We start from the raw sequence: 510,700 nt of genomic DNA, 5'->3' as shown, positions 1-510,700 counted from the left end.
TTCTTTGCCAAGTCAGAGCACCGCAGGCTCCGGGACTGGCCAGGGGCTGGAGCATCCTGGCTTCTCCTGTCCTGCTCTGGTTTCTCATTTTTTCCAAGCGCTGACAGACACTGATGGGGTGAGTGGGGAGCAAGCATAGTGCTGCTGGTAGCAATTCCTGGGCTGCAGCCGCAGCGTGGGCTGCAACTCCTGCGTTCCCCTTACAGCCTCTTTGCCATTTCCCTTGGTGCAGCAGCTGCATCTGTATGAAATAGGTCTGGCTGCTCCCTGGAGGGGCCAGGTCTCATTTGTCTCTTCTGCAGACATCCACGTTGTGCTGCTGCTCCCCAGCACGGGTTTGGCCCCTCAGCTCTGGGGGACAGGACAGGGCCTTGCAGGGATGGCAGGGGCAGCACAGGCACTTGGCTCCTAAAAACAGCAAAAACGAGCCTGTCCTAGAGGAGCTCAGCAGCTGCTTTATTATCCAGCACCCAGGAACATGCACGTACCGTGTTCCAGTTGCTCTTCAGCTCCCCTCTGCTGCTGCGGGTGAGGCTGGCACAGCACCGCTGCGCCTGTTCCCAGCAGCCCTGTGGGTCCTGCGTGGCTGAAGCTCCAGCAGCAAGGCTGGGGCTGCTCCTGCCCTGCCTGCTCCACCACCCCTTGTTCGGCAGCCGCAGTGCTGGGAGATCCCTCCTTGTGTTACTGCAGGGAGTCAGCAGCTGGAGGAAGCTCCCAGCACAGAAATAAGCCCCGGCCCCAGGTGATCCTGCCCCTCTTCCACCCCATGGATTATACAACACCGATGCTCTTCCAACTGCTTTTATTAGTGGCTTTGACCATACTACATCCTCAAGGAAAAAAAAAAAACCAACACAACTTACTTCACAGTGCCAGGCTAAGGTGGGTGTTCTCCAATAGCTGTGGTCAAAAGGGAAAAAAAAAAAAAAACCCAAAACAAAACCAAAAAAACCACCCACCCACCCCCCCCCCCAAAAAAAAAAAAGTCCACCAGTGGCTTGTGCCAAGTGTCTGTGTGCCAGCCAGGCTGGCAGTGCCGTGCCCAGAAGGTTCCGTACCCGGGCCTGCAGCACAGGGACTGCTGCAAGGGACATGCGCCACAATTAACACTGCGAGCTCCAGAGCTGCTAAAAAAACCGAAAAACGGACCAGACAGCATTGTCAGCACCAGATCTGCTTCTCCTCAGCCACGCAGCAAGGGAAGGGAACCGCCGTGGCAAGTACAAGTTTCTGTTGCAGGGGCTCACCTGCCATGCTGTACCCCTCGCCAACAGCAGCACAGCCCCGGTGGCCCCTCCGCAGGCTGGAAGGGACCAGCCTGATCTCTGCTCACAGCACAGACTCTCCCACCAACCTTCCGGGCATCTGCTGGGGCATGAGGACCACTGCTGCCAACCCCCCCCCCCGCAAAGCAGCCCAGACTCCCCAACTCAGCCAGGGTGCCACCCCAGCACTACTTGGCCAGAGCCACCCGGCCCCACTGCAGGCACCCCAAGCTCAAAGACATTCACATCAACTCAGACCAAGCTCGCCCCTGCCCACACAATTCACTCAATTCCCAACTGCTAAGAGAGCAGAGATGATTCTTCCCCCCTCCCACCTCTGCGGGGCTGGGAGCCTCCCCCAGGCCAAGCTGCTCCGGGAGGGAGCAGGGCTGGGGCTTTGCCAGGCGGGTTTTTTTTTTTTTCCTCTAAGGCAACAGGGTGAGAGAGGCAACACAGGACTGGCACCGTCCCTCGGGCCAGGCTGGAAGGGGGCTTGCACAAGGGAAGGGTCCTGCCCCACCGCCCCCCCAGAAGAGCCGAGGGCCCCGGGCAGCAGCAGCAGGCAGGGTGCAGGCAGTTTCCAGCCCCGCTCTGCGAGGGGCAGCTCCAGGCCGACACAGACCCACTGCCCCTCTGCCTGGGGAAGGAACGGGCAGGGCCTGCCTGCACTGCAGCCACACAGCCAGGCCAGGAGGTTTCCCGGCCCGCCCCGCAGGTGACCCCCAGCCATACTGGCGCAGGCCCCCGTCTCCCTGCTTCTGTGCAAAAAGCAGAGCCTGTCCCTGCCCCAGTCTTTGCCCACAACCGATACGATAAGCTCCACATGGAGACTTCAAAGGGTGGCCCAAAGGTTGTCCCAGCACCCATCCACAAGCAGGGAGAGTCCCTCAGCCAGTGCAGCACCCTTGGGTACAGGAGGTTCAGGTTGGGTCAGGGCCCAGCTCACCAACCCCCCTCCTCCTCCTCCCCCCTGCAGAAGGACCTTGGGCACCAGGAACCCCCTGAGCACCCCGGGCAGCAGCAGGGACACCCCAAACCACCCAGGCAGCAGCGGGTTAGGGCAGTGAGTGGGGGGACAGGCAGCGCCAGCACAGCTCCTCTCACTGAGGGCGGCCCGCGCCCCGCCACGGTGGCTGTGCTGGGGCAGCGTGGGAGCTGGAAGGGGCCCGGACTATTATTGCAAGGTGGGGTCAGCAGCTGGCTCCTGTGACCAACAAAACATCTCCTGGGGCACCTTCGGACGCTGACACAGGCGCAGATAGCACAAGTAGAGAAGGCAGCAAAGCTTTGCGAGTCCAGCCTGGCAAACTGCCCGTCCAGAGCTACTCATGGGCACAACACAGCAGAGGGACCGGCCAGCCATGACGCAGGGATGCCGCAGCAGTTTCTTCTCCACAAACACAGACCTTCTCGCAGGCACTGAACACTTGCTGCCTGGAAGGGAGCAGAGCCAGGAGCCCAGGGACAGCAAGAGGACAGCATAAGCTTCCCTCGGGACTTCTCCAGCCACCCCGGGTCCTACCCAGGTGGCTGCAGGCTCAACGATGGGCCGAGCAGAGCGAGCGCTCCAGCGTGCGATGACTGGGAACCGGCAGGCACAGCACTCCCAGGGCCGAGGGAGGTGCAGGGGAAGGCTGCCGCAAGGCAGGCCCCGGGCGGGGGCAGGGGCTGGCCATCAGCCGCCCCACACACAGGCGGACAAGAGACACGTCGCGTCCGCCAGTGCGGCAGCGTGGGGGTGAGAGCAGATGGACAGCAGCAGTGCAGGCGCAGACGTCAACAGAGCTGCAGCCGTATGTGCTCGGCAGCTGGAGAGCGCCTGGGGAAGGCTGGTGCGGTGCTGCTGCTGCTGCCCCGCAACGGGGCCGAACGCCAGGTCAGGAGTATCCGTGTCTGAGCAAAGAGAGATTCCAGCACCGCCACCATGCTGCCCACCACTGCAGGCAGGCAGAGAATGGCCCGCCCGGGGCTCCCAGGGTTCAGGAGGCTGAAGCCCTGCGCTGAGCCGTCACCCTCCTCCCTCGGGACAGGACGGGCAGTCTCCAGGGGAGATTCACTTCGCTCACTGCGGGAAGCCCCGGCGCTGCCCCTGCTCCCTCCCAGGCAGCAGGCACGTCCCACGTTCCCAGCACACTGCTGAGCACAAACCACCCATCAAACACACAGCTAGGGCCAGATGCAGGGCACCACTGCGCAGCTCAGCTCAGCATCCCTCTCTGAAGACACCGACGGCATCAGAACATCGGCAAAACAGTTCACAGCTCTCTCGCCCGGCTTGCGCCGTCTGCCACACATCCTTCCCATCCACTGAGGCACAGACCAATCAGCAGCACAGAGCAATGGCACCCTGGCAGCCACAAAACTTCTAGGAACTCAGAGATCTCTGGAGAAAATCCTAAACGGCCGAGCCAAACATCCACGCAAGGTGGTGCTCGGGCGGGCCAAACCCTTGTTTTACTACAGAGCACTGATGTGCACTAAACTGGTAGAGCAAGAGCTGCACTGGTTTCCACTGGGACCCAGACAGCGGCAGTTCAGACACCCAAGTCCCTGCAGATCTTCCTGTACCCCGCAGACTGTGAACGTCCACCCAAACCTCTTCTCAGGGAAGGTCTCTCTGACACCAGGGAAGAGGGTTCCCATCAGACACCTCGTTTCTGCTCAGAGCGAAGGTCTCTTTTTGGGAAGGGCTCTTCCCCTTCTGCTTTTCTCCCCCTCCTTGCTCCGAGACCTGCCTGAGGTGCAGCACAAGAGGGGGATGCCCCACTCGGGGCCGGCTCTGTGTTCACTGCTCCCGGAGGTGAGGAGGGTTAGAGGCCCGTGAGATCGACGATGGCTTTAATAAAGATGGCGTCATCACGCACGTAGGAGTTCTTGGCTTCCATCACGGAGACAGGGCAGAACAGCGGGCAGCCGCTGGCAATGTTCATCTCTGTGATGGGTCGCTGGAAGGAGGAGGATGTCACATCAGGTCGGAAGGCATCGATGATGTGCTCCCGGTTGTTCTGATCCAGGAGCATCAGGGTTACCTGTGGGGAAACGTGAAAATATACGGGAGCGGCTGAATAAAAAGCACACAGAAACCCAGCCTGGTGACCTGCTCACTCAAGTCTGTGAAACGTGCAAGTGTTGTCGCAACTGTAGCTGCATCATGCGCCTACAAACCTGAGAAACGCCTGTAAGTAGGGTCAGCGGAGAGTGTCATCTCAGTGACATTCTGCAGAAACCTTCCCACATCCTGCCCTGTCACTGGAAACTTCTGTGGCAGCACGGGGCTGCCAGACCGACTGAAAACCTGCAACTGGCCAGCCTGGTGTTCGCTCCCAACACCAATACCCCATGCAGGTTCATTAAGTCGCAGAGTTGCTGTCCCCCTGCAAAGGCGGCGGCCCCTGTCTCTGCATCATTCCTTCACCTGCTCAGCCTTGAAGTGTTCTGCAAACCTGCAACATCTAAGAACTGCAATCTGAGCTTCTGACACCACGTGAGCATCAGCTGCACCCCGAGCACCGAGACTACGACAACCTTCCCTCGCCCTGAATTCACGCAGAGCCTCTGTTCGCTCTCCAAACATGCTGCTGCTCTCCCGACGCAGCCTCTGCCATGTTATGCCCCTGCCCTGTAGCACACTCGCTGCTTTCAGCATGAGCGGGGAATCCCCAGGGCGGCCGACATATCAAAGTTCTTCCTCCTTCTGCTCGCTAAGTAGGCCAGACAACGCTGTCTAGAAGCTCAAGTGGGTGCAAAACTAGAGAGGCACATTGCTGGGTGTAGCGGCTTTGTCCCAAACCCACCTTCTGGTTGAAGGGCCACCGCAGAAGCGCGTCGTTGGGTCCTTTCATCACCACAAAGAACAGGGACAGGTGGGTCCCACGCCCGGTGCCGTCCCCGTTCAGGTAGATGCGCAGACACATCTTGTAGCCGTACTTGCTCGTGTAGAAAGCTATCGAAGAGTTGCAAAACAGACAGAGTGAGCCTCAAAACCAGCAAAGCCTGGCACCAGCAGGTTCCTGTGAACTCTGAGGACTCTAAAATTTGGATCCTGGAAGAAGCCAGGTCTGGGTCTTAAAATACCCTGCACCATGGAGCTGGGTGCTTCCTGCTGCATGATTGCTAAAGGAGCTGTGGTTCACAGCAGTAATGCTGATGAGCAGGAGCAAAACCAAAAACCCCTGGCTGGGGGCAGAGCACCCTCAGCACTCGCTGCACCCTCTTTGGAAGCCGGCCGCCTCTGACGGGGCCGAGGCTCAAGCAAGCAAGCTCTGGCCTCCCGTCAGGATCCTGGCCGCCCTGCATGAGCTGGGCACTGCTGGGGATGGGCTCTGGGATCTCAGGCTCTCTCCTCCTCCAGCACTTCTGGGAGTGCCCTCTCGGAAGATGACCTGCGGCAAAGCTCCCTCTCACAGCGGCACAGAGCTGCCTGCCTCAGGCCTGCCGAGGCTCAGCAGCTTCAGGGCATGGGCAGGGGGTCAGAGACGGTATTTTACTGCGGGACTCGGTGCGTTTTTTATGACGACCACTAGCAGAGATACTGTGCACTTCCATGGGGCAGGGAGCAAGAGATCAGAGCTCTGTCACCCGCTCCCCTCCCAGCACTCCCCAACTCGCCTCCCCTAATCCTTCCTCTCCGCCTGCTGCACCCAAAGGCCTTCAGGGCAGGTGCCACCCTCTGATAGTCCAAGCAGCACGTCCTCAACTGCCCACCCGGGGCTTCTCTGCACTCCCGTAACCCCGTGAATGTAAAACCAGGCAGGGAACTGGAGGACGGATGGCCCCAGAGCAGTGGCAGTACCCAGGAAAAGGAACCGGGCAGCCAGAGCGCTCAGCACCTTGTGCACCGCACCGCTGGCCCAAAGCGGTGAACTGGGCATCCTGCATCCCACTGGCCCGAGCAAAGGCAAAGCGCCTCAGAAGCGAAGCAAGAGCCCAGCGAGCCACCGGGCAGCGGCGGGTGGCCTTCCAGCGGGAGCTTCGCTTTGGACTGTCCCCATTCGCGCCTCTGACAAACCTTTCTCGTGCGGATTTGCCTTTTTGAACTCACGATTTTGCCCTTTGCAAATAATTCTGTGGCAATCGTGTCCTCACAATGTAAGCAAGCGGGAACTACTTCCTTCTCTTTAACACTGATTTCATTTGGTATTTCTCTGACTTTACGTTTAAATGCAAAACAATTATACTCATTTCCCTTTTTCATCCCATTCGCAACCCAGACCTCTCTCCCCCCAGCTGTCTCCTTCCCAGGCTGAACAGCACTAACCTATTTGCTTCACTTTCTAAGATAAAAAAACCCATCTCCACAAGAAACATTTGTTTCTCAGACTAATTTTCTCAGCTAAAGCAGCACCAGGAATGAGGAGCTCTCATCTAAATGACACAATCGACTACTGTAGGAAACAAGACTTTGTACTTTGCACTTACAAGGTAAAAACAAAACTCCTGCCTTTCCAGGAGCAGTCCCAGCACCAGGCAGAGGCAACCCTCACCTTCCAGTCCCTCCAGCCACACACAAGATTTTCATCAGCGGATTGCAGAGACCAGCCAGCAACACAGAACACAGTCTGGCGGCCCACGAAGGAGTTTGTCCTTTGATGAAAGCTTACAAAAGCCCTGAGCCCTGCCTTTGCTGCCCTGCCACCACGGCCAGGCGCGGGACGAAGACCGGCCAGCACGCAGCACGGAGGAGGAGGAGGGATGAGCAACCACGAGCTGCAGTTCCGGGAGGAACTGTGCATTGGGAGCACGGCCCAACAGATGCCTGGGCAGACAAAGCTTCTTGCATTCAGAGAGGTTTCACCCCTTTCGCTCCCGTGGGCTGACTCTGATACTTATATCCCTCCCCCAGCTGACTTATTTCTCCAACCTAGAAAAACAAATCCCACCCCTGTGAGGACCCCCAGCTCCTGGAGGGGCTGGAGGAGCCGCCGAGCCGGGGCACGGCGAGCCGGGGTGCCCATGGCCAGAGGACGAGAGTCAGCTCCGTCCAGCATCTCTCTCCAAACCACAGCCCCTGGGGACGTTCAGGTCAAGCAGCTCTCGAGCACTGTACAGGAGACGTACAGGGTGCAAGAATTAAGGTCCTCTAAGTCAAACAGAATAGATCTGAAGCAGATTTGTTCACCCTGGGAAAAGGAAGGAAGCGCTGCCCTTCCCGAAGGGTCGGAAAGCAGGGGTTTTCCACAGCTGCTGCTGACTTTTAAAAGGAAATGCTAATTGCATGTGCACACTTTCAGTGGCAGTTTAGTTCCCCTCAAGAAGGGGAATCCTTTTTGCTTTCAGTTTTTCAAGAGAAAAAGGACTCTGAACAGCCTTCATCCAGAAAACATTTTAAAATAGTTTTAAAAATTCAATTGCTTTTATCTTGTGGCCTGGCCACAGCCTGGTTTTTCGCAGCTCCAGGAAGCAGGCGTAAGGTACGTGCTCCAGGCTTGCATGCAGCTCTGGGCATTCTGAAAAAGCTCTCCAGCGCGCTTAGATCTAAGCGATTCCTGCTCGGGCAAACACAAACTCCTCTCCTCAACTGTTTTGTTGCAAGGTGAGCTCCCCACCGAGCAACAAAACTGTGTGAAGAGATGGTTTCATCTCACAGCTGCGAGCCTGGGAAGTGCTTTCATAAGCGAACAAGCCAGATCGTAACCTCCCGCTCACTGCCCAAGATTTTCTTTTTTTTTAAGAACAGGAAGAACAGTGCTGGGCTGGGGCAGTTCTGTAAGGAGAGCCCCTTCCTCTAACAGATATTCGAGCACTTCCCTAGATATGGTTTGGGCTTTATTTAGACACCACCTCTTGCACCATCATGCTTTAGGCACCAAAATATATTTCTGGAGTTTTAATATATACTTCCTCCCTTCCTTAACCATTTTATTGCTGGTTTTATGGTCTCTGAGTATTTTAATTCTAACTGACGGGTTATGCAGTGCTATTCCGGAGCTAAGAGGGCTGCATTTCCCATTACGAGAAATTAAAAAGGTGTCCTACAATCAAACAAACATCTCAGCAGCAGTTTCATTTAACCCGATGCTAAAAACAAGTGGTTCAGGCTCCCTGGGGAAGGGGGACAGAACAGAAGTACATCTGCATGGCCAGCACCTCCCCGCTAAGGATGCCGCTGCAAACCCCACACCCAGCTGAGACACAAAAGGCTTTTGCAATTTTGCAAATTTGTGGGCAATAACCTGGAGAGAAGATCGCAGGAGAGCGGCCTGTTATCGCCTCCTGACGCTTCCTGGCAAATTCTGTTATCTTCCAGATGAAAACACCATCGTAGGTGGAAGCTTCCATGTTGCGGATCTTTTCCTCCATCTCAGCCATGGCCAGATCTTTGAGCCCAATGCTCCTTTCCAGCTGCCGGACCTGCTCAGTGGGACACACGGTGCAGCCTGGTTACAAACACGTACCGCTGTGAGCCCCAAGAAAGCCGGCAGACACCAGCATCATCAGGACAACTCTTTAAGCGAGAGACGTTCTCCAGAATTGACAGGGGTCAAGGGAAGGAGAAATTTAGCATTGTAAGCCAGTTCACTGAAGCTTCCTTTCGAACCCTCTCATTCTGGAGAAGATACATCGATACGACTCAGTGCTCGAGCTGGAAACTTTCCCACAATGAACAGAAAAATCCTCCCAACGAGCAGCGTAAGAAGTGAGGATGGGGCAAAAAAACCCCTTCAAACAACTCAGCATTGTGACAAAACTAGATTGAGAAAGTGAAGAACCTACACCCAGCCAACAAGGTCTCCAGAGGGTTAATCACTGCTAGCTAACATCACGCCAATTTGGCAGCTCCCTCGCCGAGGTACGCTGCAAACTGCACAACTCCCAGCTGCCAAGACAGGCAGCGCCCAGCAGGGACTGTGCTGGAGCATACTGGTGCAGGCGGCTTCTTCACACCTCCAGACCGTGCTTGGCACGACACTGTGACGCAGCATCAAGGATTACTCTCCTTTGAAAGGTCTGGAAGGTGGTCAAGGATTCTCGGATTCAGAGAGATCCAGGGACACATTGGGCGCTCCGTGTCTCGTTAGAAAACTTCACCTAGGAACAAAATCTTGGTGTCTGCATAACTTGATTGCTAACAGAGATCTGAACGCTTTATGCATGTCAGTTTAATTTCCGTCTTTTCCAGTAAACTTTTGAGGGTTGGGCACAGGCACAAATGATAGTTTAGTTCTGCCTTCAGATTTGTGGAGTTTCAGGGCTAGGTGGTGAAGCTTTGGTAGCTAGTAACATTTGGAAAGGAAACTGAAAACAGTCTCTGCTCAGGGTGTTGGAAAGCCCAAGCCAGTGGTTACACACCTTGTTACTCAGCGTTTCGATTTTCTCCTGGTCTAGTTGATGTTGCCGACTGTAGGCTTCGGCCGTTAGAGACACTCTTTCCACCTCCCGATTGAGCACGCAGACAATGTTCTCAAAGGTCACCGTTTTCCTCTCAAGAGCCTCACATCTTCCCAGGAGCTCCAGGGACCTGGAGAGCTCTGACTCTGAGCACAGAGAGTTTGCAGCCAGTAGCGGGGAGCTGTTTTGTGACGAGGAAAGGGCAGGAAGGGGCTTGAGGTCCCCAGGCCCAGCCTTGAGGCTGAGCACAAAACTCAGCAGCATGTAGAGATGCTCCGCCAAACACTTGCTTTCGTGTTCTGGTAGCTTTTCATTTTCCACCTACATGAAGAGAAATACATCACCCGTTCAGCAAGCTCAATCTACACTGTCACCATCTACAGAACAAATTCCTCCTCTTGAGGCCACAACATCAGCTTTAAATTATAAAGGGGAAAAAAACAAAGATAGATAGTTAAAAAACCTGTTTTGGGGTGGGGGTGGGTTTTTTTGTTTTGTTTTAGAAATGCTGTAATCGCATACAGTGACAGATGCTTAACGTTTCCCCAGCTGCACACACTGTTCCACTCCATCTTCCTCCGTTACTTCCCAAAAGGGTTCTGTCAGATGTACTTAACAGCACCGAAGGCCAAAGCCTCATGTAATGCCCCCGAGGAGGGATTTCTATGAACATCACCAGTAGGAGCTGGTAAAACTAAGTCACATGGAGAAATACGGCCTGGCTCTAGCAGGAGAGCAAGACACCATACAGCCGAAAGCAGCATAACGACTAGAGTCTCAAAGCACTTGGGGGGTTTCTCGAGCAGGAGGTTTCCTGCCACATTAAATTCATTCTCTGGATACCCAAAACTCTGGGCAGCAGGTGATGTTAAGCTCCATTTGCAAAGGGTTTGAACCACCACTTTGTTTAAATATCTGAACGCAAACATCTGTAACAGTTTGGGCAACAGCAGTTTGCAAGTTAAGTCTAACACTGGGACTGAAAACAAGTCCCAAGATAAACATCAACAGACAAGACCTTACCACCTCAGCACATCCGACAACCTCAAATCTGCAAGGCACTTTAGATCTGCCACAGGTCTTCACGTGGTCCCGAAACTAGAAAGGAAGGGAGGCAATGTTAGATCTTACGTGTCCCCAGCAGCTCCCTTCCCATCCCACTGACGTCTAGGAAACTGCAGATGATCTCAAGAATGCCCAGGCCATCGCTAATCACTACCTGCCAAAGTGCATGGTTAAACCTGGACGCTGCCTACCACTAGGCAGGACATGCACTGTAACATAAACGTAGCTCTGACATCTGGAAGGAAGTTTTATTTCTCTTTTGACAACTAGGAGGTCTCACTTCTCACCTGCATATGCAAAAAAAGAAAAGCCACCAGCACAGGTACATGTTATGGATGCTGAGCAACAAGCCTCACGGAGGACAGAGGAAGGGGAGGCATAAGGAACAACCCTATGAAACAGCCATTTAATTCTCTGCACTTCATGTAACCCTGGTTGTGATGTGCCACAGCTTGGTATTTTTACGTCCAGCTAAGCATTATTAAAAAAAATAAAAATCTGAGAATAGAAAGCTTCCTGGTGGCCACACCTGAGTATTTACAGCGGTTCCTGCAGGTCCACCTGTGCAAGGGAAGATGCTCTGCTGGGTCCAGCACCTCCTCACTGGGGTGCCAAGGACACTGCACCTCCGCCACCACGAAGAACCGAGGCCAAAGCTGGATATTTCTACAGAGAAGTGCCACTAATGCCCCAGTCGCCAAGATGACTCGTTGGGTTCCCACACAGTGCATGATTAATGCTAACAAGCCATGGCACATTATCATCTTGTTTTTGATATCCGTCTCATCATCAGATATCAGTGGTCTGTCCTGAACAAACACCATATTCCACATTTAACACCTACATCTGCTACAACAGATGTCGATTAAAACTGGTTTTAAACCACTTTTTTTAAAAGCTTCTAGATCCATCTGGCTTGCTTCATGAGTCACATTACTCAGTTACAATGGCTGCAGCTAATCAACAAAAGTTTGGAGTGAGATAAAAGAGGGAGTTAATATTTAAACAAAGGAGAGATCACCTAGGGGAATCCTACAAGCCTAGTCTCTGCCAGGCTGCGGCTCCAGCCTGCAGACAAGCACATCTGCATCCCAAGGCCCCAGCACAAAGTCCTTCCTTCCACTGCCCACCGAGCAGAACTCTTTGATCATCTTTTTGTTGCTTCTCCCCCCTCCCATCCTGCTACAAGGGCCTTTGGCAACAGCGCTACTGAAAATATTTGCCCGTAGCAGGCAGGACGGTTTCAGATGAACATGCTTTTTTGAAGATGTTTCCCAAAATTTTGATTTTCAGACTTCTGAGCCTCGCTCCAGGAGCCAGCAGCATGCAGGCCCTATGGACATGGATTCCATTAGATGATTAATTAGAAATAAATTCATTTAACTGCAGATGGGCTCCCTTTCCATAATCGCAGCAGTGGTTGACAGAGCTGCTTTACATAGTACACACGGACCCTTCAAACCCACGAGCATGCTTTTCCCGTGGAGGCTCTACACCCAAACACACCGCTCGCGGAGCGGTGGCGTCGGCAGCACTAACACAAGACTGCGAGTGTGGATGAGTCACGTGCACTCGCACCCCACCAGCGTTCTGAGCCTTACAGAAAGGTCACATCTGTCCTAACGGCTGCCACTGAATTGTTTTCCCCACTCCACTTTCTAACAGCCCCGGTTTTCCTCCTCGCTCCAAGAGCGCCGGTGCCAGCCCATCAGGACCCCAAACGCCACGGCAGCACACGGTTCACCTTCTCCCTCGGAATCTTCTTCCCGCAGCCCTCGCAAGTCAGTGGAAATTCAGGGCAGACTTCGTCATGAGCCTGTAAAAGAATCAACAGGAGAATATTTGGTCTTCTAAATAAAAGCTCCAACGAGGTTTTGTGATGACTACATATCAACAGGGGTAGTTTTATGCTTTATGACAGAAGAGCGCTGTATTCTACCAACTTGTACTCAAACCTTGGTCATGCTGATAATTCTGTGTGCTGACTCATTTGTGCGATCTCCAGGCTACCAGAATTTTGGGTGCCTATGTAGCCTCAGCCTCAATTTAAAAGCTGCTATAATAATTTTTTAAAAATAATAATAATCAAATTATTGCTTTGATGGACAAGATAATTGACAGGAAGCTCCATTTATGGCTGTCAAGAAAACACACGTTCGGGCAGGTTGAGTGTTGTCAGTCACTATCTCAGCAAGATAATATGAATAATTTTTCTGCTGTAATGGTTATCAGTCAGCTGAAGTATGAACCCATAGCCTTCTCATCACACGTTGGGCTGAGCCGTCTGATTGTATCTTCACTTTCGAATCAGAAAACCATTTTTCAACCAGAGAGAAAAATACTTTAAAACCATTTCATTTAATAGTCCCTGCACACAAGCACCCAGCTCTGCAGCAAGAGCACACGCAGTTTGCGTGGCAGCCAGAAAAGCTGAGCAAACAATCAGGGCAACGCGATACTCTGCCCTGAGCGGATAGTCGGGCCAGCGATAGAGGCTAAATTGGGAATGCTAGAATATGCCTCTGCTTTCTGGGTCATTTCCATACTGCTTAAACCTTCTCTTTACACACCAACCAGTTGAAAGAAGGCATTGTAAATGTCATGAGTATGCAGGTCAAAATTCAGATTAAAAGATAAGCGCATTGTAAGATCCTGACATTGTAGTAACAGGGGGAAAAAAAACCAACCAGAAGCATTTATAAAGTAGTCATCTGAAACCAAAAGCTTTGAAAACTCGGGTCACATTTATTCTTTATTAACACAAGTTACTAACTGCAGCGGGGGGAAACATGCACGAACTTAAATACTGTCACCACATCAGAAACTGGAAAGTGAAACCCATTAGTGGCTCAGCTTTGGCTTCTTCGTTACTCTCTCCTTTTTATACTTTAAATGAGTAATCAGACTCAGAGCCTCACTGCACTGTCCCTGGAAAACTGACCGGCCAGCCTCTGCAGTTCGGCTGGGCAGCGCTGCCTGCACGGATGCCGCTGCCTGCATGGACGCCGCTGCGTGCGGAGGAGGTGGAGGAGGCAGAGTCCCTACCTTCATCCCACTTGCTCAGAGGGGCCGAACCCTTTCTTCTACCCACCTACTGCTCTCATGTTCTAGAAACACCAGATAGCATCTTCTCCATGACCCACAAAGCGCTGGCATAAGAACAGACAGTCTGGCTGAAGGAAGGAAACTTCACTGCAGAGACAACTATTTAAAAATGGAGTATTTAAAACTTATGTCCTCCTGTGCGAATGTGCTAGGCGTGAAAGCACCACCCCCTCTGCACTCCCCACCTCCCAGCATTTATCTTTCATCCCAACTCCACGCTGCACCACAGTATGACTCCTGACACGCAGGCAGCCCTGCGAAGCGTGCCCAGCTTGCAGCACAAGAAGGGAAACCAGCCTCACACAGCTCAGCTGAAAGTGCAACTGGTCCATATGTAAATTGTTTAAGACACCCAGAAGCATTAGCTCCAACCAGCACAGATCCAAACCTCTAAAACATTTTTGTATAAACAGTTTCGGGCTCTTCTGGAATCCCCTGTTCCTTCCCCCTCTACGCGGGTGGGTGTCTAAACAGAGACAGATGGTATCACTGACAGAAGAAATCCACCCCACCCAGGAGCTGAAGAGCAGGGGTTGGCATTCGAGCCTGATCTGCTGCACTCCACTCCCCCAGGAACGGGGCCAACCCTCCTGTTTACACCTTTCCCAACCCCACATCTGTGAGCTCCTGCAGCAGGGACCAGCATCTCCAACGTTCCGGCACTAGCCGTGAACATTTCGGGCAGCTTTGGAAAGCCATGACGGGGCTAGGTGAGAGCAGAATCACCCTCCCAAAGTGAACCTGCTGTGGAAATCGAGTCAGCTGGGGGGCAGAGAGAAGAATTAAAGCGGACCTGGAAGACAACGGCCTGGCTCAGACCTTCAGGGCTGCTCTCTGGTTACCTCAGCCTTGAGTTCTCACCCACCAGCTGTAAACTGGCCTGCAGCATCCAACAGCAGCAGGGGTAGGAAAACCAGACTGGGCAGCGTTAACAGCCTGCACAGCATCACCTCCCTCTTCCCACTCAATCAAAACCAAAGCCACCGATTGATCTGCACATCGATTTTGCTCCCTAAACACAAACAGCGAGACAACCCAGCAGCAGCCTGTACATCGCACGCAGCGAGCAGACCTGGCCATTCTCTGGGAGCTCACCAGACACCACTGCCGCCTTCGGCAGGACCAGGCAGCCTACGAGCACTCGCTCAGGACGCAGGCACTTGTGGGTTACCGCTGCGGCCACTCCGTCCTCCAGCCCCTGCCCATGCTACCAGTGCCAGCTGCAGCGGAGGGGTTGAACCCTCCTCCCCTTGCTCGTACGCCTGCCCGCGAACGGAGCTGCCTGTGCCACGCTGTAACGCTCTATGTAAAACCTCTTCAATATCAGGAAAGTAGAAAACCAATTTGCAGCATTTGCAGTCGTGGTTTCTCTCGGGACACTCCTGGGGTCACCCCTAGCACGAGCCAGCAGAACGGGCAGCTGCCTTCACGGCAGCTCTGCGGCAGCGAGGGCAGCGCATTTCAATGCAGCTGTGTAGAAAAGCACAGGCACATGCAGGGAAAAAGCGGATTTTAGCAACAGCAGCTGATCCCTGGAGGACACAGTGATGGTCTCCTAAGGAATGCCAGGATGAGCTGCTCTGCTGCGCCTGCACAAGTAAGACAAAGGGGAAAACTGCAGTTTAATCCGATTGCTGTTTCACCTCTCAAGGCTTTGCTAAACTCAACTTGAACTATGGAAGAGACTACTGCTGCAAATTGTTATCCCTGTATGATGGTGGCAGAGTGGGAATTACACCTGCTCCCCAGCTGCCACGCTCATAACCCGCCGCATCACCACAAGTCCGTTTTTATAGAGGTCTTGCAACCGCGTTGGGAAATCCACCAACGTGACACGACGCTCCCCCTCCAGCTAAGAGGCAAGGCAGGCGGCTGAGCAGAGCAACCTCTGAATCAGCTGCTGTGAGACGCCTCTGCCCGGGCCCGGCAGGGAGGGAGGTCATCGCAAAGGGCAGGGCTGGCAGAGGGACGGGATGCTGAACAGCCTCGGTGCGAGCTGCACGCCGCAGCTCTTCTGCAAACTGTCTCCTGCAGGTCGATCTTTGAAAGCCATCGGTCCCCTTGAGCGCAGCAACCACGAGCACAGACAAAGCGAACGGCTTGGCAGCAGGGACGGAGCAGGGAAGAGGAAGGAAAATTAACAGGATGGCAGAGGAAAGCCAGCAAAGTGGTGCAGGGCACACCAGGGTGCTGTCGGGGCTTTGGCAGTCTCCAGCCCCGACATTGCTGTGTCCAGCACACGGTGACTTTGGCATCTTAGCCTGGCTACAACAAAAAGGGTAGGCCCACAGAATTGTAGAGAAAACACTGAAAACGGGTCTCCAGTGTAAAAGAGATGCCTGTCTAGGTTTCGAGGGAACCTGAATCCCTTGCGCCAAGAAGCACGAGTTGCTTCACACACCTCTGCCAGGTCCGTGGGGGCTCCGGAGCCTCCAAGAGGGGAATGTGCCACAAAACACAGGGACTTTGAGATGTCCTGCTCCTCTGAAGTCAACATGCCCTTCTATGCTGTGTCTCCTCCTTGTTGGGGGGGAGCCCTAACGCTGGTTTTAAGCCAGGCCTGCTCAGAGCTTTCCCCACCCAGGTGGGCTAGGCGACCCCACACATGGTCTTTGCGCTATTGCACGGAGCCCAGTAACACAGGGCTGGAAAACAAGAACCCAGGCTGTAATTCACAGTGCCAGGTGGGAACAGGAGCCTCCTGAGACTGTCACATCAGCTGGTGCCAGACACAAACTGCTCCCTTTGCTGGGACACGCTGGTGACAGAGATCCAAGCAAGTCCACTTGGCATCACAAATAATTAAACCTCAAAGAAAATGTCAAAAACAAAGATTAAGTTCCCATCAGTAACTGCTTGTGGCTTTAGTGGGCACGCGTATGGCAGCGATGGCACGGGAAGCCTGCACCGCCTTTACCCTGGCTGTCCAACGCCACGGTGTCAGCTGAGCTGAGGACAAAAGCTGGCAGAAGAGACGTCGGGGTTCCCAGGAGCCTCACTCACGTCTCCTTTCAGAGCCAGCAGAACAACTTTTGCTTTCAGGTTTCTATGGTTTTGTTCATTGGCTTTTAGGGCCAATTAGACAGACATTTGATTTGGAGTTTATTGGTAGAGGGACATCGAGGCAGCGTTAAGAATGTGGAAGCATGAGCAGGTTTTGAAGAAGGCTGAAGGTACAAGAAAACATTTGAAAGCAGCAGCAGTTTTTCTAACATTTCTTAAAACACTCTGCCTTTCCGTTTGCTTTGAACTACACGACCTGTGGGATACTCCAGGATGCTGTTTCCAAATCTCTCCATCACCCCAGAGGAACAACTCTCCTAGGCAGACTCTAGTCTGAAACGGAGCAGGGCTGGACCCCCAGAACATTTTAGATAAGCCCGAGTCTGAACCTGACCTGGCCGGGAAGTCAGCTGAAGCCCGTACACCACTGGCCTTCGCCTCAATGCTAGCTGCGCTGCAAAACAAAAGGACTAAATCTGCTTGCCAAGGAAATTAAAAATTATAGCGTTGGACTACACCGAGTGTCCGTAAACAGCCGGCTGACATGTAAGGGAGGGTTCAAAGCAATCGGGAACATCTGATCAGAGATAACTCCACAAGTCTTCTAGGCTACAATTAACAGTTACAGTCACGGTTGTGTCAAAAATGCCCAAGATGAGCTCTTCAAATCTAATGAGGTCACTGCTTGAGAACAACCTGTCACTAGGGAGTGAACGCCAATCATACCATCACACTAATGGTGCCAGGCGCCGCCGTGTTGGTATCATTGATCTGAATTCACCTCCAGTAGTTATTTCTGACAGCCGGCCGCTGTCGTTGGCTGCAGGAGATGCTGCAGTGCTGGCGGCTGTGCTCCAAGCACACTGAACGCACTGCCCATGCCCACCGCATCCCAGGACAACACCCCTGGAGACATCCCCTTCCCTTCCAGCAGCACTTCCACCAGCACACAGAGCTTCGCCTTACTCAGATCAAAAGGGACGGCCTCAGGCTGAAGCCTCGCGGCGGGCTGCCTGACCTTCACGTGAGAAAGGGCAGCGTGGATACTGGCCAGGCTCTGCAGGTGTGGGCAGGGGCAAGGTCGACTCCTTTGCCTCGCAGGCAGCGTGGAGGTGCAGGCTGTGAACAGAAGGGCTGAACACCACTGGCACCCAGAAAAGGGGAGATGAGGAAAAAAACACAACAGGGACAGGTATCCTTCGCACACTGGAGAAGTCGAGCCTGTGGTGAGTGGCTTGCTTTCAAACCCCATCTCTCTAGGTTGTCAGAGAGTTGGAAGTGCCTCTTTACCTGTTACCCGAGGGTGTGTGACCATGGCTTTGGCTCCTGCTGGATACCTGGAGCCCAAGGAACATCTCCCTGGGTGCGAAGCACTGCCCCACCACCCCCAAAGCTGCATTCATGCTGAAGTTCCATCACGGCTCACAAGGGACACACAGCACTCACCTCAGCTTCAAAGCTCGTGACTTACAGCTTTTCATTTTCCAAGGGGCAGATGCCAAGACTGTTAATTAGGTGGGCCATCACAGGAAGGCTGAGCTGTTTTGAGAAGCTAAGAGCAGACCCTCTACAGCCGGGGCTTTCCAACCCCCTCCCACACACACTCCCCAGGGCTTACCTCCCACCACAGGCTTGGACGGGAAACTGCCTCGTGTCTGGGCAGCAGCTACATAAACCCGACTTCAGGGACTGTAAGGGAGGCCGGGTTTTGTTTGGGGACCTCTCTTCACTCTGGAAAGTAAAGATGTGTCCAATCCCTTTTTCCAAAGCAGGAGGTCCTTTTGGTCACCTGCAAAGTCGGGGATCCTCCCACAAGAAAGCGCTCTGGTCCTGGGACAAACTGCTGATCAGGCAGGAGCTGGCTGCAAACTGCTCTTCAACACCACACCATAACTTGGAGCCAAATCCTTCAGAAAGAGACAATAAATGCTGTACCTGATTTTAAGGCTGGTCACCCTGCTACAGCATCATCAAGTGTGCTTGCCAGAGCACTCAAAATGCTGTATCTCACGCAGACGACACCGCTATGAAACACTCCAAAGTACACTTTGGAGGCAACAGGAGCCAGGTGAAGTACCTTCAAAGACCAGCAGCTCTGTTCTAACCAACGTGCAAAAAGCTGAAGCTGAAGTTTTCAGCCTAAGCCGAAAATTGCCACCAAAAACTATCGGGGCATTCCTGGGACACAGACAGAAAGTGGGATAATGAAATGGTGAAGCATCATGAAGCAGGAGGACCCCCCGGCTCAGAGCCCAGCAGCACTTTTGAAGGAGGACAGTTTTCTCTGCGCGAGGGATAGTGGGGCTTCTCCAGCATCAAACAGGAACATTGGGCAAGAAGGGACTGCCCAGTCACCTTGTCCTCCTGGTCCCAGGCAGCCACGTAGCCCAGAAGGGGATGCTGACCTACTCTGTGACACTACAGCCTTTGGAGTAGCATCACCTGAAGTCCTGAGTTTTTGCACCTTCCAGGCTTCAACGAAAGTGAGCTCTTCAAAACCAAAGTGTAAATGAACTACAAGGAAAACACATCCCCCGCGGTCTGGATTAGGCTAGGTTATCACCACAGAGGACAGTCACCCATCCTCACCAGCTGAGCTCATCTGTTTCCTTAGGCCCCCCCCCCGCCCCCGACCAAAGCTTAGTTTAAATATTGCTGTCAGGATTAAGCTTAAAACTTAGTTCTCCTTCCAAAATTTAGACAATTCTATTTCCTTACATCTCAAATAATTCTGTATCTCCTGAGATGAACAGCGAAATAGTTAAAACCTCTGTCTGGGGTAACAAATGGAAATGCCAGGGCTGACCCGTGAACACCCCTCTGCAGCCCCCTCCTCCCATCCCAGTCCTGGGGGGGGGCCAAAGAAAGGGAGCTGGTGGTATGAGAAGCATAAATCAAAGGTATAGGAGAACCGAAGATATGTTGATAAAACAGAAGAGAGACAGAGGCAGTTGGAGGTACTGCCAGGCAAGAAAAGAAACACTCCAATGCTGAGAAACCGCAAACTCCCTCTACCTGGATAGCACAGGACGTGTTTTCTTGGTCTTTCCTTTTACTCTAATGGACTACTTTTCGTTTCTGCAACCCTCCTCAGGCTTTCCACCTGAATCTAAAGGCTCCTGCCCACAGCCTGCTTTTCTGTATGTACATTCAGGCAGACTCATCAGGAAACGCATACATGAAAACAGGTTACTGATTAAAAGGAAAAACCCTCCAGCCTCACCACAAACTGCTTTATCCAAATGCCACTAAATATTTACAATATTTACAAAGTCTAAAAAAATGCGTTTATAAACCCAGACATGTGCTAAGCACTTAAGATATTTTATAAGCTCCACACAGCTTTAAGCAGAAGCACAAGTCACGTCCAAGCAGACTGCACTCTCAGTTTTGTATGTCCCTTTGAGACCTGAACTTTAGCCTGCCTGAACAGAAAGCAAAACTGAAATCGGTTTTATTAATTTTTTTGAAGCTGAAGAGCTAGAAGCTTTTCAGCTGCAGAACATTTTTTTCCTTGTTCATGCCCTGATTAGAGTAGCAAACCAGAAGCGACAGTATCTCTTGATTTGTAAGTGGATAGCAGCCGAGTAAATCTCCCTCAGTACGAACACGCGATTTTTAAATTCGCAAACAATGAATTCGCTCTTAGGGACTTTCCATGTCCTGTCGGAAATAGCGCAGCGAGGGACTTTCCATAGTGGGAGCGCTGAGCTGCCGCAGGACGTTACACACATTGCTGGCTACAGATGCAACTGTACTGCACAAGGCAAACTCTGCTTTGCGGCACTGAACGAAGGCGGCAGGGATTAACGTTTGTCAGGCAGGGTTTAACATTAGTCCACGGTACCAGGAAAGACTCTGAGCTAACGCGGTCGTTTGACGCCTCCTTTCATCAGCCCTCCTCAGCCACACGTACCTTCTCCTAAGCTCCGACCCTATAGGGACAGCCAGGCCTGATTAAATGCCACCGCTCTTTGGCAGGCAGCTGGGAGGAGAGATAACACAAGCCAGACCTTGCTTCCTCCCAGCAGTTCCCAGGAAAGGATCAGCTTTTCCCGAGAGGGCACAGAATAACCTTCCCCCCATTAGACTGACTGCACCCGAGGTGGGCAGGAGAGACAAGCTCAGTCCTGAGACGAACCACCCAGCACTGCTCTTAGTCCTCACTCCCCTTTCATCACACCAGCCTGCCCCAAGACTAACTAAACCCGGGACAGTCAAGACCAAAGCTGCAGACCTGCAGCCCGAGCACTCCGGAGCTGCACCTCTACAAAACACACTCTGTTTTAGCAAAGCACCTCACAGGACCTTTTGAAGATTAGGTGGAGAGTAAAAAAGAGGCACGGCCTTATCAGTTCAGACACTCTCACGCAGTTGTGCGTAAGATCCTGGAGCATCATGCACACACACAGCCCTGCAAGACGACGACTTATCCCAGGAGAACTCGTTGCCCTTTTGAACTGTTAGTGCAAGTTCTGGCTGAACTCAAGTGTTCAAACACTTGTAAGACCACACAGGGAGGACCTTTGGCAGGTCTGACCTTTTGCTCAGCCCTGCAGGGACTCTTTGAGATTTTTTTTTTAAACAAGGAGAAAAAGTTCAGAAGAGCTCATCAGTCACAGCACACTGCCGACAAATAGAAATTGGTTTAGTCCAATGGAGATGAGCTCGCTTACCACAATCACCATTTTGAGCACTGCAGTGGGCATCAGACTTCTGGTCACCAGCAGAAATTACAGCGTGGGTCAAACAATCTGCAGGCACCAACAGCACAGCTTGAGCCTGGAACCACACTGTACCCCGAAATGCAACTCCCAAACTCGCGGTGCTGCATCAGTGTTAAGCTCTTAACTTGACGTGTTCAGTCATAATGTCCATACCGCGAGCCACTTACAGACCTACAAATGAGGGTTTCACAGCAGGAAAACCGTTTAGCACCCCACATCCCCTCATCTTTTGGGCTGAACTTTTAGCAAAATAAAGCAGAAGGTTTGAGACAGCAGGAGAAGGACGCAGAGGCACAGAAGCATCTCTCTGTTAACAGGCTCAGCAAGCTGGGCAGAAAACTCGAGCACGATCCACAACTGTTGTTTCTTCCTGCCACCTCGCAGTGGCACTGCGAAGAGAATCCGAGTATTAGCCTAGACAGACCCAGGTTAAACCTTTTCCTGACACACATCTCAGTCACAACCAAAGCGCCATGAACCATGGGCTACAATCTTTACCTAGGGCGAGCGTTAGAGGGAAATACAATTTATTCCTCCTATCACAGGCCCCCCCATGTGGTGGTTCTTCCATTCCAAGAGGGATGACAAAACCGTCCTTCAGGAGCACCAAAGCTTCACAGGTGAATATATATTCACTACCAACTGCCAACGCATTTTAACAATGCAAACTGCCACAGCAGAGTTGACTTGTCGGAAAGCACAGGGACGCACATGGCCCACCACCATCCTCAGCAAGAACACCCTTCTCCTGAGGCACGTTAGCTAAAGACCAAATGCCCAGGGCCACAGAAGAAGGTCTGGATTAAAGAGCTCCTCACGAAGAGCAGGGCTGGAAAAACCATCCTGTCCAGCAGGCTGGTGGCCCAGAACAGCTCAGAGCGACGGGTGGCCAGCCAGTGACCCGGTCCCACTGCCCTGGTAGCCATGGGGGCAAATGGCTGGAAACAGGATGGTGGCCAAGCCGCTTTCCCCAAGCTGATGGGTCTGAAGTAGGTTTTAGGATCACATAACACAGAGAACTTCACAACAATTTCCTGGCAGAGCACAGTTTCTTGACAGTTCGCTTGTCTTTTATAGTAGAAAGGAGCTGGAGACAGAGCGGGTGGTTCCCACCACGGCTGGGATGGGCTTGGTGCCTGCAATCACAGCAAATCTGAAATCGTTTCAGTCCAGCCTGTGCCCTCAGCCCGGCACACGAACCTAGCTCAGCCAAGAAATCTCCCCAGCTTACAGCAAAGTCCAGGGAGGTGGAAGCTCCCACCAACACTGCCAGTGTCAGCAGACAAGCAAAACCACCTGAGCCTTCCCCAAACACAGGAAAGAAAAAGGACGCAGATGTCGAAAGCCATGCTCCGATCTTTACCTCGTACTCTTTAATAGTCCCCTTCCAAGTGCAGCCAGCGTTAATACAGACAGCAGGCAGACTTTCCACCTCCCGACGAGCTGCGTTGTCTGGGAAAGCCTAAAATGGAAAAAGCAAGCAAACCACAAAAATTACTGAGGGCTTGCAGTTTTAGTCCAGTCTCTTAATTCTTCATTCAGACTTTATTAAGGCTCCTCCCAGGCCAGTTGCCACATCACATCCTAAAGGTGTGCTAATGGCAAACAGATCGTTACTACAGCGTTTAAGTAGGCCACCACTATATTATTGTCACCTGGATTTTAGAAGCTGGGGAGCCCACCACATTAATCATAACTCTCACTACTGAAGAAAATGTTTCCTAGGAATAAGGGATTCTCAGAACTTGTGTTTTAAACAAAAACTGCAAGTGGTGTTAATGACATCAGTGAGCTGCTTTATTATTTAAAATACATTTTTACTTACTGAGCTTGTCTCCAAAATAGAAATTCCTTCTTCATATATTCCTTCCTGAATACAGCTGGCACACTTCTGAGGTCCAGCACTAGCAGACAGAAAAATAATCATCAAACACAACAAAAAGAGACTGATTTATGATTTAACGATAAAGTGATTTCTGGTAACTTTATAAAATGAAAGCATTTTCTTATTTTTAATACACCACATTGAGCCTTTGCTCATGTGTATTTTCGAGGTCCGTTTCTAATTTTTTTTTCTTCTCCTGATTAACCGCTCCATTCAACTTCCCTCACTTAAAGGCAAGAGTGAGACAGAACATGAGGAAACTTTTCCGGAAGCCAGCACGTGCTTAAATTTCTCACATTTTGGCACAACAATTGTACGATGACTTTTTGGAGCAAGTTCCTTCAGTAGCTGTGATGAAGACTGAAGGAGACGGGCAATCCACCTGAATTGCCACCTGAAGGGCAAAAACAATCCGGGAGATCCTGGAAAAGGGAACTTTGAAGCAACGCCTGGAACAATAAAAGCAAGTCAGAGATTATACATTCCCTTAAGGAAGGCTTGATGCTGAACCTCAACAATTAAACCCAGCTTCCTCACTGAGAAGGTCCTGAAAATGAGACTTTTCTCTCCTTTTTCGCTCGAAAATACCTTTTCAAGCATTTTGTCTTCAGACAAAGAAAGTTACCTTATAATTTTCTTCAGACAATAGGAACAGTAGCGATGTCCGCACTGGGCTTGAAACGGCCTCCTCAATATATTCTTGCAATCGGAGCAGAGGTATTTGACCTCCAGTTTAGTTCCCAGGATCTCCTTTGCAAATCCAGGCTGGTTGAGATCCAAAGAGCCAGGCGGAGTGGAGTTTGCTGCTGCCATGTGAACAAAAAATTCTGGCTGTATCTCCAGAGCCTGAAAAATAAAAATATTTTCCCTGTTTGATTATAACTGGATGGTGGTAATTTTTTACATAAACTGCATTACTCACAGCAGTTTACACCGGCACCCAAAACCCAACAATGCAGGTAAACACACTGATGTAAACCACAAGTCTGGTGGTTTAACTCCACCTAGTTAAAAATGTGGAAAGAAACTTCACAGTTAATTTTAGAATAAATCCGGAATAAAGAGACGGGGTGGACAGACCTCGCTAAAATCCCCATCCAAGTTTATCCAAACGCAGCCTGTTCAGAGAAATCAAGGCTTCTGACCCAAAACAAGGTCAACAAACCATTCTAAAGCTGATCAGGGATCTAAGTAAGTCACCTCAGCCCACCAGAAACCTGCAGGCACCTGCCGTGTCCCCGAGGGCCGAAGCTCGGCGGGGCCCGGGGTCCCCCAGCAGACACGCACCCCGATTTACCGGCCGGGGCTCCCCAGGGGGCTGGGAAACGATCGTGAGCGGCACAAGCAAATCGGAAGGGAGGAAGAGAACGAAATGCGTTTGTTGTGAGCGCTCAGGACGGTGTAACACGCGTGTCCCAGCTTCGCGCCCCGCGACTGCACCCCCCGGGGCGTGGGTACCCCAGGTACTCCCCTCAGAGCAGCGCGGCCGAGGTGCTTCTACACCGGCCATGTTTAACCGGGTCTTTAACGCCAAGTTTCTGTCTCAGTCGCGTTGAGACGGTCTGTTCCTCCCGGTTGTTACACGCCGGTCCGCGCACCGCCCGGGATGCCCGGGCAGCCCCCGCCCCGGCCGCCCCCTCGGGACAGGCCGCGGAGCTGGGCCGGCTGCCCCAGGGCTCTGGAAGCCCCCCCCGAGCGGAGAGCCCGCCCCACCGGCCGGCCACCGCCCCCACCGGGAGGAACGACCCCCGGGCTGCGTGACCTGGGGCAGAGCCCGGGGCTGCCCGCGCTCCGTGGGGAGCCGAGCCCGCCGCCCCGCTCGCCCGCATCCCCCGCCGGCGGGACGCTGCTGCCCCCTCGGTGCGCCCGCCGCAAGGAGGGGCCGGGCCGGGCTCAAGGCGGAGCGAGGCCCGGGGCGCCGCCGCACGGGGCAGGGCCCGCCCCCCCGCCGCCTCCTGCCCTGCCCTGCTCTGCCTTGCCCGGCCCGGCCGCCACTCGCCCCCCGCCGCCGTCCGGGTACCGCGGGGGGGGGAGGGGGGGGGGCAGCACCGCACTCACCGGCCGCCGCCGTCCGTGCCCCGCACCGGAAGCTCCCCAGGCCCCGCCCACCGGACACGTGTAGCACGCCCCGCCCCGCCGGGCCCGCTCGCACCAGGCCACGCCTAGCAAGGGTGCTGCCGCGCGACGGGCGGGGCCGGGGCGGGGCCGGGGCGGGGCCGGGGGCTTCCGGCGTCACGGCCACACTCCGCCCCCCCCGTCACCCCCATCTCGTCACCCCCCAGCTGTGCCCCCAGTCACCCCCACTGTCCCCTCTCCCTCAGCTCGCCCGTGTCACCTCCCCTCGGCACCCCGCACCCCCCCGCGCCACCCGGGTCACCCCGCCCTCTGTCCCTTCTCCCCCAGCAGCACCCCCCGCTGCCCCCCGGCCCTGCCTCAGGCCACCCCGCTGGGAACGGGCCCGGACCCCCCGACCCCTCATCCCCGGCCCTAGGCCTGGGGCACCCTGGGCCCCGCCCCGCGGTCCCACGCTGCGGGACAGCCACCCTCCCACTGCAACCCCCTTCACCCGCCAGAGCGGGGTCGGGCCGGGCCGTGCGAGGAGCCCCCGGCCCCCAGAGGATTTATTTAAGACGCCTTTGGCCATTTCGGGCCCCTTACCTGCGCGCAGAGTGCCATGGCCATCCCGCGTCGCCCGCTCGGAGAGAAAGCGGACACCGGGAAGGACGGGCGGCAGCAGGCGGGTGTCTGTTTAATCAAAGGAAAAACCCAAAATGACTTGGGGGGAAACGCAGCCGCTTGCCATGCAGCAGTGAGGTCAGCACGAGGTGCTTTTTGCAGGGGAACTTGCTCGACAAAAGGTCACAACGCAGGTTTTCTCACCCGGGGTCCCCAGCCCGCGGCTGGAGCCCTCCCTGCGCTGGTGACGAGGCAGTGCGGGGGCTTGGGGGGTTTACTGCCGCGCCAGGGCTGGTCTCGTTCTCACCACGCGGGGAATCACCTGGTGCCGGGGAAGTCCTCCCCGGTCAGAACCAGGCACGACCGGTTTGGTGCTACCCCGACGGAGCGGCTGAGGCGTCTCTCCCGGTAACCCCGGCTGCGCAGACAGCACCGCTGCAGGACGGCAAGGGCAGCTCACCGTGACCCCACGCTGCATCACGGGCCTGGCCCGGGAGGCCCCGAGCCCTGCGTGCGGGGCCACGTGCCGCTCAGGCGCCCGCTGAGGCGAGGTGCTCCCAGCAGGGCCGCGCCAGCGATCGCAGGGGCTCCCGTGGGGGTTGGGGCGCTGGACAAGGTGCACCCCTGCGCTCGGGGCCGCATGGCGCAACTCAGCTGCCCTAGGATGGGCATCACTGCACGTCCGCGCTGGCACCGCTCCACTCCACCGCAACGTCCCTGTTCCCCACAGCGCCGTCTGGGAAAGCAACTACGAAACCCTCTGTGTTGCTCAAGTTGTTGGCTGGCTGATGAAATCCAGGGAAGAAAACCCCCTTCTCCGTTTCCTGAAGTAACGCTGACCCTGGCAGCAGTGCCGGGGCAGGACGCGCTGGCCCCGAAGAGGCTGCAAACCTTCAGCAGCGCCTTACCTGAAGCGCCAGCCGGGGGACGGGAACCACCTGGGGCCACTCCGAACAAACCTGCTGTCGCAACACCGGGCTCGAGGAGCAAATTTTGCAATAGAGAGTAACCCACCTCATTAACGTTCCACTTCCACGGCCCAGAACCGCTCTCCCCAAGTCCCCCGGGGCAGCCAGCGCCCAGCGCGTCACGCTGACGGAAGCCAGGGACGGGCGCCGGAGGGGAACCCCCCGCGCTCTCGGGGCGCCCCATTTCTGAGCAACACGCGGAGCCCGGCCGCTCCCCCCGCAGCTTGCGCTGAGCGGGCCCTGCCAAACCCCGCCGGGGATCTGTAACCCCCGGGCCCCTCCCGCGCCCCTCGCTTCAGAAATGACGAGCGCGAGCGGTTCGGGTTTTCCTGCCGTCACTGCTGAACTTTTGGGTGATTCAGACGCAGAGTTGAGAGATTTTATTGAGTTGAGCCAAAAGAGCGGGGACGCTGCCGCCCTTCCGAGGCCGAGCTTTCCTCTCACCACGGCCCTACGCCGGTTTCCTGCCAAACGGACACAAACCGGTGAATTCCCCGCCCAGCGGCCTTGCGAGAGGCCCGAAGGGAACCACGGTCCCCGGGCCCGGGCTCCCCCGGCGGGACCCTCCAGAAAACACCCGCGGTAGCCGCGCGCGGGGAGTGGAAATGCCCCCAGGCCCGCCCTGTGCTGAGGCACGGAGCAGGCGGGAAGGCCCCGCGCCGCCCTCCCCCTCCCCCGCCCCCGCCCCGGGCGGGTCCCCAGCGCCCGGCCGGCGGCCTCCCGGGGCTCCGGGCACCGATGCGGACGGGGCCACGGGGAGCGAACGGCGACAACCGCAACCCTGCCTGGCACCACGGCGCATGCCCGGCTCTACCCAGCCGAGCGCGGCTATTGGTCAGCGATTCTGACAGCGCCGCGGGATAAGCCAATCCCCTCTTGGCACCGGGTTATTGGCAGCGACAGCAGCCGCTCGGAGGTGCACAGACGCTTGCCCGCCCACCTCCAGCCTGGCCGTGTACACTAGCCAATCGAATAGCGAGCTGGCTGATTGCTAGGTTTCTCTACGTATGACCTGCAAGTGCGTCGCGCCTGGGTCGCTATTATGTCGAAGGGCATTGAACAGCCCGAGGCCCCGCCCAATGCGATCACGCCTCTCCCCGCTAATGAGAGGCCGCCTTTCCTGAAGGGCGTGTGCGCCGCCCTATCGACGGGCGCGGCGCTCGGTCCCGCCTCCCAGGGGGCGGGCGTTGGGCTGTGCGCCCTGAGCGGCGGGCGCGGCCCCGGGCGGCGGGCGGGGTCGGTGCCGGTGCCATGGCGGAGAGCGACTGGGACACGGTTACGGTGCTGCGCAAGAAGGGCCCTAGCGCGGCCCAGGCCAAGTCCAAGCAGGTCAGCGGGTGGCTCGCGGCGGGGAGCGGCCCAGCGGCCTGGGCCTGGCGCGGCCGGGGCCCGGCCGGTGCTGCGGGGGCGACTGCGGGCAGCGGAGCGCTCACCGCGGCACCTTTACTCTCCGCAGGCGATCCTGGCGGCCCAGCGGCGCGGAGAGGACGTGGAGACCTCCAAGAAGTGTGGGTATCCTGCGGCCCGGCTCCGGGGGGGGTGGGCAGGCCCGGGCAGCCCGGCCCGGCGGGCGCCGTTCCCCGGCAGAGGCGCGGGGGGCTCCCCGCGGCCCGGCGTGAGGCCTGCCCTCCCGGGCCCCCCCAGTCCGTCCTGATGGCGGTCAGCTGGAGCGGGGGCAAAGCAGCATCACCCGGCTAAGCCCCAGGTCGCCCTGCCTGGGGCCGCACAGGCCCGGGAAGCGCCCGGGCAGGCGGGGAGCCCTCCCCTGTAGCCAGCCCTGAGTCTGTGGTTGCCCAGAGCTGAGCTCTGGCCAGCGTCTGGCGTCAGAGCAACTGTAAATAAAAACGTCAGCAGGAACGTTAGTATTCTTGAGGCTGCAAAGCGCTTGGAAGAGCTTTCAAGATCATAAAAATTAAACTCCTGATTTTTGCGGCTTATTTCTCTTGTTGATAACATGCTTAAGGATTTCAGTGACTGCTTATCTTCCTGTGGCGTTGCTCTTCAAAAATTCCCTGTTTCTTGCCAGATGTAAATTCTCAGGTTCTCTCACCGTAGGGATGAGGTTATGATGGTTGGAAATAAATAAATAGATGATCCTCGATGACCTTAGTCAGCTTTATCAAGAGACTGAATGTCAGGGACTGAGAGACAGGATTCAAACTATGACTTAAATACTGTAAACAAAATGAGACAAAACAAAAAGCATGTTTGTGAGCCTCAGGCTTTGCGCAAAGCTAAGTAGGGTTAGAGTTTACTTGTAAAAGGCATCAGAAAATTGATTAAAAGCCATTTATTCATGCTGCCTTATACCTGAGCAAACAAGATACAAGTTCAAATATTAACCCTCCCCGCGCTGTAGCACAAACCTGTGTCTGAAGTGAAGTTTGAATATTAAATCCCGGAGTGAAGTTCAGATGTGATGTAAAGCTGGGGAGGGCTCTGCATGGCTTCGTGTAGATGTCGGTATTAACAGGATTAAGATAACGTGTTCTCTGACCTGCAGCAGGTAGGATCTGGTTGAGATCAGTGCTGATGTTGGCATGTTGAAACCTTGAAAGCTCCCTGGGATCCTGGGCAGCTGAGCACTCAGAAAAAGCACTTTGATACTTTTTGGCACAGCTCTGAGCCTTGTTTTGTCTGTCCTTGTTTTTGTTTTTTTTGGTTTTGTTTTTTTTCTTGCTTTGAATGATAGGGGCAGCAGGCCAAAACAAACAACACTTTATTACAAAGAACACGGCCAAGCTTGACCGAGAAACAGAAGAGCTGCACCATGACAGAGTTCCCCTGGAGGTGGGCAAAGTGATCCAGCAGGGCCGACAGAGCAAGGGCATGACGCAGAAGGACTTGGCCACGGTGAGTACGGCCCCGGGGCCCACTGGCCTCTGCGCCGCTCTCCCGAGGCAGATGTAGACACCTCGAGGACACTTAGCCTGTTCCCTTGTGGGCAACTGCAGTGGGATGGTGGTGTGAGTCGGAAGTTTGGTGAACGCAGCATCTCTGATATCTGATCTCCGGGCAACGCGAGTTATGTAGGAAATGTTTTAGGGGTTTGTCTGTGCAGCCCTTGAACACCTGCTTGGAGACAGAGTGTTGCTGTGGCTGGTGAGCTGGTAGGAGGCTTTTTTTCTCCCCATCTCCTCCCATCAACTCAGCACCAACGTGAGGTTTTTTTGTACCATCTGGGCCTGACGCAGCGTTCAGAAGCTCGCCACTGTCTTAAGGAGCAGTGATGCGTTGTGTTACTGTTCCTCCAGGGAGGCTGGGGGAAGTAGAAGTCTGTCCAGGATGGGTGACACCATTACTATGACACCCAAATAGTGGAGGGAGGTGATAGTGGGGATGGGGTGAGCCTGGAAGTATCACTTGGGCATAATTAGAGGCTGTTACTTATCTGTGCAAGTTCTGGGGGGTCGGTGCTGAGACAAATCCTCTCTTTTTAGAAAATCAATGAAAAACCACAAGTTATTGCTGACTACGAATCAGGAAGAGCAATCCCCAATAACCAGGTGATGGGCAAGATCGAAAGAGCCATTGGTAAGTTAAGAAAGGAGACTTCAAAAACAAACCAAGTGTTTTCAGTGCCTAAGAGGGATGGTTTGGTTTGGTTTGTTATTTACATTTTCCACCTTGGGAGCAGTTGCTGGCTGTAGGTTGTTGTGGGTGCGATGTTGTTAAGCCATGTTGTGATAAAACTGGGATCTGCTGACTGAAACCAGGACTCGGAGCTGTTGTTCTCCTTCGTTCTTCATCTTCATGCCTGGGGCCATGCCCTGGGGACCACCACTGTATGCTGCCCCCCAAAATCAGTGAGATACCGAGACCCAGGAAGGCCTGATTATACTTAGGAAAGTATCTTGCAGCTGCTAGTGTTGACATTACTCTCCTAGGCCAGTGCAGATACTTTCTTCTAGGAAAATAGTCAGTGCACAAGGAAGAATTGAAGCTTTATCTGATGCTTCTAGAAACTGAAGTAGGGTTCTCCCCAACTCTGGTTCCCCTGCCCTCTTTTTTGGATGTTCTCTTCCTTATAGCAAAAATTTGAGGGAATAAAGTTAGCGGGTGAATGATGGAGTGCTGTTGGTGATCATCTCCTTTGTCTTACTCCAGGCCTTAAACTGCGTGGGAAGGACATTGGAAAACCGCTGGAGACTGGCCCCAAAGGGAAATGACAACAAAGCCTCGAAATCAGTTTGTTCAGACTGATCTCGTCTGGCTGGTTCTCCTTAACCACCAGAATCTCTCTTCATATTGCCAAGCTGAACGAGAGGGATTCAGACTTGCTTTGGGGGGGAAATCTGCCGAATCTGTACCTGCTGTAAAAAGGCAACCTTAAAGAAGCGATTTTCCTGATTTTGTTTTTCCTTCCTCCTTTCCAGAGATTGAGGAACTAAAAACCCCCAAAAAATACCACATCTGATTTGCCAGAAAACATTTGCGTCTTGGTGTTTAGAAGCAGCTAATGTTAAGACACTCGGGGTGGTCTGAAATGTGATCATTTAATTGAAACAATTTGGGAGACGGGTGGGATATATTATATATAAATAATTTGGGAGAGTTGGGGGTTGATCAGTGTCTGCATTTGACATGATGACTCAGTCACTGCATCACAATGACATTTTTGTTCCTTCCAGCCTGTTTTAAAGAGATCTATAATAAAGTTTGATACCCTTCAGTTGCACAGGGTAGTAAATTTTTGTGGTTGGGCCTGGCTGGAGCTGTAGCACCCTCTTTTTTTCTGGCAGCAAAAGTAGTGGGACTACCTGGAGCGTCTGGGGTAAGGGCCAGTCTGTCACAGCCCCCCGGCTGCTCTGCTCCTTCCCTGCCGGGGAGGACTGCAGCTTTGGCTTGCAGCCCGGAGATGAAATCAATACTGTGGTTTCATCTTGTACGGAGGTGAGTGGAGTCTCTGTAGAGTTCTGCAGAGCAAGACAGGTGCAGAGAGACTCAGTTGGGCGTTTCTGTCAGGCTGGAGCCCTCCTTCCCTGGCTGGTGCCCTTGCCCAGCTCTGAGGAGCGCAGCTTCGCTGGGGGCTGGTTCCTGCAGGGCAGCACAGCATGGAGCCGTGGGCACAGTGCTGGACGTGGCTGTGCCACAACCAACGTGGCGCAGGGCTGAAGGGGGAGTTGTCCGCCCCAGGGCGAGAGGATAAACAGGCTTCTGTCCTGAACCGGGAAAGCAGGACGCCGTGATCCCCTCTGGCCAAGCTCGGGGGTTGAGGAGAGCAGGATCCCTAGTGGGCGGCTCACCTGCTCTGTGTGTTGTACCTGGGTGGCTGCCTTGGCCACGGGCTGCTGAGGGGCTGCCTGGTGTTAAATTAAGCTTTGAAAGCTGCGGGGTGGGGGAAGAGAGGGGTCCTGGGTTTAGGGTGGCCTTGGGTGCAGGGTGCCCTGGCCCAGAGCCCAGCCTGCACCTCAGGAACATTTTTCTTTTCCCAATGACATTTAAATGCAAATTATCAAGAGCCCTTGAAGGCGGCACGTGGGCGGCGTGGGGGTGGGTGGGCACTCCTACAGCGGGGTCAGGGCTGTAGGACCCTGCCCCAGGGTGTGCTGCCCAGTGTCCCCCACCTGGCTTCCCTACCTGCCCAGCCGCCTCCCCACCCTCCCCAAGTCCCCCCCTCCAAAACCAGCAGAAGCACTGGGCTCGTGCCCCCTGCAGCACCCGCTGATCTGCCCGGCCCCGGGGTGGGGGGGCAGGACTGCACACTTCACCCCCCTCCATGGCCAGGACCCTCCTCAGACAAAGACGGCCGCTGTCGAGGCATGGGCACATCACTACATCGTGGTGCAGAAAGTTCATGTTAAAAAAGATGACAGTGCTTTTCCCGAGCGCTTGGAGGTAGTGGAGGCAGCGCCGCGTCCCTCTGCGGGGCTGGCACAGTGGGGTGAGTGCCTGTGGCAGCTCCCCACTGCCTGATGTCGGATGCTGAGAGCCAGAGGTGGCTGCCGGAGTGTGAGGTCTTGCTGGAGGGATGCTCTGCCCTGTGTACACCTCGCAGGTGTGAGTAGGCAATTACTGCTGCTGGCTTATTACTTCAAACCTCATCCCCCTCTTTTGGCACTGGCGATATAATGACCTTGTCCTGTAAAGAAGGGTGAACGGGAATCGGTTACAGTAAGCGTAGGGTGCGTCTAATTTGAAGTACAAGGACTTCTTCCACGCTGCAGAGAGGAGACTCTGCGTGCTGGCCCACCACCACCCCAGCAGAGGAACCAAAGCCTCCCAGCCCCGGGGGCTCCACGTCCTCTTTTGGGGTCTGTCCTGGGGCTGGTGGCTCTGTGGGGACTAGGTGGCACCAAACCCATCGAAGGAAACTGGAGCTTAAGCTTCCTCTCACAGTTTTAAGCTGTTGGCTTGAAGAGGCTGGGCAATGTTTGCATGACCTGTTCCCTGCAGGGCTCTGGGGAGGAGGATCGCAGCCTCAGCTCTTTCTGGAGCTGCTGCCCGATGGCAGCAGCCGCATTTGTAGGTCAGTCCTACAGCTCGGGGTCACTCATTCACCGACAACCAGATAAGAGGCAGAGCCCTTTGCACCTCCCTGATGTGTTGGCACAGTGCGGGCTCAGGGGGAGCCTGCTGGGATTTGCTGAGCTTTTGGGAAAATGCTGTTTTGGCGTGGTTGGGGGCAAGCGGGAGAGCCCTTCACCCTGTCCTTACATCTCGAAAAGTGATGTTGTCGAAGCCCTGGGGAGCACTGCTCTCCACCGGCATCCCGCTTGGCAGCCCTCGCCGCTTCAGGCAGTACCAGCCTCCAGCGGCCACCAGCGCCAGGACGATGATGGCCAGGAGAAGACCGAGCACCACCTCTGCAACAAAGCTGCTGGAGGATTTCTCTGCAGGGAGAGGAGATGCTGCCAGGCTCAACCCGCCACCCAGGAGAGCTAGCTCAGCCCCAGCCTCAGCACCAGCACCCTGAGTGGTGCCACGTTGATCTTTCTCATGTCGCAGCCAGCCCCAGCCCCGCACCTTCCACTGGCACCTCCAGGCTGGAATGGCAGCCCCCCCCGGAGCCGTACACGATGTCATCCAGTGCCACTGTCCCCTCCATCGGCCACCTCCATGTGGTGACCTCAAAGATGATCTGTGGGGGAAGATGAGATCAGGGGTTGGGATGGGGTGTGTGGGGTGTGTGATGCGTGGGGAAGGCACCCCCCCCCCCCCCCCCCCCCCAGGGCAGCTCCACTCACCTGGAACTCACTGGGGCTCTGCACCGGTACCACACCGCCCCGCCAGCCCCGGCTCCGGTGCCCTGCCACGCTCCACACCGTTCGCTGCCCTGACGTGCTGTGCAGCATCACACGCAGCTCCCCACCGGCTGCAGCATGGAGGGGAACAGGCACCCCAGCATCAATGGCCGTCCGCAGCCCCCGAAAGCCACCGGCCCCCCCCGGCCGTGTCAGCCTCCCTTGGGATGGCAGCACCCAGCGGGAATGGGCCATGCCCACCGCCCAGCCAGAGCTGAACTAGAGTGGCCATGGTCCCATGGGTGGGGAGGGAGTCTGCAGCCTCTCACTGAGACCCCCCACACACACTGTGGGCTCGTGACACCCTCCCCAGGGCTTACAGAGGTGCTCTGGGATGTCCATGTGGTACCAGAACCACAAGCAGGAGTCGGCAGCAGCAGGCAGGTGCTGGCTCTCCAGCCGGGCAGCGGTGCCCCCCAGGCCCAGAACACTGACGTCAAAGTGCACGTAATGACCTGGACAGGCAGGGACAGAGCGCAGGGTGTCCCCCAGTTCTGCAGCCCACCCCCCACATGTCCTGCTCCCCCACAAAATGCCCAGAGGATTGACCCCTCCACCCTCCCCACCTGGCTCCTCACTGCCCTTGGAGAGCTGTCCCCCATCGAGCGAGGAGGGGCCGGGGATGCTGTGGAGCCAGGCCTCCGGGGACACGCCGGGGGACATTCTTGGGTGACCCCACCTATCCCCAGCTTCTCTTCCTCCCTCCAGCTGTGCCAGGGTGCCCGGGGGGGGGGGGGGGTGGGTGTCTCCTACCATCCCTTGTGCTCAGGGTGTGATCCTGCTCGGGGCCAGGGTACTTGGCAAGGGGGACCCCACTCTTCCAGCCCCAGGCAAAGCTGTGCAGGCGGGGGTCCGAGGGGCTGCTCCAGCCACACGTGTCCCGCTCGAAGTCACAGGATGCTGGGAGGAAAGGGGGGCTGTGAGGCACCCAGCACTGCAGGCACCTGCTGCCCTGCACTGCCCGGAGGGAGAAGGGGCAGCCAGGGGGGCAACCCCCAGCGCCCTCCCCACTGCCCCCAGCTTTGGGCCAGGACAAGCTCAGGGCAGGAGCAGGGCGCCTGGTGGCCATGGCAGAGCCATGATGGATGGGACAGGCTGTCCCCAGCCCCATGGCTGTGTGCCCCCATGGGGTGCCCCAATTCCCCCTCGCCGCTCCCGGCCAGTCCACAGTGCCCCGTGGCGTGAGCTCTCACCTGGCTGGGGGCAGGCTCCGTCCAACACGTGCAGGTCATCCAGCGCGATGTACCCGTGGTCACCCCCAGCTCCCACCACCTCGAATATCGCCTGCCAGAGGGGTGGGCAGGCCGGTGCGCTGAGGCTGGCAGCCGCCATGCTCATCTTGTCACCCCCCCCAGCCTGTCCCGCTCCCTACCGTGAGGTCCGCAGCACCCTGCCCCATCTTACCTGCCAGTCCTCATCCTGCTGGACGGTGACATGGCTGCGGTGCCAGACGTCCCCCTCCATGGCACTCACACCCATCACCTTCCTCCGCACCCCGCTCTGCTCCACAAAGACGCCGAGGGAGCCTGCCCAGGGCACCCGCCATGGAGAGGGGGTCCGGGGCTGTGCCATACAGGACCCCCACCTGCCCAGAGGTGCCTCCCCACCGGGGCCTTGCAGGGGGTGTTATAGTGCTCACCTGGGGTGCCAGTGCTCAGCTGGTACCAGAAGGCCAGGCACTGGGTGGACGCGGAGGGCTGGTAGGGCTGGGAGGTGAGGGCAGCCACATGCCCCGCAGGCAGGGAGTCCCTGCCTGTGCCCACCACCATGTAATGGCCTGGGGGAGACAAGTCCCTGCGCTGTGACCCCCACTCGGCCCTGCTGGGGGGGGCACCAAGGGACCACTGGGGGTGGGGATCCCCCCAGGTTGGGGAGGTCCCCCGGGTTGGGGAGCCCTGGGGCTGGAAACTCTGGGGTTGGGGACCCCCAAGCAGTAGTGCCCTCTGCACATCCTGGGCAGGGCAGGCAGGGAGGGCAGGCAGGATATGCAGGGCAGGCAGCAGGGCTCCACCAGAGCCCCAGGCCGCTGTGGCCCCAGTACCTGTGGTGGTGCCGGTGGTGTGGTCAGCCACAGGGCCGGCAATGGTGCCAGTGCCGTTGCTCTGCCGCAGCCAGGTGCCCTGCCCGCTGGCTGCCAGCCCACAGGCATCTGCCTCGAAGGAGCAGGAGAGCTCGGCCCCGCAGGGCCCCACTGTCAGCGCCAGGTCATCCAGCGCCATGTCCCCCAGGAACCCATCCCGCAGGGCCTCGAAGGCCACCTGCCACCGAGACAGCAGCGTCAGATGGTCCTGTGCCCCACTGGCACCCGCTGGCACAGGGGGTACCTGGCACTCACCCGGTACTGCTGCCGGCCCGTGGCGGGCAGCGTCGCCCGTCCCTGGTGCCAGATGCTGCCCTGAGTCCCCCGCTGGGTCCACAGCACCATCTCTTCTGCTCCCTCCAGCAGCAGCTTGAGGGTCAGGGTGCCTGGGCAGAGGGGAGCATGGGGCAGCTGTCCTGCACCCCTCGGGGACCCCGTTGTCCCAGGGGAGCAGGGCCCAGCTGGGGCATCCCCGGCAGGGTGCCATGGGGCTGCGTACCAATCTGCGGGCCAGCCAGGCGGTACCAGAAAGAGAGGCAGCGTGGGGCGGCGGCAGGCTCCTGGCGGTAGGTGATGAGCTGTGCCCGCTGCCCACGGCTCCACTGCGCAGAGGGATCCACAGCCAAGAAGTAGCCTGGGTGTTGGGGACAGCCAGAGTGGAGGGGACTCCAGGCTGCACCCACACCACTTGCACCCCGGTTCTGGATCTGGGTGCGCCTGGGCTGCCCCAGCCAAGCTCGCCCAGTGGACACGGGGCTGCTTGGGGTGCCCAGGGCACGTCCTGGCCCTGGGGACAGAAGACTGCGGGTCACCTGGGCTGCCCAGGCGCCCAGGAGAGGAGCCAGCCCCTTACCCGATCCAGTGGTGTGGTCGGAGCCCTGGCCCTGCCCCGTGCTGTGGACCCATTTGAAGTCGCTGGACTGATCCTGGTACCAGCCGCACATGCCCCTCTCGAAGTTGCAGGACAGCTCTGGCCAGAGAGAGGTGACCGTTGCGAGGGAGTGGCGATAAGGCACCCCAAGAGCAAACAGGTCCCCCTCTGCCCCCCCGCCCCACTCCCTGGGTTCATCCCACGCAGGTGTCCCAGGGCAGGATGCATGCTTGGCCCTTGCCCCAGGGTTTCCGCAGCATGGTCCTGTACCTGGGCTAGGGACAGGGTGACAGTCACCACGCGGCCCCCATGGGACCATCACCCATCTCTGCGGGCAGGGGGTTGGGGTCCCCTCCTGCCCGTGGCCGCCCTCCCTGCCCACGTGCCCCTGGCTGTACCCGTGGCCCCCGGCGGCACCACGTCAGGGTGGCACTGCACGAACGTCACGTTGTCGATGGCAGCGCTCGCCGAGTCCTGCAGATCCACCAGCCCCAGCAGCTCGACCTGGGGGGGTGGCGTGGCAGTGAGCCCCGAACTGCCTGGCAGCACCAGCACCACCCCACCAGCAGCCCCCCAGGCTGGTCCCTTTGCATCCGGGCGCACCTGGAAGGGCCGGGGCCTCTCCCCCAGTGGGACGCGGACATGTCCCCCGGCCGTGGCACTGAGCCCCCACGTCTGCCAGGCCAGGTGTGTGGTGCCAGTGGTGTGATCCGCGATGCCGACGGCGAGGAAGCCTTGGTGCGAGAGGCGGGGTGGAGGCTGCAGCCCCTGGCTGCCCCCCGCAGGGCCCCAGCACCCACCCAGCCCACAGCCACAGGGGACGGGGACACCCTGGTCCAGGACAGTGTGATGGGGCAGAGTGGGGCTGGGAGAGGCAGCAAAGGCAGGCAAGGGTGGGGGGCTCTGCCCTGCGCCGTGGTGGGGTGGGAGCGGGCAGGGCACCCCGGGGATGGGCAGGGAGCAGGCAGGGCACCCCGGAGCCGCGCAGGGGGGGTTACCTTGGGGGCCACTGTGGATGTGGTAGCTCATCTCCATGGCGCAGGCGGGGCCGGAGGGGCCCAGCAGAGGCGTGAGTGCCTTTGCAGCAGCCACCATTTGTCCTTCTCCTGCCTGGAGGGCCAGGAAAGCTCCTGGGCAAGGAAACACCCTGAGAGGTTGGGCCTGGGGCTCTGTATCCCTGGCAGCAACCCCAGCTCAGTGCCCTGCCTGGGCATCGCCCCCACGCTTCCTGCGGTGGCACCCACCCCACCCCCCCAGCTGGGTGGGAGCAGGGGGCCCCTGCACCCTGGTGGCCCCTGAGGTGCGGGGGACCAAAGGCCATCTGCTTGGCGGTGGAAGCAGCCTCACCTGTGAGAACGGTGTCGGCAGGCTCAGTGTCCCTCTGCACGCCCCAGCGCAGCCGCCCCACGCTGACATCATGCCAGCCCCCGGCCCCCACCTCAAAGGTGGTCGCTCCTGCAAAATCCCAGGCTCAGCCCCACGGGGCCACCGTGCTTCCTGGGGGCGACGCAGGCACCTACGTTCCCCGGCTGTGCCAGCCAAGGGTTTCTGGGTCACCCTGCCCTGGGCCCCTCCGCCACTTGACTAGCATGGAGCTGGGCGCCTGCCCACGGCTCTCACCACAGCGCTTCTCGTCGGAGCCGTCAGCGCACGTCTCGGCAAAGTCACAGGCCAGCTCTGCGCTGATGCAGTCCCCGCTGTCACAGGCCACCTCCTCAGCCGCGCAGGGGCCGGCGCCGGCCCGACTCGGCAGTGCGATCAAAGGCGTCGCTGATGGTGAAACAGCCCAGGATGGAGAGTGGTGGCGAGAGGGGCAGGCAGCACCATCGGCTTCACCTCTTCACACCGCCATCCCCTGCCCCTTACCATCTCCCTGGTTCTCCTCCTGCCCCAGCCCTGCCCTGCCCATTCCCCTGCCCTGCCCTGCCCTGCCCTGTCCTGCCCTGCCCTGCCTGCTGCCACCAGACGAAGGGGCCGGGGGGGTTGATGGCAGCTGCCTGTGGGTCCTGGGCAGGCAGGAGGTTTTGGTGCAGGGGATGGAGTGTCACAGCTGCAGGACAAGGACACCGGGCAACCCAGGCTGCGGGCCCCAGGGCGGGTGTTTGCATGCTGCGTGCAGGATGGTCACCATGATGAGCAGAGGGACAGGCAGACCCTGCGGTGGGTCCTTTACAGATGGTGCCAAGGGCACAAGACCCCTGGGGACGGCTGCCCGTGCCGGAGCAGGGGTGAGGGCCAGCCGACCTCTGGCTCACCCTGCTTCTGCACGCAGCCTGGAGACAGGATCAGGTCGTCGATGGCCACGGTCCCCGTGCCGCCGACCACCCCCTCAATCAGCACCTGCAGGGAAGCACCGCACCGGCAACATCAACACAGGGTCGTGCCCAGCGTGGAGGGGACGGGTGATGCTGCAGGGCAGGGGGGACTCCCAGGAACTGTGGGATGGGGGAGCCCAGCTCCTGTGATCGGGCAACACGCGCTTCCCCCAGGAAGGGGCTCGCTGGGAGCAGAGGTGATGCTGCAGCTGGAAGGGCTGCGCAGGGGGCGGCCGGCAGGGCCCGGTGGGCTTGGGGTGATGGTGCTGCCCGTACACACAGCCATGGCCTGCAGCTGCCCGGGGTGCTGTCAGGGTGCCAGTGGGGTGCCAGTGGGGTGCCCCCCAGGGCCAGCTGGGGGAGGTCAGGTTTTGTGGGTGGCCGTGAGGGACAGCAGACAGGACAGCGGGAAAGCATGGGGTGACATGGGGTGGATGAAGACACCTCCCCTCTCCCCTTTTCAGTGGGGTGGTCCCTGGGCTGGGGGGGGCTGGTAGGGGGATTTGGAGGTGTGGGCACAGGACACAAGGGTGGCACAGGCCAGCACCAGGAGGCTCAGCTCTGGTGTCCAGTTCCCAGTTCAACCCCTAGCCCTGGTCCCATGGGGGTGGCCCGGTGCCCCTCACCCCACAGGCAGCCCAGTTCGCCCCAGCACAGCCCCAGCCAACCTGGAAGCTTGTTGTCACATTGAAGTCCACTCTCTCCCGGACCCAGCAGCTGCCCAGGTCCCCCGTCCTCTCCCTCATCAGGTGCTTGGTGGAGCTGGTCACATAGGAGATGCTGAGGCTGCTGGTGGCGCAGCCATGGAGGTGGCAATACAGCACGAGCTGGGGACAGAGAGAGGGGTGAGCGAGCACCAAAGGGGCAGGAGCACGCAGCCCACCACACCCCATGGCACGGCTGCCCCGTGGGATGCTCACAAACATGGGGCTGGAGAAGCTCAGAGGTCCAAACGGGCACCGGAGATGCCACCAAACCACCCCCAAAAACCCGCTGCCCCCCCGCCCCCAGCAAAGGGCCAGTTGCAGCCCCAGGCCCACGTGGGGGTCCCCAGCCGGGTCCATATGGGCTGTGACGTGGGATCCCAGCTGCGACTCACGGAGCAGGAGCTGGTGGCCTGGAAAGTGGGACTGGTGAGCTGTGCTATGCCGCCGGCTCCCGCGGCCGAGGCGCTGTCCACGTGGAGGAAAAAACCTGCAGGAGGCACCGGGAAGGGGCTGAGTGGTGCTGAGTTACACATGTGGGTGCAAGACGCTGTTTTCCCGGCACAGCCTCAAGTCAAGCCCAGGCGCGTGTTACCCCAAGGACTGGAGGGCCAGTGACGCCCCGGGGACCCATGGTGGACGGTGGGGCTCCCCTGGGGTACCGCTGCCCGGCCACGTACCCGTCCTGCTGTTATTGCTGTGGTCCCGGGTGGGGATGCCATACGCGGTCCCCAGGTTCAGGCTCGTGTTCCTCTTCCACTCTGTCTGCCCAGCCTTCACCTTCCAGCTGCAGAAACCTTGCTCAAAGGGGCAGAGGGCGAAGGACTCTGCAGTAAGGGAGGGGGGGGCAAAGTGACCTGGGCGGTTCCTGTAATGGGCTGACCCCTCCACAAAACCCTCGGGGTGATTTTAGGGCGCACAGCCATGGGGCACAGCTGGGGTGAACCCTGCCAGCCCCATGGCCTAGCCTTGCCCTGCCAGGGCAGACCCTCAGCTTGTCCGTGCAGTCGGGGGGCCAGTGGGCAGGACCCCCTCCCCAGGTCCAGGGATGCTCACTGCACTGCGTTGTGTCTTCATCCGAGCCGTCCCCGCAGTCGTCGGTGCCGTCGCAGAAGCGGTGCCGTGCCAGGCAGGAGCCCTGGCTGCAGTGGCTCTCCTCCGCCCCACAGACCTGTTGCTTGGGCTCTGGGGCGATGGGACACACCGTCAGCACGTGGCTGGCCCCCGAGGGACCCCGGCACATGCTGGACTCCCCCACATCCGTCCCTGTGTTGCTCGAGGCTTTTGCTACCTGCCCCATGCCCTGGCCAAGGCAAGGTGCCCCCCAGACACAGCGGGCCGTGGGAGAGCTCCCCCAGGGTGCAAAGCCCAAACAGTTTCCCTGGGGATCCCGGCTTTATGTCATCCCAGCGGATGCAGACTCACTCTGCAAGCCGCAGTTGCTGAAGATGATGTCATCAAGTGCCAGCTCTGCCTTGCACGCAGGCGGTTGTGTCAGGGAGAAGATGAGCTGCCGATGAGAGGACGGGGATGGCACGAGCTGCCCAGGCATCTGCGGCTCCTGGTGCAGCACCCAGCTCCTCCGGACCCCGCTTGCGGGGATGGTGCCCAGGTACCGGCACGGGCCTGTCTCACCTGGAACGGCTCCGTGATTCGTCCCGGGTAGGCGACCAGCTGGTGCCAGCCCTCGCCTCCACGCTCGGGGCTCTGCCACAGCCCCACCGCCTCATCCCTGTACACCATGGCCAGGCGCAGCACTGGCTGCTCCGTCAGGTTCAGTCCTGCAGGGAGCCCCAAAACGTGGTCCTGGGCACTGGGCACCCCGGAGTCCCTGCGGGGACAAACCGAGCCCCGCCAGCCCTGGGGACTGGCGCAGGGACCCCTGGGCCCCACCAGCCCTGTTTGCGGAGCCTGGAAGAAGCGAGTGGGTGGCAAGGACGCATCTCGAGGTGCCGGTGGCCCTGTCCCTCCCACTGCCCCCCGTCATTGCTTCCCTGTGCCCAGTACCCCGAGGCCCATCCGTGCCCACCGTGGGCACCCTCACCGCTTCCCGAGAGGTGGTACCAGGCCCTGATCTCACACGTGGCAGCTGCTTCCCGCATCACCGGTGACCTGAGCCAGGCCGTGGCCTTGGTCTTTGCCGGGGGGGACACAGTCACCATGAACCATCCTAGGGAGGGCAGAGAGCAGAGTGGGGGCTGCAGCCCCATGGGATGGCACCAGAGCCATGGCCAGCACCGCTCCTGCCCCACCATGGGTCTGCTCCATCCCCTGCACCCTACAAGGATGGGTGTTCTGGCACCCCAGCTTCAGGGCACCTGTGGCCCAGAGGTGCGGGGCTGTGGGTGCCCAGAGCCTGCTCGCCAGCCGAGCAGCTCCCGCTTACCCAGGTCAGTGCCCACAGTGTGGTCCGAGTGGGGCCCTGTGCCCCATGTGGCCAGGCTGGCCCGGCCCCGCACCCATCTGTAAGCCGAGGTGCTCACGTCCTGCCAGCCACAGTCGCCTTCCTCGAAATCACAGGTGAAGGGGGTGCCCAGCACAGCTGAGCTCCTCAGGTAGCCTGAGGGTGGAAGGATGGGGTGTCAGGGCAGGGCTGGGTCCCCCCCAGGGACCTGCACCCACCTCCAGGACCTACACCCACCTCAGGGACCTGCACTCATGCTGGGGTCCCGCACCCAGCACAGGGACCTGCACCCAGCCAGGGGACCTATGCCCACCTCAGGACCTGCACCCGCTCCAGGGACCTGTGCCTACCTAGGGGACCTTCACCCACATTGGGGTCCTGCACCCACCCCAGGACCCACCCAAGGGACCAGCACCCACCCCAGGGACCTGCACCCACGGTGCCCCCAGCTCCATCACAGGCTCTCGCCGCAGGAGCAGGGTCTGGGAGGGGGATGGTAGGTTGGGGGACGTGGCGGGGGGCAGGCACCCACCGCACTGGTTCTCATCGGAGCAGTCGCTGAAGTCACAGATGAAGTTGCAGAGCCGCTCAGCCACACTGCTGCTGCTGCTGCCACCCGCGGACCCGCCAGGGGGGACGGTACCAGCTACGGGAGAGACAACGGGGCTAAAAACCGTGTGATAATCCGGGCACGGTGCCCACGGCAGGTGACAGAAGGCACACAGGTGACATTTGTCCAGGCTCCCTGGTTTGGGACTCTGCTGGGGGGAGTGCTGATCTCTCAGCGGCATCATCCCTTGGACGGCACCCCCCACTGCCCCTTTGCCCCTCACCTCCCACATCTCCACCTTTGCCATCTCCCACCACCAGCCCCACTCCCGCACAACCTCAGGGTGCCAGAGCCCTCCGGGGCTGGGGCACTGATCCTCCGCCATGGTATATCACACCGCTACTCCGAGTCTCAGCCCCCATTTTGGGGGAAACAGGAAAATTGGAGCATTTTCCTCCCCACGTGGAGCAAAGCCATTGGCACTAGCACTCGTTTGCCACGGGGAACGCCAGGCTGACCTTTGCCAGCGGAGCCCAGAGGAGGGTTTTGCTGAGCTATATCTGCGGTGGACACCCCAGGAACAGCACAGCCCCCCCGGAGCTGGAGGAAGCAGTGATCCCCATGGGAGCTCGCACCAGGGACGGAGCAGCCCAGCCAGTGCCGCAGCCCCTTCCCTCCCAACAGCGCGTCCCCCACGTTGGCAGAGAGCTCACCCAGCAGCAGCAGCAGGAGGGCGAGCACCGCCTGCCCGGCCATTGCAGCCTCCAGGCGGTGACGAGGGTACAAGGGAGCCGGGAGAAGCACGAGGCCGGCAGGGGAGGCCACGCTGTGAGCCAGGGCTGGAATCTGCTCCCCAGGACCTGCCTCACGTTGGACTTCAGCCCCACCGTTATCTGCTTCCCAGCCCTGGCAGCGGGGTTTATGGCGAGGCGGTTTGCCGGGTCACCTGCGGTCCTGCCGCCCGACGCTGCCACCAGCATCGCAGGCAGCGAGCTGGCAGCTGCGCGTCCCCAGGAGACCTTCAGCTGCTTTTCCCCACCAAACCCCTCTTCTTCGGCTGTGCTGAGATGCTGGGTGCCGCTCTGACCAGCACAGGGCCAGCTCGCGGTCCGGCGGCCACTTCTCCCTGCCGAGCTGGTGATGCTGCCAGCCCGGGAGAAGCTGGCACCTCTGCCAGGGGCGTGGGGGCCCTGCCGCGCTAGCTGCCAGGGCTGCATCATGCCTAACCACAGCGAGAAACAGTCCCTGAGCATGCAGAGCAGCGGGAGAGCCTTTGGGTGCAGGGCCCAGTCCTTGGGTGCAGGGCCCAGGTTTGGGCACGGGGCTCAGCCTTTGGGTGCATGGCCCGGGCTGGCAGCGGGGTGCACCCTGGCCAGGGAGGGCAGCAGAAATGGGGTGCAAAGAGAGACCCCAAGGCAGGAAAGGTATAAACGGGTCGCGATGCACCGAGGCAATGGTGAGCCACAGCAGGCAGGGATCCATAGGACTCGGGGGGGGGGGGGGTAGGCATAAAAATGTTGGGGCTTTGAATTCAGAACTCCGACCGTCTGGAGACTTGGGACAAGGCTGGGAGACGAGGCAGGGACAGGCAGGAGGAGCAGCCTGTCTCAGCACCCAGCCGAGCTGGCCTTGCCAAAAGCCAGGGCTCCAGTGCAGCGCAGCCCCAGGGACACGCCGATGGCGAGCAGGAGGGGTCTCAGCCCACCCGGTGCAGGCAGAGCAGCCCGGCAGCCCTCTGCTCCCACGGCCACGTGCTGTCAGTGCGGCAGCCGCTTTGGGAGGGTGGCCTGGCCAGCGCAGAGCCTGGCAGGCTGCCCGCAGTGCTCTTCCCAAGCTCCCGCCTGCCTCTCCCCAGCCCTTACCCTCTTCCCCAGCCCCCGCAGGCAGCCCCGGCCCTGGGGACCCAGAGGTGCCATCAGCAGGAGCCTGCCCTCACCCCTGCCTGCACCACTCTGCCTGGCAGGAGCATCTCGGCACCCAGCTCGTGGCTGCCACAGGGCAAACAGGCACGGCTCTACAGCCACAACCGGTCACTCCTGGGGGAGAACAACCCCATCAGACCCTCAGGACGGAGCGTGACGGCAGCCAGAGCCTCACACGGCACCACCAGAGCTGCCTGGTGATGGCAACCACCGTCCCTGCCTCAGTTTCCCCACCTGGGCAGGGAATGCTGCTGCCTGGGCCCGTGGGGGCTAGCACTGCCCCAGGGGAGCCCTCCTGGCTCTGCTGCCGGCAGCCCGTACCGAGACGGGCCCCCCGTTGCTGTAGGCTGAGCACGGAGGTTTCTCCCCTCCTAGCCGATGGCCTTGGACAGCAGATTGCAGCGCGATTGCATCAGGCGCGGTAAAACATCGGGTTTGGCTCCTTCCCCCAGCGTGAGCAGGGACCTTGCGCCCCCCCAGCCTGGGCACCCTGGGGCCGGCAGTGCCTGCAGGCAAGAGCCCTGCCCTTCCCCTGCTCCCTGCAAACCTGGCAGGCACCGGGCTGAGCAGGAGCCAGCACCACGGCCTCGGGCAAAGCAGCCACCAGCCTCCCGAGTGCCACAGGCAGAGCATCTCCGCAGGTCTGATCCCTCCCTCTGCGCCGGGGAGACACGGGGGAACACTGGGCCCCCAGTACGAGAGACAAGGCATAGCGGAGCAGATCCAGCTAGGGGCTGTGACAATGACGAAGGGACTGGACTTCCCACGAGCAGAGGCTGAGAGCTGGAGCTGCTCCGTCTGGGGAAGAGAAGATGCTGGGGCATGTCACCCAGGTGTGTAAAGACCTGACGGGAGGGAGCGGAGCGACGGAGCCAGCCTCTTCTGAGCAGCGAATGCCCCGTGAAGGGACGAGAGACAACGAGAATAAATCAAAAAAATGAAATGCCACTTGAGATGAAGAAAAATCTTTTTTCCCTGTGAGGGTCGTCAAAACCAGAGCAGGCTGCCCAGGCTGCTGTGGGGTCTCCATCTGTGGAAATGCCAAAAACCCACCCGGCCACAGCCCTGAGCAACCTGCTGGAGCTGGCTCTGCTGGGGCAGGGGCCCACCGAGACCATCGCCAAGGTGTCCCCAAGCTCTGTGATTTGGGGACTGTGCTCCTCCATGCAACCAATGCAAGGCACTCAGCCCCCACCCACCCACCTAACAGCCACTAGCGCCAGGGAATTAGACCCTGTACACGCACGACCGTTGGGTGACACTCACTCCGTCATGGGGGAGATGGTCAACACCTTGCAGGAGGGAAGGTCTAGGCACAGCAGAGCTATTTTTCTAGAGGCCCAGTGCAACCTCACGTGTGCCCAGGGTACCTGGGCTTAGCCCCAAGCTTTCCTCCCCCTCCACCAGCTTGCAAGGCTTCCTCCGCAGGAGACACAGCCCCCGCTCCAAGCCACCTGCCCCACACCCCCAGCCTGGCCATAAAGCTCACCCCATCCATCACTGTCCACTGTTTGAGTTAGGGCAGGACACCAGGCACACGGGCTGAGCTTCAGCAGGCCGTGCTAACCCTGCGCCACGCTGGGCAGAGGAACCATCTCCGGTCTGGGCAGCCCACATCCCGGGCAGCAAGAGGAGGAAGCAGGAGCAGGCAAACGGCCAGGCAGAAGCCGGAGCACACGGGATCGCAGCAGCCCAAGTGAAACGGGTCTGGGACCAGGGGCGGGGATGTTCCTCCAGCCCCGACCTTGCATGGGACAGCGATGGAACGATCCACCTGGCCAACCTGACCTGCACATCTCCTTCCAGCTCCCCTGCCACTGAAGGCTCCAGCAGCTTCTCCCCATCTCCCCAGCCTGCTCCTCGCTGGAAGCACAAGTGGAGAGTCTGCCTGGGAAATACTGAGGGGCAGGAGCCAGTCCTGCCCGTCTGGAGGGCTGAAGTCAAGGAGGATGCTCTACCTCCAGGTGTGACCTGTCACCTGCCAGGGCAGGAACGGGCATGTTCTTCCCAACTGCGCTGCCAGGCAGCTTGGCTCACCCAGCAGAGGATGGGGATGGTCCTTCCCTCGGGACTGCCCTGCCCTTCCCTCCACCAGGCATGGGGGCCTCCCGCTTTCTCATCTGCCTCAGCCCTTCCCAAGGCAAATCCTGAGGCACCATCTGCTGTCCCCACCCCAGACCCTGCCAGCCCCAGGGTCAGGCCCCCCACGAGGGGCTGGAAACGCAGGGGAGCCATGAACGCATGACCACGCAAGCAGCTGCGCTCCCCAACGTGTTTAATTCTCACATACACACGTGGGACAAACCCCCTCACCACCGGAAAGGCCGGGGCAAAGCACCCGCCAGCTTCGCCGAGGCTTTGCCGTGCTGTGCCGGGAGGTGGGGAGCACCCATGGCGCGTGGGAAGTCTGGTGACAATGGCGAACGGGTGAGATCAACATAAATTAAACCCAGGAGAGCCCAGAGCACTGGCGAGCACAGGGAGCCTGCTGCCACTGCCGCAGCGCCAGACCCGGCCGCACCAGCTCCAGGCTGGCGCCGCCGCCCAGCCAGAGCGAGTCAGTAGCCTTCATCCGCCCAGGTGATCTCGTAGTCCGGATACTTGGCTTTCAGCTTCTCCGTAGTCACGGCGTGGTCCGCTCGCCCAAAGCCCTGGCAGAAGAGAGAGGGTCCCAAACTAGAGCCAAGGTAGTTGCCCCCGTGGGAGACCTTGGCGAAGCCCTGGGGCAGCTCAGCGCAACCAGAGGCTCTGGCAGCAGCAGACACCGCTCAGCCCGGGCCTCTTTAAGACCGATCGTCTCCAACCCCTCCGTGGTGGCGGCTCAGATCACAGGCAGCTCGGCCTGGCTCCGGCTGCCGGACAGCATGGCTCCCAGGCAGGGGGACGGCGCTACCCCGGAGCTGGGAAAACCGAGATTGGCATTACCGATACCCTCCTGGCTCTCAGGGGGACACCGAGGGGACGCGGGCACCCCAGGTCCGCCCTGGCAGCACCGCTGCCCCCCCCGGCTCAGCCCTTCTGCTCCCAGGGGTGCGGTGCCGGTCTGGCCAGGAGCAGCAGGATGGACGAGGGCACTTGCGAAGTGGAAGAGGAAGAAGCCACGTTCACGGGTGGGTCCCCCCACCCCGCCGCACCCCCACGCCCCACTTACCACTGAGTACCCGTAGACGTGGATCTTCCTCTCCTCGGGGCGGTGGGAGAGGCGGCCGCCCCCCAGGCACTCGCAGCCCAAGCCCTGCTGCGCCAGCTCCTGCGCCATCCGCTCGTAGATGTCGGCTGCGTGGGGAGGGAGCCGTGGGGCGGGGGCACGCGTGGGGCGGGGGGGGGCGAGCGGAGGGGGCGGGGACGGGGACCCGCCGCCTGAGCCACCGCCCACGGTCGGGCCCCCTCCATGCCAGCTCCCGGGCCCGGCCGCTGCCCTCGGTACCCCCGGGCCCACGGGTGCGCGGGATGGAGCCCCACCGGGGATCCCACCCCCACGGGGCCCACCCGAGACATCCCCGGGGACCCCGACCCCCCCCCCCCCCCGCGCCTCCCGCCCCGCCCCCGGCGCCCCTCACCGTGGTACTCGGCCCAGCCGTGGCCGCGCACGACGTCCTTCCCGGGCCCGCCGGCCGCACGCACCCGCACCAGCACGTACTTGAAGACGCCGCCGCCGTCGATCTCCACGTCCGCCACCCGTGACAGCGCCTCCGCCGCCGCCGCCATCGCGGCCGCCGCGCCACGCCCCTTCCGCCCCGCCGGCCAACCGGCGCCCGCGGGCGCCCGGCCCCGCCCCTAGGCCCCGCCCCCGGCCGGAGGAAGGGCGGAGCCCTGCTCGGAGCCGCGTCCCCGGGCGGCGGGGGGGGGGGGGGGGCGGCGCGGGGCAGCGCGTGCCGGGGGGCGGGGCTGGGGAGCGGGGCTGCCGGGCTGCGGGCAGGGGCCGGGCGGGGCCGGGGGGCGGCGGAGCGCTGCGGTGCTGCCGGTTCCCTGACACCCCCCCCCCCCCCCACACACACACACATCCCCCCCCCGCCTCGGGCGGCCCCAGAGCCACGGCCCTGCCGGGACCGCCCCCGGCACACAGCACACCCACACCCCCCCCCGCCACGCCACGCCGCGCCGTGCCAGCCCCACGCGGATCCTTCCCCCCGAGCCCACCCGTGTCAACGGCCAGGGACCCCCCACGGCCGCTGCCCCGCGTGCAGGGTCTGTGCCCGCACCCAGAGGCCTTGCGGGGTCCCGGGGGGCACCCGTGGGTGCCTTACAGCCACCCTTACAGGGCCCCCGCTGCACCCAAGGGTACCCGGGGACGTGCCGGGACACACGCGGCAGGAACTGGGACCTTGTGCAGCCCCGTCTCCCACCTGCCCACCGCGGGGGGCCACAGCAGCACCCCCTCCGCGGTGCTCCGCGGGACCCCGGGTGCTGGGGGCACGGCCCGGGGGGGTGGGCAGGGCGCTGGGTGCTGGCAGGGTGCGTGGGCGGGCAGGGGGGGACTCTGGGCGTGGGGGCAGCGGGGCAGCCCGGTGGGCAGAGGCCGGGGAGCGCCTGGGGTGCCCTCGGCTTGGCCGAGCACCGCTCGCCCTGAGCGGGCTCTTGCAGGGGCTTGCCCGGACGCCGGCCGGGACCTGTGCAAACCTTGGCCCACACTCCTGTTGCCCCACGGCCTAAACCCCCCCCCCCCCTTCTCCTGCCGCTCTGGCTGTGGCCCCCCCAAGCCAATGCCAGCCGCCCGCAGCCCATCGCTGCCTCCTCCCCTCGGTGCCGCACCCGAGGGGGTCCCCGTCCCACTGCGCCAACGGGGCAACACCTATCTACAAAGGGGGGGTGACCAGGGGCGCCGGGGGGGGTCCCCACCCCACGTTCACATGATGTCATCCAGGAGGTTGGGGCTGGCCACCCAGTCGAGGGTGCGGGGCTCGGAGGCTGCCATGATCATGCACATGAACTGTTTGCCCGTCCTCTTGTCGATGGGGTAGATGGTGGTGGGGGTGAAGCGCTTGTTGCTCTCCACGAAGTCGCAGAGCTGCTCATAGACGGCGGGGAACTCGTGCCGCAGGAAGACGCCGCGGATGCGCAGCTCCCGCTGGATGTTGATGAAGCAGACCTCCCGTGCCTTGCGGCCCTCCTCCCCCTCCTTGTCGATGTCCGCCGTGCCGGGCGGGGGTGTCAGGATCAACGTCTCCATGTCCCGCTCCTTCTTCAGGATCTTCTTCTCGGGGCTGGAGGACGCTAAGGCCACCTTGGCGTATTTCCTGACCGTCGGCACCTGCGTCTTCGGCGACGGTCTCTCTGGCACTTTCTGGGTGACGGCCACGGTTACATTCAGGAGGAAACATTCGTCGGGGTCATACTGGTTGCCTGTCTCCCGCAGCTCCCGGGCGTACTCCCCCAGGTTGTCCGAGTAGCTCTCCAGCTCCCGCAGGGACAGGTAGGTGGGGGACATCAGCAGGCTCTCCAGCCCGAACTGGAGGAAGTTCTCGGCCGAGCCGGCATTGGGGAAGCCCAGGAAGAGGACACCACGGCCGCGGGAGAGGTAGCCCACCTTGGCGATGCGCGAGAAGGCCTTGTGCACCTCGGCGTTCTCCCGGCAGAACTGCAGGACGTGGCGGCAGACGCTGCCCACGCGCCCGTAGACACAGCTCTCCTTGTGCGTATCCCAGTCCTCGCGGCGGCAGTGCCGGGAGCAGTAGTACGTGTAGCAGCTGTGGCACGACTTGAAGTAGAGGCAGGCGTTGAACATGGTCTCTGTCCGCCGGCACTTGGCGTTGGAGCACATCATCATGTCGTCCTCCTCCGCGCTCAGGTCGGGCGAGCAGTTCTCCGGCGACTTCTCGAAGGGGCCGACGGACAGCGGGGCGGGTGGGGGGCGCGGGGCGCTGGCACGGGAGCTGGGACCCGGCTGCTCCTTCGTGGGTCGGGGTCCCTCGGGCGCACTGGGGGGGACCCTCCTTCCCTCGCCCCGCCGGGGGGGCCCCGGGGCGCTGCTGCTCAGAAGCTGCTTGAGCTGCTCAGCGAGGCTGTCCCTGTCCCCGGCACGGTGGCTCGGTGCCGGCTTGTAGTCGATGACGAGGTCGGTGATGAGCTCGTCCAGCTGCTCCAGGCTGCGCTGGCGCCCCGAGCCGCTCTCCCTGGGGACAGGCTGCGGGGCGCAGGGCATGGCATAGGGACCGCGCTCCCGCCCCGCGTCCAGCACGTCCCAGCTGGCTGAGCGCCTCTCACTCCTGCCCAGCCCGTCGGCACGGATGTCGTTGTCAGTGATGGTGATTTCTGGCGTGACGTACCAGGAGCGGCCCGGGGGACCGCGGCCGCTGTCAGCGTGCACCCTCTCGAGGATGGAGCTCTCCGAGAGGGACAGGGCGGCGTAGCGCTTGGGCGAGCTCGACAGGTTGATCACCACAGGCTGTCGGCGCTCCTCAGGGGATAAGGCACGGTGCTGCTCCTGGGCGAGCAGGTTCTCGTAGCTGCGCCCGCGCTGCAGGACCTCCTCCCTGCGTGCTGCCGGCGCCAGGATGTTATCCCAGGATTTGGAGTAGTGCTGGCTCTCCCGGCCCAGCCGCGGGGGGGTTACGCCATAGCTGGCATGCCAGGAGGAAAGCATGGCCTCGCGCCCGGCTGGCTGGGGGGCGAAGCGCGACACTTGCAAGGTCTGGTAGGGCAGCGCGCCCCGCTCGGGGCAGTACCAGTCGCTGAAGTGCAGGGGCTGAGTGCTGCGGGGTGGGGGGCATGTCCGCGACAGCACCTCCCGCTCCCGGTACTTCCCATAGTCCTCGGCATAGAAGACACGGGCAGAGGACCCGAGGGCCGGGTATGTCCGGGTGTCCTCGGCGTACAGGGTTTTGATGGGGGTGCCACGGGGGGCATAAAAGTGGGGCTCGTCCCCGTAGAAGGCGCGGGCAGGCGCCTCCTGCACCGGGTAGCCCCGCGCCTCCTCCACGTACAGTGTCCGGGGTGGCACCGTGTGGACGGTGGCTTTGGCCGGGTCCTCAGGGTAAAAGTGCTGGGGGATGCTGTGGCGGACGGGGTAGGGGTAGCTGGCGTAGCCGGAGCTGCGGAGGGGCATGGCGGGGCTAGGACACCGAGCCGGCTCCTCCGCGTAGAAGAACTTGGTGGGGACGCTGGGGGCCGAGAAGGTCATGCAGCCCCTCTCAGGGTACTCCCTGAACTCCCGCGAGGCCGGCACCGGCACCGTCTGGTACGCCAGCGCCCGGGGGTCCGCCTCGTAGTACTCGCCGGGGTAGGGCAGGAGCGGGGGGTCCCCGCTGTAGGAGTCGCTGGGGGTGGGTGTGCGGGACGCAGATGCCTGCCTGCTCCCTGGCACCGCCAGGCTGCGGGCAGCCCCAGGCGCGCGGGGCCAGCGCGTCGGTTCCTGCCGGTTCTGGGCTGCCCGCAGGCTGCGCGCCGCGTGCACCAGCACCGCCTCGTCCGGCTTGATGTCCACCCGGCACTTGACGTGGGGGCTGGCGCCCACCTTGGTGCCCAGCCCTTCCTCGAAGCAGTTGCTGCCCAGGCAGAGTGGGGAGATGCGGCTGACGCTGCTGCGCTGCGGCTGCAGCTTGATGGGATGAACCTCGTTAGCCAGCGCCCGCAGGGGAACCTGGCTCTCGCGGCGCGGTGAGGGCTCCGGGCGGGAGGGCTCCCGCGCCACCCGCAGCGCCTCCCGCCCGCGCCGGGCCGGCGGCGGCGACGCCGAGACGGTGATGGGCACCGGGGTGAAGGTGGACTTCACTCGTGGCGCGCTCTTTGAGCGGGCGCGTCGCTTGGGCTCGCTCCTCGGTGGGGGGGCTCTGTAGGCGTAAGGGTCCGGCTTCGGTGGCGCCCGCCTGCCCTGTGGCCCCGGCGCGGGCTCGGGGGTGCCGGGGCGCGGGCAGGGGCGCTCCATGGCCGGTGGGGTGCCCAGCTGCTCGTCCAGCGACTCGAGGAAGTCAAAGCTCCTGCAATGGCGCTTGTTGAAAGGCTGCGGCTCGCGGGGCACAGACGAGGACATGGAGGCATCACATCGTGCCAGGGGCTGGCAGACAATCGAATCCCCGGGGGCTGCGGTGGCCACCTTTATGTCTTGGTACACCGTAGACACCAGGATGTCAGGCGGGTCTGTTCGTGTCATCTTAAAAGCGACTCTTCTGCCCGCTGCCCTTCAGACGGCCTCAGAGGAAGGCAGCCAGCCCTGCAAGAGAACAGACGAGGCGCCTAAATCCCGGCGGGGACCTCAGGGAGCCGCGACGGCACTGGATAAATCCCCACAGCTCCTGAGTCAGGGGGTTAGGCCACCTCTTCAGAAATGAGGGTTCAGAGGCGTCCCGGCCTCCGCTGCTGCTGTCAATAGTCGGATCCCCACTGAGGGAAGAAGCTGGAAAAAGGCTCCAAATCCGGGGTGCAAATAACAGAGCAGATGGCAGGGCACCCACAGGGCACCGGGCACCACGGGGCAGCCGGGGAGGGGTGCCAGCTCACTGCAGGGAGAAGAGGCCACCGACCACCGTGCCCTGGTCCCTGGGGTGCAGGACACGGGGACCATCTTGCAGCACCACGGGAAACAGCAGCTCTGAACGGGCCTGGGGGGACCCAACACCAGGGCCCCCCGCTGTGAGCATCCAAGTGGCTGTGGGGTCTCCTAGGACCACGCGTGCCCACATCCCAGCACACGCTGTGCCCAGCACCAGCATTGCAGGCAGCGCAGGCAGGAGCATCCCCCAGGGATGGGTACCAGGAGCACCCAATGTGGTGGCCGGGAAGCCCATGCAACTCTGGAGCTCTGGGGGTGCAGGAGCCATACCCCCTCCCCATGGTGGCTGCACCCACCGTGGCCCATGAACACCCCTGTGGGGTGCCAGCAGTCCCTGCTTGCAGCCACATCGCTCCCTGGGCTCCTCCGGACCGGCACGGGTGGCAGTGGGGGATGGCAGAGGGGTGCTATGGCGGGTGCCCCAACCCTGCGTGCCAGCAGTGACTCCTCCATCACTTCCCACGGCTCCAGGCAGGAGAGACCAGGGTCCCTCCACAATAACCCTGTCCCAGAGGGGCTGTGCTGGCTCAGCGCCCGCCAGCTTTGTCCTCTCCTGCATTCTGGAACACATCACCAGGCTGGACAGCAAGCGGGATGGTGGCTGCAGCTCCCGTGGGACACAGTGTCTGGCACCCACCACGCACCAGCACTGTGCACCCCACCTGCTCCGGGACAATGCTGCACGGGTGGGCAGGGTGGGCAGAGTCCCCAGCCACATGCGTGACACAGCTGTGTGACAAGGGGGGGACATCAGCACAAGCCCCCAGAATGACCCGGGGAGCAGATGAGGTGATTTGCCTGCGGGACCTGGTGGGCTGTGGCACTCATCTTCACCAACAGCCCATCGAGAGCCAGCTGCAGGCTGCCAGCGGAACCAAGTGGACATACCACCGGCTTTGCCTACGGCGGGGACACCCGGCCAGCTTTAGCGCTCATCACATCCTACGAGGGTTTGCTTTTTTGGCCACCTGCCCAAAGGGCCCAGGAGCACAGGCGGGCGCCAGCTGCTCCACGATACACTAAAGGTGCGCGGCAAAGGCCAGCAAAAGGCGTTTGGCTTTAAACAGCAGGAGAGGACCACAGGGAAGGTATTTCTGGGAGGAAAGGAATAGACTTTATTTGGCAAGAAGCAGTATCGACTACGCAGAGATGGGAAGGGGGGGCTTGGGTCCCCCCCTCGGTCTCGCCCCGAAGCCAGTGCGGTTGGGGTGTCTGTCCCTGGAGTGGGCTGGGGAGAGCTTGATGCTGGGGGGAGATGGGGATCCCACTGCCTCCGGGGCTGGGGGACCAGGTTCGCCCCCATAGAGGTGGCTCAGCATCGCCCCTGCTGCATTACAGTGCTTGGGAGCTGGGCCGGATCCGCGAAGGCAGCACCCCACGCCACAGCGCTGCTGACAGCGGCACTGGGAAGCCCATCGCCATGGTGTCGGGACGGCTGGTAGGCAGGGAACCACAGCCCAGGGTCCTACCTGGTCCGGCGGCAGCAGGGAGGGGGTGGGTGGGCTGAGCTGGCTGAGGGCCCCGCGGCGGCTCCATCCCAGCACTGCAAAATAAGAGAGGCAGATGAGGGTCCCAGGAAACCCCCAGCCATGGCAGAGGGGTGGTTGTGGGGGCCATGGGGTGCCTTGGAGGGACATCGAGCACCTGGAGAGACCCCTGCAGCTGCAGCCCTGCTGAGCCAAACTGAACTGTAGCCCAGCGAGGCCACCGTGCGCATCCCGTGCCCTGGGGACGTGGGCACTGCATCCCACGGGCACTGGCATGTCCCCCCACCTACCCCGGCAGCACCCCGCCGCCCGCAGAGCCACGCGAGGCTGTGATGGCGGGGGGACCCGGGAACAGCACGGTGCTGGCATCCCCAGCGCTGCCCGGGGTTGCCATGGTTTCTCCAAATTATTCCTCCTCTGCGAGGACAGCGTGGGTGTGTGGGGAGGCTGCCGGGGTGGCAGCGCTGTGGGGGGCTGGGGGGAACTGGGGCTTTGCGGCACCGCAGAGAGAGCAGAGTGCCAGGATGGCCCCAGCAACACTGCCGGTGCCCGGTGCTGCCACGCTCCCACACCCCACGTGTCCCCGACACCGAGTCCCCTCTGCAGGGAGAGGATTTTGCATCCCCTCCGCTCTCGTACGCGCCGGCGGGTGGGCCTGCGTCACCCCCTGCCCTGCTGGCTCTTGGCCTGCACCGGTCTCCTTGCGCAGGGTCTCCACGTGTGTCAGCCCGGGATGCTGACACCAGCTGGCACTGCTTTCGGGGCTGCCGATGCCCACCGAGCTCCCTGCTTGGGAGCCACCCTGCAGGGGCACACGGCCCCTGGGGACACAGCCAGCCCCCACGCACAGACACCTCCGGCCCAGGGGGGGCCCAGGCGGGTTGTTGCAGAGACCCCCGTGCCCCCATTGCTGGGCAGGCTGCACGGACACCTCTGCCCAGCCGGTGCCCAGCACGGCAGCTCCCCTCCGGCACACCTGCAGTGCTGCCTAGGAGCGCCCGGCAGGACCCCCCGCGCCAGCCCACAGGACCACTCCAGCTGGACCCGGCACTGCTGCGGAGCCTGGTGCCACCCACGTGCCTTCGCCCCACTCAGCACCCAGCCCTGCACCTGCTGCTGCCTGTGGGGCCCTGCCCGCAGCCGGGGGCTGCCCTCGCTGCCAGCCCCGCACCCCACGCCGCCTGGCATGCTGCTCTCGCCGTGCCGCGTGTGAGCACCCAGCCTGTGGCAGCTCCGGCCCCTGGGAGCAGCACGAGGGCGCTGGGGGCCAGGAGTGACCCCAGGCTGCCAGAGGGGCCCACAGGAGGCTGCCAGGAACTGGGGCGCTGCCTGCACGCAGCACGTGCGGGCTGTGCAGTGGGGCAGTGCAGTGCCCTGCCAGTGCACACCACACTGCCTGTACGCTGCCCCCACTGCTGCCTGCCCCACGCCCATGGCAGGGGTGCTGCCTGCCTGCTCTGCATGAGTGCTCTGCCAGGACACTGCCTGCAGCCTGCCCCCATGCTGCCTGCACACACTGTATGAAGCACACTGCCAGGGCGCTGCCCCTCAGCCTGTCCCTGCTGCCTGCACGCTGCCAGTGCACTGTGCACTGCTAGCACACTGCCCTCACGCTGCCTGCGCACTGCCCTCACGCTGCCCCACGTGCTGGCGGCCTGCTGTCCCCACGCTGCCTGTGCATTGCCCCAAGCTGCCTGCACACATCACCCTGCCAGCGCGCTGCCCCACAGCCTGCCACGTGCACAGCAAGGGTGCTGCCTGCACACACTGCACTGAGCACGCTGCCTTGCGCGCTGCCCGGGCATTGCTGCACCCCCTGCCTGCACGCTGCCTGCACATCCCACTGAGCAGCCAGGCAGCGTGCTGCCTGCCTGTATGCTGCCTGGGCGCACTGCACAGGCTGCGCTGCCAGCTCACTGCCTACACATGCAGTGCACTGAGCCTGCTGCCACTGCACCACCCTGCAGGCAGCCCGAGCAGGCTGCCAGAACACCCTGCGCTCCGCTGAGTTCACTGCCTGCGTGCGGCCCCACGGGCACTGCCAGCGCACTGGCAGCACCCGCACTGCCCCGAGCGTGCCGGCGGTGCGCACATCTGGGAACGTGGCCGGGGCAGCGTCTCACGTGCACTGTGACCACCGTGCTTGTGCATACGACGCTGGAGGTACCACCAGCACACTGCTGCGAGCGCGGTGCCTGCGCACGCTGCGCTGTGGGCATTGCCAGCCCACGGCCCTCCCATGGGCCTGCATGCTCCACGCGTGTGCCGGGAGGGTGCTGATGGCCGATGCCGCCTGTGCACGTGCTGCCCGGGCACTGCCCGCACAGGGAGCTGGCACATGGCGCTGCCTGCAGCGAGGGAACCCACTGCCCCCCCAGCCCCTGCCCTGCGTATGTGGCAAATGGACACTGCCCCCCTCCCCCCAGGGCACTCCCCAACACACACAGTGCCCTGTGGCCCTACAGCGTTGTCCCCCTTGCACGTCACACTGTCCCCCCCCACCACCCCCTGTGCCGCCCCAGCCCCGACCCCCGCAGCCCTGTACCCTGCCCATACCTCCCAGCCCGTGTGCCCCTGGCACCCCCCACACCCCCTGGGTGCCCCAGCACCCTCTGCCCTGCCAGCACCCCTGCGGGGGCTGATCCTGCCGGGGGGAGGGGGGAGCTACACCCCCGGGGCACAAGGAAGGCCCCGACCCCAGCCAGCCCCCGGCGCCACCTGCCCCCCCCGCCGGCCAGGCCCCGGCCCCCCGCAAGCGGGCAAGGGCAGGGAGCCGGGGGGCTGGGGGCTCCCCGGGTGGGTTTGCAGTGCCCGGGCAGGGTGGGGGCTGCGTGGGGAGGCCCCCGGGGAGGCGGCCGGGGGAGCGGGGCTGTCCCGGGCGCTGCCGCCGCCGCGTCCCGCAGACCCCGGGGCGGCGGCCCCGGCCCCCCCCCCCCCCCCCCCCCCCCCCCCCACTGCGCACAGGCACCGGGCGGCACCGGGCCCGTTGGGCCGCGCAGGGCGCTGAGCCCGCTCCGGGGCCAGCATCGCCAGGAACCGGGGCGAGATGCGCCCGCCTGGACACTGCGGCGGGCTGGGATGGGGCTGGGATGGGGCTGGGATGGGGGACACGGGGGGATGGGTTGGGATGACTCGGGGCGCGGGATGGGGATGGCCCCGGGGGGCCTGGAGGGATGGGATGGGGAGGGCACAGGGGGATGGGATGGGGATATGGGGCATGGGGGGGGATGAGGCGAACATGGGGGGATGGGATGGCCCCAGAGGATCTCGGGGGGATGGGTTCTGGATGTGGAACGGGGAGGGGATGAGATGGGGGCTCGGGGGGGGGGGGCATGGGGGGATGTGATGTGAGGCCATGGTCCGGGGGGGTCGCGGAGGGATGGCCCGGCCGGGGTCCCCCGGCAGTCTGACAGGCCCCAGCCCCGGGCCCGGGCCCCCCCTTACCTGCTCCGCGCCCGCCGCCTCGGCGGCCCCCCCGCCGCATCCCCGCCGCCGCGCTAGGCTCGGGCTGCCGCTGCCCCGGTGGCCGTGGCCCGGCCCGGCTCCGCCCGATCCGCTACGGCACGGCACGGCACGGCACGGCACGGCACGGCACGGCACGGCTCGGCTCGGCTCGGCCCGACGCTCCGCCGCGGCCGCCCGGCTCCGCCGCCGCTTGTTTTCCCATAAATACGGCAGGCGGAGTTACCGGCCGGGGCCGGGAGCCACCCACCGGCACCGCCCCCGGCCCCGGTCCCCATCACGGTCCCCATCACCTGTCCCCGGTCCGGCTCCGCTCGGCCCCGGCCCCCATCCCCGCCCCCCGCTCCCCGCAGCATCCCCCGCCCACTGCGGGACCCCCCGGGCAGGGTCTGCGGGACCCCCGGCGCCCCCGTGCCTCCCTCGGGGGGTTCCCCCGCACCCCGGGTGTGGGCACTCGCAGGGATCCCTGGAGGCACCTGCGTCTCCTGGAGAGGTGCTGGGGGGTTCAGCGCCCCGCTGTGCGCCATGAGCCCACCGCACCTGGGGGGGGTCGTGCCCTCACGGGCACCTGTCCTCGTGCCGGCAGCCCCCCCAGTGCCAGCGGCCCCCCCGGGCCCGTCCCCGACTTCACCACGTCCCGCCTGACCTTGGCACATCACCGCGGCCCTGCCTGGCCGTGGCAAATGGGCAGCAAAATCTCCGATAAGCTCCTCTGTGCCGTGGCCTCGTTTCCCAGAGGCGCCGGGGCTGCCTCTGCCTGCGGCGGCCGGAGCCCCGTGGCGGGGGATGCTCAGTGATGACACGGGCAACGTGCTGAGCCGGGCAAAGGCAGCGGCCAGCGGCTCTTGGCACGCAACGGCCCAAATGCCAGAGCTCTGCCTCAGTTTCCCCATCTCCCACCTCCTTGAGCCAGTCTCTGCTGCCCGCAGCCCCGAAGGCACCGCTGGTGCAGCCAAGGGTCCCAGCACCTGCGGGTGCCCTGGCAAGGAGCCTTGCTACCGGGAGCTCACGTGGCTCTGAGCCCAGAGCTGAGGTCTGCCACTGCCCTGTGTGTCCCTGCACAGCGGGTGCGTACCAGGATTTGCTTGATTCCAAAATCCTCCGTAGCCAAGACCCTTCCCTCCCTCTGCTGTGGCACTGGAAGCATCGTTCATCAGTCTCCAGTGTCTGCACTGGGCAGAGGAGCACCGGGGTGAGCATGGGGTCTGCAGCACACCACTGTTGCCATGACTCCCGCAGGAATGCAGCCCTGGCTGATGCATTTTGCCCCAAAATGCCCCCTGTGCTCCCAGGGACGCTGTGGGCACAGCTGAGCCCACTGGGGCCGGCAGCACGCACCCTGCCTGGGACCGGGCTGAGCCCCAGGAACTCAATGCAGAGATAAGCGGGGTGGGGGGTGCTGGGGAGCAGGGTCAGATCAATCAGGCCCTGCCACCCCCCCAGTGCTTCCATTTTCCTCCCTGAAGGATGCAGTGCTCAGGCTGCCGGTTCAGCCGCTCCTGCTGCCCCTGGCTTCCTGCCCCTGCGGCCCCCATGGCCCCCGCCGTGTTGCTCCATCTGCTCCCCGCCTGCTGCCGGCCCCGCGCCAGCCAGCCCCGCGCCAGAGCTGAGCACCGGCAGAGCTTGTGACATGATTGCTGATGCACATGGCAGCGCGGCCCAGGGGGGTGCCAGGGCTCAGCATCCCCCATGGGTGCAGCCACCCAAACCCTATGGGAATGCGCGGAGTCCTGGCATGGAGGATGCTGCTGCCAGGGGGACACAGAGATGTCAGCCCTGAGGGCATCCCCTGCGGTGCCACCCTCTGTCTGTCCCCTGTGGCCCTGGGTGACACCTGCATAGGTAGAGGTCACCTGTCCAGAGCTCTGCGCTTTGGGGTGGCCACCTGGCCTCGGCTGCCCGAGGGCAGGGGATGAGTGGGCTGGACCGTGTCCCCTGAGCCCTGTGGTGAGGGGCCGTGGGACCATCCGCTCCCCCCTGTTTGGCTGCTATTTTAGGCTGGAAAGTGCTGAGGGATCCGGCCAGACCACGGGCCCGTCTCCACGCCACTGGAGATAGCAGCACCATGGCACGTGCTGAGGTCACTGGGGCCGTGGACACCATCTCCTCTCCTCCTCCTCAAGCTAGTGGCAGCCTGGGGAAGAGGAGAAGGGGAAGATCCTACAGGAGGAGGATGGAGCTGAAGGCTGTGCTGGCTGTTCAGGGCTCGCTGGGCAGAGGGGATCTGGCAGCGGGTGACGCCTTCCCCCAAGCATGGGAGCACGCTGCTGCTTTGGGCTGTGACACCCCTGGGCACCCAGTCTGGGGCACCCAGGAAGGGGGGGCAGCCCCATCCCATCCCCACAGGCACTGAGAAGCCCCGGGGTGGCCCTCAGGCAGGGGGGGTGGCAGCCCCTCGGACGGAGGGGACCCCCTTAGCACAGCCTCTGGCAGTGGCCCCACGTGGGCTGCAGGGCTCTGCGGGGAGGGACAGGACTGTCCCCCACCCCGGCGCGGACGGTGGTGTTGGGTCCTCGCCATGGCTGTGCAGGTCCAGGCTTGTCCCTGGCCGAGGTGCCGGGGCCCTGTCCTGCTGGTGGGGGACACACAAGTGGCCAGAGGGACGACACGAGCTGGGACTCGTTCCTGCAGCCCTGCAAGAAAAAGGCCAGCCCGGCGCCTGTCCCCAGGCAGGAGCAGCTTCTGTCCCCATGCCTGGGGTGCGTGGCCCGGCTGCAGCTCGCCATCAGGGCCAGGAGCAGGCGGGCTGGGCCGGTGCGGGACAAACCCCCTCTTCTGCCGGGGTTTCTGCCTGCTCGGTGCTGGGTGCTCCCCCACACCCAACGGGGAGCAGAGCCAGGCTGTGCGCTGCATCCCCACGGCTCAGTTTCCCTACCAGCAGCACGCTGCTGCCCCGGTCTCTGCTGACAGCGGATGGGGAGAGACCCCTCCCACGCCACGCAGGTGTCGGTGTAGCTGTTCACACTAATCGTGAATCGTGGCACATCCTGGCTCTGCTGGGGAGGGCGGGGGTGGGCACGCAGGCTCAGGAGGTTTGCGCATCTCCCCATCACCGTGTGCGGCATCCCCCCAGTCACCGTGTCTGCGTGGGACAGACTCAGTTCTGCCGTGCCCTGGCCAAGGGGGAAACTGAGACATGGAGGAACAACATGCCCACAGGTCACACTGGGATCCATGGTGACGCTGAGCCCCAAAACAGGACAGATCTCGGCTTTGGGGGAACGCGGGGGCTCACATCTGTCCTACGCAGCCTGCGAGGCTGGGAGGGGCATCTCGCCGTGGCTGCCCCAGAGCTGTGTGCCTCCTCGCCGCCATCCTGCCAGCCCCGCTCCATCCCTGGCCCTCCTGCACATCGTCACCGGTGCCTCCCTCTGCCCAGTGTGTCCCCATGGGTGCCGGGGACCGGCTGTGGGGTGAGCTGGCAGAGCCAGCCCCAGCGCACGTGGCAGGAAAATGGAAAAAACCCCAAAGGTTTCGGGGCTGGCTGGTTTCACCCGCTGCCTGCCCGGCCCGGAGCCCCGCTCCCTCCCTGCTCGCCCGTGAGATTCAATACAGACCTGGCTCAGGATATCGAATCTCTGGAGCACCAGCCCCCTGCACCCCGTGGGCAGGAAGGGGCCACCCAAAGCAGGTTCTCCCCACGCGTGCCCTGGTGGGGACTCGCCGAGCCAGAGCAACGTGGCAAAGGGCAGGGGAGGCTGGTGGGGACCACGTGGACGAGTGGAGGACAACTCTGACCATGCCAGTACGGGGCAGTTCTGAAGTTAGATCATTTGCAAATTGCTGTATCACTCTGCCAGGAGGGCCAGAGCCTCAGCAGGGAAGCAGGTACAGGCAGGACAAGGCGGGCAGTGAGGGAAGGCCTCCAAAAAAGGGGTTTTCCCAGGACTCCCCCAGCCCCAGTCTGGCAGTGGGACTGGCGCGCTGGTGTGGTGGTGCCAGGGAACCCAGCACGGCCCACTCCGAGAGAGCAAAAGGAGCCGATTCCTCAGAGAAGCTCAGAAAGCAACTGGGGAAAAATAATTTCAAGGATGTTAAACACAAACAAACGATGTCCTCCTCTGCCACGTGTGCTGGGCTAATTACTGAGAGATGGTGAGATGGCACATCCTCACCCAGCCTTGTGCCGAAGCCGCAAACGCGCTCGCTCATTGTGACGGACTGGGCAGCCTCTGGGACCTGCTCAGCAGGACGTGACAGGCTGGCAGACACCAAGCAGCCAGCAGGTCCCAAAAAAGCCCGGCCTGGGGAGACGGGGGCCAAGCTGCCCTCCCACGGGGGGCCCTTGCAAGCCCAGGGGACAGGCCAGGCTAATCCCGCCCCATGGGTGCTTGGGGCTGTCTGGGGCGGTGGGGGTGTGATGTGGCAGATCCCCACCAGCAGCTCAGGACCCGCTGCCGCCCAGCACGGAGGTTCCCGCATCAGCTTTGTTGGTGAAGGGGCGAGTGGAGAGGGAGGCGAGAGGGAGGCAGCAGCCCCTGCGCGGGCCGGGCAGCTCAGCACGGGGACCGTGATGGGAAGCGACAGCGTGGCACAGGCAGCCGCCAGCCTGTCCTCGGGGCCACCCGCGAGACGGAGCCCAGCGTCAGGGCAATTGCACCCATGGGGTGATGGCTCGGTGAGAAACGGGGCCGGGGCTGCGACTCGAGTCAAGCGTGAGCAGCTCTGGCGAGGCAGGTGAGGAGACGGCTTCTGGGTCTTGCCTGGCTTCTCAAACGCAGCAGAACCATCCGCACAGCCGCAGTGCGCAGGCTGCAGGAGCGGGTCAGGTTTCCGTACCGAGCACTGAGAAGTGATGCGGGATCCGTGCCGCGCCGGCCGTGGCCTGCAATGCTGTGGGAAGAGGCAGGAGCTGGGCAGGCAGGGCGGGCAGGGGTGGCTGGGTCACTCCCCATGGGTGCTGCAGCCACCGAAGCAGTGTTCACCAGGGTGAGGGCTCCAGCAAAACAGGTTGGGGAGCTGTGGCACCCACCTATGGCCACCCTATGGGAAATGGGGGTGATGGGTGCCCAGCGCCTCGTCATGCCCCAGAGCCGATCTGGGGACTGGTGCGCCACTCACAGATGGCACCAGGAAGATGTCAGGGATGCTGCACGTTGCCCCGCTCCCTCCCATGCTGTTGAATTTGCAGCAGGGATTAGTATTTGATACCTTCCCTTCGTCCCGGGCTCATCACTCCCCCGTTGCCACCCTCGCTGTGTGGGCAGCCAAGGCGGACAGTGCACCGCAGCCCGCGGGGAACAGCGCGTCCACTGCAGCGCCAGCGGAGCGGCTTTGGGGTGGCGACAGCCGGGGGCCAGCAGCCTTCACACCCCCTCCCCTGCCCTCGGGAAAGGGATGAGGGGAGCAGCACAGGCAGGATGGGGGTGCAGGGCAGGATGGGGCAGGGCAGGACAAAGTCGGGTGGGGGGAAGACCTCTTCAGGCAGCATCACTGCAAGGAGCTGCGAAATCTGCTGTTTCCAAGGCAACGTGGGGATCCCACAGCTGGGAGCAGGATGGGATGGGATGGGATGGGATGGGATGGGATGGGATGCTTGCACTGCTCTGCCTGCCTGCTCACTTGCCCCTTGCTGCTGCCTGCTGGGCACCCAGCCCACAGCTCCTCTCTGGGGGCGATGCTCTCATTTCCCCTGAGCCAGGAGCAGCGGGAGCTGGTATCAGCGTGATGCCCGGGCTGGGTGCAGGGAGGCTCTCTCCTCCTTCCAGCTTCTCTCCTCTTTCCCTCACATCACCTCCCTTCCCCCAGCCCTGAAACCAGGAGAAGCCAGGCACTGCTGCCTGCCTCAGGGGCTCGGGAGGGAGCTGGAGCCTGTCCTGCAGCGCCCAACGGCTTTGGTGGCAGAAGAGGGTGAGTGTGAAGTCTGTAAAGCAGCTGCTGGCTTTAGGGTCCCTGCCTGTAAAGAGGGCCGTAAACCCCACATTCCTGTCTGCCTCCTTGGGAATGCTGACTTGGTCCCCAAAGGCTGGCAATGAGTCTTGAGCTTAAGCACAGGGCCCACCTGCTGACCCACAGCAGTGCCAGAGGCCAGACGCCTGTTTGGGGTGCCCTCTGCCCCCACGGTGCCCGCGAAGGGGGGATCTCCGCGTTGCCCTGCCAGCAGGACGCAGCACTGGTGTGCGGTGGGAGCCCTGGGCAGAGCGGGCAGCACTGGTGCTGGGCAGCGCTGCCGGGCATCGTTCCAGCCTGCCCAAGCAATGCCTCACGCCAGCATCAGTCCTCACGGTCCCCTGAAGCCGTCAGACCCCACAGCGATGCACGAACCGACCTCCTCGGTGCTGGGCTGGCAACCCTGACGCCGGCAGCGCTGGAGGCAACGAGGCCAAGGTGGGAGCCCACCACCTCCACCCTTCCACAGAGCTGTCTCCTGCCAACGGCACAAGGGGTGTTTCTCCTACCAGCTCCGGGGAAAAGCCTGCTCTTTTCCCAGCCTGCTGGCTCCTTCCCGCAGCCAGTCTGCAGACGCCAGCACAGTCTTCGTCTGCAGCTGCCACCCAGGCCAAACCTCAGGCGCAGGCAGAGCTCCCCCATGCCGACATATGGCCTCCTGGAGCAGGGAGAGGCATGCGGGAGAGGGGAGACTGACATCTCTCAGGTGTCCCCTGCCACCGGGAGACACAGCAACCCCTCCTCCTCCTCCTCCCCTCGTCTCACCTCTGCTGTGACGGAAAGCCACGCCGCTGCTTCCCTTCCTTGCTCCTGCCATAAGGCAGAGCCTGCCAGCAATGTGGAGATAACCAGGAGTTTTACGGGTTCATAGGCTGGCTTGCTGCGCCACGGCGGTGTCCTGCACACAGCTCTGAGCAGAGTACACGTGCATACAGGTAACACCTCCTGCTTTAGCCCGTCACAGTGCCCTGGTTTCCTGCAGGCTGCTTCGTGCCTGAACCCGCAGCTTTGGCCGACTGCGCCACGTCTCACCCGGCCAAGGTCTGCCTGAGCCGACGGGATGCACCGGGTTCAGCCACGATGGCTCTGAAGGTGCCGGGGGATTGCTCCCCTCCGCTCGGCAGCCTCCCTGCGAAAGTGGCTGAAAGATGAAGACTGAGACTCACCATGAGCCGCCCTCGGGCCAGGAACACGTGTGACATGCCTGAGATGCTGAAGGCTTGTTTAGGAGGCAAGTTAAAAAGGCTCAACCACTTGCCCTGGTATCTTTAAGCAGCAGACTGAGCCAGCACTGGATTAATTACATTATGCCATGATTGAGGCTGTTGCTAGGTTACAGCAACCGGTCCCTAAGCCCATCCTACTGCGGGATTTCCCCAGAATCACTCAGGGGCATCCCAGACGGGCAGGCGAGCACTAAGGTCTCTCCAAGCAGCAGGACCCCTGACTGCAGGGAAGTTGCAGGCAGCGCACCCATGAGACACCCTGCCCCCAGGCCCGTCCTGCGCAGGGGCTGTTACAGCCCAGGTGTTTGTCCGGCCCCCAGCGCTCCAGGAGCCTGCGGCTGCTCACAGGGCAGGCCTCCGCCAAGGGCATCTGCAAGTTCCCACATTCATGTCCTGCTAAAACCCGAGTTTCAATAACCTTGTCATGTTCACTGCTGGAGGGAAGGAAGCAAATTCCCTTGGCAAGCCAGGGAAAAACTTATGACCTTATGGGAGTAACAGGAATAGGGTGAAGCTGAATCCCTCAAAGGGCAGGATCGCTGCACTCCTTGCATGACTCCGTGTCATAAATCGTGGGGAACAATGATGACATGGTGCACCGGTCAGCCAGCTGCAAGTCCTGAGCAGGATACAGCTGTGAAAAGCCAGTGCCATCACTGGGCGCAGCAGCAGATGTACTGTACGGGAATCATGAAGTACCAGCCCTGGCATGACCTCATCTGGACTGGCACGGCCAGAGAAAGATGAACCCAAAGGGGAGCCGGTGCCAAGGACAGCTGCTGGCACAGCCGGGGCACAGCCCGTCCAGCCGAACAGAAGCAGAGCAGGGAGAGGAGCCATCCGCACAGGGCTGGGCGTGATGAGCAGGATTTAAACAACAGTGCCGGCAAAGAACAAATAAGCATTAATTGGCCAGGAATAAACCTGGATGGCAATTATCAGACAGGTCCTGAGCCTCAAGGCAGAGGACTGATGGGCAGCTTCCCGCAGGGATGCCAGAAACTGAGCTGGTCTGGGGGTGGTGGGAGCTGCAAGGACCGGTCAGTCTGTCCTTGTGCTGGTTTTTGACAAGGGGGTGGAGGAAGCTGCGGGCTGGGTATCAAGAGACATGGTCCTTTTGGCCCAGGCTCTGCCATACAGGGCTGGGGTACGTGGCTCAGCAGCAGTGCTAAGCAGCTTGATTCACTTGCAGGGATGAATTTTGTGACAGTCACAAACACAGATTAACATGAGCAAGAGCTTTAGCAAGCAGGGACGGCCACCTGTGCTAAGGAGACTTGGGCCATCAGGAAAAAGATGCTCTGAACGTGCTGCTTTTGCACAGGAGGAATCCATGGGCAGAGGACGCACGAGCACAGAGGAGTCAGGCTCCAGGCCACTCGGGTGCAGGTGAGCTGGAAGGTCTCGCTAAAACGGGCTCCCAGCTGGGCAGCCACAGGGATGCCGGCACAGAAGGCACGCTGCAACGCCTGCGGAGATCAAAACGTCAGCCTGCTCTCAGAGTATGACTTCCCCCATGTCTTGTCACAGCAGCTGCATCAAGTCACACACCAGGAGTTGCCAAGAGCGACAGGAGGTGCTAACCGTCACGCTGGATTGTCCCACTCCAGGGACGGGTACAGCAAGAAACACTCCCCAAAATAAACGCTGGGCGCACAGCTCCCCTTCATGCCTGCGGTTAGCAGCACAGCCCCGCTGCCCCGGCTGGGGTACTCCACATGCTGTCCACAAAGCAGACACAGAGACTCCTGCAGATGAGGGAGAAAAGCCCGGTCCCCCCTCCTCTTGGAGGGCTGCCAGACCAGCCCGATGCTCAAGCGAACGGAGGCTGCTCGTCAGGCAGCTCTTGTACCGCACCCTGCGGAGGCTTGGGCAGCAGCGAGCAATGCCAGCTGGGAAGACACAGCGGGTAGGAAAAGGGAACCTCGGAGTTACCTCTTGGGACTTACCATGAATGCTCTGGCTACAAGCTGGCACAGTGGAAGCCACGATGCAATCGTATTGCGGCCGAGGGCCCTGTGGATCTCCCCGTGGTGTGGAGGCAGGGCAGTATGGCTTTCGCACAGCAGCCCCCGAGGACAGGGCTCTCCCTGCTGTGCTTGGGAGCCAGGCCCAGCCGGCAGGCTGCAAATGCAGTGATGAATTTGCACTTCTCCCTCCTGCTGCTCTAAACCAACCAAGACCTTGCACAGCATGCAACTCTGGCCAACGTTAACTGCAAGAAATTGCAGCTTCTCAGCCTTAAGCTCTTTTTTTTTTTTTTTCTGGATGACTGATAAACCCAAAAGCAAATACACTGGTACCTCTAGAGATGCTCACAGGAACTATTTATATCAACGTGATCCTGCAGAAGCTTCCCCATAATGACAGGCATGTACACATACTTTTTATATTTAGCTTATTCGAAAGACAAGGTCTATTTCTTTCTCCCCTCACTCATGTTTGCCAGGGCTGGATTACACCTCATGCTGTAACCCTAACCAGGTCACCACTCCCTGCAAAATGGAGAAATCTAAGTCTAAAAAGCACCTTTTTCATGCTATTCCCTTCCAAGCTCCCACTTCACCCACCGGGTGCGATTTCTCTGACCTTGCTGCCAAAGCCAAAACGCACCACAGGCCCTCCTGGGGCTCTAGTGTAAGTAAAGAGAACTCCCGCATCTGCTTTTCTCTTTTAAAAGAGTATTTTGGAACATAATGACTCATCCTTGCTTGTTTTTGTCTCAGCTCCTTGTGTTGACAAGGAACACGAGCTGCAGGGAGTGTAAAGGCTCCTACAGTGGCCAAATCTGGCCCAGGTGAAAGACAAACCAGTGCCAGCATCAGTGTTTCCAGGGGACTTGGTGCCTGTACAGCCTTCCGCTGAGAGCCGCGTTCACAAGGAAGCAGAGCTGAACAAAAATGTCGTCTCCCTTACGCTGCGTGGAACAACAGCTCTCTCAGGACAGACCTCAGTTTTGGGGAAAGAACTCATGGTTTTTACATTCAATTTTTTTTTTTTTTGTGAACGATTTTTAATGTAGCACCCTGTTCCATGAAGAGTAAGAATGCAGCAGCATGAGGAATAGAATCACAGAATCTTTAAAGTTGGAAAAGACCTCTAAGATCATCAAGTCCAACCGTCAACCCAACACCACCATGTCTACTAAACCATGTCCTGAAGTGCCACGTCTACACATTTTTTGAACACCTCCAGGGATGGTGACTCCACCACCTCTCTGGGCAGCCTGTTCCAATGCCTGACCACTCTTTTGGTGGAGAAATTTTTCCTAATAACCAATCTAAACCTCCCCTGGCACAACTTGAGACCACTTCCTCTTGTCTTTTTGCTAGTTACTTGGGAGAAGAGACCAACACCCACTTCACTACACCCTCCTTTCAGGCAGTTGTAGAGAACGATCAGGTCTCCCCTCAACCTCCTCTTCTCCAGGCTAAACAACCCCAGTTCCTTAACTGGAAGGGGTGAAGCGGGATGCCCTGCTGTGAAACAGTCCTGGAGGGACACGCGGCTCCCGAGCCCGGGCAGACACGCTGGCGGTGGAGAAGAAGATGTGCAGAGGCAGTTGTACAACAGAGCTTTATAGTCAGAATGGACTGTACCAAGTTTTTTTTCGATGCAAAATGGAACATGACCCAAAAATCTTCACAGAACAGAAGCACTTTCAGGAACGCAGCCAGCTGAAGCTGGAACACCTGCCTGCCCTTTCACAAGAGAGGCCACAAACCAGTCGCGTCCCAATCCACTTTTTCCTCCCCAGACGTGCAAAGTTTGAGCTGTCCCATGCATTTCCCTACACTGTCACACGAAATGTAGTAACGCTCAGAGAAGTAGGCAAACGCTAATGGTAAACAGAGCTGAACAATATACTGCTCATGCAGCAAAAAAATCCGTTTGTTTTATAGGGAAACAGTTACAAGCGCATTTTGGGGGCTAGGGGAAAGAAAAAGAAAAATGGAGCAGGTAACTGCCTGCTGTTCAACACAACTCTGGAGTGGATAACGGATCAAAAAAACACCTCGTTTTACAGGGATGTAGAAGGAAACCCCACTTTGGATTTCATGGTTTACATTTTACAACAAAAAGGGGAGAGGGAGAACAAAACCAAACCTCAAATCAACCTGCAAGCAACAGGGTAATGTAATGCACAGATCCTCGAGGGAGCTTCACTGTCCGAGCTGTGAAAGGGACACCAGAACCAAAATAGAAGGGAGTACGGAGAACTAACACGCTCCATCAAACACAGGGGCTGCTCACTGAGACACAGGCAAGTGCGAAGGGCTGGCTCGTAGTGCCCATCCAATGGCAACCGGTGCTGCTGAGCAGGCACTGATCCACGGGTCTAAGTTCAAAGCAAAAATTAAAAGGTTTCCCAAACTCCTGGGATAGGAGGCTGCACGAATGGGATAGGGTAGGGAAAGGCAGCACGCTGGCTGCTAGGAAGCTCGGCCCTGTAAACACAGCTGCAGTATTGACAGAAGCTGGGCCAGGAAGGACGCTGTCTGCGCTACAGTGGTGGTCCCTCTCAGCGTTAGAGAGGCAGCCTGTGTTTTACAGCGTGACTGTAAAATGCCTGAGAAGCAAATGCCTTGCCATGCTAACACTTCCCTATAGACAGTTCTGAAGCTCTGGATATCTTCATTTCCACATGAGAGTCATGTCCCTGAGAGGTACCGAAGGGAAGGGATTCTAGTATATGCAAATTCAAGGGTGGGAAATGCAGAGAAGCACTGATTTTTCTCTCCCTCTTTCAGGTTAGCTTTGCACTTTGCATTGTTTTCCCAAACTGCATAGCAGCTTACATGTAGTGTCTGAGACACCAGGGCCACGGAAATGAATGGGGCTTCATGAATTCCAACAGCAGCACCAGTGAGTGCTAATTAAGCTGCTGTGCAGAAAGGTCCCGTTCAAAGGACTTCAAAATCACACACATCCTCTCTCACTCTGGCCCTGCGGCTGCTGTTTTAGGGAGCTGTACCATAGCATGATCTGCTCAATTTAAAGCTCATCGACTGCTGGGTGGAGCAATGGCCAATACCACCTTTCTCATTAAAAAAATAGGAAGGATAAAAAGTTAAAGACTTGAGACAGGCGAGCACGATGCGTTCATGCGGCATGTTTTGTTGCACTCCTTTTAGCAAGACGGGAGTTTCAGGTGTGCGGGAGTGGAATATAGCGGGGGGGAGCAGGAGGCAGGTTCCCTTTGCCTCCCACACCCTGCCAGCTACCCGACGGGGCATGTCTGGAAGGAGAAAATACAACAGCCTGGAAGCGGGCCTGGGAACCGTGCCCTGAACCTTCCCCTTACTCAAGTACATCTCAGCTGGATTTTGTGTGTGTAACAAATGCACCAGAATAGCACACACAGATGTAAAGCTTGTGTTTTGCCAGCTCTGTTTTGAGAGAATATATGGCAAACGGCCAAAGCTTTACACATCTGCACCTGTCCTGGTGTGACTCGTAAGAAAAGATGGAGACAGCCATGACAGAAGAGTCCGCTGCATGTACATGCGGCCAGCCTACAGCTCCTCATAGTCCCCACCTCCTCGCGGCTTGCTCATGCTGGCTCCTCCTCCTCCAAGAAAAGCCTCAAGTTCATCTATCTCATTGTTTTTCTCCTTGCTCTTCTTTTTCTTTTTCTTCTTCTCCTCTTTGCTCTCTTCCTTCTCTTTGCTCTTCTTGTGTTTGCTCTTCTTTTTCACAGACTTCTCCTCTTCCTGCAAAATGAGAACATTTTTATTAGTAAATCCTCCGAGCATGCCAGTAAACCAGCATATACTGCCCTGAAACTTGGCTCTGACGGGAACCTTCCTTAGGGTGAAGCATCTACTACCTAGGCTGGCTTGGAGTTAATTCCAGAAGACCCTTCTGTGACATTGGACAGAAGAGAAGAAAGACCATCTGGTTTATATGTAGCACTGGTCTGTCAGGCAGTTTGTGCCTGACAATACCACAGTATTGGACAGGCAGAAATGTCAAAGACAAAGCCTCCTGCAGACTTCCCTCGCTGCTTCTGAGATTATGTCTGTCGGGGACACCCCTTTTTCCTGATAGCTTGGAAAAAGTCACAGTGCTATCAACAGACTCAGCCCAGCAGAGATGCACTGCTCTATTTAATCCCAGATTTTACAAATTCACACACTTCCTCTTCAAAATTCAACTGTTCTAAAAGCTTGGTTCTAAGCTGCAAATTGATCAATGGTCTGCAGAGCCTGGGAGGCACAGATCTGGCTGTAGGATGGGAGGATGGAAGGAAGTCCACCCGGAACACAGAGCATGCTGTAGAAGGCCACCCCTCTCCTTGGCTGGTCGATAATATGGCAGGTCAGCTCTGAGGAATTAAATAGTACCTCTTTGCTTTTCTTTTTCTTCTTCTTTTTCTCCTTGGAAGGTTGTTTATCTGTTCAAACAAAAAAAAACAACATTCTTTTTAATTAATTTAGACTGTCAGCGATGCAATTCTGCCCCAGTTTCTGAGAACAAAATGCTCCATCCTGGAGCCATGTGCAAAGGCAATCCCGAGTCCTCAGGACAAACGGTGCTCCATTACAAACCAACCCAGGCTCCAGCAGTCACACCCTAATTTAACCAGATGCATCTAGTTTCATTATAAGCATGATATTATCTATGTTATTCTGTGTTACCAACGCTGACCTGGATGTTCACTGTATCACAGCTACTAAGAAACAAATACAGAGGCCAAAGGCCAAACTGGGACCAGATTATTGTTCCCAGAACTAAAGAAGAGCTCCTGGGAACAATTTCCCTCTGACCACTAAATATTCAAAGGAAGACAGAAATCCCGCCAGGCACGGTTTGTGCTTCTGTGAGCGGAGCCAGGACTGGAAGGACCATTCAGGACAGAGCGCCAGCAGATGGGAGCACCCCAGCAGGTTAGCACTCACTGTTGGTCAAACGGTGTATGGAAATTACATCACCGCGAGGCCAAAGCGTCAGTGCTGCAGCCCGGCTCTGTAAGGATATCAAATGAGTCCCTGAGTCTATCACTGTCAAATCGTGTGTCCCATGTTATTATGGTTGATGACTTGGCTGCTAATTAGACTGCTGAACATCCACTGCCTTTGCAGAGAATCTCCTTGAACAGGAGAGTATCTACTCGGCTGTTTCACACGAGGATTTATAACTGCACAACGTTTCATGTGCAGTATCCAACTGCCAACCTTACCTACACATTCTTTTCCTTGGTTGATCTGTAAATACAAGTCAACCATGGAGAAGTCTAATTTCTGGTCAAGCTCCAACTGACTGACTACCAAGACATATTTTTATATTCATTCCAGAAAGATGAGAGGAGATAAGACGAACCCTTGTTGAATTATTAAAGATGCTAAACAAGTTAAATTATTGACCTGGGCCTCTGCAAATGCACTTCTAGCTATTTCAAGTTGTGCTGTTCAGCAACTCAAAGCGACAAGCTGATGAAACCATCGCAGCCTGTGACACCTTGCTTACACTTTTGGAACAGCTATTCAAAGAGATCTCTCTCTGGTGCTGCTTACAGCTTTTTCTCCCCTTAAGTCTTTAATTTCTCATCTTTCGTGGTGACATCAGGGGCAGATCTATAGGAAGTTGCTTTGCAGTAATGCCAAGACAGCAGAAATAATTTGTGCAAGTAAGATTTGTTCCCTCAGGGGATGGGGGGTAAAAAAAAAAAAAAAAAAAAAAAGCCTGAATGCTTAGGTTATGATCGGAACCGCATCCCATCTTTCCCAAAAATAGAAGAGCAAATTGGCAGGGTGTATCAGAGTATTTTGCTCAAATTGATCCAAATTCTTGAGGGGGTGGACACTGCAATGCTGAGCACCTCTTCCCAGGCACGCAAGGCTAAGCGGGAAGCCTTACACGGAAGCAGCTTGTGAAGGATGCGCTTCTGCTTCCAGCTGGGACAAAAATAATACATGGCTGGTGCCACAGACGAGCCAAGTTCCCCCCTCCCCATGGGGAAAAACGTAAAGAAAGTTCTTTGTGCTGTGTTAAATCACATTGAAGACTCACACAGGGCACTGCATGAAGTTACAGGGTATTTTATTTAGTGCAAATTGGTTTGCTTACACCCTGGAACCATTTTGGAAAAAAACAGATGCCTGACAAACAAAATCAGCACAAGTGGAAATAAGGTGCGACCTTTACCTTCCTCACTGCTCTCCTTGGGACCGGTTTCTTCCAAACCCAAGCCAAAGAGATCTGAGTCATTTTTCAGTTTAAAGGAGTGGACTGTTGATTTCACAGGCTGGGGTGGCTTTGCCAACGAGGTATCATCATCCGATATTTCAGAGAGATCTTCCCGGACCGGGAATTCATCCTAGAGACAAGAAAAGGCAGACAACACACACAAATCTTTCAACCAAAACCTCTGAGCATTTTGTGTACAAAGACGTCAGCGGTTCGCAGGTGGGGAGGAGGGAAGGAAATGGTAGCTGAACTGAGCTGTTATTGCCTGGAAATCAATGCCCTTGATCTTATAAGCTCGATCTATTTCTTGCTTCGGTAAAATGCATTGGTAGCACTGGCACTGGAAAGTGTGCTCTGATAACTTCCCATTCACGCTACCAAAATCAAATTCCTGATGTAAAGGGATTAAATGAGACCTTTAACTGTGTTAGCTCAGCAGCATCAGCCTCTAACTGCCCTGGAGAGGCACCTCTGTTTTGGGGAAAATCAAATTTAATAGGCTGAAAACTCACTTCCAGACCTGACAGACAAAACCTTTTTGCTGTGTAGCTCTGTGGGGTCTCGCATATGAGAGGCAATGAGCAGCAGGACCAAGGAAGTGGCCTATGTCTGCAGAGTAACTCCCTTCATCAAGTCAAAAGGGAATGTGTTCCCAGGCCAAATTTGCCCCTTCAACGTGGGCTAAATCCCAGGATGCTGCGGAGACTGGATATCACCCAAAAAATCCTCTGTCTCTGCACAATGGGAATGGAAATGAACTTTAACGACCATCTGATATCTGCCAACTGATCCTCTTCAGGATTTGTTATCCATCCTTTCTATATATCCTCCATACTGACCGAACATGGCCTCGCTCTACTGCTGACCTAGGCAATGCCTCCCTCCTCGCTAACGGTAGTGGTTTTACTGCTTTGCCTGACTGGTAAACCTTGATCTTGAAAAGCATTCACAAGTCGTGGGGCGTCTCCGTGACAATGATGTGAGGCAAGCTCCCTCACAAATCCCATTTCTCATCATCACATGCTAAGAGAAGTAAACTTGCTGCAAATACTTTTGCTTTCGTATTAAAGTGCCAGGAAAAGCAGACACTGAAACTGCTAAACGAATGGAAAATTCCTTAATAAACACCATGACACACAGGCAAGGTCAAAGAAACTGGGACAACTGTCCTTTCTGCAGGATTCTGGAATGATGCGAACACATAAACCACTCCTGAACACCAGCTAACCCAGACACCGGGAGTACCCTGAACAGCAATCGCCTGTCCCAAATCACGGTTAGCAGTTTCTAGAGATTGCTCTGCTGGCTGCGAGTGCAGATCACTGGAATGAGGGATACCCAGAGCCACAGCAGCAAGTTCCTAGAAGATGCTTGTGTTTTCTCCATCTTTAACAGACGAGGGGTGCAGAGGGGGCTCCCCTGTCTGCTCTATTTGAGCAGACACCTGCAGGCAGCACTGAGCAGCTGCCCACGTGTTCAGTGTCACAGAGCCTTTGCAGCTAACCTGGCTATGCTGGAGAGTCCTTCTCAGGCAGATTCTCCTACTCCAGTAAGGAACTTTGCCCAGCAAATTTTGTTATGGCTTTTTGATTGCTGGATTGACTGTAGGATTGACTTGTTCTCTCTCTCTGGCACGCACACACTTCTACATATTAAACTTTGGGTGGAAGACCATTAGATTTTTATTTCATACCTTCCACACCACTGGACTGACCGTGCTCTGGACTTACTGAGAATAAACAGCACTTTAAAACCCGTAAGCACAAACCTCATTGCCGTGTAGCTTCAACAATCAGAGCATTAGTGGGTTTGTGAGTATATCAATCTCTTCAGGTTGCTTAGCACCTGACTTGCTGCGACTGCCACTGAGAGATGGGAGAGCAGATGAAAGCTCTGCCCAGTGAGATGCCCCAACACTTCCAGCTCAGCTTTGCAGCACCGCACAGCGATTCACACACGTTATTTACCATTTTCCTCTTCTGGCTGTCAGAATCCTCGCTTTCGAAGTCTGGGTCATCCATAACAAATGAGAGCATCTGAGTAGCTATTGGTCCCTCTTGATCACTGTCAGAGTCCTCAGGCTTTTCCTCTTTGACCACTTTCTGCTTCAGAGCATGTCCTTTGCTTTGGGAAGTGGTCTTTGGGGCCTGGACTGCTGCTGGGGTGGCAGCAGCAGCAGGAGCAGCAGCTGGCAGGCTAGCGTTGAGCTTGCTGCTGCTGTTTCTTTCGGACCCAGAACGTGGAGGTAAACTGTCAGGAGGCTTCGGGTCAGTTGCTTTGGTCAAAATTGCTTCACTCTGTGGTTTCAGAGAATTTCTGGAAGACCTGTGAAGAAAGAAACAAATCGTCAGACCCTGTCCCTTCTCCCATTCTGTGAAGCAAAGCACAAAGACCAATGAAAAGCTGAGCCTGCCTCGAGGGCTGCAACGTGCATCTCCAAGGAGAGGTAGCTCATCCTAGGTGTGCGTGTTCAAACGCTCAGAAGCTGAAGATGGCCCTCATCCCTCAGGATGCTGACGCGCAGGTGCCTGCACCAGCGGGCCATGCCTGACTGTATCACCCACAGGACGTGGTATGTGGAGAACACAGTCCCGTTCATTGGTCTCCAGCACAAGGTGTGGCGAATGATGACTTCCACTCTCCTCACCACAAGACTCCACTCCTCTGCCCTTGCATCGCTATGAGCAGACGTTCAAGCACTCAGTTACAGTTTCTTGTTCAAACTTGAGAAAAAGGCTGGGCCTTTCCCAAACAGAAACGTACCAGCGACCACGGGCGCACAGTGCTCAAAGGCACGCTGCCAGGTCCGGTGCCGAAAACCCAGCATAAAGCAGTCGTCACACCTACAGCACGCACAGCCCAGCTGACAGCTGGAGGAACAGGCTGACAGAGACACCAGGACTTCTCAGAGGCTGCACAGAAGTCAGCGGCAGGACCAAGAAGAGGCCCACGTTTGTGCACAACCCCGTACTTCAGGCTGTGTTTTGTACCTTTTTTTTCCCTGCTCTGTGTCGATGCCTTCATCAGGTATGAGTATGACCTTGGAGTCCTTCACCTCTTCCTCCTCCTCACTGGAGAGGGTAACGTTCTTGCTGGGCACCCGTTCTGCTCCCAGCATGGGTCTGCTGGGGATTTTGTCATCCAGATCCAGGTCATCTTGGAAACCTGCCACCATGGGGTTCCCCCCGGGCACCTCTCCATCGCTGCAAAACAGACAGTGGTCAGTGTCCTGCTTCAGCTGAGAGGGTTCATTTTCTTCACAGTAGCTAGTATGGGGCTATGTTTTGGATTTGTGCTGGAAACAGCGTTGATAACATAGAGATGTTTTTGTTATGTGGACCTGTTGTTGTTGAGCAGCGCTTACACAGAGCCAAGGCCTTTTCTGCTTCTCGCACTGCCTTGCCAGTGGGACAGCTGGGGGTGCACAAGGGGTTGGGAGGGGACACAGACAGGACAGGTGACCCAAACTAGCCAAAGGGGCTATTCCATACCATGTGACACCATGCTCAGCATAAAAGGGGGCTAGCCGGGGAGGGGCGGCAGCAGCTCCAGGACGCGTGGCTCAGGGACAGTCAGGTTTCAGGACAGGTCTGAGTGTGCGGTCTGAGTTGTACGGTCCTTGGGTGAGAAACTGCATTGTCTATCACCAGTTTTGTATACTCTGTTAAGTACTGTTTTGTTTTGTTTTGTCTTCCCCTCTCCCTTTGCTATCCCAGTAAACTGTCCTTATACCAACCCACCAGGTCTTGCCTTTTCCTTCCCATTCTCCTCCCCATCCCACTGGGGGGGGGGGGAAGGAGGAGGGGAGGGGGGGAGTGAGTGAGTGGCTGCGTGGTGCTCAGCTGCCGGCTGGGGCTAAACCACGACAGTCAGACACAGCCCCCCAGGACGCACTCGGACATGCTCCCCCTCGAAAGCAGATTGTCGCTCGTCTGGCTTTTCTGGCCAACTTCAGGGTGAACGTCACTCAGGTCGGGGCAGCGGCTCTGCCAGCCTTCCCGCCGCACTGTCCCTGCTGGCTGCAGGGGTGGCACAAGTCCTGTACAGAACCACACAAGGATGTGGCACATGGTGGCTGCGACCGCCCGAGCCGAAAACGTGTGGCTGGAAAAGGCGAACCTCAGTGCTACAGAATAGCCTGTTGGTTCAGCTCAATCAGAACATCTCTGGTCCAATGTGCAAGGATCAGCCAATTAAACCGTGGGAACTGCCTCCCTTAATCCCCACATCCTGTAATTAAACCTGATCATACACTGCCACTACTCTGGGAATTCACTTGCAGCTATTAGCTTCCTGGAATTATTTCTATTTCTCTGCTGCTCCCTGAAGCAGGCACCTACCCAGACACTATAACCATGCTATAACATTCCCCAAATTAAATTAACCTAAGGACATTTAGAGCTAGGAGTCCGTCAGGCTCCCTGGATGTAACACAGTTATGTGTTCAAAGGCATCTTGATAGAGAGCTTCGCAGCTGAAATTACCTGCTGAGGATTCTTGTCTGAATGTCCTCAGGACCCAACAATTTTAATACTTTCTGAAGGATTTGCTCATGTCAGGAATATAGATATTTCCCCAGTCTCTGCTGATGAACCTTTGCATTACCTTTCCTCATTCCATTTGCTTTATTTGCAACAGATATCCAGTTCCTTCTTGATAACCTACCATAACCAGTAGTCACTGTCCTTTTAATGACTTGATACAGATTGTACAAACATAGCCTTCATTTTTATGCAGAGATTAAAAAAAAATATTATCGCTTGGAATAGATTAGATTTTAGAGGCACAAAAGGAATTGCAAAAACCTAAAATCCTTCATCTGGAAGAAGGTGGTGTTCCCAGTCACTAGCAGACGGCCAGCACTGGAAGAGACAGTGGAGAATGTGTGCTGGTGGGATGGGAAACACCAAGGCCCTAACACAGTCTGGCCGATTGTACTACTCGCTCTGGCTCTTCTTAAGGCTAGTTACCAGTTTACAAATCAGTTTTAAAGAATTAATACATCTGCCAACAGCTAATGGAGTTATTTGTGACGTATGGGACACCACGCTTCTCACAACTGGTGCAGCACATTGAGAGTGGTTATAATCAAAGCTTGTCTGGGTGCTAAGATCAGCGCTAACATCCAGGCCCTCCTCCTGGTTTTGGTGTGGATCCCTCTGCTTTCAGCACTCACGGCGCAGCTCTTGGATACGCAGAGGCAGGCTGCTGAAGAGCCCCTTCATCGTTTACACTGCTGCTCTCATACTGAGCCAGGAAGGAGGCACGCAGCCCGTCCTACACAAAGGAGAAGAAAACTGGTGCCCAGAACAGCCTCTAAGGCTGGAGGAATTACAAGTGAGCAATTTCTGAGGTCTGTGAAGCACTGGCAGGGTTTCCTCTTGAAATGTGCTGAAAAGAAAATGGAGTTGCATCCTAAAAACGGCAGGATATTATTCTGAAGTAGTGACACTTCATTTCTTTAACACATCACTGCTCCATTAAGCACGAGGACTCTTCAGAGATTGCTGCCACTGTCCTTCTACTGCATACCATACGAGACCTGCAGCCTTTAAAGCATTCCCAGTCCAAACAGACCATCCACGTGTATACACACACCCGCACAAAGTGGGTCATCTCCCTTTGCAGTGAGTACATCTATAACTTCCACACAAATCGTTGAGCGACAGCTTAAGAGCAAAGCAATGGAGTGAATATACGTCAGGAAAATCACTGCTGCAGTATAAACAAGGTCTGACAATGCAAAATTAGTATCAGCTTGTGGTCCTGAGGTTCCAGCTGGAAGGAATTCAGAGCACGCAAAAACAAGCACATTGCACCACTCTCTCTGGCACTTGACGCGCTGCCAAGCCTGCGTTAGTGTTGAGCCAACGTGTTTGCAGGCGCAGGTACCCACCAAAACCGGCTACGCTCGCCAAGGTCTGCATCCGAGGTACTGATCAAAGAGCGTGTCGGGGTTTCCTCAGTGAGCCCTCCATCCTGCACACAGAACGGCTGCTGGTGATGAAACAAATCCAGCTGCAACCTGAGCACACCGTCTCAAACCTGGATTGACCGTGTTAGACCAGCCCTGCCATGCAGCCAGTGGAGCCGGCTCTGTGGGCAGCCACCGGAATCCTCTTGCCACATCAGTTTTTGGGGCTAGAGAAAGAGGAAAATCCCAAACTCTAATATAGCAGGTAAGCTGAGGGAATCACACGCCGTGGGATGAGCCTGCGTGACTATGTTCTAGGAGATGGGGGTCTTCTAGCGTGAACCATCAGTGTCCTCAGCTTCTCTCACTTGGTCTAGCCAGCTGCGTACAACTACATAAATAACAGATGCCATAAAAGCAAAGAACCAGTTCAAAGCCCTTCAGATGTGAGGACAAGGAAATCTAATCAACGTTTAAGATACACATCTAGTGATGCTGAGCAGACAGATCAGGAATACTGTTAGGTACAGCATAAACTCGCTTTCAGGCACCCATAGTCCACCCTGGCCCAGCGGGAGGGACGTGGGGACCCCATCTGGAGCCAGGTTAGCTCCTCTGGTGCAGTCGCATACATGCTGGCTCAGGGCATCAGGCTAAAGAGCAGCAAATTAAGTTCTGAAACAGCAAATCGGGAGATTGAACTACCTTTCTAATTAACCAGTAAAGAAACTGATTTTGGGAGTTCTCTTTATTGCAAGTTAGAGAACCATAACAGGCCATTAAACAAAACCCAGGATTCCATTAATCTCTGTAGATCTGTGCTGGGATTTAGCTACAGCAGCACCAAGGGACGTTAGTAAGTGCTGAAGGTCTCAGCAGCTGGCTGATTTTTGGGCAGCCTTGTTCCACAGGCATGAGCACGTTCACTGCTAGCACGTTTCAGGGGAAAAAAGTGGTTTTTTCTAACATTACTGCTCCATGTCAACTCTTGCTCCATTGTTCAGAGACATTATGGAGTAGGGAATTGGAGAAGTTCCCATGACATCACTGCAAAAAATTCAAGAATTCCCTAAGTCACTAAAATGGATGAGAAATACCAGACTTTGCAACCTCTTCCTGAAGCTCAGAGAAGCAAACAAGATCTTACAAATGAAGGCAAACACACCCCTGAATTGAGGAAGCAGTTCAGTTACACAGCATAACAGGTCAAAGGCAGCCTTGGTGGAGTTCAGGATCCTGAGGCAGGGAAGGGGGTAAAAAGCAGGCTGGACTTCAGGAGAGTCGACTTTGGCCTCTTCAAAGATTTGCCTGGAGGAGTCCTGTGAGATAAGGCCCTGGAGGGAAGAAGGGCCCAAGAAAGCTGGTTAATATTGAAGGATCACCTCCTCCAAGCTCAACAGTGGTCCATCCCAACCTATACGGAGTCAGGCAAAAATGCTAGAGGCCTGCATGGATGAACAAGGAGCTCCTGGACAAACTCAAGCACAGAAAAGAAGCATACAGGGGGTGGATGCAAGGATGGGTAACTTGGGAGAATAGAGACATCATCCAAGCACCCAGGGATGAAATCAGGAAAGCTAAAGCCCAAAGGGAATCGAATCTGGCCAGGGACATCAAGGACAACAAGAAGAGCTTCTATAAGTACAGAGGTGACAAAGGGAAAATGTGGGCCCACTGCTCAGTGAGAAGGGGGACCTGGTTACACAGGCCATGGACAAGGCTGAAGCACTGGATGCCGCCTTTGCCTCAGTCTTTACTAGCAAGACTGGCCTTTGGGAGTCCCAGGTCCCAGCGACAAGGGGGATAATGTGGGGCAAAGATGCACCCTTGGTGGAAGAGGATCAGGTCAGAGTTCCTGGACAAAGCAAAACTGAATGTACATAAGTCCATGGGCCCTAGCGGGATGAACCTGAGTGCTGAGGGACCTGGCGGATGTCATTGTGAGGCCATTCTTGATAATCTTTGATCAATCATGGCGACTGGGAGAAGTGCCTGAAGACTTTCCTGAAGAGGAAAGCAAATGCCACTCCTACCTTCAGGAAGGGCAAGAAGGAGGACTCAGAGAACTACAGCCTGGTCAGCCTCACCTTGATCCCCAAGAAGGTGATGGAGCAGCTAATCCTACATTCCCAGCACATGAATGACAAGCAAATCATCAGGAGTAGCCTGCATGGGTTTACCAAGATCAAGTCATGCTTGATGAACTTGATAAAAGTCTATGATGCAATAACTGTCCTGACAGATGAGGGGAGAGCAGTGGATACCTGGACTTCAGTGAGGTCTCTGACATTGTCTCTCTTAAGATCCTCGTAGGAAGCTGTTGACGTACAGGCTGGACGAGCAGGCAGTGAGGTGGACTGAAAACTGGCCGAATGCCTGGGCCCAGAGGGTAGTGAACAGTGGCACCAAGTCTAGTTGGAGGCCAGTAACTAGTGGTGTGCCCCATACATTGGGGTCAATATGGAGCCCAGTCCTCTTCATCATCTTCATTAACGATCTGGATGATGGGGCAGGGTGTACCCTCAGCAAGTTTGCAGATGACACCACACCGGGAGGAGTGACTGATGCACCAGAAGGTCATGCTGCCACCCAGAGGGACCTCATCAGGCTGGAGAAATGGGCTGACAGGAGCTTCCTGAAGTTCTACAAGGAGAAGTGCAATGTCCTCCACCTGGGGAGGAACAACCCCAGGCAGCAAAACGTGCTGGGGGCCACCCAGCTGGAAAGCAGCTTGGCAGAAGAGGGCCTGGGGTTCCTGCTGGATGCCAAGTTGAACATAAGTCAGCAAGGTGTCCCTGCTGCAGAGAAGGCAGATGGTGTCCTGGCTGCATTAGGCAAAGTATTGCCAGCAGGTCGAGGGAGGGGATCCTTCCCCTCTGCTCAGCACTGGTGAGGCCACACCTGGAGTGCTGTGTCCAGTTCTGGGTGCTCCTCAGTACAAGAGAGACATGAGTATACTGGAGAGAGTCCAATGAAGGGCAATGAAGATGATTTAAGTGACTGGAGCATCTCTCACATGAGGAAAGGCGTCTCACATGAGTGCTGGGGCTGCTTTACCCTAGAGAAGAGAAAAGGCGGACTGGGGGGACCTAATCAATGTATTTACATACCTGAAGGAAGGTGCAAAGAAGATGAAGCCAGTCTCTCCAGTGCTGCCCAGTGACAGGACAAGAGGCAAAGGGCGCAAACTGAGACACAGAAGGCTCCCTACGAACATCAGGAAACGCTTTTTCCACTGTGAGGGTGATCGAGCACTGGCACAGGTTGCCAGAGAGGCTGTGGAGTCTCCATCCATGGAGGTATTCAAAAGCCATCTGGACACGGTCCTGGGCAACCAGCTCTGGGTGGCCCTGGTTGAGCAGGGTGGTTGGACCAGATACCTCCAGAGGTACCTTCCAACCTCAGCCAGTGTGTGATGCTGTGAACGTAACTATCTCTGCTTCATACGTGAAACACACTGCCCACTAAGGCGTTCTCACATGAGCTAACTGCAAGACTCTTGCTCTTATTTGGGTAAGAGAAGTAACTTCACAAATTTTCAATACACAGCTCGTTCTTCTGCCACATCTTCAATGGCTCTTCAGTTTCGGAGCTTACACTGGGTAACAGCACACCCGGAAGAAATGCTGGCAAGCTGTGTAAGCTTAACACTCAGATATCTGCTTAAAAATGTTCAAGAGACCTGAACGCATCCCTGCTATGTCCTTAGGCTTTGTTCCCCACTCAGGTGCAGCTTGGTATTTCGTTTTTTAAAACCAATAAAATATCCATTAGGTTTGAGTGGTTTCACAGGAGAATTTTTGTGTTCTTTAGGTCAGAGATAAATTTCTGCAGCAGAAGATTTTGTTGCAACTACAACAGCCTACTCACTGCAGTAGAAGCTGATTATTAGGGATGGTGCTTACAGAACTCTTATGTTGCTCCTGGGCATCATGGGGCTGTAATTGGCATCCTGAAGGAAATAAATTATTGCAGATGATAGTCAGAACCACATTTACATCTCTGAATTTCAGCACATCTGGCTTACTATGGTAGGCTCTTTTTGGCAAGAAACAGGTGAAATTGCCAGAGCACTGAGAAAACCGTGTGAGCTACATAAGAAACCTGAGCAAGACATGGATGCCAAGCTGCAGAGAAATAATGAGCATACGAATTTGCAGGGATGTGCTGCAAGGTCTTCTCCTAGAGAACAGAGCAGGTCTAACTGAGATGGTTACCACTGTCACCAAAGGATGAAGCTGTGAACAAGTGTCCTCTCTGTGAAAGCCCAAAGGTGTCTCTCTCTGCCCTCACCAGCTCATATGCACTGGAAGGGTTCCAAGACTAGGGACACAGCACAGAAGGGGATCACAGCAGCCAGGACATGACAACTCTACCAAGAGCAGGGCTCTTGCACCACTGTTTAAGATGTTTGGCTTTTTGTATAGTTCAACATCTCTTTGCTCCCAACAACCAACGTTCTGTAGAAGAGAAGCCTTTGTTAAACATCCAACCTCCTACCTACAGCAAGAACTGCAGCTCAAGAGCTCCAGGGGCACTCCAGGACCCAGGCCTCCAGCAAACCTCAGGAAGGTCAGCCTGGGCTCTCCAGACATCTCCTTGTTAAACAGAGAAAAATATCCCAGCTCAGCCACAGCTGCGAGCAAGACACTTTGTAGGCCAGCGTGCTTCTAGCAACCACCACTTTTCTTTCTTTCCTTTTTTTTTTTTTTTAATAAAACATCCACATGTTCTACCATCACAAAGGATGATTCAGGCTGACCTGCATCAGACAGGCATCAAGCCTCACACACAGCATTGATTTAAAGTTGTTGTGGTTGAACTAGAGTTGAACTGAATCATGACAAAGATGTCAAAGGATACAGAATCCACCACATTCACAGATGAGCTGTATCAGCATTTAATTACTCTTCTGGTTCATCCAGTGTTGATGACAAGAGGCAGCAGGCAAGGACTATTCTAAGCAGAGGGATGCAGAGCAGGCTTAGGTCACCTCTTAAGTGACAGTCTGCTTTCAGACAGCTTGCTGCACATCCTCTTGTCTGAGCAGCTCAGTATACACAATCCCTTTCCCCTTTTTTTGGTTAAAAACCATCAAAGCCAGGAAAAGAAAAAAAAACCAAAAACAAAAAAAACCCCCAGCCTACAGCATAAACACAGGTCTGCCTTTTGGGGGGATAGAATTATAGAATCCTAGACTGGTTTGGGTTGGAAGGGATCTTTGAGGACCATCTAGTCCAACCCTTCTGCAATGAGCAGGGACATCTCCAACTAGATCAGGTTGCTCAGAGCCCTGTCCAGCCTGGCCTTGAATGTTTCCAGGGATGGGGCATCTAGCACCTCTCTGGGCAACCTGTTTCACCACCCTCATTGTAAAAAATTTCTTCCTTATATCTAGTCTGAATCCACTCTCTTAGTTTAAAACCATTATTCCTTGTCCTATCGCTACAGGCCCTACTAAAAAGTCTGTCCCCATCTTTCTTATCAGCCCCCATTAAGTATTGAAAGGCCGCAATTAGGTCTCCCCAGAGCCTTCTCTTCTCCAGGCTGAACAAGCCCAACTCTCTCAGCCTGTCTCCATAGCAGAGGTGCTCCAGCCCTCGGATCATCTCCGTGGCCTCCTCTGGACTCGCTCCAACAGCTCCATGTCCTTCTTGTCCTGGGGACCCCCGAGCTGGATGCAGCACTGCAGGGGGGGTCTCACCAGAGCAGAGCAGAGGGGCAGAATCCCCTCCCTTGACCTGCTGGTCATGCTGCTGGGGATGCAGCCCAGGACACAGTTGGCTTTCTGTGCTGCAAGCGCACATTTCCAGCTCATGTTGAGCTTCTCGTCCTCCAACACCCCCAGGTCCTTCTCAGGGCTGCTCTCAATCCCTCCTTCCCCCAGCCTGTACCAATACCAGGGGTTGCCCTGACCCAGGTGCAGGACCTTGCGCTTGGCCTTGCTAAACCTCATGAGGTTCACAAGGGCCCATTTCTCAAGGTTGCTCACGTCTCTCTGGATGGCATCTCGTCCCTCAGGTGTGTCAACTGCATTCAGCTGGGTGTCATTGGCAAATGTGCTGAGGGCGCACTCGATCCCACTGTCTATGTCGTTGACAGGGGACAGGACAAGGGGTAATGGGCTTAAGCTGAAGGAGGGTTGATTTAGATTAGATGTTAGAAAGAAATTCTTTACTGTTAGAGTGGTGAGGCCCTGGAACAGGTTGCCCAGAGAGGTTGTGGATGCCCCATCCCTGGCAGTGTTTAAGGCCAGGTTGGATGAGGCTTTGGGCAACATGGTCTAGTGGAGGGTGTCCCTGCCCACAGCAGGGGGGTTGGAACTAGATGATCTTTAAGGTCCCTTCCAACCCAAACATTCTATGATTCTATGATGAAGATATTAAACAGTACTGGTCTCAAACAACCCCTGAGGGACATAACTTGTCACTGATCTCCATCTGGACATTGAGCCATTGACTACTACTCTCTGGATGTGACCATCCAGCCAATTCCTTATCCACAGAACAGACCACCCATCAAATCCCTATCTTTTAGACAGAAAATGCTGGGAAGGAATATTAGAAATGGACAGAGAAAAGAAAGGTACCCCCTAAGACTTTTCTGTAATCTGTGGGCAAGCATGCAGTGACCCTCCCAAGGGAGCATGACCCTCTCCACCTTTCCTTCCAGAATCCCATTGAGTGCCCCCAAGTGTCCCCCAACAAACATAAACCCCTTTATAATGCCTCAGGAATGGCAGTACCAGGCCACAAAGGAGCTTGGCCACACTTTGGGCCTCTGCAGCAGGAAAGTATTGATTAGGCAAAGAATACTATCCCTGCAAAGTGCACTGTGTTCCAGAAGGAAAATATCTCAAATGTTTCAGCACGTTTGGCCAGGAAATCCCTTCCTGACTCAAAGCTACCCAGTGGTTTAACACTGAGCCTGAAAGCAAGACAGTAACACCAGGAAGGTGATAACTAGCTTTTACTGCTGTTCCTCATTCCCGGGGAGCAGGGTGTATCATTAAATGGAGACAGTGAATGCTACGACGACTATACCACAGCCAGAAAGGCTCAGGGGCAGCTAAGTGCTCTGCAATCACTTTCTGAACAGTTGCAACAGGTTAGCCAGGCCCGACTCATCACTCAGACTGCACATCCAGGTATGTCCCCGTCTCACCTTCCCTCCATCCTCCTTTCCTTACCTTTCACTATCAACACGGTGTTTAGTCTGCACTTTCCCTTTGTCCTTCTGTGGGGCTGCGTCTTCTAGAAAGCTGTGGTCCAGGCTGTCCTCAGGAACAAAGTCCTCTACGCTCTGTACTTTTGCAGGAGCTTCAGGGTGGGGAGAAGGAGCGGCAGCAGCAGGATCTGCATTAGCAACAGTAGCCATAAAACACAGCATTCACCACCAGCAAGACAGAAATTTGCTTTTTACAGCTCTATCCTGCCCAGGGTGGCAGCAGCCACGAAGCAGGACCTCGGCTTCACAGCAAGGGAAGAGGAAGGTTATGAACAGGATACTCAAACCAGTCCGGAATCTTGCAGGAAGGCATTCACAGACCACACATGGCCTCTGTGGTTTAAAATGCACCAGGCTGACCCAAGCTCTTAAATAGTCTTGAAAAACTCTCTAGCAGGAACAGACTGTGCTCTACAGTGAATGCTATTACTGACTATACCACAGCCAGATTTCATACCTATGCTGTGAGCACCGCTCCTCTGTGATGTCCCTTCATTATTCTCTTACCTTCTCCAGACTGTTAGTTCACCCACTCACCTCCTCTTGCTTTTTGAACTGTAACTGTCAAAGGCAGGATTTTTCACACTGTGCTTTTAGATGCCCTGTGTAACCAAAAACTCAAGAGCTACTGCAAATAGAGGCTCGCTTTAATAGAGACTGTTACCCATCTTCAAGATATCAGGATGAAATCTTGTGAAATTAGCATAACCAAGAAGCCTAAAGCAACTACCCTTTTCAGAATTTGCAATATTCAACCTTTTTCTTCTGCCTGGACTGCACTTCACATCTAGCCTCTTTTCTTTCGGCTGAACAAGATTTGTATATTTTTTCTAGATTTTGGTCTGCTAGTACAGCTTTCAGATCACTTTTGCATACAAATAATGCTATTACTAATGCCATAGAGTAGCATTAGTGCAAGAAAACACAGCCAAAAGAATTACTACTGCAAGACTTCAAGGGAAAGCTTAAATAGTAGCTCCCATTAAAAAACAAGTATTACTTTGTGACAGTGATTTTTCAACTGCTTTCCAATTAGTTAGTCCCTAGATATGTCCCAGTAGAGGTGCAGACCCGTGACACGCTATGTAAACCAAACAGATCAGCTTTTCCTAGCTGCCTTTTGCAACCCCCCCCCTTCAGATACGAGGACTGCAGGCCAAAAGCCTAAAATAGTTCTCAAGCTAAGCAATAGATTTAAAAAAAAAAAGCAGAAAAAGAAAAAAAACCCCAAGACCCAGAGACTGTAACACTGGTAGTAGACCACTTGTCTTTTTTCTATGTATCAATATGACAAAGGTTTTTTTATTGACAAGGGATTTCTAACATTTGCTCCTCCTTGTTTGTTTGTTTGTTTGTTTCTGAGTGGGAAGAGTCATAAACAAAGTGAAATGGGTGTATTGTGTCATACCTGGGAACAGATTCAGGATGCAGAACATTGTGTGCAGATCTAAAACGGAAAGATTTCAACATCTGAAACTGCAAACCGTGTTCCCAGCACCTCCTCCTTTCTTTCTGTGGGTGTCTCAAGAGTACTGTGAACTCTAGAGATTGACAGCTTGAGAGGGAAGGTATTTCCACAGGGTGATTCAAACCATGTCATGCTAATGATTTTTAGGCAGTGCCAGCTCTGCAGCTCCAGTTAGCTTCGCAAACAAAGCAAATGCGACAGGCAAATTAAGGTCCAGATCAGTAAAAGTACATGCAACAAACCCCTCAATGTTTCTACCCTGCAACGCTGTTTGGCAGGGGTTTGGACCGAACGCTGAGCTACTCTACTCCATTGTGTACTGGCACTGAGAAGAAGTCAAGGCAGGCTGCCCTCTGCCTCAGCCCATCTCTGAAGGAGCGTTTTTCCCCAGAGGGGAATCCGCTACAGAGCCTGGACTTATGTGATCATTTCTGGCTGAATAACCTTTAAAACCAGCACTCTGCTGTTCCCGTTAACACACAGAAGCCCCTTTGAGCTGCCAGACTCTTGTGAAGACGGAGCTTCAAATAGCTTCTCGAACATTTTTTCTTGCTATTCAAGAGGCATTTGTGCTCCTGGTAAGAAGCTGACAGTTATTTTATTAATAGTGTCTCCTGTGTGTTCAGTACCTTCCTCCTGAAGCACACCACGGCCACTGCTCAGCTGGCTGGACACAGTCCCCATCCAAGTGCAGCACCGAGACAAACCACAACGCCAATCAGCAGAAAAATAGAGAGTGACAGCGCAGCTCTCCTGGCACACACACTGCACACACTCATAGCCTGTGGTCTTCAGATTCCTGTCTGCTCAGCCTCTTGCAGGGAAAAAATGAAAGGAAAACAGAAACGCCCAAGGGCAACACCCTGCCTACTACACGCTGCATTCCAGCACCTACCTGGCTGGGGAGGAGAGGGGTCTGATGCAGGAGATGTCCCAAACAGACGGGAAATAATGCTGCGCTTCGGTGGCGGGACTGCAGCCAGAGGTGCTGGGGAGGCTGTAGCTGGCGGAGGTGCGTGTGGCTGCTGGGCTTCAGGTGCAGGCACTGGTGAAAAAGATGGGGGGGGTTCAGGAGAGATGGTGGAGCTTGTGGAAAGCGGCAGCTGTGGCTGTGGGGTGCCAGGGCTGGAGCTGCCCGTTGATGTGGAGCTTGGAGGTACTATGGGTGACTGGGAGCCAGAGGAAGGGCTTTGCCCATTAGTTGTTAATGGCGACGCGTGTCCTCGACTTCGGGCTTCCATCATTTCAAGGAAGCTGCAAGGAAGATAAATTGCCAATGTAAGGAATGGAGAAAACATGCCCCACAGAGCCCCGAGCACGATGCTGGGCTGCTTTGGCTATGTGCTGGGCTGGGAGGGTATGGGTCTGCTTTCGGTGATGCTGCAACGCCCTGGGCCACAATAAATCTGGTTCACCCACATGAGCTAAACTCACCCGATCTGCATCGAGGTGTGGAGAATCCCAACCTGCTCTGCACTACAGGATGAAGCCTATATTTGCAATGCTGCTGGGAACTCCCTGGGTAGACAGACTGTAACAACACACCAGGGCTTGAAACACAACCTTAAGTCAGTTCTTGGACATATGTCTCCATGGGAGTAAGTGCTACAGGAATGGCACATTTTTAGATTCAGCAGAAGAGATCAAAGTGTTCAAGAAAACTCAAATGCTATAAAAGCCTCTTCTTCCGGCCAAGAATGGATTTGAGAGGAATATCCTTGAACGTCAAAAGAAAAAGAGCTATCCAGAGGGCTCACAGAGGACTGACTGCAATTATCCTTCTTGCAACGTGCGGATACACAGGCAGCCTCTCCCCCTGCATACGCTCCCACTCCGTGTGGGAGGCAGTGGAGCCAAGCAGCAGAAGCTCTGAAGCAAGTTGTGGTCCTGGCTGGATTCCTGACTAGAAGATCAATAAAGTCTGTATCGCTAGAGAGGCTGAACTGCTCTATCCTTTTCAAAAAGGAAACCAAGCCTGATCCTGCTGCAGCCTCCTTCTGCCACCCATTTGGTTAGCAGTCTTTTCACAAGCTGTATGCAAAGAAACACTAACAGAAAACCAGGCTTTTACTACGAAATGGTCTCAAAATAAGATCTGCTGCACACCACACATCTGAGAGATATAAAAAGGATACTCGAAGTGAAGTATCATGGATAAAATCTAGCATGCCACGGTCTTGCCTCTCGTTTCATTAAGCCTAATGATCTTGTGCACAGAGGCTCTGGGTTCAACTGCTTCTGGGAGAGAGACAGACTGGGTTGTGCTCCAGGCGACGAGCATGTCAAAACAGAGACTCCTCTCCTACACAGAGCCCGACCTCGTCCTGCAGGGACTCGAGCCAGACAGACACCTTCACTGGAACGACTGCTAAGCAGAAAGCAAACTGCAGGGGCTAAAAGCCTCTAAATCCCCTTGAGACATTATTTCCTATTTTAAGGAGCAACCTGATATACTTTTAAGGAACAAACTCCTATACTTTGTGACCAGCAGTGTCTGGAGCCCTAGAGAACAACATGCCCAGGCAGCTGTTACTTGAATTGGAAAACCAAGAGTCCTTCCTAACTAAGGAACTGGCTAAAGTGGCGATAAAGGGTAACACTAAAAAGCAGTATTCGCTAGGACAGAAACCCTGCGTAGAGTTCCTCAAGGATTAGCCTTGAGATAAGAAGACCGGCCTAAAGGCTGCAATTGCAACGCTGCCTGGGAGGAGCAGAAAAGGAGCCTGGCTGTCACACAGCCATCCACTCCCTATCCCCCATGACCGCTGTCAGGGCACCTAAATTAGTGCCACACTGGGGCAGCCTCCCTGATGCTTCCATCAGGATCTGGGGAAAGGCTTAATGTGTTTATTCCACCCAGCAGACTGGCTACAGCAAAGCGAGCTCCTGGCAGAGTTGGGATCAGAGCATGCAACAGAACATCCGTTCCAGCATCTTCCCTCCCAGGGGACTCGGAGCTGGGGTGAGCTGTGCGACAACATGTTCCACTGAAAATGATGCATGATTTGTCATGCACCAAAGAGAAAATATAAAGGAACTTAACTCTCGCACTGAGCTCTGTGGAGACTGCATCGGGTTTGTTCGGAAGGTGCTCAACGCATCACATGCACCACAAGAATATAACAGTGTATTTTCAGTGCATCTGTCACTGTGCTGCAGGGCTGAGCAATTGCTTATCGCTCCTTTTTTGTGGAGGGGTCACCATCCATAAATTCAGCATCCCTTGAGGCACACTACGCAAGGCATCTGTGGTGAGGGAAAGATAAACCAAGGGTACCTGCAATTCAGCCCTTGTCCAACAAAGCGAATGCTCTGAATCCACAAAGCCATGTGAATTGCCATGGCCTGAAAAGCCATCCACGAGACTTGCCTGCACAGGGTGTGCAGCTCTGCAGATCCACGCCAGAAGCACTGAGTGCTAAATTCTGTCATCCCTCCCCTCCGAGCTTTGATTCAGGGCTCCCAGCAGGCCAAAGGCAGGATGGCTGAATAGCTCTGCTTTGTGGTACTTGCTCCTCCTCCTCCCAAGCCCTACTCAGGTTAAAGACTCGTGCCTCCCAACTGTGAAGAGAGATTAATCCTAGCTGATCTACACGCACCCTTGTTCTGTTTATAGCAACAGCAGTCCTGGCTGGAAGGCCTGCAAGCTTGGTCACTGCATCCAGCATCCAAGGTACCGACGCCAGCGCTGCTCGCTCTCCTGGCTGAGCTGAGCTCTGTGCCTATGCGAGCACCTACATCACCAACGGTGCGCGAAACCAGAACTGAACCACCTCTGAATCTCTGATCAAGACGGTGGGCCCCACCATCGAGGCAACTGGGTGACTCAGGGAGGACAAGATGATCATACACTGAAGACTAAGGAACAAGGATCCCGTATGAAGTACATGCGAAGTATGTATATAGTCATTTTAGGATACAGAATATGAAGCTCAAAGAGCACTTAAAGCTGGACCCAACAAAGCACAGGACACTCTTTACAATATCAGGGTATTTGAAGATTTACTGTACTATGTACTACCAAAGCTGCCCATTTTGGAAACAACCTGCTTTGTTCTGGGCAAGCAGCCAGCTCCAGAAGGAGGGAGGGCTGCGACTACCACCTGTTTCTCCTGCAGAAACACATGAATTTTAAGAGCTGGAGGGAAAAAATGCTACATAACTGAAGTATAAAGAGTGTCATCCCTCCCTCCAGCTCAGCTAGTCTGGAGTGTAACACACACGCAGGCTTCTTCTGCACCTGCTCCTATGCCTTGCTCACCTACATTACGTGAAGGGTGTAAGAACAAGTTATTTTTAGTAGACAGACACAATGGTTATTTGGGGACAGCACGGCACAGGTTCTTACCCCAGCACAGCGCCAAGGAGAGCTGTGGCACGTGTGCTTTGTGTCACCTTCCTCATCCCCAACCAGACACGCGGGCCAAGGGCTGTGCTGTGTGCCATGACACTGGGGAAATAAGGATGGTCTGATACAGGTTTTACATGGGCTGCATAAGCCAGCTCTGAGGAGCTTTCATATTCGTATCTTCTTCCGTGAAAGAGGTGGGTGGAAAAACAGCATACGTGAAAATGCTGCCAGCAAGCTCTCAGTAATTTCCAGGGTGGAGGTGTCTAAGCATCCTCCACACTTCAAAAATACTACATAATGCATGAATGCTTTCTCTGGCTTTACACACACTCTTCAGAGGCACAAGCGTGGCTGTTTTGGGAACACATCAGGCCAAACCTGCCACGTGTCTGCTTTTTCTCATAATCTATACAATCTGGCCACTATGTTCCTTGTTCTATCATTCTGCCAGTCCTTCGCAAAAGGACTCACTCAAAATCTTACAGTGAAACAAGCAGCTTCACGTCCGTGCTAGGTGTGGCAGACCAGGTCCTATTAATGAGATGAACTCATGCTGTGACCTGAGCACACGTGTTCTGGTTGGGATCCAGAGACAGAGGCATGCCACGCAATTCCCGATGGGTTACCTGTCCTCACCCATGTGGGCTCCTGGGTTGCATTTCAATCCTTGCATTTCAGACCGAGTAACCACTCCACACCCTCAAAACCCCTGAATAACTTGACCTGCTCACAAGAGGAGACTTTTATACAATTTTAAAGATGAACATGCTCTGCGGGAACAAAAATTCATCAGGGCCTGTGGTTACTGTTGCTCTGCTCCCAGAGCAAACAAACAAAAAAGCACAAAAGGACTTGTTAGCCTCACAGCTCCTAAAACTGTCACCACTCACGTTCATTTACTGTCAAAGATGGGAGCAGCCTGAAGCTTTTTGGCTCCTGGTTCTAACGCGCTGTGATCAACTTTTCAAATGTATTTCATGTGGCAAGAAGTGTTTTGGGTTATTTTATTAATTATGAAAACAAAGATTAATAGACTGTGCGACATCCATTTAACTGGGGTTGCTGAGGGCTGGATTTCCACCTGTTTGCTTTGGGCTCACTAAAAGTACTGAACCTGATCCCCCCCTAAGCCCAGGTCCCTGAACGTGAAATCGATTGCCAAGTGGGGTTGAATGCTGCTGCCCAGGCCTCGGGGAGAACATCCCCTCCCCAAGAGCTCCTCAGGTCTTCCACTTCACACAGAATGGATGCACCTTAAGTGGAAATGACAAAGGCAGAACAAGGGGAAGAGAAAGCAAAAGTGGTTTTAGTTTCCCAACTGGTAATTCAGCCTTTAGCTGGTGATTCCGGACCTGTACTTCAATATAGCTGAAGATATGGGAGAACAGTTTGAGCTGCAGGTCCTCCTGCCAGACAATGCTGGTGTTACTCAGCACCACGGTCTTTGCAAAATTACGAGCTGTGCTCAATGCGGAAAAAACAACCAACCAAATAAACCCCCAAAACCCAATCAATGACTTTGCAGTGAATCAAGCTGTGTAACGCAGGGAACGTGTCTCCCAAAAGAAGAGTCCTTATCAGGAGAGCACAAAGGCCTTTCTGCAGGCACTGGTCCATCATCCACAGGATGAGAGGAAACGGCCTCAAGTTGCCCCAGGGGAGGTTTACGTTGGATATTAGGAAAAATTTCTTCACCAAAAGGGTTGTCAAGCACTGGAAGACGTTGTCCAGGGAAGTGGTGGAGTTCCCATCCCTGGAGGGATTTAAAAGACATGTAGACATGGTGCTTAGGGACATGGTTTAGCGGTGGGCTTGGCAGTCATAGGGTAATAGTTGGACTCGATCTTAAAGGTCTTTGCCAACCTAAAATTTTCTATGCTTCTATGATCTTCCCTACTTGGACTATCCTGGATGACCTGACGCCGCGGATGACAGCCACACTGCACCACCGGCAAAGTACCAGAAGGACTTGCGTCATGTGGCAAACCTGGGACAGATCCTGCCGCTGCAGAAGCTGTACCTTGGATCATACAGTATCTCAGATAATCTGAAGTTCAACTGCTTTGAATATATTTTTACAAAGCCTGACTAGCAGTTTGCATAAGAGCTCTTAAACACAAGGAGCGAATGACCTGAAAACTCATTTCTCACGAACAATTCCTGTGAAGAAGTTGGACTTCACATGCTGACAAATCAAATAATCACACAGCAGTTTAGAGATGACGATTTCCTGAAGTTTCTCAAAACTGAGTGAAAGAAGATGAGATATCTCACAAAGAGTAACTTGACCACTCCTTTTGACTTACTTATATTAATCCCTAGGGAAAAAAAAAGTTAATTCAAAGAGAGTTGATTACTTAACCCTTGAAATTAAATTTCATCTTTTGATATTAAAAAAGAGTAATACTAGAAAAAAATGCAGCCCAACATAAAAGCTCATGAAAACCATATATTAAATGTGTTTCTTATTAACTTTGGCAAATGTTTCCACCAGCAGTGTATTCCTGGGGGGTGGGGGGGGAAATATGCAAGAAAAGCTTCCACAGTTTCCCCAAAACTATTTCTCCACATGCACTATTCAGTGAGGGAACAGGCATGCTGAACATAAAAAGTTTTCCTTGTGATAGAAGATAAGCTTAGTACAATTAAAGATGGAAAAATTGAGCAAATTAAGAACAAATTCAGAAAAGAATAAAAAAAAAAGTCATTGCTGTTGGTTTAATAAGAATTCAGGAACTCTAAAAGGGCTGAAAAATGTTTTTAGCTGCATTGAAAATGTAAAATCTGAGGGAAATGTAAATCCACAGGGAAAGTAGCAGAGCAAGAGGTGTGTCAGGCAGAGAGGAGACTAAGCACCGGGAAAGAGCTGGAAGACTCTAAATGCTTCTTATTCAGGCAAAGCCCAGCCAGTGCCTGCCAAGGGATGGCTTACATAAGGCGGATGAGGCAGCGTTGTGTGCCACCTCGTGTTGTCTCTGGGATCCACATTTTGGAGCAATGACGTTTTGTCCTTGGGTACCCAGCCACAGCAGGAGGAAGAGTTCTTGTGCTCTTTCTGTTCTTACCCATCCAAATTTAGCATCAGTCATTGTGGCAGAGCAGCTCCTAGATGTGCACGGGGGTGAATGAAATAACCTAGATGTCCCAGCACTGTCACCTCGCCTTGCTCCATGGCCTGATTTTATGGCAGTCTGAGGTGGTGGACATCAGGAGAGGAGGAACTGCCTCAGAGGAGGTGCTGCAGCAGCCATGCCGCAGTCTGCACCAGCCATGCCTGCAGACACCTCTTGCTGCACAATTTGTGGTGACCAACAGCAGATCTCCAAGTACAGTCTAAATTGAAGCAACCAAGACAAGGGCTTCACATCTGCCAAGGGTCAACAAGTCAGACTGCACCAACACACATGCTCTATATAACCAGGTGAGTGTCAGAGGACAATGTACCAGATGCTCATTTTGACACCCACTGAAGTAGCATGTTCAACATGGTAATCCCAAAACAATGGGCATCTGACAAGCATGGGTGCAGGACCTTCCCAAGCCCCAATAACCAGCACCGCGGACCTGCCTTGCGATGGCAAGCTCTAATTCCCACCATGTACTGTCACTGCATCCACAGATACTCTGTTCACCTGCCTAAACTGTTTACTAACAATTGGAACCTTTCTCAAACCTGAGTTCCCTGCCATATGAGAGCGGTTATTTCTTTAAATTGGAACTTTGGTTGAAGGACTTGAGCCTGAAGAGCTCCTGCAGGGATGAAAAACGATCGTAGGAAGAGTATACTTCTCAGCTCTGGAGTTGAAGTAACCCCTTTGCAGCTCATTTTTTGAGAGGTGCCACTGAAACAGGCTCTTTGTTTCTACCTGGGGTGCAGAGAAAAAAAAACCCTCAAAAATCCTAAAATAGTGCTCTGTTTTAACCAGTGTATCAAAGTACTCAGACACAACACAGCCTGGTGCTTTTTTTTTTTTTGGATCAGTGGCTCAAGCCAGGAAGCTTCCAGGGATACTTTAAAGAACTTTCTATAAAGAAGCATTATTTTCTGAAAGCAAAGAGCATCAGTCTCAGTACACAGACATAAATGTGCAGTTGCTGAAGTCAAAGCAGAAATTGGCCAGCTGTATAAATACGCCACTTAATTTGCTAAACCAGAATCCTAGGGAAACCTCTTGCTTTTAACATTTTAGCAACTCCTCTTCTGTCAGGTACCATGGCTAAGGTATTTCTTAGGCCATGTTAAGCCAATTCTACAGCCTAAGAGTGCAATTAGCCACCTGCAGTGCAAGCCCTCCCCAGCAGCTGAGCAGCAGTCCTTTGCTGCAGCGCACCGTTCTGCAGCGCAGAAGGGCAGCGGGCATCTTCAGGTGCACGCACCTCATCTCCCGATCTTCCTGCGCTCACCAGCCGGTTTGGAGAATGACAGGGCTCTGACACACAGGTCAAACGGTTATCTGGCTTTGGAGTTTCTGCGGATGACTCAAGGGCTTCTACTGAGGCGATGCTAGCCACCACCAACTGCACCAAAAGCTCCTCTGAGCTCACGAAAGGCAAGAACATGGCTTTCAACTCGTTAGTGCACTGTGCCTAGAGCAATGTGACCAGTCTGGCCCGAGGATTCTGGATGCTACCACATTGCAAATGATCCTCCTTAGTAATCACAGTATTTCTGCAAGAGCATGTACTCTCTGGCACTGGAAGCACTCCAGTATTATAAAATGGTGTATGTTGGTGTGGTTACACTTCCTTTAAGTTCTGGTGTTCAGCAGCTGCTCCTCAGAGCCAGCCCAACTCAGATTAACCCAGAAACAGCTACGGCAGAAAATTGTTTTCTGCTGGATTTGTGAGCTGAAGTGGCACATGTGAGGGTTCAGCAAATGCTAAAGCTGGGGTAAGGGTGAGGGGTGACTTAAGTAGCAAGATCTTCTGGTGTAAGTTTGGAACAGTTCTGCCAACTCTTGATTGTTTTAAGTATCTTCCCATTACTGATGCAGTATAAACAAAAGTACTGCAAAAACCAATCTTGACAGCACAGCCCACACAGCTCAGTCCTTTGAGTAGGGACATCAAGAGAACTGCTGAAGGCACGAGGAGACTAACCAGTCCCTAAGGAAAGGAAGGAGGTGAATGCTCTGGGAACAGTACTGCTCTGTGTGTATATGGGGTGGTTCAATGCTCTCACAAAGGAAAACACACCAACCAAGGTTATACAGAATTTGAAACTCAGTCTGAAAAATGCTTGTTAAAGTGGCTGTACATGAATATTTCATAATAATCGACTCCAACTTCCAAATAAAGCTGCCTGTAAAAAATATTTTTCCAGTTCATTCCAGGGTTGACTTTTCTGGCTTGCACATCGCTGCAATAAAGATCTTGCAACGGGAATTCACAGAACACATTTGTCACCAACACACAAATCTGAAGAGATTCCTGTTCACTGTGCTACAGATGTACTGGCTTTGCAGGGCTAAATCTGGCAAATGCGTGTTTCAAGCAGCAGGCAAACAGACAGGGACTGAACAAACACAGGCAGCAGGAACTAGCCATAATTTCAGACCAGAAATGCACCGAGGAGTCTAGAAGTATTCAAAGGGAACAAAAGACAACAGTGCTGTTGCTATTACTTTCTGCCTATCACAAGACACACAATACATAGGAATGCAATAGCAAGAAGAGGAACCAACTTGTGTGCTGAGCAGTAGAGAGGTGGAAAATATCCCCTTTCAGCATCAGAGGCTGCAACATCCTTATCTACAATCCCTTCAGTGTGTGCTGCCTCCAAGTGTGCTGCTCAGCTCCACCTCCACTGTCCTCTCATAGACCACGTGCCTGTAGGAACCAGATCCTTTCACAGGGATCCCCCACTGCATGCTTTATTTCAGGTGATGCCACTTAAAAGTGACATTTTACAAGATGCAAAGAAACCCTAAATGTCACTCTCTGCACCCTTCAGTCTGGCCACAGGCCATAGCTGGGGCTGCCCAACATTCACGTGACACCTAGACCACAACAAAACAGTTAGAAAAGATGGCTCAATGACATACAGTTCGTAGTTTTGATCTTCTGTCTCTTGCTGCACTGACAGCTCCTCCAAAGTTGCATCAATATCCAGCTGATTCGTCTCCAGCTGCCGTAGCAAGGTCTCCCTCTGAAGAAAGGAAAACAAGCTGGGTCTGAGCAGGAAGGGTCATTGTAACAGATCTCCGTGCACTCACAGGGTGCAGCGAGATCTTGTGTCAGTACTTTACCCACAGCAATGAATTAAACAGGAGCTTTGGGCCCTCTCACGGTGTTCAGTTTAAATACAGAAGCACAAAGGGAAGCAGAAGCAGTAGCAAAAGTATGTTAATCCATAAAGTCTGTGTGTAAGAAAGTAACTTGTTCTCAGATCTGCACTCAGCCATAAATCACTAATGTGCGATTTTTCAGACACAGCATCGCCAGTTGCATTTGGAGAACAGTATCAACTCCTGCAGAGAACAGATGTGCAACCCATTCATTCTGACCTTTTATTTTTCCCCTGTGCTAAAGAAATTCCCCTGCGAGTAGGACCCAGCTGATGCAAAACCTCACAATAATTTTCTCCTTACTGTCGGGGTAGATAAGCGAGCACAACCTGTCAACTCAGTGAGACTGTGTAAGTCGGTGCCCCACAGATGGGGGATAGACACTCCAGACCATTTTAAGTGTGCAATAAAGTGAGTTGGCTTCAGCAGTGTAACACAAGGTACCTTAATTCAGCCCTTCCCTTTCCACATTTCCAACAGAATCCAAACCAAAACCTCAGCTGAGGGGAAGTGCTGGCTTAAAAGGCTCAAAATCAATTGCAAATGGTCATGGGGGACTCCTCCCACTAGCCCGGATGGCAACAAGAAGAGATCACCAACCGCATGCATTATGTGGTGACAGCAGGGGCACGGCCAGCTCCAAGGGCGCACCCTCAGCGGATCTGCCCAGCAGACATAGCTTCATGATGGACCTGAGCCGCACAGCTAACACAGCGCCTGTTTCTGCCAAAACATGATTCAGGAGCCCCCGGCCAGGACTACAGCCGTCTGTGGCCACTGCCCTGCTCCACGGTGCGGTCCCTGCACCAGAGCCCCTTCCCCTCTGCTCAGACACAGCCAGCGCCCACCCGGCCGGGCATGGGCACCTGGGCAGGCTCTGAGCAAGGGGCACGCGAGGATTTTACACACCTAATTCTGGAGTCGAAAGTCACCATGTTCAGTGCCTGAAAGCATCAGTCCTCCCTCTCCCACTGCCCACACACTGGATGGCACGGGAAGCAGGGACAGCCTGTGCTGAGACACGTCCGATGGCTCTTGGCACTGCACAGTGCCTGGTAAAGCAGGGTCCGCCCGTGCCACGGGCTGCCACGCTGCTCCGCCGCCCAGGCAGGAGGAGACGGAAGAGAAACCCCAGGTTTCCTCCAAACTGCAAAGGTTTTTGCTTTTATAACTGCCTTAGCCTCAATGTACATTTAAGCTTTCTACTGTGACAAATATTTTTGATGTCCAGCCTCGATAACTGTGGAGAATTTTTAATTCCATGTTTGACAACACATATGCTCACTGCAGAAAGGTCCCATTGGAATAAAAAGCACAAAAGGAAATCTACTGCATAATTTACAGAATAAAATCCCTACGGGAAGACAAACATTTGTGTAAAGCAATGACATTCAGTCTCTACCCGCATATATTATTGACAATATAGTTTCGTAGACATGACAACTTTGGAGCTATCAAGAAAATGTAGGAATTCAAACAGCAAGTAACTCATCTGCTTTACATAGAACAGACCACACTGCTCTGTCCAAGGGAGAACTCAGGGCAGTGCTTGAGCCCTCCATGGAACAGGCCGATTTATATCAAATTCTACCATGACTTAGCTCAGCAAGCAAGGTTTAATTAATTTTTATTTTGTATTATAGTTATAAAACCAGATGATTCATAGTGGTTGATAACCTTTAAACATGCTAATTTACTGGAAGATTCAGTCTTTCTTGAAATTTAAGAGCTTCTATGATCATTTAAGCTAATTTACTACTTCCCAGACATTTAGAGTCTTCATTTTTACCTTTGTCATTGTGTTAAGAGCTAGGACTAATCCATATTTCCTTTGCTAGGTAATTTTTATTCATCATATTCATAAGCTCTATGCAGATGGAAACTTGACTTCAATTAACATGTATACAAAGAATGATAAAGTCACTAGTTAACTTGAGTTCCCTTTATTGTGGTTTACAGACAATAACATTTCAGCAAACATGCTATACATATTTAAACTTGTACATGAATGGAAGAAGTATTAATCAAGATTGTAGAAGTAATTCTAGATTTTAGAATTAAAATTCTAGATTTTAAAAACCAAGATTGAACATATTCAAAATTTTAGAAGTAAAAGCTTTCGTCCTTTTATGTTATTCATACAGTATAAGCAACAATGGACAAAAGAGCAATTTTTCTGCTGCTTTGTTCTCAGTTTCCTAAGATGAATGAAATAAATGCTGATCAAATTAGCTGAATAAACAGAGAGAGAAGGGACACTGCTCTCCAATGCTCACCTTAGGCACTTAGATAATGGCTTTTATTAAACCAGTTGTTTGCCTTTCCCCATACTTTGGCAGTAAGACATATACCAGAGTTTTATTGATTTCAATTTTCACAGATAACAGAAAATTAAGAACTTAGATTTAATTAGAGTTGCATTTGATTTTGTAAAAATTCATCACAAATAACAGATTCATCACTTCCAGATACTTAAAAAATAAGTTCTATTTTACCATGCTGGTATTAAAACACTAAAGAAACAGCTTATTTTTAGCAATAACCCAAAGGAAGGGAACAAATCATGTACTACAGACCAACACTTTGGCTGAATGCCACTTTCAAGTGCTTCCTGGGAAAAAGCAATTTCAGCTGTCTGCAGAATTTTGTCTCCTTCCAGTGCAGCATCCGAAGGCCCGGTTGACCCAATCACATTTGCACATGATGAGGGCCACCAGCAATACCTACAGCTTAACTGCATTCTCGGGTTTGACAATCCATCCCCTGGAAAGGAACTGATAAATAATTAAAGAGCCCGAGCTGCTAGAGGGAACCTGCTCTGTGCCGGGGGTATGAATTTCAGCCACTGCTTTCTTTATGAAAGATGCATGAATGTAAGCTGAACACAGAAATGTGCAACTTAAAACCAATGCACTGAACACCAACGCCGCTAAAGGAGCGTGGAATCTCGCATACAGCTGAACAACTCCTCTTCCCCTCGAGAGCTGCAGGAGGCTAGCCTGAGGAACACAGAGAAACCTCAGAGGTCCACTGAGACTGATCAAATCCTACGTGCATTTAATACCGGGTAACATTCCTCTCCTTTTACCCTGCTTTGCACCCAAGTACCAGGGAAACTACTCCTTTCTGGAGCCTGTTACTGGCGAGTCTCCCTGCAGGTATAAGCAGAACCTTTAGGAATTAAGCCTAGCTGTGATTTCCCTACAAATTTTAACACCACACCACACTGGTTGTTAATCAGGCCCAGCGGGGCCAGCCCTGGATCCCTGGGCACTCAAAGGAAAAATTCCCAGCGGGTCTCCGGGAGCAGCAAAACGCCCAGAGCCACCCAGCAGCCACTACTGTGGAGTGGCACAAAGCTCTTCTAACAAATCTGTGGCACAAATGCAAGCGGCACTGGAAAAACTAAGTGCAGTACCTCTCAGCTGAAGTTCAACACCAAGTAAAGCCCCAAAGCTTGGGTGGGAGCAACCAAAAGCCTCCAAATTTGCAGTGTCACCTGCCACAGCACAGAATGGCAAGGCCAGGGATCTCCTGCACACCAGAGGAAAATGGAACAAGCTGTCTCCACACTGGATCCTATGCTATGATTTTTTTCAGAATGCACAGAAAAGCACCTGCCTGCAATCCCTGTCTGAGCACAGAACGGCAGGAATTGGTTTTAGCATTGGTGTTTTAAAGGAAAAGCCAGGCAGCTGTGGCCTGAGCACTCTCTCCCTGAATAAGGCACAGGACAACATCCTCAACTGCCACCTCGTGTGCCAAGGCACAAAGTACAGAGCAAACATATTTACAAGCATGGTTTATATGTGCCCATCCAAATCTCCCCTTGCACATTTTAGGAAGTAAACTGTAATGAGAAGTCTTTTCAGGTTTGTTTCCGCAGCGGTGAATTATTTTATTACATTACATGAAAACCACAGGACTTGGGAGTCTAATTATCCGGCAGCTGCACCTTTTGGGCTACTTCCAGTGCCACCCCAAGCCCACTGAGTAGGAGAACAAATGTCAGCTGGTCACCCCATTTCCCTTGCCTCTCCTAAGCAACCGTCACTGGAATCTCCAAACAAATCTGATATAACCTCTAGTTATTTTTTCTGTTTCCCTGAAGACCAAGATTTGTCCAAGAAGTTCTCTGGCTTTGAGGCCAATTACCTTACCTAAGAGTCCTAATTGCTTTCAGTCTCAGATTAATAGATCATGTCTACTTATACATGGCACATTTAAACAAAAGGTCTTGTAAGACTTGCATCCTAAAGCTGCTTCCAAGCAAAACCCGATACTACAAATGCTTCAGTATTTCCTGCTTAAAACCATGGCTAGGAAAATCATTGCATATACTGACTACTGACAGTATCATTACGAGCAGCTTTCAGAAACAAATCTGGCAGGAAGCCTGTTCTAATGTCTTTTTCTCTTATCAACATCTATTTGAGAAGAAAAGGAGAGATCTACAAATCTGACAAAAGTAACCTGGGAACTAATTATTCTGCATGGTTTCCACAAGACACCACTTTACCATAGGAGCCGAGGTTACAAAACCAAACAGTTAACCACCACCATGCTGGTAATTTCAATCTTCTCCACTGAGCAGCAAGTTGGGTTTAGATCTCAGATTTCTACAACTTCCTCCTCAAAAATGTATTGTTTGACTTGTTTTACTGGGTTTTTATCCATTCAATTTTCTTCTCCTGGTTCTTTCTGCTCTGCGGCCTGAGGATGTGGTAACATCCACTCTTACATCCGAGCTTCTTCTGAACTAGCATTTCAGTGGGGATTATTTGTATAAAAATCCACGCAGACATTTCAATTACTGGTGAAAGATAATCAAGATCAGCTGCCTGGGTTTTTCGATCCAATAGAAAACAATGATACAACATCATATGTACCCCCAAAAAGTCTTTTTCTAAAGGGCCACAGCTGAGAATTCCACCCTTCCGTGCCCATTCAGCCTTTGCCTTTCCACTCAGCCCACTCAAGAAGCCTCAATTATGAAGGAAATATGAGACGTGGATCTATGTGCAGATCCAGGCAGATCAGTTACCATCAGGGCAAAGATTTTCAGTAAGCAGTTGTCCCTGAAATGTTGAGTTCATGACCAAATCTCTTCTGATCTGACTTTTAATTGAACAGAATTTAAAAGCAAAGTTTATCAAATGTGCATATTTAATGTTTTTGACTTGGTAACTACACCACTGGATGCAATTTTCTTGCCAGTGTTATTCATCACCTTGGAGCGTTTCTCCAGAGGTTAGCATTTGTGAACACAGCAAAGAAGAGGCCTCTCGCAAGCAGAGACACGTTTAAGTCACAGGCACCAATTTTGTTAACAACTCTCATGAAAACAAAAATCTACTCAGGATCCTTTAACAACAGAAGAAACCCCAAGTATCAAATCCCCACCTTAGAGACAGAGAAAATGAAATCTGTCCCACCCAGCCAGCATACGAGGGAACCCTCTCTCTTACCTGCAGCTGCAAGAAAGGGATGTTGAAGAACTTGTGCAGGTACTTGAGGCCAAAGCTGTTCTTCATGGAAGACTCAGCATAGCGAAAATATGAGGATCCAGGAGGCCTGTCTCAACCAGATAGGGAGAAGAAAACTGTACAAAGGACATGGACTGCATACACACAGAAGAGGCACTTGCAGACTTACACCCCATGAACAGTCCTCATTTACGAGCCAACCCCTCAATCCCCAAATGCAGGCTAGCAGGTCACTCTGCCAGGCACGCGTTATCTTGTTTACAGACAAAATTCACACTTTGTTCCTCCTGAAGGGTGGCAGAATGCGGCTGCTGTTGCGTTGCAGCGTCACATGGCTGCCAGACTAAGAAATACTGTGTCAGGCCACTGGTTTTCTAACCTGGGGGTTTCATAGCTGTACAAGCTGTTCATTCCTCAGTGAAGGTTTTGTTTTAAAACCACAAACAGACCTACATTAAGTCACAAGCATCAGCAGTGGGCAATAAACTCAGCTAAGCCACATATAGAGATGAACTTGTGAAGAAATTATTACATTATAGAATCAAACCTTAAAACTGATACCATTTCTGTGTGCCTGCCACAGGCACAAATAAGAGACCAGGAAAATGAAAAAATGCCCTAAAAACATAAGCCCCCACAAAAAAGGTATGATCTAGTGAAGCCTGACCAAAAAATAATATTTTATACTATATAACACAGTGCCTCAGATCTCTGCATAAGGGATAAGCTTGCCTGGCTGCAAGGGAGGCGTATGACTTGGCTGTGCCCAGTAAAGGCTGTGTGGGGATGCTCTCAGAGGAAGAGCAAGGCAGGCAGCTGCACTAGCTAGCTCTCTCGCAGCAGAATTATTTGGAGCAGAGAACAGTTGTGCTGCAGGGAGAGGATTCTTCCACAAGAGAAGGACTATCCAGAAAAAAGATGACTTCTTGGGTAAAGCACATCTGAAAGGCACACGCTGGCAGGCACTCACTAGAGCTAACCATCTGCCCCGTACAGGCTCCTCGATCACAGGAAAAAGAGCACATCGTGTGAACCGAAGCTGCCGTATGAGACGCTCATACAGCTACAAAAGCACAGGGTCCGAGGATGAATGTGATGTACAACTGAAATGTGGCAGCAATACAGTTATCTATGGCTGATGACAGAGTAGCCGAGGTCTGCTCCCCTGCTGGGTGACCGTGGTGCCATCTTACCTGTTTAGATTGTCGATGAGGTCCCGCACATCGCCAGGCAGAATGACCCGGTGCTCCCCCATGTCTCGGTAATTCCCAAGCACACACACTGGAACGTGGGTCGGCACTTTAGGAAGCTCCCTCAGAATATAGTTAAACGTCCTTCACCACAGGAGAGAGAGATACAGGCAGATGAGTGGGAAACATCATTCTATGAGCACTTCCATGCACGAATCACAGGAAAAAAAAAAAAAAAAAAAAGAAAATTTTTCCAAAATCCTTCCAAGACTGGGGCTTCTTTGCCCTCCTTCAGAGAAATTCCTGAACTGCAAATATGTTCGTATCATTCTTTATTCAAAAACAACTCGACAAGTTCAATAATCCACCTCCAACAACAACCTCACATCTCCTACAGCAATATTTTCCTCAGTCCTACAAAACTGTGTGGGGTGAGCAGAAGAAAAGGATTCCCTCCCTTCAGCTGTCCACAGGCTCACTGACCCACACCAAACCTGTAGAACACATGCTTAAATATGAAGCAGGAACTCTTACCACCTCCTCTTTCCACTCTGGCTTTGATATGTCTCTCACTCTCCTCAGCAGATGTGCAAAATGAACAACTCTCTATTTCTGTACATTAATGCAGCCTAGGGCCTCTAAATAATCCTTATTAATACCAGTCTTCCTGGGAATTTCTCACTAGCATTTCCTTTTCCCTTGTGTTCTCAAGAGCAAGGGTTTGTAACATGCCTGGCATACTTTACACCTGCGATAGCACTAATTATCAAGCCTCAGACAGCAGTATATCAGAAACTGCAGAACACAACCCCACAGGGAGACTGCTTGTTTGAAACAAGCCCAGGAGAGGAGCATATTAGAAGACACGTCAGAAGATAAAGCTATTATTTTAAGGGATACAAGCTTGCTTCAACTCATTAGGCTGGTTATCAGCTCCAGAGTCCATCTGGGAATCAAGAGGTCTAGAAGTCATTTGTTTTCACTAAACAAGTGAGGTTCATGTGGTACGTGCCACTGAAGATGTCTTACCACTGTTTGGTGATGTCAAACATCATCACTACACCATTGCAGTTTTTATAGACATCTAGGAACTCTGCATCCAGAGCCATTTCTGACTCTGCCTGAGGAAATAAAGGCAAAAAAAGCAGTAAATAACTTGAGTCAACTTCAGGCTTGTACAGAACACAACTGATACAGTGCTGAACAGGCAAACTTTCTAAAATGACAGTCATTATAAGAAGTATCCATGGATTTCACACCATCATCATCATCAAAGCAAGATACCTGGTGGTTTATAGCTTCCACTGTCCACAGGAGCAGGATGTGAAGCACCTGACAGTCTCTGAAATAACCATGTCTGGCAGCAAATGCTAAAACCCACCCCCTCCTCTTTCCACTGCGCCCCCAAATCCTGTGTTGACAAGATAACTCCACATAAGCTACAGGATGGAGGACAGAGCACACAGCTCTTTGCCGACAGCACTTCTAATGCTTCTGGTGTATAAAGCCAGGATGTAGTATCTACCAAGATTCTCCCATGCAAGGCTGAAAGGATTTATTAGTACCTGATTTGCTTTTCATCATTTGGACTCTGCAGGCTGCAAAGTACAGTAACGGTCACAATTCAGCCTCCAAGGTTTAGTAGGCATGGTCGTGGTAGGTTGATGGTTGGACTTGATGATCTTAGAGGTCTTTTCCAACCGTAATGATTCTAAGGCTCCTGCTGCAATTTGATGCCTATGGAACAATTGCCAGGAGTGGAAAATGCACCCACGTTTGTGAAGGAAGAAGCAGCTGTGATGCCTGTTCTCATCAAGGCTTCTTCCCATAGGAGAACATTTTTAGAGAAACTTCTCCTCAGCTGACACATGGGTTGAGTGGGACTGGCACCCCAGTGAAAGACGTAACTCTTCACTGCCTGACCCATCCCCAGAACCGAGTGCTGAGCTCTCTGCATATCAGAACGCTGCCTTTCACATCAATTTCCACAAAGCGGTTACTGAGTGAGTACCAGAACACTGCCTGTACACTGAGCCTCAAAGGGCACCGACACATGAACAGGAGTAATAAAGCTCTTTAAGAGCTGCAGCAGAGATCATGGGATCAAGGGCCTTTAAACTGAATTTTTCCTGAGCATTAAATCATACATCTTTTGAAAGAAATGCCATGGAAGTTCACTGGCAGCCCAAGTGCCATTTGGGGAATGTGGTAGTATGGTCTCTCATACATCTTCTGTAGCAGAAGAGCCAAAGGAGACAAGTTCATACAAGAGCCTTGAGGAAGCCACTCTGTTTACTTTTACACGCTAGGTAGCACTTGTATTGCCCCTTCCTCTACATTTCGAAGGGTGTTAAAAGGTAATTGTTAGCCCAGGTTTAAGGAGCAGCCAGAGAGCATGGCATCAAGTCACTTCTTCAGGTCTGACAAAAAGTCCATTACAAAAGGACTTCCTGCCACTGATGATGTGGAGACAGGTACAAAGCTACCGAGGAAACATCTGGGGCATAGTCACTCCCAAAACCAGAATGGAAAACAGCAGGAAGGTTGTGGTGAGGGCACGAACAAGGATAAAATGCATGGGCAAAAGAGTGAAGAGCATCAGGGATCACATTGTCCCTCATCCACCTGCCAGGCTGGCCTTAAAGCAGAAACAAATACAGAACTTACTCTCCATGGACCAAAGGTGGACTAGAGGCCTCCTGCTAAGAGGCAGACATCTGCATTCAAGGTGACTCACCTCCTGAGGGTCATTTTCCAGTTTCAAACCATCTCCTCGTTTTTTGCATTTTCCTTAAAAAGAATTGTAAAGAAAAAAACAAAACAACACAAATGCATTACACTGGGCAGACAACTCCAGGATGGGTCTGATGCAGGACCACTGCATTTTGAACATGACCTTAAAGCACATCCAACTTCTACTATAAACATGGGGAATGAGTAAGGGTGGGACAGGCATGCCTTGCTGAAAAATACCAGCTACCCTGTTCAAGAATACCAGCTAGTCTAATTCACAAACGAATAGAAAGAAAGTGTGGGGTAGCTTAAACCATGCTTGTCACTGCATAGAGTCACAGTGACTGAATAATGCAGGGTTTGGTGCACTCCCTGACCACAAAGGGAAACTGCTTTATTGCACTTTTTGTTGCGTTAGTGTTGAAGAAGCAAAAGATCGTGGGGCTGAACAACTACCTATGCAGCCTTCCGGGCAGATGCTATGACATTGCTGTGCAACATCACTGACCTGGAGCAAGCAGTCTTGTAAATAAACGTGACCTCAGAGTGCGCTGGGGGCTTCGGGCAACAAAAAGGGGTGGCAGAAGACTGTGAGAATTTAACAGCCAAAAGACAGACAGAACTTATACAGGGGGAAATCCAAGCAAAATCAAATAAACTGTGGTGAGAGGGCTGCGGAGAAGTAGAGGAGAGACAGCCAATGCATGCATGAAAGGCCAGAGCCAGGGTCAGGTCTGGTCATCACCAGCAAAGGTGTGGAAAGGAAATCCTCCAGAGGCACCATCCAAAGCCCCACACTCTAGAAACACGCACACAAAAATAAGCTAGAGGACAGGTAAAACCCTGATTAAGCTCACAGGGAAGTGCAAGAGGCAACAGGCTAAACACTTGGAGAAGACACTAGAAAACCACTATAGAGAGCTGCCCTGCAGTCCCACAGCCACAATCCAACTGGAGGGATCTACAGGTTTCTCTCTAACTCCTCTGCTTCCTCTAAGGCATCTGCTAAAATACAGCCTTTATACTTAAAGGTCAGACCCCCTGAGACTTCTCCCTCTTCTTACAGCTTCAATACGCACTGGATAAGTTCACAAACTGACATTTTAAAGTACCACTGGCATTTGACTCAGCATCCCCAGAAAAGGAGTCAGTGTTTTTAAACCTCAGGCTTCCTGAAAATTTGGCCTTGCATCAGTTACACTGTAATCCTGTTTCCAAACCTTCAAGCCTGCAACCACAGCAGACAGAGAAGATGACACCATGTATCCGTACCTGGGATTAGCAGAATGGTAACCAGCTACCATGATTTTCTGGTGTAGACACTCAGCACTAAGGATTGGCAGGAGTCTCAGTACGTAAGAGCGAGGACAACTTCTTTCACTTACTGCCAAAGAAGTTTAGTGTGGGCATACCATGAAAAAAATCTGTCCTCGCTCTCCAGGTACTGTTTAAACTCTATGTACAACAGTTTTCAGAGTTTTATCAAATGATGAGCACTGCACAATGAATAACCCTGCAAGATCCAGAGTTCTGTTTTACACATACCAAATATCTTCCAGATGTTGCTGACATCGATTAGGAACTGTACTTTTGAATTAACTTTGTTCCATATTTTCCTAGTCTAAATAATGACAAGTTAACTAAATTATAATGGCAGAGACTTGGAATTCCTTCTCATAATTTCTAGAGATTCCCCATGTCACTGACAACAGAACGCACTGGCAGCTTGGATGCACCCAGAAAAAACCCTCCCGTTGACCCTTTAAAAGACTCTGCAACCCAAGGACCAAAATAGCTTTCACCAACTATTCAACTCCACTAATTAACGTGTAAAATTCATGGTATTTCCAGATTGCTGCGTGTGAAACAAAGTGTTTCATTCTTTTCGCACGCAGGTCAAGGATAAACAGTTACAAAATATGGAGTTATTAATGAAAGTTTTAATGCTGCAGGATACAGTAGGAGATCCCATTCCCTACCCCCGGCGGTGTGGCTGGTGGGTGCTTCTGTGCATCCCTGCAAAATGTTTTGTCGCCTTGTGTCATCTACTGTTGACATCTGAAAGCTGAAATATTAATCCTGATCCTTCCCCATTCATGCAATGTGTTTCCCTGGAGGATCCAAGTATGGGCTCTGATTTTTCCCAGTGCAACTGAAGGTGTGGGATGTCTAGGACTTGCCTTTTCCCACTTCAATTTAATTCATTTCAAGTCAGTGCCATTTGTGTAGCTTCTCTGAATGTCAAAACATCACTATTTCTGCAACTACTGCTAAATTATGCTTGGCATGACCTGAATTTCTGAGTATTGAAACAGAAGCCCAAGCAACCACAAATACTCTTCATAGCTCCTCTTGTCCTGAGCAATCAAAGTCTCTTTCTAACCTGGACACATTCACAACCAATGCTTTGAGACTGCATGTAAGACTCGCACGTCTCTCCCTGCTTATGGCTTTATGTGCGTATCAAGAGGAATGAGTAATATTCTTACATGATGCTCGTCACTGCTGTAAAGGAGGTCATCTATAACAGAGTTACAGAGCTGAAAAGCGCATGTGTGTACATATTCATGCACAGTGTCTATTTTTGGAACCAAAACTGCAGGATGAGCCAGATAAAGACAAGATGTATGTAGTGAAAAGATGCAATTCGACCTGTAAAGGCAAGTGCACAATGAAGATTGTGGTGTTACATGAACAAGATCCTGTGCTTAAGGTTGCACTGATGGGCAATCTAGGAGCCTCAATCAGAAAGCAATTCATGTACGATTGCTCAGCTTCTCTACCTAGAACGATGACTGCATAATAGCAACACTGAAAACCAAAAACCTTGCAGCAGTGCCCCAAGTCTACAGAACAGTTCTTACTGAACACTAGAAGACCGGGTTGGTCTGCGGCCAGCACCTGAGAGGCTCTGCACCTCTATGTACTACCAGTTTTGATGCAGAATAACAAGGATTCAGTACAGCTTCCCAACAACTGCTGTCCACGCTGTAAGGGAGATGCTTCTGTTCACCATTCAAAAATAAACATCTAGAATATTGGCATCCCCAGTGTTATCTAACTTATGACATCTGGAAATAACAGAAATACTAACTCTGATCTTTCCTCCTTCTTGCAGCACACCTCTGGGAGGGAGAGGGGGGAAGGGGCGGGGAGAGTAAAGGAATCTCCAAGATGAAGGAAAGAGTTTATGCTATTTGGGGGGGCAACAGAAAAAATATGATTTGATTCCTTCAGTCAGCGTATGGGAAAAGATGCAGGAACCAAAGTACCAAAAGTCACAACCCAGGAGATCAGAACTGTTCCCGAATCACCTGCATTCAAGCAGCTTCTTTGCATTCAGGATCTGTTACAGCTTTATGACCTGCAGTAGTTACACAACTTGCTGCAAAGCCAGAAAGATGAGTCAGGACTGTGACTTTTGCTGAGAGATATCTTTCCTATGTTGTATTAGTTCCAAGGACAGCAAAGGGCACGGTATTTACCACACCCCCCACACCACACTCAATACAATCCATGGCTAGGGGCAAGCTCTACTTGTTAAGATTTTAACAAATGGCATCATTACACAAATGAGCTCTGCTCTCTGAGCAGCTGCAGAGAAGCCCATCCTCCAGTGAGTCTGCACATTATAAAAAAGGAAATCCCAAAGATTGAGGTTGCCGTTTCTCCCTGCTTCAGCACACTGACCAACCTTACAGGTTTTAAATTTCTACAACAAATCTCCCCATACTTCCAAATTAACATCTATATGCTTCCTGCATTCCTAAAATAGTCTGGAGGGAAAAATCAAAGTGCACTGCTGAACAAGGATGGGGAGGCACGCTGCTGGTAAGCGCAAGGAGAAACACCACTTAGTAAACCCACATTTAACTTCCATGCAAAAACGTACATGAAGTTTTTCAGGGCGCAACTTATTAAGCTTCCCCAAACCCTCCTGTGCACGTTCACATTGAGCCATGAAGAACAGCAGCACTGTAGAGCAGAGGCTGAAGCTGCTTTACAAGACTAAAGCTGAAAACTGCATTGTGGATACATCTTTTAGACAGTTTAGCTCCATCCCCACATCAGGCTTTCAATACATTTTCAAACATCTTAATTTAAACAGAGGTCTCAATTTTCTCTAACAGGGAACAATTCTTCCAAAATGGGGAAACACTGGCAAAAAAATTTAGCCTGGAAAACAACGTATGTTGAAATGCACGTTCAGAACGTGCAATTTTTTGTCAGTTTCTAATCCAGCCTGATAAATGCAGCATTCCGCACAACTCTACATATGCACATTAGCCAGGATCTGGTAGGCAAGGAAAAAAAAGGAGGATCAGGTCTTGTGAGCACTATCCTGCAGCAGCACTGGATACTTCACTACTAACAGTCTACAGTCTAGATTAGTGTCGCTCTCACCAAAAGCATCATGCAGGAGGATTTTTTGTCCTAAGCATACAGAAGGAAGAACAAAAATGTTGTGAGATAACATTAAGATGAAAGTTAGATATGAGCAAGCTCTTAATGGTTCATTTGCACATTTTCCTAAAGTTGTACTTATCAAGAATCCGCAACGCTATGGCAATAGGAAAGGATTTGATTTTGTTACATCATGATGATCTGAATTTTTACACTGTGTTGATTAAGTACATTTGATTACATAAAAATACATATCTGCAGTGCGTAAGTAGGGATCTTAACAGAATGAGTTTTATTTCAAAAGAATCTGAAGTGGAGAGAAGAGAGTCCCTTGAGACTCCTAACACATGCTGCACTGTCAGAAATGAAAGCAGGATCAGAAGAGGTGTTATCAACATCTGCACATATCAAATCTGATCCATTTTGCCAAAAAAGTGACAAGTCTCTAGTTGAGAAGATGACTCTGCTCAGAGAAGCTATTCACAGAAATAAATGCTGGAACCACATGATTCCCAAATTAACCATCTATCTATTCATACCAAAGTTGCAAGGCAGCGAGAAAACAGATGTTTTGCTCAGATTCCAGCCCTGCACATGTTATGCGACGATCTGAAAGCCAAACTGTAATCAGACTGACTTCAGCAGTAACTCTGACCCAAGTAAGGTTTTGTCTATGCTGTGAAAACTGGAGTTTTAAAGAATAAAAAGATAAAGCGCCCAGGATCTTCATTTAAAGTTACTGTCTCAAGTTTAACCTAAAAGCTCCATTATGCATCTAACTGGAGCTGCTATCTTTAATTACAATTTCTTTTTTACTATTTTAAATACAATTTAGCTAACATGAAAAATGACATTTCTCCCTTTCCCGCTCCCTGTTGTACTTATCTTCTCATTTTCTTGGTGTTAAGGCATGTGTAAGTTGCACAGGTGGTACAGCAGAGGTAGTGCATGTGGGATGCAGCTCTGCTGAGGAATGCCTGCCAGCACAGATTCCAGCTAAGGCTGCAGGAAAGGCAGCAGCGGCCAAACCATGAAAGTTTTTCAACAACTGTGGTCAACAGATCTGACTGACAGAAACACACAAACAAGGAGCATGACCCACGGAGCAAGAGATGCTCACTTGCAGAGCTGCTTTCCTGACCATGCTCGCACTTTAAACAGGAGCCTGGCTGGTACAAAACGCCTCTTAAAAGCCAAACGGTACCTGCACGTGGGGCTACAGAACGGGCTGTTAAGGTTGACATCTGAACCCCAACCCTTTCTAGCAACAGCTTCCACTGCATCCTGAGTTACACTACATCCAGATTGTGTCTTCACGTATGTTTTTGGGGTTTGTTTTTATTTTTTATAAAAGAGAACTTTATGCTCTGACAAAAACTGAAAACTAATGGAAAATGTGTTTATACATCATTATACTTTCCTTGGCTAAGCATTTAGAAAAGATTTTGACTCAAATATATTGCATTTTCTGTCCTAAGTGAATTTAAGTAATTGGCTTCTCTTTTATCCTTCCCTCCTGCATACATTATTCACTGCAGATAACATTCGATCGATTTAACAGTAACATTCCTTTACAAAAAAAAGCTCTGCAAGAACTTTTATAAACAGAACAAAGAACTCAGTAGCTGTCTAAACATATATAAAACTATAAAGGGGAGAAGATAAGGTTTATAATAAAGTTCAGAGAATCTGAATACACTAAGCAGCAGGCTATTTCATCTGTCACGGAGCACACAAAATGACTGCTTCTGAATATTGGGTTTGATCTGAAATTCAGATTCCAAATAATGGGCTCTAGCACAGGAGACTTCTCTCTCCTTTCCATAGTTTTTCAGGAAATAACAATCATGCACTTGAAACAAGTAAGTACAGACATTTTTCTAAAATAGAAGCAAGCAGGTATTTCTGAATTCCATTTAAATTTTTAATTAAAATTGAGAAAGAACAATGAATCTCCATTAGAAAGGAAGTTATAAGTCTTACCTTTGTCAACTACATCCCAGACTTCAACTTTAACAATATCGTCAGTGGCTAAAAGCACAATAAGAACACAGAGCGTTAGAAGAGGGGTTCAGGAAGATGACCAACACTCAACGCTCGCCACAGAGAGCCTAACCCAAACCAACATTGTCAAAGCAGCAGGTGAATGTCAAAAGAAAAGTAATTCTTGAGAGAGTTAGAAGAAAACCCAAATATAACCAGAAGGCAGCTCGCTGTTGAAGGTCCAAGTTGTACACCAGCACTATGCTATCTAAAAAACTTCTTAAAGACTCTTAGACACATCGCTGATAGCTAGATTTCCTCAATGGCTTATGTCAGATTTGAAGCATGTTATAAATATTTCGTGTGGATTATTTTCTTAACATACAGAGGTTTCCATATTCTTTCAAAAAAGACAGAAATTTAATTTGGAGAACAAAATCTGGTCTATAAGCAAGGCATACAACTGGAAAAAAAAAAAGGAATACACACATTTAAGGAAGATCAACCTCACTAATAAAATTTTCATGTAAAGGTAACAAACAGTGCAGACAGTCCTGCAGCTACAGAAATCCATTCTCTCTGCAAATTTCAAGTCGTATTTTGTGAAAAATAAGATATTACTAGCAATTTTGCCTCTTAACGAGCTGCAGCATCAGTAAATTATAGGCAGCAACATATATTTGAGTTGCTAAAATCTGAAGCAAGACAAGCAAAACTCTAACTGCAGAGACACCGCTGCCGGTACTGACAGCTCGCAGCTTAACTTTCAGATGGCGTGAGGGACAGATACCTTTGGTTAGATGTTTCTACTGAATCCAAATAAGCAGTCTGATCTTCATGAAGTCGTTCCAAGAAACAGTTGCTTTTTAGAAATGTTATAGGCTACAAAGCAAAAGCCTGTACTTGGAACAGCTCTGAACATAAAGCAATGGAATAGGAGGACAATGTCTCCTATTCCTTGAGTAGAATGAGTGAGTAGAAAATAATCTCGTAGGATGGCATGAGAATTTAGCCAAGTGTCACTGTCAAGCCAGGAAACATTTCCTCTACAGAATTCACTGCTGGCTTTACAATATTTTGAAATATTTAAGTTAAGACAGATTATGAACAAAGGAAAACTTTGATCCTCTGCTTCTGGAGAGAGACCCTTTTTTACATTTATGCATGAAGCAAAATCAGCCTCTGTTTTTCCTCATAGCAACTCCTGCTTATCCTCCACTTTGCCAGCGGGGCAGAGGGGCACAGGACGAACAGGAGGCTTGCCCAGGCTCAGCAGAGCCAGGGCATCACGGGCTCAGATGGGATTGAAAACACAACAGCCTGCAATCCTAAAACCTCTGCTCAAACCACTACACTCCCCAAATTAATTTTATCCCTGAATATTTCTATGGACCATCAAGCCAGGTACGGCTAAAGTCCAACCACTCCCCATTACTCACTCGCCTGGCATCCAGCCGTACAGCCGGCTACTCACAGCCAGGCACCGGCAGAGCAGGGTGCTCTCCCTGTGACACGGGCTGCCGAGTCCATGGTCCATTTCGGGTGTGCCGTGACCCTGCGGGTGCTGGGACACAGACCAGCTAGTGGAGATCTGCCCCCAAATTCACACCCTGCAGCTGGGCCTGGCAGTGCCCCTGAAGGACACAGGGATGGACAGACCAGCAAAGTCAATCCTGGCACCTTTCAGCAATCAAGACTTTCTTGAAAAGGACAGGAGATGTTCTCCTTTCTCAGATGGCAAACTTTGCATGGGCACAGGAGTCCAGCAGCTGCTTGTGCTTTCCAGCAGTGCCACATGAAGCAGCACGCAAATATTAACAAGAGGCTTCTGTGGAGAAGCTGGAACCCTATTTCAGAGAAGTAAGCCCTTGGGGTGTCTTGCAGTGTTCTCCTAGGAGGTGACCCAGTACCTAGCTCCAGAACTTTGCTCCTGAGATCTCTACCTCCTTATCCCAACACCAAATGCACCCTCAGTTAAGATTTGTTCTCCTGGTGAGTAATTTCTGCAGTACTGACATCCTGCTGAGCAGCAGCACTCCCAGATAGCCAAGGAGTTGAACTGTTTGACCCAGATGGACCTGATCTACACCCTGTTATCTGAGGGGAAGCACAGAATTTCACAAAACCTGACTGCACCAGATCGAAGAAAACGATTTTTCCACATGGGTTTTTTTCCTGTTAACACCAGCGCTCCTGCTAGCTCATAGCCAGTAAGTTCTTCCTGTTCATCACCGGCTTCATTCCTGATTATCCTGAGCACACAAAAGGATAATTACTTTAGTGCTGCTGTGTTGGCTTTGGTATGACTCATACACAGCAGCATTTCACCTTAGCAGCTTTGGAAGGCATGTTGCAGCAAAAAGAGTGCCAATTCATCCTTTTAACTCTATAACTTGGATTAGCATAAACCATGGATCAAATCACTCAAAAAATCTCTACTCAGTTGCTATTTGGCTAAGTACTCTGTAGGCAGTGGCACACTAAGGCATTGCTTTCCCAGAAAAAGGTGGAGAGGCGTGAGAAGACTCCAATTGCAAGAAAGCTCATTTAAAAATAAGAATCATTGCTTTACGAGTGGGTTCATCACCAGGAATTCTCAGGCCCTCAGACATATTTACTCTTGTGCAATTACACGATTGACTTCATATGCTTTGGATCACAAATCCTACAGAGCAGAGAGCTCGGCCATTCCTTATGCCCTTCTGTAAAGCATTCAAAGTATTTGAGCAAAAGTATTTGCCAAGTTTTATTTCAGACTTCCTTTCTGAGCCTGCCAGACAGAGAATAAAATTGGTCACTAGCAAAATCTAAAAAATCGTTCATTGAGGTCAGGAATGGTAACTCCTTACTTGTACACAAAAATTACAAATATCCATTAAGGGAGACAATTGGCACGGAAAGGTAATTTAGTTCATTCTGATTAGGAAGAAATAACTCAAATTCCTCTACCTTTATTAATTCCTCCAGTATAAAATTTCTGAAGATATGACAAGGCAGTACATTCCACACCTAAAATGTAAATCTTCTAATACCAGGCAATGTAAGAATCCTTTAATATTTGACAGCGATTTAATTAACATCTGTAAATATTTGCTGCCAACTACCTCATAATGTTTATTCAAGGTAGCTTGACAGCATGATCACAGGAAAACCAAATTTTATTTTTCCTCTACAGATGAACTCAGCCAACGGGGCAGTAATTAGATCTGAGCCAATTTCTCAGAGTCCCCACATCACCCATCTTGGATGGCAAGTTTTCACAGCAGTAAACATACCTTACAGTGTTTTTTGAAAAAAAGAGGTTATTTTTTGAAATAAGTCTTAAGAAGGTCCACGGAGAATGTCCTTTACTGCTAGAAATTATTACTAAGAAAATAATATGCTGATTTACAATGTAAAGAAACAGAAAGGAAAGGCACAATTTCATGTATAGCCTTCCAGATATTTAGACCAGATCGGCAGCACTTCACCTTGAGAAAAGTCCATCACCGTATGTACACATTGCTGTCAACTCTAACCAGGAAGCTCTACAAAATCATACCACATAAATGTTCGAACTAAGCACTAGAAATACCAAATACATCTGTGGTTACCAACATACAGGAAAAGCCAGCTTCACACGCAGCTGTTTTCTACCCCAGGATTGCATCCACGCTGAAAAAGGCAGTGCGTAAGCCTCTGCTCAGTAAAAGAAAATACGCAGAAACACGTGAGATGACTGAATCTTTCTCCAAACACCTTTTCGCATGCATAAGAAAACCTGTATACATGCATTTTGTATACCTGTTCATGTATACCGAAACAGTTAGGTATGAATAAGTCTCTTAGAAATGAAATGCCAGACTCCCCAGCTGTATTTACTAACAGCACTTGTATTACCTACGCTGATTAGAGAGGAAACTGAACTCTGAAGGTTTTACCTATAATATTGCAGAAAACCACAATTAACATTAAATGCACTCTTTAGACTTGGATATCTAAGAGGTATTTCATTTCTTACTCTGATCTAAGTATATTTAGGCTGAAGCATTCAACTTTGATTTTGGAGACAGTTTCCATCATCCAAACAACTTGCATGCTTTATGTTCACACATCAGTATGTGTGAATATCGATGTGCTGATATTCTGAGAGAGCAAGAGGAGTGTGGGGGAAGGATGTCACAGCTAAAATACAATATGCCAGAGGTTTTGCTGCAGATGGGGAACCCCGTGAACACCACAGATCTGTCACCGCCTTGGACCAGCTGATACTCTGCTCTGGTGACACCCCCCTGCAGTGCTGCATCCAGCTCGGGGGTCTCCAGGACAAGAAGGACATGGAGCTGTTGGAGTGAGTCCAGAGGAGGCCACGGAGATGATCCGAGGGCTGGAGCACCTCTGCTCTGGAGACAGGCTGAGAGAGTTGGGCTTGTTCAGCCTGGAGAAGAGAAGGCTGCGGGGAGACCTTAGAGCCCCTTCCAGTCCCTGCAGGGGCTCCAGGAAAGCTGGAGAGGGGCTGGTGACAAGGGCAGGGAGTGACAGGCCAAGGGGAATGGCCTGAAGCTGCAGGAGGGGAGATGGAGATGAGATGTGAGGCAGAAATCCTTCCCTGTGAGGGTGCTGAGGCCCTGGCACAGGGTGCCCCGAGAAGCTGTGGCTGCCCCTGGCTCCCTGGCAGTGGTCAAGGCCAGGTTGGATGGGGCTTTGGGCAACCTGGGCTAGTGGAGGGTGTCCCTGCCCATGGCAGGGGGGTGGGACTAGATAGGCTTTAAGATCCCTTTCAAATGAAACCATTCTGTGGTTCTATGATTCTATAAAACATCAGGAAGATGGTACCCAAAACCAAGATACTTTATGAAGAAATGTAGAATCTAACAGGCACACCTTTGCATTACGGTCACATGGAGAGTCCCCGTGAAAGAATGTGAAAACCTGTGACATCAGGCTTAGCTCACCATCAGATCCTGAATGAGAGAAACCCTCTAGTTGCAGTGAGCAAGGATGACCTGTTTCTCTCCCACATCCAAGGGAAATCCCAGCCATCCATCCTTATAAATTTTTTCAACATTGGTCAAGAGAGAGCTGACACATGGAAGCCTGTCTTCATAAGGGCACGGGAGGCTCCAGAACTCTGGTTACCAGCTCTCTCTGCACGTACACCAGCAGTGCTCATTCTCCTTGTGCTGAAGCCTACACAGCGATTGAGAGTGCACAGACTGCTGGTGAACGCACCCTGTGGCTCTGTGATCACTCATGAGATTTGGGCATCACAGTATCATCCAGCAATATACATTTAATTGGTGAATGAGAAACACCCAATTTGGTGTTTACCCAAACTGCACAGGTTTTCTTCCCAGCTGTGAGGAGACAGAGAGTACTTGATTGAACAAAAGGGCAGAGATGTGCAGATGGACAACGTCTGGTAACGACAAACTAACTGCTGACCTTTTTTTTTTTTTTTTTTAAAGCAAAATCAGTCTTGCAGAGCAAATTCATATCGAATCAGTAGTTCATCCCACAAAGCTGTGGCATTTTTGATCAGGAACCTGAAAGCTAGATTCAATGCAGTGTTGAATCATAGCCTTATGCAATTTCAATGCCTGCAGTGTCTTCTCCAGGCGAGATCCAGGGCTTTCATAGCCACTTTATACTGCCAGAGCAGATGGGGGTAAAAAAAATAAAAAAATTTCACACTTCATCTCTCAGACTCAAACAAGCACTTAAAAAAGCTACTGATAAGACTCTTCTGTGCTTCAGTAAGTCAAGTAGAGTTATTAGTACTACAATCATTTTTAAAACATCACCTTCACCAGTTACAGGATGCTCTTTATATTTTAATCACTAAAAAACTGGTTTGCACCACACTATTCACTTCTATGCAATACAGTAACACCAAAACCAGGGTTAGCCTCAGAGGCAGATTTCCATAATAAACCTGTTTTCATTAACAAGTCAAGCATATCACAAATATTTAAAATCTTTTAACTCAACACTTTCCTTGAATTGTGGCTTCCAAAGACCTATCCTTTAGCACTTACATAGTTTTGGAGTAAAGTGATTAAAAATGTGACTGAGAAACTGTGAATAATAAATTAAAATAACAAGCATGATGAGAGATCATATTATCTCCCAAGCAGACACAGAAGAAAGAAGCCAACAAGGCTGCAGTGGAATTTCTACCCCCAAGGCACTGTCCCATGACTGTCACTCCCTCCACCCTCTTCCATCTTACTTTTATAATTCCAGTGGATGCTGGTGACTTGGATCTCCTGAGTTGGAATATATTCCTCAATAAATTTCTTTCCTTGCAGTCGGTGCCAGAGTGTGGTTTTCCCAGTGTTCCTGTCCCCTCGGATGACAATTTTCACTGGGGAAAAGAGCAAGTAGACAAATAAAGTTGATTAAAAAGAAATGGAAGAATGCTGTGAAAAGCATGTTAACTTTCTGCAAGCATTATTCAGATGTAATTAGTTCTCCCATATTACACAGGCATGATGGGGTTTGTTAAAAAACATGAGCCTCAGTCATTAAAATTAGTGTTTATTCAGCTACTCACACTAGCTCAGCAGAACCAACGTCAAGATTGAATCTTCGGAATCTGTGTGTCAGCCAGCTAAGTCTCCGCTCCTCCCGTCTTCCTGCCTTTTCTACCTAGCCCTTACTCCTCTCTGCCATACCCTACCCCTTTACCAGGCTTCTCCTTCAACTACCTCCTCTGTCACTCCCATTTCTCCTTAAACCCTTCTCGTTCCTTGAGAAAACACTCACTTCCTAGACCCAGGTGCCCCAAGTCACTGAAGGCTCCAGGGCCAGCTCTCAGCTGAGCCGATGACGCAGGGCCCTGCTCCCCACATTCCACGGGGTCTGACTGAACCCCAGCACCGGTGCAACCATTCCTCTGGGACGGCGTTGGGGAGTCGAGAGGCAGCTTCTGGTGAACATCATCGCAGAGTTCAGCTGTCATCGCTCTTGGCTATCCCCGACTTTCTTGCACTGGGGGAGCATCCCCGTTTGCAGGGGAAGCAGAGCAAGATTGCGTATTGCTCTTCAGCTGCTCCAGCTCACAGCCCAGATGGTCTCAGGGCAATCTTTGGCAGGGGCAAAGGAGTTAACGTTCATGGGGGTCTACCTTAAACTGCTCCCAATAAATTCACCAAACTGCCTCTGTTGATGGCCACAGTTTGATTCAAATTAAATCAAGATCAGAAACAAGCTAAACTGACTCCTCTTTGGGGACATAAACTCACTTAAATAGCAGGGATAATAAGCCAAGAGAAAGTGAATCTCTGTGGGTCCTCCATGTGTCAGAGAGACAGTCTCTACTGCAGAAGCCAGCCCTTGGCTGGTTTTAGGTGCGGGCGTACCGATGGCACTCAGCAAAGGCATGCTCAGCAACTGCAGTCTCGGGGAAAGGCACAACAGCTCCACTTCCACCGACTGGCATCTCAGCCAGGGGCTGAGGCCACTCTGCTCACCTACCATCACGTGCCTGGGCTCGTGCACGTGCCTGGACCTGCAGCAAGGAAAGTCAGTCAATGGAGAAACTCCCAATGAAGTGTTCAAAATATCATAAACTGTACAGAACCCAGCAAAGTAACTTCTGTAACAATTAATATCATGAACTTTCCAGAGTGTACCCTAATGCTACCCTGTTCTTTCTGAAAACTGTACATGTTGTTTTCTAAATTTTCTGTTACATTAAGGGATTTTTATTTTTTTTAAATACTATCCTTGTTTCAAAGTGGCAACCATAAGGCTATTGGGAAATGTAAGCTGACTTGAATGGAATTTTTATGCTTGCATTTTGAATAGGAGCTATTATCCCCTAGAAAATGGGCCAGAGATACCTAATGGCAGATTCAGGTGATTAGCATTAGGTTGTGCATCATCATTTGGGCAAGGAAATCTCAGACTGAAGGCTGCCTTCTGTTGTAACTCAGGAGTTACTGCAGGTATTTCAGAGAAAAGTTCAAGAGGTAAACTTTAAGGTAAAACAGAAAACATACAAAGTCTGTGGAAGAGTTTTGTCTGGTGGAATTTTGTGCTGCAGTTCCACTGTGCTTTTGTTGTTGTGCACTGAGAGGTACTGCTGTTTGCTCTTTTACAGAGTTACGTGTTAAAGCAAAAGGATAATAAAGGCAAAAATGAGCACAGTATCTATAGGCTGACTTCACTTACAGGTCCCACAGCACCTCTGCAGAGACAACAAACCGCTTCCTGCATTACCTATCGCTGTGTGTGTAATTCTGTTTCCTACTTACAGATGGTGAAACAATCAATGGAGGATTCCTTTGATTTTTCTTAATTAATGCAGCAAGTCCATGGCATAGGCTGAATGCGATTCCATTTGTCCCCTTCAGAACCCAAGCCTTTCTAAGCACTCCCACTGCCCACCTTAGAGAGCCATTTTAAAATTCATATTCCCCCATGAAGTGCAGCAGGAGATACCGAAACAGTGAGTTTTAAGGGACAAACAGACTCTTCCTTAAATAGTTAGGCTGCTCCCAAGGTGCACTTTCAGGATCACTCCTGGGTGACTTGACTGTGAGCTCTCCCCAGAAGGGGCAATCTTACCTCCCCCGGACTTTCTAGTGCCAACAGCATTATTTATGCAGCTACACACTGAGTTGGTTCAAGGAACTGAACTGTCTGAAAGCTAACCCCGAAATTACTCCTTTTCAATTTTCGTCTCTAGCTCAAGTGCCCAGCTGCACGAGCAGTAGGAGCAGCACATGGGAGGCATGGCCGGAGTGGCAAGGAGATCATCCCACCCCGAGCAGCTCACATTTAGATCACCGGAGGGTGCTCGTGGCACCACTGCTCAGTTTGAACAGGTCCAACGGCCCTTTCCAGCTTCAGCACTCTCCATGTTAGGATCTCTTTCCTCTTACATAGTGCATGAGTTTTCACTGACTTTTTTTCCTGAAGAAAGAAAAAGTCTTTAAAAACAGAACAGGAAGAAGGCAGGTGATGTAAATCATTTTTAGTAAAACAAAAATTTGTATTTGGGACTTTGGCTGTGGCAGGTGTACTCAATGACAGGCACCTGCAAGGCAGGAAGAGCCAAGTGATGTTCAGGGCAGAGCCAGGCAGGTACCTCGCAGACCTGGGCTGCTTCTGTACATGGAAAGGGGACCAGTAATTATGGGTGAGCTTAGTACTGCTACCTACGGGACAGGAACAGTTGCTGCCTTATTTTAAGTCAAATTAGTACTTACTGCAAACAGGCATAGGTTTGTAGCAAAGACAGAAGAATTACCTGTGGGAAGAAGGGTAAGGATGGGGAGTAGATCAAGATGTGAGGAAAAAGCCAGACTAATCACTTTATTCATACTGTCACTGCATCAGGAAAAACAGAGAGATTTCCATTCTCCAGATGGGGAAATGGAAGCAGAGCGGTGAGGATGCAGGCCCAGAGAGCAGGTCTCAGACCAACTCAGAACTGGAATCGGGAACTCCCAGCTCTGCCTATATCCCTCCAGGACCCCGCAGCAACTAAGGATCTCAGACCCTGCAGCAAAGATCCTCAAACCTCCCTGCTAAGATTCCCCATTCGGAGGGTCATAACCTTGCCCTCATTATGGTCCTTGGAACTGTGACTACGAGGCTGCAATTCAAACGCTTTAAGCTGGTTCTGCTGCCAAAAGCAGCTCACCTGGTCTGCAGACACCCCAAGCACACTTCCCAGGGGAACAGGCCAGGCAGCAGTCAAAGCAGGTTTGCCACAAGTTGCACAAACACCTGTGTCAGCAGCAAACATGAGAAGGTGGGAAGCAGCAGGAAGAGGGGAAGCCTTTCTTTTGGGAGTAGTGCTGAATGAAAATACTTAAAACTACAGAGTCTGGGAACTACTATAAAAAAAACCACAAAAGAAGTATGGACTATAATGATTACCAAAAGGATATGTGGTATTAATTAAGTTTAGTCTTTTAAAGCACATTTTAGGCAGAAAAGTAATAAGTGAAGGGGCTGAAGGGACTTCTTGGAGCTGACTTTGGTATTCCAGCACTGGTAACTGCTCAGGGCAGGCCTGCAGCTCACCAGGAGGAGAGCAGCCCCTGCTCTGGGCACACACAGCAGCGCGGTTTGTCAGGTGGTGAGCACACTGGATGCAGTGATAAGAATAAAGCCCAGAGCAGAAAGTGTACCATGTTCTGGGCAACAGGACGGATGGATCTGATCCTTCAGCGCTTCCACGTCCTTTGCTCCTGTCACTGATCATCAAGAGATAACTCCCAGGGAACCCTCTTGCCAGTGTAACCCAACCAAAACCATTCAGTTCACCCTTGTTTGCCCATCATTGCCTTACATAAACTTTCACGTTTGAGTAACTGGTGCTGATACTTCCTTCTGTAATTCACCTCGTAATTTGTTTAAACAAGCACTGCTGCCAAAGGAATGAGATCCACCTCCCTCGCTCTCTGCCGAGCCTACTCGCTCCTGGCTGTGCTACCCTCCCTGGGCCAGCACAGCTGCCCAAGTGGTGATGCAGCAGATCTGCTCCAAGTTCAGGCTATCCCAAGAAGGGAAAAAAGAGCAAATTTTTACAAAGACTGGTTCCCCATACTTGGAACTGTGATCTCCCATAAACATGCAAGCAATTACATATATGGTACAGACCCACATCATTTTCATCTCTGTACCACAGTGCTCAGGGAACCCTGGTGTTATTTGGTGTTATTGGTACGTAAAACACAGGAGCTCTGTGCAGAAGATAAAGAGCAAATAAGGAGCGTGTGTGCTGGGAATGCAGTATGAAAATGCTTTTGTTTTGAAATAGGATTTCTCATGCAGAGGAAGTGACTGCTGCCGAGGGGCAATACTGGCCTTTGCTCTCATCATTTTATCAGAAATCTAAACCTACTGATGTGGTTTAGGCCCAGCTGGCAGCTGAGCGCCACACGCCGCTCGCTCACCCCTACCCCCAGCAAGATGGGGAGGAGAACGGAAAAACAACGGCAAAGCCTCGAGGGTTGGGATAAGGGCAGTTTACTGGGACAGCAAGGGAGAGGGAAAACAATCAACAACAGTATTGATAACAAATATTAACAATGGGTGATAACAGAGAACAAGTTACCAATCCAACAACTGACCGACCGGACGCTCGGCCCGTCCAGGAACCACGCCGAAACCAAGCTGAAACTGCGCCGCCGCCCCCTCCCCTGCCCGACTAGCCCCCTTTTATGTGAGCATGACGTCCCATGGTATGGAATAGCCCCCGGCCAGCTTGGGTCACCTGTCCTGGCTCCTTCTGACATTAACTCTGTCCTTGCCAGAACCAGGACACCTACCCACACTGCCACACTCTTCCTTTTGAAAACTTAACTGAGTGGGAGAGACACCGTCAAAACAAATCATTTTGGTTCAACTTAGAGGTGCATGCTATCCAGTGCTGGTAATCCTCAGTGCCATTAAAACACTGCACGATCTTCAGTATCCCCTCAAACCGGGGGGCTGTCTGGTTACAAAACGTACTTGACAGCCGTGAAGGCTGGCACGGCGTGGCCTGTTCTGGGCCCCACAGAGAGGCACCAAGAGTTGGGTGACAAGGCCCATGTCCCGGCCGTTTTCTGCCCACTTTATCAGCAAGCAACCCGAGGCACTCTCAGCACACTAAATATATTTCTGAGAAGGAAACACGCTTCAGTTTGTGATCAGTAATGGACTGTGAAAGCAAGGAAACATTTCTGTAAAACCAGTTGTCGCAGAATCCTTTGGTTTAGGTTCAGGCAGCTCCAGGGGAACAGGGGAGTTTTAAAGATCTCTGCTTATTAAAGGTAGCTACAAAACACATTTTGCACTCCTCTGCTGAATGTCATGTGTTTGGAGCATTGGCAACACATAGGATTTGCAGCTCTGCCCTTCCTGAGCAACAGCCCTTGCAATGACATTCCTGCAGAGCCCACCTTCAGCTGACACCACGATAACCCCATCGTGCTGGAACCTATCCCACCTACCCAGTGCCAGGGCTACGGAGGTACCTGAAAGCCCTTTTGAAAGTCTGCCTGTATCTCCTATAGATATTATACAACAGCAATCCCGGGAAGAGTTACTATGGAGATTGGAAAGCTTCCCTTAAGGCAGTGACAGAAAGCTGCAGTTTTATTCCAGATATGAAAGCAGTAACTAGAACACAAATCCTGATAAAAGAGGGCACAAACCAAAAAGCTTTCCCGAGGCTTTTGGTAACGAGACAAAAAGCAGCAAAGCTACAGTTGGTAGCTCAGCTGTTGGCATTTTCAGCCTTGCTGTATTAACAGCAAGCAGGTACACATCCACTCTTTGAGCTGTCCTCGCCGACTGCTGTGCCAGCAGGATGCAGCTGATCCGAACTGTCCGCAGCACAAACATTCAGTCTCTGACGAGTCAACTCCTTTCTCTTACATAATTCATGAGCTGGTATGTGCTACCTGATCTCAAACATGCACCAGTGAAGCACACAGATGTGCTCTGGTCTGTGAGCTGCACGACCCGGTCTTTAGCCAGCAGATCTCCAGGTAGGTGTTTAACAGTGCAGTGCTGTACGCCGAGGCACAACAGTTTGATCCTCACCGTGTCTTTCACTGCAGATCGAGTCTCTGAACCACCACGCTGCACTTCTGTTCACACTCATGACTGATTGCTAAGACACTAATTTTCCAAATGAAGCACTACTGGCATACCTAACATGTGCTATGGATAAAAGCACCAAACGTTCTCCCTAGTAAAGGAGAGAGCTTCACCACAATTCAGTTCAAAAGCACAGTCAATAGTGATAATACTAAACAAAGCAAAAGAAGCCCCAAACCCCAAAGTGCAAACCTCTCCCTTCACGTTCTGTTTCAGATCCAACATCAGCTCTATTCCTCCAACACGTGTGCCTTTACAGAAATTACTGAGTGCCACGTCTACCAATCAGTCTCCCTCCCAGCTGCCAATCTCTCGGCCTCCTGCAATCTGCCCTCGCTGTCTGCCTGGATCCACACAGACGAGCTGATACTCACAGCGCTCTCTGGTACCATATCTATTTTCAGCAAGGATGACATAACCACCATCCCCCTCTCACAATTGTTACTCTGGGATGTATTTCATATACTTGCAGTGCCCTCTGGAAACATTATATTAGAAACAACCTTTACTGAGCTTCAATGGAAAAACACAACTCCAAGCCTCAACACTGAAAGGAAAAAAATTCTGAAAACGTTCCCTGAGAAAAGAGCAAATGCATCCGTTGCAGAAACAGTCAGTCAGAATGAAATTATGTACGAAGGGCACATAAAGGCGTACATCACTCGCCTTTTATTAAGGCCTGGCAGGGCAGAGCTTTTCAATAGACCCTTATCACGTAACCACTAGAGCTTAATTATAAATACCATTATCCTGGGATGCAGGGAAGGTCACCCACACACTCGGGGGAGTTACCCTCTTGATGCTTTAACTGCCACTAATTGATTTACAAGGTACTCTCTCTTGTGCCACAGTCAGCGGAACGCAGGCAGCCGCTCAGGACATCTGCTGACTGGGGACACTGCTGCACTACAGGTTCCCAAGTCTCGCACAGAAAGACAAAAGTTTCCCATCCCTTACTCCTCCCACGTTTCCGCAAGCTCCAACACTTAATTGCGAACTTGGCTTTGGATGAATTCTGGCAAAAGCACCATCATGCACAAGGAGAGCACTGGCATTCCCCAGCCCCACCGGGGTCCGTGGGCACCGAAGGGCATCACGCGGGACGGACCCATGCTCATCTCCCGCCCGGGGCTGGCTGTGCCCCCCGACAGACCCCCCCAAACTGGGCTCCGACTCACTGTTATACTGGACTCCCTTGGCAAACCTCCTCTGCAGAGCCTGGTTCATGGACTGCAGCCCCGCAGGGATATTCTTGTCTCTGACCGGAGTCTGGTCCGAGCCCACCAGCTTCTTCAGGGCTGAGAACATCTTTCTGGTCCCACACCTGCGCCACCACCTCCAGGAAAGGGCTGCTGCTCCGGGGCTCAGGGGTAGGGCGGCCCCGGGGGGGGCATGAGGGGGTCGCGGCTCGGGGGGGAAAGAGCAGGTAAATCAGGGCTGGAGCAGGGCTGGTCCGGCCATGAGGGGCCTCCCGAGCTCGGCAGAGCGGATGTGTGCGGGCTGAGCTCGGCCCGGCCCGGCCCGCCGCGGCGAGGAGGGGGCTCAGCCGGGGCCCCGCCGAGTGCCGGGGGAGGGGACGCTAACCGGGCATGGCCCGGGGCTGGGGAGGCGCGGGGAGACGGAGAGAGGGCTCCTGCCGGCGGCGGTAGGGCCGGTGCGGCGACTCAGCCCCGCCGGGTGCCACCGCTCGGGGCCGGGCGCGGGGAGCGGAGGCGGCACGGGGCTCCCGCCGCCGCCGCCATCTTGCCTCTTCCGCCTCGCTGCTGGAGGACGGGGCGCGCGCGGCGCCGGCTACGGCGGCCGGCAGGGGCCAGGAGGACGCGGAGCGCGGCCGGCGGCGGGGCCCCCCCACGCGTGTCCTGTGCCCGCGGGCCGAGGCCCGCCCTGGGCGCGACCCCCAGCACCCCCTGTGACCCTGCGGCCCCTTGTCACCCTCGTCACCCTCCCAAGACCCCCGCAGTCCCCTCACGTGACCCCCATAACCCCCGTCATCCCCGCCTGGGACCCCCATAGTCCCCCAAGACTCCCCCAAGACCCTTGCAATCTCCTCCCGTGACCTTCATAGCCCCCCCACCCGTGACCCCCATAAACTCTGTAACTCCCTCCTGGGACCTCCATAGCTGCCCCATGACCCCCATAACCCCCTCCTGACCCCCCAGCATCCCTGCCCCCCCCCCCTTCTGATCCCTTCCTGGGACCCCCATAGCCCCTGTAATCCCTTCCTGTGACACCCCCGTTTTACCCCTGGGACCCTCATAACCCCGTAATTCCCTCCCGTGACCCACTATAACATCTGTAATTCACTGCTGTGACCCACCGTAGACCCCTTTGAGCCCTAAACCCCACAGTCCCCCCCTGTGGCCCCTCAGCATCTCCTCTGACACCCCGTAATCCCTTGCTGTAACCTCACGTAGCCCCCCCGTGATCCCCATCCCTCCCCATGATCGCTGTCCTGGCCCATGACCGGGGTCCCCCTGGTCCCACCAGCTCCATGCAGCAGCAATTATTCCTCCTGCCACCCCCTTCCCACCACTGGCCCCTGGGAAATGGGGGGGCAAAGCCCACACAGCGGGACGCCCTTAGCCCCTCGGTGCCCTGGCTGGCCACCCCAGGACTGCATTGGCAGAGGGCAGCGGGCTGAGTGAGCAGACAGATGATCACTGGGGAGCACTCAGCAGCCCCAAAAAGGAGGCAGCCCCAAAAAGGAGGGGAACACCCCACTGGGGAGGCCAGCAAGGACCCCACAGCATCCCCTGCCCCTCCTGGACCCCCCATCCTGCTCCCCACCAGCTTGAGGATGGACACTGGGCTCGTTGGTCACATTAGAGACATTTATTGCTGGAGGCATCTCCTGTGCTGCTGGCACCTGCTGGCACCCTCCTGCCAGGCCCCGGTGCTGGGTGCCGGCAGCTCGTCCTCCGCCCGCGTCAGTTTGACAGATGCAGGAACTCCTCGTCCTCTGCAAGCAGAGAGACACAGGGTGATGGACAGACCCACGGACCCCCTCCTTGCCCTACAGACAGACAGTGATGGCTGATGCTCCCCACTTTGTCCCTGCTGTCAGTGATTGGGGGACCCTCTGCGCACACCCATGCTGTCCTGGGATGTCACTTCGTGTCCCACTGCCCGCCACAGTGGCATTAATGCACTTTATATTGGTGATGGGTTAATAAAAGATGGGTTCTGCCCTGAGACGCATTACTCTGGCCCCATCTCCCATCCATGGGGGCACGGCAAGCCCCTGGCTCCTAACCCCTGGGAGCAGGCTCGCCCAGGGCTGGCGGTGGTTGAAGACTCCCTGAGCTCGCCCCTCTGTACGGAGAGATTTCCCCTGCCAGGCTCCCGAAAACCTGCTTGTCCATCCATCCCGAGGGCCGAGTGTGTCTCCCAAGGAGGATCGATATGGAAACCCCTGCACTGAGTGGAGCCGGAGGGTCTGGCAGGTGTACACAGAGGCTGCACCCCCGGTGGGGACTCAGGTTTGGTCCTCATTTGGCATCAGGGTCCCTAAACCCACCCAAATCTTTCAGCCACTCTTCCCTCACTGGCATGCCCTGCCCGGGCGTTGTCGCCTGCACTGCTCCCCACCACAGCCCAGCCTGCTCCTCACCGCACCCCAGCCTGCTTGGGGCCGTTCCCCGTTTCATCAAGAGGGACCTTGAAGTTCAGTCCTGGCCCCAGCACGTCTGCAGCCTATAGAGCCTGTGCAATACTGTCTGTAGGGTAAGGACCATATTCCTCAGTCCGTCAGAGTCCCCGACCCAGGACAGGCCCATCCCAGGCACAGCACAAACCCATCCCAGACCCACCCTAGACCCATAACAAGCCCGTCCCAGGCTTCTCCCAGACCCAGGACAGACCCATCCCAGACTTACCCAGGGCCCAGGACAGACCCATCCTGAACCCATCCAGACCCAGGACAGCCCATCCCAACCCCAGGCAGACCCAGCACACTCAGACCCAGCCCAGAGCAGGACAGTAGATGGGGCAGGCTGCTGCCCTGGCTCCCCCAGCACAGCACGGTGCAGTGCGGGCAGGGTGCGGGCAGGGTGCAGGCAGGGTGGAGGTACCTGCCAGCGGAGGAGCCCCGCAGTACTCCTTGCACTCCTTCTCCGAGTAGAACTGGTTCCCGTTGCCCTTGCAGCCTCCGTAGCTGAACGTGATGCACTTGCCCTGAGCGGCGTCGAAGGCCCAGCGCGTCACCGGCTTCTGGCAGGGACCCTGGACGATGGGCAGCCTGCAGGCAGCTGTGGGGACAGGGGCTGCTCTGAGGGCAGGGGGTTCAGGGCATCCCCCATACCTCCCACGCGGGGCTCAAGGCCGCTCTCAGATCCCCTCTGACGTCTCAGCAAAGGCACCTCCCATGCCCGCACCCCACCAGGATGTCTCCTGGTCACGCTGCTCACCCTCCGTCCGGCACGCCTGCAGGCACTCCTTCTCCGAGTAGAAGTTGTTGCCGTTGCCCAGACAGCCGCCGTAGAGGAAGGTTTCGCAGGCCATGGAGGAGGAGTTGTAGAAGAAGCGGGAGAGCATCCCGCTGCATGGCCCGGCGTCCTGGCTCAGCCGACACGAGTCTGTGGACGAGCGCGGCAGGGGCTGTCACAGGCAGAGGGGGACGCGGGGCAGGGGGAGGTCCGATGCAGCCCCCTTCCCTGGGACGTACCTTCCTTATTGCCAGTGTAAGGGAGCAGGGGTCCTGCGGCCGAGCCCTCCTCGGGGGGCAGGACTGCTCTCCGGGCCCTCTGTGCGGGGAAGGAAGCACAGAGCTGCCGTCAGGCCCTGTCCGTGGGACCTGCTGCCTGCCCCATCGCTCCCCGCCATGGTGCTGAGCTCCCTCCGGACCCCTGCTGTCCCCAGGACAGGCAATGTCGGGGGCAGCTCTGCCGGGTGCTGCAACCCATCCAGGCAACAACCCTCCTCGGTGCTCCCAGCACATCTCCAGTCATTGATCTTGGGTCAACAGGCTGTGATCCCTTCACACCTCACAGTCTTCCCAGCCCTGTGCTCATCCCAAGTGGGCACCAGGATCATGTATTTTGAATAAAGTCACCCAAAGTGCCCCAGTCATGCCCTGTGCTGGGCTGGGCAGATGTCTCTCCTCTCACTGATGCAGGGTGTCCTCCAGATGTGTTACCTGCCCTCAAGACATCTGGGCTGCTCCTCCCATGAAAGTCCGATTCCCTCTTGAAAATCCTTCTAAACTGAACCGTGTGAGATCGGGAGGTGCTGGGTGACTGTAGCCAAAGGTTCAGTGGGGCACCAAGCTGCCTCCCCATCCCTGGAGGGGTATCCACAGCCTGGCTGGGGCACCCACCACTAGGCAAGGAGGAAGGAGACACCAAGCTCCACATGTGGCAACTTTCACCCCGTGAAAAAATCAGAGTAGGAAAGGAGTGTTGCCTTCCACTTGGAAACGAGCCCTGGTGCCCACCAGCCCTGGGACCCTCACCCTGCAGCCCGCGCCTGCCTGTGCCCCCATCCTCACAGGCAAAGCCCATCAGCAGAGATGAAAGAGCATCTCCCAGGGCAGTCAGCAGAGCCACTGCCCAAACAATGTGTCCTGCCCACAGACCCTGGTCCCCAGATACCAGATCTCTAGTAGCTTTGGCTTGGAGAGGATGTCCCCAGCCTTGATCCATCTCAGGAGGTTCTGGGATGGACCGCTCACCTGGGAGGCAGTTGCAGTCTCCTGAGGAATGCATTCACCTGGCCCAGATGACAGGAGACAAGATCAGCAGCGTGAGAGGCGAGGCGTCCTGACACACTCATCTCAGTGTGGTCCTGCACCATGCACACACAGGACCCCAGAGAAGGGGACACCCTCCCAGTTTCACCCCAATGTTCTTCCCCTTTTGCTGCTTTCCACCTTCCACTCGCAGGAACACCATCCTAGAATCCCCACACCCACCTGCATCATGCTATCACCTTCTGCACCCCAAGGTGAGCAAGGAGCTCCACAGGTCCTGGGAGCACCCAGTCATGGGGAGCAGTCATGAGTGTCCCTGGGTGTCCTGCGCCCTCGTCCCAGCACAGCGTTGTGGGGTGCATTGACCTGCCAGCCCAGCAAGGATCCCACCGACAGGAAGCTGGCAGAAGCCTGGCTGATACGTGACCTTGTCTCCTTCCCATCCCATCCTACCAAAGCCCTCGTCTCTCCTCTCTCCATCCTGACTGTACCCCCTTCTCCCCAGCCTCGCACACCAAGAAGGAGCAGCCCCAGTGCACTGGCATGCCAGGGGACAGGCAGTGGGAAAGGCGTGTGCCTCATGGTGGGTTACCTCTGTTGGCCAAGATGAAGATGGAGTCTGCGGGGATGCCCATCTCTAGAGCCAGCTGCTGGAAAGACTCGATGAGGTCCTCCCGCAGCTCCGGGCTCCTCCCTGGGCGAGGGAACAGGCTGTGAGCAGGGCTGGCATGGGACACGGTCTGCATGCAGTGTCCCAACCACCACTGACCTGCAGAGCTCAGGCAGCTGCAGGCAGGCTCAGTACCAGCCTCCTGGTCCTACCCAACCTCTCCTCCATTATTCTTGACCAGCCTTGACCAAGGGCTTGGACAAAGTGGTTTTAACATCTCTCAATCATGAAAGACATTGCCTCCTGCCACTTCAGGGCCTGGGTTTCTTCCAAGCAGATATTGCTGCCTTCATCCCAAACAATGGGCTGGTTTGGATGTTCATTGTGTGATGTGGCTGTAAGCTGAGATATGGCTCAGCGCCGAGGATGAGCTGGTCCAAGGCATCACTTCCAAAGCCATGGTCAGGTCCCTTAAGGCCAAGGGACCTGAGGAACCCTTGGGTGGTGTTTCTGAGCTGCACTGCTCCACCCCAGAGCCTGCTCGCCCACAAGTGCCATAGCCAAACATACCGTACAGCTTCAGGGTGGTGCTTGGGCCAAAACTACTTTTCTTCTTCATCAGAATGACAGCATATTCTTCGTAATTGGTGCGGAGCACATAGGACCGGATAGACACATCCCATTCTGGTGGCACAGAGACACAGGGGACATCATTCCTGCCCCTCAGGGAGAAACAGGGCAGTGTAAGCCAGCCCCAGAGCTGGGGGCTGAAATCAGTCAGCTAATTCAAGAAAACAGCTGATTTTGGGGAAGCAGACGCTGATACAACCCTGACTCCCTTCAGGCTCACCAGCCTCTTCTTAGTTGAGGGGACTGGAAACCAAGGGTTTCGGACAACTGAGATCTCACCAACACAGCCTGCCCCAGCTTGGGACTCCAGGGATGGGAGGGATCTGGTGAAACATCCGTAGTCCCGTGCCTATGCAGGGACAGTATTGAGACAGCCTCTTTCCCCCAACTTCCCTCCATACTGGGTGGTAATGACCCAAACTGTGACATGGCTTCTGAGCCCTGCTCTCCTGCGCCCCTTCCCCAGCCGCCGAGCGCTGATTCCCATTGCCCAGACACGTCGTAGCTCTCGGGACCGAGCAGGTCGGCAGGGAGCCCAACTTACTGGGGTTATAGTAGGTGTATTTGCCGGGGGTGCTGGTTTTCTGGTACTCCCCTGAGACGTGCGTGCAGTCACCTTGCCTGGAGGGAGGAGGAAAACAATCAGTTGCTCAGAGTGATCTTTTTTCCTGGTTATTGCATGAAAATCATGTCTGGGGTACTGAGGCCATGGCATGGGACCCCCAAAATCCTCGTGCCCAAGGCATTGGGTATTTGAGCCCAATCCAGCCCCTCCTCAGGGCTCTGATGCCAGCCAGAGCAAGCAACCCCTGTGTCTTGTCCCAGCCCCTGGGAGACAGAGCACCCCTGGGTGGGGTGGCTTTGGAGGAGGCTCGAGCACCCACGGCAGTGCCACGTACCGCAGCCTGGTGCTGGCAGTGCTGATCTGGTTGGCGCTGGGGCCAGGGCCCAGCACCAGCGTGCCCATGCTGAACTTCTCCTTGTAGTTCTTCATCCATTTGCAGTTTGTGCCGATGGCGATGTCGTACCACTTCCCGTACATCTGAGGGGAGAAGAAAGGGACATCACCACCACAAACCCTTTCCACCGAGGTGGTACAGCTCCTGGTTTTCTGCAGAGCTGAAATATTCACAGCCCAGAGAGCAGCTGGGGGGTGATGGTGCAGGGTGCCAAGGCCAGAACTGACGCAGGATTTGGGAAGCGGATCAGCACAGAGCAGGATTTTCCCTCCAGGCAGGGCTGGAGGCATCAGGCTGGCATCCCCCCCCGTGTGTCCTGGGGGAGCCAGACCCAGGCACATGTGGGCTGAGCAGGGCCTGGCAGGGGACAGAGCTGCCTGCGGGAAATCTCCCAGGCAGCCTGCATCCCGCATGAATCCTGCGTGGTGGGGCTGCCCACAGGCCCTGCCCGCACCTCTTAGTCCGGGCAGATCGACAGATATCCATGGGATTCACCTGCCCCAGCCGCTCAGGCTCCAGCCGCCCTGCCAAGGCATTTGTGGGGTGAAGACATCCCGAAGGCTGGTGCTGCTGGGTGGCACCCCCCAACCAGCACCCAGGGAAGGCCACACAGCCAATGCCTGTCCCACACAGCCTGACGTGGGCTGGGGTAATATCTCCCTCCTTTCTGGAAAAAATGAAATAAAGCCTCCCCCCATCCCATCTTCCCCCAGAATGAAGGAACCACAAGCCGCTGTTACCCGCTCAGCCTCAAAATTCTCCTGCACTTGGATATCCTCATCCTGGTCCCCAACAGGGGTCCCGCTGGCCGCAGTAAAGAGGAGGAGGAGGGAAAGAAGACCCCAAAACATCATGGCTGGTGGCTTCCGAGTGCTGCTGAACCCCAGCGCACCCGTGGGATCCCGGACTCTGCGCTGTCACCACTGCGCAGCAGCATGACCTTCAGACCGCAGCCAGCGGGGCTGGCCAGCCTGGCTGGGGGGGGGGCTTGCCAGGGGGCGTGGAGCAGCTGGTGGTCCCACATGGCCCCGGCCGTGCAGCCCTGGGCTTCACTGCTGCCCTCGATGGTGGTGGGGATTTGCAGAGACCTGGTGTGGATTGCAGGAGGGGAGACGTGCATCCTCACACCGTGCCAGGCTGAGCTCCTCACCCTCACCTGTTCCTACACCACCTCTTGGCCCAGACGTGGGGCCAGGACCTGCCCATCTCCTTTAGTCTACCTTGGGATTCATATTCCTGCCCTGGCATCCTGCAAAGAGCCCTGATGGTGCCCTGAGCCCAAGCAGACCAGCCCGACCCTGCAGGAAGGAGAGGAGAGGACCAAGGGGTCCCCAGCGCTCACCCCAGGCTGCCTAATCCTGACCAGTGTCCATGGAGAGCAGAGCCCACACTGCCCGCTCCCCTTCTGGACCCCCTTTCTGAGGGGTCCCAAGCCAGTGGCCAACGCCTGGGAGTGGGACCCGGCTGGGTGCCGTGCCCCCCATGGCCGAGGGTCCCCAGGCGTGGGAGGCATGGGAGGAGTGGGGCATGCTGTCCCTCCCCACCACTGTTTGCCTTTGCAGGATGATTAACTGAAACCAAACAGCCCGAGGGAAACGGCAAACAGAGCAAAGGGCAGGAACTCCTCTCCGGGTCGGCCCCTGGCCCAATATTTACAGAGAAGGGCCAGAGCCCGAGGCACGCTTGCAGGAGCCGGCCGGACTTTCACCCCTCGTGTCCACCACGGGCCACCGACGGGCCCTTTGGTAGGACCGATGGATGCGCTGCCCGGTCACTGCGGGCTGTGGGGAGGCAGCGGTCCGGGCAGGGACAGCCTGAGCATCTCCTCGCACATGTCTTCGTGCCACATCTGGGGCGTCTTTGGGAGCATGGGGGAAATCTGGGGCAGAGACTCCTTTAATGAGCCCACCTCGTTAACCTGCCCCGTGCTTCTCCCTCTCCGGAGGAGTCCGCCTCGGCCCAGAAACATCCCCGGGGTCCAGCCCCCCCCGGGCTGGGGCTGCGGGAAGCCGGGGCTGGCCCGGGGGACCCTCCCCGCGCAGGGGTCCCCGCTGCCCCCCCCGCCCCTCCAGCGCTAGGTGGCAGCCGGCGGTAAGGAATGACAGCCCGGCCCCGCTCCCCGGCCCCGCTCCCCGCCGCGCTGCAGCCCCCGGCCGGCCGGGGGGACCCCGCTGCGCCCCCCCGGGGCGGCCCCTCCTCCGGCGGCAGGGGCCGGGGCAGGTCCCCGGGCAGCGGCGGGCAGAGCGGGCTGGCAGCGACGGGCAGCGGGGGCTGACGGCAACGGGCAGCGGGAGCCGGCCCCGGGAATCGCTGTTGGCTGCTCACAGCGGGCAGGAGCCCCGCGCTGTCCTGGCGGGCAACAGGCAGCAGTCAGGGGGCCCGCGTGCTGCCCGTGCGGGGGAACGGGCCTTCCCATGGCGCTCGTGCGCAGAAATGCACCGTGGGGCAAATGCATCCAGACGGGAACAGACCCAGGTGTGAACAACGCGGGACGACGCTCCTCAATGTCCTCTCTGGGCACCAGCCTGCTTTACCGGGAGCACACGGCCCACGCTGGGACCTGGCGGGGGCGGGAGGAGGATGCGTGTCTCTGCCATCTCCTGCGGCTGCTGCTCTGCTCCTTTCCTGCTGCTGCTGGTGCCGGGGGCAGAGGGGGGAGCGGAGGGAGCTGTTCCCTTCCAGAGGGCAACAGCTGGGGAAGCTGCAGGCCTGGAGCATATCCAGCCCGGTCCTCTCCTCTTCTGTACCCATGAATGCAGTGTGTGGCTGTGACCATTGGCCTGTGGGCACCATCCTCGCTGGGAAAGCTGGGGAGCAGCTGTGCTGACTGCAGAACTCGGCTTGTGCACGTTGCCTGTGCTGAGAAAGGCCAGGGAAGTGGTGCAACGCCCCATCTCCTGTTCACCTCCGAAAACACGCTCGCTGTCCCCGTCCCTGAGGCTGCAGCTGCGTTCGTGCCAGGATCACTGAACGGCTGCTTTCACAAGAACGGGGATGGAGAAACCCCTCACGCTGCCAGGGCACAGGGCTGTGATGGAGCCTCTTCAGGGCACGGCTCTCCCAGGAGGGGGGCTGCTGGGACCTGGGGTCTGGAGCCCTGAGCTCTGGGGTCCCGTGCATGGCAGCCCTGGGAGGTGGCTCTGGGTGCTCAGGGAGGGACATTCCTGCGGATTGCTCTGGCGGGGACATGGGCAGCAGCGGTCCTGTGGGAGCTGTGGGGCACGAGCAGCTGCCAATTCGCAGGAAGTTTAGAAAACGCTTTGCTTTCAGACCAGTTTGAACAGAAACCAAACGTAGGGAGAAACCACCAGAAAATTCCTGCAGACCGAATCTTCCCAGCCCCACCGGTGCTGAGAGATCCCAGCCCCAGCAGCCCCCGCAGGGCCAGGCAGTGCCACAGGGCACCGTGGGGCTGGCATGGGGGCAGGAAGCACGGCAGAACCTGGGGCACCACGAGCACCATGAGCAGCACCCTAAAGGCCCATGCCCTGACCTGGTGGCTGGTGGCACATGAGGCAGACCCCCGCAGAAGTGATGGCCACCAGGACTCAGCATCCAACAGTGGAAAAAGGAGATGCTGTTTACTTACACGGACCTGACTCCCCTCCTCTCCCAGTCCCCACCAGCTGTATTATGGGTCAGAGGACACATTCCTACCTGGTCCTTTCAGTGTCCTTTTATGAACCTGTTGTCCATGAGCTTGTCCAGTCCCTTTCCCCTTTCTGAACCTGCCAGTGTCGCCTGGCTCCTTTCCCCCCATGGCAGCAAGCTCTAGACATCCAAACCCTGCTATGTAAAGAAGTTTCATATTTTCTGTGTTTTAAACCCATCACCCATTAGCGCTCCTTACTCCAAGGATTGCTGGAGTACTGCAGTTCCGTGCTCATCTTGTCCACCACCTTCATGATTTTGCCAGCCTCAGTCATGTTCTCCCTTGATCTTCCCCTTTCTGAACAGAGGAGTCTCAGCCTTTCCAGTCCGCTCTCATACGACAGGTGCTTCGTCTCCTCTGTTATTACAGAGCAGGTCCAGAGAAAGTCAACTGCTCTGTCTCCTTCTTGAGCTGTGAAAACCAGAGCTCAAGCACACAGCACCCAAGATGAGGGCTTACCAAGGTTTTCTAGTTTCTGCAGAACACTTTCCATCTTGTTACAACGCCCTTCTTGATCACACAACATTTTGATGACTTCTTTGGCTGCTGCTGTCCATTAACAATTGTCTGAAATCACGAGGTCAGTGATGGCTCCCAGCTCTCCTCCTGAGTTTATCCACCTGTCCTGAGCTCCATGCTGCTGCCCCGCTCTGATAGCTTCTCCCTTGAAGCATCACCTTCATTTCTCTACACCAAAGCTCACCTGCTGCCTCTTTGCCCCTCAGTTTTGTGAGGTCCTTCTGAACTCCTTGCCATCAGCACAGCCTTTGGCCATCCAGAAGAACTCAGCGTCATTCCTGAACTTGAAGATTTCCTTGTTCATTCCGTTCCCCTGGGGATGGGTGAAGACGTCAAATATAAAACCGGCCCTAGGGCTGGTCTCTGGGGGACCCCACTGCTGACCGTCCTCCACTCTGAAGAGACCTACATGTTGCTTCTGATCCTTTAATCACCTTTCAGTTCATGGAAGAGCCTTTCTTCTGCTCCCAAAGCAAGTTTGTTTCTTTAATAACCCTTGGCGTGGTGCCTCGTCAGAAGCTTTCTGACAATCCAGACGAAACATCGGCGTTTTCCATCGTACCTCCATTCAACTCTCCCGTCAAGCCAGGAAGGTTGTTGAACCACTTGATTTTCTTTTTTTCAGTGGTGGCACACATTTTACCCAAGCTTCTCACGCCCAATTTAACACCCTCCAGGCTATGTTTAGGCTCTTGGGGTTTGGGGTGGTTTTCTGGGATAGTGTGCCCCATTTCTACATAGTTTCTTCTCCTGAACTTATTATGGGATACACCTGGCTCTGTCCCACTGCACTGTTAAACCTAGCAGTGCTGTGAAGTTTAGTATGGAGCAGTTTCCCCAGTACCTCTTCAGCCCAGGAAGGTCTCTGTTTGCATTTGATCAGGGCTGGTCAAGTTATGGTTTTAAAATAGTGGCAGTTATGGCTCTATCTGCCAGGAAAGAAGCTTAGGCTGCAGGCACAAGGGATGGGTTTTGGGGGTGGTGTGTCCCACAGTCCCTCTGCCCGGGAACAGCACGGGATGCTCGTGCACTGTAGCCAGTTTCCTTTCTGTGCTCTACAAACCTGCCTTTCCTCTTCTTCTTCACCTCTTCCTCCTCCTCCTCCCTGCCCGCTGGGTGCTCCTTAGCTTGTGGACTAAGCAGACCAACCCTGAGGTTTCTGAGGTCCCTCATCCCAGTCATGGCAGAGGGGAGTCTCCGGGGCTCATATTGAGGGTGAACACCCCACAGCGCTTGTGAGGCTGGTCAGGAGACCTGCTAGAGACCTGGGCCATACTCAGCAGGCATCTCCCCTGTTTCAGAGGCTGGCTGGTATGCCAGGTGCTGCCTGCACCTCCTCGCACTGGGCCCGCCAGCCCCACACCAGCCAAGAGGGTAGGCAGGGATGGTGGTACAGGGTGGGCGAGGTGAGGACTTGCAAGGGGGCACAGGCCATGGTGTCACAGCAGCCTCAGAGGCTGCTACCTTGTGTCCCATGGGTCACAGAGCGCTTGGGAGCACTCGTGGGCTGAGGATGAGCTGTAGGACGAGAGCAGGCAGGACTACCAGCATGGCATGCACATCTCTGACACTTCAGGAGGAAAAGTTGAGCATTCAGCAAAGGGCAAAGCGAAGGGAGCCAAAGGCTGGGCCAGTGAGGGAAGTGCAACCCAGATCTGGGGGCTGTGACAGACATCAATCGCCCCAGGCTCACAGAAGGCCTGGGGGACGATGGGCAGAGATACCTCCTGGATTGCTCCTGATGGAGACAGGAGTCTAGGATTGGCTCCATCTGTGGCCCAGGCACTCGTGTCCTGCTCCCGGGGTGCCCCCTGGCCCCCATCACCCGTCAGAGCTGGATGGCAGCCGTGGACCTGATCGGTGGTGCACGACTCATGGTGGCCTGTGTCTCAAGGCTCACTCACATCTGGGTACGTGGGTCAGCAAGCAGGGTGGATGGCAGAGCAAGAGGGCTCTGGGATAGAGCCCCAAGGCTGCACACCTGCCCTTGGGGACATTCCTGTGGCTGGCCACATGGGTGCAGAGGGATGGGAGCTCCACCTTGGGTGGAACTGTCCACCTGACTGGGGTGGCACTTAGAGCAGGGTATCAGGGTGGAGGTGGCATGGTCATGAGTCCACCTGGGAGGTGTGTTGGCTTCCTCAGGTTGGGGTGGCAATGTGCCACTGGGTGCCCCTGTGTGGGTGTGTGTGCTTCGAGCTGCCCATTCGCTGTGTCTCCAGCCAGAGGCATCAGCCCAGGCATCTCCGTGCCCACAGATGTGGGGACACCTGCCCATCTGCCCAGACCTGTGTGCTTACACAGGTCCTTCCTCTGCCTGGCACTGGACCTGGGGCTGCCCCCTCCATCCCAAAACCCTAGGGACCCTTTCCGTGCGTGCCTGGGGGGTGATGCCACCACGTCCCCATCCCGGCACAGCGCTCTGTCCCTGAGCGGCCCGCTGCTCCGGCTGCCCAGCCGTACAGATGGCTCCTGCGCTGCGCCGGGTCGCAGCCTCCACCCTCACGTGCGGCTGCTTTTTGTGTCCCTTCTCCCTGTGCATCGGCCTCACCCTGTCCCTCCCGCCCCTCTGCCGCCCGCGCCCCCCGGCGCAGCCCCCACCGGAGCCAGCCACACACACAAGTGAACTTTTCTGCGTTTTCCAGCAATTAAAAAGAATAAAGCAACAGTTGTCTCCAGGCAGGGCATGGATCCTGGTGACCCTGATTTTCTGTGTGGCTGGGCAGGGTGAATGGGGCTATTGAGACCCCGATGACTGGCATCTCCACTCCAGGATTGTCTCCCCTTCCAAGTCCCCCTCCCCGCGCTCTCCTCCTCCCTACCCTCCTCCTTGCTTTTAATTTCCTTCCTGGAGAGAGCTGCTCATCCCCTTCCCATTGGCCAAAGGCCTGAAAGGGAATGGAGGAGACAAGGGAAGGATTAAAGACGCTCTGCTTAGGAGCAGGCAGCCTGAATACAAGATGCACCGGCTGGGAAAGAATGGGGGCTTAGTGGGGCACCAGATCAGACCCGCCTCCGCCGCATTCAGCCCGACCTGCATTCCTGCATTGCTAAGCAGGGACCTTTCTCCCCGGCTGGCCTGTCAGAGGGACGCCCCGACCCCTGTCCCACCTGCTGCTGCAGGTAGACCTGCCCGGATGGTCCCACCATGCTGCAGCCCCTCAGGGTGCAGCCACGATAGAGGACAGCAGTGCTACGGGGCTTGCAGGTCCCCTGCCAGTCCAACCCAGGACACAGTGTCCCCAGCCGCCCCATGAGGATGAGGAAGCAGCTGGAGCATCCCTTGGACCAGCCTGGGAGCGATGTGGGGCAATTCGGGCCTCTGGGACGTTCACAGCTCTTGCCCCAGCACAGCTATGGGCCTCATCCTGCAGGGTTGGAGCTTAAGGCAGGCACCGCTGCTCAGCGCTCAGAGGAAGTCTGGAGCCTGCAGCAGGGTTAAGCCTGTGCTTGCACATCTGGAGAAGGGCTGGGGCACTTGCTGTCAGAGATGGTGGTGGCCCACTGCTTGTAAACCACATCCTCTCATAGAAGACCCCAAAAAATCCATGGTGTTCACTGAGTTTCTCAGCACCTCCTGTAGCCATACAGTTTGGGGTGCAGATGGGGCATGGTGGCTTGCATTCATCCTCCCACTGATCCTATTTACCCCATGCCACCAGCATGTGCATGATGAAGGACTTAACAGGCTCTGGTCTTTGGGCAGGTCTGGGGCAGGGTGGACTTTACTGCTGGGGCTGGTCCTCAGGAGGGGCTGGAGCAGAGCGAGATGGTAGAGCATGGGCTTGGGGTCACATTGGGAATGAGGGGCCCCCAAGGGCAATGGTGGGCGATGGCCACGTATCACAGACCAAACTCATGGGGGTACACGTGGGGAGTCACCCAGGACTAGGACTGTGGTGTCAGCAGCATCTGGGTCTTTCCATGCCTCCTGCACCCTCCATGCCAGGTCGACCGTCCATGTCTTGTCTCAGGTGAGGAGCAGGTAGAAGTGAGTCCCCTGGTCAGGGTGGTGCAGGATCGGTGCCCGCTGTCTCTGCCCAAGCACATCCCCTTGCTGAGGCAAGGCCAGTCCACTGCAGCTGGAGCAGAACAGCCCCCTCCATTATTAGTGTGCTGGGTCAATCCTTAGTGTTTGCACACATGAGTTCCTCACGGTAGGGACAGAAACACCCCCCTTCTCTGTGAATTGGGAATCTGAGGCTGAGACTCATGGCTGGAGCCGGTTTCCTTCACAGCAGGGGAGGTCGTTCTCAGAAACCTGACACTCACCCCAGAGAGCTCTGTTTTCTGGGGGAACATGTTCCTGGTGGAGCCCAGCTAGGCCCTGACATGAGCAAGACATTTCCAAGGTTGAGAAGCTGGTGGTTTGCAGTGGGGACCAAGGATGGGGTGGGTCAGCAAAGTCCTGCAGCCCTGAAGCATCAGCTACAAAGGCACCCCAGGGGTCCCACGCTGCTAGGAGCATCCCAGGGAGCCCAGGTTCCCATGCAGGGACACACCTCAGGGCACTACACACAGCCTGGGGGGCCCTGCACTGCAGGGACAGGGGTCGGAGCTCCCGCGTCCCATGTAATGGTTAATGTCACTTTAGGTTTCCTGAGGGTTGTCCCACCTCTCCCCATCTTCTGATTTACATCTCTTGCTGGCCTGGTCCCTCATGCACCCCAAAGCTGTGCAGCACCTGCAAAGGTCAAGATGGAGCCCTGGTGACCACGTGAACATGGCTGCAGGAGCCCATGGTGGGATATGGTGGACCACATGGAGGTGGCCTGTCAGGGCAGCCTCAATCACCTTCCAGATTCTTGATTGTGTTGATACAGAGCAGGATTCAGGCACCAGAAGATAGCCACCTTGTGCCAGCTGAGATGGCCCAGGGTGCCCATGACATCTGTGCAAGCGTAGGAGATGGGATGGCCTCCAGACCCTGGGGCAGAAGTCAGGCAGGACATGCGAGGACATCTCAAGCTTGGATGTAAGTGCTGCCACCCCTCCCCTGCTTCCACAGCCTGCGAAGGAGCCCAGACACCACCTCAGATGGACACCCCAGGGTCAGAGCTGAATCCCACCCCACTGACCAAGCTGTGCAGGCAGGGTCCCATTTATTGCTGCCTCCTGAGCACTGCATGTGACCATCACAGTCTCCACGGTCCAGCTGGCATCACTCAGACAGCTTTGATCTTCACATGCTAAAATCCATGATTTTAAAACATTTTTCAATATTTGGTACTAAAAAGACTCCATCTCCTGGAGTCCTGTGACTCCAGCAGAAACTTGGTACAAGAGAAGAGCATGAAATCCTTCTGTGAGGTGCATCTCCATTTCCATCCCAGAAGGCAGAAGATGCCCATCTATTCCTCCTCCAGAGAAGAGTCACATCCTTTCAGGCATCCCACCACCCACCACCAGCCTCAACAGCTGACATGGAGCCCACCTACATGTCCACCTCCATCACTGCATCCTCTTGCTCGTGGAATGAGGTCTGAGGTCTTTGCACCAGAAAGCTGCTCTGACTCTAGGGCAAAATAGGCAAAATGAGTAGGAGATCATCAATTTTGGCATAAGGGACCTCCGTTATCAGCATGAGGCTCCTGCTCCGCTGGGTAAGTACCAGTGTCATGAGGCAGAGGTGTCTGGTCCTCGCTCGGGTGGCTGGCGGGCACGTGGCAGTGACTCCCTGCAGGAGCCCTCTCCCTTCTGACCCTTCACCAAGAGCAGGACCCCTGCCCTTCGGGATTGTCTGTGGGAGAACTTTGCCACCCTCAGATTTGGGTGTCCCCATTGCCCTGTCACTGCCGTAACACTCCCCAGCACTGTCAACAGGCAGGAGACACGGGAGCCCCCACCTTGTTGCACCCCCGCACTCTCCCATCCCATGCGGTTCCCATCCAGCCCCCGGCAGCTGCCCACGCTGCCTGCAGAAACCAGGAGCCCCATCCTGATGCAGGAGCCCAAGGGTCCCAGGCGGGGAAGAAAGCTGGAACACAGGCGAAAGGCCCCTCATCTCCCCGTGGGGTGGCTGGAGGCCGTTTGTCCCTCTTCCGCCATGCCGAGCGGACACAGCCTGGCGTTTCCCAGCCGGTGGCAGACGCAGCCCCTGGGCAGCCCGGCGGGGATGGAGAGCCCTTCCCTCTGCCCGGCCGGGATGGAAGGGACCACGGGGCTTTCTCTTTAATGCAATGCTATGAATACTTGGGGTCTTTCTGCTCGCTGTTTAATGGATTTGAATGTGAAAAGGTGGTGGAATTGGGAAGAGGGGAAGAGAGGGGGGAGGCCAGGCCTCTTTGTTCGGGGATGCTGCTCCAGCCTTGGATTTATTTAGCATTTGGAGGGCTCTGGGGTCTTTCTCTCCTCCCCAGCCGCTGCAAAGGCTCACTCCCTTTTTTGCCTCATGCTTATTAGCATAGCAGCTGCTCTGGGAGAGGGGCTAGGCAAGAGAAAAAGATAGAGGCGTCCGGGAAATGAATAGGAGGGGAAAAAAAATAGCTTAAAAGGACACAGGCTTTGAATGAGGGGGAGTCATGAGTGGAAAAGGGGACGGGGGCAGCTCGGAGTTGTCACCGTAGCTGTGAATGTGAGCAGGGTGAAATGCAAGGACCCGCTGGGGATCGTTGCCTCGGCCAGGCGGGCGCTGTGCCGGGGGACAAGGGCCCGATCCTGGTGCTGCAGAGCAAGGCCAGCGATGCCCCATACCCCCCTACTCATGGGGACATGCGGAACAGTGGGTGCTGAGCTGGTATTCTCCTGCACCCACAGCCCTGCTGCCTCGGGCCACCCTACCCCTCTTCCTGCAGGGATTTGGGGTGCCCCAGCCCCCTGAGGCCAGGGGTCCCCAAGCTGTGACCTCCAAACTGAAGCATCCAGGGAGAGATCCCAGCAAGTGTCGCAGCAACTGGCGGTTCCCAAAGGTGTTGGGCTGCTGCAGGACCCGACTCCTCTCCATGGGCCAGCCTGGGTGTGGGACGGGGCAGCAGCCAGTGCCTCCGGCTCCTCCACCCACCCCTGGCAGTGCCCTCCAGCCACCGGATGACTGAGTGCTTTAGGCATAATTAAAGGAAATCAGGTGTCCAGGGTGCTGCCACAAGGCTCCTGCCCCAGCTCGCAGGTGTATGGCCATGCTGCGCCGCCCCAGCAAGAGCTCCCTGAGCAAGCAGAGGGGTGTGGGCAGAGGTCTGGTCCTGGGCAGAAAACCTGGGAGATGTCTGTCCATGTTCAGAGTCCCTCTGTGCAACTGCATTGTGCGTAACAACGTTGTTGATCGGGCATAGGTAAGAAATGTTTTTTCAGCTGCAGAAAACAAGAACTGAGGTTGCAGAGCACTGCCAGGGGTGAGAGGAGGCTGCAGAGGTGCTGCTTCCAGGCAGACATGCTCCTAGGTTGTACAAGTCATCTGGAGCCAGGAGTCTGCGTGCCATGCCCTTGTGTTTCAGGGCACAAACTGTCAGTCCCAGGGTGCTGCTCAGGCCCTGTGCCAAGGCTCAGCCTCACGTTGCCCCACCGACTTATTGCAGAGGTTTAGCAGAGCCGGCAGCCGTTGCCTGGCCAATGTCCCCTCCGGCCATGTCCCCTCCGGCCAGGGGTACATGTGGCCATGTTGCCTCTGCTCTGCCTGCACACCCGTGCCGGGCTCCCCGGCGTCCTCCATGCCTGCGGCAGGGCTGGTACCGCGGGGAGGTCAGCAGAGCCAGCCACACTGCCGGCACCTCCATCCGGCCCAGGGTAAACATGAAGCTGGTTGGTCCCGGGCTGGATCAGAGACGAGGGGGATGGATTTGTCAGTGAGCAAGTGCTGGCCATGGCTGAGGACAGCCCGCTGTGCCCTGCCCTGCTGGCAAACAGCCGATGCTCGCAGCCGCATTTCTGTGCCTCTCCGCACTCCTCTGGGCTGCTGGAGGTCAGGAGGCAAGGGCACGGTGGGGAGAGAGGAGGCACCTTCTGGGGAGACTCTTCCTAAAAAGCAAGAGGAGGACATCTCCAGCTCAGCCGGACCAAGGTCTGTCACCTCACGAGGGTGCTGCTGGAGGTGCTGCTCTCCTTGGCCTGCTCTCAGAGACTGCTCCCAGCCACAGAATGGTGTTGGATTAAGGCCGAACGCGGAGTTTCCAATGAAAACAATTGTCCCAGTCACCCCCCAGCCTGTCACCCATCCAGCTGTCCAGCTTTGCCTCTGTCCATTCTTCTGTCCACGCCCTACCATGCCTCTATTCCACCGTCCCTCCCCAGACATCCCTCCATCCCTCCATTCCTCCATCTCTCCATGCCCCTGCCATCTCCCCAACCCTCCCCAGCCATTCCCTTATCCCTCCATCCCTCCCCAGCCATCCTTCCTTCCTTCCACCACCCATCCCTCCATTCAAGCAGCCTTCCCCCCATCCAGACCCAAGTCCCATCCACTGTCCTTCTCCAAACAAGCCAAACCAGGACGTTGCCCTGCTTGGCCATTTCTTTAGGGCCAGGAAGAGAAACCTGCTAATATGGAGAAGCCAGAGACTACATTGCACCCACAGGTCTACGTCCCACCCAGAGGTGACCTCTCCCTGGACACCCAGAGATGGGTGTTCGTGGTGGCAGTGGGACATGGCAGCTGAAGAATTTCTGGAAAGAGAAGACGTTTCTCCTGCCTGCAGGATGGAGCAGTGTCATTCCCTGTGACACTCGCTGCCACCCCGGAGAAGTGGGAGCCACCCGTGGTCCCTGTGCTGACACATCCCAGGCCTGGAAGCGTCCCTGGGGCAACACAGCCCCTCAAGCATGGAGGTCTGCAGAGTGCAGCAATTTTGGCACTGAAGCCCCCATACCCACCTTGCAGCAGGGCATGAGGGTCATGCCCGCTGCAGGAAGACCCCAAAATGGCTCCCTGGCACAGGACCAGGGTGACCAGCTCCAGCACCAGCATGGGAAGGATCTTGGGGGCTGGGATCTTTGCACTGAGTCCCAGCACCAAATGCGGCATCAGCATTGGGTCAGCAGCAAAATGGGTTGAAACCATGAGCCGTCCCATCCTGCACGATGCTGTGGAGCCCCTGTGCCGCCGACCGCAGCCTGCCACCCCCTCCCACCCACCTACCCACCCGTGCAGGGGGGCTCACCCTGATGGCAGGGATGGAGCCTGGAAAGCATCAAGAAGGGACAAAATACGAAGGCTGGAAAAGAAGCCAGCCTGGCTGGCCAGAGCGAGCCGCTGGCTCCTCCCCGGCACTGAACAGTAGTCGATTGTCATTTTTTTTTTAAAAAAAAGGTAACTCCTATTCGGATCTGCAGGCTGCAGCATTATCATAGTCATACAAATGCCCAACAAAGCATCTATTTAAAATGTACTGAATTTTGATTACAGCCTGTCCCCTCTCGCTCGCCCGCTCGCCGTCTTTCTTTCTCATTCATTACTTACTGTGTTAAGCTCCCTGAAATTCAAATAAAATCCCACCTCCTCCCCCCCTATCCATATGCGTTGGTCGATTCAGCTCCGATGGCTGGGCTTGACGGATGAAGGGCAATAGAAGAGAAGACAAAGCTGTCAAACCTCGCCGGGCTGTGTTGACTTCCCATCGCCCCCATGGCCGGAGGGGAGCCTGATCCATCTGGTTTGGAGTCAGTAGCACAAACAAAAGCAAAAGACAATGGCAGGAAGCACTTGAAAGTTCAAATTCTTGCTTTGGTTTCTCTTGGAGCAACAGCACCTACGTAATGCGGCCGGCGGACAATAATGCGCAGCCAGGGACACGCAAAAATGCCAGAAGAATGTGCTTACGCCACTGAACGATCCAATATTTTTGTTTTATTGGAACAAAAATAGAAAAGGAGGGTGGAAAAAAAAAAAGGAAAAAAAAAAAACCCTAACAAGTCTTTGGAGTTCCTAGATTTCTTGGCCAGGCTTTCTGTAGAGAGGAAAGCTGCAAAGCGTGGTGGCCGCAGGCCGTGCAGGGAGCCCGGTTCCATGGCTGGCCCGTCCCAGCTGGCTGAAGCCCTGGAGCAACGTGAACAGCCAGAAGCAGTGGGGCTGAGCCCAGCCCAAAGCAGGCACCTGGAGAAGGTTTTTGCAGCATCCCAAGTCTAGGGAAAGAGTCAGGGGGGAGCTGCACCCGCAGGTGTGACCCTGCAGTGCCCCAGCCCTGGGGAGCGCCATGATGGTGGGAGGTTTGGTGGCACTTGCCGGCAGGTCGGTGTCACGCAGTGCCCAAGTAGGACAAAATCGTACCATGGCAGGAGAGGGGAGTGCCCCTCGCCCTGCACACGCGTCCCGCGGATTTGGCCACAGTCAGCGGCTGCTGCGAGACCCCGGCTGATATACCCACAGGACCACCAGCGGTTGCGACTGATGGTTTTGGCATCATCTTTTTTTTTTCCTGCTAAAAAGCAGCCGGGTCACTTGGCGCCCGTCTTTTCCACATTGGGCACCCTGGGGCAGCCGGCTGTGCCCATCCCAGGCACTGTCCCATGCTGGCGATGGATGGCACAGGGCTTGGCACGGAGAAGCGGAGGTTGGTCGACCTGGAAAGGCCACGCCAAGCCTTTTCTCCAGGTTTCCTCCCTACTGCCGTTTGCAGGACACCACTCCTGGCGTCCCTGGGAACCCACGCCCCGGAGCCAAACTGGGCATGGCACAAGTTTCCCAGGGATTTAGGTATTTTCAGAGCTGGCAAAATTACCGATATAGAAAAAGCCTCAGCCAAAACCTCACGCTGCTGCCGGTGCGGGAGGCTTGCCTGCACCCTGCCTTCGAAGCCCGGGCTGTGGGCAGGGCTCAGGTGGTGCAGTACGGGGCTGCCTCTGGTCTTCCCACTTCCCGGAGCGACCGGATCCTGCCTGGAATGTCTCCAAAGGTGCAGGGCTCTGCCCGCTTTTGGGCACCGGCCTGCTCTGAGCCACACGGGAGGACGGAGACACCTTTGGGGATGGAGACCCCCCACCCCATGCGCCTTCCAGGGGGCGGCTGAAGCCACTGTCAGGTTCTGGCTGGAGGTGACCACACCGTCACAGCCCAAGGGCTTGGCGAGGACCAGGCCATCTCAAACCCTTGCTGGGGCCCAGGGGAACAAAAGAAGCCCAGGAGGGTTTGCAGGGGGCCAAGTGGGTGCGAGGCTGGCGAGGCTGCAGAGCCATGGAGGTGCCCCGTTCCCATGGTCTGCGGTCACTGCTACGGGGACCGGCCACAGGGCTCCCACCTCGCTCACCAGGGCAGGCGGCTTCCTTAGGACCACCTTGAACCTCACAGGCCCCGACCAGCACCAGGCTTCGGTCTGAGCCCTGATCCGTCCACCAGCCTCCAAAGGCCGGGATGGGGCAAACCAGGACATGCCCCAGCCCCATCCCGGGAGCTTCCTCCAGCCCATGGGAAAGGGCTGCAAGCACCAGCAGCCCCCCAAAAATCCACCCCAACCATCACCCTCTGGGGATGCATTTAACCCCTGAAGAGCTGCAGGTCCGGCCAGCCACTCCCCGCTCCGGGAGCCATGCAGCTTCACCCATAACCACGTGGGAAAGAAGAAACAAAAAAGCCATTTATTTATTTTTTTTTTTTATAAAAAGATCAATGAAAAATTTATTTATAAATTTCGCACTCTGGGGCTACACGTCTATATCATACACTCAGGAATATGCTGTACTGTACAGACTTTATCCAGTTAGAAATGATCATATAGTGACCCACATACAGCTTCAATATAAGCCTAAAAATTCTTAACATTAATTAACATAATTAAAAAAGGTATTCGCATCTAAAGAAAAATCTACAGAAAAACTCCTTTCTGGAGCAATCTGTGCATCAGCTTCAATGTCTGCTTATTTCACTGACATTATCAATATATTCTTCTTACAAAAATAATAATAATAATTAAAAAGATGACTGCCGGAAGGCGACCAGTCATGCATGAAAGAGCCTCCCCCACCTGCCTCATTTTTTTTTCTCTTTTTTCTTGTACTCCCCGTTTTGGCGTGAAGGGTCAGCAGCACGATGAGCCAACAAGGGGGGTGGGGGGACCCTCATTTCAATTTGAATCAATCTGCATCCCTTTTACTTCTCAGGATCAAGAGAGCTGGGGGGTGCGGGGGTTGCATAGAAAATTGAAACTCTAGGGACTAGGAAGGGCAGCAGCTTTTCAGTAAAATACAAAGGGATGTAAAAATACATCAACTCACAATTTCAGAGCAAACCCCCTTCCCCGACGTACAGTTTCCCAAAATCTCAGCGTGTCTAAAGCTCCAGGAGGCTGGAAAGGAACAATACTTTTCTTAAACAACTCACCCAGCAATTCACACAGGAGATTCACAGTCTTAATAGGTATTTTATAAAAATATAAATATGGGTTACATCATGTTGTCTTTACAACACCGGACAGAGCTCCCTTTAGACTGGGTTTATAACCAAGATTTCTTTTTAAAAATCCATCTAGAACTTGGCTTTACAATACACTTTTTAACATGTCATAAATGTTATGACATTTCATTGTGGCAAATCCATTTAGTAAAAAAAAAAAAAATGTGCAACCATCTGGTAACAATGATAAAACCTCGCTAGAAAAGATCTTGTTCCCACACCGTAACTATCGCACAGAAGCACCAGTGGAAGTGCTGGACACCCCCTTCCATGCTCACAGAAAGACTCCGGCCAAGCAGTTCCTTGCAAATTACAGCATTAACAGTAGACACTTTCGACAGGGCTTTTTTTGTTGTTGTTGTTCTTGTTCTTCTTTAAATCTGGAGCTTTTAAAAATAATCTCAAATTGTTGAAGTGGAAAAAACCAAAAACAAACTGCAGGTGAAACCATCAGAGACAAAGGAGAATATTCAGTGCAATGGGAAATAATCATGGCAGACTCAAGTTGTTGTTGGTTTTTTGTTGGGTTTTTTTTTTTTTTAGTTTTAAGACTAGGAAAAAAAAGAGGCGTATTTCCCAAACCATATTTTTGAAACACTCACCAACAGTTTCAAACAGAACCAGGCTCACAATCTTCACCCACAAATATATACATACATGATAAATAGTTAAGACACAACCCAAATAAACCAGCAGGTAACTATTTTCTTTTTTTAATCGTAATGGTTTGGATGCAGGGAGCAAGAGAGGAAAGAGCGGGGAGATGGCAGTGATACGGATGGTTTTAGTGCAGACGAAGAGAAGAGGGCTGAAAGACCAGCAGAAGAAAGGAGACTTCTGAAATTTTCCGCATTTTCCAAATGGATGTTCTTGTGCCATAGCAATAAAAAGCAGCATTTGCGATTATACGTGCAGTCACTTCAAAATGCGACTTCGGGTGGCTTTCTCTTCTTCCTCCCTTTCTTTTATAAATATATATATATTTAGCCATATATATATAATATAAAAGGCGGGTGAATCTACATACATCAAATGAATCGTTCTGCATTGAGAAGTGTTATCCGAGTTTCACCAAAAGGAAAAAAAAGTTCCCAAACTATTTTCAGTAGTTTTCCGGCATCTCTCTAGGCAGCAGAGAGCGCTCGTGCCCTTTTTCTGTGCAAAAGCAAATCCTCTGCCTCTAGAGTTTATTTCACTTTTTTTTTTTTAAAGAAAAAAAAAAGTCCAGGATTTGCTAATCCCCCTTTACACACGAAACGAGAAGGATTCAATGTCTTTTCCTGGGATCTCACGCATACTAAAACGAATTCAAGGAGCGGATGAGGACGCAGACTTTCTTCAGACACCCCCCCCCCCCAAAAAAAAAAAAAAAAACCAAGAAAACCAAAGCAAAAAAAAAACCCAACGCAAAAAGAAAACAAAAAAGGAGCAATCGGGGGTGAGAAAACCGTGTGTCATATTCCAATGGAGTCGCCTCGGAAAAAAAAAAAAAATTAAAAATAAACTCAGCGGTGGGAAAACAGTGGGGGAAGCTTGCGAGAGGAGGAAGGCTTTCCTGCTCCTCCTCGCCGCGGGTGGCCGGAGCCCCCAGCTCGTCCCGGGGCTGGCAGCGGGGGGGGGGGGGGGGGGGCACCCAGCGGCTACCGGGGGGCGTTGAAATGAATTCTCTTCTGAGCCAGAATACTTTACATCGGAGGGGGGCTGGGGGGGGGGGCGAGGGGAGAGGGAGGGTTAAATATTAGCGGGGAGGGACGGGGGGGGCCTTTAAAGCATCTGACCAGATGTCAAACTGAAACCGTGAATACTGTGAGTGCAGCCGAGGTAGATGGAGGAAAAAACAAAACAAAACAAAAAAACCAAAACCAAACGTATTACAGTAGGAAAACAACCCTTGGAAGGAAAAAAAAAAAAAACAACCAAAAACCAGAAATAAAAATTAAAAGCAGGCGAACGGTGGCGTGTTTTGCGCGGGGCCCCAAATCTTCGCCAAATAAACCCCACGCGGGGGTGGGAGCAGCTTTGGCGGCCGCGGGGGCGGCCCCGGCATCACCGGGCGCCGGCGGAGTATTTGGCCTTGGTGATCAGGTAGAGGACGATGTCCTGGTGGCCCCCGAAGGCGGCGATGTGCAGCGCGCTCCAGCCGTCCCGGTTGGCCAGGCGGATGTCGGCGCCGAACTTGACCAGGAGCTTGACCAGCTCCAGGTTGCCGTCGATGACGGACTGGTGCAGCGCCGTCTGCCCCTCGGGCCCGAAGGAGTTGACGTTGAACTCGCAGTTCGTCATGTTCTGCAGCAGGGACTGCAGCTCCTTGGTGTTGCCGCGCCGCACCGCCTCCTGGAAGACGCGCTGGCTGGGCGGCGGCGCCGCGCACGGCGACACCTCGCTCTGGCTCATGCCGCCGCCTCACGCCCCGCCGCCCCGCATGGACGGCGACGCCTTCGCCCGCCCGGGCATGCGGTGGCGGGCGGCTGCTGCTGGCTGGCGGGTGGGTGGGCTGCTGCTGCTGCCTGCTGCTACCGCCGACCGCCCCGCAGCGGCCCCCGGGCCCCCGCCGCCTCCGCCTCCTCCGCGATGCCGCCGCTCCGCCGCCGCGCCCGGGCCTCTCTGGAGCGGAGCCGGCCCCGCGCCGCGCCTTTTACCCACCCTTTTATTTGCATAACAATGGCACGGCCGTGACGCGGCGGACAGGGGCGGGGCGCCACCACCGCGCGCCCATTGGAACGACCGGGCAGGGAGGGGGCGGGGACGCAGCGGGAAGCCACGCCCCCCGGGAGAGGAGCCGGGGAGCCCCTCCCCCACCCCGTGAGCTGCGCGGGGGGGTGGGGGGGGCGGTGGGGGGCGCTCCCGGCTCGGCTCAGCTCGGCTCGGCTCGGCTCGGCTCGGCTCGGCTCGGCTCGGCTCAGCCCGGCATAGCCGCAGGCAGGGGGCACCACCGCCCAGGCATGGGGTGCCGAGCCGAGCCGAGCTAAGCCCGAGCCGAGCCGTGCCGAGCCGAGCCAGGCGGCTCTAGCCGGCCCCTCCGCCCGCGTCTCCCCGCTGCGTTGTGCTGGAACCGGGCTGTGCCCGTCCCCAGCCGCCCCCCGCGCCTCCGGGACCCCCGCGCCCCCCGCGTTACCCCCAGGCGGGAGCCGGAGGCCCCAGGCCCCGCGGGGAGGGGGGTCCCCGGGTGCTGCGGGGGGGTCTTTGACACCTTCCGGTCTTGGGGCGGCACCGTCTGGCGGCAGGTCTGTGTCCCCGTGAGCAAACAGGGACAGGTCACAGAGGGGGACGGGGGAGTCAGTCCCACAGGATCTGGCCCCTCCGGAGCCACACAGAGGGGGTTGCACGAGGTTTTGGGGATCCACGGGTGGGATCGATTTTGGCGGGGGGGAAGACACAGTCCCCGCCAGGTCCCGCCAGCCCCAGAGTGACTCAGCTCGGTCGCACAGGGCTTGGGGTCGGACCTGCCGCCCAGCTGATGACCGGACCGGTGCGGCGGCGCTGGGAGGTGCGGATGCTGCAGGTTGGCAGGAAAATGGGCAAAAAGGTACCAAACCTAGCGCGTGAACCCCAAATCACGGGGGGACACCCCCCCACCCCCACCCCGAGCCCGTTTGGCCTGCAGGGAGCAAATGGCGGAGGCTGGGCGGGAAGTGGCATCCCCGGGGCCGGCGGTCACCGTGTCTGCCGGTCATTTGGTCGGCCGGAGCGGAGCGGGAGGTGCAGGAAGAAAGGAAGGAGCGTGTTGTAAACCGAGGTGACAGCAGCCACGCCGAGGGCAGCTGGCCAGCAAGCTGCTGTCACCTGGCCATGCCGGCACATCCATTTGGGGATGGAAAGGGAAAAATCAGCCAATTGCTAAATTCTGCCCTGATCGAGTGAGAGCGCTTGGATGAAACACTGTCTTGGAGCCGTCTGTCACGCGGACGGAGGATGGAGGACAGGGGCCGTGAGCTCAGGGCACGGCTTGTCCTGCAGCATTTTCCCGTGGGTTTTCCCTGCAGCAGCCGGGGAAGGCTGGGTCTGGGTCCTGCCCCGGTGTCGGAGGAGGTTAAACCAGCCTGGTTTGGGCTGTAAGGAGTGGGCAAAGCAGCTCCTGCTGCTCCTCCCATAAGGGTCTGCTTTTCTAAGGCCATCTCTGCGGCTAGTTTTTCTCATCCCCATCCCCATCCCATTCCCATCTCCACACCCATCCTCATGGCCATGCCCATCTCCCCTTCTCCACCCTCATCCCATGCCCACCCGCATCTCCATCCCCATCCAATCCCCGGCCATCCTATCTCCATCCTCTTCTTCATCCACATCCCCCTCTCCTCCCCCACACCCATCCCATCCCCATCCCATTCCAATCCCTGTCCCATCTCCATCTCCATCCCATCTCCATCATCTCCATCTCCATCCCATCCCTGTCTGGTCTCCACGTCTCACCCCCTTTGGTTTCCCCACGCCACAGCTCTCCCAGTCACATCTTTAACTCCAGCGTACCGAAGCTGGAGGGAGGACGGGGACATGATTGCGGTCGGGGGCCTGGGGCCAGCACAGCACCGTGGCTGCCGCTGCTGCTGGGCTGCCTGGGTCCTGTGTCCGTGCAGCTTCTCCCAGGACGTCCCTGTGCCACTGAGGTGTGGAGCCCCTGCAGCGCTGGCACAGGGCGCGGAGGGGGGCTTGGGGTCTGTGCGCGGGTGCAGCAGCCACGTTTGCTGGAGGACGGCGAAGAGGAGACACCCTCTGCCTGTCCCATCACGCCGAGGGCCCTGTCCTGGGTAGGGGGTGGTGGCTCTGCCCTCCCCCCATCACCCAGCCGTGGTAGCAGCGGGGGGGGGCACCAGTGGCAATCGCTGTCCTCCTCTGTGTCACCTTGCTGGGGTGAGTGGCGGGACGTGCTGTGACTCACGGGGAGTTAGGGCTGAGCCCAGGGGCCTGGCACAGCCCGGCAGTGCAAACAGCCGCACCGCAGCGTTCGGGGAGGGCTGCAGCTGCGGCGGCCTGTGACCATTCCCCAGCGCTAAACCCGGCAAACCCATCGCGGTGAAGTCAGCGAAGGGAAGGCGGTGGGTCATGCGGTGGTTCTGCCCGAGCTGGGCCGTGTGGTGGTGGTTGGCAGCAGGAGCCTGGGGGTCGGGGCTCTGCTCCTGCCAGCTCGCCCCATCCTTTCCGCTCCTAAATATCCCGGCACAGCTGATTTTGTGCATTTACGGGCTGTATCCTGCGAGGTGTCAAGCCCTCTTAGCGAGCCGTGGGAGAGTGGGAATTGCTCACACCTCCCCGGTCTGGGGCTTGGCCAGAGTTACATCCTCGCAAGCAAATCTGCGTTTGCCAGTGACACTGGTGAGAAAAATAAAGCGCCCGGGCAGGGACCCAGCCATGCAAATGTTCGGGGCTGGCAGGTGGGGGCAGGACTCGGCCTGGGAACGGCGCCAGAGAGGGAGGGAGAATAGCAAAAAAACAACCAAAAAAAAAAAAAAAAGGAAAATAAAAAGGCAATTTGAAAACCCTGCGTTTTGGCTCCAATTTGTGCTCCAGCTCTGCAACTGGAGAGGAGCCGGGTGCGGTGCGACGGCCGGGCCAGCCCCCCGCACGGCTCGGGCTGCCCGCTGCCCGGCTCGGGGCTGCGGAGGGGCGGGGGGGGCAGGCGCGGGGAGAGCCCTTTCCTCCCGCCCGGTGCTCGCTCGGTGGGACCCTGCGAAACCAGTAGTCCCACCCAGTGATTTATCTGCTCCCTTCGGAGAAGAGGGGAAGCCGCAGCCAGCGCCGGCGCTGCAGACGCGGCGGGAGGTGGGGAGGGGGACCCGGCGCTGCGGTGCCTTCAGCGAACGGTCACGCCGGGAGGCGCGGAGCAGATTTCCCGTCCTCGAGAGACGTGACCACCGAATTTCCCCCCCTCCCCTCCCCTCCATGAGAGCCTGCGGGCAAGAGGAGAAGGGACGGCTGCCGCCAGCATTGCTGGAGCAATGGCACGCCGGGCCGGGCACGTCGCAGCCCTCTTCCAAAAAAGCCGAGCAGGCAGCGGCCGTCCTCCGGGCCAGGCGGACAAGGCAGCGAGAGTCCAGCCACCCCCGGAGGCCTCCTTGAAGGCAGCCGGAGAGCCAGGGGGACGGATCCGGGGCAGGCGGCGAGGGGGCGTGCCCCCACTTAATTCATTAAAATGTGGCGGGGAGCGTGGGAAAGACGGGAGCTTTTCTTCCCAGCGCAGGGACCCAGCGCGAGGGAGAGCGACCCGCCCGCCCGGCTCCCCGCGAGCCCGGAGGAAGCGCGGAGGTTTCCGCCGCCGCCGCCGGCCCCGCCGGTGCTCTGCCCCCCGGCTCGTGGGCAAAGCGGGTACCGGAGCCCCGGCGGGGAAATGCGGGACTCGGCCGAGGCCGCCCGCCGCGGGGATGCGGGCGGGGAGAGGAGCCAGTGCGGGGCCGGGGTGCGGAGGGCTGCGGTTGCTGGGTGGGAAGGGTCTCCCTTGCGGAGATCCACCTTCGGGAGGGATGAGAGGGGAGCCCTGCCCCAGGCGGCTGCTTTCGGCAAGGGAGCAGCGGTGAGGGGGCTGGGGGGCGGTCTCAGGGGGAAAGAAAAAAAAAACAAACCCTTCCTCTGCACTGCCTGAGAGCTGCCCTGCTCGCAGCACGGGGCGAGCAGGAGTACGGCCGTGGGACCAGCCCCGTGCTCTCCCCGTGGACACAGCACACACCACGAGCCTTCGGCAACACCCGAGCAGTGCCCCGAGTGGGGCTGGGCCCCGCCAGTCCTGCTCCTGAGGTTAGAAGCTGGGGTTTGCACGAGAAACCTCATGTGTGCGCAGGGAGGACGCGTGTGCGGGTGCCCCGTGTCCTCTGCGGGGAGCGAGGCAGCATGAGTAGAGCTCTCATGGGCCGTTTGGGGAAGCCCTGGGGACAAGGGGAAGCTTCAGGATGGAGGATGTCCCCATCCTCCTGGGACACCTGCATCACAGGTGCCACCATGGGAACGTGGGCTGGGGACTGCCACTTCCCACAGATGCCACCACGGATGCTGCTCTGGTGTGTTCCCTCCCTCCCAGCCTGTGACAAACGGGATTTAAAACCCGAGCGAGGCTCAAGCATGGTCATAACCCTACATGTCATCATTGTCCTTGGGGGGGACACAGGCGGGGACATCCCTGCACGCCTGGCCCCAGGGCTGGAGCACCCCAACTCTCTGCAGGGGCTGCGGTGACACAGTGCCAGGCTGCGTGGGTCGGGTCGTCGCGCTGCAGCTTGACCTTTAATCGTTCCAGAGCCCCATTTATCAGTCCTTATCCTGCTGGAAATGCTGCAGCTCTTCTGATGTAGCCTACAGCCTCCGTATCTGACAGTGGGAAAATGCTGTTTGGGCAAACAGCCACCAACTGGGACGTGGTTGGAGCTGGAGAGCTCCTGCCCAGTGCCACAGGCAGAGATCTCCAGCTGTGCCAGTGTCCCAGTTGCCTTGGCTGATGTCACTGCTGCAGCCCAACACACACGTGCCAAACTGCCTTGGCGTGCGCCGTGTTCTGCTAAACTGGCATCATTAAATACACGTGGCCTGGTGTACTGGCAATTGCTTGTAGGGCTTCTTGGAGAACTGGTATGTGGAGGGACCAAATATCCACCTTGTGGGTGATGATACAGTCGGTTGGAGACAGAGACACCGGTTTTACATGCCCTGGGCCAACCTCCCTGTCTTTGGGCCATAATTAACTTGTCCTGGGCCATCAGGATGAGCTCCAGTGTTGAATCCAGTGTCGGTGTAGGCAGGGCTTTGGCACGAGGAAATGACCATCTCCTGAGTCATGCAGGCCCCAAGGCGCTGCGTGGTTACTCCTTTGCGAGGGCTGCAGGGATGGGGCTATGTTGCCCCACAGCTCCCACCGTGTGGTTGCCCCAGAAGATGCTGTACAGCCCATTGGGACTGGCCAATGACCACTACGTGGGGACATCCCTGGGGTCGAAGCCGACTCAGGGGTGACAGGGCCATACCTCTCCATGGGACACACGGTGAGGCATGCCTGGCGAGCGGGTGGAAGCTCATTTGCCTGAGAGTCGTGCCCACATACTAGCAGGCTGATGGGAAGGGTCCAGGGTCCCAGGGAGCAAATCTCCCGAAGCAAATCTCCCTTCTCACATGGCACTGACACCTCGCTCCTCTCTTACCCCCGGCCAGGGCCCCGCAGAAGTGACCCCCGGCCCACGGGAGCAGTGTTTCCATGGTGTGGGGCAGCACAAGGGTCTGAAATTGCAGCCATCCTCAGGCTTGCCAGCCCTGGGTCCGTGCCCGAAACACGCTGGTTGGTTTGAAAATGGTGGCCGAGCAACTGGGAGCTGGATCGGAGCATCTGGCTGGAAGAGCAGCTCCACGTCGAGGAGGGGCAGCAGTACTGCCCTCACCCTCCTCCTCCTCCCTTGCCTTGCTGGCTGCCTTAGGGACTGACCGGCCCTAGTTCAAGGCACAAAGTCACGCCAGGGAAAAACCAGGCTGATTTCTCTGAGCCGGTCAAATATGCGGCGAGGTTTCCGCTCCAGATTACAGGAGGAAGGAAGTTTGCTCGGAAGGGGATGGGGATAAGGTGGGGGAGAAGGGAGGGAAGCGCATTCCTGCCTGATGAGGAACAATGTTGATATATTCATTTGTAAACTAAAGCTGGCCTGAACGCCAAACACCTTGTCCCCATCAAACTCTGAAGGATATGCGAGGAATACACAAGGCGAGGAGAGGAACCGGCTGATATCCGATGCAGCGTGTGATTTCTCAGGGCTGAGCGGTGCTGCTCATTCAGGTCTCATTCAGGCTGGCGTGATAAATCAGAGATAAAACTTCCCCGGTGCTGTTTTATCATGGGGTCCCCCCAAGATCGCCCCTTGCAATGCAGGGCAGGAGCTGAGTGCAGGTGAAGCGACCTGGGGGTGGAAGGGCTCTTGGCGTGGGCATCCCTGCGAGAGCGCTGCTGGAGCTGCCCTTCCGACACACGATCAAATGGCTCCATAAAAGCACAGAGGGCTCATTACTGCCCTAATAAATGTTAAGCTTTAGTATGGCACAGACAATGGGATTTTTTAATATATTTTTTTAAAGTAGCCAGAGAGGGAAACAATATTGTAGGCTGATTAAAAAGCTGGTTTAACTCCCTTTGATCTGTATCCACCATTCAAAACTGGACAATTTATTGCTTCCTGGATGCTGCTCAAAGCCGGTCTGATGTGGAGTTGATGTTGACTGTGTCTGTGGCTGGCGATGCCCGTGCTGCACAGATCCCGCCTCGGCATCACGACCTACGGGCAGCAGACAGGGACAGGCGCTGTGCTGGGTCTCAGCCACTGTCCTGATCCCCTGGAGCTGGATGAGACCCCTGAAGAGCTGTGTCGTGCCATGCCCCCCCCCCCCCCCAACCTGCCGGTGTCTGCCCTGGGTTGCTCTTCTCCTCAAACAAGTCCCATGGTGGTGAGCCTGCCGCAGCACAGCCGATGCAGCAGCCCGGGCTGTAAGCACAAGAACTCACCCCCAAAGTGACAGAGATGGCAGGGAGATAAAGTTCTAGAGGTGGCCAGGAGGTGACCTTGCTGTGGCCAGGGATCAGAGCCCTTCCAGGCAGCTGTGTGGCCAGGAGCCATCCCCAGGGTGAGGGACAGGGTCAGTGTGCCTCACTGTCCCCCCTGCCAGCTCGCCTCCGCAGTGAAAGTGGTGGCAGACAGACGTGAAACCACAGTTCTGAAAAAACCAGTGAGCAAAGCCCAGAAATGCCCATGGGCGGGCTGGAAGTGTTTGGGAGGCTCAGGGCTGCAGCTCTGACCTCCCCGCTCCCAACCAGGGCCGGGATGACTCAGATGTTCGTGTGACTCAGAAGCTTCCCCCAAAAGGGGGCTGGAGAGGCTCGTCTCATCGCATGATGAAGCATCGCTCACCGCGGGGGCCGGCAGCAGGCCAGCAGCATTCCTGCTTTGCTTCATCCCCGGTTTCTGCCCTGCCAGAGCAAACCCTGAAGTGGCAGGATGCTGACACACGGATGAGTCTATGCGGAGCCCAGGGGACTCGGGCTGCTCAGCCTCTGGTGGTGGCAGTTCCATGCTCACTGGCTGGGGTGGACCCACCAGTACCCTCCACCTGTGGCTGGCATAGAGGGGCTCCTGGCAAAGCACGAGCTTCATCCTCTCTCTGCTCCAAGGACACTCTATAGGGTCCCCACGTGCTGCTCCAGGGGAGTCTGGTTGCTCACAAGGACGTGACAAGGCACGAGCCAGGAGCATTCACGGAGGAGGTGGCTCATGCACTGGAGGAGTCGATGACTGTTTCGCAGCGCATCGAGGGTGCTGGCACCAGAGGTGGGGGAACATAAGGACATGCCGCTTCCATTGGACAGGTCACCTGGACACACAGTGACAACGGGAAACCCCCTGAGCCAGAGCACCAGCCAAGGCTGAGAGCGGCAGGATGTCCTCAAGGGGCCAGATGCAGCACCCTGCAGCCACAGGGCAGCAGATGCCCAGGTAGGTGCTGAGGGTCCCTCAGTAGGGACCCCGTGTACCCCTTTCCACAGGTCTCCTGCCACCCAGCCCAGACACTTGAGGGATCTGGGAAGGGCTCAAGGGAGAATACTGTCCTGGCAGACTCAGGCAGCCTTCCTGCCCCTGAGCAGGGATGGGGAGGGATGGAGGGATGGAGGGATGGAGGGATGGAAAGATGAAGACCCTCAGAGCTGGTAGCACTGATTGATGAGAAGACACATGCTATGGTCCATATTGCCAAGACTGCAGCTGGCACACTGAAAGCACCTCCATCCAAGCATGTCTGTGTCCACGCAAGGCCACAGTCCTGTCACCACACCACAGGTGACTCAGGCCGGAGGGACCTCAGCTGCTCAGAAGGAAGGCATTTGCTTTCCATGCTGCCATTGGGAATAGGGGACATCTGCCCACTATGTAGAGGCAGAAAACCTGTTCTCATGGGTGCCATCACCTGTGGGGGGATTGCTGCCACAACAGCAAAACCCCACCAGACTTTCCACAAGGGGTAGATGGTCATTTCCTAGCGCCAAAGCCCTGCACCGACACAGGAATCAATAGTGGAGCTCGTTCTAATGCCCCAGGAGAGGTTAATTATGGCCCAAAACTGGGGAGGTTGGCCCAGGGCACATAAAAGCAGTGTCTCTGTTTCCAACCGAATCACCCTCAAAGTGGGTATTTGGTCCCTCCATGAACCAGTTCTCCAGCACCAGAAGCCCTACAAGCAATTGCCAGTGCACCAGGCCAGGAGCCAGTTTAACAGTACACAGCTTATCCTCCACTGTTGCTGCCTGGTCCCAAACTGTTGCATCAGAAACATGACAAAAATGAGCCGGGGGTAAAAGTGAAGAAGAAATTCCCATTTTAGCTAAAGAGGAAATTAAGAAAAACGCATTAACACCTAGAGAGAGCACAGGGCTGGGAAACCAGGACATGAAACACAATTTCTTCAGGTTATATGCAAAAAATAGAGACTACTGAGGAGGGAAACAGAATCGATGGAAAAATGATGGCCACCGAGGGCAAGATCAGCAGATGGCATTTTAATCCCATTAGGAGAAATAACCCCCAGGGCTGGAGGTGTCAATGCATGTGCAGGAAGGTGTGCTGGGCCCTGGGAGCCTTCAGCCAAGTGGGAAAATCCCTCTTTTTCTTCTGCCCATCTCTGGAAGAAGCAGCCATCTCCAGGGCAAACCAAGAAAGACAGGAAGGAGGTGATGAAGGTGGTGAGGAGGGAAGTTTTTGCTCAAACAGACCATTTTTGGGTGGCAAGCGCCGCTGCCTTGCACCCACTGGCCTGGGAGGGCAAATGGCCACCAGCCCTCGGGGCTGCGCCGCGGCATGGCTGGGCTGCAAGGGCTCCCCGGGCGAGACCCCCTTGGGACAGGGCATCAGCGGGGACAGATGTGCCCACCCCGGCTGTGAGTCTGTGGGAAGCACAGAGCCTGCCAGCACAGCACCTGGGGAGGGGAGGGGAGAGGAGAGGAGAGGCAGCGATACAGCGATTCCCCCAGACCCAGTGTCCCCATGTAGCCAAAGCCCCGGCAGCAGGAGACGTCCCTGAGTCCTCTGTGCGTAGGGGCTGCACCGTGCTGGGCATGGACATCTCTGGCAGGGACATCATCAACCCCCAAAACCAGACTGGGAGGAGAGAAAAAGTGGATTTAATGCCAATCTGTAGCAGCCAGCATCTATTTTGACACTGTGGTGCTGCACGTCCATTGCTCCGTGAGCAGAGCAGTGGCCAGGGCTGGGAGGTCTCACTGGTGCATTAGCACGGTCCGGCGGACACTGCTGTGATGGTGACGATGGTGATGCTCAGCCATGGAGCAGGCAAGGAAGGAGGGAAAATAACCCCCCAAAATCCCCTGGGAAACACAGATCCTCACAGCTGCTTCTGGTCAGAGCTAGACTCACACCCCGGTGTGTGCTGACGGGAAAGGGCCAGGCTCAGCACCCCCGCCCTGCCAGAATGGGTCCTTCCCTTTAAGCACATGCAGGGCCAGCCGTGCATGCTGCCGCGGTGACAGCTCCGCCTTCACGCCGCTGCTGGCGTCTGCCTTGACATCGTTCATCGCCGGTGAAGGAAATGCCGTTATTTTATGCTTCCACTAGAAAGAAATGGGGCTCTGCGGCAGCAAACGAGGGGCGGTGGGTGGCCCTGGCAGGGCTGTGAGGAAGACGGGGATGGAGGGGTGGGCACAGGGTGGGCTCAGGGGTCCTGCTCCCCTCTGCCATCTTCAGGACAAAATGGCACGCCGGTGGCAAGTATCACCAGGGATGCTGTGCTGTGGTGGCGGGGGGACGTGCCCATGGCCAGGACTCGGCAGGGACTGCTGGGGAGGTAAGACGGGTGCAGTGGGGGGACAGCCACCTTCCAGGGTCACTTGTACTAACGCCCAGGCAGGAGCTCGTGGAAAGAGGGATGTTTAAAGTGGAAAAGTTGTGCGTTTTTGCCAAAGGGCTGAGCCAGGGGGTGTGTGCGTGTGAGATGTCCCTGGGGAGGAAGGAGCCTCAGGCACCACACGGCCAGGAGCGCTCAGAGAGGGAGAGCGAGTCTCGTATTGCAGCGTAAGCTGCCTGGGCAGGCATGTCGCTGGCCCGTAAATGTCACGCTTCAGCCAAGAGCCCCTCAGGCCCTCTTAGCAATAACATCGGGGCCTGGCAGTTAACCGGGATTAGAGGAGGAATTCTGCAAATGCTCCTCAGTGGCGGACGGAGTGGTTTAAGCCGGTCCCTGGGCTGGCAGACTTCAGGTGGCAGCACCCAGAGCAGCAGGACCAACCTCCTCGCCTGGCCTGGCCCCCCCGCCAGCCCGTGCAGCCCCTCTGGACACTGGCTATTTCCCACTGGCGGCCCCGGTTCCCGGTGATGGTGGGACCACATGTCACTGCTAGTCCTGTGCATGCCCCGCAGAGCCCCGGGCATGGGGGGGGGCGGCTGGATGGACCCACCCAGGGGGAGGCAGGCAGGCAGGTGCTGCTCACCCCCTGGGCTGGCAAGCAGCTTTGGCACCGATGGGTGCCACTGGGTGCCACTGGGCATTGTGGTGCACCCAGAGGTTTTTTCCTGTGGCTGCCCAGCAGCACTCAGCCCCCTGGACCCCCACGCCTGCACCCACCCATTGCCTCCGAGGAATGCCGGGAGAGCTGGACCAGCATAAGAGGGGATGCTGGGGACGGGTCGTGGTGTGACACGTGGCCCACAGGCTGGGGAGCACTCCGGGCACTGGAGACGCTCTCTCTGCCCTGTGCTGCTGTTGGAGACGCAGCTTCTGGCTCCACAACATGAGCAACCTGGCAGAGGGGCACCAGGGTGAGGGTGTCAGGGCCTGATGGGTGCCATGGGGTCGGCACTGCCTGGATGGTGTTTTTGAGAGCTCTGCCACCCTCTCACCATAAAGGAATAAAGCAAAAGATCTGTTCCCTGGCCATCTCGGATTTAATCATCTCACAGAGGTCACGTATTCTCAGGCTGTTACAAACTGTCAGTGCAAATGTGACTGTCCCCTCCATGGCAGACACCAAAACGAAAGCCCCCATCCAGCCTCGCACCACAAACCCATGGCCTGAAACCTGCTGAGGTTCACCAGGGAGCGTGTTCCCCGCAGTCCCCGTCCTGCTGCGGAGCTGTCCCAAGCCCCTGCATCCCCCCTCAGCTCAGCTCGTAGACGCTCTGCTTGTCCCCGGTGGCAACAAGAACATCCTGAAACTGGGAGATGACACGTCCAAAATGAGACCCTTCCCAAAACACCTTCCCGCAACGGGTGCAGCAGTAGAAGTCGGTGAGGTCGGCTTTGTCCAGCACCCCAGGGGGGATGGCCTTGACCTGCAGGACCGTGCCCCCCGCCAGTGCCGCGGCTGCCCCGCGCTGCTCTGGCCCCTCCAGCCGCTCGCTGTGCAGGGTGTAACCGGGCTGGGCCGTGTCGCTGGCTGGCGCAGCGGCATCGCAGCTCTGCCTGGGCTTCTCGGTCCTTGCCAGGCAGCCTGTGGGGAGACGATACAGCAAATAAACCATCAGCCACTGGTGTGATGAGCGGGGCCTGTGCTCAGCCATGTGAACAGCCCTTGTGAGGGGCCATCATCCCTGCAGGGAGTCCAGGCTCTGCCTTGCATCCCGGGCAGGAGCATCCCATGAATTTGGGAGAAGGTGGCTACCGGCACCCACCGACTGCCTACCCTGAGTGTGGCACCAGTGCAGCCTCCTGCTCCCCAGCAGCTGCCCGGCACCTCTGGCAGCTCCTCTGCCGTGTCCTGTTGCTGCCCAGACATCAGTGGGGTCTGCCGTGGTCCTGGGAGCTATTCCATTCTGGGTAACTGCACCAGTGATGCTGCTGAACTGGGTGCAATATTTTGCCTCCCTGCTGCAGGTTAGGTGAGGCTGCTCTCCGAGATGGGCTGTGCCCCCCTCCCTCCCCCGGGGCTGCACTACATGGCGAGCAAACAGCAAGGGAAGCCCTTACTGCTGCTTTAATTAAAAACCCACCATTAATAGCTGCCTGCACTGCTCACGACACCCCCAACTCTCCTGCCCTGCTGGAGGACACCGGGCATCGGGATACGCATGACATCCACCTCCCATCACACAACCTGGGCAAGGGGCACGGTGGGGCACGATGTGGGGCCATGTCCCATGAGCTGTCCCTGGCCCTGCTGTGGCCCCGCCGGGCAGGCAGATCGCTGTCATCACAAAGGAAGTGCCACCAGCCCCACGGCAGTTTTGGCAGCTCGGTGCAGGCTCTCACCGCCCGTGGCTGGGGCACAGCAGGGCACTGGCTCCGGGCGGCAGAAGCTGAGGGCTGAGCTGCCTCCCATCCATCAGGATGCCCGGCAGCCAGGGATGCCGGCAGCAGTTATTGCTGTGGGATGACTCAGTTTTGGCAGGGGGGGACTTGTCCTGCCCGGGCATCAATTAAGTCACCAAAAGGCATCCTGCGTCACTTCGGCGGCACCTTTGGGGTGTCCAGCCTGCCCCTCACGAGGATCAGAGGGACCCTGGTGGGCAGCCAGCCATGCTGGAGAGGAACAACAGCCAGCTGGCTCTTCCCTGCATCCCAATGCCATCAGGAGCTGGGACGTGCTGGGGATTATCGTGAGGGAAAGCAAGGCTGAAGACAGCTCTGGAACAGCCATCCCATCCCGGCAGAGCCACCCCAGAGCTGCCTGGCAGAGCCTGGATGAGCAGAAAGAGCCACAGCCCGGGAGCTGCTCTGCTCACACCAGCCCCTGGATCAGGGTGGTCCCCAGAGCCCCCCAGGACCTTCCACGTACCCCCAGGGGAGATGACCAGCCCAGGCTGGTGAGGCACAGTCACCCCCATTCCCAGCAGACAAACAGCCACACTCCAGGCTGTCACTGCAGATGTTCTCAGGGTGGTTTTGCAGACCAGCCCTGGACCACCACACAGCCCAGGAGCAGCCCAGGTTTGGTGGCTGCTGCCACAAGATGAGGGGAAGCAGCCCCAAGCCCAGTCCCAGCCAAGTCCATTGCTGTGCCCTGGGCAAGTGCCCCACAGCCCTGCTTGCAGAGGTGCCTTTCCTTCATCCCCTGCATCTGCTTGGGACACCAACATCCATTCTTGGAGAAAAAACAGTGACCTCAATTACCCATTTTCTCCAATTTTTGGGCACGTGGTGAATCACCTGGGCTGCTCTCAGGAGGTTTCCTGAGTCCGCTGGAGCGGGGACATGGAGGAAGAGCCCCGATCCCAGGGGTTTCCCCAGGACAGCATCTGTCAGCGGGTGGCAGATCCCTGCGCAGGAGGTAGGGGCTCTGCCCTCGCCCCGTCCCTGCCCCCCTCTGCCCCACCATGGCATGGGGTGGCCTCAGCCACGCAGGGACCGGCTCACTGAGGAGGCCAAGCTGCGCTGCACCTCCAAGCACATGAACCACAGACTCCAGGAAAAACCCTGGGCCATCACTTGTTTTTCTTCAGTTTATAGCACATGGACGCAAATCTGCCGCCTTCTTCTGCCTTTGCAATTCATCGTGCCTGCTCTTGAGCACCAGACCTCTCCATCTGCCTCCAGGACCCCAACAGGAGGGACATCTACCTTGGCTGGGATTTTAGATCCAGCTGTAACCGAAATCACACTGCCAGCAGCCAGCACCAATGGCCAGCATCTTCCCCCACCGTGGAATCTGAAAAATGCCCCGGCCTGACCTTGCAGCACCCCAGCCCTGCCAGCGCCAGGGCACAGACACTGGATGCTCCTGCAGCAATCCCGGGGAATTTGCTTTCCCTGCCGTGCCGCTGGCGGGCAAAGCCAACCGCAGACCCCCTCCTCTGCATGGGGGTGACACCTCCGGCTCCCCCAAACACCCCAACCCCACTCCCCTGGGCTCGTGGGAAAAAGGCAGACAGGGAGGAAAGGTTCATCCCTTAAAAGCCCAGGAAGAGAAAAGGCTGTGATGGTCACTCAGGAGTTTTGCCTTTCGCTTGCACCAGCCCCCTCCTAATTGTGGCTCTTCAAAGGGTTGAAAATGCTACATCACTTCAAAGTGACCATTTTTGAATGGGAGCTTGTAAAACCCCTTCTCCCCCTCCCACCAAATTCTTTCCAGGGCTTTTGAAGATGCCTGCACTCTCCTCGCCGCTGCAGTGAAAGGGCCACTGGGTGCCAGGCGCAGGGTGCCAGCTGGGCAGGCAGTGAAAACCATGCTGGGAAAAGGTCAGAACCCCCAGAGAAAAAAGGTTTTCCTGGGGAAAAGGGAGGGATTTTTTGAAGAAGGGTTTTTTTCAACCCCTTGAGCTGGGCAGAGCTCTCCCCAGCAGAGCAGCTGCTCTCACAGGGCTGCAGCCTGGATGCTGGGCACTGCGGAGTTATGCTGGAGATGGAGCAAAAGGCGTATGTGGGGTGCGTGGGGCTGAGGGGAGCTCAACGCGTCCTTCCAGCGCGCTGGGAGTTTTTCAGATCTGTGGTTTCCAGAGCTCTGCAATGGTTCACACCAAAGGCTGGATTCCCACCGCATCTCTGCGGAGGAGAAATGAAAGCGATTCCTTACCGAATCAATTCGAAACACCTCTTGGGAACTAATAATCCCATTATAAAACAACTTGAAAATAAAAAGCCCTTTTGCCTCTCGCTCACCTCTCCCTCTCTTGCCCGGGTCACCCTGGGGATGCCAGAGCCTGATGGGGGGCTGAGCTGTGCAAGCTCCCCAGCACCCCGGGGCTGAGCACCCACATGTGTCAGTGTCGCAGAGCTCCAGGAGCAGCAAGGATCATTCCCGTCCTCCAGCACTGTCCCCGACCTGGCAGCCCTGCCTAGCACAGAGCCGTCTCCTCCTGCCCTCCCCGCGAGCTGCGGCCGTACCCTGCCCTTGCACCTCCTGCCCACCCCTGCTCGCCCGTGGGAATTCATACCCCACAGGAACAGCACAAACCGCTGCTCTTCCCATGCACGGACGGGTCCCACCTCCCTGCGAGTGCTGCCATGCCCAGGGGAAAGGGGATGCTGCAGGACCCCCATTCTGCTTATTTCTGCATCAGGTTCCTCCCCGGGCTGAGTAAGGCCACCCCCAGCAGTGGGATCCCACCTCTGCAGCCCAGGAAAAGTCCTTGTCACCTCTGAAGCAGCCCTGCTTCATGCCCCACTGCCACACACCCCAGAACTCAGCTGGCCCCATGCTCTGGGAGGTGGGTACAGCAGGAGCCCCGGCAGCCCCCGGCCACCAGCACTGAGATGGAGACGGTGTGGAAGACCCACGGCAAAGCCACAGCCCACGCCCTGGGGCACCGCACAGTTCCTGGTGCTTGAAAACCAACAGCACTTGCACCCTGGGGGACACAGAGCCAGCAGTGTGCGTCCCAAGGGCACGGCAGCATCTGGGCACCTGTGGCCGCCAGCAATATCTCAGGTGACAGTGCCACACGAGCCCTGGATGGGAACAACTGCAACGGGGCTGTGGTGGGCAGAGTGACTTGTCCCAAAGACCCTGGGGAAGGCAGAGACAGGTGAGGAGCCGCAGCTCCGCGTGTCCCACTGCAAGGTCCTGCGGATGGGGGAGCTGAGCCCAGCGGGAGGGACGGGGGACATGGCATGGGCTGCCTGCAGTGGGCAGGGGACATGCACCCTGACGCCCTGAGCAGTGCAGGGGTCATATTGGAAGGCCACCGTGACGGTGACACGGGTGACCTGTAGTCCCTACAGCCTATTCTGTCAGCTGCAATGCATGAGTCCTGAGTCAGCGTTACTGGGACCCCCCACTGCGGGACGGGGGGCACGGGAGGGCCTGGGAACCCGGGACAGAGCAGGATCAGGGCAATCCTCATTTGAACCCATGCCCATTCCCCTTTCCCAGACCAGAAGCCCTTATTTGGCTGGAAACAACCCATTCCCCTCGGGGTTTCAGGGTCGGGTCACTATCGGGTAACCCAAACTCCCCGGGGGAGCTGGGTACTTCTGCACAAAATCCTGTCCCCCAGGCCCCGTTTCTAGCCCAGGTCCCTCTGTGTCACCCCAGCCAAGACCAAGGCCTTGGGGTGAGGAGCTGGGTGCTTGTCCCAGCCGGCTCAGGCGGGGGACCTGGCAGTCACCCCATGGCTCTGCAGCAGGAACCGCAGCCTTCTGCCACCTCCGAGAGGCACTTGGGTCTGGCGGCGCTTGTGCAAGCCGAGAACCCTTCTCCCAGCCCAGCAGCCGCACCCAGCTGTCATTGCAACCACACACATGGGAGACTTGTCTGTAATTAGGCAATTAAGGCTGAGGTGTTTTGGAGAAAGCGTACATCGTAAAGGCTTTGCACAAGGCTGAAAGCAGACCTAGGAGCGTTCTTGGAGTACAAAGGTGCATGGGAAACCTTGCTGCGGTGAGAGATCGAACCCGATAAGAGGAGTTACGAGCCTGAGAAAGGCACTCGATTGCAGGGCACTGAAGATGCCTGGTTATCTTTTCCTCCTCGATAAGGCAGATAAGCAAAGGACAAAGGACCCGGGATTGTGCAACCTGGGCTGCAGCAGCCTGGCCACGATCTTAAGATGTTCCCAGGGTGGAGGAGGGAGGATGAGCTCAAGGCAAGAGGCACCTTCAGCTGCTGTCACCTCACCTTGTCCCTGCTGTGGGAGAAAACCCAGTGCCAGGCAGGAGCACCCAACGGTCCCTGGCTCCTTCCCAGGGAGCGTTTGGCACAACACCGCTGCCCGCGGGTACACGCACAACTCTGCAGACCCACAGCCATGAAAACGTCACCAGGTTCCTAGCCCAGCAGTGCTTTTTCATATGAGCAAACAAAATTCTTCTGAAAAGGGGGAGCTGGCAGATCATGACCCAGCCGAGCCCAGGGGGTGTTTCTGGCTGGTCTCACCACCAGCCCCTGGTCCCAGCCCTGTGCTGCAGCTCTGGGGTCCCCATCCCTGCCCGGCTTAGGGACAGATGTGAGCATGCTCCCATCACCCTGCTGCGTTCCAGAGGGAAGAGAGCCTAAATGCATGGGGTTATCTGGTCTGAGGGTGAAGGGGGCTGGGGTACCCCTGGACCCATAGGTGCAGCCCCTCGGGGATCCATCCCCTTCCCTGCAGAAATCATAGAATCATAGAATCTTAAGGTTGGAAAAGACCTCTAAGATCATCACGTCCAACCGTCAACCCAACACCACCATGTCTACTAAACCATGTCCTGAAGTGCCACGTCTACACATTTTTTGAACACCTCCAGGGATGGTGACTCCACCACCTCTCTGGGCAGCCTGTTCCAATGCCTGACCACTCTTTCGGTGGAGAAATTTTTCCTAATAACCAATCTAAACCTCTCCTGGTGCAACTTGAGATCAAATGTGCAGAGCAGCCTGACACCCAGAGTGCCTTGGCCTCTCCTGCATACTGGGTCTAGAGCCGAAGCAGTGAGGATGCACGGCTGCTCCATGGGTGCAAGAACCCTCCTGGGACGGCACAGGGATTGGCTGTGGCAATAAGATGGGTGCGGTGCTCAGGGCAAAGCCAAACGATGTCACTCAGGGAAGCATGGCAGGAAAAAAACTGCAGCCAGCCTCAAGGCTTTGGACACGCAGTGGCCTCTTCCCACTGTGCATCAGCGCAACTGGCTGAGGGAAGCGGGTCCCACCAGCCCCTGCCCTCAGCCGTCCCGGCGTGGCAGCTGTAGAGGAGGGACCCGGCACCGTACCGGTGTCACCCCGGCTCAGAGCTGCAGCACAGCCTTCCTTGCACCGCAGTCTTGCAGCTCTTCCTCCCGCCTGCCCGTGTGCTGCCTGCACCGGCTTTCACCTGAGCTCTGCTGTGGAACGGAGGGCCAGGAAAGGAAAAACACCCCGAGTCGCCACTCAGGCTGGCGGGGGCAAGGCGGGTACCCCACCAGCCCCATGCTGTCCTGCCGCCCAGTGTGGAGACGTCCCGGCTGCTCCTCCAGCCGCCCACAGGGACACCCGGGGTTGTCCTGCACCTGTGGAATGCGACATTCGCAGAGAAGATGGGTAGTGCCGATCTCACTGGTCTCGAGTACCAGCTTCGGCTGGTCAGGGAGGATGCTCACCCAGCTTGGGGCTCCCCAGGGTGCTGTGTCGGGCTTTCCAAGCACCCCTGGCCACTGTGCCTGCTCCTCCTCCTCTCTCTAGTACAGAGCAGAGGTTCTGGCGTGCCTGGTTAGCAGCACAGCCCAAAGAAAACCAGGACCAGTTGTTTTATGTTTTGCAAAATGTTTCAGATGGCAAGGGGTGATTTTATGATTAAAGCAGCTTTTTCTGTTTGGCGAATCCTAAGCAGATCGAATGTTCTTCAACCCTGCCTTTCCCAGGGACCAGATTTCATCTGGCAGAGCATCTCCTGAGCACTGGGGCCTGTGCCAGCTGGTTTTACCACACTGAGTAAGCAAGAAGCTTCCCCGGGCCAGAGGAGAGCCTGTGACACATCCCATCCTGGGTCATTTGGGAGCCCGCACGCTGCCAACGGCCTCTGGCGAGATCATGTCTCACCTGTGCCACGTGGTGACCCACAGCACTGCCGCCTCTCTCTGCCCCATCCCCTGCCAGCTCCAGGCACCTGAGCTGCTCAGAGCATCCTGCTGAGAAAAAGGCACCACAGGGCGAAGGCTTGAAACTATTTCCAGCACTTCCATCAAAGCCCTCAAGCAGGGTGAATGCGGCTGTGTCGGGGAAAATGTTCTCTAAAACCTGGGAAAGTCCTAGGTCCAAGTTGGAGTGAGCTTTTACAGGATGAATAATTTGCCTTTCATCACTTGGAAGCCCTGCCATAAAAATCCGGGAGCCAAATGCAGTGGCACTGGCCCAAGTTTTGCAGCCAAGACATGAGCAGCCCCAGGCTCTCTGCAGCCAGACCCCGGCACTAGGGAGCACCTGGGCAGCTGCAGGATCCTGCAGGATCCATCTCCATCCACAGCATCCGTTGCTCCCGCTGCGCTGCCTGCTGCTCCCTGGAGAGGTGAAGCCCCCCCCCAGGAGGAGGCTCCCTCCTTGCCTGGAAGCTGGAGCAGGGAAAGGGCATTTTCTTGCCAAGCAGCAGCATCTGGCCACGGTCCTGGGAGTGAACCCACGTGCGGTGGCATGAATGAGATGACATGGCCTGGGCTGGAGTCATGGAGCCGGGGCCAGTCCTGGTGCGAGGGAGCAGCTGGGGGCTGTGGGTGCTGAACTCCCCACGCCATGCGTTGGGCCACAGACGAGGGCAGAGCAGATCCCCGCCACCAGCCCCCTCCAGAAAGAAAATGTGAAGGAAATTGGGGAATGACTGAGATTTTTTCTTACGAAACCACTTCTCTGGCTGCCCAACCCACCCCATCTCACCACACTGCTGTGCCCACCGAGTGATGGCAGGCCATTGTCATCACACCCTTCCCCTGTTTCTCTTCCACAAAACTTGACCCAAAGTGAGACATTTTGGGGACAACTTAGTTGAGCTTACACTGATGCTGATGATCCCAGCAGCCCCTGGGAAAATCTCAATAGAAACAGAAACCTCAGGGTGGCCGGAGCCCTGGGGCACAGGGGACCCCCTTGGCAAGTCCCCAGGGGTCTTCACTTTGGGTCAGGTGCCATCAGCCCAGGAATCACAGCTTCTAGTTTATGTCTCTGTTGCAGCAAAATACCAACCCTCGGAGGATGTCCCTGACTGAAGATGGGGAGGATGCTCCCCATCGGACAATGCTCCACATTGGAGGATGCTCCCCAAAATGTGGTCAGCGCAGGGCTCCCACCTCCCCCAGCAGACAGGGGTCCTTCCCCATGAGATCCCCCAGGGACATGGGGGACCCAGCGAGAGGCTGCATGGCATGATGGGGACATGGGGCTTTGCAGACATGGTGTAAAGGGTAGAGCAAGGTGGTCCCTGAAGAGTCTGTGTGGAGGAGCGATGGTGCTGTGTGGGACCCTCGAGCTCCATCACCCCCATCCCAAAAGGGGAAGGGGAAACCGCTCACACGGCTGAACACAAACCACAGCATTTCTATTTCTCATACTCTAAAACTGGCTGAACAGGCCCGGCTGGTTGCTGGGTACACACACAGCGAATGCCCTCACCAGAGAAACCACTGGGGAGGATGCCCCGGCCATTCTGAAGTGCAGTGCTCCCAGGCTGCCGGCACCACCGGAAAAGTCGCCCCACCACGTCCCTCATCCCCAGAGCCACACATGCAGTTCCCAGCAAAGCCACAGCCGGCTGGGAGCGCCCAGCAGCCACCACTTTGCACTGCTCTCTCCTATCAAGTGGAAGGGGAAACTGAGGCATGGCAAGCGAGGGCCAGCAGCAGAGCCTGGGCTGGGTCGGAGCAGTGAGAGGGGCACGTTTCCATCCTGGTGTGCCTCTGGTAGGTGTCACCACCAAAATGCAGCTGTGGGGAGGAGTGTGCTGGGGTCAACGCAACTCAGGGCAGGGCATGGAGGAGCCTTCCGTCCCGGCCGAGCCCGCCGGAGGCTCACAGGGCTGGCAGCACTGACCCACTCCTGCAGCCCGGCCTAGGTTAAGAGGCACCATGCAGGTGAGAAAGGTGACATTAGCAGTGCCGGCCAGAAGGCATTTTTCAGCCCAAGCTGAGTTTTCCATTGTGATGGCCTTTGGCTGTCACTTGAGCCGCTGCTAGCATGTCACCAAGCCACCCTGGCTGGGCGATCCATGCACCACCCAGAGCCTCGCCGGGCAGCATGGGGCAGAGTGCTGGGGTGCGCGGGCTCAACCAGGCAAGAAGCGGGCTTGGAAAAGCTCTGCGGGTCCGCACCCCGCGGCAGGTTGGTGGCAGGGGACCCCGTGCCCTGTCTGAGGGACCCCCAGCATGAGCAGGACGGTCCTGCTCTGCCGGGGGTGGCGAGTCCCAGGAGGGAGCACAGGGAGCATTGGAGTGTCACTCCCAGCCATCGGCGCCCACCTGCTTACCTGCGCCGCCGTCCCCCGGTGCCTGCCTGCTGCCCTCCACCAGCTGCCTCATCCTCTCCCTTGGGACCTTCAGGTACTGGTCGCAGTTGCACACCTGGAAGAAGAGAGGGTGGGTTCGGTGAGATGGCGGCCGTGCTCCCCTGGCATCTCCTACCTGCCTGAGCACACAGCCCCGCATGGGGACCCCAGCAGAGGCTGGGCAGCCCCCAGTTGCATGCATCACGGCAGGGGGAAACTGGGGCAAGGGCTGTCCCACCGAGAGGGGGTGGCAGAATGGCACCAGATACAAATTTTGGGGTTCACCAGCCATAAGAACCTCCTCTCCAGAAGCAGTCCATCTTTAGCCACATCTTCATCCCAGGCTGCCAGTACTGCTGCCCACCCCGGCAGTCCACACGCCCTTGCCCTACACGATGCCAGAAAACACCAGCAACTGAGGTTGCCTTAAAATATCTAGCAAACACTCAAAGTCTGGGCCATGGCTTCCAGATTTGTTCTCTCGTGTCTCATAGAAGCTGTGGAGGATGGCTGCAGACCCCAAGACATGCTGGGGTTTCGGCTGACTCTGCTCAGCCTGGTTCTGCCACAGCACCACAAGCACCAAGTCACATTTTCTGCCCCACCTTTGGTTTGCCAAAACGTACCCAGAGACGTCTCTGAGCAGCTGCACGTGCTGGGTGCTGGTCCCTAGGGAGCCAGACCCCTCCAGAAGCTCCCCAAACCCCACCGCTGAGGAGCACCCGCAGCCAGGTGCCTTGGGCAGAGCCCGGGGTGCAGCCGGCAGCCCAACATGCTCGCCCAGAAGCAATCAGCAGCCTGCTCCCTGACAGCTTCACTCTCCCCATCCCTGCTTGGACAGGAGCTGGGCGCTGGGATGTGCCACAACACCTTTCATCAGCTATTTGTTCTGAGGGGCTGTTTTCTGCTTGCGGAGCACTTTGAGCACACAGCACCTAAGGCAAGCAGGGAGAGAGGTGCATAACTTCACCAACCAGAACAAGTTCCCTGCCTGGGGCTTTGCTCCAAAGCCTGTTGAAACCAGAAAGGTTTTTCCACTGCCTGACCGGGCACCGGCGCGGTCCCGTGGCAGCTCTGCCGGTTTGCGGCACGCTAGCTGGAACGGCGCTGGGGTCACGGCGAGGTGCCACGATGCCCCTTCTTCCCACACAGCTGCCTGAAGGAGGACAGAGGGAGGATGATTTGTTTGAAAATGAGCTCACCACAATGTCCCGGCAGCTCTGCCCCGCAGCACGAGGAGGTTATTTCCACCGGCAGCCTCCACAAAACCAGCACACGCTCACCAGTCTGGGCGTGATTTGGCCATTGAAGGATGCCTGGGCTCTGGTCCCCAACGCCACGCCGCAGGCAGAGCCTGGGCCAGGCAGCGAGCGAGCCCCGCGCCCCTGCACTGTTATGGCCACCAGCGGTTCGGGGACCCATTTTCCAGGCAGCTCCGCAAAGGTGCCGAGTTGCGGCCGCTTCCTCTGGCCCCACGCGTGGCAAAGTCCCCTCGTCCCCTTCCCACACTGAGCCTGGGGTCTGCTGCCTCCGCGGCCACTGCTACGCCTGCGGCTGCTCCAGCCCCGCAGAGCAGCACCACAGACGGACAGATGGAGATGGACAAGGTGCAATCCTGAAAGCACCCGAATGATGTGGAAGCTGCTGCATCACTTTTTTAAAAGGGAATTTTGCAGCAATCCCCTGATTTACACAGCCACAAGCTGTCTCCTACTCGTGCAAACGTGGGTCAGACCCCCATGTGCTGCTCCGGCTCACCAGCCCGTCTCCTCACTCACACTGGGGGTGAGCTGCAGGTGCTGATGTCACAGGGGGGTGAGCATGTTCAAACCCAGGTACCCGGGGAAATGAAACTGGGTGAAACCCCGGGGAAGCAGAAGGATGATCGTGTTTGAGTGAACCTGACTTTCTGCAGAGCTGGAGTTACCCGGTCAGTGAGGAGATGCCACACTGCAGTTCACTGCCAGTCTCATGCGAGGGAGGGTTATGCTGCAGCCTGCTGAGGCCAGCTGATACCATGGGATCTGATCTTCTCAGGCTTCAGCAGCCTCGACTGGAGCTCACGGGCTCCTTTTCACACCTTTGCCTCTTGCCTCCTCCCTCCTCAGCTCTGTGCTGTCTCAGCCGTGCCTGCAGCAGCAGCCCATCATCAGCCAGGCCAGATCCATCCTGAAAGACGCCTGAGAAAAAGGGAAGAGGAGCACGGACAGATCCAGGGATGAGCAGGGAGGAAGGAGACAGATGGGCTCCTTCTTTTAGGGCAGACATCACCCACAGCCGTGCGACAGACCCCAGTGCTGCTGCCCAGCGGAGCTGTGCTCTGGTCCCTGCCAGTGCTGATGCTGTGGGACGGGACGGGACGGGACAGGATGGGACGGTCCCTTTGAGGCTCAAGGTTGTCCCAGCCTGTGCGGGCTGGACCCCAGCAGCCACCCACAGCCCTCGCGTGGCTCCCAGGGCGCCTGCCGGGATTTCTGGGGTTGCAGCAGGCGGGCAGAGGCGACGGGCAGCTCCTGGGGATGTGTGCCAAGCTCTGCCCAGGCTGGCCCCGCTGCCCCGGGACAGTCACAACAGGGGAGGGGGCTGCACGCTGGAGAAGGGCGTTGAGCCTGGCGGTGAGCGAGACATGGGAAGGCACGGTGGCAGCACCAGCTGCGCTGCGGGGGTCAGAGGCTCCCAGAGGTCCCCAAACTACCCGGACACTGAGATGCCGCCCCCGGATGGGTGCAGTGGGGGCCCACGGGGCAAACAGCCCCCTCCTCCCCAGCCTCTCCTGCCAGGCACGGACACACACCCCGTGTGGGCACGGGCTCAGCTCCCCCCCACCACAAACACCAAATCCACCTCAGCACTGAGCCTCACCGGTCTGGCACGTGGCGGGCCTGGGGCAGCGGTGCCAGCATGCTGGGCAGGCCAAGCAAGGGCCACTGCCTCCCCTGCGGGTGCAAGGAGTGACCTCAAGCAGATTTCACTGCTTCTCTCAAATTCAGTGTCGTTGTAAACTAGGAGCAATCTACCTCCCTGGGCCAGGGACGCCCCGGCAGCCCAGGGGTACCTGGCATTTCCCACTTGCCCGGGGCTGCCAGACGCTCGCTGCAAGGCTCCGTGCCCAGCGGCATCTGCCCAGCCTCCGGACCTTCACCACCCTCAGCTTCCCAAAAACACAGGGTGGGCTTGGGAGCCAGATAAGCCACTTAGCAGCAGTGCCAATTAGCTGTAATAAAAAATTGCAATTAATTTTTTTTAATGCCTTGCCAAAATGAGCCAGAAGAGAAGAAGCGAGCAGGGCAGCCTGCCACCTCAATAAGGCCGGGTTGAGTGGCTGCCGTGCAGAGGCCAGTGGTGGCCCCGGGCTCGACGCTCAGCTCCTGCCCGGGGACACGGCTCCCCGTGGCCTTCTGTGTCTCAGCGTCACCGCCCGGGGGTGTGGAGCAGTTTCTTGCATGGGTCTTGCTTTTGTTTTAAGAGTAGGGAAGTGGGGAGCCTCTCTGCTGGGGAAGGGGTGGGCTTTGCCTCCTTGGGAAGGTTTGGTTTCCCCAGATCCCTCATGGCAGGATTAGTCGTGGCCCCCACGAAGCAGTGTGGATGTAAAAGGATGTAAAAGGGGTGAGTTACGGGTGGGTGGAGGGGGCTGGGCGGCTGCAGCCCATGCACACCCCATAGCCTGGTGCTCCCGTGGCGTGGCGGGGTGTCCTGGTGCCCTTGAGGGCTGCGGGTCGCAGGGCGGCAGTGGGCACACCTCGGAGGAGGAGCAGCGCTGCCTTTCTCACGCTAGGGCAGCCCTTGCCAGCACACGCTTAGTCACTGGTAAATCCCAGCCTAGATCTGCTCTGCCCTCTGTGAAATGGAACTTGGCTGCACCCCCGCTGAAGCAATCCTGGCGCTCGGGAGCCATGGCGGGCGCGCTTTCCCACGGCAGCCCAGCTTCCAGCACCCCGTGTGAATCAGCCCCTTCCCGGGCAGGCACTGGGTGCCCCCGCACGGCACACGTGCAGCCGGCTGGCCAAAGCCAGGTGAGCACATCCCTGCTCCGATCCCCCCATGGTGCCGGCTGCCCGCTCAGCAGGAAGGCCGGCGAGGATGGTGCCGAATTCAGGCTCTCTGGGCAGGGGAGACAGCGGTGACATCTCCTCTGCCTCCCCAAGGAGGGATCCTCGTTAAGGATGAGGAGCAGGTGTGACCCATCTCAGATGAAGCTGTGGTCCCTGCTGCAGTCCCTCACTGCCGTCCCCTCTCCCTGCACCCATCTGGGTGTCCTGGCCGAGGTTCTGCACCCTGGTGCGGGGCACTGTCACCCCACAGCCATGCTCCTGCTCCGCAGCCTTGCAACAGCATCCACCGCACCTGGAGGAACACCCAACTGCCCAGCCTGCTCTGTGACATCATCACCGAGAGCTGTGACAAAGGGATTAGAATGGGTGATGTCATTGGACTGAGACTGTGATGTCACACCTTGCTGTGATGTTACAGCGGGAGAGCTGGTGTGGATCTCTGTGCTGCTGTGGTCCTTGAGCCCCGGCAAGGTGCTTGTCCCCTGAGCCACCACAGCTGAGCGGGCAGCTTCCGCACAGCAAGGCTCTCCCAGCCTGCGCGGCTGAGGAGGACAAAGCAGGTGAAACGGGTGAAACACCCTTTTGCAATACTGCAGCCCGGCCGGTGGCTTGGTTTTGTTTCGGACGATCCCTGCCTCTCCCAGCCCTCCTGGGTGGGGATTTCACCAGCAGTGATGCACAAACCTCCCGGGACTCGAGCGACTGGATGCTCCAGGGCCATCTCAGCATCCCATCCCCTTTCTGGGCCTCCATCCAGGAAGCCAAGAAGCTCAAAGAAGACTTGAGTCCAGCAGACAACAGGAGCCAAACCTTCTGGGACTGAGAAAGGGCCCTGGGAGCCGGCATGAGCTTGGCCGAAGACGGTGGCATGAGCTCAGCCCAAGGTCCATGGGCTGATGCCTGACACACGTGGAAGATGAGCAGTTCAGACAGCAGTGGAGTCAGTTTTGCTCCTTTCCTTGACACCCCTGAAAGCTGCATCTCCATGGTGCTCCAAGAGCCACCTTGGTGATGCTGAGCTCTGCCCAGAGCAGCCAGCCCCAGAAAGGTCCCTGGGCTTGCAGGGCTCCTCCTGTCCGCTCTGCCGACAAACGTCATGGGCCAACGCCACCGAGAGATCTCCTTGGCAGGGGTTTCACCTGTGAGACACAGCCCTCTGCCTGGAGAGCCTCTGGCTTGGGAAATCCTCAGGGGATCAAAATCAGCTGTAAAGGACAACAGTGCCCGGCGTGATCTCTCTGGGGCAATTCAGGGGAGCTCATGTCAGGACAATTCCTTGGGCGTCTTCTGCTCGCCGTATCACAGGACTATTTAACAGCCACCTGCAGAGATATCTCTTTTCCTACTCACCGCCTACCTTCTTCCCTTTCTTTCTTTCCCTCTCTCCGAGATGGATATCACCTGGTGAAAGGGCCACTCCTCCGGATGGAGGTTGCAACTCTCATTTGGGTTGTGAAACCACAGTCCTTGAGCATCCAAGAGTTTCTTTCAGGGACTTATCGATACTAGAAACCTCCCCAGAACAGGCATGCAGGGTGCTCATGCTCAGCCAGCTATCTGCCTGGCACAGGTTGCTCACGTGCATCACAGATAGACAGGTCTGCCTCCAGCATATCTGCCCATCACCCAAAGCAGAGAGCACCCAGGAAGGAGGGAGATGGTGGGAAGGACAGTCAAAGCAAACCAGGTAACAACCCGGCAAATTCCAAACACAAGTCAGGAGCTGATCATGCTCATCTGCCCACATGTATATTTTCACACACTTTTCCCAAGTCTCCAGCTCCTCCTTGCTGAACTCACAGCTTTGACCTTCAGACGCTCTCCTCTTCCTCCAGCAACGTTGTGGGCCGGACTCCTCTCTGCCCTGCAGCGCCTTCAAGGTCCTTGCACAAAGAGCAGAAACCCGCCAGAGCTTCCCACACCCTCTGGGTGCAAAGGCCAGCTCCCGGTGCAGAGCGGGGGTAAGCCGGGCTCCTGGCATGGCTGCACCTCCACAGGGATTTTCAGAAAGGGACTGGCCCGGCTGTTTCCCTTGCCCTCTATGCCAAGAGGTTTTCTCATTGACCTTCTTATCACCAGTGCCTGAGAACGCTGAAGGTGCACTTTGCTGCTCCTGCTCTGTTACAAATGGTCTAAGGTCTGTCCTTGCGTGCAAACCCACCCAAGCAGCAGATGAGATGCACAGGTGTGTTAGCCCGGTCCTTCAGGGGAGCAATGGCTCTTGATGCACACGACAGTCTTCAGTGGCCACCAAAACCCAGGCAGCCCTGTCTGCTAACAACACGGCGAGAGCTGTGCCAGGAGATGGACCAGGACCAGGTCCACATGGGGCTGCAGCCTGGGCATCCTCCACCAGACCTGCTTGCGTAATGAGCATTGGAATTTTTATGGCCATCGGAGCTAAGTGACATGCTACCTGTGGAAATACAGAGCTGCCGGTGGGTTCCTGGCATTGCACGGGGGCATTTTGGTTCACAAAGAGGGAAGGGCTCTGTTTGTTGAATCATTAACATCACTTCCCTCATCGCCAGCCAGGTACTCTGCGAGGTCTCTTAGGCAAGTGCTGACCTAGCCCAACCCTGCTAAGCTGGTAAGATGACATGGGATCCCATGCCAGCCTGGTACAGCGTTCCCACTGCTTTCTCTGCTCCCGCTTTGCTATTAGTCATCCATTTCTGGAAGGTTTCTCATGCATAATAAAGTGTTTCAACACTTGCATAAGCCAGCTCTTCTCATCAGGAGTGACCTGCTGCATTTCCCAATGCTTTCCCTAGGCAGTCCTTCCGACTGCCATGAAATACAGAGTTAAAACACGAAGTTTTCTATCTCCCTCGGAGGCAAAAGGTGTGGGAAATCGAACAGATAAGAATGACTTTAATTAGTATCATTTGCATAAGCTCTGGGAAAGGCTCACCTGACAGCTAGAAGGGCCTTGCTCGTCTGGGAGCATGAACCATGGCGCTGAAACGGGCAGCTTAACGGAGCTGCGCTGCTGGCAAGACTGGGGAGATTGCAAAAATGGCAGGTCGGAGGTGACGGAGCCCTGGAGGCTCCGTGGGCACCCCTGCCCCCACTGGCTCCCTTCTGGGGCACCCTCCTCTCCATTTTCACCTGCCAGTTTGCAGCAGCTCTGAGCAAGAGAAAAGGATGTGATTTTTGGGTTGGAGGGGTCCAACCACCTCCCCTGGAGAAGGGCAGGGATGGGAGGAGAGAAGAAGCACAAGCACATCCCCGGTAACATGGGGAGGCTGCCGGCGCGGGCTCAGCACGCGGCAGGGACAGGCCCGGGGTTGGTGAGCTCTGCTGCTGGCTGCTCGGGGCGCAGACGTGCTCACTCCAGCGCCGTGCAGATGGCTGCAGGTCCCTAACCACAAACCCCAACCCTCGCCGTTGTGCTGCCTTGGGTAGACGGCGCCTAATCGTTCAGCGACACCGAAAGCCATTTTCGGTACCTCAAGGCCTCTGCAGCGATGAGAATCTCACCCGACATTACACCTAAACCCACATGCAAAGCTGATTTTCCCAGGGGAAAAAAAAAAAGATGCTCAACCCCCCCCCTCCTGCCAGACACCCCCCCCCGCTCAGGTCCCTCTGTCTCCTCCAGCTGCCTTTCAGCCGTCTCAGGTCTCACTTGCTCAGTTTTCCTCCCAGCTGGGCTGTGAGCTGCCGAGATGGGGGCTGAGCCCCTCCAAAAGCTGGAGCAGCCACAGCACCCTTGACCCAACCTTCACCATAGCCGCGAGCCCTGTTTATACAGCACCCAGCACAGTGGGGTGCTGCTCTGGGACAGGCTCCCAGTGCTTACAACAAGTTTAATAACAAAGCCAAACCAGTAATAACTGCCTTATAATGAGGTTACGCAGCATCTCCGAAGCTTTCAGTTTAGGGTGAGCTCTGTGCCAGGAGCTGCCGGGGGCTGGGGGGTGAACTGTCCCTTCCCACCCTCCTGCCTGCCCGACCGCCGGTGCCTCCACTCCTCCAGCCCGATGCCAGTGCTCTGCCTTCCTGCCTGCATAAACGTGCTTTACATCCACCTCTGGGATGAGGGTTAACCCCTACTGGGCTCATATTTGAAAGGGTAGCACCTGAAAACTGAAATGCAGGTGGAAATCTGGCTACCAAGCATGCTCCAGACCTTCAGAAGCATCGCATTTTGGCACCAGAAATGGAAAGGGTCGCAGAGATACATTTTCTGACCGTGAGCGTCAGAGCCCTGGAAACCACAAAGGACTGAAGCTTTTCTTTCTATAGATGAGTCCAACACTCAGATCATTAACAGTCAGGCACAGTCCTGCTCTTCGTTACCCAAATGCACACTGGCCCTGCTGGAAGCTGAGTTTTCTGCCTGACCCAGGTCCCACGAAACCGCAGCGCTGCATGTGAAGCCCCAGGTCCGTCACTGCACCGTCCTCCTGGTTGAATGTGCAGCCGTACTGGGGGCTCCATCCTCTGCTCCTGATGCTAGGCAAGCTTTAGGAAATAATCTTTATTATGTCTTAAGCCAACAGCTACCCTTGTTCCTGCTCCTTCTGGCTTCTCCTGGCAGCCGTTCCTACTCTGGGTGAGGTCCTGGGACCATCTGTATAACGTACGGCAGGTTGTCCCCTTGCCCCGTACTGAGCCCTCGAAGCTGCGTCTGGCTGGAAGCTGTGCCCCAAAGCTCTCTGCTTCTCCCCAGAGCAGTTTTCAGCCCTGTACAAGTGGCTGAGGCTGCCCTGGACCAGGTGGCTGCGTGGCCACCAGCTCCACGAGCATCCTCACCCACATCCCCGCTGCCTCCTCCTCCGCCCTCCCCAGGGAGTCCTGGCGGTGATACGGGCTGGTGCCCCCCAGGACGGCACAGCAGCTGAGAGGGGTGTGTGTGCAGGGGCAGAGGCAGAGCTGGGTGGCGATGGCAGTGGCCGGGGAAGTTGGGCTCATGTTTCAGCTTCTATTTTTATCTGGGAACTCAAGTCTGCCTGCGGTGCAATGCGGAGGCCCCCGGGGGATGCGCTGCCTTCCCCAGCTGGAGCCAGATACCATCTGCGCTACCTGCCTTTCCCTGTCACCGTGCCAGACCTCCTAGTAGAGGGCAGCATCTTCTGAGGCACTGGGACATCCCGCCTGCACCTCTGCCTGATCCATGGTGTGGTGTGGCAGGAGGGAAGGAGCTGGGGAGCAGAGCCACGTCCTCCGGGCACGGCTCTCTGCAGGCCAGGCTCCTCGCTCCTCCAGCCACACTGAGGCTGGGAACACTTCATCACAGCTAACCCACCAGAGACAGAGCAGCCCTCTCGCACACTCACCGTGCCACCACCCGGGTCAGCGGCCAGATGCTGCTGTCCCTTTTCAAGCCTGGCCTTAAATCCCTGCCACGGGGTAGGATGCTCAGTGCCCAGGGGTAACCCTTGCAATCCCACCCTGCAGCTCACAACCCACAGGGTGCTCGGCAGGAGCCATGCCTAAGACTGCAGGGCTGCACCAGACTCGTCGCTTTTTATTTACTAAAGCAAAAAAAATTGATTTAGTGGACTTGATTTGCAGAAAAATGGAAACTTGAGCAGCTCAAGCCTGAGAAGCTTGTGCAGCTTGCAGGTTGTCCAGGGCAGAGACTGACTTTACCGATCCAAAAGCAGGCTCTCCAGCAAGGGAACATGATTTTGGAGCCTGGCCCCTCATCCTGGGCAATCACAGAGGGCATCGGGGCAAAGCCAGAAGGAGGCGAGACCCCCCCATCCCGCCGGGCAGCGCCTGCTGCTTTAATTGGGGCAAGAATAGAAGCTGCAGCAGAAAACGGGAATATAAAAAAAAAAAAAAAAAAAAAAAGCGTGAGAAAGGAAATCTGAGCAAGGCCTGGAGCAATCTAACCAATCCAGCGGAAACAATAGCCCAGGAAGAAAAACCAGTTCCTACACATAAGGTAGAATAGGCTGGGAACGGGCGGGAGGAGGGGCAGGGCAGGCTCACCCCATGCGCTCCCAGCCTGCAGAACAAGATGGGCATTATGAGGCTGCGGCTGCCCGGGGCACGGTGCCCCCTTTCCCAGGGGCTGGGGGCAGGATGCCTGCCCGGCCTGCCCAGCCCGCTGCCCGCCCTGCTGCCTGTGCTGCCGCCCGGGACCCAGGCTGCCTCTGACATAGCGAGTTTGGGGGGAAAACCCCTAATCCTGGGCATGTGTCCCACAGCCCGGCTGGGCTGTCGCCTACCCGACAGGGATGGACAGAGCAAGGCACGGCAGCTTTCCTCCAGTCTGGGTTTGGCAGGGGTCAACCTCAAGCTGGGCTCAGCACCTAGGCTGAGCTGGGCTGGGCTTAATTGAACTGGGCTCAGCACCCTGGTTTAACTCAGCACCCTGGTTTAACTAGCACCCTGGTTTAACTCAGCTAGGCTCAGCACCTGGGCTGGGCTCTGCATCCAGGCTGGGGTCACCAACTGACCTGAGGTTAGACCTGAGGATGGGATTAGACTCCAGGCTGGGATTAGCCCCCCATCCTGAGATTAGCCCCCAGGCTGGGCTCACGCCCACGTGGGCTCACCCCCAGGTGGGGTTTACTCCCAGGCTGGGCTCATCCCCAGGCTAAGCTCACCTCCAGGCAGGGGCTCACCCCCAGGAGCTCACCCCCAGGCTGGGCTCACCCCCAGGCTGAGCTCAAAGGGCAGAAGAGCCGGGCTGTGCCGCCAGCTGGACCCCATGGGGCTGAACGCAGGGGGGACACGGGTCCTGGGCAGGTGCCGCCGGGGAAGCAGTGCTGCTGCCAGCCCGGCCATGGCGGGGCGAGGAAGGAAACACGGTATTTTGCAGAGGTAACAAACTGTTCCCAGCACCCACTCATGGACTGGCACGGTCCTGCCTAGCCACCCCACTGCAACCGTGGTTCCTTGGGGAAACGGCCATGGACGCACCTTCTCACCTCCCCAGATCCCACCTGCGGGATGTCCACCTGTCCCTCCCAGGCAGCACGCCCTGGCAGGCAAACCCTAGGGCTGTGGGATGGGTTGGCTGAAGTGGGGCAAAGCCCAGGTAGATAGATCAGCTCCTGCATGGTCCAGTGTCCCCTGCCCTGGACACAGCCACGGGTGCTGGATCTGGCCCCTTGGCTCCATGGCAACAACTGGGACGTGCCAGGGGTTGTGCTCCCTGCAGCTGGGAGGGCCGGATACTTTCATCTTGAAGCAGAAGCTTAAACCCTGCTAAAATCAAAACCACTGTCATGCTCCACACCATGAGCTGCAGGGACTTTCCTGCAGCTGAGGATTTCAATTCCCTCCAGCCCTGGCTCCGCAGACGAGTCCGACTGCCCCCAGACCTGCTCCCTGTAGTCCCTCCTGGGGACAAGCCACATCCTTCCAGCGGGCTGAGCTGGATCCGTCCTCCCAGCCCTACGCCGTGGAGCACAGCTGGGGGAGCAGGCAGGGCTCCCCGCCAGCCTGCGCTCTGCCTGCCACGAGCCAAACAGTTCTCAGCGCCCTCCAAATACCTCCCTGCCCACCCCAGTGGGGTCGGGGGCAGCAGCCTGGCGAGGAGGCAGCGCTCCCTGCCTGCACCAGGACTTGGCCTCGCTCTGTGTGTGCAGGAAGAGCCAAAGAGAGGGAGGGCAAAGCTGTTCCCAGCACATTTTTCTGCTTTGACACACTTGCAAGCCCTCGGAGCGCTGCAGCTGGGTTCCCAGCACCCCGCCTCGGCTCTCCAGCCTGCATCCCTCCACCAGCGGCACACGGGGCCCTGGATTCCCCGAGTACCTGGCAGGAAGCAGCACAAGATGATTGTACAGGGCACGCAGAGGCCCTTGGGTTCAAGTCACAGGCAGGGGTGTCTCGCTGGCCCTGAGGTGTGGAGCACTACAAGCTGCCCTGGGGTCCCACGTGTGCTGGTCTCGGTGCTTGATGAGGTCCCGCAACTGGTTCAGGCTCCTGGCGCTGCCAGGTGGGAGCCTGTAAAAATCAGCTGCGGTGCAACTGCCCTGGATGTGCATCGAGCCCCCAGATCCCCAACATCCAAAGGCAGCCTTTAGTTTAATAAAGAGAGAAAAGCTTCTACAGCAGAGATACCACATTCGCAACACTGTGGGGCCCCTCGGGCAGCTTGCCAGCAGCCTGATGGAGGGATGGGACTTTGCATCTTGGTTTGCGTGTTACTGTGCACCAAGTCCAGGAGAAACCCCACCAGGCGTGGTGTCGCATGGCCCATCGCCGCGCACGGGTGCGCGCCCCACGTGGTGGCAGAGCCGGGGCGCTCTGCCTGAGACAGCCTCTTCCCCAGCAGAGCAGGACCAAGGGTGGCAGAACCCTGTGCCCAGCTGACCTGACGGGATCAGCTCCTCCTCCTCACTGAGATGAAGATGCTGCAGGGGCAGCGGCATCCTTGGCAGCGCGTGTAGGGAGGTCCCGGAGGACCTGGGGAGGCTCCGGGCGTTTGCTGGCTCGGCGCTGCTGTGCTTCACTGCTGCTGGTGCTGCGGAGGGTCCCCTGCAGAGCGGCTGCTCCTCTCACCTGGGCAGCACCGAAGCGCCTTTCCCCCTTGGGAGGCATTTCTTACTACATGCTCTCCAGTTCAGTCCCTTCTCACCCACACGTTCACTCCAGGATCACTCCCTGCCAATACGCACCCTGCATCCCAACAAGAAGACCATTTCTCTGCATAACCCTTCTTAGAGCTTGTCACCAGCCACCCCACAGAGGAGTCACTTGTCCCTTCAGCCCCCTTCTGAGTCCCGTTGTCACTCCTAACAACCTTCTCCTCTTGGATTTAGCAAAGCCCATCCAGTCCTTTTGATTCATTGTCTTTTTTCCTCCAACCAAAGGGTTTGCAACATTTTTTTTTCACTTCTGAGGAGCAGTTGAGCAGGCAGCAGCCTTCAAGCGGTGCCATCAGAGCAAACCCAAACCTGTGCCCTGTGCTTCCATGCAGCCCTACATCAAAAAGCCACGATGAGAAGAGACACCCCATGAACGAACCCATTTCTGTCAGACCCTGTGCCAGTAGATGAGAAAAGGAGCAAAGCTCTGGCAGCATCTCGGCAGAGACCCCCCAGCCCAGGGCTCCCCGATCCTGCACCCAAGACAGTCCAAAACTCCCAACTCCAGCCTGGAGCTGCAGCCCCACGGGGCTTGGGCAGCGGGAAACGCACCTGTGTGCAGATGGAAAATGGTTGAAAGCAGATTTGACATTTTGCAGAACAGAAGCAGAAGGAGCGATGCCAGGGACAGTGGGGAAATACCCTCCCAGACGGCTCCCGCTGATGGCGGAGGTCTCCATCCTGCCTCTCAGCTCCGTGTGATGTTTGACAGGTCATGCCCTGGACGTGTTTGGCACAAGATCGTGCACCCAGGACCCTGAGCCCACCATGATGGTGATGCTGTTCCGGGTAGGCTGCTCCTGTAGCAGCTCCCTGCACCCACCGGCCTCCCCTGCCTGCACTCGCATGGTGCCCAGCACCCCATGGAGGGTGGAGCTGCTCGGTGGCTCTGGAAAATGAAACTGCGACCCCATCTCGGGCAGAGCCTACCATGACCTGGGGCCAGGGTGCTGCTCCCGAGAGGGGGTCTCGGGGAGCAGAGCAGAGCAAGGGGCCCCTGTTCCCCTTTGTTTTGCTTGGCCACCATCCCTAGCCATGACAGGAGGGACACCATGTGCTCCACCCCAGTGGGAAGCCGGTGGCAGTGGGGATGCCCCTTGCGGGTTCTCCCAGGGACAGAGGCGGGAAAACGGAGCAAGTATTTGCCTTTGCAAATGCAGTTGTTGCCATGAGGTTGGAACATGGTCTCCATTGCACATAAATCTCTCGGGGCCCAGGCGGATTTGCCTCGCCCGAGGTCACCTTATTTCCCAGGTGCCATTGTCACTGTGCTGTCTCCCAGGTCTCTCCCAGTCACTTTTTGTTTCCCTCACCATGGCATGAGGCCTGCTCTCTAACAGCCCTGCAGACCCCCACACAAGGCTTCTTTCCTTGATCCCAGCCCTGACAGGGCTCAGCAGTATGCAGGTGCCCACCTCTCCGTGGAGGCAGCAGCTGCTCAGATGTTCCAGATGTGGTGGGCCACCACGTCACCAGAGGCCCCGGGTCAGGGGCAGACCTGCCCGTGAGCTGCCCATCGTTCCTAACAGGTTCTGCTGATGGAGACATCCAGCCGCCCCAGGGTTCGCTCTCCTCGCAGGTCAAGATCTAACCTGAATCCTCCCTGCTGTGAGCCCAGACTTGTCCTTGTCCTCACAGAGGGCATGAAAGTCCCATACTTTTGCCTGCATTAGCTCAAAAACAGATCAAGGCTGTTGGGGAGAAAGTCGTTCTCGGTGCAGACCCTGCTCATCTCACAGGGCCACCGGGGCTGGGGCAGCTTCCTGACAAATGGAGCAGCAATGGAGAAGACCACGGTACTGGTGGTCATACAGCTCAGCCAGGATGTCACTGTGGAAATGGCATGTTGTGAATTCGGTGACAGTCAGTTCCTCCGCACAGTCCTCCTAGGCAGTTTGGGATGGTCCCTGCTGCAGATCATCCCCATCACCATGCCTGGAGGAGGAGTGTGAGGTCCCCACAGCTTCTGCATGGCATCACCTACCAGCCTCTGAGCAAAGGCTCAGCCTCTGCCTGCACTGCCTGCAGGAGCAGGACAGAGGAAAATACGGCTGATAGGGAGCAATTTTAACACCTGGAACTGCATGCCCAATCCATCCTATCCTCTCTAAGCAACCCCTGGCCAGGCTGGGACCAAGGCTGGTCATCTCTGGGACTGGACTGGTAGGGTTGCAGGACACACTGTGAAGATGTATGAGCCACGTGCTGCCACAGGGACCCCGGAATTACTGAGGAACCTTTGGTAGAACAAGGGTGGAAAAAGCAGGGATTTCGGTGAGGACCAGGCTGGTGCCAAGGACCTTTGGAAGGCTCTCACTGTCTGATGCAACGGTTGGCCTTGGTGGTAGAGCTCACCCCATGGGGAGCAGAGCGTGAAGCCACACGGCTTCGCCAGCATTTCCAGCACAGAGGAGCTCACAGGGAGCGCCACCTCCTTTGAGAACAACCATGTGCATCTCATGTCAAGGGAAAACACCAGCTCCTGCAGGACTTCTCCAAAAGAATCCCCCAAAACCAGACCCAGAAAGAAGCCATGCAAGCTGCTAACTGGGACCTACAGGAGGAAAGCCCCCAGGAGCAGTCCAGGGGACAAGCTGCTGCTGCTGGAGAAACCCCAAGAGAACTCGTGCACTGTTTCTGTGCGTTCCCAGCCTGACACCTCCCAGATGTGCTAACGTGACCTCAGTGTGTCGGTGACATGTGAGGTCACCGTGGTGAGACAGGCATGTTCCTGGGGGGCCCCAACACCTCCACATTGTCACACCGCAGCAGGGGGGCCCGGGGAGCTATCTAGAGCATCACATCATTGTCTCACGCAAAAAAAAAAGGTAAAAAGGGGTAATAATATACACACAAACATGTGGCATTTTTTTAGGCTTTTGCTGGACCCAAGGGATTTGCTCTCCACTGTTTCAGTGGCCAACTGGAGGAGAGAAAGCTGGGACAGATGGCAAGAGGAATGATCCAACCCGTCCAAACCTGGTTTTGCTCTTTCGCTGGTGAACAGGACACTGGCAGGCAAGCGGTGGCAAAACTAATTCCACCCCGCAGAAAAAAATACCTGTGAGTGGAAAATGCTGATGGGCTGTTTGTGGAGGCGAAGTCGGGGAAGGAAGGTGTGTGCTCCATTCCTCGCATTCCTCCCCAGCTCCCTCAGGATGGCAGCCGCACTCCCCAGGGTCCACCCGTGTGCCCAGGGGGTGATGGAGAGGGCTGGGGATCCTGTCCTGCAGCCTCACAGGCTCCACCAGCCAGGCAGGGCTCAGCATCTGCCCTTCTCAGTGCGGGGTGGAGGGATGGGATTGAGCTCTGAATCCCCGCTGGGGTCTGAGAAATGAAACCTTTGCTCTACGTGGGCAGCACCTTCAGAAACACTTGGGTGAGGGTTCCTCACAGGTGACCACTGCATCCCCGGGTGCCATCCTGGTGCATCCCAGTGTCCTGCCATGTGTACGGATGTCATGTTGCATCCCTATGGCTTAAGAGCAGGGCACCTTGGGCTCATCCAAATATCTAAGCGCAGTCAGTGGGATGTCCTTTCCTCCAGACACCCTGCATCATCCCCTCCCCTGCAACACCAACCCGAAAACCAAAGGAAAAGCCATCGCGCTGCTGTGCGCTCCCATACCCATGCCGTCCCGGCTCCCTCCCGGGCACATGCAGGAGGGCACCGCGCCAACAGCTAATGGGAAAGTTCAGGGTCGGGGCGAGCCGCGGGGAGAGGCACATAAAGGGCTCATTGTGCAGCAGGTCTCCCTCGGCTGTGCTCGTGCAGGGCTAGCAGTTCAACAACAAAACGCAGCCCAGAAATATGACAAGACACCTTTTTCCCAGGCTGCTGTTAAACTCTAATTAAACATTTCAGCACACTCGAGCGAGGGAATGTCTGCTTCTCAGGCCCAAGATATCTCAGCTGGAAAACATCTCCTCTGGTGCAGACTTGCACAGGTTGACCCAGAAAGATGCCCCTTGGGTCCAGAGATGATGCGAACCCACGTACCAGTGTGGGCAACCTGCTCCAATCCACCCACCTTTGGGCCAGCAAAGGGTCCCACCCTTTGCTGCCCACCTCTCCAGCGGACGGGGCTGGGCTGGAGCAGCGCAAGAAGGGGCCGTGCAGCCGGGCACACTGCAGGCAATGCCACCGCCGGCAGCTGCTGGCACTTGTCCCCACTCCCCAGCGTGGGAACTGGGAGGGCACAGCCTGGAGAAGCAAGAGGCAGCATCTGCACCTGTGTTGGCCCGGTGCAAAGGAGAGGCAGGCAATAGCTGCTCTGTGATAGCCCCAAATCTGACCTTTACGACTGTGACTCCCTCAGTAAAGTGGTTCTTCTCAAATTCTTCCCAAACTCCATCACTCCCACAGCCAGCCCCAGGGGTGCTGGTTCTCCTCCCCAGGCCTGGACCATGGTTTGGCTCCCCCACTGCAGAGCTTTGAGCATTTAAAAACAACCCAAGCAAAATGTTGACCTGCTATTTTAAAGAACGAAGCAGAAAGAAAAGAGCACAAAAGAGCGGAGCAGCTTAGCCAGGCACTGCCAGGAGCGAGGAGGGCGCAGGGACTCAGCAGTGAGCAGAAAGGGGCACAGCAGCCTGAAGACCCCCCCCCCAGGACCTGGATGCCCAGGTGGGGTATGGCGAAAGCCAGCTGGCAAAGCCAGTGGAGTGTGACAGCCCAGCACCGCAGGAGCTGCCCCCCCCCCGCGTTACTGAACACAGCCTTGGGCACTAATTGCTCAGCACCTTGTTTCTAGCTGGCACAGACCGTTCCCCAAATAAACTCCCTGCCCCAATGCTCTAATGTCTGACCCAGCCATGTGGAGGGGACGTGGTGGTGCTGAGCTGCCGACACTGATGTAGCTCAGCTGCCGCTTTGCAGCATCACTCATCCCCCCCCGAGCAGCAAACCAAGGACAGGCGGCTGCGGCTCGCTGGGGACTTGCAGGCTGGTGCTTTCCCACGTGCAACCTCAGCGTAAGAAACAGGTCACCCAGGAAAGGGTTACTACGCAAATCTGCCATTTCTAAGATTGCTCAGTAGTGGGAAGGTGTCGTGTCCTGAAAGGCTCGGAGTGGAGTGTGACAGCCCAGGTGATGACACTTGTAATTTGGCATCCCGTGGGGGTGGAATTTGGCAAAACTGGTCTCTCCTGCTCCGAGGACATTCCAGCTCCCCACACAGGCAAACTGAATTGAACTCCCTCAATAAATACGGCAGCCAGGGGTTTAATCCAGCTTGGACCCCCCCCAGTCAGAAAAGCAGCAGCAGCAGCAGCAGCGTGCTCCTCGGGGAGGCTCCCGCCCTGCCCCAGCGAAGCTCCCCATGCCTCCAGCCGCCGTTGCAACTCCTGCACGGGGCAGGCGATCGCCCCAGCAAAACCTCACCCAGGGGTCTGTTACCAGGGGGCTGAAACCTCACCTGATGCTGTTACCCCTGAGAAAATGGCAACACCAACCTGTACCTGGTACCCTCCCCGGGACGGCACGTGGCTGTGGATGGCTGACAGCCACGGCTGTCCCCCGGTGCCACGCACTCACAGGGCTTGTCCCCCTCCTAAGCCACTGCAGCAGGACGGGGTGAGAGGCTGGATTTAGGAAGGAATCTTGATTTTTCTAGGAAAAGTAAGGCAGGGCAGCAGGGCCTTTAAATCCTCCCCGTGCAGCACCCGGGCTGTGCTGCGCTGCCAGGGCTTTGCGGGACATGTCCGCCCCTGAATCCTGGTCCACTGAGGATGCCCCGGGTGGCATGGTGAGCTCCAGGCCCGGTGCAGACACAGCTGCACGGCAGCGAGGAAGGTGACAGCCACAGGGATGCAGCCGGAGGGCACCCGTCATTCAGCTCACCCCCACGTCCCCTCACACCCAGCCCAGGGACCGTGTCCCCGCCAGGCACAGTGACCCACAGCGTCCCTGTGCTCCCTGTGGTGCCCAAGGCTGGGGACATTTTAACACTGCGAGCCGGCAGTGGGGGGCTGGCTCCTGACTTATCAGCCAACTGTTTCCCAGGCTCTTCTGCTGTCTGTCCCCACCGCAAGGACACGTGTGCTGATGGGATGGGATCGGGGCATGAGAGGGAAGTGGGGACAAAGGTGCTGCAATGCACTCCTCCTCCTCCTCCTCTTCCTCCCCACTCTTGGCAAGGCCAGGGGACTCCGGCTGTGAAGGGAAAAGGTTCCCAGGGCGAAGGTGTTAAATACCCTTCTCCCGTGCTGCTGTCACCTCACAGTCCCCGGGGTGTGAGAATCAGACTATTATCCCCTCATTAGGAACTAACATGCTGTACTAACCTTTTCACATGAAAGCTCCGGTCTGTTCGCCAACAAAGGCTGAGCTTGGTTCCCAGGAGTGGAAAAAAACCCAACCCACAAGCACTTAGCGGGGGCTCTGGGGCCAGCCGTTCCCGCCATCCCCACGCAGACCCTGCCGAGCCCCGGTGGATGCTCCAGGGGGAGGAAGGGGCCCTGTGAACCGGGGGCCAGCTGGGCACGCAGCCCCGGCGGAGTGGCACAGGGGAAGCCCCCCTGGGGCGAGGTGTCCTTCTTCCAGAGCCCAAGAAGACTGAGGTCCCCCTTGCGTGGGGTGGCTGGGGCTGTGGGTAGGAGTGCAAGGGGGACTCCCTCCCCTGGGGTCTGGGCTGCAGTGAGCCCTTCCCCATCAGGGCATGCTGCCCGGGCTGTCCCCCGGACAGGGCTCCAGGGCTGGCAGAGCCCCTTCAGCCACAGCCGCTACGGTTCTCCCCATGCTCCCCCTAAGCAGCTTGCAGGGCTCAGGATGGTTCTTCCCGCACCGCTGCCCAAAGCACATTGGGATTTGCAAGGTCTAGAACCCTAAAAGGTGGGAAGAGAGGCTGGGAAAGCATCACCAGGCCACGGAAAAACCCATCAGCACAACACCTGGGGCTCCAGGTCAGCATCTAGAGTGGCCAGAGTTTCAGAGCACTGAGCACAGCAGGCAATAGCCTCCCTGGGAAATGTGGTGGCAGCAGGGACGGGACGTGCGTCACCGTCGACCACATCTCCCCGCCCTAGATGTTGACAGACATCGCCAGAGCAGATGAACAGTTGGGGTAACATCCTCCTTGCTCAGGCTTTTAATTAAATGAAACCTGCCTGGGGCAACAATTTCAGCTTCTGCCCATGGCAGCCACTTGATGCTGAGATAAAGGGGCTAGAGGAGAGATCTTGACATGAAAACAATTTTCCTGGTTTCTTTGCTTTAAAAATATCTGCTCTGCCCCATTTTTGGCTGGAGACCTTTGACAGCTCAGGGAAGTGGGCCACAGCAGGTGCTGAAAGCCCGAGGAGTACCACACCTAGGGACACATCCCTGCCTTCCTGCATGGCTGTGAGACCCCACAAATTCCAGATTCACTTGTTGCCTTGCAACCTCAACCAGCTCCACGTTTCTAATGAGGAAAGCAGGAGGAAGGAGGGATGTGTGCCCATTTTTTTCCCTTCCCCCCCCATCGCTTCCTCCCCTGCCTGCCTCCACCTGCAGTCAGCTGTGACGGCAGCTCCCTCCCTGACCCCACAACCTGCCCGTCCCTAAGGGCTGGGGGACTTTTCCAGGTCCCCCAACTACCCACTGGCCCATTCCCAGTGCCCTGGCATGGGGCAGGGATGCGGTGACCCTCAGCTCCCCCAGGTCTGTTGGCAGGTCCCATTGCAAAAAGGCATATGGTTTTTGCATTGCACACACGTGTTTATTAGATCCTGGCCCGAGGTCACTAAGCTGTTTCACACAGGCTGCCTACGACAGCTTCCAGAGCTGTTTCACTGCCACGGGATGCTGTGAAGATGTCATCGGTGCTACACGCTGGTTTGCAAAGTAATTGAATTAAAACTGGTGAAATGTTTCGGTGCTGCCTGACTGCTCCTCTCCACGGTGTGGCCGGGTGCAGCGGCCCGGGGTGGCCTGAAGCACACGCGGCTGCTCTCCTGGGCTGCTCTTTTTGGAAGGTCACTTTTCTTCTCAGTTGCTGCAGTCAGATTTGGGTCATCAGGTTTGATCTAAGCATGTCAGAGGACTGGAATTCAGGGGGAAGCAGAAGCACCATAAACACAGGCTGTGTCCTGGTGCGTTTCTGGGCTGGTTTAAAAAACCTCTTGGTTCACTCTTCATGTCTGGTAGACGGGCTGGGAAAACCAGTGGCAGGTTTAGTTCATCACCTGATGCAGGCACCTTGGTGCTCGTGGCATCGAGGGGAAAGCTCGCCCGCTGTACCGGCACCGACAGCGGCAGCGTCTCTGCCCATGCGTGTCCTTGTAACGCAGATAAGCACGCGGGCGAGTTACCACCACCTGTCCGTAGTTCAGAAGTACCTTTGAGCCACAAACTGAACCAGGGCCACTGGTGTTAAGTTTTGCGCAAGGTGAGCAGCGATCCTTACCCAGCAGTCGGGGCGGACGGGGCAGGAAGAGGGAGGGCTGGTGCAGAGGAGAGGGGCAGAGCTGAGTCGGGGCCCTCGCCCCCCTGGCCATCGTCCCCAGGCTTCCTGATGCCAACCCAAACCCACAGGTCCGGCAGAGGTTGGTGCTCTCCAGGGAGGCACAGGCAGAGCCCTGCCGAACCTGCTGCAGCTGTGAGAGAGGAGCAGCCAGGAGGGTTTGTCTGGCACCTTCAGCCCAGCCCGGCTCCCTGGAGCTCGTCCCCAGCTCCACACGTCCAGTGCACTCGGGTCCAGCGTGGGAGATGCGCAGCATCGTCGGAGCAAGCACGCTGGTCCCCGGGGTGGGCAGCAGCCCCAGACCTGCCGGGAGAGCAGCCAGAAGACACAAACGGAAAGATGGGTTTAGAGGACGGCTCCAGATTCTTTGCTTCCCCCGCCTGAGGTCTTCCTGAACCTAATCATTTCAAAGAGGTTCAGAACCAACCAAGCCCCCCTGAGGCAATGAAAATTAACTTCACATGCAACATTTTAAGCTGAAACAAGTGATTTCTCCCTAATTTTTCAGTTCCGTCCATGCAGTAATGAGTGCATGGCAGTCTGGGTCATGCAGACGCCAAGCTGGAGACCTCTTTGGCTCCATCAGCATCCTCACCCAAAACTCTCTGTGGGTCCCTGAAGTCTTGCTGGTCCCCACCTGACATGTCAGGGGGCTCAGTGCCCTTTTCCTCACCGTCCTTTGCTTGTGGCCATAGCTGGTTGGGTCCTGTGGCCACCTCCTGTGGCCAGGAGGTCCTGCAGACTGGCAGAGCTCTGGGACGCACAGGGCCAGGGCTGGAGGATAAAACCCTCTGAGGGGCCAGGGCGAGCAGACCCAATATCCATCCTGGGAGGGGGACCTGGAGGGAGTAGCTGGGTGGGAGTTTCTCCTGCTCAGCCCCATTTCACGGGTACCTGCAAGGTTGGGGCTCCTCAAAGCAACAGCCCAGGCCCTTGCACAAGCTCTTGCATACAAAAATGACACATAGACATTACCTTCCTCAGGTACCTGGGTAGAGTCTTTGGGGGGAAGTAGCTTGCCATTTGGTCTTGGAGGCTCAGCCTCAAAGTCCAAGGCAAGTCAAAGTCCAACCCTCCAAGTCCCAGGCTTTCTGGGGAAGGTGTGGGAGCCCATCTGCCAGAGTACCGGCCTCTGCTCCCACCGCTCTGCATGAGCCCTTGGGGACAAACCACACCAGTGCAGAAGGTCACAGGGACCTCTGAAGCACAGTGTCCTCGGCAGCCCAGGAGACACCTGCCCGGCTCATGGTGCCTGACTGCCCCAGGATTCCTGCTCCTCCAGCTTCAGTCTCGGGCAAAGGAGAGGCTAAGGAGAGATTATTATCCCCCCATGATGAAGGGGGACCTGCTTCGGTGCTGCCCGTGCCCTGCTGAATTACTGAGTGAGTCGAAACAGAGATGGCAGAGGAGGCACGGACAGACCAGCCTGATGCACAGCCACCCCCTTGGAGAGCACCCAGGTGGTCCCGGCGTGGCCAAATCTGCGCCTGCACCCAAAACCCTGGGGCTGAGCTAAAGGGAGCACAGTGTGCAATGGCAGCATGGCACAGCACAGGGCAGGGCACCAGTCATGCTGGGCTCCCACCACGATGGTGTGACACAGGGATGCTCTTGCTTGAGGACAGGAGTCTCAGGCAGTGGGGACACCGTGGTTTGCCATTCCCCTTCCATTCTCAGACAAGCCATGAGCCCTGTCCCCAGCCTCACCACACAAACCAGAGATGGAGCCTTCACCCAAGGCTGCGTTGCTGCTGTGTCACCACTGTGCAATGGCACCCGACGCTGGGTGACAGGGACGACCCCAAGCAGCCGGCACAGTCGTGGGCAGGGCCAGGAGCGGCATGGCTGCCTCCATGCAAGAACACCGCGTCTCCTCCGGTTAACACCCCCAGAGCCGCCCTTCCTCCATCAATGTCCTGACGGATGCTCAGCAGGTCCCACTGCTGCTTCGGCATCTCAGCCAGGAGCTGGGAAGGGACCGCGGTGCTGCGGTGTGGGGCTCAGTGCAGGGCCCCACTCTGCTGCAGCCCTGGGAAAGCCCGGCGCTGGCTGCCGCTGCCCCGCTGTGCAGCAGAGATGAGAAGAAAAACAACTCGTGGTGCTTCCCCTCACCTCCCGTCCTCGCCTCCACCACAGCCCTGCTGGCTCTTTCATCTCCAAGCGCCAGCGGCTCTTTCATCTCCCGCCCAGAGGTGCGAATCGCTCCCCTCTCGTGTTAGCTGCCCCTGCCACTGGCCACTCACGCCAGCATCGGCACTCAGCCCGGCACTGCGGGGACCAAATGGCTGCTAACCCGGCTGCCCTGCAAGGCCCCGCTTGCTGGGAGGGGGGCAGCAGGTGAGGACCAGTCACCTCTGTCACCTCTGCAGTCACCAACAGTGCTCAGGACACCCAAAATCTGGCTGCTCCCAGGTGTCTGCAGAGAAATCGAGGCACCGGGATTTCTTCTGGTTCTCCCTGTAAATAAGACGATGCCAGGCTTGCGCCTGCTGTTTCACATTTGCTTAAACTCAGCTCATCTTTGTTAACTTCTGCCAATGCAAAACCAGCCCACTGGGATGGAGAGCCATCTATCCCAGTGGGCAGATGTCCGTGCTGCCCTGGCATTCCCAGTCATGGATGACAAGGTGGTTCCCCAGCCTTAAAGCCCAAAGGAACCATCCCGACCACCCTGCCTGACCCCAGTCCAGGCAGGAGGGAAGCTCACCGTCATAGAATCATCAAATCATTTAGTTTGGAAAAGACCTTTAAGATCATCAAGTCCAACCGTTAACCTAACACTGCCAAGCCCAACACTAAACCATGTCCCTAAGCACCATGTCTACATGTTTTAAATCCCTCCAGGGATGAGGACCCCACCACCTCTCTGGGCAGCCTGTTCCAGTGACTGACAACCCTTTGGTGAAGAAAGTTTTCCTAATCTCCAATCTAAACCTCCCCTGGCACAACTTGAGGCTGTTTCCTCTCATCCTATCACTTGTTACCTGGGAGACGAGACCAACCCCACCTGGCTACACCCTCCTTTCAGGGAGTTTCAGAGAGCAATCAGGTCTCCCCTCAACCTCCTCTTCTCCAGGCTAAACACCCCCAGTTCCCTCAGCTGCTCCTCATCAGACTTGTGCTCCAGACCCCTCACCACTTCATTGCTCTTCTCTGGACACGCTCCAGCACCTCATGTTGTCCTGAGGGGCCTGAAACTGAACCCAGCACTTGAGGTGCGGCCTCACCAGTGCCCAGTACAGGGGGATGGTCACTGCCCTGGTCCTGCTGGCCACACCATTTATGATACAAGCCAGGATGCTGTTGGCTGCCTTGGCCACCTGGGCACACTGCTGGCTCATATTTAGCTGTCTGTTGACCAACACCCCCAGGTCCTTTTCCACCAGGCAGCTTTCCAGCCACTCTTCCCCAAGCCTGTAGCGTTGCCTGGGGTTGTTGTGACCCAAGTGCAGGGGCCAGCACCAAGCCTTGTTGAACCTCATACAGTTGCCTCGACCCATTGATGCAGCCTGTCCAGACCCCTCTGTAGAGCCTTCCTGCCCTCCAGCAGCTCAACACTCCCACCCAGCTTGATGTCATCTGCAAAGTGACTGAGGGTGCCCTTGATCCCCTCGTCCAGATCAGTGATGAAGATATCAAAGAGAACTGGCCCAGTACTGAGCCCCGGCTTGTGACCAGCTGCCAGCTGGATTTAACTCCGTTCACCACAACTCTTTGGGCCTGGCCATTCAGCCAGATTTTTCCTAGCGAAGCATACGCCCATCCAAGCCATGAGCAGCCAGTTTCTCCAGGAGAATGCTGTGGGAAACGGTGTCATCACCCTGTCAAATAACCCTGCAGTTTATGGTCCAGCTATGGCTTATCTTTAGACTTTGGTTTAAAGGTGACAAGGCTTCACTACCACGACACAGGTCAAGGTCTGTGGGCATGGCGGTAACTCTGCCCAAGGGCTCTGAATCCCCATGAGCAGCATTAAACAGGATGCCCGATGGGTACAAACTGCAAAGAGAGCACAGCTGAGTGGTGTGAAAAGCTGGAGGAGAATGAGAACAAGAAAGAGAGAAAAAGAAAAAGAAAAAGAAAAAGAAAAAGAAAAAGAAAAAGAAAAAGAAAAAGAAAAAGAAAAAGAAAAAGAAAAAGAAAAAGAAAAAGAAAAAGAAAAAGAAAAAGAAAAAGAAAAAGAAAAAAGAGAAAGAAAAAGAAGAAAAAGAGAAAGACAAAGAGAAAGAAAAAAGAGAAAGAGAAAGACAAAGAGAAAAGGAAAAAATAACAAGAAAAAGAAAAAGACCAAGAAAGGGAAAGCAACAGGCTCATGTGAAGCACCACAGCTCTGGGACTCCCATGCCAGCCCGTGCCCAGAGCTGTGCACAAGAGCTGTCGTGGCAGCCTGGCACCGCCGGCGTCAGCGACACATGGCTCCCAGCTCTGCACCCCAGGGTAGCTCTGATGGGGGCTGTCACGGGGAACCACCACCTACGGTGCCAGCCGGGCTCCAGTGCCAGTCGGACCCACCCCAGGGCACCAGCTGAGCCCCAACCAAATCCTGCAGAACTGACCAACAGTTTCCTGCTGCTTCGGCTGTCCGTGCTGCGGCAGGCACCGCACGGGTGCATGTCGGCATCACCACATCACCTAACTGCACCCAAAAAGCCAGCAATTAACACCAAAGAGTTTTCACACCACTGAACAGCCCTTCTGTGAAAAGCCAAAGGGATGAGCCCGGATGCTTGTGGGCAAGGGGGGGCTCTGAACTGCGGGAGGGCTGCAGGTGGCCGCGGCACCCTGAACTCCATGGCTGAGCTCCGCAGCTCCCGGTACATGGGGCTGCTGCCGATGGGTCTCTCGGTCCTTGGGGAGCTGCCAACTTGCCTGTGGTGGGGTTGGGGATACGGGGCGAGGGAAGCAGGATGGCGTCCATGGAGCCATTCCCCAGTTTGACCCAACTTCTTCATGAGGAAGGCGGCCATGCCTAAGCAGAACGCACCCGTCTTGTCCATCCTGGTTGACATCTCCCACGTGGGGACATTAAGAAGACCTGGGGAGTTCACCCCACGTGCCTTCACGAGTCCCAGTGAGGCACCTTGGAGAGACACCGTTTTCAAGCCTGCTTTCTGGCTGATCAAATGTTGAACATCAGTTAAAAGGAAGCAATTAGCACCTGGTTTTAATTGAATTGTTTTGCACAATTGCAGCAACTGGAAGGTTAACATCCATCCAAATTTAATCAGCCCTTGCAAAATGGTCACAAAACTCAGCCCGGCAAAACCTGATAGTCCATCTTAAGACATGCTAACGCTCCCAGCCTGCCTTCCCCTGCCAAACCCATCGTCCCAGCTACTCTCCTTTTCTCACATTTACTCTTTATCCTTCTAACTCATCGCAGATACGCCGACTTAGGGCATTTCTTCCCCCTTGGCACTCGCAGCGCCGGGGGTTGCAGAGCTGTCTGAGGGGCACACGGCCTTAGCATCCCACTGAGGGAAAGGAGAGGTCTGATCCTCAGGTGTCCCAGACAAATGTCTTAAAGACTCCAGCCAGAGCAATGCGGTCTTTTGGGACAGGGGGACAATTGCCCCCAGCCATCTCCTGGCTCCTGAATAAAGGAATAAAACTGGTCACCAGCAGCACCTCCACTAGCGCCTTCTCCCTGCCCTGTCACGGTGGCAGAGGGGACCCCGAAGGGGACTGAAGGCTCAGAGGGGTGGCGGGGGCACTGCCATGATGTGGAGGGTTCAGGGCTGCAGTGGTCCAGGCATCCGGTGCTGTTTGTTTTGCTCCGGAAATCCGGATCTTACCTATTTAAATAAACCGGCCGGGAGGAACGGCGGAGCGTCAGGCCTGTTGTTGAGTGCACAGGAAACAGCTGTATTGGGTTAGGCAGGGCTGAGCGGGTGACTCTGATAGCCTGGGAATAATCAGCATCATAAAACAATCCCTTCCAGTTGCAAGATTATTTATTTTCTACAAAAAAAATCCAAGCGCTGCCCATCACATGGCAGCTGGCAGCCGGCTGGGTCCCTTCAGCAGGTCTGCAGGGGTGAGCCGTGGTGGGAGAGGTTGGAGACATCATTTGCCTGCCGGCTCATCCGAGCACCCCAGGGGCCTCAGCCTAGCGCAGTGTGGGTGATGCTGTGTCCCATGGGGTCTCGGAGGTGGGCGGGTGGGTGCTGAGCTGAGGGAGGGTGCCGAAGATGCCTTTGCAGCAGGTTGGGCACCCAAAGCACAGTGGCTGGAAGAAGCACCCTCACCCAGAGCACCATCCCCTTCCAGGTGTGCCGCAGCCAGAACGCACCCGGGGTGCAGGACAACACAGCAATATGCAGGACTCGGCTGTCTTGGGCTGTTCCCACCCAGCTACCTCCAACCCCGCGGGTCTCTGCACCCACAGTGGAGGAGGAGGAGGAGGGCTGGTGGGGTGTGGGTGGGTGTGTGGAGGAGCCCGGGCAACATGGCTGGTTTTGTGCATGGACCTGACCCAGGATGGGGTGTCTGAAAGCATCCCCATCCCCATCCCCACCTTCATCTTCATCCCTGTCCTTGCCCCACATCCATGCATGCTCCAAGGCTCACCAGGAACACCCCAGGCTTGCCAAGTGCTCACGACTGAGCACCAGGGCACCAGCAAGCACGTGGGTGGCAGGTCCTTGCCCTGGGGCACACATGGGGCTGGGGAAGTATTTCGGGCGAGGCCCTAAAACCGTGGCCAGGTGGCCACTCTCTCCTTCCGCCCTCCAGGGAGGATCCAGACTGGCGCATGCTGAAAACCCTGCTTCTCGGAAGCCTTTCCCATTTTTTTCACAGCTCTCCAAAAAAAAACTTGGCCATTGCCCAGCCCTAACAGAGCTACGCTGCCCCTCCAGCTTCTAGACTCCCAAGTGATCTCCAGGAATATTTCTACAGCTGCCCACACAGATTTCCCAGGAAGGGCAGCATGCATCCTCGGCGGCAGAGCAGCCGCGCTCCTGCTATCCCGCTCGGGCTGCCTCATTCCTCTGGGGTAATCCCAGCTCAGAGAGGAGGCTTTTGTTTTTCCTTCCAACGTGGTGGGACGCAGCCGGAGGACCCGGTGGCAGCAAATACATTTGTCGCTCTGCCCTGTTTGCCTCTCTGCTGGACACAGAGCCTTGGGGTCGCACTTGGATGTGGCTATTTAGACTGTTTGGCTTCGGCTCATCTGAGCTTTTGGGGGTGGCTCTGGAGTCACCCTGCCCCTGCGGTCCCCACACAGAACCCGGAGGACGGTGTGCTGGAGCCTCAGCTCTCAGCGAGCCTTCGCCAGCAAAATCAGGCTTCAGAGGAGAAACGAGGGCTGGGAGCAAGTCCCAGTCTTGGCGCTTGGCTCATTTTCTGAGACGAGAGATGGTAGAAGAAATATGCAGAGCCCTGACCAGGACCGGGCAGCTTGCAGGGTTCAAGGTCACCTGCAGCTCCTCGCTGTCAGGTCACAGGGGGAAAAGCTGGAGGCGGGATGGAGGGATTTTCCCAGCAGGCTCCCTCCCTGGCACGCTGCCTGTCCCCAGATGCTCCGCGATGCTGCAGCGAGACTCGGCGCCAGATGCAAAGCAGCTGAGCTTCAGAGAGCTGCTCACGGCAGCTTTACTGCACACCCCACAGTGCTTCATTGGGGAAATTCCTGGCCTGTCCTCTTCCCGAAAAGAGGCTGGAGCCGGAGCCGGACTGAGGGGTGGGTCAGACCCAGCTCCAGGCCCTTCTCCCACCTCTCTCAGGGTCTCTGGGTGGAAATTCAAACAGTCAGCAAGTAAGAGCCTGAGGAAGAGGGAAATGCTCAACCCATCGGCAGGTGGGTGAGGGCAGACGCCCCTGGGATCCTCAGGGCCGGGTGGCTGCGCTCTCATCCAGCAGCCATTTCCCAGCATGAATTTTTGGCACGATCCTGCCTCACCCCCTCCCTCTGGGAAATTTCACTGATAACGCTGGGGCTGAGATAAAGAAAAACGTCCTCCATGTTCCCACCCAGCTGCCTGCTGGAGCATCCATCTGCTCAGCCCCGGCTCTCCTGGCAGTGCCAGGACGGCTTGCAAGGGGGAAAGCACAGCTCCCGGCCCTGCAGGCGATGCTCAGCTCCCAGGGACCCCTGGAGTATCTCTCCTCGCCTTGCGAGCAGGCCGGCAGACATGGAGCATCGCTGGGACCGCTCGCCCTACACCGGGCTGGCCGTTCGGGTTCCCACATACCGCCTTGACGTCACCCCGAGAGTGCAGGAGTGAAAGGGGGGCCCTCGGGTGCCTGACAATAGCGCTTTCCTTCCCCATCAATAGCAGCGAGAGACACGCTGGGCTGACACGGAACTGTGCACAACAAAAGCCAGTGTCCGAACAAATCTTCTCAGGCACTGGGTCCCCCGGGTGACCTGGGGTTAGCCCGGACTTTTGCTCCTGCCCGGCCCTCCGGAGCAGGAATGTCCCTCCGCGCTGCGCCATGGCTGGTTCCCACGCTTCCAACCTGCTTTGCTATTTATCAGCAACCAGCCTCTAATCCCCTTTGTGAAGGTCTGATTCAAGCTCAGCACAATGTGGTGAAAAGGGAGGGGGTGGGCGGGAGATGAGGGAGGGGAAAACAGTCCCAAAGAATGAAAATCAAACCTTTTACCTTTCCCCCCACCCTGACGATGATTCCCTGGGGACTCTTTAGGCCGTCACCTCTCTGAGCAGTGCCAGGCTGCAGCGGGGGGCCGGGCTCAGCCCGCTGGAAGGGGCTTGTGGTGGGATGTGATGATCTTTAAGGAACAAGCACGCACGCACATAAATCCTCACACGCACACACACTTGTGTCCCCTTGCAGGCTAATTCAGCTTTGACGCTCGCTGCTCTTTCACACTCCTCCTGCCGCGGCTTCATCCATCACCTCCGGGGATGAGCCTGCGCTCCCCACCTTTCCCCACAGGGATGGAGGTGTGCGGTGAGACATCGCCAGAGGGTGTCTAAGGGGGACAGGGAACAGGAATCCCGATTCTCTCCGGTTCCAGGCACCCCACTGCAGCCTCTCCCCACTATCACAACCCTCTTTCTTCGCAAACCTCCATGGGGGAAATAACCCAACGAAACTTCCCCATCCCCAGAGCCAGGCGCAGGTGCCCTGTGCTGGGCTCCATCCTCCCCAGGGCTGAGCCCCTTGGCCAACTCCTGTTTGCTTTAGGGGAGGATTCGCAAGCCCTTTCCCCAGATAACTTTGGAACAAAACAGTTTCCAAAGGCTGCGCTACTTACAAATGAGGGGTTTCAAGCTTTTGTCCTAAATCCAATGCTGTTTTCTTTGCAAACGGCGGGGGGAAAAAGTAAAAGAAGAGACGACCTCGAATGCTAATCTTGTTAGGTTAAACTGTTTGCTAAACAGATGGAGGTGCAAGGCAATGGGATTTTTGTCTTTTCGAGGAAGGGGTTAGGTCTGTAGGGCACAGAGGTCATTCCGGGCAAACTGGCAGCTTTGCTCTTTGTGTCATAGGAGCAGGGAGAAAGTAAAGTGGCAAAACCGCTCCCAGCTGAGCTGGTACGGTGGGTTTTAACCCTCCGCTATTCTGGCGGTCTCATGGGATGAAGCCCCTGAGCCTCGCTCCCCCCAAAAGGGACACGCTGACAAAGAGCCCATCGCTCCCTGATGCCACAGCACCTCAGCATCCCTCAAGGAAGACCCTCCCAAAAGCCACCCCACGGCTCCCCCAGTGCTCAACCCGTCTGGTGAGGAGGCCGGGGATGGCAGCCTCCAGCATGGCCACCAGCATCTGCTGGGACCCGCTCCCAGGGTGGCTTCATGCAAGGGCTGTCAGTCTGCCGGGAAGTTTTGTGCATGGGAACAGTGCCCCTACATCCCTTGGGAGACGGGAACTGTTTCAGCTGGAGGGTCCGGACCCGCAGGGGAATGTGGGGGTGGTCACAGCACGGCCCTTCTCACTGCTCCCATGGGCTCGGCCGCAGCACCAGAGAGACTGGCCGGGGTCAGTGCTGTCGCTTCTGGTTGGGGTTGGGGTCAGAAGCTGTGGAAGCGTCACTGTGGCACCAGGACAGTCTCGGATTAACCCAAACCACCTCCCTGCCGACACTGTCCCCCAGGGCCAGGCAGGGAGGTGGCAGAGCCCCCGGGGAGCTGCCCTGCTGTGGAGGGCCTGAGGTGGCACGGCTGCTGCCCCCCCAGCCCTGCACCCCTTCCTAATGCTCAGCTTTTGCAACCCTGGGCCAAAACACCCCATGCCCTGGCTGGGGTCTAGCCCAGGCCTGGCAGGGTGCAGCACCCCCACTGCAGCTGCCCCGCTCCCTGCAGAACCCAGGGTGTCAGCAGCGAGGGGGTTTGCCCCGGAGAAGGGCACCGCCACCTAACTGGGGGACGCTGGTATCTGCAGCGATTTGGTAAGGTGCTGTCAGGTACCTGGGACCCACAGAGCATGGTGAATAGCTGCTGGCTTTACTCTCAGTCTCAGCTCTACCAGGGCCATTACTGGTTTCCTGCAAGCTCCACCAAATCCAACTAAAACCCTTTCCTAGCCTCATGCTTTGCTGCAGCCTGACCCTATCCTTCTCCCCCTGAATCCAGGGAGACAAGAGATGCTGGTCTGGGTGCTCCTGCCAGCCTGGGTGCTGGTGCCTGTCCAGGTGTTTAACACCAGCCTGGGTGCTAACACCAGTTCTGCGTGGTAACATCAGTTCTGGGTGCTTAAGGCCAGCCCAGCTACTTAACACCAGTCTGGGTGCTAAATCCAGTCTGGGTGCTAACTCCAGCCTGGGTGTTTAAGGCCAGTCCGGGTGCTAACACCAGCATGGGAGGTAACGCCAGCCTGGGTGCTTAATGACAGTGCAGGGTGCTCCCACCTTGCCCACATTGCTGCGAACCACCCTGGCTCAGTTCCAGCAGCCTGGGGAAGGCACAGTGGGGACCCAGCCTGTGCCACCGTCCTGGGCACAGGTGACCCCACTTCCCCAGGTACCTGCTGACATCAGCTTGGGGACAAACGCCAGCCAAGCGAATCCAGCTCGCTTGCTGCATCTCTGCAGACCCAATCTTCACCTTCCTCAAGCTTTCTGTGGGAAGAAGAGGAAAGCCAGGCTCCTTGTGGGGACCTCCAACCTGCTGAAGGCTCCGGCAGAGACGGAGCCTGGTGTGACCCTGTCCTGCTGTCCTCGTGCTCCTCACCAGGCAGACCTGGCAGGAGCGTGGACCCGTCTCTGCCAGCCCAGGGCCAAAGGCTCCGGTTTGGGCAGTGTGTCGTGCTATCAGGCAGCAGCTGCACCCAGCTTCCTGCCCTTCCTGCACGTGCGTGCACGTCCTCAGCCTGCCGTTACCCCGATACACTGCTGGGTGGCTCTGGAGATCACCTGGGGCGAAGCAGCAACAGAAATGAAAACACAAAAGTATGAAGAATTGGTCAAAAAAAACAACAACCCCGACCGGATCTGACAAAAGGAACTGCCCAGTGGGTGAAACCCTCAGAGGTCCACCACAAACAGGATCTGCTCCCGAATGGCAGAAGAGGATGTGGGAAGGAAAGGGAGGAGGTCCTCAGCATGGTCAAGGAGAGGCCAGCTGGGAGAGGTGGGACGGCTGCGATGGCTGAAGCCAGCCGGGATGTGAGGAGATCCCCTCTGGGCGGCGCGCCCAGCCCCGGCTCAGTGACCTCGAAGGCAGAGGGCAAAGCCAGAGAATGCTGAGCACCCAAAACTGGTCTAATTTTTAGGCCTGGACCCCAAAAGACTCTCTGCACCAGAGCCGAGACACAGGGCAACCTTGTGCTGGAGCTGCTGAGGTTGACATGAAAATCCTTCTGTGTTGTTTTAAAAAAAAGGAGAGGGTGCTGGTGGGGCTTCTTGGTGGGCTGTGCTCCCTGGAGTACTACCAGCCTGGCTGAGCATCATCCAGACCCAGAGCCCAACAAAATCCCGTGGGCAGACTCAGGACAGCTGAAGCTCAAGTTGGCTGCTTCCAGCCGGTGTCCACAATTGTACGGCCAGCAGTGCCCACAGCCCATCCCTGCAGAGCCCCCTGCCCAGCCCAACACCCTCCTGTGAACCAGAGCTGGGGCTTGCTGAGGGATGAGGGTCCCCTCTGCGCTCACCCAGCCATCGCCCAGCCCCAACCCCAACCTGGCCAGGTTTGCTGGCAACGGACCGCATGAACTGAGTGGCCACGGAGCTACAGTGGGCTAGGAGGAAAATTCTACCAACACAGAATTGCACCAAGAGCAGGTTTACGCACTGTCCCGGCTGGGATGAGCTCTCCTGGCTGCTCCCACCTCCCTGTTCCCCAACCACCAGCAGATGAAGCACCTCACTCATCCCTCCGGCTACACGTGCGAGTCCTCCCCGAAACGCTGCCGCCTGGTCCTGCTGGTCCTGAAGGACCCTGCCCACACGTGTCGGAGTGGGGGCTTGCGAGACACTTTGCTTCACTTTTCTCCCTGGGGGCCACAGCCACTGCAACCACATGAAGAGCGGGGTGGCTGCCGGCATCTGGTTTTGCTGTTGCAACATGAGCACGTTCTCAGCAGGCGCTTTCACACCCCCTGCCCCATGTCGTACAGGCAGGGGACACAGTGTGGTCCTGACTGGGAATTTGCCATCGTGTATCCATCCCTCCCTGGCACTCAAAACAAACAGGAGATGTGAAGATGCAGCGTCCAGAAAAATGTGTGAAGAAGGAAACAAAAAGACGAAGTGGATGGAGTGCCCAGAGGCTCGGCCAGAGGCTCGTGGGGCTGCGACAGTAAATAAATAACAGCCCTGGTGTCCGGGTATTTGTCACCTGGCTCAGTCCCACTGCCCAGGCTTGGGGCTGTGGGCAGCGCCGCAGAGAGATGTGCCGGCAAGCAGGATCGCACCGAAGCCAGCACAAGGACAAAAGGAAAGAGGGAAAGTGAGCCTGCTGCGTGGCAGTAGCTGAAATACCTTGCGGCACCCAAATGGGTTTTTTTGCTCTATCGGACTGGGCGTCCTGGCTGTGCCAATCCCCATGCCAAGGGCTTGGCACCCAGCACCGGCACCTGGAGTGAGCTGCAGTGCCGTCCATCGCAGCGGGGATGAACCCGTGGTTGGGAACATGTGTGAATTCACGCCACGGCTGCAACACTGAAACCCTGCCGTGACCAAAAGTCAAAGGGTAAAACGTGCCCTTGGCTCTGCAGTGAGGTTTGCTATGGGAGCCAGGGGAGCCGGGGCCGGCGTCCGGCTGGTGGGCACCACTGCTCCTCCAGCGAGGTCTGCATTTATGCTGTAGGCAGAAATAACCATTTTCCCCCTTCTCTCCCTGTATTGCACCCGTGGACGCAGCCTGGCAGAGGGTGAGGGGAGCACGGGGACATGCTGGCTCAGCTCTCTGCCCCTTTTTCCCAATTCCCCACTGCACCGTGCGCAGCAGAGGCTCCGGGGACAGGAGTCAAACTGCCCTGAGTTCGGTGTTCAGCTGCATTCTGCCCACGGGACCCCACGGGACCCCTTCCCTGTGCATGGGGAGAGACAGACCCCAGCTGAGGACAACTCTCCCCATCAGCATTTAGGGACATCAGGGACCAAGACCTATCCCTCTCCAAACTGTTGTCACAGGTGAATTGCCCAGACCAAAGCACCCAGGAAGGTGAGATGAACATCCCTGGACTGCAGACCTGTCAAGGGGCTGGCTCCCCCAAAGCCAGGCCCATGATGGGAGCACCATGCCAAGCAGAGCTGACAAGGGTGCTGGAGTCTGCCGGCCATGGCTGCGGGTCCCGGTGGGCAGCTGCACCCACTGGTGTAGTGGGGCTTCTCTGGGGTGCCTGCAGCCCCTGCGCACGTAGCTCACCCCACACACCAGCCCAGCACAGGCATTTCCTGCTCTCCAGTGTCTTCAGACCCTCCATTCACATCAAATTCATTTTCATGTGTTTTTCCAGTGCACTTTTTCAAAGTGCAACTGCTTTGAAGCCGAGATGCACAATCGGGCAGGAAAAGGGAGATTTCAGCGCCAAGAGGGACGGAGGCAGCCTTCGGAGCTCCCTGCTGTCTAAAGGCATTTAGAAAATGGGAGTGGGGCTTGAGGTGGGCCCACCATGGGGTGAGAGCCAGACCAGGGTTCAGAGGCACCACGGGCACAGGATTTGTGCTGAGCCCATTTCTGGACCCTATTTCCAGATTCTCTTCTACTCCGTGCAAGCTGTCAGAGCCTTGGGGACGATGGACTTGGGAGCAAACCAGATGTGGTTTCTTCCACACAGTAAACATCCATCCCTCCATTATCTTTAACAAACAAAGCACTGACTTCTTCCCTGAACTAGCAAAAGAGAATACTGTGTCTTTTAAAATTAATTTTGCCAGAGGAGAAGGGAGAAGTGAGGAACCTCCCATGCCAGACAGCACCATAAACGTCTCCTCTTACTCTGCAAAGCCAGAAAGGAAAATCACTCAAGGCGCTGGGGACATCACGTGTACTGGGCCCAAAGCTGCTGTCCTGGGAAGTTGTGATGGCCAGCTCTGAAAGCAAGGGCTGGGGGCTCCTGAGGACCTTAGTCCAGGAAAGGTCTTGGGTGAGAATCCTCTCGCTCAGAAGTCTTAAACGTAATTCATACCTGAGCATCCCTGTGCTGTGCAAGCGGTACCCAGTGACATTCACACCTGCCTGGACTAGTCCTGCTGACCCACATCCCACCGCAGCACCTCTGATCCACGGGAGCTGTGGCCATGGAGAAGACCCAAAGCTCCCCAGGTACATGCCCAGTGGCTCCAGGGCTGCCACGCTGTGCCAGGCGGTGCCAGGGCTCCCAGCCCATCCTGTCTTACCCAGTGCCGGGGCTCAGCGAGGGTGGTGCTCCCCATGGGACAGGAGCCGAGGGGGTCCCAGGGCTGGCCTCACCACCAGGACCACCCTACTGCCCTGCACAAGGTGAGTTGGCAGAGCCAGGGGCCTGCCAGGCTCCATCAAGGCCAGCTCATCAGTGACCATCCAAGGCATGGCCATGGCCTCTTGCTCAGCCTGCACCTCCCTGCAGAGCCCAATTGCCTTGTAACCCCCCCGCAGGCGTGGGCTGCGACTGGGTCCCCCCAAGCCTTTCCTTCCCCAGGGTAAACTAGATGCAAGATGTCAGAGATTTCGTGAAACACAGGGCTGGAAAAGGCTTTCCACGGATCAAGACTGGGCAACCACCTCATTGCAAGCAGGCTGAAGAAGAGAGGGACACCTGACAAGTCCGAACCAGAAAAGACTATCTGTAAAATAAGAAGGTGAGAAATTCTCATGTGCTTGAGCAACCATCCTCATCCGTCATGTAAGGAGAAGCTTGCTGGGTGGGAAAAATGTTTGACTGTCTGAAGAGGAGAGAAATATTGGAAAGAACCTCCTGAAATTAGAAATCATGTTGGTGACAACTATAAACATTTCAGTAGGGTCAACAAACAAAACACGCAAGCTGGTGGCTCATTCTGCACAACCCAAACCCCAAACTGCAAAATCTTCCGGTTACCCTGAGCAGGAAGAAAATCTCTGTATTGCTGTGCTCCCCGCAGCCTGAAGTTGTTTCCAGCTCTGGCACTATTAACCTCCTCCACGGACATGCTAATGGAGATAAAATGGTCCTGGATGACAATCACAGCCCGGGGCATTCCCTGCCCGAATGAATCAGCTTGAACAGCTACTGCTATTGCCAAAGAAAGGACTTTGCACCATGTTTTGTGACTTACAGCAGCCCTTAACCTCCTCGATCATATTTCTTTCAGCCCCATCAGTTCCTCATTGACTTTTCCACTTTATCTTAGTGAGGGTATCACATGGACATTTGTGCACCAGCGATTGCATGCGATGGTTTATATTGAGGAAGTCTGACCGAGACTGCCAGCACTCAGACAAGACTGTAATTTTTTTATACAGGGCCAGATCTTTCTCACAGAAGCAAAAAGATCATTTTGATAAATGTATACATCTCCCACAGGCCTCCGCTGAGAAGCCTTTCCCCAGGGTGGAGACCCGGACCCTTCCTGACAAAGTCAACTGTACATGGAGATCCTTGGGTGAGGCATGTTTGGGACATTTTAAACAGCCATTTTTACTGAATTGCCTAGCCTGGCTCCCCACGGAGATAATTTAATCCATCAGACAGAGCTTCCACAACCTCTACAAAGCAGCCAAATGCACAAGCAAACAGTGGAGGCGAGAGCTCACGGATGCGATGCAGAAGTGGCTGAGACAGCAACCTGCGTGGGAGTGGAGTGCTCTGATTTCACCCAGCCCACAAAACATTCCCTTCTCCTCCATGATGGACCTAACTTCTTATTTCTGACCGTGGAACAAGGCATTTAAGGGACTTTCTGGCTGTGGCTGGGGAGTGACAAAACACGGAGTTTAATTCCCCTGCAAGACTCCCTGTTTTTTCCTAGCCAGGTCACTTCTGCTCACGTAAGGCAGGGAGTCCCCCAGTCCTGCTGCATTTTGCTCCTTCCTAAAGGGAAGGCAAGGTGCATCCGTGTCCCCTCCCAGGGACAGCCGTGGACACTGTCAGCGCATGCATGGGGTTTCGGCAGCACTCCCCGATGCCTAAATTCTGCCTGCACTATGTTGATGAGACCCAAGAGCAACGCTGAGGACTTTGCAAGATCCCTCTCCACCATGGCAGTGATGTGAGATGGCAGAGGGCAGGAGAGCAGGGCAGGCTGCAATCCGCATGTGCTCTTAAGTGCAAGCAAAACCTGCTAAATAAACATGATTGTCGGAGGCTGAAGAGGAAGAAAAAAGGCAAACCCATGTCTTATAGCATATAAACCATGGAGCAAAAATAAATGGACTGAAAAAGCCAGGGCAGAGAAAAGTCAAAGTTTAATGTCTTCTCATGTGGGCAGAAGCAACCATGATGGACTGCGCGGTAAGGACGGGTAATGGGAAGGGCTGCAGCCCCCCACGGTCCTCCTCCTGCCCCCCAAATCCATCCCTGCTGGGAGGGATGCTGCCAAATCTTTCTACACGTTTGCAACTACTGAAGAGCATGAGAAGGAAGAGCCAGGATGTGCAGAGCCCTTGCCGGCTGGGCAGGGCAGGCATGGGGGCTCCCGGGGCTCCCGGGGACATGGGTGTGCTCAGCATGGTGGCAAGGAGCACCAGGGACGTCAGCAGGGACAGGCTCTGGACTGCCCGATGTGAACGCAAGTACTGTCACAGGCAACTATGGGAAAAGTGTTATTTTTTGTTTTAAAGCACTTTATTTCCATCCAGGCATCTGTGGCATTTTTCACAGCAACTTCTGATTTTGAAGTTTTTCACCTCACTTTATAGCTGGTTGAAACCCAGGATGGGTTTCCCGGGATTTTTGGGGCAGAGAGGGTAAAACCCATCATTCCTAGCCCCAAAGCTTGGCTGAAAGACTAAGAATTGGAATGAATGCCTATTTGGGGCTTTCCTTCCTCAGCATAACTCAGGAAACCCAAGCAAAACCCATCTCACAGGCAGGGTTAGGAGCGACCGGGAAGGGGCTGGGGGCTCTCTCCTCCCCAGGAGCCGTTGCGGCCAGCCCCAGCTAGGGCTCCCAGCCCCACCTTGAGGCCCTGCTTAAGACCCCACTGAGCACCAACAGAGCCCCATCCCCTGATGCCTGCAGCCACAGGCAGCCATGAGCCTCTGCTACGGCCCTACAACCCCTTTGGGTCCCCAAAAACCTGTGGAGGCAAGCGGGAGAGCAGTCAGGGCTGGAGACATCTCACTGTGACCCAGCTGCCCCATCCCCGTGGGGGGACCTCCAGGAGCCCCCATTGCACACCGTAACGCAAAAACCCAACCAACCAGCCCGGAGATACGCTCTGGTCGCTGCTGGATTTTACACAGTGCAAGAAAATGTTCCTGGAGCAGGGACTGAGGGGGTCTCGAAGCCCAAAGGTTTTCCCCAGCGACGGTGGGTGGTGGGGGGGCGAAAACCCCGCTCTCCTCCCCAGCCCCCCAGCAGGCAGGCTCCCTGCCTGCGATAAGGGCAGAAAACAGCCAAAAACAAACAAACAGTTCGAGTTAATGGGGCGGCAGTTATTTTTGGCCTAGAGGGAGTTCACACACTCTGTGTTGTTTTAGTAAATAACTGTAAATGGAGCTTGTGGTGCGGGGAGCGGGCTGGGAACCGGCTGGCTCCAGGCGGCGGGGAAGAGCCGTGTCTTGTCGCACTGGTGCTAACAGGAAACCAACTGCCTCACCTACCTTAGCACCTCTCTGTACTCACACTTTTATTGTCGCCACATCCTTCGGCAACCACATCAGAGAGGAGCCGAGGGGGCAGGGCAGGGCAGGGCAGGGCAGGGCAGGCAGCATCGCGCCGTGGGAAGGCAGCTCTGGGCTCCTCATCCTCGGCGAGGAGCGGCAGTGGTGGGGGCAGAGCCCGCGCAGCCCCACGTCCTTTCCAACAGATGCACAAGCGTGACTTGGGCAATGCAAAAGCCAGGGTGTCATCGCTGGTGTCACCCCGGGACCAGGTGAGGGGATGCAGGATGGGCTGCAGACCACGCTCTGGACCCAACCGCTATCGCAGCCAGCGTGGAACAGGGCTCGCTGCTTTCCTGCCTCCTCCATCACCTTGGCAGCGGCACGCATGCCCAGCTGTGCCCGGTGAGTCCAGGACAGTGTCTGCATCACCCTGGGTCACCGGGTCTCAGAAAAAAGGCAGTTTGCTATGGAGATGCATCCTGCAGGAGTGCGAGGATTGCCTAACACCCCAGCCCGGAGACTGGGGTCTTTGCATGTACTGAGCTTCAAAAATAAACATTTTCTTTACTTCCCCCCCCCCCCCCGAAAGAGTGATTACACTCTCGGGTGTCTGGGATAAGGATGCCAGGTGCCTGCAGAGGATTTTAGTGGCATCGGCTGAATTGGCCTGACTCAATAAAACAGATGCAAGGCTTTTCACAGGCAGAAAACACAACCCATCAGGAAAACACACATAAAATCAAGTGACACATCATCTGAGTAAGAGAAGGATGGTTAGAAACAACCCCCTTGCATGGCTTGTAATCTCAGAGCAATAAAACTTGAAAATAAAAGACAGCCGGCAGCCACTGCCTGAGCAGAAGCAGAGGATGGGGACACAGGGTGAGGTTCGAGTGGTGACGGCAGGCTCACATCTGAATTTCTGTGCTGCTGTCAGTTTAAATCAGGCTGCTGGTGACATTTGCTTGGGGAACCGCTCCCCGACCCCATGGCGGCAGGGCGAGAGGGTGTGGGGGTAATTGGGGGAGACAGCTCCAGCGCAGCCGCATCCCCCAGAGCTGCGGTGATGGCCCCCTGCCCAGACCGCAGGAGCCGGGCTCCCAGCGCCTGAGACCACGCTGCTCCTACTGACCAACTGCCGGCTGCAAACCTCCGGCTAGAAAGGAATAAAATACACCCTGAAGACTGCTGGGAAGCCACCAGGTTTAGACAAAAAAACCCAACTAAAATCAGATGATAAGATCACTGCCATTTCAGCAGGGAGAGGGGAAAAATAATCCATCTTTCCACTGCTCAGAACTCCAGGACCACTGGGAGTTAAAACTCTCAGAGTATCTCTTACATACAGCATCCAGATGCCAAACTTGGGGTCTTTTCACCCAATGTTTGTTATATTTTTGGATCCAGCTTGGTAGGTGAATGCAGGTAACTGAACAGCAGCAATGCCGCTGAGCCGGGACACCGAAGGCCCTGGGGAAATCTCCCTCAAAGCTGATCGAGTGGCCCGCAGCCCCGGGGTTGGCGGCAAGGTTCTGCTGGGCAGGACCCTTTCCCAGGAGCACAGTGTGGCCAGGAGGTGACGTGGGGATGATGACAGTGTCCTGTCTCATGGGGTTGTGAAGGGGAGGAACAGGTTAGTGACACCACGGGGATGCTGCTGGAGGGATGGAGGAGGAGACAGCCTTTTTCTGCCCCTACTTCACCACCCGTCTCCTCTCTGTAGCCCACGGCCTGAGGATGGGCAGTGCAGGTCCATGGCGCCGTGCTGGAGTGGGAGGATGCTTGTCCCTCCTGCAGCACCCTGGGGTGAAGGACCCAGTCGAGGGCTCCCAGGGCTCTCACCACCACACGTGGTGCAGCCACGGCTGCTCAGCTCCCAAGCTAGCTCAGGGCTGCATCCATTCCTGCCCAGCACCCCTGAGTCAAAGCAGCTTGGAATAATAAGCAAAGTGACTCCCCAGGAGGTGCTGTTGGTCCCCAGGGTGGCTGCATACTGGGACACCGGGAAGCCACTGGCTGCTTGCCCTGCGCCCAAAAGCAGAGGGGTGGTTTGGAGGTGCTTAAGGAGGAAAGATCTCCTGAGCTTGGGACCATCAGTGTCACCAGAATGAGACCCCCGCAAGGATAACATCTTGCTGCAATGAGCAAATTAAGATGAACACTGATAATACAGGTGCTGGCTAGAGAACAGGCTGTGAACTCAGCACCGCAGGCAGAGCCAGCACCACAGAGAGCAGCAGGGTGCAGCTGGGGAATGCCGGGTGCTGGCGCCAGCCCCCCCCCATGCCAGCTCTTGCCCGGGCTCCCAGAGCTGAGGAGGGCTCAGGTTGGGGGACGCAGTCGCAGGAAGGGAAGAAGGAGCCGTGGTGGTGGAAGTGCTGAAGAAGAAGGCACCTGATACCATCTGAGGAAACAACCCTGCATCGGCAACTCATGGGCTAAAAAGTCTCTTGCATCCATTTCAAGGTTTTGGGGGGGCTTGCCAGTGGGGAAATGCCCGTGAAGTGGGGTTGTGGGTTTTTAATACACCCTGGGGAGCTGGCCCTCAGAGCACTATGGCTGTTCCCCTGAAGCTGGAGCCAAATAACAGGGAGGTGGTCAGGCACCTGCGCAAGGCTTGCTTGCTTTTCGCTAACAGCTCAGCAAAGCGATCTGGGCTGCGCAGATGGCCCCTGAACATGCACATCCAGAACTGAAGCTCTAGGTGGAAAGGTCCCTTCCCTCTGGGCTCCGTCCAGCCCTGGTGACACCACAGAGGTGGCTCCTGGAGATGCGAGACAGGAGCTGACAGTCCCAGAGCCGGTCCTGGGGGCTGTGTCTGCCTCCCCAGGGAGGATCTGCTGCTCCCTGATCGCTGCCGCAGGGAACAGAGGGTCACTTGTGTTGGATGATCTCCTCAAATGGCGGTTATATCTGCAATACAAACCCTAAAAACACTGTGTTTGTAGACCCATAAAAGGCTTCCCTGGGGGCAGATAAGAATTGAAGACAACTGGCCTTAATGATGTTGGAGAGATTTATGGGTTCACCTTAAAAGGATTTATTGGACAGCTTTTTTAATGAGCAAATAATTAGTAGATTTGTCTGCTTTTAGCTGCCTTGCTGTTTTACAGCCTTAGTGAAATCGCATTCTAGGATTTTTAATAAAGTACGATTCTGCCTTACTTCCCGGAGTCCAACCCAGCGCCACCTCCCCTGGGCACCATGAGCTGGGGAAAGCAGCTCTCTGGGAGCTGGAAGGCAGGGCTGGGAGGGACACCCTGATTTTAGGGACAAATCTTACAGAAAATCCTACAGGAAAGCTGGAGAGGGGCTGGTGACAAGGGCAGGGAGTGACAGGACAAGGGGAATGGCCTAAAGCTGCAGGAGGGGAGATGGAGATGAGATGTGAGGCAGAAATCCTTCCCTGTGAGGGTGCTGAGGCCCTGGCACAGGGTGCCCCGAGAAGCTGTGGCTGCCCCTGGCTCCCTGGCAGTGTTCAAGGCCAGGTTGGATGGGGCTTTGGGCAACCTGGGCTAGTGGAGGGTGTCCCTGCCCATGGCAGGGGTGGGACTGGGTGGGCTGTGAGGTCCCTTCTAACCCAAACCAGTCTGGGATTCTGTGATAAAAGGAGCAGAAAAGGAGGAACACGCCAGGGAAAGCAGCTGGTGAAAGGCAGGGCTCTGAGAAATTCATGTACAACCATGGCAGAGCCCAAAGCCCTGGAGGGAGCAACATGGGGCAGCAATTCCCTGAGTCCTGACAAGGGAATGGGCTCCAGCACCCTCTCTGCAATTGTCCTTGGATTTAGAGATGTGGGGAAGAAAAGCAGCTGAAAATGACGGTCTGTAGGTCAGGCAAGCTGCCGGTGCAGGCAGGACCAGGCACACTGCTGGAGAGGCAGCACTTTTCCAGGGAGAGCAGCACATCCAGTTCCTCGAGTGTGCACAGGTCTCTGTGTTAGCAATGCCAGCTCCTGCAGGGAAAACGTCCCTTCCGGCTGCTTTTTCCAAGAGATCCCAGGGGCTGCACGGAGCTGGCATCCCCCTGGTGCCAGAACAACCCCACGGCAGCGTGGACTTCAGTGCATCTGCTGCACTTGGGCAGCCACCACGGGACAGACCCTGCGAATGCCTCCAGCAGCCCCCTCCGCAGAGGACCCCAGTCCCTGTGCCACGTCCAAGCTGCACTGACCCAGCATTTTCGTTCCTGGGTGAGAAGCCTGCACACACATAATGTTATTTAACTTAAATAAGCCCCACTGGGGTCAGACGTGAGCTGCACAGGGCTGGACTCTGCACCCACCTCCATCAGCAAGGTGGGCTCCAGGCAAGGGAAAGCCTGTGGGGAATCGGGGTTCTGTGCCCCGGGGCTGGTGGGTCGTTAGCTCCTGGCTTATTATGCAGCGGTGGGGAGGAATGAGCACATATTGCACAGCTCACAGCGACCGAGAAGAGGTTGTGCCAGAACGACACGTCCGTCCCTCACACAGGAAGCGCCAATGGGGAGCGTCTCTGGGAAAGCCGGGGAGAGGGAGACGCTCCCGGCTGCTCTACTCAGGAGCAGCCCCTGGGAGAAGCAGTGGCACAAAGCTATTAGCAGGGTAATTAATAACCCAGAAAGGGGGCTACGGGGGAATATAAGTGCTTGTGGGAAAAGCAAAATCCAGAGCAGTGTGTGTCAGAAGGAGCCGGCCCTGGTCGGGGTCACGCCATGCTCCAGCCCACTGGCCCCAAAGGGGATGTTCATTCATGGTCAGAGACCTTCCCGGGGGCTGACGGCATTGGCCCACAGACCCGTGGTCCGACTCACAGCGGGAATTTTGGTATTTTCCTGAGGTTTAGGGCTCCCAGAGGAACCGCTACAGCAACAGCAACAGTGCCACAACCCCTGTAGCTGTGTGCGGGGTGGTTCATTGAGGAGAGAAATGAGCAGCCAAGCCACGCGCTATTCCAAGTCTCCTGCCGAGATGCTGCAAACTGTGCAGCCAGGCTCCTGATAAACCCCCCCCTCCATTTCTCATGTCTTCAGATGTTCAGTGAAGGGAAACCTTATTTCCAGGGCCAGGCTGTCCTTCAGTTTGTTTTACTTAAGCATGAACAATACGAAAGTCTCCAGTAAAATCCCACTACCTCCTTACATTACAGTGCATCGTTTGAACTAATATATATATAGGTTAACAACATTAATACACTTTCATACTATAGAGACTGATTGATATAATAAGTAGGGAAGGGGATTTTCTCAACAGCCCCCACCCACGGCACCCAGAAATCGCCACTTTCCCCCTGAAATGGTTCAGGCTCCAGCAGAGCCGATTTCTCCCAGGACAGATCATCCTGTGTGTGGATCTTGCTGTCAAAGGGTGGCTGAAAAGCAAATAGTCTCAGAGTTCACGAGGTCTGTGAGAAGAGTTGGAGGCCGGAGCTGCACATGCTGTGTCGTTAGTGGCTTTTGCTGCTAATTGGGCGCAGGCTGCCAATCTGGACTTAGTCCAGCGGAAAAAGGAATCTCTTCCCTGCTTTTTTCCCTGACAAGTCAAAGGTTAGACACCTTTAAAGCTTGTACAAGGACTTAAAGCTTTCGACACTGTTGCACTTAAAAGCTTTGCTGTGGTGCGATTCTGCAGTTCATTAAGAGGCAAAGCAAACCCTCTGTCATTAGGACAGGCCTGGCCCAACGAGCCCCCATCCCACCGCTTTGTTTCCTCCTGCTGTGAAATTCCCTCTGGCTTAAAAATTCCCAGAGCAAACGAGTTTGTGGGTCCTGACCCTGCTCCAGCTCTGTGCTGCCAGAGCCAGCCCAGGCCAAACCTCTGCTGAGACGCTTCGTCTTTAGTAATGGCATTTTGGGCAACCTTCGACTTTTTTTATCCACATCCTTGATTTCTGGAAAGTGGCAGATGTGGCTTCAACAGCCAACCTGTCCTAGCGATTACTAAGCAAAACCCTATTTGATAAAATTCTTCCAGGCCAGCAGCACCTACATTTTTCCCATTATTTTCCACAGAGACAGAGTGGAATCATCATGCAGACAATGCAAACGTACAGACAATGCAAGCAGGGCAATGGCGAGGAGAAACACCCATCACTTTGAAAAGGGTGGTGCAGAAATAAGTTGCCCTATTTTAATGCAGGTGATAAACGAGAGATCCCATGTTTCGAAACCTCATCAAACTCCACAAAATAACGAGCAGCCATTGCAAACTTCCAACACGTGCTCCAGAGACCTGTAAGCGTTGCTCATCTGAAGACTGGGCTCCTGAGTGCAAATGCTTGCAGAGACACAGCTCGGCCCCTCTGGGGTGGGATGTCCTGCTGGTGGGTTTTGGCATGTGGCTCCCACCCCTGAGCACACGGCACAGCCACGGCTGCGTTTCCCTCCCTAAGGGGGAGCTTGTGGGGATGCAAGCAGCCGGACTCTGCAACATCAGGGTCCCTGCAGAGCTGGGGGCTGCCCTCCGTGAGACGCTGCAAGGACCGACAGATGCACACTGCTGGCGGGAGCCACCCCACGGGACACGGAGGGGACACGGCAGAGCCCTGCCTGGCAAGCGGTGAGAGCAAACCCCTGCGAAGCCAACATCTCATGGACAAGCCTCTCCTGGAGCCCGGGCATCCTCCTACGGACACAGGAGCCGCCAGGGAAACAGATGCTGATGGTTCTTCGCTGTACTGTGGGAATCAGCCTCACTGGCTCCGTGTTTTTTATTTGCAGTACTGGAGATAAGAAACCCAGGGTGTTGTGGGAAAGAGGAAGACCTTATCTCCCATCCCAAGCTGCTTCTGGATTGAGAGCAGCCCTGAGGAGAAGGACTTGGGGGTGTTGGGGGATGAGAAGCTCAACATGACCCAGCAATGTGCACTGGCAGCGCAGGAAGCCAACCGTGTCCTGGGCTGTGTGTCCAGCAGCGTGACCAGCAGGTCGAGGGAGGGGATTCTGCCCCTCTGCTCCACTCTGGTGACACCCCCCCTGCAGTGCTGCATCCAGCTTGGGGGTCCCCAGCACAAGAAGAACATGGAGCTGTTGGAGCGAGTCCAGAGGAGGCCACGGAGATGATCCGAGGGCTGGAGCACCTCTGCTATGGAGACAGGCTGAGAGAGCTGGGCTTGTTCAGCCTGGAGAAGAGAAGGCTGTGGGGAGACCTCAGAGCACCTTCCAGTCCCTGCAGGGGCTCCAGGGAAGCTGGAGAGGGGCTGGTGACAAGGGCAGGGAGTGACAGGACAAGGGGAATGGCCTGAAGCTGCAGGAGGGGAGATGGAGATGAGATCTGAGGCAGAAATCCTTCCCTGTGAGGGTGCTGAGGCCCTGGCAGAGGTTGCCCAGAGAAGCTGTGGCTGCCCCTGGCTCCCTGGCAGTGTTGAAGGCCAGGTTGGATGGGGCTTTGGGCAACCTGGGCTAGTGGAGGGTGTCCCTGCCCATGGCAGGGGTGGGACTGGATGGGCTTTGAGGTCCCTCCCAACCCAAACCATTCTATGATTCTATAATTCTCCTGCACAACCTCAGGGTTTTTTTCACTGATCCCTGATGCTACATGATACGAGTCAGCAGAGAGGGCTTTGTGCTGCTGCTCTGTGTCTCAGCCTCTGTGCAGCCATTCTGGAAGCACCACTGAGCCCCTGAGTGCCTGACCGAGAGATTTAGTTTATTGCCAGGATAAACCTACGGGCACATCCCCAGGGTCCTCCAGAAACACAGAAGTCTGCTGCAAGGAGCTCTCTGCCCAGGCCTTGTGGGTACCATAGACAAGTTTAGGTAACAGCTGTCCCAAAACAAGAGATTTTGGAGCAGCAAACTCATTGGTAGGTAAGGACCATACTACATGCCAAAGTACTAGGACTAGAAATACTGAAATCCCAGATAAAAAGGCCTAACATCTCCTGAGCTGCAGATGCACTTCCAAAAAACAGCCACAAAAAGGGACAGCTCCAAAGTCTGCAGGCACCTCTGCAGATCTGCAGTGTACAAGGCTTTGCCCATCCTTCCAGGCCTCCACCTCCCTACACAAGCCTGGAGATGTGGATGCCACTGTTGGATTTCCAATAAAAACACAACTTCCTTCACTTTAGCAGCTGCTGAGCACTTCATCTAAGAGCTGCAGCACGTTAGAGATGGAGATCAATGGTGTTAGACAGTTTCATAGAGAACATACCGGTGTTTTAGTGTCACAGCCAGGACTCTCACAAACTAGGACCAAAAGTCTGACCTTGAATCTCTACTCAGACTCTGAGTAAATCCCTTATTGCACCAGAACTACAGCTCTAGTTCTTGATGATCCCCAAACTGCAATTAACCCAGTTTGCTGCTATTCATCACATTCATTATCTGCCTCGTGGAAGTGCCAGGAGCCCAGGCTGTTGGGGACATTGCTGCACCAGGCTCTGGAGGAACAGCAGGCAGAAGGAAGGGTTCAGGCACATTACTACATCTCCCATGGACGCTTCCATGCTGGCTGCAGGCACCCGAGCTCAGGTGCTATGACCACGGAGCTCAACCCTGGCTCAAACTCCGCCCAGAAAGTGGGATGAGCTGAGCCGGGGCATCAGTGCGTCTGCTCGAGGATATTTGTTGCCACGACACTCTTGCCCAGCCGTGAAAGCTAAAAAAAGCTCTTTGCTAAACCCTCATGGGAACGAAAGTGTTTTAAAAATGCCAATTTTGGGCCCCTCCTTTTGGATAGCCTCATGTGCAAGCTTTGCCTGAATCCCCCCAAAGCTGAGTCCTGGATGTCACACCCCGGCGATGCTGGTGCTGAGCCTGGCAGTGGCAATGCCATGCCCAGGAGCAGGAGCCTGCGTCTGGCTGCCAGCACCGAGAAAGCTTCAGGGCAGAGCCCTGCGACAGCCACAGCCCTGGCAGGGATGGGCAGAGGTGAGGGCTCCGCCAGGCCCCGCGCTTTGCCGTGGGGCCCGTGGGAACACAAGAATTCAGCCCCACACTTCCTTCGGCCGCCCAGCAAAGGGACCCTGCAGGTTTCGGCTCCCAACCGGGGATTCGGCAGGAGGCGGGACCTGGGCTTAGCCGTGCCTTGATCCCCCTCTGAGAGACCCCTCTTAACATCTCATGTGCAGCTGGGCAAAAGCAGAGCCCCGCGTTGCCGGCAGCACCTCCAGCCTCCTGGCAGTCCCTGTTTTGGCCGCTGTCCGTCAGCGAGATGCTGGGTGATGGAGGCATCTTGGCCTGGACCTGGCCTCTACCGACAGCCACTGGGACGGAGCCGCCGGTGAAGGAGGGGGATGACAAGCAAGTGCCCTGACCCAGGCGAGGAGAGGAGAAGGGGATTAAAGGGAGGGATTAGCAGGGAGAAAACTGAAGGTCATCCTCAGTGGGAAAGAAACGAGGCAGCGGAGCCGGCTCTGCCTGGCCGCCCCTCCTGCCTCTGCCCTGGCTCCCAGCGACGCAGCACCTCCTTTGTGTCTCCCGTGACCCAGGGATTATGAGTGTGGGAACGGGGCCCGCGCGGGTACCCTGCACACTGCCGCGGCCTCGCATGCTCACAAAGGCGAGGGCAGGTCTGGGGGGGAAGGAAAGGCAGTGAGAAATGGCTCCCGCTGCGGCTCTTTGCCGGGAGGCTGCTGGGGCTGGGGCGGCTGCTCTGCCCTCCCGCTCGCCCTGCGCTGGCATCTCCATTGCAAGCGCACCGCGGTGCTTCCAGGGCCAAAGGCTGTCCCCCTGTCGCGCTGCGGTGATGTGAGTCATCTCCCATCATCTCTCCCCTCGCATGTGTGGGGCCGTCCCGTGAGAGCTGGGACTGGCATAAGCAGAGCGCAGTGCTGTAAATGAGAAAATGGGTAAATCCAGGATCACCGAGTCCAGCCCCAGTGGGAACTGCGTTAACAACTGGACTGGCGCATCCAGTGAGACGGCTGATGATGCTCCTCACTGCGGTGGTGATGCTCAGCCTGGGTGAGTCCCAGCGTGGGTATTTCATCCTCTGGAAACCTCAAAGACGCCAAACGTCCTCCCAAGCCCTGCCACTCTGTGTCCCCCTCTCTGGGCAGGAGCCAGGTCCCACTGCGGCACCTCCAGCTATCAGCTTTGAGGATCCCCCATGGCCTGGTCCTGCCAAACGCCTTCCCCGTGGGGAGGAGAGCCCGTCTCTGCCCCCCATCTCCTCCCGGCACGCATGCCCGTGGGGCACCTCTGCTCCACCAGCACTCTGGTTTAGTGGCTCCCGCTGTGACTCCCCTGGAGCACCCGGACCGTCCTGGCATCCCTCTGGTGACACAGCCCAGTCACGGGGACCGCAGCAGAGGGAGCAGAAGGGGTTTGGCAGGAGCATCAGCTCCCAGGGAGTGTTAGAAAGGCCAGCCCATGATTAATGACTAATTAGGAAATGTCTGTCATGATTATTATCCTAATGATCCCAGTAAGGAAGGCTCCTTACCTTAGGAAAAAAATGGATGCTGGCTCCAACAGTTCCCAAATGTAACAGCCCACTGTGGGAAACTCCAGACTTTTGTAAAAATAAATAGTCTCGGGTTTGCGCATGAGTTTTTATTTTTAAATAAGCCAAAACTAACCGAATGATTTTTCACGGAGCTCTGTAACCTGTGGGCTGTGAGCCCGGGAGGGAGGGGACCAGGATCTCTGCTCTGCCGGGGTGGCCGCTCGCTCTGTCCAGGAACAGACACCTCATTTTGGGCTCCTCCTTACAGCACAGCAACAGCCAAAACCCAAAAAATGCAAATCTTCCATTAAATGCAAATCTTCCATTCTTTGTCAGCACCACGGACAATGGGATCGAGTGCACCCTCAGCAAGTTTGCCAATGACACCAAGCTGTGTGGTGTGGTCGACACGCCGGAGGGAAGGGATGCCATCCAGAGAGACCTGGACAGGCTGGAGAGGTGGGCCTGTGCAAACTGCATGAAGTTCAACAAGGCCAAGTGCAAGGTCCTGCACGTGGGTCGGTGCAATCCCAAGCACGACTACAGGCTGGGAGAGGAATGGATTGAAAGCAGCCCCGAGGAGAAGGACTTGGGGGTATTGATTGATGAGAAGCTCAACATGAGCTGGCAGTGTGCGCTTGCAGCCCAGAAAGCCAACCGTGTCCTGGGCTGCATCAAAAGAGGTGTGACCAGCAGGTCGAGGGAGGTGATCCTGCCCCTCTGCTCCGCTCTGGTGAGACCCCACCTGGAGAACTGCGTCCAGCTCGGGGGTCCCCAGGACAAGAAGGACATGGAGCTGTTGGAGAGAGTCCAGAGGAGGCCACGGAGATGATCCGAGGGCTGGAGCACCTCTGCTATGAGGACAGGCTGAGAGAGTTGGGATTGTTCAGCCTGGAGAAAAGGTGGCTCCGGGGAGATCTAATTGTGGCTTACCAGGACCTGAAAGGGCCTACAGGGAAGATGGAGAGGGGCTGTTTATCAGGGAGTGTAATGACAGGACAAGGGGTAATGGGTTTAAGCTGAAGGAGGGTTGATTTAGATTAGATGTTAGAAAGAAATTCTTTACTGTTAGAGTGGTGAGGCCCTCGATCAGGTTGCCCAGAGAGGTTGTGGAGGTCCCATCCCTGGAAGTGTTTAAGGCCAGGTTGGATGAGGCTTTGGGCAACATGGTCTAGTGGAGGGTGTCCCTGCCCGCAGCAGGGGGGTTGGAACTAGATGATCTTTAAGGTCCCTTCCAACCCCAACCATTCTGTGATTCTATGATTCTATGAAAACAATAAAATGAAGCATAAGCCACTGAAGGGGACTAGTGCCATTTCATCAGGTGATTTTATTAATCCTTCTTGGACTTGATATCAATTTACGGTGAAACCAAAGGCACAAGCAATGCCAGCATTGGATTCAGTGCCCGGACTGGATAGTGAAGTGGTTAGTTCAGTATTGCAATTACATGAGACCATTGTTTGTCATTGCTAAGGTATATTCAGAATAGACACAGTGGTTAAGAAGGAAAATTTTAAATATATCAGAATTTGCCTAGAAAGGCATTCCCAAGCAATAAAATGCTGCTCTCTAATGAACAGGTATTATTTAAGTCCAGCTCTAAAGCCATTAGCCTATGTGCTCCTCCTTGCGCGTTCCAATAACTGCCATTAACTTCAGAAGCTCAGCTCAAAGGATTAGGAAATGGATTAGCTAAAGTCTGCAAAATGGAAAGTGCTCCATAATTGAGCCAGGCTGTTACAGGGATAACCACAGGGATCCTCCTCTGAGGATCAATGAAAAGAGGACTTCTCCAGTTATACCGACAAGTAGTTTCCAGCTACAACATCAACCAAATACCACGCTATTTTTTTCAAGAAATCAGTCAGCACAGATGTAGCCATGCAACTAGAAATTAAAAAAATTACTGTTGCCCTGAGTTAAGTACATTGAGAAACCAGGTAACCAGAAAGAAAATATACCATGCAACTAGCAGTTCCAAAGCACGCAGAGCAAACGGGGTTATGGGACGCTGTTGTGTCACCTGCAGTTGCGAGGTGCCTTTGCGGGTGATGGCCACGCTATGGCACCGGAGCCTTCCCACCCCGCAGCAGCACAGCTCGTGAATTCAGGACCGGCGCTCAGGGATGATCCAGTTGAGCACTTGCCGAGGCTGAGAACTGGTGCTCAGCTTTTCCCCCTCTCCATGCCTGCCCCAGGAGGGACATCAAGCCCATACCTGTGTCAGGGCTTCGCCAGCTCATTAACTGTGTGGCTGAAAGTAATCAGAATAGAAATACTGAGCAGGGAGGACAGAGCACGAGCCTGCTTTCCTCCTTTCTGAAAATCCCTGGATTTTCTTTTATGCCGGCAACTCCACAGAAAACATCTCAGGAAAGTGTGTCTGACACCTACACTGCGAGTCCTTGCAGCAAAGCGCTGCACCCCCGGCCCTCCCTTGGGTGCCACTGTCCTAAACGCACCCAACCAAGCACACAGTCCTGGATGCCACCAGGTTACCCACGGCTGGCAGCAAAAACACGGGCATCGGCAAGCCATGGCTCTCATGTCCCTTAGGAGCGTTAATATGATGCTCATTTGGAAACCACGAGCTCTCTGTGTACTTCATCTCATATATGGTGACTAATTCCATCATTCAAAGAGCTGACGATGATGAAAACAAGTGGAATGATCAGGAAGGAAATTAAAAATAGCCCTCATGTGGCACTGTGTCAAGTGCTCATGTTTAGATTTTAATTTTATTTTTTTATTCCAAGTTTCTTTGATAAAATATTTTCCCATGCTGAATACACTTGGAACGTCCCCTCCATCGCAGCATTCCTGATGGATGAGCCAGGCTGTCGCAGATCCTATGCCAGAGCTGTATTCCCTCTGCTCCACAATTCTCACTCCCACATCCACACCTTTGGGACCTGGAAGTCATCAATCATCAGGCACCAGCCAGGAAGGTACCTCTGAAGGCAGAAACATCATCTTGGATACAGTATGGGAAGAAAACAGAGACTTTGACAGCCAGCACGAGACTGGGACCACATCTCTGCTTGGCTCCTGCACTGTGCAGCAGCAGGTAAGATTTTTCAGCAGACAGATTTTGCCGGCCATGAGACTCAATGATGTTGGTAGAAAGCAGATGTTTCACCATCCCACTGGCTTTCTCACATGGATGCAAACTCAGCAGAGACCTGCAGGGTCCATCTACCCACCTCCATCAGGCTGGAGATGCCTACAGCCAGGCTTGGCACTACTGCTCTGCTCATGCTTGGCGGAGAGGAATGGGGTGATTCGTCTCACCCAAAGCGGGTGGCTGCTCGAGGCTAAAGCAAATCCTGCCCCACATGCCCCTGCTGAAACAGGTGTCAGCGGACAGCCCCCATGCTGTACCCAGGCCACCGATAGCCTCCGGCCACCAGGCATGAACGCTCACTGTAAACTTCCCTACTGCTTCCAAGTTCTGCATTCCTTGGAAACATCTGAAACAAAAGTCTGATTTCAACATCTTTGAACCAAAATGTTTTTCCTTGTTTTTAAAAACCTGCAAATCTAAACTATGTCTTGGGGGTTTATTTTGGTTTTTTTTTTTTTCTTTTCTTTTTCTTTTCCCTTTCAGACACCTTACTGCAGGCGCAGGTTCCAAGAGTGAGCTGCCAAGGTCTCATCATGAAAAATTACTGGGTCACAAAAATAAGAAACACCCCTCCACCCCCAGGCTCCCACCACTCATTTATCGCCTGTACAGGTAACACAAGCGTTTACAGCCTCTCCTATTAGGGGGATGCATTAAAATCCCATTTGTTAAATATTGTTAAAAGAAATCCAAGGGTGGAGGGAATCCCAAAAACAGCATTTACAAGGAAAAATGTATGCCAGGCTGTTTTGGTTACTTCTGCAGAGGCCCAGGGATGTGACTGTGGTATCGGGGATAAACTGTGAAGGAGCGTGATGCCAGCCTGTCTGCCGTGTGTCTGTACACGCACAGCGAGACTCTGCAGAGCGAAGATGCTCAGCTCCCGGCGGGGCAGCAGGATGCAGAGGCCAGGTGCACCAAAAGTAACTTAAATTTTCTCCGACATGGTATACAGGGTAGTGGTGACCAGCAACTTGTGGGAAGGAGGAGGTTTTATGGATCATTGACTGAAAAACTAGAAATCTGCCTTCCCAAAGTAGTGGGAAAAGCCCATACTCATAAATATCTTCAAAGCCTTCCTGCAGCAGGTACAGCCTGGCGTCCCTGCTGCCCGTGAGACAGCCTGCGGATGCTCATCCAGAGGCCAAAATCAGCTGCCTCCAAATAAACATTTACAACTGAGCCACCTGCCTGGATGCTTCTGCCGATGGAAACAAGCTGGCGGTTTGGATTGAGGTGGTCTTTTCCCACATCATGAGCCCATCACATCTTGCTTTGCAGTGGGGAAGGATGAGTAACTCCTCACTCATCACTCCTACAGGCAGTGGACAGAAATGTTTTGAGTTCCTGCTCCACCTTGGACATTCACTTCAGGGTCCCAGGAGGGACCTTCTCTCCCCATGGGCTGCAGAGGGGCCTGAATGACCCACTCTAATGGAGACATCTCCACCGGGGATGGCTGAAGCTCAGCCACAAGACCTCCAGCCCATCTCTCTTGGGCACACTGCTGCTGCCCGCTCCACATTACCCAGCTGTGAGACCTATTTCCACCCACCAACATTGCCCCATGTCTGGGCACGGGCTGTTTTCACCACAGGCAAAAAGAGTCCAGCTTGACTGTCCGTCCATCCAAGAGGTACCTTGGTGTGATGGAGTGATGGCCCTCGGGGCCCTGGAGACAGACTCTCCCTTTAAGGAGAAAGGCAAAGCACTTTGTGCAGGGATCTGTGCTTGTTTTGTCATGGGACACATTACCCTGAACCCAAAAGAGGAAGGAAAAAGGGGGGGGAAGCTTTTGCCTTTCTGGTGGGAACAGCATTTGAGTTAACTTTGTTTCCCTTGGGGAAAGACACCAAAATAACAGAGGAAGGGGGGTGTAGTGGGGGGGATGAAGCTAAAAAGGCTACGTAATTTGCCTGGGAAAAAACACACTCTCAACGGTGCTCGTGAGCCTGTCCATCCACCCACCGCAGCGGGCAGCACGGCTTGCCATGCGGAAGGAGAGCAGAGCGCTGCCGGCACGCTGCCGGTGCCCAGGGGACGCAGATCCTGCGGGCCGACCCTGTGCCGCTGGATGCGGTGGACCCTGTTGCGGTTCTGCAGGGCTGCAGGCTCTGTCTGCCCTGCTCGGGGCTCTCCGAAGGCACCGTGCAGAGGGAGGAGCAGTCACTGGGGGAATGGGGTCTGGAAAAGTTACTTGCTCAGAATGTCCCATACCAGCTTGGGACAGCAGCCTGTGATCTGGCTTCCCACCTCCAGCAGTCTGCCCTGCCTGCACCTAATGCTTTCTCCTGCAATGCCTGAGACGGGTGTTCGAAGACAAGGCAGGCAGGTCCCCCCGCAGGGTCCCTTTGGGGAGGCGGATCCCCGCTGCCCTCCCGATGGTCCTCACCTTCCTCCACAGAGCATCCCCTGGAGCAGCCGGCACAGGCACGCTGCACATGCACTAGTGTCGGGCTTTATTCCAAAGCATAAAGCCACACAGACCAGCAGGCTGTTAAAACCTCATGGTAATCATACTGGTAACATCATTTTTTTCTCATCGTAGTGTTACTTTCCTTAAGCTACACGGGCGAGGAGCCTGCAATGTGCCGAGCCTGACCGGTGCCTGGTATTCCCATGTAAAATGGAGATTTCCAAACCCCACCTTTTAGTGTTGTATCTTGAACAGTGAGTGGGTTAAACACCCCATCGGCTCTCCCTGGCAAAGCCTGCAGAGCCATGCCTGGGACAGCACAGCACCCTATGGCAGCTACACCTGCACGGAGCAACAGCCGACCCTGACATGGGACCCGCGAAGGATGGCACCCTCAGAGGGTAAAAAATGCAATCCCTTGCTCATAGCATCACTGTAATGAAAAAAAGCCAATGGTGCAACCTGCCAGGAGGCTGAGCCGGCGTGTCTCCATGCACAGGTGAGAGCGGAGCAGCCCCCTTATCTCAGGGTGTGCAACCTCCTCTGGGCACAAGTGAAAAAGTCCCTGATCTGCTCCAAATTCACCCTGCTCCAAAATCCACAATGACTAATCCTGTATCAGCAAAACTGTTCCCAGGCACCAAGCATTTTCCTCCCAGCCCTGACACAGCACTGGGCACTGTTAGAGACCGGCTGGTGCCCGGGCAGGAGGAGCAGCTCACGGGCACATGTGTGCCCACTCTGAGCACCGAGGACCAGAGGTCACGTATGGCCCAGGAGCTCCCCTGCCTGCCACAGCCAGGCAGATCTACTGGCTCCGGCTGGAGCAGGGACACGTGTCCTCTGCTCCTCCCTGTGCTTGACAGATCTCTTGGTGAAGCTGCTGCACACTGCAGTCCGGGGGCTGCACTCACACCATTGCTTTAGTCCCTAAAATATGTAAGCTCAGCAGCAACTCCTAAGCACTTCTTGTCTGAATGAACCATATTTCTGCCACGTTCTCCATGGGTAGGAGGGTGTAGAGAAACCAGTTTGTTTTCTTGTGATGTCTGTCTCTTTCTATTCCTCCCAACAAGCTGCAGGTTGGTTTTTGCAGGGGCTCTGCTCACACGTCAGCACCACTGACCACCAGCCCTTCTCGTCTTCAGAATCCCACCCTACACTTCGCTTGCCCAACTGGTATGCATCTTCTCACCAGTTTTACCAAGGCTGTATCTCTCTTTTCTAAAGATCCTTGCTTGACTGAAGATCACCTGTCTGAAACTTGTCCTATTACCCTCTGCATTTTATCATCTGCAGAGTGTCGTGTTGGACGGGTGGACAGAGGCTGTTACAGGCACTCAAATTGCCTCCATGCCATGTAACTAGATCCATCTTCTTTTTAACTTTAGTACTAGTATTTCAGTAAATCAGCTTATTAAATATCTTCCTAAGTACTCGGTGGAATGAATAACAATGACAGCAAAGCACAGGAACGGCTTCAGGAGGTAACGCTCTCTCTGCCTTTGCACTGTAGGAAGCCTGGGAAGTCCCTCTTCAGGAATTTAGGCTGACAGGTATTCCCAAACCCACCGACCAGCTCATGCCTGACATCTGTTCTCCTATTCAGGACCAAAATAAGACATATACAAATAAACTAGTGATAGCCGAACTCTGGATCCCTCTCATTTTTTGTCTCATGAGAGAAATGAAAGACTGGAAGGGTCTTAGTGACTTCTGTCCGTTTCTCCAGTGGCATCTCTTCCCCAAATCGTGAATGACTTGTGTCCCTTAATGGGTACATTCCTAATTATGTCATCAGAGGGCACATGAGACGTGGACAGAAGACTACCTGCAGATCCCCAGAGCACAGGGCACACGGAAGATGCCAGCTGATGAAGACAGGCTGAGGGGTTTTGTCCTCCAATGCCTCCGCAGGAGGTTTTGCTGTCTGCCCATCCAAAAACCTGGCACAGCATATTTCAACCACATCCTGCCCTGGATCATGTGTTTCCTCCCCTTATCCAGCAGGTCACTTAGACACACAGGAAAATGGACATGGGACCGGCTTGTGGGACTTGCTCTTGACCAGTCTCTAGTGCCTGGTTTGTATCACGGCGTTACCTTCTGGGCACTCACAAACTGATTTTTAATGAACCAAGCCAGTTTCTTTCTGGGTACTAAATTAGGATTCAGCATTTTGCCACAAGGCTTTGGACAAATGGCCCATTAGATTTTTGCTTTCTGCCTTTGATGAAGTCCTTAAGTGGCTTTTTCAAGAATGTTTCCTTAAAAAGCAAAACATCTGCCCACTTGCTTTATTTTGCATGTGTGTCTGCACGAGCTCGTTGACTTTTGTTCCTCCTCCCTCACGTCCCGCAGCCTAGGCTGTAAGTACAGCACTCTCTGCCTGTGCAAGTGTTGCAGTTATGACCAGCAAACAAGGCGGCTGTGTTTCAGCACCTAAATGGGGAAAAATGATTTTAGGAGGTGCTGGGAGGCAGCTGGAAAGAGCGAGTCTGGCCTTGCAGATGGGAAGGAAAACTGAGCTGAGCACCGTGAATCCCTTGGAGCAATTTGTTTCTGACCTGCACTCGGCTTGCAAACCCCAACCTCAGCCCCGCTTCCAGGAGAGCCGGCACACCTCATTGTGGGTGCAGCCCCATCGCCCATCTCCCTGCGCCTCCTCCCCTTCCTCCCCTGGGCTCCCCCACTCCCTGGCTCTTCATTCTCTTGCAAAGCCTTGCTGCTAATGGACAGGGAGGTGACAGGGCTGGCAGTGACGAGTGACAAAGGAGAAGGGGTGTCCAGCGCCCGGGCGCTGCCGTGTCACATTTGCTTTGTTCCTGCCCCTGGGTATTGTCCCCCGTTGGATATCCACCACTCACACTGCACCTCCTCGCCCCACCACCTCCAGCTGCCTGCTTGCGGCCACGTACGAGCATCTGGGAGAGGAGGGCTCTATTTTTGTCCGTGAGGATGAACACTTCACTCTCACGTGCAGAGGGAAGCAAATGGACTGGTGTTGAACTGGGAACAGAGAGAAGACGGCTGGCATGCGGCCCTGGTTTGTGCCTTGCTGTGCAAGCCCAGCACCACACTCCTAATTAAGATGTTGTTAAAAATTCAGACCCATTTGGATGCAGACGGGGATGTGGGGGTCGTACTCGGCACACCAAGCTGTCCTCACACTGCTCCACGCGGCCCTGTGGAGAGGGAGAAAGCCGGAGACGAGTCCCGTTTCCTTCCTGGGGATGCGGATCTGGCCGGCTCACGGACGGAGATTCATCATTGGCACGAAGGGAGAGTGAAGTGACAGAGACTCGCCCTCCTGCGCTGCTCTTGGAAAGCAGCACGGACAGCTTGGCCGCGGCGCTCAGTCCCGCGCTCTCGGCAGCAGCCGCGCTGGCACGTCTCTGGCTGTGGCACGTCCCTGGCTGTGGCACACGGCGTTCACTGTCACCGCTGCCCTGAGGTCCCCCCCGCCGCAAAGCACTGTGCTCTTATAAAGAGTTAAGGCGCTCTCAGAGGCAGTTCTGTGAGAACATTTCTCAGAGGGCAGTGCACTTTTATTCGAAATAATTTTCCATTCCATTTATATCTATATAATAGGAGGTGGCTCGGGGTCCGAGTTTTCCATAGCCCCAGACCTCATTTCCCTGCCTGGGCTTGACCCTGCTCAGCTTCCCCAAGAATAATAGAGAAAAGTTCAACGGGAGAGAAAGAGCCACAGGGCTGAGCTGCTGCTGCTGCCTCTCGATGGTGCGGGCACGCAATTAGCCTCACTTTGTTAATGGCAGTTATTATATATACAGAATATATACATTTGTATGCATATATTATATACATGTTATCTGTAACAGAATATATACATGCATATATATGTATATGGGAAAAGCCCTTGGAAGAAATGTACCTGGGAAGAGATTTCCAAACAAATACGGCAACAGAGGAACTCGGGACGCTTGCTGCAGTCTTTCCTTGGTTCTACAGCAATATGTTGCTTGATAATGGAGATACTATGGTTTCGTACTTTGACAATGCAGATATTATTCTTTCTGTGAAAACCTTTTTGATTTTTAAAAATATTTCTCATTAAATTGTTTTTTATTAAAACCATTCAAAAGCATTCTGTTGTTTGTTTGCGTTGATTGGGAGTGGGGCGCATCCTTCTTAACCAAACCTGTATTTTTACAGAACAAGGCTGTGAGGGCCAACGTCTGGGCGAGAAGTCTGCTTCATGTAGAAAACACATTTGAGAGGAAGCGTTCCGGTCAGCCCCCACGGCCGCTCGCGCAGCAGCTGCCCTGCCTTTGGTGCAGGCGTCTCAGCCACGCTCCTGCTGCTGGACACCCCACGAGTGCTCACGGGCACCGGCCCGGGCTGGGGGGACACTTTTGGATGAGCCTCCTGGACACTGGAGCCTGATATCTCCTCTTAATCCAACCGCCACCTTCCCTGGAGAGAGCACGCCATTTCCCTAAGCTTAAGCCTGACAAATGCACTAAGGTTCTTCGTCTGACAAACCCAGAGGGAACGTGGCTCCCCATGCCCGGTCCCCAGGGACGTGCTCCTGGAAGGTGTCCGCGGGGGCCACGTTTCGGTGGATTTCCCTTCGGGGACAGCAGTGTCCAGCAGCACCAACTGCCTCAGCGCAGCAGGAGGTACAAAATGTTGGTGTTCACATGTCAGAAAACTGGCTAGTACATAAAACCACCTGCTTCAGACGAGCTTCCATTACAATCCAGAGAAAGGCAGCACCTAATGAAAACACCAGCTATTTTTTTGCTGCAGTCCGGTGAATTCATGACTCTCAGCTGACAGGTTTACTGACGAATGGCTGTGTCTCGTGTGCACCTTTGAAAACATCAGCGGTGATTCCCAGTTGCCTGCAGCGACTGCAGCTTGAGGAAGTCTCGGTTATGGTTCTCTCCTTTCCCTCCCACCCAGCTGACTCCTGCCTCCTCCCAAAAGGCTCCAGGCACTGCAAGTAGCTGAGCTCACGTGAACGGCACCAGGTCCCAGGGACCGGTGTGGGACGGAAAGGTCTTTCCCTCAAAAACTATTCATACAGGCACGTGTCACGCATGGGATATTTTTCAACTTGGCTTTCTCAGCAGGAGCTACAGGAGTTGACACCGTTGGGCAATGCAGAGCAGTCGCACTCAGCTCCTTTGTTGCATGCCCGATGAACAACCATGTTCCCACGTCCCCGGGTCCACCAGGATCCTCCTCCACCCTTTGCTGTGGCAGGAAGGAGTCGCTCTGGCGCTGGGTCTTCATGAAACAGAGGTTCTTCATTTAATTCCTGAATTATTTGATATCATTTTTAGCTTCCGCAACTGTCTATTCTTTTCAATACACATCTAGTGCAACATCTTGTCTGTCGATCTATTCAGATACCAAACCTGCCAGTCAAATACAGAAACTCACAGTACGGATGATGCCTGAGTCTGTTTAGGAGGCACCGAAACAAAGACTGAGAGAAAAAGAAACTGCAAGGAATGAGTATGAAAAATTAGTGAGCAGAAGAGGGGAAAGAGAAAAAGCTGCCAGGTGCCCAGATGCGATGCTTTGCACCCCACTGTGATGGCCAGGAACTCCTCTCCATGGGCCCAACAGCGCCCAACAGCCCAACACGGGTCACTCTGATTGAAAGAAATAAAATATTGAGACTCAAAATATACAGAATCAAGAGTTTAACAAAACTGTCAGCCCCACAAGAGTTTCCATCATTAATACACTTGCTGGACTGTGCCTAAACGGGACGGACCTGAAAGACGCAGAGAACTTATCTACACCGTGGTTAGAAGGGTGACCGCAGGAAGGGAGATGCACCTAATCTGGCACTTAATGAGCTCTGAGCTCATTAAGCCTGCGCGGACCCTGCAGCAGGTATGGCCGGCATCCCGCCAGCCTCGCACAGCACAGCTGCTGAGAGCTGGGTGCCGTGGCTACAGAAACGGGAGCTGACAGCGAGCAGGGATGTGTGCATCCCAGCCAGAGACAGCCATTCCCAAATGAGCTTCCTGAGAAGCAAGGTGAGCGGTAACGGACGCCGACAACATTTCAGTATCGGGTCACATCCAGCTTTTCACTCACAGCCTCAAAGGACCCCCAAAGCAGAATCACTCCATTTAAGCTGGACCAGAAACTGCTAACCGTGTAAATTCCTCATCGAGCTGAGAACAGCTTTTAAACCAACACTTGCAGAGCTGTCTCGACCTTCCCTCAACTTCTCAGCGAGCCGGTCCCATGGCGGTGACACTCAGCGCACACTGGTCACCACGGTATGCCAGCGGACAGATCCCACAGCTCCTGCAGCTCCATTTCTTGTTCCTGTGAAGGTGCCAACTCGTGCCGCAGGACAGAGCGACCCGGACAGAGCAACACGCGGGCCCCACGCGAATCACCCCACACTTCCCAAACGAGGCCTTTGGGACGGCCGCAGCTACGTCTCTACAGCTGGCTGCTTCTTGAACCAGCTGCCTCCGCACCGCCCCGGCTGCCCACGGACTGTACACCACGGGGTGCTGGAGTGACGGGGGTCAGCAGTCACGTTGCCATGTCTGGAATAATTATATATTTCAGAGTTTTCAGTAACTCCGCAAGATTCACAAAGTGGAAGCAAAAACCAAGGGTGTTTCTGAGCGCAGAGGGATTCTTTAAGACGCAAGGACTCACGAGCTTGTAAAGCTCCTGGTGCCGGTAACTGCTGACGTCCGTGGCTCTGCGTTGGGCTTCGAAGCCATCCCCAGCTAGGACAGGGGTTCCCCACTGTTAGACGGAGGCCAGCCCAGCATGCCTGAAAGTGTCCCCTCCGCCCTGCCTGCTCCCCAGGGCAGGACCCTCCACAAGCAGCTCCACAACCAATGACGGGGCTGAACAAACTGGGGGTAGAATAACCTTGTCACCCCAAATGGCGATAGCAGAAGGAAGGGAGGAGCACCTCGACCCCCACACCAGCTGCAGCTTTTCGCTTCCCTACATGAAACCAGCTCAACGCCCTCCACGAACCCGCGAGCGGCGCTTTGCCGTACGAAGGGCTGGCAGCGCTGCCGAGGGTAGGGAAGGGAGCCACGCACATCGCCTCCCTTCTTCGTGCCGGGGTTGTCAAGTTGGCAGGGAAATAATAAACACTTCTCTAAACTTCCTAAATGTCAAGAAAATATTTACAGGGCCCACTTCTGCAAAGCATGCACGCCAGCCCAAAGGGTGTGCGCGCGCACACACACACGCACACACACACACTTCGCTGGGTGCTGCCTGGCATGCTTTTTGCAATGATTTTTATTAAACATTTGTGGTTTTCCTGCTGAAAAACCCAGTGAAAGATTAATGCCAACAAGCGACTCCTCTGGGGCTGAAACTGTCAGGCAGCCAGGGCACAGGGAGGTACGGAGCCTGCGTGTCCGTTCCTTCCCCAACATGTTTTACAGCCAGAGAAATAAGACCCAGCCTGGCCAGGACTGCGGCACGTTTAGGGGGGAAATCTGTGCTAATGCTGACCGCGCTCTGGAGGCACAGAGAAGACTTCAGGCCCACACTCGTGAACATTTCACCAGCAAATAAATTCATATAAAAACATTTCCCATGTATGCAAATTTTTTTTTTTTTTGCTTTAAAATGGGATCGCCATGGTCTCTAATTTTCTCTAGGCTGTAATCATAACTTTGCAATGCCTCACAGCTGTTGAAATCCTGCACTAGGCATGGAAATGGGCTGAGCGCGGAGCTCAGCTCCTGGTAGGCTTCCAGCCCGGGCTGGAGCCACGCCGGGATGCAACCAGAACAGGCAGGTTGGCACCAGGACGAGCGACATCCCCAGGTTTGGTGTGTGCCGCGTCGCACCACGGCCCCGCTTCTCCGCCAGATGCTCCTGCTGGTGCGGCCGCGGTGGAGACGAGCTTGAGCTCCTGCTCCGACACCCCGTGGGGCAGCCGTGGGTGCCCAGCCTGTGTGTGGGAGGGCAGTGCTTCACCGCAGCATCAGCTTGCATTTATTTCCAGCTTCAACTATTACACTTTAATGAAGGTTTTCTAATGAGCTGTTTAAATAGTAATTAGAGGACAGCACTGAAGAGGGAGATAAGTCTTGTGGGTATCTCGCCCTGCGAGAAAGGACCTGATAAGAAAGAACTGAATGATTTTCTTCTGGGATCAATTCCAACAAGCAATTATCCCCTTGATACCACGCTGCTTAATCAGGAGCAGATTGAAAAAACACTTGACAGTGGCTGGCGATGAATGGGCCACTTTCCCAGCGTTTTACAAGGGAAGGCTGGAGGCTTTATGCCAGTACCTGAGATAGGAGATGATCCAAATAGTGCTGATAGCTTCTCTTATTTACATAAAATAATAATAATTTTTTTCAAAAGCTTCGTGTACACAAAAGAATCATCAGCTTTGTTTCCTGATGGCTTCCCATCTCAGCTATTCAAAGGGTTTATCTTTTTTTTTTCAAATTTCAGCTGCTGGGGTTCAGTGACTTGCTAATGCTGACCAGGAACCCGACTGTGGGTCCTTCACTGTTTTGAGCACGACAGCTCCTGTTTTGCTGCGAGCGGCTCTCTCCCGGCAATTATAGCGAACAGATGAGCCGAGCTGTGACAATTGTGCAGGACAAGATGACTCACAGACTTGGCTAAAAACTTACTAGTTATCCTCTGATGTTGTCGAAGAGTTAAGTAAGCTCGAACAATTTAATAGGCTTATTTTCTCACCATTCTACCGCCTCAGGTGATCCTTTGTGTTGCAACACAAAATACCGTATCACAGGATTATTAGAAAAAAGAAAGAGACGTGCTCAAATCGTCATTTTTTTTCTGTCACACTCTGCCAGTGCCAATATCTGGTGGGGACTCTGGCAAACAGTGCGAGTAGCAAACGGTGCAAATGGCAATGGTGCAAATAGATTTGGCAAACTGCAGAAATAACAGCCAGGAGGGACATTTTAAGGCTGGAGTATTACTCACTATCTGCAGTGCTGCGTAGCCAGGAGATATAATTGTGCAGCAGGACACAGGGAACAAAACCCCAGTGCTCACGTGTATGTAAGGAGCACAAGGACACACAGAGGGCTGCAACCACGGGATCAGAAGCATATGGCCCTTCATTAACTGGCAAAGGCAAAAGAAAACCCACAAACGTCTTCTGCACAGTCAGACCACGATTACGGGACATCACACACACGAGGAGTCTGGAATGTGGGGATGGGAAGGGACTTGCTGCGTTACCGAGGGTGGGCTTTGCTCCTGCAGTGCCGTGTCCTCTAGTTCTGGCAGGAACGGAGTCAGGGTTTTTTCACACTGGGACAAGGTGTGGAAACCTGCTCTCAGGGGGATTCAGAGCCTCCTTCTAACTTCCAGCCTGGCTTCACTCACGGCACTTTGCACCTCTGTTTCCGCACACTGCTGCGTCTGAGCTGCTCACCTCTCCTCCCTCCCATGTGCACGTCACCCCTTGCAGCCAGCGAGAGCAGGGAGAGCCCCTGGCAGCCAGCCCCTTTCCTCAGCCCACCACTCCAGGGTCTTCTAGGTCTCCTCTTGTACGGCAGCAGCTTCATTTCCCTCATCTGCCTACAGATTTCCCTGCAGCCCCACGTGAATTCGTCAGTCGGGGACCAGAATCACACAGGGGTTACTCGAACAGGGCAAAGACCCTTCTAGCCCAGGAACCTGCCTCGGACGCTCACTGGGTGCTGATGCTCACGGGACAGTTTCACGGTACAGTGGAGCCAGCTTCAGACCCCCTACTGCCAAGAGGGAACATCTCAGGAGCCCCCCTTCCCTGAGCCCCTTCTCAGTGCCTGCTCCCACCCCTGGACTGCTCCTAGCACAAGGTCAGATCATGCAGGAGACATTCACCTTGCAAACATGGAAATGCCCCCTCCATTTTTTGGGCAGGTTTGTTTTCTGCCGTTGCAGTGCACTGAACTGGCTTCCTGGCTGGTCAGAGGAGCCTCAGCGGCTGCTCGAGCTCAGCAGAATGCACCAAGGAGAGGTGGGTGGAGCGGGACCTTCTCCCTTTGGCAGCAGTGACGTGTTAAAGTTAGTCAGGCCATCCCATGAAATCACATCCTGTGAGACGGAAAGGAGAGCAGGGCACGAAGAGTGAATCCTCCCCATGTTTCAAGAACAAACATGCTCAGCACATCAAGGGACGCAGACAGCCCCGTCACAACATCCCACAACCAAAAGCGGGATCTCTGCACCACGTACTTGGTTACTACAACATCATACCGCAATGGGCTCCAAATCCAACTACGCATCATGCAGAACAGGCAGCGCTTCTTCCCCTCCCCTTTCCTCTGCCCTTTTCCAGTGACTCAAGGGCTGACTCGTGCACCGGGGCCTTTTGCACTGTTGGAGTTCGCCGGGCTCCAGGTGACAGTCGGCTCCACACCAGAGCAGAAGTCCCAGCTGCACATCCCTCCGTGCATGACTCCTTGACTCCGTCGTTTCATCTCATTCCTTTTTTTCCTATCCTGAAGGGCATCCAGTTCTTTTGTGCGTAATTTCCCCCAACTCCTTTGTTTTGATGATGATTCCCAATTACGGGTAATTACCAGATTTCATTAGCAATTTCTATGTTTTGTGCCAAGACCATTAAAAATGTGAAACAACATCATTTCCAAGACCAATTTTTGAGAAACCCATCTAGCACAGACCTCACAGCCCAGCACCTTCCTCTTCCAATTGATTTAATATTTCTCCTTTACTGAAGTACAGACAACTTAGATATATCCCATCTGCTTTGTCAAGAAGATCAGGTTCTTTATCTACTCTGGCATCATTTACTTTCAGAAAATCCGTATCTCATCTTATCCATTTTCCATGTTCTTAATTATTCTCTATTTTAATGTTTATTCTAAAGCTTTGCATACTAATAGATTCAGACTAATAGACTCCTATGTGCCAAGAACACATTCTCCCTGCCCCAATAAATAGACCTCTATTTGCTGTTCTCCAGCCAAACCATCCAGCCCCTGTGGTTTGACAGATTTATTACAAATCCTTCTTCCGTGACTTCAGCTTTGTGCCAGCCCTTTCTCATTTCTGGAGGAGGCACTAGCTGGTCCTACCTGTTTGCATGCTCAAAGATCCTTGACTGCCACTCCCGTGTTGGCTGTGGCATTTCCCATTCCCATACGCTGCCACCCATCATGCTGCCTCTCTCCCCTCAGCCAGCATCCCCATCACTACCAAAAACCCAAGCAAAGTTTTCATTTTGTTTCCTCCGGACTATATGTAGATTATCCTTCGTCTCTGTCCCATCCTCAGCACATACCAGCCTCACTTCTTCTTTCCTGCTTCCCCTTTCATTTATATGGCTGGACAGTTTCCAAGAATTGTGCAACCCATCTTTTGCTATTTCCTTTAATAACCTTGACAAGGTTGGATTCTGCCTTACTTTCGGACTTGCTTGCTTTACAAAAATTGCCAAAATTGCCAGAGAAAACTGGTCTTTTCTCTATTGCCTGTGGAGTCCCTGATCTCCCTCGGCAGCATCTCCTCCCACCCACCAGCCCTGCAGCCCGTTCCTTGTCCCTGCAGATCCTCAAGACCCTGCCTCACTGCCATGGGAAACAGGCAGGGCTTTTTTCAGCAGGAGGGAGCCCTGGTGACTCACAGCCTTCCTGGCTGCAAGGCCGTGGGCCATCCTGTTTGTGTTGGGCCAGGAGAGTGGGAGCCTTCGCAGGAGAGGTTAATCCTACCTCGGACCCGGCGGGTGGGCAGAGATGTACTGCCAGAGGGAACGATGATGCTCAAAACGTGCCTGTTTGTTAGCTAAAGCTCTCCATGCCCACTGCAGAGCCTGTACCTGACTGTCAGAGGAGCAGTTTGGGCAGGTGCTTGTGTCCACCCCAGCTGCTCTGGTGCAGCTCCAGGGGCCGGGGCAGATACTTGGAATCAAACAGAACTTGATAATGGCCATTATTAATTTTAGATCTTTCCTTTCAGCTGCTCTCCAAAGCAGGCTGAGGCTCTGCTGAGCTGTGCAGCACAGTGCCTTTAGTGCAAACCCACAAATATCCACAAAATTGGAGGAAAGAGGTAGGTGGGAGGAGGGAAACCCTAGGAACTTGCCCTGGGAAATAGCTCTGCGCTAGCACGCCTTGCTGGAGGAAGAGTGCCCCGGTCACCAACAAAGGCTTGCTGTGCAGCGGCAGCGCTGCCAGAGGGTCCTACCCACATACCCAGCTCGTGGATACCTGTGGTTCCCTGAGCAGAGAACAAACCCCTGTACTCCAAACCTGTAGTTGTGCATAAAGTCATTCCTCTGGAGCACCTTTCCTGGAGCAGTTCTCCCCTCCGGTGGGAAGAGAAATGGGAGCCTGTTAGTCGGCTGCGTGCTCTGGCCACAGGCTGTTTGTGCACCAGGGCTCGAGGCTTCGCTACCTGAGAAGGTTTTGTACTGGAGAGAAGCAAAGGAAAGTGCTTCAAAAGACGACGAGGAGAAACATTGCAGCTCTTGGAATGGCTCCAGCCTTGGCTGGGAAGTTGAGACATGCCTTGGAGGGGATGGGAGTCCCCTTGGAAGATAATCAGAGATTTCAAGTCTCTCCTACTTCCTTCTATTTACAAAGTCAGTGAAGCCAGAAAGCTGGTTCTCCACACCCTGCCCCCCACGACAACCTCTCTGCTCATGGCAGGACTGGAGGACACCTCCATGTGAGGCTCCTGGTGGCCCCTTGGGATCTACAGCCACTAGGGGAAGGGGATGTCGGGCTGTGGGAGAGTTTGCAAACCCTCACTGTGGCCAGGAGCAGGGCAGTGAGATGCAGAGCTGGAGGGGCCTCACTTCCTAAGGGCTTGTCCCCATCAGAGGGCACACATCCCGTGGGTGCCCGAGATGCCGGGGTGAGGCTGTGAGCATGAGGACAGACCACACTGACCATCTCCTTCTGTTCAACCAGGGCTGCCCACGGTTGCTCAGTGCTGCGCTGGCTCCTGCCAGCCCTCGGTGGACAACTGCCTTGTTCGCTCCCCTCTCAGGCTGCCGGCCTCACACCAGCCTCTCGCCGTGCTACTGGCCCATGTCTGCGGTTTCTCTGAGCACGGCAGTGCTTTACGGGCATAGCGGCGCAGGCTGAACCAGCAGGAACCAGGCTGGAAGTGCTCATCCAGACCAACAAGTCCAGTGTCCATTAATCACTGGCCACTTGCAGTGCGAGGGTCTCTGCAGCACATCTGCTCTGCACATCTGCACTACAGCTGTGATCCTGCAACAGGGAAATGGCATCGGAGGGGCATTCTCCAGTGAGAGAATTTAACAGCCATATTTAATAGCTGTCTGCCCTCCCCTCTGTGCGTGCTCGGGGGAGATCCCTTCCTCTCCATACACCTCCCTTCATTACCTTAATGGAGGAAGAAACCCAAACACTTCTCAGACTCCAGCTCATGCAACACTGCACTTGGTGAACACGGTAAGCTTAATGCAGAACTCCACACCCAGCAGCAGAAGAGTTAAACACCAGCAGGGTGTGGGTGGCTGTGCACCCTCCATGCTTCATGGAACCAGGAGTCAGAGCAACATCCTCCTCCTCTGCAAGATGCTGAGGGAGCCCAGGAAGGGCTCTTGGATGGAGAAATCCAAGCAGAACCCCCAAAGCAGCGGAGCGACCTGGGGTGTTTGCATGGAGGCTGCTCCCTAATAACATTCCTTCCTGGTTTGACTTGACAGATGGACCTGAAACCTCACTCTGCATCTTGTAGGCAGTGAAATCCTTCCATTTACAAAGTCCCAAGGCCTTTGGGCTATGTCCATGTTGGGTAGAAAAACAGAATTAGATTCCTCAGGAGAAGTCAGACACACGTTCAGGGAATAACCGGAGTCTGATGACATATTATAGTCATGGTGATGTCTACACAAAGCAGTAAAGGGTACACAGACTAAACAACTTGGGTCTAACAGCTAAGGGCAGCCAAGAGGCACCTCACAGGCCACAGAGCTGTCACTTTACCTTCACGTACCTCAGTTTCCCTAGCTCTACCAGCAGCTATAGGACTCTGGTCGTCTTTCAAGGGCATAGAGAAAGCTCATTAACCAGTGGCAAGAAAGTGGCTTGAGACCCTCCAAGGGCTGGTGCTAGAGCCACACCAGAGGTTACTGCACCCCAAGCTGGTGCACAGCACTCAGCCGAGAAGGAAAGGTCAATCCCTGTTGCAAACACTTAGAGAACAACTGGCCGGAGCACTGGCTGCTGCTGCTCATCCACAGCTCTGTTGTCTTGGACCTTCCCTAGCCCCAGCTCCCATGAACAGGGGCACGAACTGCATGAAAGCAGTGGCAGAGACTTAAAGTGCTGCAGGTTCCCCTGGCACTGCCACGGGAGGCTTCCAGCTCTCCTGACTACTCCTGTCAAGAACTATTTTCCAGCTAGGAGGCTATTCCAGCACCGATGCAGAGAGACAGGAATCCATGGCAAGGCAGCAACCTGAGCACACGGGCTGAAAGAGGCTTCGACACTCATTTTCCCACCAAAGGAAGCGCAACATCCCCCCTTCACCCACAAACACAGATACACACTCTCACATCGCTGCCCTGAAGCGTAAGCTCCATCGTCCCCTTTCCAGTTCCCAGGCAGACACGCGGTGCTGTGCCTGACTGAGGTGTGAGTAAGGATTCAGACATGCAAATCTGAAGGCAGGCGTGTGCGTGTTGCAACAAGGAGGAGGCTGTTCGGCACGGGGACTTGGCTCCTCTCGTGAACAGATTCAGGGAACGTGCTCATGAAAAACCTAAGTCTCAAAGTATTTTATTTTGCTCCATGAGCCTGGCAAGATCTCCTGTGAACATCCACTCGGTTGGGACTACATGGGCCTCGGAGGAAGAAGTAGGAGTGGTAGGAAGTCAGAGACAGACTCGAGCAAGGCTCAGGCTTGGGTTTGGGTGGACTGCTGAGAAACCGGAGAGTACGGCTGTAATCCCTGACATCCAAACTGGAGCAGGAACACAGGGAACGGCCTGAATTTTCCTCTGAAACACAAGGATGCTGCGCACCCCGTTTCAGTCTGAAAGGGATGCTGCTCCCTGAGCCCCAGCATCCTGCGGCTGCCTCTCAGCTGGGAGACACACAGGCACGTCTGGGTCACACTGGTTCCTCCAAACACTCCTGCCATGGTGCCGAACTGAGGGGAAACTCTCAGTAACACAGCACCGCGCATCTGTTGGAGAAGCAGAGCCTTTCACTCTAAGTAAACGCAGAAGCCTTGACATTTAAGGACAAAAAGCTTTTCTACTAGTGGTTCTTGTTTTTCATGTTTGAGCAAAGGCTTCTTGCACACACCCCCCAGCCTAACTGAAGAACCGGGCATCAGTAACAAGCTGAACAGATCCTGCTCAGCACAGATCAGAGCAGGGCAAGAGGCACCAGCATCCAGCTGGTAAGCTGTGACGGAGGAAGATGCATCTGATCTTTTCTCAAAAAATCTCATGTGATGAGGAATCCACTCCCTTCCTAGGGATGCTGCACCACCAGCAGAGCCCAAATCTTACATCCCATGGGGGTTAGCAAAGAGCTTGATGTGACCTTGCTGGACTTCTGCTTGACAGCAAAAATGCGCCCATCCTTCTTTGAGTGATAACTGGAGAGAGCGTGCTCAGCTCAGCAGCCGTGTGGGACATGGGTTTTCAAATAGTCTTGATGGCTCAAGTGCCAGGGTCTCTGTGTGACACCAATGGTTGGTGTTGGTGTTCATCAGCATGGCCTGTGGTACCTGCAAGTACCCTGCAACAGCTCCGTTGAGCACAGCACCTTCATCTCTAGGCTGCCAGCACATTCACACAAAACTGTGACCTGATTGTTCACACATGTTGGCCAAAAAAGAAATGGCATGTAGGAAAAGGGAAAGCGCCAGGTTGGACTCTCCTTCTATGGAAAATCCAGGAAAGTCCATGGATATAAAGAGCTGAGAAGAGCTGAGACAGTGGGAACATGGAATCAGCCAACTGCCCCTCTGCACCGAGACATGAAATTCAAATGAGGCCCCAGTGGGAATCTAAGGCAAACTCACCGCCAGGATAAAGGCTGCCATTCGCATGGCCGGCAGCGACTGCATTGCAAACCAGTGAAGTCATTATCGATTTCCATTCACAGCTACAGAGAGGCTTCAGAACAAGCCCGTGACATGGAAAATGCTGCGACTGGGATCCCAGTACACTCCAGTCTGGCGCATTTTGTGATTATTGACCTTACAGTGGGAAGCTCAGGCTGAGGAAATAGGGTCCTTTTTATTCCACGCCTCCATGAGAAACTAAGGATATTTCTGGTGAATTAGCCCGGGTGGCTGTTTGCTTCTCTGCACAGACGGGTGTGAAGTGCAGAGCAACGTTCAGACCCCAAGCTGCAGCTACGGCTCCACGTGATGGATTATTTATTTCTGTAGCCAAACACTAGATACATCATCTAAGCCAGAGACATTAAGAAGAGCCTCAAACTTTCTATCTTTATTCTTCCCTTCCCCTCTTTTTTTAAGTGTACAGGATAAAGAACAGCAGGAACAGGTGAATGGTTTCATTATTTGGGAAACCTTCCTGGCAGACGTACTCAGCAGAGTCTTGAGTGTCTTGAGGCAGCTCAAGGGAAGGGCTAGATACTGACTTACAAATATTTTTGTAGCATTAAAGCAAAATTGCCTTTATAGTACAGCTTAGCATAGGGATATATTTGTTTCAAGAGTGGACTCAAGCAACCTCCCAGTCCTTACTCTATGTTCGACATTTCTGTAGCTGTCTCATATCTGGAAGAAAATCTTTGATCTCCTGTCAACCTTGGAGTTTGTACATTTACATTCGTCCAAATCCAAGGAGAAGCCACAAAAAGCACTGCTTTTTGTTGGGAATTAGAAAAGAGGAAAAGCTTGAAGAGGCGAGGTGACCGCTGGTGAGTCCACAGTAGCATGACCGTGCCATCGTCTACTCAAACCAAACACTGACATCTCCATCTGGGCAGCTCAGCTGCTGCTGTTCACAACCAGCTCTAGGGACAGGGTCGTGCTCTCACTGCCCAGTTAGCTGTGGGAGAGTCAAGTCCTCTTTAATGACTCAGCCCTGAGCTGCTCAAAGTGATGACGTCTTCCCACCCGACCTCAGAGAGGCAGGGATCTCGAGACACGTTTCTTTCTTCATTCTACGAAACCTCAGGACATGCTCAAACCAGCGGCTGGTTCAAAGCAGAAGGGTGAAAGCTTAAAAATTCAGACTTTAGCAGCCAAAATCCCCCAGCCATCCCCACACTGGGAGCAACTGCACACCCAAGGTGAAGTAGCCTGAACACAAAGAAAGGACTCAATGGCAAGTGTTCAGTGTAGCAGGTCTCCCGTCCCTGGCACGATGGACGCGGATGTTGCTGCTCCAGTGCGGATCAATACTCTTGATCCAAGACAGATCAATACTTTAAGTTAATACAGCCCAGGATTTTCTGTGGGCTCTCGTGGAGTCAGGCACACAAACCTCACAAAGTTCAACACCACTTCAGGTCCCCGATGTATACGAAATCCCCACGAGAGGCCGAGTGCCTGCCGCAGCCTGGGCTGGCAGCCGAGCCGAGCTGTGCCACGCCGTGCTGTGCAGGGGGAGGGAGTGGGCTGGGACAGTGCTGCTGCAGTGCCTCGCAGTGTGTGCTGTCCCTGGCAGGAAGCTGTTTGTCTGCGAGGCAAGGAAACGAGGAGGTTTGGGAGACGGCAATCCCATGCAGCTTCTCGCTGCTTTTCCCAGCTACTGATCCAAGACCGCCTGTGTTTACTTCCAGCCTTCCTCTCTGCTCCACTGCCAAGCAGCCTTAACTACCGGACGCAAACCACTCCACCAGGAAATGCGCTGGATCGCATCAGATAAAAAGGCTGTTGCACAGGGACACTTTGCTGGCATTAACCCTGTTCTACCTGGGTCCCAGCACGGCGGTGGGTCACCGGCAGGCAAGCCGACCCTGTGCATTGCCAGGTTTCTGCTACTCGAGTCCGAGGTGTCACACCTGGGGCTGCCCCGCAGCGCGACGGTGCTGCAGCAGCTTGAATCACGTCCAGGTGGCACTGAGTTGCTTGCAGACAAGGGAGACAGACGTGCCAAGCGTGCATGGCTGCGACTCCGGGTTCAAACCCCACGCACTGGCTGGAGCGGCTCCTTCACAGCAGGGTGATGGTGGGAAATGTGTGAGATGGTGCTACACCCGTGGGAGCCACGGCTTCAGAGGGTTTGGCCTGTGGTGCAGCCAGACTGACTTCACTGGGGTCTTGAACTGATTGATTGACCCACCGGTATGAAAATGCTTTCAAGGAGCAAATGAGGTGGGATTGCCCTGCGGGTTGCAGCGGCTCCCCAAACGCTGGCCATGGATTGATGGCCCTGGCCCAGCCTCTCCTCTGCTTAACCGAGGGCACGTGCTGTATCCTCAGGGTGTCCGGGTGCGGTGGCACGGCTGCGGGTGCCCACTCAAGACCTGCCAGGACCTTACCCCAAAGGTGTAACCCTCAGCAGAGCTGTGAGGCTCAGACACTAAAGCAGGGCTCAGAAGACCAGGCCTGGCTCTGGCACAGCTTCTCCTGTCAACCTGGATGTGTCACGTCCCCCATTTCCCAGCTGCGAAGCCATGGCGCTCCCAGGCCCACGGGCTCTCTGGCTCGGTGTGTCACTGCCGTGTGCTGGGGCACCGCTACCCACTGGCTCCTGGCTCCCCTTAGCAGGGGAGGAGAGGCAGGAAAGCAAGGAACAATTAAAGACAAAAATGCATTGAACCATCAGTTTCTTCTGCGCTTCTCTGCCGAAGATGTTTGTATTTTCCAGACACGTGCAGGCTCCTGGCCCTGCTGGCCAGCCGGCAGATGGGTATGGGACTGGGCTATCTGACCACCCACTGCTCTCTTCTCCCTCCACCTTTTTGCACGTTTGCCAAAAACAAAGCTCACAGCGTGCGACTGGCAGGTCGGGTTGGCAGGGCTGGCAGGGGGCTGCCGCGGGGCCAGTGCCCCCACACCGTGTCACTGCTGCTGCATGTGAGCGCTGGTGCCACGGCCGATGGCCAACATTTCAACACCTCTCCTGTAGCCAGAGGAGGACGGTGCACAACTCGTGCACGGCTGAGGCAGGCGGCTGCTACAGGAGCCGGGTGAGAAACCACCCCACAGCTCGAGTGAGGTTGACACCGAAGTGACAGTCTAATACAGCTTGGAAGGAAATCTCAGAGCAAAATCTACAACGATCCGAACCCCCAGCAAGGCCATTCTCCCTGGCAGAGTGGCAGCAGGCTGAGCAGCGAGTGACAAGCAGCCACCAATAAATCACTCTGGCCATGTCTGCAGACATTCAGATCTGCTTCATCTTCCTTGTGTTTTCAGCAAGATAAAGGCTATTTTATACTGACCTTCAATAATACATGCCGCTATACTGACTTGCCGACCTGATTTTTGCTCTTACCTCTTACCAAGGACCAACTATTGCATTAAGCCAACGCATCCAAAAGACAAATCCTGCCTGGGCTTGAGGATGGGAGCAGGAGAACAGCCATCACCAGCTTTGGCTGCCTGAGGGCTGAGCAGAAGCTCCAGCCACCCCTTTCGTCTCCTTGGCTTAAAGCAGCCAGGGCCCAGGCTCTGCAAAATCACCAAATTCACCACATCCCACCGAGCAACAGAATTACCGACGGGGCAGAACTTTTGCACACCAAAGCCCAGTTGTGCAGAGGTAGGAGTTTCCCTTTTTTGGAAGAATACCGGCAAAAAAAAAAAAAAAAAATCTATTTAATTACTTTGACATGCTTTAGCCCTACCATTAGCCCTGTTCTGCTGATCCCTTCCCAGTGCTGCTTGCACACTCGCCTGGGTCTGCAGGGAAGTGATCCTGTGTTTGTCATACTTGTTATTGTGTCTAGCTCGCTCTCACGACTACTGGCCTGGGGCCAGGCAGCAGAAGGACGTAACCTTGAGCTGGGCCGAACCCTGCCTTTCCCAGCGATTGAAATGGGAGAGGGTCTGAGGCAGGAAAAACAAGGAGGCAGCTTTTCCCTTTCTTTTGGTGGCAATTCCCCCGCCCTGCCCAGCACACACACATTCCTGACACAGTGCCAGGATGGACGTCGGGCAGCCCGTGGGGAGCGAGTGCCCCGTTCTGCGGAGGCAGAGTCCTGGAGGCTCCGCCGAGGCCAGAAGGAAACCTGCAGCTCCCTGCGAAGGTCGACAGAGGCTCTGACTCACCCAGCTGCGCGGCACAAACAGGCCCTGCAAGTGAAATGTCCTCACAAAACCATCCCCTGAGTCCACACGGAGACGCATCAGGAACAGCTCGACCCCAGGTCTGCTTTGGGGTTGATGCTTTGCATTTCTCCCAGTCCTGAACCTGAGCAGAACCATCCCATGCTATTGCTGTAGCTCCAACCATAGCGATAAGACCACCCAACCCACACCTCATGGACGCACATTTCCTCTGCAAACTCCCAGCAAAGCCTGCTTGGTGCCCCACCATGCCCACGCACGATGGCTGTCCCTCCCCATGGCCCTCACAACCGGGTGATGGCGGGGAGCAATGAGCCATGCTGGGGTGCAACACGCTCTGCACCACTGCTCCTGCTCCTCAGGCTCTCGGCCAGCACTTCCACCAACGTCACATTTACCTTAAGCAAATCTAGTGAAAAAACCCTTTCAGCTCTCCTCCAGGCTTCGCAAGAACCTTCCAAAGCCCACCCTGGCCAGACCGAGCACAGACTGGGCAAGGTTTGGGGCCGCAGCCAGCATGAGTCGTGGGTGCTGCCCTTTGCCAGCTCACCTGGCAAAGCAAGCAATGCTTCAAAACCACGTGCAGAGACCAGCACACAGTGTCCAAAGGGCTTTCTGGAGCACATTTGAGCAGCAAAGATTTTTCTCATTACGTTCTTGAAATAACCTTGGTTATGGTCTTGCCTATGCACATGCCTGATCCTTAAGGGTATGTTTGAGCTTCAGAAAGGGTGTCTGAATGAGGATGTACTAAAAAGAGCCATCTTTCAGGTTTCACAGTGATGTTTTCCCTGCCAAGTGGTCCAGCTGCTGGATCCTGAACCGAAACTATGCTGTTACCATCTCCCATTATGATCACCTACCTGGAAATTAATGCAACTTCACAAATAATGGGCACGGGATCCTCTGGGGACAGATATTGGGCCCCAAGCAGGACAGGAATTCTTTGAGAATCAGAAAAGCAATGCCAAGGCAATATATGATTGACAAAAACTGCAGCAAGGTCTGCTAGGGATTAAGGTCTGTCGTTACTGACAGCTCCGCAGCAGCAAGGCCTTCTTCTGCCAGGTCAGCTCCTTGACCATATGCTTGAGAGAGGAGACATGACCCGCTCCTGAGCAGACACTGTGCCCACCTACCATGCTCCGGAGACAGAAGTGCAAGAAAATGCCAAAGATTTCATCCATTTCTAACAGTAATGACTTCACAGAGATGTTTCCAACCAGCTTCAGGACAGGCGTGGCAGTCTCTGCCGCGGCAGCAGCAAATGCTGTTCATTGCTCACTCAGTACTGCAGAGAGGAGGCAAGGTGGGCAGGGCGGGCAGGGCTCCCCAGGAAGGCTCTGTCTCCTGGCCCAGGGCTGGCCCTGGGAAATCTGGCGCTGCCCCACCGAGCGGCCACTCGGCTCGGCTGGGCTCTGCTGGGCTCGGCTGGGCTCCACTTGGCTCGGCTGGGCTCAGCTGGGCTCGGATGGGCTCCACTCGGCTTGGCTGGGCTCAGCTGGGCTTGGCTGGGCTCCACTCGGCTCGGCTGGGCTCAGCCAGGCTCTGCTCGGCTTGGCTGGGCTCTGCCCAGCTGGGCTCTGCTCGCCCATGGGCACGGAAGCACTTGCAAATAGGGACCCAGAGTCCCAGGAGCAGCAATCAGGGAAGGAAGCACCAGTCTCGGGATGCTTGCAGATGAGACAGGAAGGGATTACACATATCCCACCGATCCGAACATGCGTTCCCCTTGAACAAAGCTGTTCCTGCCTCTCCGTGCAGCCGGGGCTGGGAACGGGCTCCCAGCTGCTCTGGGAACGCCGCGGATCACTTTCCTTTCCCACTGTCAGCACCTGCTTAGAGGTTACTTCCTACGACCTTCAGGGTAACCCCGTATCACGGTTTTACTGCCCTGAGAAAGAGATGGGGACGATAAACCAGAATGAAGACGAGGAGCCCCCTCCCTCCCCCGCGCAATCCCTCCAGCCCCAGTGGACGCGTGGCCTTTCCGAGCGCCTGGGGTCTGTGCTGCGGAGCTGAGTCCCCTGAGGGCAGCCTGCGTGCACTCTCTCCCATCAAGCTAGAGACCAAGGCAGGAATAATATGAACATATTTTTAGCAGCAGCAAATTATTTCTCTTACAGAAGGAATATTTCCATGCTGGGCTTTTTCCCTTCCCTTATCACAGATTGTATATTTAGAGCGTGAGAACTCTACCTCGCACAAACAAACGCTGCCAGGCCCCCGTGCTCAGTGAGGGATCCGCTTCTGGCCTCTCCGACGTGCCCCTTTGTTGGACCAAACCCCCCACCCGTACTCCACAAGAGGGAACTGTCAAAGGGAGAGCTGAGTTCGGGACATTATGTGGAAAGGAAGGGAAAATGCACTCCAGAGAGTTATCAATCAGCACGTTTGTTAAATCGTAGCTGCAAGCGGCCAAGCTGTAGGAAACCCGGGGCAGACCCCGAGCCCTGCCGCAGCGACAAGCGGCTCCTCCAGCACGGCAGCGCAGGCTTCACCGCTTCCCCTCTGGCTGCAGGTGCAAGCAGGGATCCCGAGGGACGGCTGGAACAGTCGGGGACATCCCCAGGGCGATCTGGCTGCTAAAACACATTGTACTTGCCAGCGGAGAGTCTCACCCGAAGAGCGGCTTTACAGCCCGCGCTGCACAGAGCCTGTGAACGAAAGGCCACGGGTGCTTAAAGCCCCTTCCCACCGCGTATGCAAGCGCCAGGGTAACGGAGTGGGGCGTCAAACTACCGGAGCCTCTTGTTTTCACTCTGCTTTCCCATCCCTCTTGCACGCTGGAGGCTGTGCAGCCCTGCCCTGCCTGCCTCCCTGCCTGCCTCCCTGCCTGCCTCCCTGCCTGCCCCCCTGCCTGCCTCCCTGCCTGCCCGGCCACTGCTGGGAGCTGCTCTCTGGCAGGGAAGCCGCAGCCAGCCGGGCAGCCCTGGATCGCAGCTTTGGAGGCTTCTCATTCCTAGAGAGGCGGCTGATTTCACAGGCCGACCGTGGCAAACATCTCTGCGATTTTTGCAGTTTGTCATGGATGAGCCGTTGGGAGCCGCTGGATCCGCGCACCCTGCTCCGCGAGGGAGTGAGACGGCACGATTCCTCCTGGCCAACGGGGCCCAAACAATCCCCGCGGCCCCTCTAACGCAGATTTAACGCATTTCAAACAAAAATGCATCAAATGCTGTATTTCCACACCGAACATGGGGATTTCACGGTCTGGGTGACTTTCATGACATCGAGATTGATATGGACTCTTAATCATAGGTAACAGTTGCTGGATGAAGCCCCAGGGCGAGGGCTTGGTGTCTCAGATGCTCGTCTGTGTTTGCTCCTCTCAGCTTTGCTCTGTTTATCTTCCCCACACCTCTGTGCGGGGCATCCGCCCTCCCACCGAGAATGAAATGTCAAGTCATTTGGCTTTCTGCAAATCACAGCATCATGCCTTTTGACCTGCACCAAGATAACTACAACAGCAGCATGGGAACGGAAATGAACCTGACTGGTTAAATACTCATAATTTGTGGTCAGACGCAGCATCGTGTAGGCAAAGCTTGCAGCAAGTAAGCTGCAAGGAGCTCTCAACATTCAGGAGCTCCCATAGTGGTACCTGCACAGCTGTTTCAGAGGAGAAGAAGTGATGCTCACCAGGTTAGGGTGGGTTTTACCTGCAGTCAGATGTCCAGGCTCTCGCTGCCAGCATGTGCTGCTGCTAGTGCAACATCCCAAAGCCCATCCTGTACGGAGCTGGCAGGCAGCAGGCATTGCTGGCGGGGAGCACGGCAGTGGGCAAGTGAGGCAAGGCTCAGGCTGTGAATCCTGTCTGGCAGTGAAGTTTGGAAGAGTTACACATCCCCACCTGTAAACTGGTTTTCCTACTCTGCCCAGTGCATACTTGAATGCTCAGGAAAAGAATGGCTTATCCTGGCACATTTGCATTCCCATTCTTAATCCACTTGATCCAAATTTCCACCAATTAACAGGGATTTTCCCAGCCATGAGTTTTCCCACTGCAATCAGAAACAGCTGCAAATGTGTCACCTCCAAACTCAGATCCTGACCCCGCGTGTCCCTGATGCCCAGGCTGTCTCCAGAGGAGGTTCCCACCTGCCTGCAGACCCAGCGGTGGCAGGGTGGGCAGGGCTCTGGCCTGCCCCACGCATCACCACAGTTCTCAAATCTGGTCTTCTACCAGCTATTTTATTTCTGTTAATGGTTTATGGGTGCAGCTGAGAGAGCATTAGAGGAGTTTCCACACTTGGCGGATGGGCTGGGGCTATGGCAAGGCTCATAGTCTGCCCCACTACTGACATCGGAGAAGAGAAGAGCAACTAGAGACAGCACCACCAGTCCCTGACCTGCAGTAAGGAGCCGCAGACTTCACTCAGTCACCTCTAAGGGTTAACACAGGCTCAGTCCCCAAGAGACCACACCGACTCCTCTCCGGTTTTCCTCTCAGTAATCTGATCATTGCTCTCAGAGGCACTGGCCAGAGGAGGTGGGCTGGAGCCCCTTCTCTCACCTGGCTCCATCGCATGTCCTGATGGCCACCACGGGTCAGGGTCAGCTCCGCACCCACAGCAGAGGTCCCCTTGCCATGTACTGTTGGCCTGAGGCACCTCTGATCCCTTTGCCTGGGGAGAAAACCTCCCTGAAGTGCTGAGTCTCACCTCGCCTATCCACCCAGCGCCTCCCTGGAGCCAAAACACGGAGACCAAGAGCTCACAGTGCAAACCTCCCACCTTTGAAGAGAGGAGGAGGGAGGGAGGAAGGAAGCACCCACCTCCGAGCTGGGCCAAGCCTTCCTTGGTCACCTCCTCCACCCTCCCCTCCTGGCTGCCAGCAGAATGCTTAGCACAGGAGATGCTCTGCGTGAAGCTGAGCATGCGTTGCAGAGCCTGAAAAGGCAGAGCCCTGATGCAGGAGGTGGGATCCTGCTTCCCACGCCTCCAGCCCCTTCCCCAAAAAGAGCTCCAGCTGCTGCCCTGGCTCATGAGTAGGCTCGGGCATTTCTGGAGAGAGGACGGACGGGTCTGGGGGCTTGGGGAAGCCCTGCACATCGCAGAGAGCCGTAGCGGTGACCTGAGGGTTTGTCAGGGGGTCCAGGATTTGTCTCACGGAGGGAGAGGTCTCCATCAGCCCCAGAAGCCACCCAGGATGGGGAGCCGGTCCCTGGCACAGCCCTCCGGGAGAGGGTCAGCAGGCAGGAGGAAAACAGAGGAGCAAAGGACAGTTCTCTGCCAAGACTCATTTCTCCCATGCATGGGGCCAAGATCGGTTGCAGTGATATCAGACCCACGTACTGTTTGGAGCTGGCTCGTCTCTGCAGGACACAAACTCTCTGGCACGGAGCTGCGCTGCACAAGGCCGAGCCCAGAGGCCGAGCTGCACCATGTGAACCACTGTGAGTGGAAACGAAATCCCACTGAAACCGAAGTACATTCGACACAGTGTTCAGAGCATGGCCGTCCTAGAGCCAAGCTGGCCGTGGGGAGAACAAGCACTGATGTCTCTCACCTTCTCACCAAATACACAGAAAATGCTGCTTGGTGGCTCTTCCTGCAAAGAAGCCCCGGCTCTCGGGGGAGCCCATGAAACGCAGGATGGGGAGAGATGGGTGCTGTCTGCCACTGAAAGTCTGAGGTTAACGGGGAAAAGTAGGAGGCTGGATAGCTGGAAAGCATTTGCACATGTTTCTCATGACCTGGATTTCTGAGAAAAGTGGTTTGGTAAGGACCAACAGGCTAAAACTCAACCCCTGGGTTCATCCTGGCAGAGGGATCTGTACGATTTGGGCTCCATACAAGCAGCGAGGGGCCCAGGCTGGGCCAGCTGGCAGGACCCTGTGTGCAGGACCGGTGGCTGGCGGAGCAGCCCGGGGCCACGCAGGCATTTCAGGAACCAAGGAACCCCGACTATTTCTGGCTGAATACCTTAGTCCAGAAAAATAGTTCAAATCCGGGGGGGAGGGTGGGAAGCAAAAGCCAAAAAATGGAAGGGAAAGCAGATGCATGTTTGGGGCAGTATTTGAATTGAAAACCCAGACAGTGGGAGTGTGAAAATGAGATTTCCAGACAGATGCCTTCTCTTCTGTGTGACCAGATGACTGGCTACAGGAACAAACCATCTGATACTGGGAGATGCACGTCCAAGCACATCTCTCATCGGGTATTTCCAAAATTGCATGAAGGGAGGGTCCTTTCCACTGACACTGCTCGTCCTTGTTATCTCCTGATCCTGGTGCTATCACCCCAAGTACATTTTAGGTCCTTGGGAAGGCAATCTCTGGGCACGTGCTCCAAGAGCCACCAGGAATGGGAAGTCTTCCTTCCGGGGCCATGCCCCCGTGTTGCTCTGGTCACCACCAAGAGAGCTGAAACACCCGGCAGAATCACTTGAAAGTTAAACCTAAGGGCTGGGCTAAAGACTTCGACACTGAAAAATAAAGGGGATGCTTTGCACCATGCACATTGCTCGAGTAGGCCAACCTGCTTGTGCAGGCAGAGCTGGCATTACAAATTCCTAGTGTGAAGGAGAGAAGATCCTGACGCATCCATGGCTGGCAGTGAGCTCCGTCACCTGCGGAGCAGTCGTGCCGAGAAGGGGGCAGGAGCAGGCTAGGCGCAGCGCAGGGCGAGCAGGATGCAGGGAGAGCTACTGTTCGTCCGTCCCGAAGCTCAGCAACGCAGCTGCCGTCCGACAGCTGCGACAGAAACCATCTGCCTGTGCGCTGGGCTGGACAAGCGGGAGGAGAGCAGGAAGGATTTCCAGGATGAGCGGGCTGAGAGGGAGGCAGGGTCTCCCGTGAGACGGAGGGAGCTGAGTCTGGTGGAGGTCTTCCTGCAACAACCATCACTACTGGGCGTGGGTTACCCTGTGGTGGGGAAAGGGGAGGTAGGGAGGAGGGGGCAAGTCTCTGTGAAAAGAGTTCAGAAAGGATCAAGACAGAGAAATGAAGGTGTTGAGATACAAAACAGCTGCTGTGCAAGCAGTCCCCAGCAAGTCTTTGGTGGTACCTTCTGCCACCCAGCCCGCAGGGAGCCTCCAGGCAGTCTGCTCGCATGGAGGAGAGGGAAAAGCTTAATTCAATGTAAAATAACCAGCTGTGTTCAGAAGCACCTCTGGGTTTGCATGGATCTGGGGACCATTTATAGACTGCATAATTGCTCCGCGCGTAGACGATCTTTCCTTGCTCGCTATCTGCTGTTTCACCTGTCCTACCATGGCAGCGGTTTGACGGATGAATTTAAGGGTCATACCCAGTAGTTTCACTCTGGGTTCTCCCTGCCGCACAGCTCGATCCTCACTGACAAGCAAGTTAGGAGAATCCCATGCAGTCTTCAGCACATGAGACTTCACGGGGAAGGCCACCGAGGGACTATTCTCTTTCTGAAAGGATGAGAAACTCATTACCACCACAGATGGCCCGGCTCTTCCAGGCCTCTTGCCTAAAACGCCAGTCCAGCAAAGGCCACAGGCTTTATAAGATTACAGCTACTCGGAGTTTATGAGGTTACATAAAACATTTACGGTGGGTGCATTAGTAACACAGTGGCCTATATTTACGGCTGGTGCATGCCCGCTGCAAAGCAGGGGTGACCCCAAGGCTTAGCTGGAGCCCGTGCGCTGGTATTTGGATCGCTTCCATCGGCATTAACAGCTGGGCTCTGGGGAGCGGCCATGGGCAGCTCAGATGTCGTCTCTCTGCTCCAGCACCCACCCACGGGCTGCGGCGATGCGCCGAGGGCCCCAGGCAGCCCAGCGCAGGGGAGCACGAAGGGCTGGTCCCAACCAGGACGGCCCGCCGTGTTTGCGCTTCGTGGGAGCTCGTGGGAGGTGAGACTGGCACGGCTGGCTGCGGCTTTCTGAGCTCTCTCCTCCTAACTGCTGCGCCCAGCACCGTGCTTCTGGCCTCCACCACCTCACATTGCAACAGGCCTTTTACGCAGGACCAAAATTAAAGGGTTGGCTGGGTAAGGAGAGACATTTCAGAAGGCAAGGACCAGCCTGCGCATCTGGGAGCGGGGAGGAGGTGGCAGCAGGAGCCTGCCCAGGCCAGCGAGTCCCCCAGCGTGGTGGGGCAGGGTGTCTGCACGGCCCCCCCCTTCACTCAGGAAGAAGGAACAACAACAGGAAGAGAAGAGAACTCGCTCAGACAAAAGATAAACAGACCAGCTAGATAGTGAAGCCAGAAGTTGCTAATTAACCTCAAATTACTTCAGAAAGGACTCCAAGTGGAGCGTTCCCTTCTGAAATGCGAGCAGGCAGAGCTGTCCCAAAACATCTGCTGCCATGGCCCTGCTCTGCCTGTGCTGCAGCCGGGGCTCCCGCCACAGTGTTTCTCTCGGCAAGCCTTGAGCTGTCCTGGGCGTGAAAACAGGAGCAAGCAACCCAAAAAGGAGCTGCACCTTGCTCTTCGCTCAGCCTAAACCTTGTTTGGGTTCAACAAGGATGGGCTGGAGCCCTTTTTGCCTCCCACCGGCCCCACGCTGAGCGCCTGCAGGAGACGCCTGCTCCTGGAAGGAGCTGCGTGCATCTAACCAGAGCTCGGAGCAGCAATGCACCCCGAGCAACCCTCCAGTGCTGCGGCAGCGCTAAACCCAGCAGGAGTTCAGTTAATAAATAAAGCCCTTGCCCCTGCTGAGCGTATTTCATATGCTGCACGATAAGAAGATTTACAGAAGGGGCTGAAGCGCAGTTCCCTCAGGCAAAGGAAATAAATGAGAGAGAAAAATTAAACCGATTACTCAAACCCAAGGGCCAGTCAGGAACAACCTGGGTTCCTCAGAGGAGGAAATGACACTCAGCTGAGGATCTGTGTGCATGTCAGGACGGATTAGGAGCCTGTCAGGAGCTCGACATCAGCTTTACAAGACGATTATGTGCGAGAGGACTGTGGCGGGGCAGCAGAAGCACCATTACAACCACTGCAGCCCCAGAGCATCTGCCACTATCTTGCAAAACCATACTTCTTCTCCTCTCTCCACCAAACATCCTTGAAAAATGATGCTAGGCTGAGATGCCAAATTTGGCTGCAAACCAGAGCAAGTTTTGAAGCTCAGCTCCTGGTGAAGCACAGGGAAGCGACGCCCCTGCTCTGCCCATGAGGTGCCAGGCTGTGTCTGCTGCTGCTGCCAGATCCAGCTGGGTTTGAGGGCCAAGGGGTAATTCCTGTTCCGCATTAGTCAAGGAGAGATTTTGGCACCAGCTTTAATGGAAATAGGCCTGGTTCTAACACTCTGGTGTTAGTCTGGTGGTCTAGATATGCAAATACATTAAGATTCTGTGTCGTTCAAATATTTTTTTGGCTAAGGAAGGGCTACGAAGAAAGCCTTCACCTGCAGGTGGGTACTCCAGCCCTCACGTTTCACCGTGCAGAGATACTGCTGTAGGATGATGATGTCTTGGATTCAGAAATGCTACTGGTTCCCGAATCTCTAGTGTTCAACCAGGGAACTTGCAATTGCAGGAGAGCGACACAGAGCTCAGCTCAGGCTACGGAGCAGCCCTGGGATCCAGAGCAGAGCCAAGGCAGAGCCTCCATCATGGCTGCCCCGGAGCGCTGCAGGAGAGATGCCGACAAGACCATCTTCCCAACATACGTGCCTGCGCAGGGAGCTCTGCCAGCCCAGACGGCGTGAAGCCATCCACTTACACCATGGTGTGACTTACTCTCCGTGTGAGCCATGGGGTGCCTACACCATGGCCATGGGGAGTAGCAGAGGAAAGCCGTGCTGCCACCCATCCCGCTGGCACTCCTGCAGCTCGGCCAGCCGTGTCTGCAGCCTCTTTTTTGGAGCACCTGATGAGGGCGAAGGGCGATGCAGAGCTGCCACAGGGACCTGGAGCAGCAAATCCCGAGACGCACAGAGAGAACCTGATTAATCGAACGGTTCTGCTTTTCATGTGTTCAGACCTTGAACACAAATCTCCATTCCCCCCACCCCCAAAACCAGAGGCTTTTTCCTGCAAAAATGTTTGGTCCTAAAACTCTGCAGCACATCAGTGCAAGAGATTACATTTATCATTCTGCACTGGATTTTGTTTTCAATTTCATAACATTTGTGGTGGGGGCTGAATACTGCCTGCAAAAATAGCACAACTTTCTTAAGCCCCGATTCTCCTTGCAGGAGAAAGGAGTCTTAGAAAGTTCAACCCAGCTGCTTTCCACTGCTGTGGTCTCACTTCATGGTGTGTCGCAGATGCTGCCCTTCCATTTGCTTTGTGGATTTCCTGGAAACTCCCAAATTCTTGTCTATAAACACACTTTGAGAGCAAGTAAGTCCGTGTTATGGTAACAACCTAATGCTTTCAGCTTCTGGGCTTAAATCCTGCTGGCCGAGCTCCTCTGCGCTTACACTCGAGCAGTCTAACAGCAGGAAAACCCTCACTGTGAAATGACACTTGGGCGCCGAGCCTCAGCAAATCCTTAAGAGTTGTGGTGGACTCGCAAGTAATTTATCGCGGACTAAAATCCCTCTTAACAAACACTTCTTCTGAAATGAGTAAGAACATATGAACTGATTTCCGTGCAGTCGGGCACCTAGACCTTCTCTCCGAGGTAAAGGTCCCTCTTACCTGAACATCTCAAAGCATTGAGTGGGTCACAGAGGCTCTCCCAAAGCTGGTGGAGAGAGAGAGAGACATCCCCACATGCCTCAGGACCGGTGGAAGCAGCCCTCGAGATATCCATGTCTCTTCCAGGAGCTTAGTCCAAAGTTTGGGGACAAGAATGCGACCACAAGGATCCTAGATCTGCCACTCAACTTCAAAGGGAGCCTGTGCACTGACTTCAGAAGGACGTGAGATGGCCCCCAAGAGAGAAACATTTCATGTAAGCACTCGCAGCCCTTTTCTATGTTTCGATCAAACTAATATCAATCCTGCATCAACCCCAGGGACCCCAGAGATCCTTTCCAACATCAGCTGTTGAAGGATTCCAAGTAATTTTCCCATTTCTTGTTAAAGCCACAATGGTTAGTACGGGCCCTTCGTCTCGTTCACTAGTGCACAGTCCTGAAATATCCGGTGTGACTTTGGGAATAAGAAACAAAAATCCGAAGTGACAATTTAGACAAGCATAGTAAAGTGATAGATAATGGAAAAATGACCAAACTTTGGAGAGGTAATACATACAGGAAACTGGGTGTCCCACCTGTGAAAAAAGGCTTGGACACTTCTGGTGACCACTGTGCTATTACCATGATTTGCACATGAAGTGACCAGGGCTGGACACCCTAACTATTCTGATTTACATAATTAACACATAAGCTATCGAAAGCCCGTCAGATTTTAAATGTGCTAAAAACATTTTACAACTTTCTATGCTGGTGTAAGCACTCCCCATGAAATGTCCATCCCCTGTGCCACCCCGCTGCCTCCTCTCCCTGCCACTGAGCCCAGTGCACACCTCTTTTCTCCAGTCTGCCTCTCCCGTTGAGGGGGTCACACTCAGAAACCCATTCTCAACAACCGAGTTGCATTTAAGGATTTATTGAGGCAGGTTTCCAAAAGCCTCCCCGTTCTTTTCTCCTGGGATATACCGCAACACTGTGAAACATTACCCAGCATTGGTAATCTTGCAATTAAAAAAAAAGCACTAAGAAAATAAGAAAGCATCCCAATATCTGTCATAAAGCAATAATGGATTGTACAATCTATGGATGAAGCTCGGGCAAATGATTTGGGTATTTGACAACTAAGGAAGAGAAAAGTTTGGATGGGAACAGTCCCACTGGCTGAGAACATTCTCACGTCTGCGCAGGGATGGGAATAAGGCTCAGCACGGCTCGTAACTGCAATCCCTGCTTCTCTTGCTAAACTTCACTTTTTTTAATTGAGAAAAATACCTAAGAAATTATAGCAAGCAAACAAAACAATCTATCCTTGTCTTAGAAAAATCACAATGTCATGATAAAGTGAGATAAGAAATGGTGGAAAAGTTATTGTATCAATGTTGACGAGAGCCCATATGTGTTACGCAGCAAGAAAAACAAATGACTCCTTCTCAGATGGGAGAAAATGCTTCTTCTCAGTTGGAGAAAGAAAAACACCAAGCGGCTCAACTGCATCTCTGAAATTGAGCAATTTACTTTGCATATTTGGCAGCAAAAGTTGAAGAAGCAGTTTATAATCCAGGGTTTTCACACAAATGACAGGTTCTTGGTTCTCGAAGGAGTATTTCATTTTGGTATGCTTTTTTAATTAACATTCTAATAGTATGTTAGAATTAAAGGAATACCATCAACTAAAAACTCACATAGCTGTTTGAGCATTTTTAATGGCTGGTGTCGCAGCAATTATGTATAAATTATGTATAAACAGATTATGTATAAAACAACCTGCAAAGTTCCTTTTTTGCCCCAAGAGTTGGTTCTGTGTTTCAAGATATGGAACAGCCAGAGTGAAACACATCTAAAGAGATTGAAAAGGGCACTACCTGCCTGCAGAAACAGCTCAAAATTGGTGAGATTCTCCCCAAAAAAGTAATTTTTTGGAAAGGAGACGTACCAGGCAGTTCCCCAGGCAGCGATCGGGGCAGCAAAGGGAACCAACTCTGCTGCCTCTGGAAAGGAAGGGAAAAAAAACCCACGAGGGAAGTGAAACTGTGACAATTTTTAAGTCCTAGGGACAGAGTCCTATGACTGGGCACAGTCCTGTGTCACATGAAAGGTGTGGGAAAATGCTGAAGTGTTGGTTACACTCACATTTCTGGCTTCAAAAATAGCCTGAGAACCAAACCATTACTTCATAGCTGTGGCAGCTCCCATGCGCAGCGCTGCCAGGAGGGTCTGCCGAATCCCAGCCCGACCGGCGCGGGCAGGATCCCTCCTGCACACCTGGCCAGGGCACCAAAACACAAATGCGGCTCCTGCGCCAGAGAAACAGCCCTGATTACACCAGAGTTAAGACTCAGGCCTAAGCACTTGGCTGGAATTGTAAGTGAATTTAAGCTTAGAGTTAAACCTTGAAGATATCCTGGTGAGTAAGGCATTTTCCAATTATCTCATCCAGCGTATCCAATCGCTGCGCTGACTTTATAAACTACATGAAACCGCACACAAATTACACCGACACTAAGAACAACATTTAACAGGGCTGCCCTTTGCAGTGCTATCCAGGTTTATTCTGTCTACAACTCTGTTTACTGCCCACGTCTCCCCAAATTACCCAGCCTCCAACACCAGACATAAACAGGCAGAAATCTGGCTATTGGTTCTGAGGACAAGATTTATTTTTTATGAGTTCTGATGGGGATAATAAAAACAAAATTGACTTTTTTTTTCAGAAATGGCTGGGCTGCTGGTGCAGAGTGTGCCCCGTCAGAAACCATCCAAAATGCCTCGAAAGGCGTTGCATGTCTCACTGACATGGCTCAGCACGCTCTGCGTCTGGATGAGGCTCGCAGCTTCTCTGCTTTGGGACGCCACGGCTTTCTAACTCAGATAAACCTCCTCTCCGCACGGCTGAAGCTCTCCCATGTCCCACCTGGATGGACCCCACCAGAGCATCGTGCGCAGCCTGGGGAGAAGCAGGATGTGCTGCAACGAATGGTCAGTCATCTCCAAAGAAAAGATGGGAAACATCCAGAAAATAAACAGCACAACTACCTGCACAACCCAGCCGGGGTGCTCAGCCCCTGCGCTCTTTGCCAAAACACCAAGGAGGTGCAAGACACCCTCTTGAGAAAACACGGGTCCATGCTGCAGTGGACTGGAAGGGAAGAGAGTCCCGTCCGCCTGTCAAGCAGTGACCGCCTGTCGCACTCTTGCTGGTGTCCCTCTCACCCCGAGAAGTCCTCCAGAGCTGTCGCAGGTGGCCACAATACCCTTCTGGGCAGCAGCAGCTCCTCTGCCTCACCGTTCGGCTAGCGGTGGCTGGTCCTCAGAGCTCTTTTATTGCCATGTAGGCTTGTCAGCCCGAGGGAGATTTTACCCTGCCCTGCAGTTATGGTTGTGAGAGCTGTACGGTGCTTCAGGAGCAAAAGGAGAAAGGCAACCTGCAAAACACAATGTGCACACAACCTTGCTCCCATCTGCCCACGTGCACCCTGGCGCAGGAGAGATGGTCTCCATACATCAGTCAACGTAACACGCTGCAAACTGGGCGGCACTGCAGCAAGCAGGGGGGACCCCTGCACTCAGTGCCACAGTTTGCACTGACCCCTGTGCTCACAGTGGGCTGAAAGTGGACGGGGGACTTCAAAGACAGCAAGAGCATCCATAAATGGATAAAAAAAGTAATGAGAAAATATAGAAACAAATGCATTCAACATTTCCAGATACCTGCCAAGCAGTTTAGCTACTCAGTGCTACAGCAGGGTCATACCCAATGTCCCCGGCCTGCTTCTACATGAGCAAAGTGACAAGGAAAAAGGGAATAGTGGAGAAACTATTGGCTCTGCCCCCGAGGGTACTCTGCTCTCTGAAGGCCCAGGTCCATGTCAGCCCCCATCCCCTTTCCTTGTCAGCTCAGGCTGTTCTTCCACCCAGCCCAGCACACACTGCTCCCACGTTTCTGCTGACACAGCTGTTTGTTGACTGATGCGGTAAACCAATTCAGTGAACTTGTTTGTGTTACATGTAACCCTGCAAAAAGACAAACCATTTGCACTCCATATCTTTTTTTAAAAATCTTATTTTGCATGCTTTAAGTAGCTAAATGTAGTTTGCCTTTTTTTCCGTTGCTTCAGCTGTGTGGTGGCAGCGAGCACCTGCTCATTACACATCATTTTCCAAGGTAGGCTTCTAAAAGTGATTTTGAAAGTAAGAATCTGTAAAAGCTCAAAAAAAGGCAACAGCACTTCCTCTTCAGAAGAGCGCAGTAATAACTGAAAAGGCAACTCCTGAAAGAGAAGAGAAGCACAGACAACACCGATGCTAAAGGCAACCACCCAAGGACTCAAACAACAGCTGAAAGAGAAATGCACGGCAAGGACCGGGCTCTCAACAGCCTCAGAATGTTCATCCTTGCGACTGGGGCCAGTGTGATGTCACAGGTATTTTTAAACTGCATCTGAAAGCGGTAAGCACCGATGTTTCCTGCGATGGGTGAGTTTGCAGCCAGACTGCTCAAGGCTGGCCACCAGCAAGCGCTCAGGTTCTCGTAGCCCACAGAGGTCAACGTCCTTTTGTTTCCCTCTATCTCTAAGGGAAGAGCATGAGGAAAGATGCACGTACCCATAGGGTCTGAAATGCAAAGACCCAGGAGGAGGTCAGAGCCCCACGGGGACTGAACGGATGGAGGCTGCCGGGCACAGACACTATTAGACAGCTCTCCACAGTGCTTTCATCGGTTCATCATTTTAAATTTTATCCTGCTGCTGCTGCTTACAGCGGCAAGGGTCTGGGTGGCGTGAAGAGGAACAAGAGTCCTTCCCAGACTGACCACCTCCATCCCATGAGGCTCCTGGAGCTCAGGAGCTGGAGTCTGTATTTTTGCCATCTCTTTGTGGTTGGCATGTAAGAGATGGCTCCACAGGTTGTGAATTCCCTTAGTCTGTGATCTCTATCTCTGGATCTTGTTTTCCCTAGACATCTGAGCTCTGAGCCAAGCACTGCATGATGTTTAACACATGGGCATTCAAAATGAGGAAGGGTAATGAACAGTGGGTAACTCTTTTTCCAGTGATCTCATCACTATGGTTAAAAAGGGGAACTCAGATAAGCTTTGTGGTCTAATACATAGAAATATCTATATTCCTTAGAAACAGAAGTTCATGTGCAATGGCACACATAATTTACATGTACAGACACCACGACTTGTTTCTCAAATCAGGTCTCTGCATTCAGAAATTCTTTGCTAATCTGGTGTCTGTTCATGCGTGTATTCAAATTCCTAGTGCGTGTTTGCACTTGTTACGGTAACTACATGCAGGAATCAGGCACACCTTGTTTGTGCATCCTTACCAGACGGTTGCATATTTGGCACGACTGTGAAGTCCAGACAGCATTTATGAATTCATTAAACCACTTGACAGAACCAAATGCTTGGGGTGAGAACAGGCAAGAAGCACCTTTGCTTTGTATCACTTAACGTGAAAAACACGGAGGATTGACATCTTCCAGCCTTGCCTCAGCGCATGCCATTTAGCCTTTTCCCCTAAGGATGCTTAACGGACTCCTGTCACTCCAGAGCTGCGAGAACATAGTACCTGCAGCACAGGAAACTGGGAAACTCTCTGCATGCATTGACCTAAACCAGCCTAATTTATTCTAGTATCATAATTCGTAAAGCTAACTATTGCCATAATTACTTCCATGTATCTCATTCCAACAGGCTGCTCCTCCTTCTCAGCTAGTAATCCTTCTCAGAGTCACTCACTGAAGTTCCAGATCATTTAATTTCAAAACCAATTATACATAATCAGAGGAATTTCTACAGCCATTGCTTTTATTGGATGCACAGGAATGATCTGTAATTCATCTCCACTGATGGTGCCCCTGAAAACGCTTTGAAAGAATTTCTGAGAGTTCTAAAAAGTTCCTTCAAGACAAATTTGCCTCCTTTTTTTACCCTCTTTTATCTAGGGAAAATACCTAATATGAACACAGGGTCTTCGGTTCTCAGTGCAGGCAAATTTAGAATTTATTTCCAGCTTCGCATCAGACGCAAGGCCGGGGACGTTTCAGTCGCTGCTATTGAAACTTTCCGTGGTGATGCAGCAAAGATGGTTTAAGAGCTGTTGGTGAAACAGGATGAGCACAGTTTGTGTTTCGACTGGCTCGACAGAAACCAGCGGATTTGTTCCTTGCCCCACTATAGCCAGCAGCAAGACTGATGTGACCTCAGGCAGAGAGCAGGATTTTTCACAAAATACTTCTATCTTAAAAACCCAGACCCCGTAGCTCACTTTCCTAAGCACTGGGCTCACACCAAACTCATCTGCCTCCCCCAACCCTCAGTGCGTCTGGGCTTTCCCCGCAGCCCTGGTTCAGAGACCTTGTGGAACTCAAACCCTATGAATTCAGCTCAAACATTTCGGATTTTTCGAAAGCACCCAGGAAAGCTCTATGATCCAGGGAGAGCTGACTTAAAGCCGCTGTCCTAAGGCTCGCTGCCTTGCAAAATGCTGCTCTTGTTTCAGAGGAAGGCAGCTTCTTTCCAGAAGAGAGGCTTGACCTGGGCTGGTGCCAAGGATGGAGACGGGCTGTGTTGTGGCTGTGATGGCGGTTACCAGCTCCTCGCCTGCAGAAAGGCGGTTCACACTGGAAAAGGAAAGAAAAGCATCGCTGGCAAAGAGTGGGAGCAGGGCCTTAGGCGGCGGGTTTCTGGGCAGCTATTCCTGCCGCAGCATCAGCACACCCCGTCTGCGAGACCTCTGTGTAACTATCGGCCTCGCGCGGGTGCAGCAGCATGTCAGGCTTTCTCTGGGTGTGCAGGTGCTTTTATCACTTGGGGGCAAATGTCTGCGGATTATTTAATTCAAATGACCAATAAACCTCACATTGTATTCTACATCACTCCCCACGTGAAGCCTCTTGCTCTGAAATTTGGCAATTACTGGCAGACAACTTCTCGGAAACAGATTTTGAACTTTGGGGCTAAAACCAAAGTAATCTGTATTAGCTCTGAAATGAGAACTTTTCTTTCACAGTGGTTTTACACTAGCACAGCAGGGACCTGTGCGACAGAGCCATCCGCACCTTCTGCTAGAAGTGAGTCCGGTATTGGTATATACAGGCAATTTGATTTTTCTATGTAAAACAGAGTACTACTGTCACATGTCTTAGCTTTCATGCAGATTTCTTCTGAATGTTTTGCAGTCCTCTTTCCAATTTTGATAAAAGAAAGTTACTTTCAAAAGTAAAGGCTTATCATTTCTGGTGATCTAAACAGATGTGACTTGACAAAGGGATCCATTGTAGGGCCATGTTAGTGCTTTATTTTTTAACGATGAAGGCTTTGGTTGTTTGTTATGGTGAGAAATAGTTTCCCCTCCAGATAGCCCCTTGAGAAATTCATGAGAGAAAATCCAGACTGTGAAAAGTATGGCTTGTGAGGAATTTGAAACAACATGACGGGGGAAGCAAATCATCGTGAAAATCCTATTACAGAAAGCTTGGGCTCATGACTACCTCCAGTCCCAAGTTCATCCTCCCCGACCCCAGGTGAGCCATCTCGCTGTTGTCTGCGTGATGCCTGTCCACAGGAATCAGAAACATCCAGCCTGTCTGTCCTTCTGCTGTCCGGAGACCCGCAGTCGAGGCTCTCGCTGGCTCCGCTGCTGCCCCTACACAGAGGATGACGGTCTCGAGCCAAAGGCGAAACAGCGTGTGAATGAGTGAAACCACGGGTCAAGGTAAGGAGGGAAGAGCTGGCAACGCAACTGACTGCCATTGCGCAATTCCAGCTAATCAGACACAGATACGGATGCAAGCTGCCCGTGAACACTTTAGAGAAGTTTACATTTCAGCAGGGTTTTGCAGCTGGACAGTGATGGCTTCGCATGCAAAGCTGATTTCTCCAGGGTACAGCTCCAGAGAGGTGGAACCAGCACAGTGCCTCTGGAAAGCTCCAGTTTCTGATCCATTTTCAGGTTTGTTCCCCTTCCTTCCAGGCTTCATTCCATGCACACGTTAAAGTGCCCTGCTATATTGTAATTGAAGTATAGTTCAGTAAGTTTCAGTTCTCATTTAAGAGTTCATTCTTTAAGACAGCAGAATAGCTTGGGTTCGTGTCAGAACGGTTTTAAGGCCTCCAGCATCAAAAATAATCTGTCATAAATCTAAAAATACCAGCCTTTCAGAGAGGAGATGTGAGATGCCAAGAGATTTCACACACACGAACAATTGGGAGATTGGGCTTCAAGTTCCATTTGCATTTTTTCCACGATTACCTAACGCTGGACCCAGCGATCTGATCTGAATCACCTCGAGATTTTTTTTTTCCTAACACTCCCCCCCGAAGCATGGTCTCGGCATCCCTTGGGGAAGCACACGTTTCCTCGCCTGCCGCAGGAGGCGATTACAGCAGCAGGGTCTCCAGCACACTGCGCCCAAAGCTCTGGCTTTTGCACGGGGCTTTTCAAGAGCTCGTCTGCAGCCGCAGCTGGGTCCAGCTACCGCTCTGCACCAGGAGAGACCATCTCGATGCGCAGCGAGGGAGATGAGTGCGAGCACAATGAATCCACAAAACTGCCAGCGTGCAGGAAATTGGCCAATTATCCAGCACTGACTTTTAGCAGAAACCATACAAAGGGATCTTTATGGATGAGAAGGTCGCAGGAAAGGAAGGAGAGAGGCGAAGATCGGGGGAAATGAATGGCGTGGTGAACTACGACCAAGTATTTATGACCATCCTCTGAAAGGTTGTTCTTAGTCCAGCTTTTAACTAGCGACTGAATGTCAGGATTATTTAGGAGAACTTGTTAAAATAAGCAAAAAAATAGTTGGTGGATATAAATGCTCTAAATCACAGCAAGAAATACTGTCAGCAGCTTCGCTTCATGTCTTTCTCTTGCACGCCATGGCAGCCATGGGAAGGGACGAGGGCAGAAGCGGTGTGCTCACCTCTTGGGCATAAGCTTGTCCTCCTCACCAACAGTTCCGTAGGACCACTGGTAAATTCCTCATGGGATGTTCAGGGTCCATCAAACCTCAGCACATAGATTTAACCTGGAGCAAGATGCTTCAAAACAGTAAGAAAGGGAAGGGGAGATGGACGGCAAGTCTCCGCAGCTGGCAAAGATACCCTGACCCTACACAGACAGGCCCTAATTACGCTGCTGCTTGGCTAAAAAAAAATTATGAGAAAATAGCCATTGAAAAATTCCTTTTTCTGTCCGATATTGTAAACACAAGTTCAGCAAGGAGACTCCATGGGAGAAGATGGTTTTGATGACTTCCAGCCGCGTACAGACCCCGCAGACTCGCTTTCCAAACAGCCTGTTATCACTGTGCAGGCAGCTCATTTATTTGCTGAGCATTCTCATTTAATATAACTAATCAGTCAAGATTTATTTTTCTCTGATAAGGCACAGGAGGGCACCGCTAAGGTTCTGGCTTCTGTCTAGCGGTTAATGCCGAGCTAACACTACGACAGGGCTCTAGCACCCGTGTGTCCTGGAGGACTACCTCCAGAAACCGGGGCTTTGCCACCAACATTCCTACAGGCCACGAGATGGATCACTTCACTGCCTGGGCTTCTCCAGGAGTAAAAATGGGGTCTTCCAGCCAAGGAGTCCAACACACGCAAAGGTGGGTGTCCACGACTGTCAAGAATTGCCTGAGTTTTTAACCGAATGCAGCATCACATGTGCCCAGAGCATCTGGAGCTGCACAGGAGACAGGATTTTGGGACAGCAGACTGGGGTTTGTGCTCCAACCTAAAGCACTTTTTCCCTATGCTGGCCCAGAGGACACTCTCATACGGGGGCAGCGGTACCAGGACCCCGGGGCGGCAGCTCAGCCCACCCTCAGTTCCGGAGCGGCAGCAAGGGGGGCAGAGCTCCCCCGCACAGGGCCTGGGCTTCACGAAGAGCCGAGATCATCGTTGGCAGATGTACCTTCCCCAGGGCTCCGAAATCTCTGTCAGCAAACAGAAAGCAACTGGAAGGAAAAAAAAAAAAAGACTAAAAGAAAGCCTGTATTTGAAATATGCTTTGTTTTCTTTTAAAAAATCCAGGATCCCATCCAGTTTGAAAGAGGAGGCAAGCACTGAAGCAAGCTCTTTGTTTTTTGCATTAGTTCAAGAAGAAAACACTTTTTTATATATATTCCTCTGAGATTTAAATACTGCCTCTAGCCCCCAGTTTTGGCACGCAGGGAGCAGGGAGCAGGTAGCACAGCAAACCCACAAAATAACCCCTGGCCCTGCAGCCCCTCTTGTTAACCCTTCCCAGCCCCCGCCCCGCCACCTCCCGCAGTGCTCTGGACCCCGGTCCTGCACGTTGTCCCTGGCATGGTGGCTGAAGGACCCGCCACCCTCACCTGGGTGGCACCTGCCTCTGCTCGGGAAGCTCCCTGCTCAGCGATGGCTCCGTCAGCACCCCCAGTGCCCCTGGCAGCTCTCCCCTCATGTCTGCAGCGCTGAAAACAGGCAGGAGCCCCCAAATCCTCAGAAAGCCACCAAAGAGCAGCCGAGAGCTTTGCTCAGCCCCGGCGGGGTCGGAAGCCCCTCGAGCGAAGCACTGCCCTTGGCCAGCCCCGGCCTCCAGCGCTCCCCCGCATGCCCGAGGGGTCACTCCCCGCCTGCAGATCGCCCGGGGCCAGGTGCCCTCTGCCCGGAGCGAAGAGATGCTGTTTGACAGTGCTCTGCTTGCCGAATCTGCCCTCACGCAAACAGCGCGGCAGGCTGCGTCTGGCACCAGTGGAGGGGTAATTACTGTAATTGCCGAAGGCATCAACTCGCTCCCCGTTTTCTCTTGGCTGCACCGACCACGCAGGTTGAAGGGTGGAAGGGTGAGTGCCAACTGTTATGGTGTGAAGCCATTTTCTATCAAGAGCTCTTGTTTTTCATGGCTTATAAGTTACCACTCCCCGCCTCCAGTCCTTTAGGTTGAGATTTGTCATGCTTGTTCTTAACCCAGTGGAGAATTTCTTTAGGAAAGTTCAATAGTATAAGTAGCAGCAATTATTCATCTGGCTTTCGTCATGGAAGATAACAGATATCCACAGAAAGCTGCAGTCTCTGCGAGGGAGGTGGCAGAAGAGAGGACTTCTGCCCGGCAGAAGCACAACCCAGCACGCCCCAAGGTTTTCCAGGAGTAAATCCAGCAGCAATTCCCGTACCCAGACACCGACAAATGCCCACCCCAATGCAAACATTTCATGCAGTCCCCTAGGGCTGGTTTTCAGATAGCTGAGCATGAAAATGTGATGATCATCAGCTAATCAAGACGTTTTCCAGATCCATCCTGGGTGCAAGCATAAATTCGCAACCTGCTTATAAAACCCACATGACACAAAACTTTGGACTTGGCCCGGCGAGTCCCGAGCGAGACACGGATTCCCGTGCTTGCACAAGGAAATGCCATTTACAAACAGTGACAGCTCTGCTCGCCATGTTCCGAACTGAGTCCCCTGCGCCTACCGAGCCTGCGTGCAAGCTCCCATTCAGCAGAAGAAGAAATAAAAGAACTGTTTTTTTAACGTAAAAAAAACAAACCAAGGGACTCAGACGCGAGCGACCGAGTTAGCAAGACATTATGATGGAAATTTCAAACGAGGAAATGCCAAATGTGCCAAGTGCAGAGTCCCACCCCACCCCGTCCGCATCCCGCGTGCGTAACGTGCCCCGTCCCCTGCTTTGCAGACTGCCATAAAGTGAGGCAGAAAGGGGCTTCATTAACTTCTGTGGAAAATACAGCTTTGAACATCCCAATTTTGTTTAGTTTAAATCTTAACCATAATATTTATATTAATGCTATTTATTATAATTTATTTTTATTTAAACGTGTACACAGAAGTAAAATAAAATAAAGTTGTGTTAGGCTGTTTTAAAAACAAAAACCACAAACCAGATAAGAAAGATAGAAGACATCTTTCATGTGGAGAGATGGCTGTGGGTCACTAGACACTAAAACAAGAAACAGCAATTTGCTCCTACACCAAGGAACAATAAAAAGGCATTTAAACACTTAGCCGAGGAGTTGCGAAGGCAGAGCAGGATTAATTCCATGGGAAGGAATGATCCCTCACTCTTCCACTTGAGCACAAAAAAGAAATATAAAAACCCACCACCCTGTCTCATTTCTGTAGGAAAACACAGTCTTTTTTGTGCTTTGGAACAGAATGTTGCTTTTTCACATCCATTAATTCATTTACCAAATGCTGAATCTCCCCACAGATTTTAAGGTTAATAACATAATTTCGCTTGGATAAGTCCTCGTTCTGCTATCACACACCGAAATGACATTAAATCCCAAGCTAACGACCCCAAGGGTCGGAGGATGCACCATGTTGGTACCTGAGTTGTTCCAGTGATTAATCACATTATTTCTCGATGTGTCACTCCCCAGCAGCCGGCCAGCCCCAAACTCTTCCCACCTTGACATAAAACGGCTGATCTCACAGGAAACAGAAAAAAAGAAATGCCAATAGCTGCTAATAGCAATAGCTCAAACCTTGCAAGGACTCAGCCATCTCCACTGGTGACTCAGAAGAGGAAACACAAGCAGCAGGGGAACCACGGCACTATAAGGTCAGGTAAAGCAAAGATGGGAAATGGGCCAATCTGGGATAAAATGGTCCTTTTTTAAGAAAATATAAACTCACTGTAAAAAGGCAAGTTCCACTTTGTGTCCTCTTGTGCAAACCTACTCCTGCCTTGATGCTTCCGACTACAGCCAGCACCTGGCCTCCAGCAGCCAGCACGGCAGCGGCGTGCGTACCATGGCCAGAATGGCATTTATTGAGTGATATCAGAACTGAAACAGTGGGGGAAACAAAGCGCGGCCAGGATGCAGCGGGCTGGTCCGACGGTGCTGAGCGTGCACGTGGCACGTCACCCAGGGCGAGCGGGGAGCACAGCTTCAGCGCACACCAGGACAGCTTCGTCGGGGGGAGGCAGAGCCGTGGTCATCCTCCGCGGCTGGGCACAAGTGAGAAGACAAACCTGGGGAAGGTTTCTGTTCTGGAGGAAGTCTCCAGAATACCAACACTAATTGACGAATGCTTCTGAAACACTGTTATACTCCTGTAACGACTATGGGGCCCAAATGGAAATGACCTTCCTCCCGAGGACGAGGAATTACGCTGGTGATGGACACAAGCCCTCTCCTTTGAACACGCTGGCGAGCTGCAGTCCCCGCAGGCAGCAGCCTATCGTGTGTGTTATGGAATCGCTACAAGCTGGTGCTAGAAACAAACTTCAGTCTGCTGGACCTGCACGTTTCACAGCAACATCCCAAGAAAAGAAAAACTGAGGAGTAAATGGAATTTGAAAATTGCGTTGGTAAATAAAAATGTTATTATTGAACAACTAAAATGCATGTCCGTATGCTGCAAAGACAAAGGAGACACTCAGCCCCATGGTCATCGACACAGGAATATAGTCACCTTCAGGTGCTCGGCTGGTGGTGAGCACCACGCTCGCTCCACAGGACACCGTGATCCCTCAGACCCAGACGCAGCCTGAGAGAGAACTCCTGTGGTTTGGACCACATTTCTGTGTCCCAGCTCCCACCCGCTGCTCTCAGGGAGTGCCGCTGCCTCAACCAAGAGGATATCTGAAATAACAACCTGGAGAATAACACTCTTCAAAGCAAATGCTTTCCTCCAGAGGTGCCTGGAAACATTGAGGGGGCTGGTAGCTCCAGGTGAGGAGAGGATGTGTTTCAGGCCATGCCACAGGCAGCCAAGGGTGAGGGTGGAGCTTCATCATCTGCCCCTGAAACAGGTCACCATGAGATGCTGAAGGAGATCAGAACAAGCTCACAGAGCTGCCCATGTCCCCTTTCAGCATCACATCCCTGCCTCTTCCCTGTCGTGCCTGTTCCATGCGGTGGTGATGCCACGGCAAATTAGCTGACCGTCCCCAGCAGCTGGGAGCTAGCTTTGCAGTAGGGTTGTTCTGAAACTACACTTTCCCTTTCCCACAACCCCACCAAAATTTCCATTTTCTGGACAACAGCAAGCTGACTACCTGCTGGCTGTGGCTTTTTTGCCACGAGCTGATGCAGGGTTGCGAGCTGCCCCTGCCTGCGGCACTTGACCAGGAGGTCCTGCAAGGTTTTCACCACCTCCTTGCAACTCCTGCAGCATCTTTGCCTCCGGTCTTGGCAAATGCCATTTTGTCCCACTCACGTTCACTGGAACGTTACTGCAATGGCCATTCTCCATCCAGGCCACAGCCACCCGCTCCTCTGCGCCCTGTCCCTGCCTTTCCTCTCACCCTCAAACCACCATCAGCTGCTTCTCTGGCCTCTCCCATTCACACCTATCACTTCTCAGTGTTGAGAGGCCAGTCTTACTTCTGGTCCATTCATATCTTATCGTGACATTCAACTGCCTCTTACTGTCAGAGAAGTATTTTTACATTCTCACCATCTCAGGAGGGTTGCGACCTCTGCAGCTTGCTGACCAGACCTGTCTCCTCATGGTCTCCCTCCTGTCTCCACCTATATACAGAATAAATTCTGTGGGGTAGGCACCAGCCTTTTGCCCTATGCACTCACCATATTACCATTACAGCACTACTAGCAGTGTTCCTCAAGAACCAAACGTCAACCCCATTCCTCACACCCAGAAGACACTGCAGGCTGGTGTAAGTCCCTGCTTTGCTGGCTGCTCACTGCCTTCCTAAGAACAATGTGGAAAAGAAGCAAAAGCGGCTCAAAGATACACCCAACTAGCATCGTCTGGATAGTCTGTCCAGATAGACTCCAGCATAGACTGGAGTCTTATGCTGAAGGAAGATCAGCAACAGTGATGGCCACATCGCTGAGCCAAACCTTCCGATATTAATACAATTTCAGTTAGAGGCAACCAACAAGAAATAGTCACAGTCCCGTTTGTTTGAGACATACTGCTCACACAGCCTGAAGCTGCTCTTCACTGAAGAACTTCTCCTGTGACCTTCATGCGACAAGTCCTCTCCAGGAGAGGTAAGACGAGCAGGAGAAGAGAGCAGGAAGAGCTCAGCGGATGTGGGGCTGTTTCCAGTCTTTGAAGAGATGGAGCTCCACTTCCAGTTTCGGCTGCGACTCAGTGGCAGTTTGAGCTTTCATTGGAAAAGGAAACACTTCTGACTTTCCTGGTTGCAGACAAAGGAAAGATTCTTTAGTACTTGAAAGCCAAAGCTGCTTTCCTGCCTCAACTTTTAGTTTTTAAATTCACGTCATTTTTCACTTTACCTCACTATTTTTCACTGTTTAGTGTTAACCACACTAAACCTTTCAGGCAGCCTTTCAGACATAATTGTCATGACCAGACCAGAATTAAGTGCGCTGTGTGTTAGAGGAAACAAAAGGACCGGTTAAAGATTTGCAGCCACTCTAGATAAAAGAAGAGGGATATTTTAATTAGAGTGGCCCTTCTACAGGTCATGTCCAAACCACATCAAATACATATAAATACCGACTGCAGGAAATTAAAGTTGGCGTCTTAAAAATATGAATAAATCAAGGAATTCTCACGCTTAACTTTGTCCTCTGATCCCCAAGGTCTCCTTTCCTGATCCACTTTCCTAACACGAACAGAAAGTTAGTTGATCTGCCAAAACAGGCTGTATTCTCACCTCCACGTGCCCGCACAGCCCGAAAGCAATGAGCTCTCTCTCCACACCACTGCCCGGCTGGATGTGCATTACTGGAATTATTTCTCCAGTCACAATGGGCTGAATCAGTCCTACTCAAAAGGCCTCGGCTCACGAGTAGGCTTGCCTCCTCTTGCTGGGGTTTTGGGTGAATGATGCCTCTCCCACCCCCGCGGCGCATCCTGGGCTCCTCAGAGCCCCCTGCGACGCAGCTGCAGGGCACTGTCCTTGGCGTCCCCCTGGAAGATGCTCTGCTGAGCCACGCTGGAACAAGAGCAGTGCTTCCTCCTTGGGGATCTGTGCAAAACAGCCAGAGGTAAAAATCAGTGCAGAATCAGGAGACCTCAGTAAATGAGAACAAACTAAATAGTTCTGGATTGTGTAAATCGGTCAGCTAATGCCAGTCATACTTGAAAAGCAATACTTTGGTGGTACTGCGACAATAACCGAGGGAGGGACGTGGCATTTCCACACTGAAGAGGCAAAGAGTAAAGATGGGGAGGATGTCAAGTGAAAGTACGGCAGAATCAAGTGGCTTGGAGTAATAACTGCGTGTTTCATAAGCTAGATATCAACACCCACCCCTCTTATCTTTGCTGCGCACAAAAAAGAGGTGCTAGCCTAGCTGATGATCATAGACTCTGGCTTCAACACAATAGAGCAGGCACTGCTTGCTCTTCCAAGGGTGAGATAAACTGTCAAGTGAATTGGAGATTAACTATCCAGATGTAAATGAATTCATTGCTATGCAAGTGATAGGGCTCAGGCCTGGTTTAGTGCAGGATGGAGTCAGGTTTGGAGAGCTCTCTCAATGGCCAAAGAATTTATAACCTGTATTCATGGCACTCTCTGTAAAGGGCCGCCTAACAATGCAGGAGCTTGCAAGCATTGTTCCTTTTGAAGGGCTTCGCCACTCCACCCCCACTCCTCTGCCCCCAATTTACTCCCCTCCTCCCTGGATCCCCCGACAGACCCGCTCCGCACCCTTCCCTCCTCCTGATCACACAGGAAGAAAGCCGGGGGGAGGTGACCTCCGCAGCAGAATTTGCTATTCATGTTCCGTTCCCCCTCACAAATCCTTAACTTCTTGTCTCTTTTTAATCTTTTTTCTCTTGAGAAAGAAAAGATCAAAGGGCTTGGGGCTGATGCTTTCTGAACTAGGCACTTCTTGCCATGGGAAAACAGCGACGGGGAAGGGCTACACAAAGATGCTTGTGACTGGGGGTGGTGGAGAGACGATGAGACACGACTTTCTTCCATGGAAATGTTTTCTGAAAGCCTTTACCAAGCAGCCCTGCAAGTAAGATGCAGCTATCCAGCATCCATCCCAGCCTGCCAGGCCCAGCTGGGATACTGCAGCGGCAGCAACGAGAGCATGTTTTGTTTCGGGGTCACACACGAACGGTGTTAATGTCTTCCAACACCGAGGAGGAAAATCCAGAGCGCAGGTGTGCAGCGGACTGCATGGCCCACAGCCACCACCAGCAGGTCCCTCCTGTGGCGACTGGAGCACGGGAGCAGTGCAGACCCTGTCTCTAGGCCACGTGTTTCTCCTGGGTTCCTTAGGAATGCATTTTCAAGAGAAGAAGAAACAGATGCACTCACACGATTGCTCCAAGCACAGAGAAAAAAACCACCAAAGCGAGTGTGTGCAGAGCCGTCCCGCTTCCTCGGCCTCACCACGTGCACAGAGCGGAGCTTCACCTTCACATCTGCATCTGCACCCTGACCTGGAGCCGCCAAGCCAGGGCTAAACGCAGAGGCTGCCTTTCAAAGGTTTATTTACAACATTCCCTAGTTCCAAAAAGACAAAGGATTATGCTCTGTATTCCCAGGCGATCCATCACTGGTATGGAGGAGAGTTAAAAGTTTCTATATTCACAGAGAAGAAAGGGGAGGGACGCAAAACACTTCCATCTCCCTAACTGGCTGTGATGAGAGTTTATCTCCAGGCAGGATTTTGAGGTCCCCAGGTATCTTTCCAGGGCAATGTGGATTTTTCCCTCATTTGGTAATCCCAGTTTGTCACTGGCTGGCTGTCTTCTGCCCAGGTAGAGGAGTCACAGAAGCTGCACACAAATTAGAGATTTGTACCAAAGCACCGATATTGAGTACTTCAGGGGAAAAAAGTGTTCTTGGCCCAAAGGTTTGTGTGAGTTTCCAGCTGGTGATGGAACTTCAAAGCAGAGGCTCAAATCTCTTAACGAGGTAACAAGCCTACTGAGAAACCTTTAATCATTGTCACTTGGACAAGCAACACACAAATAATCTTGCCTTCAGAGGTCTCCCGCTCCTGAGAAGTAGCTGTTTTGTACTTTTATGTTTTGGAAAAAATGTTACCTAGGCTTGAAGGACTGATCTGAATTAGGTTTTGTACTTTAAACTTGAAATCAAGGCTTGCTGGCACAGAAGGAGGAATCTGCAAAGACTATTCAACTGTCCAGGTTCAGTCACACCATCTCCTTTCGTAATAGAAATCCCTCGTTTCTCTTCCCATTCATCCACCCTGAGGGCCATGACCCCTCCAGGACTCTTGGGGAGCCTGGGTCACCAGTGCCCAGTTCTTCTCTGACACTTCTGCTCTGGTCTCTGCTTTGCATTTTGCTTGTGCAAGAGCTCTCATGGACTTTACAGTCTCTCTCATGCACCACTGTTCTCTTCCAGAAGGTCTTGGCACCTTTGTGTTCTGCAACAAATGAAACTGCTTCTTATCTCAGTGGTTAACGACCTCTCCAGAGCTTTCAAGCTCACCAGCATCAAGCAGCTCAGGCACAACTGCCTCACTGTTCTTCCAACTCTGGGACGCACAGACCAGGGCAGGATCTGAGGCTCGCTTCAAGCGTTTAACGGCACATTATTTTAGGAACAACCTTACTTGCATTGCATTGACAAAAGCTCATTTCTTGGCCAGTTTACACACAAACCCACAGGTCTGAACTCATGTCAGGAGCACGTCTGTACGCACTAATGACCACATGTCCCAACCCTACCTCCTCATACAGCAACTTCTGATTCAACTTGGTAACGTTAGATTACAATCTGGTAAATGTGTTGCTTCGCTAACCTACCCCAAAACGAACAGCAGCACCCACAGTGCTGTAACAAATTATAGGTCTTACAGGAACACTGAAAATTCACACGACTTTTCTGCCTTCGAAGCTGGTTTCCTGACACAGACTTTAAGAATGTGTTTCCTCTGTAGGCTCAACAAATGCCTGAAACACGCTGGTGAGCCAAGGAGAACAGCTGCCTCTCTTCAGATTTGAACTACTTTCACCACCACCCCCAAAACCAAGCACAGGAGCCTTCTCATTATTAGAGAGGGTAAGTGTTTGTGCTGAAAGAAAAACGTAAATTGGTCTAAGAGAGATGCCAAATTAGCACAAGTGACCCACGACCAGAAATGCAAAAATTGTCTAGTAGAGATTTAAAGGCAGTTGAATGTCTCAGCAAATTAGCTCTGAGGCTGCCACGATGACAAGCCTCCTCTCACACTCCTGCTACGATCACTACAAACCAGTTGTCATTCCAAAGTGTTTCTGATTAATTTTTCTCTGCTGCTGGGGAAAAAAATGCAAAATGTCACCATCATAAAACTGCCAGATGTGCGTGTTCGGTTAAATCATAGAGACCCTTCAGGTGACAAATGTCTCCCTTGTCCTCCCAGCTTTGCCAGTGTACTGCAAATCAGGTCCTCGGCACTTCTGTCGAGTCCTGAGTTTCTTTTGAGCCAAAGTATCAATTCTGCTAAACTCAGATGCGGTTCTGTGGATTATTGCCCAAGAGAGGTAAGCGAGAGACACAGGCTGCAGTGGGACAGTACAGCAAATCCAGCAGCAAGGCTTCTGCTCTGGGGTCAAAGGCAGCGCAGGCACATGACACGAAGCGCTAATACAACACAAAATGCGGGAGCCAGTTCTTAATCCTTCCAAAAAAAACCCCCTAAAAATTTGAACTAACTTGTCCTGGCTGGCTTTCGGCGGGAAGGGTCTGGCCTGCCAGTGTTTCCTGACACGTCAGTCACCTGCTGTCCCCTTCTAGCTCATCCTGCCCCATGCTCCAGCAGACGGCACGCAACCGTACAACCCTCTGGCCCAGCCCCACTGTACAACCCTCTGGCCCGCAGCAGGAATGGTGGCAACGAATCGCTCCTCTTTAACAGTCACCCAAAGGAGACTGGCACTCGGGCCTTCCAGGAAGACAACATAATTTGTATACAGGTCCGTATGTCATCATAAGGACCTATAGAAGCACCAAGCCCTCCTGCTTTTCCTTTCTCTGGCCAGTAGGACTTACTGTTTTTTCCCAGTACGTCCATGCACGCTCAGGAAGAAACCTAGCAGCTCAAAAGTGCTTTTGATGAAATACTATAGACCTAAAGTATTTGGTTAGCAATTTGTCATGGGAGATAAGTACTAAAAGCACACTGTAAGCACATTAAGAAACACCATGTCTACAAGATACAGAAAAGGCTGTAGTAACATGCACCGCGTCAAAATGGGATGCACAGGGAGAGAAAACGGCTTTGTGGCATTGACGGCAACTGAGGCTTTTTGGGAACATTGCATGCCTCCATAAGCTGAAAAACTACAGTGTTGCCATTATTAAAATACTCCCTATAAGGAGAAAAGCAGGGCCAACGCTCCAAGGAGACATGCATGGAGCCTTGTTCCCTTTCTAAAAATGAATCCTGATGAATACGTGACCTTTTTATGACTCCTTCCCTACTAACAAACTGGCTTCACAGAGAGAATGTGAATTCACTTTTGTAGCATCTACTAGCAGAAACTGAATTGTGAAGATGTAAACTTCAGCATCTGCGCCAGAAACATACGTTTATCAGTTGTTTCCATCCAGACAGGGGACAGAAATAAATCAATCAATGAATTCAACCTTTCAAACTCCCAAAGTCTCCAAGAAGTACCTGGAGTGAACTCTAATGAAGACGTAGATAAAGCTTTGTTGACGGAGGCTGAACTCTTCTCAGCAGCCCAGATGAGTGATACACGAATCCCACTGCACTTGGTGGGAGCTGGGTTCCTCATATCCATAGCCACCAACAAAACAGCCGTGTCTGGAGTTCCTCAGCAAGCAATCTTAAAACCAACACAATAAACCAGCGTAACAAAGCTGCAAGCTGTCTTCAGGCAGCTTCTGTGCAGAAATGAAGTTTGTATTAGTACAAGGTTTGTACGTTCCTCGCTCTCAGGGGAAAGCCCTAAAGGACATGCAGCACGTCAGTGCAAGGACTGGGTGACCCTGCATGGTGTGGGACATGCCTTCTTCTCAAACAGCAACACCTGGGACCAGCCTGCTCCCGCCGAGAGCCCAGAGGTGGCACTGCTGCGTGCCACCTGTCACAACGCCATCTGAAACGCACGTCTGAAATGCGGCAACTCGGCGGGACTTGCCCAACCGCACTCCGCAGGGATTTCAGGTGTGGGCAGGGGGATTCCTCGCTCCACACCCCTCTGTGGGAGCCGAGAGCACGAGCGATGGAGACCGGGCAAGATGTGGAGCTGGTCCCTGACACATGGCAGCCCCGGCTCCCGACAGTGGGCACCTCAGCAAGGCTGATACCACCCACCCCACCGCAGCCCATGCATGCTTTCATCAGGCCCACGAGCAGGACATCACGGCACCGAGGGGAAGGTCCCATCTTGGATTCCCCAGTGACCTGAGCTGCAGCGTGCGGTGAAGTGTGGTGATCACCTGTTCCTCCTGCTTTTCCTCCTCATTCCTGTTTCGTCTTTACTTTCTCACTACCTGTTGGGCGATGCTTTTATAGCAGCACCTATCACCACAGCATCCAAGTACACCACAGGAAGACAGAAAGCCCCCAAAGGCCTAATTTTCTTCCCAACTTTGTCATTTTGCTTTTGCATTTCAGTTATTTTCATCACAACAGGTTGTAAAGCCATGAAGATTGTTGTAGCAGGCAGCGAGCAAGGAAGAGAGCTGTTGTTACAAGCAGACGCTTTTCTCTAATGGCAACTTGGAAAAGTACTGAATCACATTTCTTGTCCACATGTGCTCTGCTCTGCAGTCTTCCGTTGAGTGGTGAGTAAATAGTTTCCCATAAAAGCCCAAGGGCCTGTGAAAGAGCCCGACAGAATCTTATTTCCTCTTTAACTTCCAAAAGCCCTTAACTTCTCCCTCTTTATAACCGCCCCAACTGGTAGGGATTTTTGGAAACAAACCTCTCCAGCAGGAGCAACAGGGCTGGAGGCGGCCGGGCTGCAGCCAGGAGCTGGGGAAGGCGCCCGACGGTGTCCCCTGTGCCCCGCCGCTGGCTCTGCGGCACGGCGACCTGCACCGCAGCGGGTGCAGCGGGCTGAGCCCGCGGGCAGGTAAGCACAGCAGAAAAGTGGCGGCGTTCTGCAGCTACAGGGGGTTTCCTGGAAGAGCGGCGCGGCAAGCCCAGTCCTGGATGGCGCCTCGCTGCAGGACTCCCTCTCCTTGGCTGTAATTCCTCCATCTCGACAGCAAGTTCAGAAAATAACGTAATGAAAACAGTCTTTTTTTTTTTTTTCTTATTTTTTTCCATTGCTCATTTTATTTTACTGAGCTACTGCATACGGAGCTGAATCTTTATTTTGGCTCATGTCCTCTTGCAATATCATTACCCGCGCGCAAAGGAAAAGCCCTCTGGAGATTTCCAATCCAAACAGACCCTTGTTTTATCTACAACTATTTGAGTACATGACCTCAGATAACCCCGTGGCCAACTGTGTGCCAAATTCAAACTGCAGCCATGGGAACTTTAAATACGGAGAAGATTTTCCAGCTTCCCTCTGAAGGGAAGACGTCGAGTTTCTTGCTGTCTTTGGGTCCGACGGAGCTGGGGAGCTGGGCTGTGCCGGCAGGAGCCCGGCCCCGCAGCCGTGGTGGCACCATCATGCCACCGAGTTCACCCCCGCCGCGGGATGCTGTTCGGTTTAGGCAGCAGCACAAGTGACCTCTGCCACGTACAGTCACTGTCCCCTTTGCTTCTCAGGGTACTGCTCCAGCTTCAGATTACTGAAAAGACAAACAGCTGCACTTGGGCCAACAGACTCATACGTAAGGCTGTGTTTGGATTGCTCTGGACAGGGGAGGTTTTTCATCTTCATTAGCCTGCTGTTCACAGCCATATCCGCAGTTTCTCACTGGGTCAGAGCCTCCCGCTCTCTACTGCTGTTAATGAATCTAAATAAATCAATTAATCTGGGATTTTCAATGAAACTCATTCAAACGAGACTTTGGCAGCTGGTGTTTCACAGACGTTCAGTGTGTGTGGGTACCTAACTGCAAGTCTTTGCAAAACACCGGCCCAGTGAATTTAGGAACCAGCATCAGCGATAAATATTTTTCACAGCAGTCACCACTCGCTTTTCTCCCTAGATCAGGACTTCTTCATATTACCACAAATGCATTAATAGGAAAGAGGAGAATGAATCCTAGAGCCGCACGCAAGCACAGAGGGAAAAAAATCTCAAGCTGTAGAAACAGCACAGGAATTCAGCCTTGACAGTCTCCATATCAGTTTCCGACACTGTCACACTGAACACATGCCCACATTATTTCACGTTGGGAACCAACCTCAGTGAGAAGGGCACAGCCCGGCGACCCCTCAAGAGCTGCTCTGTTTCTCCTCACTGGGATTTCCCTGTCTGAGCACTGGGGCACTTGTCCCTGCGGAGCCGGGCGGACACGAGCTTGTTTCGCAGGTGGCTCTCCCAGCCACACACTGTCCGTGTCCCAGGGCACGTCAGGCTGCCTGGGACTCTGTGCAGAAACACGCGGTTTAAAATAAGCATTTAAGTGGAAGCAGCGTCGACGGAGGGATGAAGGCAGGACTTAGGCACTAGGCATCGCAGCTCGAGCAGCACCGTTGCCTCGCTGCCCCGCGGGCATGACAGCTCCCGGAGCAAGACTGGGTCCAGCACCCAGCTGCTGGGTAGGCTGGTCACACAAACCCGTGGCAGTTTTCAGCTGTATGCAACCATACATTCATATGCGTTATCTGGAGACCTTTGCATTTCAAGGCTGTTGTTATTTTGATCTTTACAACCTCTGGAAAAACTGAGTTCAATTAAGTCTCATCATCAGGAATTTACATAAGGTCACTTCAAGGCTTCATGCATTTCCTCTGGTTCAGATCTCAGTGCGCTTGGTGTTTCCCCTCTTCATTTATAACCTCGTTGCCGTAGGGCATTCCAAGTAAATCATCCACCACCAGTTTCCTCTCTTCAGCAACATGCATCAAGTTTTTCATTCAGGCTAAATGAAGCTTCAACTCCTCTGTACAACAGTAGCCCAGTTAAAGGCACAGCAGCACTTTGAGAGATGGCAGTTTTCCTCTCAGTAAAAAAAAAGAAATTATTTTAACACAGAAGAGAATGTATTAATTTTGATTCCTTTAGCAGGAGGAAAGATTTAGTTGCATTTGGTAGCACAAGCACAAGCAATGAACCAATTCTTACATATTGTCTGCGAAAGCAATTTGCTAATCACTGAGAAGAATTCTTTTCACTATAACTAAATTGAGAGATGCACCCAGAAGCTGTGAACTGTATTCAGCTACAATGCAAAACTGCGACGAGGTTGCACATCAGCTACAAGCCGATCACAATGGTACGGTCTCCGTTTGCGCAGGAATAAGCGCCCACCTGACTGCACGCTTCATTTATAAAGCTGAAGGTTAAATTTGAACCAAAAGAGATTTTGAACTGCCACAAGGGTCCAAAATTAATGGATATTAACAGGGTAGGGCTGAGACAGGCTGAGGCTTCACCTACTGAGCCGAGACCGGACAGCCACGGAGGAGAGGCCACCCATCCCGGTGAGCCCCTGCCTGGCACCGTGCGCAGCACCAGCCGCACTCTCTTCACTTGGCTGGGACTGAACAGACATGGGCTGTCGAAGCGCGGCCTGAGCTCTTTCAGCTGTGGGCTCGCAAGGGCTTTGGCCGGTGTAAGGCCGTGCTGACACAGCGGAGGCAGAGTCCTCCCGTCCCCCTCCCGCACAGACGCACATCTGGGCAGCTGCAGAGTGAACCAGACGGGGGAACGGAGCTGGGTTAAAATTAACCATCTGGTTTTGACAGGTCTGTTTCAAGTGGGATCAGCTCCCCGATCCAGCGACCCCGCAGTTACACAAGCACTTGTGTTGGGACGGGGGGGCAGGGGAGAGGTGAGAGGAGAGGCACGGCTTCGTCTGGCAGCAGCATCCACCTACGCTGACTTAAAACTCTCACGAAATCATGGCATAAGCGTCGGAGTCCCATTTCCGACAGACCCTCACTGATCCTCAAGTGTTTTCGTGCCTCTCCTCTGAAAATGGCACGTAGGAGCCCAGCTCATTTAGACATGATTCACGTTCCTATTTGTATCCCAGAAGTATCGCTGTACCATCACTAAACACCGGGGAGGAATGAATCTTGTCATACCTCTGATCCAGACCCTGGCTTAATTTTTCCAAGCCTTTCAAAAAGGGTATTTTCAACATTAAAATGCAGTAATACCTCAAATGAGTGGGGATACTTTCCATCTAACCTTTTTTTCTCTTTATTCCATGTCCTCTACTGACACAGCTATCTCTCTTCTGCTAAGCAACCGGCTACATACGCATGGATGAGCCTTTGTAACTGAAAAAATAACCAGGCTGATGCAGCTTAGGTAGGAGAATCTGACTGTGTGCATTCCTCCTGCGGCTGGCCCCGGGAAAAGGACACTCTGCCACTTTTAAACCTGGGAGGTCTTTGAGAGTTTGGCAGAAATCCCCTGGGAGGCCCGTCATTAGCCATTTAAAACTGTCTATAGTATAGGGCTGAATTGCAGCGTCGGACAAAGCCCCTGCAGAGCTATCTGTCAGGAAAGGCTCCCGATACTGGCAGGGGCTGTTAACAGTAACAATGATGACAATATAGCGGGGATTTTCAGGGGTGGGGACTTCAAAGAAACCCTAAAGAGGTATTTTTCATTAAGAAGTAAGAAAGCAGCTGAGTATTGTTTTTTGGCACTAAAGCTGAATATGAATGATGCTGCGGTAAGTCACAGCTCAGTGACAGCATAGATTGATGCTGATTTAAATATGCATGTGCTGCTTTTCAGTACCGCTCCCGTTACATGGGTTCTGCATTACCTGGCCAAGACAACAGCCCCTGGACCATCCCTCGTGCTGATCACCTCGGGATCCTCCAGTGCTTATAAACATCGACAAGCAGCCAGCAAGCTCCTTACGACAGCTGCTACGTGCCGTTGCTGTGATCTTACAGACAGACGGTGTAGTGCCACACCGGTGTTTAGTTCAGGGTTTCAGCCTGAACCCCTTGGTCACCCACAGCCTCTCCACTGGCCGGCACACCAGCTCACACTGGGAGCAAGCCCGCGTGTCTCTGTGCAGGAATGACTTGGACACCATGGCCGGCAGGCGGGAAGAGTCAGGAGGGACTGTTGGTCCACAGGCACTTTTCTGCACTGAAACTCTCAATTTGTGGTTCTATCGGGGAGAAACAGAAGACGATCATGAAAAAAGTCTAAGATGGATACATGAAACACTCCTGCTATAGCAAGTCCTTCTCCTGGCTATCAGAATTTACTAATTACACTTGTTTACCACACAGACCACGATGATGAGCCTGTGAAGAGAATTGTACTGATATAACCCTAAATAAGAATATTCAGTGGAATCCATGGCCTGCCCTCCCCAGCCTTCTCCTGGCTGAGACAACCGAAGGGCTCTGCAACCCCAGCAAGACCCAAACCTCGTGCCCTTCCCTCTGCTCTGCCAGATTTAGGAGCACTGTGCTGCTCACAAGCCCGGTCCCACCGTAACCACCTGTGGTTTGTGTCCCTTTGAACTGAGCCCAGGGCCAGCTTCCCCCCCCCCCCGAGAGCCAAACCCCAAAGCTATCATATCAAGTCAGCACAGAGCAAGTGCCCTCAGGGTGCGCAGAGCAGATTGACTTTCACACCTCACTGGCCACACAGAAGAAACCCAATCTAAACAGCGTAACTTTGCATAACCGATTATTTTCACTGGGGTAATCTGAGCCCTCCAGTAAATGCCACTAAATGCCGCTGATCCAGGGAAGGCCCCGCGCAGGGGTGGAATGGCCCGACTGCAGAAGGCAGCCGGAGCGAAGGCTCCTCGGGGCTGGTCCCTGCCGCGGGATGGGTTTACTCCTGGGAGCGAAGGCTCAATCCCTCGGCTCAGCCAGCGTCTGTGCAGAAGGAAGCACAAACAACTTTTTAGTGCCCAACTCGTTTATACAGAGATCGGAGTGTGCAAAAATAAGCCAAGGGAAGCACGCTAGCCAGAGCTGTGAGGCAGGCGCAGGCTGGTGTGCAAGAAGCTGCCTGGCTTTACTTGATGTCTTTTTGACTTTCTTTTCCACAATGTCCCACACTTTTTGAGAGGCTTCAGCTTTCAGGCTGACTCCCCAGTGACCTATTATCCTCGCACATCCATCACTCCATCCTGTCACCAAACAGCCATTCACATGACCTTGTTTGCATGGAACCGTGTTCCTCCTCTGACTCCTCTGTCACCAACTTCCTGCTCTCCAACCACCAGCTCATTTCATCCTGCAGGACCCAGCTCAGTCATCTCCCCTTCTTTAAAGTCCATGAAATTAGACGGTCAAATTTAAACCCTAACAGCCACAGAGGTCAACGGTCTGCCCACACCTCTGCCGGACACCCGGACTCGCTGCTATGCCCCAGGCTCCAGGCAGGGACGCTGCCCCAGGATCACGCTGCCAGAGGTGGAGCAGTCCCTGCCATCGGTACACCGGAGACGTCACTTGCTCCTGCATTCCCTTCTGGCTACAAAGCACTGATCCAGCTGCAAATGGGACTGCCACATCAGTCCTAACATCTGGCTCCCCATGTGCCCCCTCCCCAAGCATGAGCTGCAAATACGAGGCAGGGACGAGGGCGCAGGGGACAAAGGGTTCTGGGCCACCCTCCGGGCTGCAAGACAGCCTTAGGTCGTAACCACAGCCATTAGAAGGGGCGGTTAGGAAAATAAACCTGGTTGTGCTCACCTTAAACATACGATATTCTCCTCCTTCACTAAAATGCCTCAGTAGGAGCAGCTCCCCCAGGAACTACCAAGAGAAAAGATGAGGTGATGGGTGGGAATGGAGAAGATATTGGGGATGAGAGAACAGGCATCTTCCGTGAATAAAAGGATGATCAACTCAGACTGTGTATCTTAAATTAAGACAGGTAAATCATCTAAATCCACTTGTCCAGAGAAAACATAATGACTCACAAGAAGCGTGCCCTGAAATTACGTTTTCCACCTTTGCCAAAACTCCTGTGCTGTCATTCTCCCTCTAAGCTATCACTCCTGGTGTTGGGAAACTGGAGGTTACTGGGCTGCCCTCTGGAAGAAAAAAGCTTGTGCCGTTGGGAGACTTTGTTCCAGATCAGCACACTCTCAAATAAGCTCACTATAAAAACCTTCCCACTACCAAGGGACTTCTGTTGCCTTCCTGGGGAATGAGAGAGGAAAATTTATCCTGAGCCTCTTATAAATGACTGACTCAATGACAGCACCCATGCCTTGATGCCTTTGAATGACAGCAAAGTCCTGCCCTGGGCTTACAGCACACAGTATAGCTATCAAGATAACTGCAAAATATCTCCTTCAAGACTGACACAATGTATGAATTGAGAAACTCATTTAAAAGCTTTCTGCTTCTCTTTTCAGGTTTCACTAGGATACTGCTTTACACCTGGCTCTCCTGCTGAAACACTGCATGATCCTTGGATTAAAGGGTTTACACAAACACAAAATGGCTTCTTCTTACATCAGGTAAGTAATTTAGACCACGTGCACCTTTTGGGGACAAGGTCTTCTCAAAAAGCCAGTTGCTTACCATCTTCATCATTAGCTGCTTCTAGCTGAAAATGCTTTGCAGAAGTAGGTGAAGAAGGAAATCATGTATCGTATCCCACAGGCATCCAGAGACGTACGGTTTTGGTGTAGGGTGTCATCTCATACGATTAATACTAGGACTAATGGATATATTTCATTTTACGCCAATAGGAAGTTACACAGTTCAGTGCGTAAAGGTCTTCAGATAAATGCTGTCAAGCAATTACAGATCTGGCAAATTCTACAATGAAGCCAAGTATGAGTAGCTCAGTGGATAATGCTGACTCAAACGAAAGCTTCAAAAATGCCTAGAGATCACACATTCTTCTGGAGGAACAAAGGTCTGCTGCCGGTATTAACAGCTGCCCTGGGCAAACACTGCAAATCTTGGATGACTGCAAAACTGCTCATTCCCCATGAAGCACGTAGCAGGATTTAATTGCATTTGCAACAACAGGACAAGGGTTTTGTGCAGGATTCTCAATAGGAATCGGGAAAACATTGCCTGTGCTACACGATGGCCCACATCAAACTGTTCAGAAGAAAGGCTCCTTTCCAACACCACTCAATCACCTTGATCTATGAAGGGAAAATAAAGGCCTGGAGGCCTTCTGGGTGGGTTCAAATCAATTCACTTCACCTGATCTACTAACGAAGCTGGTCACTCCGTTGTGAAAACAAGAACTTTGACATCATCTAATGCTTAATGTACAAGGTCTTTCAAATAATGAGACCCACTGATTCCATTGCTGGTTTACGTGCAGGATTACCATCCTGAGAATCCACCAGAATAAATATACAGCCGTTCAAACACCAGGGGTTGGGCATCCCATCCTTACCATGACATACAAACAAAGAGCATTATAAGGGCACTGATGTCAAAAAGGAGGAGAAACTCCACAGTGTATAAAACATGGGAATTTTGACTTCTTGACACAGTCAATGCACTGAACTCTGACCTCAGGAGGCACAGGGGACTGGAAACCAACAGAACTTAAATTGGCTACAAATCTCTTGTTTTCTCATGACATTTGAGAGAAAACATGGGGACGGTTTCTTTGGGACACAGGGGAGTTATAGCTGTGTCACTGCCTTCTCCAGAGAGTTCTTCGCTTTCCTTACAGTCGCTCCATCACTGTCACCCACTGACCTTTCATTACTTTCTCCCAGTGCACCAGCATCACTGCTGACCAATGCACTTCACAATCTGTCCAAACCCACGAGAGGAAGAAAAAGCCTTGTACAGAACTGTATAAAAGGACATTTACTCTGCTCTACATTGTGTCTTCTTTTCTATGCTAGTCTAAATACAAGTGCTGTTTTGCCTGCCAATCGTTGTTTGCTTCTGCTGTTTCCACTGGCTAAAACCAGCATTTTTCCAGCTAGTGTTGCCCTCCAGGAAAAACCCACACATTGATACCTTTCTTGCATTTAGCACAGGAGAACAAAACTGGTTCCCAGGAAAAAGGATGATTTCCCCAAAAGAAAACATTTGCTGTCTGCCGAGGTTTGACCTCTAATGGCTAATTTGGCATCATCATTTTGAGCACTGTAATACATAACACTCTGAAAAATTAACAGCTCTTTCCCTCCCTGAAGTTTAATATTCGCCTGCAGCTTTGCAAGTGAAAACAAGAGAAAGGAAATAAATACACAAACTGAAACCTCGGGTACAGTCTCTCACATATGTCCACAAAAAGAACTTAAAGACAAAGATCTGTAAAGGAAATTTCACTGGAAATCAAGCTTTTGCAGACACCGAGAAAGAAAGTCTGCAACATGAGACCGTCTTCCTTGAAGAAACACAGCTGATCTGCTGCATTCCCATATCTGACTTCCACTGGTCTGTGTAAAACATAAACTTCACGCTAACCCTATGAAAACAGTCAACATGCAAGAGAGACAACAGTCTGCTCCGAGCTGGTGAAAGGGGGAAAAAAAAAGTCTCAGGCTGTCATTCTTCCCTTGCTGTGACCTTCATGCTCCACTGAATTTCTGAAGATACTGAAATCTTGGCAGGGAAGTGTACAGTCTGTGGGAACCAGGCAGCACCGTCCGGGCTCGCTGGTGAGAATTAGGCCCAGTCGAGCCCTTTTTTTGGGAGGCTCCGAGCTTTGCACGGACAGCAGCGCACTGCTAAGCAAGTTCCAGGCCGGGAATTCTGCAGGACTGGTGCTGTACGGCCTCGTGTATCGTGCGGTGGAGCTGGCACGGATGGCGTGCTGCCCACCCTCCTGCCCTGCACCCGCGGGATGGGGCTCGCTCCGCTCCCACTGGGATCTCCACTCGGATGAGGCACGTTGCTTCGGTGTGCCCGTGTCCCTGCATGTCAAGGCAACCACTCACTACGAGCTCTCACTACGGTTTATAAAGCCTTACAGATCAGCAAATAAAAATCTCAACTGGAGACTCGAAAGGAACGCAATTTGCCATGACAAATTATCACAAACCCTGATGCTATTTAACGACCGTTGTGTAGAGCCACTCTAAATGAAAAGAGCTACATCCCTCTGAATGAAACGCTGCTGCGCCAGGGCTAGGTGCATTCACGACTGAACGCTCACATTCAGGCGGTCCCCGGACAAGTACCTTTTGAGGTCAATTCGCTCCCTCAACAATGTCTGTAGAGGCAGAATAATACCAGCTGTGCTTCCTGGCCGGAGTCTCAGCAGCACAAGTTGCAGATTACATCTAAATTGCCAAGCCCAGGATAAACAAAAAGATTAAGAGGGCCTTACCCTTTGTGTTGAACAATCACACTCTGAAGCAAGAAATCACAGCCTACGTAGTGGGTAGGTGCAGGGCTGAGTTTTCGGTTTGGGTTCAGGGCTGGTGAGGAGGGAGCAGCTCATTCACACATCTGGGAAACCACAGATGCTGTTAATCACAGGTTTTCCTGACCTGTAGGCGCTGACAAATTGCATCCTATGGATGAACCTTTTCTTAAACCACAGAGGGTTTCAAAATGATACTCTCTGTCTCAGCATTCCCAAGTCGACAAAATCCAGTGCACATGACCCTTCTTAATTCTTCACTGAGATGGTGACACGGCCCTTTCCAAAGAGATTTCAGGCCTGAAAGGAAGTAAATAGGGACACGATGTTACGTCAGTGGAAGGCATCTCAAAAGCCAAAACGTGGGCTTCGAGAACTGACATTTTCGAAATTCTTTGATGATCACCTCAGCCCCATTTCAGTTGCAGATGCTTTTTGTCCTAAGCGACTCCTGAGACAAATCCCTTGCTGTCTGCTGGGGAGGAAACACTTTTCGAAATATATAGCCTTTAAATCCTACTGATTTTTCACTGCGCACGGGGAAGGACAACTGTTACATTCAAAAGAATAAAATGACTGTTGCTCAGGCCAGGAAAGGTGACCACAAAACAAAATTGCCCCGGTCCCACTTCCATGACACGCTAGAGCAGGGAGATAGCTGCTCAGCTCACAAGTTAGTGAGAAAGATGATGTCTGGCAGTTCTCATCATCATCTGGACCGACAGAGCAACCCACATAAAAGGAACAAAAAAGCCTGCTGATCAGATTGGTGTGACAGAGGCTCATGAGAGACATGCACATTTTCAACCTAGATGACAGCTTGAGGGATCTATATTACTAATTTTCGACTAATATTGCCAGAGTTCCCAGGCCAGCTTCAAAGGTTCTTGCAAAGTGCCCCAAGCACAGGGTTTTTCATCTAATCATAAGGCCTTTTTCTTTGTCCCTGCTAAATGGATTGCTCCATACTGGGCTCCCTCTGCGTAAATCAGCTTGCACATGATGAGCTTTGCAGCAATGAAATTCGTTACCTTAACCACAAAAAACCAGAAACATTTGGTGCAACTGTTAGAACACTTTTGCACCTAATTTAAAAAAAAAGAAAAAAAAGAAAAAGGTGGTTTCCTCTCTTCCTCCCCCCTCCTCCCCGCCTACTCCTAATCCCATGCTAACACCTTTCGAAAAGGCTGGGGTGAGCAGCTTTCAAACTGAAAGAGCAGGGAAGGGGGGAAGATATCAGATCTCCAGACAATGAAATAAAGCAGCTATCTCTCACATCCTGCAGCGCTCAGGCTGAGGTCATAAGTTAAACAGGACATCAGAATAGGTGATGTAATTTGCTTATTTAGGATCAGAGCATTCAGTGAAGTGAAAGAGACAACCTATTTGAATTTGCAGATAATCCTATAATAAATGCAGGGCTGTTCAGCTGCAGAAACTGCAGATGGAGTCTGAGATTTTTCTTCCTGTGCACATTTATTTTTGCAGGGGATATAATTGCAATCATTTTTCCTTGCAGGAAAGCCTTGAAACCTCACCTGGGATCAGCCTCCCATTGCGTTAGGTACTGTTCAAACAGGGTCCCTGCCCCGGACAGCTTAAAGGCTAAAGGGTCAAGTCAAACAGAGGGTGGGAAAGGAAAGAGCGGCCCAAAGGAGGCAGGGAAGTGGCACAGCCACCCCGCAGGACCCAGGTCCCCCAGTCTACTCCCTGTTGTACAAGAGCAAGGCTTCGGACTCCAAGTTGAGCTGAGCAGCAGTTAGGCTTACAAGTAAAGCACGACTCAGCTTTTCTGAAGATGGACGGGCCCTCCTGGCTCCAAATCTATCTGCAGACCCTCAAACCAGCAAGGATTTTACAGCAGAGTTATAAACCTTTAACGACGAGGTTCTATAACAGGAGTAATTTATCAGCGATGCCGTACAACACTGAACACGCTGTTTTCCCTTCAAACCGTCGTGACAAACACTTGCGATATAAAGATTGCAAGCTAACAACTTGCGCTGTTTATCTCCTCAGTTTATCACCATTCAAACCGTAATTTCACCCTGTCAGTGCCGCACTGAGCGGCGTTACTTACAACCAGCCCCTTTCCTGAATTTATCTTCTTCAACGCAAGTGTTTTTTCAGTGACAAGAAGTTGGCTCGGCCAGACGCCATACCTTGGCCAAAGGCAGCAAAATGTCCTGGGTAGCTCAGGCTCTCCGACAGAGAGCAGGAGGTGAAGAGGCATTGCGCACACTGCCCGCTCAGTGGATGCAGTCTACACCTGCTCCAGAGGGATCTTCAATCAGACGGCACAGAAAAGCAAGATGGAAAAAGCCAAGTCAATCATCGAGGTAACATCTGTCAAAACACGACTGTTTTCAAGTATTTCTTTACGAGACTGGAACGGAGGGTGTGCCCTCCTGCTGTCCTACCAGGCCATACCCGGAGGTCAAGGCATGCCCCACGCACCCACACCGCAGCTGAGCAAGGGCGGCTGCGGCACCAGGACGGTGGGAGAAAACCTCCTCCTTGAATGTATGGACCTGTAAGAAGAGCCAAATCTCAACCCTGATGTTTGTATCCAGAACTGTAGCCATCCAGCAGGTCACCTTCTTTAGCAGGTTTTGGGTTGTTTCTTTCTTAAATGCAAGTTCTGTGTTAGAACTTCCTCCAAGTTGCCAAGAGCAGGGGATCACTGACCTTCTGCTCAAGCCAATTTGGTAGCCAACCCCAAGGCTGCTCACAATAGCCCCTGACAACTCTACAAAGATCTTCCTGACCAGTGTAAGGGACCAGTGTGCTGAATTTATCACGTAAGAATACCTGCCAGCATGCATTTCACATCACCCCTTTCCAAAGGAGCTACTTTTGGATATCTGAAAAGAAGAAAAGCTGTATACAAGATATTCAAATGTGTGCGGTGGTGACATTTACATTTCAAATAGAGGGAATGGGCTTATTTCAAAGATTTTAAGGCTAGGAAACGTATGACTTCCTGGGGGGGGGGGGGGGGGGGCAGCACTGCATGTCACCAGAAGACAGAATTTATCTTATATTCACTCAGCCCCCCCCTAAAATATTCCTCATGGACAGCAACACCAGTCCTGGCTAAAGCTTCTCCACGACCATCGCAGAGTCCCTTAAGACGCAGGGCTTGGAGACACATGCAATGAGAAGACCATGCCTGGCAGGCCACAGCTGGCGCAGCCTGCAGCAGACCCATTTCTGGAGCCTTGAACCAGAGCAACCCCGTCAAAGTCCAGCACAACTGACAGGAGAAATGCCGAGAAGCCCATGGGGGAATTTCTCTGTGCACTTGCTGCTTGAAGTCAGAGAGAGGTAACTGCCATTTGCCATTGTTCTAACAGAAAAAGGCGGTATTTTGGCAGGGTTACAAAGCAAGCCCATTCTTTATATCTGCAAAAGAGAGACCGTCCATCCCCGCCGAGGGAGCTGACAGAGGAAACATATTTTACAGCAATCTTGGGTACAACATTGAACTGGGACCTATTTTTACCGTGTGCGCTGCACTACACGCATTAATTGTTACAGCAACAATATTTGCTGACATATTGACTCAAATCATTTACAGAATAGAAGCCCAAGAGACAAAACAAGCCCTTGCTCCACGAGACAGAGAGAGTCAGGCAGGATGCCACATTGCTTCCTGTAACACACAGAAAACGCTTATCTACAATGGATGATCGCCACCGATAACCCATCTCCAGAGCTCTGGCAAGCGCAGCAGGGCTGTCCTTCGCTGCTGGGGCCGTGGTTCAGACACCGGCCGGCCGAGCTCCGCGAAGGCGAGGAAGGAGAGCGGCTGGGGTTACAAGGGAGCGTTACATGGCCTCCTCCTCCTGCCCCACATGGATGCAGCAGCACTCGGGTGTTTCTGGTCCCCAGCCTGCACGCCATCAGCGCTCCCCTGGACGGGGAGAGCCGAAACCCTCGCTCGCCTATTAGCAATACACATTTCTGCAAGGAGGTGGCAGATCTCAACGTTTGCCAGCCCTGAGGTCTGTAACCCGGTTAAAGACCAGACCAGGCAGCATGGAAGGCACAGCTCAGCAGTTTCAGGATCTAGCCTAATTAAGCACAATTAGGTCTGCAGAGCATTGGGATGTTTTGGAAAGAACTTGCAAATGAAGCACTGAAGTCTCTCATGGCCGCAGCGGCCCCCGAACACCCTTGCAAGGGCAGAAATTTGCCATTTTTCATGCGGGCAGTCAATGATCTCTGCATGCACGCAGTGCGCTCCACCCCAGGCGCTGCCCACCGCTCCCCCCTTGCGCGCAGCCCTGCCGAGCGCTGCTGTTCCAGCACCCTGGGGGATGCACAGCTGTAAAAGCTTGGATTCTCCTCGAGAGCAACAGCAATGTATTAGCGAAACTTGTACAGTCTGTAGAGGACAGCTGAACAAAATCAGCTCCAAAATGCCAAAGCCTTAAATGTAGGTAAATACATGATTCAGAACACAGAGCAGTTTGACAAATAATAGCATCTTCCCATGCCTAGCGGTATAAAGCACGCAGCTGTTCTACCACCACAATTTACAGGGAAGGCATTTCTCCTGGAAGTAAGAGAACACTTAGTATATATTCCTAGCCAGATTGATTACCCCTATTTATATTGTAAACGAAGACAGCGCATACTAAAAAGCCATATAGTTAAACAGTTCCAGACGCCAGATCATGGGCAAGGGGTCAGTTTTATATCGTATGCTGCAGTCGTCTGCATTTATTACAGATATCACAGAGTTTTCTGCAGCTTGGTTTTTTGTGTGTGTGCTTATTCTTGTGGTATTTCAACAACTGTCAGGAGGAACACTGCTATTTTATGGGAACTCAGGGAATTGGAGAATACATAAGGTTTTTTAAAGGTTTTTTTTTTAAACAGCAAAGATGCCAGCGTGCCACTATATAACAACTGCAATCTGTTCTCGGAACAATAAAACCACAAGACTGAACACAATATCTTGTATCTGAATATATACGTCTATCCTGAAGTAAGATCAACCCATATTATGTGGATCCAATCCGCATGGTGTTATGTCATTCTCCTCTTGTAGGCAACCTGCACAGCTGGACAACTCTCATTTTCCCTACAAGTTACAGATACAGTTTCAACAACCGACACCAGATATAAGCAGAGGTCTAGAAACGCTCTCTGGTGTGTCTGCTCACAAGTCGTTGCTATTCCTACACCACTTGTGCAGTTCCACCAGGCCAGGAGACCCTGCGAGCTCGAGCAAAAGGCACCGAGCCAGACTTCACTGAAGGGTTCAGCTGGCTTCTTTATTGCTAAGGGAAAGCTCCTTTTCTAGCCAGATTTGCAGTTTCTTCTTTTTCTCTCTTTAAACACTGATAAGATGAGAGATGTTGAAGTTGCAAGTTGGTCTATATTACAGTTTTTGAACGGATAGGTTTCAGCGTGTTACTGTAACAAATACAAGAGTGAAATTGGAAGAGATGGAGATTCGAGCTAACACAATTAAAATTTCTTCTCAAAAACAATCCACAGATATCCAGTGCCAAATACAATCTGGAGTCATCAACTAGCACGGACATGAATTAACCTAATAGCTTCTGAAAAAAATACAATCCTAAAAAAATCCTCTTATTAAAGTAATTAAGTGTTATCAGAATCACAGAGCCATAATTAAACATGGTTTATAATTAAAACAGCATGTGTCCTAGACAGAGAACACAGCAACAAAGAGAGTATAACAACCGTGGTAGTCAATGCCAAAACACATGACAAGTACCAAAAATCAGAAAACCAGCAGAGTTTCTAGCAAGCTGCAGATGCAGTGACTCTGCTCTTCTGACTTAGTCATCAACACTTCTGATGGATGTTAGCACGCTCAAAACTCCTCACAGCTTTGCGAGATGTTGCCAAAGTTCAAGCAGAAGTCTTGGGAACCAAGTACAAGACACTGAGTGCAAGACCCAAGAAACTGAAGCAGTGCCTGCTGTGCACGGAACGCTGAGCGAGCATGAACTTTAACTCAAACAAGCCTTGTCCTACCTGGCAGCGGCTGAAGATATCTGCCAGGGATACTTGAACGTTGAAGTGCTTCAGAACCTGCAGGGCCTGTTCTTTTGCCTTTTCTGAGCAGTTCACAGAGAAACACCTTCCTTCTGCTACCTGGGACTGCAGCTTCAGAAGACAAGTTGTAAACAAAAAAGACAATAAATGAGGCACTCTGTGCACCACGATCCATGGGATTTTTCTTAATACACTTAGTTTGGTTTGAATTACAAATAATATTTGGAGTTAGTATGTGTTCACAGTCTAAATTTTGATCTAAACAAGCACAATTGGTAATTAAACACTTAGCCACTGCTGCAATTGCTCTGAGACTACTGAAGCACTGCAGCGTCTTAGATATATATAAACAGGATTGCCAAAGTCCCCTTGAACTTAGAATTTGGTGGTGTGGTACTGACAGGGGTAGCAAGAGGAAACTGAATTTAATCACAGCTTTCACATAAAACCTGGCCAGATCACACACAGCACGTAAAAGCACAACAACGGAGATAATGTCCGGTGACAGTTTTACCACTTCAACCCTTCTGGTTTATACACTGTTTCACCTGGAGTTTTGAAGTGCTTGATGTGGACAATCCCTCGATGTTTGTTCCACATTTAGCAGAGAAATCTGTATCTGGGAACAAGCACTGGGAAGCTCCAGACGCGTCTTTATGAGCACGATGAGTACTCACAGTGAGGTGGGATCGGCTACAGGCAAGTCAAGGAGCCTGGCAGAGACATCCTGTCCTCGCATAGGGCATACAAAAGCAAAGCAACAAAGGGAACCAGACATTTCCCAGGACAGTATCGTACACCGGGAAGCAGTTATTTTCCTTTTGCAATTCCTACACAGTATTTTGAAGTTAAAGCTTTGCCAAGTAAGATTATGCTGGACGCTGAATTGCCTACTACATCAGCTGTAGGCTCAAGGAGCCACAGTCTGGATAAGGAACCTGTAGCGTGGCACGGCTGCACTTGCCTCACGGTGTCTCACCATGGGGGTAGTTTTCTTCAATGTTCAGCTATTATGTAGGAAATCAGCAACCTACATTCTGCAAATACTCCAACTAGCTACTTGAGTAGTTGGGAGCTTTTATATCAATAGCTTGTAACAAAGAAGTCCTGTGCTCTGGCTCATGTGTATAATCCAGAAGAGTAATCACTCTTCCAAATGAATTTTTGGGTAATAACAAAGTGCAAAGGACCTGCAGCAGGCACCACACCATTGCAACCACTGACTTGACGGGTTTGGCATATTCCCACCAACACTGTTTTGAAGCGTGTCTCATGAAGGGCTCTGAATGTCTGGGTTTTGCTTTGGTTTTTTTGTGTATCTGTAGGAACACAAAACGTCTACAGCTTCCACTGGGACCCACGCTTGGTGGCTTCCATTCTCTCCCTTCCAAGCCTGAAGAAACGTCTTTAAGTGTTGAAACTACATCAGTGTGGAGCCAGTCAGTAAACAAGAATCTTTGTGATAAAAAGCATGGGAATTGAGCTGCCTTTCACCTGCCAGTCAGGCCAAACAGAAACACTTTGTTCTGTATTGCTTGGCTTGATTTCCACCCCTGCCCCCAATGGAGAGCAATCGCTCTCCCCCCTGACGCTGGGCTGAGTATAAAAATTTCACCTCAAGCTTTGGTCATTCAGAACAGCAAACCTCTCAAGACTCTTAATGTAGTTTCTAGTGCAAAAAACATGAAAAAGCCAAGCCAGCTGTTGCATTCACATCTGACTTTTCCTCTTGTCTACACTGCACATCCCAGACCATGCAATGATACAATGCCAGAAAAATGCCAGAAGCTCTGAACACTTACAGTCTGATATGGGAGTCCAGAGGTTAAAATGACTCTTCCTTCCTGTCGGGCAATCTGGAAAAAACAGTAAAAACCATAATGAACATGGGCTGAAGTTACACTGGATTTGAGTTTTCCTTTCAGTCAAAGCAGAGAGAACATGAACTGGCGATACCGAGTCTTTGTCTCCAGTGTCGACATACACTAGGCCAAGAGTAGCTGAGTCTGGTTCAACAATACGCTTTTGACAGCGACAGCAGCTCAAGGTATCGCTCGCTCAGTTCACGTCCCTGCTCTGCCAACACCCGCCTTGCCTCACGTGTGCTGGAACAAGCTACTTGTGCATCTGCACTGCAGATGGCCCAGGGAACCGATCCACCTTGAAATAATCCTATCAAAAACATTTCTATCTTTTTTTTTTTCCCCCTTAACCCAGACTATTTCTGTTTCCCCAGTCTGGTTCACAAAGAAGCAAGCAGTTCTGCTCGCACAGCAATGCACAGGGGAGAAAGGAAAAAATAATCTAACCAGGTAATTCCAGAAAAAAAATGAACCATTAAATGTGTCTGCAAACTTCGTAGACGTGAAGAGAGCAACGTTCACTCCACTCCTTGAAGATAAGACGGCGTTATTCTCCCAGCAGCCCAACAGCAGACATACAGAAATTATGCACCCTTTCCAGGCTGCAAAGAACGTCTCCATTAGCGTTTATCATCTCCTGACTTGCAACCCTGCGCTTTCATCAGAGGGCTTGTTCTTCAAGGGAAAGGTCTGTGCTGAATTAGCAGGGGACTCATTACGCACACTTCTGACCTTCGCAATAGAGTAAGAGACACTTCCAAATGGTTTGGTGCCAAAAGGAGATACTAAATCTGTGATTAAATGACATCCCGTCCTTCCGTCCCTCTCCTGTAGGAGAGAAATGGTTTCATGGCCATAGCAATGGATTCTTATGTGAACCAGCACTTCAGCTCTGCTTGTGCTGACAAGAGATTGGCACTTCGAGGTAGGCATGAGGTTATTTCTCTTCTCTGGCTTGGATTCTGTTGGAAGCCCTTGCATTTCTCACTGTTTCCAGATGTGTGTCGTGGAGGTCTCTCTTCTGGATCAGCGGTTCGGAAGCTCTCTCTGGATCGCTCTTCAGCCCTGGCAGGAGGACACATTACGGACCAGAGTGCTGCGGCACTTCCCAGACAGTCTGACATCACCAAGCACAGCCAGGGAACAGCGAGAAGAACAAACCAAGGTTTTTAAACTCTGTCTAGGACAGCTATTCTCTTAAGACCCACTGGACCTATGGCAACATGAAGCAAGGGGGAGAAGGCTCTGAAAGCACAAACTCCCCATGCGGTCAGCTAAGCAACCATTCTTCTCCTCTCCTGACCTTTCAGGTAGCCGCTTCCCTCCCTTTTTTGTGGAGTCAGTCTTTGGCTGCCAGTTCTGCACTGAGAAAGTGATTGGTAACAACTTCTAAAGCATCTTCCTAGAGGAAAATTACCGGTTTTCTTTCAAAATCAACCCTCTCTCTCAATAAAGGAAAAAATCTCCAAGAACAGCAGCAGAGCACCTTGTGCTGCATGCAATCCTGCTGGAGCAGTCCAGGTTCCCGAACAGCCCTGCCAACAAACTACCCACACGGCACGTTAGCGACTAAAGTCCAGTAAGGCAACAGCAAAACTTCACCACAGTGACTTGCCGACAAGGGAAAAGGGATGTGAAATTCCTTCAGACCCCTCTGTGCTTCAGGGTAAGTGAGGATTTCACAGATGGAACACTCCATTCTGAGTTCCTGCATCCAGGGTTAATTAGTTCAAGCTTGATAAATCCCCTTTATCTAAACGGCTCTGCAGAGACAGGCAAAGAACATCAAATAAAAAGGAGAAAAGCAGTAACTCTTCCAGCATGTTTTTCCACCTCTGGAACAAAAACTGGGAGAAGCACGCAGAGCCAGAAAAGCCACGTGATAGCACACATCTGACTGAAACCATGGAGGATACGTGCTGGAGAAAAGGGCACAATTCCTTCTTTTCCTCTGAAAGAAATAATGGAAGGCAGTGCTGGGGCCATCCGGGAGATGTGCGCTCGGAGATGCAAATGTACATGTTGGGGTGGGTGTCAGGGACTTGTGCTCCATCCCAAGTGCTGCAGAGAGGGCATTGGCCTCAGTTTCACAATCTATTAAAAAGATAATATCAACTTCCTCTGGAAAAGGCTTAGACCTTCTGGATAGAAAGCACTCCCTAATAACTTGGTATTATTATTTAGCCCTTAACGTGCCTGTCTGTTCAGCCAACTTTCATCTTGCAGAGATGAACGAACTCAAATGAATTACTACAAGAGAGACCTGGAAGGGCAACGACTGATGAGAGAGGGCAGAGAGAGGCTCTATGTTTTGAAGCCAGCCCCAGCGGCAGAATGATTCGTGACAACCTAAGGGATCCTGAATTAAGGCCAAAGAAGGTTTCAAGAAAAAGCAGCACAACGCTGTAGATTTGTATGTAGATATGCAGATTTTAAATTTAAAACTTGCCAAGCCTGTGCATGGCATACCTTGGGCAACGCTACACATCCTTGGAAGAGCAAACTGCAGTGCTCCCTTTGCCAGGCGGCACGCCAGGAAAAGCTGTGACCTCTTGCAGTGGCAGAGGAGAAGGAGTGACCCTGAGCCTGGGCCAGCAAGGGTCCCCCCGTTCAGACAAAAAGGGACAGAAAGCATCTGCTCCAGGATGTGAGCTGGAAAAGCACCAAGACAAGGATCTACTAGAGGAGTGGATCACAAACCTCCATCCAACCCTGAAGCCCCCTACCCGTTATCTCAGTAGTGCACTTGCTGTACTGTACTGCTGGTATTTCAACCCTAGGCTTCTCTTCAGCATTCCTGAAAACCATAAATTGCACAGAATTATTCCATGATTTCGTAACGTGGCCTTAACTACCAGACCAAAACCATCCCCCCAATTTTGTTTCTTAAAGCAGACCCATTTGTATCAAGGTCTCCAATGAAAGACATTCTCCTCCTGCTGACCAAATATCACAAGCAAAGCCTTGATTTTAAAGGCAGAACAGTTCTTCATCCGCCCTCTGTGAATTTACTCTGCAGACTGGTGGGGAGGTAAACGGTCTAGCAAACCTGAAGAATGTCATTTACATCAAAAATATGGAAAAAGACATTCAAAGCTGAGACAAGATCAGAGATTAGATTCCCCCATTACACGAAGCTCTGCTCACTGCAGCATTAGAGGTCCCCTTTATGTCCCATGGCTCCAAACCAGTCCAGGGCAATTTAGATCCAGGTACACATTGCTCCAACTTGCTCCTGAGATCCATCCAAGCCTGGCCCTCCTCTCCGACTCATTGGCTCACTGGGAGTTTTGGGGGAGTAGGTGTAACCTTGCAAGGGAACCTTCTACACCATGGGAGCTGCAGGAAGCCAGTTCTGCCAGCCTTCTGGTTATTACCTGACTTCAAGAGATACCAGGTTTGCCTTAGCGTGCAAATTATTCTTAGAGATGAGGATGATCTTGAAGACCAAGAGCACAGTCCATTAAAAAATAAAACAAACCAACCCACAACTCAACTGAAGGGGCTTCCACCAAGTCTCTTAGAAATTAGTGACCTAAGAAACTACCAACATTTTCTTAGAAGCTTCTGCTCCACTCCTGAAGTACAACATTGCAAGATCTACTGTAGTCAATTCAGGATGGTGGGTGATCCTTTAAGGTTAGCATGAGAAGCATCCCACTGCTTTACCTGATTCTGCAAAATTGCAGAGAAAAGAGGAGCACTCACTGAAACTTTCCCACCTCCTTCCAATTATCCATCTAGAAGGCCCAAAAGATAGGTTTGAGATTTTCTGCAAAGAGAAGTTTGCAAAAGACAAGCTGGAAGACGTGGCTAGAAACACAACAGGCATAGGACGTGATTTAAGTACAGAAAAATGTATTAATTGGAAATAACATGTTGCTTACAGGAATAAGTGCAAATGCAAAGGGTGGCTTACCCCAGTAATGGCAGTTGTGCACGCAGAAGGATGACGCATAAGACAGATCAAATCTCTGCGTTCTTTACCCAATGGAGTTATTCTTTACCTTGGGACGGAGTCAGAAGCCCCTGGTGAGGAAGGGCTGGATGCATACAGCTCTTCTCAAGAGAGACCTCCCTGTTTTGCTGCACGGCGTGGAGCCAGGCTTGGGCCAGTCCCTCTAGAAGGGCTCACCCAAAGCCCTTCAGAAGGGCCTCTTCCTAAGGTGCAAGACCGGAGCAGTGCTGTCAGGCAAGGACATGTTTCACAGAATCCCAGACTGGTGGGGGTTGGAAGGGACATCTGCAGATCATCTAGTCCAACCCCCCTGCCAAAGCAGGATCACCCAGAGCAGGTTGCACAGGATGGCATCCAGGTGGGTTTTGAATCTCTCCAGAGAAGGAGACTCCACAACCTCTCTGGGCAGCCTGTCCCAGTGCTCGGTGACCCTCAGAGGGAAGAAGTTTTTCCTCATATTGAGTCAGAATTTCCTGTGTTTGGAAACACAGGAAATGGGCACAAACCGGACACTGAGCACCACTGAGAAGAGTCTGGCCCCATCCTCTTGACACCCACCCTTTAGATATTGATAAGTATTGATGAGATCCGCTCTCAGTCTTCTCCAGGCTAACCAGCCCCAGCTCTCTCAGTGTTTCCTCATGCCAGAGATGCTCCAGTCCCCTCCTCATCCTCACAGCCCTCGGCTGGACTCTCTCCAGTAGTTCCCTGTCTGTCTGGAACTGGGGAGTCCAGAACTGGACACAGTGCTCCAGATGTGGCCTCACCAGGGCAGACTAGAGGGGGAGGAAAACCTCCCTTGACCTGCTGGCCACACTCTTCTCAATGCACCCCAGGACACCATTGGCCTTCTTGGCCACGCGGGCACACTGCTGCTCATGGAGAGCTGCTTGTCCACCAGGACTCCCAGGTCCTTCTCCGCAGCGTTGCTTCCCAGCAGGTCACCCCCACCCTGTACTGGTGCTGGGGTTATTCCTCCTTGGGTGCAGGACCCTACACTTGCCCTTGTTGAATTTCATTTGGTTCCTCCCCACCCAACTCTCCAGCCTGTCCAGATCTCACTGAATGGCAGCGCAGCCTTCTGCTCTGTCGGCCACTCCTCCCAGTTTTGTATTGTCAGCAAATTTGCTGAGGGTACACTCTGTCCCCTCGTCCAGGTCAGTGATGAATAATGGGGAATTATTTGCATGGTGAATCCCCGCAGCTGTCAATGCACAGGCTGCTAAAGTCAGGTAAAGGAGCTCATCCGGCACACCTAGTACAAATTTCATCCCCCAGCTGCATACCTGCTTTGCCAAACACCTGCGTGCATTGCGCTACAGCAGCCAGGATATAAACCTAACGCGGCACAAATGTTACTGCCACCCCACGGAATAAGAAGCCTTGGAAAATGACTCGGTGCCTGTACTTGGACACAAAGCTGCTCTTCCCAGAGAGGCTGGTGCTCATGAACAGGGGCTAAAATGTTTCTGTAAGGATGGACTGCGAGGTCTTTGCCTTCAACACGAGGACAGATTTAACCAGAGATATTTTCAGTAAGATTTCCTACTATTTTTCCATTTTCAAAGATTTTCTGTGTCTGCACTTATGACAGATAAGTTTTAATCAGTCATTTCTCCAGTCAAGCCCTAATTAAATGTCACCATTAAATATGCAGAATGCAAACTGATGCCATCTCACAGCAGCTAAATATGGGCAAAGAGGGGAATACACTGGCTCGTGGTGTCCTGCTCCCATGGGCCAGCAGATCTGAGATCGCAGATCTGGCATGGTAAACCTGCCATGACAACTGTTGTCCAAGATAAAACATTTAGCCAACAACAGCAGCACAACAAGAAGCGGTACACAGGAAACAGACTTCAAGTTTAGCCTGGGAATGGGGTTTTTCAAACCAATTACTGCCACACGTCTTAGTCTAAATGAAAAAATAAAAATCAAAATCCATAGCTGCCCAAGCACAGCCTACAAAGCTCTCAGGCTTGTAAGTTTGATCTCAGATAACAAAGGGTGAAGGACAAGACTCATCTGCCTACCTATACTTGAAGCCACTTTAACAAGCAAGAGGAATGAGAACAATAAGGAGCAAATGCCAGGCGATTCAGGACTTCTTGGCACAGGGAGATGTGTAATGTGGCTGATAAGTCATTTCAGTGAAAAGACTTTAATGAAGAACAAACGCTAACTCTGTACACACTGACGTGTTCCTGATGACACTAGTTTGAGACTGTGTTGGGACAACACCCAAACTCTATCCTGTGTTCGGTGACCAGGATCCAAACCCTTCTCCCGGCTTTTGCAGTAACATTTACAAGTTTTTGGGCATAGAGTGGTCAACATTCAACTTTTATTAAATCAGGACTAGCTAGATATAAAGCAGGGTGGGAGGAGTCTATTTTTATCTTTGATTATCCAAGCACAGATCAAAGGTTCTGCAATACAGTAACACTCCAAGGGCTTTTGATAGTGAAAGGATGTTTGTCCGGTCGCCATAGAGAAAGCAATGTAAAACATCCTGTCCGTGGCACGATAAGGTATCAGGATGAGAAGCGGAGACAGGGCTCTGGGGGGAGGCAGTGAGAACTAGTTTGTTTAAATGACTTGTGCAAGTTTGGCAGAGACAAGATATTAATTATTTCTGCAGAAGTTAGAGCCTGCCCAGGATTCAGGCCAAGCAGACATCTGAAGAGGAAACATCCTGTGCACCAGGCTGGGTGATCAGTGCACATTTGATAGCAACACACTGTGTGGGCTGGCTATCTCCATTTCTGGCATAGTAGAAGCATGTCTGAAATGAAGAAGCGTGTGTCTCTCCTCCAAGAGACAGAGGGTCAAAACTGTTATGGGAGTCCAGATCAATGTTCATTGTCCCTATGCAAGTTAAAGACTCTTCCTTTCCCAAACATTTCACTGCAAGTTGTGGCTGATCACCTGTGAGTCATCTCACAAGGTGGCAGCCAGCTAGGACATTATATGGCAAGTTTATCGTGCTCCAAGGAGCGCAGATGGGAGCTATAAGCACGCACACGCGTGACTAACCTCAGCGGCTTTCCTATGGTCATCCTCATTCTCCAGCATCCGGACATCTACACCAAGGCAGCGAAGGTAGCGCCCGAGGCCTTGCAGCATGTTATCGCAGACCACGCTGAACTCCTTTGGGGAGATGGGAGCAGGGGGACACGAGGTCTCCTTTCTGGATCCTGTGCGTTGCTACAGAAAAGAAAGAGATCTGTAAGCAGCAGAACAGGCCCATTTCCAGCACATTTGTGTTTTGCTTCCCTGCATTCACCCATCATGGCAAATCCAGCTGTCCCCTTCCACCTGTATTACAATTTCCCCCATGCTCTGCAACACCCCTAGTTCCTCCTTCATGTCCTTTCTACATCGCCCCCCAGGCACTTGGGCAGGGGGTAGCACGAGATGGGGATAGTTCAGAATTAGCCATTCACTCATCTGCAGCCTTTCCCTGCAGAAATGCCAACGTGGCCTTCTGTGCTCTACACAGACACTCATTTTTATGAAGTCACAGAGACACATCCTCAAGACTGCTATTCCCCTATCCACTTAGATTGCAAATAATATACATGTGCTGAAGTTATGATTTGGGAAGGGGATCTGACAGACGGAGGGAGAAACAGGTAGACAAAGCAACCATGTCAGCTTTGTTATCTTCGGAAGTTTAAAAATAGGCAGTGCCTGAATTCTGTTTATTTTATTTCAAACTGCTGCTGCTGGGGGAGTTCCTGCAGTTGGAGATTTTTGTTGGGAGGCTCCCAGAAGTACAATAGCTAAATTCATGGAGAAGGGAAGTTATTAAGGAACCTCCAATGTTCAGGTTTGCCTCCAGGAACTTGGATCAGCTGGGATGACTGAAGGACACAGCCACCACAGTGCAGGGCTGAACGAGAGAGTTACTGCGGCACGGCAGATCAGCTCTGCAGGAGTTGACTCAGGCCTGGGAATGCCGTGGCACACCATGCAGATACCCCTGGGCTGACTGTGTGAACTAGCTCAGGTCTGAAAGCTCAATCCGTGTGATGCTGCACCTCCCAGAAGCTGGTACGTGCACCCTGAGCTCTGTAGCACTGGGTAGACTGGATTGTCACCGGCTCCTGCAAGGACCTTGGTTGATGCAGCTGTGCCCCGAGACATCGGAGTGCTGTGATAACGGATCAAGCTGAGCCTTTGGTGTTGAGGTAGCTGGAAGACCCTATGCTGCTGCTTCTGTTCAAACAGATGTAAAGGAGCAGCAGCTGGCTCTTAGCTAGTGTTTACTCAATGGCCAGCAATGTCATATGTAGCTTTTTTCTCACGTTTCATGCCAGTAGAGAGCAAAAAGCTTATAAAGGAGACTAGTGTCATTAGCCCCACTTCAGATAGTGGATCAGGAAATGCTGGGAAAGAGAGCTTGGAGTCATGCAGGATGCAGTGTCAGAAGTCTGCTTTTTTGAGTCCCAGTCCAGGTTTTACCAACTACCTCTCGGTTAATGAATCTGACTGTACAGAACACAAAGATGACCTGTGAGTTCACAAGGTAATTCAAGCCTGAAGTACTTACTTTTCCCATCTCAGCAGCAGCCAGTCAGATCTGTTGTAACATACAATATTCCCAGGCACACAGAGTGCTTAGGAGACTACTGAGCAGCTTTGTGTTTTACTGACTGACTAAGACTAATGGGATATTGTACGTTTACACCCACTCGATAAGGAGGATCCTGAAAAGGTGGCTATAATCGATAGCATCTCAGTCCAACCATGGAAGGTAGTATTGACTTCAGGAGCTAAATACACATTTGGGACTACTCAGAAGGATACACAGCCATGGTGAGTCTTCTCAGTTAATAAACAAAACTGTTTTTCTGGTAATGTTTTCATAGGTGCATAAACAATCGGACGGTTGCATTTTAAAAGTAAAACTTTATTACTGAGAGAGAGAGGCCAGTCACGTTCCAAGATATTTAAGCAGAGTCACACAGCTCCAGGTTATGGCCAGTGGGTTTGAAGGCTCTGTCACACCATACATCGCAGGGGGAACCAGCCACGGAGTACGTGGCAGTGGGCAGGGAGACAGAGACAAGCCATCAGCAGAAAGACTTTTTTGATCGATTGCTTGGTTTTAACTTTGCAGACTTCCGCTCCAGACGCAATGAAGGAGGCATTCCCAATGTGCAATCAAAGGGTAGCAGCTCAGTTAAAAGCAAAAGTAAGGAAGTCAGAGTTTTGAAACCTCATTGATGCTACACCTAGGCCACAGAATTCAAACCCACACCACTGAGGAAATGTGGAAGGACCATTTCTACCAGCAAGGTTAGCTGGATTCTACCACATAGATGTGTACCAACATTTTGCGAAGACAAACAAACCTAAAATTGCAGGGCAAGCTGAACCAAGGCACGCAAAGGAGAAAGCACATCTTACGAGTAAAGGGGAGGAGCAAGGAAGATGTTTGCTGCAATAGTCCTGAGAACAGACTACAAACAGGCATGCCTCGCATACCTAATAGTATGACTGAGAGACAAGGCAACATATGATTTGCAGGGGTCTTGAGCAACACGCAGCTCTTTGAAGATGTTTACAAACCTGTCCAGAAGGTGACGGTACTTCTTGTTTATTCAGCTGCTTCTTTGCCCTGGGTTTTACGCTTGGTTTTCCCACCAGACTCTCAGTCAGGTCTGAACTAAGACCAAAGCTCGCTGGGTCATTACAGAGTTTCTCGTAGATCTCCAGCAAACAGTACGCATCTGAAGCTGAAAATAAGGGAATATGAGCCTCAGCTGGTTTCATTCAAAAGTAAAACAGAGGCTTTCCTGACGCAAGGAAGAGGCCTCACCTTTATAAATGCCACTGAACGCAAACAACCTGTGAAGCTCAAACTTACTAATGTCATACCCCACACTCTTATTGATTCAGCGAGCATGATAACGTACACACGATCATGAGTCAAGGCAGAAAAGCAACAGGCCCTCTGCCATCTCTAACGTAATGCAAATTGTAGTGCACCTCTTCAAACCACCATGTAAGACAGCTTCAGCCAACCCATGTTACGCTCCATTGTTACTGAGCAGCGGCTTGCCCACGGTTTATTACCGCATCTCAGCTATGGGAAGCCATTAGATGTAGTATCTTAAAAGTAATAACCAAGTTGTTTGCAATCACCGGCCCACACGAACTGCCATGCGGCCTCTGTTCCTTGCAACGGGAACTGTCTAAGTCTCCAAGCCAGTTTTACAAGTCCTAGTGATTAACTTTTGTGGGAACTGTGTCAGCTTCAAGGATAGCTGGATTTAACAAAGGGCTGGATCGCTCCAGTAGACTGTCCTTTGATGCCCCAGGAAAGGCTTCAGACCCAGACTTCTGACTCTGGGGTAAGCAGCAATAAACCCCACTGGTCCCTCCACAGTCCCAGTGCTGTGCTGCAGTCTCCAACACCATGCCTACCCATTAATAACCCTGCTCCAGCAAGCACTTCACTATGACACCGAACACAGCACTCGCTTCCCAGAAAGGCTGTGAAATGAGGCAGAAGGAAGTGGACCTTCTTCCTTTCAGTTACTGAGAGGAGTTTCCACTGAGATGATGTTTCGTCAGACAAAACCTGCAAAGCGCAGGAATTCTTTTACAAGGGAAATAGTGAATCACTGGACAGTTTAAACTTCAACCATTAAAGCCATGTCCACGAAAGGACAAACATAACATGTGCTGGCTTCTCTGAACAGGAATTAATCTGCAAAGCCATTTTCTTCATTTGCTACTTAAATTTCCTGGTGACAGACAACAGACAAACACAGCCTGTGGTGGACAATCTGTAGCACCTTGCCACAGAGTCAGTGACCAGACCTGCATAGAGGATCTGTTCCTCCCGGAGAGGCCGCTTCTCCCAGTTAGACAGCTGCTCTGTTTTATCTAGAGGTTTCCCCAGCACGTGTTGCACCAAGAGGCTGAGTCCTTTCTCCGGCTGCCTGAACCCTCTATCCTCATAGCTCTGCTCCAGGGACAGGACATCGACCTTCCGGCCGCCCTTCTTCCAGTCAATGGAGCTCTTTTGCAGCTGAGGGAAAGAAAAAGATATAAAACACATGGTTGTAAAACAACAACTACGACACCTTCTATTCCAGAGGGTGGGGCCACACGGCAACCCTATCATCTTTATCTCTTGCCTGGTGTACCGAATCCCGTTGTCTCAGGCAAGGGTTGGGATGGCATTAGATATATATGGTGTCTGGTTATTTGTTTAACAAACACACTTGCTGGAAAGAAATCTGTTTCATAGCCAGGGAAGGAAAAAAAGTGCATGGTCGTACAGCATTGCATCAGAGCAGTGGGGCTGTGAGTGACTGCTCAGAGGTCTGCAGGGTGCTCAGCCGTGCTGGAGGCTGTTGGGCACCAACTCAAGAAAAGACCAGCAGCAGTAGTTCAGCACCTTTCTCCTCCTGGTTCCAGTGAGAAAAGATTATTCCTGCAACACAGTGGGCAACAGCCTTTCTGCAGTTGCCATTTCTTGGATTAAACTGAGGCAATAGCTGTTGGCAGGTACTTCAGACCCTGCAGCACTTCCCAGGTTAAGCTATCAGTCCCAAAGATCTGGGTTCACCCCAACTGACAGCCTTAAACATACTCTGCAAATTTTTCCCATGAAAATGTTGTCCTTAACATTTCTGCAGACTGCTAAAAACTGCGGGCTAACCCAGAGACAGCTGTGCTTCAGCTGAACAGAAATTCCTGTGCTGAATCCAGCAGCAGCCCTCCTGAAACATTACGAGTTCTCTACAAATCATTAACTCCATAATATCTGCTTCAATACTGCATGATCATGGAATATCAGCGTTTCTACAAGAACTTACTCTTACCAAGTTCAAGCATGACCAGTGCTCAGAAACATCATCCTATCTGAATGAAGCTACATCTCCATTTCAATTGCTTTTTCATAGCTTTTGTAAAGGCTATGAAAAAAGTTATTAGTGTATCTATTTTTTAGTTGATAAAAACTAAATGCTTCTGTCTTTCTTTACAGAACCATGTTGCCCTCAACACCACAAGTGGAAAACGTCTATTTGCTCATTTAGCCATCTCCCTGCCAATACAGGATACAAAAAGACAATGCTGTGAAGTCACAACAGTTATCTACGAGCACACGCAGGAGACACGATTTTCTGTATCTTCACGTGTTCATCCTTACTTGTTTGTCTACTCTGAGCAGATCCACAACACCTTTCGCTTGCTTATCTGTGTCTTTCAAAGCAGACCACGTGGCTGCAAGGCTCTTAAGGTCTCCAGACATCCCATAACCTCGAGAAAGAAAAACAAAAAACCCAAATTACACAGGCAGGAAAACTCAAATCATGGCTAATGCACTGTAGCTTTTTCTAGTTCAGGGGCAAGATGCTGACAATGTCTATATAAACGTTGGTGGGCAGACTGTTCAGATAGGGGACAAGGCAGATCTCTCTCTCCCGTTCCCAAGAGATACTCTTGCAGATCCAGACTGGGAGAGAAGAGGTAGATGAAAAATGCTGAGTTTAAGCTCAGCTTACTTAAAATCTGCTGGGTCAGTGAAAGGCAATTATGAATTTGCCCTTGAACTTCAGGTTTAACAACCCCTGCCAAAAGCCTCCAAACAGAATCTAAACCTGGGTATGTTAAGCTGGAGAGCTCTGGAGTCCAGCAGAGCGGCTTTGGGACAGGGCCAGCAAATCCAGAGAGCTCTGCATGACGGGCTTCCCTAGACCTCTCAAGGCTGGGTGCAAACTGGGGTTTGGTATGGAACTAAGACAATCCCAAGTCTGAGGGGGGAGGCTAAATCAGAAATCTTGGGTCTGGCCTGAAATGGGGAGGCATTTCTATCAGTCCCCATTCCACCAGTCACCCTGCTTCCTGGCATCTGAATACCCAGGGCTACAAAAGCTGGTACCATGATAAGTGGATTGAGAGAATGCCAACCCCAAGAGGACCTAGGAATTACACAAACTAAGCTGTGTAAAGACCCGAGGTAGGAAGAAGAGATGCACGTTACCTAGTTTAGTGATGGCTGCATCTGAATAGAGCATCTGGATGAAATGGGGAAGCTTCTCCTTCTCACCCTCAGTCTCAGCTTGCTCAAGGAGCCGTGGCAAGTCAAGCAGGAACACCTCATCCTTCAGAGCGATCTGAAGGAGGGAGACACGGGGCTTCCCGACCATGCCGAAGGAAGGCCTCCACTCCATGTCAATGCCAACAACCTGCCCAGGCTGCAACACAGACAAAAGCCTTCTTCACTTAGAGACTGTCTGCACTCGAAAGTAGCGTGGACAGTCCCAGAACTATTTCCTTCCCACCTCTTTGCTACTGTGCAAACTACTACAGAGACGAGTAGCTTTCACAGCACACCTGAGTTACTCCTGCAGGGACCCTTCCTTGCGCAGCAATTCCCACCGTGTTCCCCAATGAGACAACCCTAAGGAAGGAGCTGTCCCTGATGTGGGGACACATTTGATGGCAGTGGCCCACACACAACCCTGCGTACCACCCTGCTATGAAGTTTCTGCTCCTTGACCCTGCAAAGTAAATACTGGAGGAACACTCACCTGCAGCACCTTTTCCCAGCACTGCAGCGTCTCTTCCCAGGTCTGCAGGAAGTGAATATTTGCCCGTGGAATAGGAAGCTGGTAATAATTCTTCTTCTTACTCTCATCATCACTGTCTGCTTTTGCAGCTTCTTCTACCCTGCACAGAACCAGATGCAACAGCTTTAAGCGATGCAATGAGAAGAAATCCTGGACTGGAGGAACATCAGGAAGTCTTGCACGCCTTATTTCACCCTGGCCCTCTATGTCCCCATGCCACTCAACTCCTTCTCTTACCCTCCCTTTCCTCACTTTCCCTGCAATCTCAGTCCTTTTCATCTTGATCCATCCTCTCTTTTTATTCCTATCACAGAAATCACGCTGTATCTGAGACCTCACCACGCTCATGCTCTGAACCCGCTGCAGAGAACACCCAAACCAAAACACTTGCTGGAGTTAAGAGTCCCAGGCCCTGTCCTCAGTGCTCAGCTCCCTTTCCCAGAACTGATACAACTTGGATGACAAAGTTGGGCAGCTGTTTCCACATTCGGAGATAACGCACTTTAGATTTACTGCTTTTTGCCTTCGAGGTTAACATGGAAGTCTGCTGGCTCCCACGGTGTAATACGTAACAGGGAAGTTGGCTCTGACCAGCACTGTGTCCAAACAGGAGCTTCACACAGGAACTGGTTCAGAAAGGGACTCTCAGACTGCTCCACACTAAGATCACTACCAGCCGGGACCGGGTGAACTGCCTCATTATTTTATAGTGCAATGGCTTGGGAAGGGTTCATGGACCTCCCTGTTGCTATCCAGCTTCTCCTCCAGCCCCTTCCCTGCAAAATGCCCACATGGGTTGCGCAAGAACATTTGTGCTACATTGCACAGGGATGAAACGAGAAAAGTTCAGAAATAAAGTTTCAAAATCTTCTATATCGAAGGGAAAACAGCCAGCTGAATCCACAGACCGAGTGCCTTGCTTGTGCTACGCCTTCCATTTGGGTTTCAGATGGCACCACACCGAGAAATTCAGTGTCTGTGTATTAATACCCTGGGAATGTTGGAAGATGCCTGCAGAAATGAGCTAGCTGATTTCCTACAACAGGATCTTACACAGCACATTTTCTTTTCAAACTGCAGCAGAGTCTCTTGAAATGGCCTCGTAACTGGAAGGTCAGCATATTGCTCTGCTGCCTCAGCCAGATGATGCAATCAGAGGAAAGAAACTAATAAAAAATATCCAGCTATTTTGGACATCTCACAAATTTCTGGATAGTCTCTTTCCCATAGAGACTTCAACTGGTTTATTATTTCAGAAAATATTTACTAACCTTATGTTTAGGGGACTGTGTGACTAATTTTGTAGCACAGCAGCTTTCACTGTACAAACACTCTTTTCCGTGGGTTTGTGTGCATGGAGAAGTCAATATTTGTGTAAAATATTTAATGAAGGTGTGCAGTCTCAGGTCTCCAGGAATATTCTCACCTGCAGTGTTCAGGAGCCGCATGTGGTATGACCAGTGGCAGAGGTGATGTCATTTTTATGCTGGTACCACCTTGTTCTCTACAGCGTGAACACCCTCTCTGGGAATCTGCTGCTTTGTTGGCTCAATAAATAAGGCAGACAGACTGTTTTATTAGGTTCTATGGCTCCACTGATTTTATAGCAGCTACTGCAGCAGGTATCATGACTGGATGAGTAAACTGGGGCACAAAGGGTTTTACTCATCTGTCACAACTCCTCACGAATGGCAGAGCACATCCTAATGGGCTTGCCTTCACTCCACCCGTATATGACACGGGATTCCCAGAGCAGAGGGATGTAGTGATGTGGTTTATCCTTCTAGATGCACAGAGTCTGTGGCAAAGTCACACTCCTGTTAACCACCTCTTTGTGTTTTGAGGGATTACACCTCATGCAAAAACCTTCTGGCTCCCAACTGGCGGCTGGTGCAGCTTCAGGAGGGAGGAGGAGAGCAGCTCCAGCAATGCATCAGAGCTGAGCAGAAGCATGTCCTGGACAGACAAGAGTTTCCTGTGCTCCAAGAAATCCATGTACCATCTGGAGAAGTGGGCCATTGCAGACAGTGTTTTGAGGGTGATTACATCTGCATCATATTTCCTGAGGTTACAGGGGGCTTGAACACAAACCAGAGCAGATCTGCACTAGGAAGAAGATCAGATCCATGAAGCTCAGCACATGAACTGTTCAAGGCCATCTGTGAGACTCTTCCCAAATCATCAGCGTTAAAAAATACTAATACTCTGTGTTCTCATTCACCTTCTATGTAATTTAAGTTAGCCCAATCTATGCTCCCAAAATACAGTTTTTAGTTATGAAAGCTGCAGGTTTCGCATAAACACCTCTTCCAGGAGATGGAAATTTGCTGTAATGTTGAATACAACAAACTTGATGATAAACCTGTTAGAGCAGGTAACCTTGCTCAGTCTCAGGCTTGGTCTTCTTAAAATGGTCTCCGCATCCACTAGCGAGGTGTCAGCATCACCAGGCAGCCAGGGACAGATCCTGACTGAGCTGGAGTTCATAATTCTGACACACGACACCAGCAGAAAGTCCTGCACTAAGAACAGAAGGTAAAAGGAAGCACCCAAACCATCTGCACAAACTGCATGTTCTGCAGTAACAGGAGAAAGTCCCAGACCAGGCGAGGTAGCAGATGAGCATGGGCATGCAGACTCGTGCAACAGCCATGCCAAGAGGGACCCTGCCTCCGCTTCTCACACCAAGAGCACGGCGTTGAAAGTGTCCAGCTTGCTCCGCTGGGAGCAGCAATCATCGACTTTCTGCTGGCTTTATTCCTCCCCAAACAGACAATGTATGATGTCATCATCAATCCTCCTGGACACACAGTCCATTTCAAGTCAGATTCAGATTCCATCATACACACTGAGAAGTTCAGCTCCATATAGGAAGTTACTCCCTATGTAACTATGTTTGCAGGATGCTAAAGGTACAGGCTATCAGCTTGCACAATGTTGTAAATAGTTACCTCCCGGGAGTGGTCAAGATTTTCCCACAAACTTTCCTCTAATCTCACCCGGCTTCTGAACTAGAAGCACCAATCTCCATGCTAAAAGAAACCCCAACACATTTCACTGGTGAGGGTCAGAGAGAGACATCAGGCCCGTCAAGCGCAACACCGTGGAAGAAGGTGACTGATGTGTTCAGAAATGGAAGACTCCTAAGGGAACCAAAAATTATCACGGCTTCCTCTTTCTGTTTTTGAAAAAGCCTGGACTCTGCCTGGAAACATGCGATTGCTCCTCGAATGGCAGCAAGGCTTTGAGCTCTGCTGCACTCCAACTCACAGCCCAGAGCTCTCCTGCATTTGCATTGAGCATTCAGGGATAAGTCCTCTTCTGGGCACAGAATCCAATTAGATGAATTCCTGCACATGAATGAGCGGAAAAAATGCTGCTTGATTGCAGCAGGCCAGCAAGGTGACTGTGGAATTACTCTGAACCCCAGGACTGTGGCAGCCTGCAGCCTTGCAGGAGTTCAGCTCACGAACATACGTGGGCACAGACGCTCCCGGGCTGCGTGTTGATGATACCAGCCAGACCTCATCCAGCCCTGGCTTCTCCATCTCCCTTACGGTCATAGGTGAGATCCCAACAGGACTCTCATGCAGTATCATCTGCAAGCTCTGCAGTCCCTCACGACTTGCAGTAGCTTGCATATGTGCAGGCCTTCCTGCAGGAAAAAAGAGTTTAAGAAAGGGTGCCAAGCACAGCTACCTCTGAATAACTTGCAACATCTCGTGGGCAGAGTCACTGAAGCAAAGCAGATATACACCATCACTCACATGAGCATAAAAGTGAATTACGGGGGCTCACCAAATCATTTGCATGGAGCCATTTTTCCAAACGCAGCCTTTCCTCCTCCATACGGCACAGCTGAGCAACAGCCTGGGATACTGTTGCATGAAGAGGACGAGCTTGGGCCATTTCCTCAAAGAGACACAGCACAGAAACCCAGAACCAGAAGTACAAAGCCCTGGTACTCCTCCAGACCTAGCTTGCTGTGGGGATCAGACAGCTCCTAACAGTTTAAGGTGGCTGTACGTGCCTTCCTAAATTTTGAACCTCTTTTCAGCTTTGCACAGCTTTGTCTACACACAGCATGGGCCCCAGCCACCTTCTTCCCTCCATCCTTCCCCTCTGCTCCTACACCAGCAGGTTCACCAAGATCTTTGACTGGGGCTGTTTGCAGAGTTCTGTGCACTTGAAATCAAGGAGTTGTAAGAACTCTTCTTTATATAAGGATTTTTAAATTTTTTTTTTTTTTTAATCTCTGCCTTTGTACTCTTTTTTCAAGTCATGCAACAGGATGAAGCTCCCATTGGGGGAGGAGCTGTGGCTACTGTAGGCTAATCTGCTCCACACCACTGGGGGGTCCCAGAGCAGGAGAGCACTGTGCTATGGGGAGTGCATTACAGGAAGAAAAGGGGACAGAGACTAATTAGGGGGCTAAAGGCTTCTTAAGCTCACTGGGTAAATGTGAGCTAGAGAGTCCGGTTTTATCCCAAATTCGATTAATGCCACTGTTCTGGGATCTGACCCCAAATGTCAAAAATTCCCATTACTTCTGAAAGTTTTGGATGAGGCAAAAATTACAGACTGGGATGAAAACTGGCTTATGAGCTGTCAAAGGCAGAAAGAAAATCAATGCAATTAGAAAATTATAAGGAACTTTAAAATTATTTTCTTCGTCATAAGTCTCCCAAAAGGCATGGAACCAGATTACAGTGCAGTGGGGGACGCAGAGTATATAGAAAACTTTGACAGACATGTAATCAACTCAGTAAAATAGACACATATTCAGATCCTACCCACATCGTTTCATTTGCGCTGTTGATCTGGCAGAGGGAGCCTGAAGACCCCTCTGCAGCATGAAGCAACCTCGTACAGCTTCAAAGTACTCCGGAGTCAGTTTAAAATGTACCTTTCACAGACATTTCCACGTTTATGAAAAGCAAATGCAGCATGTACATGGCCAAGATGTGATCTGAGTAAATGGAGGAAGCTTTTGCAAAATTATCTCCCCAAGGAAGCATTATGGCAGATTATTTTAAGCAAATATGTAGTCCTTGTATGATAAGTAATCTACATGGAAAAGGCATGAAACAGAGTATTTACCTCTCTTGCATCTGAAGCTTTTGAAGCTCATCAGCCACTCCGTAAGGCAGCAGCTCCTTGGGCAAATTGCAGCGTTGCGCCCATCTTGCGGCCGTGTTCAAATCGCAGTAACTGATCAGCAACTGTATCAGGTGCCCTTGAAGCCACCGATTCTCTCCAACGGTGCTCTGCAAGGAATGAAGGGTGAAGGACAGCTGTCAGTGCAACTTCCACCACGGGTGCTTCTAACCCATCTAAGGAGACAGAATCCTCCAGAGGGTCCTGGACAAGTGCAGAAAGGAGCAAGAATCTCCCTGCTGCAGGGGTGATTTTGTCCAAACCCAGCGAGGGCTGGCCTCCCCTGCCAAGAGATGAAGAGCGCATACGTCAACTCATCGGGGTACTTGGGTCCCCTTGACAGCATGGCTATTTGTTCAGGGAATATCACTTCCCAGGTGCAGCACAGAAGCAAGGGTAAAACAATGTCTTTTAGCTTGACTGATGACTAGCATATTATTTGCTCGGATACTGATTAACTAAAATCAGAACCAGCAACTGACCAGACAGTAAAGGTCTTTGGGCTTGTTAGGCAGGTAATTATGGAAGGGCTAAGAGTTTGGATTGTTTTAGTCCCATTTTGTGCCTGCACAGGGCCCTGAAGTGATGCTGTGACTTGATGTCCTGGGAGAGCAAGAGGATGGCTTGGTCTCCAGGTAAAACAGTAGCACAGGGTCTCCTCTAGCCTTGGGAGGATTTGCGTGGGCAACTAGGATTGCCAGTCACCCAGGGCTTACAGGTAGGACACACCAGCAAAGCTTTCCTGAGTGACCCTGATGTTCACAGAAAGGAAAAGGCTTGCTCATCAGCCTACATCTGCACCTCGCTGCGAAAACGGGGGCACCAGCTCCCTCCTCTAGCAACACGCAACAGCACACTGTGGGACAGACGTCCTGTGCAGCCAGCACGGATCCAGCCGGCACTGCGGATGGGGGCCTGGCTGTGAGTGGTGTCATCTGCATCTGAAATAGGTTGTACGAACTGTGCTCTGAAAGTCCTGCTTTATCCCCACAGCTGAACTAGGGTTGGGTGCAAGAAATTCCTCCCTTTGTGTCTACCCAAGGCCTCTGTGGACGTGACAACCAGATTGTTCCTTCAAGCCGTACGGAGAAACACAGCGATCTCAAGCATCGCGGTAGGAGCCCTGCGTGCACCTGCAAACTGGGAGGGCAGTTTGGGACGTTTCCTGTTCCCAGCTGTTTCCTGGCAGAAGCGAAGGTGCGCCCGTGCCTGGGCACACCGCAGAGCCTGGGGGCACAGGCACAGCCTCACGGCTGCCGGTGGTTTAAGCCCAAATACCCTGCCGTGAGCCAGAGGGGCTGGAGCCCGGCACGGTGCCCCCCCTTGGCGGGGGGGAGCAGCCATTGGCGGGGCAGGGCAGACAAACGGGGCCCATAACCGTGCCCCCTGTGACAGCTGGATTCACCAAAGCTCTTTCATCCTGTTCCCCTCCTGGCCGATGCCCTCTGAGGCACCGTGGCACAGCAGCTGTCAGAGGGGACCCGGTGACACCGACAGTCACGACAGCTACGCAGGGGTGGGAATGACCCTCTCCTCCTGCCCAGTGCTTGCAAATATCCCAGAGCCGCTGCAGCCAGATCAGCAACTCGCTCCTCTTGCCAGACTGATTTACTCATGGATCTGCCTTAGAAGTTACTATTGTCAAGAAAACTTAATTGCTAAAACAAGTTGAAACTCTACATGGTGGGTCAGGACCTGTAGCTCTACGCTGGCACTACCAACAAGTATTTTTCAGCGCAGTGAAATGCTCAGATATGCACTCAAAGTCCATCCCACCCCCCGCGCAAGCCGGTGCCACGTCTCCGTGGCTGCCCACCCAGCAGCAGGGTCGGAGCCTGCTCCCAGCCTGCAGGCCCCTTGCTCTTCCTCCGCAGCGTGCACAAGCGCAGCCTGGCTGGGCGGTAGGCTGGGGCCACGGGGCCTCATTCCTCACATTCCTTCGGTAACTAAAAGGTGAGAAGTTGTCTTCAAAGCAGACACCCTGCGCAGAGATCAGGAAACAAACCTGTTGATGGCCCCAAGGTAAAAGGGAAGGCAAAAAGAAAGCAAAAAATAAAAACCTGAATGGCCCACCCCCACAGAGGTGCAGGAGGGGGTAGAGGCTTGGAAGAAAAGCCACAGAGAAATCTGGCATCCCAGGTAGCGCACAGGAGAAGCCAGCCTGCTCATAAAAACTGCTGCCTCAGCGCTAAGTCTGCACCCCTGTGACTTTGCCAAATGCCAAACCACATATCTTCTCATGGCTACGTGAGGGATATTTTTACCGCTGCTCCTAAGAGGTTGGTGGCACAGCAAGGAACCAGTGGCAGCAGGAGGGGGCCAGCAGCTACCCAGGGGCTCAGTTGTGGGAGAGGGAACGGAGGGAAGGGGCAGAGCGGGAATGGGTCAGCTGTCACGTTAACGCTTCTTGCCTTCCGCATTTCCTCCCGAATCTTTCCTCCCAGCCATGCCAGTCCTGATGCTTTGTGCATCTCCCACATCTCTGCCTCCTGCCACTGAGCCGGATCCGGCATGCACCTAACACATGAAGGGGTTTGAATAACTCCTCCTGCCGTGTCTGCCAAGCCACTTCTCAGAGTCCGTCCCAAAAAGAACATATTTTCTTATTAACATCACAGAGCAATTCCCTCTTCTAGCTTCCCCTGTGTCCATCCTATTGTCTTTCTGCCTTTTTTCTAGAACACAAAGTCTTTGGGGTTGGATCTCTCTTCAGTTCACCCAGACTCAATTCTCTAATAAATCTCATTATGTCAGCTTTATTTCTGGAAATAACGAGGTGCAGATTTCTTTTTTTTTTTTATTTTAATGATAACAGATTTATTCTTTCAACCACAAAAACAACTCTGGAAAGAAGGTTAATCTCTCCAGAGACATTACATCTTGCATTCTGAAATGGAAAATAGCTTTATTTGTTTTTTACTGAAAAAAACCCTAACATTGCTATAAAGGGGAAAGGCTTCCACCGCAACAGCTTTGCAAGAAGCAAGAATGTGGAAACTTTGGCTGCAGAAGATGTGGGCACAGATGCAGAGACGAATGTTTCACTAGGGATGACATTTCATGTATTTTGTTTTCAGTAAATGAACACTTTTCAAGAGGAAACTGGCACAGTTGTTCTGATCAACATCAGCGACACCTCCGCGCAGGAAAAGATTCGATATACCATGTGGCTTGTTTACATCCCTCTCTGAATTCTAGACATATCATACGTTCTTTAATCCATAGGCACACACAAAACCTCCCGACACAACAATAAGCCATGATTAAAGCTTTCCAAATGACTGCTGCAGACTACCTACCCGTAAATCCTGTTCTTACCCAGCCGAATGCTTTACGGAGCTCACGCCAACCAGTGGAGGGCAAGCTTCGGAACGTCCCGATCTTAACCCATAGCATCAGCAATTCCTCCGTTGTTATCCATAATTTTGGATCCAAATATCCAATATCTTCTTTGGAAGTGACCCTAGCCAACACCAGATTATTTTTATCTCTATGTGTTGTTGCACTTCTGTCCAATACAATTCTCTGCTTTCCCTCAACATCTTTTACCGGAGAGTGAAGTTATTCACACCAGTGACACTGGCTATTTGCAGAGTCAGATTTTAATTTAGCTTTTGAAAGTCTTGGCCAATTTCCCCTGTTCTCAAGTGCTTCCAGAATCAACAAAAAGAATCCTGTTAGTGTAAAGAAAATGTCAAGTAGAATATTTTAGAGGCAGCAACAGGGGAAAAAAGAAACCTGGACGTTGAAAGGACAAAACCACTGTAAGCAGTGGACACCACCAGCATTTCTAAACTCCCTGCAGGTACTGTGCAGACACACTGTTTAAAGATTCCCCAGAACATCCTACTGTGTTAGTTTCATTGTCAATTTATTTGTGCTCAAGATTTTTGTTTTGACATTAGCTTCATTTGCACGACACGGGGAGATGCCGCTGTAGCGTGGCACCAGTAGGATGCTGTTGAAGGGAAGTCCTTTATGCATGAGATTGGAGCTGGCACCCTCAGCACCAGCGCAGACCAGGGCCACAGCCTGTTCCATCAGGGGAGGGGGATCCTGACTGATGGATATCCGACGCAGATGGCACTCGATCAAAGACGCCAACTTTACCCACACTCACTTCTGAACAGTTTCTTGTGACAGCAGCAGGCCACTCACCCGCGGGCAATGCACAGGCAGACGCAGGAGAAAGCTGTGCCTGTGCTTTCTCACCGCTTAGAGCTGTTCTCTCGCTCACATAGGCACCGGCTACTCAGATGCACTAATTTATGAACTGAAGAAGAACAAAATAGCCTCCATTCACGTCCCAGAAGACTGTCTTTCAGATAGCAATCAGTGCGTCATTGACAGAGCCACACTTCAGTGTTCTGGAGGCCATTACCACATCAATGGTGGGGAAGTGGTCTTTCTTCTCTCTTTCAACAAAGCTTTGGCAATGTGGTTCCCTGGGGCATGTTCACACTACCTAAACTTCAGCTTTGTGAATCAGGAGACTCAGCCTCCCAGTCTCCCCATGCAATCAGCTCTTCCAAAGGCAATTCAGAGGAGTCTAACTTACGATATCACTTGAACGGATCAAGGAAAAGGCAACTCTTAAAGCCAACTTCCCACTGCGCTGGGGCTCCTCACAAGGAGCTTATTGTTCCTGGGCAACCTCAATGAAGCTGCTAGCTTGTGAGGAGTAGCTAGGACAAGATTGTGTGAAGAGACGCATCTGGCTCCATTTTTTCTCTCTGCAGCTCACACAATCTTGCCAACACAATTTCTTGTTCAGAAGTCCAGACACCACTACCAAATGGCAGCCAGAAGAAAAAAAAATATATACCTTGTCTGTCAAAATTCACCTGGCTGACTGCACAGCCAGCAGGTTGAGGGAAGTGATTAACCACCCCGTTCTGCATTTGTGAGACCAGAGCTGCACACGGTGCCTAGTTTTGCTGAAAAATAGAACAGAGTTCAGTAAAGAGCCACTGAGATGGTTAATGGGTTGGAGCACTTGATGTAGGAGAGGCTGCGGGAGCAGGGCTCCTTCAGCTTAGGGAAGGCCAAGTATGGGGGAATAGAATCGGTCTCTTCAATTTTATAATGGGGGATCATAGAGAAGATGGAAGCAGATCCTTCTCGAAATTCCAGTCAGGCCTAAAGGAAAAAAAAAAAAAAGGTGACAGTGAGAGTGGCTAAACACTGCAACGGGTCCAGAGGGGCTGCGGAACCAGGCAGGGCCCTGCGACACCTTGTCTAAGTAAGTTGGCCCTGCTTTGAGCAGGAGGGCAGAGAAGAGACCTCCACAGGCTCCTTCAAACTGAAATTAGCCTCTGATTCTGTGATTACCACTGCTGTGCATTCCCCAGCACCCAGACTCGTCTCCACACAGACAGGCGGATTCTTGCAGCGACTGTGGCTTTCAAGTTCCAAGCACCTCCCGGGCGAAGAACACCCAAGATCTCGTCTACCCAGAATACAGGATGGTCCTGATCGTGCTCAACAATACTACACAGAGATCCAAATACATTTCCTGCATTGGGATTCTTTCCAAATTTCTATCAGGCAGCCCCTGAGGGAAGTCATTCATCTTCTCCGGATGAAGTCATCATGTCTCCAAAATGTGTTCACACTGCCGCAGATAAGAGAAGGTATATAGCAGGTATATATCAGAGGTAAAGAACGAACTCTGCTTTCAAAGTCAGATCTGAAAAGAGAGTATTTTCAAAAAATATTAAGCAAGAGGTTGAGACATTTTTTTACACACAGGGTTGAACAGCCTACGTACAACCTTCACCCAACTCAGAGAGCCACATAACAGACTGTACGCTGGCAAGGGCTCTGCTTCACAGGGCACATGACGCTTCTTCCTTCAGAGATGAAAGGCTCTGCAAACAACATTTTACTTCAGTGAATCTGGCTCGATCATTACCAGATTTCACTTCAGTAGCTGACCAGAACAGGGATATCAATGTTTCTTGACTGGAGAAGGCACAAGCCCAGACAGAAATTGAGGTTTAATGGAGGTGGTGTAATACTCTACAACAACAGTGCTCCTAATTGCCCAAGTGAACTGTCAGGCACACAATCTCCCAGACGCTTCAGGACACGGGAGAATTTAGTAAAGATACGCCTGTAAGATGGAGAAGCTCAGCACAGACACCGAATCACATTACCCACCAGCATGCAAATGCAGCCACTTAAATGCTCCCTTGAAAAATCAGCTCTTACTGGCTGATTAGCCATCGCTGCTGTGCTTGCGGAATGGCGCTAGTGAAGGGATCCCGTCCCTCCGCTCCCCTCACTGTGGATTTCAGACAAATCTCCCAGGAGGGAAGGCAGCCTGAGGGATTCAGCCAGCGTCACTTGTCTTCAGGCCACGGACCACTCTGTGGTCTTGTGTAGCAGTGTAGGTGCAGCCTGACACTTTGGGGACTTTCCCCGTGGGAAGATCAGAACTTTGCTTTTTATTGTACCCCACAGTTAACTCATTTTTCTCAACTACATCTCACAACAACTCCAGGTATGCTGATACACAAAATCAGGGTGCTTCACCTGCAATATTTGTTCTCCTCTCCACTACTTGTTCAGGGAATGTCGTAGATGTATGTCTTAAATGAGCTATAGAGTCAGGCTAACCCGATTAAAATAACCTCTGTTTGGAAAGAAAAATAATTGCATGCCATCCACAAAACCCAAAAATATAATTCCTTAACGAATAGAGTAAGGTAACTTTACCCTACTTGCTTTTTAAGATAGAATTTCTTTTTCCTTCACCTCAGTGTGAAGTCTGTCCCGAGGGTCTGTGCTACTCCCTGAAATCCCTTTCTCACAACCGCTGCAGAGGAGTCTTCTGAATTCTAACCTAACCCTGGCCCCAGAGTCGCTGAATATTATTCATCCCAGGGATCAGCAAAGGACCAAGGACTTGTTCTGAATACATAAGCCACACAGTTTTGATATGCTTCCAGATTTCTCACACCTCTTGGTCCCATGATGGCAGGCTGGAGATATTTTCTGGGAGCATTCCAGCACTTGGCAAGACTGAAGATGAATGAGGATGGGGAAATTGGCCAAACGCTTTCAGAGCACAAAGTAGTATGTTACTTATCACAGTAGTTGCTTTGTCTAAGTCCAATAACACAGTGCATTGAAGACAAACTGGCAACCCTTATCTTCCCAGTGTATTTTGAAGGAGCATTTATCTATATGCCTTTTGTCATTATGTCACACATACACGAACAAAGTGTCACTGTGGCAAATGGCAAATTGTGCTCTCCAGTTTAAGAAAGTGAGGGCTCCCATCATATACTGCACATTAAGTGACCTGCACTGCTGCTGAGAGCCCCTGACCCTGGTCCTCATATGACCCAACACAATTTCTCCGGTCTCTCAAGCCTAAGAAGGTTCATACAATTGCCAAGCACTTTCATAAATTTTCTACAAAAGTCACCATTACGTAACTCTGTTTTGGTTTGTGTCCTGAAGCATGGAAGCCTGTAGGAAGAAAATACATTTTCTGTTAAGCTACGAGGCTGCCTGAAGGATTACTATCAAATGCGATTATTCCAAAATCCAACTTAGCAGAAGTGTACGACATCCACTCGTACTACGAGGTCTGTCTGCAGGAACTCCACTCCAGCTACAAAGCACAGCAAGGGAGCGCAGCGACAGCCGCACGCTGCCAGAGCTCGACACAACCGCAGGGACAGGAACAGGACTATGGCACTGCTTCGCTACAGGACTGCGAGAGCTGCAGATGTGTAAAGAGGAAGAGCCTGCAGAGGCAAAACCACCGTTGCTGTGTCTCTGCTGCTGCTGTTGAATGAACTCGCAGGATTACACTTCATCGGTTTGACAGGATGTACGTGAGCTGAAGCCACCATGATGCCTTCCCATTTGTTTTGGTTAGCCCTAATATTAACTCTAACGAGCTAAACCAGTATACCTATTAACCGAACCAATCACTCAATTAAATGTTCCCATATGCAGTCACATACATAATGAGAATTCATAAGCTCCATCTTCCTTTCTGAAAAGACGTGGAATTCCAGCACATTTACTCCCCAGCGGGGAGGGAGGATTTACTGCTCAGGTCCAGCCTGTGTCAGCACTACGTGGCTGATGCAGAGTTTTGAGGAGGAAGGATCTGCAGATAGGGGAAGAGCCTCAGAAACCTCTTTCTCATCCTCTCCCTTCTCCATTCTCCCTGTTCAGGTCAAATTCCAAGCTGTGAGGCCGAACAACAAAGCAGGAATCTCCTGTTACGTGGTCCTGGCTCTGGATTATTTTAACAGCTTTCTATGGGGTCCTCCTATACCAGGATGCATCGTTCCTCTGCCTGCACTTATTCCTGATGGACGGCAATTCCCCTCAGATCTGCACTTTGCTTGTGGAAATAGCTGCATGAAAGATTGGTCACCAAAGAGCTCCAGGTTCTCACCTCTACCACTACCTTAATTAAAAGGCCTGTAGGCTCTGAAGTGGAATGAACTTAAAACCTCCTGAGTTCACTGCCAAAGAACTGAAGCAGCAAACTAATTTCTTTGCTTTCTTTGTAACCCAGCCCTGAGCTTCCCTGCCATCAGACTCCTCAGGTCTTCTCTGCTGCTGCTTCACTTGTAAGCAGGTTTGTGAGAGCTCACGACCTGCCTTTGAGGCCCTTCTCCAGGCCACGCTGGAACCCGGAGCGATGCTCTCCTCAGCCTCGCTGTGCCTTGTATCCACAGCCACTGCTCTCCCCAGCTCCGCACTGCCTATGGATTCGTTCCAGCTCAGGCTTGCTTCAGAATAGTTTGGAACTTGGTGTTAGGTTCCTTTCTCTCCAGGAACATGCTAACGTGGCATTCCCAGCAGGGGACGTTTTTCTATTTACTAAAGTCTTCAAAGTGAATAAGCAAAAATCTTGATGATGGAAATACTTGCTTAGGAGCACTAACTCTTCCCATCATTAGTCTATGAAAAATAGATGCCCACAGGAAAAACATGGGTTACCACTTATTTCTATTTTACCAGGCACAAACCTCACCTGGCTCATAGCCAAAGCAATAATAAGTATCTTCGCAGGATCTTTACCAAAAGCGAAGCTTGGCAGTAGATTTTTCTCTCCTTTAATCTCTTTTGGTACATTTAAACTCCTGGTGTTTTTTGTTCGGAAGGAGAAACGCTTGAGAGGGTTGACTGAATGAACTCTGAAATTCACACCCTGGCAAATTGGACTGATTTCCTAAATCCATAATTACAACATTCCTCAGAGATATGCATTCTTTCAGAGCGAACAAGGGAAGATTAGTTTCCTGTTTCTTCCCATTTACATGACTTCTCCGTCAAGAGGAACTTTTTCTGTTTCTAAACAATCCTCTGTTTATGTGGTTCCCTTCTTGGCAGGGAACCGGTGAACTAATCTCGCCTAAAAGTATAATACAGCCAAACTATCAATTGCAAATAGCCCGACCATCTTTGTGCAAGGCAGCTGATTTGCACAGGCCTTTAGAATCCAATAGCTACCTGTGGAAGCACTCAGACAGGTACCGATCGATTACAGGGGTTTTAAATAATCTGGGATGATTATTGCATGACCGGATAGTTTTACTGCTGACTGGTAAGAACACAGGAGTGGATCTGTGCGTGAGGGGGAGTATGTCCGAGGCTTAAGACTTCAGTAAAACCGGGCAGACGTAGCCCCTACACCTGCACGTCCCCAAGTACACAGAAACTACCACAGGGCAAGAGAATCGCGTTGTCTCGTGCTACAGAGCTGCAAATAAGAGTTGTCTCCCACTCGCAAACAGAACATGTGCAGAGCCCTGCTGACGACCTATTTGCTTCCCACTTTTAAAAAAGCAGCGAACATGTCCTCTCCTTCTGTGCTAGCATGCAAGCTCTGTGTCCCATCCTCCTCTTTGCCTTTCCCTATTTCTGCTGGAGAGGCCAATGTCAGCGCTCTTGATACGGTTCCCTCTGTCTTAGAGCAAAAGGAACAGGAGGATTTGCTTGTTTTAAGTGACGCTGTCCCCATTTTTACTTAGTGGCATACAATCCTATGGCTGATGCAGTTTGGAGTCATTAACAGGTATCCTGGCAACTACTATATTAGATTCCTGATGAAGCTTTTAAGGAGCCCGGATCTCCCACATGTTCCTATAAAGTTCTGGATGATAGTCCTTCCTATATTGTTTCCCACTCCTACGATACTTCTCCCGTTTGGCTGAATTAAACACACCAGCAGGGCACATTGGTTCAGTCGAACCACTTGCTGATGCTCTTAACTCTTTAATCTGATACTGACCTCTCACCCTACAGCCATAAGCCAATTAGCCTCTTCTTTATACCATACCAAATCTCTTTTGGATGAAGTCGTGCTTTCGAATGAATGCAGGCTAGTGACAGAAATGTAATTATAGTGCAAGCTAGCCCTGTCTGGTTGCAGGGGGTTTAAGGTCAGAAAGCATCTCTTAACGTACCAAAACAATTTAAAGGAGATTTTTTTTCCCCCAGTTTTCCTTTCTTCACTCTCTGGTACTTAATACGTGTGCACATGAGCGGCTATTCGGCCACAACTTTTAAAACGGAGGTCCTGAGCTTTCCAAGGAATGACTTGCCAATACCTCACTGAAGCAGCAGACACCCAGCTCCTATAAGCTTCTGCTGAATCCCCAGAGCTTGGCACTGTAGATCCACACTTAAGCAAACGTGAGCTGATTTTCCAAAGTTACTGCACAAATACATCTTCCATCACTCCAGAGAGATTTTTGGGTCATTTTTTAAAATATTTTGGTAGATAGTATGGAAAGCAATGGTAGTTTTTCTCAGCTTCTTTGTACCTACTGTAAAATTCCACCAGAATTCCTTAGTATGTTTGTGCTCAACCACAATTCATTTATCTAGTAATGGCTGGATTTCTTATAAATAAAGCTACCATAATTATCATCAGGCACACCAGCCCTCCAGGTCTTCCAAAAAATAATCTTCTCTAAGCCATGCAGGAGGTACATGGAGGTATTTACATTTAACTGTGTATATCATCCTTTGATAGACTTTTCTTTAGACAGTAAGGCCTGGAACACACCGCATGTTTGGCTTTTCCCATGTATTTCTCCTACAACAGCTGTGGGTTTGTTAAATGAGAAGTTCCCATTTCTTTTAGACCAACAGTGCAAACTTCATTAGTACAGATGCATATTTTACTACTCTCCATCCAGCAAGCAGAACGTAACTGAAGAATTACGTTATGCTTTTCCTCAGACAGTCACAGATGTGCCTGTTTTCTGCATCAGCCCTATCAGTAAGTCCTTTGGCTTTGCAACTCTGATGTTATTTCAGCCATCAATTAATACATGACGCCGTTTACAAACTAAACTGAAAAACAGAAGGAAAGCTATACTTTGCCTGCTACTTTTATGGTCCAGTTTTTCCATGGTTTAATATTCCCTTATGTACAATATACTTTTACATCACATTGTGGTTATATGGCCTCCCTAGAGACTTCCAAGAAGAATAGTAAATCTGAAGAAAAAGGCACGGGGCAAAAGCAGAGGAATCGCCAAAACACTCCTACCACCTCTGAGTTTCTGCTCTGTCCCCAAACAGAGGACAAAATGCAGGAGGAGGAATGAAAGGAGCAACGGGAGCAACATGGGGGAAGCAAGGCTGCCAGCTCTCAACTGATAGAAAGCAATTCCCCCAGTCCTGGCTTCACAAGACAGATACCAGATCTTAAACCTGTCACTGGTCCAGGCCTAAATACCACCTATTTTGCAAAAGGGAAATGGGAAAGAAAGGAAAAAAATCTCTTTTTTAAACGGCAGCTGTTAGGAAGCTGCTTAAAGTTGTGGAAAGATAAATGCAATTCTTTTGCAGATAACAGGCAAACTGCAGGCAAAATAGAGACAAGGAGTAGGAGCTCCTGCTTGTTTGTACACACACCCACACTCAGACCTACCCGGGCTCAAGCGGGACAGCTCCTCAGCTCAAGCACCCTCTCGCAGCAACATGAGTAGAAGCATGAAAATTTATTTCAGCTGATGATTCCTCCCCAAGACTTATAAGGCCAGGAGGAACAAAAACAATCACCCACTAGTTCTAATTTCCTGCTAAAAAGGAGGCCATAAATACTAGCGAGGGACTCCACACAACGGCTGGTTAAACTAGTTTTGGTTTCTACCTTCCAGGAAAACAGCCAGTCTAGCTTTGACGTCTGAATGATGAAATCCATTATATCCCTGAATAAACAGTTCACTCCAACACAGAGCAAAAGATAATTTGACATGCAGATTTATACCGAAAGACATGTCATTTATTAACCACCTCCCAAATATCATTCCCATTTGCATTGCACAGATTACTTAATTCCCTACAGATATTAAGTTCCTTATACTATAGGGATGTTGTTGGACTCAGAACAATCTTGAGTCAATTTAAAAGTTCGCCTGAGCTCAGGAGTCCTAGGGAAGGACACTAGAAGTGGATATTTGCAAAGTGGCCTTTCTGACCTCTTGTCCTTATTAAAGAGTCCCAAGAGTAGGATTACTGGCCAGGTGTTCTGGCCAGAAAAACTTTAAAAAAATAATTGCATTCTGCCCTTTAAATTCCCCTTAAAAATTACCTCCGTGAGCATAACAGCTATTACATTTTATTCCAGAGGTAGTTACATTTTAATCAAGGTCAAAATGATCCTGTACAGAAAGAGCGCATGAGGATCTTGGCATCAGTCATTGAGGATGTTTGCCATTTACAAATAAATAAGATGACATCATCTCCTTGCTGTAAGTGTAAGATAATTTACACCTATTAAAGACCAGGAATTGTTGAAGTTTTTCAAATGTATTACACATAAAGCAGGGCAACTTCACTGTTATTCCTTCTGTTTGGGCAGATTTCTGACTATTACCTGTAAAGCAGGACAACCCTAGAATTTTAGTGGAACTAGAGTTATACATTTGCCACGAATTACTAGCATTTCAACCCTGGTCACTTAGAGAATGAGCTGACACCATGTTTGATTTTCATGGTCTGAGATTTTAAAATAAATAAGTTATCTCATTGTCACCACTGGGGAAGGAGAGGAGATGATTAGCTGCAGCCTCTCCCAGCGCTGAGCACAGGGAATAGCTGGCTCCAGGGTTCATCTGCTTCATTCTCTTGCAAGACCTGGGCAGACTCAATATCTGCAAAACAGGAGCCTGAAAAAAGCACTTTACTAGGTGGTGTATCCTCGTACCCTCCTCTTAAGTTGCCCATGCCAAAATGAAGGACAGAGTGGTTCCAACCATTAGCTGGCAAACGGGCTGGCTGATGAGCCACAGCTCAGGATGAGTTGCCCAAAGAACAAGTAATGTCTTTTCAAACAGCAGCGCTTTTTCTGAGCATTAGTTTTGGAAGGGTTTAAGATTTTTACATTTGAGAGACTAAGGGATAGTTTCCTCCATGCAAACCCTAGCACAGAAAGTCTTCTGATTTAGCAACAAATGACCCTTTGGCTCAAGGTCAGTAAAAGTGGAATTACCTTTTCTACCACTTCACTGACTCAGACACCCTGTGAAACAGGCGATTATAACACTGGCAATCCTATAAAACCTAATTGGTTTTAACCCTGCCCAACATTGCTGCTAGTTACTGCCCCAAACGAAGAGCCACATTGCTGTGCACTGTCACCCTGTTCTGCTCCATGGGAGAAGGAATTTCATAGCAGGAAGTCCAGATAAACACACATGTACTTCTTGAGCCAAAGTACCCTGAGATAATATTTTAAACTGTACCAACTGGTTAGCTCTGCCACAGTCAAACCATTCCCTGCAAAAGTACTCTGGGTGTTAGAACTGTCGAGCAAACGTGTGCCTTCTGGGCTCCAACTGTTCAGAAATACCCATAATATTCTGCCATTCCCCCTGTGCAACCACCCCAGCCTTTCCCCACCAAGCTGAGCCTGTCTCCTGTGGGTGGCATCATGGCCTCAGAGCTTCCCAGGCAGCTCTCTCCTTGTGTAGTCGGGCACAGGTCCCAAAGGGCTGTGAGGACTCCACACGAACTGGGTGCCTTGGCCCCGATCAACCAAGCTGAGTCTAGAAGGGCACAATTGCACAATCACCCCCAAACCATCCGTGAGAGCACCGCACACAAAAAGCGGTGCAGCAAAATACCAGACTCTCCTTTTCCCAAGCCCTCTGATACACCAGGAGAATTTCAAGCCACCAAAGCACAGGTGTCTGGTGCTATCTGAGATGTCCTGGGGCTCCCGCTGCCACCCAAGAAGGGAGTGCTCCCCAGTAGACCCCATGTCATACTGCCAACCTCATGCGAGTATCTCAGATACTATCTGACATCTGAAACACTAGTAGAGGTGATATTTGCGATCAGAGTTGCTTCCCTACCATGCTCCTCATAGACATTATTGTTCTATGTGTGTTCACTTTTTGAAAGCTTGGCAGATGACTGAAAAATGCCTTCCATGCCTTTTTGTCTCAAAGTGATTTTGTCCTGCAGAATTTCATCAGCCTTCAGCAGCCTCTTGCTGCTGGCCAAGCGCTCTCAGCAGTTGCAGGTGGGACAACCCTTCCTGAACACACCTGCCCAGTGCCATGTATTGGCCGTTCTGTGGTTGCTCTACCCAATTCCACCATCCTTAGGCAGCTGATTAAAGCTATGAAAAATATGAAGCATGCAAAAACGGATGCAGAAGGGCACACAGCAAAGCAGACAACTGGCTCATGCCCTGCCTCTTTTTTTCCTGCCTATCTACCATCGATATCCTACACACCTTCCCCTCTGCTTGTGAAGACAGGCACTCTCCTGCCTGTTTCCATGCAGCTCAGGATCAGTTAGGCAAGCTAATGAATAGCTATGCAGCTGGCACTGTGCAAGATGAGTCCTTACTCTTCCCCTCCCTCTGCCCTCCAGGTATCTCTGCTCGGAGAGGATGATACAAACTGTAGTTCTCCTCCTGGGCTAACCAGGCTGCCAACAGGGCAGGTTCCCTGGGGTATGAAGAGGTTTTGATCCCTTCGCCTCCCTCCTGCCTCCTCTGCCTGCCTACGGCTGCCACCCCTGCCTGCGCAGCCACAGCCTGGACAGCAGATCAAGCAGTGTGGGCACTGGCAGGCGGAGGGGGCAAAACCAGTTTGCTACAGGGCTGGAAACAGGTTCTGTTGGCCCCACAATTAATACTGAGTTTCTGCCTTTTGTAGGAGCAGTCAGGATCACACCTTCAATTCATCCCACAGGGCAGGAACAGGAAAATTCTGTATTTGTACTGCTCAGGGCGAACAAAAAGAAATACCAGCCCAGAAATGTCTATCGCCTGCCATACCGAATGTGACACTGAGCAAGGAGAGACGCCACTTTCACCAGGGCTCCTGATATCTATGTAATTTGTCTTTTGTTACAGCTGCAGCACAGAATTAAACACAAATAGGCTTTAAACCCATGAAGACTTTCAACCTCTTTGGACTTAAAACTGAAAACAAATGATCCAAAAATTCTGATGGAGAGTTTGCCTTTGTGGAGCCTTTTGGGAGTTTTGGTTCCTGTTCCCCCAGGTGACCAGAAGTCCCACTGCATCCCACCCTCTGCTTCCCACCCGGCTCAACGTGTCTTTAATACTGCATTGCCAGGCCGAGCTAGTCTGTGAGCCTGACCTAACCATACAAATGGGACATACAACACAAACAACAACTCCACAAGGAGCCTGATGGAATTTTTGGTCAAAACATGTCAGGTCATAGGTGAAGCTCTGACTGGAAAGTTGAACCTTTCGCTCATATAAAGCCCAATCTTTGAAAAACAATGAAGTCCCGGACAACCTCAGTTTTGCACTGAAAACCAAAACTTGCTCAGAGATTCCTCCTTTGTAACTCTTTTGTTTGGCACAGCCGTGCTGCCAGCAGTGTGAAGCAGAAGCCTACCTGCACATGCGATTACTTCGGTTTCCTCCAGATGCACAGGTACAGATTCTGATCACTTTAAAGTGATGCCAAAGACAGTAATCTCTGATAGCACTAGGAGTCAGGTCTCATAACAGGCAAGTTTAGGCACTACTCCTGTGCTAATTACATAGTTGTCAAAAATACATAAGCTGGCAGCATGCAGAAAATACAAAATTTGGCATACTTTGGGAAAGCAAAGAGGACCTTCTGCCATAGTCCATCATGCAGCTGAGCTCTGTGTAGTTCTGTAGGGAGCTGCCTTACCAGGTGCCAAACAAGCACTTTTCAGAGAGCATCTGTTCCCAAGCCTCCGGTCTCCACAAGTGGTTGACACGATCTGCAATCGCGTACGTTAACTGGGAGGTTTTTCCCACTGTCCACCTTAGCATCAACAGAAACCCCTTCACTGCATACACCAAAGTTCACCCAGAAGTTGTGACAAAGATGTCTGTCTGCTACAGTTTCATGGCTGATCTCATCTCAGGTCTTGATCCAGCTAGGCGTCAGCCCTTGGGCTGGCCTTCAAGCTTGTGAGAATCAAAGGGAACCCTGAAAAGTTCTTTCATTGCATAAGATCACTGAGATCAAGAGGCAAGACCCCTTCCTTTCCTCAGAGTCCAGCCTCTCCATGGGCGTGATAAACTGCACACAGAAGTTGAATATTCACCACTGAAAACACTCGGTAGGTTTAAGAGTTGCCATGAAGCACTGCTGGGCATTTTATCAATGATCTCTGTCTCAAAAAACACATCCTCATGTCTTCTGAATTGTTCTTTTTCCTGCTGACCCATGAACGAGAGAAGAAACATCTCATGTTTAAAATTCAGTCATTTTGCTGGTGTGTACGGACAGTGCCCAAGATCCCAAACGCATGAGATCATCAGTCATCAGACTGGCCTGCTAGCGCTCAGGGGCCCACACTGAGCATTCAAACAGGTTTTCAAAGGAAGCCTCGAGCTGATGGTCAGAAATCCTCAACGGCTTCAGAATTCAAACTGAGAGGAGTTACAGAAAAGGAGCAAAGAGTCACCACAAGGTTGCAATTCCATAGGGATATCATGGACACATAAATATTCACTAATGGTTTGCAACCATATAATTTCTTGACATTTCATTGTCATGTATGCATTTATTGTAGTATCAGGCCAAAACATAGCTGCCTGAACTCACCTGTTAATACACCAAGAAGAAATACTGCTCTCCTTCTTCCTGTGTTATTAAAACTACGTGTGTCCTACAGCGCAAGACGTAGAAGTCACAATATCTAACAGTCACCTAATAAACCTGTTGAAAATTATCAGAGTGGAGCACACAGAGGGAATCTAACACTTCCCAATTTACTTACGCATCTTGGCGAGTGCCTGAAGAGAACTCTCTGTTCCCCCCTCCTTGTAATTAAACAATATAAATATTTGTAATGTTCACTTACAAATAAGAGCATGAAAGCAAAAGAATGTACTTGATAATCTTACCTACATGCTCCAGCCAAACTAGAGCATTTTTAAAGACATAACAGGGATTAAAATATACATTTTCTTCCTTGCTCTTCCCTGCATTTACAATTTTGCTATATACTTACAAAGTTATGAGAAAGTGCTAAACTGTAATAATAGGACTACAATATCCAGAGCTGGATATTGTCAACATCTTAAAATCATTGCCAAGCAAATAACCCTGAGAAAATGGGAGAGGGAAATCCATACTCACCTGAACGTGATCTGTCCAGTTCTCCTGAGTCATGGTTTTCTGAAAAGACAAAATTATTTCTGAGCCGTCTTAGGAAAAGGGGGAATGCTACATAGAGCGAGCTGAAATTTAACACGCCATCTTACACACTGGCATCAGCCGTGACTGAGGAATGCATTCTGGAGCACTCGAGAAACCTCTGCTTCTCATATGTCACCAGCCGGGGCATGGCAGAAAAACACAGCTTAGATGAAGTCATTCAGACAACTGTTAAACTACAGCACATAAGAGAAAAAAATGCATATGCAAAGTGCACAGGCACGGCAGGCCCTTACCCGGCAGTAGCCTGAACTCTCGTTATTACCCAGAGCTGGGTCCTGGGCTCATTTGCAGAAAACCAATCACCTCAATAACACTCTGCAAAGTGCAGCAGCATTTCCGAACGCCTCAAAGCTCAGATGGCGCTCTTGCCATGACAGAGACACCGCTGAACAAAGCTGAAGCAGGCCATGGTCTGGTGGAACGCATGGACCGTTGCAGCTGCCTTTGCCTCGGATGCGCAGTGTGCCCCCGGACTGTTCACCCCACCAGCCAGCCCAGCGGAGAGCCATCCCCCCAGGCTCCAGCACGGGAAGTGATCTCAGGGATTATCTGCAAGCCTGAGCCTTCAGGATACAAAAATACAAACTTTTCTCACTAGCCAAGTCATGCAAAATCCTCTGGAATCATGAGGTCTGGGAAAGGAAACTGATAAGTTAATATCCCCATTCCGATGTAGTTCAGAGCCAACCTTGGGGGGAAAGGCGGGATGGGCCCTGCTCTCCGCTCTGCCAAGAACACAGGCTGCAGGAGACTGCTCAGCCCCCCAGCCTCACCCCCACTTCTGGCAGAGGCAGCAGTGAGTACTAGTGCCACTTGTATGGAAAGGTACAAGAGCAAACAGGGAGTAAGAACCTCAGAGAAAACATCTTTGAGATATACAAGCATGTAATTTAAATACTAGTGAGATAAAGGAGCCCTTTAACCAGATCTCATACACAGCTGAGAATGGTAAACAGAGAACACCAAAGAGCTCTTGGAAGGAAGGACTGTGTCCAGAAGCAGCTGCCAAGTGTACCTTAATGGAAGTAACTGGCCAGCTTGGAAACTTTAAATCAAGCAAATACTCCAAAACAAAGGAAATGGAAGGCCAGAGAAAGCAGTACACCAGATCATGAATCCACTCTGCTCTGCTAAATAAGTACTCCTGGATAAATGCTTTCTACACTGTCACTGCAGATGACCAAGCTCTCTAGAATGATGTCATCCAACATTAAAGCTTTGAGATGCAGGACATTGAAATGCTTGATCCTTCCCCGGTCTTCTGTCAGTGCATCTGGCAGCAGCAAGGGCGGATTAGAGCCTTCACTGATGGAACAGGAGGTCTTGGAAGCAGATCCGGCTGTGCAAGAATGGAGTCATCAGATCACCACTGCCCAGCCCCATCTTTGCGTTCAACGTACTGGAGGTGGAGGATCGGAAAAATCGCGCGCATCTGCCTTCTTCTGTCACAGCATCAAACGAATCCTCTTTTGAACAAAGGAACAGGCACTTGTGGAGGAGGTGTCTCATTTCCTGAAAACTGGCTCTCTGAAAACTGGATCAATAGTACTGTAGGAACATCTGAACAACCTGCTGGGCTCTCTTAAAACTCTGTTAAAACACCCTCTTGTATCTACAAGGAGAAAGTCTTCTATGAACTGCAAATGAAACACCACTCCGTGTTTGGCAAATACAACTTGATAAGTCAAAATTCAAGAAATGGAAACATTTCACTGATACTGAGTCTCTTGTGGTCCTTGTCCTTCACAGTCCGACTGATACACCAGGATACGACGACTGCAAGCTGTTTTTTCCAGAAAAGGCAGAACAAAAACTTACTCTCAACTGGTATGATCTGTCTCCAGGCAGAGGATAATGATGAGAGCCAGACCATCAAGAGAAGCACCAAATCTGCCCTGTTAAGAAAAGGAATATGCTCCCCCATGCAGTGTCCTCAAGAGCATCCAAAGGGCAGTGACTTGGGAGGAGAAACCATGGCCAAGTTGTTCTGCAGACAGCCAACTCCAAGCTGCCTCCTAGAAACCTGCTCCTTAAAAGAACTAATGGCATCTTCTTATTTTTACAAGCCCTCAGTGCCAGGACAAGTACCAGTGTATTTGGAAAGGGAATTTGGGGGCTGGACAAAAGTAAAGTTAGTTCAAAGAGTGGTCCAGGAACTGAAAGTACTACCATTTTGCTCAGCAGTAACAAGGCTGTTTGCACAAAAAAGCTGCTGTGGCAGGTTAGGGCCATACCTATCACAGCCAGGCCACAAGGACCAAAGCAAAGTGCCTACAAAGAGTCCAGCAATGTGGAATGCCTAAAACCTAGTGTTCTTAAAAAACCCCACAAACACACAACCCCCCCAAAACACCAAAAAATTCTTTAGCCAGTATGCTCCTGCTTATTTGAGATGGCTGAAAGAAACTGAACGTACGGAGAGCATACCCTGACATACCTACTTGCATCTCAGAACAGTGCTGAGGATGCTGAGGTGAACAAGCATGAACAGCTCTGACCAACCGTGACACCCAATCATTAGAATATGAATGGACACACAAACTATTCACTCACAGAAAAAACAGGTCCAATGGCACATCAAACTTGCTCATATACTATCACTACATTTCAATCATATCAATGATGTTATGCAAAATGCAAAATAAACAAGAAGCCCCATTCACGCCCATGCCACACAACACAGAAACGTACCTCAACAAATCGCTTGTAAAAGAGGTAATTCAGAGTTCTCAAGTGCCGCTGATTTATGACGTTAGGGCAGAGAGCTGAAAGAAGGAAAAAGACATTTAAGTACACAACATAGCTGAACTTCCTTGAAGTGTTACTGTCTAGACATTACATTTTTCCTTCCCCAATTTCAAACTCGGTATGTGGAAGGCAGGATGCCATCACGCTTGGAACAATGACGGACAGACACACATTGTCAGCTTATCTAAACTATAGACTGTTATTTACACTTTCAACCATGATTAGCAATGCTAATCCTCGGTTCTGATATCTCTGGTTCTACCACCCTCGAATGATAAGATCCACTTGCTGGTTCAATATCCTTCACAGTCAATGACTTCACACCTTTAATTAGGCAGCATCCTCATACAGGCACCACCTCCAGTCTCTAGAGGCTGCATTCTTTTTGATTTAATTGGAACCTGTGCTGTTAATTCATTGAAGCAGTTTTGAACATGTTACTCAGGGTGTAAACTTGTGGCTAAAGTTTATCCAATAAAATATATATCCATGAAAGAGACTCCATATCCACACAAAGAGGGAAGTGACTATTGTTCTGCTGAGCTAGCAGGGAACATTTGTTATTATTTTTATTACTGCCATCTTCATTAGATATGCCTCATGACAACTGCAAAAAACCAAGATCTTCACATAGCACCTTGTTTTGAAATCCAGCGCAAAGACAGATAAACGCAGAAGATAAAATGCATTAATTTTGATTAGCATACATACGTATCTGTCAGTTCTTGCTAGGTGCTGGTATGCATGTACAGGGAAAGATTTAACCAAAGCCTTCATTGGGGTTTCAGTGGCTAAAACCATCTCACTGGCAGTCGGAAGGAGCAGGACCAGCAGTAAAATGGTAACAGAAAACAGTAAAGTGAAAATTCTCTGCGGCCTCCACTGAATTAGCGTAGACCAGGAGAAACTACTGTTACCGACGCAAAGGGCCTCGGAGCTTAGCACTCTCCGTGCCCCACACATGGCACGCCCCAGGATTAAAGATGGAGAGAATGAAGAAAGATCTCTGCATATCAGACCCTGGAATCAGAGGGATATGAATGGATGTACCACTGGTTACTGCAGCTTCTTGGTCTCTTGAAGCATCACTTCATAACTTGGACATATCCATCTCAAATAGCAATGTTTAAAGCTGTTATTTTTAAGTTAATCTTCCACAGTGTGACAACATATCCTTGTCCTCAAAGGATCTGAGGAAATTATTGCCATTATCCCGCAGGATACTATCCCAATAAATATGATGATCTTTCCTCCGGATATCCAATATCCGGAGGAAAGATCAGCTCATGGAACGCAACACTCTTTAAAAAAGGTAAGATCAACATAAAAATTAATAATATGGCCACCTAACATAAAGATTTCAAACACTTCAGAAAGAAAGCCCGCATGACTGCTCTAGGTCACCAAAAAGATCCATTTAATGCTTTTCTCCTTGGAGCTTCTAGAGGAAATACCCAAAGCATAGGACTTGGCAGAACTCTGGGATTTTAAGTGCCCAGCTATCTGTGTGGAAAGTAGGACAGAGGAACCCTGACGGACTGGAACATTTTTGAAGGCAGTAGTGACATTTTCTATTCTGATGGAGTAAAGGAACTGAATTTGAATCCAGATTTCTATATTTTACTACAAAAAACAGAGAAGGACTATGCAAAAACATGAGGATGAAAGGTAACTTGGTAAGGGAAATAAAGAAAGGAAGAGTTCAAAGCTCTGAGGAAAGGAAGAACAGCAAAATAAAAACCAACAAAATGGACTTCAATAAACTCAGAGAACTGGCAGGTGAGATTTCATGTGAAAATAATTTATAAGGGGGAAAGGAGTTAAGAAGAGCTGGCAATGGAAAAATTGGAAGCGAAGTAAGAGACTTAACTCCTAAATCAGAAGCTTTTACTGATCTCAAACACAAGAAGGAAGTTAAAAGAATGTGAAAAATGGATCACACACATACAAAAGAACAGCACAAACACAGAAAATCAGAAAGCTCAAAGTAAAATGTGAGATGCATCTACCAAAAGCCATAAAGGCAAGAGAAATTCCATATAGCCTTTTGGAGGTCAAAACCAACCAAAACCCAACAAAAATCTAATAGCAAGGCTAGAGAAGAACTGGCATAGGTTGTGTAGGAGATGGTCAACTTTCCACCTTGGAGGTCTTTAAGAATCGGTTCCACATTCCACGTACGTCAGACATAACTGAAGGAGCTCCTTTGGCGTCGGGGCAGGAGGCTGATGCAGTGGAACTGCGAAGCCTTTGCCAGACCTTTTCCCTGCATTTTCATGACCATGTACACCTTATATTTGAAGAAATCAAAGTGCAGAGCAACTTACTCAAGGTCAGACACCTAGCTGAGAGAACAGGAGTCTGAACTCACGTCTCCTGGGCCAAAACCAATGTTCTGTTGGTTAGAGCAAAAGATGATGTACTAAGTTTTCCAGAATAGGCACCATTCTTCTGTTCAGTGTTTGTACAATGGGGTTTTGGGATCATGACCGGGTTGCGGAGCACTAGTGGAATACAAATGGTGTAATACTATGAAAGCATCTCTTTGGGCATGTGTTAACTCTTAACCTGGCAGTTGCACCACAACAGTGCTTCATCTGAACTATAGTTCGTATCTGGGACTGACTCAGAAGCAAAAAATCCAGCCTGCTCTCAGCCATTAGCAGAGAGTTAATGACTATTAGCAACACAGAGGAAGTAAAAATGAAATCTATTTGTCACACAAGGTATGAAACCCACAATACACACTTATTTCACTCGTGTAACATCAGTAAGATGTGTCTGCTGGGGACATAGTGCAATAGATTTTTAGGTGTGGTGCGTGGCTACCACGCCTGAGTGACATGCGATGCCTCCTGAGCCAGGATGTGGACCCAGTCCTCTCTTTACGCTGCCCCGAGAGCTTGACTTCCATTCACAATGAGACTCCTTCACTCTGTCCTGGCAGAACAGAAGGTCCCAGACAAAGCATACTTTGTTTGGGGACAAAGTAAAGGAGCCTTTTAAAAACAAAATCAGGGTACCTGAAATGCTAGAGGCTTTTACTCTGGTATTGCTCAGGATTGCCGGGAAATCTGATGAGAAGTGAGCTGTGCATTAGTCTCTCAGTGTATTATAAGATTAGTCCCTAAGTGCGAATTAGTGGAGGGTAGGGCCAACTCAAGAAAACCTCTTTTTGTTGTAGCCTCAAAAATGCATGAGTGTCTCTCATAAAATGCTCTGTGCCACTACAGATCAGAGTCAGCGGTCCTCAGAAAGGAAGGTGAAACAGCAGAAGCCCCAGATTACCCCCAGACCCCCGAGCTAACTGCTAGCTTTGCTGCCCGGGCACTGGCTGACTGGAGGAAGAACAGAGAGCATAGCACAAGGGGTTTGGTCTACGCCAAAAGGAAAAAATGGTCTGGTGTGGTCTTTAGACACGTGTTTGGGTATAATGAATTCATGCTCAGAACTGCAAGAGTGGTGTCAGCTTTTCCAACAAAAAGCTTGGAGCTGCTGGCCAGCTTGTCTTGATGTAAAGCAGATCATATCCTACTGCCTGTATGCCAGTAGACAAAAACGTAGCTGAGAAGGTAATGGCCACGGAAAGGACCCTGGTGTGTTCAATCCTTCTCCTTCAGCACCTTGGCTCTGCAGCCATGGCAGCCCCAGGAATGGATGGCTCCCATCTGCTGACGTCTAAGCTGAGAGGTTCTTCTCAGTTACAGTGCCACACAGAGATATGCCAGTATTTAACACGAGAGCCAAAGAACTCTGAAGGAAAATCACTATGAAGTAGGGGGAAACAACCCTTGTAAAGCAAGTGCAAAGGAAAGGAATAACCACCTGCTCTGTTTTAACGAGAAAAAGGTAAAAACATTTGAAATTTCCTCCTTCCAAAGGCACTCCTGTCGAGTTAGGACAGTCCCCTCTGTCCCTCTAACACAGCACCTTTTGAAAGTGCCCAGTGCGGAGTCCCAGCGCCTGGCGAGTGCCCGGGATGTGCTGCAGCCCTGCCGAGGGCTGGGGACCGCTGACCCACCCGAGTCCAGCCCGCGCCTGCCCTCTGCTGCCACAACACGAGTGGAGCGGTGATGCTCCACCTCCCACGGCACCCCGGAGCTTCCTAAGGAACGTTCACACCAGACTGAAATGAGAGGTTAAACCAAAAGGATAACTTGGTGGTCAAGAGAAACATTTCTCTTAGTTTATGCCAAAAAATAACTTTTTAAAGACTACATTAAAAACACGCTCATAGCATTCAAAACTTGTGGTGCTGAGCTCATTTATTACCAACTGTTAACTGTGTTAACTGTTAACTGTGCATTCAATTGCCAGCTCTTATCTGCATTATTAAGGCCCAATATATGAGGACAGCTATACCTTTCACAGTGGTATCATTTCTACCTCAAACCCAACGACTTTTCAATGAAAACCGCTGCCGAACTCCCTGTGGTGTGCTGGCTGTGCAAATGCATAAGAGAAAATAGACTCAGCCATTTCAAACCCAGGTAGGGTCTGTCCCTTCACCTCTGAGAACTGTTTCGACTGAAACTTGTGTTTGTAAATCTAAGTCAATCTCACAGGGTCTCCAAAGAGCATTAAGTAATTAGCCTACAAAAGCTACAGGCTCGTTAACCCAGAGCATACTGACCCATGTGTGAGAAAAGACTCTATAAAACTCAATTTCCTCAATCACATACCATTTCTGCTCAACTTCTTCCTTCCCCAATAAAGCTAATTAAATGGAATCCACACACAGTTTATTGGGACACCTTTGGGACTTGGCAGAAAATCTTCCCCTTATCATGCACTGCTTTGTGTGTTAACAGGAATACTGGGATACAGTGCAGAAAAAGAAGAGGTGGACTAATCTAAGATGATGGCTTCCCCCCCCCCCCCCCCCCCGAGGTTCCAGTTCTTTTCTGTATTGGGCAAACTCCTATCTGGCTCTGAAATTTAAGACTGGCAGTTCCAAGGAGTGTTTCAAATCTCAATGGCTGATCAACACCTACGTTTTGCTTAGCAGTCAGTGAAATTTACTGTGAGTGGAAAAGGGTGAGCTTGGGTAATGAAATACGAAAGTAGATTTGGAACAGCAAGAACTGAGTCACATATGAGTTTGCCTTCTCATATCAAGAAACCCTGTCCTCCTCCAGCCTTTCTCACCGAAAGCCACTTCCCTCTTCTGCTGCTGCTGCTCTCAGCCTCTTTCAGCGAGTAGGAGTCATGAGTGAAGAGGAGATAGAAAGCAGCAGAAGACTGCGGCATCGAACAAGCCCACAGTTGGGTTAGGTAACAAGAAGTGTGAATCTTACTTCACTGCTAGCTTTTGGTGGAGCTGCTCAGAACAAGAGAACTGAGGGGGGTTTAACCTGTACATTTTACCTAGCCTGCTTCTTTTTTACAGAAACAACACCCTTTCCTCAGTCAGATTTACTTCCACTAAAGAATGGAGGAAGAACACCCAGAAACTCAGAGAGGTGGGAATAAAAGGAAAGCCATGTTATTCCAGCTGCCACCATTTCCCAACGCAGTTCAAGGAGGACCAGCACTAAGGCAGAAACTCCTCTGTAGGTGTTCCTCTCCTTCCACAGCATTTCAAAGGAGACTAAGACGGCCGCAGTTTAGCAAAGTGTGAAATCCTACTGCGAATTACATATGATATTATGTAAAAAATAAATACCTACTTTCATATATGGGACTACCAGAGTCATCCAACACTGGTTTCATCTGCCTCAAATCTGGCATCTTGTCTAAATCAGTAGCCCACATCCCCTCTCACATCAACAAAGGTGGACAGCCCTCTCTAGCCAGTGACGTAATCTGTAGACACTGCAGGCGCTGCAGTTTGCATGGGATAAATCCCTCTCTGGAAGCATTGGCAGGAATGGGATCTGTATCTACCTCAAGGAACCTCCTCACTAGTGAATGTCGTGGAGGACCAGCAAGAATTGGCCATTATTATGGGCCCGTGCGAACCACATGAAGTTCAACAAGGCCAAGTGCAAGGTCCTGCATGTGGGTCGGTGCAATCCCAAGCACGACTACAGGCCAAGGGCAAGGAATGGATTGAAAGCAGCCCTGAGGACAAGGACTTGGGGGTATTGATTGATGAGAAGCTCAACATGAGCTGGCAGTGTGCGCTTGCAGCCCAGAAAGCCAGCCGTGTCCTGGGCTGCATCAAAAGAAGTGTGACCAGCAGGTCGAGGGAGGTGATCCTGCCCCTCTGCTCCACTCTGATGAGACCCCCCTGCAGTACCGCATCCAGCTCTGGGGGTCCCCAGGACAAGAAGGACATGGAGCTGTTGGAGAGAGTCCAGAGGAGGCCATGGAGATGATCAGAGGGCTGGAGCACCTCTGCTATGAGGACAGGCTGAGAGAGTTGGGATTGTTCAGCCTGGAGAAAAGGCGGCTCTGGGGAGATCTAATTGCAGCCTGCCAGTACCTGAAAGGGCCTACAGGGAAGATGGAGAGGGACTGTTTATCAGGGAGTGTAATGACAGGACAAGGGGTAATGGGTTTAAGCTGAAGGAGGGTTGATTTAGATTAGATGTTAGAAAGAAATTCTTTACTGTTAGAGTGGTGAGGCCCTGGAACAGGTTGCCCAGAGAGGTTGTGGAGGTCCCATCCCTGGAAGTGTTTAAGGCCAGGTTGGATGAGGCTTTGGGCAACATGGTCTAGTGGAGGGTGTCCCTGCCTGCAGCAGGGGGGTTGGAACTAGATGATCTTTAAGGTCCCTTCCAACCCCAACCATTCTATGATTCTATGATTATCGGCAGCTACAACCCCTGGGACACCATTACCAGGCATACTACCAGCCCACAGAGAGCACCTGAGATCAACAGCTACATGCTCCTCTCCTAGATTACTTTTTCTTTTTAATTTCTCAGGATTTTGCATGTGAACAGTCACATCATATCACCTCTACTGTTAATCTCATACCCTTGGTGGATCTTTCATAAGGAAAGGGGAACAACTCAATTTTCTTTACAGATCATAAATGACAATACAGCCTACCAAATTACCAAGGGATGTAAGGGAGGAAAAATTACTGAAGACTAGTAAACTCCTGGGAAGGTTTTAGATTTTAAATAAGTCACCCCTCATATGTCTCAGGTTTCACACCAAGGTGCTAAGTTTAATTATATTTACTTATCCTCCAATGAGGGTTTGTAAGGATTATCTTATTAACTTTTGAACACCAGTCTAAAGATGTGAAGATTAATATGCAATATAGTGCTGCTGCCAGGTGTAATAAGCCCACAATTTGTGGTTAGAAAACACTTTTCAGTCCAAGAAAGAGAATTGCATATCTTGAGCTGATGATGGAAAGCTTTGCAGGGCAAAACCTAACGGGGCACCTAAAGGTGTCTGATGCAAGGTTCCAAAGAGAAGGAAAAAAGATCAACAGTCCCCACTAACAACCAAAGTAGATTTTGTTGGGTAACAGGTAGTGAAGCAGATCCATTCAGTGATGCAAAATGCGTAACTTCTCTCGGAAGGCTGCATGAGCCTTAAAACTCCCTACCACCAGCCCTAGTTTATGCAAAGAATACAAAGGGCTGTGAGGCTCCAGCTTCCCAAGGGTTATCTCTTCCCAGCTGACAGACCCATAACTCAGATCCCCAGATGAATAATGACTTGCCTCTTATGTGAGTGGAATGGAGCCATAACTCAAAGCTGACCATCGTGTGTTTATGTAGAGCCATTCCGAGGTCAAGATTTATTTCATATCATGGAAGAAGCAGTCTATTAGTCACAAGCACTTAATTCTTCGACAGCACAAAGTGATAATTCCCATAACTTACCAGCTTTGTTTTTCAATATCATTAATTAAACCCGGAAACTCCCCACGATAAATTACAGCAGAGATTCCTTGCTGAACGTGGAAGAAGACAAATTGACTTCATCTGTTCTTTATTGGTGAGATAACTCCACAACACGTTGCAATATCACATACCTGGATCTACATTAAATCGGTCTAGGAGTCTGAAGATCAGCTTGCTTAGTGTTTTGCGGTTAAATTTATCTGGTTTGTACCTGGACAGGCCTTGATATTGTCTGTAAGCAAATAAACAAAATCAGAAACAAACATCCGTGGAATCACCTGAAGTATGTTTCCCAAATAGGAGATATTTAACAGTGGAGGTATTAGGGTTTGCTAGGTGTGGGTAAGAACAGTTCCCTACCTTTCCCGAGTGACAGCAACAAGCCAACAATACAACCACACAAATTTCCCAGCCTATGATTGAAGCAAGGCCAGGGGCTTATTTTAAAGAAAGAGAAATGAGCAATTCCCTCTCGTCTTTTTTCAGAACTAAGACTGCAACTATTGCATCTACACCGTGAGTTTGACTGTCCTGTTGGCTTTGTGACTGACAGGAGCTATTCTAGTGAGAGGCAATTTATAAATTAAAACACACACGACTATTTCACGAGCACATGAAGGTTAACCACTTGCATCTCTTGTTTTTCTGCCACTTCATCACAGTATTATCTTCCTGCAAAACCTGTACAACCGATACTGAAACTCACCCTTGTCTGCAGCAAAGCACGAGAGTCTGATTGCTACAACCCGCTGGAGGAAGCTTTGATATTGTTATATTGCTAAGATCTACTGCACAGGTTTCATTCTGCACTCCTCTCTCCTGGCAGGAACTGAGCAGCTGTCAATGGGAATGGTATCTCTGTCTCACGGGCTGGGGTGTTTGAGAAAATTCTGGCACAGACACCAGAATTTCCCCTTCCTCAGCTGAAAAGTAAATATATTGCACTCCATCACGGTGAGAAATGATCTTAGATAGACAACCAGAGAACCTACTGTCCTCTGACAGCAAGTTGGCCCCAGCTGTTTAGAAAGTCAACAAGCGTTTCTACCTTGTGATGTCCCTGATGTTAAAACCAGGTTCACACCACGCGTCCAGGATCTGCAAGAGCTTGCTCTGGAGCTCAGGATATTCTCCCACATAATCTTCCACCACGTTAGTTTTATCTTGGAGCAGTAGTGGCGTACACATCTAGGAGAAGAGATCACATTTAAAGCCCTGTGCCCTGCCTCGGTCACCGTGTTTGCAGCCCGAGCGCTGTGGCTCGCACGAGGCACGGAAGAGGCCCATGACGCTGCAGGCTGGAACTGCCCGGGCTGTGCCATTCCCTGCTGCTCAGACACGGCGAGCAAGTCACAAACCATGTGTAATCAGCCAGGGCTGCCTAAAGGAGCGATGTGACATTTTCGACACAAATATTAGCCAACACGTGACATTTTCAAGACAAATATTAGCAAAGCTTCGAAACAGCAAAAGCACTAAACTCCATCATAGCGATAACCATTTGTCAAGGACACAGCCAGAATTTTTTATAAGTGGCTGCAGCTAGAAAAACAGTCCAGTAAGCTGTAATGGGCTCTAACAAAATACACTCTGCTGCTTCCCTAGATGTCAAGGTACATCAGCAATGCAGCAGTTACTTCTTGGGAACAAAGTAAAGCCTCCAGTGAAAGGCAGCACAACTCGGAGGGCCTTGATGGATCTCCTGCCTAACAAAAGGTGGATCTGATGACAGAGAAGCCTGCAGAGGAAATGACTCACCTTCTCCACATCTTGATCTGGCTGTAATTTTAGTTTAATACTCAGTATGGCTGCCTAGAAAATACAAAGAAAGTTGTGTATTTAGGAGAAGAACACCGCGGTGGATAAAAGGGCATTATTCCAAAGCAAAGTATACATGCTATTATACACATTTTTAATGTGTTAATTATTTCTGTTAAATTTTCAAGTACAACTGCATAAACATTTGGTCACATACACTCCGCTTAGAAATGTATAAGAGCACTCCAGGCAGAGTTGCATATTCCGAGCAGTAGCATAGGCCGGTGCAAAAATTAAAGATCAAGTTGTCTGGCAGAAAGAGAGAGAGAAAGTCAAGTGCTTGGACGAAATCAGCTAAGATGGGTATTTTCTATCAATATAATTTTAAAACCCACCTGACTCACCACACCTTTCTGAGTAAACTTTATCCATCTTGCTGTGCCTTTTAAATTTTGTACAACGGTTGCATTTTGTGAAAGCAACTCAAGATTTAAAAGACCCCAAAATCAAGAGCTGTCAGTTTTTGTAATTTCTGCGTAGCTCCGCAGCCCTGAAGGTGCTAAGGCTCACCACAGTCAGAAGGCCGTAAGAACTGTATTCTTCCCTTTTGTGGTATCTACAAATCTTTGATAAGCCAAGACCTGCCACGTTCACAGATTAACTCCGAATCAGTATCTTCTGTGGATGAGGAAACTCTGCTGTAGCGAACTGCGGGAACTCAGGCTGCGAGAAGAACTGGTTCAGCCGCCGTCTATCCTGTCCCAGCTCGGTGATTACAGAAATGTGTTACGATCTAACTGTGCATTGCTTGGGAGGCATACAAACTAATTAGAATTTCAAGCAGTTAATAGTGTCTAATTTCTGTAGTGTGTGAGAATACTTGGATCTCAAATACAGAATAAGCATATAATGCCTTTCTTTAATATAGTGTATTGTTCCAGTAAAAAGAGTAATAAAAGCAAGGAGCCTTTGAGCGCATTTATGTGTTAGTACTGACATAACTGCGAACTGGGTAACAAGGATGTTTTACATGATGTGTCCTTCTAAGTACTTTGCAAAGTTAGGCTGTATTTTCCAAAACGGTTATAAACAGTGTTTGAAAACAGGACACCTCTGCCCCCACCGCAGCATGCGTGTAACGCTAAGCAACAGCGGGACTGAGTACGTAATCAGCTGAGTTCACAGATGCTTATTTATTCAGATGAGGATAAAACAAGTATGTTCGGGCTTGGAGGAAAAGCTCTTACCTTCAAAAGGTATCTCTGTGATCTGTGATCGGTTTTGCTTTGAGAGAAAGACCATGAAAATGATGGATTTGTTTGTTGAAAGAGTTGCATATTAGAACTGTGTTATTTGCTGTAAACAAATGCAACACAGTAAAAAACGTGCTTTCCCCCCAAGCAAACACAGATTTATGTCACACTTCACCTGCATGAAACCATTAACCAGAAGAACGACCGAAGTGGGGCAGGAGCCCAGCTCAAAATGCATTTTCTGTGATCCCTCCTAGCATTCCAGTGGCTCCTCCACTGAGCTCCGCTCTGGCAGCACGTGTTCTGCAGAGCCAGCCACGCAACACAGACAAAACCTAACCGCTCAGCCGAGCATTGCTCACCGCAGCTGTCATGGATTCCATCACCTCCCGGGAAATTCGTGCGTGTATTTCACCCACGGCATCAACGACCGAGTGTACAAAAACAGACAACCAACACACACCATCTGAGTTCAATCCTACTGTTCAGAAAGAGCAGTGATACCCAGTTATCAGGGGGAAAACATTTTTTTTTGGTTTGGTTTTGGGGGTTTTGAGGTGTTTTTGTGGGGGAGTTGTTTGTTTTTATAACTACAAAATGAACACCGTGTCACTGACAGTCCAGGCTCCATCCCCAAAAGAGAAAACAGAAGATCTTTAAGTGATAAAAGCAGGAACTAACATTAAGGCAGTGACTGTACTCTACGAGCCAGATACTGAACAGAGCAGCACATTACCATTTCTGAGCCCAGCTAAATCTTCAACCAAATCTCTCCCTTACTCCAGACTTTATAACTATTCCACCTGTTCAGAGGCAAATACGCTGCTCTGCTCCACAAGCACCAAGTACCGTTTCTCTCAAATTATCAGATTAACATCACAAGTTCAAGCTGAGTAATTATTCTCAACTTCTATACAAGTTGAAGGTTTCTACTTCTGTTTTGGACCTGAAGAAGGGGTTTGGGTCTTCAAAGCTTTGGCAGCTGGTTTTATTTTCCTCTCAGCTACCTCAGTTTGCTGCATTAAAAAAAAAAGACTCGCAACTCTTAAAATCTTGTTTCACCATTTGATCTCATTAGTACCTTTAATTAAACAAGTAATCTGTTAGTTTTAACATGCAAGCATACAATGGTTTCCCTAATAGCTTTTTAATGTTCACATGCATGTTCAGATTAACCTAATTGCAGAACTGTTATCTAAACAGCATGGGTTGATCTGCATCTCTATTAACCGTACAGGTGAATTAATCAGATGAACGTGTGCCGCGTCAGGTTCGGTTTTCCTTTTACTGGATGTGCCTTCTTTGCTCTGTACCAAAGGGTGCAGAGCAACAAATATTCCTTCAGCCAAGTGAGGAGAGATATTGCTTTCCAACCCAGCTGCAGCAGAACCAGCTCACACCACCACAGCTGCAGGTCATAGAATCACAGAATCCCAGACTGGTTTGGGTGGAAGGGACCTCACAGCCCACCCAGTCCCACCCCTGCCATGGGCAGGGACACCCTCCACTAGCCCAGGTTGCCCAAAGCCCCATCCAACCTGGCCTTGAACACTGCCAGGGAGCCAGGGGCAGCCACAGCTTCTCGGGGCAACTTGTGCCAGGGCCTCAGCACCCTCACAGGGAAGGATTTCTGTCTCAGATCTCATCTCCATCTCCCCTCCTGCAGCTTCAGGCCATTCCCCTTGGCCTGTCACTCCCTGCCCTTGTCACCAGCCCCTCTCCAGCTTTCCTGGAGCCCCTGCAGGGACTGGAAGGGGCTCTAAGGTCTCCCCAGAGCCTTCTCTTCTCCAGGTTGAACAACCCCAACTCTCTCAGCCTGTCTCCAGAGCAGAGGTGCTCCAGCCCTCGGATCATCTCCGTGGCCTCCTCTGGACTCGCTCCAACAGCTCCATGTTCTTCTTGTGCTGGGGACCCCCGAGCTGGACACAGTATTGCAGGGGGGTGTCACCAGAGTGGAGCAGAGGGGCAGAATCCCCTCCCTCGACCTGCTGCTCACGCTGCTGGACACACAGCCCAGGACACGGGTGGCTTTCCGGGCTGCCAGTGCACACTGCTGGGTCATGTTGAGCTTTTCATCCCCCAACACCCCCAGGTCCTTCTCCTCAGGGCTGCTCTCAATCCATTCTCTGCCCAGCCTGGAGTTGTGTCTGGGATTGCCCCGACCCACGTGCAGGACCTTGCCCTTGGCCTAGTTGAACTTCATGGCAGGATGGATCCTGCCATCAACACTCACTCACTTCAAGCAAATTACACAAGCTGGTTTTTAACATCAGCTAACGTAGGTGATAGAGCAGTCAGACGAATTGCACTGCTGGCAGAACCTTCCTGCAGCGGGGAACACCCTCAGCAGCAGGGCAGGAGCCCCGTCCGTGCACAAAGCTAAATGTGGAAGGAGACGATGACCTGGGTCCTACAAAACAACCACACTGGATTGCAGGGTGTAGTTACACGGGCTGGCTGGCTGAATAGTAAGGACAACTGAGATAAAATCAGCATGTTTACAATAGGAATAATAAGAGAAGAGATATGAGTAACTGTAATAAAGATGAAAGTGTTTGGCAGCTGTGTCTGTGGTCTCAACTTAGAGCTATTTTAAGATTTTGTTTTGTTATTATCATGTTTTGAATTGTTTCACTCCACAAACAAGTTTTGTGTAAAACGACCCTATTTTTAACAGTCTGTTTATAGATGATAAGATCTTCAGAAAAGCAACACCTCATTCGCAGACTCGTTCTGTAGTCAGAAAACAAACACTTTAATTAGGCAGAGAGCATGCAGTAACTGAAATGGTGAGAATCCCCCTCCCCACCCAAGAACAAGCATTTCCCCCTGTGCAGTGCTGCACTCTCCAACCTGTGCTGGAAGACCAGCCAGGGGAGCTGGAAGCGAGCAATTACAGAAATCCAGCTGCAGATCCTCAGAGCCAGACCCTGGATTGGCAGCGCAACGAAAACCCCAAGCAGCAGATCCCTCCCCCGCTTCCCCGGCTGATCAATGGGAGCAAAAATCCTGCTACGGGGCAGGAAGATGGAAAAGCCCTGGTGAACACTAACATATTGTCAGCTGGTCACCAGGGGCTACTCACCCTCAAACCATAAAGAGAACATGCTCTAGCCCTGACTGGTGGTACAAGTAGCCTTTTCACAAAAATATATTTCATGCATAGAGAGTTTCCAGCATGTAATCCAGTATCAACAAATAATTAGCACTATCAGTGTTATTGCCATACATGAAATTGTTTAATTTACACTACAACCCTCCTGCCTCAGGTCATAACAGAAATACGGGAAAGGCTGGTCCCTCTCTTGCCTTGCATCCCCCAAGCATGTACAGGACAGGTACGCGATGAAGCCACTGCTTAGTACAGGAGAAGAGGCGATGGCCCATTGCCTGAGTCAAATCCCAGCAACGTTTGTGAGTCTCGTTGTCCTTGGGGAGCTTTGGGTCATTCTTTGATTTAATTATAGTGAAAGCAAAAATCATATTTGGACATTTTGTAATGGTTTTGTTTCCCAAGGATAAACGCCTAAAAATATCGCAAAGGTGGGCTGGATGAGGATGGGGAAGAACTCAAAGCTGGGCAATACTACATTAAATTATGTCTAAAATGCATGTAGGTGCACTGACCACAGGATAGGGGAAGTTACCCAAACTTGACGCGTTCAGGCCAAGCCACAAGCACCAGACCACTCTTCTAGTCATGCGATTGCAAAAACAAGAGTATGGGAAAATGGGGAGTGTTTTGAAGTGAACACACAAACCCACAGCACCCTGCACCAATACCTGATCCTCTCTACTTGTTTTGAATGCAATTGGCTCTGTCTCATCTAAAAATGACTATTCTTTCCATATACAGTACGAAGTGCAGGAAGCCACACAAGATCTTATCTGCAAGGGCATGTGCACTTGGGTGGTGTCTACACTGACAATTTAGGCAATTTTCCCACGGTGGGGTTAGCATCAGAGGAATAACCTTTTGCTAGTAGCTATGCTTGGAGTGATGATGCAGGACAGACACAAATGGTTTCTGATGACTCCTGCATTACTTAGCTGTGCTGCAAGCAAGTTGGGACAACACAAAGGTAAATATGCCTGTGCCTGACTTAGGGTAGTATTTCTGAAGCAACGGTGACGGAATTTCTGAAAACCCATAGAACAGACCACACAACAGAACGAGACTTTGCAGAGGAGGATTCAACGTCAAGTCTAAGAAAATCACAGCCTGGATACATAATAATGGTAGAAATAATTGAGTAAAAGTCACACCACATATTAATCATTGGGAACATCTGTTTTGTGTTTTGGAATCACTCATTTCAAACTTGTGGCTAATCAGGTTAGATGTTTAATTACTTCCTGCTTAAAGAGCATACAATATACACAGCTGTCTTCAGGAAGATCTTCAGAAACGAGAAAAGCACAAGATTTCCCAGGTCCACTTTCAAGAGAGCATGAACATATTTTGTAAGGAGTGAGACCATCAAAATGAAGTAGTGACAGGTTACTCATATCTAAAGAATTTGAGGTAGAGGGAGAGAAGTAAAAGTCAAGGTTGGAATATGCGTGTGCCCAGATGAAGGGAAGAGGGAACTGAAACAAACACTTGGGTGATTTGTCTTCCTCAGGTCACCCACAGCAGTTTTAAACCTGGTTTAACTGGTCCGTGGATGAGGATCCTCTAGAGCAGTGCCCAAGTCTCCTGTGCACACCAGCCTCCCACCTTCACCAGATCCAGGCTAGATCTGCAGGACCTCCACATCTCTTCTCCAAGAGCTCGCTTGCTTGACGAGAGCCCAGGAATGCTGGCACTAGGAGCAGAATACCACCATCCGAATTGTTATTTCCCAGCAACACGCAAGCTCCTTCCCAACCACTTCACCAGACAGACACCCAGAGCAGAGGCAGCTCCAGCAGACATGGTGTTTGGGAGCAGGCAGCACAGCGGTCCATGATGGCCCACAGGCTGGCTACCTCTGTTCCAGAGTGGCATGAATCTAGCAGGCAACGTGCCACTGAAGCTGTCTTTTGGCAGTAGATTAAGTTAGTAGGAAAAAAGGGTTGAGACTGACGCCATCATCTTTACATGAGAAACATGCCATGTTATGTTTTCCTTGGTTTACTTATTGATTATTATTTTTCCTTTAAAAGAAACAAGGAAATTCAAATGCACACACTTTAAATATAGTAAGAGGTGAACAAGCCTTTCTAATTAAGGTGGTGAAGTAGTATCAGAGACGGTTTTACTGTCCTGAGAACAGCTCAAAAAAGTCAGAGTGAAGGAATCCAAAATGTGACGATCCATTAATGTGCTCAATCAATCTTAACGCTGATCTGTATCAATAGATTTGCAAAAATACACCATGTGTACTCAAGCACCATCTATGAAGTAGGACCACAAACAATAACATCCCTGAATTGGTGTTCGAAACATGGCTACACTGAAAATTGACAGTCATGTTAGTGATTGAACATTTCCACACTTTAGCATATTTGTATTCAAGTTTAACTCCTCGGTCAACCATCCTTTCTACCGAATGATCAAATTACTTCCGTAATAGTACGTATTGCTGACAGAAAATCTGAATTCTGTGTCTATGGAGCTTTTTCTCTGGGTACTCAAATTTATTTTATGACAAATTTTAACAACTGAATTTTAATAGATAATCCACATTATCTTAATTGAAAGAGCAAACATTAACTGAATGTAACATCTAGACTCAACCTTCATTATTTGTAGAAAATTAACGGATGAAATATTAGTAGGAAAAATATACTCTGCTTTTGAAAACAGAGAAATCTGGATGGACAACAACCAAAAACACTGTTAAAAATTAAATACTCCCTGTCCCACTAATAGCTTAATCCAATATTCTTGTTTAAGAACCGAACTGGTGAAGAGGAGAAAAATGCTGCTAGTCACCGATACAGAGGAGTTGGAGTGGGAGCTCTCTCAGGCTCAAGAATATTTCTGGTTGTCAGAGGCTAAAAAGATTATTTATTGTTTCCTTCCTAAACCCAGCTCCACTGCCACCTGTTCAGAATTTACTATAGAGCTGTTAAACACGACGAGAACTTTGATGCTGACTGTGAAAACAAGTTTCACTGTATCTGACCCGAGCAGCACTCACTACTGATCCAGAAGCAAAGGAATTTGATTTTTTTTTCTTTAAGCACAGCTATCTTTTTACCTTTATAAGCTGTTTAAAAAAATGTAAATAAAATAACTCAGTGGACAATAGAGGGCATTCATCCCACAGAAAGACAGCCGCCACCCTTAGACATGAAATATCGCAGCACATTAAGTCATGAGACCCCGCTAATCAAAGCTGACAGGGCCCTGAATGTGATTTCTGCTGAGACTTAGCGATATCATGGGGCACTGAAGCATGCACAGCCTGCCAGACTGCCCCTGTTCATGCGACAATGGCTTTTATTCCTGAAAGGGGCCTGCGAGTGACAAGAGTCCCCTTTGTCTTTGGGCTCCCGCATTCGCGGTGCAAGAGAGGTTCATTCAACCAGCCCCAGACACTCTTTGAAAGGCTGAAGTGTAACACAAGATGACCATGAAACACTAGCTTGCCTTCTGCCTACCCCTCATTCTTCTCCGGCACAGCCTGGCCCATTCAGGGCCTCTCACAGACTCGCTCGCGCTGCATTACCCCCGGTCTGCTGAATCCCTGCATTGTCCCGGCCTCTCCAGCAGCCATCGCCCTTCCCACAGAGCCGTCCCGGCAGCGCGGCCGAGCTCAGCACGGCCCAGGACAGCCTGGGTTGAGGGCAGCATGGAGCTGTGGCTCCGGCTAGCTTCTGAGAAGGGGACAAAGCCGCCATGTTTCACCTGAAGCTATCTCAGCGGGAATGTTAAACCCTTCTGCCTCTTTGCACCACGCAGGCCATGAGGAGCTGACCCGGGAGCTCCTTGCGCGGCTCCAGGACTCCCCACAAGGCCCCACACCGCCATACTCCTCCGGCAGCTGCAAATGCCATTCACAAAAGAATGGCTAAAAACCCCAAAGAGGCCAGACACCTCAAAACCCCACTTACATACCCTGCTTTTTCCTTTAACTCTCACTCTATCAGCTTGTTTTCCTGCATGGTGGGAGCACTAGTGCCATCCGCTGGCCAGCACTCCCATCAGGTGCCTCCTCCTCACGGCCGCTCTTCTGCGCTGCTAAATCAGAATAAAGTTACCTCCACCCGTGCCACCTCACCAAGCCCACCACCGCTTGTCCGCAGCCAGCGGTTTTCCGGCTCCCCAGGACGCCTGCAGCCTGTCCCGCACCTCACCGCCAACTCCCGGCTGCTGCGATTCACAAACTGGTTCAGCTTTTGACCAGCTCTACTAAAACAAGGCATACAGGGAAGGCCAGACGTGCTTCAGAAACAAATAACCGCCACGGCCGTCCCCAGGATCTCGTTTTCTGAAGAGATTTGTCTCCAAAACCTCTGTGAGGGCAAGGAGCCTTAACCCACAGGTAGAGCCAGGCACCTCCATGGTTCGCACTCCACAGTAGGAAATACATCAAAACAGGCAAAGGGAATAATGAGCTCTAGAATAAATGTCTGGCGTCTTACTGTAAACACGGCAAGAAAATAAAGAATGACAGGAAGGATTTATAAAGATTTCTGTCCTTTCAGGTGAGAGACAGAAGAGACAAAAATCCTACACGTGAATCTGCTTTGCTGCCCCATCTAAAAGACAGGGAAGAGGAGGATGAGCCGACACGCCACAGCCCACTGCAAGTGCTCAGAGCCGTTGTTCCAGGTTTTTTGGGGTTAGTTGCTGTGAACTTAGGTATGATCAGGTCCCAAGGGGAATAAAACATTTCCTGTTATTCTTGAAGATAATTCTATTCATCCTTCTGGCAACAAAACAAAACTAGAAGAAAGTTATGACTGAGGGTAAGCAACAGTTGAGGTTTCCTGTTCTTCACACTGGGAATGACTAGTAAATGAGCTTTTCTGTGGAAGAAAGAACAGAAAAACAATTCCACCAAAAAACATTTAGAGCTTTCCAAAACCAGATCTAGAAAGAACTGCATTTCTAATGACAACAATAAATATCTTTGGAGCCGTGAACTTAAAAATCACACTTCAATGTAGTCAAATACTACATTTCTGTTAGGATTTTCAAACAATTGTGGTCAGAAACTTCTTAAGTAAAAGAGTACGTTTCAGGCAGCTACCTGTGACCTTCTAATCAAATATGAAATATCCTTGTTTCAGTTTTCAAAGAAATCAACAAGAATGGAATTCCACGATCTCACTTGGGAATTAGGCTTTACTGAAGAATAGGATTTAAATAGGATTTTTAAAATGCTGTTCGATTTTTTTCTTTTGTTAAACAAGATCAAGCTGTTCTAGACCATCAAAGTGAACCTTTGAGAAAAACAAACCTATGGTTTTTACCTTTAAAAAAAAAAAAAAAAAAAGCATTAACAGTATTGCAGTCTGCTCATGAGAACACTCGCAAGGCTCCCAAGACATCATGGTGATGCCAGAGATGCTGCGAGTACTCCAAACCACAGGGTAAAACACCAAATTCTGGGTTTGGTGAACGCCTGCCAGCGTCAGCCACTCAAACTCAAATACACGAGTAGTAACACATTTTGAATATGAGCCTCAATGGTAAAGAGGCTTCGAAACTCTTCAAACTGAGAACCCTTTGCTTAGGGTAATCACGTGAGAACAGAGAGATTTTCCAAGCCCTCCTCGCTGCGGGCGGATTGGAGATAGCACAGCAGGTCTATGACCAACTACTAAAATCCCTTCTTTTCTTGCCAAGGACAAGGAAACAAAAAAGGACGCAACCATCCTCTTAAATTCTCCAAATTAAACCCTATTAACCCATTACTTTCAAAGGTCAAAAAAGGGGTGGAGGAAGGATTCACTGGCATTCTGTACTCGGTCATTAGAAAAAATGAGGTTGAACAGAGCCTACTCGTGTACACGGGAAGACCACGCTAAGCTCTACCATTCACAGCGTGCAGCTGCTGCGATGAAATGGAATTCACATTGAAATGCATCCAAAAAAAAGGACACAGACATTACCAGAGAACCAGAGAGCTGGGTAGGTAAATTTATTTGAAAGACATGACCCACCTCTTTGTAATTGCCCTTGTGATAAAGATGACTGACATGTCCAAGCAAATAGTTCCGGTCTGCTGTATGGAGCTGGTAAATGCTAATCAGAGGGTCAAGAAGATTAGCTGGGCACTGGGCTAGTATTCTGAGTACACGGGCCTGCAGCTTCTTCAGCTTGATGCCAGACTAAAAAAAAAAAAAAAAACCAAAACCAAAAAATCAAACACAGATTTAGTAAAGATGGCTACAATTCAACGGCAGTTGAAAATGCAGCTTGTTTAAACAGTGGAATAAGCCAATGCCTTGGGAAGGGATTCTCCAATTTCCCCACGGAGTCTGCAAGCAGAAATCAGAACAATATGATACACATTTTTTTCACAGCATCCAATTTGAAAACATTAAATGTTTGCGGGATAATTCTGGAAGAGGCATATGGCCTTGTGCAAAAGTAAAATATGAAACTGGAAAAATGCCCTCTTTTACTAACACAGCTATTTAGAAATTCTCCCCTCTAGTTCCCAGCAGAAAATCTTTGAATCCAACAACTCCCCTCAAGGGAGATCTCACCTATCACCTATCAGGCATAAGAATTCAATTCTCATTCCCAGGCTTGCTCCTGGGTGCAAGAAGGGCAGGAAAAGCAAAAGCATTGTCAAAAGATGCAGAGATACAAGGATTAATCCTTGTGTTCCTACACAATCGTTCTCTTACAACAGGAATTTCAGTGCCAGTAGCACTTTGCTGCACTTTGCAGATACTGCAATGGCAGAGCTGAACATCTAAAAAGAGCCATTTGGAAAAATGGGAAATGAAACAACACAAATATAAAAGTGTCTTGCAGTTCAGAGACAAAGCATACAAAAAAAGAGGAAATCTCAGTAGGTCAGAATATATGAAGGCAGAAGGAATGGTAAACATTAGGACGTATAATCTGATGACCCAACGTTACAAAGCTAATCATTCAGCTGCTGAAAAGTCAGACTGTTACCATTTTCTGCATTCCCGATGATAAAAGCTCCCCACCATATGGCAGGAGTTAAGCAATCGTACAGTAACTGGCTTCTATTTGCAGAACTGGAAGAATATGCAGAGTAGATTTCTGCAACTGGTTTGATCCTGACAGCGGGGACGTGAGTTCCAGCGGGAGAGCCTCCAGCCCAGCAAAGGCTGCAGGATCAACGCTTGATCAAAATGGTTTGATCTGGAAAGATGGAAATCCCAGCTTGGAACGGGAAACAGAACTCCCGCATCACAGCTTCTAATATGAATTCATTTTCAGGCCAGTGTACAACAGATAACATCTCAGTATGAATTTCACACCTTGTCACACCATGTTTGTGCAAGACTACAGAGAAGAAGCTGGACAGTGGAATAAAGTGACACTGGGGACACTTGAGGGACGTGAAAATCAATCGCCCTCTCCTTTCTCCCAGCTCTCTTGCTCTCTCTTTTTCTAACCTGTTGAACAGCAGGATGCTCTTTTATCCAAAGCTGCAACTCAGTGGTGATGCAATACCCGAGGGAATGCCCCTTCCCCTTCCAATCTCCGCTGCTCTCCAGCATGTCCAGGAGTCCGGCCAATGGGTCCTCCAGTCCCGCAAAGCCCCGCCTGATTTCTTCCTTGAGCTGCTGAGATACAAGACCACATTGTCATGGACAAAAAGATTAGTGAATCCTCCCTTCCCCCAGCTGAACACAAAGCTTTATTTTTTTTAATTTAATCTATTCAGAGAGGTAACTGTTGCTATTCAGCCACCATCCGCGCCTCCAGTGACTTTTCATGTCATTACAGATTCCTTCATGGCTCACTGAACCTCAAACCCAATGGGAAAAGCAGCAATTGTCCACACTAATTATCCCATAAAGACAGAGAAGTTGTTCTGTGGGGCAGACAAAGGGGCTTGGGATTTGGGGGAGGGGGAGAAAAGAAGTGAGCTGGAGAGAGGGGTGTTATTAGGAAAATGGCAATATCGAAGGTAGATAGCCGGGCTCAAAAACCTGCTCATCTTCTAACAGACCTCCAAGTAATGAAGCAAATAAACCCCTCGTCCCCATTCTTCCACCATAAACTTTCATATTTGACCTTATACCCGCTTCAGCCATGACGGCATAATGCTCCTCACCCTAACAGGAATACCTGGGTGTATCAACACAGTTTGGATTTTACACACACCATTAAAAAGAAAGAAATATCAGAGTTCACACTCTGTGGGATTGACATCCTGCAAATCCATGCTCCCTTCCTCCAAGCCCACCCGCACAGGGTATTTTCTGTCAGCCACCTCGTGCTGCTGCACGTCAGGCGCTGCACACCTCCGCAAGTCTAATGGCCGTTCGGAGGGGCTCGGAACATGGGAAAACTCCACGCCATAAATCTTAGGAATCCCAGGGTGATGTGTTTAGAAATGTGAAGGAATTGGACACTCACTTTGTGAATGTTAATAGGCTACTTACTACCCATCTGGTAGAAGTGATAAATTAGCAGTACTGAGCAATATCTTTATAATGTTTACATTAGAAGTAGTTTCCAAGGAGCTCGGAGGGTTGGCAGGGTGAAGAAGTGGCATCCTTCAGTACCCACACAGGAGCTTTCACCGCATGGTACATGTACTGGCGTGGAGCAAGGCAAAAGCAGAGACAGAAAACAAGAAATCACTAAGAGCAGCTGCTCTCTTTCTTTTCTGGCTAAAAAGCAAAATCCAAAAGATGCTCATTCCCGCCTGCAGCCAGCACTTGTAATTTACTGTATATCATGGCCCCAATCGCAGCTTCCAATGGAAACAACATAAAGTTTGAAGAACGACATGGAAAAGAAAAGAAAATATACAGAAAATTTGCCAATTAATTTTTTTTTTTTTTATTCATTGACAATCTTTACTGGAAGACAGTTATTTTCCATAGTGTCTTTTATGTCTGGAAAAACCACAAAACCTATCGTTTACGACACAAACTGTTTCTTTCTCACTAGATTATCAAATGCAGTATGAAAAAGCTGATGACTAACAAAGATGTGACTGTAGATAACAGATTTCTCCCCGTAAGTATTTTTCCCTGCGGCAAGAATTTGTGCTGTTAAACACAGGGCTCCAGCTTCTCTGGGAGATTCAGCAGAAGGAAAAGGCAAACTCTTATCCAACCACAAATATCCAACACAACAGCCAAAGGAAAACAAAGCACCTCGCCAACTAAATTGCACTGTTTATAAATGGCCTCTCTTCTTTTTTCTTTTTTTTCCCCCCCAAAGTCCCACTTTTTAGCACATTTAGACTGAAGGAGAGCTTTCACCACGCCGCTCAGCTCCTCCTTGGGCTGGAGTCGGAGCCTGGGCTTTGGCAGGATGGGCTCCAGCAGACACCAGGTCCTGCGAGAGCACAAACCTGCCTTCACAGGCAGCACATCTCCAAACACCGGCACGACTGCCAGGAGCATGAACGACATACCCAGACTGAGTCTTGACTGCGTCGCAGCTAGATAAGCAAGGGAAAATCCTTCTTCAAAACTTTCCAGCAATCTGAAGACTTCAACCATGGTGTGTATAGTTTGAGGGGGGGAAAAAAACACACACACAAAAAAGTATGAGGCACCTAAATCAGAGAGGAAAGAGTGCTGTGCTGCCTGGCTCGTCTCCCTGCCAAAGAAGGATTCCTCTCAAACGTGTAATTGCCATTTCCATTTCAATTGATTCCCATGGCAGGGAATGCTCCTTGGGGGATTTCTGCAGCCTGAGAGATCATGGGAATAGGAAAATTTTGCTGATGCTCAAACTACATGCTCCTTCATTCAGTTTTGGTCCCTTATTTCTAGTAACACAGCTCAGGGCAGTCTGCTGATGCTTCTGAGTTATTCTAAAACTGTCTTTCCTCTGTAGGAAATGGCCACTTCTTATCACCGTGTTCCAGGATCAAGGTTGCGCTGCAGACAGGTACCCTCCTGCTCATGGTCACTGATCTGAGACTGACGGGCATCATGCAACGGGGTGACTGATTCACACTAGTTATCAGCCAGCGTTGACTGGCATTCACACACAGGGAAAGGCAAAGAGGCTCTCTGCCACTTCGATGTCAGCGGAGCAGCCTGAGTTGTATTTAAGTAGACTTCCCTTATTTATTTGAGCTGGACGGCTAGATTCTGGTGGGCTTAGGACAACAGCAGCACCACGCACCTCGATTTGCACGCAGAGGCCAAGGCAGCAGCTGCCCCCAAAAAACGTGCTGGCACTTGCTGTGGGGGCACCGCCTGGCTGAAGGCTGGCGCTGCCCTGAGCACGACGAGCTCAGCTCAGTGACAGGCACGTGTCAGAAACCGTTGGGGACATTCGTGCTGTGTTCTCCACCTTGGAGGCAGCTGCTGCTGCTGTGCCACCGCCTGGTTCCACCACAGCCCTCCTCATCTCTCCGACAAGGCTTTCCTCGTGGTTCAGAATCGCATCCTCCAGGTTCAGAAACGTCTCAACCATGTCCGCAGCCACGCGGCGCTGCCTGCAGGGTGGCCCCGAGGGGGACAGACGTGTCCTGCTGCAGCCTGCACGCTCTGCAAAACCACGCGTCTCGCTGGGACGGCCGTTCCAGAAACAAACCAACCGAATAAGCGGAGCTGCAAGTGTGACTCATGGGGATCCTCGAGCTTTTCCACCCTCAGCAGGAAAGCTGTGGTGCTCTCTGCCCAAGGACACGTTGATGGGAGGCTTTGTCTTTTTTCTTCACAATCCACACACATCCCAGGGTACACAGTGCAGAGATTTTGATGATTACTCTTTCCTAGTGTTGTTTTGTGGGATTAACTGCCCTCAAGACCTATCAAATAATATTTTTTTTCCTCCAACTCTAACAAAACTTGATAGAAAGCTCAAGGCTCCAGAGTTGCTGAGCTCAAGTCTATGTCGGTGACCGACTATTCGGAAAGGCACCTCTCACACTGTGCTTCCAGTTGTTTAATTATTCTGGCTGGGAACCACAGACTACCAGTAATGGAAAGTCCAAGTGCGGCAGACAAGGACAATGACTAAACACTCCGGGCACCTAGGATGGAGCACGTACGCCAAGGTACGTGGCCACCAGGACACATTCCACGTGGCTCTGTGGTGAGCTGCAGGTTTTTGGGTCTTCTAGGAAAAAATATCTTGGCGATGAACCTGCCTGAACAACGCAGAGTTAGACATGGGAAACTCACCACTGATGCATCTAGTGTTTTTGTTAGTTTTCAAGGTCCCAAATTTAGATGAAGTATATTTTACTCCCTATGAGAAATCTCCACGTAGAGCCCATAGGGTGCTGTATAAAAATACAGCACTAATTTTAGACAGGCAGTGTAAATTGCATTCACCACTCTAAAAGGCAAAACCAAACAAATCAGAAAAAATAGTAAAAATACTTTGAATAGGAAGGCTTTGATATCATTCCACTTGGCAAAGAACACTTTTCTACTGACTTCAACCCTCATTTTTTTCAGCTACTAGGAATATTCTTCCCCCTCCCCCAAAGATCCTCCATTTAATGGACAAAAAAAGTGTTTAAAAGCAAACAAAAGCAACTCTGATTTTTTTTTTTCCCCCCTCTGTAACTCAGTCCTGTAAACTTCAGCTCTTTTATATGAGCCCCGGAGCTGCTTCACATCACACAGAGCTACCTTTTCTTTTCCCTTCTTGCTGCAAATGCATAGGCTCTTCCCCTGTGTGCTGGAACTGAAAGCGGTCATGAAGAATTGCAGGTCTGACCTAAGCGTTCTGCGTCTGGACATGCTCTGCATGCAGTTATTAACTGCAGCGTGGAGGGAGGCTCAGCCTTACCTTCTTCATCTCTTTCTTTGTCCAGAGAAGCTGAAGGGTTTTCAGCAGGAGGAGTGGGTCCTGGCCTGGAGGAGGGGGGAGAGAGAGAGGGAGAGAGAGAACAGGGGGGAGAAAAACAAAACAAAACAGATTTATTGGCTCTGTACAGGCAGCCCAGACACACTGGTGCATTGTTTCACCAAAGAGAGATCGGCTACTCCATGCCACTGTGTTTGAAACCACCAACCTTCCAACTGTCAGTCAGGATTAAAGCACTAAAATCCCTCACTCTGAAATCCCAAGAAAATAGCAGACATCATCATCCATGCATGGCTTTAACTAAACACCCACACGGGCTCAAATACTGAAAAGCTGTATTGGTGCATTTACAACTAAATCATGTTGCTGCTACGCACCAAATACGCCCCCGCCGCTCCCCCTTTTTAATATTAAAACAAAATGGTCCGAGAAGAGTAAGCATCCTGCACGGGTTGGAAAGGATTATCAAAATGCTTATTTTTAATGAAAATGGCTCTAAAGCCATCTAAAACCTCATCGCAAACTGTGGATGGAGGACGCGAGTGGGAGGATTCACGGTGGGATCAGCCTGCGTTCGCTCGGCAAGCAGCAGGCAGCCCGCGTGCACCGGGGAGCATCGCCCGGCCGGGCCAGGGCCGGTGGGCTCTGCCCTGCCTCGGGCAAAGCGGTGCTTCAGGAAGAGGAAAGATGAAATGCTGCTGTGATGAGTGGCAAGGCTGAAAAAGAGAGCGGTCAATTCTTTCAGAAGAAGGTTATTTGGAATTTTTCTCTTTTGCTTTTCACCAAGCTATTTGAGAAGTTGAATTCAGTTGTTATTCTGTATCCATTACCATTCATCACACCAGTATTATTCATCACACCAATATTTCTAAACCAAATGTTTAGGACTATTTCGTCTTAAAAGCAGTAATATTTTTGATATCTGGTTCTATTTGATTTGCAAGCATTGACTTACGACACCATGACTCAGAATATTCTGAATGAAAATCTTCTAGTGCATCAACGGGTTAAATGTGCAGAATGAATTTAAAAATCTGAATGAGTTCTCCAAAAACACTCCTCGTATATTTAGTGCACCTTCTCTTATGTTTTCATAAAGCCAAAAGAAAACCGTTAAACTGAAAGGAAAACATCCTTTCAATCACCTTCTGCGTTTTACAGTTCCTAAATAGCTCGTTTCCAAATGCGAGACTTCTTGCTTAGTATCCCATCTCACTTCATATTTCAGGTCACAAGAAGCTACTTCAACTGTGAAGAGCTCTGCCCCAACCAACTAAACTCTGAAGCTCTGCATTTATAAAATATTTTAAGTAGCAAGCTGATTACTGGTAGAGCCAAGAGAATGATAGTATTCCCAATATCCACGAACCTCTGGGAAACACCAGCCAAATTAGAAATGCCACATTCACAATTCATAAGATAATATTTTCTTTCATCTCTGGTTGTTCTGAAATTTTGAACTCTCCAAACACTGGCTGTTCTCAGCTACTGCATCTCCTCTGGAAAAAGAAAAGTTTCTTTTTACAACCAAACAGAAGAAAATCCAGACCCCTGCTCCCCACAAAATTAGCAACTAACAGTCAAATTCAGCCCATGTGTGTGCAGGGATACATACACACTCTCCTCTTGGCCTGACTCCCAAGGAAAGTTATACACACACAGGAATAAAAATCAGAATGCAGCCCAGTGTGTAACCAAATACACTGTAAATCTGAACTGTAATTAATGCAGTGAACACGCCGGACTGATGCAGGAAATGAGAGCAGTTAGGAAAGCAATGTTTCACTTCAGATACAGCCAATAATTCAGCTTGTTAAAAACCTTCCTAAACCTCAATCAACAAAACAAGCCCTTTTCTTCCATGGCTTTTTCCTACCTTACCTCCCTATAACTGAAACCTGATCTCACCGTTTTTTCAATACCTCGACACATGAAAACCGTCTCTCCAGGCAATTTTAAACGACTCAGCATGTTGCCAGCATGCCCCTGGTGCAAGCACAGGGAAGTCGGAAACAGCCTTCCCCCTCCCCAAACCCTGGGAGTGGACGCACCCAGAATGGAGGGATGTCTAGGAAACGTCTTGGGACGCTGCCGAGCCCCGGTGTCCGGCAGCCAGGCCAGCCGGGCGCTGGTGGAGGCTGATGCCTTGGCATGGACAATGGAGCACTAACGGTGCTGCTATGCTCCCGTCGGAATACCACACAGGTTCCCGCTCATCCACATCCGAGAAGGAACCAGAGAAGCAGAAGGAAACTAATGGAGGATATCCGAGGAAAAAGGACAAGACCTTACAAGGAGTTTCGTAAGCCTTCCAGAACAAATGTGGAGAGCAGATGATTGCTCAACACAAAAGGGAGAGGGGAAGAAGTGCAAGGGAAGGAAGAACAAAGCAAAGCGACTGAAACCCAAATGGTCGTAACTGAGCCACAAGTGCATCTGGGCTCAACTCAGAGGACAAGAACAGGAAAATTCTGGAGTGACCTCCAGACACTGCAGTAGGAACAAGAAGCAGCAATTACCAAGATACACCGATTAAATCAGTGACAGGACGGTGCCTGCAAAAGCAAGGGTAGGTCATGGCGTCCAGAAAACACCTTCCTGTGTCCCACCAGAACCCCCAGAATCGCCACTTCTAAAAGAAAAGTTAAATCCTGCAGAGCCTCCTACACACTGAAGAGATATCCAACTATTAGCAAGGGTCATTCAATGAGCAAAACAAACAAAACAAGGATGAGGTCATGGAAAACAGCATAAAAACCAGTGTGGCAAGCAGGAGAGCATCAGCTGTCTCGGCTCCCAGCCGTGGGCAGCCAGGGATGGCCAGGAGAGGCCGAGACCTGTCCCAGGCAGCCGATCCCAGTTGTGCTCAGTCCGACACCGATCCCTCACAGCTCCAAAAAGGGGGTTGCAGACCATAAAATATCTGGCAGAGCTTCGCCAAAACAAGGTTGTAGCACTTTCGTGGAGATCTCAAAAATACACATCTGCACCCGCTCCATCAAGACAACAAATGACCTCGATTTCTTCAACTGACAGTTTCTCCAAATAGTATGTTCCTGGTTTAAAAATTCTGACATTAATGTATTTCCTTTCAACATTTTTAATTCTGAAAATAAATTTCCTCTGCCCTGAATCTGGTACCAAAATTGGAGGAGATGGTAAATCAAATGTTTTCCAGTTCTCAGTATCTGCGGTTACATTTCAAAACCATATAAACCACAAGGCTTATATTTTTGAGTTAGAAAAGTGCCTTTGAGGAAAGCCATAAACTACTTTCTGTTCATTCTCTCCTTTTCCTTTGTGCACACATCACTCAAAACCTGCTGCGATCACAACAAAAGGGGTGCCCGCGGGCTGGTGAGGTAAAGCAGTGGTTTTGCTCTTGCGTCCTTGCAAAATTCTGCTGCGTTATTCACTGGTTCTGCTGAAACGCCCTGCCAAGAGAAACCCACTTTCTGACCGAGGCTCCCGGTGTGTCTCGCACGGGAAAAGTGAGACGTCCAACCCCAGAGGAGGGATTTACCAAGGGAAAAAAAATAATCTCCTTTTCTTTTTCTCGCCCCAGAGCCCAAGACCTGGAAGAATTACAGTCAACTAATTGAAAGATACAAAATGCAAAAAGAAACCCCAAAGCGACCCCCCAAAAAAGAGGTTAATGTGACTGAAATGCAGGATCACACCCACCAGGCAATTACAGCTGGAACTCATGGACAGAAAAGGTCAAGAACAAAATGCTCACATAGTGAAGTCTCCTTTGGACAGAGAGCTTATACCTCTGCCTTGCAAATTAACAGGATTTTAATAAATGTTTAATGGAATATATAACAAATCCAACCCCCTAGTAATCAGTGAATTTTTACTATTATCTACTGTTTTGTGTGCCTTCTGCCCCAATAAATCCCTGAAATCTGTCCTCTGTGAAAACTCTTCTTAATCTCATCAAGCCTTTGAGATTTTTGTCTGAAAGGAAAATAAAGGTTCCAGATATTTCGGTGTCACCATAAGTGCAGCTAGCCCATTTGCACTTAAAAACTAAAATATATAAACGTCTAGGCAATGCATAAACTGGGGGTGGAGGGGGAGCACTCGAGTTCTTCAGTCAACTCCTGTTTCAGCAGCATGATGGGTACAGCCGACGCTGTGTAATTTAAATTACATCTGAAACCCAACAAATAGTATGCTAGGTTGATCAAGAATTAATCAGTCTCTGATCAAAACCTACTTTGTCTCAATTTTTTTCAGAAAAGAATCTGTAGTTCACACTGAGGCTGTGTTGATTTTGTAGAAGAGAAGGCTGATAGGGAACCAAAATAAAATCACTTTGATGATAAAAAAAAAGAATGGATACATTTTCTAGTGAAAAAATTAAATCAAGCTGATTTCATTATGAAGATACAAAATTCCTCCATTAGAAACTCACAGATTTTTCCACCTTCTAGGTTTTCTCACTATGCCTACTTCTAATGAGCACACGTAACATAAATAAACTTTCCAATCTTGTTTAAGTATTTTTGAGCTTGAGAAAATGATTCCATATGGAATGTCTCCTAACAATTTGAAATGACATTTAAAAGACACAAAAGCAATTTTACAATATACAGGTATTACATAATACACATTGTAAAATTCTGGACTGTAATTAAAAAAAAAAAAAGAGGAAGTAGATAGAATAAAGAAACAAAAGGTAAAGTGGGATATTATTTTTTAAAAAGTAGAAAGACTTCAGAAGAAGCATGTATATGTGAATATGTAGGTACTAGCCGGCGGGGCATGGCAGTGCCATTCTCCTTTTGCTTTGTAGGAGGCTTTTTCAATAATTTGTTCTCACTTGGATTTATCCCAGCGTCTGGGGAGAGCCACCCGACATGCTGCGTAACCACGGAGGGGGTAAAGATGCCACGCACACTGGAATTACCAATCACAGCAGATAGGATATAGATCGATCGCTTTTTTAAAAATGAGTTGGGATTATGCTATCGCAGCAGCGCTTAGTCCTGGCACATCGTCCCTGCCTCCTGCTGAAGAGTCGCCTTCAGGAGACGCTCAGCACCCGGACAGCAGTGGAGCGGGAGACGAGGCCTCCAGCAAACCTAGGACGGGAACGCGGAAATCTCTTTGAAAACAGAAATTCAGAGGACGAGAGACCACCCACTGCCCAGAGCATCCCTGCGAAGCCTCTTCCCCAGAGCTGGGAACTTCGGGCGACTTCTTGCTTATTACTGTTTCTTTTGGAGTAACTGTCCCATTTCCATGGTAGGTGTATCCAGTTAAAACACAACCATGCAGCAAGGCTACTGGAACTCTTGGTTTTGGAGGGAGCGAAGGGCAATTAGTGCACCAGAAGCTGCAAAAGACAGAGGCGGGATGCGGTTTTTTAGCCAGTCAGAACACGATAGATGCAATATCCTGAGAAGAGGGTTTGTCGGTATTGCTGCTCCATCCCCCTTGCACCAATCCGTTCTCCATTTCTTATTGAGAACACGTGTTCTAAATGACTTTTAATGGCGTTGCTGTAATTTGCCTGTATTTTTCCAAACAGTGCCAAGGATCGTATTTCTACTTCACCCACAGCGAAATGCAACCTCGGCTTGCTCTGCATCCACACTGATACAGGAGTACAGCTGAGACAGCCACTGCTCTCTGCAAATCCAAGGCCAGTTTATCCCTGTTCTCATTCAATTCACTTTCTGAATGTAAAAGTCACAAAGGGTTTTGCTTAAGAGACACAGCACTGTACCAAATAAGTTATAACTGGGAGTGAAGGGGTAAATAAAAATGTAGTTTTCCCCATAGAGAATCAAAACCCAAACAACTTGACAAACAGCTAAGAAAGCAAAGCTCCAAACTGCCCAGAAACGATGGTAAGAAGGCGAGTACCAAAGCAAGGGCTTCAGCAACTCTTTCGCAACCACCATGCTTGCCCTGCATTGCCCCCTCCCAACGCACGTTGCTCCAGTGAGGTCCTGGTCCAGCCCCTCACTGAGGCCACGGGGCCGGCTCGGACTCGGCACGAGTGAGCGAGTGTCTGTGGAGGCTGTTGGACCCACAGTAACACTGATGTCCACAGCACTTCTCCCCAAACTGGTGCTCAACAAATGTGCCCTTCGGGATGGGGAAGCGAGCGTGGCCCCGGGCAGGCAGTGCACCCTGCGCATCCATGATCTAACAAGTGTCTACGTCATCTGCTGATCGCATCTGCAGGTTCCCCTGAACCGAGCGGGTCTACAGCTCTTGGATACCTTGTCTTTACCAGTTAAATTGCTTACAGTTGTCTTAAGGGAGATTCATTTTTTCAGGATTATCACTCACATTCTGGTCCCACCATGACCAGGATGAATTTCCAACACATCCGTCTCCACCCCTGCACGTTACTTTTAAATGCACCACCCTGGGGATGAGGAGGATTTCCACTCACAAGAGTGTCCACTCCTATTTCAGATGCACCTGCACCAAGCGGCCAAAGGCTTTTTAATACTTTCTCATGGCAGAGTCTGTGTCTTAGGAAAACCAGATATTTCCAGGAATGACAGCAGTTCACTTCCAAGAACATTATGACTAAGGAGTAACCACTTGGTGATTCATCCCAATCTCCACCGATGGCAGAGATGAGACTCCCACGAAGAAGAAAAGCACCCCAGAGCTACTCACTCGCAGGGAAACGGTTCCTGTACCAGTATCTGCAGACAGGCAGAGGAATGCTTTCGTAAGACGCCGATCAATTTAAATGTTAATTACATCCCACCACTTAATCCTCCAGTGCAAAATTTAGAAGAGGATCAGATGTCACAAAACTATTTCATTTCAGAAGCAATAAATTGCTCTGCTTCAGCATGATTTCTAGGGCTCCAAAATTCACTCACCACGCCCAGCTACCAGTCCTTAATTGCGTCTCCCGCAAAAGACAAATATGTCTTTTAAACGTATAACTATGTGGGTTTAGCTGAATTCAAACAACAAGGAAATGAAGCAACAAGACGGAGAGGGTCCTTCTTTATAAGGTATGTCTGGCTCGCTCCAGCCTTTGGCTCGGTTTCCAATTTTAGCTACAGCTTTCTAATCGACAGAGCTTTGAACTCCACCGCACAGAACGCTTCAGATCTCAGAAGGGAAGTAACCACATGCAGCTACCACAGTCTTAAAAACTCCATACACCACACACCTCCCCTATAATTTTAACATTAAAGATGTAGCCTTTTGGGAGGTCTGTGAGTCTAGGTTCGCCAAAGGAAAAGCATTCATTACTTGTTCCTCCAGTTCTTCATTCACACATTCGGATTCACCTTCTGCACTAACTCAGCCAGTGGATTATCTGCATCAGACAGGAGGAAAAAAAAAAAAACAAAACACAGGAAGGAAAAAACCCCAAAACGCAGCAAGTTCCTCACTTGTAGTCACCTGATTATGAACATCAGCTCATTTTCAGTAGCCAGAATCTGCATTTAACGTAAATAGTTCCTTATTTCTCCATTTGCCGACCAGCTGTGGATGTTCTGACACATTTCTTCCAGCCCTGGGATGGGTGTCCGTACGTGACAGCCATCTGCTCCCGCTTGCGAAGGGGAGGAGATCTGGAGGCTGTGGCTGGGTGTCCCCTGCAGTCTCTACAGCAGACGAAGTGCCCCACGGCTGGAATCCTTACTGGAACAGAGGTGTTCACATCACCTAACGCACCGCCACGATGTGGTCCAGACAATAATTCGAATCACAGAACCAGTTTATGTTTTGGTTCATAGGCCAGACAAAAAGTCAGGTCAACCTAAACCAATTCCCCTTGCCCAGTTCTTCCCCTGTACGGAAGGCAGGGGCAGAGCTTCATTTCAATTCTAATGAGACAGTCGTCGCACTCGGCGGGAAATATTTTGCTTCACGTTAGGGGGGAGGTCAGTATCTGGTCACCATCTTCTGGTGGTTCTTCACCAGCTTTCAGACAGACCTGATTTAATGGAAACATCTAATTGCATGTAGGACAGCAAGGTACAGGCCAGCAATTCCTCAATTGTAGGCTCTGGTTTTGATCTACTGTATCACTGTGACGGTATGCAACAATACATCCCAGGGTTAGCTCTACTAATTGTGTTTTCTTTAATATCCTTGCAAAAGCTTATCACAAAGCATTCGGCGATGCATCCACTGCTAATTTCATGTTTCTCATTTAATTCTTCTAGAGAAAAGCTGGAATTCCTCAGATGCCATTAGCTGAGCCCACCCCTTCTGGCGATCGCTATGTGAAGCCATACCTTAGTCTATACTGCTGACTACATTGCTATTGAAAAGTCAAAATTTAGAGATCAAACAGAACTATGGCTGGAGAATGAACTGCACAGGCAGAACACTGAGAAAGAGAAACTGCCATGCTGGAGAAAGGGAGAGGAAGAATAGTGGGTAGAGTAACAGGGTACTGAAAGCAATACAAGTTTTTCTGGAAAAAGAATCTGGTCTTTCTCAATGGCAGTAAAAATCATTCTTTAACTAAGGGCAAAAGAGATCCCTTCCATTCTGAGAAATTCGAGTTATGAAAACATAATAGGAAACCTCACAATTTCACTAATACATGCTCTATTTCTCAGTGAGTCAGAAGTTCACATTCTTCTAATGCAACCTCCCAACTGAAAACAATCCCCACACTTCAAGCAAAAGAATAATAAAGCACACATATGCTTCTTATAAAACAATCCTTACAAATAACCAGGGCTTTTGTTTTCATAATGGCTAAAATTCATCATCTCCCCCCCAAAAAACACAGATCAAACAAAACACGCTCTCATTAAAGAAAAGGCTCGCTTGCCTGTGCAGACCAGCCAATAACATTTTCCTTTTATTTTCTTGGTGCTTTTTGTCAATGAAGAGGAAGCAGAGTCGCTTACCAGACACCGCCATGCACGGCAGGCTCAGCGCCCCCCAACCCGCTACTCCCACCAAGGACCTGCCTCTCCCCACCCCACGGGACACTCATATTCCCACTCGGTGCACAGAGACACCCAAACACCACCAACATCTGGGCACTGCACGCACCTTGTGAGCAGAAGGCGCCCTTCAGATCTGGTGCCAACTAAAGAAATAAAGGTGAAACTTAACCAAGAAGTTATGGAGCTTTGGGAAGGTCCTCACGTGGTGACTGAGATGACCCACTGTCAGGGAGCAGGAACATCCCTTCCCCTTGCACAGTGGGAAGGGAGAGCATCTCACGCCGTTGGTCGGAACACGCACATGGGTCCCCACCTCGAGCAAACAGAAGTTGTCTTTAGATGCTCGCAAGTACACCTTGGCTTGACAAGAGAAGTGCACCTATTTTTACACAGGTGGCAATTCTAAAAATAATAGCAAGAAATTGCTTTCTAGGCAGGTAATGAAATCCAAATTAATAAAAGTCTAAAAATATAACAATCGTTAACCCGTTGTGAGTAATTAGTGACACTTTTAATGGTTTTCATATCTGTTAGATGGGCTATAACCTCAGCACCACGGGTTTCTAAGCACCAAGACGACAATGCAATTCCTGGCACAGGAGGACTCAGAGTTGCAGACTGACGGAAGCCAGGGCAGACACGGCAGGGGAGGACAGCACTGCACTCCCTCGTTCCATCTGAGTTATTACACCCTCTCCCTACACCTTCACTGCCAGGCACAGCCAGAGAGGTGACTGACAACACTAAGCTCGGTGGATCCCTGTCCTGCTGAAACCATGGCTTGTGTCCTTGTGTTCAAACCTATTTAAGCAAAAAGCACAGTTTCATTATGAAATACTTCTTTTCTCCAAAAATTCAGCCAAGCTATTTTTACTCACTTCAGCCAACAGCTCCTTGCATTTTTTCAGTGATACAGAGAAATGTGTTTTGTTCCCACAAACCATCTCAGTGCTGAACAGGGATGGGTAAGGAGCGAGTCACCGCGCTCCCAGAAGCACCGGCACCACTCACTGCCGTGGAACGAGCCTCGTCTCCCAGCCCGGTGCTGAGCGCTGGGGCTGTCCCACCACAGCTCCCAGGAACAGAAGGGACCGGTCATAACCAGGGCACAAGTTAACGGCACTTTCATGGAAACGGAAATGCAGGAGTTTAAAAACAACATTTAAAACAGCATTCTAGAAAATGAACAATTTCTTCTTTCAAGCTTAGCAATCCTGTAAAGGTGAAGAAAACTAATATTGTCTGGGATAAAAGGGGGAACTTCTTACATATGTCCTTATTTTCTGGCTACTTAGCAGCGAGGCTGCCAGGAACAGCCGCGGCAGCAGCTCTAGTGGACTGAGGTGCAGTTTGGGAAAGCAGCATCAGATGCAGAGAACTATTACAAAGCTAAAAAGACAGGGATTTTTTTCCCCCTCCAGACATCTCTGGAAAGCCCCAAGTTCTCATCCTAAGAACCAGGGGGTTCCTGATGTTAGCAAAGTACTTGGACTGTGCGTTAAAACCCGTGTTAAAATGCACAGCTATAAACATTTGGCCCACGTTCAGTTCCCTAACACAAAGGCTCAGACCTCCAGCTGAAGAAGTCCGTGTATTTTAATCTGTCCCAGTCAAGTGACACCAACTTATTTCAGCCAAAGCTTCACACCTAAATATCTCCTTGAAGGAACAGCTCCATGGATTAAATTCTCATCCAATTAAGCTGACAAAAATTTCCGTACACATCAATGAAGGAAGCACTGCACTGGGCTTGGGGCCACATCCTAACTTTTTAATCCAGTTTTTAATTCCTGCTTAATTTCTTCTTAAGGAGAGTTTCACCTAAGTTAGGGTTCACGTGAGCTTTCTATAAGGCTGTGCTACGAATCGCTTTAACAAAATATTCTAAAGACACTCCAAATCTTGTGTCACATAGGAGTGACAACGGAAAGATTTTTCTCTCGTGTTGCGAGGAGTTCAGCTGATTTAGCAAAGCAAAGAAAGGTGCAACTGGGCTTTCTCGTGGGAGCAGAGGGCTGCAGCTCACCTGGGGTGGGGAAACTGTGCTGGAAACTCTTGTGCCCCGTGGCAGGAAAACACTGACAAGTTCTGCTTGAAAGAATAATATGTCAGAGAAACATGCAGGGAAAGCAGGAGTGCACGTCATCAATACAGACCTCCTCCTGACCTCTTCCATGCAGTTTGGGACATTGCTCTTTATAAAAACTGCTTTTGTAGGTCTTAATACACTGAGCAGTTTTTCTACCAGTAGAAAATGAGGAGGAAACCCAAGACTGCAGCACCTCCAAGATTTCTGGCCCCTTCTCTTTCTGGAGTCGGGTTATCGTAACAGCTCTAATTCTTTTCTTAGCACCCATCAACGGGGAAAAGCCAGAGCTGTCAGCTGAGTAAAAACTCCAGTTAATGGTGGGTGTTACAGACAAGATCAGTGTCGTGCAATTACAACGGAAACTAACTTTTCCAGCAAGGAAAAAGCCCACAGCTTTTATTGCCCAATGCTTGACAAAGGCCAAATCAAAGGAGGAAGGCACAACTATCGGAATAAGGCTAAGAAATTTAAGACCACATTACATTTTTTGCAACTTCTTGCTTTTATTAAGTATTTACTTTAAAATGCACAGCTTTCCAGTATCTGTGCAAAAGTTTCTCTTCATATGCTTTACCCAACACACGTTAAAACTTGTACAAATCTTTCCCATTAGTTAAGAAACAAAACAAAAAAAAAGCTGAAGTCTGCAGCAGATATTAGTGTCATCTCCCCCAGCGCATGAGTAGTTTTAGCCTCAACAGATCTCCTGAAAGATACAGAAAACTGAAACAAATGCCTCTTCAGATTTTATCTCTGGCAATTTTTTGTAAACGTAAATGTGTAGGAATTACGTACGAACACTTCTTTTTTCTCTTTCCTTCCACATCTCCCGTCTGAGGAGCGGGGAAGGGTAGAAGGCAGGCAGGTGAGCCAACCCCCAGCTCGCAGACGCTGAACGACGGTGCCCTCCCCACGCAGCTCCGCATCCTGGCGGTCACTGCCTGCCTTCCTGACAGCCATTCCTGGGGAATTCACCTTTCCCTCCGCCGCTCCGGCCTTGGCCGTTGCTCCAAGGTGCAGCTAACAGTGGGTAACCAACAACCACCCCCTCCAGGCCAGCAGTTCCCCATCACAACTGGTTTATTTTCTGTCCCTCACGTTGTGTTTTCAAGAGATGATGTCTCCAAGACTATCACCAGCTCCGTGCATTCCTCCTTTTCTCCTCCCCCCTCCTCCTCCGCCTGCACGGGGAGATGGGCTGTGAGTAACAGCCGCGCAGAAAGGGCGGATGTGGGGGCATCTTCTTGTTGGGCAGACTATCGAACCATACTGATTTGCTTTAAGTGCTAATTTGAGAAAATATATCTTTCTTCTAATCAAAAATATGGCTTGTAAAGTAGTTTCTCAGGTTATATATACTGTAACTAAAAGACTCAAGTACACCAAGTGGAGAAGAGCCATTTGTCCAGGCTGAACCAAGCTCTCTGCAGGCAGAGTGCAATTGCTACTTTGCTTACGTTGAAAAAAATAATGGTAAAATTCCTATACTAAAAAATTCCTTCTTCGTCCTCTGCCTAATTACATCTCAGATTATGTTAAAACTCCAGTACTGATACTCAATATTGCCAGAGAACGCAAGAATCTTCAAACAACACGTTCTCCGTATGTGCATCTGCGCCTGTTGCTGCTTTTGAAAATCCCACCCTGAGGTGCCAGGAACAGCACCGATTCCTCCCAAATGTGCCCCAAACACTGAATCCACTCCCTGCATGCCCAAAGCTCTCCAGGTTGCCTTCAAGTGATTGCAAAATAGCCAAACGCTTTTCCATAAGCCCAAACCGTTCTTTTCTAGGACACGACACAGACACTACACGCAGGCTCAGGCAAAATCTTGCCTTCACGCTGCGCTACCACCGACTAAAGAGCTTGCCTTGGATTTTTTCAGTGTTTCTAGTACTAGATACAAGGCCAAATAAAAGATATCCCTGCTACTGAAGATAAAAGCAGCGATGGCTATTCAGTCGCAAAATTGATAGGTACACCCTCCTAGATAAACTAGAAAAAAATCACCTTTGAGAGGTCCTACACGTGATTTGCAGGGTTAGAGCTCTTGGGAGGGTATGTGGAAAAGCAAGGATACCTGTCAGCTCCCCACCAACGCGTTTGAAGAGATTTGTTGGTTTCTATGGCAATGGGGAGGGTAATGTGGCTGCCTGGTTACAATTATGACTGACGCACATCTCAAACAATCGTTCTTTTCCTGTTCATATGACATAAGAAAAACAGGATGTTGAGAGGTGTTTATCTGAATGAACGAGATAAGCAAGCTCACTGACATTTCTAAAAGTGTAAGATTTAACTAACAAGATGTTACAGATTTTCTGTGGAAAAAAAATAAAAATCCAACTGCTGCAGTGCTGAATGTGATTAAATTATGCATGGAAAGATCCTTTCCCTCCGAACCCGCAGGAAACAGTCGAGGAGCTGTTACATGAGCCATGAATACCAATGGAAAGTCTTTTTAGTGTGAGATACTGAGTTACACCGCTGAATCAAAACTGAGAAAAACAACTTAGCGTGCAATATCCTGCCGCCTCCCAAAACTGTGTTCAGCTCAGGGACCCGTGGTCAGCTCAGGGACCACTGATAGGGTGGGCTCCAGGGAATCGGGGTGCTGCAATGGTCCTGCTGCTACAGGGAAGGCAGGCTGGATCACTGAGCGGTTGTGGCAATGATGAGCACCGCTTCATGGGCGCTTCTCAGGCCCACGGGCTTTCGTTCACCCTGCGTAATCATCGCAGACACTTCGGAGCGTTTTAAACGTCCATCAGTGCTTGAGAGGGAACCACGTCACTTCTCATCACAACTTCATCAATGAGGGAACTTGCAACTTGCCCAAATCATAGTGCAGAGTACGGTGCTGCAATCCCTGCTGCCCGCTAATTAACACGGGCTGGTACAGCCCCGCAGCACGCTGCAGTTTAAAGCTGAAAACCAGTTCTGTCCAAAAAGCACAACAACCTTGTGGTGGGTTGACCCTGTCTGGAGGCCAGGTGCCCACCAAAGCCGCTCAGTCACCCCCCTCCTCAGCTGGACAGGGGGGAGAAAATACAACAAAAGGATTGTGGGTCAAGATAAGGGCAGGGAGACCTTTCACCAATTATCGTCATGGGCAAAACAGACTCAACTTGAGAAAATTAATTTAATTTTTTACCAAGCAAAACAGAGTAGAGGAATGAGAAATAAAACCAAATCTTATTATCCCCTTCCCCCTACCCCTCCCTCCTTCCCAGGCCCAACTTCACCCCCATTTCTCTCCCTCCTCCCCCTCAGCGGCACAGGGGGACGGGGAATGGGGGTTGTGGTCAGTTCATCACACGGTGTCTCTGCTGCTCCTTCCTCCTCAGGGGGAGGACTCCTCACACTCTGCCCCTGCTCCAGCGTGGGGTCCCTCCCATGGCAGACAGTCCTCCACCAACTTCTCCAACATGAGTCCTTCCCATGGGCTGCAGTTCTTCATGAACTGCTCCAGCGTGGGTCCTTCCCATGGGGTGCAGACCTTCAGGAGCAGACTGCTCCAGCGTGGGTCCCCCACGGGGTCACAAGTCCTGTCAGCAAACCCGCTCCGGCGTGGGCTCCTCTCTCCACTGGGCCACAGGTCCTGCCAGGAGCTTGTTCCAGCACGGGCTTCCCACGGGCCACAGCCGCCTTCAGGTGCCTCCACCTGCTCTGGTGTGGGGTCCTCCACGGGCTGCAGGTGGAATCGCTACACCCCCTCATCCTCCCTCCATGGGCTGCAGGGGGACAGCCTGCCTCACCATGGTCTTCACCACGGGCTGCAGGGGGATCTCTGCTCCGGTGCCTGGAGCACCTCCTGCCCCTCCTTCTGCACTGACCTGGATGTCTGCAGAGTTGTTTCTCTCACATCTTCTCACTCCTCTATCTGGCTGAAAAAAACCTGCTCCTAGATTTTTTTTCTTTCTTAACTCTGTTATCCCAGAGGCACTACCACCATGGCTGATGGGCTTGGCCTTGGCCAGCGGCGGGTCCGTCTTGGAGCCGGCTGGCATTGGCTCTGTCAGACATGGGGGAAGCTTCCGGCAGCTTCTTGCAGAAGCCACCCCTGTAGCCCCCCTCACTACCAGCACGTTGCCAGGCAAACCCAGTACAAACAATGTCCCAGGGCTGGTTCTGGAGCAGGAGAAAGGTACTGGTCTTCACACCGTGCTCTTGTCACCAGTATGCATGGGCGATACACCCACCTTGGGACACCCAGCTACAGGGCAAAATAATGACAATGAAACTGGAACTGGTTGAACAGACCACGGGTGACCCAGTGTCCCATTTGCTTTAACACATCACTCCTTTTCATCTGGGAGAAGAGAAGAACTCCCCATAAGCAGGGAGAAAGGATAAGGTACGCCTGGAGACTGGTATGTTAGAAACACCTAAAGGAAGTACAGCTTGGAAAGTTAATTGCCAGCGGCTGCCTTGCTGCAGCAGCAGGAAGAATAGGGCCTTCGACAAGGACGCTGGAACCGGTAAGTGAGAGGCTGGAAGGAGGACATCCCTCTGTGTTTTAGGAGACATTTGGAGTATATAAACCACGCAGAGCAGAATGGTTTACATGGAATCAAACAAAATATGAAGGAGAGGGATAGCATGCTTCAGCCTGACTCTCCTGAGGGGTCACTCCTGTTTAAGAACTGCCGTGGACTGGAGTTAAAGCATCCTCAGTCTTCAGCCTCAGAGGAAAATCAATACTGCTCAATATTTTGGTTTGGGATGTTCAAGAATTAGCTGATAACTGAAAACAGGGAAGTTCAACAATCTTTCACGTACTTATCTGTTCATAGCTTCACCTATTTAAGATGCACATATAATTTAAAATATAATATGCATTAAGGCCTTTTGCACGTCATCATATCCCATGGAAGAACCAGACCACACACCACAGTGCTCTGATCACTCAGAAGTAGAGTCGCGTCATTGCACCCTGCCAGGCACAGGGCCTGACACTCAAGTCCTGGTATGGACATCACCACAGCGCATCGGCCACCACAGACCTATTTGAGCATGTGGTTAGAATAAAAACGGTATAATAGAGAATGTAAAATATCTTAAAATAGAAAATTAGTACAATCAGATACTGAAGTGAAGGATAATAAATATGTGGACTCAGTAACAGTTTAAACAAGCGAGCGGCGGGGAATAGGAGGAGGCAGACTGAGACAGCCCTCCAAGGACAGCACCGTGCAGTTCCTAAGGATTAAGAGATGAACAGCTTGTGTCACAACAGGTCCATCCCGAAAAGGGATCACACAGGGAGATGTGACTGAATGGAATGCTTACCTTTGACAATTCTTTGCACTGTCTAGAGCACCTCCCATCCAGGAGTTGCAACAGACTTTACAAGCAGTAATAGCTGATAGCTGGCTCAGCAGAAGCTGGCTTTGGACCTCTGGGAGCACCAAAGCAAAGACATTAGGAAGCCTGTACTGGCTTCCCTGGCATTGCAAAAACATCACCAAGTTTGACACAAAGCTACCTGAACAACCTAACACTCTCTGCACATGTTTGTGAGCTGTAGGTACCTGAAACCCTTTCCAAGTGTTGCCCTCCTCCACCACCACTTTCTTTGGAGACATTTGAAATAAAGGTATGTGAAATCTCCCTATCAGACTTGCATGCAGCCAAGGGTGTGCTGATCTCTCAAATACAATCCTTTTACATTCACAGAATCACAGAAGCACAAACTGGTTTGGGTTGGAAGGGACCTCACAGCCCATCCAGTCCCACCCCTGCCATGGGCAGGGACACCCTCCACTAGCCCAGGTTGCCCAAAGCCCCATCCAACCTGGCCTTCAACACTGCCAGGGAGCCAGGGGCAGCCACAGCTTCTCGGGGCACCCTGTGCCAGGGCCTCAGCACCCTCACACGGAAGGATTTCTGCCTCACATCTCATCTCCATCTCCCCTCCTGCAGCTTCAGGCCATTCCCCTTGCCCCGTCACTCCCTGCCCTTGTCACCAGCCCCTCTCCAGCTTCCCTGGAGCCCCTGCAGGGACTGGAAGGGGCTCTAAGGTCTCCCCACAGCCTTCTCTTCTCCAGGCTGAACAACTCCAACTCTCTCAGCCTGTCTCCACAGCAGAGGTGCTCCAGCCCTCTGACCATCTCCATGGCCTCCTCTAACTTTCTTGCAAGTCAGTGATGCTACCAAGACACATCCAAAGCAGCTGTGCTGAACGAAGCACTGTCCTAACGACCTGCCAACAGCCTGTATTTCTTTGAAGACACCAGCCGTCTGTGTTTGTATTTTTCCTTTTCCACACAGAGCAGGTGTTGGTTTCCTTAAAAAGCTGCACCTCAGGCCACACATTGCAGTTTACAAGGCAAGAAGATGCTGCACTTGTTCCACACCCGGGCACTGGGAAGTGAAGCATTTCACCCAAAGTCTCCTTACAGAACCCCAGGGAAGCGAGAACAGGTGCCCCATTCTGACCTCCCTCATTTTCGCATCAGAGTGGATCCATCTGTTTTAACTGTTACTTCTAACTCACGCTAGCCTGGTGCCAGCAGCTCTGGGAACCCAGCGTGCAGCCCCCCGTGAAGGCACAGACCCTCCTGAGTGGCAGGGACCACGGGAACTCCCAACATCCCCCACCATGCACATCTCTGCAGTCTCCTCTCGCCGGTCCCATCTTCTCAGGGCTACCGAACGCCCCCCACCACCGGCAGGAATTCAGTTACAAACCAGTTCTCTGAGAGCAGGCCTGATTTCCAAAGTCCTGTAGGAAAAAACAGATGAGTTTTGCTACCCGTGTTATCCATATTAGAAGACACAGGGTAGACCAGATCTGTGTAAGAAAGTGGATTTCTACTTACTTTTATGTAAATTTTATTTTCCCATTTGGTGCACATATTTAAGTCAGTATCAAAGGACCAAAATGGAAATCCAATCATTGTCTCCGGCTTGGCTGGCTTACAGATCAGCTCCCAGCCTTTAATTCTAGGAAGTGAGTGAGCGCGCAGTCTGATGACAGCCAAAGGCCCCCTCTTTCCATCTGACTCGCTGTTCGCCTTGGAAGTAGCCAGGCTAACGCTGCCCCATTCAGCCTGCAAGGGAATGCAGGGCAGATCGAAAGAGGGAAAGACGGAGACAAAGATGGACAGAGACACCGCAAAAAACTGAGAGACAAAGACCGGCGGCAGGATGAAAGAGCATGGAACGAAGGCAGGACCCAGCCAAGCCAAACAAAGTTTTCCTTGAGTGATTACATCTGCTGGAGAGTCCCCAGCTTGCACTCTCCTTGCTGAGAAATTCTTTTAATTGTGTCTAGGACATTTCAAAAATCCCAAGAAAAGCTCCTCCGTAATCATGAAAGCTCTGAACTGCATGAACTTTTGTTATGCTGAATTACTGACAGCTCGCTACATACTCTTGAAGTAAAAGCTGAAAATTGCTTTACAGAAGATTTTTCTGAGGTATTGCCCTAGAGAAGAAAACTCGGTAATAAATCTTAATTTCTTTTTCCCCAAGAAAAAACAAACAATCTAGAAAAATTCTTCTCCCTCCCAATGTCTGTGTAGCTAAGTACAAAGAGCATCCAGAAGAAAATGAGAAGAGATACCTCCTCAAATTAGGCAAAATTAAATAAGGTTAAATAACAAGGTTAAATGAACGATCTGTAGAGCCAAAGCCTCCAATTCTGTAAGACAGCCTCTCTCCCTGAGGGTCAGCAGGGATGGGGGGCTCTTCCGCAGCCAGCAAAGCCCCCCCTACCTGGCTGGTGGTGGGGCAACTGGGCGAGTGCCCATGTCCCGCACCTACGCCTGAACACTGCCGTATGCCAGGCTGCCACGGGCTTATTCTTGTATGTATGAAAATCAATACTTGAAAGCCAGAAAGACTATTATTAAGGAATTTTTGAGTTGGCTAAAAGGTCTTTGATTCTGCCTCGAACAGACACACTCCGAGGGTTATCTGAACGCCGCTGCCCGCTGGCTTCACATCATGGGTCCGACTCTGGTCTGCAGCAAAGCTCCTGGCAAACCTCCCTCATCTTCAAGGCTGTTTTCCCAGCATTAATTTGTACTCTGCTGCTCACTACGATAACCAGAAATGCCAAAGAGTTGACAGACCCCATGTACCTCATGTCTCTCCTCCACCACCCAAACATCTGCCTGCATACCTCAGGTAATGAGATATTTGTATTTACCAAATCTGAGGGTCAGTCACTGGAAGACGCTGCAAAGGCAAGGCTCAGTGGGAAAAGACTCACAAAGGAAAATCACACGGTGTGTCGAGCTGGCCCTCACCTTGCCACAGTCACACACTCCACCACGTCACAGGTGTGTGGTACCCAGGAAGGTGAAAGCATGGCTGGGAGGGGACACCTAACATGTCTGCACCCATACAACAACCACCCGAAGGTGTGCTTTGCCATACACACATCTTTCAAGCGCTTTGAATTCACATGTGGCTGTATTTCACCACTTTGCTGGTGCCAAGATGTTTTACATGGGCCAGCACGAGCTGTCCAAAAGCAAAGTGACTCGTCCTCGTTACATCTCTGCTGCGTATCACAGGCAAGTGCAGTAACACCAACCAACTCGAACTCTCCCCGCGCAGCAGCTCGCCCTGCGGAAGGGCAGAGAGCCCCTTCCCTGGCCCGGCTCGGTGGGCTCTGGCCCTCAGCAGACCGTTCACAAGCCGGTCCCACCCAAGCTGCTGGCAGAAAACTAACTTGGCCAAAATACGGGTCAGTTCTTGCTGGGCCAGTGAATTGAACGAACTCAGGGAAGGTCCAAGGTACCAGCTCTGGAGTAAAGAGGATGACTCCTGTACCCAGGCCTAGGTATGAGGGTGTGAGGGAGAAGGGCAGGGAGCAAGACCTTTCCCTTGCAGCTGTAATTAAACCGCTAGATCAGTCAGCGCTTCCATTTGCTCCATTCTGCCAAAACACACATCTTTCCTTATAACGAACAGAGATACACATTATCAGTTATATAACAGGTAGCGAGGCATGTTCTTCAGTGAACTGCAGGGTAGCTCAGTACAATGTGAGTTTTAAGTGCTCCACGATACAAAAGAGAAGGCTCCAGCTTAAGGTAAAACTCCTACATCAGCCATGAGACAGGATCTCTCAGTCTGCTGCAGCACAGCAGTGCCAGGGTAAGATGCTCCAGCACCCTGAGCACCTCGAGCAGGAGTTGCAAGCACTGCTGAAAGGATGCAAATGCACAGATAGACATCAGCATCACCCAGATTTATTTTTTAACCAGTATGTTACTATAGTAGCTTTAAAAGAGTATCTATCCTTAAGATAGGCAGCCTTTCCAGGCAGAACCTCCTCCTCTGCTCAACTCTTCAGGAAGCACAACCATCTCTCCATAGCCAGGATCGTGTCATTTAGAAACACCAGCTCAGTATTTACTGAACGACACTTCAACAGCGAGGCTGAAGGCAACCTCAATGGATAGAAACACTAGAAGCTCTGCGGGAGCTGGCGACAGTCATCCTGCCACGGTGCTGAGCAAAAGACAAGGTGGCACCTCGGACACAGGGAGCCTGATCTGAACCAGTGAGCAAAGGGACCAAGGGCTCTCTAGCCCCTACCACGTGGTCCAGGGAATAAACACAGGAGCACAACTGGAGAACATCTACTGCAATAATCCCAAGCTTCAAAACTGTGGAGGGTTCCCTAAAGCCCTGCGGTTTGTTGGGGAGGAGGTTGGGGTTTTGTTTTATGCTTATTTGCCTCTTGTTTTTGCCTTAGTTGATAACACTCACTTCCAGTAACTGTCGACCAAAGTGGAAAAGGAGTATTTAACAATAAAGTGCAAGAGTCCATTATGAGTAATGGCAATCCATGTGCTTTTATGAAACAATAACACACCAACATAAAATAAATCAGTGCCTTTTAATTTAACAATGTAAATTACCCTCCCACCTGCTGTGAATCTCCGTAAGGAGAAAAAGCTGGCTGCATATTTACCAAGCTGTCTATCCCAGACTCATTCTGAACTGGCCTAATGCCCTGGGGTTAGACTGTAGGACTCTGTCATCTCTTGCACTCGTATGACCTAAGAAAGGGAATGTGGCCTTTTTCCCACAAGCCCAGAGTGAGAACATCATAAAAGCTGAACTTTAGCCCCCTTTTTGGGCAGGCAGCACAATAGCAAGGAGGATGCTGTTACTCCCTGGAGGCTCTGCTGCTGAAAAACATCACCAAGCTCAAGTAAAAGGTCAGTAGTTAGGACTGCATCTCTTGTTTTCTTCAGTTTTCCTCCTCCGTCAAAGGCAGTTAAACATTCTTTGCACACTCCCCTCCCTCCTTCTGAGAAATGCAGGAAGGAAGTGCTTGCAAAATAGTTTAATTTAAAAGAACGCACAATCACACACAGAGCAAACACTGCTTTAGACTCGGAGCAGGACATTGCTATTGCCTCACGGTTCCCACTGAAACACAAACGAATCCCTGCAGTGGCAGAGTCGTTCCTCCTTCCCTGCACACAAACGGAGGCTCCGTTTTTACTCCCAAACCCTTTTGTTTAGGGGCAGACACCTTGGGTGAGAAGACCTGCGGCTACGTGCTGCAGGCAATCCCCTCTGCTCCTGCAGAGCACACACCACCCCGCAGGTTCTTGTCAAGCTGGAGAAGAGGACATCTGCCTCGTGAGCCAGGGCTGTGGGGAAAAGAAGGGAAAGAAGGATGCAGAAGCCCGTGGATCTCCCAAGGTGCTGAGTGGTAACAGGCACCAAGAGGCTGTAACGCGGTCCTGGGTTGTAGGACACAGTTTCACCTCCAGTCTTTCTCATGACTACTGCTTGTTGGATTTTGCAGTATGTTTTTCCTCCAATGCTTGTTACCTGGACCTTGCTAGAGTTCATGAAGGTTGGTTGGGACTGCGAGTTTAGCCTGACCCTTGTCTTCACTAGATTCATGTGGGTGGAAACAGCTCTTACACTCCATCCCTTTTTGCAAAGAGGAATGTGGAGACCAGCAGGCAATTAATGGAAAACTTTGTTGTTATCGATCAGTTTATGTTGTCTGCCCACATGTCCGACCTAAACATTAATTCTTGTCAGTCGCAGAGCGTTTTCGTGTCCCTGGCAAACAGCATTTACTATCACAAACCTATTTCTTTCACTTTTCAGAGACTCTGGCAGTCCCGAGGACCTGCCTTCCCTTGAGCCATGAACCATGACAGCCACTAGCACGTCAGGAGGGGTTCGCAAGTCCCTGCCTGCTTTCACTTCTTTGAGAATTACCAGTCCTCCTAGCCACAGTCTCTTGAAGTAAACACCTCCGCCACTCGCAGCTTCTCCCAGCGCAGCAGCACTTTTGCTCGGTGGTTTCAGCAAATCTGATCATGTTACAGCCATCCCGCGTTCCTTACATTGCTCGGCTAGCATGTGGTGGATTGATTTCAAGTTGACACTCTGCTAACTTAAAAGGGACACTGTCCACAAATCACAGTCCCATCTTTTTTTTTTTTTTAACCCGTTGCTGTCACAGTGCACAATTAGAGTAATAAAATAAATAAGACATCAGCGCATGTAGGAACTGAGCAGAATTGCACCCGCTGCCCGTTAGAGTGATGTCTTCTTCCTCCAAACAGGATGGCCAGGACAAGCAAAGACACAATAAATTATTTTCTAGAAGGAAATTAAGAAACTTTGCATGCTGTTAATGTGAGCACTTTCCCATGTACAGTCAAGCAGCTTCACAAAGGGGAAGATTAATACTTTCACAAAACAGGGAAATGAGACTGCCAAATGCCACAAACTGTCTGGGGACTTCGGGTCTACGGCAGGACCTGAAACTAGGTTGCTGAGTTCTGGGTTTTTTTCTTCTAAAGTTGCTACTTCAATTAACAGCATCTACTTTAGCCCTGGCCAGTGGGGAAACCTGACTTTTCCTAGTTCTAGGCCATTGCCCTGATGGGTAAAGTTTTTTGGGTTTGTTATTTTTTTTCATAAACATACAGCTGTTACTGCTGGTTATGATCCTTCCCACTCCCTGTAACTTCTACCTTCTTTTCTTTTTCAGTTGGTGCTATTCATGTGAACTTCTTCTCATAGATTTAAAAATAATTGTTCGCATTTCAGAAATGCCTTCAGATTTTAAATGAGGACTCCATAACACTGCATTCAGTAAAGGCCTGAAATAAGAAATAATTTCTGTCCCACAGAGTATTGTAAAGGCATTTAAAGAGCTTACTCCCTACCCCACGCCTGTTGCAAGCCCAGACAAAGGACAATAAAAATGTGAAACAGAGGAGAAGGAATGAAATCACCACAGAAAGGCACATCTGGCTAGGCAGATGGGGTGCTCTTGCAGGTAGCCAGCCTGGAGCTGGGGATTTTTTTGCTTATCAAGACTGTTAAGAGTTACACACTTGCTTTTACATGATTAAAAAAGTATAAAAAGCATAAACTGCACTGAAAGATGTGATACAAATAACACCACCACATGGTCAGTATGCACATGGGGTCAGAGTGGCCAGATTTCAGTAGTACGCCGCTTGCTTCTGGAAAGTCTTCACCAATGACTTCCACAATTCCAGCCCAAAAACTTTATCATTAAACCAGCATACTCTTTCGTTAATTCTAGAGCTTACACTCATATTCAAGTTTCATCCCAACTTTGCCAAAACAAAGCTTTAATAAATACTGTTTGACTCTGAGTACACTGGGCTTGCTGCAAAGATAGTCACGCTGCAGAGATGACTGACATTAGCCTTTTCCAGAGAGAAAAATCAGAGGAGAAGCTGAAGGAATCCCGTAGTGTCAGTTAATTCAGGAAAAACACAACCCCACAAAATATTATCTTCTTACACTATGAGCAATTGCTGAAATTTCAGGGTGAGTTTTAAATTTACCATTAAGCTGGACTCTGACTTGATTTTTACCCCAACCCCTCCACTGACCCAAACAGAGAAGACTTGAAGATGTTTTAACTCCACACTAATTTACAAGCCGGCGTGCTTAGCTGAACCCGAGGTGTGGGCTCAAGCACGGAGTGCAATTCAACACGGGCAGCATCGATTTGAAACAAGGAGGGCAGGCGTCATTGCTGCACTGGTTGATCCTCTTTCCATCCCTCTCCATCCTTCTGTAAACCAGTCCTCTTGCTGTTGGACACAACCTACTAGGAGGTATCTCAGGCCAAGGAACAACAGGATGGCTTCCAAAATGCCTACCGGAAAATGTGGAGTGGGAACGCAGTAATGCAGACAGGGCTCTATCTGTGTGGATGCTCACACTCAGAAAGACTAAGCTGGGTGCTCAGTCTTACACACAAAGCATTCAGGCTGGATGGATAAGGAAAATTAAGCCTCGAATACTGAAAAGTTGTTTCTCTGTCAAGTTAGACTCTTCATATTGTCATACCCAGTTGTACAAGAGGATTATACAGTGATGTTGGGAAGTGTTTCAGTGATTGCTCATCATCTCTTAACAGCCGATCTTTGCAGGCTTTTCCTATTGGAACCAAAATGAAAGTTGGCGATAATACTAAAGCCATACTGAAAAAAATAAATCCAAATAGCTATTTTAAGGAGTGGTTAAAAACAGGTTACAGAGTAGACATGTCTGAAAATACTATCTAAATATTGTAATGCAGCTTTTAGAAAAAAACAGTAATACAAAAGATCACAGTTCAGTTCTGAGCCTTTTCTTGGAGAGAGGCACAGAATCACATTCAGCCAAGGTGATTCATTTAAAGATGAGGCCTCCACCTTATTTATTTCCTCCTTCTTCAAGGCATCAGGGATAGCGTTTGCCTCATCACTGCCCTGCCCTGAAGACCTGACAGGAACGTCTGTCTCCGCCGTGCCAGACAACAGTCGCTTTCTTCACCACCCTGGGGTGCCCTGGACCAGAGAGCATCCCTGGTCATTCCTTGGCTCACGGCTCCACAACCTGTCAGGGCAGTAGCTTCTTTATTAAACATCAGCCCTCTTCCTTCTTTTTCCCTTTTTTTCCCTTTGTTAAGGTGCTTCTTCTAAAGGGGAAATTTGATTATTGAAGTACTTGATTAAAAGGGAAGGGAAGAACGTCCTCAGTGACCTGCTGTCAGACACAGCCTACGGATCAAACTGGCTCGTGCACGAATCCCAGCGGTTTGCGCTCACGCTGCTCCAAAGTGTTGATGCGAGACGTGTGTTTTTCCCGTTGCGCTGCCGTGATTGTTTGGCTGGGCTGGGTGATGGATGGTGGAGAAGGTTGTGTCTGGAAATGTGCTCCAAAGTCGACAGGAAGCTCAGGGGCCTTTGCCAGCACTTCCTTCCTATATACACGGGGAGGACAGAATGGGAAAAACCTTGGCTGTCTTTTACCCTGAGAAAAGTGCTACCCTTCCAGCTGGATTACAGTAAAAATATTTTAATCTTTCACAAGATTATAATATCCTTCCTCTCTAAGTATAGCTACAGTGGCAGCAAGGCTCAGATAATGAAAGGAACCGACAATGTAAAACTAACTCGGTGGCTACGGAGGGCTGGGGCTGGAAGCCAAGCAAATGGAGGTCCAACTTTGATGATCCTATCTTCAGTCAAGATATAAATCATCAGTGGATCAGACCTGTTTAACCCAGTATCTTGAGTCCAAGAGTAACCAGTACTAAGCACTTCAACAGAAGGCGTAAAATCCACACAGGTAGTACATTGGAAATGTGTCCCTCTTGACAGCTTCATTCCTGTGCCTGTTGAGAGTGGATCTAAACTCAAAGCATAACATTTATTACCCCTACAAAAAATAATGCCGCAATGAGCAATCTAGGAATATTCTGACCATGCGATCCACACGTTTCTCATGAGCACCCAGGATGGTTTGTGTTATGGAGACTTTCCTTGAATGTCTTTTTCCAAAGACCCAGCCTCTAGGTCCTTTTGTGGATGATTCATGAATCTGCATGACATCCTGATGTGTAATCCTCATCTGTTCGCCATAATAAAAACACATGTGGAATATTAAAGAATAGATATTCCATGTTACCACAGGAATTTTTTGAAAATTTTCCATTCTTGAACTCCCAGATTCAAACCCGTAGACAATGGTAAGATCTTTAGCGTAGGCAGGTGTTCAGAACTCCAAAGTCATCGACCTGCTCTGCCCACAGCCATGTGGACTGTGACAGCAAGAGCATGGCACAAGGGTGCTGGCTGTGAGGACCACTTTCTTGCTTTCCCAGCAAGAGGGTACCCTAGCAATCCCCTCTGGCAGATACTGTCTGGATGAGTTTGCCCGAGCGAGTCTGAAAAAGGGAGGAAGAAATGCCCAGGACTCTTGACAGCAAAAGAAAAATCCCCAAACCTGTGAGCTCTCATAACAGCCTCTACTTCTGAAAAAGGAATCAGGCAAAAAGACCTCACCCATTAACAAAGAGTGGGGAACAATGGAAACTGTCAAAAAATAGCCCTCACGTCAGAATGCCCCGTTAGACATCCAAAAACACAGAGAGCTGAGCGAGCGCCTGGGAGGCTGTCGGGCACTGCTCCTGCCTTACGTGCCTCCCGGCCCTTCTCTGCCAGAAGCACCAGCTGATGCTGGATTCCAATAACCAAAGATGGGGATGGAAGAGGAGAGGAAATTTATGGCAGGACTGAGCCAGAATAAGCAACAAATTCCTGTACATTCAATCTCTCCGGCAAGGACCCTAACGCTGAAACTTTGTGGGACATACATGAAAATGGCATGTGTGTGCATCTTCCCTGGGTCTTGCTTTATAGGGTAAAGCAATTACAAAAGCAATTAATGAGAAAATTAAACTATGGAAAAAATCTGAATGAGTTGCATAACACACAGTAATAAAAATCATGTTCTTCTGAATCGGTGAGAAGTTATAAAAACAGTTGTTACAAAAAGTTTCATCCTGGAATACAATTCTAAGAACACCCATATCTGGATGTGGACCAGGAAACCTCAAAGATCCAGTAACCTTCATGGCACATAATTTAGCATTGAATTCACAGGTTTTGCTCCATTTCTGACTCAGCATTCTCCTCCAACAGGAAAATAAATGGAAAGCAAATATGCAGAACAAACAAATAGATAGTTTGCAGATAGGCAAACACCTGGACAAGCAGAAAACTCACCAGTGGGCTGGTCACTGGAGTCGCTGTCCTGATTCATCCTCCAAAGGCGGCACCAAATCAGGATGCTGAGCTTAGCGGTCCACAGCACAGAGTTGGTAGCCCAAGCTCTCGCTTCTAAAAAGAAAAAATGTAGAGTTACTATCAAAGCATAGGAACTTCACCCTGCGTGACAAAAGAAATATCTTGTGAGTGGTCTGTTGCCTTTGGATCTAAGCAAGATAGTGGTGAAACTCTGTGCATATACAACTTAGCGTAGAAGTCATAGTAGATTGCCTGAAGATCCGAGAACTAAATGGTGAATTGGTGAATTAAGTCAACCCAGAAACACTGAAAAGTGGCATCTGAAATCTCATGCAAGTTAAAACAACGTGTAGTTAAAAAACATCTGGATTCCTGGAATAGGTCAAGATGAGCTTTCAGATTTCAATTACACAAACAGGAGTCTCTAACACTGTTTACGTGATTAACCAAACAAAATCCCAGATGTATCTAACTTCCAAACTGGACAAACAGTCCACGTGAAATTACGTTTTTGCCATAGCTAAACAGCTCCTCCTCTTTGTTTGCTTGCCCTTCCACTCATCACATCTTGACTGTGGTAGAGTTGGGAACAGAACCCATGTCTCCCAAATCCCAATCCACTGCCTCAACCACCACATCCTTCCTGCTGAATCACATTGCAGAATTGTTTATCAGGAAGGAAGTTCCCTCTCGAGAGTACTCGCTCTGAGTGCGCTGGTGGAACACAAATGCTTAGAAAAATACAAATGGACCAGCAATAACAAGTGATTTAAGTCACTGTACAACAGGCTAGAGGTATACATCAGTATATTGGTTTTTGTTGTTAGCAGCAGTGTAAGTAAAGCATCATCGAGCAGGACATTACACAGAACATGCGGTGCATCCGGATGTCCTCACAGTAATAGCCTCCTGCTCTTCAACAGATGATATGTAACTCTGAAAACATCTATGCCACATTTAGCATTAGGTGTATGTCACTCAGAGCAGGACTCCAAAGGTTTATATTCTTACCAGGCACCGTGAAGGTCACCTTTGGTAGCATCTCACGCCAAGCTGCTAAGTGCAAGCAGCTGTAGCATGGGATCTAGTGGGTCAGAATTAACCTCAACATGCTGTAGTAGCAAAGGACCTTCATTTTCTTTAAGGTCTTTAGCAAAAGGGAAAAACAAAAACAACAACAACAAAAAAACCCAAAACAAACCAAACAACAAGGCGGGGGGGAGATACCAAAAGCAGAACAAATATTTTTTAACCTAAATGCAGTTTACCCCACTAGTCTCCTAGAAAACAAAAAGGGTTGTAATACATCTGTGATCTGTTTGAGGACACAAACCCACTGAAATGGCAAGTTCATGGCCCAGGGCTCTGAAGAATTTGGCTCTGCTCAGCAGTTGGGCAAAGGAGAAGAATTTCCCCACTTGCAAGCAATGGCTTTCCAGGTTGCGTCCCACGAGAGCCCACCACAGTAACCGACACAAACACACGCTTGGGCAGATTCCCGGAACTCTGACAAGATTTCTTTTACACTCCCTTTTCAAATGCCATTGTATAGAAATTCCAGCAGGGCTGACTCTTGAGGGGCAGGGAACCAAACCCTCAGTCGGACCGTCCCGGGGTCATGTTCACAGATCTAGAGCAGCTTTTAACGGGCATGTCCGATAGGGCCGGCTGCCTCCAGGGACCCGCCTCGAGAGGAGACCCAAGGGAGGTGTGCTCAGCCTGGTGCTCGGGGCTGCTGTGGGACAGCTAAGGGATAGATCCATCCCACAGGCTCTGCTGGACACGCCAGCCCCACAGGAAGGGCAGTCTTCTCCCCAGAGGAGCCTGGTCTGAGGGCAGCCAGCCCACCACGCACTCACGTGAACACCTGTAAGCTTCTGTTCCCCATGACCATCTCCTCTCTTTGCTCATTAAGCTTCAAGACTGATCCCCGCTGATGCTCCGTTATGCCAGAAGCACCTCTCAGAGCAAACGCAGGGAGTATCGGCGCTGCTCTGGAGACACAAACTCACTCCAAGGGCACTTTGTGCTGGATCCATTCAGGGATCTTGTGTGGGATCCATGCAGACACTTGCATCTCACCTGACCACCTGGGCTCCCCTTCTGATCGGTGGAGATAGAGGCATCTCTAGGGAGCTCACCCACCCAAACAGAGATGACCTGAAGAAGACACCTCTGGAGTAACCCATTTCACCCTGGTCGCTGTCTACAGACTCTCGGTGGCCACCTCAGTGAAGGCATCTATGTCCAAGCAGCTGAATCCCACCCTCTACCACTGCTTTACCCCTGACCTGAACGTATTGGCTCTGCTCACCCACAGCACGTGGAGAAACACAGCAGAACGTGTCAGGCAAAGCACTGGTATCAAACAAAATCAAATGCCACTGCTTTGAAGTTTGGTATTTTGAACCTACCGCCTACTCATTCTTTCTGTGTTTCTTCAATTGCATACAGTTTTTGTATTTATCTTAATATATCTACACAGATACAAGAGCCAGACTCTTCTCAGCGGTGCCCAGTGGCAGGACAGAGGCAATGGGCATGAACTGAAATACAGGAAATGATGTTTAAATGTCAGGAAAAAAAGCTTTTTCTTTTTTTTTTTTTTTTTTTTTTACAGTAAAAGTGATCAAACACTGGAACGGGCTGTCCAGAGAGGTTGTAGAGTTTCCACCCTGACTGGACACAGCCCTGAGCAACCTACTCTGACCCTGGTGTTGGAGGGGGTGATCCCCAGATGTCTTCTCCAACCTCAACTTTTCTGTGATTCCGTAGTATTTCTAGTTGCGTGAATTAAAAGACTCCTTCTCCTTACATTTGGGATGTACGCAGTTGAAGAGGGCCAAACCTTCCTACGCAGGGGTAATGCCTGAGATTTCCAGGAAACCGCCACGCTATCCCAGTCTGTTCCCCATCCTTCACCCCACCAGGAATCACTGCTTGCTGCAGAATACCTGCCTCAGTTTTGTCCTGCACCACTTCGTAGTTTTTCACGTCACTGGCATCAGACACATCCAATAATTTACTAAAGTGAAAGTTTCTTGCCAGAAGATACTTTAAGCCACTACTTCCATTCTTTTGAATGGTAAAAAAAGGTCACTATTTCTCCTCAAGGCTTCTTTCAACCTTGACAGTATCTAAAAGCTCTCCAGCTTTGCTTTTTGACATCATACAAGAGCAATTTAGGAATTAATACTAATTGTAATTCAATTGTTCTTCACTAAAAAGGCTATTCTCTCATTCCTTGTGTTTCTCCCTATTAGGTCAGCCCCACTTAGACCTAAGTCAAGTGTGTCCAGAGGCAGAACGTAACTCCCCACCTCCAACCCCGCAGGATGTCGTGATCAGTTTACAGCGGTGCACAACGGCACATTAGGAGGTGGTTGCTGTTATGGATGTCTTCTGCTTGGTTCAAAGCATTCCCCACACAGAAACCCAGCACGAAACAGCTAAGAAAAAGCCTTCTGCAAAGAGCTGCCAAACTGCTTCTCCAGGGACTTCTGATTTTTCTCCAGAGCAGGTGTGGACTCTGCTGAGGTCTTGATTTGGGGACTGGTGCCATACAGGATTTTTTTGCTTCGTATTTAAGCAAAAAGAGCTAATGATTCAATATTATTCAAAATTAAATCAAACCCATAGCAGAAGCTTTTGCCAATTCAGCACTGTCAGAGCAGAGTAGGTGACATTTTACACTGGCAAAAGAGCCACTGAAGATACAGTGGCTTAAGCATAGCTTAATTTATATGAGTACTAATGGAAATTACACAAGTAACTGGACTTCTCTGCTGATATAAATTGTTAACAAACTATGGTTAGCCACTGCAGCAAGCCAGCCTTCCACAACTGGCATTTCCAACAGTTCCAGAGGAGCAACTGGTGCTCTGCCCCTGCAGAACAATGTGGGGCTGGAGTCAAAACCTTCCCCAGTCTTCCCGAATAACACACGTGGTCTGAAGCAAAAAGGATGAATGTCTGGTGGGTGCCTGACATCCCCTGCCTGCAGTTCCTAACTGTCATAGAATCCCAGACTGGTTTGGGTTGGAAGGGACCTCACAGCCCACCCAGTCCCACCCCTGCCATGGGCAGGGACACCCTCCACTAGCCCAGCTTGCCCAAAGCCCCATCCAACCTGGCCTTCAACACTGCCAGGGAGCCAGGGGCAGCCACAGCTTCTCTGGGCAACCTGTGCCAGGGCCTCAGCACCCTCACAGGGAAGGATTTCTGCCTCAGATCTCATCTCCATCTCCCCTCCTCCAGCTTCAGGCCATTCCCCTTGCCCCGTCACTCCCTGCCCTTGTCACCAGCCCCTCTCCAGCTTCCCTGGAGCCCCTGCAGGGACTGGAAGGGGCTCTAAGGTCTCCCCAGAGCCTTCTCTTCTCCAGGCTGAACAACCCCAACTCTCTCAGCCTGTCTCCAGAGCAGAGGTGCTCCAGCCCTCTGACCATCTCCGTGGCCTCCTCTGGACTCGCTCCAACAGCTCCATGTCCTTCTTGTCCTGGGGACCCCCGAGCTGGACGCAGCACTGCAGGGGGGGTCTCAGCAGAGCGGAGCAGAGGGGCAGAATCCCCTCCCTCAACCCGCTGCTCACGCTGCTGGACACACAGCCCAGGACACGGGTGGCTTTCTGGGCTGCCAGTGCACATTGCTGGGTCATGTTGAGCTTTTCATCCCCCAGCACCCCCAAGTCCTTCTCCTCAGGGCTGCTCTCAATCCATTCTCCAATCCATTCTCCTGTTCCCAAGGTGAAGGGATGTTCAGGGGGATGGGGAGGCTTTTTCACCTGACTGTCAACGGATCTGAGGGTCCTGCTTCCTCAGCAATAGCTGAGACCACAGCCACCCCAGACAGCGACCGGGAGGCCACCAGCTTCCTTTTGAGCGATTTCAGTTCAAGCCGGAGCAAGCAAGAGTCTCCTCAGCTTCGGAGTCACGAAGAATAAAGCAGTAAATCTCTCTCTGAAAGTTTGTTAACCCTCTGTGGTGTCAACTCTTGTGCTGTCATCTCAAGCCCTGCCGTAGCTGGTGCTTTCCTGAAAGCCCAGGAGCTGGGTGAAGAGACTGCGTGAAAATCTTATCTCTCCTCAGAAAATGTCACCAAAACAAAAAAGCAGGTTTCTATTCCGCTTGGTTATGGAAAAAGATTTGAAAATGTGAAGTGAGAGTAACTTAAAGCTTTAAAAACGAGAAGGCAAATACTAGGAAGCAATGTTTATTTGTAGTCTTCTCCATACTGTGATTTTGCAACCTGCCTTTTGTTGCTTTATTGTTATGTACAGGCACACGCAGCAAAAGACATCCAGCATTACGGATCCCTCTGCATGAAAAAAAACAAGTTAGGAGTATGGGTGAAGGAGCTGTAGCCCTAGAAGTCCTAACAAAAGCATTATCTGAAGACCATGGGTGTCTTTTCATTGACTTTTACAGACTTTGGATCCTGTACGTAAACCCAACTGAGCAGCCCTGGGGTCAGATTTGGCTTTTAGGCTCAAACCCAACATTTCATTCTTCAGAATGCACCAGCTAAACTACACCACCCAAAATCTCTGCTCCGCTCTTGAGCTACGGCATCTCAGACTTCAGTATGTCACATATTACCTACATACCGAGCCTATTTACAAGCAGTCTCAGTACCCGATGTTATTTCAAAGTGGGGAAAAAGTGACGAAGAGGCCTGTAGCCTCTTCATACTACAGGCTGAAATGCAAATAGCAGTTCCACCTATTTCTACAGTCTTTCCTTTATCACATAACATCGGGAACATCGGCGTGGCAGAAGCCAACGCTCGAGTGTGTTCCTGGGAACAGGCCAGGACAAGACCCTGCAGCTAAAAGCCGCCTTCTGTATCAATTCATTTTATTTGTGTTCACTCTAAGGAGAGATCCCTCTTTCTCTGCTTCGGTTTAATGGAATTTTTATTAAATTATTATTGAATTTTGATCATTTATGGGAGTCATTTAATCATTTCATACCATTATTATCATAAGATTCGTTGGAACCGCTGAAGGCTCCAAACAGAGCAAATACAGCAGAAACCAGCAGAGCTACGCAGTTCTAGCGTATGTCCTCCGCCTCATTAGTTCTCACATTAAAACTAGAAAGCAGCTGACAAAATAGCAACAGATGTCTATCAAAGACCGTTGGATTATCCAGGCTATCCCCCTCAGCATGGGGAAACCAACCAGCTTGACAAGAATGTATTTTTAATGGAAGTTCCTGTCCAAGTTCCTAAAATCAATAAGCCAATCGTTGTGACACCAAGGACATAAATAAAACCAGAACCTGTGGAGAAAGCCCTGTACACCAGAGCACATGTCTTCCTGCACGCATGCCGAGTGTCTAGCACATCATTGGCATCAACAGGATACCAAGAATAAAACAATCGTCGTATGCAGGTACCAACCATGTGGAGCAATATTTCAAACCAAGAAGTTCACACCCAGCCTTTCAGAACCTCCAGCTGTCTGTGCAGATTACAGCCCAGCCGCTCATTTCGGTATGGTTTACTCCTGACAGTAGAGTTGACCCTCCATTATAAAAGCAGCAACTTCAAACGGGTGGGTCACCGCTTCCCTTCCAGCCAGGATAAACAGTTTACCAGCAGCATCTGACTGAAGCTAATGCAGCGAAACACCACTTTGTTTAATACGTAGTGGCAGAGAAGGAGGGGGATGCCAGAGGGTGGGCAGGGAGAATCTAACAGGACTTCTTGCAGTGAAGTGAGTCCTCCTTTCCAAAGGAGGGGGAAAAAAAAAAGAAGAAAAAAAAAAATCACAGCTTGGACTTCAGTTTCTGAAAGCCCAGGAAGACCTTTAAATGTAGTGATTCAGTGATTTCTGCCCCGAATCTCTCTGGTTGGAAGGACACTGTGACTCCCAAGGTGTGTGTGAGTCAGCGCAAAGGGCACACACACAGGGTATTTGCCTATCGGGGCAGCTGGTAAGAGTAACTTTTGCCTTTTCTTCTTGTAGATCTGAAGAGTCACAGATAGGCAGAATGAAATAAATACTCTACGTGATTCATAAGTATCCCTGCAACCTCCAGAGTTACTTGGGAGACAGTTTGCTCTCTGCCTTCCTGGAAGCTAACTGCAACACAGCATGTAAGAAAAGGCTCATTGCACCAAGATTAAAAAAAGCCCAGCAGCGGCCGCCTCTGCCACCACACTGCCGGCTCTGAGCATCCTCTGCCAGGCTCCCAGAACCACATCCCTCACCACCTGCACATCTCCACTCTCACCAAGAGGCTCCTGCAGGCCCGCAGCACGCAGATCCAAACTCGCCTACACATCCAAGCGTGGGACTACAGCTGCTGATCGCTGCCTTTTCTTATTTCCCCCCACCTTCTTGAAGTATGTGTAAAGTCCTGTTCTGCCAGCAACACGGATGGGGACCACCGCCCAGGCCAAGCTCTCCCGGCTCATCCTGCTGCTCTTACACACCAAGAGCCTTCAGTCTCTTGGGAAACTCACCCTGGAAACAACCTGTGCAACTAAAGTCACCGCTGAAACTCAGGACAAGGCTGTGAGGGTGCTTCTCGGCGTCCGAGGTGATTCTCTCACCGCGCTCCAGCCCCAAGAAAGGATGCTGGCTCCAGAAGACGGTGTTGTGGTTCACACCTGCTTTTCCCTTTGGTTGCTGAAAGAGCCGGAGTTCGTTCACTGGTCTCTGGCACCCTCTGCTGACAAACCCCCACCGACCTGTCCCAGCCCTGCAAGCCCATCCAGTGCCCAGGGCACCCACGGAAGGTGCAGGCTGGAAGGACCATGCCCTGCCAACGTAATCCACATCTCCTTTTCTAGATGAACATTTCATAACTTAAAATTTCTTCTCTCTTATTTGTTTGGCCAGATATTCCTGAAAAATTATCCTTATCACAGATGCCCCTTCTCCTCCTTGGTGTGTGCCAGTAACTGAGCGCTCCAAATAAAGGAAGGCGCCCTACACTCCTATCTCTGCTGGTGCCCACACCCCCTTGTATTTCTTGCCCCCCAGCACCTTGCAGGCAGCATCTATCCTCTCCCTTCCTCCCGAAAAGTGATGTACCAGGGAGGTGACCTAAACTCCGACACTAATTTGGAGAATGAAAAGGGCAATAAACCAGCATGGTGTTCTGGCTCAGGTATGAGCCAGGGATACCTGAGGGCATCGTCCCTGGAAGGGAACTGTCTGGTCCCTCCCAGTCCCACATTTTTGATGCACGATTCCGTCAGCAGTCTCCACACCACACACATCACAGCATCTGCAGCATCACGTCCCTGAGCTGGGCAGCAGGAGCAGTGGGCAGAGGAGGAGCAGTGGCAGCAGCGCGTGGGAGCCCGAGCTGTGCCCTGCGGGGGGCTCTGTGCCACCCCCGTCCACCAACACGACCTGGCCCTGATGAAGGAAAGGGAAGACGTGATGACACACACCATCGTCATGTACCCAGCACCAGTCCTGCAGGGTGCCCAGCACATGGTGTCTCACACAGAGCTGGAATGCGATCAGTGACACCCAAACTCTGCATGTAGCAGACACCAGAAGTGAAGGGGTTTGCTTAACTGAATCACCAGCAAGACATCCTGACCCTGCTGTGTCGGCCTGAAGATTCCTGCAGAACAATGAACACCGAGAACAGAGAATATTCTGTGTAAAGGTGTCCTGGTTCTGGCAAGGATAGAGTTAATTTTGCAAGGAGCCAGGACAGGTGACCCAAGCTGGCCGGGGGCTATTCCATTTCAGCTGTTAGGAGTAAGCGTTTTTCTGCTCCAGAGAGGGGATATGGAGCATACACACCACGAGGTATTCTGTGGTTTTATCTGCGTGACCATGGAGAAGACATGAGGAAATGGGATGGGAAGCCTACTTCAACCCTGCGGGCACGCGTACATGAGCTACAAGGCAAGATGGCTGTACAAAGGAACTCTTCCAGAAAGAATGCTGCTCCAGTTTCCACCGGGCAGCCCGCCAGGTCAAGTGGAAGGCCTGATCGCACTTATGATCCTCTTGAAGGGACCTCTAAGTCCTTTTTGCAAGACGTGAGTAGTGACTATGACGAGCAGGATTAGAGGGGCCCTGCCTCCAGCCAGGTGGAGGAAAGGGACAAGAGAGTGTATTGGACTGTGTAGATCCGATGGCCTGGCACATCGGACCCACAGGAGCACAAGGCCCTAGTGGACACCGGTGCACAGTGTACCCTAATGCAATCCAACTAGAAAGGGGTGGAACCGATCTCTATTTCTGGTGTGACGGGGGGATCCCAACAGTTGACTCTGTTGGCGGCTGAAGTAAGTCTAACTGGGAATGAGTGGCAAAAGCACCCCGTCGTGACTGGGCCAGAGGCTCCGTGCATCCTGGACATAGACTACCTCCGGAAAGGGTATTTCCAAGACCCAAAAGGCTACCGGTGGGCTTTTGGAATAGCTGCCTTGGAAGCGGAGGAAACTGAACCATTGTCTAGTTTGCCCGGTCTCTCGGAGGACCCTTCTGTTGTAGGGTTGCTGAGGGTTGAAGAGCAACAGGTGCCAATTGCTACCACAACTGTGCACCGGCGGCAATACTGCACCAACAGAGATTCCCTGGTTCCCATCCACAAGCTAATTCGTCAACTGGAGGGTCAGGGAGTGATCAGCAGAACCCGCTCACCCTTTAACAGTCCCATATGGCCAGTGCGGAAGTCCAATGGAGAGTGGAGGCTGACGGTAGACTATCGTGGCCTGAATGAAGTCACACCGCCGATGAGTGCTGCCGTGCCAGCCATGCTGGAACTTCAATATGAACTGGAGTCAAAGGCAGCCAAATGGTATGCCACAATTGCTATAGCTAATGCATTTTTCTCGATCCCTTTGACAGCAGAGTGCAGGCCACAGTTTGCCTTCACTTGGAGGGGCGTCCAGTACACCTGGAATCGACTGCCCCAGGGGTGGAAACACAGCCCCACCATCTGCCATGGACTGATCCAGGCTGCACTGGAAAAGGGTGAAGCCCCAGAGCACCTGCAATACATTGATGACATCATTGTATGGGGCAACTCAGCAGAGGAAGTTTCTGAGAAAGGGAAGAAAATAATCCAAATCCTGCCGCAGGCTGGCTTTGCCATAAAACGAAGTAAGGTGAAGGGGCCTGCGCAGGAAATCCAGTTTTTAGGAATAAGGTGGCATGATGGGCGGCGTCAGATCCCAATGTATCCATTATCAACAAAATAGCAGCCATGTCCCCACCAACCAACAAAAAGGAGACACAGGCCTTCTTTGGTGTTGCGGCTTTCTGGAGAATGCACATTGCGAATTACAGTCTGATAGTAAGCCCTCTCTACCATGTAACCCGGAAGAAGAATGATTTCAAATGGGGCCCTGAGCAACGACAAGCTTTTGAACAAATCAAACAAGAAATAGTTCATGCCGTAGCTCTTGGGCCAGTCCGGGCAGGACCAGAGGTAAAAAAATGTGCAGTACACCGCAGCCGGGGAGAATGGCCCTACCTGGAGTCTCTGGCAGAAAGCACCAGGGGAGACTCGAGGTCGACCCCTGGGGTTTTGGAGTCGGGGATGCAGAGGATCCGAGGCCCGCTACACTCCAACGGAAAAGGAGATATTGGCAGCCTATGAAGGGGTTCGAGCTGCTTCAGAGGTGATTGGCACCGAAGCACAGCTCCTCTTGGCACCCCGACTGCCAGTGCTGGGCTGGATGTTCAAAGAGAGGGCTCCTTCTACACATCATGCAACCGACGCTACATGGAGTAAGTGGGTTGCACTGATCACACAGCGGGCTCGAATAGGAAGCCCCAGTCGTCCAGGAATTCTGGAAGTGATCACAGACTGGCCAGAAGGGAAAGATTTCGGAATGTCGCCGGAGGAGGAGGTGACACGTGCTGAAGAAGCCCCACCGTATAATAAACTAACGGAAGATGAGAAACCATATGCCCTCTTCACTGATGGGTCCTGTCGCATCGTGGGAAGGCATCGAAGGTGGAAGGCTGCTGTATGGAGTCCTACACGGTGAGTTGCAGAAGCTGCTGAAGGAGAAGGTGAATCGAGCCAGTTTGCAGAGGTGAAAGCCATCCAGCTGGCTTTAGCTATTGCTGAAAGAGAAAAGTGGCCAACTCTGTACCTCTATACCGACTCATGGATGGTGGCCAATGCCCTGTGGGGGGTGGTTACAGCAGTGGAAGCGGAGCAACTGGCAGCGTAGAGGCAAACCCATCTGGGCTGCCCCACTGTGGCAAGATATTGCTGCCTGGCTAGAGAAGCTGGTTGTAAAGGTACGTCATGTAGATGCCCACATACCCAAGAGTCGGGCCACTGAGGAACATCAGAACAACCAGCAGGTAGATCAGGCTGCCAAGATTGAAGTGGCTCAGGTGGATTTGGACTGGCAGCGTAAGGGTGAATTATTTCTAGCTCGGTGGGCCCATGGCACCTCAGGCCATCAAGGAAGAGATGCAACATATAGATGGGCCCGTGATCGAGGGGTGGACTTGAGCATGGACGCCATCTCACAGGTCATCCATCAATGTGAAACATGCGCCATAATCAAGCAAGCCAAACGGGTAAAGCCTCTGTGGTACGGAGGACGATGGTTGAAATATAAATATGGGGAAGCATGGCAAATCAACTACATCACACTCCCACAAAGCCGCCAAGGCAAGCGTTATGTTCTTACAATGGTGGAAGTAACCACTGGATGGCTGGAAACATATCCTGTGCCCCATGCCACTGCCCGGAACACTCTTCTGGGTCTTGAAAAGCAAGTCCTGTGGCGACATGGCACCCCAGAGAGAATTGAGTCAGACAACGGGACGCATTTTCGGAACAACCTCATAGACACCTGGGCCAAAGAGCATGGTATTGAGTGGGTCTATCACATCCCCTGTCATGCACCAGCCTCTGGGAAAGTTGAAAGGTGCAATGGACTGCTAAAAACTACCCTGAGAGCAATGGGTGGTGGGACCCTCAAACACTGGGACACACATTTAGCAAAGGCCACCTGGTTAGTTAACACTAGGGGAGCTGCCAATCGAGCTGGCCCTGCCCAATCAAAATTTCTACGCCCACTAGAAGGAGATAAAGTTCCTGCAGTGCACATGAAGAATATGTTGGGTAAAACAGTTTGGGTTATCCCTGCTTCAGGCAAAGGCAAACCCATCTGCGGGATTGCTTTTGCTCAGGGACCAGGGTGTGCTTGGTGGGTGATGAGAAAGGATGGGGAAGTCCGGTGTGTACCCCAAGGGGATCTGATTTTGGGTGAAAATAGCCAATAAATTAAATTGTATGATGTTAATAGCTATATACTGTATTAATAGTATAACCGTAAGAATCACCCGAAACTAATGAAGGATGGACTTTGGAACTGACTTCAACTGGTGCCCAGGAACTTCATCGAAAATTACATCTGTGACGTCCAGACTGCGAGCATGGACCACACCAGATACACCAGCCATGAAAAATACTCCCGAAGCAGCGTGCAACAATCCAGCAGCACACACCATTGTTCCTGCTCTGAGACACTGTAATGGCAGATGGAACCCAAAGCCATGGATGAAATGAACTCGATGGACACTTTAGAGCGATGGCCCATGGAGTAAGAGAATGGTGTCAGTGAAATAACCTGGGCATGACGTAGATGGTATGGAATAAGGGGTGGATTATGTCCTGGTTCTGGCAAGGATAGAGTTAATTTTACAAGGAGCCAGGACAGGTGACCCAAGCTGGTCGGGGGCTATTCCATGCCATGGGACATCATGCTCACCATAAAAGGGGGCTAGTCGGGCAGGGGAGGGGTGGCGCAGTTTCGGCACGGTTCCGGGAAGGGCTGAGTGTCTGGTCGGTCGGTCGGTGGTTGGTTCGGTAAATTGTTCTCTGTTATCACCCATTGTTAATATTTGTTATCAGCACTGTTGATGATTGTTTTTTCCCTCTCCCTTGTTGTCCCAGTAAACTGCCCTTATCCCAACCCTCGAGGCTTTGCCGTTGTTTTTTCCCATTCTCCTCCCCGTCCCGCTGGGGAAGGAGCGAGTGAGCGGCCGCGTGGCGCTCAGCTGCCCGCTGGGCCTAAACCACGTCAAAAGGCAACAGCGAAACAGAAACCTAATATTCTGAGATGTGTTAACTTTAGAGATTGATTTTCAGCCTTGTTACCATCTGAATTTTGCTGCTTCTTGTTTTTTCTCTATTTGTGTGAAGGAAAGGCCAGAAGAACAAGCCACATGACAGTTAGCATACTCCGGGTAACCCAAAAGACAGCTTGCAGACTGAACAGACACTTACACCGGCACTTTCTAAATGCTATTTCAAACACATGTGGGTTGTACTTAACCTACCACAGGATCTCCTCTTCGGTAGAAAGAACCCCAAAGGATCACTCCACCTCCATACCAGCATCTTAAAAAAAACCCTAAGGAAGCTTCGGAAAATATGCAATGCAGAATTTCAACTAAAATCAAAGTATAAAAAAAAGTTCTTAGCAAATAGAAAAAAAGGTCAGGGTGAGCACATTTTACAAATTTAATTCCAATTTGTTGGCCACTCCTGAAAACCACTATAATATAAAAAAACTTTGAAAAACTTTAAAAAGCCAGGGGACTAAATAATCAAGATGGTTGTAACAGTAACATGTGAATCCTTCTTACTAGGAGATACAGTGTAGTCACATTAAACGCTGACAATTCAGTATCTCTTGAGCTCACTCTCGAATTAAATAAACCTTACTTTGCTTTCTGTTTTCCAGTCCTAGAAGAGCCTCGTGTTTATTCTGTGAGCACACCACCGCTGAGCACTCTATACGTGACTTCACTACTTCCCAGAACAGAACCAGGGCCGGTTCATTCTGACTTCTTCAGGCACTCTGTCTGCTTCCCAGCACTTTGATTTCCAGTTCCAGCACCACTGTGGAGCGACAGACCCTGTGTTATTAACATCTGATCAGCCTCTGTGACTGAGAGGGGTTGAACGCTTTCTCCTGGATTGCTGAGGAAGCTTTAGCATCTTGCATAGACTTATTCTTCTTCTTTTTTTTTTTTTTTTAAATTTTATTTTAAATGCATTAAGCATCCTCCAGAGTCTGACACTTCTAAAAACCTTTGATGGACAGGCCCTGGCAAAGGCAGCCCTGGCAGCCGGAGACACCGCTCTCGCCAGCTGTTTGTCCCACCTTGCTCTGCCAGGAGACAGCACAGCTGGACGGAGTCTGCAAGCCCCATGTCCCAGTTCTCAGTTTTGGCACGTTAATGTGAACGGCGAGCGAAAGTATTTGTGCAAAACTGCTGGGCTCTGAGCTAGAGAAACTGAGATACAAGGACACATTCCTTCTGCGGCACTAATAAATGGTGGGGGACAGTCATCTCTGAAATTACTGCAGCTGTTTGGCCAGCAGACATGAGTCAGAGCACACACGGATCATCAACGCGTGCAGGAACACGATCTGAACTCTTACCTCCGGCCGAATACTTCTCTTTGGGGGTTGCTCCTAAAGGATCCCTGAGAGAGGCTTTTCAGCCACATCACCACTACAAAGGTTTGGAAGTGCCATTATGTTGGTGAAAGTGCAGTAAAAACAATCACTTCCCTACTGACAGATGCGCGAGCAAACTCCCAGCCAAAACAGATACAACTTTAAGAATCGTGGCATTTACAAGGGGAGGGAGGAAAGTTTGTCTTTGGCAAAACCACTTTTTTTTTTTTTTTAAAGAGTTGAAGCTTTCCTTCTCCTAAAGGAAGAGCTTGAATAGCTCTAGCTAAAGACACAACACAAAACACATACGCCTTTACAGGATGGATGAGTAATTTCAGCAAACCAGTAAATTTTCTCTATCTTGACCTGCTTCCCTTGCTAATCTCCATTTCTGTTCACCCAAAGGAGCTTAAAACTCTGCTGTGTTGATTTCTCCTTGATTACTTTCACTCCAGACCATGTCTAAACGCTACTAGAATCAAAGTAGAATAATCCAAGGATTTCGTCTCAAATCAACATTTCCTCTGTTCACCCTGTTTGGGTGTTAGCAAATCCCTCAGATCCCAACTGTCTGCAGCTCCTCATCTCCCATCCTCGACTGGAGTCATACCAGGCTGCCCACACCGGAGCAGAACCAGCAGCTCTGCAGCTTCCATGGGTTTCAGGCAACGCTCAAGTTTATGTGCCGGCTCTTCTTCTGTCTCCCAAAGGCACTGCTGTTACACCTTGTCAGCATTTTCAGAATTCAGGAGTCCCACAAGCTATTGGCATTTTAATTTCCAGGTTATCTTATCAGGCTTGACCTGGATTTTCTCACCTGAGATCTGATACACCTTGTCAACAACAAGAAACTACCTGTTTCAGTAAGTTTTGCCTCTTATTTCTGATTGTCTTTTACCCATATCACTACCTATGGGTTCTCCCATCTCCTTCAGGGAATACCCTCCTTGTTAAATGCTGTGACAGAGGGCAGCAAGGAGGGATGACATGGAGGATGGAGGAATCAGAGATCAACTGCCAACATCTGTAATGACTGAAAAGCTGGAGGAGATGTTGGCATTGCTGGGGCTGAAGATCCTGACAACTATTGGAAATGTAAATTAAAGGCTTGAGACTTTGACCAGTAGATCTCTTTATAATACAAGATCAAGTCTTACAATGCACTAGTGGCTTTGCTTGCCCACTCTCTAAGACCTCTGTCCTGAACAGCTTAACCTCCTGGCACCTAAGGGACTGACACCCCCACACCAATCTGTCAGGGTAAGGGTTCTCACTGCTTCTTTCTGAACAAGTTTCATTTTCACTGTCATCACCAGATGACATCAAGGTGAATTAAGGCTGCTCATCAAAGTCAATTAAGTCTTTGTCAAGCTTTTGGAGCATGAAGCCAATAACTCCATCACGATCTCCTTGTAGGCTTCCTCATGCTTGTACACACAGCACGAGAATCCTGGAGTGCAGGGATAATGTCAAATCCACAAAGTCAGAACAAAACTGAGTCACATTATACACCACACACTGTGTGCTGAATTTTGATCTCTTCCCAAGCCGTATCAGTATTATCTACACCATGCCTGATAATAAATTGCTTTCAAAACTCCTTCGGGGAGAGCTCTTCCTCACCCTTTATCTCCTGAATAAGCTTAGAGGAGGTCTTCCTCAGAAAGCAGGCTTTGAGTGCAGTGATTAAGCCACCAGTGGGATTTACAAGGTCACCTTTGGTGGCATGAATGGCTTTCACGTGGGACATCAGTTTGTAATCAAGTTTGTGGGAGATGATATTGTCCAAACCAAGGAGAGTTTTGACGCCGGTGTTCTGTTCTCCTCGCAGCGCTCCTGGAAGACTGGCACCAAGAAATCGCTCCTGAAACTCCCGGGTAGTGAGCCAGGTTTTTCCATTTGTCTGGAAGATGAGTCTTCAATAACCTTCTCATTGCCCTTTGGTTCTTATTATGATAAAAAGCAAGGGCTTTACCTTCCAGCCTCCTCCTGCATCACCACCCAACAAATGGGTCAGATCGTCTCGGGGGAACAGAGAACCCAAGTTCAAAGGCACAGATTAATTTTCAGAAGTGTTTCGAGCAGTGCTGCGCACAATCACTGTGAAACTGTCTGCTCGGATCAGGAGATCTCAATAGTCACAGAAGTCTCTACCATTATCTTCAGAAGAAGTTGAGAAAAATGCTGTATTAGCCAGCTTTTGGACTGCTAGGCATCCATAAACAATATTATTAACCTGAAAGGCATGTGTTTTTCTCAGTATGATTTATTAGTGATAGTTGCAATAATCATGGTCTAATTTTTCAGAAAGTACTACAGTTTATGCATAGTTTTAACCACCTTTTCAAAGACCTTTAAGTAATGATGAATGAATCAACCCATAAAATAATGCAAATGTTAGAACCAACATACTATTCTCCTTTAGACATGGGCAGGAATATCTGATTTATGTCTGCCAAATGATTTGGCATCTGAACAACTGGCAACAAATTCAAAGTGAAACAGCAAAGCTGTGGGCAACCGCTGGAAAGATCGCGATTCTTTCTCTTTTCATTTCAACATGAAATGCTGTGTCTGCTCTGGGATGTTATAACCTAATTCACTTGTTCACAATGCAGCAAGTTAGCTACATCAAGGTTGCGTGCATCTGCACTGCTTCGCCACAATGCCATCAACTACCTCTCTTACTAAGCCTTATGTACGCACAAGTCCGCACTTGATCAAAGTAACCGCTGGAGAGAGATCTCACCCTGCAGTGCTCTCCCCTCTCTGGTTTGCAGACGCTTACCAGAAATTGCAAGTTCTGAAAAGCAAACTGAAAGGGAACCATGACTTTGCCTTCGGTGTCACGAATTCAGCCAGCATCACAGCCATACTGCCAGCAGGCATCGCGGAGGCGATGCTGTGGGATACCTGCTTATGGTGGTCAGCAAAAAGATGAGGATGCTGCACGCTCTTATCAAAGCCAGCAGAACTGATGCATGTCTCGGCTGCAGAGAGATCAGCTCTTCAAGTTCCTTCTTAAACCCCAAAGAGGCTGCATGCTGTACGGGACCAGCATTGTGCATCACCCAGAGGACGCACGACAACAGAAGTGCTGGGTGCATTGGCCGGCAGTCCCAGCAGAAGGGTGCTCTGCTGCATCTGCTTGCCTCTCCACTGTTGGCATTCCATCTCTTCCTATGGCCACACACTTTCTTGGAAGTTTTTAAAACTGTTTTAACAGTTGGTAAGAATGGTCCTAAATATCATCCCTTCCTCCATTTCTGTGCCTCAATGGCGCTCCTCACTGGGAAGCTAGGCAGTGATATTATTTAACTGTTTATCCTGGCTTTACTTTCCCCACGTGCTGTCTTAAGAAAGGTGCCCAGCAGTCAGCATGCGTTAGCTCAGAGAAAAAGTACCCTCACCCCCTTTGTCAGTGGAAGACATCTCAGCCTCCCGGCAGACAGTAACTCCAGGACTGTGACAGGTCAGGTTGTACAGGAAATAAATGAGGGCAGATATACATAACCCCACTGCTGCCACCATCGCAGCCACAGGTCTGCAGCCGCGATACTTGAATCCAAACTGAGACAACGACCCAGGAACCGAAACGGCTCACTCCAGCTTTGAGTGCTGCTGTTACAGTGCTACGGGAAGCTAGAAATGCATGCGAGTATTTACTGTTCATGTTCGTTACCTGAGCAGCAGAGCGATGTCTCTTTTATCTAGTTTCCAAGCAGTAGGTGCAGCACAGAGCAAGGCAGAAAGCCGTAAGTTCTCCCTGCAGGGTTTCAGCGAGGCGAGACCACAGAAAACAGGCAAGGGTCTTGCTAAACAAGAAAGGTGCTAGCTGAAAAGACAAGCAACGCTGCTGCTTGTAGCTGTCCCATGTGTTCCTTGTCTTTTTTGAGGCACCTTTGGATTCAGTGATGAACCGACTGCAGAAATGCAGTCCAGTTTCTTAAGGCTGTGTATACCTGTGGGCTGTTGCAGTCCTCAGGGACTTCTATCAGGCTAACGATATAAGGTACAGGAAAGTTGTTATTTAAACTCATTATGAGAGAGGAGATTTCTCACAGCCTGATGGCGGTTAAGGAAAACATTATTTCGTTAAAACCCAAGAAACTCTACAACAGAACAGGGCATTGCTACAATGGGCAGAGGGACTGCCCAAGGTGCAGCGCTTCAAAACACATCCCTGTGACTCTTAAAAGAAAAAAAGACCTGGGAAGTGGGATTTTCCAACCCCAACAAGGATGACATGCTGCAAACTGAGGAAGCCACTAACTTTGTTCACGTAGAGGGCTGGATGGACACAATGCACTGTAGGAAGAACTGCAACGGTCCTCCCTCCAGGCAGGTAAGCCTGATGGCACAAACGCTCCTTGCCGTGCCCCTCTGCTTCTCCAAATCGCTGTGCCCCTCTGCTTCTCCAAAGCCTTCTGGGACACAGAAAGGAAACCTGAGGCGACTTGCTGAAAATGGAAAATTGCAACCTCCTAAAAATTATTAATCATTTCAAATGCTGAAACAATATCCTTTGTCAGAGAGGTGGGTGGTAAAGCTGGCACAGCTCCTACCGAAAAGAAACTTCATCTTCACTGGTACGAACGCATGAAGTGGCATCCTGTGCCGATGAGACACTCGACCTGGAATTCCTTCAGGGTACTTTGGCCACCTCCTTTAGCCTGAGAGTTTGTGGAAAACAGGAAGACAGAAACAGCCTGGGCCAACAGCGTCCTGACCCAGAGACACCATTCAGTGCAGCAGGAGGAGGAAAGCTCTTCATTGACGGTAACTGAAGGCTGCTTGCTATTTATTGGGAGGAAAAACATCTTTTAGAACACTGTGCATCCCTCTAGGAAGCTATAAGGGAAATTTAGGAAGTGAGGCACTAACACAGGACTCCACAAACTTCCGTGAGACCTGCAAGCAGCAGGCGTCAGATGTAAATGCTTCGCTGTCCTGCAAGTGCCCTGCGTCACACAGCATCGACCACGCTCTGGTGGATAAAGGAGAATGAGGAGAAAGAGGCCCCGAGAGGCACAGTGTCTGTGTCCAGATAAGATCTTTGAAGCACCGGGCTGCAGCTACGTTTGCACATTTTAATTAATCTTAAGAAAGGCAGTAACAGCTCATTTTCTTGCAAATTGGGGCAAACTCGCAGCCCAGCCATTTTAAGAAAGAAACGCTAAGAAAATAAACACCAGTATCTGGGACAGAGACATTTCTGACCTATGTTTAAATCAGCGTTTGCACCTTTATCACCGTTTCCCCCGCCGCCTGGGATGCTGAACGCATTGTCTTCCCCTGCCCGGAGGAGGAAGGACGCTGACGCATGGCACAGCCTACCCACTTTGTCACACTCAGCAAACAAAGAGGAAGCTTGCAAAGGCAAGATCAATAACTGGAAGACACAGCGGCAGTTTGTCCCCAACGCTGGACAGTCAAACCTGATGCACGATCCCCCCGTGAATTTAAAACGCTCGATACATACCATCTCTGGCTGCGATTAAACGTCTAGTGACACACACTCTCTGATAGATTAGAAGTATTTGTTCTGTGGTCACAAAACACTACAAAGAATGAAAAGCCTCCGAGAACAAAATAACAGGAGGTTTGAAACTTAAAAACAATACTAGACACTAGGAAATAAGTGGCTTCAAAGGGTTGGCTTAAGAGTGCAACACAGCAACAGAACAATTTTAGGTAGCTTCCACATAAAAAAAAAGTTGTATTTGCTACAATATTATCTCTTATTACTCAGAATGTGTTGTGTGTAATTATTTATCAGTATTAGTTTACAAAGTCAGATGCCAATTTAAAAACAAGCAAACCCTTGCAAGTGCAGCAGGATGTTAAATGTGTAACCTTTCATCGCTAAGATGGAACACTTTACAAAGCGTTGAATATTGATTTTATTTCTCTGTACTGCTTGGTTTGGAGAAGATATACAGACTAGAATTGATGGCAACACCGGCACTTCAATGTACTGCTTGAATTCACTCTCTATTCATTATTTCTGTATTTCAAATTGGATTTTATGGTCAAATTCAGAAGCAAGGCGAAGCCAGTGTAATACTGTACTTATGGCCACTGCAACATGCATTTTGAATTCCTCTTTTTCACACTCACTTACCTACGTATAATTAATAATCTCTTTACACAGATTCTCATTCTGGTCCAGTGCAGAGTCTGTGGGAGGGAATTTAACCTAGCAACACTTGTCACAGATTAAAAATAAGAAAAAAGGACCAAGGGAGAAGCTATAAAGATTAGAGGACTGAGGATATCAGAATACATATATAAAAAAATAAGCCTTTCCAAGTATAATTTGCATCGCTTCACTCTTTCTGAATGCTCAGAACTAGTTTGCAGGCAGCTAAATGATAATTCTGTTTCTCAGATAACAGAAACCCAATTTAATATGCTCAAAGTAACCAGCTCTGAGACTTGGAACAGAGCTCTGGAGACCTCCTCAGGAAAAAGGAAAAGCACAGTCCTAGCGCGGAGGACGTGCCTGCTGTACTAAAAGGCAGATGCCTTCAGAGCACTGTATGTTTAGTCATCTCTTTATCAAACCCTTAACTAATTAAACAATCCTCTTGTCAAAGAGGACAGTCATTGTTTGTGTGACCGATGCCCTGTAAACATAATGGGATAATCTGCCTTTCTCCTTTTTTTCTCCCTCAATTCTTCTAAACAGCTGGGGGATGCGCTGCCCGCTCTCCAGGAAGCCTCCGCTCATCTGTCATTCTTCTCCACTCGCAGCGCTCCGCTGCTGCACGCAGCATCAGAAGCCAAGCCTAAGACAATAACGCCTCAGATACACCAACAATCAATCTGATACCGTGCCATTAAAGAGTCCCCAGGCCTCTGAAGGGCTGAGCAGACAATTAGGAGGGAAAAAAAAGCCATTCCTGGAGAGAACTGACAATTAAAACTATATTGATCTACAAACGGCAAAAGATGCTAACAGGAAAGCATTTCCAGTACCCTCTTTTGACTCCAGTACCGGGGAGGAAAGAGCTTGCAGATGATAAAGCTTTGATCAGATGGCATGGGGCTTGCTCTTGCATCTGCAGTTACAGCAGCAAAAGCTCTTAATCAACCGTTAAAGACCCAGAAAGTCACACTTTCAAAGAGGATCTCCAGCCCCAGGAACCCAAGGGAACAGCTCATCCCAGAGTAACTCAGTGCGTGGACATGCCACGATTAACAGAAATTAGAGAGGGCAACTGTTTTCTCATGTGAAATGAGGACAGCATTTCTGCAGGTTGCAAAATCCAAGGTTTGCCAGTATGTCCTCTCACTGTATTCCTGACAGTGTCTCCCCCTCCACAGACTTCGACAAAAGCACTCTGGTCACCCCCATCACCCCATGGACATCATCATGACGAAAGCCATTAGCTGTCCTTCATGAATATACCACCACCAGCAATCTAGACTTATTTTCTATAGGAAATTCAGACTACCCAGTATTTGAAATTTTGAATTCAAATCCAGTGGCCTGAAACCAAAATGAGTCACTTTTAAAACACGCAGATTTTGCAGCGCTGCCGTTTCCAGGAGAGAAGCGGAGAGCAGGCTGTGCGGGCAGCCCCAGCTCCCGCCCCAGGTGTCTCTGCCCCAGCCCCGGGGACGCGGGCTGGGACAGTCTGCTGCCCTGCTCCAGGTACTCCGGCGGCAATGGCCACGCGTGGCCTCGCTGACCGTAACTGGTGATAACCACAGCTTCATCAGATATTAGGGGATACATATGTATTTGCTGGTTTGACTGAGGAGGAAATGTGGTATTTCTGTATGAAAGGGGAGGAGGAGGAGGAGGAGGAGGAAGGGGCCAGTGGGAAGGGAAGGCTGAATACTACCCAAATGTGAAAACCCTTCAGTGCTCATCAAAAGAAAGCTTGAGGCCCTCTGCAGACTAATCCATCATTGGTTGTATTGTCAGAAATACCAGATTACCAAAATCTTCACTCACCACCCAGGCAGGACCTGACGGTTTCACGCAGAGAATGGCGGAGGGCGAAGGGCTTAGCACAGGCAGGACAGCTCTTCTCCTGAGCAACTCTCCTCCACCACAGCCCAGCTTGGAGGAGAAGACCCCTCCCCTGCTCCTCCACAAAACACTCCAACACCCACTTCAGGCAGTGATTCAACGCCTACTGAGAGCCCTGCTCCTGACTAAGGCGGAGAGGGAAACAACCTCCCTCCATCACAGGTCCTGACTCTGACTGAGCAGGAGTGCGAGGAACCTGGGGAGGAATTCGGATGTCCATCTGCCCGAAGTGGCTCAGCCCTACCTTCAACCAGTTGTCAGCTGGACAACTGGAGACACCGCAGCCATGTGTCCCGTGCTCTGGACAGAACAAAACCCGGGAGACAGCATGGACAATGCAAACTCTGTCTCTTTCTGCACCTCATCTACACCACAGCAGGGAAAAAAATGCCAGGCGGCTCTATTTTTAACCTCCCACCAAGGGCGACTTTACAGACCCATGCTCAAATCTGAACAAGTTCTTCATCTCAATCCAAGTTAAACTCAGCAAGTGGAAAGAAGACATCCCAAATGGACTGTATCAAAGCCAAAATGATGTTATCCTAGCCATATTGCAAAAATTTCCATATCTGTAACAAAACAACCAGCAATATTGGCCTTAAGTCTCTTTTTCTTGCTCTCTCCTTTTTCTGTTTTTTTCCTTCCCTGGTGTTCCCTCCCCGCCTCATCACCGCAGCCAAGTTTTAAACAATATACATGAAAATAGCAGCTTTCAATCTGTTCCTGGAGTAGCCAAGTTAATGAGGCCACATGGCATCCCAGGGCACTCCGGAGGGAAGGGTTCAAAATGCTTGTTAGTGCAGCCTGCGCTGCTCTAAAAAATGTAAAACATTTCAAACTGGACAGCATTTCAGTTTCTTTTTCCCCGGCTCTCCAAGTAAAACAGCATTCATATTTCCAAACACATATTGTGGAAAGAATGGAGCACTTCTGGAAAAAGTGAAAGACCGGTTTGCCTTTCTAAATTTAAAGACTTATAAATCAATGCAAATCTTTAAAAAAAAAAAAAAAAAAAAGGAGAACGCTTCTGCAAGTTATACCACAGCAATCAAACAGTTGTTGTAGAAACAAGTACCTGTTTTTCCTGATCTACATTTTCAGGTTGGCAGGAAATCAAAGTTCATGTCAATTTACAGCGGATTTTGAACAGACTTGCATGCGCCCTCCAATCTCAGCTATTAAATCTGTTTGGGCCCAGCAAGTTCATTTTCTATATGAGAGAAGGTACCACTTTTTAAAATTACACACGCTCAGTATTAAATAAATGCAAGCAGGTTGTCTTTTTGTTGTAATACTAAAAGGGGGAATTGATTTTCCGTAGAATTTGGTTCAACTAGAGACATTTTCCTCTCCTTGAACTGCTACATATACATTATCTACTATATTTATAATAAAAGCCATGTGGTTAAGCAGACACAACCACAAAAAGCAAACGAGTCTAGTTTTGTCCTAAAGGCCTTAATCTGAAAAGGCTCCCCGGGGTAACAGCAGCCTGCGTGGGTCTTCTGTTGATATAAACAAACAGCAACCAACAAACAGGCAGTTTCTCGGCTAAGGACAAGTACTCCCAGACCTACAGACAAGTAGGCCATAGTTACAGCAGCATCAGAGCAGAACGCTTTCATCTGCTTCACTCCTCACCCCATCACAAAGCCATCAGCTTCCTCGCCGACTTGGGTTTTTTTCTGTTTGGAGTTGTGTTTTACCTGTGGGAGAATGCAGCCCATTCCTGGATTTGGAATTTCGGCAGGGGAAATTCCCAGTAATGGAGAAGGCTGCCACGGCTGCAGGGACAGGAGGGCGGCTCTGCAGAGCCACCGGCCAGCACAGCCCTGCCAGACCCGCGCGGGACCCCCGGGCTGTGCCTGCCCGCAGAAGGGCATCCCGGGACCCAACTGCTTTGTGGGCACCAGCAGTGCTGCACCCAGCACCCAGAGCTCCCCAGCCCCGAGCACGGAGGAGCAGAGCGGGGCCAGCGCTCTGCCAGGGGCTCACCTCGCCTCGGGCGCAGCATCAGCCCGGCCGGACTCTTCTGGCTCCCGGGACGGCAGCGCCGAGACGTGCTGGCGCATAGCCACGGTGGAAGCAGTGTCCGACAGAACAGGGACCGTGGCCCTGGCTCCCCGTGGTGGGATGGTGGCTGTTCCACTTACAGACCTGAGCCGGCACGGCACTGCACAGGTCAATAATGACATCAAAGCAAGGCGGTCTTTCAATCTATGACATTAGTAATAGTGATTTGACTAGTGAATTTTATTAGGGCCTGACGCAATAGGACAATGGGTAATGATTTAAACTAAAAGAAGGTAGATTCAGACCAGATACATAAGGAAGAAATTTTTTATGATGAGGGTGGTGAAACAAGTTGCCCAGAGAGGTGGTAGCCGCCCCATCCCTGGAAACATTCAAGGCCAGGCTGGATGGGGCTCTGAGCAATCCCGTCTAGGTGAAGATGTCCTGGCTCATTGCAGGGGCTTGGACTAGATGGTCCTCAAAGGTCCCTTCCCACCCTAACCAGTCCAGGGTTCTACGACTGTATCACCCAGCTTTCTCCCTGTTACGTGCTCCTCACTCTGCCTTATTCTTATTACTGTACTCACAGTAAATGAGATTGTGCTGACGGAGCCCAGATTGCACCCCACTCCTCTCCATTGGGATTTGCACCTCTGCAGTAGAAATGTCCTTTGATCCGAGAAGAAACAGACACTAAGAGCCACAACGGTGTGACAGGACGGAGAAGAGCTTATGTTCATGAGGACTCAGCTAGAGAGCACAGCACCACAGCCAGCCTTGGAAATAAACCCAATTCTTCTATTACAGCGGGAGATTTTTTTCCCCCAAGACCACTAAAGCTACTATGCGGAAGGAAGTGCACCTCCCCATCTTGACCTCTGCAAGTTTTATTAGCTGCTCAAATCGTGAGCCATCACACTCTGCTTTTGCAACTATCTGGTTTAACATAAGCTTGCAAAAACTGTGTGTGAAGGAAACACATTTTAAGTTTCCTTTATTTTCATGCCCGTTTTCAGATCTCTGTAGTTTCACAATGTCCATATTTCACTAAAATTAAAATCGCTGCGTTGCAAAACACATCCAAGACAAAAAGTTTCAATTAAGCCTTTTTTTTTTAAAAAAAAAACCATGGTTTTCACAATCATGGGAGAAATTCTTTTAAAAATCGTCTTCTTCAGGCCAAGTTAAAAGAGCTCGAATACACTGTGTATGCAAACCCCCGCGAATACACTGGTGAGCAGACTTCCTACCTATTCACATCCCCGTGAATCAGAAATTACTTTCAAATGCGTACGTTAACAGATGTATTTTTCCCGTGCTAGCTGTACTAACCAGACCAAGCCTAAAAAGCTCACAGTACCCTGCTGAATTCCAATCACAGACCCACATAAAGCGCACGGAGCCAGACATCCATTAGCAGGAATCTGAACAGCACTGCGTTTGGGGAACTGCTGTTTTCGCTTATGTTTTTTGATTTATACCTCATAACTGCAAAACTAATGAGATTCTAATGAAAAGTGGGACATTATTCATTTGTTTTTCCCCCAGGAGGTTTGGTTTATTTTCAACAAGCATGCTACTGATTAAAACAAGAGGTGATGGTTTTAAGAAGCTGGAACATAAACCTGTTCCCAAATGTGTGTAGTCTAAAATGACACACTGGTTTCTGTTGTTTAGTTTCGCTGCCTCTAAGTTGTTTTGTTCAAATATATAATTTATTTTTTTTTACTGGTCACTACTACATAAACAATAATCTGTGTATCGATTAACTACACTGATATCTTTACTTAAAAAAAGGCAACCTCTGGTTATTTTGCTTCTTCCCTGCCCCGAACAAATGACTCAAAAACCCTGCATGGATGTAAAACATAGAAACTGTTTGCAACTGTTTTTTAAAGACTGACTGGCACTTACAATTGAGAAACTAAAGTCAGGTGCACAAATAATTAAAAATATCTATATAGTCGTCCTTACTGAAAAAGCTAGAAGTCCAACCTCGTATATTAGACACTTTTAAAAGTGGCCCCACTAAACAACAGCATTAGATTCAGTGACCACTTTGAAAATAATTTTATTAATAATACACAGGTCCGTAGCATGATGGTTAAGCTTCACATCTATTAACTTTCCAGAATAATCATTACTCAGCAAAATACTTGGCATTTTCTAATCCCAAGTGTATCTCCATAATTTATATACAACCAAGAGTGCTGTTCCGTGCTGCCTTTCATATTCAGTACAGCGCTGATAGCGCAGTGCTCCTGAAATGTACTGTGCTACATCTAGACAGACTCTGATCTGAAACTCAATCCCTCAATACAACAGGGTCACTGAGAACTGAAACACTAGACCAGAGCTTTTAAATAGGCATTTAAATTAGGAAATTACTTCTATAAACATAAAGCATTTGAACTGTCCATTTGTTTTGGATAACGCAGTAGGACCGGCAATTGCTAAAGTCATGGACTCCAAATTGGCAGCATTTGCTTTCCAACATTACATCAAAATCCTGACTCCACCGCGCAGGAATTTAACTCCTCCAGATACAAACCAGAAATGTACCGACTACGAATTACGGAGCGACAATTTTAATACTTTATTCATTAAAGTGCATCCAGTTACTGCCACACGGCTAGACTGCACAATCCAAATGTAAAAGATTTTGATTGCAGAGGGCAGCTTCTGGGGAGGGGAGGTTTGCCCAGTCCCTTCCCTCCAATTTCTTCCTTCTTGTCCTATATGCTAAAAGTTGGGTGCTAACAACATCCCTGTGTCCTTCAAGCATTTCACCCCAGTAAACAGGATCCCCTGCAGGTTTTAGGGGAACAATCTAATCCGGTAAATCTAAAATACCGTTTTCTTTTTGGAGGTGATAAACAATTCAACAAGCTGAAGATGAATGTCCCCCAAAGAAAGCAAAAGAAAGATAAGTTGTTCCACCCAACTGAACAAACATTTCCTCGCAGTCACACCCTCTTCACATAAAAGCAGGAATCTTTCTAAACTCATACGAAACATTTCTAGTGGAAGGTCACAAACAATAACAATGGATAATTAAAACAATAATCAGGCTTAGTAAGACAAAAATTAAAAGTAAATTGCCCATCAGGTTTTTTTCCCAACTGCCCAAGCGTCAGTAAGAACATGTTTTGGACAGAAGAGAATTTGAACTTAAAAGATTACAACAAGCTGCTATTAATCAAAAAAAAAAAGAAAAAAAACCCAACAAAAAACCTCCCCCCTTTTGGTACTGTGGGATTCACTATACAGCAACGGGATCTGATGGGACAAAGGAAGATTGAGTATAACAGACTTGCTGAAGAGGTAACATGCTAAAGTATTTGGGAATTATAAATGTTCTTGTGCTGCTAAGCAATTATCCATCCCCAAATCGAAAAAAAATTTAAAAAAAAAAAATAATGAGGAAATCACAGTTTTTGCAACAGTTTTAAGAGGCTTAAATGAACCACCCTGTCGGATTTTCTTTTTTAAAAGTACATTATCCCTGAAAAACCCTTCACATTCTTAGCTGTTGCATTTGCAAAGTTTTTTGCATCATGTAAAGCAGCTACAGCACGCTGTGAATCCACCACACCTGCAGTAAACTGGCACAAGGAGATGATGGAAATTGAGAACCAACCAAACTAAGCCCATTGCCAATGATTCTGAAAACGTACAATTCTCTTCAAAGCATAAATGTGTGGGGTTTGGGGTTTTTTGATCTTATAAAAATATTTAATTTAAAACAACAGAGAAACATGACATAAAATATATAATAAATACCAAAGCTATCCATGGCACAGTAATTGCAGGGCTATGTTAACTGTAATTCTAGAGGCAATATCGGAAGTGAGACAGAAGCATTCAAAACAATGTGAAACCCACGGGTGAGACAACCAGCACGGCCGCTCAGCAGCTTCTAGCTGAGAAACCAGCACTGGATTCTCCTGTGAGAGCTCAGAGGAACTTGGGACTAAAACATCCTGACTTAAAGCCTCCCCTTTGGTGAAACCGATCTTTAGACAGAGCGCGCTGCTCCAGACCTCTTCCCCCTCCCAGCCTACGCAGGGGAGGACCCTCCAGGCTGAGCACAGCCACGGCTTAGGGCTCATCCCCCCAGCAGTGCACCACCAACACTGCCCTGCCCAGCACGCTGAGCTTTCACTGCTCCTAGCCTGAAGATCCAGGAATGGGAGTGGCTTTGGGAACACCATTAGGACCAAAAAAAAAAAAAAGGTAGGATAATTTATCTGGAAAATATAGCCAGCATGTTCATTTCGAGTTTTCTTTAAGGAATGAAATCAGATGAAGAACAACTACAATTCTGCAAAACACCTCCTTCCTCAGCATTACCACCTTCAAAATAGAGGGTGATGCACTAAACCACCCAACAGTACTGAGACAAGAAGCCACGAGATGAGAGCGCAAGTTTACCCCGTAGTGTTATCTCTGTTTTTCAGATGGGAAACTGAAAAACAGAGGGAGACAAGACATTTCCACTACCATGAGGCACACACCTTGAGATCTCAGGAACTTGGGGTTTATTTTATTAAAGCATTCAGTTTGACCACACAAGTAGTACTTATAGCTATGCTGCTCTAGGTTTGTCATCAAGTTTCTTTCATTAAGCTATCCCAACCAGGATGGTGGGAAAAATTATGAAAGATTTTAGGCAGAGAAGCACGTCATAGGTAATACAGCAGCAGGAGGGACTTTGGGCCATTTAAACTTGCTCCTCTATCCACTGATCATGTTCCACTGGTTATAAACTACTCACCTGGCTCTTTCCTCCCAAAAGAGGATTCCCTCATCACGGCTCTCCTTCACCAACCCTGCTCCCCCTTACTCTATTCCACAAGTCCCTTTTCCTTTCCAACATAATTTAATTGAAACTCTGAACAATTGCTCTGAGCATGCTCTAGCTTCAAGGCAGCTGTGTCTGTATCAGAGCTCTGTGAATGAAATAAGAATAAAAGTTAGGTTTTTGCAGGAATGTAATATTTCCTTTTCTCCTGCAACAGCACTGCTCGGTTCCCTCTACACCCTCCGGTTACGGTAACAAGTGAGGCAGAGCTTTGACAGACAAGAGCTTTCTTAACTACACACTCCGGAGCACATCCATCTTCTGCACTGTGAAAGGCAACAGTTCTTTGGGAAAAAAAAGTTGGTATGTGGTCATGTAATTAAAGACTGTCATAATTCACACCCACATTGTGGTAGGTTGGTGTTGTGCAGGCATCCTTAACGCTGGCATTTCCTCATTTTAGGCTACTTGCATTTGAAATTAGAATAATGTTTTTATCATACCACGCCATAAATTAATTGTGCAGAAAAAGTAATGTCTTCAAAAAATAATTCTTCAGAATGAGAACCCAGCTAGATCCCTTGCTAGAATTAAGCCGCAATCCCTGGCTCCTCATTCACACACCAGCCCTGAGACAGAAACACATCTGCGAACAAGCTTGAGCACATAAGCACTCTCACTGCGCTTAAAATTAAGCGCATGATAAAGCGCTACACACTTTAACAAATCAAAGCTGCAGAGAAAACGCACAGGGCTGAGATCAAAGAGAAGAAACTGTAAAGTAAATGGATTCAGAAAGCACTTAGGCTGACAAGCCAGGCATTCACACCATTAGAGGTCCGAACGAAGCCTTTTTCTTTCTCATTCTTACACCAGACAAATGAAGAATAATATTGACGCCATCAGCAATAACTGGGAGATAACGGCATTGTTTTCCCTGCCGATGATGCATGCCTCCGTGCGTGGGTGTACGATGGGTTAGTCGCTATGGAGCTGGATCAAAAGCGGTTGTTAAGGGAACAAGCAGGAAAGGTAAAACAATGGCTGAGATAAGAAGCATCTCAACAAATATGCAACCAGACTTCTGGGTTTAGAGCAGGGAGGAGGCAAGAGTTTGGCCCCCACCCCAGTGGCGCCGCGGCTTTGCCAAGGCCGAGCGGCAGGAGATCAAAGGAAGTGCTGGAACCCTGGAGGACCCCGGCCCGAGGGGGAGGAGAAGGGCTGGCGGGGCGGCCGGAGACCGCCCAGGGCGCGAGCGCTGGCAGGCCGGGATGGGGCCGCAGCCCTGGGAGCGGGCGGCGAGCAAGGACAGCAGCTCTTTCTCCAGGCAGGACCCAGTGCCAGCGGAGCCGAGCAGCTTTCCCAAGCTACAAAGTGAAGAAGAGGAGGAAAATCAGACCTCCACGTAAAGACCTGTGACTGCCTTTGCTCTGTGCGCTTGGTGGAAACGAGCTCCAGGCACTGCCCACTGCCCCATGCGAGGCAAAACTGCAAGATCTGGAAGGAGCTCATTAAAGCCTTCTTACAAAGCGAGACTTCTTGAAAGCAGCCAACTTCTCCGTCACAAGATCCTGTCTAGCGACCTTCACCCAAAAGCTCCTTCTTTCTAGGAATTAACGACAAATTGTTTGCCTGCCCTCGAACAACGGCTCGATTCTCACACGGCTCCGTACGGAGGGTGCACTCAGCAGCGTATGGTCTGCTCCTGTAATTCATAAGCTACAAATTGAAGAAACACACCAGGAGCTAAAATGAGTTTCCGAGAACAAAAACAGCTGGTAAAGAAACAAAAGCCAAATATTCTCCTGGCTGCTGGCTGCATTTTTTTTTAATTTAGCTTAAAACAAAATGAAAAAAATCTGCTTGGAACCCAAACAGTCTCTAGCTGAAAATGCGGTGTCTAGCCTGAAAAACAGAGGCTTGTGGACACAATGCCAAGCAGCACAGGATTCCCATGGACCTGGTGTTTCTCAAGCCCTTAATGTGGTTCAACTTAGGCAAGAGGTTTTAGGATTCCCAGTTTAAAATCTACCACGCACATCTGCAATTCATTCTAGTTTCTTATTTTATTTCTTACTTCTCCAACCAACTCCAAATCATTTTACGAGTTCTTGCAATCCGGTACTAATCAGTTACTCATGCTGCAGGAGTCCCTGCTTCCTAAGAAGGGCTCCCTTTGCACAAGAAGCCAAGCTGTGCATTTCGTCAGCCGTATTTCGCCAGAAACAACAGTAACTACCTGATAAAATAAGAATGCTTGGCAGTGTTTAACGCACGATTACAAGACACAGAAAACTTCTACCCTAATATACAGCAATTTTCTACACCTCCCCTCTTCTATCAGACTCACCACATTAAATGGTGCTCTAACAGGACTAATGGCATTGCCCACTTCTGAGAAGGGGATTTGACCAAGTGGCTTCAGGGAAAACTTAGGAGACATTTTCATCCAGCTGTTAGGAAGGAATTCCCTGGGTTAAAACCTTTAAGAGAAGCGAGCCAAAAATCAGACTGTCAGTATTTGCCCTCTGCACATCAGATCTGGTAGATGAAGTGCTGAGAAGACATGGCAGGCAAGGGCAAGCTACTCTCAGTAGCGACTGTAAGAAGTGCTAATGCACAATACAGATCATCTCTTTACTTCATTGCTCTTCTTGTTTAAAACACAGGTTGTCCGAACACGAGAACCCACCTGCCCTTGCGCTGTGCACAGCACCAACGCCGAGATGCTCTGTAATAAGCACCATGACCACGTTGTCCTGCAGTGGGGGAACCCCACTTGAGGGGCAGCTACTCAGAAGCGGGAGGCCAAAGCAGACACATCCTCCTCCTCACTCCAACATAGATCAAAACCACAGGTGTAGGGTAATTCCTGCTCTTGGCTTCCACAACAAAGTTTGCTGCATGTAATATAGAAATCCAGTCAGCAGAGAACAATAAAGTTTTCAGGGGTGCAGTTAGGCTGTCATCACTCAGCCTCTAACAAGCCTCGAGCTCCCTGCCATTTCCTTACACTTCGTTGGTGAGCTACAGACCTGAACGGAGTAAGGAAATTAGAATGGGTTTGCTCACAAATGTTCTCCTGCTGCTGGTGGATGCAAATGAAACTTTGCTGGCATCACTACATACCCTGGCACTAACAGTTAGCGGATCCAAGGGTGAACAGGGAATGGATAGGGCTGGTTTTTTGCAGTTTTTATCTTTTTGCTTGAAAATCTCAGCTGCTTCTCCTCCCAGAGTGCGCTCAAGGTGAAGCTTGCACAAAGATGAAGAGCAACAGACTCAAGTTTCAACCAGGGAAATTCTGATTAGATATCAGAGGAAATAAAACTCACAGGAGTAGCCAAACATTGGAACAGGTCCCTGGAGAGATCGTGGTATCTCCGTCCTCACAGATCCAGGGGGAACAAGGCCCTGAGGAACCTGGTATAGAGCTGAAGTTGGTCCAGTCTTGAGAAGACAAGGCAAGGGTGATCTCCAGGGGTCCCTTCCTGCCTAAATCATGTCATTATTTTATTCATTTATGACTTCCCATATTAACCACGTGGGGTTAGTGGATACGCAGGATGCAGTATTACCTACACACAGACAACAACTGGCAGCTCATCACCATTTTGTCCAACCCCGATAACAAAATGGCCAACAGACTTGCAGGCATGTTAGTGGAGCCGCAGTTAAGGGAAGGTGGCGAAACTCAAGACAGGCAAGACAAAGAGGAAAATTCAGGCTTAAAGATAGAGAGATTTGGTGAAGGCTGCACTGACATCCCTCACAGCAGACTGAATCTCATCTGGTCCAGCAGTGGGTTACTCGCTCACTCTGGCTCAGTGTGATCCTGTACCAACAGGTCTGTCAAGTGGACTCAGAGAAATCCCTCTTTTCATAGTACTAGGCAAGTAGTTATCAGGCCACATCTCCTCTTGGTGTGGCCTCTTCTCAGTTGTAGTTGTTCAGTTGGGTGTTGAAGCCATCCTGGGCACACTGGCTACCTAAAATGCTACTCAATCTTTTTCTGACTGATAGAAAATAAACATTCAGCACATTACAAAAAACAAAGGAGGCAATAAAAATACACCTCACTGTGATACCAGCATGCAGCTATCTTTTCTTGGGTTCAGAAGATGCAATTTCTTCTTTTACAGATCTTCCCTGCTATTCATAAAATACAGATTATAGATGCAGGATGTCCAAAGATAACACAGATTGCGCTATCTCATGGATTCAGTGGAGGACAGCACTGCAAGATGTTAACATAAGCACGTGGAGACTGACAGTGGCAGCAGACTAAACTCCAAAACTGGAGTTCAGCTTACCCTCAGACTCACCTTCCTGATGCACTGCCTGCTCCTCTTCCCCTCAGCTACAGCTAACACAAACACGACTCTCGTTATAAAGCATCCTGGCAGGGCATTCACAAAGGCCGTTAATATTGTGCCTGCTGCACACAGCCTGTGCCTGAAATAACCCCAAAATCTCTGACTTCTCTGGTGTGATGCAACAGATACACTTGACAGGACTGGAGATTGGGCAAAGACGACAAATTTTGGTAAGAAGTGGGCTATAAAGATCATTTGCAACTTTGATTTATTTGCTTGGTGAGCCTCAGGAGCTACACATGATTATTACTTAGTGTTAGAAGGTTATTTTGCAGTTATGACTTCAGTTACCCATTAAGCACTCCTGTTCGTAAGCCCTATAGGTTTCAGGCTCACCCTGGGGTGTTCATCATGTTCCTCAAAGGTGAAGCACCAGGAACTGTATTCTTCACTAGGAAGCCTCCTCCAGGAGTCCTCTTCCAGGAAATCATCTCCCTGGGTCTCCAGATGCTCATTCCTGCACCCAAGTGAAATGGTCAACTCTGAAATCTCTACTAAGGAGTTTTCACCCAGTTATCCAACTGTCAGGTCGCCCCGAGACTTGAAGGCACTGAGGTTACACTGGCATATTCCAAAGGCTCAGACAAAAGGACAAACAAAGCCATCACCAGCATGGCATTAAAGGACTCCATAAAAACCCCAGGGTATAAAATAATGACAACAGCAATCACTGCAGCATTGAATTTAAATATTTCAGTGATGGAAATTTTTCCCAAGAAGAAGAAAGGAGAAATTGCTTCTAAGACGGGATGTATGTTAGTAAAACAAGTGTAAGTCATCAGGAAAAAAGAACATTATTCTTTTATATTCACATCATCTTCAAACACAAAATGGGTTACAATTAATTTAGCCTTTTTGCAAATAGACATTTCCCAGTGTCAAACTATAAGCAAACAGTCACAAAAGGCAGTGTTTGCCATCTAATGCACCACAGTTTTTAATCATGTCTTTAAAGTTATTAACAGATTGTAATCTGCTGTAACTGGGTTTGAACACATTTTTCTGAGTCAAATTGATCTTGATTTTTTTAAAATCTTTATAATGACTTTTCTGATGGCTTTTCATACAAATAATCTAAAGTCACTGTCCTGAGGTGACATCTCTGCATACAAGAACATCCCCCTTGCCAAATGCATTAATAATGATTAAATGACCCACTGCCCACTATAAAGCAAAGTATGAGCAAGAAGTGGGGTGACCCACGACTGCGTGGTGCTGTCACACGAGTGGGAGTACATGTACTGCATTACTCTGATAGACAAAAGGGTTACAGCTCCCTTGAAGAGCCACTGAGATCATGCCTGAGATCATGAGAAAGATGCGATCACTGCTGGGAATCATCATTGACTTGACTGTCCTCAAAAGCAAGCAGACTCCTTCAAAAATTTCAACATAAACAGCTCAAATTTTCATGGCAGAAGCAGTTTTGATCAGAATTAAATATTCACATTTTCCAGCACATTCTCATCACCGTATCAGAAACTTTAGATAATCAAATCAGCCACAACTCTGTCCATCCTTCAATGGAGCAAGAGAGCAGCCGAGCAGGATGCAGCCCAATGGCAGGCAGACAGAGCACTGGCCGCAGAACGCCCTCTTGGAAGGGGTGCCCCCAACCTCGAACCCGGGATCAGTACGGTGACCGCTTGAGCGGCTGGCTCAGTGGATAAGGATGTGTTCAACTCACCGAAGGACCCCAGACCACCACTCGCTAGTCCAGGAGGAGGAACGCCCAGAGCCCCCAGGTCCCTACCAGGCACACAGTGGTCATGGGCAGGTCCATTTAAAACACCACATCCTGTTACGATACCACAAATTCCTGCTGGGCAGGGCACTAAGTATTAGGAGATGGAAACAAACATTAACCATTAACACGTTATTCCACAGCAAATCTCAGTGGGTAGGAGAAACAGGTCCCTCTCTGGTGACTCCATCCCACAGCAGAGGGTACACTGCAGGACAGTGCTACAACCTCTCTACTCCTCCCCACTCCTCCTGGGTCAGAAGATCCTCCATCTCAGTGCAGCCCCCTCTTTCACCCACTCTCTTCAGCAAGGGCGTGTCAGACGTAGTGGGTGGTCAGATGTAGTGGGTGGTCAGACGTCTCCTCCACATCAGCTCTCACCCAGCTCTGTCTGCAAGAGAACGCAAAGGGCCTTCAGCCCTCTGTGCAAATACTCCTACTGCAGCATCGCCCCACATTCAAGGGGACAGAAGGGCTGCCACTGAGCGGGAGGAGGTGGAACGCAAGATTCATGCTAGATACACCATGAAGGCATCAACGTGTAGCACTGTTAATACAACATATATTTTAGAACCACTGTGTCAGTCATCACCATTGCACAGAAAGCCACAAAACTTGGACTGAGCAGCAATGGACACACTTCTTACCAGATGAAGGATGCTGCTATCAAAAGCTGCTCTGGGGGCAAAACAGCCAAAGACTAACAACTCTATTTTCACCCTTCTGAGTTTCTATTAAACAGAAAGCTATTATAATTAAGAAACCTTTGGAAAAAAATTAGCCAGAAGCTCCTATTTCTCTGCATAGCTCACGTGACAGGTACAGCCTCATCATTTGGGCATCTACTGTTGCTGTCTCTGTTGACTTCCTCATGACACAACTGGCTTTGACGAGGAGATCCATCAGCCCAGACGGTGGACAAAGATTTCCTTCCTTGGGGCTGAACTACCAGTTGGCTTCATTGGACCAAACAGGAGAGCGGGCAGGAGCTCATGCTGGCTGCTCATGAAGTGGGACTGTCGTGGGAACACAAACTGCACATCCTTTGTGGTTCTTACTGACTGCCCTAGGAATGGCAACACTGCAGCTAGAGGACAAATGTCTCGTCATTATCAGCCCAGCCTAACAATTAGCTGATAATGCTCAGCTTCCAGGATTTGGAAAGATAGGCACTGGAGAAACATTCCTCCAGTTTCCTGTTTGAATAACGCAATCCTCACTGTCTGGATCTCGCAGTCAGAACAACATGCTGCACCCAGGACAGCTTTATTATTTCTTTCATGCTTACTGTTTACATGTTGCCTTTCACCCTCCACATGTTTTCTATCTAGAGCTCTTGAAGGTAAGTCATGAGCTTTAGCTATTGCACAATGCAACATCTCTAGAGACCTTTTATATCCTCCTCCAGATGGTTGGGTGGACAATACCCTTCTCTCCACATCCTTTACACTCTCAAATTCTGACGAATCCAAGTTTGACCAAATTTAAAATGGAATACAGATATAATTGTTTGCTCTAGCTTCTTTTTTTTTTTTTTCATGCTGGAAAAGGTTGGAAAATTCTTGGCAATAAGCTTGTACTGAACAAGTATACAAAATGTCGCTTAATTTGCCTGGCAACACTGCTATGGTGGTGCGTTCTCAGCCAGTTGCACTTGTGATGACAATAAGGAATGGTATGAAAACACTTAGCTATATTAGGGAAGCAGCGAAGAACAGAGCTGGAAGGGCCCTTAAGAGCTCATCTAGTCTTCCTCTTATGCCTTAAGGCAGAATCAACTATCGCTCCTCCATTTTGAAGAGATACTTCTCTAAATCCAGTCTTAAAACCTTTCCAACACTGATACCCGACAACTCACCAAGGGATGCAATTCCAGCCTTTCATTATTTCTGTTAAAGTGTACAGGAACAACAGTTTGTTTTCCTTTAGCTTTTGCACAGCTAACAAGCATTATTACACCCTCCCTTGTCCAGACTGAATCATTCCTCTTCCACCTCTTGTCTCAAATCTCATTTTCTGAACTTCCAAATTGTTCAGCTCTTGCTCTCTAATTAGTTTTCCTGAAATGCCAGATCCCCACCCAGGCACAGTGCTCCTCACAGAGGCATTACGACGACTCACAGGCATAGCAGGCTCATTGCGTGGGTTCTAAAGACACCTGCATGCAGTTGTCCCCACCAGCAGTAGGACATTGAGGGCTATAGTAGATCACTGAGTAGATGAAAGTCAATGAGGTCTACACAACTGCTGGCTTGTCACTCATCTCACGTGCTAATTCTTGCTTAAAGGCAGAGCCTTGTTCTTACCATAACAGAACCACTCCTCTTTTTTTTAGGCCATTTCTCCAATCTCTTAAAAGATTATTTAAATTCTATACTTAACATACTGGCATGCACATCATAATTCCTCCCAAACTTAGTTTATCACCTTCCTCCCTACAACTGATTTCTATTTCTGGCATACTTGTACATCACTGAAATTTCACATGACCACTTTTATTTTCTAACCCAGAAAGAATTACATCTGCATTTAATAAATGATATGACACAGAAAGTATAGTAATTCTATTTACTGTAATAACAATGAAGCACACAGTCAATTGTTATGTTCTACATGAAGAGACATACACTTCCTAGCAGTTTATCTTAATTTTGATGATCTGTGGCATTACGTTATTTTTTTTTAGCACAGATGCATTTTTAGAGTGCTAGGAAAGAAAGTACAAAAGTTAAGACAGTTTTCAAAAGCGATTCAGGAGACTTAGTTGGCAGTTCGGACTATTTCTGTCGTCCCGTGTGCTTCACCAGGAATGGTGTGTTAAATTTATCTCTGGTGTGCCTCAAAGCAAGTGTTTGTTCAAATATCCTGCCTGCTAAAAGCTGTTCATGGTTCATGACAAATTTTACCATGGTATTTAATCATATGATAACGTTTAGCAAGCTGCACATGATTAAATTCGGTTATGGCAGTGAAGGTGCACAGCAGCTCCATGCAGCTGGGATCACAGAGGTATCTGGGAAAAATTCACCAAAAGAAGTCAGGATGTAAAGATTTTTCAAGATCCAGTTTGCATTGAAGAACCATTCTGCGTAATTCTTAACTAATTTCTCCAACAACATAGAGGCAGAGTGCTTTGCTAAATAAAGCATGACTAAGAACCTACTCAAGGTCATGTCAATAGGAATGGAAAGAAAGGAATCTAAAATAAATTCAAAGGAAAAAAAATCAGGAAAAACAGAAACTGCAAGCTAGCAGCAAACATGCTTCCTAGAGATCACCGTAAGTAAAAGAATCCCTGTTTGATTAGTTCTCCCTCCTTTCTTGTCAGCTGGAATTAACAATACAAATAATCATTAGTGAAGGTTAAAATGCATCTGCCCCGTAGGGCTGGATGGTGTATCGGCAATCTCCAGAAAAAAAGAAAAAGCTTAGCCAGCGGGGACGTTTTAAAGAAGCACAAAGCATCCAACCTGCCTGGATTGCGTTTAATGCCATGAGGTTGTGCGTCCAGTTTTGGGACACTGTGCCCTGCACAAGCACGAGTCCCAGAAACCATGAGATCCCGCTCGGGAAGCCTGGCTGGGGGTCAGCAGGCACTGAGCTACTCTGCCTGATAGTCATTACACTGTCGGTCAGAGGAAGAAGCTTCTACTGGTGTATCTACCCCGTGATAATGACGGGGAAATGAAACCAGATGGGTTACTGAAAAATAAGGATAAAAGCTTTAGCAACAGGCAAAGAATGGAATTATGTGGTGACTGATTCTTTTATTAATCCTTTGGTAAGAAGGACCATGTAAAACATGAAATTTATCTGCTTTGTTAACAATTAAGTAGTATGCGTTTGTTCATTTTTTCTTGCATATAACAAAATTGGTGGTTCCCTGACAAACTGTTTGAACAGGCTTAGGATCTGCTTTTGGAAACTGCTGAGCAAGATTGCATGAACTGTCACAGCTTTCTGTTGCACCAGGCCAACATTATACCCACTCCTACGCAATTTCAAATTTAAAAAAATCCTGAAAGCTTAAAGAAACATTCAGTATATATTTCCAATTCCAAATTCAAATGTTTCTGCAGCAATGAAATGGTGTTATGTTTTTGCCTGGAAACAGTCTGGAAACTAGCACAAAATCAGCTATCGTTTTTCATTTCTATAAAGGAATAGCAAAATTCACAGTAATACAACAGTTATTCTTTGGCCAAGAAAAACAGATTACTGGTGTGTTTATAACAATAATTGTGGGGGGATGGACACAACCCTTGGAAACTAGGCATGGCATATCAGCAAAATGTTCACGCGTCTTTCATTCACTTGGGTTGTTACAGCCGTGTTTGTTTATAAATGAGAATTCAACCCTACTCCTGCTTATATGAACAGCCAAAGGTAAATAAATGCATCTCTGTACAGCATTTGAGCTCCATGTCAAGAAAAAGGAAGGTTATAAAACCACTGGTCCATAGGATGTTGTCTTGCACTCCTCCTCCTCAGCAAATCACACAGGGTCCTTAGCATTAAGAGACGCACAGACTAAGTGAAGAAATCAAAGCATGAAGTGAAGGTGTAAGGTAATCCCAACATAGGAAGGATTGTTGTGGTAATTATGAGGAGGAAATAGCCAATTATCACCTGAGAAGTTAAAGCACCAACCTAAAAAAACCCTGAATTGAACTAGATGGCCAACTTTATTTTCATAAATTAAAGGCAGATTCTGTATTTGAAAGCTTAAAAGACTTTTAAAAAACTCTATTACAGAAGAATTTCCAAGGAATCATCTTGACACAGCTTCAGCTTCCAGATTGCCTCCCTCCTCCCCACGTACACAGCACGGCTGTGCACATGCTCACGCATTTTCTTCCCAACTTTACATTCAACTTGATCTGAACGGAGGGAGAAAACCGAACGGAGCAGAATGCTCGGTAGGAACAGCAGCGACTGCCGCGTGCACGGAAAGGGGCACAGGAAGGGGCTTGTCACCAGCCCCCCAGCAAGATGACATCTCACCACGTTCCTCACCCCAGGGCTGGCAAGGGATGGTGCCCACTCGTCAATAATCCACCTCTGTTCGTTGAGAGCAGGAGGAGTTTTTAAGCCAATGACATTCCAAAAGCAAGGAGAAAAAGAAAAGGTGTTAAGCTGGTCTTCAGGTACAGCGGCGTTTTTGTGCTGCCTATGTACGCTGACTGTAACTACAGGACTCTACGAACACTGATGCAAAAAAGTTTAGACCACAGCCTAATTAAATAAAAAATAAAATTAAAAAAATCTATTTCCAGATGCACAGCGTGCTCACCGAACACTGCGGTGCTGTGGAGCAGCTGTTCTGTAAGTGGCCTTCTTCTAAAGAGAACATTATGTTCTCTTCCGCACGAGCTCAGAGAAACCAGGATTGCTGCCCCTGCTAAAACCACACGCATGCAGACCCCTTCCAGGCTGCAGCTTCCACGTATCCTCAGATGACTTCCCAGCGCATTCTTTGAAAGCCCTTTGGTTAACATGAATGTCTCAGCCAAGAATGGACTTTTCTGGATCTCGTTCACAGACTGTTACTAAAAACTGTACCAACTCAGTTCTCCAGCCTCTAGGAATACTGCATGTGACTGACTTTTTTTTTTACTTTTTTTTTTCTTTTTTTTTTCTTTAAAGACTTTGTCCCAGGATCATTATTAAAATCTCCTTCCAGACTTGGGAAGAATCTCACATATAATGCCTTTCCAAAAATACCAAAATTAGATTATCACTGTGTCCAGTGAGTAAAAACTGAGATCCCTAACAAAATATTTACAAAACCGTTCTTAGGAGTATTACAGAAACTTTACAGTGTTATTGAAATCTGATCAACACAACTTCATCTAAAGTTAATTCTAAATCATACTGTTTATTCTTACCAAGTCTCACAATTTTCATGTAAATCATGGAATATTTACTCAAGCTCCAGCTCAGACTCATACTGCTGTGCACATCTCAACTTTCGCTTGTTTGACAGAACAAGTATATGATAAATGAAATGCATCCTACATGTGTAGGACTGGAAATTGTCCCACTTGTGCAGTTAACTATTATTCTGCAATCAAGGAAAGGGTTTTAAAAATGAATTGACGTTATTTACTGAGTTTCAACACAACTTCTCCCAGTAGGAATGAGCAGTAGCTGGTGTGACTGTTTTAAGAGAGAGTATGTGAAAGGTAAAAAACCCTTCTCAGTTTTGCACGTCAGCCGCAGTGGGGGCGATGCGAGAGCTGCTGGAGCCAAATCACATCAGAACAGAACAATCATTTTCAGGAGCATCTTGCCTGGAGAATAGAAGTGGAAGCAAAGTCAGGAACTCTCCTGATTTGCCCTTCACAACACAAAATTTAATTCCTACCATGTGCAGACTAGTGGGAATCTCACGTGGCCTTGAATGAGAGAGAAGTTCCCTTTTCCTGAAGGTTACATACCATCAGTATTTGAGATTCCTAGACAACAACAGTGTTTGCAAGCAAGGGACAGGTAATGTCCTTGTACAGCTACACCTCCTGCAAACAAGGTATCTCTACAGAAAAGTAGTAGTTTAGTTTACTTAAGACTGCTATATGTACAGACTCAGCAGCAAATGATGCAGGTTAAGTTCTTATGGTAATCAGTGGTATAGTTAATCTGACTGTAATCAGAATTGCAGTCATCATGGTTCATTAGTTCATTGATTTTAAGTAATATTTTAATAATTTCACTCAGTTCGTTGACGTGGGGAAAGCACCTCAAGGCCCGTTTCCCACCTGCAGAACAGAATGGTGTTTTTCACCTTCCTTCTCCTGGTGGGCTGAGGGCACGGGGTCCTGAGGAACGCTGCTGGAGCCAGATCTTCCACAGCTGCCGGTGCCAGCACCTTCCGTTGAGAACAATGGTACTTGCTGGCTGCTGGGAGCTTTTGAAAGTCTGGCACAGACATTAAGGATTGTTGCATCACTCTTTTCAAACCGAGAACTTCAAAGTCCCTTACATGACACAGGCTTTGTATTTCCTTCCAAAAACTATGTATTTTCACTGAGCGAACACACATTAGCTCTCATATGAGTACAAACCCAGTGACCAGAAGCTGTAGGCACCTTTCCGGTACGCCAACCCCGGCACGGTGATTCCCAGGAGAAGGGGTTAACCTCGCTCACTCACAACCACAGTCCCTGCGCCTTCCCTCCCTGGCAGAGGGCAACTGCTGAACAAGAGTCCTCAGGCGATGAGCATCCCTGACACATGCTTTTCCAGTGACGACACGGACCAAATCATCTTGCTTCCCTAGGGCTCTTTCAAGACCCTTCACAGGAGCAAAATTTTAGCTCCCTCCAGCAGCAAATTTAATTTTGGTTTGTACCTGCCACACAGCTTATGCAGATAATCCCAGTCAAGCATTATCACTTACTGAGAAATGTTCTCTTTTAAAGCAGAAATAAAAGATACCAGTAAAAATAAATCAAAAGGGAAAACTATTTAACCTTGTCAGCAAAGTGGAAGAAATATTATCTAGGCAGCAAAATACAGCACCACATCTCAAGGCTCAGACACCTCCATTCCTCTTGCTGAAAGCAATATTATTTTAACACATACACTAAACCCACGGGTAGGGTAGTTTGTCTTAGTAAGCATTTGCTGGTTGTTTCTGTCCACATCCGTGGAGAGAATGCTCTAATGAAGACATACAAATAGATGAATTACACATTCACCTCCCTTTTTCCCCCAGTAACCTACTTTTACACATCAGTGCAACGCAGAGGTGAGTTTAAACACCAATACTTTTTTTATCCTGAAACACTTTAATACTGAATTTGTGACATGCCAGTTATTTTCAGAAAGGAAAATATTCCTGGTATTGACAAGAGATTTACGTTAGAAATTGGATGTTGAGAAAAACAGAAAGAATATCAACAGCTTAATTCTCTATGGCTTGCAATGGGCTTCAATAAATTTAGGATTAATTTTTTTTAAAGTGATAAGTGAACCACTACAGGTTCATGAAAAATAAACCTTGCCAGACCAAAGGAAACTAACTTTGATTTTTCATAAAACTGCAAAATTGATATAAAACATGAAACAACATCATAGAAAATCTTGAAGTTAACATTTATTTAGATTCCTTTGGAAAGATGATGTTGTTTGGCTCCATCTTTCTTACACAACTCTGAACAACTGGTAAGTATGTTAAAAAATTGTGCAGATTATCCTTATTCAAATGTTTTGGCAGAAGTCCACAGAAACAGAGAAACCCTGTGTAACCTCAAGCTTATGAATGAAAAATAAAGGAAGTCAGAGAAAAAAAGTAAACTAAATGTCTTGCAGGAAAATATTCTTAAATAAATGGATAACCAAGAGCACCCCACTGTGTAACGGCATTTGGGGCTTTCACAGAGCACAGGATGACAACGCAGACACAGGCTTCATGGAAATCTGTCTTCTGCTCTGCACAAGCGTTGAAGAAGCAGATCTCAACTGTCTGTTGGAGTTAACTGTCCTCCGTGATAACACATTTTCTGAAATGTTGGCACCTTACCAGGGAAATAGTGGTTGCTGCACAACGTACTTGAACAAGGCTGTCAGGGTGGGGGAACCCTTGAGCACAGGATTAGGGGACAAGGTGGAGGGAGCATTCGAGCAGAGTCAGGGCAGCGGGAGACCCGGTGCAAGCCTCAAGAGTAAAAGAATTTACTGGCAATGCCAAGGACTACACCAACAGGCAGGCATGGCAGCAGTGAAACTAAGCAAGAGCAAAAGGTAGGCTGAGTATCTGGGAAAAAAAAAATCTTGGAAGAGTGAGAATACAAGGAATTATTCCTCAGGGAAACAGTGGAAGCGCTTTTGCGTGGGTATTTTATGAGAGACTGGGCATACCACCAACAAATGTACTGCAGGAAAGAATCAGACAATGGCAAGGAAATGGATTAAACGTGTTAGCAAGACAATTTCCAGATCCGATTTCTGTGAAGAGAAGACCATGACCTCACCACTGGATCTGTGGAGTTACCATTAAGTACTGCCCCATACAAGCCCCAAGTCCCTCATTAGTATGGGTATGGTCTTAAGAGAGACCACACCAAAGGCTGAAAGGGATCTGGGAGTGTCTCCTCATTGTTATTTTATTTTTGTATTAACGATGGGTCAATTTATGTCCACAGATTTTGTAAGGCAGAATTCACCAGGGATACTGAGGAGCAGAAAACCGAGACACAGAATAAAGCTTTTGGGGAAAACAAGAGGTCTGAACTTGATTAAAAGAAAAAAGCCAGAGGAACAGAACATTTGAAGACACATATGGGGGGAAGCAACTCTTTTCCAAGGACAGATGGCAGCAATGGAAACACTGAAAATGGCTGGTTGGCCAAACTGCTTGTCTGTATTTGCCTTGTCCTTTCCAGTTCACTCCAGTTCACTGAAGCACAGCAGCAGCACCGGCAGCTTTTCCGCAGGGAGGGCTCCCACAACTCTTAACAAGCACAGAAACGATTTCGGCACCTATCAGCATCCGATCAGGTCTCTGTGTACCTACCATTGGCACCTCCAAATCAGAGCTACTGCTTCAGACGCAGCTGTGGCAAAAACCAAAAGCCAGAGCTTCTCTTTCGCTGGTTGACTAATAGGGGTTGGCCACAACATCCAAATAAACAGGAGCTTAGCAAACGGATAAACTGTTTAATCAAGGGACTAGCCTGCTGTAAACGCACAATATCCGATTAAAATACCCTTCCCCTCTTGTAAGAATGAATTGTCCCCCCATGGGGCACCTTCACACGTTGAATTTATTGGCACCTCGGTGAAGCACCACAGAAAATGATAGAGCTGATTAAGTTGGCCATCAGACCAGAGGACTGACGCATAGCCATCATGTTAGAACACGACTCAGATATACAAACCTCACCTCATTACTCCAAGTTGCTGTTGGCATTCTAGGATAGCTTTACACTGGTCCTGTAAATAACAAGGTCCTCTTCTTCTGACCAAGTGTTCACATAAGCCTGCAACAATATTTTTGTATTTAACAGTAGAACCATCTTCCTGCCTATAGATAATGCTTAAGACTCTCTTTGATCTGTGTTTTGTTGTGTCTTTATTTTTTTGTCACGTCTTTTTATTTATTTTTTTTTTTACTACTCCCAAAAGTTACCTCTCCTGTCTGTTAGCTCCTGGCTGGATTAGTGCACAGATCGACCTTGAAGATGCCTGATGGGACAGAAGTGTATTTGCTGCCTTCCAAACACTGGAGCACAATCAGACCGAAGGATCATCTAGCCAATGTCCCATCGCCAAAGGTGGACAACAGCAGATGCCGAGGAAGTAGTATTAAAATGGAGCAGGTGTGAGGTGACACTTCCCTCACACTCTTCCAGCTTCTAGAAATCTGCTGCACAGGGGATCTGAGACAGAGATGGAGGTTGTGCTTGAACAAGCCTTTCATGGAATTTTTTTCCCACTAATTTGTTCAGTTGCTTCTTGAATTCACGAGAGCTTTAGCACTCGTACCACCCTGCATCAAAGCTTTCCATAACTCATTTATGTCACATGAAAAAGTATCTCCTTGTGTTTAATCTAAACCTGTTATTTTGAAGCTCCGCAACTCTGCTATTAGAACTCACAATCTCTCCCTACTCCTGTTCTTTATTTCACTAATAATCAACTATATAAAGTGTGCAGCAGATGGGATCCTCAGTATCAAAATCCAACACCATCCCACTGAATTGTCACAATGGCTCAAAAGCAGCTGAGAATAAAGAAAAAAAATACCGAATTAACTGTTGAGAATGGACAGGCTTCTAAATTTGATCCATTTTTCAGAGGAACAAAGTTTTGATCTACAGATATTTCAGGAATGCTGAAAGATTCGCTTTTATGAATCTAAGACTTCGGGGAGGTTTTCTTTACTTTCTTTTGGCCATTACATCACCTGGAAAACTGTAGCAATTTATTTTGTTCTTATGCTTCCAGAAATATAACTGGACACAAACAGATTAAGCAGAATTTGAACATGGATTGTTCTCAAAAGCACTGGTAAGCATACGCACTCCCAGTGCCCTGGGGACGTGGCTCACTACATTCGTGGGTACCTCCAAAGAACGGGGGCACGAATGCCCAGAGTTCTGGTGGAGGCTGTAAGAGCTATCAGACCCACACCCCTCGCTTTACATTAATTTCAGCAGTCGTTAATGAGACGATGGGATAAATTCTGTTATCAATAGGACAGTAGAGTCATCAGCTATTTATTTTAAGATCTATCCCTAAATTTGTCTAGGTCATCTGCTCAAAGGCAGAAAAGAGAAGAAGGTTTCCGTTTGTCCTGGTTTCAGCTGAGGGGATTGATTTTCTTCATAGTAGCTAGTGTGGGGATACGTTTTGGATTTGTGCTGGAGACAGCATTGATAATATAGAGATGGTTTTGTTCTATGGACTTATTGTTGAGCAGTGTTTACACAGAGCCAAGGCCTTTTCTGCATCCCTGCCAGCGGGATGGCTGGGGGTGCACAAGAAGTTGGGAGGAGACACAGACAGGACAGGTGACCCAAACTGACCAAAGGGATATTCCATACCATATGACATCATGCTCAGTTTATAAGGAGCTTGGAGGAAGGGGGGGGGGGGGGGGGGGGGGGGGGGGCGGCGGCATTCGGAGCAATGGCGCTTGTCTTCCCAAGTCACCGTTACGTGTGATGGAGCCCTGCTTTCCTGGAGATGGCTGAACATCTGCCTGCCCATGCGAAGTGGTGAATGAATTCCTTGTTTTGCTTTGCTTGTGCACGTGGCTTTTGCTTTACCTATTAAACTGTCTTTATCTCAACCCACGAATTTTCTCACTTTAAATTTTTCTAATTCTCTTCCCCAACCCGATGGTGGGGGGAGTGAACGAGCGGCTGCGTGGTGCTCAGCTGTCGGCTGGGGTAAAACCACGACACCGTTAAATAAACCTGCTGTGCCCTGCATACCTTTTTATCATTATTTTTAACTTATCACCCAAAAGGATGGAAAAGGAGTCCTCAGCCTCAAGTACGGAGAAACACAATGGTGTATGTTCCTCTAAATTTAATGCTGCTGTTTCTAAAGGAGGTAATAAATATCAAATGAATAGGAGAGCTGTGAGTATGCCACCAGCATGGATTGTCATTTAAATCCTCTCCAATTGTAAGAACAATGAGAGCATGTGCCTGGAAAGGACTTGGGGAATGATATCCTTTTAAAATCCCACAGCTATTTGGTCAAGGGCTCTCTGGGGAATTCGGCAGCGGGGCAGACCACGCGATAAGCAGGTTAGCTTCCAACGTCCCCCGCAGCTAACAGCGGCAAAGCTGCCTTAAGGTCCGCGTGCTGCACCCAGCAGTCCTGAGCAGCAAGGCAGAAACGTTTCCAAGCCTGTGAGAATAAGAAATTACAGACAGGCCTCATCCCAAGAATGTACTTAATCTGCAGCAACACAGAGTTAAGAAAGGAGAATTCTGGACTCTGTTTTCAGATTGGGAAAATTGGGCTGCATTAAACACACACAGTAGTGTTCAAGTATTGCCTGTGGAACTGTCACTGAGGAAAAATTAAAGTCAAATAAACACTTCATACAATTTCCATGCCCCATTATTTCTAATATGCTCCTTAAATGTCCCAGCAAAGCACCTTATATTACCCTGCAAAATTTACTTTTAAAGTTTGAAGTTAAGAAATACTTGAATTAAGCACAAGCTTAGGGGCACTATTAGGTCAGGCTCAAATCTAGATGATACTCTGCATTAAAAAGTAAGAGTTCACTAAAACATCATGTTTTCCTTTCCTTTTTCTCTGTTCAATAGAAGCGGATATTTGAAAAAGCCATCTTATTTCTATCCTGCATTTACTCCATATCACAATCATTAAATTAAGTAATGGAATGATTTGGGAGACTTGGTGTTGCTGAACTGTTACAGCTGGATGCATCTCCAGAAGGCAGAAGGCACTGGGGAAGACTTAGGAAGACATGCAACAATTTTCTTATCATTCCGAGACCATGGAAAGAGGAACTCTATACTACTCTTTTTTTTATTCTTCATATTCCTTTACATTTTTAAATATTTATGAATTCTCCATAATCCAAGACTACATTTTATGAATGCTTATGAACAACAAGAACATTTCCTGGTAGCGTGAAGAATCAGGATGGGCTAATAGGAAACAGAAGATCTCCACCTTCTACAAGAACAAAATGTAGTTTCCCTCTAGAGATGGTTCAGTGGCACTCAGATACCTGCCAGGTTCTTTTTGGCAATAAGAGGACCAGTAAGTATAAATAAAGCTTTATGAGCACCAGTGTGCACCTCCTTGTTCCGTTACCTTTGGCAAGGATGGGTCCAAAACCCTCAAGAAAACACCTTTCAGATGTCAGCGTCACTAACGCAGAGAATTTCAGCCATCATTTTCACAGGACGGGTACGTTCAGTTCTTGAAAGTCACACTGGCACATTCACTGGTGACACGGGAAGGACGTCTCCTTCAGCGCAAAAACCACACTGGGCTCATTTAAACAGACCCAGTATATGTTTTTAATGAACAGTTTCAGCAAAATTTTGGCTAAAAGATAATGCAGGCTTAGTCAGCTGAAACAGACTGTAATCGCCGCATTTTCAGCCTCCTGCTGTTCAGCCTCCTGAGTCTTCCACCCCTTCCTCTGGGGAGCAAAGTCACCAGGGATGCTGTCTAGCTCCTGCTGTACAGGATGATATGACTGTATCCCCGCAGGTTGTGGCATAAGCACAGATGGGAGACGGCAGAAGAAAAATGAGCATATTTTGCTTTGCACACCATTCTGCCTGGGGGTTTCCGGCAAATACGTTTACACATACAACAGAGTTTGGCTTGTCCATAGCTAAATTTCAACAGCTCATGGACAAGTGCTGTAACAACGATACAGGAAATGGAAACCAATACAAAAAACAAACCAAAAAAAGGGTAAGGCGGTCTCAAGAATTTTGCTCCTGAAAGTAATTTCACATTGATTCCTTAATAGCAACATTGGAATAGATTCATTTGGTTTTAGCCAGGTTATGTTACCTTTTCTCCTCTAGTTCTCTCATATTTCTATGAGATAATAACTGCAGGTTCTGTGTCACCTTCTTTAAGACATCTGTCTCCCATGGCTAGTCCTGTTGTCAAGAGACACACGCTTCTAGGAGATCATTCATTTTAGGATAATCTGACTTATGCCCTAGAAACTTCTCTGCGGTGACTACACAAATCCTGGGGTTACTCACTCCGCAGGGCACAGAGCTACAGCAGATGTCTACGTTCAGTCCCTCACAGATATAGAGGTGTATTGGGTTTGTGTGGCAAGGTTTTGGTGGCAGAGGGGCTGCAGGGGTGGCTTCTGCGAGAAGCTGCCAGAAGCTTCGCGCGTGTCTGACAGAGCCAATGCCAGCCGGCTCCAAGACGGACCCACCGCTGGCCAAGGCCGAGCCCATCAGCCACGGTGGTAGTGCCTCTGGGATAACAGAGTTAAGAAAGAAAAAAAATCTAGGAGCAGGTTTTTTTCAGCCAGATAGAGGAGTGAGAAGATGTAAGAAACTCTGCAGACACCAGGGTCAGTGAAGAAGGGCAGGAGGTGCTCCAGGTGCCCGAGCAGAGATCCCCCTGCAGCCCGTGGTGAAGACCATGGTGAGGCAGGCTGTCCCCCTGCAGCCCATGGAGGATGATGGTGGAGCAGAGATTCCACCTGTAACCTGTGAAGGACCCCACACTGGAGCAGGTGGAGGCACCTGGAGGAGGCTGTGACGCCTTGGGAAGCCCACGCTGGAGCAAGCTCCTGGCAGGACCCGTGGCCCAGTGGAGAGAGGAGCCCACGCTGGAGCGGGTTTGCTGACAGGACTTGTGACCCCGTGGGGGACCCACGCTGGAGCAGTCTGCTCCTGAAGGTCTGCACCCCATGGGAGGGACCCCACGCTGGAGCAGTTCATGAAGAACTGCAGCCCATGGGAAGGACTCACGTTGGAGAAGCTGGTGGAGGACTGTCTGCCATGGGAGGGACCCCACGCTGGAGCAGGGGCAGAGTGTGAGGAGTCCTCCCCCTGAGGAGGAAGGAGCAGCAGAGACACCGTGTGATGAACTGACCACAACCCCCATTCCCCGTCCCCCTGTGCCGCTGGGGCAGAGGAGGGAGAGAAATGGGGGTGAAGTTGGGCCTGGGAAGGAGGGAGGGGTGGGGGGAGGTGTTTTAAGATTTGGTTTACTCTGTTTTGCTTGATAGAAAAAATTAATCCAATTTATTAAGTTGAGTCTGTTTTGCCTGTGATAGTAATTGCTGAACGATCTCTTCTCATCCTTATCTCGTCCCACAAGCTTTCTGTCATATTTTCTCTCCCCTGTCCAGCTGAGGAGGGGGGTGACCGAGCGGCTTTGGGGGGCACCTGGCCTCCAGCCAGGGTCAACCCACCACAAGAGGGTGGGCATCTTCTCACCTCACTTCAGCCAAAAACACAGTGTCTGGTCTCACTCCAGACACTACAGAGAGCAGCAGGTTTCAGGGCACCACTGAACTCACCGGAGTGGCCCATAAGCATTGCAGCTTTCCTGGACTGGAACACCCAGCAGAGGCGTGTCATTTAAAATAGGACACAAAAGAGACCTAAAAAACCCCCCCACACACAAAACAAACAGCAGAAGGCTAAGAACAGAAAATGTGAATGTAGTCTAGGCACACATCTAGTTGATTCCAAGCTATTTTCAATTCTAGAAAAATCTAAAATCATTATAAACTGGACTTACAGAACCTCAACAATAGGACTGTAATGCACTTCTGATTTGAAATTGCTTGGAATTTTACAAAACTTTATCTAGGCGGATATTTCCTTGATGGAAATTGCAGACTGAATTACTTGAGAAAATTCCTTCATAAGCACTTCCTCAATTTCAGAAACACGTATACTTTCCATACCCGGATATGTTTTTGCCATTCTTACTAAAATCTCTGCAAATCAGGCCAAGTTGAGAGCCACAGAAAAACCCTCATTTGCAAGTGCTCAGTGAAGAACAGCTAGAAGGTCAAACTTAAATGTCTTCAAGAGTGCTAAATGTAGCATGCTGCAAGCCTAAGGAGCTTCCCTTGCAATGACAATTCTGGAAAACTGCATATAAGGCTATGGACAAGCACTGGAATGGGGAAGAGAGACGCAGGCGGTAACAATGCCACAAGCTAGCAAGGAAACTGAGTTAGTGGGGATTGCAGGAATTCCTCATCACTCACAGCTACTACTTGAGTCAAAAAACCCAAATTTGAAACCTAAGAAATTATTATTAAATTTGCAAAACACACTGGACTAGGAGTGGCTGTTGGCATATGGGAAGACAGGAATAAAAAGCAAAATGCTCTTGACAAACCAAAGAAGACTGGAGGAAAACTAAAAAGAAAGTAGTTCAATAAAGATTCTAAATTAGTATCAGAAATCCCTATCAGACACACCAATGGACAAAAAGGTCATGGGATACGCTTTCACAGGGATACTGTGATTCTGCAAGAATTCTGCCTTTCAGAAATAATCCTAAAAGAGTAAAGGAAGTCTGTATAGAAAGACTAGACAGCTTTTACAAGAAGTTAAAATGCTAACAGTGGTAGACCATGTTATATAAGAGAGGAAATTATCGCTTTGATCATCATTTCCAGTCTTTAAATCCCTATTTCTGGTACAAGCCAACACTTTTAAGTTCACCAGAAGAGATAATTTCTTCCAAGGTGCTTTCCAATAATATTTTTCAATTTCTGCTATTTTCTTGGAGGTATATTTAAGAGACATGGGTATGTGTTAAACACTTACATGTTAAACACTGTAGACCAGATAGAAGGATTTCTGTGATAGTATTTCTCAAAGATTTACGCCTTTGAGCAAAGAGAAGCCTGAAGAGTTACAGAAGAAGGGGGAAAAAATATTACAAAAACCACAAGAAAAACCCTGGAATCTCTTTTGCAGCCACACTACTGAAAAGGAGATTTCCTTCATCCAAGTTCTACAGCATATGCCAAAATGCCTAAAGCCGTGATGAGATACCGACCACGGAATGACGTCTGAAGCTCGATCCTGTCCACAGCAGCTATCACAGAACATAGCTGCACTCTTACCACTTCCATAAAGACTGAACACAGGCCAGGCCACTGAATCTAAATCCTTGCTCCTTCTGCCACCCTGCTCTCTTTGGTTATCAACTAAGAGGTTCGCAGTTTCCAGCTGAAGGTCAGCCTCAGCCAAGGGATGGCAAATCACACGCTATCCACCTCCCTCCCTCTGTCGCACAAAGCGGCGCCTGCACCAGCAAATCTTCTGCAGAACCTGGCACAACAGTATTGCCTCTTTGGCCAACGTTCTCATCCCAGTACTAATAAACCATGCTTTTAGTAATATCCCCTCTGAGAAGACTCCTCCAAGTCACCCCGATTCCCTTACTCCTAAGCATACCTGGTTCTATTGAGCGCTCTGTGCAGCTTCCCTCCAACGAAGCACCAAAACTAATAAGCTCCAAAACCAACTTGAATTCTCATCTGAGTTCTCATTTTGATGATTGTCTTCTGGTTTCACCTCTTTGAATTGAATCTAGACAAAGTCACACGTGCTCTTGACACACTCTCCCAGGGTGACCATGCATCACCAAAAACCATGACATACTTCTGGAGCACCCCCGTGCCTCAACGGTATAAAACCTTGCCTCCATCCTGCTTTCTGTACTTCTCAAGGCCACACTTAAATGTTGCCCAATTTTAGCCAGGAATGATCAACAGGCTCCTAGAGCATCACAAGTTTCTTCCCACACCTTACAGGATTCTAGAAAATTAGAAATTATTCTGCTTGTACATAAAGGCTACAGATTTTGCCTTAATACTGGACTCCTCAAACCTCACCCCACTGTTCATATTTCATTCACTACTACTGGTGACAGAAAAGCTGGGAACTAGAAAGCAGTCAAAATTAGAGCAACTGCCACAGTTTTCATTCCTGTATAAGCATCTTTTCAGTAGAAGACAAGGAGATGACGTTCTCCAGGTCAAGACTCCCATTAACTTCTTCCTACAGTGATAAAAGGGGAGACAGAGTTTTACCACCTGAAAAGATGGGGAGACATGGGTTGACTGAGGAGACAGAGGTGACTACTCTTTCCTGCCACCTACCCCTTCACCAACAAGCTATCTCAAATTTACAAGTGCCAGAATTAATATAGCACATCTCCTCAAACCTGGCTCCTTCAGCTGAAAGTGTGAAATAAAAAAAAACATATGAAAGCATACCATCTGTGCAAGACAGCATATAGAAAATTGAGTTTACACAGATGGGACATATCACACACTCCCTTATGTCTCTATCAACACACCAGCTTTGCAAATCTGCCCTAAATAAAAACAACATTGACAACACGTTATGTCTGAGGTCAGCAGGGCTGCCTAAGCCTAGCATGTACTTGGCAGAGTTCGGATTGTTCTCTCCACTTTTAACAAACAACTCACTTATAAATGGAAAACTTGCTAACGTTCAAGTATTCTGCTGCATTCAAATGTCAGGAGGATCGTATTCAACTAAGTCTCCTGGAGGGATCAACTAACTGGCCATCAAATTCATAGAGATGAAGCTGTATGTTGCTTAAAAACTAGCAGGACATGACACAGCCTTCTTACCATCCACACGAGGGACTGCAACATTTTCTAGTTCCATTAACTCTTTACCAACACATCAAAATAAGACTTTAAAGATGTTCATTTTTACAAGTTACATTAGGTGAAGAATATAGTTGAACAATATGGCTGAACACATATGGAAACGCTTAAGCAGCAGCTCCATTTTCTGTCCAAAAAGTCTGTAGACAAATACAATAAACTTAAGTTACACGCATGACAACTCAATGTACTACACCAAAAAACCCCACAACAAAAAGAGAGACAAAAAAAGTGTGTTTTCATAAAAAATAAAGTTTATTTATTTTGTAGAAGGAGCATCAGAGAGGAGGGAGTAGCTGGAACAGACAAGTACAGAAGTAGCAAAATACAATGAAAGAGCATAAGGCAGCAAGGACGAGCCTTACCAAGTCAGATCACACCTTCATCTAGCCAGTATCAGCAGTCAGTGGCCAATGCCTACAGAAGAGAACTGGGCAGTTATATTCCCCAACACATTCCCTGAGCCTGCAACAACTTGTAGCTTCAGATTTTCATGTGCCACGTCTGCTGTGTTGGTACAAAATAGACCTCCTAGATCTTTCTTCCAAGAGTAAACCCAACCGCTTTCATGAAAACTCTCAGCACCAGAGTCTTGTTGTAACAGCGGCCACATTGTATTCATCATGCAAAGAAGTATTTCTTTTTGTTTATTTTGAACTTCCTACTGCCATTTGATGTAACTACTTTTTGCTAGGGAATGAGAGAGGAATGGGGAACCATTGCTTATCTTCTGTCCCACCCAGGCATCCTTTCTTCAGGCCCAGACGTTCTTCATTTGCAAGCTGTTCCATAATCTGTCATTGGGGAGGCAGTACCTTGTTTAGCACTAGCTGTAAACAGAGATAATTCCATTTTCTCATGTTACTCTGCATTTCCTGATGCCAAGTTTAACCTTGCTAGTTTATTTTCCAATCACTAAGTACCATAAGGTAGGTACCTTTGCAGCTTTAGAGCTGACTATGCCAAAGTACTTCTAAACCACTGAGATTTTGTTATTTCTCTATGCATTGCCTTCCTCAAATCATCCATGAGTATGTTAAACAGCACAGGTCTCACAAGACTCCTGTGTCACTCTAATGGCAACCATCCTCCATTATAACAACGATTACTGCTACACATTTTCTCACCTTTTAACCAGTCACTGGTTTACTAAAGACCATTCTCTCTTATCCCCAGAAAGATCAGTTGCTTTAAGAAGCTGTGGTGAAAGACTATGTCTGAAGCTGTTTGAAAATCTGAGGACACCATACACGCTGGAACACCCTAAACCAGATGTCCATGGAGCCTTTCAAGTCCTTGAAGATTCATCAAATGCAACTTCCTTTTACAAAAGACATGTTGACTCCTCCACATTCATATAAAATCATGTGCTAAATAATTCTAATCTATATTATTCTTTTGGCAATGCGGCACAATACAAGGTCAGATTTCTGTCTGCTGTTTCCCCAAGCTCCCTGGAACTCTTTTGCAAGTTGGCATTGTATCAGTCCTATCTATGCTCTAATAGAGTTGAGTTTTTAATTGAAAGGATGCACACAAGTGTTAATAATTCAACAGTTTCTCCCCTGAATCCCTCCTGGGCTCTAACATCCTGGTCCCCGCAGCCAGTTACTGCGCACTGCGTTCTTAAATTCTTCCATTAATAGTTGGGTTTGAGATGGGTCCTGGTAAAGAACCCATGAGGAGTATAGATGCCACAGAAACTCATTTGCTTCTTTCTGCTCCACCTTCTGCAGGTCATTCTTCCACACCCTAGTCTTCAAGGGTTTTTGCAAACTTTTAGACAAGCTTCTTATTCCCAACATATTTGGAAAAGAACTGTTGCTTTTTATACTTTCTGAAAGCTGTTCCCCTAAGTTTTTGGCATTTCAAAGTGTTTGTTCTTTTCAGTCTTCCTCACTTGGTCATGACTTCAGCTTTTGGAAGGATGCCTCTGACTCTATAGCCTTTCTTCCCTGCTGTTTTACATTGTAACTTTTCTCTCTCTCAATCGGCTTTTGATAGGGCTGAGGCATTTGCTCTGCAGTATACTGCCTTTAAATAATCTTCACACTACCTACAAACATTTCACCCTTTTCACTGCTCCTTTTAGTTTGTTTTTAACAAGCTCCCTTGTTCTGATATACTTTCCCTTCTGAAATCAATTATCACCTCCCTGAAGTTTTTGGCTTGGATTACTTCTGCAAGGATCTGTAAGTACACTTGTGTTCACACTTACGGCTCTTGCCAGTAAAATTTTGTACCAAATTCTGCACAATTCCCAGGAGATAAGTCAAAAGTATCTTCTTCTCCCTGGGTTCCCTGACCAGATGTCTCCCAAAGGAGACAATGAGAGAGGCAATGTCCAAGAGGACAGGATGCCAGTTTTCTCCCACTGTGTTTCCTACTTTAAAGCTACATACTCTTATTCTATACTTTTCCTATCTACACGTTCTGAGAATATCTAATCTTAAGGATTCTGCTATTAATACAGTCATTTTCCTGATTTGACACTTAGCTCTAAGACACCACGCTATTCCCCCATGGGTTTGAACCACTCTGTCATTTTTATGTAACCTATAACTTGGTTATTAGAATGTTCCGATTGGTGTTTTCCTTCCATCAACTTTCTTATAGACAACAATCTCACATAAAACCCCAAATCCCTAGGTCATCTACCTTCTTTCTTGAGATTTCAGAGTCTGTCTAGAAATACATACATGTTTGGTTCAATTTTCTACTTTTTTAATGTCATGTCAATGCTAATCTAAAGGGAAAAACTGTCTGCCACGCGATGAAAATGACAAACCGAACAGGGTGGGTGTAAGTTGTAGTGATAAAACAGAACAGCTATGTTCAAGAGAGCTGGGAAGTGCTGCTTGAACAAGTATCTAATAAATTCTTGCATCAAGCATTTTAGTTTCTTCTGGGCTTCTAAAGTTTTTCAGCTACTATTTGCCAACAAAAAAAGGCTACAGATCTGTATGATATGAAAAAAGAGCCAGCAAGTGTATTTTCTACTAATCGCTACTGATGAGAGACAAAATCTGTACTAATTAAGCCAGCAACCCCAGGGGAAGGAGGGAAATCTTCTGGTGTCTTGATTTGGGGGTTAACTTGTATATATGCGAGAAACTTATATGAACATGACAATGTACTCTGAATTTTTTCCATATTTATTATAATTTCAATGTGTCCCTGAAGATATACACTAAAATACTCATGAGAACAGACCTGATTGTCAGTGCTTCCGAAGTCTCGTAAAAGAAAAAAAAAACAGAGTATTTTATCATACAGAGCTACATGAAAGTCTTAGAGGGGAAGGCTGCATCTAGTGGACTGAATAACTTATTTAAATACTGAGAAAGAGAAGACCAAATGTAGTTACAATCTGCTATGGATTTTGTTTCCTGTCACCCAAAACCTGACACATGATGACCTGCTGCTCTGGAAAAGTGGCTAGTTCAGCTTATTTCTCGGGTTATCATACTGAGTTTTCCCTCTTCATTCTACAGAAAATGTGAAAATTATTAATTACTTTTGAAGAAAGGTAATTAGTATTTAGCTATTATTCATCACCTAAGTACAGAATAACTGTTTGCAGTAAATATATAAATAGTAAATATATAAACAGTAAATATATAAACATCAAGAAAGATGAATCCACAGGACTGAAATGGTTCTGCTCATCTCAAAAAGTTAAATATAATTGCTCTCTTTGGAAGTTCAGCATCAAATGCATCGCTGAACAAAACATTTTCTTTAGAACCTCAAAGAAAAGCAACAAATGACAGGACTGTGCAAGCAGTTTATTTTCATTGCTCACTGAAAAATAACTACGACAGTTATTTAACCCTCACCCAACTCTTGCTGTTGTTCTTCATGTCGACGCTGATCATGCTTGACACCACAAAACAGCATGTCAGTAAGAAAATAAGCTATAACTGAAAACTTCTCATTAAGTATGATTTTGTTTTTCAAACACCTGTTACGCTGCCTTTTGCCAAAGTCAAAAATGAGAAAGGTAAAGAAATTGCTGACACAACGTTACAGACAAAGTCTGTCAAAGGCTAAATCCTCACAGAAGGAAAGACAAAGGTACCGGAGAGAGAACAAAAAGCATCAGCACTAATATCACACATTCTGGCTAAACATGGCAGATGACTAAACAGCGAGTTATAAAGTGGGATTTAAGCATCAATAAGTATGTAAGTGCTATTGGTCATTCGGCTGAGCCCTCTGTTACCCTACCTCTGGTCCTGAGGCTGCTGACGTATACAGACAACGTCCCCTTCCCATACCTTCCACTTGAAAGAGCACAGGAAATAAATTGAAAGTGATTAACGTTTTCCAGTTATTACACTATATTTCATACCATAATTTAAATTGTCTTGAGTAACAGCTACTACCTACTGCTTTAGGTCACACCAAAGGAGCCGCAGGATGTGCCAGTTACTTGCCTTGCAGTTACACTTCTTACTGTTTGAGAGTACAATATCCAGTAACGAGGACAAAGAGAGGCAGGATCCCGGGCAAGCCAGACACACCATTTCCTATGGCCTTTGTTACTCAAGGTAGTAACAGTAATCCTAGGAGACCCCTTTTGTCCCATCTCCGAGATACAGCTGCAGGTACAGCACAGGAACCACCACACACGCTCAGCACAGATTTCTCCTGTTAAGAATTTCAGCTGTATGTTTAAAGTGTTTACGTTTTCATTTATCATAAAGCCTACCAGTAAAATAACAAATACCAAAGAAGGCAAATTAATGTAAAATAAAGGAACATACAAGGCACCATGAGAACAGGTTTAAGGGGGAGGAGAAGTGTTTTACATCATCTTCCAGAGTAAGTTGAAGGAATTCTCGATGCTCGGGACAATATGGCCCAAGGGAAATGGTAATGGGAGAGAAATAAATTCTTTCACCTCTGGGTTGAAATCCAAGTCAGGCTGGTAGTAGCCAAGAACCATTAGCTTAACATCTGCTAGCTGTTTGGTGACCCATGTGAAGCGAGTTATATTCCTTAGTGTCCACATCACAGTCCCACTAATTGGCACCACGTTGGCAATCTAAACAGAGAGGTTAAAGTCTGCACACACAGCAAGCATGAACTACAAGATTACTCAACTTCATCTTTGAGTACATATGTGGTAAATTATACATTCGGTACATGTAACTCCATCTAATTGCCCCACCATCCTGTTCTGCCCTTAGAATAAAATCGTAAATCCAAGCAAGCCAAGAAACTGTCAGCATTCCCTTGTCAAGCATACAGTTTCTGAATTAGTAAGACACATTAAGTTCATTACTATTCAAAGTAACAAGCAACTGCTTAAATTTTAGGCAAAATACTGTACCGCATAAAGTTAAATATGAGCTGAAGTGTTGGAATAATAGGTACCAATATCCATTAAAATAGTATCTTTTTTTTTAACTTCAGTTTTTAACTCAAAAATGCAACACTCGCTCAAAATGCAATAATGATATAGTCTTGTAAAGCCCAAATAACACCACGGCTCTTTTCTCTTTGTCTTTCCTTCTTCTGCACCTTCCCAACAAAGAAAGAGTGCAAAGGAACAAAGCTGACCCAAGAACAAGAGCCATTAGCTTTTAGAAGAATCATCCTTTGTATTGCCCCATGGTAAAACATTTGTATCTGAGGACAAAAAAAAAGAATGATCATCTCTTAATAAATAGCAATAAAAGAAAATTGATTTTTCATATCATCTGGATATGGCAGCATAAAAAGAGTCTAAACTATGAAGGAAGGAAACTCATGTTACAGTTTAGAAACTGTTCCTGATGTTTACACATCACTTCAGTTTAAAGAACTGCTTATGATGGGAACATAATGAAAGCTTTTGAGCATGAAGGGAGAGATAAACGAAGCCAAAAGAAACATCTTTGCCAGAACTCTACCAGAAAACAGAATCACAGAGTAAGTCTGGAGGTTTCCAGTCCAACCAGCTGCTCAAAGGATGGCCAACTTCAAGGATGGATGAGGTTGCCCAAGGATGTTTTAGGTTAAAGCACAACATAGTACAATGCCATGCAAAATCCACGTATACAGACATTGTTCTTGCTAGCTGAATACCCCTTGCATTTACCACTGCTCCAGAAAGATACACATTCCAAGCTGTTTTGAGAAGGAATAATGGCTAGCTGCCATTAAGAACAGTGATAAACTGAAAAGGAAGCAAACTTAATCTAAATATCCATTAGTACCGCAGTTTGGAGAACTTAACTTGGTAGAATGCAGACTTGAAGACAGGAGACAGAGAGCTTGGAAAGTACGATCCTCCCAAGATCCATGTTTCACCTTTCGTTGGAAAGGTATGCTCAGCTCTGCACAGAAAAACGCAGGCAGTGGCAAAAGGCTGGTCTGCAGGAAAAGCAACCACCCCCCAGGAGGTCTGCATTCCACAGCCACGTTCAAAGGGATGGATTTTTTTCCTTCTTGTGCAAGAAACACTTGCAGAGTTAACATCCACAGAATTCGATAGCATCTAAGTTGCCTTAAACATGAACAGTCTGCCTCTTTTCACACAGGCTGCTAGTCATTACCTGGCTTACCTGTGCTCTGCCAAAGCCAGACCAGCTGAACCTTCACAAAAACACACTGCCGGTTCCTGGCGTCTGCACACATGCTGCCAAGGATTTTGTGTTCTTTTTTCAAGACCTTGGTGGACCAAGGGATCTGCCTGATACAGCAAGACCACTCCTTCCTCGGAGCTACAATATCACTGCCAGGACTGCTAGCTGCCTCAACCTTCTTTTTCTCATCACTGACTACTAAAGCCTCTAAGGTGGATCTTTTCTTACTCTCTTCTGTAACTTTGAGAAGTAGAATAGGATCATGCCACATTTTTTAAATGCCAGACAAATTCCTTCTGCTTAAAGACACATTATTATCAGCTTCTTTTAAAAAATCACACCACTGCAAATAATTATATTGACACTTGAGGTGGGATCTGCTGTGCTGACATCTGAAAGAGAATTAAGGGAGGCTGTGATGACTGCCAGGAGTCTAACACAAGCTGGAAGACGCCAGGCTAGCACCAAAGACGAAGATAGTGCAACTGTCCTGCCTTTGGCTGCATTCAGCCCATCGAGCTGCCAGTTCGGGATGTACTGAAGTCAATCTTCAGAACTAATTCACGATGCTACAGGAGTTAGTTGTGTGATAAGGTCCAAGCAAAGGTTATAATCAAACGACGCAGTGAACTGCTTTACTGAGCAGCTCTAAGTGCACTTCTGAACCCTCATGTAAATATCAAGTAAGCACTAATACTCAAAATAAATGTTTTCTCACAAAACCAAGTACAGAAATAATACCAAATTCATGAGTTTCCTGAGAGTCATTCCTCTCCATTTGGAAAACAGGAGGGGTCCAAGAAAGAAATCCTTCTCTGCAGGGGAGGGAGGCAGGAAGGAAGGAAATGTGAATTACATACACCTCTGGATAAGTCCTCCTTTAAAAAAAAAAAAGGAAGGAAATTAGAGTTAACTAAAAAGAGCATGTTTAGCTTCACTGCACAAGCTGGGGAAAAAAACCTGAGGAAATCCTGGCTAAAGATAATGCTGCCTCCTCCTGCCACTGCTGGGCTTTCCACAGCCACTGCGACGGCAAGAGGTGAAAGGTCCATTTTTCACTCTGGCATTTGCTGCACCACTTTGAAGTTACCTACAAATCAGAGTCATTATTTGATGGTCACCTCTCCCCTAGGTCATCCTATGCTTTTTTGTAATAGGGCTGTTAAAAAACATGTGTTTTCACTTTTTTATTTTTTATTAAAAAGGATAACTCATAACTGAGCAGAGACAAAGGCTCTGTTGATACAACAACATGTGGATTAAATCTGAAAGAAAGCTGTTCTGTTAAACTGACAATCCTGCACAGAGGACTTATATCTAAATTGGTGTAATAAATCAATAGGAAAGATTTCTCTTTGGCTGAAACAACCATTTATTTAGGCATGAAACAAGAGCATTTTAAAATTGCTCTGGACACTGTACACAAAAGGGATTCTTCAGTTTTGTTCTTTTTTTGCTTTCTTTTGTGTTTTAAGTATATCCCCAAAGTTTTGCATTTGATCTACTTAAAAATATTTACTTTTTGGCGCTTAAACCTATGACAAATCAGCCAGCGAGCACCACTGGGCTCTTAGCTAAACTGCTCCTACTGAGGGGGAAAAAAAAAAAAAAGGAAAAAAAAAAAAGGAAAAAAAAAAAGAAAGAAAAGTTGCTTGCTCCATTTACATTATTACATTAGGCAGAAGACTGGCCTACATTTGTGCTTTCCCCCATTATGCTCCTCTCCTGCATTTTTATAAACATATGTTCTGCTTCTTCCCTTAAATTCTACTAGTGGTGGCTTCTTCACTCTTATTTAAGCAAGAAACACTGTCCAGTTATTGCTACCTACCCATATCAGACAGCAGTCTATCACACAACGTCTGAGACCAACACAGTAACCTGCTGCAGCGGAACGTCAATCTGGATGTAGGCTAACGGCAGGGAGCTGCTCAAGAAACTACAGTCACAAGTCACACTCCAAATACTGCCCAGAAACCCCCATTCGGTCTCCAGACCTCAAAAAGACAAGCCGCTGCTGATGCACAGCAAAAATAAGGAGGACTTGGCACAACATTTTAAGTAGGATGCTGATTGTAACTATAGATGGGACAAAGAACTCCAACCCTCTTTTTTAATAAAAATTGGATGGTACCTGCATCATGCCGTGAAGATGGCATTGGCTAGCCCATCCAAACACGTCACCACACAACTCCAGCTAGTCTTCAAAGCATGACAAAGACTAAAACATAATTCATCATAAAAACAAAAAAACATTCCAGTTCCACAGAAATGTTCTGTGAGAAAATACTTGCAGGAGATGCTACTCAACACTGGAAGAAAGCGCTTCATACAAGCACGCTGGAGCTCCTCCTCAGCACATCTGGAGATGTCACTGGCTGCTAGATTACTACTATTTTTTAGAGCACCCAAACTGTATGTGTGGTGAAACACATGAGAGGGCATCTACATACAGGATGGAGTATAACACTGAGGGGGCAAAGATTTGGGCTGAAGCCTCTGTCATTCAAAATGTCATTCCTAATATCATTTACAGAAATCACAAAAGCTGAGCTCTTCAAAACCATTAAAAATACAATCCCCAGCCCCACAGATGAAAATGCTTTAGGCTCAGTAACTGGGGTTTTTTTTCCTACCAGGGAAGTCCTTATTTATTTCATTTCACCTTAAATTCCATTTGCCATTCAGGCAAATGAAAGTTCCCTCAGAAACCACAGGCGATGCAGTCACTCGAATGCCATCCCTGACAGTCTGATCGGCCAGCCTGCCTTGCCTGCTGATTCCCTACTCACCAAAACAACCCAGGGCACTACACCACAGCCCCGGGGTCAAGGGCTTGGCAAGGCTGCCAAGCCAAGACCTTCCTGCAAGAGCTGCTCACCTTGACCCAAGCAACTGCCTTACAGTCCACAGGAGTCTCTCCACAGTGCTCTTTTCCAGACATCTGCAGCCACCCACCCGGTAGTACCATGCCTCAGCTTAGCTTCTGCTGCTCCTCACGGACCGTCTAGTTGGGCTAGACACGAAGGACTCCTGAGAAGGAACATCTCAGCTTTCCTTCCTTACTGCAGGCAACCCCTCTTGGCCAAAAAGCTAACAAGGAGCCATACTAGTGGGAAAGAAAGGGAAGGTGCAAGAGAAGATTAAAAACTAGGAGAGGAAAAAGATGGCCAGACAAGTACTTTTTCTTATTAGTTTGCTTTAATTTTGGAGAAGTGGAGTCTTGTGGCCATTTGAGGTGATGGAAGCACTACATAGTTCTTTAGGATACCAAGCAAAGTACTGTCTGCTGGCTGGAGCACAGAATCTGCTCTGATAAAGTCTCAGGTTGTCAATATCTGCTATCGTTAACCCACAGACGACAAAGCTGTAACCCCTGAGTAAAGCTAAACTGGTAAGAAAGACATGCCAGTCCCAGCTGGGAGGAGCACTTCCCAGTAAGGAGATGGCTAGTCAGCCAGACAACTGGTTTCTGTTCACCGCTGTCGCTGCCCTATTCTGTGACCTTACTCAAATCATGTCCCCATGCAACGACCCTTCTCTCATCTTGAGGGGCACACGAGCACCACCGATGAGTAGCTATGTAGAACCCAGCTACTAGCAGTAATGCTAACACAGAAATGGGAATTTCAAGGCAAAACAAAGCAACATATAAAAGCTGAGGTTTGTGCTATGTAGGCACGGTTCCAGCATAGGAAACACACACTTTGGTTTTGCCAAGCCTATCCAGTGTGGGTATGATTCAGTGCTAATTGTTCAGAAAAATGTTTCAAGTCACACCGGTTTGGTACGTTCTTTTTTTTAAAAGCAAAACAAGGTATGTTTTGAACAGAGTTAAGATTATGTTTATGTTTACAGACAATCTGACTCCTGCATATAAAGAATGCTTCTCCTTGGACAAAAACCTAAAAACATCAAGAAAAGTCAAAAGTAATGCAAATGATCTGGCTTTATAATCTTGCCAGAACAGAAGAAGTACCAAAGCAGTTGAGCAATAACCATGGTCTTAAATTTGACTTCCCTGGCTCCTGCTTTGTTCAATATTTTAATTATATTTAAAAAAAAATTCTAAACCACTTCAGATTTCAAAGCACATTTATATGCATTGATTAATTCTCCCAAGGTAAGACTCATTATCCCCTTTATTACAGAAGGAAAGTGAAAGAAGACACAATAAGCTACTTGTCAAAGACACAGAAGGAACTGATGAAGGGCTGGAATTAAAACCCAAGAGTTTCTGAAGCAACTTCTTGTTTCTAAAGGATTTATTTTTTTACAATGACAGCAACAATACCAAAAAAAAGTTCCAAAATGGATATACGTTTAGGATCAAGGCAGTTTATGGGGGAAAAGGCCATGAGAAAGGGAAGTTATTTAAATTAATTAATCTGCATTTGGAAAACTATAGTGAATTATCTAATAGATTGTTGCTATGTTCATTATACAGAACAAACATTAAATCAGCCCCGCAACGTAGTCAATCTCACCTTGCATCGTGAGATAGCGAAGTATATAGGGTAATCCATCTCAGCTTCACACTTTCTACTCTGGGGCGGCAAATTGCTTTTGCATCAGGACTTTTCTCTGCAGAGTAGGTGGTGAGTGCTGTCTGACAGCATCTCCTCATGTGTTATTCACGAGTGCCCTCTAACGAAGCTGCAGCTCCATTTCAGAACACATACAAAGGAGACTAGAAAAACCCAAAATGAGACTTTCCAGAAATTTCTCGTTAAACACCAAGCTTTGTTTCCATTTGAACAAAAGGGGAAAACAGATGATGTACACTAACTGGTGACTGCTCCTGCACTGACATTTTATATTTCCTCGCATTATGCAAGCCCTCATTGGTAAGTATCTCAGTAGGCAGCAGGACTAAAGAGAAAGACGGGAGAATTCACAGTTCTCCCGTTCTGAGAGAAGAAAGGATACCAGATCAGATAGGGTCCCAGGGCAGTTAACTCAGTACAACTTTTTAAGATAAACTGAGTTCTACATCATCTACTTTATTTGTAAGGAACTGCTGGGTAACTTCTCAACATAGGATGTAGTGAAATCAATCTTGGAAAAAATAAGGCACATCACAAATTAAGTTCACAAACCAAAATGGAATCCTCATAAATCTATTCCTTAATACACTGCTGTACCACAAAATACTGTTTATTTGAAAGGATGTCTTCATCCAAGAGTGGTCACACGAACTACAGTGATGAAACAGTATTTGCCACAAGTTTGTAGGACTGACACATGGCTTATTGTCAAGTTCTCTTTCACCTACCTACATAAACTAATAAAATATCCTGCAAACAAAAGATGTTTGTATTACTTTCAGAAACAAACTCCACACAGAAAAGCCAATCCTCAGAACAGAAATTGTAACAATCTCGATGTCAAATTGTCCAAATGGGACTGTTCCACTTAGAAGATCTACCTACAAATCCGCAATGCGGGCACAGCTGCTCAGCGTGGGACCAGCACAGCCCCAGCAGCCCGTGCTGTCCCCTCCCTCGCACCCCATCCTGCCCCAACGCACCCCACTCACTTGTCCCCAAACACCCACGCTATGAGCACACGGTGAAAGAAATCAACAAAGCAATCGAAGTTGGAAATGATCCTTTTCTAAGCTCAGATAAGACCGAGACAGGCAAGGGGCAGGAATTCATTAAAGTCTGCTGCCCCACTTTGCCCGACGTGGAGCTCCCCCCACCCTGCCAAGGGCCTTGGAATAACGCGGGGTGCAGGGACACAGCAAACTCACCCCTGAAGGACGGTGACGGTGTTATATGCCGGGTGACGTCAGGGGAATTCCGCTGCCACCATGGAGCTGCAAGGAAGCAAACAGGCCTGTTAACGTGCCGAGCTTTTTGTACACGTACCGCCGCAGCACCTAAGCTCCGCTGAAGCAATCCTAACTTACGCACCTCGCTAAGCGCTATCTTGGAAAGACCAAGATTGGCAGGCATCAAATGTTTGCTTGAACCGGAGCCTTACGTACCTGCCAACAATTTTACTTATTGCTAAACATCTTTACTGTAACGTTAAGAGCGTGTGGCTGAGAGTCACGAAAGACTAACAAGAACAGCATGCTGATGTTACAAAACATTCAGAGAACCATCGGCCTAATCCACGCAGGTTATCCGCTTCAACAAACAGAACATCATCAGGAAACCTCCACTCCCACTCCTCCGAACGTCCCAGTGGCTACCGCTGCTTACAAAACCAAACCCAAACAATAACGCTTTCAACTACACGGCTAATAAAAACCTGCTTTGTGCAGTCTGAAACAGCAGCTAGTTAACCTGTAAAGCAAAACTGCACTCTCCTGCTCAAAAAGCCAAACCCCTTTCCTTTTAGTTTGAAACAGTGGGAGAATTCAGTCCACAAGGAATATTTTCCAAAAATTTACCAGCAATTGTATAACCTAAGAAAACCTAAGCGGAGCAGTTCTATACAGCAAGTATTTCCCAAGTATTTCCCAAGCAGTGCAAAGTTCCTCCTGCGCTCTTTCGTATCTTCAAATGTCCCTTGCAGCACTGCTGCGTTCCAGCCAACTTTTTTCCTGACACAACAGCTTATTCCTTGAGGAGGTTCACGCAGAGTTGGACATTAAAAAGATCAGCAGTGGACAGACAGTGCCCTGGATGTTTTGAAAAAGAGCCTTTGCTTTCACAAACATGTAACCCAAAAAAGGCCCAATGAATTTGGGCAAAAATCAAAAATGACCATAAAGCACCTTTTGAACTATATATCAGAAAGTTTAAGCACAGAACAAAAAGTGCAGGAAAATGTAAGAGTAAAAAAAATCTCTGAGATTAGTAACTGAACCGCACAGTTACGTGCATCGCTATAAGGGTAACCCCTTCTATTGTATTCTGCTTTTTGAAGGCAGGATGAGCAACAACACATAAATAGCATTGTATGGGTATAGCTAGCCGTAAAATAGGAAAAAACAGCATTATTTTAATTAGAAAAGTTGAGGGATTTTTAGCTGCTTCTGGTATGATCAGATTCCAAAACACTTAATCTTTAGTTTCATTGACCCATCTATTTCTTGCAGAAGACACTGCAAAGAGGATTACTCTGTAAGAATTAGTAGCACATGAACTTTTTTTCTTCTGTAGAAATGCCTTTGACAATAGCAATTTCTTCAACCCTCAAAGAGCTCTATTACTACTTAGAGCCAACACCAAGGACTACGCCCAGAGCGGCATCCCAAGCGAGTGGCAAAGTTGAGACAAAAGAAGTTATCAATTACGTGAGCAGGAGTTTCTTGCCTGATTTCTATCTGCAGACCATAAAGCATCATTGCCCCAAACCACCCAGCAGGTAGTTGGCACAGCTGGGAAGAAGGGACATCCTGCTGGTCTCCAACGGCTGGACAAGCCTCTCGCCTTCCAGGCCCAAGTTAACGCCATTTGGTCACGCTGCAACACCAAACCTTCATGTGGATTCACGAAAGAAACAAGACTTTTATCCTCTGGGAAAAACAGCTTTCCAGGCTTCTCTTCTGATAGAAATCTAACTGGAGTTTCTCTTCAGCCCTCCTTTATCCCACTCTCCTGCTTTCATTTTTCCTACAAGAAATTTTCACTTTTATTACTGACATCTGCCGTAGTTCTTCCTACACTATATTAGTTTCTTACACATTAATTCTATTAAAAGATGAAAATGTGAAACAGCAAGATGTGCAGCACTTGGCCTATCTCCTGTTTCTGTTAACGTAATTCTATTCCTCTCACACACTACTCGGTTCCTTTACGGCCACCCCTTCCTCCAATACACGTGGTTACAAAGAGGAACTGTTGGAGGAGAACACCACCACTGTTACTTCCAATGAAATGTCTCTGCCAAACCGTTTCTTTCGTTAGTCCGGAGGTGGCCTGTGTCCCCCCCAACCCCTCTCAGGCTACAGCACTTCACACATCAGCAAGTTATTTAAGGCAAGTTTGGGTACAATTAGTTATTCATAGGAGCAACTGCTTTGGTTGTCAAAGAGGATAAATGCACAGACCTGCTCCTCTCACCAACCGTGAACAGACGCATCCACCTCTGCATTAGCCCCAAGCTGTAACGTCACAGAGCTTCCTTGCAGAGCGGGACAGAGGGCTCACAAGGTGAGCGTGTTTGTGGGACCACTCGCTTCTGTCTCTCGCCCCTCTCCAAGCTGCCTTTGGAGAACACCAGCAATCCCACTTCTTTCAGCTTTGCCAATTCCTGTTTGCCAGGGCTTACAGCACTTTGTGTCGCTGGAAAGGAACACTTGGAAGTTTAGTCCTTCTGAACCTCTGCTTGTGCCCTGGCACCGCACATCTGTCTGAGGGGGTTTCACACCAGCAGCGTGTTCAACTGCCCCAACACAGAGAGCGGAGAAGTTTGCTGCGACTGCTATGCTGTAAGCGGACTGACAAAACTTCATGTAGGCGAGTGTTATGATTTCTTCTAATACACGGCATTATTGCCTTAAAAACTCCAACCAGAGCATTTCTGATGGATCATTTACATTCCAGAATATGCATTTTGTTGGTTCTACTCCACACACTAAAATGTTATTATTCCTGCTCTATTGCATACAGTGAGAAAAACCATGGGACCAGAAGTCACGGCTGGTGGTGACGCTTGTGCCAAAAAGCTGACACACGGCCCGTTTCCATGTAAAACCAGGGAGGCAGCAAGCCCTCAGAGCACAGCAAAATGCACCGGGCTACAGAAGAGGCAGAGCTTCACTATTCACAGAACCACAGGGAGATTTATTTGTTTGTTTGTTTTAATTAAAAAGTCATAGTTCCAGAGTGAGTCAACAGATCCTCTAGTTGACCCCATCATCCAATACCCTTTTATAAGCCCTACTACCTCAAAAGCACTCTTGTCCTATTTAACAATACATTGAGACAAACAGACCCCAAAATCCCTTTACAAGAACCTGATGAGATAAAGACAGTGCCAGCAGTGCCAGCGTGAAAGCTATGCTCTTGCTGAGGCTGAAAAACTCGTAGGATGCCTTAACAAATCTGACTTGGCTAGAAATCTCTTCCTGAGCTCAAGAGACACAGTAAATGAGGGAGGGGATTCTCTGAACTAGCACAGCACACCTGCTTGCCCAGCTCGGTGTCTGCCCTCTATGGCCAAACTGTGACAATTTAAAGAATGTGGAGGACGAAACACACGACCTTAATCTAACTTTCCTCTGTAAGAACAGCCTGAAGAATTCCCCTTTGAACAGTGGTTCATCCAAAAGTGTAAGATTGCTTAAATCTATCTTAATTTAGAACTACAGCTGCCCTTTAAGCAACATTAAAAAAAAAAAAAAAAAATCCTGCTTTCTGCAGCCAAGCAGCCAAAGAAGTATAGAGTCCCAGAAGAAGAATCGCACTGATTTCCCCCAAACCACACAGGCATCCTTGCACCAGGGAGTTGCCCAAGATTTCAGGTTTAAGCCCATCTTCAAAATTGTTATTGTTTCAGCTTAAGCACTCCAAGTAACGGCAAGCCTTTAACCTCTCCTGTAAACTATTCCCATAATTAACCTCCATCACTGCTAGGAAATTGTGTCATATTTAAAAGAATGTGTGTAGCTTTGACTTTCAGTTACCAGACATCATTACGCCTTTGTTGGAAGGACTGAAAATATTCAGCTATCAGATAACTTTCCCATAGACACTGATTTCCACAGAGTGGCTGAGTCACTTCTCAACCCTCTTCTCTTGGATGTGCCTGAATAAACTGAGTTCACTCAATCTGTTCCATGGCTTGTTTTCCAGAACCAGTGCATTTTTGTGGCCTCCTCTGAACTCTCCAGTATTTTCATATCTTACTCAAGAGCTACTATAACTGGAGATTATGTTCTAGTAATCCATTCTAACAACATCACGTGCACAACACAGTCACTCCAACTTGATTCTCTTTAGAAAAAGAAGAAAAAACCAACAATCAAATCGACTCTTCCACAACAGGGATGTTCAAATTGCGTCACTGATGCAACTAAATCCTGCACATCACTCTGCCACCTCTGGGTTCGTGGTAGGAAGCTCTCATGGTTTCTAGACTTTACACGGTGGTTTTCATTATATTAAGATCCTTCTCCCATCTAACCAGGAAGGTCAGAGCAGGCTATGGCAGTGACACCTTGTCACTGATCGTGTTGCCTATCAGCCATCAGTAAACTTTAACAGCAAAGGTTATAAGCCTTCTTTAAGTCAAGTCAGTATTAGTATTTGAACAAAGAACTGGTGAGCGGAGGAGGTGACTGGAAATAGCCCACTCATTTATGGCTTCCAATTAACGGTCAAGACATAGGATTTGTTCCTAAAGTCATTCCTAAATTTTGCCTTGTTACTTTACACCACCACCTTGTTTAATGAAATTGTCAGGTCACACTGGAGTAAAATTCCTCAGAGAATTTCAAGTATGTGATATGAACTATATCAACAGTTGGCTTCTTCAGATCCTGAAACCCCCTCTCAAGAAGGAACACTGGGGGTGAATCTCTTTTTCAAGCATAAGTTGTTCAGCCTTTAATCTCCACATTCTGTGTATTTGTAGTATCTGATTATTTACAAAGTTTTACCTGCTCATTTTATTTTATTCCTGCTCCTGACATCAGATTAACAAACTTACTTTTTTTGTTTTCCTAAAACGCATTTAACCTTCCACAGGTGCAGGCAACACTCGCAGCGCTTCCAGCCCCCCGACTTTCTCCCCCGTCCTCCACCACAGGTGAACGCGGTGTCAGGGACCCCAACCAGCTCCCGACCTCCGCACACACCCGGCTGGTACCGCTGCCTGGAACAGGACTGCCACCCAGTCCTTCGGCTTCCGTGGGTAACGTAATTAATTCACTCCAATTATCCGCAAACCATGTAGTTACTGCGGTAGCTATGCAGGCTGTAAAGTACATAATTATTCGTAATTACGAACTTGCAATGTGCACTCGCGCTCCTCCTCCTCCCCGCACACCGGGAGTTACCGCTCCCTCCCCGCCCCCTCACCCGGGGCAGCTCCCGCTCCCCCGAAGGACGAGGAGCCGCCGTGCCGTGCCGTGCCGACACCCGCCTCGGGTGACCGGGACCGGCTCCGGGCCGGCCGCCACCCACCCCCGGCAGGTGCGGCACTCCACGGGCGGCCCCGCAGGGCCGGGAAGCGGGGCGGGAGCAGCCCGGCTCCGGCCGTACCTCAGGGGGTCCCTCGGCCTGGGGGCCGTGGCGCCGTCGGCAGGAGGGGGGGGCCGCAGCTCCCCGCTCCGCAGCCCGACGCCGAGGCCCGGGGGGGGGGAGGGCGTTCCGAGCACAGGCACGGAGGGGCGGCCCGCAGCGACCCCCCGGCGCCTCCCTCCCGCCCGCGGGGACTACCGTAAATACCGCAGGTGTGCAGCTCCGCCGGGAGACGCCACCCGGGGAGGCCGAGAGACGCTTCGTGGCTTTATTTCGGCTGGGAACCGCGTACACCCGGAGCGGCCTCGCCCGCCCCCCCCCCGCTCGCCGCTCCTCTCGGGCGTCCCAGGCTCAAAGTCCGCTGGTCCGCACAGGGCTGGGCCACGCTTCCCCCCACCCTGGGGCTGCGCGGGGAACCGGGCCCGGCGGCGCAGGCCCCACCGCGGCTCCAGACCCCCGAGGAGCCGCAGCCCGGCCCGGGGCCGCCCCGGTGCGGCCGCCGCCTCCTGCCACTCACCTGGCACCGACCCGGAAGCGGCGACGGGAAACTCCGGAGTCACCCGCTCCGTGCGGCAAACCCGATCGGCCCCGGAACCTCCCGCGCCCGGCCCCGCGCCCCCACCGACCCTCTTTTCCGGGGGCACCGCTGCACAGCGCCTGCAGGGGGCGGTGTCGCCCGTAGGAACGCGGCGAGTCCCGCGGGCCGGGGGCGGGCCGGGATTACCGTATTTACCAGAGCGCGGCGGCGCCCGTCTGCCTACCGTACGTGCTGTAGTTGACGCGCACTTTCGTAGGACCGTGAGAATCTCTCTTTTTAACTAAAAGAGCCACAAAAACCAGCATTATGGGCCGCGCCAGTCCCGGCCGCTCGCTGTACTGCCAGGGCCTTTCCTCTGGTGGCTCTTCAGTCGCCCTTCGCTGCCAGGGGCTAAGGAGCCAGCATCCCCCCCGGTTCCCGCTCAGCCTGTGGCCCCCGACCTCGCCTCTCTTCCCTCAGACACGGCCGGACGCCCCCGCCCGGCCCCGCCGCGGCAAGGAGGGGAGCGGGCGGAGGCGGCCGGGCTTCCTCGTCCGCCCCGCTGCCCGCCCAGGGGCGGCCCGGCAGGTGCGGGGCCAGGCGCGGCCCGGGGAGCGGAGCGCGGCAGCGGGCCATGGCGTACCGGGAGCTGGTGAGGCGCTGGCACGAGGGCGTGCTGGCGGCCGACGGCGGGCGCTGGGACGCGGCCCTGGACATCTTCGCCGCCATCCCGGAGCCGCCGTCCAGGATCTGTTTCAACGTGGGCTGCGTGCAGCTGCTGGCGGGGAGGCCCGAGGCGGCCCTGCGGGTGAGCGAGGGGCGGCGGGCTGGCTGCCCCGGCCGGGAAACGCGGGGCGGGGGGGGGGGGGGGGGGCGGGCGGCACGGCTTTGCCGTCTCAGTTTTCGAGGGAATAATGCTGCAACTCGAAGGAACTGAAATCCGGCGTTTCTTATCCTGCCCGTCCAGCTAATAGAAGGCGAGTGGCGATGGGTGCAGACCATCCTGCGCAGCCCTGCACAAGGGGTCGAGGCTGCCAAAAATACCCCCGTTGTGCTGGAAAACCTGCTGCCCCTTGGACTGGTGCGGGCAGGCAAGCGCCCTGAGGAAAAAGCCTTTTCATTACAGCGCCTAGCATGTCTGCACGGCCGTCTGTCTGTCTGTCTGTCAGCCCGCCGCCCAGGGAGGAGATGCAGCCAGGCCATTTCTTAAATAGCCCAAAGACGAGCTCAGGCTGCCTGTCAGGGCAGAGCCCCGGAGCCCCGGGCAGGGCAGTTGCTCTAAGGGACAATGGTGAGCGCAGCACCGTGGTGCCCAGGAGAGACGTTTTGGTCCTGGTGAATGGGCACGGACTGGGAAGAAGCTCGGCTATACTTCCGTGTAGGACAGCAGTTGGTTGGTTATCTTTTCTCTTTTATAGCACAGTAAAGCAGACATTAAAGCAAGGTATGCTGGCAGAGTCACGGGAGAAGCCAGCCACCACCTCACCGAGCGGCACAGTTACTCCCTGATCTCCTGCAACATATTTTCACCGCTGCAATGCTATCCCTCTCTCGGCAGTGTCATGAAAGTCTAGGGCTTCAGGCTTGATTTGTTATCTACATACCATCTCTTTGCAATGACAAGTGAAGGAGCACACCTCCTAGGTTTCTCAGAAAGACATTGAGACGGTTTTCCCAGCACAGTGTTGCTTTGAACCAGTATTGCTAATACTTGCCTGTATTTAGCTGTGAAACTGGACCAGAAATATTGACTTGTAGGTGTGTTGTGTGAAGCCCTTCAGCTTTCTGCCTTGCACCCTTTCACGTACTCATCACCGTAGCCTGCTTCAAACAGCCTTCCCCAGCCCAGCTAGTCCTGCTGCTCCCACTGTCAGGGCAAACCCTGCTCCAGGCAGCACAGTTTTCCCACTACAAGACGCCAGATGACAAATACAGCTCATTTATGTCCGGTCCATTTTACCAAGGAAAGATAAAAACCTGAAGCTCAGCTCATACAGAGCCAAGACCTGACAGGTGACTTGGAGCTGTGTGCTGCCCCTCAGCCTGGGTGGCAGCCCTGTGCTTGGGACCTGGTCACGAGCCCAAGGACGGCTTCTGTGCCCAGTGCAAATGCAGCTTGGACGTGGCCATCGGGGTGCCAGGCATCGACAGGAGAGGTCCTAACCGATCCTTGGGATATGTCTGTGTTTTTCTTCTTAGGCATTCGATAAAACCATTGCGAAGGACAACTCCCTAGCTGTTGGCTTCTTTCAGAGAGGGTTTGTCCACCTGCAGCTGGAAATGTGAGTGAGGCGCATATCCATTTCAGTCTGATTTTCTTCTTTTAGTCATGCTTTATTCCTAAATGATTCTGTGATTCTATAATTCACTTCTTCCAGCAATCTTAAACAGTTCATTAGGTCCAGTTTGGCCTTGTAAACCCTGTCACAGGTCAGCAAGTCTTACCTCTGCTAAGGCTGAGAAGGTATGAGCTGTACAGCTCCAGAGCTCCAGGAGTGGCTAATACTGGCATTACTGTCCTGAACACACAGAGAAAGAAGCTGCTCCCATATGCGGGGCTGCCAGGAGGTTACGCTGCTCTTCAGGTTGTCTTTGGGAATGAAAAAAATATCTTCACCTGGTACACCTGAGTCTGGCCTTCCTAAAAATGCAGTCTGCCCACAGTGTCTGACTGTCACTCTCTGCTGACAGTGGATTTTGTGGGCTTGATCTGTGTCTCACTGATTTAATGTTGGGATTGCTCCACTAGTGTCATAGGATTAATTACTCATTGTTTCCACGGTTAAATCGCAGTGACATCCTGCTCAGAGTGGTGAGTGGAGGACTGTACAGATCCCTTCTTACCTTCAAAGTTCAGTTATTCTCTTTCCCGTTACTTTCCAGACCTTAACTTCCACAAAATGACTATCTCTATTTCTGGCGGGGAGTTAAAGTGAGCAGGTCTGCACTCACAGCTACTACACGCTCTGTGCCTTCAGGGACGGTGGAGCCCCGGCCGGCACGCTGGAGCTGCTCCGCTCTGCTCCCAGCGCTGTGCCACGGCTGGCAGAAGCGGAGCGGGCCTGCCCCGAGCACGCGTGCTGTGCAGCAGGTCAGGGGCAGCACAGCTGGCAGACCTGCCTCCTGCCCAAGGAGGTGATGGCTGCCGGCGCCCCATGGGTCACGCCTTCCTCAGACGCTGCTCCCACCCACCCACGTCCACCTGGACACCTCCTCTTGGCTCTCGGTCGGGTGACCGCTGTACAGCCCTTCCTTTCACCACCTGCAGCCTCAGCAGGAACCTGTTTTGATTTCAGTTGCATAGCTGGGGTAAATTCAGACTAATTCCCTCCTTACCCTTAGAGTTTCTCTAAATTTCTGCTCACATTGCTCTGGCCATGCATTTTCACTCACTGCTCACCATCGGCTGGGGTTTCCCAGCCCTCGCTTCTCCTCCAAGATATCTGCTGGGACAAAACCACCAGCAGCAAGCTGGGTGAGCAGCTCACAGCATTTGTTAATCGCTGTTCTTTACATTTTCTCCTCCTTGGAACTGTGACTTTATTTCAGGTATCAAAACCTCCCAATCAGTAAAACTGTACCGATAATCCCAGACACACCGTGTTCATTTTGTTCTAACAAGGAGAGGACAGGGAATTTTCTATGGTCACGAGGTGACACACATCTCTGATGCAGCTCTCCTCATCCAAGCTACAGAGAAAAATATGTGCGTTTTGCTAGCTTGATTTTTGAGCTGCTTAATTAGAGTCTTCAGCTTTTTTAGTCTCAGTTTCTTCTGTCATCTCTGCATTGTAGGTATGAAGAAGCTCTCTCTGACTATCATATGGCCTTCAGTCATCTAAGAAAAAATCCCTTCATCGATTACAAGCAGCTGGGGCTGAGGCACGTACTCTATGCATGGGAGGTAAGAGTGAACCTGTCTCAGTTCTTCCCCTCTGTTGGGATATTAATCAGTAGGCATTAGTAACCCATGAGCTTTTCACGACAGTACATTGGAACAGTAGAAAAATTCTGCTTGCAGTTTTTTCTTTTTTAAAGGAACTTAATAATGGAAGTCATAAACCAATGTCATCTCTGAAGAGTTCAACAAATTACACAGTTTGAAAAGTAAAATTGTTCAGAGCAGATGCACAGGAGTTTACACATTGGGGGTTTTAGCTTATCTGTGTAAATATGCATGTAAGTTTTGTGAACTCCTTGGCTCTAAAAGCTGAAATAGGTTGAAGTACAGACAGATGGGAACAAAACTGGTCCATAATGAAGACTTTAAGAAACTTACGTGCATGAAAGCCTATCTTTACAACTGTAGCAGCTGGTCTTAGCATTGCCTCTGTGTCTAAACTTACACACTGGGCTGCAAGCTGTGTTTTGCTTCTGGAACACTTCACTCTGCAGCTCTCGCTGTTAGATGGAGTTAACATGCCAGTTCAAAAAAATATGTAAGTCTGAATTGATTATAAATATTTGTAATATTTGGAATGTAAAAGACTTCTAAAAACTGTACTTAACTGCAAGGCTTCATTTTGTCTTCTATCCTGAGACCGCACACACAGACTGAAAAGCAAATAGAGGAAAGAGTATTTAATTCTTTACTTCTGTGAGAGTGAGGAGTCATTGTGTAACTCAAGTCAAGCGTGCCCAGAAACTCGTCATTCAGTCTCGCTCAATTTTCATGCACCTTATACCTGGCAGGAAGAAGCTATCCTTGGCATCTGTGGTATTACCCAAACCTCATAGTTTGTAACAGTTTCAGTGCCACAGCACTGCCTTCTCTGAGCTCACACACACTTAGAAAGGATAGGTTCCCTTTGGGAGGTGCAGGGCTGCAGGATGCCCTGAGGCCGTCAGGAGGAGGTCGGTACCCTTTCTGGTGTGAACACACAGTTCCTTGCTTCACACGCTCTTGGCATTGCCCGGACACGTGCGCTCACTCTGCTGGCACACCGGACTCAGGATCTACATCCTGATTTGTCTGTATCTCACCCTTACATCTACCTGCAGGTCATTTTTCAAAATGCACAAACACAGTCCTCCTGCAGAACTGTGCCATCAGCTTTCCCTGTGCACGGCCTCTCACATGCTGCATCTGATCTTCTCTAGGGAGAGGAGACATGCTGTATGGTTTGAAAATCCAGCAATATTTGCCTCTTGCAAGGCTATACCGCTTCTGAGCTGCATGAGAGGTGCTGCCTTGCCTCTCCAAGAGGGAGCATCTCTGGAATTCCCATAGATGTTCAGGATTGCCATTCCACACTGCCCCCCAAACTGCAGTCTTCTACTGTCGTAATCAAGGAGTAAAGAAAAAGCATCCTGTTAGCTGCTCCTCTGTCCCAAGCACTGCTGGCATCCAGACACCACAAAGCTGATGACCCTGTGACATAAGATAGCGAGCTATGTGACAGCGAGTCTTAGGCCACACTTCTGCCTCGCAGGCCAGCAGCTTTTCCATACCCTGAGTGTTGGCCAGTGACAAGAAGAGATCTCCCACTCTTAATTCAGTACACAGAGCAAGGCTTCCCAGCACCCAGTCTGTAATACTCCCACACTTTGCCACTTCACCACTGAACTTACTTACATGCTGTAAAGCTACAGCTGACAATTTGCATGTTCACAGCCCACTACAATGTGAAACAGTTTCCGTTAAGTCATTTTGCAGTGAAATGGAGTCAGAATTATTCTGCACAGCAAAAAATATTACCTAGTTGCATGCAGAAAGAAACCCATGCAACTTGCCAAGAAAATCCTTACTGGCCTTTCAGATGCAGGAAGGATAAGATTAAAATTTGTGTCGTACCAGAGTCTTCATCTGGTGTTCCCCATGCCTCTCCTTGCCTTGAGCAGAGCTAGTGGGACCAGCCCACCCCGGAGCTAGCCTGGAGGTACAGCTTTTATCTCTTCCCACCCTGATTATGAAGTTTTTTCAGCTCTGCTGCTCAGAGTGCCTTTCCTGTGGCCAGTGGGGAGTAGATTGGTGCCGCTGGTGTATCTGTGGTGTTTCAGTGCCTGGTCCCTGTGTCTTGGGTGAGTTCAGTAAGTCACGTTGGGTGTCTGCTCGGTCTCAGCCCTCTGAGCTCTGCTCCCTCCCTGCGTGCTCCAGGTGCTGTACAGCACTGCAGCAGCGCAGTGCCGGCTCCAGCAGTGGCAGGAGGCCAGAGCCACCCTGGATAAGGCCGTTGTGTGGAGACCCGAAGGAAGAACAGCAATCCTGGACATGGCCCTTGAGCGGGTGCAGGTAAGAGCATCTCTGTGAGTTCCTGGGTACGTCTGTTGGGCTCAAGTTAAGAAACACAAGATAAGAATGTACTAATTGTTGTGTGTTTGGGTTTTCCTGTCTACCCGCCTGCTTGGTCACCTGGTAATGGAGTCTAAGCATGTGCTATTTGCATGTGATGCTCTACCAAACTAGTGCTTCAGCTAATCCAATAATTCCATCGCCCCCAGGCGCTTCATAGCAGGGAAACACCACAGCTGAAAATTACGGGATAACCTCTTCAGGTTGGGGAGGTTGCCTTCTAGTCCCTGCTGTCCAGGAGCTTAGTTCTATTCGTACTCATACAGTGAAACAAGTTGCCTTATGCAGTGTTTATGTGCAGAAACCCTACAGGTGCAGATTTGGAGAGTCTCGCTTTTCATGACACTGGCTGACTTTTTAAAATCTCTTTGGCCTCAGTGACAATTGATGACAGCTTGGATATTAATGACAGGCACCTTTAGAGCTTAAGGAGAGTGTAAAAGTGTTTCCAGAGTTGGTTCTAAACAGCAGTTTCCTTTTAGACTCTTATGATCAGGAATGACTTGCAGATCTCTGATTTACTCTTCCTGGAGGGTTCATTACTTTGCTCACTCCATACTTCCTTATTTGTATCCTTTCTAAGAGATGATCACTTCTTTTAAATCTGATCATCTCTTCTAGCATCACCTTTGTGCTTTACATTAGTGTATTATTTGTATTTACTATTCACATGCTACTCAGTGGTTGAACAGAGGAGAAAAAAATGACATTTGAAGTCAAATAGAAAAACTGCTTAGTAGATTTGTTTACTAAACCTTACTCCACTGCCCTCTCTTCCCACCCATCCCATGCCAACAGAGTTAGTCTTCCACTCAGCACTGGGTAGTGGCTACTGAGCTCTTAGTTTACATGTGCTTGTTAAACCTGAGTGATCTTTCTCAAGTTCACAGGCATAATTTTTGCCCCAAAGTCTTCCTGGAGCTGATCTTGCACCCATAGGGAAGCTAAATTTGCTTTTCACTGCTGTTATGTTTCCTTTAATATTAACTGATGGCTTTTCCCTTATCTGCTTTCCTTGCCCTAGAACCGTCTGTTTTTAGAGCCCATGCAGGTTCCTCTTGGGGAATTTTTCAGACCACGAAAGAAGGAAGTTGAACAGCTGGATTCAAAAGATTTCCTGGGTAAACCCAAGGTAATCATTAAGATTAACAGCAAGCGAATTAAAATCCCACCTTCTGACATCTCCAGCGAGCATTACTGTTGGCCGCTCCACTGACCACTGCACTGGTGGAGACCCACCAGAGCAGGATTGTCAAACCATCTGGGACACAGAAGCTGGAATTTGTTAGAATTGCCACCTCTTCTACCAAAAATGCACTTTGGTGCTAAAAAACCTTCCCAAGCTTGGTCACTTTAAACTCTGAAAAAGCTGAGCAGGTACTTAGGGAACCCTGTGGTTGGCCTTTTGCTGACAATGACATTTTCAAGAGGAGCGTGTTCTTCCAGCATGCTCCTACTCACTACTGCAGTCCCAATGGGACAGGCAGGCACTTGGGAGACAAACACGTTGTCACAAGTCAGCAGAGAATTTCTCTGATCCCTTCTGCGACCAATGCAGTCAGCAGAAGTGCCACAGGCCAGAGAGCTCCAACAGGAATAAAGGAAAGGGAAAGTAATTCATTCACATACTTCTAAAGAAACCTTGGAAAGACTGAAAAAAACCCAGGGACACAAACGCTTGAAGCTGTTTTGGGAATCCAGCTCTGCTTTTTCCCCTATGTGCATGGCTCTACTTTGTGCCTGACCTCAGGATGTCAGAAGGAAATGGGTCTGAGTAGATAACCTTGTGTGAAGGGTGAGAGTCTCTTCATCCAGCCTGGACTCAGTTATTATTTTGTCCTCCAACAGGTGATCTCGTCCATCATTCCCAATGACGAGTACATTGGCTTCGAGCCTCTCAGGCCTCAGGTGAGCAGAACATAGCTGTGACAGAAGGAATGGAGCTGTCACCAAGCTCCAGGTAGGGCCTCAGATCCTAACACCATCAGGGTAAGAACACACTGTTAAAAAAAAACCAGTGCAATATCAGCCTGGATCCATGGGGCCGTTCAAAGCCAGGTGGTGGGCTTCAGCATTGGCTGAATGACTCAGTGATGTGAGTCTCCAGCCCTTTGAAGATGCATTTTTGTCTTTTTGCCATGTCAAAACAGCAGTGGAGACTTTGCTATGCTCAACACATGTTTGCCCAGCACTTTAGTAAATTTGTCAGCATAAGCTGCTGCCTTGCACTGTAGTACGAGTTTCTTAGAACCAAGAGTAGGGGAAAAGGTTTTATTACTTGCCACCTGATGGGATAAAGAAGGAGGGGAGAAATAGAAGGTACTTCCTGGTAAGGTGCGGAGCAGCAGACTTCTAACTGGGTGCTGTGATGTGATAAACATGGTCAAAAGTAAATACCACAGTGTAGTGTTCAGAGGGACAGTAAATAAGGTGGCACTGCTGCTGTATGAGGTACTGTTATAAATAGAGGCTGTTGTTCCTCCCACAGAAACAGGGCTTTTATGAACCCAGTGCTGATGCTCTGCGGTAAGTGTTCGGTTCCACCCTGGTCTAACTCTTCTCTCACTATTTCTGTTCACAAGGTCATGTTTTGTTCTCTGATGTCTTTGTCTGAAGATTCTGGGATCCACACCCACTTCTCATGAAGGGTGGAGTGAATGACAAACATGCAAAGGCTTGTGTGACTGCAAAAGACACTGCAGTTCAGTAGCACCTCTCATGCCAGAATCTCAGGGCACTTTGCAGGAGTTGATTCAAGAGTCTTGGGAGACAAGCATGGATCATGCCATGGCTGGGGAATGGAAGCAGAGAGAAGTAGGACCTGCCCAGGTCCGTGACAGAGGATCCTCAGCTGCCCCATCCTAGTGCTCATGACAAAGCTTCTAAGAAATCACTCCTGGCCTTGCTGTGCTGAACGAAAAATCAGTCCAGGTTCAAAAAACATGAAAAGTCATTTGGTTTGGTGATATTGTACCAACAGTAATTCAGGGATGAGTTCAATAGTTGTTTTGAACTTGAGGATGCACAGTGAAAATGGGGAAGCTGCATTTGGGAAATCTGAGTATATTCCAAACTCCTCTTGTTCCCAGTTGGACCAAAGACTAGCAATGGAAATGATAATTTCTCAACACCTGAAACTTTTGGCAAGTGCCATTTTGGATGGGTGCAGTGTTCTGGATCAAAGCCATCCCACAGCAGAACTCCATGGTTAGTAAAGGAGTGCTCATTCCCATTCTTTCTTTCCAGAGACAGTGAATCAGGCTACTATCGAGTTTTGTCCCACTATTACCCTAAGGACTCGGAGAATTTGGCAGTGAAAGCCGGCAGTTTGGTCTTTGTGCTGACAAGAGGAGCAGATGGCTGGGCTACAGCCATACACGATGGCCAGGTAAGGAACCCGGGTAGGCTTTTCAGCCGATCCCCACCGGCAGAGACCACAGCCCTGCTTGTGAACAGGAGCTCGCTGCCACCCGCTGGGCACATTCCTTGGGGACCCGCCGGTAGCACTGCAGAGCAGAGGATGAGTTCAGGAGCTCATTTCCACACACCGGTTGCTAACCATAGATTTCGCTGACACTTGGCTCCCACCAGCTTCTGCCATTCCTCTCTGTAGCTCCACATGGGCATCTTTTTGGGCACTTGTGCTCTCCACTGTATGGGATCTTATTGTGGAATTGTGTAGGATAACAGACCTCACCAAGGACCAGCATTTAGAGCAGTGTTTGTCACCTGAGAGCTCTAACGGAGCCGAGGAGAGAGGTCCGTCCTTACCTGGTGTGTAGTGCCTCTGTTCCGTTAACTTCGCGAAGGTTTGGGAGGGTTTCAGCTGTGCAGGCAGGTTTTATAAATGACTCTAGAGAAGACCTAAGAAATTAATGCCTAGCAAATCTGACATCATTCTGCAGACTGGGGAACTATAGTATAAACAGATTGAATAGAAACAGATAAATATGACAACATGGAAAATCTTTTCTTGACAGAAGCCATTTCTCACGTCTACTTAAGTTCTTTGAAAGACCCAGTGCATACCTGGATTAGGTTGAGCCAGTGAACGTATTATCTGCCTATAGTCCCAAAAAAGTCAAAATATTCTTCACAAGACCACTAAAACAGGGAGCTGTTTGAGCAAGAGGGGTAGTGCTCTGAGGGCTGACAACAGGTCAAAATATAGAAATAAAGGGTGGGCATAAATGAACAGGTTTTTCTTTTTTTTTTTTTTTAACGAAAGGACATCTCCACAGAGAATCTGCTGTGACCTCAGCACTTAGCATATTCCTAAGTGATATAGTAATAGGGATAGTGATATAGTGCTTCTTAAGGTGACCATGCTCCATGGCAGACAGTCAAACCATTCTGCGTAGACTGAAGCATCTGGAACTAACAATGAACAGTTACAGAAGTACTTGAATGTGCTGGTTGACTGCTCAGTGAAGTGTCAGATGAAATTCAAAGTCAAAAAAAGTAAAATAATAGACACTGGGAGGAAAAAAAAAGCATGCTTACTCACAATGATCAGCTGAAATTAGCTCTATAGCCGTGATTGTCAGAAGACACAGAAATGCTGTTGGGCTGGTATCCCTCCCCATCCTTGCTGCTCTCTGCCTAAGCATCTGTTTTAGGAGCAGTGTTCTGAGCTTGGTGGGTGTTTGGTCTGTTACATCACAGCCACTCAGCACCGCTGCTTTCAGCCGAAAAAGATGCAAAGGGACCCTTGGATTTTGTTCAGCAATTTCTGAGCTCAAACCACGTGGGCTACCGTACCCGATGCTGGGCCCTTCTGTGGGTGAATCCGTGTTGCAGTAGGGTGAGCAGGCAGCGGTGCTTTGCGAAGGCAGAGCAGTGCGGAGGGGGGTGACAGAATTGGGGCTGGGGGGGGCTGGGGCTGCATCTGCCACAGCAGCAACTCCTGTCTCACCCTGCTCTGCTTTGTGTCCTGCAGAAGCTGCACATACCGAGCTCTCTCCTGGAGCCTGCCTCAAAGATGGATAAATGGGTGAGCTGATGACTTTGTAACCAGGGGTGAGGAAGGGACCAAGAGATCTGAGACATTTATTAATCAGATTATCACAGGTTAGGACAACTGTGTAAGGGAAACATGGAGTGTGAAACACTGAGACACCTTGACTGAAGACTGCTCTTGAACAGTCTCTGGAACACAGTGATGAGTTTGAGGGCTTGAGGCATGTGCTTGTCCAGCCTGCTCCCATGATGTCTACAGCACGGAAATGGGTGAGGAGTGCTCTCATGTTCTAGTTCACCAGCAGAGTGAGAGCACGTTAATCTCCTGCAGTGGGACAGTAATATCTTAAACAGGCACTGCTTTTTGCCTTGAGACCATGTGCCTAAGTCCTAAACCCTCACTTTTGACTTAGGAAAACTTCCTTCAACTCCCATCTCTGCCGCAGGCACGTGCGCACATGATCCCAATCTTTTTCCATCTGCACCCTGTGCAGCAAGGTGTGACTCAGACCCCTATTTCCTGTGAGAGATTTTTGAAGCAAATGGTTGTTCTGATGTTGCTCTGATTTTTTTTTTCCTCCAAATGAACCCCTGACCATAGCACACACTTGGGCATTTGCCCCATGGGTATCGCACTGGAACCATCCCAGGTTTGGCTGGGTGAGCCGGCAGCTGGTGGGGAGAGCCCTCAGTGCAGCATGAGCAGCATCCCTCTGCTCCAGCACCAATCCAGGGAGGTGAAGGGAGTGTCCCACCAAACCTCTCATCACCCCTGCTACCCAAGAGAGCTGCAGAGACCATCACCTGAGTGCTCCGCCTCATCCAGCCAGTTAACAAACTGGTCTTCCTGGGGCTGTCTCTGGGGCTACACCCAGAAATCGGGTGCACAGTCTGTCATGCACACCAGCCTTGCCCCATCTCTGGTGTCTTCTCAGTCCTTTCTGATGTTGTTCTGTTGCAGAAGATCAGTGATGGGATCCCCCTCCCTCCTGCCCAGGTGCCTCCCAGCCGACTCCATATGAAGCAGAAGCCAGGTAGCCCCCGGACCAGGGACCTTGGTGGATGTTAGCACCCCTGCTTTAGGAGTGCGTGGAGATGCTGGTTGTCTACTGCAGCCGTGGCTGCGTGTGTGCTAGTGGGTTGCGGAAGACCTGTGGAGGCCTCTGCTGACTACAGGCACCGTTCCTCTGCTCTTGTTTTGTTCTGCAGAATCTCCTGGGGGAGAAAATGCCTCTGCAAATGATGCTGGTGCCCAAACAGACTTCAAGGTAAGGTGTTTCACAAGCCGAAGCTGCTACAGCCTCAAGAGATCAAGGCTGTGCAAAATGCAAGGTTCCTGGCCAGATCCTCTAAAATTCTTGATCTGCCCTAAAATCACTGGAAAAACTCTGCCCATTTTCCCATTCCAAAGAGAGGGTCCCATGTGGTCTGTCCTCCACCACTCCCAAGTTTGTGACCATATCGTTTTGTGAGGCAGCCCAGGGTTGAGGCTTACCAGGGCAGTGCCCTTTTGCCACCCTCCAAGGAGCCAAGAGCCCCAGACACAGCAGTGTTCTCAGACATGCACTTTACAGCCCATTTAGCAAGAGAGAGCTGTCTTTGAACTACCTGCTGTTCCTTTCCCCCTCCTCCTCTGTGGCATTTTCTGTCCCTGTCAGTCTGGGTGCCACAATTCATTCATATTTGCATTCTTCTGGGATGATGTCCTCTGATCACCTCCGTTACCAACTACTGTGTGTGATGGAGCTGGAGTCGCTCCTCTGTCTGCTTGGGGACAGCACATCTCTGGCAGTGCCAGCTGCAAACCAGCTCTGCTCCCTTTGTTTTTGCCACCCTTCTTTGTAGGGCTTTTGGAGTAATTTTTTGGCAGCCGTACACCAGACAGAAGGCAGCAGAACACAGAGACTTGGCTGCACCTCTCCAGCTGGCTGGAGGAATTGGGAGCCCTGCTCATACTGTTTTGGGGTTGGCAGGTACCTGTGTGACTGGACCCAGAAACAGGCTTCCTGGGTCATGGGAGGAGCATGTGATCCCAGGCTTTGAAATTTCCCCCTCTGAAATTCAGATCTGCATTTTGATGCTGCACTAGCGTATGTGGTACCACTAAGACGAGGAGTTGTGTCTGTGTCAGCTCTCTTGATCATAGAATCACAGACTGGGTTGGAAGGGACCTCACAGCCCATCCAGTCCCACCCCTGCCATGGGCAGGGACACCCTTCACTAGCCCAGGTTGCCCAAAGCCCCATCCAACCTGGCCTTGAACACTGCCAGGGAGCCAGGGGCAGCCACAGCTTCTCGGGGCACCCTGTGCCAGGGCCTCAGCACCTTCACAGGGAAGGATTTCTGTCTCACATCTCATCTCCATCTCCCCTCTTGCAGCTTCAGGCCATTCCCCTTGCCCTGTCACTCCCTGCCCTTGTCACCAGCCCCTCTCCAGCTTTCCTGGAGCCCCTGTAGGGACTGGAAGGGGCTCTAAGGTCTCCCCACAGCCTTCTCTTGTCCAGGCTGAACAACCCCAACTCTCTCAGCCTGTCTCCAGAGCAGAGGTGCTCCAGCCCTCGGATCATCTCCGTGGCCTCCTCTGGACTCTCTCCAACAGCTCCATGTCCTTCTTGTCCTGGGGACTCCCGAGCTGGATGCAGCACTGCAGGGGGGTGTCACCAGAGCGGAGCAGAGGGGCAGAATCCCCTCCCTCGACCTGCTGCTCACGCTGCTGGGGATGCAGCCCAGGACACGGGTGGCTTCCTGTGCTGCCAGTGCACATTGCTGGGTCATGTTGACCTTCTCGTCCCCCAGCACCCCCAAGTCCTTCTCCTCAGGGCTGCTCTCAGTCCATTCTCCACCCAGCCTGTAGTTGTGCTTGGGATTGCCCCGACCCACGTGCAGGACCTTGCACTTGGCCTTGTTGAACTTCATGCAGTTCTCACGGGCCCACCTCTCCAGCCTGTCCAGGTCCCTCTGGATGGCATCCCTTCCTTCCAGCATGTTGACCCACCACACAGCTTGGTGTCGTTGGCAAACTTGCTGAGGGTGCACTCGATCCCACTGCCCATGTCACCGACAAAGATGTTAAAGAGCGCCGGTCCCGATACCGATCCTGAGGAACAGCACTTGTCACTGATATGAGTGTCCCGAATAACCAGACTCTCCACCGTCCCCCATCTCTCAGCAGATCTCACCGACCCGAGGAGAAGCTTCATCCAGCACGGACAGACCTGTTGTGCTGAGAGCACATTGCGAGTGCATGGTGGTGGTGAGGGCAGGCGAGGTGCCATCTGTGCCGGACCTGCGGGCGCTGCTGGGGGAGCGGTTCAGGCAGCAGGCAGAGCGAGGGAAACTGAGGTACGCTGCGGCACAGCCAGGCCCTCGTGCTCACACGTGCGTGTGACGGTGCAGCAGCAGCCTTTCCCCTGAGGATACAGGCATCCGACTGTGTCTGGTATCCTGGGAACATTTAGTTGGGGTCACAGCACTCTAGCAGAGGTTCAGCAAAGATGTGAGCACACAGCCTTCTTTGCAGGGCTAATCTTACTATGGCTTTTGGTTTGGAGAACAGTGTGTGCTCTGTGGGCGGTGGAAACCCAAAGGACCTTTCCCAGGAAACTGTACCATGGTCAAGAAATGAGGGAAGAGAAGGAAAAACTCTGTGCAGATGCAGCTGCTGTTTACTGGATTTTCTCCCGCTCAGCTCAGCCTTTAAGATACACTCAGATCAATGCAGAGCAGTTTGGGAGTTGGTCCTGGGGCGAGGTCTCCCTGACTGTGACACCCCTGGGGACACACCGTCTGCAGTCGGGAGGGTTTAGGATCTTGCCCTCCAGTAAGTGTGTGAGGAGGCGACGGTGTCACTCCCTGACAGTGCCGTTTCTGCCCGCTGAGCGTGCCGGGTGGCCCCATGTCATTGTGCAAGGCGACAAGCTCAGAGCTGACTTAAAGGGGACTTTGCAGACTGAAGATGGTAGAGGGCTAGGCTTGCCTCAAAGTTTGGCTTTACATGAGATGATTTGAGCTGTGTTAACAAACCCTTGCAGCTACAGGCGTTCGGATGGCAAAGAGCTGGGTGCGGTTTCAGGCAAGGATGATCTAGGGGAGATGTGGCAGCAGCTGACAGATGGTGGGCTGACGCTCTGCTGCCAGGTACGTGGGCTGTGACAAGCTTCTCTGCTGTGCTGGACTCTAATCTAGTCTCTGCTTTGCCTTGCAACATCGGTGCTGACTTTCTTCTATAGGACTCGGACTCCCACTCGGGCAGACCTGTCCTCTACCGGATGCTGGCTCAACACTCTTACCTGGCACAGGGACCGGGGGACCTGGAGTTCAGCAAGGGAGATGTGCTGGATATTCTCTCTGAAGGTAGCTCTCCAGTGCTGTCTGCAGGCTGTACAGGGGCAGGCTTTCGGAATCTGCTGCAGGGAGGGACTGGGGAATAGCTGGCCTCTCCAGTGCTGTCTCAGGCTTGTACTCTCAGGAGGTACAGGCTTGCGCTGGGTTTTGTCCACAGGTAAATTCCAGCCATGAAAAATCTCGCTAACCCCACTCATGTGGGCCAAGGCTCATCCTGCTCCTTTGTGTTTTCCCAGTGAATGAGGACTGGCTCGAAGGATGCTGCAATGGCAAGACCGGCATCTTCCCCAAATGCTTTGCGACCCAGACCAGTGGTGGTGCTGCCTTCCTATAGCAAGCGGGAGCCTTTTCCTGCCTGCACCATCTCCCAGGGGTGGGAGACACCAGTCCCAGCTCATTTGGGCCACAGCCAGCACAGCCAGGAGCTCTGCTGAACCTGGACAGGAGATGTCCCCCACCCGCAGATCCCATGGGGTCAGTTCCAGCAGTCCGACAGCATTTTCTGCAGCTTGTTCCCAGAGATGGCATTTTTACCTCTGTGCTTACTCTGCCGAAGCTGTGTCTGCGCAGGGCAGAGAGAACGGGGAGGGATCTGCTGTTCGGCTATGGGAAGTGTCCATGTTGCCACTCAGACCTCAGGGGCTCAGGCTGCTGGGTGGGAAGAGATTCCTCTGGATGGAGGTCTTCACCCCCTCTCCCTTGTTGCTCAAGTTCAGGCTGGGAAGGCTGAGCCTCACAACGAAGGCAAGGATAGCCATTGGTGAGCAGAGGCAGAGCCCAGTTCCCCAGGCCCTTGGGCCACATCCCCTTATCTCCACCAGACAGATGCTGCTCTTTGGGAAGGGCTCTGTGACCAGTTTGCAGTGGGGTATATGGGATAACACCTTGGGTTAGGACCACCGCCTATCATCTTCCACAGGAAACACCACATGGGTCTGCCAGTGCCGTGGGGCTCTGACCATTCCTCAGCCCAGGTGCCTTTGGTTCTTTCCTTAATCCCTTAAGTCCTGCCTGGATGTTACTGCCTGATGCTGCGTGGGCAGGGGTCTCGCAGCACAGAGGAGCTGTGGACCCCCCCTGCTCAGGCCAGCCCTGGGCTCCAGCAGAGCCTTGGAGGGGCTGGGGAAAGGGCTGGCGGCTGGAGCTGGAAGGGCTGAAATGACTGTCGGGTTCCTGCAGCTGAGCTGTGCTGGGCTCTGCTGATGGACGTAAAACACTCAAGTGCCTGGAGCTGGAACCTGCTCTGGATTTGGTGTCTGACAGAGCTGGGCTATGTAACTTGAATATAAAATAAACCCTGAGCCAGAGTTGGCAGCTCTTAAATCAACTTCCACTTGTATTTTTCTGCTGAGATATGCCAGTAAATATTTTTAAAGACAGCTGACAGTGTCTTTGGGAAGATACTGTGTTACACACTACAAAAATCCTGCACATCTTGCACAGGGCAAGATACAGATAAGGTCACCCCTCTCCTCAGAGTTTAGGTGGCCACCACTGCTCTCCATCACCGGTTGCTTCCCACGGCTGGCGGGAGAGCAGCCCAGCAAGACCAGAAGTGCCAAGGAGACACCGCTGGGCTGGTTAGTGACCTTGGTAGTTGAAAAACAAAAAGGTTTTTATTTCTAGTTTGAATTTATCTGGCTTCATCTAGCCACCAAGTCTCAGTCAGCTTTGTCAGCCAGATTAAATTTTTTGCTGGAGTCAGGAGTCTTTTCCTCTTGGAGGTACTCGGAGACCTCAAGACACCTTTGTCATCTTTGATGTCTTTACAGAGATGACCCAATTAGACCTCCTGAGTAATGGAGGTGGGTATAATGCCCGCATTCTTCTCCCCCTTCCACCTTCTTTTGCATCACTTCCCTGCCTGGTTCAGTGGGCAGGATGCTGGGAGCTACTCGGTTTTCCAGGAACACTGGAGGAAAATGGCCACCAGACCTGCCACTATGGCCAGCACAATGAAGGAGACAGCACCTGCCCACAGACTGGGCTGGTGCCCCTTGACGGGTTCCAGAGCCTCTGTGGGGATCATGTTGGTGAAGTTCAGCATGAAGCCCAGCGTCCATCCGATGTCTGTGTTTGCTGCCTGAGGTGAGAGAGCAGAGGACATCATCCGAAAGTCCCTCTCCCAGGCACCGGTAGCTTCGGTGCAAGGGACTGAGGGGCACCTCTGCCATGAGCTGCCCCAGCTGTGGTTTCACACCTGGACCTGGCTGTGGTGAACCTGATCTCACCAGCACCAGTTCCAAAGAGAGCTTTCCTCTCCCCCTTCCCAAAGACTAAAGAGCAGCTGAACACAGATGACTGCTCTGGTCCAGATGTGCCTCTGTGACCTGCACAGGATTTTGGATCCAAGCTTTCATCCTGCCCCATGATCCTTCAAATTTGGTCATATTCTGGTTCAAATGGGTCATGGGGCCACCGTCACCTCTCTGATGCTCCAGTCAATTCTGCCCAACATCAGAGACCAAAGTGGCCAAATCCTGCTCTGCACTTCTCTGACCCCTTTAAAATTAGCTCACATTCACACCAGAGTAAGTGAGGAACAAGCTGGTGTCAGAGCTTTGGGGGCAGGTGAGAAGAGTGAAGCTGTGCTGGGATCACTGTGTGGCAGGCATGAGGCAGGGACGTAGTTCTGGTGCAGGGGATTCCAGGGACGTCGCTCCTGAACGTGTCCTTGGGCCAGGGACAGGATGCAGCCGCAGCTGCCCTCCCACTGCCCCGCGGGGTGTTTACCTGCCGGCTGAAGTGGATGCTGCTCCATGTGTGCTCATTGAACTTGTAGCCATTGAGCAGCAGCGTCAAGATGTAAATCGCCTTGGAGCAGTACGTGTGTAGGAAGCCCTTCTGCTGTGGGAAGGTCTCCACCAGCTGTGGGGCACCAGGGACATGGTGCAATGTGGAACGAAACAGATGCTCAGAAACCCTCCCTGGCCCAGGGAACAGCAGGGCATCTGCTTCCTGGGCAGAGATTTGGGACGGGACAAGCACATTGCCCTTCACAGGGCTCTCACCTCTGCCCAGTTCTTCTTACAGAAGGTCTGGACCGTGGAGTTGACGTCATTTAGAGACTGCTGGCTGGTCAGGTTCAGGAAGTGGAAGGTGTAGTAGAACCCAGCGAAGGCCTGGGGGATAAGGGAAAGATGGTAAAAACTACATCTTCCTCACTCAAAAAAAGACCCAAGAGCCCCTCTTGCCTGGGGACAGAGTCCCATGTAATTCACAGGGTTCTGCATCCAGCACCCCCTTGGTGGTCTACAGAAAGTCTTGGAGCTGGTGAAGCCCTGGGGCTGCTGCTTGCACTCTGAGCTAGCTCAGACTTGCTCCTTGGGACAAGATCCTCCTGTTTCCCTCAGGGAGGGCTGGGACATCGCAGGAGGCAGAAGCCACCTCCCAGCATAGGAGATGTTTGCAGATGGGACCAGCTCTGAGGTCTCCTCTCTCCCCACCCCTTCCCACAGCCAGCGGCAGGGGAGACTCCCACCCTCCATCCTCCCCCCACCAGCCACGGGGACGGAGGCTCCTTACGAAGAACTGTCCCCGCACAGGCGGCTGATAAACCCCGTTGAACCCACACGTCCTGTTGGCCCCGCAGGTGAAGTTGAAGAGTTTCTGGACGGCGGCGCTGCACGCTGCTGGGTCCCCCGTCCCCGTCACAGTGATGTTCTGTGCAGGGCTGGGTGTGCTCGGCGCACGGACACAGGGACTGTCATAGAGGTCTGTGGTGGTGACAGTCTCCTGGTATCCCTTGGGGTAGCAGGGGTGCGATACCTGCTGGGGAGACGGGCTGCCCTGGAGAGAGTGGGAGCCATTAGTGGGGCTTGGTGTGGGATGCCAGTGGGACCCTACCCCACAGCCCATCCTGTGCTTAGACATTCCCAGAAAGCAGGATCTAGATCCTAGGAGGATTTGAGGAGAAGCAGGATCCATCCTTTGCATGACTACCTGCCCATGGCTTTTGCTGGTCCTGCTGTCAGCCCCACCACTGAGCTGTGCTGGGGTGGCCATGCCACTGCCAGCCTGTGCCTCCCTGCAGGGACGGCAACCTGCTCCCGAGGGCAGCACACGCTCTCTGCCTGCATGGAGAGCTTGTTGCTCTTAGCATTCGCTCTGTCCCCACCGCATCTTGCAGGCCCCAGCCCAGAAAGGACCAGAGGTGCATCCCCCCTGCATGCTCCCCGAGCATCTCTGTCTCCCACAGTGCTGGGCTGTGCGCTCCGTCCGAGGTGAGACGGGAGGACACTGGTTAGTGGTGGAGCCTTGTGCAGGAGATGTGTTGGGAATCCTCCCTCTGGGCAGAAATTGAGGAAGGGTGAGTTAATTTAATCCCCATTAACAGCTCTCTACCATCTCTGCACTGAGCTGTGTGGAGCCTCAGTCCTCTGCCACACCTGCTCTCTTATTTAGGGGTATAAAGACTGGAGACTTGATAATCCCAGCCAGGAGGTGCCAGATCATGTCCCTGGGTGACTGGACTCCCTGTCCTCTCCTAACTGGATGTTGCATTTATTGTTCAGTGGAGGCTTGGTGGCCTTTTAAATCACTTCATTTCAATGAAGCTGATACCTGGAAACCACCCAGCCAAGGAAACACTTTGTGCCATGTCTGAGGGGACAGCAAAGAACCTAAGGATAGAGCTGGGCTTAGGAAATGACAAAAAAATGCCATTACATGTCAACATCTGGGGAGAAGGGAGCCCTGGCAGGGAACCACCACCACCTTCCACCCAAATGAGAGAAGTTTTCGGTTCAGTAGCCAAAATCTACGTCTCAGGTTTTTGAATTTGTGAAAATTCCCAATTCCCTAATTCTTTTTCCACAGGCATGCCCAAAATTTTGGGAAGACATTTCTCACGGCAATGGGAAATGGTTAAGTAGATTCTGGTGACCAGTGGGTGCAGTACCTGGTGGAGAGCTGCCATCAGCATCTTCAACGCCTGCGTCTGCCCATAGCAGAGGTAGCTGTGGGTGTAGAGCAAGTAGTTGGTGCCGTACAGCCTGAAGAAGATGGAGGTGTTCTTGTCCTCAATGGTCACTCCAGGCTGGAAGGTTATTTGTGTTGAGGCACCTCCAAGGTCCAGAGCTCCCAGAACCTCGGTGTCCTGTGGATGTTCCCATTTCTCTGCAAAGGAAAACTGGCCCCATAAGACAACAGGTGTTAGTCTGAACTGGAGGGAGTCACAGTCCCTGTCCCTTCCCTCAAGGTTTTGTGGGCTCAGAAGCCCCCAAGGGACCTTCCATGTCCTGTCTCCCTCTTTAACCCCTTGCTGCCCATGTCCTCCTTGACCCACATAGACCTCCATGTAGCACTGAGGTCTGGCTTCTTGGCTGCTGCACATTAGCTTCAATCCAGGGACTTTGTGGAGGGAAAATGTGACACATTAATCTGAGGTCTGATATTGCTGCATCCCTGTGAAACCAAAATTGACTTGTACGTAAGTCAAGCACAGGGCTCAGCTGAGCTGGACACAAAGACCCTTGATTCTGTTAATCATATCAGTGGAGTGGAGTGTGCAGTTCATGACAACAGGCTACATTTACTGGCAAGACTAGTGCCCTAAACCTACATATTTCTGTCCTCTGCAAATCAAGAAACCTGGATGTAGCTAGGATAGGGATGAACAGACTGCTCACCCCTCTTCTGCCCGCCTCCCCCAGCCCGCACCTTCACGAGGGTCTCCAGCAGGTAGTTGACGGTGATCCAGCCAAAGGAGCCCTCCTCATTTCCCGTGAGGATCCGAGCTCCGCGGAAGTCCACAGGGTACTCGCCAACGGCCTTGGCCACCTCGGCAAAGACCTGCTCGGCCTTGGTGCTGTTCTGCTCCCTGCCGAGGGAAGAAGACAAGTACCGTGCGGTGGAGGCGGCAGTGGCTGGGGAGCTTTTGGCGCAGGGCTGACAGCAAGAGGCTGCCGTCTCCTGCAAGGAGCAGGACTGCTCAGGGACGGGGCGCATCCCCCTCCATCGCTGCCCTGCCCGGGGCCAGCTCTCCTGCAAGCTGCCAGATCCTTCAACCGCTGCGTTGGGAGTCTCCCCACAAATGCTGCCTGCGGGCTCTGCCTGAGCGTGCGGGGAGGTCAGCGCAATCTGGCACAGGAGGTTGACCCCCCTCTGGGGCTGCTGCCTGGCTGCTGCTGGAGGGGGCTGGGGGTTTCCCCGCGGGCACGGCGAGCCGCTCGCTTGGGCGCCCTGGCAGACCACAGACATGGGTGCTCTGCCCATCACCATGGCCTGCCCGGGCAGCAGCAGCCCCCTGTGCCCCGCAGTCCCCTGTGCCCCGCAGGCCCCGTCCCAGCCCCCTGCGCTGGCTACGATGCAGAACCGTGTGGTGGGGAAGGGGTGGGAGATGGTCGGCTCCGGGCAGTGCTGGTACCTCAGCAGCCGCATGCCCGCTGTGGCCCCCAGGTAGGTGGGGGTCTGCCGCTGCTGCTCTGCTGGGACGATCTTCATGGCCTTGTCCAGGCAGGGCTTCAGGCTGGCTCCAGCCCCAGCTGGGTCATCTGCGTAGCTGGAGATGCCGGGTCCTGCAAGAGGGCACCCTGTGATGGGGCACGCTCAGAGCCACCCGGGAGGAAAAGGCAGCAGGGGACACATCCGCACCGAAAGCCCCCAGGGGTTTTTCTCCACATGCCCCGGCTTGCGCTGCCCTTACCATGGGTGTCCGTGGCAGGGCAGTGATCAGAGCTGGCCTGCCTGGAGGCAGCACATGTGCCGCGGCCACGGCACACGGCGGGAGCAGGCAGTGAGCATCCCCCCTGGATGGAGGGGAAGGGTTGTGGTGTGCGTCTTGTAATGCTGAGCACATGCTTCATCCCAGGGAGGCCGAGCTGCCCAAAGGACTCGGTCAACAGACAGAGTAGTTCCTTATTTCCCTGGAGAAGGGGCAGGCTCTCTTTTGTCCTGCTTGAAAGGGTGTGCAGAGGCGATAAGCACAGGCAGAGGTGGCCTCTGCACAGCTTGTTTGAGTTCCTATTTTTACAGGCTGGCACCAGATCTGAGCACCCAGCGTGGTCCTGCGGTGGGTAGGGACAGGCTCTAGCGTGAAACTATCACTATTTACCTTCCCCCAAGCTTTGCACACCATTATTGCCATTAGCCTAAGCACCCTCTCTCTTACACTTTGCCCTCTGCCAGACCTTTGCAGTTAACCAGTAACTGCCACTCCAGCAGCACCGAGCCTGGACATGAGGTTGAGGTGAGCTCTGAGCCCTCACTCCCTGCCCAGGCACCTCTGCCCTGGCCTGGTGGCCTTTGCCAGTCCCAGCCCAGCTCCATGTTCCATTTAGCTGACCCCACCTCCCCTCGCTAGCCTGGTCCTTTCTTCCAGGGAGACCGGCCCTTGTGCCAAAGCCTGACAACACCTTTGCAACAGGAAAAAATGCCCCTTTGGGTATTTATAAATGCCCAATAAATAATTGTCCTTTGGGGCATTTACCATTTACCACGCCTGGCATGAACCAGCCAACTTGCCTTGGCAAGCCCTGGGCCAGCCAGCCCTGGTGTCCCCCAGCTGAGCAGGGGCAGGGGAGAGGGACGGGCACATCCCGGCACACTCACCGGACACGGAGCAGACCTCCACCTGGGAGACGATGCCGGTGCCATTCTCCTTGTCCGCAGGCCATCGGTAGATGTAGAGAGCCGTGTGCGTGGAGCCAGCGTCGAACACCAGACCATACTGGGGAGGCAGAGGGGACACGGGGTGTCAGGGGGTGCAGACCAGCTTCACCCCCACAGAGGGAGGGGAACTCCAGGAGAGCCAGCAGAGCTCCTGGTGGGCAGGAGAACCTCGACTGGTCAAATGAAGAGCGTCACCAGAGCCAGGAAAGCCCCTTGACATTGCAGTCACCAGCTGTATCAGGGACAAGGCTCCATCACAAGCCCTTTGAGCTGGCAATGCTCTGCGATGAAAAGGCTGTATGTGCTGTAGGGCCAGTCACAGCGACTACACTCTGCCAGAGCCACCTGGCATAACAGCCTGCATGGGAGTTTGTCCCCTTCTTGGTAACAAACAGCACAGCCTGCCTGAAACATGGGGAAAATCCTACACTCAAGCAAGCGCGGGCAGCTGCGCTCCTCCCAAGGACCCTACCTTGATGCTGGGAGGCAGAAACACATCCTTCACATTCACGACGCTCAGAATAAGGGCAATGATGCTGAAGACACAGGTGGCTGCCAGGAGACCTGCAATGGCCTTGGCTTTGTAGCCCATTCCTCCTCCAACCTGTAAGAACAGTCCCAACACTCAGCTCACACCTCTGCATTGGCAAAGCCAGATTTGAAATGCAAATCTCATGGATGGATATGGGACCTGTCAAGATGGGATATTCCCCTTTCCTAACAAGGGCTTGAAGCCATTCTGGGGTGCATGGCTGCTTTTATGGGAGGCTCTTGGCAGTCTTGGGGCAGGGACACACTCTTCTCCTTCTGAGCATTCCCTCCCTGGGAGATTTTCAGCATGGCTTTTTCAGCCCTGCCTTCTCAACTACAGCCCTTCAGGCCCCTCTCTGCGTGCAGCCAGGATCGCATCCCTCTGCCCTGCTCAAACTACCAGCTGAGTGGGGGTCAGCATCTCCCTTCCAGCAGCATCACCGGGGGAAGCATGGCAGTCGCTAGCAGGAGTCCCAGACTGGCAGCAGGACCATGCCCTGGCAGGTTCCCAGTGCGGCCATCCCTGCCGTGGCCCAGAGCCACATCTCTCTGCCACCCACATGCTGCCATCGTACCCTGCACCCTCGCAAAACCTATCCCACAAGGCTTGGGACCATCAGGTCACATCTGTTGCCCAGACTGTCCCTGAGAGGACAGATCTCTGCTCCAGGCAGGGGAACAGCATCTCCAGCCACATGTCTCCTCCCTGGTCCAGCTCTCCTCGGCTCTTGGTGATGCCACAGCAGGTAAGCAGACATGCAGGGACAGTGTCCCTTCCCGCAGATCATCCCCAAGTCTCTCCTGCAGCCCCAGGGGCAGGCAGAAGGGCAGAGGCAGAAAGCTCTGGGCACACACAGCCCCAGCCAAGCTGGCATGCCGACAGCGATAACGTTGCACGGTCAGGCAATGCCAGCAGGGTGTGGAGGAGCCCTTGGGGAACGATGCAGGTCCTGTACCTCCCACTCATTCGGCTGGAGCTCAGCTCCCGGAATAATCATCCCTGAGGCATCCCTGTAAGGAATTGCGGCAGAGAAGCAAAGCCAAAGGGTCTGGTTCTCTGCAACGGCCTCAGCACACAGCAGCTGACACGTCCACATGCCTAGCACCCCACAGCTGGTCCAGATGTGCTTTTCTAAACGCACAGCTCTCCCTCCTCCTCCTGCACTGCCCTGCTCCGTGCCACCGGCCGCACAGGCAGCGTGCCTGCAGGGAGCCGGGCTGACCTCCATCCACAGCGTCAAGTTGCAAGCCAGACTCCAGCTGAGCGGTGGATGTCCTGAGCCCTGGACACAGCCTAGAGAAGCGGTTTAACCCAGCCAGTGCTTTGGGGTGGGAACTGGGGGCTGTCTTTTGGCTACACAATTCGCTTCTCCTGCGAATGCATAAAAACACAGAGAAATTCTCTCGCCCTTTCGCCAGGTCGGGTCAGTGGCTTGAATAGGAGAGGAAAGACCTTTGGCAAGATCAAAGGAGATGCGGATTCCTATTTCAGAGTCAGCATCTCTGGTGATGAACAAGGATGACCAATATCTCCTGCGTGACAGGAGATACGTAATGATGGATAGCAGCTGTTCTTCTGGCCCACGTCATGGGACATGGGACTACAGGAAACCCTTATCAGACCTTATCCTGTAGCCAGGAGCCCTCCCTCGTATGGTGGCTATGGTCAGAAGAGATCATACAGTATCAGCTGATGAATCCCTGTATTGTCACACCTCCAGTCTTATCAGCCCTGCCTGAGTTTGCTCAGATATAACCGTGGTGTTGGGATGTGCTTCCCCTGCTTTGGGTAACACAGCAGTGGCAAAAGTCCCCAGCCCAGCCCACATCCTGGAAAATTCTGTTCCAGGCACCATGCGATGGAACAATACAAAATGGTGATAAATTGCATGCAGGAACAGATGGGAAATCAGCTCCTCCTGCTCTGGTAGGGACTAATTTCCATTTTCATTGGGCAGGAGGCAACGCAAAGCCAGCGAGGCCTGAAAAGGAGAGCGGGGCATGGGGAGGGAGCCCAGCAGGCGGAAAAGAAGCCGAGAGGTGTGGGAGAAGCTTATCAATCTGTCCAGCCTTTCAGTGACACCTTGGGACTGGCCAGCACTGATACCTGCTGCCGCATGTGCAGCTTCAGTTGAGCAGCAGGGATGGGAAGGTGGTGGTGATGCCTCCAGAGTTAAAGAGGCACGTTGCTGCACAGCACTGTGAGGAGCAATGTCTGGCTATGTCATCGTGTGGAAAGTTCACAGCTGTGCACAGCGCTTGGGCCGTAGCTGCACTGTTTGTGTACGACTGGGCACAACAAAGTGCTCTACAAACACCAGCGGGATGTCCCTCACCTCACCTTGCTGTGTCCCTTGTGGGGAGGGACAGAGGGGGGCTCAACATTCAGGAGGAAAGGCTCAAAGGCACTGCTGGATCTAAACTGTGTGTTGCTCAGGAAAACGCAAAGCTGACTTCGCCACCGAGCACATTTGGGATTTGAAAGTCAAAACGGCTCTTGAGATTGTAAGAAAGAGGGTGAACGTTCATGTCGGGAGCATCTTTGCTAGGCAGAGCGGTCCCCTGCCTCCCATCCCTGAGCGCTGGGGCTCCGCAGTGCCCTCCATGCCCCGTCCACGTCCCCTCCGTTCCCCTCTGCCCCTCGCACCGTGGGCACCGGCCCTCTCCCACCTGCCCCCCCCCCCCCCCCCCCCCAGCCCACGGACCGTGTTTATCCATCCCCAGCACCGGGCTCCGCTGCTGGCCGGGGCGCTCCGGGCTCAGAGCCCTCCCTCACCCACCCCCCCTCCCCTCCGCCCCTCCGAGCTCCGCTGCACCGAGGGGCACCGGGCCCCCGCCCCGCCCGCGCTCACCCGCGCTGCTCCCGGCTGCTGCTCCCGGCGCCGCCGCGCTCGGCCCCGTGTCAGCGCGTACCTGAGCGCGGAGCCCCGCTCCTGGGACAAAGGCTGCCCCGAGTGCCCGGTACGGCCCTCCCCTTGGCCCCAGACCAGCAACCTGCCCAGGAGAGCGCTCGTCCAGGAGTCAGCGGGGCTGAGGCTGGAGAGCCGGGGTGGAAGTAGCGCCTGGCGTTAACCATTTCGCTGCTGGGGGAGCGGGTCTGCCTGGGAACCCTCCACCCACGGGGGTGCATTGGGTGCCTGCACTGCCTGGCGGGGGCTCGGGGGGGGGGGGGGCAGCGTCCCCCGAAGCTCACGACAAGCCCAGCCAGCACCTCTGCCTCTCGGGGAGCCTGAGAGCTGGCTGGCCCCGGGATGAAGGCAGTGACTGAGGTCTGGGAGCCCCACGGACATCCCTGCCCCAGACCTGCTGCATAAACACGCTGCAAGGTGCTGCATGGGCCAAGCCCGCACCCCTGCTGTCACCTGGCCCTGCCGTGCCCCACACTGCCCCACTGCAGGCAGAGCCAGGCTGGCAGAGGGGCCCAGGACAGAAGCAGGAGGGACCTGGCAGGTGGATACCTGTCCTCATGGCGGGGGACCAATCTCTGTGGCCAGGAACTCATCCCCACAGCTGGGGAGCCATCTATCTCCACGTCCCCTCGGTCAGGGACCTGATCCCACAGCCAGGGACCCATCCTCACAGCCAGGGATCCACCTGTCCCCATGTCCAGGGTCCCATCTGTCCCCAGAGCCAGCGACCTGTCCCCACAGCCAGGGACCCATCCCCATGGCCAGCGACTCAACTGTCCCCACGGCCAGGGACCTGTGGCCATGTCCAGCGTCCCATTCCCCCGGGGCGGTGCAGGCAGAGGTGCAGGCAGGCCGGGTGCTGCCCTGGTGCAGGCAGTGGCTGCCACCGAGCGTCCCCGCCCCCCGGTTCGCTCCCGCCCCGGGCTGGCCGGGGGAACAACCCGGACATCCGAGACAGCACAGGCATCACTTTCGCTTTGCATCGCTCCGCGGGGCTGGGTGCAGGCAGGGCAGGGCAGGCAGGGCAGGCAGGGCCGGCAGGGCTGCCCTGAGGCCGTGCCTGGGGGGATAGGCAGAGGGAGCACTGGGTTCTGCCCGGCTCGGGGCAGCTGCAGCCGAGGAAGGAGGGGGGCTCCTGGCACAGAGTACGGTGGGGGGCCAGCCGAGACTGCGGCCACCCCATCCCCGAGGGCCGGACGCTTTCCTGGGACGGGAGCTGCCGGTGGGCCAGGGCCCGGGTTCAGCCCGCTCGTCCTGGGGCATTGCTCTGCTGCTGGCCGAGGGGCAGGTTCATGGTCTCCACGCCCGGCTGCTCCGTGTCCTAGGGGGACATTTAGGGAAAGTGTGGTCCCCGAGCTGCTGGGAGAAGGGGACCCCGGGAGGAGCTGGAGAGACGGGGCAGGAGTGGGTGGGTTGGGGCTGCCTTTGCAAAGACCATCCCTCCCCACAGCCCCCGGCCTGCTCAGGATGGTGGGCAGAAGCTTGGCGGCTGTGCTGGCAGTGCTGGGGGTGGCCATCTTCCTCCTGGTCCTGACCCCAGTGAAAGATGTTGCCCTTCCAACAAGGAACAAAGTAGGTGCCCGGTGGGACCTGGGAGAGCCTGGGAATGACCACCAGCCCCTTTCCACCTCTCATCCTTCCATTACCCTGCCTTCCTCTCTGCTTGTGAGTCTTTCCATAACCAGCACAGCTTTTCAGGGCTTAACCTAATTAAGGTAGCACTGGGCAGATCATCCACCCCCCACACCCCCCCAAACCATGGTCCTGGCTCCTTGTTAAGGACAGGAGAGAGAAGAGCAGCCCTTCTCCTGGGGCTGCTCCATTTTCCACCCCAGACACTTTCTCTTCTCCATTTTCAGCCATCCACAGCACGTGATGGGTTTACATGTTTCTCTCCTGTTGCTTTCTGCTGGCTTTTGCAGACTTAAAAAATAGTCAGGGTTTGTGAGCCTTGCCACTCCTGAAGGTCCGGAGCAGCTTTGGCAGCCTGAGCCCTTTGGGACATGCCTGGATGTCTCCCTACCCTGCAAATCGCCCTGGCTCACCTGCACATCTTCCCTTTCTGAGCTGTAATTCCCTTGAATGGCTAAATCAGAGGGAGTAGAGGTGGAGTGGGGCTGGTAAAGGGAGGTTGGACGTGCAAACCTGTCCTGCTCTCACTGACACATGGGAGGCGAGAGCAGAAGCTCTCAGAACCCTCCCAGACACTTGGTGCAGCCCCAAGCATGCTGTGACCCCGTGTCCCCTCTGTCTCCCCAGTACGGTTTGGTGTTCGACGCTGGCTCCACGCACACGGCTCTCTACATCTACCGATGGCCTGTGGACAAGGAGAACGGCACCGGCATCGTCTCCCAGGTGGAGGTCTGCTCCGTGTCCGGTGAGTGTGCTGGGATGTGCCCGTCCCTCTCCTGCAGCCTCCTGGGTTGCCGTACCAGACTCTCACAGCATCATCAGTGATCTGAATCTTTGAGCCTGGGGACAGTTTGCACCTTAGGGAGCCCTACGGTAATGGGGGGAAATCCAGCGATGGGTAAGGAATTTGGCCCACAGTTAGCATGAATCCTGGAGCCAGCCCTGTTTTGCTGGTGGTTGTGCATCAACTTGCAGCTTGGGATGCTGGATGTGCAGAGTTTGCTCCTTCTCCCATGCAACCACTTCCTTGGCTCTTCTTCCCACAGCATCTCTTTACAGCTTCTTTCATAACGTGTGGCTTCAGGTTCCCACGGGGTCTCCTAAAACCTGTGCAGAAGTCCCTAAACATTACTGGGTTTCTGCTGGTTTTTTGTATGTGATTTCTAACTGCTCTTTGCACCAGAAGTTTTCTTTTTGGTATCTGTACAGCACCAAAGACAGTTTTGGGCTGTGACTAGGACATCTGGGTATTGCCAAGGAGATCCAGAGAGCTCCCTGGGCCAGGGGAATGGGTGGACATGTCCCCTGCTGCCTTTTCCTCCTGGGTGGCTCTAAGCGTGCCCCATCACAGGGTGCCCTCTTGCAGGACCCGGCATCTCCAGCTACGCAGATGACCCAGCTGGGGCTGGAGCCAGCCTGAAGCCCTGCCTGGACAAGGCCATGAAGATCGTCCCAGCAGAGCAGCAGCGGCAGACCCCCACCTACCTGGGGGCCACAGCGGGCATGCGGCTGCTGAGGTACCAGCACTGCCCGGAGCCGACCATCTCCCACCCCTTCCCCACCACACGGTTCTGCATCGTAGCCAGCGCAGGGGGCTGGGACGGGGCCTGGGGGGCACGGGGGGCTGCGGGGCACAGGGGGCTGCTGCTGCCCGGGCAGGCCATGGTGATGGGCAGAGCACCCATGTCTGTGGTCTGCCAGGGCGCCCAAGCGAGCGGCTCGCCGTGCCCGCAGGGAAACCCCCAGCCCCCTCCAGCAGCAGCCGGGCAGCAGCCCCAGAGGGGGGTCAACCTCCTGTGCCAGATTGCGCTGACCTCCCCGCACGCTCAGGCAGAGCCCGCAGGCAGCATTTGTGGGGAGACTCCCAACGCAGCGGTTGAAGGATCTGGCAGCTTGCAGGAGAGCTGGCCCCGGGCAGGGCAGCGATGGAGGGGGATGCGCCCCGTCCCTGAGCAGTCCTGCTCCTTGCAGGAGACGGCAGCCTCTTGCTGTCAGCCCTGCGCCAAAAGCTCCCCAGCCACTGCCGCCTCCACCGCACGGTACTTGTCTTCTTCCCTCGGCAGGGAGCAGAACAGCACCAAGGCCGAGCAGGTCTTTGCCGAGGTGGCCAAGGCCGTTGGCGAGTACCCTGTGGACTTCCGCGGAGCTCGGATCCTCACGGGAAATGAGGAGGGCTCCTTTGGCTGGATCACCGTCAACTACCTGCTGGAGACCCTCGTGAAGGTGTGGGCTGGGGGAGGCGGGCAGAGGGGGTCCCACTTCCCTGCTGAGCTGTGGTTTAGGCTGGGAAGGCAATATCCCCCTGATTGCCATGAGCTGGGTCCCCGTGGGTAACTCCTGGTGCTGGGCAGTGCTCTGTTACAGGTGAGCGGACCCACCCACCAGCAGAGGATGTGGTTGGAGCTCTGGACCTTGGTGGGGCTTCAACCCAGATCACGTTCCTTCCTGCGATCACCATAGATGACAGCACCACAAGAGCCCTCCTCAGGCTGTATGGGACCAACTACTCCATTTACACCCACAGCTACCTCTGCTATGGGCAAAAGCAAGCCCTGAAGATGCTGATGGCATCCTTACACCAGGTAACCGCCTCCAGCCTTGTGCTTCTGCACCGCAGCCTGAGCCCCTGTCTGACTGAGCTGGGCAGGCAGCACCCTGTGATGGCTGTGGGATGGCTGCTGGGCTCGGTGCCCTTGTGCAAATCCCGGTGAGGATGGTGGGTACGACAGGGCCACCATGGCAGGAGCTATCCCAGGGGTGTCCCAACAGAATGGCAGGATTGAGCCAAGATGGAGATGGACATCCCAAAGCAGGATGCGCTGCTGGGATGGTGGGTGCCTGGGACCCCTGTCCCGGGGCCATCTTGCCCACCAGATCTCCATCCCATTCCTGATGGAGGGGCTGTGCCTGTTACTGGAGGCTGGAAGGACCCAACTGTGGAGGAGGGAATATGCTGGGTGCTGGGAGGTTGGGGGAGACCCAGCAAGATTCTTTTAGCACCAGTCTGGTAACCAAGAAGTTGGTTTTATGGGAAGAAGCCTGCACAGGCTGGTCTTCAGCAGCAGACACTAGGCATGGGAGAGTGAAGGGAGGTGTCGCTGGTGCACGGGGGGACCCTCATGTCCATAGCTTGGCTGTGGGGTGAGGGCTCAGCGCTGGCTTGTGCTGGTTGGCAGGGGCAAAACACCACATCCAGAGTGTAAAGCACCACATCCAGAGAGAGGTCGGTGTCCGTTCTGGTTGTGCTTAAATGGCTTCTCAGCCTTGGCTCTCCCCTGAGTCTGGTGACCCTACAAATGAAGAGTGGGGACAAAATGGGTCCATGCTCAGCACAGGGTGCAAAGCCCCAAGGCCTTGGGCATGCGGCTGTCACTGTAGCTGATCCCTGACCAGTGTGGTTGTGCTATGCTTGTCCCTACAATTCTGTGCACGCACCCCATGGACAAGACCCCATGGGTGGTGCGGCCAGCATGCAACTGTCCTGCATCTGGGTGTGGGAAAAGGTGTTGTATCTGTGGGCTGTTTCTGTCCTTTCCATCCTCACCCTCAGGGCCAGGGCGATGCTAATGGCTCCCACTCTCTCCAGGGCAGCCCGTCTCCCCAGCAGGTATCGCACCCCTGCTACCCCAAGGGATACCAGGAGACCGTCACCACCACAGACCTCTATGACAGTCCCTGTGTCCGTGCGCCGAGCACACCCAGCCCTGCACAGAACATCACTGTGACGGGGACGGGGGACCCAGCAGCGTGCAGCGCCGCCATCCAGAAACTCTTCAACTTCACCTGCGGGGCCAACAGGACGTGCGGGTTCAACGGGGTTTATCAGCCGCCCGTGCGGGGACAGTTCTTCGTAAGGAGCCTCCGTCCCCGTGGCTGGTGGGGGGGGTGTGGGGTTTGGGGCACCAGAGGTTGGCCAAGACCCCGGGGAAGCTGCTGTAGGAGAAAAGTCTGAATAGTGCCAGCCCTGAAAACTGGGATGTGACCGACGCATGGAGATGTGCAGGGCACTCACCAGCTTGCCAGGCAGACCCTGACCTCTGCTGTCACAGCACCAGTCTCTTTCGGAGGGGGGAGCAGTGCCAGGGGTCCCTCCCCACGGGTTGGCAGGCATCACCCTGGGGTGCTGATCGGAGAGGTGACCTTAGGGACCCTTGCAGAGCAGCCAGAGGGAGGGGCAGGGAGGTGGCAGGGTCCTGGGCGCTTCACTAACCTGCTGCCTTTGGTCTTAAACACCCACAGGCCTTTTCAGGGCTTTATTACAACCTTCACTTTCTGAACGTGACTGGAGGGCAGTCCCTGAGCTCAGCCAATGCCACCATCTGGCAATTCTGCACCAGCAGCTGGGAGAAGGTGAGATCCTGCCTAGGAGATGCCAGCCCCTGCCTGCGTTTCACCTGGGCGCTGGGCAGCCTGAGGGCTCATCCGCAGCCCGTCTTCTGCTGTGCAGATGGCAGCTGGAGGTTGCTGGGAGGAGCATGAAGATCTCTGTGCAGAGAGAGATATGAGAGAGCAGCCTGCAGCCTCCCGGGTGCTCCTTGCTCCCCAAGCCCAGGCACTCTCAGGTCTTTGCTCCCAGCTGTGCTGTGGGTGCACCGAGCACTGCTCCGTGCTGGCATCCCCCCCTTGCTCCTCTACCTCTGCAGGTGCAGAAGGACTTCCCCACCATGAACAGGACCCACCTCCGTGATGCCTGTGCAGCCAACTCCTACTCCCTCACCCTTCTCCTGCGAGGCTACAAATTCAACCACAAGACGTGGCTCAACATCCACTTTGTCCGGCAGGTAGGAAAGCACCTGGCAGATGCAAGCTTCCATGCTTTGGGCCGTGAAATGGTTCACACCCACTCTGCCCCTTCCCCTGCCCTGCCAGGGTGGGGGATCAGGAGATATGGGGGCAGCACGGTCCTCTGCCCGTGCCCTGGGCAGTGAGAAGGACCAATTAAGCAGCTCACGAGTTACACTCACAGGCACCTGCTGGGACATCTGCCTTGGGCCACTGATGCTCTCCCCCCACTTATCTCACTAACAGGGTACCTGCAGCCCAAGATGTGCACAGATACGGTGACTGTGGAGCAGGACCTGGGGGTGCATCAGCAAATGTGTCCTCTAGCTCTCTGTCTTGCATGGTACTTTGCAGCCCTTCACATCCCTCTTTCTCCTCTGTGTGCACAGGTGACCAATGTAGACGCGGGTTGGACTCTGGGCTACATGCTCAATCTCACCAACATGATTCCCTCAGAGAGTCCCCAGAGAGTCGTAGGGCTCCAGAGAAGCAACTGGATAGCAGCCACAGTTTTACTGGCCATCATGCTCATCCTCATCTTCTGCCTGCTCACAGTCATATGCTTCCAGAAAAAACACTCTGGCTATGAGAATCTCTAGCAGCACTGGCTCCAGAAGCTGCCGAAGCCACTTAGTCCTGCTGCCATGCTTGTGCGAGGAGCTGCAGACTGGGGAATCACTTCCATGTGTCCAGGAGCTGTGAACTTGTGATGTGGGGCACCTGTGTCCTGGCCTGGTGAGCTGGAACCAGCACAGGCTTTAAACAAATCCTCCCTGTAGCTGTGTGCGGTCTGGTTTTCCTTTCCCCTCACTGCTGGTTGGAGATGCTGTAGGAGGGAGGGCATGGACATGTGGGGCAGGGGCTCACTGCTGAGGGCATGGGGCTCACAGTGATGTGGGGTGACTGGAGATGGTGGGACCAGTGGGTCAGGGAAGAGAGAAGGGGGGTCTGACAGCAATTGGTTACAGCCTGCAGCAGACACCCCATGTGGGGCAGATGTGTCCTGCCCCATCCCAGGGCAAGAGCCTGCATTGCCCATGGCCACTAAGAGCGTGGTCAAACCCTGGAAGAGGCTTCCTGGAGAGGTGGTCGATGCCCCACGCCTATAAGGATTTAAGAGGCATTTGGGCAATTCCCCTAATAACATGCTTTAACTTTTGGTCAGCCCTGAAGTGGTGAGGCAATTGGACTGGATGGTCATTGTAGGTCCCTTCCAACTGAAAATATCCCATCCCATCCCATCCTATCCCATCCTATCCTATCCCATCCAATCCCATCCTATCCTATCCCATCCTATCCTATCCCATCCCATCCCATCCCATCCCATCCCATCCCATCCTAGCCTAGTCTAGCCTAGCGTAGCCTAGCCTAGCCTATCCCATCCTATCCTGTCCCATCCTATCCTATCCTATCCTATCCTCTCCCACCCATCCTATCCCATCCTATCCATCCTATCCTATCCTATCCCATCCTATCCCACCCCATCCTATCCCGTCCTATCCCATGCCAGACAGAGGGGCAGTGGCAGCAGGGCTATGGGGGAAGCTGGCCTGGTAGATGGGACTTGGGCTCTGTCCAGGAGTGGGAAGCCCTGTGAGGTGGGGGATGGCAGCAGGCCCCTGCTCTCCTGCACTAGCTTCCACTCTGGTCTGGCTTCATGCCGTGTCAGTGCCAGGCAGACATCTCGCCTTCCCTTTCCAGCACACAGGGCAATTTGGGAATGCTGCTGGGACATGTCAGGGGCAGCTCCTGGGGCCCCCCTTACAGTTTTGGGGAGTCCCACTGGCAGCCAGTGAAATGGTGAGGTGAGACACCCAGCTCTCAGAAGGAAAAGGCCTGTCCTCGTGCCCTGCTGGCTCCTCTCCGAGGTCTGGCAGATGCTGTGAGGTCTCCAGAGGCATCTCCGGTAGCACTGAGTGATGTTGACTCTCCCCTGAATTTCCATCATCATCAACCAGCCCTTACCTGGGAGACAGAAACAGTGAAATCATAACTGTTTAGGAACAACCATTTGCTGCCTTTTACACTGTTTATTTGGATGATGAGAGCTTCAAGACGCCTGCCTTTCTGCAGAGACACCAAAGGTCAGCTCCTTGCTGCCGGGAGGCAAATAGCAAGATGAATCATCCACAGGGCAGGTAACAAATGAGCTGAACCAAAGGCAAAGGCAAGGGCGCAGTCTTGGGTAGGACCCAGCTCAGCCATGTGTGCAGGGTCAGGGCAGGACTCGCATCTTGCTGGAGTCTGAGTCTGACACCCACGGCATCCAGGCCTTCTGCTGGTGGGACAATGTTGTCTCCAGGAAGACACAGGAATATTGATCCTTTTATCCCAGAAGAAAAAGAAGATGATGAGATGAGTTGAGTTGAGATGAGATGAGATGATGGACCCTCCAGGGAGACATGGACCATGCTTCTGGCTTTGGATGCTCAATTTGCCTTCTGTCTCCAAGACCATCAGTTAAGCCCAAATGATACAACATCAGGAGAGCCAGCTGGGGTACTGCAGAGCCTTGCATGCCCTCGCACTGGCTGACCTGGCAGGGACCTGCATGGCTGTTGGTGACCATGGTCAGACCCAGCATCGCATGAAGCACCCTGTCACCAAGTATCTGCGGCCATGCACTAACAGTCTGGCACTCAGGGAGCTCTTCCACAGCCAGGTTGGCTCTCCACGGCCCCACATGCCAACCGGTGAGATGGAGGCCTGATCTGTAATAGGCATAGTGGTGTAAGGAGGCAGCTAGGCATGTCTGGGGTTTCTGTGGTGTGTAGGCTGATCCCAGCAGGTCTCCACAGGAGTGGAGCTCCTCTGGAAACCTCACATGGTGCCTATCTGCATGTTGGGGAGAGTCTCGTGGGAGGCCAGCCCTTGGTTCTTCAGTGCTGTAGAGGTTAACGTGCTCAGCATCGTTGAACCAGTCTCAGGCTGCCAGTGCTGCTGGCAGAAGTGCAGGGGACAGCAGTCCAGACAGCCCTCCATCCCCAATGTGCTCCTGCTGTGCTCCGAAATGCAGCCAGGCTCCTACACCCACAAGAGCACGAGCAGGGCAGCAAGTCCCAAGGAAAGGGTGAGGATGATGAAGGCGACAGCCACAGCCCACAGGGAAGGAACGTGCCCCTTCAGCCGTGCCGGAGCCTCTGCCGGGATCATGTTGGTGAGGTTCAGCATGTACCCCAGCGTCCAGCCAACGTCGGCACTCCCCGCCTGCCCAAGGAGAGAGGGGACAATGAGTCAGCCCTGCAGGAAAGCCCCACCAACGACGCAGGGCCACCTACTCCTGCTCGACTCAAACCAGGTGCAGTGGCTGGCCCCCACCCAGTGCCATGTGGGGATGGGGGGCAGGCAGGGCTTTCTGCACCATGGCCCTCATGGCAGCCCGGCATGGGAAGCTGGCTCTTCTCCCAGCGCTGCCTCTACTCCTGCCCACAGGCTGGGTTTGCTGCCTACCTTCATCTGGAAGAAGATGTTGTTCCAGCTGGTCTCGTTGAACTTGTAGGCGTCGAGGAGGAGTGTGAGGATGTAGTTGGCGTTGGCGCAGTACTTAGGCAGTCGCTCAGGATTCTCTTCAGGGTAGCTTGAAGACAGCTGAGGTGGGGACATGTTTGGAGAAGAAGGGAAGTTACTTGCAGGCAATTTCCATGCAGGGACAATGTTCTGATGACTGCTGCATGAGGGGCAATGGCTCCACAGCCACCAGCATTCAGAAAAAGACTCCTGGACCAGGCAGGTATTTTAGACCTGTCCACACAGGTCTGTCCTGTAGGTATTTTAGACCTGTCCTCCTCCTTTGAGAAGGATTTACTGTCTATGTGGAAACAGAGAGACATATTGGAGTTACTCCTGCCCCAGATTCTCCCACCTCAGCCTTCCCGTGCAAGGGGCTCCTGCTCTCTGTCCCATGGTGGTCCTACCACTCCTCTTGGCCTTATCCATCCCCATTTGACTCCTCCCCAGAGTGGTGCCAGCAGCTGGCTCCCCTCTCGCCATCCTCCAGGGCTCCATCCCCACCTCCATCCCCAGCTCCTGTGCTGGTGAGGAGATTTTGCTGCCTTCACCTGCCCTGGTTGCCCCCTTCCCAATGTTGCATGAGCAACAAGGGTCGGTGCAGGACTGTCCTGGTTCCGTCGCAGAGCTCAGGGATGGCTCCACTGTGTAGGGCATGGTTCAGCAAACAGAGAGCCTTGCCCTGGGGGGGTTCCTGCTCCTCTTCCCCCACCCCAGGACCCCTTTGCTTGTGAAACTTCCCCACAGCTTCCCATCATGGGAACATACATCTTCCCAGCTTCTTGTGCAGAAATGCTTGATGTTCTCCCTGACAGTGGCCAGCGACTGCCCCTCGGTCAGGTTGAGAAACTTGAAGTTATAGTAGAAGGCAGAGAAGGCCTGAAAGGCAAGAGGCAGAAATGCTGTTGAGTTACAGTGGGGAACCCCCCAGGCAGCTGCCCCCATCTCCCTGGAAGCCAGAGGTGGGCTTTGTCCTTCACTGCGTTTGTCCCACCCCTGCATAGTCCCAGGGCATCGCTGTCCCATGTCCCAGCAGAGATGATGGGCTGGGGGTGCAGGTGCTGCAGCAGCCCATGGAGCCCATGGAGCACAGGCAGAGCCTTATGGGAGGGCTGCTGGCCAAGCTTTTCTTTCTAATTGAAAACTTGGTTTTCAGCTAAGCACCTGTTTTATTAACACGGTCCCATTTGGAGAGTTGTCTGTGTGGTTTCAGCTGAGATACAGTTAATTTTCTTGCTAGCAGCTGGTATAGTGCTGTGTTTTGGGTAATGTTGATAATACACTAATATTGTAGTTGTTGCCCAGCAGTCAAGGACTTGTCAGCTTCTCACGCTGCCCTGCCAATGAGAAGCAGGGGGGGACCAAGAAGCCAGGAGGGAACACAGCCAGGACAGCTGACTCAAACTGACATTCCATACCATATGACGTCATGCTCCATATAGAATTGAGGGGTGAGCTGGGAGACGGTGCAGCTCAGGAACTAACTGAGTGTCGACTCTGGTGTGGTGTGCATCACTTGTTTTGCTATTACTATTGTTATTATTGCTATTGTTATTATTATCTTCCTTTTCTGCCCTATTAAACTGTCTTTATCTCAACGCACGAGTTTTAACTTTTTCTTTTCAATTCTCTCCCACAACCCACTGTGGGGGGAGGAGTGAGCGAACAGATGTGTGTTTGTTTTAGCTGCCGGCGGGGTTAAACCACGCCACCACTGGAAAACCAGACAATCCTGGTGTGCCCTGGGGCAGTGGTAATTTGGGTGCTTCTTTTCCCTGTTCTGCTGCGGGGAGGTGACAGTGTCACGCAGGGACGCCACAGCACCCGGGGACACGCTCTGCCGAGGAGGTGGGAGAACAGGATTTGCCTTACAATGAACTGCCCGCGGACGGGGGGCTGGTAGACGCCATCGAAGGTGCAGTCCTGGCTCTGGCCACATGCCGAGAAGTTGAACAGCTTCCTGACAGCAGTCAGGCACCCGCTGGCATCGCCCCTGCCCTGCAGGGTCACGTTCTTGTTGTCGAGGGTCAGGCGTGGGTCACTCTGGTTCGTGCAGGGGCTGGTGCGGAAGGAAGACAGCAAGACGGTTTCATTGTAGTCTTTCGGGTAGCAAGGGTGATCGACGTGCATGCTGGAGGATGACTCCTGGGAACAGCAAAACGGCAGGCTGCAGCCTCCTCCAAACCCTCTTGGCAGGCACACTGGGCTGCAGGGCTCACCCAGCGCTCTCCCCAAAGCCACAGGCGCTGGCATCTCCCACCTCCTCACCAGGGAAAGACCCTCCTGCTGCTTAACCCTGGTCTTTTTGGCCGTCTGCAGTCCCAGTCTGAGCTCAACGCTACTTCTCTCTCTGCTTTGTCTCATTCCCTCTCCCGTGGAGGCAGCCCAATTTCAGGGGCCTAGCACGCCTCTCCCCTGGCCAGCAGAACCACAGTCTGGGGCACATGAAGCCCTCTCCATCCCAGCTCCAGCTGTGTCTCTAGCTCCAGCCCCAGACAGGGACACCACCTGGGACCCTCCTGGCTGTGCAGCATGAGCAAACCCTTCTGGCTCGCCAAGGCTGCTCCTCTTGATAAGGTGCAACTCCATGAAGACCTTCTTCCCCTCTCACCTTCCAAAAAATGGCCTGAGAAAGAGCTCTGGTTCACTTTGCTCAGGTCTGTGCCATCACAGAGTAGTTGAGGTTTGGGGAGCTATAGGGGTACCTGTGCCAACCCCCTCCTTAAAGCATGACCAACTAGATCAGGTTGCTCAGACTCTTGTCCTGTCAAGTTTTGACTATCTCCAGGGATGATGACTCCACAGCATTTCTGGGCCCTATTCCGATATTTGACCACTCTTTTTGGAAAAAAGTTTTCTCCTGCATTTGGTCAGAAACTCGCATGTTCCACACATTGCCTCTTGCCCTGTCACTTTGCACCTCTGGTCCTGCCTTTTCTGTGCCCTGTACAAGGCAGCTGTTTACAGCCAGAGTATTTCTCCTGAGCCACCACTTCTGACACTTCCCATGCTCCTCTCCATGTCTGCCTACCCATGCTCCAGGGAGCCTGTACCCGCTCTCAGTCCCCGCTGATGCCCCTCCGGAAGAGCATTGCCTGTTCTTAATTTATGCATTAACAACTCTGTGGTTGGTATCATGAGAGCAGAGTCCAATTACCCCCCAGTTCCCCTCTCACCGCAATTAATTCCTTTGCCAGTCGCTTCAGCATCTCGTTCTGCCCGTAGCAGAGGTAGCTGTGTGTGTAGATGTTGTAGTTAAACCCGTACAGCATGAACTCAGATGCTTCATTCCAGTTTGTCACTGAACCTTCAGGCATAAAGCTGATTTGAGTGGATGCTCCTCCAAGATCCAGCGCCCCAAAAATGTTGGCTGCCTCTGGATGAACCCACGTGTGTGTTTTGGGGGAGTACTGCCAAGGCAGACAGGAGAGGAAGAGGAGTAGTACATGGCTGGGCTTACTCACCCTGAGCAAAATTCTCATCCCATTGAAGTCAACAGGGTTTTGTTACTAAAGTAAATGGTTATTCAACTAAATTATTTCTGTATGTGAGACCCCGCTGCCTTCCCTGCCCAACCAGCCTGGCCATTTATCAGAGCCTGAAAAAACAGAGATTGAACAGCCTGATGGTCGAGATGTGCCAACGTGCTGCGGGCTCACGTGGCTCTGAGCCACAGGTCCCCAGACCGAAGTGCTGGTGGGGAGCTGGCTCGGATGGGCTGCCCTTGCTGAAGAGCAGGCTGCAGAGGTGCTAGTGCAAGGGGAAGGATGGAAATCCTCCAACAGCCTGCACAGGAGCCTGATGGAGCCGGCACCGCTCTGAGCTGTGGCAGTGCTGGGATAGAGGGTGGCAGGAAAGAGGTTTGGTTTGGGCTTCCTTCAGACTGGCACATGGGACTAAAACTGGGGCCTCGCAGCCCCAAACGGAGATGGACCTTCCCAGGGCAGCGAGACAAAGCCCAGCAGGAGCAAACGGTCCCCACTGGGCTGCACGGCCGACCTCACTGTCCCCAAGAGACCCTGCGTCCATATTGTGCCGAGATGTGCCCTTAGCTCCTAACAGGGACACCCCCATTCCTGATTTCTCCCTCCTCTTTCACTGTAGGCAAGCCAGAGGATAACTGGCTGCTCCCCCTAGGTCATTCCGTTAAGTCAAAGCCATTAACCCAGACCTTTCCTTCTGTGCTAAACAAGCTTAAGAAAAATCAGAAAAACTGTATTAGCAAAGAAGGAATAGGTGTTTCACCCTTCTCCCACCTTCATGAAGGAGTCCAGCAGGTAGTTGATGGTGATCCAGCCGTAAGCCCCCTCCTCCTCTCCTGTAAGGATTCGAGCCCCTTTGAAAGCCACGGGGTACTGTCGCATGGTTTTAGCAACTGTGGCCAAGATGTGGTCTGCGGCTGAGCTGTTCTGTTCCCTAAGAAGGACTCAAAGCTCAGGACACATACCCAGCTACACCAATACTACAGACGAAACACAAGGAAACACTCTGGTTTTTTTCCCTGTTTCACATACTCCATTTTTTTGCAACAAGCAGTTTGTGTGAAATGATGTTTCCTGCTACATAACTTGTCAAAGCTGCTCGTACAGCATAAACCCCAGCTGTCTAGACTTGGCATTGCAAATCTAGGAGCAATATCAATCTCTTCCCTCCAGTGCAGTGATCCCGGTCACACAGAGGTTTGCCAGGCCACCCCTCCCTACCCAAGTATCTTCGTAGTGCTGGAGGCCAGAGGGGATTGTGCTGCAAAACCCAGGTTTGAACATCACCCACTGACTGCACCAAAGCCAGGGCTGGCTGCTGAGCTTGCGTGGGTCTGTGGGAAGGTGCCAGCCTGGTTTCAGATCTCTGAGTGGGGGAAGATGTCTCGGGGCCACTGGCATGTGCTTGCTCTCTGAAGCGAGTAACCTTCAGGCTGCAACCTGGCTCCTTCCCAAGGAAGGGGTCTGATTGCCAGGGCACAGAAGTAATGTTAGATATCTGCAACCATAAAACCAAGAACCATGAAACGAAGGTTGACATTTTAAGAGAGCTAACAGGGACTGGTGAAAGGTAAGGGCAGGTCCCACAACTCTGCCCCGTTCCCAACCAGCACCCATCCATCTGGGCAGATGGCACATCCCCTGGTGGCATCTCATCTCCTTTAGCTTTAAGAGATAATGAGGAGCAAACAAAGAGCTCTGAAAAGCATTTCTTGCTTCAAATGCAGCCCCCTCCTGGGACGTGGGGTCCCAGGATGCCAACAGACACCTCAGAGCAGCCTCTCTGCCCCAGGGCCAGTCGCTCAGGACAGCTCAGCCACCCATGTGTCCCCACTGAGCTGCCTTCTCCCCACTCCCCAGTCACTTGCTTATGGCAGCACGAGAGCCAGGAGCTCCTGGCAGCCTGGCCCAGGCAGGACATGGTGTCCTGGCAGTGGCTGCTTGCAGCTCGGTCACTGCTCCGTCACCCCCACGCCCCACAGCGATACCTCAGAAGCCTCATGCCTGCCGTTGCTCCGAGATAAGCTGGGGCATCCCTCTGTTTTGCAGCAGGAATGACCTTCAGGGCTTTATCCAGGCATTCTCTTAGGGAATCACCAGCTTTCGGGGGATCATTGGCATAGCTCGATATGCCTTGCCCTGGAAGAGAGTCAGGCTGGGACAGGCTGAGGAGAATGGCTGGGGACAGGGATGTGGGAGCAAGAGGACATGGGGCAGCGAGTTCTGTCACCTCTTAGCAACAAAGGGTGCTTTTTCAGGGTCCCCATGTCCCCAAGACCTGACTGACCCATGCTTACATTCCCCTCCTGTGGCTCCCCCACCTCTCCCATGCTTTTGGCAGTGTCCCCAGCCCTATTGACGAGACCTTCCCCAGCCAGGACAGCAGCTTGGGCAGCTGGGGCAGTCCAAGGTGGAGGAGTGAAAATCCAGAGCAACACCAAGGTGCTTCAGTCCCACCAAGCGTATGGACACTACATGGTGCTGAGTGCCCTCCAACCATGGCACAAAGCCAGCATGGGGTCAGGGACCTCCCTGCCTGCAGGCAGCTCTCCCCGCGGTGCCACCAGTGACAGCCCGATGGACAGAGCTGCCCGGCGTGGCCAGGTCGTCCCACCCTCCACAGGAACACGCAGGCAGCACTGAGCCCATGGCACCGGGATACTGACCCTGGACATCACAGGACAAGGTCTGGCTGACCACACCAGTGTCATTCTCCTTGTCTGAATCCCACTCGTAGACAAACAGAGAGGTGTGGGATGAGCCTGCATCAAACACCATCCCATACTGGAAGGAAAAACCAAGACATTGCGCTGTCAGGAGCAGCAGCAGCCTGCCCCTGGCCTCACCATGGCCCTGCCAGGGTCGTGGGGCAAGAGGATGCCCGAAAAGCACCTCTCTGAGGCACAGCTACCTGCGCCATGGCAGAGCAGAGCGGTGACAGTGTGCTTGGTTGTTTCCTCATGCTTTCAAATTTTCTTTCTTGGTTACATACCTTTTGTGTCTACGTTGGCCCCACCTTGGGGCAGCTACTCCAGTGCTCTCTGCTACCCCCGTGGCTGCACCCAGCCTGGGCAGGGACTGGCAGGGCCCACCAGCCCCAGCCAAGGAGCATCCAGCCCTGTGCCACTCCCCCAGGAAGCCCTCCACCTCACCCTGAAACCATTCCAACCCAATTCCAGCAGCCAGGGTGCGATGCCAAGCTGCAGGGGAGTGATGGGAAGGACCTGCAATGCTTGTGCTGTCATGTGAGCAGGTTAGGACAGGCTGGTGGGAGCTGGCAGGGACAAAGGCCATGTGGAGGTGTATCACCCTGCGGTGCAGTGCCCTGGGAGGGCAGAGGGAGCAGGGCAGGGCTTTGCCCTACCCATCTGCCCCAAGGTAATCTCCTCGAAATACTTCAAGTGCATAGCATGGTACCTAGTTGCAGAGGAGGCTTCCCTCCCGGACTTTGGGGTGGTCCAGCTGTATTTCTTCTGCCTGCGTCTTGAGATGGGAAGAAAACACCCACCCAGCTGCTACAAGCCAGTTCCTACCGACCCCCCCCCCCCCCTTTCACTCCTAACCCTGAGGATAAGCCATTGTCTCTGAGCACCTGCCCAAGGTGTCTGGTCTCTGCAGCGGTGTTTGGGAACCCTCTTTTGGGCTCACCTTGACCACAGGTGGCAGGGTGACATCTTCAATCTTCACCAGGCTGAGAACAAGGGCAATGACGGAGAATGCAACCAGCGCCCCAACAATGGCAGTGGTGAAGTGCTTCTTGTTATCAAACATTATGGTGAAGGTTCCTGCAAACCCAAACACAGGAGGAAGGTGGTTGGACACAGCCAGCTGGGAACAGCACTGGTGAGTGAGAACGGCAAGGAGATCAGCTCAGAAATCCTGGTGGATAATCAGATCTTTCCCTGGGAAAAGCAGTATTAGGCTAAAATAGAGAGGGGTGTGGAGGAAAGAGGGGGTGGGTTGCCCAGCAGCCTGGCACAGCTGTGATGGGATCTCAGTGTGAGATACTGTAGAAGAGAAAGGTGATTTTATTTTACAAGACGTAAGTAAGGTCAGCTCACCTGCTGGCACTCCCAGAGCCGTGCACCCAGCAGCACCCAGCAGTGTACGCCCAGGTGGGATCCCTTGAAACTGGCTTGCGAGTCCTTGCTGTGGCTCTGGGGTCCTCTGTTGCCAGCAACAAACCCAGCTTGGACTTGTCTTTTATGTCCTTTGGAACTGGATACTGCTTGAAAATCTTCTCTCCATTATTTTATCTCAGACCTCATCAGCCTTAGGCAAAACTCTTGAATATTTGTTCCCTTGTTTGTCGTACAGGTGTATTTATGACTCAGTTTGGCATCTTCCTGACACCTCACCTTCAGCCAATTAGTTCCTTCTCATTTGAATGAAATCACACATAGGAGCCCTGCAGCAATGAGCACACACCTCTCCTTTTAACCCTTGTCCCTCTGCTGCTTTGTGCTTTTACACACACTCACACATTTCTGTTCTCTCTCTGCTCTTGCCAGTCTTAATATTTCCATTATGAGTCTCTATGAGGTCTATAAGAGGTGAGAGTGATATTTCCAATATCCAATGCCCTGAAAGCACACACAGAGTGGTAGGTGCCTTGACAGTAAGTTTTATTACAATGAGAAGGAAAATCACATCAGAGGACGAGGATGGCCGTGCCAGGGCAGGTCTCAGCAACACTCACTGAGCTTTGCCAGGGGAGACAGGAGAGGCCGAGAGTGCCAAGACATTGTTGTGGCCCAGCTGGGACTGCGGTCACCCCTTCCCTGGTGTGATCCAGCTTTAAGCTGCTCCTGGGCTGGGGCTCTCCCTCCCTGCAGAGATGGGGACCCCAAGGAGAGCTGGTGGAGTGGGACAGCTCAGGTCCTCACAGCCCCCAGCTCCACCAGCAGCCCCCCATTGCTCTGGGCATGCGTTTGAGGCTCATCAGCACAGGCAAGGTATCACACCCCAGCCACAGAGCCCTGGCACCCCTGCCCTGCGATGGGGAGGGCTGGTGAACGTGGGGAACTGCTCTCTCTGGGCGATACAGCAATGCTGCTTCCTGCTGATTCAGCTCCTCGATCAGAGTCTGCCAGGGCTATCACAAGGACTATCTTGATGGAAAGATTCAGCTCCCAGCTGCCTTATCTCAGCTGAGTCAAACACAGTGATGCCAGAAGGGAAATGTGTGCTGGGGAGCCCTTCCCAGAGCACCTTTCCCTGCAGCCGGAGGGATGGTGGTTTCAGAGGTGCTGAGTGCACTGAAATACCACCCTGTGAAATCGGGGGTGCAGCGCTCCTGCCCCCAAACCTGAGCTGAGCAACTCTTCAGTTTACTTTTCCTGATCCTTCTGTAGTAAATAAATAGTTCCAGAGGTTATGTGATGATATCTTAATTGCCTCTCACACCAGAAGGACAGGTAATGATTTCCCAGCTGGGAGAGAGCCGTGATTTCCCTTGGCTTGGTGACTCCACACGCTCATCCCAGGCAGCAGGACTGTCTGAGCTTCTGTTTCTGTCTCCATACCAAGGAGTCTGGGTCTCTTTGCCAGGCTCAGCCCTTTAGCAAACCTGCTGCCACCAGCCTGGGGCAAGCTCAGCTAGCAATGGCCCTGGTCCACGTGAGCACAAGGACAGAGAAGGACAGACCTTGCTGTGTCTAAGCTGACACAGCAGCATGGCGCATGGCAGCGTCTCCTGGGCTGCCAAAAGAAAGGATGGATGGGAATGCCCAGGTCTGCATC

The 510,700-nt window shown here is 51.7% G+C and overlaps 13 protein-coding genes across 37 annotated transcripts; 3 read left to right on the top strand and 10 right to left on the bottom strand.

The window, feature by feature from the left end:
* Positions 1–3,645: 3,645 nt before the first annotated feature.
* On the bottom strand, positions 3,646–27,235 carry TRAF2 (TNF receptor associated factor 2). The gene is given in 12 exon segments (XM_075772820.1): positions 3,646–4,294; positions 5,060–5,208; positions 8,438–8,615; positions 9,555–9,914; positions 10,617–10,691; positions 12,403–12,474; positions 22,857–22,955; positions 23,319–23,397; positions 24,004–24,224; positions 26,037–26,123; positions 26,963–27,173; positions 27,175–27,235. Coding segments are annotated over 12 exon segments (1,782 nt in total). The 5' UTR covers positions 27,207–27,235; the 3' UTR covers positions 3,646–4,075.
* Positions 27,236–28,185: 950 nt separating this feature from the next.
* On the top strand, positions 28,186–31,700 carry EDF1 (endothelial differentiation related factor 1). The gene is made up of 5 exons (XM_075772821.1): positions 28,186–28,351; positions 28,479–28,530; positions 29,715–29,875; positions 30,463–30,556; positions 31,130–31,700. The coding sequence occupies exons 1-5, from the start codon at positions 28,274–28,276 to the stop codon at positions 31,189–31,191; spliced, it is 447 nt and encodes a 148-aa protein (XP_075628936.1). The 5' UTR covers positions 28,186–28,273; the 3' UTR covers positions 31,192–31,700.
* A 1,115-nt stretch (positions 31,701–32,815) lies between these two features.
* On the bottom strand, positions 32,816–43,405 carry MAMDC4 (MAM domain containing 4). The gene is given in 29 exon segments (XM_075772445.1): positions 32,816–33,104; positions 33,680–33,855; positions 33,989–34,103; positions 34,210–34,337; positions 34,587–34,721; positions 35,020–35,166; positions 35,460–35,550; positions 35,671–35,792; positions 35,906–36,043; positions 36,308–36,524; positions 36,602–36,732; positions 36,846–36,980; positions 37,200–37,316; positions 37,616–37,721; positions 37,821–37,951; positions 38,216–38,347; positions 38,565–38,672; positions 38,838–38,987; positions 39,473–39,557; positions 40,201–40,359; positions 40,632–40,726; positions 40,917–41,063; positions 41,293–41,421; positions 41,662–41,746; positions 41,872–42,017; positions 42,281–42,406; positions 42,623–42,796; positions 43,173–43,314; positions 43,316–43,405. Coding segments are annotated over 29 exon segments (3,672 nt in total). The 5' UTR covers positions 43,373–43,405; the 3' UTR covers positions 32,816–33,056.
* Positions 43,406–47,370: 3,965 nt separating this feature from the next.
* Positions 47,371–48,962, bottom strand: PHPT1 (phosphohistidine phosphatase 1). Of its 2 annotated transcripts, none has more exons than XM_075772317.1 (3): positions 48,753–48,962; positions 48,264–48,388; positions 47,371–47,763 (listed from the first exon to the last, which is right to left on the bottom strand). In XM_075772317.1, exons 1-3 carry the CDS (start codon positions 48,818–48,820, stop codon positions 47,681–47,683), a joined length of 276 nt encoding a protein of 91 aa, XP_075628432.1. In that variant the 5' UTR covers positions 48,821–48,962; the 3' UTR covers positions 47,371–47,680. The 2 variants fall into 2 exon arrangements, with proteins under 2 accessions (XP_075628432.1, XP_075628431.1); XM_075772316.1 differs by having other exon boundaries at positions 48,673–48,859.
* An 851-nt stretch (positions 48,963–49,813) lies between these two features.
* Positions 49,814–58,836, bottom strand: AJM1 (apical junction component 1 homolog). The gene is made up of 3 exons (XM_075772432.1): positions 58,532–58,836; positions 55,070–55,143; positions 49,814–53,261 (listed from the first exon to the last, which is right to left on the bottom strand). The coding sequence occupies exon 3, from the start codon at positions 53,199–53,201 to the stop codon at positions 49,959–49,961; it is 3,243 nt and encodes a 1,080-aa protein (XP_075628547.1). The 5' UTR covers positions 53,202–53,261; positions 55,070–55,143; positions 58,532–58,836; the 3' UTR covers positions 49,814–49,958.
* A 10,390-nt stretch (positions 58,837–69,226) lies between these two features.
* Positions 69,227–129,258, bottom strand: RABL6 (RAB, member RAS oncogene family like 6). 2 transcript variants are annotated; one of them, XM_075772101.1, is made up of 16 exons: positions 128,664–128,802; positions 123,662–123,798; positions 121,109–121,243; positions 114,898–114,945; positions 108,515–108,567; positions 106,807–106,898; positions 105,781–105,921; positions 104,570–104,675; positions 98,859–98,962; positions 89,359–89,717; positions 86,958–87,123; positions 76,845–77,057; positions 75,822–76,179; positions 73,813–73,984; positions 72,012–72,061; positions 69,227–71,378 (listed from the first exon to the last, which is right to left on the bottom strand). In XM_075772101.1, the coding sequence occupies exons 6-16, from the start codon at positions 106,884–106,886 to the stop codon at positions 71,181–71,183; spliced, it is 1,947 nt and encodes a 648-aa protein (XP_075628216.1). In that variant the 5' UTR covers positions 106,887–106,898; positions 108,515–108,567; positions 114,898–114,945; positions 121,109–121,243; positions 123,662–123,798; positions 128,664–128,802; the 3' UTR covers positions 69,227–71,180. The 2 variants fall into 2 exon arrangements, with proteins under 2 accessions (XP_075628216.1, XP_075628215.1); XM_075772100.1 differs by lacking the exon at positions 123,662–123,798 and having other exon boundaries at positions 128,664–129,258.
* A 1,044-nt stretch (positions 129,259–130,302) lies between these two features.
* Positions 130,303–136,313, bottom strand: AMBP (alpha-1-microglobulin/bikunin precursor). The gene is made up of 10 exons (XM_010308453.2): positions 136,111–136,313; positions 135,311–135,453; positions 134,956–135,032; positions 134,352–134,465; positions 133,764–133,865; positions 133,154–133,191; positions 132,149–132,227; positions 131,892–132,059; positions 131,556–131,732; positions 130,303–130,444 (listed from the first exon to the last, which is right to left on the bottom strand). The coding sequence occupies exons 1-10, from the start codon at positions 136,222–136,224 to the stop codon at positions 130,413–130,415; spliced, it is 1,044 nt and encodes a 347-aa protein (XP_010306755.2). The 5' UTR covers positions 136,225–136,313; the 3' UTR covers positions 130,303–130,412.
* Positions 136,314–152,981: 16,668 nt separating this feature from the next.
* On the bottom strand, positions 152,982–154,459 carry NRARP (NOTCH regulated ankyrin repeat protein). The gene has a single exon (XM_075772295.1). It carries the CDS (start codon positions 154,246–154,248, stop codon positions 153,901–153,903), a length of 348 nt encoding a protein of 115 aa, XP_075628410.1. The 5' UTR covers positions 154,249–154,459; the 3' UTR covers positions 152,982–153,900.
* An 11,274-nt stretch (positions 154,460–165,733) lies between these two features.
* EXD3 (exonuclease 3'-5' domain containing 3) lies at positions 165,734–465,057 on the bottom strand. Of its 17 annotated transcripts, XM_075772095.1 has the most exons (23): positions 464,910–465,039; positions 459,004–459,069; positions 392,587–392,700; positions 365,531–365,595; positions 362,259–362,355; positions 361,204–361,371; positions 359,764–359,931; positions 349,409–349,462; positions 348,699–348,838; positions 347,782–347,882; positions 339,783–339,856; positions 337,011–337,049; positions 319,345–319,511; positions 314,206–314,344; positions 313,656–313,869; positions 312,822–312,931; positions 311,483–311,693; positions 310,226–310,392; positions 307,685–307,855; positions 300,631–300,684; positions 298,808–298,939; positions 175,647–175,740; positions 165,734–166,297 (listed from the first exon to the last, which is right to left on the bottom strand). In XM_075772095.1, exons 5-23 carry the CDS (start codon positions 362,310–362,312, stop codon positions 165,966–165,968), a joined length of 2,589 nt encoding a protein of 862 aa, XP_075628210.1. In that variant the 5' UTR covers positions 362,313–362,355; positions 365,531–365,595; positions 392,587–392,700; positions 459,004–459,069; positions 464,910–465,039; the 3' UTR covers positions 165,734–165,965. The 17 variants fall into 17 exon arrangements, with proteins under 17 accessions (XP_075628210.1, XP_075628206.1, XP_075628204.1 ...); XM_075772091.1 differs by lacking the exon at positions 362,259–362,355 and having other exon boundaries at positions 464,910–465,033; XM_075772089.1 differs by lacking the exons at positions 362,259–362,355; positions 464,910–465,039 and adding an exon at positions 464,414–464,552 and having other exon boundaries at positions 361,204–361,374.
* Positions 464,508–481,827, top strand: NOXA1 (NADPH oxidase activator 1). Of its 7 annotated transcripts, none has more exons than XM_075772109.1 (15): positions 464,508–464,604; positions 467,109–467,191; positions 468,705–468,813; positions 471,007–471,141; positions 472,226–472,333; positions 473,050–473,109; positions 473,690–473,727; positions 474,448–474,589; positions 476,141–476,194; positions 477,122–477,194; positions 477,370–477,428; positions 479,330–479,502; positions 480,192–480,297; positions 480,390–480,513; positions 480,741–481,827. In XM_075772109.1, coding segments are annotated over exons 2-15 (1,281 nt in total). In that variant the 5' UTR covers positions 464,508–464,604; positions 467,109–467,189; the 3' UTR covers positions 480,839–481,827. The 7 variants fall into 7 exon arrangements, with proteins under 7 accessions (XP_075628224.1, XP_075628223.1, XP_075628222.1 ...); XM_075772108.1 differs by lacking the exon at positions 464,508–464,604 and adding an exon at positions 465,401–465,717 and having other exon boundaries at positions 479,333–479,502; XM_075772107.1 differs by lacking the exon at positions 464,508–464,604 and adding an exon at positions 465,401–465,717.
* Positions 481,828–482,098: 271 nt separating this feature from the next.
* On the bottom strand, positions 482,099–491,663 carry ENTPD8 (ectonucleoside triphosphate diphosphohydrolase 8). The gene is made up of 10 exons (XM_075772110.1): positions 491,499–491,663; positions 488,588–488,719; positions 488,056–488,173; positions 486,872–487,022; positions 486,166–486,325; positions 485,405–485,635; positions 484,030–484,293; positions 483,516–483,626; positions 483,238–483,372; positions 482,099–482,587 (listed from the first exon to the last, which is right to left on the bottom strand). The coding sequence occupies exons 2-10, from the start codon at positions 488,705–488,707 to the stop codon at positions 482,396–482,398; spliced, it is 1,482 nt and encodes a 493-aa protein (XP_075628225.1). The 5' UTR covers positions 488,708–488,719; positions 491,499–491,663; the 3' UTR covers positions 482,099–482,395.
* A 1,060-nt stretch (positions 491,664–492,723) lies between these two features.
* On the top strand, positions 492,724–499,302 carry LOC104634553 (ectonucleoside triphosphate diphosphohydrolase 8). Its single transcript, XM_075772315.1, has 10 exons — positions 492,724–492,843; positions 493,006–493,127; positions 493,815–493,932; positions 494,554–494,704; positions 495,251–495,410; positions 495,539–495,769; positions 496,774–497,037; positions 497,427–497,537; positions 497,831–497,968; positions 498,359–499,302. The coding sequence occupies exons 2-10, from the start codon at positions 493,023–493,025 to the stop codon at positions 498,566–498,568; spliced, it is 1,488 nt and encodes a 495-aa protein (XP_075628430.1). The 5' UTR covers positions 492,724–492,843; positions 493,006–493,022; the 3' UTR covers positions 498,569–499,302.
* Positions 499,303–500,993: 1,691 nt separating this feature from the next.
* Positions 500,994–508,729, bottom strand: LOC104634551 (ectonucleoside triphosphate diphosphohydrolase 8). Its single transcript, XM_010301103.2, has 9 exons — positions 508,607–508,729; positions 507,625–507,742; positions 506,947–507,097; positions 505,733–505,892; positions 504,653–504,886; positions 503,349–503,621; positions 502,245–502,355; positions 501,420–501,557; positions 500,994–501,176 (listed from the first exon to the last, which is right to left on the bottom strand). Exons 1-9 carry the CDS (start codon positions 508,727–508,729, stop codon positions 500,994–500,996), a joined length of 1,491 nt encoding a protein of 496 aa, XP_010299405.2.
* Between the last annotated feature and the right edge of the window lie 1,971 nt (positions 508,730–510,700).

Source organism: Balearica regulorum, chromosome 20 (assembly GCF_011004875.1).
Source record: "Balearica regulorum gibbericeps isolate bBalReg1 chromosome 20, bBalReg1.pri, whole genome shotgun sequence".
In the NCBI taxonomy this organism is placed as follows: domain Eukaryota; kingdom Metazoa; phylum Chordata; class Aves; order Gruiformes; family Gruidae; genus Balearica; species Balearica regulorum.
This window is presented reverse-complemented; position numbering and strand designations above follow the sequence as displayed.

What these genes read in the sequence shown, in the direction of transcription:
- EXD3 (XM_075772086.1), bottom strand. Translation starts at nt 392,623, where the DNA reads ATGAATCAGGACAGCGACTCCAGTGACCAGCCCACTG. An exon ending in CCGATTTAATGTAGATCCAG is followed by an intron (nt 339,857 to 347,781) that starts GTATGTGATATT and finishes TCCTTCTTTCAG; the next exon opens with CTCTCTGCCCTAACGTCATA. An exon ending in ATATCTTCAGCCGCTGCCAG is followed by an intron (nt 197,020 to 298,807) that starts GTAGGACAAGGC and finishes CTCTCCCGGCAG; the next exon opens with GTCTGGGGCTGCTGCCCACC.
- PHPT1 (XM_075772316.1), bottom strand. Translation starts at nt 48,820, where the DNA reads ATGGCGGCGGCGGCGGAGGCGCTGTCACGGGTGGCGGACGTGGAGATC. An exon ending in CGGCTGGGCCGAGTACCACG is followed by an intron (nt 48,389 to 48,672) that starts GTGAGGGGCGCC and finishes CTCCCCACGCAG; the next exon opens with CCGACATCTACGAGCGGATG. An exon ending in ACGTCTACGGGTACTCAGTG is followed by an intron (nt 47,764 to 48,263) that starts GTAAGTGGGGCG and finishes CTCTTCTGCCAG; the next exon opens with GGCTTTGGGCGAGCGGACCA.
- LOC104634551 (XM_010301103.2), bottom strand. Translation starts at nt 508,729, where the DNA reads ATGTTTGATAACAAGAAGCACTTCACCACTGCCATTGTTGGGGCGCTG. An exon ending in TGCTGGACTCCTTCATGAAG is followed by an intron (nt 504,887 to 505,732) that starts GTGGGAGAAGGG and finishes CTGCCTTGGCAG; the next exon opens with TACTCCCCCAAAACACACAC. An exon ending in CCGTCCGCGGGCAGTTCATT is followed by an intron (nt 502,356 to 503,348) that starts GTAAGGCAAATC and finishes CTTGCCTTTCAG; the next exon opens with GCCTTCTCTGCCTTCTACTA.
- ENTPD8 (XM_075772110.1), bottom strand. Translation starts at nt 488,707, where the DNA reads ATGGGCTACAAAGCCAAGGCCATTGCAGGTCTCCTGGCAGCCACCTGT. An exon ending in TTCTGCCTCCCAGCATCAAG is followed by an intron (nt 488,174 to 488,587) that starts GTAGGGTCCTTG and finishes CTGCCTCCCCAG; the next exon opens with TATGGTCTGGTGTTCGACGC. An exon ending in TGCTGGAGACCCTCGTGAAG is followed by an intron (nt 485,636 to 486,165) that starts GTGCGGGCTGGG and finishes TTATGGGGCCAG; the next exon opens with TTTTCCTTTGCAGAGAAATG.
- NRARP (XM_075772295.1), bottom strand. Translation starts at nt 154,248, where the DNA reads ATGAGCCAGAGCGAGGTGTCGCCGTGCGCGGCGCCGCCGCCCAGCCAG.
- AJM1 (XM_075772432.1), bottom strand. Translation starts at nt 53,201, where the DNA reads ATGACACGAACAGACCCGCCTGACATCCTGGTGTCTACGGTGTACCAA.
- RABL6 (XM_075772100.1), bottom strand. Translation starts at nt 128,793, where the DNA reads ATGTTCTCAGCCCTGAAGAAGCTGGTGGGCTCGGACCAGACTCCGGTC. An exon ending in CTGGGATGTAGTTGACAAAG is followed by an intron (nt 108,568 to 114,897) that starts GTAAGACTTATA and finishes ATTCTTTTTAAG; the next exon opens with GAAAATGCAAAAAACGAGGA. An exon ending in ACAGAGCAGGGAAAAAAAAG is followed by an intron (nt 76,180 to 76,844) that starts GTACAAAACACA and finishes CTTTCTTCACAG; the next exon opens with GTCTTCCAGAAATTCTCTGA.
- NOXA1 (XM_075772102.1), top strand. Translation starts at nt 466,044, where the DNA reads ATGTCTGCACGGCCGTCTGTCTGTCTGTCTGTCAGCCCGCCGCCCAGG. An exon ending in GCAGAGCGAGGGAAACTGAG is followed by an intron (nt 479,503 to 480,191) that starts GTACGCTGCGGC and finishes AAACCCTTGCAG; the next exon opens with CTACAGGCGTTCGGATGGCA. An exon ending in GGCTGACGCTCTGCTGCCAG is followed by an intron (nt 480,298 to 480,389) that starts GTACGTGGGCTG and finishes TTTCTTCTATAG; the next exon opens with GACTCGGACTCCCACTCGGG.
- EDF1 (XM_075772821.1), top strand. Translation starts at nt 28,274, where the DNA reads ATGGCGGAGAGCGACTGGGACACGGTTACGGTGCTGCGCAAGAAGGGC. An exon ending in CCCAGGCCAAGTCCAAGCAG is followed by an intron (nt 28,352 to 28,478) that starts GTCAGCGGGTGG and finishes TACTCTCCGCAG; the next exon opens with GCGATCCTGGCGGCCCAGCG. An exon ending in CAAGATCGAAAGAGCCATTG is followed by an intron (nt 30,557 to 31,129) that starts GTAAGTTAAGAA and finishes GTCTTACTCCAG; the next exon opens with GCCTTAAACTGCGTGGGAAG.
- LOC104634553 (XM_075772315.1), top strand. Translation starts at nt 493,023, where the DNA reads ATGGTGGGCAGAAGCTTGGCGGCTGTGCTGGCAGTGCTGGGGGTGGCC. An exon ending in TGCTGGAGACCCTCGTGAAG is followed by an intron (nt 495,411 to 495,538) that starts GTGTGGGCTGGG and finishes GGTGCTGGGCAG; the next exon opens with TGCTCTGTTACAGGTGAGCG. An exon ending in ACATCCACTTTGTCCGGCAG is followed by an intron (nt 497,969 to 498,358) that starts GTAGGAAAGCAC and finishes CTGTGTGCACAG; the next exon opens with GTGACCAATGTAGACGCGGG.
- AMBP (XM_010308453.2), bottom strand. Translation starts at nt 136,224, where the DNA reads ATGATGTTTTGGGGTCTTCTTTCCCTCCTCCTCCTCTTTACTGCGGCC. An exon ending in CACCACCCTGAAGCTGTACG is followed by an intron (nt 133,866 to 134,351) that starts GTATGTTTGGCT and finishes TCCCTCGCCCAG; the next exon opens with GGAGGAGCCCGGAGCTGCGG. An exon ending in AGACTGCAACTGCCTCCCAG is followed by an intron (nt 132,228 to 133,153) that starts GTGAGCGGTCCA and finishes TTCCCCGCACAG; the next exon opens with AGGGCCCGGAGAGCAGTCCT.